Raw genomic sequence first — 530,973 nt, 5'->3', positions numbered from 1 at the left:
GGGAGTACGAATGCCAGCAGCGTGCCAACGGCACTCGGGCCTCTCAGCCAAACCTCAAGAGGCCATGGCGGTTTTGACACAGACCCTTTGGAAATCAGCCTTGGAAGGAGTTCCTCTCCCTACTGGTTTACAGCCAGCTTCCTGGGGCAAGCAGGCCCTCATCAAGCAGTCACATATTCTCTGAAAAAGGCAGGGTTAGCTATGTGAACATCAGAAATACCATGTCTTATAAATTAGTGTTAGCACCTCTTTACAATACCATTATTTCATCTCATGTTAAAATGATATAAATATTGATTCATTCAGAAACCATTTTAGGAGGACAGGCCAGAAAGCAGTCAGGCCAGAAAAGGTAAATTATAAGCAAGTAAGCTCTTAAATATAATGTGAAAACATTCAAAATATAATGTAAAAACATTCAAAACCTGAAGTGATTGGTTTTTTGTTGTTTTTTTTGGTACCGGGAATCAAACTCAGGTCCTTACACTTGCGCAGCAGGCAGCAAAACCACTGAGCTGAATCCCCGGCCCCAGTGACTGGTTTTTAAAGGTGTCTTTCAAAAAGCTTTTCAGGGCGGGGGAATTCAGCTCAGTGGTTCTGCTGCCTGCCTCGAAAGCTCAAGGTCCCGAGTTTGATCCCTGGTGGGGGCCCTCCCCCCACCAAAAGGTTTATTTTTATCCCTAAAAACCAAATTATTAAAAAAAAAGGCATAGAATCTAAAGTTCCTGGGGATGTTTCAACAAAAGTAAAGACTAAAATTTCCATTTTTGCAGCATTCTAATTAGAACTCCTCTCCCGGGTAGCTGTATTTTAAAACTATCGTATACAAATAAATATGCAGTAGAAAAGGTATCTAACTCTGGAGCATAAAAAAATGTGACATTATTTAAGAATTCTTCTATCAGCAGACACTTACGTTGTTCTCAATTTTTAATTTCCTTAAGTGATACTGAAATAAAAATTCTCACAAGCTGTTTTTTCCTTAACTGTCAATAGTAACTGAAAACTAGAGCTAAGAACATAACAACATTTAGAACTCTTAATGATAGTGCAATCTATTTTCCAAAAAGGTCTTGTGGTATAAATCCTACTTTTGGTAACTCTGTCATTTTTATTTTAAAAGAAACTTTATAACCATAAACACAAGTGCTCACTTGTGGACGGCATGTGGACGGCCATTCGCTGCTCTGGTGTGGATGCAGTGTCCTCCCAGGCCCGGTGCAGGGAGCCTGGTTCCAGGATGCACAGCACGGGACAGGCTGCTACGCTGCAGAGCCTGGTGGGAGGTCCTCAGGCCAGGTGGGGGTGCCCCAAGGACAGACTGCAGACCACGCCCCCACCCCCCTTGCAACTGCCTTGAGGCCCTGGGGAGAGACAGCACCAAGCTATGTGGACTTCAGCCTTCAGAACTGTAGATAACTATCAAGTTGTCCTGCTTCAGTGTCTCACAGCAAGAAAACAGGGGCCGATCACACAAGGCCTTGAAAATTCTTACAGGACTTTTAAACTGTGGAATATAATTTACATTCTCGGCTATGACTACAGTGTGGAGAACAGGTATAGGAGTAACTTAAAGACATGCTGTCTAAAAGCTGACTGTGGTTTGGGAAGGTGTCAGCAATCACAGAAGAGATGGCAGAGCACCAACTGTGAGGCAGGGCAGATGGAGACATGCAGACCCAGAGAAGGGAGCACTCTCAAGATGACTCGTGAGCTGTCAGCTTAAACATTTCAGTAATTTGAGACATCTAAACCTTGTGAGATCTTTTACATATACTATTGCAAATACTGACATATAAGCGTAAGGTATAAAGCAGCCAAATGAAGATGGCAAGTTCATAGTCGGACATCTAAACTGAACTCGATAGGCAGGGTTACACCTATACATGCTAGTGCCACGCGAACATCAGAGCAGGTGGAGAACAGAGCCTGGACCCCAGCTCTAGAGCAATCTGAGTACAGCTCCAAGTCAGGAAGACAACAACCAAAGGAGACTGCAAAGGACCAATGAGACCAAAGAAGAAAGAATGTGGACTTGAAACAGGTGTTTTCAGTATTGTTGAGCGAGGTGAAAGAAAGGCAAACTGCAGACACTGCTTCATATGGCTCGGCTTTGTAGCTCTGACAATGGGAAGGGCAGCAAGTGGGGTCGAGGCAGTTGTTACTCAGAAGAGTACTTCGAGGTTAGACTGAGAATATCGCTGCCTAAGTCTACTTATGATCACCAGAAAAGCTGAGCAACTTAATGCCTTCATTCTAACACATTATACACAAAACCGAGCTTACCTTCTGGAGCCCTTTCCACCTCAATTACATATCAGGAAGATCACCAACCCTACTGTGAACTTTTTGGAGCACATAAGCACAATACCATCAACCTACCCTGCCCTCCCTCCCTCCGTGATGGGTAATTACCCCATATGCCACATTTGTATTAACTAGAAACGAGAAGATATAATGGAGGAAAAAAACCCAAAATTTTAACAGCCATTTTAACTGGTGAATTGCCATGTTAGTATTTCTTATTTAGTGGCTAGCTTTAAAGCAACAATACTCTAATAAATTAATGGGAAAAAAATCTAAAATGTAGTACATTTATAGTGGCATTCTTATATTACCTTCACATCTAATTAAGAAATACACTGTTTCATTTATAGCTCCCAGTAAAGATGATCCCATTTAATACAAAATGACCTGACAGAACAAAGGAGATACACATAAACAAATAACAGCCCTGGATTCGTTAACACTGAATTTGGTTGAAGAGTCACTCATGCTGCTTTCCAATCCAGCACTGATGTAAAGTTCTTATTCAGTCTTACAGCAGTATTTCCACTGAGTCTACACATCAACCTGACTCTGAGCAACCGTCAAGGTCAAGTGATTCTCCTCTAAGACCCAAAACAACCTAAGGAGAGGTCACATTTCCTAGTAAACAGATTGCTACTAGATCCACACATAGTGTGAGCACAGGGATGGAGTGGGCAGGTACCATCAGTGGAGACCACGAGAAACACAGGTGGCAACCCGCGGACCAGTTGCCGGGGTGGGGATTCTACGTTAGAAGGTGGGATGAGCCTACGTCGCAGGAGTAAATACTGTTAGAACAGGAAAGCTAGCAAGGTACAGAACAGCACAAGTCTATCCGGTGAGCTGGGACGCAGGCAGTAAGTGGCATTTAGTTTCAGTCTGCCTGGCCCTGTATGATGGAAGGAAGCAATGTCTGCATACCGCGTTATCTTCCAACTCTTGCCCACCGTTTGTTTTTACCACACTGAGATCCATCCTTTCTAGCCTTTGCTTACTGTAGCAGAAGCATTTTCCAATACTCCTGTTTATGTCCTACACTTCAGGAAGTAAATAGTATCTAAATGTATCTAACCAATAAATATTACTGAACATTTGTTTTTCGAGGTTGCTATTAAAAATTTTTGATTAGCACCATTACCAACTATTGCATATAAGCAATGCCTTAGGAAAATACTTAAAAGGGGAGTTGTCTAGTAACACATAAATAATTCGAAAGATATATTTTAGGGTATATTTGTTTTAAAATAAAACAGAAAAATCTTCATGGCACATAAAATGTAAGTTTCCTACATCTTGAACATGGGTACATGCAAGGATGTCAGAAAACAGATAAGGCCACAGAATACTATCTTCATGAATAAGGATTTTAACTCCCTTTAGGAACACTGCACTTGAGGGCTAAAGTATGGTTCCAGACCCCTGGAAATGGGCAGCTTTACATACTTTCTGCAAAAAAATTGAGATTAATCAACATAGAGTGTGATGAGTCAAGGTACCTAATTAATGTTCATTATGGCTTGGTTCTGAGGTGATAAAATGACTATACTCCATAAAGGTTAATGAAGTTGTTAATGAAGTCTGTTTTCATAGACTTCAATTGCTTGAAGTTGATTCAATTCTCAACTATGAAAAACAAAGTCACTATTTGAGTAAAGACAATTACCAGGCAATATGGGTCATCTTAAGGCACAAGATTTCAAACCTGGCTCAGCAACAAGATCATACTGCCTACTAAAAAGATTATTTTTCACCCAGTACACAATTTGAGGGCTTATAATGTGTCTGGCTAGACTGAGATTTCATATCCAAATATGAGCACTTTTATGCAAGGAACCAACCATCAGAAGCTCTTTAAAAGGAAATACAAATTATTACCACATTCCTCAGATTTACACTCAGGTTAATTTTTTAAGTGCACTTCCTTACCAGATACTAATACACACACTGGGAGTATATAAACCTAATGAGTACTTCTTTTGCTACAAAACACTGATGGTAAGTGAATAATTAGCTTTGATTACTGGTGCTTCAAAGAATAACCCAACAGTGTACCTAACCAAAATGACGTTTTTTTGTTTGTTTTTTGAGACAGAGTCTCACTATGTAGTCCAGGCTGGCCTCAAACTCATGGTGATCCTTCTGCCTCAGTCTCCAGAGTGCTGGGATTACAGGCATGTGCCACCACACCTGGCTTAAAATGGTATTTTAAAATACAGGATGAGGGCCGGGGATTTAGCTTAGTGGTTTTGCCGCCTGCTGTGCAAGCGCAAGGACCAGAGTTCGATCCCTGGTACCAAAATGAATAAACAAACAAACAAATAAATAAATAAAATAAAATAAAATATAGGATGACCAAAAGGAAAATTAAATCATTGATAAAGAGCTTTCCAATGTGTTTTTTTCCCTGATTCTTTCTCGTACTTAACCACAGAAGGGGCTATCTTTCCACAAATTTGAAAAAATTGGGTAATGATAAACTTCTCCTAATATTTAAACTTAATTACCATTATGGAATCAAAGCAAGCAAAACCAATTTGTGGCTGCTATTACAAAAAAAATCTCTTCGCAAAACAAAAACAATTTCAAGACAGACATATGAAAGCAAAAAAATTTCCTATAATTTTATAACTATATGTATAATTAACCCTTGGCAATAGGTTTTTCACTTTCTCTGATCATCTGTTATTTACACACAGACAATGCTTTGGAATTGAAATTGGAAAGCATTTAACTGAACTAATTTCTAGGGAATCTTTACAATATGGAAAAAAGTGTTGAAAATCATAATGGTTAGATACAATGAACTATTAAGGTAAACTTTTGATATGGCACGGTAACATCTCAGTGTTAACGATGTAGCCTCAATATAAAAGTGGAATGAAGTCCCTAAACTTTGTTGTTGTTCTAAGGTTTTAGTCTTTCCACCAGACAGGTATGGAAATTTGAGACAAATGAACCAGGTCCTTCATACCTTCAAAAACATTTCAAGGCCTTTTCTGTATTTTAACATTTATGTGTCAGGGTGTAAATCCTTAGGGACACTTGTTTCTTAATAGCTTATTCATTCCCACAGGTGTTAATTTAAACCAATGTACTCAATGAACCGTGACAACGGCAACTGTTCAAAATAATGAGATGTTATTTTCAAGACTTGGGAAGTTTTTACATGAGCAATAAAAACTGAGTCTGTAGTTGTTCAAGAGACTAATTACTAATCAGGTGATTTCTGAGTAACCTTATATATCCTCCCTCCCTTTAAAGCATGCTGGGTGGAATACAATAACTTTTCTCTCAAAAAAATGTTTATATAGTACATATTTATTCCTATAACTGCTAAAGGTGTGGACCTAAATTTCTAGTAAGTATGCAATGCCCAATGCTCACTGATTAAATGTTGGTAAAGACAGGGCAATGGCATTGTGGCTCCACCACCCGGCTCAACGCAATCGCAGTGAGATTCACAGCACAGGCCGGTTCCAGATCAATCCCCAAACGCCAATTTAGTGTGAACCTATCCGGGAAAGACTGGCTTGTTCGGTGGCACACAAAAGCATCTTAGGTATACAGGGCCTAAAACATCACAGATCATGTATTTTTCTTCGTAATAAATTGGTTTTTCTCCCGATAGGATCAAGTTGTTTCTGTGTTTTGCAAATGGGAGGAAAAATCTTGCTTCTCTCACCAAAGTGGTGTAATGTCTGCGTCACTATTTTTCTAATGTTAAGGAACGTAATTTTAATGTTTTACTTTTCTTCTAAATCTTAACTAAATTTCTAAATCCTAACCAGACACATCAAATTTTATCAATATTATACAATTATAAAAAGCTAAAATTTTGTATATACCACAGTTGGATTCTTTGAATGCCATAGTGATACAGTACTAATCAAGGTACAATGGTCCTCAAAGTTATCCGAAACAAATTAAAAACCAGCCTCAAGAAGTGTTAAGTAACGGAAAGACACGAAAATGCCTAAGAAAGAAAAAATGGACATGATGTTTGTAAACTTTCAACATAGCCAAAGAGGCTTTTTTTTTTTTTTTCTTTTTTTGGGGTACCGGGGATCGAACTTAGCGCCTTATGCTTTGCGAGGCAGGCCTGGTGGCACTGAGCTAAATCCCCGGCCCCCGAAGATGCTTTTCTTACTGGAAATTGAGCGGAAAAGCTACAACTGGTGGGCTGCACGACTCGGACGCAGGTGTCAGCCAGTGCCAGTGACACTCCCCTAAGCCTGAGACACAGGGTTTTAGAACGTACAGAGCAGGCGTTCTTTCCCCCGCGTCCCCTCGTCTACCCGGCGTGGTTACGAACGCGGACCCACTCTGAACACGAGCTGTGCTGCCCGCGCCCCAGGCCTCCACCCCCAAGACCCCCGCGCGGAGCCCCGGGAGCCGCCGAGGGGCCGGGACCTGGGACCCGGGACGCGCGCGGCTCGGAACGCGGCGGAGCAGAGGCCCAGGCTCCCGGAGCAGCGCCGGCCCCCACCCGCCCGGGGTCCCGGCGCCACGAGCGCCGCCATCTTCCCCTTCCCGCCCGCTCCGCGCCCTCCGCACCGCCCGGCCCGGGGAGAGGCGCGGCCCGCGCGAGGACCAGGCCGCCGAGCCTGGAGCCTGGAGCCTGGAGCCTGGAGCCGGCCGGGCAGCCGCGCAGCCGGCGGGCGGGAAGGGGCCGGGCAGCGGGCGGGGCGGAGCGGCGCGGCGCGGCGCGGCCGGGAGCTGAGGGCCCCGTCGCACTTACTTCCTGTTTTGGGTCCGGGCACTTGGGAAGAACCAGGATGGAGGCCCCGAAAATACCAGGATGGAGGAAGCGGCCGCGGCGACACCGGCTGCAGCGGGCGAGCGCGAGCGCAACGGGCGCCGGAAGCGAGCTGCGCCGCGCCGCGCGCCGTGGCGTCACTTCCGGGCAGTGGAGCGCGAGAAAAGTCTCAGGCCAAAGGTGTGCGGGAAGGTAGTCGGTCTTTGGAGATGAACCTCAGGTTGAGCTCACCACCGCACTAGGGAGTACGGGAGTGTTGTGCGCAGTCATGCAAAGACATAGCGATGATCGAGAGTGCTGTGCCCAGTCCTCCGGAAGCACAGCTCCGCCTTCTGCGTTTAGAGAAAAGCAGGATGGATGTGGAACCCAGGCCCAAACCGTCTTTACGAATCTTCACGAGATCGGATTTTGTCTGTTGAAGAATCCCAAAGCCTGGGCAGTTTGACCCCTGTGACAGCTCCCGTATGATTCCAGCCTCAGCTTGCTGATTTATGAACCTGGAGGAATTGTACTCTGCCTTCCTTTCTCTACTGGGGTGGTAGAAGCTTTAAGTTGGACTTCAGTATTCTTGCGCCCAAGGACCCCGTGTAGACTTACTGCAGGGTGACAGGGTGTCATCAAGCATCAGTTTTAAGTAGCTATTAAAGTTAAGATTTAGGGATTGGTTTTCCTCTCTTACATCCTCTGTGCAGCTTCAGTTGTTTCATGCAATCCTGTTTTCCTGTGGATGCAAAGCATAGTTGGAAAACTTATGACACTAACTCATTAAAGACATATTGAGGGAAAAAACCAGACCACAGTGAAATGAATTTAAATTGAAAGAGACCACATTGAAATGAGAAAAACAAATACTTGTTTAGGTTTTCAGCCAAATGTATATAGTTTACATCAGTAGTCACATACCATTTATCTCACAAATGTTCCTCACAAATGTTGTAATTCACAAAAATTAAAAAGAATGTAAAATAGATTCTACACACTAGAATGGCTAAAAGCCAAAACACTAACACACCACATTCTGGCTAGGCTGTGGGAAAATGAACTCATTCTCTGCAAGTGGTAGAACCATTTTGGAAGATAGTTTGGCAGGGTTTTTTTTGTTTTTTTTTTAAACATTCTTACAGTATGGTACAGTAATCAGTCGTTATTTATCCAAATACGTTGAAAACTTAAGTCCACACAAAAACTTGTACACTATGCTTGCAGGAGCTTTTTTCATAATTGCAAAAAATTGAAAGCAACCAAGATGAATTTGAGTAGGCGAATGGGTAAATAAACTGGTACATCCACACAATAGCATTGTATTCAGCACTCACTAAGAAAAAATGACCTATTGAATCTTGAATGTGGAGGAACCAAATGTACCATCCTGGTGGGATATATTGACAGTGGAGGAGACTGCGTGTGGATAGGAATGGGATATTTGGAAATTCTCTACCTCCTGCTCTGTTTTGCTGTGAACCTAAAAAAGTATGAAAGGGCTAAATAAGCCCTTGGGGTTTAATAATGTGTACCAACATTCTCTGGAGGCTTGTATGTGAGTTGAATGCTTCATATGTATTGAACTCACTTAATGTTTACAATGCCTGTTGCATCACTACAGTTAACTACAGATGAATCCCATTTTACACAAGAAGCAAGAAGAATAGAAACAAATATGTGGCAGAAGCCTGGGCTCTGACCTATCCTGCTGGAGCTCACAAAATATAGTAAGAGTCTTCTTTTACTGAAAACAAATGATCATAGCCAGTTTCCAGATTCTTCACTTTACTGGAAGGTGGATATTATGGTTTAGATAAAATGCTCCCCAAAAATCTCACACTTAGAGGTGGGGCCTTGTGGTAGGGGATGGGTCCCTAGAGGTGTGAACTGAAGGATGTATTCTTGTCTTCCTACTTTGCTTCCTGGGTGCCATTCAGTGAACCATGCATTCCTGTCTTGGAGCTGGCAAACCATGGACTGAACCCTGGGAAACTGAGCCTAGCTAAGCCTCATCTCTTTTAAATTGTAGGTGCCAGATATTTTGTCCCTGTGATGGGAAAGTGACTAATGCAGTGGAGACTTTATCAAAAACATGTTGTTATTGTATTAGTAGCTTTATTGCCAATTTGTGGTTCTCTCTGCATCCCTTGGAGAAATGGCATCTGTCATTCTGTTTAATGTTACATAAGTGATGTTTATGTAAGCAAGGCTGTGAGGTGGGATAGCGCTTCACTGTTGTGTATGTGTTGGAGTCAGACCTGAATGTGAATGTTGGCTCCAGTGCTTAATGGTGAGTATGTTACCTCACGTCCCCAGAATTCATTTACTTTGAAAACTGGGGGTGATCAGATCTACCCTCTAGAATTATGTTACATGTGGATCTGAAATGTTCCTTGTGTGTTGCAGGTGTGTTCAGAGATGGGATTGTGGGAAGGGATTGTATCTCGAGGGCTCTGGCTGGATTATTATTCCAGTGACTCCACAAATGAGTTCAGAGTTGAGTGGACAGTTGGGAGGTGACAGAGGCCTAGGAGGAGGTAGGTCACAGAGGCTGTCCTGGAAGGGCATGTCTTGTCCCTGCCCCTTCCTTGCTCCCTTGCTGCCTCCTGGCTGCCACAAGGTGGCCGATTTGCTCTGCCACACATGCCCACCATGATGCTCTACTCACCATAGCCCAGAAACAACACAGCCAAGTAGCCATGGACTGAAACCAGGAGTCAAGATAAACCTTTTCTCTTTGAAGTTGCTTTTTCTTAGGTATTTGTAACAGTGACATAAAGCTAACATGCATGTAGACAACATTTTGCACAGAGCCTAATATGCATAGTAAGTATTAAAAATGGAAGCTAAAACCCCAAAACCAGAAAAGCAAAACCACTCAAAGAGCAGCTCTCATGAAATAGTAATTATGTGTAAAGAATGGCTGACACGAGAAAGCGATTTCTAATTATCAACATTTTTTGTAAAAGGGCCATTTTTGTAAAACGCTTTTCACTAAGGCATAAGAATGGTCTCTAAGTTAGTTTGGCTGCCATTTGCTTCTGCAAAATCTTAGATAAGCCTGCACTCTGTTGATAATTTCCAAACAAAAGTCCCATGTGTCCTTATAATTATATTCTCCCTCTTAGGGAATTTCTCTCATAGCTACCTTTCCCCAAGGTCAGTTGGCATTTACTTAGAAAAAACAAGTATATTTTCATACCTTAATGCATAATTGTGTGGGAAAAGCAAGAGGTGAGGGAAGTGCTTCTCACCAGCAAGCAAGTGATGAGTTCTGCAGCAGATGTCAGCTGGGTGTGGTTCAGTTCAGTCTTGACACTACCTGGAGATGGGCCTGGTCCCAAGTGGGCCCCTCCACTTATACTCAGATGCAAGGCACACGTCCCAGGTGGTTTTACCCGGGCTTCCAGCCAACCAGGTGTAATTGGATTCCCACAGCCACCTCCTCAGGGTCGATAAATTTATATGAGTGGCTTGTAGGAATCAGGGCCACATCTCCTTCTGTTTACTGGCTTATTCTAAAGGTTCAGATGAAGAGATGCATAGGAAGGGTGTGGAGGAAGGGCGCGGAACTTCTGTGCCATCCTCCAGGAGCATCCACATGTCCCACCGTCTAGGAGCTTTCTGATGGCTGCCCTGACTTCTTCTGGAAGCTCACGGCACAGGTGTGACTGAAGCGTGGACAGGCACTTTGACCAGTGACTGGATGGAAGGGGGTGGTCTGAAGCTGACGGGCTTAGTGGGAGCCCAGCAAGGCCTGCCTGGTGTCGGTGTCACATGCTTTCCTCGTGGGCACCAGGCAGGTCTCCTTCTGAAACAGGGGTACTTATCATCACTATCAGCAAGCTGATCACAGAACTTCTTTATGACCAGCTCCCAGACAAAAGGATGGTAGGGTGAGAGCTTCAGTGCTCCACCTTGGTGAAAACCATTCTAATTTTCATGGCCCTCCTTGGGAGGGAGTTATGAGGCAGGAACCATGGCTGAAAACTAAAACTACATCTATCAATATCAATGATTTAAAAAGGGAATGTATTATCATAACATTTCTGTACCTTTATCTTGAACAATTAAATGTACAGACTGTCCATAACACAATTTTAGTCACGGAGTATCTCCCTGCAGTTACTCTCGTCTCACTACTTAATCAATGTGGGGGGGGGGAGGGCATGAGAAATAGTTCTGTCTGAAATGGAAAGTGTAAACGTATCTATAGCACAGAAAATCCTTCTATAGATAGTGTCTTAGTCACTTTCGGCACCTGAGATTTGCAACTTAAGGGAGTTGGGGCTTATTTTGGCTTGAGGTTTGTAAAGCTTTTGTTCCCATACTTAGCTGGCTCCAAGGCAGGGCGGCACGGTGCAGCCAGTGGCTCAGGGCACACGGCAAGGAAGGAAGGAGGCGCAGGAGGCAGGGAAAGGAGGAGCGAGGGAGAGAGAAACCCTTCCAGGCCTCGCCCCCAGTGCCAACTCTTCCGACCACGTCCCACCTCCTAACAGTAGCTCGCTACAAACTCATCAGGGGACTAATCCAGTGATGAGCATCACACCTCCAGGATCCAGTCACCTCCCAAAATTCCCACCTATGAGCTCGTGAGGTTTTGGAGGGACATCTAGATAGAAACCCTAATGGGTAGGAAGGTAGAGACATGCCGCACGGCCTGCCTGGCTGAAGGGTTCCCGGAGTGAGAAAGCACAGTGAGAGATTAAAGCAGACAGACAAAGAGATATAATAAGCTATAGGTGGGGCCTGGCGGGGCTCTGACTCCTGATGGGAGGAAAAGACGGCCAAGCAAAGGGCCCAGTTTATCTCTAGCAGTAGAGATAGGGCAGTGCGGGGGCAGGTAAAGGGGCTGGTCTGGAACCGGGGCTAAGGGCCGCAGCACCTTGTGCTTGGGGTTTCTCTGGCGAATGGGCGGGAAGGAAGCCAGTCTTCTCCTCAGCCAGGCCTTGCTCTGCCACTCCACTTGTCACCTGTTCTCCTCCCAAGGGGCCCTGCCCCATCCGTGGAAGGAGGCAGGTTAGGCCTGGCCATAGTGATCTGCAGCATAGCACTCCCAGCAGACGCACAGATCTGCCTTTGCTAGCTATGATTGCCTCTGTTGGACTCCAGATTTTTAACAACACTTCCATGAACCTCATCAGTAATGAAATGATGAAATGTTGATGAAGTTATTTTCTTTCACGAAAAGTTGCTATATTAACATGAAAGTGTTCCAGATACTGAGAAGCGTGTTCTGTTGTTTCATGATGATATCATGTGCTAGACAGTATGATTTAGGGAAAAAAGATTCATTTTTAAAGCAAAAGAAAAATCCAATGAGTAATTTCTTTCTGCACAGCCTGCCAGTCCAGGTGCCCTCCACCTGACGAGCGTTCATGGACAGGCTTTGCAGAGCTTCCACTTGAGAACCGATAAGGGTCCCTGAGCCAGTGGAGGGATCAGTGGGCTGTGCCCCTAGGCTCTGCAGGTGCTCTTCCAGGCGGAGTCCGGTCTCATTCTCTGTAGGCTTTCCTCTGGGCCTCAGCATGCCGAGGTCTCAGAGCCCCTTCTGCATTCCCTTTCCACGACCCTTTTAACCCCTTCACCTGGTCGCTGCCTCTGTTACCTCTCTGGGGAGTGGGGGTCGAAGGCTCCAGATACTCCCATCCAGTACAGGCAAAAGTTTCCATGTTCTAAAAGTGTGTTTTATGTAGAGCATAAAACAGAGCAGGCCTTCCTGAGAAGATAGTTAAGCAGAATCTGGAAAGGAGAGAAGAAAGCACTGCCGTAGGGGTGGGAGTCTGGAAGACATTTGAGTAGCTAGTGTAAGAAGAGCATATTGGTAGGAAGCAAGTGGCCTGCTGGTCTTTGTAAAATGTGGAGAGCATGCACTAGCTAGGTCCACAGCAGACGTCACTCAGCCTTTCAAAGTTTATCTTACTGTGGTAAGGACGCCTACTCTTCCCCCTTACAAAACTTCTAAGTGTACTGTCCATGGCTGTTGACTGTGGGTGCGAATGTCACACAGCAGCTCTCTAGAGTTCTCACCCTGCTTGAAACTTCAGCCTGTTGATGGCAACTCCCCATGGCCTCCACTCTCCTTCTGCTCCTTGAGTTAAGTGGAATCGTGGTGTTTGTCTCTCTGAGGCTGACATCTCATTTCACACCGTGTCCTCTAGGCTCGTCTGTACAGTCGCATATTCCACTCAGTTTCCTTCTCCAAGGCAGTCGGGATCCCTGCGACTCCAAGCTGGCACTCGGAATGAGTCTGGAGAGCAGAGAGGAGTCAGGTGCAGCCTGGTATCGCTGTGCTTGTCAGCCTGCTGTGGGGCACCTTACATTGCTTACTGCTGCCAAAGAGAAGTATATTACCGGAAATGTCTCAAACCAGAAGAGCCGGAAGCCAGCTGTTTCTGTTCTGCAACAGCCGCTGTCCCCAGGAGAGCTCCGTTTTTCTTCAGAGTGTTACTATGCAGACAATTCTGAAATAAAACAAATATTAGGGTTTGTTGTTATTCAAGTGGAAGGAGGTTATGTTACCAATGTTCGTCTTGTTTATTTTGATCCACTGCCTTAAGAAAGACCATGTCATTTTAACCAGCAGATGTCCCTGTTGTTCAGCAATGTTCTTTTCTTCCCAAGTAGTTGGTTCACCATAGATGGAAATCTGGGGGCTTGAATGTATAATGATGTATTACAGCAGAACAAGGGCAGCCCTCAGGGATAAGAAAACTGAAGGAACAGGCATTGTTCTTTGAAATTTAAACATGACAAAGCTCTCTGCAGTTTAAAGACTTGTTGTGGAACAAATGCCTTCTTGCCCAGCCAGTGTACATCTGGTTTCCATGCACAGGGCATGCTGTGGCAGAGACAGGAATGAGGAGCTCCTACGACATTTGCAGCTCTAGGGAATTTGTCCATCTGTGTCTGTCATTCAGTCACTTTGCCCAGCAGCTCCTTGTGTGAAGCAGTGTTCTAGGCACAGCGGATGCGGTGGACATGGAGTCCTGCTCTCCAGGATCGTATGCTCTGGTGGAAGGGCTTGCGTACTCGGTGCAGCTTGTACCAGACTTTCCGGTTAACATATCAATTCACTAAAGTCCTAGAAACTACCCGTAAAATTTGCTCATGATCAACAAGACAGTCAAGACTGAGAAAAACAATGTGAATCAAATCACTTGGTGTCATTAGATTAAAGTAGATCCCAAATATTAGGAAAGATGGCCAATGTCCATTGGTCTCTCTTAGTCAATACACTAATAACCTGCCTGGCAAATATTAAGTTCTCTAAAAGTGGAAGATATTACTTGTATTTACCCCAAACAACAAAGAATAAATAACAAAGAATGAATAACAAGGCAAGAAAAATATTGCATTCAGCGTGTGTGTATGTTTTACTGTTGTGTAGCATTTATTAGGAGAGTAATTAATTCTGTTGCAGTTCAGAAGAGCTTTGGATTATCAAAAATGTATTTAATACATTGACTTTAGCATAACAACAGGTAGTCTAAATCTAGATATCTTTTCAGCTTCTTTTAAACTGCATTTTAAAATGGCAGTCTATTGCCAATGGGTATGAAAGGGCATATAGTAAGTTCTATTTCTAAAAACACATATTATTTCTTCTTGGAAACTGCCTGGCTTTCATGTTTCCAGACAGTGTTTGAGTACTAGAGAAAGAAATATGGCCTTGTACCTAAGGAATCCCCTTCTAACGAGGGGTCACCGGGTACTCTTAATCTAGATGTAGAAGATGCTTACAATTCCATGCAAGCTAACATCTTTCTGGACCCGAAATTGTTAGGGTTAATGTCTAAACCCAAACAACACACTGTTGCCAGGCACGATGGCACACGCCCGTAATCCCAGCGCTCTGGGAGCCTCAGGCAGAAGGGTCATAAGCTTGAGCTCAACCTGGGCAACTCAGTGACTTAGCAAGACCCTGTCTCAAAGTTTAAAAGAATTCCGGAAGGGTTGGGGACGTAACTCGGGCTGAGGTCCTGGATTGAGTCCCCAGCATGGTGCTGCCGAAAGAGCAAGGAACAGCTCCACCGCACGCAGCCCAGCAGGTTACTCCTCTCCAGGCCAGCAATTACTGGAGCTATCGGCCAGGTCTTTTAATCCCGATCCAATTGAAGACTATCTACACGGTGTTAAATACAAATACATCAAATTAAATTCCAAAGCGTGACATGTTAGTCAGGACTGTATGGGAATTAGGCAGACCCAGTGAAGAAATGTGACACGGAATTCTTAATTTAATGAAATGATGACTAATAGAATTAGGAAGGCGGTTTCTATGGACCAGCCATCTAGGCTTGAAAGTATTATTATATGTAATCATATTTTATAATTATAGCCATTGCAGCATATATAACACTATTTTAACAAACCTAGGGTAAGGAAGGTAAATGATTTTAGCAGAGAATCGGTAATGTCTTTTTTCTGTGTGTTTTTATGTTTCTTACCAAAAGTTTATTTTTCTTCCTAACTTTGCTCTGTGTTGATTCAACCTGGTGTAGAAAGACACAAGGCCATCGTAGTCACCGTCTGAAATAAAGCGAAAGCCCCTTTCTTTATTCCATTGTAACTGGATAAGCTCTACTTTGGGTTTCCCAGGATGCACTGTCTTTTCCTTTTTTCTTTGCCAAAGAGCCATCTGCCTCAGAATGAGTCTACTAGGAATACTCTTGGTCTCAGACCACAGGAGTCTCCTCTGGGGAGAAACCCATGCTGCCTTCCACTGTTGACCAGTTGCAGAAGGGACACATGATATAAAAAGTCCTCTACACAGTGTTACAAATGACTGTTTCCTGAAGGGGTCATAGTAAATAGTCTGTCAGAAATCTGTCTCCTGCAATGGGTAAAACTGAACATAATCTGAAGCTTTTCCTGTCAGGGTTTTCCTACCTCTGTCTTCACTAGGACAACATTGAATAAGTCGTAGGACTTTCAAAATTAGATTGCTTTCTTCTTGTTCACTGCTGATGGGAATGTAAATTGGTTCAGCCATTGTGGAAACCCTCGAAAAAGTAAAAATTAGAACCACCCTATCATCCAGAAATCCCACTACTGGCTATAGATCCAAAGGAAGCGCAACAGTCCACCCAAGAGACACCTGGACCCCCGTTCACTGCAGCAGCATTTCCACCAGTCAGGGATGGGTGCACTTTGGTTTCCATCAGCTGATGAATAAAGAAAATGTGGTACATGTACACAGTGGAATAGTATTCAGCCATAAAAATGAAATCCTGTCCTTTGCAATAACATAGATGTAAAGGAAGATTATTATGGTAGGTGAAATAGGCCAGGTGCAGAAAGACAAGCACTGTGTATCTCAGTCATACGTAACATCTAAAAAAGTTGATCTCAGAGAAATTGAGAGTAAGGTGAGATTAGCAGAAGACAGGGAGGGGAGGGGAAGGGGGAGGCTCCCGCTGGGGAGGAGCAGGAAGCTCTGGTGTGTGCACAGTGAGGCGCCCATAGCAGCAGAAATGTGGAGCATACCCAAGAGCTAGAAGAAAGTTCTTATCATGAAAAAAAATGACGCATATTTGAGGAGATTAATGTTTAACCTGATGTAATCATCTTGTAATGTTTATATGCCTTGAAACATTACATGGTACCCAAATATCCACAATTTTTGCTTTTCGTGTATTAGTTAAAGAAGAAAGAAAACTCGATTCCCATAGGTAAGCGGCTTACAACTGACCAGGGTGTTCATGCCATTTCCATATCCGCTTGGGATTAGAGTCTGAAATTCTAAAATCCTTTGTTTTTATGAAATTTCAAATAGAAATCAAAGCAGATAACCCCATTTCTTCTAATTGTTTAAACAAGTAAAAGGAGAAGCTCAGGTCTAACAAAATCTTAAAAGTCATGGATCACACACTGTAGGCGTGCAAGGAAAATACCTGCATTTCTCTGTGTGTAGGAAGTGTGTTACACAGCACTCGTTCGGGTGTTAACACAGCGTCAGGATACTGAGGGCTCCTCCCTCCTGCACCTCAGTGGCTTTTCTTTTTATCTCTCTGGACAAAGGACTTTTCAGAGAAATCCAAGCATAAACTTTCTCAGTAGCCAGCTCCCCACTGTTCCATTTATTTGTGCTCATCCTCAGCTCCTTCCTCCAGGATTAGCCTTTGAAGTTCAGAGCCTCCATGGTAACCTCCTCCCCTTGTGTCTCTTTCTCATTCTATCCTCTTTCCCTAATGATATCTGTTCACTCCAATCCCTTAATTGCTTTCTGTACTTGAAAACTCCTAAGTGTATAACTCTGCTAATCCTCTGTTTAAACACCGTTGGACCCGGAACTTCCCTACAAGGCTTGCAACGCAGTAGATTGTGTTTTCCAAAGGTAGCTACACCAGCATCTCCCATCCAACAAGCTTTTCATAAAATGGGAGTGAGTATGCCCTACTCCCCTGGAAACTGGAGAGTTTTGTGCATATTTTACCCAACAGAGTATCTAGGAAGTGGTGTTGTAAGACTTCTAGAAATAGGTTAAAAAAAAAAAAGGTTATTATCCCCATGTGAACAACTGGCTGTGTCACTGGCAGAATCCCCAAACTAACCACTGGGGGAGAAACAACAAAGCCATATGTTGACGAAGGGAGAGGGATGACTGGAGACCCGTAGTTTCTTCAGCTTTCCCTCCACATTAGTTATCAATGCTGCATAACAAATTGTCCCCAGTCCTAGTGGCTTGAAACAGAAAGCATCACCGCACAGTTTCTGTGGGTCAGGACTTCAGGAGTGGTTATAAACTCTCCCAAGGTTGCAGTCTTTGGGAAGATCCGCTGCCAGGATGGCTCATTCCCATGGCAGTTGACAGAAGACATTATTCCTGGCTATCTGCCGAAGGCTTTGATTTCTCACCAACGTGGGCTTTTCTGTGCTGGCTTGAGTGTCCTCACAACATGGCAGCTGACTCCCCAAGAGCAAATGGTTCTGCACAGAAGCTGCAGAATGTTCGTACTGTCACTTCTGCTGCATTCCATTCATCTGAAGTGAGCTGCTAAGGCCATCGAAGGGAGTAGAGATTGGGGTTCACTTTTTTTAAAAATACCCTTTTTATTCTTAATTGACACGTGGTAATGGCACATGTTTGTGGGGTGCAGTGGGACATATCAGTACACGTGTGTAATGGGCAAAGATCAGATCAGGATAATCGGTGTCTCTCATCCTAGACATTTATTATTTTTTTCTGTTGGGAACATTCAGAATCCTCCTTTCCTTATTAGCTATCTTGAAACATACAATTCGTGGTTGTCAATATTACTCTACTGTGCTGTAGAAGAGTAAATAGAAGTTGTTGCTTCTATCCACCTGCATCTGCACACCCATGTGCAAGCACCCTGTCTCAGGCTCCTCCTGCCACTCGCATCCTAGGCTTGGCACTTGCTGTTCTCTTCTCCCATCCAACTGGATTTTTAGCTTCCACATGTAAATGAGAACATATGTACCGTCCTCCTGCGCCTTGCTTACATCATGTGATGTCATCCACTTCCATCCGCATGGCTGCACGTGACGGAATTTCTTTCTTATTTATTGTCGAGCATTGTGCCTGTGTCTACATGCTTCCTTTTCTTTATCTGCTCATCCACTGGTGAACACCTGGGCTGGTTACATGTCTTGGCCATCATGGGTTGTGCTGTAGTAAACACGAGGGTGCAGATATCTCCTCACACTTCCTCTGGACATATGTCAGTATGGGGCTGCTGGATCTTATGGCAGTTCTATTTCTAGGTTCTTTTTTTAACTTCTACACTTCTCCATAACAGCTATACTAATTCATATTCCCACCAACAGTGTAGGAGACTTACCCTTTTCATGTCTTGTGCCAGCAATCCTTATTTTTTGTGTTTCTGACAGTAGCCACGCTAACTGGGGTGAGATGGTATCTCATTGTGCTTTGATCTGCATTTTCATTTCCGTGAGGGTTAGTGACATCAACTCTTTATGCACTTGTTGCCGGTTAGGTCATACTTTTTGAAGAGATTTGCAGACGCCCTCCATGCACCAAGACAGCTCCGGCCACTGCCCAACTGTGAACGTGTCCAAGAGTCAGGAGCTGGAGTTGCTCACCTCAGCCCTCCCCCGTGTCCCGGGTCCACCGAAAGTACGAGTGATAACAAATGATTATGGCTGTTTTAAGCCCCTAGGTTTTGAAGTACTTTTTTTCAGCACTAGCTAACCAGCACGTGAAGTCTATGGTGAACCCTGGAAAATAGAAATTAGTCTGTCTTCTAGGGTCCCCATAAACATTCTGAGCCTTTATGCCTGTCTGCCCCAGAAATTTTGGTCCAAGAAAGGAGCAGCGCATGGGAGTCGCTTCTCCAGCACTCACTGACACTCTTCGTTTGTCAAAATGTCCTTCCTTTTTGTTGGGAAAGCTACCCTGTGTCTTTGGCATTCTCCCAGGGCTCTGCCTTCACGAAACAGACTCTGATCCAGGTGAGCTGAGCTCTTCTCTTGAGTTTTCAAATGACAACTCTTAGAATTCCAAAACCTTGTTTTTCTCTCTGTAGTTCCAAGTACTGAAAGATCAGAAACTCTGGATTTCAGTGTTATTCTCGCATAAATTTAAAAACCACTCAAGGGCTGTGAATGTAGCTCAGAGGCGGTGTGCTTGCCTAGCACAGGAAAGGTCTTGGATTTGATCCCCCAAACTGCAACAGCAGCAACAATAAATCCTTTCAAAAATTTAACTCACTTCATTGTTCTCGCCTGTATGTGTGTTCTTCCTCTGAGGCAATGTATACGGAAAATCATCAAAGCTGCTTTTATGTTCAGGGAAAAGTAATAAATGCACACATTTTAAAAGGAACAGCAAAATATTATGCTGATGGACTACTTGTCCCAGCACTTGAACTATTTGGTATTTTAATAAAAATTTACACAAAGTATGTGTATGTGTTATAATTCATTATCTTTCTTTTTGTGATAGAATTTAGAGTTTGGAAGACATGGGATGATACTCAGGACTGGAATTTCAATTTACATCATTGCACATTGGAAATGGAAATTGGAAGAAACACGTACCTGGAGATTGTTGACATTTTAGGAAATAAGCAATGGAGCTGAGGGTTTCAAGTTAGAGCGATGGTTCTGGATCCCAAAGAGCTGACAATGTGGTGTCCCCCTGAATCTTTCTTGTGTCAAAGAGAAAAGCCCAGGCCCAGTTATGGGCCACGACTTAGGGATGCTAAGGGGTTAAAAAGACTCAGGATTTAAAAGACTGCAGACATTGTACGTCAGAGGCTGAAAAAATTTCTTTTATATGTTCAAAACATTTTAAAATATAATTGATACAATGATTTGTAAACCATAGTGCAGGAAAGAAATGTCATCAGTGTAATACATGTTTTTATATTTATGATATTGCCAATTATGTAAAATACTCATAGAAATGACCTGAGTTCTGTGTGTCAGTAATGAGAAACAGAGGTTACCTGAATATCTGGGGGAGGAACCAGAAGGGCCCATCAGTAGCTGAAATAGGACAGAGTGATGTTCTGTATTTCCCAGTTCCACTCCCCCACAGCTTACAGGAGTGGACTAACTTGTTCGGAAAGGGACTTCTAAAGAGGGTTGCCTGTGTTGTATGTGGTCAATCTAATGATCATGTTTGCACTACCCAGAAGCTTACATGGAGTCTGTCTTAGTGAATTTTCTCGTTGCTGAGGCAAAATACCCAACACCCACAAGTTAGGGGAGGAAAGGTTTATTTGGCTCATAGTTCACAGAGGGTTCAGTCCATAGCTGGCCACTCCAAAGCAGAGTTGCACATAGCAGAGGGAAGCAGCTCATGGTGGGGAGAGGGTAGCAAAGTAACAAGGGGCCAAAGGACCTGACAAGCCACTTTCTGTCCCTTATATTGTATCCAGGCTACCAGGATTAAGGCAGTGCCAAACTAATCAGTGGACTGATTTAGTAATCACCCAACTTTAACCCTAGCATTGCACACACTCTAGATTCAGCCACCTCTGAAAAAGCCCCACCTAAGATTGCATGAGGCTTTGGGGGACCTCTAGACACAGCCATAACAGAGTCTGGATAACCTTCCTTTGTAAGGTTATCTAGTGGCCGCACGGCTGGTTCAGCAATACATCGATGTGCAATCAGAATCAGCTGTGTTAGAGTACACAGCTGTCCATCTGTTGTGGAATTTCCACCAGCAGTATAAACTGCAGTGCATCTGCACTCATTTGGAGAGTTGGAAAATGATCACTGAGGCCTGGTCCTTACTGATGCCTCAGCAGCAGGGCACAAAATGTGGCTGAGAAGAAGGTTAGACGACGTCCTTGAAACCTGGTGATAGTTGGCTGACGTTTCAGCGAAGAAAATGATTCCTACTTCATGCCTGCTGTCAGCAGCTTAAACGAATGCTATGTTAAGCCTCACCAAAGTCTCCCAAATTGCTAGCTTTGTGGCTCCTATAAGCAGCATATTTGGGAATTTGATACAGATTTTTAAAAATAAATAGTTTTTTCATTATACTAAATCCTACTTTCAACACTTTCCTTGGCTTAAATGTGGATTTTAAAAGAAGCTGGCAATATGTAGAAGACATTGAGGTCCCAATCTCCTGTCTCATTAATCAGCGTCAGATGTTTAGTGCCCAGTTCCAGAGTCCAGTTGCTCTCTCTGCCTCCCACACTACTCTGTAGGCTCTCAGTGCCTCGGACTGCCGTGGCGCAGTGTTATGGCTGGGATCCAAAATGTCCTCCACAAGGCTTATTGTGTGGAAGACTTTGTTGCCAGCTGATGGGCTGTTGGAATTGGGATTGGGTCAGGAGGGCTCTAACTTTGTCAAGTGGGTGAAGTTGATTAGCTGAATGGGCATAGTAGGAAGTGGGGCCTGATTGGATGAGTTGGGCTACATAGTGAGGTCTTGTCTCAAAAAAAGAATAGATAGCAACAGAGAAGCAATATGCTCTTGCACTTGGGACCTCTGCATATCCAATTAAGTGTTCTACCTGGAGAGTAGAGGATAAAGATGGACAGGAAGAAGAGGAAGGACAGTATGGTAAAGTTTAATTTTAGATCTTTAGCAATGAAGAAATTCTAGTTTTTATAATATGGTTGTGTTGTGGGATAAAAGTTGAACAGAGTTTTAGTAGCCAAGATATGGATCTGAAGTACGAAACAAATCAAGGCAGATGTTGAAGTCAAAGGATAATAGTGTCAGGGAGGCGAAGAAGAATCTAAACCTTAGGCTAACAGAACTACTGCAAGTCGGACAGCCTGTGGTTGACCCTGGTTGTCAGCTTGACTGGAGACACCGGGAGAGTCTGGGCTGTGAGGCGCCTTGAGCTCCCAAGTGGAAAAACCCATCACTGTGCTTGAAGCCGAAGGGGCCGTTAGAAGGTGAGCCTGGCTGGAGGAAGGACATGACTCTGGGGACCGTGCTGTCCCCTGGCCCCTTCCTCTCTTTTCTTTTCGATCTGCTCTGGTTTCTGGGTTCCATGGGGAGAGCAGCTCTCCTCAGCCTTGCTCTCCAGCACACTGTTCCTGCCTTGGGGGTGGCCAACTGTGGACCGAACCTTCCGAAACCATGAGCCGAAATCAACTTCTTCTCCCTTAAATTGTGGGTTTCAGGTGTTTTGTCCCAGCCATGGGGAGCTGATCAGTGCAGACAGTTTGGGATTTAGTAGGCTACAAATTCCACCAACTGTCACATGAGACAATTTTTTCCTAGAAACTTTATAGGTAGCACAGGGGAAATAATTTTATGTTCGGCAGCTTTGAGAACAGTGTCTATAACCTGGGGAGAAGGAGGACTAGAACACGGAAGACGTGATGTGGCACTTGTAGCAGACCAGGTGACCGGGAGACATAGACGCATTGACTGACTGGGGAGGACCCCACAAGGGACTGCAACCCAGTAATCATGATGGAGCGGTCTCAGCTGGTGTAATTTGAACACATCCAGGGTTATCATGACATTCTTTTATAATTGTAGGCCTAGATACACCTGAGATCATTTAGATCCAGTACCTAGATCATGGAGCCTAGAAAGCCCAGCTGCACAAGGTGGCACGTGCTGTGTAAGTCAAAAGGGAGAGTTGCCTGAGGACAATGAAAGGTCGAGGGAAGCAAGGAAGCGCTTAGCCCTCTTACTGTAGGAATTGGGGAAGATAAAAATTAGCCCATTACAGTAGGTGTCAAAGCAAAAGACATCATTGGGGAAAGCCAGATTTTGACTATGTTATTGCAACTGAAAGAACACGTTCACAAAGTGTGAGGTGAGAGACTTTTGTCACTGATTAGGAGTGCAGTGGAAAGAGCCAGGGCAGTGCGTGGCACAGCAGAGAGCCAGAAAGAGGGCGGCACAAGGCTGAGACTTTGCACCTGGAACCAAAGCAATATAAGACATTCTCATGGCTCAGTGTGAGCCAGAGTCAGGGGACAGTTAAATGAGTTTGCCACACTTCTTGACAAATAGCAAATAGTAACTAATCATTGTTTGTGCAAATAATTATTTGAGGCAGGAAGGAATGCGGAGCGTATGGTACTTGTAAGAGCTGCCAGCACTCAGAAGGGCCATTGACAAGAACGGGAGGTATTAACTCAGAACGAGGAGCTTGCAGAATGCATTCAGAGAGCACTATGAAACACTGCAGCTGCAAATTACCCTTCCGGGTACGCAAAAAGGCAGAGCATGATATGTGGGCACCCCATGGCCCTCTCCACACCCATCGCTCCTTTGGGGAGAGAGGACAGAGAGTGGAAGGCGGGAAAAGTGAAGGCAAAGACGGAGTTAAGTTGGACAAGAAGCCCGCCTCCCCTTACCTGCATTCTCTTATGCTCCAGCCTCTCCCCACTGTTGCTGGAGAACCGGATTTGGGTGACCTGAACCCAAAGAGATCGAAGACCGCCCTGTGTCTGCTTTGAACCCCACAGTGAGAATGGAGTCAGCAACTAGATTTAAAGTCCACTTTGAAGACAGAAACCCTTGAAAGGGCAGAGATGAAGGGCTGGACAATCTTAAATGACCTAAAATAATGTAATAGGATTGTCTCCCGCTGGGAGAGATCTTTACAAAATCAGCCTGGAAATTTCACCTGTTGTTCAATGTCATAGTCTGTCACTTTTTAGTTATCTACTTTGGGCAGGTTAATTTACACTTGAAAGTTAGCTTCCTTATTCCTAAGGTCCTGAAGACTTAAAATTAATCATGTGTATAGGTTTTCCTCACAGTGCTTTTTTAAAATTCAAGATCAAATCAGTATCAATTGAGAGGAAAGTTAGAAGCATAGTGTCATGAACTCTTTTTCAAATTATTTGAGAACAGGTGATGACGATACACCACAGCCCACGAACCCCCAGATGTCTTTCCGGCAATGATGTTTTCTTACATAGCCGTAATCAATGCGTTATATCATCCAGTTCTCAGATCTCATTCAAATTCCACCAGTTATTCTAATGTATACTTGGTAAGAAAAGAATCCGTTCCAAAATCATGCTTATGTTTAGTTGTTTTGTCTCTTTAGCCTCCTTCTATATGGAAAAATTTCTTGGCCTGTCCTTGACTTTCATGACCTTGACACTTACAAGAATTGCAAACCGGTATTTTGTAAAATGTCCTTCCATTTGAGTATGTCTAATACATGCTCACGACTAAATTTAAACTCTGCACCTTCATCAGAAGCGTTGTAGAAAGAATGCCACCAGTGCAATACTTCCTACTGATTTCTCACCCGTTTCCCAGCCACAAAAGCTTCAGCTGGTAAATGGTTCTGCCTCGTGTGATTTGCCGTCTTCTCCACTCAATTACTGGCCCTACAACTAGGCACATAGAGTCAATCACTGCCCCGACGGATCACGCCACCGCAATGTCTTTCTCGGCTTGGCAGAAGCACTTCCTAACTCACACAAAGCAGCTGAGTTCCCAGGCCCTCTGGGGGCGGGGTGCTCCTGTCTTCTGTCCGACCTCCCAGCTCTTCCTCTTCAGTGCCAGCAGCCGGCCTCCTCCTGCCTTCCACGCTCCGACCTCGAGGTCCGGCCCAGGCTCTGGTAAGTGCTGTGGGTGTGCAGGCGACTCCAGCAAGACCCCTTCACACAGACAGTGACACAGAGGCGCCTGTGACTCTGGTTCCTGCTTGCAGCAGTTTTCCACTGATTGTTACACTCCTGGCTTTATTACTCACGGATCATGAGTTCCGCGTGCTTTTCTGGTTTCTAACATGTCTTGATTGTCTTACCTTTTTCTTTTCTTTTCTTTTGGTAGCAGGGATCGAACTCGGGACCTTGCTCTTTTGAGGCAGGCGTCAGAACCCCTGAGCTGAATCCCCGGCCTTGATTTTCTCATCTTTTCCTTCATCTCGTGTGTGTTTTGAGGTTTGAGGTGTGGAGACTGGCTGTGGCCAAAATAAAAGAGCATCACATACGCCGGTACTGACCCTTCCCAGTGATTTCCCCCTCCCCACACATACTGTGGCTTAGAGCAGTGGCCTGCCTGAAGAATACTTTGAAGATACGTGAAGGAAGAATTTATGACATTCAAGATGACTGTGTGCTGTGAATATCTGGGGATGAAGATGAACTCCCTGTCTTCTCAGAAAGACTTTAGAAGCCTGTGGAGTGTTCAAGTTTTAAAAATATCACATCACAGAAGAGCAAAGCCCTTAAAGGTGAAGAATGGTTGCCCAGCAGCGACGCTGAACCCTGAGCTGCCTGCCTGTATTTGGTAGGTAAAGAATGTATCGGTCAGGGAGTGTGGGGGCTTGGTGGGTAGCTCTGAAATTTCAGAAAGGTGAAGGTGACAGAGACACGGGTTGGTGGATTGTGCCCACAGATGGGGAACACTGGCCCACAGATGGCATAAAAATGGCACCTCTCATGCCAAGGTTACGGTCTCCAAGAAACTTTGGGCAGTAATTTAGCTTCCCACGTGCTGTCCCTACAGGCAGAGAAGGTGTAGGCCTTAGGGACACGTGGCAGTAACGACTTTCTGTGCCAACTAATCTCCTGGCGTTGGAATTTCCCTGTCAGGCTTGCTGAGCTGGCTTAGCCATGTGGCGCGGCACGCGGCACGCGGCCGTTGGCTGAGGGCCCTGTGAGAAGTGGGGCAAGGTGAAGCTGCTTCTAGGAGCAGGCTGGTACAGGCCGCTCTTCCCTGCCTTCCCGCTGCAGACCCACTTCACGGGACCCGTGTCCTTCAGATGTCCTGTCTGTAACTTGATGAATCAAGGACATCAGACCTAACAGCAGGCCAGTATCCATGCCCTTCCACCATCTCCTGCCTGCCTCCATTTTGGGGTAAAAGTAGCAGGAAACAGGGGTACTGTGAACACCCCTGGGAAACTAGATAAAAGAAAGGATTTCCTAACAGGTGTCCCTTACAAGTTTTATTTTTTATTTTAATTGATTAATTTGCTCATTTTTTGAAGAAAATAATTCAATACTAACTTGTCTGAAATGCTCATTTGTCTTCTCTTTTTCTGGAAAAGGGGAGTTGGGTCTGACGATTCTACTCCATCCCTTCTAGTTCCTAGAGCCTCAGCTTTATTGTTTGGCTTGATAGCCAAAGGATTGCTCTGAGCAAGAATCTGCCAGCCACTGTGTAGGTTTGAGGGTGGGGTTTTCTCTCACAAATGTAGGCGAGAAAGTAGGAAGTTAATGTTCTTATTCCCTTAGCTTGGGCAACCTCACCTACCTCTTGCCAAATTCCAGATTCCGTGTTGATAAGAGAAGACTGGGTGGTTTCCTTTCATTTCAGATGTTCTTCGTGGAAACCTTGGATCAAAGTGCAACGCCAGGCGCTATGGCCACCTTGTTGGATGCACACAGCCACCTAACCTCTTCAGGGTCAGAGCCTATCATTTTAAATTGTCAAAATACCTGGCTTCATTGTGTTCTCATGCTATTCAGTGACGTTTTAGGACCACAAATTATTTAGGCTCCAGTTCCTCATAACCTGGGTGCAAACTTGACCATCTAATGGAGTAACTCGTCCTGACTATAGTATTGTTGGGAGTTTTGAAAGATCGCATTCCACGTCACATCAGAGAACACGCTTAGGAGTCTCAGAAAAGAGGTAAATGAAACGAACACAAACATGCGAAAAAGCAGTCCCTGTGGGATGGCTGCAAGCACAGACCTAATTGGACTCACGTCGGAAAAGTTGAGTGTCCCCGTGAGCCACACTTCTCCCGTGGTAACAAATGGCCGCAGTCACTGCTGTCAGGTGGGTCAGCAGAGCTCGCCAGGCCAAGCGGGACTGGGCTGGCCCCTGCCTTTGGTGCTGCCTGGCAGCTGTGGCATCTGTGCCTCGGGATGGTCACGGCCTGCGTGTCTGTGATCCAGGTGCGATCGGCAGCACTGGAGGGGCTGCTGGGGCCGCCAGGAGATGTCGCTGGAGAGTTCACCTTGCGGGTCTGGCCTGCTCTGCAGAGCGCTCTCTGGAGGGTTACTGCTGTACACTCTGCCCTCGCTCCGTCCAAGTAGGCTTCTTGGACAGCTGCTGTTACCAAACGTTGGGTTTTCCAGGAAGTGAATGCAGAGATGGGATCAGAAGTTTTACAAGTCTAGTGAGGCAGAAAATCTGTGAAGGAAAGTAGAGGAAGCAGAATAGCACAGGAAGCACCGTCAGACCACAGTCCAGAGCTGACTGAGACTGCCAGCACAACGGGTAACTTCGGATCAGAGACTCTGTCGCTGCCTGCGTGACATGGCCAGGGGTGGTGCACTTCCTCCTGCACACCCCACCTCTGTCTTTGTCTTGACACCTGCCCTGGCCCCAAGGGACCCAACAGTCGGAAGCTGTCCCCTTGCCACATTCTGCACAGCTGACAATGGGACATGTCTGGAAGGGATGAGGTCTAAGCAGGGATTCCAAGTATCTGCCTCAGTTGAACAGCTGGTAACTGGGAATGGGCTTGGATGACTGGTCCAGGACAGAGAGAAGAGCGGCAGCCACTTGCCTGTAAGGGCCAGTGCAATCCAGGGCATCAGGCCAGGTGCACAGGTGCAATCCCTAGAGAGGACAGGAGGGCATGACAAAGAGCATAGGGTGATGACGCGGGGATTCCCACACTTAATAACCGGGTGGAAGAGAGTCACCCTGCAGAGAACACACAGATGGAGTGTTTGCAAGAAGGAGGGTCACAGGAGAGTGTGAAGTTTAAAAAAAAGACTTGAGGAGAGAGCATAATTAGTCCAACTATGAAAGTTCTTGAGAAATCACATAATGGAATTCAAGAGCTCAAAACTACCAGGTGAGCTCAGTGTCGTGGAGCTTATTGGTGATAATGATGATGAAGCAGAAGCCAGATTCCAGGGTGTGGAAAATGTGCATGGGAAGTAAGGAGTGTAAATACGAAGCACAGACGAGTCTTCTGAGAAACAGATTTTAAAGATATGATTTAAAAAACAAAGTTCAAGTGTATTTGTAATTCTAGATAACCAGTCAAAGATGTAAACAGGAAAGGGTTAGGGTTAGTGAGCAGGTATGGTCCATTCTCTTAAAGAAACTGCCTTTCACATTCTACTGGATATTACTTCAGTCACTTTGAAAATTGTCTATTCCAGAACTTTAAATTTTAACTCAAGTAATTTAACCTGATGTATTTAAATCAGTTACTGTGTTTCCCTGAAAATAAGGCCTAATTGGAGAATAATCAGCCTTGAAAACTAGACATCAAGAACGCCAGCCCAGTCGGTCCGTCTTCACCTCACCTGCCTCGCAGCAGCCACGGGGCAGGAGAACAGTGGCCTTAACCCACACGACACTGGCCTGGTTTTCAAGGCTGATTATTTTCCAGTTAGCTCTTATTTTGGGGAAAACAGTAGAAACAACATGTCAAATAGGCGACAAAAACAATAAAGAAAAAACATTCTGTTTAGCAGTTTTCACGTAACAGTTAACGTAGCTTTTTCAGAGCATCTTTAAAAATTAACATCTATACATAGCCTTGCCTTTCAGAGTAAAAAATAATTAAATGAAGACTTGTTGGACACACACAGAGTAAAATAGTTTTTAGCTATTTGACAATTATATTGATATCATAATGTTTAGTAGTGAATGGTAAGTTACATAGCTAAAAATGAGGCAGAATATAATGAAAAAGAATCATATAATGAAGAGGACACCTTTTGTTAGCCTTATCTTTTAATTTAATTTTTTGACAAAGCAGTAAGAAAAACTCTCAGCCTCCTTTGGAATAATATAAAGAATGATTTATTAGTTCAGTGACTTGATGATGTCCAACCAGTTAAACAGCAGTTTTTCACAAAAATGTCATATTTCTAGGAAAAGACTTATTTAAGAAGAATTTTCAATCACCTAACAATAGCAAGATATTATGTCAGTTGTTCGGTGCTGCGACCCGTGCAGCGAGGCGTCCAAAGCCGGGAGATCTAATGGTGGGAGATGAAGAAAATTGGAAAATACCGGGAAAGAAGGACACGCACCAAGATCATGCCTTATAGCTGGGACGGGTGGGACCACAGCCTGATGAGCCAATGGCCGCCTGGGGTCCAGCGCCCTTTATTTAGGGCGTGGGACAAACAGGGGAGAAGGCGGGTAACTCGCGCTACGAGGCCCAGGCTGCGCGTGACTGTCTCGTGATCGGGGCATGCGCAGAAACGAGCAAGGGCACACGGGGGAACTGTCCTGGGCCGAGCCGTCCAGGGTCTGCAGTCTTAGTCAGACACAGTCCACGGAGGAGAAAGGGAGCGGGGATTAGGCTGAAGGCCATCTTCAGGCTTGGCCGGCGGCCGTTAGGTACAGGAGATCATGAAAGACAGGGTGACTTCCTAACCCATCGCCATTTCCAGGGCAGGTTAGACTTGTTGACAGTGACCCACACTTTGGGACTTCATCTCATCTGGGCCTGGAGGCGCCTGCAGAGGACCAGAGAGGCACTCCTTTGTTCTGATAGTGGTGGAAGCATTCTTACCTGACTCAACCAGGACTGGTAGTGGCTTGGCTGACCAATGTAGTTCAACCTAGAATATTTTCTTAAAATGTTTCCTTTATTTTTCAGACTATCTTTAAAAATTAACATATTGACATGTGAGTCACACCTGAAAAATGAAAAGTTGTATTTATTTTCCAAGATAGGGCATACTTTTATATGGGTCTCATAATTGGAATTCTGTTATCTCTTTCATGTGTACATGATGTAGACACATAATAGGTATGTTTTTCAGTTTTATTTCCTTAAAACATCAAGGAAAGTTTAAAATGCTTGTGAAGGAAACTGAGAGAAAGCACCTATAACAGTGACAGAGACCCTTTTAGAGCTTTCAATGATACAAACTGCCCACTGGGGCATGTGAGCCATAGCTTTGCTACCACTGACCTGTAAGTATGCAATTTTTTATACTGTTTTAGAGTACCTGAACATTTATTTCAATGACTGACTGTAGTCACCAAGGTAAGACACTATGTGATTCTATCACTTCTATTTCCAAGAAATATTTAGCTTAGTCTTTATTAAAATAACCTTTAAGACTTGTATTTCATATTTGTTTGAATTACATGTTTACAATGGTGAACTCAAATGGAGTAAGCAGGTTTGGGCAAACCCACCTGATTTGGTGCAGCACCGGTCAGCTGATGGGAACAGCAGCGTGGGCACAAGGGGGCGTCACGAGGGGTACGTTGGTGTGCAGGGTGATGAGGCCATAGTGAGTCTGCTTTACAGAAAAAATGGGGACTCGGGTTTCCAGCAGGGCAGGTAAGTGAGTGGTGGGTGAGAGACACTTTTGTGAGTGTCTACAGGGTAGGGTGTTACCACCTATGGGGTGTGGTCTTTGACCTCGTTTCGCAGTGTCTGCAGTGGAAAGGCTGTGGGGACTCGGCATGGTTCACTTGGGCTCCCTCTTCCCCATATTTTGGCTGCACCCTCAGGCTGACTTCCCTGGTGATGGTAAAGCAGCTCCACATTCCCGTTCACATCCTTGATACAGAGCCAAGGAGCTGTAGAGGAGACCTCCAGCACATATCTACCGCTTTATCCACCCAGTGGATCATGTAGCCCACTCTGAGTCAACCACCACACCAGGTGACGGGATGCGTTGCTCAGCTTAAGCCAGCCAGGGCATCCCCGGGAAACAAATGGATGGGATGAGTGTACTAGGCTAAATATGTGGAGCTCCAAGAGGAGGCAGAAAGAAGAAATGTTTGTTATAAGATGATAGCAAGCTGACTAAAAGAAATAAACACCGCCCTGGAAATTACAGGCATTATTTTTTAAAACAGTGGAAATTCACCAGAGCTTGTTTTTCTTTCATCACCCTGCAGTGTAGCAGAGTCGCCCATGCGTGCACCGAATGGGGGGTGCCACGCTGTCACCGGTGTTTCAGGGAAGGGGGGTGCAGCACCACGGAAGTGGCCCGGGCTCCAAGGGTTCTGGATCCATGCCAAGCTGCGCCAGGCAACAGCTTCAGGACCTTACACAAATCTCATAACCTCTCTAAATCCTCCACCGCTTCATCTGCAAATGTCGAGCACCTGAAGTTGGAGGATTAATGTAACCATCCCTGCGCAGTGATTACCGCCAGTCCTGGCAGCACCTGATCAGCTGGCTGTGAGCATCGGGTTGGGGCAGCCGGGCCGTGCCTGGGAATCACACCCCACACCCAGAGAGCTTCCTGGACTCATCTCTGGAAGAAGCCTGCAACATCTGGAACGACTTTATTCCCCTAAGTGAAATGATAAATTCACCAGTTATTTTTCTTTCTCCAAATATAAATGCAGATCGAAAGGGACTATGAGTCCATGAAACAGCGCACCATGGAGATAAGAACCTGCAGCGGCCACGCACATGCAGGCAGCTGAGGGGACAGCGGATGTGGCCGGGGGCGAGGGGGGACACTTCCAGGCTTCACTGCAGCCGCCTGAGTGCCACCCCCAGGGCCACGGGCACTCCACTGTGCAGGCCCAGAGTGAAGCCTGGCTCATGCAAGGCGGAGGGGGACAGGGAGAGAAGCTGAGTCTTTGTGACAGAGACTCCTTTGCGGCTGAAGGCAGTGTAAATTGCTTCTCTCGCAGCTGTGACGATTGCTACTGGATGCAGCAATTACAGCATTTTAGGGATGGATGCGATCAGGATCAGATCTTATGGATTTCCCCCGTGTGCTAAGGCCGGCACGGGAAGAGCCACAGGACACCTGGTCAGGGTGGAGCTGCTCCGCTTGCTCCCTGACCGCTCACTCCGTTTGATTCTGAAGGGCTTTGTGAGACTGCTGTGCCCTCACATCCGATCTGCCCTTGGTGAGATCTATTATGTTCTTTCACATAGGCCTAAGTCAAAAATTTGGTCAATAAAGTTTTTGTTGAATAGCAATCACTTAAAGTAAATAGATTTCAGTTTTTCAGTGCAGGAAGAGATGAGTTCATGCACTCCCTTTCCGGTAGCCTTAAGTAGCGATCCTGCTGTCCCCAGACGCCGACCGTTTCACTGGAGACCACTGCCGTGGCTCTGCTGCGTGCGAAGGCCTCACGCCAGCCCGACTCATCCCACCTTCCAGTCCACACTGCACGCCGTTGCCCCTTCCTGTCCAGTATGCTCACGTTTCCCAGAATAGCTGTGAGGTCACGTATTAGCCTCCCGTCAGCCCTGCCGACACAGCCGTCGCATAAGGTACAGGAAACTTGTGCGTGTTTCTAAGAGCATACTCAAGTCTCCTTCCAGACACCGGGGCAGTCTGATCTGTCGCTCCGGTGTGGCGTGCGGAAGGAAAGTCTCCGCACTCTGATCCCAAGAGTGCTCACTCCCGGTGGAGTGGCACCCTGCTGGCTTACAGCTCTGCACTGCCGCACTGTTTGCTTTGCTCGTTGCAGGGGTCTACAGCCTCAGGAAAACGTCTGCAAAGTCACGTATTTCAAGGCAACAGCAGTCAATAGTCGGGTGGGTGGTCTAGGGGGCAGCATGGGTTTCCACCCAAGAAATTTTAAAGTAAGAGTTTCCTTTGTGATTTAACTTACACAGTCAACACACGAGGGCAGGTCAGACGGGGAATATTAAGCAAAGCAACAGAAAGACTCACGCGGAAGAGTCCGACACTGACGAGCTATTGGTGTGTGTGTGAGCGCATGCATCTCCTCTGAGTCGGGCTGTTACTTGCCTGCTCCACACGCACAGGCGGTAGACAGCGTGCCTGTGGCCCTGCAGGACTCGGGGAGGTTCCCAAGGGCCAGATGGCGTCGGGGTTACTCGGGTGGCGTGGACAGGTGCCGGAGCAGGACGGACTTGCAGGCCTGGCCTCTGCCCTGTTGTCAGGGTCTGCGGGGTGCGGTCCTGGGGCTGCCAAGTCCCCTCGGAGACGCCCCAAGGGCTCCTACATGGCCTCGAGGCGCGTGTCCTGGCTCTCGGCCTTACATCGTCAGGCCAGAGTGGGTAACTGTACACCTCGAGGAGACCGCAGCCCCAAGGCAGACTTACCGTTTTAGGGAGACACGATTTCATTTTCATAAAATTTTGCGAAGTGCTTTTCTTGACTGAGAAGATCATATCTATGTTTTCTTACTTATTTTGTTGATAAGTGAATTTTACATTGATTTTCAGATTTTATAGCATCCTTGCACTTCTGGGACAAAACACATTTGGTTAAGTGTGTTGTTCTTGTATACTGCTGGATCTTTTCTGTGAAAAACACAGGAGCTGGTTTACTGGACATAAGCTGCAGAGTCGACCACAGTGCTCCTTCATATTGTCTAAAATAACCACACTGTTGCTGCTTCCCTGCCTCCCCGTGGCTCCCACGATGCCGGCCCGGGCTGTGCCAGCTGCAGCCACACACAGGTCTGGTCCTGCCCGCCGCCCCGCGCTGCCTGTTACAGCTGTGCAGCATTGCCGGAGACACAGGCTCTGGGGCAGGGAGGAAACAGCTTCCCGCAGCATCCACTCGCCCGGTGGACAGGTGTGCACCATGCGGACCCCAGAACTGTCTGCTCATCCGGCACTGGCAGCTTGGAGGTGGCCTCTGGCGGTGGCAGCTTCTCTAAGGGCTGTTTGGATTTTCTTGGTTCTTTCTATGCCGTGTCATTTAGGGTTTTATCCTGAACATTTTTTCACTTTTGCCAGTACTGGAGATTGAGCCCAGGGAGGGCTGAGCTACATCCCCCTTTCTCTTCCCTCCCTCTCCTCTGAGACAGGGACTCACTTAGCTGCCCAGGCCGGCCTGGGACTTGACGACCCCCTGTCTACACCCCGGTTCTGTTCCAAAGCCTCCTGTGCTGCTCTGCGTCTGTCCCGAGCACGCAAGCTTGAGAGCGAGCCTAAAATCTGCAGATCCGGGGACTCTCCTGCTTCAGCCCCCTGTCCCCTGCCTCCCCGGCACAGAAGGGTCTGCTGTTTTCTCCCGGCGCAGGCTGCAGCTGCGGTGTTTCGCCTGCTCCTCCCATAACTGAGCCTTCGCGCTGGAAGCCCTGACAAGAGAGAAAGGAAAGCGATTCCTCCGCAGGCCTGGTGCTGGGCAGGCTCTTTCCTCTGTTGCTGCCCTCTGGCTGGCTCTCGCTCGGTTGGGGCCTGGTGGAGAAGGAAAGCGAGACCAAAACCAGAGCTTCCCGTCGCACGCTCAGGCCCGCTCCGGCCCAGCCCTCCGAGCAGAAAGGACAGAAAGGACGCTTCTTCTGGAGATTGTCCTGCCTCTGCTGCACACAGCCCACGCCCCGGGCTGCCCTAGGCTGTGCTGGGAGGCACAGCTATGAGGCCCGGTCCTGCAGCTTTGGCTCCATGCCGAGCGCCTGCTCAGCGATTCCCAGGCCTTGGAGAGGAGCTGTCTGCCTTCTGTTGCAGGACCTTCACCGAGACCAGCGCAGGTCAGTCGTGTGGGGCACAGGATCTCACACGGGCGCAGAGTCCCCGGTCGGTCACCCCTTAGTTGAGGTGTCTCGGTTCCTGCGGGATCTGATAAACGCGCATGGAACCCTGGCCCACCGGAGTTGCTCATCCACTGAATTAGCTAAATGCAGGATACGGGCTGTGCCCTGTGCTCGGGAAATGTGCGGGGACGCATGTAAAATACGGTCGTGGCTCCCTGAGTTTCTCATTGCAACTCAGTGAGGTCCTGTCTCAAAATACAAAAAGGGGCCGGGCTGTGTCGGTAGGAGACCCTGTGTTTAATCTCCTATACTGCCAAAGAAAGGAAGAAATAGCAAACATCTTACAAGTACTATGTGAACACAAGTTAGATCATCTCTGCCTTTAGCTTTTGTTTATCTTAGTTTTGAAATACTTCTTTCCCAGTTTCTAGATTGGATTAAAGCAGAGTCCCCTTTAAAACATCCTGCAAGAAATCACGGTACATATTTTCATGTTAAAATAACCGACACCCTACAGGAGTCTCTACCGTCTTTGGAAAAGCACAGTACGGAAACTCTGAACAACTCCATGTGTGGTCAAAGCATGCCTTATCCAACTCGTGTGGTTGTTGTCCTAACCTCCAAATTACTTCTGGGGGGAGGAGGACATTTTTTCGAGTGGGAAACATTTTATCACTCAGTGTCACTTTGAGTCTAATTTTTCGGACAGAGAATTCTTTCGAGGACTCTGTGAATTCAAAATCATGCAATTTTTATATGTTAATGCACAACCACGGAGTGCTCATCCCATCACAGGAAGGGCAAGGAAGCCGTGAAAAGGAAATGGTTTCCGTTCCCATCCCAAGGGATTACCCACAGGACCGTCTCTAGCAGACGAGAATCAGCAATTTTAACCTTTCAGGCCTGTACGAATTAGAATAAGAACACTAATCACAATCTTCTACTTATTGAATAGATGCCCACTTCCGACTTTACTGAGCTTAGTGCTGCATGTCTCCTGTCCTTCAGAATGTACTTTTCTTTTTCATATGACTTTTTTTCTCCCAGTTCTTGAAAGTCCACAGTCTAACCTGCCTAAGTTTGAGGGGCTCCCTTTTGTCTGCTCAGGTGGTAATCTAGCTGGTGGTGGTTAACTGAACACAATTGTCCATGTGATCTTCACAGTGAACGGGAGCACTTGACACTTGTTACGTAGGTTCAGGCCATGAACATTTTGCACTGGAAATTTAGGGGTCCAGAGGCAGACTTTCAAGGCCAGGAAATTATACACAGAAAATACAGAAATACGAACGTCAGTCTCACTTAAATCCTGGAGTAAGACGGAGCTTTGTTATCCTCCATTAAGCTCTTGTTCACTGAACAGAACTTGCTGGGGCCCTATGCCCTTGGTGCTGAGCTGAGTTCTCCGCTTTCTTGAGTTCAGAGTGTGGCAGTGGAGTTGGAGTAAATGCCCGAGCCGCCACCCCGCCTACCTCTTCTATTCCCTCTGTCCGCCGGGCTCACCCCACAACGCGTGTCCTTCAGAAAGCTCCCAGATAATTTCTGGTCCCAGAATTCTTTCCTTTCTTTAGAGTGTCGCATGGTGCTGGGTGTGTGGCACACAGCTGCAATCCCAGCTGCCAAGGAGCCCAAGGCAGGAGGAGTGCAAGTTCAGGCCTAGCCTGGGCAATTTAGCCAGAACTTATCTCAGAATAAAAACATGACGCTGGGGATGTAGCTCTGCGGCTGAGCACCTCTGGGTTTGATTTCCAGTCCCTGACCCAAAATAAACCGTTCCGTAGAGGTGGCATTGTGCAGAATCATGGCAGGCTGCAGGCTCCGGGCAGGAGTGCTTGTGGGCCCACGCTCGGGTCTGTAGGCCGCTGTGGGCGGGACCCAGAACCTTTCTAGCCAGTTCCCTGGCAGTGCTGGTGGTGTGACTGGGGCCCCTCAGAACCGCTTCTGAAGCAGGTGGACCAGGACTTACGGCCTCCTTCCTGTACAGGGGAAGGGCCTGAGGCAGTCGCTTCAGCCTCTGGAGCCTCAGTTTACTGCCAGTACAGCCAGAGCAGTAATAATGACAGCCTCACAGATTCACTCATCAAGATTAAGCAAAAGAGGGCCAGGGATTTAGCTCAGTGGTTACACCCTCTGCCTGTAACCACAAGGACCCGAGTTCGATCCCAGGTTCCAAAAAAACAAACAAAACTGAGTATCTTTAGTATTATATTTATGATTGAATGGAGAATACGGAAAAGTGCCCATTATTGATAGAAAATAGAAGGCTGGCGAATAGAGATTTGTGACCTGTACAGGCCAAACTCAGGGAGAACAGCCAGGGACTAAATAGAGAGCAGGTGAGCAGGGCCTTGGTCCAGACAAGGAAATGAGCCTCAGCAAGATCACCTGACACAGGAAGGAAAGGTTATAATAATGAACTGGCACACCAACCCACCTGTAAGAAAATAAAGTGGGATTCCTACATGTCATCCACACAGAAGCAGTAAAAATGGGTGTACACAAAAATGATAGGAGTTTTAGAAAAGACTAGGAGACTACATATACAACCTAAGAGGAAAAGTCTTTTTTTTTTTTTTTTGGTACCGGGGATCGAACTCGGGTCCTTGCGCTTGTGCAGCAGGCGGCGAAACCACTGAACTAAATCCCTAGGCTGAGGAAAAGTCTTAATAATAATAAAAGAGAATCCTAGAAGCTATTTTTAAAAATTGATATATTTGAGAATATAAATACTAAAAAAATTATGTGGCAAAAGAAATCATAAGCAGTGGCTAGAGATAATCCTTAGATTTGGAGTAAGTATTTATAAAACAAACGATGGGACAAATAGGGGTGTCTATGTAACACACTCATAATTTGACAAAAAGCAAAGACAAATCACCAGAAAAATAAACATGACACACATATGCAGCTCACAAAAAAGCAAATACAGAGTTAATAAATGTATTAAAAGACATTTGATGTAACAGAAGTCATAAAAATACAAACGGAATTAACACTGGATTGCTTTGCACCTTCCAGACTGGCAAATATTAAAAACAAAACATTTAAAAAGTTTCTCAGCTATTGCAAGAGAGGACACGGGAACCAAGAGAGTGCTCATACCGTGCTGGTAGCGGTAGATTTTCGTGGTCTGCCTCTTTGGTGCTCAGCGTCACATTTCTCTTCCTCTTTATAGAACCCTGTCACTCTCTTCTCAGGAGTCCCAGATCTCTGTTCCTTCCTTCCCCAAAGGTCTCCTTGTATCTCCGAGGTCAGCTAGACACAAAGTTAAATACAAGCTACTGGTTCCCAGCACAGGCGCACACACTGTGTAAGAAGGGGAACGGAGTAGACCGGGGGCCCCTGGTCCCAGCCGGTGGCCGATGGGAAGGACTGTTTACCAAGACGCTGCAGACCCTGGCTGCTTGCTGGGAAGCCTTGCTGCCTCTGTCCGTTAGGCCTCGTAGCTGTAAGGGCTGGTGCCTGGTGAGCAGCTAGCTCACTTCTGGTCGGTGGGAACGTGCGGACCGCTTTAGGGACTGATCCGCGGACATCAGCTCGGTGTGGGGCTGGGCTTGGGGTAAGGACGTTTCTGGGCAGAAAGGCAAAGAGTCCGCCCGGCTGCCTTCTGGGTCTCGCTTCTCACAAGGTGTAACTCGTGTGTTGTGTTTGCCCCGCCCTGGCAAACGGCACCCAGACGCCGTGCACCCTGAGTGCGGTGCTGGGCAGGGCTGGAGCCTCAGAGGTCGTCAGTCTGGCCGGGACGCGGGAGCTGCAGCGCTTTGCCCGTGCGCAGCGGGCCCGGGGCCGGCATGTCCAAGGATGGTCTTTTCCTCTCGGGAGCTGAATGAGCCAGGGCATCGGGCAGCGCCGCCAGGAGCAGGACGGGCTGCGCACAGGTGCGACCCTCTCCTCGGCCGGGTGGCCCAGGGAGGCTGGAGCAGCCCGGTCCCACCAGCGGAGCCATTCCCGCGCATTGCACGCATAAGCAAACTGTAGGATGGCTGCAGAAGCAGCTGCAACCATATGGCACACGACAGTTTAAACTTGTACCTTGTTTTTTAAAAACTTGTGCAGGACCTTACATTTTATCTCTGTTAATTTTTGTTTTGTTTAAGACTTGCTGAGATTGGTCACAGGAAGGAACCCTGGTAGTCTGTGGTTCGGGTGGTGGGATCAAACCTTTTATCAGCCCTGCACGTGCCAGGACTTGCATGAGGCTGGATGAATGCATTAACTTGGTGGTTCTCAGCCACGGGAGTGTTCAGAATCACCGGAGAACTTTGCAAGAGGCAGGCAGACTTCACTTAGTCTACTTCCCCGAGCCTCTGCAGCCTGTATTAATGTTCCAGGTGATTTCAATATACATTCAAGTTTGCGACCAAGTGCATTGACTCATTACCGCTGCGGTAGATCTTTTTTCTTGCTTTATAGAAACCCAAGCAAGTAGATTGATTGACTCAAGTTGGCTTAGAAGAGAGGAAGAGTCTTTAAAAAGTAATTTCTGCTTAAATTTGTTGTTCAAAGCTTGAACACATTAGCTGATATTAACATGACTTTATTCTTACCCTTTCAGGGCCGGGAGGGGTCCATTCATCTGACGGGAGTTCCCCACAGGGTAAATAAGGGATGTGGAGCTGATCATCAGCAAAAGCAGCAGCGGAGCGGGAGAGCCGGAGTGCTGCCTTTATTCCTTTAACCCTTATGTAGTTATCAGACATAACGAAACGTACTGAGGAACAAAGGCTGTGTGTCTTTGCATGACCACACTACACATGCGTGGTTGATTCATGGTTACATAAGTAAGCCCGTCGTGCACCGGTGGGTCATGTCCTGGAGGAGTCCTTCACCCCCGGCTTTGACACCTCCTGCAACAGCTCCCTACATACCCATAGCCTCCTGAGGACTGATGACAGTACAGCTATGCCCAGAAAAAGGAATTGCGCATGAAACAGCGCAACAATTCACAGGGCTGGTTTGCTACCTGATATTCCTGGCCTTCTTCCTCATTCAACATTTCAAAAATTATATGCATACAACTTAAAAATAAAGTTTCTCTCCCAATATTGATTTTCTAATCCACCCTAGAGTCCAGCATGGGGTTTACATGCGGCTTTAAAAACCTGCGCGTGCAAGCCACCTTTCTCCACCTGCAGACTCACTGCACCTCCCACTGCCTGGAGGCTAAGAAGTAGCCTCCCTCACAAGGTCTGAAAGATGCTTCCCCAAGCCCTGTCCTCCTCTGGGCTGTATTTCACCTCATTGGCCTTGTGCAGTCAGGGCAACTTGCACCCCACAGCCGGGCTTGGGGTCGAAGTTCACCTCATCCTACATGGTTGGTCCAATAGCTCACTGTATCTTATTTTTGACCCTGAGCACTATGCTGGAGTGTCTCATTTGTTTTCTTGTTTACCGTCTTTCTCCTCCACCCACAGTAACTCCTGTGAGAGGAGGTGTCCGGAGCCATGCTACAAAATTTTAGGGAAAAACCATTTGATTAGGCCTAGTTCTCCTGCCTACAGCCCAGCTATGGTATTCTGAGACATAATTCCATTTTGGCCTCCGGTCACAATTGAGACCTCAGTGATCGGGTGATGCTGTGATTCTCTGGGACAAGATTACACCAGCCAAAGACATCCTGGGAGGAACAAAACCTTCATCTACTCAGTTCCTCATTGTTCTTGGATTGTTACACTTTGTTTATGCCGATGAACAGAACTCTCTGCAAGTCATTTGTTACACCTTGTTTATGCCCATGTACTGAACTCTCTGCAAGTCATTTGTTACATCTGTTTCTCCCATGTACTTAATAAAAGGTGCTGCTCAGAGCAGCACTGATCAGGCCCAAAGCTCAGCTTCTTCTGAAAGTCTCATTTTTTCTACCTTTCCTGTGTAATAAGTTAATTCGCCTTGTGCTGCCCTGGCTCGCACAAGACTAGGACTCTCTGCAGAGGTCCTAGTAACGTCCTCTCCCTGTTCCCTACGAGGAGGACTTTGTCTTATTCCCGTCTGTACGCCAATGTCTAGCAGAGTAACACTCCACACTCACCAGGGCGCCATGCAGATCTGGGAAGGGACTGCATGACCTGTGAGCGGACCACGCACAAACGCACGCCGAGAACTGGCACCAATGGCCATGCTGCCCTTAAAATTTACTCGGGGGAAATTGTGCAAAAACTCACACAGATATGTAGTTTTTTAGGACTTTCATCATTGATCTGGGTGTTTTAGGTGTTTGTTTTCCATGAATATCTTTCTCCTAATACCTTGGAATGGTTTTCTCGCTTGCAAAATATTACTATTTCACAAGTATAGGAATTTGAATGGCATTTTATGAGAATCACTCTGTTCTGTGACTGTTACTGCTGGCAGGAGGGATATATTATTAATTAAAGTTAACACTGGAGGGGCCAGGGATTTAGATCAGTGGTTTTGCCGCCTGCTGCACAAGCGTAGGACCCCAGTTCGATCCCCAGTACAAAAAACCAAAGAAACACTTGAGAACTTTCCAGGATTGTAGGGTTATTATTCAGAAGATTTTGCTCCTCTTACTTGAGCCTCAGGCCTATTGCAAATGATATTAAATGTAAGATGTCAACTCTTTAATGAATTTCCTGGAAAAGAAGTATTTTTCTCATTGCTGGGACTTTTGAAATAGAATCAAGAACTGTTGACTTCTAAGTTTGGAATTCAGCTGAGCCCGTGCCTGTTGAGCCATGAACAATGTCAAAAGGCTGGCTGAGGTGTTACTGCTTGCGCTTGTTCTAGTCCATTTTCAGAAGTGGGCAGCCTGTGGGCCCAGGGTGAATCATGTTGTGTGTTCGTCTCTCCACTCCACCAGGCCAGGTACTCTGGTGCCCCAGGTCCGGAACAGTCTAGGAGCACGGTGAGCAGAGGCACCCCTCTCGTGGGCTCTGTGGATGAGGATAAGCAGCACCCCGATGGGCCAGCGGTTCATGTACGTGGCCTGGGCTGATCACCAGCAGAGGCCATGCCTGCTTCACTTCATGAAGTACAGTTCATCTCTCAACACACAGACAGGACATGGCAGGGAGGCTGGCCCGGAACAGTCATCTGATCGACATGAACTAGATCAGCGTGTTTAAAACAGTTGCCTTTTGTTGGACTTGCTCCATTTTATCAGAGCTTTTCACTTTAAAAGCATCCACATAGACCTAAGCAAGGCCTCCCACCTGCAGCCCTCAGCTGGCCCTGCAGCTGTCACCTCCGCAGTGACCCAGATGGAGCCACCCAGATGGAGCTGCCCAGATGGAGCCGCCCACCCAGCACCAGGAAGGAAGGAGGCGGAGAGGGATCTGGGTGTGGTGAGGCATTTCAAGCGCACAGTGAGATCTCATGCTTCTAAGTGTGGACAAGTGAGTATTCGCATCCTCATCAATCTGGTTAATAGTTCCTCTTCCCTTAGGGCAAAGAACAGGGTTGACACAAGGTAGGTTTAGTGGCAGGTTGATTTTCTCCTCTACGTATCTGGATTAAATTTTAAAAGAGATTTTTTATGTATGAGAGGCAGAGCCCAGTTTAAGCAACAGAAGTCTGACAGTAGGGACTGTTTTGAATACAACTTGATCGGTGCTCCTCTTCCTTTTGTCTTTGTGTACTGCTTTTGTGTAATTTTGATATTTCATTACTTTAACATTTTTCTTACCCAGGTCTTTGGAAAGAGCCCTAGATCTAAGTAACATTCCAGTTCTGTGGCATCAGGAGAGTTGTGGTCCACCTGGGGAAGCCCCAGGGCTGGCAGCTGAGGTTCTGAGCCCTGGAACACCTCAGAAAGGAGACATCTCGGCCTGAGCTTCCTTCCAACCCAGCAGCGCCTCAGAGCTGCAACAAAAACCATGCTTTCACACTGCTGCATTCTCCGCTCATCTTCCCATTCCCTGAGCTTACTATGAACCAATGTAATGGTGATGAGAGAGGGCCTGGACTCTGAGGAGAGGATGAAATGTGGGCAGGTTCTTCACTCACCCACGACTTTTTAGGAATGTTTGCCTTTGAGCTGGGCCTGGACATCTTAGGAGTTGTTGCCTTGCTGTCAGCAGACTGAATCATGCAAGTCCAAAGGATCTAGTGGGAAGACTCTGATCAGCTTTATGTTGTATTCCAGAGATTTCCAGAATGACGAAACTTAATACAACTCTGAGTGGAACAGGTAACTGAGAAAGCCTGGGCACCTCTTGGCCCATAGACCATGTTTTCCTGAGGGCTACTGTGTCCGGTCCATGTTGGCATGCAAAGATGGCAATAAACAGCAAGAAAACATTTGTTATTCTTTCTTAATTTGTTGCTGCAAGAGCCCTCCGTAATGAACCGTACCACAGCGAGGTCTGTATTTTCGCAGGCTTTGCATTTTTTCTCTCATTCCTTTTCCCTTTTGTGGAGCCTTAGGGCCTCATCCTTCAGGACTCCAGTTGTTCACCCATGGATCAGCGAGTTGTGCAGCCACAGGTTCTGCTGTCTGCTGCGCATCATTAGGTGGCTTCATTAAAGCACTAAGACGTATCAGGATGAAAATATCTGTGAGTTTTGCCTGTTTGTAGACTGTCCTTGGAAACTCTCTTTCTGAGCAGCCCTCTGTGCAAAGATCTTGATGACAGAAGCGAAAACAAAGCTCTGTGTTACGTAGAGGCTGAAGGAAATGTCACAGTGCCAAAGAAAACAGGAGAGGACTGAACTCGCTTCTGTCCCAAACTCAATCTACCAGAAGAGTCCATCCCTCGATGAACATTGCTTCATTGAGTAGGGAACCTCACAGCCTAACAGCTTCCTACAGCACCCCCTGCCCCGCCCCATTGTGTGGGGATTCATTTTCCAACACATGAACTATGGGGGACACCGTCAAGCCAGAGCAGAGCTGCACAGTCACTGGGCTCGCAATGAGTCCCACATCGCCCCAGTGTTGCCTGAGATTATGACCAGAGCTTTGCCTCCTGGACTCAAAAGAAAACTGTGTCCACTTTGGCCGGGGAACATAGGCCAATTTTCTAGCAGAGCATGCACATCACAGCACTTCTGAGGCAGTCACCAAACTCAGTGGAAGTGCTACACGGAGGGCCCTGGGCTCTTCCTCCAGGTAAGGGGCAGGAAGTGGGAGGTCAGCCTGAGGTGGGGCGTGGGCGTGAGGTGCGGACAGCTCCTCCTTGGTCAGACCAAGCTCTGATGCACTGCACCCTGTGCAGGGTGGAACTGTAGGTCTCACTGGATGTGGGTGAAGCTTGGGTTTACCCCTGGCTGGCGATGTCAACACCAAGCCCCAGTTCCCCCACCTATATTGCTTCCTGGTGTTGTGGTGAAGATTACGTTAAGTCGTGACTGTAAAGGGCCCCTGAGCCTGGTCACTGTTCCTCTGCAGATATGGAGCCAAAGTGAGAATGGAGGCCAGGGACACATCCATCCTTTCCTCAGGACTGGGAGTGAGTGCCTGGAGCAAAGAGGGGGCAGTATGGGGACCCTGGGTGGCAACTCCCGAGCTCACGAGGCTCCTGGCTCTCCTCACTCTTGCTTCCGTCCTCCCCAGAGCCTGAGTTGTTAGAATTAGAAATCCTGGACAGGTAGTGTGTAGATCCCAGCCTGCAAGACAGTTGCTTCTGCTTGGCATAGAATTAAATGTAGTCAAGGGAGGACAGGGGCTGTAGATCAACCTCTCTCCCTACTGAGTCCAGAGAAGAGATTCTGGAACTTAACTGTGTTCAAATTTCTAAAGGAAATAAACGGAAGCACATAGAAAACCTACTAAACGTGATGTCAAGGGTTTGACTGGATCTGGCCCTCCTCCCACTCTCATGGGGATCTGAGCCTCCAGCAACTCAGACGTGACTGTGTGGAAACGGGTGGCTGCAGTTGTGATCAAGTCCCCTGTCCCTTAGCCATGGGCCTGGTTCTGAAAAATGAGTCATTAGCTTCATTGTACAAATGTCAGAGAAGTTACTCATGCAAACCTAGAGGTGTGATAAAAAATACAGTGGATGTTTTAACTTTAAAAATGTATACAGTAAAAGACACACTGCCATTAAACCCCTGAAAACACTCCCCTCAGTTTGTGCACACTCAACCCAGTGTTCTTGCCACTTTCTGAAGCAGCTCTGGAGTCCTCTTTCACGGATGTCTTTAGCTGTGCTGTCATGGCTGCTTTGATGTCTTGAATTGATGCAAAATGTTTACCTTTCACAGTCATTTTGATGTTGGGGAAGAACCTGAAGTTTCATGGTACCAGATCCAGTGAATAAAGTGGATGAGGACCCAGCATACGGTTTTTATGAGCTGCCTTTCTGTTGGATGGCACTTGGCATCAGCGTTCACAGACTCTTGATCATACCTTGTAAAGACATGCAAAAGGGCTCCAGAGCTGCTTCAGAAAGTGGCAAGAATGAAGGGGTGAGTGTGTTCAAAGCAAGGGGAGTATTTTGAGGGGATTTATGGCAATGTGTCTTCTACTGCAATACATTCTTAATAACTTAAACATTTGGCATAGATTTTGTTCACATCTTGGAGACAATATAGCCTACTACACGTCAATGCTACATGATATGGTCTATTGCTTTTGGCTACAAATATGTATAGCATGTTTCTGTATTGGATAGCATAGGCAATCATGATGTTGTGGTAAGTACTTGTGTCTCCAAACATAGGAAAGGTACAGTAAAAATACAAGGTGAAAGGCATTTTTGAGCTCCACTTTAATCTCATATGTTGTCCTTGTTGACCAAAATGTCATTTCATGGCACATGGCTATTATGATGAGATCATACTCCTGCACCATCTGGATGATATTTTAATCCTCTAACCCCATACAGTGCCCCTACTTTTGATGTCCTTATGAAAAGGAGAAAGTTGGACACACACACACACACACACACACACACACAACATCATGTGGACACAATGAAGCCACTTGTAAACCACAGAATGACAAGGTTAGCAAACCCCAGAGCCCGGGAGGGACAGGCTCAGCCATGGTTTCAGGCTGAACATGTTGCAGTGTGGTGCAACAGTAATAAGAAATCAGCAAAGCTGATCCTGTCTTTATTTAAACTTTTGATGTTTGGATGGATTTTTGGTGTTAATTATATTTCCTAAAACATGGTGTGAGTGAATACTGAGTTGATTAGAGCCCTTAAACTTTACACCGGGTGAACCCTGACTTGCCTTCGCCAGCCTTGGCCTACCTCAAAACTATGTGCTGAGGCTGGGACCCCGATTTCCACTCCCTGACTCCACGCGGTTCTCACACTCATCACTTTGCTATTGGTCCCCCAAATGAGGAAAGTGTACTTGGCAGATATTTCTGCTTGGCTTTCATGTCACCTCAGGCACAGGATTAACATGAAGCCTGATTTCTTAATTCTAAAGCAGTCCCTTTGCTGCTGTCCATGTTTGGTATGTTATTCTCCCATTAATCCTGGTTCAAAACTTGAGTTCTGTTTTTAACTCTCCTCTTTCTCATCACAAATATTCAGCTATTAAGTCAGGCTTGGTCTTCCCCTAGCTCCTGAGGAAAAAATGGCTTTGTTGTCTTTTTGTAAAATAAACACACTGCAATGTAAAATGGTGTATATTTTAGCAGGTATAAGGGGAGGCTAAAATGTTATCAGTAATCTCACTCTCAGGTGCCTCTGTCAGTGTTGCTTTGGGTATTCTTCCAGGTACTGGGCATTTCTTCTTCCAAAGGTATTTTCACAAAATGGGCCCCATGCCATACATGCTACTGGTATGCTTCTCTCTTAACCTTGTTAATTATTCATCATCTCGTTAATCATGGATGTCACTTCATGTCACTGAATGTCCCTTGAGGCTGGCCTTGCTGCAGGTGTTTGCTGATCAGGGTGCCCAGGCCTGCAAATGTCCATTAGTACCATCTCCGGGTCAGATTTAGTGCAACTGTGGCTCAGGAGGGTATAATTTATACAAAAGAATGCAAAACTTTGCTAAAATATATGTCGGCAGAAACCTGGAGAATTTATATGGGAATAAATTTTCTGGCTGTTGGACTAAGGTAGATGGAAGAGAATATTGAATTCGGCTAAATTTATTGATATTAATTCACAGAGCCTGGTCTTTAATGAGGTCGCTTGCTCAGGGAGAAATGGCTCTAAGTTTGCTTCGTTGATTGAAACCTGGACTCGGGGGTGGCCTACGTTCGGTGAGGTAGAACTTCTGCACGTAACCCTGAGGAAGAAGTTAGGATGTCTAGGGAGGCAGACCACTGCAGCTGGTTAGTCACACAGTACTGCACGCTCCCCACCCTCCACCGCAGTGCTGAAGAGCCTGATTCTCCTCGGGGAAGGCGCCCAGAAGCGCGAGTGGGAGCGCTCTGACAGACGAACGTGAAGGGGCTGCTCCGGGGAGCGGGGGTGCAGGCTGCGGAGGAGCGGTCGCAGCGGCCAGGGCACGCCTGCCTGTGGACCTCGGGCTAAGCCTCTCCACCTGGCCTGCCGAGGACCTGCCTCCGTGACCCTTAGTAACCGCACTTGAGGAAGTAGCCCGTTCCTCCATGCTCGGAAACCCCCCGACCCAGGCGCAGGCGCAGGCGCAGAAACACCCCAAGGGGTCTGAAAGTAACCCATGGCCTAGACAGACGCATTCTCTACTCATCCACGTGGGCAGCATCACGTGGCACAAGTATAACAGTGCATCATCGGAAGGGACGTGCGCAATTGACACAGAAAACGAGACTCCGCAGGAGTTGTCAACCACGCCCCACATAGTCCCCTGGGAGGGGCTTGGACTGGGCCGGAAGGAGAAGACCTCTTTCCGGTACCTTTGGGGCTGCTGTGAGCCTCTTCGCCGGCCGCTCGCGCTCTGCAGAGCACTTCTCTTCTGCCTTGAATAAACGGACACTTTCCCTGCCCCTTTTGTGTCCGGTCCAATTCTTTGTGCAGGACACCAGGAAACTGGCAGGAGGGCCCGCAAGAGCTCCCATCCGGGGATGATCCACCCGCGGGACAGTGGGCGCCGCGGTGCCCCTGAACGACAACACGGCAGTCGCGCTTCCTTTCCAGACCCACGTAGCGCAGTTGCTGTGATGGGCAGCAGGATTAAGGGAGAACCAGAACGCTCTGCTCACTTTACCAGGAAAATCTGGAATTCCCTCAAATTTAAGTTTCTCGAGACGATAGAACAGGAACGGTGTCTCTTGACTTGTGGTCTGAGATTCCCTTCATTTGGTCTAAACCGTATTTAGGCCGAAATCCATCCGTTTGTCCTGGTCTGAACTCCAGTTCTGAAGGCCATTATGACTTTGGATGTTGGTGTTCACGCATGCTTGCTCCTTTCTTACGCGTGACCCATGGATAGGAAATGCAGAGACAACCCTCTGCTATACAGAGACAACTGTGGTCCCTGGCAGTCTCTGCGGATTGGTGCTGGTTCTGAGCTGCTACTTGTGACAGGTCTGGTGGCTGCAGACCCTAAGTGTTCACCACACACTTGGCCCTCCATGCACAGAGCTGGCCCCTCCTGCTCTAGAAAGTAAACCATGCAGAAAAGCTGGCGTTCCCCGTGATTGCTTGCTGCTTGTCAACAGAAGTTCCATGAAACTACGTTTTCATGCTTGTGACTGTAGATTTTCGTAAACAGTCTGTCATCTCTCGGGGAGAAGGGGCACTTTTCCTGGAAGGTGGATCGGAAGGGCTCTTAGAGAGCGTGGGCTACTGGCCTCTCCTTTTAAAGCCATGTTTTAAATAGTTTAGTTACTGCAGAGAACAGTAACGGTCACTGATATAATCCAGAGTTGTCTCTTAATAATTACAATGTAACTTTTTCAAGTATTAACTCGATTTGAAAACTTCTTTCTTCCCTCACAAATGTTGCATTGTCTAGCAGCTGCTGGATTGGTTTCTCGTGGTCCCTTACAATTTCAAAGCAATTTTTCTTTTCCTGGTCACTAATTGCAGTCTTATCTTCTATATCTGAAATTCTGTCTTCACATTGGCTCATTCTGCTGCATAGACTTTCAGTGGAGCTTTTAATCTCCTGGAAATCTGTTTGCATCTGTTTTATGGATTCCATTTGTTTCCTATGCTGGGATTCCGTCATGTTCCTTAGATCCTCTATTTTTTTATCTGTGTCCTCTCTAGATCATGTCTTGCACTATGACCACAATCTCTGCTGTTATGTGAGAAATTATTGCTGATTTCATTTTTTCCAGATCCTCTTTTGTTGCCAGTTCAGGGAGTCCAGGTGGTTGAGTATCAGATTGTTCCATCTCGTTTCCCTTTGGGGTTGCTGTAAGTGATCTGGAAGTCTGGTTCTGAGGCTTGTTTACATGCTTTCTCATTTCAAGGGGGGCAGGGGAATGCTGCTGGTGCTCCCTTGGCTCACCTCCTCTGTGCTGGGAGTAGTGGTAGGTTGGCCGGGAAGCCTCCTACTCTGGACTGGGAGCTGTAGCACCTTCCCTCGCAAATGTTAAGGTGTTTCAATTTGCCAAATGTACAAGCAATATGCAATCAAAGAGGATGTACACGTATCAATTGGGCACAGGGAAAAATGTCCAATGATGACACTAGGTCACCAAGGAATGGCAAAGCAAAGCTCCAAGGAGTGTGATCACACACCTGATGACGTGGCCGCTAAGAACAAAACAAGACCAGTGTGGGGGAGAAGTGAAGTCAGAACTCTGGCCCACTGTTAGTAAGATTGCAAAACCATGCAGATGCCATGGAAAACTGATTGGTCAAGAAGACCTATGGCAAAAATCAACAAGGCAACCAGCCCTGAGAAGATTTAAAGTGAAAGTTTCATGGCCTCTGGGACCGTACACCTGGGGCATAAATGCAGGAGTTGCCCCAGCCAGAGGTGTTTGGGATTACCCCAGGGCTCTGGGATCTGGAGATGTGGGCAAGGGTGTTGGGCAGAGGGGGATGAAGGGGGTGCCCGATGGGTTGAGCTAAGTTCTGGTTTCCTGTTTCTGTTTCTCTGAGGTGGCATCACCCAGCCAAGGTGGAGTAGAATTCTCCTTTCCTAAGTTAGAGGTTTATTGCTCAGGATGACACAGCCTGTCTGGCTGGAAGGGCTGCTGCATACCGCCTCACCCCCAGCCCCTCATCTAAAGCACAGAAGTGTGAACAGTCTCCTCCTGGGGCTGCTTCCCGCTGACTGGGGCCCCGCGTGGGCGAGGAGGGGAACTCGGCTTGGGTGTGGGCTCACCAGCCTCCGGGGATTGATTTGGATGACCTGGTCGAGGGGCTGGAAGAGACAAGGGCACACAGACTGTCAGGACCTCTTGAGAGGAGCAGCCCCCACTACCAGTGAACAAACCCAGTCTGATCCTGCCCGGTGTCTCCCTAGCTCTCAGGCTTTATTGGTGAGCCCTTTTGCTGTGTTCTGGACGATTCCTGACTTGTTGGCAGAGAAACAGCTTTTCTTCCTTTGGAGCAAGCAGAGGCCTCCCTCGCCGCGGTTTTGGAAGGCCATGCTGATAACGGAGGCGAGTAGGCTGAGGTCCGTGTCCCTGTCTAAACGGTGGGCAGGCGTAGGCCCAAGGAGAGGTGGAGGGAGTGTGGCAAATGTTAGGCGGCAGAGGTTAGAGGTAAATCTTTCATAGGGGCTGGTGTTATGGCGAAAAAGAAGGGGTGCTTGTGAAGATGGGGTAGACTATGGTAGACCCGGGGGTGGATGAACCGTCACCTGGTGGTGCAGTGGGGCCTCTGGTCAGGCCAAGAGGTAATGAGGACCTCAGTGTGAAAGAACTGGGCCTCGTCTAAGATGCCTGGTGACCCTTTGCTGTGAGGAAATTGAGCAACTGAGCAGTGCCAGTTATGTACAGGCTTAGAGAAGGGCTGTACAGTCAAGCGTCGTCAACCTACAGACCTCGGGTTGCAGTTTAGAGGTCGCAGGAGCCTTAGAACTGAGCCCTGTTTGGTTGTCAGCAGCAGCTCCCAGCAGATTGGAAAAGGAAGGTCAGGGCTGGCCTGCGGTTCGGAATGGCTGGTGCCATCTGCAGAGGTCTGGGGAGAATCTGACTGCCCCTTTGGTTCAGGGGAGGAAAGCATGGCTTTTGTATTTGCTTTATCTCTTGCTGTTTTTAGTCCTTCTTTGCCCAGTGTTTTATGACTGACCCAAAGGTGCTGGGCAGAAGTATCAAGGAAGTTTGGGTGCCGAGAATTTTAACCCTTTTGTCGTGATATATTTTTAATGATGAGTCAGCAAGTAAAATAATTGACAAGGAATGAAGTGGTCACATCCGGAGTGGCATGCACTGGGGACATCCTTAGGGGCCTTTTTTGTGTTTGCTGATTGTCATGGGGGATGACTTTGAGTTTAGAGTTGAAACCTAAACTAGGTGAGGAGATCTAAATGGGTTTTTGCAGTAGTCTTAGGCATTGGTCTGAGGCCCATTATTGAGAACTGTAGGATTTGGGAAGAAATAGACTGGAAAAGATAGTTGCACAAACACGAAGCAAAGAGAATTATTTAAGAATAATCAATAGTAGTCTCCTTACCAAGAAGAGCTGGACCCAAATAATATCTTTTGTGAAAGTTATGACTGGGTACTTAAGGGTAAGAGCTCTTCCTTGTAACTGCTCAGCTCCATTTATCTTTTGGTAGGTTAACACAAGTGACTCTCTTTTGATTTTGACAGTTTTTATGTTTGTTTTTCTTAATATCTCCTCTTGTCTTGAGGCATCGTTGGCTGATCATCGTTGTTCACTGCTATCCCTGTTGTCAGGGTGCTGGTCTTAACTGGTCTCATACAGGAGGGGAAGTAAGTGGTGATTTAAAGTTAGCATCATAGCCCCTTTCATCCACTTTTAAACAATGAAGTTTAAAAGGAGCAGGTCTTAGATGTAACAAAACCAACAAGAGTAAAAACAGAATAGCCAAACATATTTCTTTTTATAAGCCTCATCTTTTGTCAAACTTTTGACATCCCTGGACCTCCTAGTTTTGTCACTATCTTTCCTTTTTAAAAAAGTCTTGTTAGGGGCCAGGGGTTTAGCTCAGTGGCACTGCGCCTGCCTCATAAGCACAAGGTCCTGAGTTTGATCCCCAGTACCAAAAAAAAATCTTGTTAGGGCAAAACCCTATAACATAAAATATCAGTTTGTTATATTCTTATACCAAAAATATATCATTACATTTCTAACTTTTAAATTTTTTTATTCTACTTACTGGTTTCTTTCTGTAACAAGCCTAGTAGCTGCCTGGATTTTAAATATTCCTGGTATATTTTTATCTCAGAATTAACTCACAGATGCTATGTATTTGTTAGAGCTGGCTGAATAACTGACTTTTAAGCAACCTTGAACAGTTAATTATCTTAGTACCAGCGGAAAGTAGAAAGAAGAGCAAAGATGTAACTTTTTAGCTAAGCTGACAGCCCGTAAAACTTTAGAAGACCTTGAGTGGCAAACTATCTTAGTACAGCGCACACAGAACCAACAAGAGCGAGCTAACCCTGTACTTGTAGCTTAGGAATCATCTCAAAGCTAAGCTGTTGGTAAGAAAGTTTTTAGGCACATCAATCAGACAAAAATATCAAGTTAAACCATAAAAATTTAAAGTAAATTTACAAATCAGTTAAGATTTTTTAATGGACCCTCAGTGCCTTTTTATGGTCAGAAAGGCTGTTTCGTCTTTGCTGGCTTCCTGAGACAAAAGTCAAGCTTAGCTTTTATTTGCTAGCACCCAGTGTAGGCCGTGTGCAGCCAATGTGTCACTTTTTATCTGATATTTGACCTTGTAGTTTGACTTATTATTTATACCAAAGTGAATCATAATAGACATCTCTGATAATATTTCTTTTATTTTAACAGTATAGAGTTACGCTAATAAGAGTTAGAAGGCAGAAAAGGCATCAGATTATGGAGGGGTTTTAGGTTTTTTAAGGAGGGAGAAAAGGCAGGTCTTTGGGCCCTTGGAGACCCCAAGTGGAATAGAGGAGCGGGTGGGGCCCCAAGCAAACGAAAGAGGACAGGCCCACCAGCAGGAGCCCAGTGGCTCTAGCAGGGCCAGGCCAAGGGGACAGTTGCCCAGGTGAGGGAGGATCAAGACCGCGTGTCAGGATTACAAGGTCCCGGTCTTCTGGAGGACGCCCAGAGACTTACCTGACTCCTAGGAGGTGAGTGCCCGGCTCAGAGGGATGGCCGGTGTGCGGAAGGACAGCAGTGGCAAGGGCAGCCCGTGTCTTGTCTGTCACCCGTGCTGTCTCCCTCCACATTTTTTCTGGAAAGAGGGTGTTGGTGAGGATGACGTGGACCTCTCCCCAGGTGAGGCCCGAGCACTGGGCCAGGTGTGGAATCTTTTGATACACTGCGTGGGATTGTGTGGGATGACCAGGCTTTCTTTTCTGTTTCTGCTGTGAGAATTCAGGGAGCGAGGAGGGAACATGATTGCAGGTAAATTCCTCAAAAAATTAAAAATAGAGCTACTACATGCTCCAGAAACCTCATGTTTGGGTATTTATTTTAAAAACCTGAATTTCAGAAAGATATTAGCACTCCCATGTTAATTGCAGCACAATTCACAATGACCAAGATGCAGAAACACCCTCAGAGCCTCTCGGCAGGTGAGTGGCATGGCAGCTTAGACCTGACTGTGTCCCGGTCTCGTGCATGCAGAGGCAAGGTTTGAAGGGGCTTGGACCCTGGGGCGCTCTGCTCATCGGTGGATTCATCCCTGTGCCCTGGCTGAACGTGCTCCGAGGAGCTGGGGCCTGGCCAAAAGTGCGTCCTTGGGGCTGATCTGGGGGAGTGTGCTCTGCTCCCTGGTTTCTCCCTCTCTCTGCTTCCTGGCTGCCATGAGGTGAGCGCCTTTCCTCCTCCGGGCCCTTCTGCCATGCTGCTTCTGTCTCGGAGCCAGCCAACCATGGACAGGATCCTGAGCCAAAACAACTCTCTTTTCCTTTAAGTTGTGGGTGTTGGGTATTTTGTCCCAGTGAGGGGGAAGTGACTGATATGAACAGATAGAGAAAATGTGGTGTAGGCATGGGAGGGCAAGCCGAGCCTCCCCAGAAGGTACCTGAGAGGGGTCCGTGGAGTTCATAGAGTTCTCCACGAGTGAGGTAATTATTTCCCAGTAAGAATAAGACGGAGAGGGTCAGTCATCAGCATCGGGGCAGCAGCAGAGCAGAGCAGAGCAGAGCAGAGCTGGAGCTGCCGCTCCCAAGCTCAAGAGCGCTGTCTTTATTCCTTCAGCAAAACAGCTACAAAGCCTCCCGTGTTCTTTAGTTCACAGGTGTTATAATGTCTTATCTGCTTACTGAGACATGGAGAGACTAAACAGCTGCTCCCCGACCTTGTCTGTGTCGTGCATGCATGGTTAGGTGTGATAGGTTATTCTTAGAAAACTGTGGCCCATTATGCACATGTCCTTAAGTGTCCTCAGATGCCCCCAGATGCCCGGGCTTTGAGTATAATCAGAAGTAGTACCCACAAGGTATATAATGGAATATTAGTCAGCCTTAAGAAGAAGAAAGTTCTGCGATATGTGAAGACCTGGATGAACCTAGAGGACACATGTGAAGAGAAAGAAGCCGGACCCAGACAGGTACTGTGCAATTCCACTTGGGTGAGCTGTCCGCCGCAGTCCCATCTGCAGGATCAAGGAGGAGGCTGACAGCTGCCTGGGGCTGGGAGGGCGGGAGTTGCTGTTGATCCAGGCAGTTTCACTCAAGCAGGACGACCGAGCTCTGGAGATGTGCTGCTACCCTGGACTCGCAGTCAACAACCCCGTGCTGCACTCTTACACGTCCATCGGGAGGGGTCAGGGTCAGCTCTGATGTCCCCAAGCTCCTGTGTGGAAGCCGTGGTCTCCAGGGCAGCGGGTCCAGAGCCAGAGGTGATTGGGTCACGTGGGCTCTGCCTTCAGCAGTGCACTGATAGTTGGGGGATCCCGAGCCTGACAGGCTGATGGGGTGGCGGGGGACGCTCCAGAAGGGCTCTCATTGGAAGGAGGCGAGGCACCGGGCACAGGCCCACCCCGTCCTAGCCGCAGTGAGCTGGCCGCTCTGCTCCTTCGCATGCTCATCAGCGGCCAGAGCATAGGGCCAGGACCATGGACAGAGCCCGCAGGGGCCACGCGAACCTCCCTCCTTCACCTTGCCTGCTCAGGGACTTGTCTGGGTGAGAGAAAGCCGAAGGCCAGAGGGAAGCCTGGTGCTGGGTGTCCGGTGTTCTGACCACAGTCATAATAAAAAGGAACATACATCCATTATTTGAAACACGGAAAAGGTGTAAAAATGCGGAGAGAAGAAAACGTGTAGCTCTCTAGATCCATCGCCTGTTTTTTTACCAGCATTAATTAAAATGCTAAGATTAGAAAACTTTATGCATTCTTTTTTTTCTGATTGTTTCTAGATTAGCCTCAAATGTACTGTTGGGTCAATACATAATTCGTTGACCTCTGCCCCTTTTTTCCATGTGAAATGTAAGATTGTATATATTCTCTGAAAATCAAGAGCCGTATCTAGGACAGGCCATTATTTCCTGAATTACTGAAGTCATCCTGGAGATAGAGTTGTTTTGAGATGATTGACTTTTTCCATTATTCCACAAGCCTGAATACTTACTACTTTGATCCGTTTTCACTATTCATATTTTAAAATCTCTCTGGGGAACGCAGAACAAGCCTCCTAGACTCAGCCCCCCTTTTAGAGCCTTCTGCTCCCTCTGTCCTCCTCCTGCCCTGGGGCTCCACCGTGGCCTCCTGGCGGACTCGTCAGACCCAGTCCCAGCTCAGAGGTGTCCTGTTGGAATGCTGCCCCGGGGCAGAAGCTCAAACTCTGCCGGCCTCCAGACCTATTCCAAAGTCTCTTCTCAAGTGAGTAAAGCAATGTGGTGATTGAGTAAGGTTTGATTCTCACTTAAGCCCTGCTTCCTTCCCTCAAGGCCAGGCTGCATTGTGACAGAGGCCTCCAGTGGCTGCGGTATCAGTGTCCTGTTGCTGCAGGAGCCAGTGACCACGGATGGACGCAGTGTCTTCAGTCAGCACACAGCCTTTATCTCACAGTGTGGGGCCACAAGCCTGACACGGTTCTCGGGAAGGCCATCAAGGTGATGGAGGGCTGTGTCCTGTTCTGGAGCCCCGGAACGAGCAGCTGCTATCTGGCAGTTTTCCTGCAGCCCCTCTCCCCTTCCAAAGCCCGAAATGTCCAGTTGAGTCTCCCGCATGCCATCATTCTGACTCTGACACTTCCGCCTCCTTCTTCCATGAACCAGAGCTCTGATGGTGACCCTGGGCCAACCCAGGTAAGCCAGGACTGGCCCTGGTCAACTTCCCTAACTTCACTGCACTTCGAAGTTCTTTTTGGCACATAAGGTAACACTGACACGTCGCAAGGATTGGAACAAACACTTATAAAAAAGTGGGACAGAATCATTGAGGGGAAGGTGACATTGCTCAAGCTGTGACAGAGAGATGGTCATGACGGAACAGGAATTGCCCAAGGCATGCTGCCAGGTCAGAGCCAGAACGCGGGAAAATATTCTCAAGGAAGCGTAAGGTTTCTTTCCCAAAGCAGTTTAGGCTTCTTGGTATGAAGTTCATTGTCCTGGAAGTAGATTTGTTTGGGCCATAAGTAAATTAAGACGAGAGTGTTTGTATAAAACGGAGGAAGCTGAGAAAGTATTATACTGAATCCAAGGCATTTTGAATAGAAAGCCCAAATAATTCCACTCTTGCAAGATTGCATGTGCCTGAATTATCAAAATTACCTTTAGGAAGATTCCACTGCTTTATCATATGCTTCATTCTGACACAAGTTTTCAGGCAGCAATGCGAGTCATGTGTTAGTAATTAGCATTGGCTGTGAGAAATTACTTCCAAGTTTCAGCGGCTTAATCCAAGATGGTTTCATCCCTGTGGTCCGAGTGTCCCCCATCCACAGCGGTGCGAGGAGGGACTCGGGGGGGGACGGCTCCTGGGCCGCTGCCCTCTTGAGCACCTTGGTGCAGCTCTCATCGCCGTGGGTTTGTCCTCGTGTGCTTTCCTGCCTGCCCACCTTCCACCACAGGACGGTGCTGACGGTCAGAAGGCCCTTGCCAGGGGCTGCGGCTGTGCCCTCGGACTGCCTAACCTTCAGCACTGGGAGCCATTGTGTTTGTATTCTTTAGGAATTGTCCAGTCTCCGGCAACCTGTTCTAGCAGCAAATATAGACTTAGACAAGGGCACAGACCACAGCAGATGAGTGACTCTCTTAGGGGTTCTCGGGACCCAGAATCCTTCCTGCTTCCTTATCTTTCTGCTTTCCCGTAGGACTTGGGGTTCCTTCACTGGGTGGCTTCCCCGGCTAGCTGACAAACAAGATGTCACAGGCCATGTGGGATGTTCCAGGAATCAAGCCAGCGAGGGGACAGCACCACCCAATTCCCTTGGCCAGGCGGGTTACCCCAAGAGGGCACCTAGTGTTGCCGGTGCATTCTTTGGTGGGAACTCTCAGTCGGCAGTGCTCACCGATGATCGCTTGCACGCCATCACACGAGGCACTAGCAGAGGGCGCCAACGCACGGCCAACAGTCCCCATGCGAGGGTATGGAAAATGGGTTAATTCAAGACTGTTTAAGGCAGTTATTTGGTAAGAAGTTGTCTAATGCTCCGTTTTGAGTCAGTTGTTTAGGAATTAGGGACACATTTAATCCCTAGGAATAATGTATAAATGATGTCTATGTATAGAAACAGATGACAGGGCATGATTATTGTCAAATTAACGGAGGACTGCTACACAAAGCAAGGAGAGAAAATTAATGGGCATAATTATTGAATGTGTAGTGACATTAATAGGGAAAAGGAAACAAGTTAGAATTACCACAGCCTCCTTTTTATTACAGCAGACTTATTTTCAGCAGACTTGGTTACCCCACAAGTATGGAGTGAGAACAGATTAAGCATCTGCTTGCTTTTGGGGGGTCTAATTTTGCTGTCCTTCATACTTTGAGACAACCCATATGACCCAGTAGAACAGCTATGGGGGCAGGGAGCTGGTATTTCTTCAGCTCCTATTGCTGGTACCACACAGGAAATTCTAAAGGAAGGTAGATGCTTGCTATCTGCATTCCTAGGAGGGTGCTCTGAGGCGAAGCCCAGGGAACTCACATGACTAGCTGAGGGACACAGGCTAAATAATCACGGGACCAGGATGCCTCATAGGCCGTGAGACCTGGCCCACTGCTCTGCATGGCGATACTGTGATCCCGTGACCAATGAAGGTATTCTGTGGCTGACATTTTGGACATTTCATAAAGGTATGTAAGGCAGAATAAAAGACTGCTTACTTGAATTCTGAAAAACACTAAAAGAAATGTGAAATGCTGCGAGATTCAAATGTATTGATTTGGGCACCACAGAAAAATCATGTGCCTTTCTCATTGTACTCTTCATGCTTCATTCCCTTCTCCTTCCTTTCTCGTTTATATCTAACACATTTCTGAGAAGGGAGTGATGGATGCTCTTTGGCTGACTCTCAGCAGAGTTACAATGTAGTGAAATTATCTTCAGATTTCTAGCTAAATGGATTGTTTGCTTTGAAACTGTGAAGAATCACCAGTATTGATCAGGGAAAAACAGCCCATGCAGGTAGCACATGCATCTGTGCTCATACGAACATATGTGATGTGCATTTCTGAGGTCTCTCTGTTGTGTAATTCTGTGCTCTTGGGCTTCAGTGTTGCTTTGTGTCATTGTAATTCTTTGATTTTTACTTTAGTATGGGAAATTTCATTGCATATGCTACAGTTTGCTTTTCCTTTGGATTTTTTGACAGACATTTGGGTTATTTTCCAGGTTTTTTCTATTACCAACAATGCTAGCACAAATATTCTTTAAGGAATATTGTGTTGCCCATGTGCAAATATTTCTGTAGGGAGCGTACATTTTTAGGACGGTGGTTCCTGGGTTGTCATGGTGTGAGTGTGTCCATTTATTAGCGTCTTTCCAGTGTACTCTCCCAGCGGTCATGGGACAGTGTGTATTTGCTCTACAACCCCATGCTACACTTGGGAATTGTCACTTTTTAAGTCCTGCCAACCCGATAGCTCAGTGTACTCTAATTTGTGCAGCCCTGAATGCTTCTGATTGTGAGTCATTCGCATTTCCATTTCTATCATTTTCTGGGATTTTTGCCTACTTTCCTCTGTGTTGTCTTTTTATGGTTTAGACAAGATTTAAAAAAAAATTTAAAACATATATTATGGACACTAAATTTGATGGTAATTTGTGATGTAATTCTTTAGTTCATTAGTTCATGAACATTGTTTGCCACTTTAGGTGTTCTTTAATGTATTTCAAGTACAGTTTTATATTTTTGTCAATAATGGTTTTGAATGTTTTTTGTTAAATTTATTTGAGTCATAAATATTTTAGTTTTTCTATGGAAATGTACATAAATGTAATAGATTTTTACATATCACTTTTATTCTCTGCAAAGTTAAATTATTTTCTTAATTCTAGAAAATATGGATTTTGCTGGACTACTTAAATGAGTCATTTTCAAATAATGATAGTTAAATTTCTTCCCTATTTTTGCTGTTCATTTTGCTTCATTACTTTTTGGAACTGACTAAAGGCTTTAGTATACAGTTAAAAAACAACTGGACATCCCGATCATCTTCCTTAACTTAGCAGGAACGTTTTCATCATTGTTTAGTGTTAGTATGTCTAGGGTAGATACTCTTTATCAGGTAAAGGAAGTTTGCTAATTAAAAAAAAATCATTGCCAAATCTTTGCCCTGGGTGAAGGAAAGAGGAAAGAAAATAATAAAGGACAACCTACTTAGTTTTTAAATTTGTTATTATTATATTTTTAATTTCTCAATGTTCCATTGTCCTTCCTTTCTCCCTCCTCCTCTCTTTTTTCCTGGCCTCTATTCTTCCTTTCTTGTAATACCAATTTTGTCTTTTTATATTCTTTTATTATCCCTTTATACATTTTCAGGAACATTTTGATTCTTTAATATATTCATTTTTAGTTTATAATTCCACTGTCTGAAGTCCTGTATATCTAACTTTGCTATCCATTGCTTCTACCACTTGTGCTGAGGTAACATGTTCCCTTGTGCATTTCATTAGATTTCCCTTTAAGTTTGTGTTTTGGGGAATTGTGCCTGTTTAGTATCTTTGAGACTTCAGTGCCAACTTGCACCTGTTGAGTATTTATTAACACTCACTCCTGTCAAATGTGGGGCTATAGCAGTGCTGGGGAATGGGAGGCTCTGCCAGCACAGAAACACTTGGTTTCCCTGAAATCCTGGGGAGCCTGAGATTGGGCTGCAAGGTCGGATGAGGGCCAGCTGGTAGATATGGCTTCCAAGGGACAATTTTATGTTTGCTTCTACCCAGTGCCATGTTCCGTAACAGGCAATCTCCCCTCCCCTGAATTTATTTCTCCTTCATATGTACCTTGTGGGTTTAGGCTTTTGGGGTTCCTGATTTATTGAGGCATTTCCTATTAGATTCCTTGTCTTGGTTATGTTTCTCCCAGGATTTATCTGCTGTTACCTGCAACACAGAAACCTGAGTTCAGCTTTACAGGCCGCTATCCCCAAGGGGAGAGTCAGGCTCAAACTCAGCCTCCTCTCTGGGTTTCTGTTTTCACTTGGCTTTTGGCTAAACTTTATTGTTAATGCACCAATACATTTAAAATTAAGTTTATTGTTTTAACTGTTTTCTGAGGGAGGGGGTCACAGTGCCAAGTGTGTCGTATTACTGGAAATAGTTTTTGAAAATAATTTATTCCTATAATAGATTTAGGATTTGGCATGGAAAAAATGGGGTGGGACGAAATCTATGAAACGAGGTTTTGTGTTTAGACACAAGATTATATATGTACTCGAGAGACATTTATTCACTTGTTCATCTCTTTTTTTTTTTTGGTGCCGGGGATCGAACTCGGGACCTTGTGCTCGAGAGGCAGGCGGCGGCACCACTGAGCTATACCCCCGGCCCTGCCTGTCTCTTAAATGTATGCACGGGGTCCAGGGTGTGCACGGTTGTGCTACAGGTACGAAGAAGCACGATGGATAGAAGTGACATGCAATAAAACGGTGCAAGTGAAGTGCTCACCACTGACTGGAAAATACAGCAGAACACTTTAAAACACAGTTAATGCAGTAACAAAATTTCCTTCACTTAAAAACATTTTTATTATAACACTAAGGGAAAAGAGGGCAAGCAGCCCACAGGGTACAGGTTGGACAGCCGGGCAGGGAGAGGGTGGAAATTCACTCAGCGGGAGGGACAGAGCATGCGCGAAGGGCAGCGGGCGGAGCCGGGTGGGGAGTTCAGCGCCGGGGGTCCGCGGGCGAAGGACTAGGCGGGGGTCGGGGTCGGGGTCGGGGTCGGGGTCCGGGGCGGGGCGGGGGGGCGGTGCTGGGGCCGGGCAGGGGCGCGGTTTGAAGTTAGATTAGCAGCGGACTAATTTATTGCGTAAGGTATGGAACAGTAAGTGCTTATGTGATGTATAAATTAAGCTTGCAGACATTTCATTACGTCTGGCAGCGAAGGTAGCTCGTTGGCGCCGGTTAATGTGCGCTCAGCGGCAGTGGTTGCTCAGAGACGCGAGCTCCGAAGCCGAAACCGAAGCCGAAGCCGAGTCCGCCCTGCCGAGAGGCGCAGCAGTCTGGTCGCACCTGCCAGGCAGCTTCTGACATTGCCTCCGGTTCTCAGGATGGCTTGATGTCGTTTACGTAATTATTTTCTTCTGTTTCTTAGAAAAATGACTTGTCTTCATAGGGTTGAAATCCCATCTTGTTTTTCCTTCTGTGAATACGATTCATGTCTAGTTGTAACTGCAAAGACACAATATTCAGATTTCAGACTCCCAACCTTTTTATCCTCTTTTTTTCTCATTTTAAAGAGAGCAGAGCTGGTTCTTGTTTGGATAGTTTTGGTCATTTTATTTAATTTTATTAGATTATGATATTCTTTCAACGGGATCCCTTTAAATTTCTTACGCCACTTAATTTTGTTGCTAAGAAAAAAAAATGCCAATCAGGATTTGTTGCATCAAAATTCGAGATCTACTTTGTAAATGCTGAGGGTCAGAGAATTGTCAAAGGAACACTAATAAGCATGCTACAAATGGCTAGTGTAATTTTATTTCCGCGCTGAGGTGAAAAATGCGAATGTGTGTGTCTGCACTCCCTGAGGAGGGCCTGGCGGGTCTTTCTCAGGCAAAGGCAGTGACCTTACAGATCAAAGTGGATCTGGAAGTGTCTCAAGGGGCATTTCTCCCCGAGGTACAGTAAGAATTGCATCACCAGGGCAGTTATTAAGCTCTGTTGAATAATTCTGTATTTTAAAAGAGGAAAGTGACCTTTTGTATCTCCCAGAGGGTTGATGACATTACAGATATATTCAAAATAAAAGTGATTGGAACAGGACTGTCGTTGTAACACCAGCTTTACACAAACTCAAGACAAGTTTGGCATACAGTTGAAAATATAAAAGTATTTTAAAGAAAATATTTCATGATACTGAATTTAGGTGTGTGACTTATTTCTTCTTAATCAAAAAGCTTATGGTTTATGGTGAATGGAGAACAGAAGTATACTATTGAAATTCTCAATTTTGTACGCTTTGAAATGTGGACCCATTTATCTTTAACAATAACTGTTGGTTTTCTTCAATTATCGGAGTTATATATTTTTCACATTTTAGCCTATTTGAAATTTGAGTATTTCTCAAAAAGCAATGATAAATGAAACATTTGGCACATTTAAGCACACTCTGTGCTTCTCAGAGGCCCTTGTCTTTGTGGTAGCAGTCAGGTGCTTCAATTTTAACTAGGGTTTGAATCCCAATGTTGATCTAACGATTTAAAAAAGAGATATCACTACAATGCAGAAGTGGAAAGAAGCATTATTTTATATAAGAAAAGGCTATTAAATGCCAAACAAGTCGAAGTTAGTAGAAAATTGCCAAATCTCTTGACTGTATTACGGTGTTTCAAAGCCAGGAAAGATTATGTAAGAGATTTGTGGTCTTAAAGGATTATTATTCAGGTGCTAAGCATCTATCAAAAGCTTCTGGATAACTTTCAAGAGAAGATTATTCACTTACAGGGATGAGGACTTCAGTTGAGCAAAACAGTGAACTTAGTTTATCCGAGTAGGAGATGCAAACAAAACCCTGCAGTGATCCTGTTAATCTTGGAGGTAAGGCCAGGATTGCAGGCTGGAGTATACAAGCGGCCCAGGGTCACACTGCCTGGCTGGGGTCAGGTCAGGAGCCTGAGGCCCATGGGAGCCACCGAGCTACACCTTGCAGCTTCGGATGCAGCCAGTGCCGCGCATAATTACGTAAATAAGTATATGGTATCGTAAGTATGAAAGCAAGGTAATGTACATTTTAATGTTCTGTTTCTCAGAAACATCATACATACTTAGAACAAAAAATAGAGATCTCTAAGCTCCAAGGTGGATTTACCTGTAAATTACTTCCTACTAATGTGATATGTATTTTGGTGGTACTGGGGATCAAACCCAGGGGTGCTGTACAGCTGAGTTACATCCCTAGCCAGTTTTAGTTTTGAATTTCTTTCTTTCCTTTTTTTTTTTTTTTAACTTTGAGACAATGGCTTACTAAATTGCATGAGCTGGCCTTGAACTCACAACCCTCCTGCTTCAGCGTCTCTAGGAGCCTATCTGTACTCCCATTCCTGGACTTATGATATTCTGTTTTATAAGGTTTCTAGATATGAACGGGGCTGGCAAAGCTGCATTTAAGTGTCACAAACTCGTATCTCTGTGGACAAACGAAGAAAGGGGGCTGGGTGCAACAGTGTGCAGGAGACGAATGATTGCTGCTGATGTCTGAGGAGGTTGAATGACTTTTTCCTAGGCCTTCTACATTGTGTAAATTGCTGGTGATTTTGAACACATGGAAGCTTTTCTAATAAGATTTGTGGTTGTAGAAAAGGAGCAGGGATCAAAACCTGATGAATCTAGTAGCTCTAAACATTTTTGCAGGGTGGAATTATACAATGAATCCAGTAAGATTATTTTGTGAGTGAAAAACATCAGAACTTGAACTGAATATATAAAGTCAGTGTATCCAGATTAGCTAGTTGCTAGTGTCTAAGCATCCCTCTAAACTTTCCTAAGCCTCAGTTTCCCTGCATGTAAAATGGGAATAATTTTTTTCTACTGATAAGGTCTCAGAACAGTGCTGGTATACAGTAGGTGCTCAGGCAATGCTACTTACTACTTTTCTAGAAATCTTGGAAGAGTCCAAGCTTTGCCATTATGGGGTATTTGACCTTGGGGAAGGGATTTATCCTTTTAAAGCTTCATTTTCCTCATTTGAAGTGGGGCTAGAAATCGTACCTACCTACTTCATATTTCGTTGTCACAGAGAAAACAAGATGATGTGTGTGTGAGGCCACTTTTGAGCTCCTGGGAAGCTAATGAACTCCTTGTGCACCTTCTCAACTTACAGAAAATCCACCTTGTGATGATCCATGGCTGTGATGATAGAATCAGAACCTCTCCAGAAGGAGGGAAATTATACGTCTACTCTACTGTCTTACAGGCTCAAACAGTGCTGGTAAGTCCATTTGAATGTCATCTTAAGAGAAATGTAGGGAAATGGAGGTCCACACAAAATCAAATCATGAAAAATAAAGAAGGAAGATAAAATGTTTATCTGGAGGAGAAGCCCTCTGCAGGATCATCGCCGAAAGAGGCTTGCCCTGTGTGGACCATAGAAGTAGGGTTATGATAATAGGGACAGATTTGGGGCTCTTTGGGAGAAACATTTTTACAGGGTAGAACGACACAGTGATTCCAGTCTAATTATTTTACCACAAGAGCTGTCTAAATGTAGTATGGCTGCCTCTGAAGACAGTAGCTTCTCAGTCACTGCGATTTTTTAAGACTGAAAGTCTTTTGAGGGAGAACTGCAGAGAGAATTCAGGAATTTGACATGGGATCTGCTCCATGAACTTTGAAGGCCAGTCCTTCCTGAGATTCCACGGTTCTGTAGGTGTGACTTCTTTACAGTGCCGAGCATTTAAACCCTTTAAACAAGTCTTGTGTCTAATCACCTAGTTTTTAAATTTCGGATTGTTTGGCTAAAGTACCCCACAATGAGTGGGAATTGCACATCCCTGACCTTTAAGAGCTACAACTTATTCCTTCATTACTCTCACCTGAGATTTCTGGGGAAAGGGATTTGTAGAATCTGTGCATGCCAGTCATACTTTTGTTTCTTTTAAAAGAAGAAAGTTGATAAGATGGTTGAAGAATTGTTGGGTCATAGGTCATTAATGGCCTGCTTTAATATCCTGTAATGCTGTTTGTTACACCCTCGAGGCCAGCAGTTTCTAGGCCCCCCTATGGGATAGAACTAGCAAAGCAAGTGAAAGGTACAGAAGGGGAACGTCCTGCTGTTAGAATATTTGTAAAACAATAGTTGATTGTTGTTTCTAAAGAGACTTTCTAAGGGGAGGAGGTTTCTAAGCTTCTCCTTCTGAGCTCATCTAAAGGGCAGGCAGGTGGGTCAAGCAGCAATATGGAGTCTGTCTTGCTAACTAGCGTCCTTCATTCCCCACTGGTTCTTGTAACTTAATCAAATCTTTGATTTCTGTATTTACTCTTCAGATTCGTTTTCTAAAACGTCTTCTAAAATCTCATAATTTTGTCTCAATACCATCAGTTTAACTGTATCAACCTTCTGTCTAACATATTTAGTCAGATCATTGATAATACAAGGTCCCACGAGCAAAAGCAGAAGTAAGATAACTAAGGGGCCTGCTGCAGCAGAAACTAGGGTAGTTAACCATGGGGACCAGTTAAATAGATTTTGAAACCAATTTTGATCCTTTTGTTGAGCTTATTTAGTCTTTAAAATTTCCCTGACCGTAGCTAAGGTATCTCTAATGACACCAGACTGATTGGCATAGAAGCAACAGGTTTTATTTATTTATTTTTTTAGGGCTACGCATAACCCTGTTTGTTTCATGAACAGGAGGTCAAGTCCTCTTTGATTTGTAGGACCATCTCAGGGAATCAACCTGGTTTTTTAATCTGGAGATTGAGTCTTTCAGGTGACCCAAATCTCTGGCTACTTGGTGGCTTAGGGCTTTAAAATTTGTGTCCTGAAGTATCAGGGAGGAAGTTCCAATAGCTGCTGACCAGGCTATTCCTAATCCCACCAGAATGGGCACTAAAATGGGGGCAGCCCCTTTACTCCTATAGTGTTCAGTGGTTAATCCCAGATGTTCGTGGCCCCCTTTTTTTATTACAATACAAGACTTGTGGAACAACATACAAGGTGACACAAAATAAAGTGGCAGATTGGGTAGCCAAGACTGATTTGGGAATGTATTTCATCAAGTCCTTGGTGCAAGCAAACCAAGCATATCAGGACCAGGTCTCCTGGCTTGAAACCATGGGGCCGGAACATCGCAAGGGTTTTTCTCGAGCCTGTTGTACTGTAGCCTGGATCTCACTCTGAAGAATCTGTAAGCCTTGAAGAGACTGAAGTAAAGAGACACAAGAACTCTCTGTTATCTGTTCAAGGTTTAACTTAGGGAGGAGTGGCGGTGGCCTCCCATACAGGATTTCAAAAGGGGTAAACTTGTCACATATGGGGTACATCTAACTCTTAACAAGGCTAGAGGAAGCAGATTGGGCCACCCACCGCCAGTTTCTAGAACATATTTAGTCAGGATTTCTTTCAGGGTCCTATCCATTCTTTCCACTTGCCCTGAACTTTGTGGGTGATAGGCACAGTGTAACTTCCAATCGATATGTAGTGCCCTTGCCAACAATTTGGATGTCTGTGTCGTGAAGGCAGGCCCATTGTCGGACCCCAGGTAACGAGGGATGCCAAATCGGGGAACTATCTCCTGGAACAAAACCTTAGTTACTATGTTGGCTGATTCTCCATGAGTGGGGAAAGCTTCTACCCAACCTGAGTAGGTGTCAACCAACACCAGTAAATATTTGAACCTATTGCTGGATTTTATTTTGGTGAAATCAAGTTCCCAATATCCCCCTGGCTCTCTTCCCCATAGTCGATTACCTTTGCTCCTTGGTCTCACCTTGGAGTTTACCTGTGCACACACCTGACACCTGGAACTGATGTCCTGGACCATAGAGGTCAGTCCTGGGATTGAAAACTTAGAGCTCATTAGTCTTTTTAACGTTGATTCTCCCAGGTGAGTTAAGTGATGGAACTGATGAACAAGTTGTTGCCCCAGGGCTCAGGGGAGACAAATTCATTCGTTTGTCCCTTTCCACCAGCCTGAGTCCAGTTTTCTACCCCCTCACTTTTGGTTTTCCTCTTTCTCTTCTGGGCTATATGTGGGTCTTTCTGGCAGGTATCCAAGGGTCGGATGGGCAGAATGTCTATTGGCCCCACTGGTTCTCTGGCCACCCTTCGGGCCTCATCATCGGCCTCTCGGTTACCATGGGCTTCAAAGCTGTCTCTTTTTTGGTGGCTTTTTTAATGAATAATGGCCAACTCCCTAGGTTCCCAAATTGCCTCCAATAAGGCCAAAAAAATTTTATTTTGATAGTTTTCCCTTCTGATGCCAATAGCCCTCTCTGCCTGCAGATGTCGCCATGCACATGGGCAGTGGTGAATGCATACCGGCTGTCAGTGCAGATGTTTACAGCCTTGTCTCGACCTAACAGGGCTGGAGTTAAGGCTATTAGTTCAGCCCTCTGCGTTGAGGCCCCCAGTTTAATGCCTGTGTCCAGTGCACCTGTCCTCCTGGACTGACTATGGCCACCCCCGCATACCTGACTGGGTCTTCCACGAAGCTGTTTCCATTGGTGAAGAAGGTCTCATCAGTCAGGTCTGGGTGGTTGGTGGTGGAAGTTGTCAGAGTGTCCAGACAGTCATGGAGGGGTGTGCATACGAGTCGGAGTCCGGGAGTAAGGTGGCTGGATTGAGAGTCATTTCTTGGGCGAATTTGATGTGTGGAGCATCCAGCAACAGGACCTGGTACTGAGTCAGGTGGCATTGGAGAGCCATTGTTCTGGGGCTCCTCTCAGCAGTGTGTCCACTGCATGGGGTGCGGTGATGACCAGGTCTTGTCCCAGGGTGAGCTTATTTTCCTCTTTGACCAGGAGGGCATTGGCTGCAACTGCTCTCAAACAGCTAGGCCATCCACTTGCCACAGGATCACGTCTTTTAGACAGGTAGGCCACAGGTCTGTTTCAAGGCCCTAATGCCTGAGCTAGCACTGCTTTGGATATGCCCCCTCGTTCAGCCACAGACAACCAAAAGGGCTGGGTGACATCAGGTAGGGCCAGGGCTGGTGCTGACACTAAGGCTTTCTTTAAAGCCAAAAAGGCACTTTCTCCTTTTCTGTCTGGAGGGACTGTTTCTTGTGCCTGGAGTACAGCAATAGTGACTTTCCCAGTTTTTTGGCTAGGACTTTCTGGGGGGCATCATGGTTATCATAAACTTTCTGGGCTATGTTCAGGAGTTCAGTCCTATTCTTTCCCTCAAATCCCTCCAGTTTTTGTAATTTTTTTCTAATATCTGAGGCCGACTGGGAAACAAAGGCCAAATTTAAAGCTGCTACATTTTTGGGAGCCTCTGGGTCAATAGGAGTGAAAACTCTATAGGCTTCCAAGAGTCTCTCTAAAAACGCAGCTGGAGACTCCTTTTTTCCCTGGCGAACCTCACTTACCTTACTCAAATTAGTGGGCTTTCTGGCCGCTGCCTGGAGTCCCCCTAATAAGTGCTGGTGGTAGTCCCCAGCCTCCTCTTACTGTCATCATCATTGGAGTCCCATTCAGGGTGTCGCGATGGAACTACTGTTTCAGCCTTGGCCGAATGCCCTGGAGTTCTGGGAGTGACGCTGGGGTTTGGCCCCAGGGCCTCTGACTGCCTGTTGATAAATGCGGTCCTGTTCCTCAGTGGTGAACAGGATCTGTAAAAGCTGCTGGCAATCATCCCAGGTTGGCTGATGAGTATGAAAAACAGACTCAAGAAGAGATTAATGCCTGAGGTTTTTCAGAGAAGGGGGGATTTTGATGTTTCCAATTGTAAAGATCACGAGTTGTAAAAGGAACATAAATCAATCCTCCCCTGGGCTCTGTCTGTTTTAAAGGAAAAAGGGAGGAGGAAGATGGGGCTGATGGACCGTAGTCCTGTCCCGATCGAGTGCCAAAGGTCGATCAGGATCTGTGGGGCTCCAACTCCCGTGACCACATTCCAAACCTTGCCAGCAATGTGCATAGAATAAGTTCCCACCAGGGGCCAACCAACTCCAAAACTGGGCCATTTTTATTGACACAGGGTTTGTAATTTGCCTTTTGAAAATTTCATGCCATATTCATCTTCCCTGTCTGTGGAATAAATTTTTTTGAAGTTATTCAAAACACAATCAAGTGGAGTTCCTTCTGTGGACTGTGAGGAACCCATAATTTTAGCCTGTGAAAACGCAAAAGGCACACAGAGCAAGCAGATGGACAACAATAAACAGACAAAGACAAACTTTGGCCAAGTAAATCCTCTGGGACCAAATGGATTCGAACCCCACCCAGGGAGTCGCTCTTCTGAGGACTCCGACCCAGTGAGTCTGCTTGCCATCGCAAAGAGACTCTAGGTAGGAGGAACCTGTGCCACGTCTGGCTTCCTCCTACCTACCCACAGTGCACTAAGAATCATTCGATTCTTACCTCTAGAGGGTTTCCCAATAAACTCCTGTGGGTCAGTGTATCTGCAATAGGGCCCGACTGGGACTGGCCTACCTGGAGCCCCAGAATACCGTCAGGGTGGCCTAGCCCCGGAATACCATCAGGGTGGCCTCTCCTTCCGCAGACCAGTGTCCGGAGGGGTCAAACACTGCTGATGTCTGATCCTGGTCTCTCCTAAAAAGAAACAAAGGCTCCAAGATAATAAGCTGCAGAGCAGCTGGCTATCTCACTGGGGCCTCCAAGAATGTTACACCCAGTGAGAGGGAACCAACCAGAGACCGATATTAAATCCACACAGGAGTTTATTACCGGCCAGGACCTGAGCCAAGCATCGGACTTGAGCCTCGACTGGGGGAAGACAAACATGCTTCATACACCTTTGAGGCCAACAGTTTCTAGGCCCCCCTATGGGATAGAACTAGTAAAGCAAGCAAAAGGTACAGAAGGGGAAGGTCCTGCTGTTAGAACATTTGTAAAACAAACATTTGTTGTTTCTAAAGAGAGTTTCTAAGGGGAGGAGGTTTCAAAGCTTCCTCCTTCTGAGTTCATCTAAAAGGCAGGCAGGTGGGTCAAGCAGCAATATGGAGTCTGTCTTGCTAACTAGAGTCCTTCAGTCTTGTCCCTAGTAAGGTCACTATTGGTTAACAGGTATGCAAATACTGGGTATATGGTTCATAAACAAGCTTGGTATTACAAGGCATTCTTTGAACAAAATGTCTCACAGGAGAAATTATACTGACATTTTCTGTCTCTTTCAGCACAACATCCCACTTCCAAGTGATTAAGTTTTTCTGTGCTTTTTAGTTCATGGTTCCTAGCCTTACAATTATGTTATAAAAAACTCAAGGGCAGCTCTCTGCTTCTTTGTATATTAACAAATAAATCATGAGTGATTGGAAAGGATGGAGAAGGGAACTTCCCTGAGGTTCAACTTGATGTACTTTGTCTGGAAGACGGAGATGTGACACTGATCTACATTAATTTATAAGTAGTAGTTTAAGGCTTGGCTGCATTGTGAAGGTGTTGGGAATATTGGGAGTGGAGGTTTGCTGATAAGGAAAACTGGGGAGAATGGTGGATGAACCTCCTGAGACGGTCCTAGTGTGTGAGAATATTAAGGTCCTATGTAAATTTTCACCAAATCTTCAATAACCAAATGAAACGGATCTGCCACGTTGATGCCAGTCAGCTTGTTTCTCTGGTAACCTCATGGTGTCAATGAGGTCAGAAGCAATGAATAGTCCATTAGAGGTTGACAGTTAGGTTGCAAATAACTCAATAAAAGGGTGCCTGGCCTGTCTCTCAGGCTTGTGGACTTCTGCCATGCCTGAATGCTCAATCTACCAGCAGAAGAGGCCAATAATGAACCTTCAGTACTGAATGCAGTAATGAGGAGACAAGCCTTTCTTCTAGTTAGTTATATTTGGTTCACTTGTTTGTGGTTAGCTTCTACATTAAAAGTAGGCTTGTTAGGGAAACACTCATACAAGATTTGAAAGGCGGAAGCAAACAAGGTGAGGGAGGCAGAGTCTGTGAGCACAGATGGGTTCTGGAGACACTGTGATTGGGGCCGTGTCTTTCTGTTCTTAGGTGTGGAGTTTAGGTGGAATTTCCATGACAGTAGTTTTGGGACTCGATAGGGCACCATTCTAGTGTGATTCACCTGGTTGCATAGATCGAAACTTTGTTCACTGCTTCTCCAAGAAATTCTGTAATATACAATGTATTATGTAACGTAATGTAAAAAATATAGAATAGGCCCATTTCTCCTTAAACTAGTTGAAGTGCGTTCTATTATCTGCAATTAATTCTTTGTCTCTCAAATTGAAAATTTGAGGATTTCTCCTAAGCTCATCTTTGGATAAACTTTAGAAGCTTAAATTAATTGGAATGTATCTGAGATATTTCATATTAATAACAAAATCAGTTGCTCTCACTTACAGTGACCACATGATACATTTATTCCTGAGCACATATTTATTGAATGCTTATGTAATAGATCTGGCAATGCAACAATTAAAAGCAAAAAAACCCGTTTTTATGGAGCCTCCATTCTCGTGAGGAGAAATAGACAATAAATAAATCAGTGAAGGAAGGGAGATAGGGACTTTCAGGGATTTTAGAAACAAGTCTTGGGGAATGACGTTGTGGTAAAGACCTGGCGAGGAAGGAGCACTGTGAGCAGAGCAAACAGAGGACAAGGGTGGAGGTGGAGGCCAGAGGGCAGCTGAAGGGCGCGAAGCAGGCCTGGTGGCCCGCCGGAGTGCGGAGGGCAAAGGTACCAAGGATGTGGGCCACAGATCCACGAGTCAGGAACCAGGCGTGCAAAGGTTAATGTGTGATTGTTAGCGAAACGCAAACACAACATATAAAAATGCTCACAACTCCTGGCCGAAGAGGCATTGGAGGCGTTCCCCTTTCTGTGGTTTTGGACCCCAGGGAAGAAATGCTGGGTAAAACACTTGCAAAGAACTCCAAGCACACCGGCTGAGGGTCCCGCGGGGCTCGCCTTGGCTGGGTGCTCGCGCCCGGCCTGCGCGGGCAGGGTCGCCAGTTCCCGGTCCCGGAGGCGAAGCTGCCCGCCGCCAGTCCACGCGCAGGTCCCGCCTCTGACTGCGAGGCTGGAGGCGACGGCCCGGTGGCGACGGCTCAGCGAACCAGGACGCCAGTGCAGCCTTTCCACGTGACCTGTTTCCTACAGTACTTTGGAATCGTCGCTTTCATTCTTTTCATTTTTGTATCCTATGTAGTAGCCTCTTTACCCTCCATCCTATTTGAGACGCAGTCTCCGTTATGGCCCCGCCCCTCCCCGCCCCGCCCCGCCCGGCTGCGCTCCCTGACGGAGCGCCTGCATCCCGCCCCTCGCTCCGCCCACCGCCGCCCCTCCCCTCCCCAGGCCCCGCCCCCGCGTGACGGAGCCGAAGGTCAGGCGCGAGCAGAGCCGAGCAGAGCCGAGCAGCGCCCGCCGCCGCCCGGTCCGGTCCGGTCCGGTCCGGCGCGTCCGCCGCGCACCTGCCGCGGGACGCGATGCCGCCGCCCTGGGGCGCCGCGTGGATCTGCTGCTGGGCGCTCGCCGGCTGCCGGGCGGCCTGGGCCGGGGACCCGCCCGCCGCGCGCCCACCAGCCTGCGGGGAGGTGAGCTGTCCCCAGGCCCCCGCGGCGAGGGTCGCCTGTCTCGGCCTCCTCGCCGGGCGGCGCCTCCTTCTGCGCCTCCGCCTGCGCCTCCGGCCGGCCCCCTCCGGGTCCGCGGACACCTCCGGCCGGCGCAGGGCTTGGTCCCGACGGGTCACGGCCCCCTCGGCGTGACCAGACTGTCCTGCTCCGGGGACCCGGGCGGGCGGGCGAGCGTGGGCGGTGCCCTCTCGGGGCTCCGGAAAGCGCGTCCCCCTCGCGCCTCTGACCTCCTTCGGAGCGGAGGGCCCGGGAGAGGGGTCTGGGGGCGCCCGCGGGTCGCAGGCCGCCCACCGCCCTCCGGGCCTCTCCTCTCCTCTCCGCGGCCGCCAGGGAAGGAGGACTCGCGCTGTAACCGGGGCGGGGGTCCGCACTCAGCCGCGTCCACTTGCGGGCTCCAGTGCGATTGCTTTACCGGGCTCCGCGACTTCACCTCGCGCCTAGGGACACGCGGGCCTCAGGACGGATTTCTGCTGCCTGGACACCTGCAGTTTGCACCGCCGTGAGGGGACCCACTTCATCCTGCAGCCCCAGCCCTCGCCACAGGAGAGGTGTTTCCTCCCCGCAGCGGAAGGTCTTAGCTCCTTGTCTCGTTGAATCTTGGTGATGAAGACTCTGCGGGAAACAGGTGGGGAAGGGTGAGGCTGCCCGCCAGGCTTCCCGGAAGAGCGCGTCTGCACGTGTGTGCGAGTCCAGAAGCCTGAAGGAAGGCCTGGGAGCTGTGTTCAGCTAGCCTTGGCTCTTCTCACCCTGGTGTGGAACACGAGGTCTCGAGTTTGGCCTTTCCCTCTGAAAATGGGCAGAGATGAAAGGTTCAGGGGCTGCTGCGAGCCTGCTTGTGGCTACCCTGTGATCCGTGTGTGTTCCTCCTGACCAGGGACAAACTCTAAGGCCTTGGGTCAGAGGCTCTTGGGGAAGCACGGAGGCCTCGTGGCCTCTTGGGTGGGGCCTGGTCTGAGTGGCTGGGCCTTCGTAGGCTTGATCCTTGCTTCCCTGCGACATTACTGGTAAGAAGAAAGCAAGAGAGGCGAGCGGCTGCCGGCCTTCCGGTGCAGGTCCGCTTGTGCTGGGTGGGGAGGGACCTGGCGGAAACGTCTGTGACTGCAGTCCTGCGGGTCCTTCCTCTCTTCGCAGCGCAGGAGGTGGGCGCTGTGCCTGGGGGTGGGAGACAGAGGCCACACTACAGCCAGCTGTCGGGGGCACGGGACAGTACGGGAGTGTGGACCGAACGTGGGCCGTTCCGAGCCTCATTTTCCCCGAATAGTTGGTGTCCCGCTGTTCGTCAGCGTTTTTATAAGAGTGGTCGTGTTTCACAGGCAGAGTCTGGCATTTTCTCTGCCTGGTATGGAGGAGAGCCAGGGAAGGAGAAGGAAGAGGCGTGCAGGATGTGGACCCAGGAGTCACCTAGCGATGCCCGAGATCCGAAGAAAGGCCCTTCGGAGAAAACTGGGCTGGGGTAAAAGTTTCACTTAGATTTTTGCATTGGATTGGGCTCTGGGGTGAAAGTCATAAAATACAGCTTCCTTTGTCAGTGTCCCTGGATTGTGAAAAGGAAAGGGAGAAAAGTGATTGCTGTGGAATTTCAGCTGCACTCCGAGCAGTGGATGGAAGTAGAAGCGGGAGCAGGAAATGGTGTTTGGGAGAGAGAGGAGTCATGTGCGGGTGGCCAGCGAGAGTGGACGCGGCCTTGTGAACGGTCTGCACAGTGGCAAACAGCGTCCCAGGCGAGAAAGACGGCCAGACCCCAGAAGCACAGCGCTGCGAGGGCTCTGGTGTGGGGAGCTTACAAAGGGTGTTTGCTGGGTTTCCCGGCACCTGTTTTCACTTGTAAAATGATAGTAATGAAAACGGACCTTTCGTGATGAGAAGGAGATGAGATGAATGTAGTAAAGCAAAAACTCTGTAAAGGAGAGCTGTCTACTGCTAGACGGAGCTCGATGGGAATATTTCAGGGGAAGCTGCAGTGCGACCCACAGGTTCCAGGCTAGGCCTGTCCGAGAGCAGGATTTTGACTCATTGCGTAGAGACTTGACAGGGCTCCAAAGGAAAAATACAAAGGCGACAGATGATTCACAGTTGGAGTAAGGTATTAAAAGACAGAGTGCATGAGAGGAGAAAGAGCAGAGCTAAGTGGATTGTGTGTGCATTATTTAAATTTGGCAAATTAAATCACGAGATAGCCGATTCTAAGTTTACTGCTCTGGAATCTTGCATAATGGGACTCTGATGGTCTTTCTACGTCCTGTGACGGGAACAGCAAGTTTTGCCAACAGTGTTTAGTTCACATTCATTCAGCTTATGCTATATGCACGTAAAGTGTCATAGTAAAACTGCAAATTAAGAAGTGTGTTCAAGTGGGTATGGAGGAGACAGATACGTAAGCAAACAGTTGTAACAGGAATCTGGTGCCTCACGGGGAGAAGAGGCCATCGGCGCCCGTGGAGGACGTGAGTGGAACTTGAGGGGCTAGTGGCGATGGGCCATGCCCAGGCCCGGCAGTGAGCGTAGGCTGGTCTGCTCCCGGAAGGGCGTCTCAGGTGTGGGCCCCGGCTTCGGGCCGCAACCCAGGGCGGTGTTGGCGCGGGGATGGAGTCAGCCTGGGGCCGCTCAGCCAGGGCGCCGTCTGGGCGGCAGGAGCCTGGTCCGAGGGCCTAATCCTGCCGAGAAGCGTGTGTGGCAGGCGATGAAGCAGCAAAGGATTCAGAGAACAGTGACAGCGCGCTGTGGTCTGCACCCACACGGTGGGCACGTCGGGGCGGCGACGTAGGCAGAGGTGGGACCCGCTAGGGGCTGTGAAGATGGAGAGGCCGTGACGCTGGAGGTGGGGTGACAGGAAGCGGGTGTGGGCCTTGGCTCTGGAGGCAGCTGCGTGTCACCTGCAGGAGCAGCGGTGGGAGGGCGCGAGAGCAGCTTGCTCCAGGGTGAGAGCAGCTTGCTCCAGGGCGGCTGGCTTTGGGTGGAGTTGTGCTGTCTGGGAGCGTGGTCAGGCTGGCGCTGTGGGCGAGTTAGGGAGGACCATGCAGGGAGAGAGCAGAGCCAGAGGGCCGGGGTCGTGCCAGCATCGAGGGGCGGAAGGCACGGCCTCTCAGGAGACCCCGAAGCCGCGCTGCCTGGGAGCCATGCGCCCCTCGGCGTTTCCGGGAAGGGCAGCGCTTCCTGTGAAGAGGAACGGATGGCAGTGGGCGCTTGCCCAGGGCGCCAGGAGGCGGCCGAGGAGAGTGCATGTGGCAGCTGCGTCTCTGGTGGTCTCCAGTGTTCCGGGGGCCGGTGTTCAGCTGCGAGGTAAGGCGGCAGCGGCGGGGTGCTCTGTGGCCTCCGACTTGCTGAGGCCGAGGTTCTGCCAGCGCCAGGCAGTCAGGGCCTCGGGAGCGCGAGTGGCGTGTTCCGCGTCAGACGGAGGCGGCAGCTGAGAGCCATCGGTGAGGAAGGCTCTGGAGGCCGTGCGCTGTGGGGGCCGTGCCCGGACCGCGAAGGCGCTGTCGCCGTCGCCGGGGGCGCTGCCTCTGCCTCTGCCTCTGTGTTCAAGCGGTCACCACGGTTACTTGGCCTGTCTTGCCTGCAGAGGTGATTTCTCCGTTTCAAGATCTTAGGCTGGGAACCATTTCTCATACTTTAGCCAAATGTGAGCAAGTCTTCACACCGTCAATATTTACAATGTGAAGCTCAGAGATGACAGCTCCGTGAATTGTCATGCTTTAGCACAAGGCATGGAAATAGCAGCACAGAGCCGCAAGTCCCCTGTAGCGCTGCCTTCTTCCCAGCATCTTGGATTCTTACTCTTTATTGTCAGAAAACAGCACATTTTGGTTACCTTTCCCTTCCCCGTGAAGAAACCACAAATAATTCTTTACTGGCATTCTTACTACAACATACATAATACTTTTGCAACTCAGTATTCAACATGTGCTTGTTATGTACTCATGTACCAGGTACTGAGAGTAAAATGATGAAAACACATATGGCCCTGCCCACACAGAGCTCTACGGTCTTGTGGGCAGATTCACAGCAAGCCCACACACGACGTGGCTACATTTGCTGTGAGTGTGGTGGAAAATGCCTGTGCAGTGAGCGTGCACAGCCGGCCTACTTGGGAGTGGGGCGAGGGAGTTCTCCAGGAGAAGTTAGGACTGAGGGCGAGAGGGTTCATTGGATGAAGGTGGTGGGTGGCAACAGTAGAAGTCTCTCAGGAAGCTCCCTGGCCTAGATCGCTTCCCACCCTCCCTCAGTCTTCCCTTGACTGTAGAAGACAATGGGTCTTTTCTCTGAACTCTAGCCACAGCCTCTGATTTTCCCTCTGGCATCCAGAGTTTGTTTTTCAAGTTTTTCACAGACACAGGGCCACCCTGAATGGGTGGGCGAGTTGTATTCTGTGGAGGGCACCCAGCAGGAAGCAAGAACTAGAATCTGTCCAGAGCTCAGGGTGTCCAGACGTCTGCCTGGCGTAGCTCTGCGTTTGTTTGGAGGGTGGGTAGCGTTTCCCAGAGAGGGCGCCATGTGCTTTACCAGAGACTTTGAACACATGTGCCTTGTCTGTCCCCAAGTACATGGTATGTTCACTGAGGAAGGGAATCAGGTCATCCCATTCAGCAGTGATTGAAAATACTTTTGTTTAAGGGCTTTAAAAATAAAAAGATATAGGTCCCCTTTTCAGGAAGCACTAATCATTGACTCAAAGGTATAGTCAGTAGTCGGCTTCCGCTTCTTCACTTATACAAAGGAATTGCTCTTTATGGTACATTTAACTGTAATTGGTATCTTCTGTCAGTTATGCCAGATTTAAGAGTCTGAAATAAAAACTCAGTGATTAGAATATATTGAAGTTTATTTTCAGTTTACAGCTCTGGAGTTGAAGATAGTTGTTATTGCCCTCATCGAAAGCTTTGCTTTACAGGAGCTTTTCTCTAGGTCACTGCTTCTAGAAGTGTAATCTTAGGACCAGCACTGTCAGCATTCCCGGGAGCCTGTTAGAAATGGAGGTGCTCAGCCCCTGCACGCACGTATGGAACCAGAAACTCGGGCTGCGGCCCAGCAGTCTGTGTTGTGGCCCGCCCTACAGAGAATTGGGATGCACTCCCAGGTGTGAGGACATCAGCCAGAGGCTGAAGCAAAGGATGCAGTTTAGTGGCTTGAGACCCAGGGACCCCTTGCACTGAAGAAATTTCTTTGCTGTCACTCTAGCTTTCTACTGAGAGACTCCGCAAGCATCCCATCCAGCAGACCCTGAGACCCTCCTGTCCCATGAAGCACTGTAACCCCACCGGCTTTCCGCAGTTACCCTTCTACACCAGGCTGTGCACAAGATGCGGGGATCAAACGGTGCTGGGGATGCTGCCACTGTGGGCTAGGATGGTGATGGCAAACCTTTCAGAGCTTTCAGCGAGACAAACAGCTGCTGTGGCATGTGTGCCGTAGGTTCTCCACCATGCACTGGGGACCCGCAGCCAGATGGAAGCAGGCACGTGGGGATTTAGTGAGGGCCCTCCCAAGACAGGCATTGGAATGGAGAAACCTGGCAGGAGAAAGGGTACGCAGTTTGCTGCTTACTGGTAAGGGTGGGTCACGCTTCACTCCAGTTGCAGTGTCTTCTCTAGCACAAGGAGTACTGAAGGTAAGCACAGATCTGAGCCCTGCTGCCTGCCGGTTTCTGTGACCTTGAGCACACCGAGCTCGCTGTATCTGTGCTGCCAGATGGTGGTGGTGGTCTGTTCTGCTGTATCTGCATCGACTTGTGAGGCTCAGCTCGGTGCTTGTGAGTGCAGTGCCGTGGGCCACATTAGGTATTCCCGCAGTCGTGAAGGTCAATGTTTCTAAGGAGCCGTGTTCAAGAGAAAGCTGGAACTAGGCAGGCAGGTTTGCTTACACATCAAAGTATTTTATAATTGTATTTTTTCTGGCCCTGGAGGTTGTGCATCCATTGATACTGTCACTGAACATCCTGCTTGGCTCAAGCAAATCACAATGTCCTGAGTCTTCTTACCCCTCTGCTAGTCCTCCTCGTGTCCCGGCCTCCTTGCAGGGGCTGCTCCAGGACTGAACCCAGCCCTCCTGGCTCTCTGTCCCTCAGCCTCTGGATGATGTCACTCATTCTCTTGGATTTAGGCAACACTTGTAGGTGGCCAGCTCCCAGATGCTTCTGCCCTGTGGCCATGTCCTGTGTTCCTGTCGCACAGCTTCTGTGTCTGCACTTGGGACACACTGAGTCTGATGTGTGCCAAACAGCCTTGACGGCAGCTCCTCCCGATTGGTAGCTCCGTGGGCTTTTTCTTCTGTGTCCTACAGCAGCAAATCCTTTTGTCTGTGCTCAAAAGTAGCTGGAGACTGAGCTTCTCACCGCTTTTGCCTTAAGGCCACGCTCCATCACCCCTTGCCTGGCTTCCTGTGACTTCAGGGCGTCTGGTGGGAGAGTCCCGGCAGCTCTGGCCCCAGGAGGCCCAAGATGTCATCTCTTGCACTGGCCCTGTCGGGTAGCGTGCAGTAAACAGAAACTTGAGTGGCTCAAGAGAAGTCCAAGACCAAGCATCCAGGGAGGGCTTCTTGTCATCCTGAGCTGACCTGGGGTGTGGGAGGGAGAGGGTGTTAAGGAGAGGGGCCTCAGCTTGTCTTCTTACGGTGAACTCACTCCTGTGCTAATAAAATACACTGCAGTCATTTATTTGGTCTGTATGACTCCTCTCGCCCCAGGAAGTTGTAAGCTCTGTAAAGAACTCAGTGATGGCGAACCTTTTAGAGCTTTCTATGGTAACAGACAGCCGCTGTGGCATGGGTGCCATAGGTTCGCCACTGCTGGTCTATATGCTGAAGTGTGCTGCTGTAGCCCTTGCACCTTGAAGAGTTCCTGGCATATAGTAAGTGCTCAACAAATGCTTGTTGAATGAATGTGTTAATTTAATTTTGGGCAAGCAGGTTGTTTTTAATTCTTCATGGTATAAAAGTTTCGTAAGACAACAAAAAAGTTACCTGAATTTCTCATTATCTAAGATGGATTACTTATAGCAGAAATCTTTAGGGTGAAGTTGATGAACTGTATCCTGGTCAACACTGAAAACTTTTTTTTTCTTTTACTAATTTGATGTTAGAAAATACTACTTATTAGCATAACGTACATTTCTTTAGTCATTAATGAGGGTTAGTGTGTATCATGTCACTTAGCTTTCTATATTTCATCTTTTATGGAATTTCTGTTTAGATGTTTTTCATTATTCTTATGTATATGAGCTCTTCTAGTAAGGATAATGTATGTTCAGTGAAAGTATCCCCTCGATTTTCCCTGTCTTTATGTTTTAAAATATTTAATACTCTGGGAAAGCAATTATTTTAGTCCATAAAACATATATGGAATTATTTCCTTTAGCATATCAAATAGGAGTAAATTTTAACTTAGAAAAAGTGAATGTTGATACACAGCACCTTGTTAACTTCCCACAATATATGCAGTCTTGTGTGTATCTGGCTGAGAAAAATCCTGCAGTAGCTGCACAGTAACCATGAGTTCTTAGGTTTGGGTGGCCGTTCTTTGTTCTCAGTGTGCTTTTGCAGTTTCAGGACAAGGCTGCTTTATTTTCTGTCCTTTCTCAGCAGTCACTCCAGTGTTCCCTGCGGACCTAGCGTTTAGTAGGGCCATAGCGCGCACGGTGGTCCTTTTAGGAAACCTCAGGGAGGGCCTGTGGCCCTGTGCGGACAGGCCAGGCACCTGGAGTGGCGCGCAGGTGTGGGGCGCAGGGATCGGCAGGTGGACGGGACCAGGAGCCCTGTTCTGGAGGGGTTTCGGAGCGCTCTGCCGGGTGCTCAGACCAGAGCACCTCCGTCCGAGACCGGTCAGCAGAGAGCGGAGGAGTGGACGACTGAGGGCTGAGGGACAGGTGACGCCCGGCTCGGCCGGGGTGGCACGAAATGCCAGGGCCTGAGGGCAGAGGAGACGGAGGGGCTCGTAGGCGGTCCGGGAGGAGGATAGAGACCACCCTGGAGGCAGGAGGGCCGCTCGGAGCCTGCCGCCTCTCCCGCAGGGAGAACAGGTGGAGCCGCGCACAGCTCGCCGTGCGGAGTGGAGAGGACAGGTTAATAGTTCCATGTCACTTGGTTTCTGGGGGTCATCTTTTGTGGATTATCTGTTCAGGTTTTCTCCTTGTTTTTCTTATGTACACGAGCCCTTATTTTTAGTAAGGATAATATATACGGGGAGGGGCTGGATTCCACAGCTGTTCAGGAAATTCGTTTTCAGTGAGTCTGTGGCTGAGCGATAAACTTCAGTCTGCCATGACAGCAGGGTTTTTGTTCTGGGTAAATGCTGCTACCTTTCACTGAGGTTGAGACGGGGAGGGAGAGGGGGAGGAACGGGTGAGCTCAGAGCTGCACCTCCCGAGCTCCGCTGCCCAGGGACACCACACAGCGCTCTCCTGGGGACCCAGGACGTCCTAGTGCAGCCTGAGGCCCCTGGAGCCCCGAGTCAGAGGTGTAACTGAGGCGCCCGGGTGCAGGAGGTCCCGGCTCTCAGCACTCACAAGAGCGAGTGGTTCGAGAGGAGAATGAGTCGTGCCCGCACCGGCTAGGGTGGGCGGGAGGACTGTGTTCAGCCTGGGAGTGGTGTAGACAGGGGCTCCAGCAAGGCTTGGGTGGTTGTCAGGACTTCTGCACAAGTGGAGAAACGTGGTAAATGGTGCTGTCATGGCAGATCCTGGGCTGTTTGAACCCATGTACCTCAAGGTCATTAATGTAAGGAGTTGACGCTAAGCTAAGAGACGTTCTGCAGTGCAGGATCCCTGCCCTGTGCTGCTTACTGTTACCATTTAACCAGTACTTTAATTGTGAGGAGGTGCAACCAAATTTTATAAAGTCAGAAGCTGGGCAGAGTGCCTAATGAGTTGGAAAGCAGAATTAGGGTTTGGAATGATTTTGAAAGGTTAGAATAATGAGCAAACAAACATAATTTGTTTAAATGGAGGCTGTTCTTTGTGGTTCTGAAAATTACATGTTTAAGCATTGGATGGGAAACTGTTACTTAAAAGTACTTCTGAAGCCACAGATGTCAGGTGGCTGCTAAAAGCAACAATGGGAGGTCCTCGGTTCTACTGATAGGAAGAGTGCTTGACTCCAGGAGGTAGGCATTCAATTTAGGGCATTAATTCAACGTAGATGTCATATTTGAATAAGGGTATTGACATAGGTGGCGTTGGCTTGAGGTGTGAATTAGAAGGTGAATTCTTTGGACAGTGTCGCTCGAGCACCACTCAGTGCAGTTGGGGATATTTAGCTTGGAGAAGGCACGAGGGGCCATGACGTTGAGCTTCAGACATATTAAGTGCAGTCCTGTGTGAGAGGTGTTGGTGTAATACTCATTTAGAAGACAAGATTCAGCTTCGTAAGCAGTGGACGGGAGAGTACAGGCTTGAACTCTTCCGGGAAGGTGCTGTCTATCTGAAGGAGCTGCTGCTCTGCTCCCTAAAACTCGCAGCCTCGTGCTTTGGGTGGGCTGCTGGCCTGGGGGTGTCTGCGGAAGGTGAGCTGATGGCTGCATGGCAGATTCCAGGTGCACACACCTCGAGGCCTGGTCACACCTGTGGCCACAGGCAGAGGGAGTCTGCCTGGTGCTGTTTAGCACCAGTCTTAGGACATACTCCTTTCTCTTCTTCCATCTTACCACTTTGAAATTGCTACAGTGTAATGTAAAGCGATGCCTTTGTTGTTTAACAGCCTAAAATTGAGAGCAGAATTGTCCATTTTGAATGTGAGCTGAGAGCAGACCTCTATTTGATCACTCCTGAGCCTGTCAGTTGCATATACTGGGAAGTAACTTGAACCAAATGATGCTTTAACACAGGTGAGCCTGTTTCACTGGGGAAGACCTCCCTCTCCAAAGAGCAGGTGAATATTAACATCATTTGCTCTGTTTTTTTGTTCATTGTTTTACATTTGTCACTTTTTAATAAAAGCAGTACATGAGAATTCTAGAAAAACGAGGCAATAAAAATATTCATAATCCCTTTAAATCAGCATGCCACTGTTAATATCTTAGTGTTTATAACAGGAATAATAAATACTGAAACAACAGCAGGTAAAATGTTTCACCACGAGGTATGTATTAATCACGGGTCCCCAGACTCTCATGAACTTGGTCCTGGTATTTTCCAGTCTGTTACGTCACCGTGAGGCTGGCTGCCGCCCCAGTGGCAGCCTCTGGCCAGCCTGCCTTGGTCACAGGTGTCCAAGGTCGTCCCATGAACTTGCGCAGGACTGCAAGTGGGGATATTCTAGGCATAGGGTTTGGTCTTATGTTTTCCAGGTTTAGCAATGTATGTAAACTTACTGACACATTTTGATTCTTTAAGAATTTTATGTAGGCTTTAATGTATCTCTGACTCTTCTCTTGATAACCAGTTTTTATCAATGGTATTGGGAGCCATCCATAACATGTCCTTCCTCTGTTGACTTTTTATGCCATCCATTCTGTATGTGGGCATGTGTGTATTCTTTGTAATCTGTTGTTTTATATGTACTGTATGGTATACATACACACAGGCATTTATCTGATTTCTTTTGGGTTGTTTTCTATACTCTTGGCCTTTGGTACCAGGATTGCACACAATAGTTTTTCTTTGGTACCAGGGATTGAACTCGGGTCCTTGCGCTTGCGCAGCAGGCAGCGAAACCACTGAGCTAAATCCCCGGCCCCAATAATTTTATAATATTTTTTTTAATGATGCTGTTTGCTTTTCTTTCCATTCAAAGATTTCTCAACTGTTCCTACTCATTTAGTCCTCCAGTTCAGCCTCAGAGTAATTGTGAAAAATATTTCAAGTTCTCTTAGATTCTGCTGAGTCTCTCATTTATCCTCACATTTCTTTCATAGAGACATTCTGTGTTTCTCTCTCTGTACTATTTTATTGGTCGCTTCCTCCTACACAATTTTACCTTTTAATTGACTTTTCCCTCCCTGATGTGTTGAATTGGTTTTGGAAATTAATTGAGCATGTTGTTTCTTATAGAGCTGTCTTGTTAATTCTAACATTTTTCAGTTAATTATCTTTCATTTTTTTTGACAACTGGCCATTTATGGAGTAGGTAAGCATGTGAAACACATGACTTGTATTAACAGTAATCTTCACATTCTGCTTTCGGAGATGTGGAAAGTGTATCGCAGAGGTAATTAACCGTTTCCAACAGCTGACAAAGCTAGTCAGCCACTAGCAGGGTGCGTTGTCTCTGGACACCCCTCCCCTGGCCGGCCACTCCCTCTGTGTGCAGGCGGGGCTGTGCTGATGGAGCCTGAGGAGCCTGCAGCCGAAATCTCATGGGCGCTCCAGGCCGCTGTTTACAGGCTTGCCCTGGGAGCCAGTCATTGTCAGATTTTTCCTCATGCCCGAGGTGCTGCACTCTGTCCTGTGTTTCAGAAGGCTGTCCTGTCCAGGGTAGGTGCCAGTTTTCCGTGTAGCTCTTCACAAGAGCGGTGTGTCTTGCTGTGTGCTGTCCTCACAGGCGTGTGGTCCTGTCTTGAGCACGGTGTGTCTGTGCTGTCCCTGGCTCAGGCTCTTGCTGGCTAGCTCTTCCCGCATGATGCCCAGGTCTCCGCTGCGGTCTCCACAGGGAGAACTTGGGGTTTTCCATGGTGAGCTGTACTCAGCTGGAGTGGTTTCCACCATTGTCCTTATGTACCGAGTGGGGAATAAAGAACGCAGACAAGGCCGTGTGGTGGGGGCGGGGCTGAAGGGCAGTGGCTACCGGTGACCTGAAACCAGAAGCCTGTGGAACTTCGGAAATGGAAAGGCAGACCCTGTTGTTGACAGTGACAGCTGCAGTATCAAGTGGAAAGCTGCACAGCAAAGGAAGCAATGAGCAGAGTGAGGAGACACCCTGCAGAGTGGGAAAACTTTTCTAGCTACTCTTCTGAAAGAGGACTAATATCTAGAATATACAAGAACTAAAAAAAAAGAAAAAATAACATCCCCAAACCAACAACCCAGTCAGAAAACTGCCATGTGTATCAAGTTCCTTTTTATTGTGGATGAGTATGCCATTGTAAGGCTGCTCTGCAGTTTAGTTTAGGCGCCTATTTTTGATGCCATGTAGTTCTAATCATAGTGCTTGATATTCTTAAGCCCCAATGTGATAATGTAATCTGTGAACATTGAGAACTGATCAGAGAGTATCCCAAATAGTTCTTTGAAAAGTTTAGCAGCAGAAGTCTAAGACGTAAATGCAGGTGCTGTGAGAACCTTCACATTCTGAGAAATTCTTAGAGGTGATTTCTGTTTCCTCAGTATTTAGTGCTATTCAGATAAATCTTGATTTTTTTCTTGGTCTTTTTGAGGCAGGAGCTCCCCATGTAGTTAGTCCATGGCTAGCCTTGAACTCTCCTACCTCAGCCTCCTGATTGCTGGGCTTACAGGTGTGCACCGCCATGCCTGACAAATCTTGATTTCCTGAAGAGCCAGTCACTCAGCCAGTTAAATATGCCTATTGTTGGAATTACCTCCAGCCATCTGCCTGTCAGGCTATAAATCATTTTGTCAGTTAATGAACAGTGCCTCAGAGTATGAGTAAGAAGGGTGGACCGTACACCACTCAGAACCTGAAATGAGAGCTTTCTTAGCTTGTGGCTGTGCAGTGGGCATTTGCATATCCTACAAATAGCCAGAGCAGACTTTGTGTTCTTTGGAAGAACAATTACATACCTATATTGTGTTGTGCCCAGATTGCGAGGTCCCCAAAGACCACCAAGGAGCCGATTCCGATGCAAACACACGAGGGTCGTTTATTCAAGCTCGAGACACCACCGCAGTGGGTCAGGAATGAGAGCGCTGACTCTAAAACACCAGGGGTTTTTGTAGAGGTTACAGCAAGGCGCGGAGTTTTCAGAAAGGCGCGGGGTTTCAAATCACACGCAGATCACACAATTGGCTAGCATTTAGCAAGTTCTGAAAGTTTAAACCTGATTGGCTGTGCCTTGTGCGCTGAACTGCAAACAGTTGCTCAAGTCATCAAAAAGAACATCTGGGATACTGGGGTATTGGGGTAACTACTGATTAGCTGTTGCAAGCCATCGAGAAGAGCCTCTGGGACATTGGGGCAGCTACTGATTAGCTGTTGCTAGGTGAGTTGCTAGGGGACTGCTGAACATTATCACAGGCAGGTGGCCAAAGTACATCTTGTGGTTTTTCTTGGAACTAGAGTTTATGTCCAGGCCACCTCACTCTAAGATGGGGCCAAATTTTAAAATGGAGTCACTCAGGCCTCACAATTGTTAATTGGAGCTATATGACTACATTTTTATCAGTGCACATTAATTTGTGTTTTCACAATGCATATAACACATTTTGATCATATTTGTCTCCCTGTTGCCTCCTTTACAGCCCGCCCCTCCTTCTCATCCCCCTGCTCTTGTCTAACTCTAACAGTCTTCCCTTCTACTTTCATGTCTTTCGCTCATGTTTATTGGGAAAAACATGCAGTCTTGTCTTTTTGAGTCTGGCTTATTGTGCTTAACATAATGGCGATCCTCAGTTCCGTGCACTTTCCTGCAAGTGACTTAATTCCATTCTTCTTTGTAGCTGAGTAATACTCCACTGTGCATGTTTACCGTGTTTTCTTCATCCATTTGGCCCCTGACGAGCTTCCAGGCTGGTTTCTGTGACTGTGTGGGGTGTGCTGCAGTAAAGGTGGGATGTGGGGTCTCAGAATCTGCTGACTAGTTCCCCCGGGTGTATGCCCAGGAGTAAATGGTGTGGTAGCGCTAGCGTTAGTGTTTTGAGGAACTTTCACACCGAGTTCCCCAGTGCTTGTGCTAACTTACATCCTTAAACAGTGTTTGGGGATTCCTTTTTTTTTTGGTACTGGGGATCGAACTTGGGACCTTGCACTTGTGAGGCAGGTGACAGATCCACTGAGCTAAATCCTGGCCCTAGGGGATTCCTTTTTCCTGCATCCAGCCCTCATTTGCTGCTTTATGTATTCTCAATGATTGTCATTCTGACTGGGGCAAGATGAAGTCTCAATGTAGTTTGATTTCCATTTTCCTGGCTAAAGATGCAACTCTGGTTTTATTTATGATGCCTTGTTTAAGAATCCCCTAAAACAAATCACTGTAATTCTGAATCTTTTAGTCAAGTTCAGCCACTTTATTTGTAGTGTGTGACTGTTCCCCTCTTCCTGGTTTGGAGAGACCCTTTGTGTTAGTTGGCGAAGCGGGGCTCCCGGGATGCGAAGGCCCAGTCTCCTGTCAGAGCTGGAGGGGCCTCCGTCTAGCCTCTTCCGTCTGCCGCATCTGTCTTCCCTATCCCCTTCAGGTTCCCTCTCACAAGCTGTGAGTCGAGTTGGGTTCAGGCCTCTCCTAGTGGCTCTACAAAAGCCCTATCTCCAAATAGGTCAGGGTCTGAAAGAGCTGGGGATTAGGACTTCAGGGTATGACAAGATATTTAACTTCCGGCACCTTTACTTTGCTGGAGGATTATTTCTGCGGTTTCATTCTAGCTCGTTTGATTTTCTGTTGGGCGACATTTTGGCCCAGTTTATGCAGTCTGGTCTTGGTGAGCTCAGGATTGTCTTAGAAGGTTTGGTAAACGAGGTGGGTTTCCTGTGTAACATGAATACTCCCATGTGTGATGTCAGATTCCTCTCGGGAGGGAGACAGAGTGAGCCGGAGAGGGGGTTCATACTACTTTCTGTGAGCAGGAGGTCAGGGTGTCCTTAGACTGCTCCCTCCAGCCTCCTGTTTAGAGGAGCAGAACTGTCAGGCTCATGCCTGGACGCCTTCTCTCCTTAGGAAGAAGAGCTAAAGTGACCTTTCCTCAGGGAAATCCTGCGTGAAGTACACATGCCATCTTCCTCCTGTTTTCAGCATGGTGGCTCATCTGGTTCCAAACCAAGGCCAGCATCTGGTCTCAGTGTATTCCCCTCATCGTGCAGAGTCTTGTTACATGAACTTTTGTTCCAGGTCGTTGGGATGTATTCTCATAAAGTAGTGACTAATGTATTTTATTGGGAAAACACAGATTGTAACCGGTCGTTGTGTCAGCATGTAAACTCATTAACTCTTAAATTCTTCAGCACAGGAAGGGAGAATATAAATTTAATTGGGGAACAGAAAACATTTTTTCCCCTGTTCCTATTCCTCCCTTATGTTCTTACGGCAGAATACAGTACTGAAAATGATCAAAATGTGCATGCCGTAATCCCAGCACGTGGGAAACTGAGCAGGAAGACTGTGAGTGCAGGCCCAGTCTGGGCCACGTAGTGAGACCTGTCTCCGGAAAGCAAGCATTATCGAGAGTCTTTATTGGATATTTTTCAAATTATTATTTGGTTTTGAATCCTAACCTTTAGCGATGCCCTAAAATATCCACTAAATAAATTTCTGAAGAGAAGCTTGAATTTTTTAAAACTTTGTATACTTGGTTTAAAAATTTTTTTTGTTGTTGTTTTTTTGAGACTAGGTCTTGCTGTGTTTTTTGGGCTGTTGTTGAACTCACTATGTTGCACCGGCTGCCTCCAACTTGTGGCGATCCTCCTGCCTCAGCCTCCCTTTAAAAAAAATCGTGTTGTTTAAGCATTTTAGAAAATGACTCAAGAGATCAAATTCTTCTCTAGAGTGAAATAGCAGCAAACACACTGTCTGTGGCTTCTCTGCGGGTGAGCCTGGGCAGCAGTTCAGATCCTAGCTGTGAAGTAGAGGATTGCTCACGGCAGATGGCCATCCTGGTGCAGGGTCTGCTCCTGGGTGAGCCCCATCCTGTGAACTCCGAGTCTCCTCCCAGGGCACCGCTCCCTCAGCTTCTCCCTTCCTTCCTCCTGCTTGGGCACTCGTGACGGGTGTGAGACACGGAGAGAGAGTGGGTCCTGGCTTGGCGTTGTGGTGGCCTGGTGTTCTGGCCCCAGCCAGAGAACCTGTGGCTTCAGGCTTCTTCTGTGCTGGCCGCAGTTGTTCCTGCTACCTGGCCTTGCCTGCCAGAAATGTAGACGTTCCTTTTTGCACTGTTTCACAGAAATCTTTACATTAAGTTTTTGTTCAGTGAGTTAAACAGTTCTTTAAAAATTATAATATATATTTGATGTGGGGAGGATTTTGGAAATTAGCATTTTTTGACATTAAATGTTTTTAATTTAGTAGAGGTATGAATATTAGTGGCTTAGCAGTCTCTAAGTGGTGTATACGGAATTGGAATGTATTTAAAGCCGCTGGAAAAGCATTGTCTGAAGTGTGTTTTGGAAATGGACGGGACAGCGGCACCGAGGCTGTGTGCCCCAGGGCGTATGGACCTGTCCTTGGGTGTCTCTGAGTAATTTCGTGTTTTTCTCAGCTCCATCTTCTCATTTGGCAAAGAGGTTGGTGCAGGTCATTTCTACAGTCCTTTCAAGCTTAATGTCTTGCAGCTTTATTTTCTGTTTATTCTGGTCTTAATGTTTTTAGAGAAATAGGAATAATGTCTGCTGCTTGTTGGATGCCCTTGACTAAAGGGGATGTTTCCTTTCCACTGTGTTCTGCTGGCAGAAGATGTGGCTGACAGCGTCTAGAAAACGGGCTATCTACGGAGAGTCAGAAGGAGACTTTCGAGTCTGCCCTGTGCAATTTCTCCCTCTTCTTTTCTTTCTCTCTACCATCTCCTGCCCTCTTTTCCCTTTCCCCTGCATTTACCTTTGTCCCCAACAGGTGACTGGTTGTATCATTAGTCGTCTAGGTGAATTGAATTTAGACATTTAGTGTGAGATGGTATTCCTCAAGACAGGGATTTAGGGCCTGCAGGGTCTCAGCCTCCTGTAATCTGCCTTGGTTTGTAGGTGACCTGGAAAAAGGAGGATTCATAATATTGACAGCAAGTTGCACCCTTGACTGAGCCTGTGATGCTTTTCTGGTTCGTGATGTGAGGAAGGCCTGGGTGATATTTGCTTTTCATTTTAATCCCTTCAGTTTTTCACTAACCTATGGACTTCAACTGCAGGGGCCTTCTTTTCTCATTTGAAAGCAATTGTATCTTATAGGAATGCTTGAAAAGAATTATTCCTGAATACAGATATGTCATCCTCTAGAAAGGCTCAGTAGTATTGTGATGGCTGATTTTGATCATCAGCTTGATTGGATTGGGAAACACCTAGAAAATTACTAACACACACTTCTGTACATGTCTGGAGTGTTTTTCCAGAGGCAGTTGATGTCTCATGTGGGACAGCACACTGAGGGGGAGACCTGCCCTAAAGGTGGGTAGTGCCATCCAATGGGCTGGGGTCCAGATGGAGCAAAAGTGGAAGGAGTAGGAGGAAGCCACTTCTTCACTCTCTGCTTCCTGGTTGCCATGAAGTGAGCAGCTTCCCTGTTCCACACCCTTTGACCATGATGGTCTGCCTTGCCAGCTGGGCCTAAAAGCGGTGAAGCCAGCCAGCCATGAACTGAAACCTCTGAATCGATGAGCCTAAATAAGCCTTTCCTCCTTTAAGTTGTTTTTCTCAGGTATTTTGCCATACTGGTAGAAATTCAACATAATTATAAAGGTGTGTATGTGCCACAATTTAAAAATTTATACATTTAAAATAATCTTCCAAATGTAGATACAGTTTTTTTCTTTTGGGGAACGTACCTCTGTTGAGGGGTGAGGTAGAAAATAAAATGAACCATAAAGTAGACTGTGTTCTGAGGACTACTGGGAAAATTCTGAAAAAGAAGTGTAATAAGGGGAGGTACACCCATAATGTACGGATAGGACAACAAACAATAAAAGACTTTCGTAAACACTTGGGTAACAGCTTTAACACACATTCTCACCACGTATTTGGCATCTGTTTCTATAATTGTCTTCAGTTGAATAATGGGGTACATATAATGTTCATTTTAGAGTTATTCATAAACAACCCCAATTTTTTTCCCCATGATTCTTTTTTTGTATACATAAATATTTATTGGTACATTTTAGGTATTCAATACATTTATGTTTATCATTGGGTGCTTGTACCTGAACATGATGAATCTTGGTTCTTATTTTTTCCCCAGTACCTGTGCGCCCTTCACCCCTCCACCCTTCCCTATTTACAAAGACTTTGTTTCCATTTTTTTTTCTTTCTCATAATTTTTCCTTTCCCTCCTTCCCTTTCCCCTTCCCCTCCCACCACCCCTACCCGTTTGGACCTTTTCCTGTTTCAAATTATCAGTTATTCATTTTAATCATTTTCATCCTTATTTACACTTTCAGTTTTTCACACCAGAGCTATTATTTGGTATTTATACACGTGTGTCCTATTTATTTCACTTGAGTATCGCCTTGATATGCATCCATTTAGCTATAAATGTCTCCATTTTATAAAAAACCCCCACATTTTCTTTATCCAGTCCCAGTTGATGGGCACTTGGGCTGCTTCCAAGTTTTAGCTATTACAAACTGTGCCACTATGAACATGGTTGCACATATGTCTCTGTGGTATGATTCTTTTAATTCTTTGGGGAAGATCCTCAGCAGGGGAATAGCTGGGTCAAATGGGACCTCCAACCCCAGTTCTTTGAGGTATCTCCATACTAATTTCCACAGTGGTTGCACCAGTCTGCACTCCCATCAACAACGGAGAAGGGTTCCTTTCTCTCCACACCCCTGCCAGCATTTGTTATTGGTTGATTTCTTGATAGCAGCCATTCTTTGTGGGGTGAGGTGGAATCTCAGTAACAACCCCAATTTTTAATGACTGATTATTTTCTTCTATCAAATGCAATCCCATGAGACTGTTAAGTGTGTTGTTGATATGACAGCCTATTTATGTACATGGAGGAGGTGTACAGTATAGTAGGTGGATTATAATACATTTCATGAAAACATCGGTGTGTATATTTAAATGGGAAAATGTTCAACAAATTGTTAACTGCATGTTACGGTTATATCTAGATGTTCCCTCAAAACCTCATGTGCTCATAGGTGGGGCTTTTGGGAGGTGACTGGATCATGGGTGTGTGATACTTGATCATGCATATGTGATACTGGATTAGTCCACTGATGAGTGTACAGCTGGTTGTGGTGCTGGGAGGTGAAGTTTGGTGGGAGAAGGTGGGTCTCTGTGGGCATGGCCTGGAGATAACTCTATCTCTTTCCTGCCTTGAACACTCATTGCTTCCTGTCTGCCCTGCCATGGACTGTTCCTCCTCTCATCCCACCCTGCCTTGGAGCCAGCCAACTGGGCTTTATAAACTGTGAGCTAAAATAAACCTTTCCTCTCTTAACTTCTGGGTGTTAGGTATTTTGTCCCAGTAATGAGAAAGTAAGGCACTGCATTAACAAGTGGGTCAGTCTTTTCCCCATTTCATAGATTTACTTCTGTTTCTAATTTTTCTACAGTGATCATGGATTCTTCGGAAGAGAGTGGAATGTAGTAGTGCAGTGATTGAGAAGATTGGGCTCAGCCTAGATGGGTGTAAAACCCCATTAAATCCCACTGCTACTCTTGGTACAATTATTTTATGTTTCTGTTTCTCTTTCTTATCTGAAAAGGAGATACTAGTAGTAGAATAATAATTCCTACTTCATAGAATGGTTTTCAGGAGTTAAATGCTTCACGTGAACTCTTTATAACAGTGATTATTATTTTTGTGATGAAAATAGAGACAGAGCACACCTGGTGCATACCGGTGTCAAAAATGGTTTCTTAGAGGACTAAGCGATTGAAGCAATTTGGTAGACTTTAAAGAGGAGTATGGCGATTAGATGTTTACTAAGGGAACAATCCAGTGGCATTTGTTTTATCATGTTGATAATAATGTATAGTCACCACATTTATCTAATTCTAAAGCATTTCCATCATTCCCAAGTGAAACCCTGTATCCACTCGACACGTTCCTCTATCCACTCCCTGCAGCTTGGCAGCCACTAATCTGCATTTTGTCTTTGTGGATTTATCCTGGGCATTTTCATACCCAATATGTGATCTTTCCTGTCTTCCTCTTTAACCTAGTGTAGTGCTTTGGGGCTTCATCCACATTGTAGTAGTATCAGTGCTTTATCCTTTCTTGGGTGTGAACAAGATTTCACTGTGCACATAAACTACATTTTGTTTCTCCATCTGTTGATGGACATTTGGCCTCTCTCTGCCTTTTGACTATTTATGAATAATACTGCTATGAATAGACATCTATTTTCTTAGTTTATTCTGATAATAAAGTGGTAGATTTATCGTAGATAATTTACACACTATAGAAATATAAATAATTCAGATTTACATTTGAATAGGTCAAGGAATAAGTTCCTTCAGTCTTTTTAAGGGTGTGTGTGTGTGTGTGTGTACGCATGAATGAGTGTGTATAAAACAGCTGTGTACAAAAATATACTTTCTTAAAAGAGAAAAGCTGGGGTCATATACATACTGCTCTGTGATTATACTTACCATGTAACAGATTTGAACATTTTTTTGATTCTATAACTCTCTAGTATATCATGATTTTAACAATTTAGTTTGCCAGTATGTTTGGTAGACGTTTAGCTTTTGACTCTTATTTTAAATGAGTCTGTGGTGAATATTCCTTTATGTAGAATTCTACTTAGTTGTTTTCTAGGGATAAAAGTCCTAGGAATAGAACTGTTTTGTCAGTGAGTATATACACTTAAAGATTTTGACACATATCACCAAATTGGCTGCAGAAAAGACATGCTGATTTACATTCACCAGTGATATTTAGTGTTTCTTCTTTTGTGTTTTCATGTTATTATTTGTCTTTTTTTTTTTTTTTTTTGGTATCAGGGATTGAACTCAGGACCTTGTGCTTGTCAGGCAGGTGGCAGCACCACTGAGCTACATGCCCAGCCCTCATTTGTCACTTTTAATAAAATTGGTATTTGGGGGCTGGGGATGTAGCTCAGTGGTTTTGCTGCCTGCTGCGCAAGCGCAAGGACCAGAGTTCAATCCCTGGTACCTTAAAAAAAAAAAATTGGTATCTGTTTTATATTTTTTTGTTTCATACATAATGTTTGCCAGATTTATTGTTTTCTCTGTTTTGTGAAAGTCTGCTTCATGATCTTCAGTGAGTTTTGTCTTCTTATTAAAAATCTTTTTTCCATTTAGTTTATTGGTACATTTTAGGTATACAATACACTCACATTCATCATTGGGATCTTGTACCTTTGCATGATGGATCTTGGTTCTTATTTTTGCCCTTCCCCTGCCCTCCCTTCACCCCCTCCATCCCTCCTTATTTACAAAGACTTTGTTTCCATGTTTTCCTTTTCTCTTGTTTTTTCCTTTCCCTTCTTTCCTTTCCCCTAAACCCCCCACTTCCCCTACCCCTTTAGACCTTTTCTTCCCATTTCACATTTAAGTTTTGTCTTTTTAATGACCAGAATAATTAAAAAGTATATAATGAAGGCAAAAATCTTGACAACCTATTTCAAGTATTTTTCCTAGGTAACTGTTTGTCTTCTAATTTTATCTATGATATTTTGGCCTCAGGGGAGTTAGAAGTCTTAATGTAGTATAATCTATCATTCTTTGCTGTTTTTGGTTTATGCTTTTGTTCAAATGCTTTTCTAAGTCTTCCTTCATCTTTCCTGAACACAGAATGCTGTTTGTTTCAGATTTAGTTGCTATTTAGAGATTTCTCCAATATCTTAGAAAAAGCTGCAATTCACTGAGAGTAACTTGAACCATAGTTGACAATTTTCTGTGTTGGATCTGAGTCTGACATATGTCAATAGAAAATGAAGGTGTGTCTGGATTTATTCAACAAACCCATCTCCATGATGTGTGCTGGAGTCCGAGTGCGTTTGTGTAGTCTTCCCTTTGTGTTTTGTCTGTGTTCAGAGGGTTACAGCTTGCATTGACGTTTGAGGTTCTCAGATCCCCATTCATCAGAGAAAGATGGAATTCCATTTACCATACACCATTTACCCCTACAGGAAATTGCACTAATTCATTTTTGGGTAAAATTGTTTTTACCCTTTGAAAATCATTTGAATAGAACACCTCATTTCTTAGACGTTCCAGTTATTTTTGTCTTTATGATCATAGGTAAAATATTCCTGCATTTCAGGGAAACACTGTATGAATTAATGCTGACCTAGGTAAGTGTCTTGCCCTGTTTTCTTACATTAAATGTTAGAGTTGAGAGTGACTTTTCTGGTGGTGTGAAATGAAACATCTGTTTGCTTTAGGCTAATGATGTTAATGACAAATCACTCAGTCTGTATCTGCTTGCTTTTCTGTTTTACTCCTGAATGATCTCTTTTTTCCTGGCACAAACAATGCATTTTTTAACAATGCATGTTTATTATAAAGGAAATCAGGGAATGCGAGCCAGCCAGACAAAGACAGTGACTGTTAATACTTACGTATATGTCCATGTACTATTTCTTCTGTATGTAATCCTTTGCACATTCATAAAACAATCAGACTGTGCTCATCATAGCATGAGCATCTTGCTATGTCAGAAGTGCATTATACAATTTGAAATAAGTGCATAAAGTGCCACTGTATGGATGTATAAAAATATGTTGCAAGAGTTCTCCATTGTTGATCATTTAGAATGTATTTTACTCTTTTTTTATACCGGGGATTGAACTCAGGTCCTTGTGCTTGCGAGGCAGGCGGCGGCACCACTGAGCTAAATCCCCGGCCCCGTATTTTACTTTTTATTATAGCTCACAATGAATATTGTTATAGGGGAATCTTTGTCATATTAGATATTTTTGGATAAATTCCTTGAAATGCATCTAATTTCTGCATCTTATCATTTTGAGGGAGAACTAAGATTGTCAGGCATGTAGGCTGTGTGTCTTTTCAAGTTTAATACTGGAAATCAAGTGAAAGTTGCTCTCTTCAGTGGAAAGGCATTGTTTTTGTTTCTCTCTTAGTGGCATTTCTTCCACTCTAATTTTTACATGTGGAAATCAAACGTGAGAGGGTGAGTAGGATAGGAATTCTGTATTTGCTTTCTGTCTTTATGCTTGATGGGAAGTTGACTTTTAGGGCTTACTTTTTGAGAGCAAGTTTTTGGAGTGCAGGGCTCCCTTCTGACCATGCCTCAGCTGTCTATCTTGATACTCTGAGAAGCTCTTCCTGTTGGTGCCGCTGTTTGCTCATTACCGTCGATGTTGTCCTTTTCCACGGACAGCCCACTGTGAGGACCTGCTGGGAAGGATGGTGGGGACAGAGAGGAGACCGGCTCATTGTCTCAGGGCAGTTGGACACATGATCTGACATGCCACACACTTCAGTTGAGTCAGTTCTTGTATGGTTGAGAAAGGTAATCACCTTTATTATCACCTGTAAGTTATTCGGGCATTGTTGTCCTTTTCTATGATTTCTAAACATTTTGTGTCCCCTTCTTGGCAAGTCTTAAAACATTCTAACCTACAGCCTTATAATTTTTTTCCAGGAGCGTGTCATCTCATTTTGATGACAAAGATATAATTTGATGCTAAAATATCCCTATATACATAAACACCAATACACAGAACAGTGCCATTTTTACGAAAGCCTTGAGAAACAATGACTCATCTCTCTGCCGCTTGAAGACCAAGAAATAATTTTTCACTTGTTGCCCTTCTTGTGATTGGATCTGTCTGTCTTGGGTTTTGTTTCACAGTGAGTCATTGAGCATGGAGAGGGACACAGTGCTGATTTAGGAAAGACCAGAGGGTCTGAAGAGCTTGCACTGTGGAGAGATGCTGTGATTGTCAGAAGTTAGCGAAGAAGCTCATAGCTCACAGTGAGAAATCTGTTGTTTAAAGAGTACCACTGAAATATGAGATACAGGGACATTCACAATCATCAGAAAAGCCTTCTTAGTTTTGAAGGATTTGTAACTAGGCCTTTCAATGAAGAGCTTTTATAGTTTCTTTTAGTGAGAAATTAAAATTTTGTATTTATTGAAAGAATGAAACTTGACACAGTAGGGAAGGACTGGGATTAAAATGACGCCAAGTGACTTCGAAAGCCAATCATGTGCTTGCTCCTAGTGGAGAGGTGACTTTTATGATGACCTTAGCAATTTTATTTGTGGTTCCATGTTTTGAGAGTGAACACTGATTATTTTGATGAAAGGGGCAAAAAACTTATAAAAATATTAAAAAGATTTTATAATCTGCTAAACGGGTAGTGCCTGTGAATAGAAACCTGTCCGGTGCCCATGTGTAAATACACTGAGCATGGTGATTATTCATAGCAGTTACTTTTTTGTTGGGGTATACTTTTTCCTACCAACTCTATTGATATAAAATCAGTATGAGAAACTGCATGAGTTTAACCACTTAACAGCTTACCCCGAGCATTGCTTAGGCGGTGCATTTGTTTATCTACCGACTGTCCCAAGAGTGGCTGGCAGGTGTCATTTCAACCAGTAGGTTCTTGTTTGCATGAGATACACTTGTATATCTGTTCATCTGTTTTATATCAACTTTTTACATGCATGTTATATTCACCTTTGGTGTTTGTTTCTAGTGAAATCTGCTAAGTTCTGGTTATTTTCTTTTATTAAATTGTGTTTATTTTATTTGTGAAAACATATAATTTTGTGCCATTATCTATAAAAGCTCTTATTGTAAGTACATTAGATATAATTTTTATATTTTTTCAGAACTCCATGATATTCTTTTACAATAGACAGTGGACATGTTTAGGACACTGAGATTGAATAGGAAGGAAATACCAAAAGATTCACAAAGGAAAAAAGTGAAAAAGGGAGAAATGTTAGCATATCAGGGAGAAAGAGTCTGTGTTATGGAATGAAAAGAGAAAAAAGACATCTCCTTATTGTCAACTATTCATAATATAGAAATGATAGAACTCAAGAAATGAAACTAAAAAATTCCAGTAGTGGTCAATGATTATAATAATTCTGGTATTGTCAGAGTTGACTAACATGTAACAAGCTATCCTATAATCAACAATTGAGAAAAATATTATTATAAAATATTTATGCACCTTTTGGACCAAACAATATCTAACTCACTTGTAACTTATTCAAAACAAGGGTGTTCAAAAAGTAATTTATAATTTAGATTGGGTCTAATAGACCCATAAAAAACCATGGGAGAGCAAAATGCCAACGAGGACATCCATCACTGACATCTTTACCATTACATTTAGTGGTTAGACATGTTATTGAAACTGTATCACCCACAGGAAAAAAGGAAAGGCCAGCCCAACAGTGTAAAGTGTGTGGTTCAAAGAAAGACAGTAATACAAAAAGAATTTGGAAAGAGACTAGATACTGCTGTCCAGATTGTAACGTTGCATCGTGTATTGAATGTTTTAAGATATAACAGACACAGAAAAATTACTGAATAAATTTGGTAAGATATTTTTTATATTTCCTGTTGTATTATCTCACAAAAATTGATAAAATACAATTTTTGGTCATCCTGCATTTAAATAACTAGACTTAAGAGAAGCTCAGCTGGTCCCAGCACCCAGAAGGAAGCTCCCCGCCTCCATCCCAGGCTCCTAGGGCAGAGAAGCTCAGCCAGTCCCAGCACCCAGAAGGAAGCTCCCCCACGGCCATCCCAAGCTCCTAGGGCAGAGAAGCTGAGCCGGTACCAGAACCTGGAAGGAAGCTCCTCGCCTCCATCCCAAGCTCCTAGGGCAGAGAGGGTGAGCTGTGTGGGTACCAGAAGCACCCCCCCCCCCGCCCCGTGGAAATGAGAAAACACATAAACAAGCCTCAAAAACAAACTTCCAGATCACCTAGAGCAACCCCAAAGGGAAACAAAATGGAACAATCTGATACTCGACCACGTGGACTCTCTGAACTGACAACAAAAGAGGATCTGGGAAAAATGAAATCAAAAATAATTACTCAGATAATAGCAAAGATTTTGCTCATGGTGCAAGACATGATTAGTAAATCTAGAGAGGAGACATAAAAAAAATAGAGGATCTGAGGAACATGATGGAATCCCAACATAGGAAACAAATGGAATCCATAAAACAGATACAAAAAGATTTCCAAGAGATTAAAAACTCCATTGAAAGTCTGCACAGCAGAATGAACCAATGTGAGAATAGAATTTCACATACAGAAGATAGGATTGCAATTAGTGACCAGGAAAAGAAAAATTGCTTTAAAATTGTAAGGGAACATGAGAAATCAATCCAGCAGCTGCTAGATGATGCAAAGAAGAATAACATAAGACTGATTGGAGTCAATGAAGAAGCAGGAGAGAGTACAGATGACATAAAAAAACTCTTCACAGAAGTGATGGCAGAAAACTTCCCAAGGAGGGGAAAAGAACTTGACATACAGATAAGTGAGGCATATAGGACTCCAGCTAGACTTGATCAAAGAAAAAAAATCTACACATAGGCATCTAATAGTTAGGATTCCAGAAATCCAACAGAAGAACAAAATTCTACAAGCAGTGAGAGAAAAGAAACAAATCACATACAAAGGAAAGTCCATCAGAATCACAGCAGACTTCTCAGTGGAAACCCTCAAGGCAAGAAGAGCTTGGAGTGATGTATTTCAAGCCCTGAAGGAAAACAGCTTCCAACCCAGATTGATGTACCCTGCAAAACTATCTTTCAAAATGGATGGAGAAATAAGATACTTTGATGATAAAGAGCACCTCAGGAACTTCATGAATACCAAACTGGCACTCCAAAAAACTTTAGACAATACCCCAAAAAGACAATGAGGATCACAACCCCAGGAAAGCCAGCAGAATGAATCCATTGGGCATGACAAATTAAACGCAAAGGGGGAGACTCCAACAAAAAGAAAAAGTCATGACAAGGCTTTTAAAACTTTGAACTTCATCTCCCTAATGAGTGTATAATTCAATCTTGTTATTGTACTCATTAGTATTTTTCTGATTCTAGAGTTGCACACCTTTTCTTGTGCTGTACTGGCTATTTATCATCTTCTTATGTCTTTTTAATTGGGTTGTCTATTAATGAGCTGTAAGAGTTCTTTATATATTCTGGTCATAGGTTATATGCATTGGAAATATGGTCTGTTTAAAGACTACTTTTCATTTTAACGATGTCATTGAAAGTTCTAAATATTGATGGAATCTCATCAATTTTTTTCTTTTATACATCATGTTTTTTATATCCTAGGTAGTTCTTGCCTACCCTGAATTCATAAATATTTTCCCTTATAATTTCTTCTTAAAGTTTCATAGTTTTAGGCTTTGTTATTTAGGTTCATAGATCCCTTCAAGTTATTTTCATGTATGGAAAAAAAGGGTTGAGGTTAATTTTTTATATACAGATACCAGGTGTTCTAGTGCCATTTGCTGAAAACACTATCTCTTTCTCGGCTCTTAAATTGAGTTTATATTCTATAAAATGCTAATGTTAAATAATCTTTCAAAACTCAGTGGACCATATATGTGTGGTTCTATTTCTAGATTCTGTGTTTTATTCAAATGATCTATATGTCTTTCCTTACACCAACACTGCCTTGATTACTGTAGCTTTAGAAGAAGTCTTAAAATTAGGTACTAAACGTCTTCCAACACTGTTTTTGTTTTTGTTTTTAACTTTTCTAGGTCCTTTGTACTCCTACATAACTTTTAAATTTCAATATCTAATTCTTCATTTATAGCAAGTATACACAGACCTGAATTTTTATATATACCTTGTGTTTTCTAATCCTGCTAAATTCAAGTACAAGTTCTAGGGGCTCCTAGAGATTTCTTAGTATTTTCTCTGTAGATGATCATTTCATCTACATGTAAAGATTGTGCTTCTGCCGTGCCAATCCTACCCTAGTTGTGTCATTTTATTGCCAGACTATTTTGGTTGGGCCTAGGTTTCAAAGTTTAATGGACAGATAAAGAGTAAGCATATCTGCCCTTGTTCTCCACCTTAAGGAGAAAGCATTGTATCTTCTCCATTCATATAAGGCATTCTTGCTGGAAGTATGGTTGAATAGGTTCTGTTCTACTTCTAGTCTCCTGATAGCTTTTACCACGAACAGCTGTAGAATTTAGTCCAATACTTTTTCTCCAACTAGTGAGAGAATCATGTGGCTTTTTCCTTTCCTCTGTTAAAATGATGACTTTTGAGGGTGGATCTTCCAATGCTGACCCAACACTGCCATCCCTATAACAAAACCACTTTCTACATCCTGCCAGATCTGACTTCCAATAGTTTGTTTTGTTAAACAAATTTCTATCTATGTTCATACTTTTTTCTTCTTTTATCTTTATCCAGTTTTAGGATTAGCACAATGTTGATTTCCTAAAATGAGGGGAGAAGTGTTCCTTCTTTTTTGTGCTTTAATTGTTTGATATAATTTATCAGTTAAAATGTTTATGAGCCTTCTGTTGTCATATAGGTAGGTTTTCAAGCTAGGAATATACTTTCTTTAATAGGTGCTATTCAAATTTTATATTTCCTCCAGAGTTAGTTTCATTAATTTGTCTTCCAAGGTACTTCTTAGAAGTTGTCAAATTTATTTCAGAAAAGATTTTTGAAATATGCTTTCTATATCCTTTTAAATTCTGTAAAATCTGTGGTAATATCTCCTAGATCTTAATATTGTAATTTTAAAAATGTATGACTAATATTGTGTAACAGAAAGAAAAGGTCTAAAAGAGCAGGGGAATTGGGAGGGGCAGGGGAAGGGAAAAAAGGGAAAGGAAAACATGAGAAGAGGAAAAAAATGGAAACAAGATCTTTGCAAATTGGGAAGGATGGAGGGGGTGAAGGGAGGGCAGGGGAAGGGGGAAAAAAATAAGAACCGAGAGACTCATGTAATGGTACAAGATCCTAATGATGAATGTAACTCTATTGTATACCTAAAATGTACCAATAAAGTTAATGGGGAAAATAAAGAAATAAATAACTGGACTTGGAGTAGTACGTGATAAATGTTTATGGTTTGGAGCCTGGACGCAGGTGTGCACCATGAAACACGTGCCCCTCCTCTGGGAGCCTCCTTTCGGGGCAGGTGCTTCTGAAGTGGCTGGAAGGAGGCTAGTTCGTGTGCAGGGCTGGCAGGATTTTGCCATGTGAATACAGGGCTGTGGTGCAGGATTCTTGGGCTCTCTGATTACAGTGAGTAAGGGAAAACTTCAGTAATTTCTTATGATTTGTATGAGTCAAAATTTAAATTTTAAAGAATATATCTCTATTTTTTTACTTCATCTGGAAAAGTGGTTCTTAGTTATTTTACCATCACATGACTTATGGGTCACATTATTGTGCTTGTATTTATCAGCAGACTAGATGTTGTGTTGCCATGGTGTGCTTGAAATTCCAGAAATAAACCCGTGTTTGGCCATGACATTTAGCTTCTCATTAGTGCTGCATCTTAACCAAAGCCATTACTAAATCATCTGGAAATGTCAGTTATTTAACCACTGAAGCTTTCCACTTATTGATTCTTGTTCCTCACTCTCGTGTCTGTCCAGTTGCTGTGAAGACTGAATTAGCCATGCCAGCCATTACTGCAGGGGGAAGTACAGGAGCCTGGTGGTGTGTTGCAAGTAGAGTGAATCAAAGCTTGTTTCATGTGTGTGTCTTAAAATTGCATGAAAGCTATTTAATATCTGCTGTTGTTGGCTCAGTGCCTCCAAGCCCGTAGCCAATACTACCATAGTTGTATATGACAGAAGTCATCCAACACATGTGTCTCTCCATAGATGTGTCACAGCTCTTTGGTCACTGGGCAGCATTTACATGGCAGCATCACCAGAGAAACCAAGAGCAAAAGCAAGATCGTGCCACCGAATACACTGAGAAAGGACACGACCGCAGGAGGACTAGAAGACTGCTGTCATCGCTTCTGCTTTTCTGGAAACATCCATTGGGTCCACAGACTCGAGAAGAACCCAAGTCCTGTCTTGGGGGTGCAGACAAATTTCAGAGAGGAGGACTCAAGGCTGGAGTGGCCATGTAATGAGGATCAGCTGTAGTGGCTTCATGAAAACCTTTCTACGGTGGAGTGGGGTTGGACATGATGTAGCCCATCTTGCTGATGCTCAAAGGCAGCTACGAAGGCACCCGAGGCCTGCTGTGGGTCTGCCGCCACTGGTGCTCCTGTGAACACCCCACAGCAGTGTCCACTGTGGCCTCTCGCTCTTCCTCCCCCTGCGCCTGGGTCTTCTGCAGTGAGGCAGCTTAGAGCACCCAGCGCTCTCCTGCCGTCCTTCATCTGCTACTAGGAAAACCCTGGGGAGTTCAGCAGAACGGCTCACCGGTTTATGATATGATTCATACACGATTACATTTGTATACATTTATGCATACAACATATTTGTACTTAGATATTTATCATGTGATTCAGTTTGTGGAGGTGAGTGGAGCTCCAGGAGGGTCCGCAAAAGGCTGGGTGGGGATTTTCCTCCCTTACCTTCATCCTGATTTCCTCCCCTGGCTCCAAGCCTCTGTTTGCTGGTGCCCTGTGTCCTGTGGTGCACGACGGGGTCCGGCAGTGGTGCCGTGTGCTGAGGTCGGGGGACGATCCCGCGTCCAGGGTCCTGTCCTCAGCGTCCCTGCTCTGCGCTGACACCGAGCTCGGAGTGTGGCGGAGCAGACGAGCAGTCACTGTGGCAGACGTGCCTGCTCTGTCCTGTTGGTGCTGGAGCCTGGAGGCTGACGCGGGGAGCACCCCGAGCGTCCTGTGGTAGCAGGGAGCCGAGAGGACCTTTGCCGGGCGCCCCTGTGCCGTGTTCCAGCTGTTGAGCCACGTGTGCCCACTCCCTCCCTTGAGCCCACTCACACTTCTGGCTGCTTCCAGGAGAAGTTTCCCCTCACCGCATTCCTTGCTTCCGGTCCAGGCCCGGACTCGCTGGTCGCGCAGCAGTGGTGGCTGTGTGGACTTTCTCCTCCGGCAGGTCAGTCCCACAGTCACAGTGAGCCTCTGCCAGGGGCCCGCGACAGGCGTGGCTTGTGCTGCACCGTCTCCTGGCGGGGTGTTCGTGGAGTCCTGTGTCTCAGGGTAGCTTTGCTCGTGTTCGTGCTGCGCTGATACCTGTTCAGAATGATGTGTGTGTTATCGGTGCAGGGATGGTCACCGCTCACACCAGGGAGGTGTCGGGGGTTAACACTGCGGTGTGCGGGTGGCAGACCCGGGATGTCCGATACTCCGTCATTGGCCAAGTGAGGCTGCCAGCTTAAGGGAGCTGTGCATGGTAAAGTGCACCCTGGACCTAGAGGATTTAGTACATAAAACTGTCATTTCTCACTAATGTTTTTTTAAAATTAATTTCATTGGTACATTTTAGGTATACAATATAATGACATTCATCATTGGAAATTTGCACCTTTACGTAATTTCTCCTGGTTTTTATTTTTCCCCTTCCCCTGCCCTCCCTTCAACCCCTCCATCCCTCCCTATTTACAAAGACTTTGTTTCCATTTTTTCATTTTCTCATATTAATTCCATTCCCTTCTTTCCTCTCCCCTACCCCTCCCACTTCCCCTTCCCCTTTGCCCCTTTTCTTCCTATTTCACATTACCTATTATACCTTTTAGTCCTTATTTACACTTTTCAGTTTTTCACACCAGAGAAACTATTCTGTATTTATACATGTGTGTCCTCTATTTATTTCACTTAAGAGTATCACCTCAATGTGCATCCAATTAGCTATAAATGTCTCTAATTTCTCATTTTATATGGCTGAGTAGTACTCCATTTTATTAAAAAAACACATCTTCTTTATCCAGTTTCCAGCCGATGGGCACTTGGGCTGTTTCCAAGCTTTAGCTATTACAAACTGTGCTGCTATGAACATGGGTGCACATATATCACTGTGGTAAGATTCTTTTAATTCTTTGGGGAAGATCCCCAGCAGGGGAATAGCGGGGTCAAATGGGACTTCCAGTCCTAGTTCTTTGAGGTATCTCTGTACTGATTTCCACAGTGGTTGCACCAGTCTACACTCCCACCAGCAGTGGAGCAGGGTTCCTCTTTCCCCACAGCCCCACCAGCATTTGTTATTGGTTGATTTCATGATAGCAGCCATTCTTTCTGGAGTGAGGTGAAATCTCAGGATTGTTTTCATTTGCATCTCTCGAATGACAAATGATGTTGAACTTTTTTTCATATGTTTATTTGCTAGTTCTACTTCTTTGAGAAATGTCTGTTCATTTCGGATGCCCATTTTTGGATTGGGTCTTTGAATTTGGGAGGTCTGATCTTTTTAAGTTCTTTATAGATTTTAGATAGTAGACCTTTGTCTGAGAAACAGCAAGTAAAAATTTTTTCTGACATTGTAGGTTGTCTCTTCACACTGTTGGTGGTTTCTCTTGCTGTGCAGAAGCTTTTTAATAAGAAGAGATCCCACTTGTCAATTCTTTGTGCTAGTTCGTGTGCAACTGAGGTTTTGTTTATAAAATCTTTTCCTACACCAATGTCTTCAAGAGTTCTACCTAACCTCTCTTCCAGCTGGTTCACGTTTCTGTTTTAATATTTAGATCTTTAACCTATTTTGATTTTAGTTTAGTGCATGGTGAGAGATACAGGTCTAGTTTTAATCTTTGGCAAGTTGAAACCCAATTTCTCCAGGACCATTTATTAAAGAGGCTGTCTTTCCTCCAGTGAGGGTGTTTGGCTCCTTTGTTGAAAATGAGGTGGCTGAGTGTGTCTGGAGTTGTTTCTGGATCTTCTAATCTGTTTGCACTGGTGCTCAGGTCTGTTTCTTTGCCAGTACCATGCTGTTTTTATCACAGTGGCTTTGTAGTATAGTTGCAAGTTGGGGATTGTGATACCCGCTGCCATGTCTCTGTTGCCTAGAATTGCTTTTGCTATTCTAGGTCTCTTTTTCCAAATGAATTTTTGGATTGTTTTCTCAAGGTCCGTGAAGTATGCTGCTGGGATTTCAATTGGGATTGCATTGAATCTATATAGCAGTTTTGGAAGTATGACCATTCTCACTATGTTGAGTCTTTCTACCCAGGAGCAAGGGATGTCTTTCCATTTTCTGATATCATCTTCAATCTCTCTTTTCAGAGTGCTACAGTTTTCAGAGAAGAGGTCTTTGATTTCTTTTGTTAGGTGATTCCTAGGTATTTCATTTTCTTGGATGCTGTTGTCAAGGGATTGTTTGCCCTGTTTCTCTCTTCTCACTAATGTTCTTATGTTAGTATGTGTTTAAATAATAGGCAGTTAAAATATATTAATAAAATTAATTCCACCTAGTTTTTTTACCCTTTTAATGTGGTTACTAGAAAAATTAAAATGATGTATAGGTGCATATTTCCAGCTTATGTTCTGTTTCTCCTGGAGAGTCCATACCCTGGTCTCTAGCTAGCGTAGATGTGTGGGTGTCATGTGCTATCTGTGTATAGACCTCGACTTGCATCATCTTGTCTTCCTATGAATAACATGGTGACACAGATCTGTCGGCAAAGAGAGTAAAGAAACATGCCGAGTATCTCCATGCTCATGAATTTTGGCAATGTGAATTTATGTACATACATGTAATTGGCACCAGGCCCACTGTGACAGTGTGCAGGGATATATCCAACACTATCCCACACAGCCTTCGGTGGGCAGGAGCTGAGTAGGTAGCATGGGGATTAGTCCCTAATATTTTCTGGTGAATTTAGGACAGTGTGATAGATGAAAAATGTTTAGTAATTAGAATAGGAGAATACTTCCTCCACTTGCTTTCTGATTATAAAGTGAGGCACAATGCATTTTAGCTTGAAAGTAAGGTAGAGTTTTTGATAATTATAGTGTGCTTTGCAAGTTTATCCCAGAGGGCTAGTTTGACTTTTATCATTTTATTCATTGCTGCCTGCTGAGTCCCTGTCCACCAGAAGGCTAATTTACCCATTTCTCTTCTTTTATAATTACTGTATTCTGTATCCTGTCAAAAAAATCTTTACCTATTCTTGGTCATGAAGATATTCTGTTTTTTCCCCTAAAAGTAAAATTTAAGTCTATGATCCATTTTAAATTAATTTTAAAATACAGGTATGAGGGCAGAGTTTGAAGTTTATTTTTCCATATGGATATAGTGTGATTCCAAAATCATTTGTTGAGAAGACGTTTCTTTCCCCATTACATTATTTTGGTTCCATTTTGGAAGATCAGTTGTTCATGGAAATGTGAGTTCTCAGAATAATTTTAATTACAAACGTAGCTTTAATTTCACTGAGCTATATTTATATTTCCAGTTGTATTCACAAAAACCTTGCACTCAGCTTCTACCTAGGGACAGTGTGTTGTGGTTTGAGCCCCTCCTTCAGATGCCAGGGTGAGTTGGGGTGCATTTTGCTCTGGGTGCAAGGTACCATCAGGCCTAGCGCGAGGGCAGTTGACTTCTCCTCACACTATCCTTTGCCAGCGTGGAGGCACCTTCCTCCTAGATCTCGCAGGAAATACAGACTTAGTAATGCAGTGAATCTGTCTTTCGTGTCTGTCAGTGCATTATGCACCGTGATTTTTATGGCAGAAATTAACAAAGGAAGTTGGCCTGCTTTTCTTTTTTCCTTCATTTTGATCGTCTGTTTGGTGTTTTTGTGTGGAGTCTCTATTACAAACTGCCACTCTGTGGGATGTAGGACGCATGCCTGCTGACTCTTTGGGATCACATTTTGTAGACTGTGCAAGCCTTCAGACATAGACGGAGCGGAGTTTCCCACAGTGCGGACCTGTGTGCAGCCCACGAAGTGTGCACATGTCCGCTCTGTGCTGGGAGCCACCGTGGAGAGCTCCAGACTAGCTGGCCGCTCTGCTTCTGGCTGCTTGTGACATGGAATGGATCTTCCAAGGCTGGCGGCTTGCCTTGTGGTCTCTCCTTGCTCTCTGGAGGGACAGCTGAGTCACCTCGGTTACTGTGCTCTTTTGGCAGAGCTGTTTGGCTCCTCTTCAGTGAAGGTGCCTATGGTTCCCCCACCCAAGAGCCTGTGGTGTAATCAGGTGTGAAGCCAGTCCTGTAGCTCCAGTCCGTGTGACCTTGACACCTGTCTGTGTCAGGGTGTCCACATCTTTCGCCCCCAGCGTAGGCGCAGCACAGGTGAGGGGCAGGTGGTCCCCGCAGGTGCTCAGGGCTTGGTGGCGGATGTGTGTGGCAGCTTCGAGAGCACACTGGGACATGAGGACACGGATGGGATTCATGTCAGCTGCCTCCTGCTGGTGGCCTGGGACCAGGCCTGTCCTCATTGGTGTCTATTTGAATAGAGGCTTTGCCTTCCCTGAAGACAGGCACATTCCCTCTTGTCCCTGCTCATCCCTGAGAGAGGGGCATCTGCTGCCACAGCTGTTGTTAATCTGTGAGAAACGGCAACTTCTGCAGGGCCACAGCAGGGCCAAGTGCCCGTCTCCTCCACGCCCTTCCTCCTGGTCGGCTCTGCACAGGGCACAGATCTGCTTCTCAGGCCGTTCACGCACTCCCTCTGCATTGAGCTTTTGCCAGTGTTGAAGACGCCCGTTCTCCAGCTCGACATGGCCTGTTCTGAGTGGAGGCTTTGTTCTCAGAGCCCCCCACCTTCATTGCAAAGCAGAGGTGCTGGAAGTGTGCTGAGCTCTCAGGCACTCGAGCTCTGAGTGTAGAGTCCTCTGGGAATGTTGAGGTCCCATGGGTTTGCAAGTCGTAAAAGGTGCTACAGGACCCAATGCAAGGGGCCTTGGGCAGCACCACACGCTTTATGGCCACGGAGAAATTATGGGTCCAGGTGGCCCCTGCGATGACAGCTTGTCTTTGCCCTTGTCAAAAAGCAGGACATGGGGAGCCGGTCCCAGCACCTGGAAAGGAAGCTCCCCCACCGCCATCCCAGGCTCCTAGGGAAGAGGAGGTGAGCCGTGCGGGTGCCAGAAGCACCTCCCCCACCCTGGAAATGAGGAGACATGTAAACAAGCCTCAAAAACAGACTTCTGGATCACCTACAGTAACCCCAAAGGGAAACGAGATGGAACACTCTGATACTCAACCACCTGGACTCTCTGAACTGGCAACAAAAGAGGATGTGGGAAAAATGAAATCAGAAATAATTACTCAGATAACAGCAAAGATTTTGCTCATGGTGCAAGACATGATTAGTAAATCTAGAGAGGACACAGATTAAAAAATAGAGGATCTGAGGAACATGATGGAATCCCAACATAGGAAACAAATGGATTCCATAAAACAGATGCAAACAGATTTCCAGGAGATTAAAAACTCCACTGAAAGTCTGTGCAGCAGAATGAACCAACATGAGGATAGAATTTCAGATATAGAAGAAAAGATTGCAATTAGTGACCAGGAAAAGAAAAATTGCTTTAAAATTGTAAAGGAACATGAGAAATCAATCCAGCAGCTGCTAGACGATGCAAAGAAGAATAACATAAGACTGATTGGAGTCAATGAAGAAAGAGGAGAGAGTGCAGATGACATAAAAAAACTCTTCACAGAAGTGATGGCAGAAAGCTTTCCAAGGAGGGGAAAAGAACTTGACATACAGATAAGTGAGGCATATAGGACTCCAGCTAGACTTGATCAAAAAAAAAAAAAATCTACACATAGGCATCTAATAGTTAGGATTCCAGAAATCCAACAGAAGAACAAAATTCTACAAGCAGTGAGAGAAAAGAAACAAATCACATACAAAGGAAAGCCCATCAGAATCACAGCAGACTTCTCAGTGGAAACCCTCAAGGCAAGAAGAGCTTGGAGTGATGTATTTCAAGCCCTGAAGGAAAACAGCTTCCAACCCAGATTGATGTACCCTGCAAAACTATCTTTCAAAATGGATGGAGAAATAAGATACTTTGATGATAAAGAGCACCTCAGGAACTTCATGAATACCAAACTGGCACTCCAAAAAACTTTAGACAATACCCCAAAAAGACAATGAGGATCACAACCCCAGGAAAGCCAGCAGAATGAGTCCATTGGGTGTGACAAATTAAACGCAAATGGGGAGACTCCAACAAAAAGAAAAAGTCATGACAAGGCTTTTAAAACTTTGAACTTCATCTCCCTAATGAGTGTATAATTCAATCTTGTTATTGTACTGATTAGTATTTTTCTGATTCTAGAGTTGCACACCTTTTCTTGTGCTGTACTGGCTATTTATCATCTTCTTATGTCTTTTTTAATTGGGTTGTCTATTAATGAGCTGTAAGAGTTCTTTATATATTCTGGTCATAGGTTATATGCATTGGAAATATGGTCTGTTTAAAGACTACTTTTCATTTTAATGATGTCATTGAAAGTTCTAAATATTGATGGAATCTCATTTATCAATTTTTTTCTTTTATACATCATGTTTTTTGTATCCTAGGTAGTTCTTGCCTACCCTGAATTCATAAATATTTTCCCTTATAATTTCTTCTTAAAGTTTCATAGTTTTAGGCTTTGTTATTTAGGTTCATAGATCCCTTCAAGTTATTTTCATGTATGGAAAAAAAGGATTGAGGTTAATTTTTTATATTCAGATACCAGGTGTTCTAGTGCCATTTGCTGAAAACACTATCTCTTTCTCGGCTCTTAAATTGAGTTTATATTCTATAAAATGCTAATGATAAATAATCTTTCAAAACTCAGTGGACCATATATGTGTGGTTCTATGTCTAGATTCTGTGTTTTATTCAAATGATCTATATGTCTTTCCTTACACCAACACTGCCTTGATTACTGTAGCTTTAGAAGAAGTCTTAAAATTAGGTACTAAACGTCTTCCAACACTGTTTTTGTTTTTTGTTTTTTTTACTTTTTTAGGTCCTTTGTACTCCTACATAACTTTTAAATTTCAATATCTAATTCTTCATTTATAGCAAGTATACACAGACCTGAATTTTTATATATATCTTGTGTTTTCTAATCCTGCTAAATTCAAGTACAAGTTCTAGGCGCTCCTAGAGATTTCTTAGTATTTTCTCTGTAGATGATCATTTCATCTACATATAAAGATTGTGCTTCTGCTGTGCCAATCCTACCCTAGTTGTGTCATTTTATTGCCAGACTATTTTGGTTGGGCCTAGTTTCAAAGTTTAATGGACAGATAAAGAGTAAGCATATCTGCCCTTGTTCTCCACCTTAAGGAGAAAGCATTGTATCTTCTCCATTCATATAAGGCATTCTTGCTGGAAGTATGGAGTACATGTCTTTAATCTGTTGAATAGGTTCTGTTCTACTTCTAGTCTCCTGATAGCTTTTACCACGAACAGCTGTAGAATTTAGTCCAATACTTTTTCTCCAACTAGTGAGAGAATCATGTGGCTTTTTCCTTTCCTCTGTTAAAATGATGACTTTTGGGGGTGGATCTTCCAATGCTGACCCAACACTGCCATCCCTATAATCAAACCACTTTCTACATCCTGCCAGATCTGACTTCTAATAGTTTGTTTTGTTAAACAAATTTCTATCTATGTTCATACTTTTTTCTTCTTTTATCTTTATCCAGTTTTAGGATTAGCACAATGTTGATTTCCTAAAATGAGGGGAGAAGTGTTCCTTCTTTTTTGTGCTTTAATTGTTTGATATAATTTATCAGTTAAAATGTTTATGAGCCTTCTGTTGTCATATAGATAGGTTTTCAAGCTAGGAATATACTTTCTTTAATAGGTGCTATTCAAATTTTATATTTCCTCCAGAGTTAGTTTCATTAATTTGTCTTCCAAGGTACTTCTTAGAAGTTGTCAAACTTATTTCAGAAAAGATTTTTGAAATATGCTTTCTATATCCTTTTAAATTCTGTAAAATCTGTGGGAATGTCCTCTAAATTTTGATATTGTAATTTTAAAAATGTATAATTGATATTGTGTAATAGGAAGAAAAGGTCTAAAGGAGCAGGGGAATTGGGAGCGGTAGGGGAGAGGAAAAAAGGGAAAATAAAAAATATGAGAAAAGGAAGAAATGGAAACAAAATCTTTGCAAATAGGGAGGGGTGGAGGGGTTGAAGGGAGGGCAGGGGAAGGGGAAAAATATAAGAACCAAGATACTCATGTAATGGTACAAGATCCCAATGATGAATGTAACTCTATTGTATACCTATAATGTACCAATAAACTTAGTGGGGGAAAAAAACCCAAAAACCAAAAACCAAAAAACACAGGACATGGCCATCAGGGCCCTGTTTCTTCCTTATCTGCCTTTGAAGATACACAAGGCGGCCTTCTCTGTGGGTACTCACATGTACTTCTGCAGCCTTCGGCTTTCAGACCCTTTATTAATGCCTGTCCTATGTGTTGGCTGTGGAGGTGATATGATCTGTTCGGAAGAGCAGAACCCAGCCTTTGAGCAGCAGCAGGGCTGCCCTGTGGGTGCCGGGGCTGAAGTGAGGGTGGGGTCGTGACTCTGGGTGTGGAGGCTGCATGCTTCCACCTGAGGTCCCTCGAGGCCCCTTCCTGACCTCCCCGGTGCTGCAGACGGCCCACAGATGACAGCGGGAGAAGGGGCGTTCGTGACAGGTCTGGGATTGGAGCAGTGCCTTTTGCGTGTCCATCTGTGATGCTCACCGAGGAGGCTGGTAGCAGCACCCGTGTGACGCTCCCTGTGAGCTTCCATGGGGGAGACGCCTCCGGCAGGGCACGGTTGCGGAGTGGTGCACACTTGTTCTTCTAGGAGGGTCGTCCCTCATCTTTGTTAATGAGAGCCAAGGCCGAGAGCTGGGAGGACGTTTCGTCCACGTCTGTGGGGGCGTTCTGGACGCTTGCAGCTCCTCACAGGGAGTGACTGGCATCTCACGCCAGGCTGGCATGGGGAGCTGGGCTTGGGGCTGAATCGTCACAGACCCCAAGAGACAAGGGGTCGTGTCTGTGGCCTCCTGACGGCTCACTGTCAGGCAGACAGAAGTTGGCGAGTCAGAGGTGGGGGTGGGCTGCCTGCGGCCGGTGCTGGGTGAGGGCGCTCAGGTTACTGGCGGGGGGGGGGGGGCGCGGGCGCGCCTGCAGCACACACAGGCTCCCTCTGTTATCCTGGGCGCCCTCGGGAGACATGATGCCGCTGCCTGCTCTGCCTACCCGACACTTGGTGGGGGAGGCAGCAGTGTTTAGTACTTGTGCAGGGTGCGGCCCTCACCAATGGCCACAGCCATTGTCACTGGCACCCGACAGAAGGGCACCGTGGCTGCGTAGCCCCTCGCTCTCCTGGCTGTGCTCTCCGGAGCTGGTGCCCTGGCAAGACAGGAAGCGGGCAGGCTGTTCCCTGTCCGTCAAGGCATAGCTGCCAACCATGCAGGCGTGGGTCATCTGTGTGAGGAGGACGCCCAGGGTGGGCTGCTCAACAGGAAGCGCTAGAAATACTGGCTGGGACAGAAACTTGTTTAGTTGGCAGGTGGGTCTGACTGCTGCCCGGCTGGTTGGCTTCTGTGACATGGAATTGGAAGCAGTGAATGGAAAAGGCTCATCCTGGATAGCAGACTCTTCAGCCAAACCTGACGTCAGCGCAGATCAGCGGTGACTGAGTCCCTTACGTGCTACCCAGTCAGTTTCAAATGCGTGTGCCGGTGGAGCTCCTTCACTTCTCATAACCGGGGCTCCCTCACAAGCCGAGCCTGCTGAATCAGAGGGGCGGGTGGGACCAGTCTGGGACATCTCGCCAAACTTAGTCTGCTGAATCCCTAGATTTAAGTGGGTCTCTTAAGAGCCCAGGGGAGGCTAAGAAAGTCTCCCAGGTCACAAGGCCAGTCAGACCCAGAGCTCAGTTAAACTCCTCCCACCTTGTGCTGCCCACTTCTCCCAAAGGTGACTCTTCCAATAGGCTCTGTCAGCTCCCTCTGGAGGCTACCCCACCTCTGCCGGAAATTCAGCAATGCAGCTACTTTTCCATGTGGGTTAGTGGACGATATTTCATTCTTGGGGTTGAAAACACCAGAATGACGATGCTTTCCCTACTTTTTAATTAGCAAAGCTGAAGCTAGTTGTGTCCAGTGGCCGGGTTGTCTCCTGCGTTGTATTTAGCGCAGCGTGTGCAGTGGGTCAGTAGCAGAGGCAGAGGCGTGAGCACAGCTGCAGCAGAGTAGTGGCTGGCACGGAGTCCCGGGGCAGGGCAGGAATGTCGCAGGGTTGAGTCAAATGCAGGTCGGCGGGGTGGGGCACCCAGCTGCCTCTCCTGTGACTCGCCTTGCAGAAGCCTCGTTTAAACGGCAGCACCTTGTGTCTGCTGGGCAGACCCAGGGGATTTCTCCTTCCTGGCTTAGAAGACTACCCAGGGCAGATGTGAGCCCTCAGCGGAAGGGCAGAGTTGTGTTAGGCTGCAGTCACCCAGGCGTGTATCTTTCTTTCCAGCGTCACTGCACAGCGCGTGTGTGCATGTGTGGATTCAGTTTCCCAAGAGGAGTCACAGGATGAGGCCGGCAGGAGCCCAGGGGCTGGTGTGGGTCCTGTGGGCGGTCGCTGACTGTCCCCAGGCTCCCGGGTTCCTGCGCGTTTGCCCAGCACAGGACGGTGAAGTGCTCTGCAAGTGACCTGGCTCTGAGGCTGTTCCTCAGTCCCTCAGGGATGTCCCCATGGCACTGTTCTTACTCTTGCATCATCTTTATTCAGCGTTGGCCTTTAGACCTGACCTTGGTCTGCTCTGAAACAGTGAGAGAAGAATGGGAACCTTCTCCCGTGTGTGTGGATCTTTGTCATGGAAATGTGAAGAGCTTAGCCATAATGTGTTGGCCATGGTGTCATCCCAGGCGGGAGGGGACTGATCGGGGAGCAGAATCCAGTGTCTGGGCCCTTCCCGAAGTGCTGGTATCGCAGTGCTGCCACGGGCCAGTTTTTCCCAGGGCGCTCGGGCTGGAGCTGGGGTGTGGGCTGCAGTGGCCGCTGCATAACTGGTAAGCAGAAGCAGAAGGGAGACCCGGAGCGAACAGTTATGGAAACTGATCTAATTCCAGATCCTTTGTATTCTTTACGTCTTATATACTCAATTAACTTTTATAGTTGAATAATCAAGATAGTAATTGGAAAAAGGTTTCATTCCTAAAATTATTTAAGGGTGCTGTAGAAAATGTACTGATGGGGACCATACATTTTTCATTTTAACCGTGTTCCTCCTGGGACTTTGGTTGGGAAATTTTCTTTATGCCTGTAGCAAAGTGGTACACATAATAGAATAATTAAAACAAATGTTAGAGAATGTAGCTACTGAACACCCCGTGTGAGTCAGGGGACATGTACTCTATGCTCTTAAGTGGCCAAAGCGGGGCGGTTAGGGGTTTCTTTTTTCCCTCTTTCTTGGCTGACACTGACTGGGTAGTATTCTAAGTGTCTTTTTATCTCCCTTTCATGAGCATAAAATATGGTTAATTCTGGAAGTAGAAAGGAAGCGAGTAGAGATAAACCAATTAGGTACTTTTAAAATATGTGAATAGTTTTTATATGCACATGTAAGAAAATATGTTTTTGTAAACATTAAAAGCTCCAGGACTCTTCATTAATGAAAACTCTACTAATCGGCTCTTTCTTATGTTTATAGTTTGATGTTCTTGTTGATTATAAGGCATTATGGTTCCCTCAGTTCTTTGAAAATAATGAAATACTATGGGATTTTAAAAATTGGCATATTAGGGCTGGGTATTTAGCTCAGTGGTTCCACCGCCTGTCTTGCAAGTGTAAGGTCCCAAGTTAGAGCCCCATACCAAAGGAAAAATTGGCATATTACGTTGTGACTTTTGCATTGGGTTCATGGGAAATTAATAACCTCAAGCATCAGAATTGCCATGCGTTGCAGATGTGTGGCTGGCACTGACCTGGACAGAACCCAACCATGGGCTGCATGAGTGGCTCCCAGCTGGAAGGTGCACGTTCTTTCTGGGGCAGGAGCGATTTCAGTGGGGGACTGGGATGGGTTCTGGGAGTCACTGTCAGGGCTGCTGCTGGAGTCCTGCACAGTGCCTGCCCAGCAACGGCTGTCCTCAGACAGCATAGGGCCCCGAGAGGCAGTGCCAGCGTCAGGCCTGGGACCAACCGTGGGCTTCTCTCTACATGCACGGGTAACACTCCGTCACTGTAGCCCCGCAGTGGAGAACAGGAGAAACTCGCAGGTGTTGAATGCGTTATGAGCTAAAAGGGCCCATGGGAACTGTGTGACTGTGTAACTGGACACAGTTAGTGTCTTCACCTTACCTTAGTCTAGCCTCAGTGCCTCCTGATGAGGCTGCCGCTTCCCGTGGGAAGCAGGCCCTCCTGAGGTGGCCTGCGGTTTCATTCTGCCAGGTGGTCAGGTGCAGTGTCCTGGCTGTAACGGAGCAGGGTGTTCTGGTTGAATAGGCATACTGTGTTCCTCACCTTTCCTCAGTCACACTTTGGTTTCTTATTGGTCCACCCTGCACACTGTCAGCTCTTCAGCCCCCAGAGCGAGTTTCTGGCAGCTCTCCAGGGTGCTTTCTGAGAGCACATGCTGTTTCCTACCTGAACAAGAACTAAGGACTTTTCCACCGACAGTGAGAAGTTAAGGGAAGTCTCCTTCAACATAAGGAAGAAAAATTGAAAGATGGTTCTTTATTCTTTCTCTGGATATTGTATCAGCTGGAGGTGATATTTGGAATGCCCACAACCATCATATTGCCAATTTAAAGAGAAAACCAACCCTGCTAGATAGACTCAGTCCTTGGGGACATCCCTGAGTCGCTGAAGCCGTCATCTTTGAAAAATATCCTGCCTGGGTGACTGCATGTTACAGGACAAAATTCAGCTCACTTGTTTAAAGCAGTTGGAGTAGGAATTTTCTGTTACTTGTAGCCCAAGGTACCCTAGCAGACATACTGGTACCCACGTGTTGAAGGAAGGAAGGAGGGAGGTGTTTTACTTTGTTCATAGGGAAGTTGAGGTACAGGCTGATTGCTACATGTGCCTGCAAAACAGTTTATTTTTCCTTTCAAATAAAGCACTAAGTCGTGTCTTCTACCACCACCACCCCAGCCAGTTCCTGAGACACTGATCAGTTTATTTATTTGAAATTGCTCTTGCCCACCCTGCCCCAAACTCAGTGACTGGGTAAATTCTTTAGAAATGGTTTTCTTTTTACACTGTGTTACGAAATCCTCAACAAAAGCTGTATCATATTTTAGACAATCGATAAGGTTTGTTTGACCAACTCAGTTTTCAGAAGTGCGTATGTCAGTGGGGCTGTTATTTCAGGAGAGCATGTCTTCATGCTTGGGCTGCATCTTCTAAGCATCTGAGGTGATTGATGAGAACCTCAAACTAGTTAGGCAGCTCTTACCTGGAAATTTCACCCCACCTGCTAAGTGACTCATTTATGCATCATTCTACCTTCTGATTCAAGAGAATGTTTCAGCTTATCTTTGCAACTCTCTGACTCAATTTTTACTCTCAGTGCAGCTCTGTAGTTTTTATAGTTGTGCAGTTTTTAAAGCGGGAGAGGTCAGAATCATGCCTTCTTTAATTAAAAAGATTCCAGGTTCTTTATTCCAGTTGCTAAAGGGCTTCTAAAATGTAAACTTCTGAAGTTATTTTAGATCAGAACATCGATGAAGACTTAGAAAAACTTCCTATTTGAAAAATATACTTTTGTTTTCTCAGCATCAACGTGAGTGATTTCACCTTGTCATTTAATGTGAGAGAGACAGAGAGGTTAAGACTCAGTTGAAATTGCTTTTTCCTAATATTTCCACATAAATGTAGCTTAGGAAATAATATGGGCCTAATTTCTTTAGTATAATACTGTGATAAATACCTATTTCATTAGGATTTGGTCCGAACTTGAGTGTAGAGTTATCTCTAGGTACACACAGTATTAGAAATTTCTTTAATTTTAAATTAGCTTTCTCATTTTCTAGCTTCCTCTTTTAGTGGGACTTCCCTTGCCTTCCTTGACATTATTTTTTATACATTAGGGAAGGGATACGAGGGAGCTCCATTCTACCTGTGATCTTGTTTGTCCTTATTGACAGAAACCTGGACATGGCACCTAGTTAGAAGACTCTTTCTCAGCTTCATAGCTTGTAGCCATTGGCTAAGTTTTGGCAAATGAGATATAAATAGATGTGTCAAGTGAGATTTTCAGGAATATTCTTTAAGAGGGAGAGGGCAGGTATTCTGTCCTTTCCTTCTTCATTTCTTTTTGTCTTCTCCATTGTTATATGACTAGAATGGCTGGAGCTTTAGCAGCCATCTTGGGTCATGAGGTGTTCTAAGCCATGAGGGAGGAAGCAAGAAGACAGGAGCCTCACTCATAACATCATGAGCCTCCAGATCAGCTGTAGGATGCTCTTTCTTGCTTGCTTTTGCATAAGAGAATAAACTGGCATAGCAGAGCTGGGGCAGATGTTCTTAACTGCCAAGAATTCATAACTACTTTTATAATCAGAAAGTCCTCTGTGTGTTCTGAAAGCAGACACATGTATGATGATATCACTAGAAATGAGCGAAGCTGGGGTAAGAATCTGTTTAATGAAAGACGGGTGGTGAGTGTTAGATGGAATACTTGGTAACCGTTTCTCAATATAGAGACCGTTAATGTCATGGACACTGTCAGTGCACAGTTTGATCTATCAATTAAAAATTTAAAGAAACAAAACAGACCAAAAAATCATCCTTGAGAATAAGATGCCTGGATGTTGGCCCTGACGCATCAGCAGCCAGCTGGTGGGGACACGGTTGTTTCCTAACACGGGTAAGAGCACCTTCTGCTGGCGAGTGGATCCCTGTCAGTCTGGGGCTCGTGCCCGGTCTGGGCACCTTGCTGGTCCTGGGCCTCTCCCAGCCGTCCTTCATCTGCATCTTACCTACAGACTCGCCGGCCCCATCCTGTGTGATGGACCTGATGTGGCACGGTCCTGATCCCTAGATCCATGTGATTGCGTCCCGTGGTGGGTTGATAGACACAGCCCGGGACTTGGTTTGCAGTTCGCATGAACTCCACGTCTATGGCAAGCACCTCCTCCAGATCAAGGGAGCAAATGCAGGGCCTCTCAGCCTCATTTCCCAAGTGCCCTGGCCGCGAAGCCCCTCGGGGTGAGGTCTGCGCTCCAGGGAGTGGAGTCCTCAGGGCTAGGGTCGCTCAGCGGGCGGGTCCCTGCTTCTCTGGGAGCGCCAGTCCTCTGCTCCGCTGGGTTTCGAGGTACTCTCCAGACTGTTTATGTTCCTGCGAAGAGTTGTAGGAGGGTCAGTACATTGAATTCTTACTAACTGAGATTTGCAAGATCGTTTCTTCATGTGGTAACTTGTACAGCACTGTGCGTGCGTGCGTGCGTGTGTGTTTGTGTGTGTGTTGGGGGGGGTGCCAGGACTGGACCCGGGCCTTTGCAGAGGGTTAGATCCCAGCCCTTAAAAATTTTTTTTTTTTTTTTTTGGTACCGGGGATTGAACTCGGGTCCTTGCTCTTGCGTAGCAGGCGGTGAAACCACTGAGCTAAATCCCCGGCCAAAAAAATTTTATTTTGAGATAGGTTTTTGCTAAGTCGTCCAGGTTGGGCTCAAACTTGCAGTCGTTGTCCTTGGCCTCGGAATGCAGGGATTACAGCCTCAAAAAGTGCTTTTGACCAGCATTTCTTTAATTTCACCCAGTGCTGAATGGGAATATTTATAATTTCGAATCTTGGGGACTTATGTTTCTGTCTCACACTAATAATGTGCCGTTCTCTTTATAACAACCCGCCTCGGTTTGCAAAAGGGCTCCATCCCGGTGAAACCATCCTCCACCGCGCGTGCGTACTGCAAGTTGCGTTCAGGCCGCGCGGAGCCGAGCCCCCTGCACGACGCGGGTGGGGCCGCGGCCGTGTGCACCGGGCTGCGCAGGAGTGAAGCGCAGTGTGAGGCTCAGGTCTGCGGGATGCACGTTGCGTTTTTAGCACGGCGCCGTCTGGTGGAAGACAGATGTAGGCTGCACTGCCTGCATTTCCTGACTTCCCGCTCCGGCCTCAGTTTAGACCCCGGTCGTGGCTAAGGGCAGACGCGGTGCCCGTGAGGGTGGGCGCTCGGGCGGAGCAGGCTCTCTGGGGCTTCAGCGTCGCCAGCAGGGAGTGGAGCCTACGCGGCTGAAGAGGGAAATAAAGTCAATATCGATTAGAACTGCAGCTTCAGAAAACACCTCCAAGCTGCCGTCTGGCCAGTTACCAAGCTCACAGAAAAAGGTGATTGGCTAACTCGATGTGTTCATTTTATTTTAGTAACATGGGAATATTTCATTATTTATGAGGAGCCGTTGCAATTTTTATTTGTAGTTATTTACTGCTTTGTGTATTTTGAGTTAGGTTGGGTCATTTTCTATTTAAATTGCTTGGGTGTTTGAAAGAAAAGTACACTAGCTTCCTCTTTATTTTCTTGACGTTCTGAGAGAAATTTGTTGTAGATTAGGGGATACATTTTGGCTCTGTTTCGTGCAGCAGAACACTGTGGGAGTCAGTTGCCGAGGCTGCTGCTGGGTCTGTGGGGTCTGTAGACGTCATCATCCGTTCCTGGGTGTGTGACTGAGGCGGGAGGCAGGCACACACGGTGTAATGCGATGACAACCCTCATTTCGTTTTGCTAGACGTGCTTTCCGAAAACTGCTTTTAGAGTTTAAACTCTCTTGCGGGAATGATGTAGGCACCATCCTAAGCATTTCACAGGCATGCGTGTCATCATTTCACTTGCCTGACAACCTGGGAGGAAGCCGCTGCGATCAGACCCGCTCTGCAGCTGAAAAGGAGCGAAGCCCGCTGTTCACGACTCGAGCCTCAGGGTTCTGCATTTCTGTCACTATGCAGTCCTGCCATCCTCCCGCAGTGCCAGAGAGCAGCACTGCGGCGGGCCGAGTGCGCGCCCCCCAAGTCCACGTGCTGACATCCAGCCCTCAGCAGGATGGAGTTGGACACAGGGCCTCTGGGAGATGAGAGGGGTTAATTAGGGCAGGAGAGGTGGAGGCTCTGGTGGCCTCAGCATCTGCCCCTCTGCCTGCGTGAAGCGAGGCCGGGTGGGGCCGCGGGGAGGGGCGACTGCACCCAGGACCTCGGCCCGGCAGGGTGGTCAGCAGCACTTTGTCACCCTCCGCCTGGCCCATACTGCGCCAAGTCGCCTCTGTTTACGCCCCCAGGATGTGCTGTTCTGTGCAGCGCCTTCAGCTGATCCAGACAACCACTCTGAAGAGAGCTGAGCGGGGATGCAGGCCGGATCTCATCCTGCGCACTCCAGGGGCTGCTCAGTGTCCTGTGCAGCCTGAGCCCTTCGGTCACAGCCCGCTTTGCATCTTTCAGTAGCAGCCTGTATTTACATTTATTATTAACTGTCTGACTCACAGATGACACTGTGGAAACCAGAAGGAGCATAACACATTTTTTGTCATAAAGGCACAGAAAGGTGGGTGTGCCAAGCCCACGTTTATTCTTTAGAATATTCAATTGATGAATTATTAATTTATGACTTTTATTATGTTAAACAATGAGTGCTTAACAGAAAAAATCAGAAAAATAGTTACATTTTAATATTTATTGTTTATAAAAAAATCAAAATTTTCAACATCGACTTTTTTAGTAAACAAAGTCTGAAAAAGAACAGAAATAAATTCCCATAGAACTATAGTGAAAATACCAATATCACTCTGTGAAAAATAATCTTTACTTCATTGATCAGCCCTAAGGCAGTCTTCACACATGACAACAGCACGTTCCATACACAGATTGTTTACACGGACAGCACTTGTGTTTTGCTTTCCTGGCCTTTTTGTAGGACATATTTGACCTCTCAGTGACCTTTGCTGTTTTGTCAGAGGTTCTTATTATATTCTACAATGTGTAGTTAATAGGAACATAAGATATCAATAAAGTTATTAAGTTATTAATATGTATTGTACATTTAGAATAAACACCAGCATTTTCATATCAGCTGTGTGCTTGCTTACAAAACCTAAGAGATAACATCAGAAATAAAAACCTATGTGAACCACAATGAAAATACCAATATACCAAAGATACTTTGTTATTTGATGCAGTTAATGTCAACATTTGGGGGAATTTTTAAGATCTTCCAAAAAATGACATTAATAATACTTCTGTATAATATTTAAAAAGAGGAAAATGCAAACCCTTGTATGCCATATTTACAAAAACTGTTCTAAAGACATCAAACTTGTTCTCAGTTGTTTTTCTTTTGCTTTAAAATAAGCTACCAATAATTCCAGCTAGTCTAAAATGTATTGTTCTTGAATCAAACATTAAGTATTCATATTTGCAAAAATATTTTGCAATGAGTCCTTGGCATCTATGAAAAGATTCAAATTACTAAGCAGAGCTAGAGTTTACTTTCAAACTCTGTGGCTGGGTTCCAGTAATCCCTTATCATGTAGTACTGTACTGGCAAATTTCAGATAATAAGGGTCATATTTCTTTAGTGTAAAGATGAAACTGTTACTGACAGCCTCCCCTGGCTGGCATAATCAGTAAGCCACCAAGGAGCATAAGAGAAGTCTGGTATACAGGGGAGGCAGGACTGATAATGTTTTGTTTTGTTTTACAGGAAAAGTCAACACTAATAATTATAAGCCAGAGAAACAGCACCTATTTAGAGATTTGAGGCCAGGGATTTAGCTCAGTAGTTCCACTGCCTGCCTCACAAGCACAAGGTCCTGAGTTCGATCCCCGGTACAAAAAAAAAAAAAAAAAAAAAAAAAGAGATTTGAACATTAGAGCAAACCAAAAGGTCAAGCTTCAAAATGATTAAAGCTGTTAATTTTCAGCCAGAATATTGTGCTGTATTTGGTCATTTTACTGTATTTATGGCATACAACTTCCGAAGACAGCACTCTCTCCGCACCACAGCCAACTCCTCCCAGCCTTCTCTCCCTCTAAATACCTAACTTTATATTATATAAGAATTAGAGTGAAAACTGTACAACAAGGTTACAACGTAACGAGTGTAATTTTGCACATTTTTTCTTTGTGACATAGTTTTCTTAGAGCTGTAAATTATTTAAGTTTAGCAAGCTTTAAAGCTTGTAAATTTTAACTTTTTGAATAAGAAGAAAGCGTGGGACTGTAAGGCTGTTAATCTTACTATCAAAATATCTAAGGAACTCAAACTTTTTATAAATTAGAATTCTTCTAAATGTCACTTGAGGAAGCCTGTAGACACACTAGATGCAAAACTGCACTAAATCCAGAGTGTATCTATGACTTGAGTTTTGCAATGAGCCCCAGATTTAGCTGTGACTTGGTGCCACTGAGGACCCTAAGCTGTAGGGACCTAGCCTCTGGGGGCTTTAGCCCTCTCACTTGAGGCTTCTCAGTTAGGCAGAGGTCTGAATTTTCTTCTTCTGGTAAGTTTGCCAGTGCACATTTACCAGGTGGCCGTTACTTCTGCAGAACTCTCCTGGTTGTTGAGGGCAGAGTTTATGCCTCATCTCTGTCTGGAGGAGGATCCCCCGGCACCTGGCTTCCTGCCCACCTGTGTGCCTCCCGACCTCCGATTCTCCTGTTGCTGCCGAAACAAGGAAGGACCTGCTCAGCATTCGCATCTGGCATCCTGGGAGTTCTGAGGAGGTAAAATCGGCGAGAGTTGTCAGAATCAAGATGGCATTGATTGTGTCACTCGTAACAGAAACACAAAGACCAAAAACGTTGAGGAGGTCCTGAAGAAGGGGGTGTCCTGCGAGAGTTCCCAGTTATGGGAGCTGGGAGCTGTTTGCAGGGGCCCCTCGGACCGCGCCAGCCAAGGCTTGCACAGCCTCACGGGAAAGTGCTCCTGCGGGGAGCTCTGCTCCGAAGCTGGGGCGCCGGCCTCCTGGGCCGCATCCCTCCCGCAGGGTTACAGCTCTGCTGAGCCTCTGCCGGTGAGAGAGCAGGGTGGGGAGGAGGCGTTCACTCTGAGGGTCCAGAGGCCCCCCCCCCCGGGCCTGTGAATGCCGACTGCTTCCTTCCGGGACGTCCCGTTTCTTCCCCTGGGAAGCTGCTGGTGCTGGATCCCCGCGTCGGTCCACACCTCCGTCCCAAGTTCCTTTAGAAATCCTGTTAACTGAACATTGAGCCATCTGCTACTGGCCGGGACTCATACTAGCGCCCCTCATGTCTGGCTCCAGTTCCTGCTGCTGCCTAGCCATGTTTCCTGAAAGACATTCTCACTTTAATCTCATTCGCACCTCAAGTCACGAGGACCTGGCTTCTGCCGCTCCACCAGCCCTTGGAACGATCTCCCTCAGCATTGCAACCTGCGCTGTTTGTGATCTAGCTCCACCTTCTAGCTCTGCCTCCCACCACGTGCCGTGGGACCATGTGCGCATGTCCCTGGCTGGCCTGGGGCTCACGGGTGACATGCCCCACCCGAGAGCCTCTGCTTCCGGCCCCTCGTGAGCGCCTACCTGCTGCACAGCCTCCACTCGGAGAGCAACCCTGGGGCACCACCCCGACCCTCCCACCCTGCCCTAACCAGAAGTAGTTCTTGCGGCCCATCCACAGCTCCTACACTCCTCAGCACCGTGACTCACATTGCACTGCCACTGAACTGTAGCCCTTCTCAGCTCGGAAAGAGGCCAGATCTGGCATGAAATCGTCTGTGGTGACAGGCTCCTGAGAAGGACAATTCCAGGGAGCAAGCGTGAGGCAGGAAAGGAGAATGTGTGAACCGAAAAGCATGTGTCAGCAGCTGGCCACAGACTGCACGGATTTGCAGAACACTTTGAGAGAGGCAGCTGAAGGGGCTGGGTTTCCAGAAGTAGGAAGAAAAGGGTGTGTCCATGACCTCCCTCCCCTCCTTGTTCAGTTTGCCCACATGGGATCATCAGCCTCAATAACAGAGACTCCCCAAAGAAGAGTTTTGTGCGCCTGGGATAGCAGAGCCCCACAGTAGAGATACACATTGGTGCGCGTACTCACAGAGACCAGCTGTCATCTCCGTGGGCAGAACCTTGAGACATCTGTGAATACCGGGTTGGTTCTGTGGAACATTGCGGGTGACATCAGTCTGACTCGTGTCCGCCAGACACGGAGTGTGCCGTTCATGGCTCCCCACAGTACTGCCTAGCAGAGACCACTGGCCTGGAGTTCCTTCGTCTTTGGGGATTGTTACAAAGAATTCTAGTGTGAGATTTTGGTGTTGGCATATGTAGATTGTCTTTTCTTGAGGATGGGCCAGATTTTCCTTTTTTTTCCCCTTGTTTTGTCTATTAGGCAAGTCTGGGTTATATTCTGAGCACTTTAAGTATCATCTTGTGAGGCTGGATCCTTTCAGTCACCTGGTTTGTCTGTCTGTTTCAGCAGGCATCAACCTGGTTAGGTTGGGAGCGTGTGTTCTTCACCCAGGAGTGTGGTGGCTCTAGTGTGGCTGCTCCCTTTCCAGGGAGGAGCGTCATCCCCCCTTGCTCGAGCCTCAGGATGTGGCAGGGTGGCCCAGGCCGTAGCTCGGCTCTCTATGCCTTTGGGTTCTTCTGAGAGCACATCCGTGCAGGCAGTATGGGGCTGAATCCTGTGCTGGCTCCCGCATGGGGTGGGGATTCTCGTCTTCACTGCTCTCTGGGGTCTTTCTCCACTTTCCTCTGAGCAGAAAGGTGGATTATTGTGTAGTTCCAGCCTCCGTCCTCCTGTGTGACTGCATTTGACTGGGATAAAGTGGCAGGAGGGATCAGGAAGGAAAAGGACAATGGGCATTTTCTCCCAAACTTTGCACAGCAGGAGTTTTCTGTTCCTTCATCCGGAGGCAGTGTCCGGTTCCCTCTGCATCTGAGGTGCTGGCCTTGCTTCGATAGCTCAGGCAGCCCTGATTGTGTTCACCTGGGCTGGGCCGGAGGAGGAAGTGTAGAAAAGCAGCACTCGACCTTCCTTTCCGGCACACACACATTCTCCGGCTCAGAGGGACCCCTCAGCTTCTGCGGGGGTTTTGCAGTCCACACTTAACTGTGCAGCTGTCTGATTTGGTGGCCTTCAGCTGAAAGCCAGATAAAAAGGCAAAGAAAATAAGCCAGAAAGCATCCTTAACCATGGTTGATTGTTGGAAAATTTGGGTTTTCTTTCCCAGTCTACCTGCCATTAATTGCCTTGCAGGGCCTTTGTGTTTTGGGCAGAGTGGGAGAGAAACTGCCACAGGCTTCCCGCATGTGGCTGGCACTGCTGCGTAGTTCACTGCAGTAGTCGGGAGTGTGTCCATGTGAGGGCCTGGCCTGGGACTGCAGGTCATTCAGAGCTGCTCAGAGTCTCAGAATAGTTCCCCAAAGGGTAGTGAGGGCGGAGGTGGGCTGTTACCTGAGGGCTCAGGAAGGGATACCAGGCACACAGGGCAGCGTGCAGCTGCCATTTCTCATGAAAAGGAAGCCTTCTGGCGGATGCCGTAAGTTTGCCTTCTAGGAAGTATGGTTATGACGAGAGATACTGATAGGGTTATACCAGTCGCTTAAAAGTGCTGTTGATTGGACCGACTCTTGTGGGATCAGCTGAGTGCAAAGCAACTTAAATAGCTAGTTTATTTTTTTAAAACTAGCTATTTTTACTTAGCTCACAAAATTTGCAGCAGAGCATGATTGTGGATGTTAAATTTTCAGAGCCCCTCACCACCTGCGCTGTTTCTGTGTCAGCGATGAGACCTAGGAGATGATGCCCCTCCCTGGAAAGGGAGCAGCCACACTGGAGCCACCACACTCCTCCTCTGTGACAGTGATGGCTTTGAGTTTAGAGTCTGTTTTGGTAAATCCTTTCCATCTGAATTATGCCAGTGGCCTAGCTGAATTCGACTCCCGGATTGGCTCTTCAGGGGTTGACGTGGGGAATCAGCTCCGTGGTCCGCGGCTCCCATCTTTCTCACTGTTCTCCACTGCCTTGTGGCCACAGCCTGCTCCCAGCTTTGTGTGTGGACAGCGCTCACTCCTAGACTCCTCCTGCAGAGTCTGCCTGGCCGAATGAGCCCTCGGCTCCAGGGCTGCGCCGGGTGCTGGATGCCAAGCCGAGAAGCACATTCGGACGGAGGTGCAAAGGAGGGGCAAGGCAGCGCTGCTTCGTGGCCATTATACTTAAACGTGTGATAAGCACACTTGTCTGTCTGTTTGTCTGCTATAGAGACATAGATGCAGATGGCCCCTGGCAGAGCATTTCAGAATGCTCCCTCTGCAGCCGGATTTATTGACCAGTCTCTTACGGTGTGGAGTTAGGTCTCTGTGTTACTTGGAACAGAGCTGTGGCCACACGTGCTGTTGCCTCTGGATCCAGCCCTGCGGGCCTGGTGTGCCATGGGCGAGCGTAACACACTTCAGAGGCCTTGGAACCTGCTCAGTAGTTACCAGGGGCTGAGATTCTGTGGAAGCAAAGGTCCCTTTTCCATTTTGGCCTGATTAATTTAGGCAGATGTTTAGTTTTATTATTTACAGATAAGCTTGCAGCCACACGTGATTAGACATAACAAGGTTGTGGCTTTTTTCTCTTATGGAAAGCTGTACTCTTGTACATCAAGCTTGATTTGAGTTGGGGAAAACCAAACAAAATGAAACAAAACAAAGCGAAGACACTAACTCAACAAGCCTTGGAGAGAGGCGAAAGCTCCTTCCTTGGGGCTTTTATCTTAGGAAGGGAGACGCCTTTCTTGTCCTTTTTCAGATGGTGTCAGGTAATAGGCCAGCACTGTCTGCAGGCCAGCAGGAGGCCCGGCCGGCCTGTGCCCCTCGCAGTGCCCTCCTGCCCTGCACCTGTGGACGAGACTTGGGAAGGACCACCTAGAAGCCTCTGCGGGCCTCCAGGTCCGGCCCTGACGAAGACTCATCCAGCCGTGGGGGCTGTTGTCGCCTCTCAGGACATGGGGTGGGAGCAGGGCAGGCAGGGCATCTCAGTCTGTACTCTTGTCCTTGGTCCCATAGCTAAGGGTGGGCCCAGGGCACCCGCTGCTCCTGTCTGCTTGTGCAGATTTCCACAGCGATTCCAAGCAACAGGCAGAGAGCTTCCCGCAGAAGAGCAGCATTAGGGCCTGGACACAGGAAGGGCACAGGCACCTGTGGTTCCAGTGTTCCGTGTGTACAAAGGTGGACAGGGGCCTGGAGAAGCGGAGAGGGTGAGACCTGTTACGCTCCTCCCTGATGTCTTCACCCTCGGGCGAATGGGAGGGCCATGCAGGGCTTTGTCAGGAGCCAATGGGCTCTTACTCAGCACCACTGGGGGCACAGTGGGTGGCGCGGGTGGGGGCGGGGTTAGGGGGCCTGCTCTGGGCGTGCTCGTCCAGGAAGCAGGGGATGGTGATGGAAATGGGCCATGGCCATGATCATGGCCTTGCCTGTACAGAGGCCCGTGCTGTGGACGAAGCCCAGTGCTGCAGTCACTCTGGGGAGCTGCAACTGTTGTCAGTGTTATTAGTGACAGTGACGATGATCATATTGTGAAGAGCAGCCACGCTGCAGCAGGTCTCTGTCCTAGGGTAAGCAGTATGCGGATAGGGTTGGCAGTGTGGGGTGTAGCAGCCACGGGCAGCACCTTTGGGAGGTGGCTCTGCTTGGGTGATGGTTCAGGTGGAAATGACAGTGGTGTGGAGTTAGCTGAACTCAGGGATCAGGAAGGGAAAAGTGTCCCGAGTGGACCTCAGGGTCCAGTGTCTCGTTTTTGGGAAGACCCTGTGCTGCACCTGCTGTCCCTCAGTCTGTAACTCCCTAGTGCCACCTTTTTAGAGGAAATAGCTCTTTTTCTCTTACTTTGTAGCAGAGGGAAAATGAGGGGCCTTCGTTCTCAAACAGGTTTTCAGCCAGTCTTTCTGTGATGGATCTCCCATGGGGCTCGGACAGAATTCTGAGGTGTTTGATGCCTCCATGTGTCTTCAGCCCACCCCAGCTTGCTTCTTGTTCTCTTCCTCCATGGCTGTCAGGTGTCCTCGCTTTGATAAATAGTTAGAGCTCACAAAAGCTGTCCATCTTCCAGAAATATCTGTCAACACGTATATCTATTGACATTTCTGTCTTCATTATCATGATTTTTGTGAGCTTACAGTATTTTCATTCTTTTACTCTGCTCCCGTAGAAATTTAAAAATTTTTCTATAGGTTTGTGGATAGCAAAGACAAACATATATTTAATTCAGCAAGTTTAAATGTAATTAGATAATTACTGCATGTGCTTAACGTTTTTTTTATACAGGGATATAAGTTTTCCTCAGTATCTTCACCGAGGGTTTTCTGTGTGGATTATTAGTATTATAAATTCTGTAGCTGTAGTTTTATTGAGAAAGCTGAAGAGACCTGAAATTTCTTCATAGTAGACTTGTTTTAGAATATTCATCGTGTGAAAATTGTCCTGCCAGTATGATTACAGATGTGGTCTCTCTCTGCCCAGAACAGTGAGTGCGTGAGGATGGGCTGAGCTACATGAAGCATAGCTTGTCCTTTGAAAGACTAAGAGGAGGCCGAGGAGCAGGTTAGCTGAGTTACTCACTCTCGTAAGTTTAGTATTTTGAAGGAGAGACTGGGATCTAGGCCTGTTCCCAGTTCATTGCCTGACCCCTTATAAGCTGAGGTTGAGGATACAGAAGGAAAATTGTCTAATTTGGGTAATTTTTAGAAAGCTTATGTGCTTTCATTCACATTAAAATGTAAGAGCCACAGAAACAGAGACTTAAATATTTCCTTTCTAGCTCTATCCCAGTATCTACATAATGACACCTGAGAAATGCTCATTAATTATACATTGAATTAAAAAATGAACACTGTATTGACAAATACAAAGCTGACAAGCTTTCCCATTGGCAGGACACAATACCTGACACCCACAGTTTGAAGGAAGAGAGGCTTAATTTAACTTGTAGTTTCAGGGGATTCAATCCATGGTCCACTGGCTCCAAGGCTGAAACATCATAGTGGAAAGGCGAGGAGGGACAAAGTTGCTTAGTTCCTGGTGACCAGGAAGCAGAGCAGGGGAACAGTGCCAGAGAGGAAGGGGCAAAGGATCCCAGGGACATGCCTCTGTGACCCATCCAGACATACCTAGTTGTGCTTTACTCATTCCCCAGGTGGCTCTGGAGACAAGCAGGGTGACACAGTATCTACCACATCCCATGGCTCATCATCTCAACACTCAAACACATCTCCTTAAACCATACTTAATCTCCAAATAAAATAACAAGTTAATCATTCCCCTTTCTCAAGAGTTTCAACAGTCCAAGCATTTTTCAAAAGTCCAAGTCAAAGCAGACTCTTAGCTGTGAGCCTCTGAAAAACAACAACAATAACAACAACAAAAGCAACAACAAGCTACCAATCCCAAGGTAAAATGACACAGAGTAAACATTCTTCAAAAAGAATAGGATAGAAGATAATCAGACCGAAACAAAGCCGAAACCCGGCATGACAAACATGAAGTCCTGGAGCTCCGAATCTGTCTTCTGGGGCACAGAGCTATATAGCATGGGAGTTCTGGAAGTTGTATGTCACCCCTTCTCTGTGACCTTATTCATGCACTAGCTTCTCTCTTGTACTGACTCTGTTCACAGTCTGCAGCTTTCCTCTATAGACATTCCATGATTTGGCATCTACAACTTCCCCGGATGTCTACTGCACATTTGGCTTCATTTTCACAGCTTCACATGTTGTGTTCTCGGGGGTTCCTTGGCTGGGCCTCCTAGGCCTCCTTTGCAATCTGGGTAGCAGCCTCCCTGACCATACCAGTCTTACATTCTGCATACCAATAAAACCAGCATTGCATTGACGATACAAAGGTTTACAACTAGCAAGGGCAGCACCTGGGCCCCCTTGGACATGGCTGCAGCAGTCTCTGAGATCCTGGATAGCTGAGCACAGTAAAATTAAATTCCAAAGAAGGAATTTCCCAGGTGGTCTTTCTTGAGTAGGGGGCTCAGAAACTTTTCATAAATGAAAGGTATATACTTTTGCACTTTTGAATCTGCAGTGAGTGGAATCTTACTGATTCATGAGATGCCTTCAATGCATCCTTTTGTCCCTACACAAAGGTTTCCTTTTTAATGGTGCTAATCTGCTTGTCAGCCACACCTCCACTGGCCCCAAATTTATACATGGTTCCTTCTGGGTCAATATTTAAGTTTTTCAAAAATATTTTGGTCTATTTTGTCCCCAAATTTTCACTATAAATTTGTATAAAAGCAGCCAGCAGTACCCATCCCACAGCCTGAACATTGGGATGGTTGAAATTTTCCTCCACAAGATCAAGTCCACCACTCTTAATCTTAGTCTTCTGGAAAGTCTCAGGACATGGCCAAAATATAAGCAGTTCTTTCTCATTTTTTTTTTTTTTTGCTAGAGTGTAACATATGTCTCTAGTACAGTTGCAAATAATGTCCTGATTCTGAACTGAAACCTCTTGAACCTGGCCTTTACTGTTTGCATTTGTATCAGCATTCTTATCTTCTGAGCTCCAACCAGAATTATTCTTACACCATTCTGAAGTTTTCTAGCTGACATCTCCTAACTTTTCCGAACTCCTCTGGCAAGCCAGTTCCAAAGGCTTCTAAACCACGTGGTACCAGTTTTCTATATTAGCTTTCCTAGCTCTGTGATGCAATATCCAACACCTGTAGCTCAAAGGAGGAGATTCATGGTGGCTGGGAAGCAGAACAGGGGAATAGTGCCAAAGGGGTGAGGGATGAGATGTGGGACTTAGGTCATGCTTCCATGACTCACGAGACACACCCAGCAGTGTACTTTACTAATCCCCTAGGTGGCTCCCAAGGTGATCAGTTTGACAACTAAGCTTGTCCACCACAAGCACCAACAGGGTCTTGTTTACAAAGATCAACATGGTGGTCAGGTAAAATATGAGCTTTTTCAAAATAATATCTAAAACATAGTACCATATCCATAAGTGAAGAGAAAAAGATGTTTCATACATAGATCAGATATATATTACTTTACTTAGCAGTAGGTTTCTATGGTAACATCATATTCCTTTTATAAAAGAAAAATCCAAATATAAATATTGCTGCACAGTTTTACTGTGCTCATGTACTTGATAGTGCAGGCTAAAGGAGCGGCTATAAATTGTGTGTGTGTAGTAAGCTTTCTCATGGTTTTGGCCTTCCTGTGCAGTACAGTGAGGACTGCCCACTCCTTGGAACTGGAGTTGAAATTCTCCTGTAGTGTCAAGCACTACAGTCTCCCCCTCTCTCCTTTTTCTTGTTTCACACTCTTAAGTCAGTGTGCCAAGTGCTTCGCTGAGCACTTGGATTTGGGAGTCTTTCTCCCAGAGGAGCTGCAGTCTCATCAAATACAAGGTTATGCTATTTTCAACATTTTGCATGAAAAATTCAGAGAGGGAGCTGCGCTGAAGAAAATGAATTACCTTTGCTTCCTTTTGTCTGTTCTTTTGTGTTCTTCTGGTTATCAGCATCTTGTCTCCCTTAAAGGCAGAAGCCTTCTGTTTCCTCTGCTGCTTTTAATTGTGTAGAAGAATTTGTGGTCCTCTGCTGTATCTTTATAATTACCAGTGGTCAATTTTTAATTACTTACAGAGGACAGGTAGGGATTTTTCTCATTGGTGGCTCACTGATAGGAGCAAATCACAGAATACAGAAGACCAAGCAGCTTCATTCATTCATTTGTGCCACTTATTTACCTGTTTATCCTTCCTTAGGCTGATGGATTTCATGGGATGACTATGTACATCACACTCAGGCTTGATCTGACTGCTTACCACACTCTATCAAACTAGCTCTTTATGAAGATACTGGAAGCAGTAGAGTGGTTACAAACCTCACCTGCCACTGAGGGTTCCCCTCAATCCCTTTCCAGCCTGTTCCAGTTCACAGGAATTTCTTCTGACTGAAATCATAATACATGGAATCACATTCTGCATATGCAACCACACATATGCTACCAGATGTGGTTCTAAATGTTTAGAGAACCTTATTTTTCTCAAAAACTTGGTCTGAGGTTTTCTAGCTGACATTTCCTAACTTTTAAAATGTGAGGCATTTAAGTGCTAAGATACAGGCGTGTGTTTGTGTGCTTAAGGAAAAGTTGGCTGTACTGGTTGGTTGGTTTTTTTTTTCTCTTGTAGGAGTTGAGGGATTCATGCTGGTAATTTTGACCTGATAGAGGTTTTGCTTCTGGGCTGACTTGTGGTGGCTCCGTTCCATTTTGGAGACTTTCTTTATGTTTTCTTACAAAATTATGTTGAGAGACAGAGACAGACAGAGACAGAGGGAGAGACAGAGGGAGAGGGAGAGGTTATGTGTATATTTGGTCTACTTTGACAAGATCATGAGCTTATTGAGTATAGGGACCGCATATTATTTTAAATCTCCCCTTTAAGCCACAGTACATACTTAATAATTAAGTTCCAGGTAATAAAGAATAATATATTAATATATAAAGTCACACTGATATATGCATAAATCATTATATATAAGGTGATACATGTTAATGTCTGGTAGAGTTTGGGTCTTTCACATCTCTCAAGGGCCTCAACAGCTTGGTTCTCAGAGTGACACTGTTGGAGCTGGGGAACCTTTAGGAATTGGGTCAGGGGAGGCCCATAGGCCAATGGCACTGTGCTCTTGAAGGGGATGGTGGCACCCTGGCCCTTAGCTCTTTCTCTTTTGCTTCCTGACTAATGAGCCGAGCAGTTTTGCTCACCAGGCAGCTCCCACCATTGTGCCCTGGCTCAACACAGCCTAAAACAATGGGGCCAGTTGATCAAGGACTGGAATCTTCAGAAGTGAGAGCCAAAATGAACCAGTCTCTTTGTAAATTAATTACATCACATATTTCATTATAACAACAAAATTTACACAATGTGTATATAAGAGAAATATATATATAGTCAGTATGTCAACATATACAGGTATATTATTTATATATGCAGGATGTGTTTGAAACATCATCTAGCCTATGTGTAGTCAAACTGTAAATGTTGTTAGAACTGGGAAATGATATGCCAAGATTTACAGTGAGAACTTGATAGAAAAGAGGGTTAATTTGGCTCATGATTTCAGAGAATTTAGTACAGTACCTGGTCGGCATGCTCCAAGGTAGGCAAATCATGGCAGAAAGGGGGGATGAAGCTGCTTAGTTCATAGCAGCCAGGAGGCAGAGCAGGGTAGCAGCATCAGAGAGAAAGGAGTTGGGAACCCGATAAGGATGCCAAGGTCATGCCCTCACGACCCACCCTACACACCTGGATGTGTGTGCCACTAGTCTGGGTGCACCGCAAAGCTAATCATTTTGACATTTTACCTAACGACCACATACCACTCCTTGTCAACTTGACACTCAAACATTCTGTGTGCCAGTAAAACCAGCATCATGTGGGTGATGTAAAGGTTTGCGGTTGGGGAGCACAGTAGCCAGGACCCTTGGACCATGGGTGCAACAGCCTTTAAGTGCCTAGATTATTGAGCCCAGTGAGGTGAATCCTAGGAAACCAATTCCCTATGAGGCCCTTACTGAGTAGGGGCCCAGGCCCAGAAACTGTCTTCTTAAATGAAAGGTTTACACTTTTATACCCTTGAGCCTGCAATAGGTGGAGTCTTGCTGGGTCCTAAGTTGCCCCCAAACACCTTTCTTCTTATCCATGTACAAAGTACTTTGTTTCTTTTTAATGGCACTAATATCTTCAGGAGCCACAACTCTTTTGGCTGGAATTTTATATATGGTTACTTCTGAGCCAAAATTTAAATTTTGTTCAAACTTGTCTTCTCTTTTTTGCCCTCATTCTGACTCTCAATCTGTCTGCAAGCAGCCAGCGGGTACCCATGCCACAGCCTAAATGTGGGGCTGTCTTGGAAACTTCGTGAACCCGATCAGTTAGTCCCCTGCCCTTAATCTTAGTCTTTCTGCAAAGTCTCAAGATGTGGGGAACGTGCAGACATTTTTCCCCATAGTGTGACACACATGACCTGGAGGACAACTGCCAATGGAACCCTGCTTTACAACTGAAACCTTCTGAGCCTGCCTTTACTATCTGCATTTCTATCACCATTCTGGTCTTCTAAGCTCTAACTAAAATCACCCAACGGTCTCTGTTTGTAGTATCCTAGGGTCCTCTAGCCTGCATTTTTAAACCTTTCCACATTAAGCCTACAAACCAGTTCCAAAGATTTTAAACCATATGGTCAGATACAGTCACAGCAGTGAACCCGATGTGGGTACCAATTTTCTGTATTAAGTGAACCTTTCCCTTCCTTGGACACAATACCTAACATTCACTTCTTAAAGGAAGAAAGTTGTATTTTGGCTAACATTCCCAGTGCATTCAGTCAATGGTTGGTTAGCTTCAAGACATAAACATCATGGTGGGAGGACATGGTAGAGCAAAGCTGCTTAGTTCATGGTGGCCAGGAAGCAGAGTGAGGGAGCAGTGCTAGGAAAGAATGAATAAGGGACCAGATATAGACCCCAAGGTCACAGTCATGGCTCCATGATCCACTCAGACACATCCAGATGTGTGCTCTACCAGTCCACTTGGTGGATCTCAAAGCCAATAAAATTGACACTCCACCTTGAGTTGGAGGGAGGCCACACACTTCTTCCAGTTTGTAACTTGAAGAGCTAGGCTTGTGAGCTAATGCTCTCATGTGTAGTGTGCTCTGACTCATATCAGTGTATTTGGTGACCAGCTTTGGGGACCCTGAAGAGTAGGAAAGATTGTCAGGAATTTTCCCCTCGTCAGGAAAAGTTGTGAAACATATTGAAATAGGTAGAACAAATTACTGGGTGTCCTATTTAATGCATCTTTGGAATGATCAGTTTTTGTGGAGGCCTGTGCCTTTCTTTATCTCTGCACAATTTTACAACACTGGGAGTTGTAGGAAATTGATAATAATATGAGTATTTCTTACGCACAGAGTGAAAATGCATTTCGTCCTTTGGAATACAACTGATTATTATTCTCTGGATATCTACTGGTTTTGCATTAGTAAATTTGTTTCCTGATTGCATATTTTTGTGTGTCTCTTGGGTTCTCCTTTGAAATAGAGGTAATATCTTACTGATTTGACTGCTAATCAATGACAGACTCTTTGACAAATATTAATTTTGAATTTGTATGAGAAGTATTTTATCTTTTCAAAATTATCCTTTAACACTAAAAAGGTCACATTAATGAGGGATGGGTTAAGTGTTCAATGCTTTGTGTCTATGATTAGGGGAATTACTTATACATCTGACATTTTATGTGCTGTAATTTTCTTTATTCAGAATAATAAATATCAATGAGAATACTTGGGTTTATATGTTATCTTTTTAGTGATTTTATTATACTGCGTTACTTGTTTCTTAGATATATCTGTGTATTTAAGGTTTGTGTTCAAAATCAGATTTTTGAAATTATTACTTGTTACCACTCTTGATAAAATCACTATTAAATAATTTAAAATAAACCCATTCGGCTTGGGAAATAGTCTAAATCCCTGACCCCCAATGTTGCTCTCTGCATGAAATAGCTTTGCATTTCAGTATTTTAAAATCATAAATTAAGAGACACATTAAAGCTCCTGCTGACATCCTAAGGGTTTGGTAGCAACAGTAGCTATGGCCCTTTGGAGTCATTGGGTAATCTAAAAGAGGTGAATGGGATTAGAAAAATTTAGAAAATTAATTTGCATGTGACATCCAACATTACAGCCACAAAAAACAATCCTTTTTCCAGGTACTTTTATTCTCAAGACTGGCAGCCTGAATAACTCAGAGTCCATGGTGGAAGAGGTTTTCTGGTGCTTACCTATTTTATTCAGAGCCTCGCTTCATTTGAAATTCACGTCAGACTTCACAGCATCATTATTTTGCTATGATGCTAAGACATAATCTAGACTTTACAAAGAGAGACCAAGATCTTTTCAGTAGAATGTGACATTAAGAGAGACGTCTTAATACAAATAATTGTGAATGGGAGAAACAAGAAGGCGTTATTCAGGTATTCAGTATTGAGATTCAGTACTGATAGGGTCGGGGATTTAGCTCAATGGTTCCACTGCCTGCCTCGCAAGCACAAGGACCTGTGTTTGATCCCCAGTACCAAAAAAAAAAAAAAAAAAAGAGATTCAGTACTGAGAAACATTCTTCAAAGAAATGGCTCATCAATCTATTCTACCAAGGGAGATTGTAGTAGGCTGAATAATGCTTCTTCCCCAAAAGAAGAAAAACAGACCTCCAAAACAAAAGATATCCAAATCCTGATCTCTAGAACCTGTAAATGTTGCTTTACATGAGGAATAAGAAAGTTGTAAATTGAAACCTTAAGTGGACTCAGAAGAGGAGGAGAAAGCACTATGACCACCCAAGCAGAGATTGGAGTGGTGCAGCCAAGCCATAAGGAATGTGGCCACTGGAAGCAACGGAGTCTAGGAATGGATTTTTTCCCAGAGCCTCCCAAGAGAGTATATCTGGCAATACTCTGATCAGACCAGTGAAGTGTGTTTGGATTTTAGGCCTGTAGAGCTTTGAGAGAAGCTTCTGTTGTAAACAGCTGTTGTCACAGCTGCTATAAGCAACTATTTGGTATCTCGAAATGAAGTTGATTTAGTCACTTTTCTCATTGTTGGGACAAAATATCTGACACTTACAACTTTAAGGAAGGAGAAGTTTATTTTGGCTCACAGTTTAGTCCAAAGTTGGCTGGCTCCTAGGCAGGACAGCACAACAGAAGGGCACGGAAGAGGAAAAGCTACTCACAAGCAGTGTGTCAAGGGAGGAGCTGGGAAGGGAGGCTAATCCTTCTAGGCCACACACCCCCAGTGATCCACCTCTTCTCTTAACAGCAAGTCAGGTATATGCCTCCACAGTCCAGTCATCAATGAGCCTCATCAATGAGCATTTGAAGCTCTTGGATGTCTAGATACAAACCATAACATTCCACCCTTCATCCCTAAGAGACTCATGCATATCCCAAATGCAAAATGCATTTAGTCTATCTCTAAGGGTTACCAAAGTCCTAACAGTTCCTGCGGCGCTGAAAAGTACAAATCCAAAGGGTCCTCTGAGATGTGAAGCAAATTTTTAGCTATGAGCCTCATAGCTATGAGCTATGAAAAGAAAGTTAAACATTGCCAACATACAATGGCTCGGGAAAAGCATTCCCATTCCAAAAGGGAGCAATAGGTGGGTAGAAAGCAGCGAGATCAAAGGATGACTGAAATCCAGCAGGGCAAACAATGAATCCTGTAGATCCACGTCTAGCACCCAGGGCAAGCTGTGGCCAGATGTGAACGCCAAAAGGCTTGGGCAGCCCCACCCCTATGGCATTGCCTGTGATTGTAGCTCTCATGGCCTTTCTCTTGGGCTGGCTTTGCTCACTCCTTGTGGCTTTCCTAAGATTTTCTATGTTCCTAGTGTTTCCAATTTCCCGGGGCTTCCACTGCACCTTTGGCTTCGCTCTAATAACTTCATGCACTGCTCTCTTAGAAGCACACTCTCTGGCCTCCTAAGCTTTCTTCCGAAGTCTAGGTGGAAGCCTTCCTGATCCCACAACTGTTGCATTCTGCATGCCTGTAAAACCAGCACCACATGGATGACCCCAGGGTCTTCTGCCAGCTCTAGTAGTAGCTGGGCCCCCTTGAATGGTGGCTGCAGAGGTGGAACACTGTGAACGGAATCCTTGGGGAGCTAATTCTGTAGGCGGCCCTTCTTGAGCAGGATGTCCTTAGGCTATGTTCTCAAAATCTTACAGTCTTATTCCCTTGGGCTTCTGGAGAGAGGGGTCATGCTGATTCCTTAAATGCCCTCGTCCTGTTCCAGAGTAATTTGGTTTATTAATGCTAATTTTGCAGTGACCAAGCTCTCCTCGGCTTCATCTTTGCTGGTGCCAACTTTATAGGAGTTTCCTTTCTGGTGAAACTCAAAAATATTAGAATCACCAACCTGTGCCTTTTGCTCTTGATCTCTCTCTCTCTCTCTCTCTCTCTCTCTCTCTCTCGTACCGGTCATCAAACTTTGGACCTTATTCGGTGGAACCACTGAGCTATAAATCCCCAGCCCCTGCTCTTGATTTTCAATGTAGAGCTGGCTAAAAGCTTTCAACACTGCCCATGCCATAGCCTGAATGTTGGTTTCCCTTGAAATTTCCTCCACCAAATTAATTCATTTGCTGCCCTTAATCAGTCTCTCAAAAAGTCTCAGAATACGAGCAGAATGTGAACAAGTTTTCTGCTAGTGCATAACACACAGGACCTTGAGTCTAACTGCTAACGGAGTCCTTATTGTGAGCTGGAACCTCCTGAGCTTGGTCCTTACCCTCTGCCTTTTAGTCAGCATTCTGGTCTTCCGAACTCTGACCAGAGTCCCATAAAGCTCTGCTTTTAGCGTTCTTTGGCTGCTTCTCCAGGTGGCATCTCTGAACCTTTCCAAACTTTTCCTGCAAATCAGTTCCAAAGACTTCTGCAACATAAGATCAGGTAGTGTCACAGCAATGACCCCACTTTTTGATACCAAAATCTTAGTCACTTTTCTTGTTCCTAAGACACAATACCTGACACTCCCAATTTAAAGGAGGAGAAGCTTATTTTGGCTCACATTTCAGTCCATGTTCTGCTGGTCTGGCAGAGGAAAAGCTGCTCATGTCATCATGGCTGGGAAGCGTGGGGAAGGGAGGTAAACCCTCGCAGGCTACACCCCCGATGACTGCCTCTTCTGAACAGACCCAGCCTCCTAATAGCAAGTCAGCTATGAGCCCCACGATCCAGTCGTCTCCCAGAAGCCCTGCCTACGAGCATGTGAGGCTCTCGGGACAACTAGACCTCAGCCATAACAGTGTGCTGCTGCACCAAACGCCTGCATGTGGGCAATTGGCTTTACAATTGGGTAGTGAGTGGAGGCTGGGAGAATTTTGGGGTACCTGGTAGAAAAGCCTAGACTGTGTTGAGCAGACTGTTGGTAAAAGGAGGGATGTAAAAGACTGTTAGCATTCAGGAACAGGGAAGAGCACGGTAGAAAATACCTGTGTGGTCTCAGATGATAGGTAAATTGTCACCAGTAGAATGTTCTTAGAAATAGTAAAAGCAGTCCTAGTGAGGGCTCAGGAGGAAGTGAGGGATTTGTCATCACAAATTGGAGAAAGGTGATTCTTGTTCTATAGTGGCAGGAGGCTTAGCAGAATCATGTACTGTGGTTGTGTGGAAAGCAAATTCATCAGTGATGAATTTGAGAGTTTCGCTGAGGAGATTTTTCTAATGACGTGTTGAAGGTGTGGCCTAATTTCTCCTTACTGCTTATAGTAAAAGTGAGAAGAGAGATACATCCAGGGAAGAGCTGTTAAACAAAAAGAAACAGCTGATGCAAAAAGCAAAAACCGAGAGCTGATGGTTTGGGAAACTCTCAGCTTATGCAGATTGCGGAAGATGATAGGAAATTTGTTGTTAGGGAAGTGTGCTGCGGGGAAAGGGCCCCGAGGAGCAGCCTTTCCCCGTCAAATTCCCCCGGTGATCGAACCTGATCCTTCCACTCTCAGGTGCTGTGAACACAGTAATCGAGGCTGAGCAATGTGGATGGAGCAGCCTAGCAACACATGGGGCATTGAATGACATCAGTGGGGTCTCAGGCTGAGAATATCTCTGGGCAGATACAGAGGTTCCCTCCTTCTTGGAACGCTCCTTCAGCGTTTCATCCGGGTTCCTCTCCGTTCATCATGGGTCAAAGGTAATGTCCTGTGACCGGAGGAGAGGACTGTGAAAACGGCACAGCCCAAAGGCCAGAGATGACTAGCCTGGTCTTCATGGGCGGCTGTAATAAATGGTCTATGTTAATGACCTGTGCCTGGTGGCAGGCAGCTGTGGAGGGTGGGAATTAAGTCTGGGAGGGCTCCTTAGAAAACTTGTGCTGTGTAGTAGTGGAGTAGTTATTACACCTTCTGTTACATTTTACAGTGAGAATGAGGTCTGTGGGAATGATTCTCCTCTTTCTTTGGGACACTTAGGGCAGTAAAGCAGTCAGTTTCCTAGCGTTATTTTGCTCTTCAAATCACATGTGTCAGTTGCTTAGAGCTTTCAAAGTCTGTGACAGACAGGGAAGCATGTTGTGGCCTTTGTGGGTAGACGGCACTGCAGGACCATGGTCACAACTCAGCAGAGTGTTGGCTGTCCTTCCCCTCGGGTCCTTGGTGTCTCCTCTGTGCCTAGCTTGATGGTGTTTTGTTGGTGACTGCTTGGGCAGATGGGCTGGGATCGGGTTGTGGGTCATGAAGTCTGGCTGCAGGCCCTGGGGATGACGAGGACCGCACGGTAGTCCCCCAAGAACTGGCTCTAACAAAGCTTGTCTCTGCTTGTTTGCAGAAAGATTACCACTTTGAGTACACGGAGTGCGACAGCAGCGGCTCCAGGTGGAGGGTCGCCATTCCCAACTCTGCCGTGGACTGCTCCGGCCTGCCCGACCCCGTGAGAGGCAAAGAGTGCAGTATGTCTCAGCTTTCTGACTGTCCATTTCCCTGATTACACTATAACGTCTTTGTACCAGCCCTGTGAACATGAGAACCCTGGCAGGAGTGAGTGTGCGTGTTGGTGTCCAGCAGAATCCGTGCAGCCTTCTCAGTACCTGCTGTTCCTGTGTCTGATGTCTGAGCAATAACACAACCAGAGTGTTAAAAATCTGTTTATTCTCTTGTTTGAAATGGTGGAGGGCAGAGTGAAGAATTTCTCTTTAATAGTTTCTTCTAAATTAAAAGCTTTTATTAACTGTTTGAAACGAACAGTACTTGAGTTTGACATCTTAACCACTTGCAGTGCATGGTTCATTGGTACCAAGGGCATTCGTACTGTTTTGCTGCCTTCCCCGCCAGCCATCCATGGCACTCATCTCACAGCAGTTTCTTTCTTTTTATGTTTCAGTTATTGAAGTACCTTGATGTTATTTTAAAAAAGTGAAGCCTATAGAGAGGTTGTAGAGTTGCTGAATATCACATTCAACAACTTGTCTTTCAGCAATTAAGGAGCTTCAAAGTGCAGCATTGTGAAGGAATGGAGAAATAGGTCATGCAATTTATTTTCATTGATAAACTCTGCCTTTTAGAAAACTCTACTTTGCTGAGTGAGGGGTTTCTGCTGCGAAGTAATGTAGAGGCCTACACTTCAGAGATAGAAGTGACGGAGTGTGTTTTGATTTTCCTGCAGTCTTCCAAAGGGTATTCCCAAGAGCTTGGCTCTTCTGATTCCAAATGAAAAAGTAAGTAAGCAAATTAAATGGAGAACTTTTTCCTTCTCATTCATAGAGCATGTATGCAATTAGTTGGAGATTTAGCATAGGTGAAGGGTTTGCTGATAAAAGGGAGAGGGCAGAAGTTTTATGAGGATGCCTAGGAGAAAACACCGTTATTCCTTGGTGGAATAGAAAGTGGAACGGACAGAGAACTCGAGAGCCCTGCAGCCTGATAACGTCCAGCATGTGTCTTCACACAGCGTGGTCCCTGGAAGAAGGAGACGTGAGGGCCAGGTCTGGGCCGCCGCCTCGTGCAGGAAAGGGGTTCTGGCAGGGTTGTGGGTAAGGGCAGCACGGCCTGACCTTCCCGCCAGTCATCTTCCTGCCCATCCGTGTGTGCTCGCTTGTCCTCTTTGTCTGAAGCCAGGCCTTCCGCGGTAGCCGGCTGGCCCAGAGCTCTTCATGGTCCTCCGGCCTCCGTCCCCTGCTGGGATTCGGGCGTGCCAACTGTGTGCCCGCTGTGCCTGTGCTTTCCACCCAAGGCTGCCCCTGGCTTCCCTGAGAACAGGCAGAGCTGAGCCATTTCGATTCCGGCTTCACACCTGGGTGGTGTGGTGGCCTGGCCTGGCTGCTGAGAGCCAATCCTTAGCTTGAAGTGGCCTGCAGGGAGGATTTCCACAGGGGAAACTGGCAGACAGGAACTTCTTTCCTCCAGAGCCAGAGCTTAAATACTTAGCCATAGACCAGGGCTTCGATGCATTGGCCAAGGGTTTGAAATTCTGTTGCAGGATTAATGCCTGAATAGGAATCATTTCTATCTGAATGTTGCCAGACACCTTTTTTACTCATTATTTACTGAAATGTTTCGTGATGACATTTTGAATTTGGCCTACCAGTATGATGTTTCCTAAAAACTCTTGACTAGAATCAAGCCACTTTTAGTTATTACTGATACTTCTTATTTTTTTCCCTTTATGTTTCTTGATACATTTTGGGTATAAAATACAATTACATTCATCATTGGGATCTTGTACCATTACATGAGTATCTCAGTTCTTATATTTTTCCCCCTTCCCCTGCCCTCCCTTCACCCCCTCCACCCTTCCCGATTTGCAAAGACTTTGTTTCCATTTTTTCCTTTTCTCATATTTTTTCTTTTCCCTTATTTCCTTTCTCCTACCCCTCCCACTTCTCCTGCTCCTTTAGACCTTTTTTTCCTGTTACACAATATCACTTATATATGTTTAAAATTACAATATCAAAATTTAGAGGACATTCCCACAGACTTTATAGAATTTAAAAGGATATAGAAAGCATATTACAAAATCTTTTTTTGAAATAAATTTGACAACTTCTAAGAAGTACCTTGGAAGACAAATTAATGAAACTAACTCTGGAGGAAATGTAAAATTTGAATAGCACCTATTAAAGAAAGTATATTCCTAGCTTGAAAACCTACCTATATGACAACAGCAGCCTCATATACATTTTAACTGATAAATTATATCAAACAATTAAAGCACAAAAAAGAAGGAGCACTTCTCCCCTCATTTTAGGAAATCAACATTGTGCTAATCCTAAAACTGGATAAAGATAATAGAAGAAAAAAGTATGAATATAGATAAAAATTTGTTCAACAAAGCAAACCATTAGAAGTTAGATCTGGCAGTATGTAGAAAGTGGTTTTATTATAGGGATGGCAGTGTTGGTTCAGCATTGGAAGATCCACCCCCAAAAGTCATCATTTTAACAGAGGAAAGGAAAAAGCCATATGATCCTGTTAGTAGTTGGAGAAAAAATATTGGACTAAATTCTGCAGCTGTTCATGGTCAAAGCTGATGGAGACTAGAAGTAGAACAGAACCTTCTCAACAGATTAAAGACATGTACTCCATACTTCCAGTGAGAATGCCTTATATGAATGGAAAAGATACAACGCTTTGTTCTTAAGGTGGGGAACAAGGGCAGATATGCCTACTCTTTATCTGTCCATTAAACCTTGAAACATAGGCCCATACCAAAATAGTCTGGGAATAAAAAGAAACAATTAGCATAGTGGATTGCTGGTTTGGTATTCATGAAGTTCCTAAGGTGTTCTTTGTCATGCAAGTATCTTATTTGTCCGTCAATTTTGAAAGATAGTTTTGCAGGGTGCATCAGTCTGGGTTGGAGGCTGTTTTCTTTTAGAGCTTGGAATATGTCACTCCAAGCTCTTGTTGCCTTGATGGTTTGTGTTGAGAAGTCTGCTGTGATTCTGATGGGTTTTCCTTTGTATGTGATTTGTTTCTTTTCTCTCACTGCTTGTAGAATTTTGTTCTTCTGTTGGATTTCTGGAATCCTAACTATTAGATGCCTATGTGTAGATTTTTTTTGATTAAGGCTAGCTGGAGTCCTATATGCCTCACTTATCTGTATGTCAAGGTCTTTTCCCCTGCTTGGGAAGTTTTCTGCCATCACTTTTGTGAACAGTTTTTTTATGTCATCTGTACTCTCTCCTGCTTCTTCATTGACTCCAATCAGTCTTATGTTATTCTTCTTTGCATCATCTAGCAGCTGCTGGATTGATTTCTCATGGATCCTTATAATTTTAAAGAAATTTTTCTTTTCTTGGTCACTAATTGCAATCTTTCTTCTATATCTGACATTCTGTCCTCACACTGGCTCATTTTGCCGTGTAAGCTTTCAATGAAATTTTTAATCTCCTGGAAATCTGTTTGCATCTGTTTTCTGGATTCCATTTGTTTCCTATGTTGGGATTCCATCACGTTCCTCAGCTCCTCTATTTTTTTATCTGTGTCCTCTCTAGATTTATTAATTATGCCTTGCACTATGGGCACAATCTCTGCTGTTATGTGAGAAATTATTTCTGATTTCATTTCTTCCAGATCCTTTTTTGTTGCCAGTTCAGGGAGTCCAGCTGGTTGAGTATCAGATTGTTCCTTCTCATTTCCCTTTGGGGTTGCTACTGATACTTATTTTAAAAACAGCAATATGTATGTGATGGCTGGAGCACATTATCTTTTCATTTTGTGTGAAATCTGACTGTCCAATATTCTTGCATAATATATTTGCTCTGGCAGGTGTTAGTATAGCCTCAGGTCTGTGACTTTTTCTTTGTCAGGGCAAAGGCAAGTCATTGTAGAGCTCTCAGATAAGCTGTAGATCTGTCATAATGTCACTTGCTGCCTGTACATGGCCAGTCATCCTGAGTGTTCTTTAGGAGCCAGGATTATCTTTGCAAACTGTGGCTCCCAGGGCTGCAGTCCTGTCTCTGCTTGGAGCTTGGTATCCCTATCGCAGGCAGCTACTGCAGGTTGCATTCCCTTCATTTGAAATGTTTAGAACCAGTGGGTTTTGGAGCTTTTCTGATTTTGGACTATTTGCATACGCATAACGAGATATCTCATGGACAAGACTTAAGTTTAAACCCAAAATTCATTTATGTTTTATATATACTTTATGTACCTAACCCAAAGGTAATTTTATACAGTATTTTAAATAACTTGGTACATGAAACAAGGGATGTAGAATTTTTCACTTGGGGTGTCATGTTGACATAAAAATTATCATGTTTTGGAGCATTTTGTATTTTCAGGTTGAGGATGCTCTACCTGGAACTGTTCATTTACTGAGGAGAAGACTCAGACTTCATGGGTGAAGTAACTGCTTTGGCACAGCCTCCAAGTGGCTGGTCTTGGCTTATGCACGGGTGTCCCCAGAGCCTGTCCCTGACCTGAGCTCACCTGCCCCCTGCAGATGCAGTTGGGAGCTGTAGGTCCCCGAGGAGCACAGGAGCCCTGGTGGCTTCATGTACGGGAAGAATATTTAGGGCAGTGGCTGTGGAGGGCATGGTTTCTCAGAGTCCTCATTGCTCCAAAGAAAATCAAACCCAGAACTTGGCCTTTGTCGAAATTGTGTAGATTCTTTACCATGTAACTGAATAGAAAGAGAGGCAGGAGAGGAGGCCTTTCCTAAGGATTATGTAGCAGTTGTAAATTTTTTGAGCAAATTGACAGCTAAACTACGTATTTGTTTTTCTTAGAACAATCCTATAAAATGTAGCTACAGGTTTCCGCTGAGTGAGGTCAATGAGATCAGTTTTGTGGTGCTGGCACGCTGGCATGCATGCAAGCCTAGGTGGACGGTGCTCAGGGAAGGGCGTGGGGGGCTGTTACTGACACATAATGTGTTCCCACCCTGTCTTTGGACAGCCTGGTTCTTTCTCTTGCTGCTCTGGGCAGGCTCTGGGACGACCGCACGTCTGCCCTTCTGCCAGCTCCGGGCTCACGCACTGGGAGCTTGCGTGCTGCTCCTCAGGCCTGATACCAAGCCTGGTCACCTGTGCACTCCTTCTCCACCCAGGGCCCTTCAGGCAGCACTGCTCTTGAGCCATGGCACCTGCTCATCTCAGAACAATGGCCCGGAGTCCTGGCTCGCCCCTCACTTCCTCATTGCGGGTCACTTCCCGCTTTATCCTGGAAGCACAGGCCTTTCTGAGTCTCTCCTTGGCCTTGGCTTTGTTTGATATTCTTCTGTCCTCAGAAAAAGTGGTCTCCAGGTGGCATTCTCTTACGTTTTCTCTTTCTCATTTATTTTGATGCTTTATTTGGGGAAAATAGATGCTTTATTTTTACTCTTTCAAATATTTCTGAGTCCATGGCTTCAAATAATGTAACCTTAATCCGTCATGTATAACTCAGGATAAGCCATTTAAGATATAATGGATATATTCGGATATATTTGGTGTGTAAGCATCAAATCAGACATTGTCTTGGGTGCTTTGTTTAATGATCTGTTCTGTCAGTATTCATAATATGTAAATCAAGAATACATATGAAATAATAAACATAAGCAGATGTACATGTAAACATACATAGACACATGTAGATATACATGGATAATGTGCGTAATTAGCTTTTGTATTATATAAGGTCTAGTGAATTAATGTGGTTTTAACGACAAATGACTTTTACAGTGCTATACATGCATATGTTTGAATTTTAATCTTTAACTGGTTTATACTTTTAATATTCAGTTTTCTTGGGTCCATAAGTGCTACATTCAGATCATTTTTAAAAAAAATCCTTGGGTAGGGCCAGGGATTTAGCTCAGTGGTTTCACCACCTGCTGTGCAAGTGCAAGGACCTGAGTTCGATCCCTGGTACCAAAAAAAAAAAATCCTTGGGTACAGATTCTTTTTCTTAAATGTATCATTATAATCCATATTTAATGGGCTTTAAGATATAAGCAGTTATATCAAAAATAGACTTTAAATCAAAAATTGTTACAAGAAACAAAGAAAGTCATCACATAATGATAAAAGGGTCAATTCAACAGGAATGTAGGGCAATTATAAATGCATCCAACGTCCAAGCACCGAAATATATAAAGCAAACATTGAGAAATCTGAGAGGAGAAACAGACAGCAGCGCATAGTAACAGAATGGACAGATAACCAGATGGCAAATCCAGGAACAGCAGGTCTGAGTAGCCTCAGGACCAGAGGCCCTAACACATCTCCTGGAACCATCCACTGGCAGTAGCAGGACACATACATGTCCATAGCACACATGACCGCCCCCGGATGGCCGCACGCGGTCACGGCCAAGTCTGGCAGAGGGGAGGACTGCACTCATTCCAAGAACCTTTTCTGGCTGCAGCACAGGAGAGCGGGGAATCGTAAGCAAAGGAGGGAGCTGCTCCGGCTGAGATGCTGCGAGGCTCCGCACACCAGTCAGACACCGGGGCAGCAGGCGCCCACGGTCTGGCCATGCGTGTCAGCCCTCTGCTTGGGACAGAGGCGTTGGAGCACGGGGCACGGTGCCACTGCTGCCAACTCTCCATGGAGTCCACTGAGACCAGGCTCAGTCCACGGAGCTCCTGCTCTGTGGCTCGCAGTGAGATGTTGTACAGAAGAGGGCAGGGGCCCGGTGGGAATACACTCAGGGTGCCAGGGTGCTCTGTCATCCATCCATAGCTCAAACAAATCTCAGCTGCTCCTGAAGGATCTGCACATGGGATGGGAAGTCTGGAGCCTGCGCCTTGCATCTGGGCATCAGGGCTCTTCCTGCTCAGTGACCAGCGGGCACCTGGGTGGCTCACACACCTTCAGGCAGGCCAAGGCAAATGCAGATTCCCCAATGAGGCTGACAAGGCCATCACAGTTGCTTCTGCTAGAGATGCACCAAGGTCTCCCCAGGAAGATCTTGGCTGGTTTCTAGGACCTTTCTAATGCCATCACCACAGATGGCTTCTGCTGACCATGACTGTGCTCCGCTGCCCATGTGATGGCCCCATGTGCACTCGTGGCAGCCAGTGTGGGTCACTGCCTCAGCAGCCTCCGTTCTGTCCTGGAGCACTGTACATACCCAGTGTCCCCCAGTGAGCAGTGTCTGGGCAGGGTCTGTGAGGACAGTATCACCGGGACACCCGTGAGCTGCAGGAGAAGCAGGGGACATGCCTGGGTGAGAGCATCACCGGCCAGTGGAAGATGCGTGGCTCCTCACCCAAGGGAGAGCACCCAGTCACTGCCCTGACTACGCAGCCAGCATTCAGGCTCTTCTGGACAAATACAACACCAGGACGCCCCCAGCGTGATTCCTGCCTTTCCACAGCTGTGAGGGAGACGCGTCAGGGACAGTCCCTGATACTGGCTGTGGAAACGGAGCCCGTGTCTCCGCGATGATAACCCAGGCTCTGTAGCACACAATGGAGCAGTGGCCTTTCACACTATTTTGCTGGGGAAGATGAAGGTTAGGGCTCAAGTCTTTTAAAAGAAACATACTTGATATTGTGGTTGGTTGGATTATTCATTAAAATGACTAGAAGGAAAGTTTTTAGCCAGAAATATGATTTTATTTGATAAGAAAAAATCTTGATGAAATTAGATATTTACATACCATCTCATAGTTTATTATATACAAAAAAGTAAAGATGTTCCAGTTAGAAATTTTTATTTTTCTAATAGGAAATGCATCAGCATCTTCAGAAAATAACTTTAGCACAATTACGGCCTAATGTTCATTCCTGTTGTTAAACTGATCAGGTTCATAATTTTAACTTGTAATTACATTCGTCATAATATGGCACTCAGTTTGCCACACTGGCTTGTAATTGCTTACTTACGTTTTTACTGAGAAGATTCACAAATATATAGAAATTAAACTACATGCTCCTGAACAACCAATGGATCAAGGAAGGCATCAAAAGGCAAAATGAGAATGTTTAAAGACAAAAGAGACAGAAATCCCACCTAAAAGGTATGAGCTGTAGCAGAAGCAGGACTAATGGGGAAGTTTATAGTGATAAGTGCCTATGTTAAAAAAGAAAGATATCAAATAAGCTGTCTGATATTGCACATCAAGGGAGTGGAAGAAAAAGGCTAAATTGCCAGAGTTAGCAGGAAGAAGGAAATTATAATAAAGACTAGAGCGACGTATAGCTCTGATCTGTAGATTAGATGATTGACTTTAGCAGTAGCACATTAAAAGATGATATGCCACCAGCGAGCAGGATTTATCCTTAGGCTGCAAGGGTGATTTCACATAGGCAGCTCGGTGAGTGTGATTCAGCATGTTAACGGAACGAGTGATGAAAACCATGACCATCTCAGCTGTTGCAGAGCACTTAAGAGCTCAGCACCACTCATGACACTAAGTCAGTGCCAGGGAGAAGCGCTTCTGTGTCGTGTGACGAACCTGCAGCTAGCTAATGTGTCCTCAGTGACGGAGCTGACGGTGGTTTCCGGATCTGGAACAAGGCCAGGTGCTCCCTCTGGAACCTTCATTCAGCGTCTTCATGGAAGTCCTGGCTGGAGGAGTGAGGCCAGGAAGAGCGTATCTGGCTTGGGAAGGGGGATGCAAACTGTCTCTTCTAGGGCCGGGGATTTAGCTCAGTGGTTTCACCACCTGCTGCGCAAACGCAAGGACCCGAGTTTGATCCCCGGTACCAAAAAACAAAAACAACCTGTCTCTTCTGAAGATGGCATTGTGTCACGTGGAGCAAACACTGGGGGCTCCAAGAAGCACTGTTAGAGCCGGTATGTGAGCGCTGCAGACTTGTAGCAAACGAGCAAGGTGGTGGGCATGGTGGTGACCGCACGCGTCTCCCAGTCTTCTCTGTGGAATGCTGCTGGCAGGCAGTGCTTCCTGTAGACTAAGACACTCGCCAGGACTTCCGGTTGGACTCGGGGCCCTGGGCCTTGGTAGTGCTGCGTCCTCCTGGGAGGTGTGGAGTGTGTCCTCGCAGCAGAGCCTCTGGGACTCAGTGGATAGAGCCGCCCGTCTCACTGCTCTCCCAGCCATGTCTGCTCAGAGGGCTCTGCTGGTTCTGTGGTGCTGCGGCTGGAGCTCAGGGCCCTGCACATGTGAGGCGCGAATCTGCCACTGCACTGCAGCGCCAGCCCGAGTACAGCATTCCTGTCGCATAGGGCTGGCTCTCCAGGCTGACTTCCGCAGAGTTTTAGTGGAAAGCACTCATCTAAACATACATGCCAAAAACCAGATGTATTGACCAGAAGAACTGAGCAGAGTCCAAAGTGAACCATCCACTCGCTGACAATTTTTGACACAGTTGCCAGAAACACACAGTAGGAACAGGACAGTCTCTTCAATAAAGGGTGCTGGAAAAACTGATGTCCACACACAGGAAAACGACATGGGCCTCTGTCTCTCACCATATTAAAAAATCAATTGGAAATAGGTGAAGAGGGGGCCGGGGATTTAGCTCAGTGCCTGCCTCGAAAGCACAAGGCCCCGAGTTTGATCCCCGGTACCAAAAAAAAAAAAAAAAAAAAAAATAGGTGAAGAACATAAGATCAACACCTGAAGTGAAAACTGCTAGAGGAATCTAGGGGACAAGCTGTATGACCTTGTCTAGCAGTGATTTCCTGCCTTTGACCCCAAAGCTGAAGTGTTATGGTTGGGGTCTGGCTGTGCCCCCAAAGCCTCAACCGGTCAGAGGTGGCGGAATCTGGAATGTGTGATGCTGGGATTAGGGGTGTGATTACTAGTCTGAGTGAGTGAGTCGTTGTCACCGCCCTACTCCCGGTGGTCTGGATGGGATGCAAGAGGCAGAAAGACACGGTGAAGCTCCCTTGCTGCCTCGCTGCCTTGTGCGCGCCATGTCGTTTCCCCTCTACGACGCCTGTTTGCCATCCCTGACTTGGAGCCGGCCGACTGTGGACTGAACCTCTACGAACTGTGAGCAAATAACCCTTCCCTCCAACTCTGAGTGTTGGGTATTTTGTCTCAGCAATGATAGAGAAGTAACTAACACATCAGGCAGCAAAACCATTAATAAGTGGATGACATCAGACTGAGAAGCTGCATGGGACGGGACAGCAGAGTGGAGGGCACCCGTGGCACGGGAGGAACACATTCAGGGCTGCCGGGGCTCCCCTCCATGCACGCACGGACCGACCAGCTCGCCCGAAGGGGACCAGACAGTCCAGGTGAAAGACAGCGAGGACCTGAGCCAGCATTTCGCCGAAGATGTAAAGATGTCCAGCATCACTAGTCCCAGGGCGCGTTGATCGCATTGCCCGCCGGTGGCTGTGGTCCAGAGATGAGGGTGACAGGTGCTGGGGGAGAGATGGGAAAGGAAGCCCGGCACCATCGGAGGAGTGTGAGTCAGTACGGCTGCCGTGGAGACCAGTACGGTTAGGCTTCAGAGCCCAAGCCTGTGTTCTGTCTGGGGGATCAGCACCAGCTTACAAAGCCCCCCTTTGGTACTGGGGATTGAAGCCAGGGAGCTACATCTCCGGCTGTTTTTAAAAGTTTTCTTATGAGATGGGGATCTGGCCATGCAGCCCAGACTGGCCTCGAGCTCACTGTCCTCCTGCCTCAGCCTCCTCAGCGAGATTACAGGTGTGTGCCATGCACCTGGCCACATAGCACCTTGCGCTGTTGCTTCACGTGGCCAAGTGATTTATTTCACCTCTCATACTAGAATGAACAGGTATCCCTTTGTGGGTTCTTTGGTACCATGTTTTTGGACCCTTGTTATTTACTCATGTGGTGGTTCTGCTGCTTCCAGCGGCCTTGTGGAAGGTCAGTGCTTAGTCCCAGCCAGCGCCCCACGTGCAGGTGGGCTGTGTGCACCCCCTGGAGGAGGCACCTGTTGGGTCCTGTGAGCCGTGTTCAGACGTGAGGGCAGTGCTGCTGCCCGGGCGTCCATGGTTAGTAAGCCAGCTGCACAGCTGGGAGAGGTCTCCAGGCAGAGATGCACTCAGACAGGTTATGTGCTGATCGCGTCTGGAGGCTCCAGGAGCCTAACCCTGAGCTCCACCAGGAGCAGTGGCTCAGTGTTCCACACTGCAGTGCTCGCAGCAGCTGAACTCTTGTGGACAAGTGTTCCGTGTTCATGGAGTGCCACGTGCAGCACTCTGTCATACAGACTGCGGTCACGGTCGCCTTTGCCTCTCAGCTTCCTTCTGTCGCACAGGCATCCTGTACTTCTGCGGGAGTTAAGGGTATTTTAGCAGGGTAGTGAACACCTTGAAGTAACTCCAATGTGTTTAAAAGACGAGATTCACAGTTTTCTTCTTTCTAGTTTTTATAGTCCCTTATAACAACATATAAAATATTTTTATTGTTATTGTTTATAAATCATTTATTAATATCAATTAAGTTAATTGATAAGTTCAATTTTGGACTCCAGATGAAACTGTCTTCCAAATTAACTCTTATTTTATCAGTCAGTAGTGCTCTCAGCTCTGTGAGGAGCCTTCTCTTTTGCATCCATTCAACTCTGTCATTATGGTATGCAAGGGGCCATAGGCAATATATAAAGGAATAATTGTGGCTCTGTTTCAATAAAACTTTATTTATAAAAGCAGGCTGAGCACCGTATTTGTCCTGCAGCCTGTAGTTTGCTGATCCTTGATTTAATACCATGCTGGCTGTTAATTATGACACTACTAATCATATTAGAGAAATATTATCTAGTTGAGTTTGCTAGATGACTCATAAGCCAGTGAAACAACAAAAATTTTCCCTGTAACTGTCCTCCTCTGTGGTGGTCCTGATAGTTCTGATAAAAGCACACAGAAAACATGTATTAGACGCTATGCACCATGCCAACCACTTTATGTGCATTTTCTCAGTGTAGCCCGCTGAGGCAGCTACCGTGAAAGTTATCTCATTTTTTAGGGACAGAAACCAAGGGTTGGAGAGGCGAAGAACTGACCCAGGGCCACAGAACTGGGAAGTGGTACCACCCGGCCCAGGATGCTGCTTCTCCCCACCCTGGGACAGCTGTGCCCGCGAAGTCAGCGTGCAGGAGTGGCTTGGCCTCTCCTCTGGGGTTTTACTGGTTTGGGGATGGGGATCTGAGTGTGGGAAGTCCATCACCAGCATGGTTAAGTTTTCCCGAAGGAAAGCATTCTGTTAGTTCAGCGGTAAGGAGCTGGGCCAGTGTGGGTTTTAGCAGACTAAGGAGTTTCAGCAGTCGGAGCCGGGAGCCCACTGCCCTGAGCTTGCTGCTTTCCTCCTGCTGGGCGGGCGGGCGGTCTCTCTCCACCTGACACCTGGGGTGTCTCGCTCGCTCAGCCTCCTCTTTTCACTGCCCCAAGCAGAGGCCTAGAAAGCCTCGGTCTGGGGCCGAGCCCCTGTGTGGCTCAGGCAGAGCCCAGCCCCTCGGGGCGTAGGTTAATCGGCCAGCAGCAGTAATGCTGCTGTGCTTCCCGTTGCCCTCTGCAGCCTCCGGGTGGAGCGCGTGGCGTGAGCGGAGACCTTGGCCTGGAATAGCGTGAGGTGAGGCCGTTGTGAGCCTTGAAAGAGCGCCCGGTTTCGGGTGGAGACATGCCCTTGGCTATCACCGCCCCAGCACTGCCTGCCTTCTCCGTTCTCATGCCATCGGCAGATACCTTTTCAAAGCGGAAAGCGACAGCGCTCCTGCTAAGCGGGCCCTCCAAGGCTCGAAGGCTGCTGTGGCACAGCTGCCTGCCTGTGGCAGGGACCGCTGGGTGGGAAAGCACTCCCCGGGAAGCCGTCGCTGGCCCGCACCTCTGGGAAAGAAGGTCGCAGACAGAGGGAAGATGAGGCGATTTGAGACACCGCGTTTTTGCCCTGATGAGAAGAGGGGAAGCAGAGGAAGAGCTGAATAAAACAGGCCGGGGCCAGACTAAAGCAAACGGCGGTGGGAGGCACGGGCCGTTCCCCGTGGGCTGTGAGGAGATGCGAGCCGTTGCCTGACAGGTTGCTCTTCTGCCTTCCAGCCTTCTCCTGTGCCGCCGGAGAGTACCTGGAGATGCGGAACCAGGTGTGCAGCAAGTGCGCCGAGGGCTCCTACTCCCTGGGCAGCGGCATCAAGTTTGAGGAGTGGGACGAGCTGCCGGCAGGGTTCTCCACCGTGGCGACCTTCCTGGACACGGGGCTGGGGCCCCCGGGCAGCAGGCCGGACAGCTGCAGCAAGTGAGTGAGACCCGGGAGCGCTGGCTGGGGCTTGTCCTTGAGAGGGGGTGAGGACGACCCTGGTCCTGCCCGGACCGCGGAGGAGCCAACTCCAAGAGGCGCGCTTGGGGGCCGGCTTCACAGATGATGCGGCTGAGTTTTCCTGGGGCTCAGGTAGCGGCCCCAGGGTATAAGAGATGCTGCATGCAGAATTGCAGTGAGGCTATCAGAGAAACGAATTCATTTCCCCGTAATATATTTATAACTATGCTGGGGTCAGTGGTGTTTCTGCTAAGCTTTCTTCATCTTCCAATGGATAATTTCAGATTCTTTTCCTTGAAAGGAAGGGTGGATCAGCCCCCTGGATCTGATGACTCCTGCGAGAGAGTGGTTGGACCCAGAGGAAAGCCTTTGCTTAGTTCCCGGGGAATTGCTAGCCTTGCCTTGGCAGCATTGCAGGGCTGTTGAACTGTGTGAAAAAGCAAGTGAGTGCTTATCTTTGGGCTGCCGCTTCCTGTTCCCCTGTGTTGGCTGCCTTCTCCTTTCGTGTGGTCGCAGGGAAGAGGGTTAGACCCCAGGCCCTCCGCTGCCTCCTGACAGGAGTGCCCTCTCAGGGACCCGCGTTTCCACTGAGAGCCGAGGGTGCCGGGAACACCCCTCTGGGTGGAAAGCTCTGCCTCCCCTGCTTTCCTGCCTCTCCCTCAGCCAGCCTCCTCCTCTTCTGCCAGGTGTCCCTGCCAGGTGTCTGTGCTGCCCTGCTGATTTCCGGATGTTTTCTTCCTTATGACAGAGCCCGAGACCCAGTAGCCTACACGGGAAAGAGCTTTTAGTATCACAGTTCCGCGGTTCTGAGAGCAGGGTGCTGGCCTCTGCCTTGCTGCCAGTGAGGGCTGCACACAGCGCCAGGCACGGATGGGAGGATGGAGAGAAAGTGCAGCCTGGCCGTGCTAGAGGGAGGGGAAAACTCCATCCCCAAGGCTCAGCTCCCACGGCCTGCAGCTCTCGAGGGCCTCGACCTCTTGGTGCTCTCTCAGAGCTCTCAGGACTCTCTGCTCTCTCAGTGCTCTCAGTGCTCTCAGTGCTCTCAGTGCTCTCTCAGTACTTTCAGTGTTCTAAGTACCCTATCAGTACTCTCAGTGCTCTCAGTGCTCCCTCAGTTCTCAGTACTCTCAGTGTTTTAAGTACTCTGTCAGTACTATCAGTGCTCTCAGAGCTCTCTCAGTGCATACCCACTGTGTGCTCTACATTACTCGTTGAAGTCAGGCACTACTAGGAAATGTGAGACTGTGATCTTTGTTCTGGTGGACAGGAGATGCAGATGTGGCTTCTTTTTTTACCTAGAATAGCTGATTCCCCAAGGAAATTCAGTGACCAGCAAAAGTTAACCTAGTATCATTTTCTCACTGTGAGTTTCAGTCTGATTTTATTTTCTGTATTTCTGTCTTCTTTTTTTCTACCCCCCGACCTCATGTTCTCTTCTCTTAAACTGGTTGGGTCACACAGCAGATATAATCACGGAGCCAAAAGAGCTCCTTCTGTGTTACGGACATGAGTACTTGTGTATGATGTGTGCTTTTCCTCTGCATGCACACGTGTATGTCCATGTGTGTGACTTTCTCCAGATCTGTGGTTTTTGTCTTATGCCCTTCCCTTCTTCTGGCCGCCTCTTTTCTCTCTTTCTCTCCTCCTCTCCTCTCCCCTCCCTCCTTTCCACAGTTCAGGGGATTAAACAGAGGCAGCCTTCTCACTGAATTACATCCCCAGTCCTTTTCTTTTTTTTTTTTCCATTAAGTTTATCGATATATATTTTAGATATAAAACAGTCACATTCATCATTGGGATCTTGTACCATTACATGAGTATCTTGGTTCTTATTTTTTTTCCCTTCCCCTGCCCTCCCTTCACCCCCTCCACCCTTCCCCACTTGCAAATACTTTGTTTCCATTTTTTTCCTTTTCTCATATTTTTTCTTTTCCCTTCTTTCCTTTCCCTTGCCCCTCCCACTTCCCTGGCTCCTTTAGACCTTTTCTTCCTGTTACACAATATCAATTATACATTGTTTTGGTTACAATATCAAAATTTAGAGGACATTCTCACAAATTTTACAGATTTTAAAAGGATATAGAAAGCATATTTCAAAAATCCTTTTTGAAATAAATTTGACAACTTCTAAGAAGTACCTTGGAAGACAAATTAATGAAACTAACTCCGGAGGAAATATAAAATTTAAATAGCACCTATCAAAGAAAGTATATTCCTAGCTTGAAAACCTTACCTGTATGACAACAGCAGGCTCATATACATTTTAACTAATGAATTATATCAAACATTTAAAGCAGAAAAATGAAGGAACACTTCTCCCCTCATTTTAGGAAATCAACATTGTGCTAATACTAAAACTGGATAAAGATAATAGAAGAAAAAAGTATGAACATAGATAGAAATTTGTTTAACAAAGCAAACTATTAGAAGTCAGATCTGGCAGTATGTAGAAAGTGGTTTTATTATAGGGATGGCAGTGTTGGTTCAGCATTGGAAGATCCACCCCCAAATGTAGTCATTTTAACAGAGGAAAGGAAAAAGCCATATGATCCTGTCAGTAGTTGGAGAAAAAGTATTGGACTAAATTCTACAGCTGTTCATGGTGAAAGCTATCAGGACTAGAAGTAGAACAGAACCTTCTCAACAGATTAAAGACATGTACTCCATACTTCCAGTGAGAATGCCTTATATGAATGGAAAAGATACAGTGCTTTCTCCTTAAGGTGGGGAACAAGGGCAGATATGCTTACTCTTTATCTGTCCATTAAACTTTGAAACTAGGCCCAAACCAAAATAGTCTGGGAATAAAAAGACACAATTAGCATAGGATTGGCAAGGCAGAAGCAAAATCTTTATATGTAGATGAAATGATCATCTACAGAGAAAATACTAAGAAATCTCTAGGAGCCCCTAGAACTTGTTTTTGAATTTAGCAGGATTAGAAAACACAAGGTATATATTAAAATTCAGGTCTATGTATACTTGCTATAACTGAAGAATTCGATATTGAAATTTGAAAGTTATGTAGGAGTACAAAGGACCTAGAAAAGTAAAAAGAAAAGAAAAAGAAAAAAAAACAGTGTTGGAAGACATGTAGTACCTAATTTTAAAGACTTCCTCTAAAACTTCAGTAATCAAGGCAGTGTTGGCCTAAGGAAAGACATGTAGATCATTGGAATAAAACAGAATCTATAAATAGAACCACACAAATATAGTCCACTGAGTTTTGAAAGATTGTTTAACATTAATATTTTATAGAACATAAACTCAAGAGCAGAGGAAAAGATAGTGTTTTCAGCAAATAGTACTAGAACGCCTGTTATCCGTATGTAAAAAATTCACCTCAACCTGCTATTTCCATACATAAAAATAACTTGAAAGGATCTGTGAACCTAAATATGAACGACTAAAACTATAAAACTTTAAGAAGAAATTATAAGGGAAAATGTTCATGAATTTAGGGTAGGCAAGAATTTCCTAGGATACAAAAAACATGATGTATAAAAAAAGAAAATTGATAAATGAAATTCCATCAAAATTTAGAACTTTAAATGACATCATTAAGAAAATGAAAAGTAGTCTTTACACAGACCATATTTATAGTACATATAACCTATGGCCAGAATATATGAAGAACTCTTACAGCTCATTAATAGATAACCCATTTAAAAAGTAGACACAAGAAGATGATAAATAGCCAGTCCAGCACAAGAAAAGGTGTGCAACACTAGAATCAGAAAAATACTAATCAGTACAGTAACAAGATTGAATTATACACTCATTAGGGAGATGAGGTTAAAAGTTTTAAAAGAACAGATGTCAGTTTAGGTGTGAACCAGTTAGAACTTTTGAATACTGCTAATGTGAATTTAAAATGATTAAACCACTTTGGAAAGCAATATAGAAATTACTTGTATTACTGTTAAGAACCAACAGTTCTCTTCTTAAGTTTTTACTTAAGAGGAATGAAAACACATGTTCACAATAGATTTGTACATACAAGTTGACTATCCCTTATCTGAAATTCAGATTTTGGTTTGAAATCCACTTGATCTGCAAAGAGGATAGCTACTCTTGCATTTTTTCAGATTCCTGTCACATGGAGTATTGTTTTCCACCCTTTAACTTTCAGTCTATGAGTTTCTTTTTGAATTAAGTGTTTCTCGAATGCAGTATATTGTTGGATCTTGCGTCTTAACCCATTCTACCAGTCTATTTCTTTTGATTGGTGAATTGATACCATTAACATTAATGGTTATAACTAATATGTACTGACTTATCATTGCCATGACTTTTTCTTTTTGTTGGATTCTCCCTCTTTGCATTTAATTTCTTGTTGCGCCCTGCAGATTCATTCTGCTGGGCTTCCTAGGGTTGTGATCCTCATTGTCTTTTCCTAGGATATTTTCTAAAATTTTTTGGAGTGCTGGTTTGGTATTCATGAAGTTCCTGAGGTGCTCTTTATCATCAAAGTATCTTATTTCTCCATCCATTTTGAAAGATAGTTTTGCAGGGTACATCAGTCTGGGTTGGAGGCTGTTTTCCTTTAGGGCTTGAAATACATCACTCCAAGCTCTTCTTGCCTTGAGGGTTTCCACTGAGAAGTCTGCTGTGATTCTGATGGGCTTTCCTTTGTATGTGATTTGTTTCTTTTCTCTCACTGCTTGTAGAATTTTGTTCTTCTGTTGGATTTCTGGAATCCTAACTATTATATGCCTATGTGTAGATTTTTTTTTGATCAAGGCTAGCTGGAGTCCTATATGCCTCACTTATCTGTATGTCAAGTTCTTTTCCCCTCCTTGGGAAGTTTTCTGCCATCACTTCTGTGAAGAGTTTTTTTATGTCATCTGCACTCTCTCCTCTTTCTTCATTGACTCCAATCAGTCTTATGTTATTCTTCTTTGCATCGTCTAGCAGCTGCTGGATTGATTTCTCGTGGATCCTTATAATTTTAAACCAATTTTTCTTTTCCTGGTCACTGATTGCAATCTTATCTTCTATATCTGACATTCTGTCCTCACATTGGCTCATTTTGCTGTGTAAGCTTTCAATGGAGTTTTTAATCTCCTGGAAATCTGTTTGTATCTGTTTTATGGATTCCATTTGTTTCCTATGTTGGGATTCCATCACGTTCCTCAGCTCCTTTATTTTTTTATCTGTGTCCTCTCTAGATTTATTAATCATGTCTTGCACTATGGGCACAATCTCTGCTGTTATGTGAGAAATTATTTCTGATTTCATTTTTCCCAGATCCTCTTTTGTTGCCAGTTCAGGGAGTCCAGGTGGTTGAGTATCAGATTGTTCCATCTCGTTTCCCTTTGGGGTTGCTGTAGGTGATCTGGAAGTCTGGTTTTGAGGCTTTTTTATGTGTCTTCTCATTTTGATGGGGGGAGGGGCAGGTTCACCTCCCCTGTGCTGTGAGCAGTACTATGATGGCCCGGGAGCCTCCTCCCCCACAGTCCTTTTCTGAAATTATTTTAATTTTGAGATAGGATCTCACTAAGCCATCAAGTTGCCCACCTAGGCTCAAACTTATGATCTTCCTGCCTAAGTCTCCCAGAGTGCTGGGAGTATAGGTGTGCAGTACCATCCCTGCTTGCCTGTTTATTTTTTTAAGGATGTTCTTTGATAACCAGAAATTTAAACCTTAAAAAAGTAAAATTCACCAATCATTTTCTGTCATGGTTAACATTTTTTAATGTCTTAGGATATCTCTGCTACCCCTGGGTTGTAAAGTCTAGAAATGGCAATGTGTATTCTAGCTGTAGTGTAGAGACATTGTGCTTTTATGTAATGTTAAATTCTGTACCAGTGTAGGTACATTTACATACACCCTTATCTTTTGATATTGTCATATATTTAGAAACATGTCATAAACACTGAAAGTGATGATACTATTTTTTAAATAATCAGTTGTTTAAAAATAGCCTTAACAGGGCTGGGGATTTAGCTCAGTGGTTTTGCCACTTGCTGCGCAAGTGCAAGGACTGAGCTCGATCCCCGGTACTAAAAAAAAAAATCGTAACAAAATCTAGGAACTTAAAAACTAACTCCATCATTCAGAAGAGTTTCAGTTCTTCCATGCCATCACTTCTGGAACAAGCTCAGAGATAAAGAAACGTAACTTATCTATGTTGATCTCCTCATCATTGGCACTGCCTTGCTTTCCATTTATTTGCAGTGTGTGTGCACATAAAAGTCTGGGTGTTGTTTCAAAGAATACTTCTACTCAAGGCCATGAGCAGCAGTGGTCCTGCTGTTGGTGACCAAAGTTTTGATCAAAATAGCAGTTTCCCAGCAAGCGGGTCCCATAGCCTTCTGAGATCAGTCACGTGCCTTGAAAGATAAGCCTTCTCTCAGTGGGGGAGCTCACCTTTGAGCTGCCGGGGCCGGGGCTCTGCAGCTCTGCGTGGCCTGTAGAGCTGCTCTGAGTCTGTTCCAGTGCCGGACCAGAGGTGGTCTCTGGATGCGTGGATGCTGACACAGAGCCTGCCTGCTGCTGTTTCCACAGCTCTTCCTGGATCCCTCGTGGGAACTACATCGAGTCCAACCGCGACGACTGCACAGTATCGCTGATCTATGCCGTGCATCTGAAGAAGTCCGGTTATGTCTTCTTTGAGTACCAGTATGTCGACAACAACATCTTCTTTGAGTTCTTTGTAAGGCTTCTTACGTTCTTGATGTTCTTTTTAAGGGACATTCATGTAAATTTCCCTTAATCCATCATTCCATTCCACTTGATCCTCAATTACTGTTGTGTTAACTGAACCCTTGGTATTGAAATGAGTTAATTTTCTGTAGTGTTTGTCTTCTAGTTGTCCACACTGTCTCTGGTGTTCCACCTGGTGCTATGCCCATTAGACTATCTTTTGCTTTAGAGCACATATGACTGGTACTTTCCCTAAGATTCATTTGTCCTTAATGTTTTATGGATGTAAATGCTATTTGATTAAAAATACTTTTGTCCATTTTAGTTTTTATTTAAAATGTTTCTTTCTTGGCAATTCAAAGAGAAAACATTTTTTTACTGACTAGAATTTTTTAAGTGTATTCACGGGCAATTATTTTAAGAGAAGTGGCTGCATGCTTCTGTTTCTGTGAAGTTCATAAAGTCTAAAGGAATCAGTGGAGAGGTAGTTGATGTTTCTGGAATGATTAAATAGCATTACAGCATAATACAGGATTCAATAGCAGACCTTCAGAATAACCACTGAATGTATCTAATTAGTCTGTGTAAACTCTTAAGTTGAGCAAATATTTACTGCTGCAGTGGCTGCAGGGCTTCACAATGTTTTCAGATTGATTTCTTACACTAAACACTGTGTTGTGCTGACAGATGGGAAATATCTTGAAAAATGTTTCTGTGGCCCAGATTTTAGGAACAAATGTACTAACTTTTCTAAAGCAAATTTATACTCGGTAATGAGAATGTCTAAATCAAAAGTTTAGTGGCGAAAGGTATTTTCTATAAAATATGAGCCTTGGACTTGAAGTTCAGAGATTCTGGGTCTGGCCCCAACTTGTTGGTTGTGTGCTGTTGAGCAATGAAGCTAAACTTCCTGTTCTGGCATTCCCCTGCTGTAAAGTAGCCAGGAGAAGACGTTTTAAGGAGCCTCTTAGCACTAATGTCCTGCGATGAGTTTGAGATATTGAGCAACATGCAGTCATATTTACTTTTTAAGCTACATTTTATTTGCATAACACTTCTCAGAATGAACAATCCTCTAGTCGTTGGGACATTTCAACAGTATTGTTAAAACTAAAGTAGCAAGCCAGCTATTTGATTGTTAGCATAAGTGTTTATTTAGCTTTTGCCCAATAAGTGCCATGAGAGCTGATGTTTCTTTACTTCCTTTCCGGGTGCCTCTGTGCTTCTGTATGTAGTCTGAAAAGGGCTGGCACATTCTGCTCCTTCTTTTGCTGAAATTTCAGCTTTATAGGTTGTAGTTACTGGCTCAGGGCCAGCACTTTGCAGTTGCTGTCCTGGTGGTTAACAGAAGGGAAATATGTGAAGGCTAAGAAATGTAGTTGTGCTCTGAGAATTAAATGTGAGCATTAATTTAGAGCAATATTTAGTCTCAGAACTGTGTGGACTTCTATTCATCCATACTGTTTTTTAAAAAATGGTGAAACTGAAACTTAGATTAAGTGCTTGGACCAAGATTCTACCTGCTTTGTTTCAGAATGGGGAGCAGACCCAGGTCTCCAGAATGCTGGGGTGGGGGCACTGAGACTCAGGCTGTGGAAATGCCCTCTGCTGTCCGCACACCAGAGATGTGCTCAGGGCCATATCGTCCCTCAGCCGGCTCAGCACTGACACTGAGATGGTCATTGTACTTGGAAAATAAGTAGGACCCAAGTTGAGTTGCAGTAAATTTCCTCAGAAGTGGATATTCTCTGGTGTCTGGATGCCAAAGGACCCATTTCCGGTTAGGACGTGTGTAGGAAGTGCCCTCACAGAGCACAGTTCGTGTTTGTAAAGTGGCCAGTGGTGCGGAAGGCAGCAGAAGGGTGTGGGGAGGAGAGGCTGTTCCCTCCGGCAGTGAACTTTACTCTGTCGCTGACACTTGGCACAACTGGAAAGATAACTGCACTTTTTAGTCTTTCTGTTCTTTGAAAAGTAGAAATCTTAGAAAGGTATCATCTTAACCCCTCTCCACTTTGGGAGAGTTGTTGGGAAATTAGAAGGTGGCTGATGCTCAGGATATCTGTACTCATTTGAAATGGCACACCAAATGATTAACGTTGATCCACAAATAAAAAATCGGCACTTTGATTTTGGCCACAGCCACTTACCTGCACATTTGGGTTAAGCCCTCAGGAATTGGTGCAAAGCCCTCTTTATTAACTAAAAATTTTGCTGCCACAAAAATAAAAATTACCCTTGTTTATTTTTACACTATTGGACTTGTGTGGTGAATGGAAGCCGTTAAAACATCCAGGTAAGTTGGGTAGGTTTCTGTGACGACTTTCAGTGATAGCTGTCCTCTCTCCTTACTGGGCTGCCTTTTGACACAACAAGAAGATGGTTTGCTTGGGATCTCTTACACATGTGCAGCGGCCACTTGGGTTGAGGCCTTGGTGTGCAGCTTGTTGAGAATTACTCATGGCCATTGTTTAGGACGCATCGAAAGGCACCCTTGCATGCTGTAAGGCACAGAGTTTAATGAAAGCTCTTGTTTCAGAAGCTTCGCTGAGAGCTGTGTTTGACCCGCAGATTCAGAACGATCAGTGCCAGGAGATGGATTCCACCACTGACAAGTGGGTGAAGCTCACGGACAGCGGGGAGTGGGGCTCTCATTCCGTGAGTCTCCCTTTCTTATGCTTCTCCTTTCTCTTCCTAACATTTTCCAAGCATACATTTTAAGAGAAGAAAAAGGGCAACATTTTCTATTAATCGAGAGATTCTCCACTGAAGGAGGAAGTTTCCCCTAAGTTTCATGAACTCAGATTCTTACTTTTAGATTTTTTTAAATACCTTTTCCTTCCCCTCAGATTCCTTCTCTTTCCTTTCCCTCCACACCCCAGCCTTCCTCCCTCATGGTACTGTAGGGGCATCGACAAGACAGAGGCTGTTCAGACCTGCCACGCAGGTTCACACAGAGTGTGTGCGTTTACAGATGTGCCTGTCACAGGGATGGGCGGGGCCTCTTGTCACTGGGAAGACTTTTTAGTTCTTTCCATATGACTTTTTCTGCAGTGTCCAAAGAGTGATTTTCAAGCTTGTTTTGTCGAGTCCTGGTCTCCACTGTCGGACGGCTCAGTTCTCACAGAATTCACCCGTTTAGACCCTGACCTGCTCTCCATGTGTTTGCCACCCATTGGTCAAAACCCTGCCTCTCTGGTCACATCAAGCCCAGCAGCCCTGCTTCTTCATAGGGCAGCTCTTCGGGCTCGAAGCCAGGATTGTCAGATAATGGGGTCCCGCGAACCTGTTGTCATCTGTGGCACTGTTCCTTTGGAGGAAGATGCAGATTTAAAACCCAGCTCTGCCACACAGTTGTGATTCTCTAGTGATTTGCTTGGTCTTTCTGCACTGATGTTTGCGTCCGTGGGAATGTGTTTCTCTTGCTGGGTTACGTGGGAAGTGTTTGGGAAGGCCTGGTGTGGTGCCCGCAGCGTGGCCTAGTTCCGACCCGGTGAATGTACTCTCCTCGGCTCTGCTGGAGCAGGCCTCGCACGGAGGGAGAATGCAGTGCACGCTTTCGGAGGTCTTGTTTCGTCTGTGTGCTTGAGGCTGATATCAGCACCATTTGAGGTCCCTCACCCAGGCCCTGGCTAGGTGTCTGCAAGCGTGAGGAGCCGCTGCCCACAAACCATCCCACTTGAGGACTCTGCCAGGGGCAGTGCTGAGGGCACCGCTTCTGTGGGTCTCTGGCAGGGGCAGTTGCCAGGCAGGTTTTAACTTTCGACAGCTTGAGTTTGATCAGGCAGAGCCTGCAGAGCAGGTGGCAGCGGAGTTCTTGAGTTGGTCCCCTTGCCACATCAGCGTACGTTGGTTGGATTGTGAGTAGCAGAGGGCTCCTCCGGCAGAGGGCGCAGTGCTGGGCATGCTGCTGGAGCCTGAGGTTGCATGGCTGTAGGAGCAGCGCTGTGTTCTCTGTGGCTGTCAAGTGACTTTTAGGAAAAGCCCTATTAGCGACAGCACGCGAGTCCGGGCATTTCACACTGGAAGGTTCTGTGTGGCTCGCGGTCTGGAAGTGCAGGGCCTGGTGAGGCTGGTGGAGGGCCGTCGCCTGGGGGAGCATGAGAGTGACCACTGTGACACGAGGCCTGCAGGAGATCACTGTCTCCACAGACCCAGTAGCCTTCCTCAGCGGGCCGGATTCCCGCCAGCCCTGCCTCCGGAGAGCCCGGCCAGCCTATTTAGGGCCACAGGCCAAGCTTCCGGGGCGTGAACTGCAGGGGGGCCCCTCTGGCCCGTCCAGGCCACAGCAGGGACATTGCGGTCTGTGGACACAGGGCAGCGGAGTGCGGCAGCCTTCACACGAGGCCCTTCAGTACAGAGCGGGCTCCTGCAAGTGTTTTGCGTCCTTCTGTCTGTCTGCCCAGCCTCGAAGGCTCCCTCCTCCTTTCTTACGCCCTCGTGTGGATTGCCAGACTATTCTTTATGGAAATGTTGCACTCAGCAGAGCTTAGGTTAGGGTTGACAGGAGACTTAAATGTCGTGGTTCTAAATCCATAATTTTTAATTATAATGTGCAGGAAAACGCATGAGAATAGCTTCTGGGAGTGGCTGGAAACGGCAAGGCCTCCTCAGGGGGTTCTTGTCTGTCTTTCCCCAGGTGATGCTGAAGCCGGGCACAAACATCCTCTACTGGAGGACCACGGGTATCCTCATGGGCACCAAGGCCATCAAGCCCGTGCTGGTGAAGAACATCACGATCGAAGGTCAGCAGTGCAGTCACAGTCCTGTCCAGCTCTATGTGGGGAGGTATTTATGAGCGTGTGGCTTGCCTGGGTTGTGGGTTATGGACCAGAAGCAGTATACGAGGGAGCCTACAGGTCCAGAGACCTGGCTTCATTTCCGGCAGGTTCATTGTTTGTTTCCTTTTCCTTATCCCCGTGAACTGAGTTATTTAATCTGTGTAAAGAAGTGAGCGCAGTGATAGCTTTAGATGTCTAAAGTGAAGGTTTCTGTGTTAGGTGGGGCCTGTTTTACATTCATGAAGTGTGCGTGGTGCCAGGCGTCAGCAGTACGTTAAGTGTTTGCTGGGCCTGTGGTGTTTAATTTGGTGCATATCGTAGCAGGCGCTCTTACTGCTGCATTAACGGGCGAAGGCTTTATCCCGTGAACATCTCTCTCGCCTCTGCCTACAAGTGAGTTGCTTGCTGACATGGGGTTCTCCCTCGCACGCCCTCTTTCCATGTGCACACAGGGGTGGCGTACACCTCCAAGTGCTTCCCCTGCAAGCCTGGCACATTCAGCAACAAGCCAGGCTCCTTCTCCTGCCAGCCGTGTCCCAGGAACACCTACTCGGAGAAGGGCGCCACGGAGTGCGTGAGGTGCGACCAGGACTCCCAGTTTTCAGGTAGGTGGTGCAGTGGCGCCTTGTGCAGGGTTTGAGTGCTCGTGCGCCAGGAGAAGTGTGGGCGCGGGGCGGGGCGGTCACTGAGGTGCTGGGGACTGTGAGCCTGGCTTGTCCCTTCCTGGCGGCCCCCACCATGAACACGCTCCACTTTCGGACACTTTGTTGCCGTGGAGGTGTACTGAGAGTTTTAATTTCTTCCCAATTTCCAGTGTTTGCTGGTCAAGGAAGAAAGGTCATGTTTTCTGGGAAAAACTGATACACTCATGGAAACACTGTTGAGGGAGAATAGAAATGCAGGCCTTTGGTCGGTTATTTTTACTTTGCCGCTTGCCTTCTGATTTGATTTTGGCCCTTTGCTGGAGCCGCAGAGGCAGTGGCCTGTTTCTGAGATGCTGTTCTGCGTTGCAGAGGAAGGAGCCAGCGCGTGTGTGGAGCGCCCTGCCTGCACCACGAAGGACTATTTCCAGATCCACACGCCCTGCAACGAGGAAGGCAAGGTATCCGCGACGCTCGACCCCTCCGTCTATGCACGCCTGCCCAGTCTTCACGGTGTGCGCGGGAGAGCTTGTAAGGGGCAGGGGCTGAAGCTGCACCAGGTCCGACTTCCGGATCTGCTGCTGATTTGCACTGTTGGCAGATTGTTTGACATCTGTAAGCCTTGGCTTTGTCATCTGCGCAGTGGGTTGATAATCAGCTCAGCGAGGCTGCTGTGAGAATGTGCGGGATGCTGGGCGTGCGGTACCCAGCCCTCTGCCGGCAGGAGGGGCGCTCCAATAAGTGACTGCCGTGCTCAGTTATTTTTTCAGAAGCAGTAATCTCAGGAAGAGCACTGCTTTAGGTTTTGTACTGAGCTGAGGATGGAAATCTCTTTCTGCTTTGCTTCATTATTTGGTTACTGAGTTTCTAGCCATGAAAGTTGTGCAGCCTGGGCTAGTTATCACAGAGTACTGCATAACTGCATCAGAACATGTGAAGCGATTACCATGCAAATGACATCCAGCCAGCGGAAGGATGTATGCATGAGCCCCGGGGCTGACTCACCATTCTCTAACTAAAGAGTTTGCCCGCGCTGGCCTGTGTCACCGCAGAAAACCCGAAGTTAAAGTGGCTGTTACACTGCATTCCTTATATATACTTGCATCATTAAATAATGACATTTTTAACTTAGTTTGGAAATTCCAAACAGATATTAGTAAAATTAGGACTTAATTCTGCATCCCTGGGTTCTAATCTTTATTTTGATTTTATACAGTTATCAGTCATATGAAGGAATATTGTTTTGAATGCTTAAGATCAGGTGCATTGTAGTTTAAAGTAGTGAGCAATTTTAGTAAGTACAACTGTTATTTTAATAAGAAAAGTAACTCAAACTAACAGCTGTTAGCTGAAAAGGAGTTGTAAAATAAGGTCTCAGCCCAACAATAATGACCAAGTAAGGGCGCTTCTACTTAGAAAATATATGTGGGGAGGTATCACTAAATTGGGTTAAAAGTAATTTGATATTTTGTAGCTGGATATTTTTCAGCTAAACTCATCTTATTAATAGGTAAGGAAAAACTAAATTTAGTTTATTCTATGTGATAATCATTAATTCAGCATTCCTGAGGCTTAAATGAATGAGATCCAGTATACAAAGGCATCTTATCTGAACAACATGAAAATAGACCAAGGCTGTCTTACATCGTGCCAGGCCCATAGGTGCACACAAGTTTGTGTGCAATCCGGTACTCGAGGTTCCAACACGGACTCACCATGGTTGGAGAAATTGGGCAGCACGTTTCCCTTCCTCCCGGCCTTCCTTTTTTTTCTCTTTCTGTTTTTTGCTTCAGTGTCCCGAGGGCTGGGATTACAGGTCTGTGCCACCATGCCCCACGGGCAAGTGCTTTCCAAAACAGTACGTGACTTGAGACTAGAAGAATGTTTGGTAAAACTTCTCATGATCTCCCCCGAATACGAGGACAGCGACTGGTGGGCTGAAGGGTGGGGTTAAGGGGGTGCGTGGCAAACAAAGTGTAACGTGTGTGATTAAGCACGTGGATGTCCGCTAGGAGTGTGGCACCTGGGATTTGCCGTAGGAGTATAAACATAACAAATTATGCATGTCCAGCACATATAAAGAAGAACATGAACTAAGTGACTTATTTTCAAAGTCCTTGGCTTCATGAAGACATCAGGAAGGTATCAAACTGTGGGCTCCTCGAGCTGGGAAAGAGGATGCAGTGAAGATTCACAGGGCTGTTCCAAGAAGCAGAAATTAGTAAAACCAAGATCAGTTTGTGTGAAAGTCTCAGAGAAGCATTTGGGAAAGAGAAAATATTCACTTGGAAAAAAGATTCCAAAGGGACCCAAGCTTTAGAAGATTCGTCTCACCAAACAGAAAAAAGCAGCAGCTGTTCAAAGGAACGAGGCTGCCCTAGGATGCAGAGGGGCTTAGGGTGCACCTGAGCTGCTCTGGGTGGAAACAGCAAGTCCTAGAGCTGGCCCCGGACCCACTGGCCAGGAGTCAAGGGGATGTGGTTGTTTTTGTCGGGTAGTTGGCGACTCACAGAAAGACTCGAGATTTTTATTTATGTGAATACTAGACCCAGGCAGAGGAGCTGTTGTGGGGTGCACATGTTGTGTACCAGTGCACACATGTGTGTGTTTATTCCAGGTGGGAAGTGGTGGGTGTCCCTCACCTTGTGAGCCACATGTACCCTTTTAATGGTGGCAGAGCACGGTGACAGCTTTGCTTCCACACTTGAGGTAATTATGGAATCCTGTGCTAAGTAAACCTAAGATTAGTTTTCAGAAGTCAGACAAGAACTCTGACTCAACTCAGCGGAGCAGGGCAGAGGGGCCCACAGCTGGGAAGCCCTAGTGAGCAAGCTGTGGTCGGAAGTCTCTCTCATTCCTTCTGTCTGCCGTTCTTTGGTCTCTTTTGCTTCCCAGGCTCCGTTCCTGAGGCATCAGCACCCAAGACCCCATCGTCCTAGGCTTTGGTCCCAAGCTCTGACCAAAGTTTCAGGGTGGCACTTGGGAAAGATGGGCCTGGGTGGAGAGGGGCAAGCCGCAGGGGTGACAGAGGGCCCCGCTCTGAGGAACCAGGCCAGTCCAGGAAGCCTCAGTGTACTGGTGTGGCGACGTGTGCAGGAGGAGCCCAGGCCGCCGTGGACAAATCCAGCCTCAGCTCTCTGACTTTAGTTCTACTCGTTGCGAATTGTATCTGGTATGAAAATCGGCTTCCACTTGTTTCCAGCGTGTCTTCCCCATTAGTGGCGGTTGGACCCAGCACTGGCTCTCGCCAGGCAAGCACTCTGCCCCTGAGCTACATGTGGCCCCGCTGGGTGTGCTTTTTAAATTGAGTTGTTTTCATGCTTAACATAAAAACCCTTTTGTAAATAGCATAAATAGCTCATTGTAATCTTAATGGAAGTGTAGTAAATTTGATTGCTAGAGTTTTGGTTTCATAAAAACATTTCATAACTGAGTCTCAGGTTGGCCAGAGTGAGCTGATTGTTGGCGTTTCACCTGTGCTGCCAGCCATCTGGTGCGAAGTTTCATAAATATTGATTATTGTGTCTCCCAGGCAGCTACAGGAAAGCATCTGTCCCCACGAGAAAGACGCAGAACCAGTCTGCTACTTGAGGCAAGAGGCTTTGTGTAAACACAACTTTCACTGCAGAGTGTTTGAAATTTGACTTCCACATGGTTCAGTGTTTGAAGGTGTTTGCTGCATATTTCCTAGTCCCAGCGTGTTTATTTGTATTGGAAGTCATGTGGTTAGATGGCTTCCCAAAGTGCATTTGTGTATTTTACTGTTTTTATCCTCTCCAAACTGAGTCTCCTCCCCTGGTACTGCCTCATTGCGTAGCAGCTGTGCCTGACTTTTGGGCAAGTGGGGCTCAGCCCTGCCATGGGTGTTTATGAAGGGTGAGGATCGGCACACACAGCTCCGGGCATCGCTGCTCACACTAAGAGCCAGAGAAGGGCAGCATGACCTAAGCCACAGCAGCAGCGTGGGCAAGGGAGTTACAGCAAGAATGCTATTTACAATTCTGTTGAGACTTCTACCAGTGAGGCATTTTCTTAAGCATCCTTCCTCACGTAAGGTAATGTACTCTTCATAGTACTTGAGGTAAAACTGAGTGGGCTTACGATACAGGATTCTCCACTAACTGGAACCACAATGCCGAATGGCCTTCAATTTGACTCTCTGCTTCCGCAGTGGACTCCTGTTGCTGGGGTTGCCTTAAAGGCGAATACTTTCAACGGGTTACATGTCTAATGAAAGGAACATTTAGTCTCTTTTTAAAAAGTTATGTTTTGTTATGAAAGTTTGCTTTTTGGTTTGCACTAGAGTACTTTTTTCTACACAGAACATAGCAGTTTCGTTTTAGAACCCTTTCCATCTTTCCGATTCCAAGTGAGAATGTCTGGTGGCGACACTTTTGGGGCTTGGCTGTGTCTCTGCTGTATGCTTTTGTTGCGTGTGGGGTGCACGTGTTGTGGGAAAGCATGAAGGGCGAGGGTGAAGGCATGGCCTGCAGGCAGCGGCGTCTGCTTTCCTGAGTCCAGAGCAGGGCCTCAGAGCCGCAGAGCCTGACAGTGGGTCTGGAGAAAGCCGCAGAGAGCGTCACAGTGCTGCTGAGCCAGGAGGATGGAAACGTGCAGGTGGATCTCTCCGGGTCGCAAGGCGTGGCCATGTGTGCTGGGTGGAGGGCGGAGTCTCAGCGGAAAACCACGAATCCCTGCGTGGAGGCTGCCGGCAGGAGGCAGGAGGGCGGGCGCTGAGCCTGCCCTCCGGCTGGAGAGGGCTGTCCTGCGGGCGGAGCCTGGCATCCCCGCCGTCAGGGAAGCGCTAGCTACCGTCACTCCCGAGGCTCTTTGTCCTTGCTCTTTTAGGATCTCTGCACCGACTCTTCTTCTGCCACTGCACACACTTTTCCTACGCGGTCAGCTTTACATCCTTGCCATGAGCGTGTTATGTGACTTGCCTGCTTGATTTTTTTTTTCCAGACACAGATAATGTACAAGTGGATAGAGCCCAAAATCTGCAAGGAGGACCTCACAAATGCCATTCGACTGCCCCCTTCTGGAGAGAAGAAGGATTGTCCTCCCTGCAACCCGGGGTTCTATAACAACGGGTCGTCTTCCTGTCACCCCTGCCCCCCGGGGACGTATTCAGATGGCACACAGGGTAGGTAATGTCTCACCTGGCCCATGAGTTAGACCACAGCAGGACAGTCTGCCTGGGCTGCTGTGACTTGTTCTGAACTGTTCTTATGGAGGAATTCTTTAAGAGACAACTTTCTTACCAGGACAGAAGAAGAGTGACAAATAAGAGAATGGAATTTTGAGACCACGTGGCCTATTTACGGTGTGAGGACAGCTGTTTCAAGGTCATTCTGTATAACGCTCTTTTAATGGGTGAAATTTGCCTTTGGATATTGATAAGGCAATTTAAAATTTTACCTGTATGTGTTTAAGGCTAAGCTGTCTTTTGCCAGCATGTTGAGTGTGTGCATATCTATTGCAAAGCAATAAGCAAAAAATGCCACACACACACACACACACATGCACACACACGCTCTGTCCAGAAGTTCCTTCAAGACTGCTTTTGAGAAAGTTCCTGATTTCCAAGGGAATCGGTGCCCCGCCCCCGGCTCCCATGTGGGGCGGAGGAGGGTCCCCATGCGTCCGGTGAGTGTGGTGCCTGTCTCGTGCAGAGTGCAGACCCTGTCCCGCAGGAACGGAGCCAGCCCTGGGGTTTGAGTACAAATGGTGGAACCTCCTTCCCGGCAACATGAAGACCTCCTGCTTCAACGTGGGCAACTCCAAGTGTGACGGCATGAACGGTGAGTGCGCTGCCGGCCTGTCCGGGGTTTGGCCCCAGAGACATTGCTCATTCCTCTTTAAAACGCCGAACATGGGTTGGGAAGCGTCCATCTCGCATGGCTGTGTGTGGCTTTCTGGCCCTTGTGGAAACACAGCACCAAGTGGACCTTCCTGAGGAATGGAACCACCGAGGGCTCCCCCATCTGTGGTTTTGCTTCCTGCAGTTTCAGTTACCCATAGTCAACAGGGGTCTGAAAATAGCAAATCCTAGGAGTAAAAAGTTCATACTGTACATTGTGCGCCATTCTGAGGAGCGGTGAAGCCTCGTGCTGTCCTGCTTGTGTTGCCCGGTGTGTGCTGCCTGTCTGCCCTCAGCCCCCTGGGTATCGGACTCCCTGCCCGGCATCCCGGTTCGGGTGCCGCAGTGACTCCCACCGTGCTTTGTAATGAGCTCAGAGGGCAAGAGCAGTGATGCTGGCAGTTGGGTTTGCCAAAGCATGTGCCTCATTTGAGTGAAAAGGCAGATGTTCTCAGCTTATGAAGGAAGAAAGGAAATTGCATCCGAGTGTGCTGAGATCTACAGTAAGAACGCCTCTTCTAGCTGTGAATCTGTGAAGACGGGAAAACAGACTCATGCTGGTTGCCGCCACACCCAGGCTGTGGAAGCTTCGAGGGAGGCCGGCGTGGGGAAGGTGTCTACACAGCCTCGGGGCTGATGTCATCTGTAGCCTCACTGTCCCCTGGCTGTCTTAGAGCACATTCCGTGGGACAGGGCCGGGTGCTGTACTAGTTTTACAGCTTTTTAGAGTTGGTTTTGGAGCAGATATTGAGGACCACCAGTTATGGTTATAAATACAAAAATAGACCAAGGGAGGTAGCAAAATCTATGTTACGTACCATTGTAAAGAGGAGTCTCATTTTAGCATGGCTCGGTGCAGGGCCTTGTGAGGGGTACACGATCTCAAATTCCCCGTCTGTGAAATCTGTAGTGTCTAAAAAATACGTACGAACCTCACTTACTGAAAGTGTCAACATGTGGCAGAGTTCTGTAGGACACTGATGAATTTTATTCTGCAATGTTTATTGGCTAAATGATTGACAATATCTATGCTTCTATTTTTAAACTCGACATGAGACATAGATATTATAAATGCCAGGGCTTACACTGAAGGGCATCCTTCAATTTTATCAGTTTGTTAGTATTTTTATCAGCTCGCTTTTCTTTGCATTATATTTGATTATTGTGTACACACACACACACACACACACACACACACACACACACCTCTTAATTATGTAAGTTTTAAGTCAGTACCTATTCCAAACAAACAAATTAAGGCTTCAGGAAGTGAGACATTCTCATGAGTGCTGAGACTGATGAATAGTAGATCTTTGAAATGTTGCTTAAACAAATGAGCAAGAAGGGAAAGACGAAGATTTGCTCTATATCCGATGTGAAATATTCCCCTTATTGACGAATAATACCACTTTGGGAGTTCTTGTGCAGGGCACGGAGGGAGCAGTGCAGCAGTGACCACCTGAGCGTTTAGGCTCCTCACGTGTGTCCTGTGATTGGATTCTAAGTGCAGGCAGGCAAGGTCCGTGAGGCAAAGCAATCCTGGGAGGGCCAAAGCCCTGGACCGCTGCTGGGCCTCCTGCAGGACTCTCACTCGGGGTTTGCTGTCTCACAGGCTCGACAGCACTTCTTTCCCATTGCTGAGTCGCTCACTTCCAGGCCCTTCTAAATTCCTGCTAGTGTTCAGAAATGTTTGTTATGACTGAGCTGTAAGAAGCTGTGCACAGGAGTGAGCTGTGGTGGAGCAGCACACAGTGCACGAGCAAAACAGGCGCAAGCCAGGGCCTGGTTTGGAGCTGACAGGACAGCCGCCACCTCGTGAGGAGACACTGTGGGGCCAGGGGTTCTGTTTCGAGAATTTTTAATGTTACTGTTGTCAAACCTGGTAACTCTCCTTGTGGGGATTGTGAACGTTATCCTATTGCTGGAAAATTAGCTTATTTCAATTTTTATTATAGATAATGCCTAACGAACTGACAACTTGTCTCTTTTTCCCTAAACGTAAATCCCACATCTCCCATCTTTGTATACCACTTTAAGGTTTTTGGTTTTGATTAATATTTGTATTTATTATAGAAAAGATTAAAGCTACAGAAAAATTTAAAAGATGAGATGTAAAATTATTTACTTCTCACCACCTAGAAAATCCCAGTGTTACCACTCTGAGGTGTTTCTTTTACTGTCTTCAGCGTCACCACCACTTTGAATCTCTGGCCAGGCACTGCAGTGTCAGGGCCTCCACATGCCGTGCAGGGCCCATGCGTGTGAACATGTCTGCGGTGGTGCTAACTCACACAGCGGACACAGCTCACACACGGGGCTGTCTGCACTCAGCCCAGGGCCGTGAAGCGGGCCACGGAAGGTGCAGAGGAGGGTGCTGGCCAGTGAGGAGAGAGAACTAACCTAGGGCTTCGTCTTTTAAATTCTCCTGTAGCTTTAAAATGCTTTTTACAATACCAACACGATTGAAAATTCAAAGTCTGGAAACATAAAGTGGTATACAAAGATGGGAGATGTGGGATGAACTTATAGGGAAAAAGAAGACTACAAACTGGCACAAACCCTTGGAAAATCATGAATAACCAAAGGCTAGAAGGGAATAGGTCTGTGTATATTACACCTATGACGCATATTTTATCTGCTGTGTAGTAATAGTTGTTAGCATGTTGAAACGTAAACACCTTTGTGCTTTGAAATCAGCATTTCTGCCGACATGCTCGCTGTGGTTGCCCTAGAGATGGGGAAGCTGTGGCCTTTCAGGTGTCTGGGGCTTTAATCTGCCTGCCTCCTGATCTCTGCTGTCCCCTCTCGGTGCCCTGCGACACTGACCACCAGCTATGCGGGCTGTGCGAGGGTGAAATGCACACTGGTCATTCAGAGGCTTGGTGTGAAAGGTGTAAAACATTTACTAATTCTTTATACCGGCTACACGTCAGAATGATGCCACTTTGGGTATATTGGGTTGGGTAAAATACAGAGAAACTAATTTTCACTCTCCCTGCTTTCCTACTGTGGCCACTGGGATGGTGAGCTTGCTTCTGTGGCTGCCCATCTGTCGGGCAGCAAGGGTCGGGGACATGTGCAGGCTTGGCTTCCCTCATGGCCTCTGTGTGCCTGCTCTCCCTGCGCAGAGGGCCGTCCTGTGCATGCCGTCACTCAGTGCGGCCCCTCATTGGCAGTGTGGAGCCCAGGGTCCTTCCTGTGCCCCTTGTCGTCTCCTTGGGCTGGCCACAGGGTGCTGCAGCCTGGAATGAAGCAGCGGAGTTCATTCTCACAGTCTGCTGGGGCCGAGCTCGGAGCCCTGTGGATCCTCGCTCAGCATCCATGTGTCCCTGGGCTCCAGCATTGTTCCTCACCTTTCCCCTCCTTCCAAGACACAGCCACCCGAGCTGTCTTGACTGGATGGCGCCTGCCCAGTTTCCGTCTACAAATCGGGTTCACAGGTGTGGGGTTAGGACTTCGGGGCCCTCGTGGGGGACGTGTTCAACCCATGACAGCAGTGTTTGTTGGAGTGAGTCCTTGCCCATGGCTGCCCAAAGCAGCCACAGGAGAGCTCCCACAGGAGTAACCTGAGCTGCCCTGCATGGGGCCGGCTGGGGGAGTCCAGGGGCTGCCTGCAGAGGGGCCGCACTCTGGCGGCTCAGACAGCACCCCGGGTTGGTGGAGGGTGTGTGGGGTGTGAGGGACTTGGCTTGGGCCAGGGCCTGGGCAGCAACGCAGACACCTTTCGGGAGGGGAAAGGATGCAGCTCGCGAGGTCCTAGCGGTTGGTCGGTCGGAGCATTTTGATTCTCTCCAGACAGAGGAGGGAGGGCCCGGGAGGGTGGCATCTAGAAGTCAGCTCCCTGTGCAGTTTACGACTGCACTGCAAACTGGAGTTAATGTGGAGTGCATCTAACTTTAAACATAAACACTAGTTCTGCATAGTGTTTCCACTTGATTTGAAAGGATTTTTGGAAATCGTGAATGACAGTTTTACTAATAAAACAGTTTTGTCATTTCCAGGTTGGGAGGTGTCTGGAGACCACATCCAGAGTGGAGCTGGGGGTTCTGATAACGACTACCTGATCTTAAACCTGCACATCCCAGGATTTAAGTAAGGAAAACCAGTTCCTATTCTTTTCTGTAAGAGCCGTTCACCTGCTTCCCACGGAAACAGAGGAAGTAGGGCTGGCAGTACAGCATGCATTACTATCACAACCTACTTAGTAACCAGCAGTACAGAGTGGTGTGTTTTAACAGCAGCTGTAGACCCAGTGTCTGGGAACTATCACTGCTAGTTGTTTGTTCCTTAAAGTAAGTGCAGATTTTTAGCATCCAAAGCTATAGTAGCCATAGCTCCTGCTTGTGTAATGAGGAGTCTGTTTTCTCAGTTCTGTCCGTAAAGCGGTATGTCGCACGTTTGTTCATCTTGCATTGCCTCAGTGCTCTGTGTTCAAGTTCCCCAGGAGTTTCCTCCTGCTTTGAGATCCACAGTAGCCTTTGCCTTAGGGAGGGCCATGCAGACTGCATATTGGATCAGGGGGCACAGGCAGGGCTCCATGGGCCAGGCTTGGGCTTGGACTGGAGAGGTGGTAGGGGAGGAGGACAGCATGGCTTCCAGTTTAATAGGAAGTGACGTCGCTGTGTTCCCAGTTGTGTGTAGACCACACCTTAAATCCTGCAATTTATTCTGTCACACAGACCTCCAACGTCTCTGACGGGGGCTACAGGCTCGGAACTGGGGAGGATAACGTTTGTCTTCGAGATGCTCTGCTCTGCCGACTGTGTTCTCTACTTCATGGTGGTGAGTGGGAGCCGCTTCCCGAGGCTGACTCTGGAGTTTGCCTCTCTCTTCCGAGTGTGGATTTAGTTGTGTGTGTTGGGATAAGAATCTCCTCTCTCTTGCTGTGCTTAGGGCTTTCCAAAACATTTTACGGAATGTCTGTAGAAGTCACTAAGAATGGTGCACCGAAGTTGAGAAAGCAAGCGTTGGTTTGTTGTGCGGAGAAGGGAGTGCGGGCACTCGTGGCGGATGGAGGCCAGGCAGTGTCACTGTAAGAGTTCCTCCGTGAGACTGTGCTTCAGCAGCACAGAATGAGATTCTGCTCTAATAACCTCTTCGATTGAAACTGTCGGGGAAATGAGTGACCGAGTGAGAGCAGAAAATAGTGGCAGTGTGGATTGTCGGGAGGACAGGGGGAGGCGAGGTTCGTGCATCTACACACAGGACCTCAGTACGCACGTCAGGGCTTTGCGCAGGTTTCCCTACACTTGATGCAGACGTCCACCCCTTGCTTCAGAAGGATAACAGTTCTCAGCCCCTGAGGCCTCTGGTGGGTCTTAGGAGGATGCTGGCTAAGATTTCAACATTCCAACTAGTAGTGCCTTCATAGACTGGCTTTTTCCCTCCAGTGACCCATTAGTAGCTCATTATAGGCCCATTTATAATCCCTCCACGACATGTAGGATGTGTGAAAATGGAAACATTTTGCTTGTGATTGACAGCAGTGTAAATGAAGGGAGAACATTTTCCCCTGGAAACTGTATTGACTGTGTAGCAGTAGAAAGGGATCCTGGATTATCATTGCTACACCCGTCCACGGTGTCCCATATAACTCTCAGTCCTCCCAATCTGCCCCTGTTTCTTTCATCTCTTGGGTCCAACCCAGTGCCCTTGCTGGAGTTCAGACTCCTATTGCCTCTCCCACTGCTCAGCAGTCCTCTCTTCTCCCCACCTTCACCCATGCTGCCGCCAGAATGATCTCCATGAACGTGGAATCCACCCAGCCTCTCTCGCTGGTGACTTTTTTGTGCCTGCAGCAGCGATTCTCCTGCACAGCAGCACCAGCGTCCTCAGAACCAACTGTGTATTAGACACTCACGTTTCCGGGGCTGTCCTGACTTCCCGGAAGAGGTGGGTGCAGCGGCCTGGCTTTCAGCCTCGTGGGTGACTCTGACGGGTGCTAAGGCCTGGGACCCAGCGGCCCAGGAACAGACGCGATCTCCTTCGCATGCTCTCCTTGCAACTCCCTAAAGGCGGACCCAGCCTCTGAGGGCAAAGCCTGGTCTGCTCTTGGCCCTCTGTCACCCTAGTGCTAGTGCTGACCACTGCACTTCCCAGCCCTGACTCTCTGAGCTGGAACTGCTTTCCATTCTTCCTTCGGGGGACTCCCCCTCATGCTTCATGGGCAGCTCAAACTTCATTTCTTCTGGGAGGCTTTCTCTCAACCCTTTAAACAGAATTGACCGCTTCCTCCCCTGTGCTCACAACCTCTGGGGAAAAAAATCCCATTTTAAGTGTACATGTTTTTTGTCTCACTTGACTGGTCAGTCTCCAGGGTGGGGGCCACGTGTGATTTATCTTGGCAAATCAGTCCCAGAGCATTTTGTCTCATAGGAGAATTTTCTTTGCTGTGTGATTTAGTCTTCTCATTGGAGTTTTGGAGATATCAAATTAAATAACATAAAATGCTTTGGATATCAGGCGTGCTTGACAGATGTAAGGTGGTATTATTTACCAGGGATGTAACAAATTTCATGATAACAAAGAATGATGGTGCAACATATCTATTATGAACTCCCCTTTTGGAAATGACAAGTCTGACAGTTTGGTTATTTGGTAATGAGGGGATTTCTGTAAAGTATGAGAGGTACTTTGTACTATTTTTATCTGGTGTGGACTCAAGATTTACCTCCTCACAGCGCATTTGACCAGAGAACATACGTGACTCCTGTTTGTGCTGTTGGAAGAGAAGGAGTAGGCGTTCCTTGGGCTGCACATCCCCTGCGGACACCACACAGCTGCTGGAAGCCCACTCCAGCTTCTCGGTCACCTGTCAGTGCAGCCGAAGAGACTAATTTAAAATTCAGCCTTAAGCTTGGCTTCAATTGCAATAAATTAGATGTGTATTGCGTTATTGGTTGACTTACTAGATTTGCTTTCTGGCCAATGTTAATGTTACCATTTTGGTTGGAATTCGCAGCTTTGTATGATTATTCACTTACAATTTAGCTAAGGAAATCAGAAATAAGAATTATACAAGTTAAACTGCTTGGAGTCCAAATATAAGCAAGAGAGTATGTCATGAACATAATATTCCATTTCTGTCTAGCCTGCCCTTGGCTAAGCCTGTAGATGCCAAGTATGATTCAGGGGAGCTCAGGGTTTCTGTGTGGGAGCTGCCTGGCAGGCTCTGAAGGAAGAAGATGAAAATGGGGAGCATTTCCACTTGATGAGGCTGCGGGCAGCACTCTTCAACGAGCCAGGCGGCTGGTGTCTTCTGAGCGTACATTCCAAGCTAGAGGCACATGTGGCCACAGCACACAAGCAGACAAAAGGCAGCCCTCAGACGTGCTCTGCTTGGGCCGCTCTTCCAGATATCCTGACTGTGGCTGGCCGGCGGCAGCACTGAGGAGCTGAGGTACTTGTGTAGGGAGCAGGGTGCCCTGTACTGCGGGCTAACGTCGGCACCTCAGCCTGTCCTCCCACACAGACACATACTTGGCATGTGAGCACATGCATGTTAGTGCTGAGTTTGTGCTTCACTCATGTATATCTTCTCACTGTTTCAGGATATTAACAGAAAAAGTACCAATGTGGTGGAGTCATGGGGTGGAACCAAAGAAAAGCAAGCGTACACCCACCTCATCTTCAAGAATGCCACGTTCACATTCACCTGGGCCTTCCAGAGGACCAACCAAGGCCAGGATGTAAGTGCCCAGCACAGTGGTGATGCCCTTGGGACAGGTGTGCAGAGCAGTGAGACTGCAGGAAGAGGCCTTCACCTGGCCGTGTGGGGAATTGTGGTGAACATGGTGTATTTTGTAGTTTTTGAAGTAATATATGAAATGGAATGGTACAGTATATCTTTGAATTATTCTAAACTCTGAGCAAAAATAGTTACTTGAAGCTTAAGAGAAAATCTAATTTAGTAGTTGCTTAAAATTTTGCTTTCAAGCTTTCTGAGACTTTAGGAAATTTGGAAGTTCTCTTCCTCTTTGTCTGAATGATCTGACTTTTTAGGAGCCATTGTGTGGTACCATTTTACTTTTCCACTATGGTAACATCTCCTTTTAGAGACCATGTATGTGGACACCGTGGTCCTCTCCTAAGCTATTTCTGCCAGATGTCGCAGTGGTAGCGGGACTGCTACTCCTGTGGTCTCCATAGAGGTGACCTCCCAAGATGCGAGCAGGGCAGAGCCTGTGTGCAGAAGTGGCTTTAATGCCGCGGGGGCCAATGCAGTGTCTTTTCAGTGCTCTCCAGGCTTGTGGTGGGACCCGTTCCCTGGCGCTTATCTGACTCCAGTTCTTCAGGAGGGTTTGCCTGCCCACAAGGTGGGCCCGGGCACAGGATGGGCGCTCCCCCCTTGCCTGCCTTTTATTTTTGCCCAGATAGAAAGCATTTAGTGGTCTGGGATTAACTGCTTAGACAGAGCTGCCTGCTGCTGCTGGAAACCAGGACTTAACTGGCTCTGTCCCAAGAAGGGGAATGTAGCAAGAGCAGGGTCTTGCTTCCCACCCCACAGCGTTCGGCCGGAGTCAGAAGACGCTGAGCAGGGGGAGGGCTGGAGAGGAGCCAGCTCAAGCCGTGGTGTGATCGTGGCAGTAGCACACGGGTGGTGTGGGAGTGGGCCCAGGCCTAACCCCAGGGTGCCAGGCTGCTGCCTGGGCCTCTCTGCCAACACCCCAAGGCAGCATTAGGGCCAGGCTTGAGCCTGGGTGACCGCGGTGGGACCAAGTGGTTCCCCTGCCAAGGACCAGCGTTCTTCCGGGGTAACTGTGCGCTCATATCCTGTGTCATGCAGCTCATGGCGTCTCCGGCACAACTCCCAAATTCTGTGACTGTGGGAAACTTTACCATGTCAAGATTTAAGCTTTGTTTTGTTCTTTAGAAGAATCAAATAGGACTGATATTAGCCATGGTCATTATAACCTGCCCGGGTGGAAGCCCTGCTTAGTCATTTGGTGGCATCAGCGTGGACCCTTCTGCTCTCTCTGTAGAACAGGCGGTTTGTCAAGGACGTGGTGAAGATCTATTCCATCACGGCCACCAACGCAGCCGACGGGGTGGCGTCCTCCTGCCGTGCCTGTGCCCTGGGCTCTGAGCAGTCAGGCTCATCGTGTGTCCCCTGCCCCCCAGGCCACTACATTCAGAAGGAGACCAGCCAGTGCCAGGAGTGTCCACCCGACACCCACCTGTCCACCCACCAGGTCTACGGCCTGGAGGCCTGCATTCCCTGTGGGCCTGGGAGCAGGAGCACCCAGGTGAGTGGCTGCGTGGTGTACCCCACAAAAGCGGGCTTTAATAGGGAGACTCAAGGGTCCCCACAAGCTACGAAGCTGCTGTGTACTCTGAGCAACAAAGGCCTTTTAGTTCCCTTCATTGGGATCTCACATTTACATCCCTCCCGTTTCCTGAGCACTGAATATGTGCCATGAAAGTGCTAATTACCACAGACATAAAAGTACATGTGCTAAGAAACGCACTCAAATCCAAATGTTTTCCAACAGCAGTAAAACTGATTTCTTGTGCATTGTTATGGTACATCAAGCAAATATGACTTACTGTAGACTGGCCATAGGGGTTATTTGGAAAGCCACGGGTATATCTTACAATGTTTTAAAGACAAAGATCAATATTATAGTAGGGTGAAGGAGAACATAGTTTTATTGTCTTCCTTCAATATCTTTCTGTAAGAAACTAACTTGGGAATAACTCACTAAAGGATCTGAATCCTCTGAGCTTTTCCTAGAGAAATCTATAGAGTTTAGACCTTATACTGACATGGTAACACAGAACTAAAACACAATTACCAAAGTATCTACTTTATATCTAGAACATTTTGGATACCCATTTCAGCAGCAGTTAATACCTTCTTTCCCGCAATATTGTTTCTTCATCTTCAAACAAAGGACCATTCAGTTTGCTACAGTGACTGCTTTTTCTACCATGAAAAAGAAAACCAGAGCTTGCACTATGACTTCAGCAACCTGAGCAGTGTGGGCTCATTAATGAATGGCCCCAGCTTCACCTCCAAAGGAACTAAGTACTTCCACTTCTTCAACATCAGCCTGTGCGGGCACGAGGTGAGTTCTGCTGGCCAGGGAGGGGAACTCACTCCAGCTTGGGCTGAGCTCATGTGGCCTGGTGGAGGGACAACAAGTAACCTGCTGTGGGGACTGCCAGCCGCTGTCAGGCCTGAGCTGTGATTATGCAAGCCCTGATGCCTCCAGTCAGGTTATGTGTTAGTTACTCTTCTCTCATTGCTGAGGCAAAACACCCAAAGTTAGAGGGGAAAGGGTTTATTTAGCTCACGGTTGGTAGAGGTCTCAGTCCATAATTAGCTGGCTCTAAGCAGAGTGGCACATGGCAGAGGGGCAACAGTTCATGGTGGCAGAAAAGAGCAAAAGCAACGTGGGACCTGACCAGTGTCAGCATCAGTGTGGTGCCAGACCAATCACTAAGCCAGTTACTGGCTTAGTAATCACACGCCCTTAATCCCAGCATCGCACTCTAGACTCAGCCACCTAGGCCCCCGTGAGGCTCTGGGGGGCATCCAGACCTAACCGTGACAGGCTGGCAGCTCTCTGCCAGGGAGACCTCACCTGCCCTGAGGAGCCTGAGTGTGGATCTGCAGGCAGTGCATCGAGGGCCTTCAGTTTCTGTCCCCGTGAAAGCAAGTCACCCTTGTCAGTCCCACCGAGTCTTTCAGGGAAGCAGTTACGGTTTGGGAAAGTCTTACTGTTGCTGTCCATATTAGTCAGGGTTCTCCAGGGAGAGGAGCAGTGGACAGGAGAGAGGGTTTATTTTGGACTTGACGGTGACTTTGGAGGCTGAGACGTCCACGACAGGATGTCCCCACGCTGGATGCCCCGGGTGCTGGTGTGCCTCAGTCCTGGTCCAGACGCCTCGGACTGCACTTCCCAGTGGGGCTGATGCCCTGAGAGCCTGGACCCCACAGGTGTGAGTCCTGAGGTGCCCAGGAGGTTGAGAGCCTGGAGCTGCCGGATCCCGGCAGGTGGAGGAGAGCGTCCCCACTCCGGGTTAGCAGAAGCCTTCCCTCTGCCTTGCGTCCCCGGCTGTCCCCGACTGACTGCTGCCTGCTCACACCTCGGGCCTGTCTTCCCTCGTCCACCCTGGGTACCCCATCTCCTGTAGAGATGTCAGGGACATCCAGGGTCACCACCCACCCATGTCCAGGCAGCGCCCCAGCGACTCGGACTGACACAGGAGTTGGCGTCCGCACACATGTCGTCAGCTTTGGTCTAAGGAGAATTGGTACAAAGTGAAAGGGAGGGATGCAGGGCCAAACGCCAGTCGATAGGGAACTCTGCCGTCGGTGATGGGCCTGCACTTCTGTGGGAGGAAGCAGCACTGTACCTGCACGGTTAGCGGGGGTTTGAGGACCATGGGATTCAGTATGTTCATGGATATCTGTGGTTGGGATTGGGATGAGTTTATCTGTATATACCATTAAGAGAGGTGGAAACCGTAAGGCGCTTCCTCCATGTCTCTTCCACACTCACTTCTGTATATGCCTTCCCTAAGGCATCCCATGCCAGACTTCTTTCTTCAAAGGCAAGGAAAAGAGATCTGATGACTGTGGACATTTTCAAATAAAAGTGTGGTGTGGGTTTGCACTCTCCTGACCTTACACGGGCAGTCCCACACTCGCTAGGCCACTTGCCCCAAGTCAGTCACTCGATAAATAAATACATAGCAAGTAATACCTTGCTTCAAGAGCTCTTCTGTTTGCAAACAGAAGTGTTCAGCAGAATTTTGCTTCCATTTGCAAACTCTGTATTGGGTGATAAACCGCCCGTCTTCCCCACACAGGGCACCCCTCCATCCTCCCCAGACTCCAGACTGAGGCGCTGCTGCACCTGCGGTGGGTATCACAGGGCCCGGCAGCGCTGAGGTGGACTCCTTGATCTCTTACACTTCTCAGCCTGATCCCGTTCCCCTCTTCTTTCTTTCTTCTCATTCCTCTCATCTTTAGTCTCTGTGATTTCTCTTTTCTCTCCTCACTATTTCTCTCTGCTTCTTTCCATTATTTCTTCTGGGCTTCAGCAGTGTAATTTTGGGTTAGGAAAATGTACTTCACGGGGAGGTCTGGTGCAGGGAGGGAAATGGGTAGGTTGGATCCAGGTTGCATTATTCTGCTAATCTGTGCATGCTACCTCTGAGATGGATAAAATACTTTTCCAGTTTCATTTCTACATTTTTTTGTAGAAATCATGGCACAAGCTATAGTTCCTTCAGTGGGACCGTATGTTTAGGCATACTCTAGTAAACAGTTGGCTCTGTGTTCTCTCTCTCTCAGCTCTTATTTTTGTTAGCACGAGTCTTCAGTGCAAAGCAATCGCATTGACTGTGGGAGCCGGTCCACGTCCAGAACACGTCTGCTCTCTTCGTCCCTTCCTGCCCCTCCTCCCCTCCTTTTCTCGGTCCGCTTCTCTTTTGCAAAAGATCTATTTCCCTGTTTCCTATCATCAGTTTTTTATTTTGCTCTGTAACTTATTTATATTTGGGGCTTCTCATGTAAACCATGTGATATTTATAAATTGTACCTTCCAGCTAACCTGTAAATGATTAAAAAGTTAGCTCCTTGTATTATCTTCGGTTTCCTGTGCACATAATCAAATCCAAGAGTCGGGGAACAGAGATACTGTAGTGGCTGATTCTTTATGGCCCGGCTAGGCTGGGGCTGGCTACAGTATGTCCTTCAGGCTTCCTCCTTCAGCATCACCCTGCCTTCCTGCCACACTTAGGCCTGTCCAGGAGGAGGGAGAGCAGACTCCATCCTTGCCTGGAAGTCTGGGCCAGCATTTACTGATCTCTTTGTACAGTTGCTGTGGGGATCGAGTGTTTATGGATGACTTTTCTTTCCTTAAGCTGTGTGGCTTCCATCCAACACCCGAGGCACAGGGCAGCTGAGCAGCTGCAGTGGCTCTCGGCCCTGGCTGGACAGTGGAGCTGCCATGAGAGGTTTTTAAAAGTACGAATGCCTGAGCTTCGCCCCAGATCAGTTAGGCCAGTATCTCTGGTGAGGAACCAGCCACTGCACTCCTGGCCACGGACTGACACTCTGTTTAGAGCTGGACTCTCAGGAAGCCTCCCACTGTGACTTTGCTTCTCAGGGGAAGAAAATGGCTCTGTGCACGAACAACATCTCGGACTTCACCGTGAAGGAAACGGTGCTGGGCTCAGATGATTATGCGAATCTGGTCGGAGCATTTGTATGCCAGTCAACAATCATTCCTTCTGAAAGCAAGGGTTTCCGAGCAGCCTTATCATCCCAGTCCATCATTTTAGCAGATACATTTTTAGGTAAGCTTCCTTTGGCTAAGAAGTGCGTGTGTACGTTTATCCTAAAAATATGGTCACAGTCACTCAGCATGGCATCGATGTTAGCCACAGATGACTGAGGCCCACAGGTAACTCTGAATCGTCATTTTGTAAAATGCCTAAAAAGCTCCCACTGAGGGGTCTATTGATTACCTCACAGAGTGCAAGGAGATTCTGAATTTATGTGTGAGCTCATATGTGATGCGGCCTTCTATGAGGCTCTAGGCCTTTTATCAGAGTAAGAGCCAAGCTAATGATGAAGGCGAAAGGACAACAAAAAAGTAAGAACAGAAAGCAAACACAGTCTAACCCTAAACCACAGTTTATGCCATCAGTTTTCATAGTCTTTTCCTAGGCCATAAATAGGCTGGTAGCAAAGCTGAGGTGCTGAGCTTTCTTCCCCTGTGCCCTTCCGGCTCCATGGCCCTGAAGGGAGAGGAAGTTAAGAACGTGGGTCTGTAAGTGCGGATTCTTAGGAGTGGACTTCACTAGGACTTCTGGGGTGGGGCTAGGAGCTTATGGTTTTGACAAGCCCTGTGGGTGATTCCGGTCTGCAGCCGGCCTGGAGAACCAGGGCGTTGGCGCTCGGATGGAGCTTCAGGCTTCAGCACCTTGGCCAGCGGCCGGGCTGGTATTCAGCGCCTCAGCTCCCGAAAGGCTGCTGCTATTTCTGCAGTTGGTTCTGTCATTTCACCTATTAAGAGATAGGAAGAAAGTCTTGGGGTTTTTTGCTTATTAAATGAAGTAGATTTTGAGGTTATTTTAAAAAATTAGGATATATGGGGGTCTCGCTGTTGACAAAGCTGGCTTTGAGCTCTTGGGCTCAAGCATCTTCCTGCTTCAGCCTCCCAAGTAGCTACAACCACTGTGTCTGTGAACTCAGCAAAAAGCGATGTGAGCAAAATAGCCCAGCTCATTTGACGAAACTCACCAGAGGGTAACAGTGGTACAGTTTTGAAATATTAGAACTAGAAGGGACTTGATGTATCACTTTCTATTACTGCGTGCATTTTACAGATTCTAGAACTAAGACCCAGAGAAGTGACGTGACTTCAGCTAATTGCGGCTCGGGAGGAGAATCTTTTTATTCTGAAGGCTATGGAAAGATCATATTTTTACTAGGAATACATTGCTTTAATACAGTATTTCTGGTGAAATGACAGTCATCAAAGTAAAGCTATTTTCTATTCAGATATTTGGAGACTAAATAAACCTAACATGCCCATATTCTTAATAGTTTCTTTCTAAATGTCATCTAGGAGTGACAGTTGAAACCACATTGCAAAACATTAATATAAAAGAAGATATGTTCCCTGTTTCACGAAGCCAAATACCTGACGTGCACTTCTTTTATAAGTAAGTGAAGATGCTGCTTTCTTGACTGTCTCTCGTGTGTGTGTTTTATTACCCCCCAAATCTTACATAATTTCTCCCAAATATAGATATATGTATGAATATACAGATAAAGTAAATATATTTCTTTAAAATAAGCAATAAATAGACTAATTCATTGTGTAGGCAGTAGTGACTTTAATTCATACCAAACTATCAGCCTAAGGCCAGGTGTGGTAGCACACACATGTAATCTCAGCCCTTGGGAGGGAGGCTGAGGCAGGAGGAATTCGAGGCCAGCCTGGGCTGTACAGTGAGACTCTGTCTCAAAAGAAAATATCAGCGCAAGTAGATAGGACTCCTATTCCCTTTAAAGACATTTTGATTAAAATTAGAACAGGCTGATCATAGAAATACCTTTGTGTATGATTTTACCTAAGAAAATGATCACCTTTTCATAGGCACTGAAAGGAAGTGAATTTGCACTAAAATTTTAAATTAGTGGACTTTAATACATTTTTCTATTTCATTTGTTCATAGAATATGCAGGACATTATGCACACATGTTTGTCTTGCTAATCTGCGTCATATCTGGCTTTTAAAACGCTCTTTGCCTTGTGACAGGTCTTCCACAGCAACACCGTCCTGTCCCGACGGCCGATCCGCGGCTGTGAAGATGAGGTGCAGCCCTGCGAGGGCCGGCACGGGCGTGATCTTGCTCCCCAGGTACCGGGCTCTGCGGCTGTCCCACATCTGCACGTGGTTTCAGAAGCAGAACCCCAGGCTCTTCCCGCCGCAAGACCATTCTTTATGGAAGTAAAGCAGAACGAGGACAAAAGAATCTGCAGGTTTTGCTGTGGGCTGTGCTGTGCAGTGCGCTGGTTAGGGCAGGCCGTTGTCCAGTCTCAGGGCTTTCTTGCCTTTTAAATGACGTGTCCGTGAGTGTCTTCTCCCAGGAAAGCGATCTGGGCGGGTCCTAATTATCCTCCATTCCCTGGAGAGCTGGGTTGGGAGCTGTCCTGGTTTAGGGGATTGGACTGACAGTGAACTGCATAGCTGGGCCAAACAGACAGAGCAGCCCAGCTTCTGAGTCTCGTTCCTCCCTCTGGAAGGGCGCGGCAACATGCAGGATCCATGTCTTCCTCTTGGGTGAGGGAGGGTCATGCAGTCCCTTGACTGCCTGACACCCGTCGCTGGCTCGCCACACTTGGACGTGGCAGGGTTGGCTCTCTTTGGGTGGGGACCCCGTGGGGCTACGCTGATCCCTAGGCTCAGGAAACTGCCAGTGTGGTGAAGCCTGCTTCTGCGGGCGGCACGGCGAGGTGCCTCCTGGCTTTTGTTTTGCAGTTACTTCTCACTTGGTGTGCAAACTCTTCATTTTTATCTTGTTAGGATTAAGGGACATTTGATCAGTTTGAGTTGGAGATTTTCCACCATCAAACCATAAAAGCGTGTTTTCTTAAAGAGTAAATGGTTGATTTGATTTGTTCTTGATAATTTCACAATAACCCTGAGGCATTTTAAGTTACCTTGCTATGTCACATCAGGATTGGATGTCATGGGTACCCTGAAAATAACCACAGTGGTAGCGCAGTGTTGGGGTTGATTCGGGGCACACAGGTACACTGACCTTCGCTTCTCATCAGCTCCGTCTCTGCTTGTCGCAGCCTGTGAAGTAGTTATTCCCGCACCTGTTCATGGTGAGAGGAGTAGCAGTAAAGGCAGTAGACAGCAGTCCCGGTCAGGGGCTGCTCCTGCACCCCGGGGCGCCTCTGCAGCCTCTGCCGGAGTCCGGGCAGCCAGGCACACTGGGTGAAGAGGGCTCCCCCTTGTCCACGGCCCCACTGCATGGCCTCTAGTTTGGGTACTTGTGCTGTTCCCTGTGGGCTGCTGACCTTCCTTTGGGACCCCGGCCCCTGGGTCCTGCACTGGAGTCTGCCCGGCAGCCCTGCACCCTCCGGGGCTGGTGAGTTCCCGAGGCCGGGTCTGACATTAGCAGCAGGCGCAGTCACCCTGTCTGACATCTCAGTGTCAGGGTGGAGGCAGCCCCGGGGCTTCGTGGTGGCCTGGAGAGAGCCCCGGTGTCCTGTGAGGAGAGAAGCTTCTCCTCTGACCTCTGGCAGCTGCTCCTTGGGCACCTTAACTGTCTGCAGAGTTTCTCAAGATCCCCTGCAGCAAAAACCTAAGGGCATCTACTTAAAAATTGACTCTAAAGCGAATGGACCATACAAGAATATTTTAAAAACCCAAGACAACTCGGGTGCATAGTGAAATTTGAGAACCACGTGTCTTAGAGGACATTTTGTCGTCGTGGCTTGTTTCCCTGAGGTTTGTCTTCCAGCCTAGTGCAAACTGTTGTGGTCCACAGTGCCATCCTCACCCAATTTCGGGAGGGCGTCAGTGCAGTTGTGATGCACACTGGGCGGGCACACTGCTCGCTGAGAGGCCTGCGCCTTAGTCCAAAGGTGCCCACCTTCGGTCTTCTTCTGGCTCAGTTTCCCATCGGGGCACCAGGGGGCGCTCAGGGAGTGGAACTCAGGAAAGCGTGGCTCTCCCTGAAATAATGTCTTCCTTCCCTTCCTCCCATCTGTGGGATGAATAAAGATTTCTCACTAACAGGAAAGAAATGTTGAGGAAGCCAGGTTTCTCAGGTTACTTTTGAAGTGGATTTATTTTGCACTGTTTTGAAGTGCAAGGGAAGACAGCTGCTAGCCAGGCAGCTGGCTTCGGGAAGTCTCAGGGGAGACTTCAGGGCAGAAGGGTGCCTTGGCACCGAGAATCTTGGTAAGCCAGGCAGGAGCGACGTGAATGTCGTTCTGCTGTTGAGGCTCTGGGTCTTGGTGGCCCGGGAAGTCGTGGAACCCTCCAGCCTCAGGGAGGGAACACGTCCTCACGGCAGCAGCAGAAGGGCAGCTGTATCTCCTGGTATCACTCAGGCCTGGGAGGGGCAGCAAGTCGTCTGGGCGCCAGCTCAGGTGCAACCGGAAACCGCAGCCTGTCTGTGTGGCCTGGCAATGTGCTGGTTTGTAATTCCTCAGGGTCTGGAGGGCATGAGCATTTCATGTGCAAACTCAGCAGCTGAGTGGACTTTTGAGATCAGTGCAGTTTGCTCCTTGGGCCCAGTAGCCTGTGATATCCTGCAATTCACGCCCCAGGCTTGCTCACCTCGGAGCCCACACCTGGGTGCGCAGAGCAAGTGAGTCCTCTCGGCACCAGTGATAGGGACCTGAGCACTGTCCAGAGGCTCTTCCACTTCACACGAGACCCTCCCTCCCCCAGACGCCATCCCTGCACAGTGGGGACCCGCCTGCCCAGCTGCCAGGTGACCCATGGAGGTGGGCCGATTTCCTGACTGCGTTTCCTGTCCTTTCATACTTGGTTCTCGCCATCACCCTCCACTTCCTCATCGCAGAAAAGTGCACTGAGAGCTTAAGAGGCAGACGGCACACTTGTCCTCAAGGGTAACTCAGCAGAACCTACAGCTCCTTGTAAATGAATTGTCTTTCCTCAGAGTTTCCTTTATTACTATTATGAGTTGAAGTAAAAACATCATCTTCATCTCTCTTTCCCTTCCAGTTTTTTTTTTTTTTTTTGGTATCAGGGATCGAACTGAGGACCTTGCGCCTGCAAGGCAGGATGGTGCCACCGAGCTAAATCCCTGGCCCTCTTTCCCTTCCAGTTTTTGACCATGATTGCATAGTTTATAAATCAGTCTGAAGTTGTTTTGCCAAAACCCCTTTCAGAATCCAAATCCATTTTCATTATCAGTGTGGTCCCAGAATATCGTCATCTCATGAGTATCATGAAAGGGATGCTTCACTGTCCTGTCCTGATAGCGTGCAAGGTTGGATGCTCCATGGGCTGTTTTATATTGGTACATTTTAGGTGTACATGACGGTCACATTCATCATTGGGAGTTTGTACCTGCACATGATATATCTTGGTCATGGGCTCTGTTTTAGAGTCTTTCCCTCAGAGTCATCAGATTTATTGGACACTGATGTAGTAGTCGGTGTGGTCATTGGGGAAGGCGTGCTAAAATCAGAAAGCCTGTGCATTTTAAGTTACTGAGAGCCAGGGAAAGATGATCACATGAGCTCCTCATCTTCCCTCTGAGGCTTTGCAGATGCAGAGCTCTGGATTTGTATGAGGTAATTTCAGAAGGTACTAGAACTCATACTATTAAAAGCAGATATGCTCTTAGAACATTAAAGTGTAGGGAGTCATATAAAAGCATCTTGAGCATACATGAAAAGAACTGAAGTTAAGGAATGGAAAAACTAAGGTGGACTTGCTGAAATCGTACAACTCCAGCACTCTAACAAGTAATCACAACACATAACGAACATTACCCTAAAGCGTTCATAAGGTCTTTAGAGCAATTTGGAAATAAGAATGATCAAGTTTTTCTACAAGAAATATGTACACAATTTTTTTTTTTTTTTGTACCGGGGTTCAAACTCGGGTCCTTGTGCTTGCGAGGCAGGTGGTGAAACCACTGAGCTACATCCCTGGCCTGCAGGAAAGATATAGACTCCATTAACAGAAGAAGCCAGAGAGTATAAATTAATTTACTTTGTCCAGATTTTGATTAGATGCTGACTTTTGATAACTAACCTAGGATAGACTCTTCAGGAAAGAAAGATTTTATAGGAGAGTGGTATACTTTTTGAATCCCTTGATAGAAGATCTGTGGGCAAAAAGGAATCTTGTGTCCAGCTCAGTTCTAGCGTCTGAATATTCATGTGCTCCCAAGTTCAAGGCTGAAATAACCTCACTTAATGCCGAGCCAAGCTGAGGGCATTAGGAAGTAGTGCGTTTGAGGCACTTAGGCCACGGCGGCTCTGCCGACTCAGATGAGCTTAGTGGCCCTGGAAAGAGCCCAGAGGGCAAGCTGTTGCCTTCAGCATGCGAGGACGCAGCAAGGCAGCTCGTAGGGAGCAGAACAAGCCTTCCCAGATGCCGGTCTCTGCACCCGTCTCTCGGGCTAGTGTGTTGTGCTAGACACCAAGTTGAACAGCCTGTGGAGACCAGGGTCACCGCAGAACGACTGCAAGAGGTGGTGATGGTGCTGCTGACCCCACGTGAGCAGGTCCTCTGCCTCTACCAGGCGCTCTCGGCAGAGGAAGCCCGAGTTTCCTGAGATGCCGAAGCTGAGCTATCACCACCAGCAGGTGAGAGGCAGCACTGCCCTCACTGCGGGCCACAGACGGACATCCTGCTGCCTTTCTCAGAAGCTGCTGCGGGAGGAGCCGGCCAGCAGAGGCGTCCTCGCTATGGGTGAGAAGATCCCAGTACACGGCACGGTGCCCCGGGCCCTGAGACTGCCTTGGAAGGTCAGTGAGGCACCACACTGCAGAAGGCTGAACTTGCAATCTGAACAGAGTGTGGGTGAAAAAACCTACACTGCCTTGGAAGCTGAATGTGAGGTCATGAGACAGGATTGTTCTCATGAGTCCATCAGGTGAACCTCGCAGATCCTGCTGTAGGAAAGGTGGTTTACTTGAAACATGGCTCTTTAGCGTTGCTCGGTGTGGCCCCAGGAAGTGTACCCCAGTTTGGAGTCTGAGACCCGTCTTCCTGAACAAGGATGCACCCGAATCCTGACATGGCGCCGGCGACATCATATTTATAGAAGGCAGAGTCAGAAGCCAGGCCAGCCAGCTGGGAAGCCTGATCTTGTCCACGATGCAAATGAAGTCAGGGTCCACCTGACTGCCTCATAAAGGGTCCTCCCAGATTCCACAGCACTCCTGGGAACCCAGGACCCAGCTGGAGAGCCGAGCCATGACCGTGGGCGGTCTCTACAGACGCTGGCTCACTGTGCCCTGCGACTAAGCCACAGGGCAGGGAGGAAGCCTGCGGTGGTGGCTTCTCATCCCAGCCTCGGGACGCTGGGCGGAGGCGGGGCAGTGTTAGGGCTACGAAGAACCGAAAGGAACAGTGTTTCAGGTGCCGGGCAGCAAAATGTTTGTCTAGTTTGCTGTTGGCTCTTTAGTCTTCTTACAAAAGAAGGCCTTTAAAACCCTTCTCTTGTACGTTCTTCTTTTAATCTGTGAACAAGCACTGCTGGAATTTATCACTGCTTCACATGTCCTGTCCTTCCCCAAGAAGGCTCCAAGCTATGCCCCTTTGGTCCGTGGCAGAGGGTTGCATGTGGGTGTTCTGCATTTTAAGTGATTTATTGGGGTGGAAGAATTAGGGAATCAATTCTAAACTAAACTCCTTTCAGCCCACAAGTACCTTCAGGAGAGCAGAGTCTGCCCAGGACGGGTATCGAGTCACCACGGTGTTTGGACTCGGTGACAGTGGGGACCTCAGCTCCTACCAGCCTCTTGGTGCTTGGTGATGGTTTCTGAAGTTCCGTCCGTTCTTTAGAGAGTGACGTGCATTGTTAACGGTCTTTTATGTTTTTGCAGAGCTTTAAACTTTCCAGAATTACTCTGTCATCATACTTGTTTTAACTACCCTTTGTAGGCAGTAGAGCAGATATCGAAGTTAGCAAATAACAAAGATGAAGCAGAGGGCAGGAAGAGATGAGTCGTGTGTGCGAAAACACCCTTCTGAGTCAGAATTGCAACTTGAGTGTTCCCTCTGAGATTATTGAAACTTTGATTAATTTTTTCCTTTTTAAAATTTAAGATTTTCTCCCCAGGTAAATAATTTGAGTATGTACATATTTATTGGTTTATTTTTGTTTGGTGCTGGGGCTCAAACCCTGGGCTCTGGGTCTGCGGAGCAAGGGCTCTATCTACTACTGCATGCCAGCCCCAGCCCTGGTTTGTTTTCCCACCTTCACAGCTTCTCCATATTGGGAAGATCTAGTTGAAAATAACTTGCAGAGGAGAGATTTGAGTCAGCGTGGTGGTAATTTTTCCTAAGTGATTAGAAAATATAATCACTTTTAAAATTGTATTTCATAGGGCTGGGGATTTAGCTCAGTGGTTCCACCACCTGCCTCGAAAACTAAGGACCTGAGTTCGATCCCCGGTACCAAAAGAAAACAAAAACAAAATTGTATTTCATTGTTGTGCAAATAACAGTTCTGCTCTTGAAGAATTTTCTAAGTGGCTACCTTCTCTTCTTTGTTTTGGAAGGACATATTATAACATATAATATAACATTATATTGCTTTTGCTGATGTAGATAGTGGAGAACAGGGATAATGTTTTATGTGGCATGGTTTTCATTTCTCCTTGTTAAGCCTCCACTTGTTTCTTAGTCTGGAATATATTCATTACTCTCTTTTTTACAGACAGATAGATTAAGGCAGATAACAGTTAAGCCATTTTCCAGAGTCACCATTTGCTGTTGTTCTTAGCTCTAACCAAAAACCTTGGGTCTCAGCCAGAGCAAGATGTAAAGATTGCTGTTAGTTACACTGACAGCGTCTGCTTCAGCTGCCACACACAGACTCTGCAAAGACAGACAAGCATTGGAAATACTGTCCACTCTTAGCTAGAATTAGGGTGGCTTTCTGTAAATGTCCGTATTCTAAAGAGTCTCAGAATATATTAACTAAGAGTATGAACTTTTACTTTGTTAAAAGACTGAAAAATAGAGCTCTGGACTCTATCATTAAACAGGCATTTGAAGTTAAAACCCAGGAGTATTTTCCTGATTCTCACTACAGACATTCCTTGTTTAATGACCAAGTTACATTCCTGTGACTGGGTTGTTGAATGAATTTGTCCTAAGTGAGGAATTGTATGTAGTGTGCACATTACAATATTCAGAACAAAGAAATGGTCAAAGGAAACTCCAGCTTGATGACTTTGCTTTTATTTGCATAACTCTTGCATGCAGTACTGTAACATATAACAGAACATAAAGCTACAGTACTGTACTGAACAGTACGGTCAGCAGAAGTGACAGTACTGAACTGTAGAAGAAGCCAACATAAGGCTGCCTGCTGGTCACGTTCCCGTGTCCTGAGTCTGAAAGCTTTAAGCAGGTGGGTCGTTAAATGTCTGCATTCTGTGTCTGCCTGTGTCCCTTGGTGGTTAGGAGACCTGCACTCAGCATCCGCCGGGTCTGCACGTGGTGGGCAGGGGAAGCCTCTCTTTACCTGGCTGGATCGAGGGAGCTGCAGCCGTGGTGGATGGATGTGGGGCAGCATTGCCCTAGTGTCAGCAAGTTCACCAGCAAAGCAGCTGTGCTCGTGAGAAGCTTCAGTCGGGATTCCGTGCACAGTAGCGACAGGTTAATTCTGACCCATTCTGTGCCAAGCTGAGCCACTCCAACCATGCTGAGCTAAAAGGAAAGTGCAGGTAGCCCCACCAGAAAGCCGTGTTTCAGAAGGTCCACGGAGGCCCTGCCTGGTGCTCAGCACCTGGTGTGTGCCCCGTGGGCCAACATGGTCATTCGCACTGTGATGGGTTGGTTTGTGGGGACATCGTGTGACACGTTCTCCCTCCCTTCCAAAACTCCATGGTCCCGGGTGTCACCCTACTCCGCAGGACAGCACCCTCAGCAGGGCCTGCATCTCCTCAGCCCCAGGCCTCTGGGTCCTGACTGTCTGCCCTGCTGCCTCGGGAAGGTTTCGTGGCAGTGAGCCCGTGGGTTTTCCTGCTAACTCAGCGCCCGGCTGCCCTGTGGCAGGATGGAGTGCTGTGTTTCCTCCCTCTAGCTGACCCCTCCCGAGTGTCCCAGACTCGGCCTGCACGGCTCTTCCTCCAAGAAGCCTGCCATAGCCTCATCCTCTGTGTCTGTCTCTCTCTCAGACTTAAACCAGCTTTACAGAAACATCATTAACACATCCAACAATTTAGCCATCTAAAGGCTGTAATTCAGTGGTGTTTATACTGTTTGCAGATATGCACAACCATCACCACAGTCAACTGTAGAATCTTTTCATCACCTCAGAAAGGAACTCTGCACCCTTTAGGTCTCCCCTGTCTGCACCAGGTCCTAAGCAGCCACTACCTTTCTCAGATGTGGATCTTCGTGTGAATGGCATCATATGCCATGTGGAATTCTGTGACATTTTTTCATTGAGCACAGTATTTTCAAGATTCAGGACAGTGTGGCATATATCACTATTGCATTTCTTTTTGTGGCCAAGTAGTACACCTTTAAACATCCTATATTCCATTTATTTATCTGTTCATCTGCTGATGAACATTTGGGTTGTTTCCACCTTTTGGCCATTATGAGTAATGTTGTTACGGACATTTGTGTACAGTTTTTTTAATGGACATATGCTTTCATTTCTCTTGGTTGTATATATGAAGTGCGATCAAAACATATGATTAATGTTTAAAATAAAAATTTTATTACAGCGAAAGACACATTGCTCTTCACACCCCAGAAACCCCACCCCTAACTTGGAACACACTTATCCCATTGTTTTTGCCATTCCTGCAGGGGCTCTGGAGTCCTCTCTCCTGAGGGTCTTCAGTTGCACCGTTTCAGCTGTCTCCATGCTCTGAATCAATGCAGGATGTCCCCTTTCCCGGTCTTGTTGGCTTTGGGGAAGAGCCGGGAGTCCCATGCACCACGTCCTGTGGATAAGGTGGATGAGGACACAGCATCATGATTTTATTCAGCAGAAACTTCAGTAGATATCCCTAGGAGTAGACTTGCCACGTTCCTGGGAACACCTGGTTACTTGAGGGACTGCTGGATTCCTTTAGGCATCCCCCTCGCAGGGCGTGAGGTCCTGGGCCCACCCTCACCGCGCTTGCTGTTAGCTGTGTTAGTTAACCCTGCCTTCCATGTGGCCGTGTCCCTCCGTGTTCACCCTGCGCCCCAGCACAGTGGGCACCTCGCTGTTGACAGACGCCGTTGTCTCTTTTCACTCCAGCAGGTGCCCGGCAGGTACCTGTGACGGGTGTGCCTTCTACTTCCTGTGGGAGAGTGCCGAGGCCTGTCCTCTGTGCACAGAGCAGGACTTCCACGGCATCGAGGGCGCCTGCAAGCGAGGGCTGCAGGTGAGGTCTCCGCCCTCCGGAGTGGGCGCGACAGCAGCTTCCCTGCGTTTCATCACGGGGAAGGAGGCCGGGTGTGGAGCCTGAAAACAGCTGGAGCTGAAATCTTGCCCCGGAAGCCGTTCTGACCGGCTGTCTTCCCGCTTCGCCCCGTCTTTGTTCCACGCTTCACGCGTTTTCCTTTGTGGTGACTAAAGTGCTCTTCCCCCTTCTGCGAGTACACGGGGTGCGCGCACGTGTGAAGTGACATTTACACGCTGTGCAGCTGGGCATGACAGTGCTCTTCTCCATTGGGGTCTCCCCGCTGTCCGGGCATCACGTGCACAGCCACACAGCAGGAAGACTGGAGGGTTGAGGCTCTTTTAGCACTAGGAAAGAGTTTTGATTGTCTCAGTAAATTTATCTTAATCCTGTTCAGAAATATCACTACTGCTGGAAGAATAAACATTTCCGCTGAAATTAGGTATTTTTGTTTTCTTCTGTGGTTAGATGAAGGGATAAGGCTTTCTAATTAATAGTTACAGGACGGCTAGGCAATTTTACTGAGCAAGATTTTTTCTTTTATAATATTTGAAGAGCTTATAAAAAGCATTCTGGATTTACAAGCATCTTTTTAATTTTGAAGTCAGCTTGTTCAGCAGACTATCGCTAGACATTAGAGGTTGCTATTTTCATTGGGCATTAAAACTTTGATAAAATCATATCAACACACAATCATTTTTCATAGTAGAATGCACTTCACATGAAGTCACTTTTGCTGACTGACGTTTACATCTTTTGGTCTGTTGTCATGATTTTTACTTAGAGACACAGCAGCTGAATTTTAATACCTCTGCATTTCTTTTCTAATCATTTTTATAAAAACATGACCCATTTAAAAAGCAATTTATTCTAACCTTAATGTACATGTTACAGTTGTAATGTACTTAAAATCTAATCACTGATACCTTTTCTCAAAAAAATACTGAATGTTCTTATGCAAAACTTCATTGAAACTTTTCCTCAAAGTAAGATTCTCCTGCATATTTTCAAAATTTACTGCAAAAATATGTTTATACCTATAAACATTATGGGGTTATTCTACTAGGGAGTTCATAAGGCGGCAGTCATATGCCAGAAAACTTAATGAGGCACCATCAGGAAAAAAAATAATGCCCCGTGTCATTAACTGTCACTGAGTTTAGTTGTCATTCAGATTGCTACTGGTTGCTGTATACTTCGAAATGTATGAAGAACTGTACCCTGAATTCTGATTTTCACTTTTGATCTGCCTTATTGGATTTATTCATTTTCCAAATTTGTGGTTGTGATCTGTTATGTCGACTATATTATTCTTCGGTTAGTTGTATCTTGCTATTGGAAACATTGCCCTAAAGGAGCCGAGTCACCTACTTTGGGAAGGTGCATGGGCCCAGGGTGGGCAGTGTGGTGGACACGTGCCTCCCCTGATTTGACCTGGAGAAAAAAACATGATGAAGAAGTCAGGTATGGGCCAGGGATTTAGCTCAGTGGTTTCGCCGCCTGCTGCGCAAGCGCAAGCGCAAGGACCTGAGTTCGATCCCCGGTACCAAAACAAAACGAAACGAAACAAAAAAAAGAAGTCAGGTATGGATAAATTTGAGGAAAAGAGCCCCCAGAGATGTGTTCAGATGAAGTCATTTTTATTCAACCTGCTCGGCAGGCAGGGAGCACCTCTGAGGCGAAATCCATGTCTTGTCTGGCACTGCACTTTCATTATTCCCTTATCCTTTCTCTTCTGTGTCTCTGTCTTCTCTTGCTGGAGCTTTTCTTAAGGGAATGCCAAATAATCCTCTGGGCTCACTGTGACAAAGGGATTAGCAAGCTCTTTCTTCTGCTACATGAAAAGTTGACCCAAGGACAAATTTGGTTTTCATGATTGACTCTGCATCTCCTTTCTCCTGTCACCTGTGGTTATATTTGCTTGTTTTAAAAGGAAACCTTGTACGTGTGGAATGAACCTAAATGGTGCATTAAAGGGATTTCTTTGCCTGAGAAAAAGCTGTCAACCTGTGAAACCATTGACTTTTGGCTAAAAGTGGGAACTGGAGTAGGAGCTTTCACAGCCGTTTTGCTGGTGGCCCTAACTTGCTACTTCTGGAAGAAGAATCAAAAGTAAGCAGCTTCACTGGAATGATCACCTAAGAACTGGGGGCTTCATTTGTGCCATGAAGTTTTAGTTAACTAGTTCATGTAGACTCTGAAAGGCGCAGGACATTTCTCCTAGGGAAAAATGTCCATTTTTCCTATATGAAAGGTGTCTGAGAAGGCAGCAGAGGGAGTGATTATTATTCTGATCACAGAAAGACCACAGAGCATTAGAGATCACTGAGTTAGACTTGTTTATTATCACAGAGAGAAATGAAAGCTCCAGGCTGCCACATAAATGGCAGCAGGGCTGAGATTGGAAGTCAGGGTTTCTCTGGTTTCTCTTTTTATAACATGATGATGTCTTCCTACTCCACTTTTGCTTTTCAAATTCTTGTGGGCAGATATTTGGAAAGAAATAGACTAAGTATATAGACAAATATCACATTTCTTTACTTCATGTCTCCGAGAATCTGGGACTGAATATCAAGCCTAACCTCTGAAAAAGTATTGATCTGTTACATGTTTGAATCTTTGAAATAATCTACATCTCACTGGGACTGTGGAAGATACATATTCTACTGTCTAGGACCATGGTAATATCCAAGGTGGTGAGTTAAGTATAAAGGTGTAAATGATGTAGACAGACAGTTAGGATGAAATCACTTGCCTGCTTAATATGCTCATCCTTGTGAACTGAACTTTAGAAAATGTGGTAGTGGATTGGCATCCACATACTAATAAGAAAATGCTTTCTGATCTCAAGGTGTTTGTTTTCCAAATGTTCCATGGACAGTTCAGTCAATGTGAAGTAAGTAGTGGAATTCACTGTGTTGAACAGATTCTCTGACATGCTGGGAAATATTGCTATCTAGATGGTTGATAATTGGGAACACAAAGCCATGGTCTTATGTTGGTGGAGCAGCCACATTATGAGAAGACAATTTAGTGAGCTGGCATTGCCATATTCATGTAAGTGCACACTTTATTTATTATTATTTACTTTATTTACCACAACTTAGACTGGAGTACAAGTATTCCAAGCTAGTGATGACGACAAACTCGAAGGAGGGTGAGCTTCCAGCTGCAGACAGTTGTGCCATCATGGAAGGGGAAGACAATGAAGAGGAAGTGGTGTATTCTAACAAACAGTCGCTCCTGGGAAAACTCAAATCTTTGGCAACAAAGGTGAGAACAGGATTTTAACCTGGATTACTAAACCATTTATAAATCAGGACTGTGTTAACCTAAGAGCACGTAGGCAGTCCCTGTCACTCCACCATTTACATCTCAGTGGTGTTCATCCGACAGACATGCGCCTAGAAGCACATAGTTCAAACATCGAACACTCCCTGCAGCAGTGTTTTTACTGGCTAACAAAGCAGAAACAACTTATGCACCACCAATACAAAGTTAAATGAGGAAGTTCTGTATATCAAAGTGATGGGATGGTGTGCGACTGCAGCTGTGAACGTGGAGATATTTGTAGTACTGACATGTCAGTAGGTTCACAGTAAAGTGAAAACAGCAAGCAGACCATCACATCTCCATTAAACATGTATTCTATTAGCATTTGCATGGCAAACTCTTAACAGCAGCTGCTTTTTGGTAACAGGGAACTACAGAGAGTGCATAGTCTTTAATACATTTTTTTGTGGCATTTGAAGTTTCGTGAAGATAATATTTTATAATTTTAAGGAACAAAAATTAGTTAACCAAAGATCTCTTATACATCCATACTTTGTGTTTATTTTACAAGATTATTTTACATAGAAAAAATAAAGTTTACATAAACTATTTTTTTGGGGGGGTACTGGGGATCGAACTTGTGTCCTTGTGCTTGTGCAGCCAGCGGCGAAACCACTGAGCTAAATCCCCGCCCCTACATAAACTATTGAGATATTTGAGGTAGCACATCAGATGCATTCAGTTTTTGGCTTTGGGAATGACTATTGTACCCAAACATAATGTGAAACCTTAAACATTTTCTTGACATTCTCCACCGTTAACTTAAAAGATGTAAATTACCAGCTTATCCATTCAAGATTAAAAATAGAATGATCCAGAAGAAAGAGCATGTATGTTAAGTGATTTCCAGCAGGATGGACATGTGACAAAATATTATATTCATAGACAGTATATAGTCATCATTTCCTCTTACTTCCCTAACTTAGAAATATACATATATTATAGGAGACTATTTAAGAATAAAATGAGTAAACTGTCTTCCCCTTCTGACGGTTATTTAATTTTGTCTTGTAATATGGGAGTTTGGGGAAGCTACTGAGGCAATGGAATAATAAACATAGTGCCTGTTAAGAACTGAAAAGTTTACCCTACTGGCAAGCCAACAGTTCAGACTGCCACAGGTTCACGGATACTTTAGAAGACGTAAGACTCCTGGTCAGAGACAAAGGACAGTTCAATACTCCCAGAGGTCCTTGATAGAGTCACTGTATTGAAACCAGCTTCCAGAGTCCCAGTTCCCACTGGGCAAATGCAGAGAAAATGAAGACACTTGGCTGCACTACTAGGAAAGAACTTTAAGCTTTGGAAAACTGAATTTTCAGAATGGGCAATGAGTAAGCCCATCCTGACTTTAAGGAGGTACTATCTTTGCTGTACTAGACAGGCAGAATGCCTGCCCCCTGCTTCAAATGGGCCGTATTCGAGTGTCCCTTTTGCTCAGGAAGGAGACAATATCTTTATCGTCTAAGGCTGCTTTCTATGCGAAGTTCTTAAAATGGTAGTCTAGAATAGAAGAAAATCAGTATCTCATTCAAAAGCTGTGTAGGAATGTAAGGAAACCATAGAGAATTATCTCCATAATAGCCAAAGTTCATTTCTCTATCATATTGGTTTCTAGTGAATTTTCCCTTGTATAGGAATCTACCCACCACTCCGATTAGTATGGCGGGCTGAGGCTGGGATCAAATCAATTTACTTCATACAGAATTGAAACAAAGCCAGTGTCAGTGAGACATGAGGCAGCAGATGAGGCCAGTCTGGATTATTTACCTCAGCCATCCTCCAGGGTCCCAGACCAACCTAGCTGAACGAATGCCATAAACCAATGAGCTTACCTTGGAAAGGTGGATGACTTTCTCAAGTCTTTGGGCTTTCTACTCAGCCTAAGACACTCAAACTGGCACCAAGATGCCAAGGGCCATCTTCTGGTGCATCTGATGGGTTCTTCAGTAAGATTAAAGGAATGGCAGCCAAACTGTGATGCGGGCACATGGTGGGTGAGGCAGACATAGCAGTCAGTTAGGTTAAAGGTATTTCCACCAGCTTGAGAGAGCCAGGCCAGGGCACTTGCCTTCACAGGAGGGTGACAAGGCGACTCTGAGGGCCCAGTGGTCCCCAGTGTGCCAAGGTACTGCTGCCCACAGCCCCAGTGGGACTCTGCACTGTTTTCCCCTGTGGCTGCTGTCCCATTCTAGTAGCTGGCACATCACCTCCCGCTACTCCTCCCTCACTGGGACCTAGGTCTGTTCTCCCAAACACACAGGTGCAAGGGGAGCAGAAACGTTTAAAACACAGTGGAGACCCTGTGTGTGGCCCACTTTTATCCATGTGAGCCCTTGCTGGGCATGTGGTGAGCATAGTACTCAGCAAGTGGTCCTATGGTTTCTGTGGAGAGTTGCAACCATCCAACCAGGCAGGAATGCAGGTGGGGGTTAAACTGGAAATGTGTTTGAGCCTCCTGGCCTGGCTGTCACTAGAGGTTGTGCTCAGGCAGCCTGGGGGTTGTCGTCAGAGCAAATAAAGACACATCTTGTTAGCATGGTCAGGCAGCATCCTGGACTTTCAGACAAGGTGTTTGTAGAGCATGTGTGTGTGTGTTCGTTTGTCCCTTCATGATGGTTATCCATGAGGAGGCCAACAGGAGATGGAGAACCATGGTTAGTGACCAAACTGCCTTCTTTAAGTTGTGTGAAGCAGGAGGCGGCGAGGGAAATAGTCAGGACCTTTGCCAGTCCCTTTGTGAGAAAGGTACCATAGGCCCCAGAGGACACAGGAAGCCCGGGAAGTCCACTGACTACCTGTGCTCTTGGCCCATTTCTAGGTGGCTTTTGTGAGCAGAACTGCACCTGTCAGGGTCCAGTTCATCCATAGGGCTACAGATGTCGTACAGATTTCTGTGCCAGTCTAGTTTTCCAAGTGGCAAACAAACCAGATGGGCCATTTTAGTAGCTCAAAAGGCAGTAAAAATGTACGAGTTTATCAAAGGATGGGGTGTCCAGGTCTGGTTTCTGCCCACTGCGCACCGAGGCAGGACGTGCATGTCCATGGCAGCCGTGGGCACTCGGTGTCCGTTCACCTGGGGCAGGGTGCACAGGCCTGTGCGTGCCGTGGGACTGTGGTGTCACCCGCTCCACGGACTGGCTTGGTGCAGGAGAGAGAGGGCGACCACGTCCGCAAGGACACACTGTCGTACTCTTGAGCCTGAGAAACCGTGGAGGCCGTGCTGGCTCGGCTCTCAAATGTATGCCATTTCTGTGTGAGAGCACGGCTTGTCAGACCCTCCACACCTTGCTAACCAGCTACGGGCGAGACTCTTCTGGGTCTGCATGGGAATGACTCAGCTCTTCTGGGAGCTCGGTCATGGCTCGCAGCATTCTCAGAAGTGCTGTATCTGGCAGCAGTGTTGGGCCAAGGAGTCTAAAGCTCAAGGGCCCGAGGGTGAGGCTGCCCCTGCTGCCGGAGTCTCCTGTTGGCAGTCACTAGCCATAGAACACTTTCTGTATGGAGTTGTCCTTAGGGCTTTGAGAGCACTGAGGTGGAGTGTGGCCAGCTTCTGGAAGCCTTGGACCAAGCCTGTGAGTGGGGCCCAGTTCGAAGGATAGATGCGACAGGGTGACTGGTGTTGGGGCCCCTGTGTCTGCAGGGCAGCGTCACGCCGCAGCTGTGCTGTTCCCCCTCAGCTGTGGGGCAGATTCAGCCCTGTACACCTGCACAGCCCTCTGGCCAGCTGCTGGACCTGTGTGGGGCTTCCAGGCCCCCCTGCTGGTGTGAGTGTGGGACCCAGGAGGGGCTGTTGGGCAGGAGGCATCCGACTGCACACCAGTGGGACCCATCTGTGGTGCACAGCAGCCATCAGAAGGTAGGAGACCGCGTGTGGAACTCACCTCACTCTTTGTTGGCAGTGGCAGAGGAGGAGGAGTCCCAGGGCCCGCCTGGTCCTTCTCCATCCAGGGACTCCTGCCCCGTGCCTCCTCCGTGGGGAGGAGCAGCATCGCTCACGTCCTGCTGTGATCACATGTGGAAGCAGTAGCTTCATCTTGAAGGGCACACAGGACTCCAGCCCAGGTCACATGGTTTCCTTCCCGGGTCTAACCCGTGCTCGAATCCCAGCATATGCCTGCCTCTCTTCCCACAGCTTCAGGTCATGGTGATCAGGGTGCTTGCAGCTAGCAGAGGTACGTCTGAGAACCCCTCTTGGTCCCTGAGCTGATGCAAATGGCTGTGCCTGGTCCTCGGTCCTCCTGGTGAGGAAAAGCTTGGGTTTCAGTGCGAATCAGCTTCCTCCTGGAAGCAGCTGGCATCGTGGGGGAGGAAGGATTAAGGGCAGAGAGAGAAGGAACCTGTGACAGCAGACAAGACCAACACCATTGTGCCGGCTGTCCTCAGGAAGCACCAGCAGCACCTGGCCTGGCTAAGTCCTGTGTCGAGCAGTGGGGTGATGGCTGCTGATGTCATCCAGCTTTGGGGACCGGGAGTCAGAGGTCACACTGAGATTGCCTGCTATTGAGGCTGTGGGCTTTCTGTCCTTCTGTTGATTTGGACTTCACTGGAGTTTCTTTTTTAAAGACCCCGACTTCATATCATGCATCTCAGTTACTGCCTGGGTTTAATGTAAAGGGGAAGGAGCTTCTGGGCCCAAGCACACCAGGCTTCTCGACTCCTTGGGGCTAGCTTCTTCCTCACCCCATCGGGGCATCCAGAGCCCAGGTGCTGGTCAGCGCCTCACGAGTGTTCCTGTGGGGCTCGGGCGTCTCAGGGAGGGTTTTCCCAGAGAAAAGCACAGCTCTGCACAGTGCTCACAGACCTCCGTGGGCCTTCCTGCGTCTCTTCCTGGATCGGAAGCTGGTGCAATTCTCACCTCTGCACATCTCTGCAGTAAACTGGCCAGACTAAGCTCACAGCTTCCTAGGCTGTCCGAGTCCCTGTGGGCATGCAGGCTGGGTGCATGACTCTTAACTCAGAGCTGCGAAGGTGGGTCCTCTGTTTCCCGTTTCCTACTGGTTGAGTGCGGGTCAGTAAGGAAGTCCTCCTGCCTTAGGACAGGTGCAGCGTGGCACCCTGCAGCGGCTGAGATGCTCCCCCTCAGCCCCTGCCCACTCCCCCCACCTTCCAGTTCCTCTGCACTGTCAGGCAGCACAACAGAGGACAGTAACCCTTACTGCCTCGGGTGGCCAGTTTGTCAGGGTATTTGCTACAATTCCCACGGAACCTGGAGAATTCTCCTTCCCACAGACCGTGTTTGTCAGTACCTGAAGCTCGTCCTTCCTCTTCCAGAGCCAGCTCTGTTGGTGCTGGGCAGCGAGGGCTTTGCAACTGCACTTTGCTTGCTCATCGACAGAGTGGCTGCCCTGGCGTCTCGGGCACTGGAGGGGACACGGGTCTTCTAGAACACGGAGTGTGTGATCACCGCAAGGACAGCAGCCCAGACACCACGCCTGCTCCCGGCTCAGCAGGGTTCGCTTCACAGCAGGAGGCACTGGAAGCCAGTACTTCCTTTGCTGTAGGAGGAGACACTGTCTCTGCCACCAAGGCTTTTCACTGTAACAACGTTTTTGAAAGATTAAGACGCAGGTGGACACTGGAGAGCAGTTGCCCAGCCTCCGCTTGCCCAGCCTTCTCCAGGCTGGTTGAACCAGGTGATTCCCATCTGGGAGGGTGCTATTTTTGGTGGAAGGTGGTGTTGAGGTTCCAGTGACCCCAGGCTGCGTCGCTCAGGGATGGCAGGCGAAGTCACCTGCCCCTGTAGGTGTGTCATGTCCTTGCGGTCCTTTCTCTGCGGGCGTGGGGAGGCGGGGCATCGCTGGCTGGAAAAGCTCTTGGAAACAGTCACAGAATGAGAGGCAAGAAAGAGCTGTCCCCCAGGCAAGTTCATTGTTCCACATTCTGTTTTGATTAGTGACTCTAGTTAGCATGGGTTTTTTCTTCCTGCTTTTAAAAATGAAAAGTTGAACCATTACAGAAAAGTTGAAAGAACTGTACACTGATATAGTCATTTAGCCCACCTTTGAAATTTTATCCTGTTGTCTTTGTTGTGTATCTGTCCATCTGTCTGTCCCGATCCCTTTAGCGGTCTTTTTTTTTCTGGTATGTTTCAAAGTAAGTTACAGACTTCAGTGCGCTTCGGGATACAAATCACTTTAAGGTGAAATCCACATACCACAAGACTGCATATGATTCGCTTCATTATGGAAATGTGTCTGCCTGTGTAGCTCCAGATCCTATCAAAGTACAAACGATGGTCTCTCCCTGATGTGAGCCCGCGTCCTTTGGTGTGAGTCAACCAATTCCTTGTCTCCCAAAGGAAACTATATATCAATCTTGTGAAGCCCAGATCAGTTTTGTCTCTTTTAGAGCATCATGGAATTGTAGTCACACAGTATGTACTAATTCGTGTAATTTTTCTTCCATCCTGAAAGATGCTTTTGAGATTCACTACCTTGTTGTGCTGATCAGTAATAGATTCTTTTTTTTGTTCAGAAGCAGTATTGTCTGGTTATACTGCTAGAATTTGATAACTTATGTGTTAATGGATTATCTGTGGTATTTCTAGTGTTGACCCAGTAGACATGCTGTGAATTTACTGTACAAGTCTTATCGTCTGCCCCATTTTAGAAAGTTTGTTATGCACGATTTCAAAGAGCGAAAGTATGTTAAATTTAACTGCTGGGCCATGTAGAACTACCTTTATCTTTTTTTGTTGACTTTTCCAAGGTATTCAAAATATCTTCAAATGATTATTTGTTTGTTTTGTTTATTCCACAAGATTTCTGAGTCGCCATGAGTTGCACTGTTAGATGAGGAACCTGTAGAGTTGGAATGGGGGGAGACAGGCACACGCGCACAGGCAGTGTGGCGAGAACCGGAGGAAGGAGTCCTGCGGCACAGACCGAGTGCAGCCTGGGAAGTAGCGACAGGGCGCGCGGGAGCTCCGGGCACAGGTGGCGCGACGCGGGGGCGCTGAGAGTTGGTCCCGCGCGGCCATCACCCTGCGTGGAAGCAAACAGACCCGGGGCGGCTCGCGCATTCGTCCAAGGGGCTGCAGGGCTCGGCGTCGCCATCCGCGCGTCCAGCTGAGTGTCCTACCCTGTGACATTTCACAGCACCCCGTAAGCACTGAGTACCACCGTGGGCTGGAGCCCGAGTTATCTGGGATTACGACGCGAAGAGTGGCTCCCACGGCTAGGGAGTCCGCGTCCGTCGGTGGCGCTGCCTCGCTAGCTCATGACGCAGGCACGCGCAGGACACACGCACGCACCGCCGCCGCAGCGCCCGGAGCGGACCTGCCGCGGTCCAACCCGACCACCTGGCGCGGGGCTTCGCGCGCCCGGCAGGTGGATGTGACCTGAGGCTGGCGCTGCTTCCTTCCCTCGGGAGCGCGCTGAATGAGACCTGGAAGTCGGGTTTCCTTTCTCCTGTCTGGCGCCCGAGCGTACGCTGCCCTCGCGGCCTCTTGCTGCCCTCGCAGACCTTATGGGATGCCCTTCCCTTCCCGGCGGCGCCTGCCGCAGCCTCGTCCGGCCGGCCCGCAGCGCGCTGCGATGCTGGCGCCTGCGGTGGGTGGCTGTGGTGGCTGTTCGGACGCTCGCGGCTCCAGGTGCGTGCTGGCGGAGCCTTCGGGGCGGTGCTGAGCGATCCGGCTGGGGCAGCAAGGCCCGGCTGGGGCAGCAAGGCCCTGCCAGATCACCACCGCGGTCGCCTCCTGTGCCTGCGCTTTAGACACGTGTTTCCGCTAGAGCAGGTCGGCTCCTACTGTTTGCTTTAACAGTAATCCTAGTTCCCTTTTGTATTCCTTTAGAAATTTTTTTTCTCACTAATAGTGTTGGGATGCATCCCACCTCCTATGTCATTTTTCCCATTAAAGAAAAAAAATTATTGAAGGGGTTATATTTTAAATGTGTTCTATAACACCAGAAATAGTACCTTTTAATTAAAACTTTGATGCCTGATTTGAGATGACTTGTAATATACCCAGCAGGCATGGACCCAAAGACTTTCCTGACACCTGTCAGCGAACGCTGGTGGCTTCCTCTCGAATTGGTGTTCTCTCCCTTCTTCCCGATGTCCTTCCTCCTATCTTTCAGCCTGTGTTACCTTGCGATTATTGGCTTTTGTCAGTTTTGTTTTGCTCACGATCAGCACGGGAGGTCATTGGTCTCAGCACCAAGGTCGGGTGCGGTGGTTTCTTTCAAGCCTTGCAGCGACACCTTTTCCTATCTGTGGCGATCATGAGTTTGCTTCTGTTCTGGATTTGTCTGTCTTATCTCTGGGATGTCAAAGTGCCCTTCAGGGTAGACATGTTATTTGTTTTGTATCTGCCACCTTACTTTAGTAAATGTAAAATCTTAATGACAAGTAGAAGGTTGCATAGATTACAATGAACTTTCCGGGCCTTTGTGACCCTAAAGTATTATTGGAATTCCAGTGTGTTGATTTTGTGTTTGATTTTTTTCTTTAGGAAAAAGAAGAACACTTTGAATCTGTTCAGCTGAAGTCCTCACGACCCCCCAGTATATGAGGAGGCCGTGCTGTGGGCCTCGGGGGAGGGGAGATCTGCTCGGCAGCCCTGCAGGACCATGGTCATGGTGGGGACCTGTTCTCTGATGGCCGGGCATCCCCGAGGGCCGCGCTGCTGAGAGGGAAGGAGGGAAGGGAGAGGTGGCCGACTGCCTCACCGCACACTCCAGGACCTTGCCAGGCCAAGCAGTGCGCACGAACTGGGTCTCGACTGCAGAGAAGCTTAGCTCAGGAAGAGATGACTGCATGGCGGGACTGGCACACCCGCTGTGCCTGGCGCTGGGGTGTGGCACGGGCACCGGGCGACCGTCCTCTCCGTCTACACAGCAGATGGACTCTGCAGCATGGAGGCGAGCCCGTGCCTGTGATCGCCTTTATGTCTTGTCTTTGTTTATATTTTGGAAAAGACTGGAAAAACTTTCTAAGGTATAATTATTTTTCCCATTATTTATTTTCCCAACAGACCTTAAATCATCTTTTCTATTAAAAATGGTGAGCAGTGAAAGACAATAAACTTTTCATTTTTATAGGGCGTTTTCTCTTGATTTCAGACACTTCAATTATCAGTAATATTTTAGGGGAAATTAGCATGTGCTTGGGTTACTTATAGTTGCCTTTGAAATTCCATCCTTGTTGGAACTGGTAAGAAGAGTTTGACCAAAAGCTTGAAGGAATCTTAAAAAAACAATTTTAAAGCCAGCGAGAGTCCTTGACCTGCATTAACACCCAGAAGGTGGCGGGCTTCACACAGTGTGTATCTGGAGCTGAAGTAGGAGAGCCTGCTCGTCTGGCCGCTTACACAGTCGCAAAGAGCAGTGTGCGCGCCTGTCTGCAAGCTCGGACACTACGGGGTGTTGGGGTGCGGACAGATGTGGGACACTTCCCCACGTGAAGCATGAGAGGTCCTGGTTATTTTTCCGCTGCGAGACTTTGAGGATTGTGATGGTCTGGGGAGCATCTTTTTACCCCATAAGTCAGATAGTTTTGGAAAATACATAATTGTGTTCATGATGAGAATGCAGATGTACCATAAGCACCTGTGAATTAAGTGTCATTTTTATTCAAAAGTGACTCAGAAAATTGTGATATTTCTTATAATGGGTTACTAGTGTTTGTATGACGTATTTGTTGGAAAGAAGTTATATTATTTGTTGAAAGAAGTTTGAAGACGGATTTGACCAATTTTGTGGAAACTGTTTAGACCTGGGGAAAGGGGATTTTCCTGGCATTGCTGACCTAAGGTGCCTCAGTTGTTTCCAATAAACAGTGATCTTTGTGGGTCTTCATCCAGATTTTACAGTGGCTACGTCTGGCTGCAGTGACAGGGCACAGAGGTGGCTCCTCTCAGCTGTGCCGCAGGCGTTCCCAGGAAGTGTGACTTGTAATGTGGGAGTCTTCGGGTGGTGTCTTCCCTGCTGTGAAAACTGGGAGGAAAATGGAGCTCTGTCCCTGGGCTGGTGGCTGAGACATTAGACCATTTTGCTGCTGGGGAGTGGACGATCGCTTGTGTAGCCCTCACTGTTGCATATGGGCATAGGTGAAGTTGCCATCTTTTATTCCTAGTCACGGGACTGCAGGAGGGTGTCACTGAGCAACAAAACTTCTTGAACCATTTATAAAGCAGGAGTTACTTTGGCACTGTTCATTTTTGTCCTGTGACCAGAGTGTCGGCGTATCTTTCCCCACAGTGATAGAAATTTAACCAGAAGAGTGGAATGTGCTCGAAGCATGCCCATTCTGAGGCGCGAAGCTGTACAGGCTGGACAGAGTCAGAGGTTCCTGGTGTCACCTGTCACCTCGCCTCCGTCATCTGCTGTGTGCACATGTGTGTTCCAAGCCATTGAGATAATTGGAATTTGCTCCCGGTTGCTGCTTTCTTGTCTGGTCACTGGACTAAAATCTCTAACATGTCAAACATGCCTTAAATTTTAATGAACTCTCTGAAAATGTAGTTGATATTGAAGGATTTATTTATCTTATTTCTAATTTTAGATATTAAGTAGATGTTATCAGCTCAGTACCATCTCAGGAAGGAGCTGCCTTGTTCTTTTGGATTTCAGTGGGTTGTCATTTTATTCTAAGAGCTGAAGAATGAGAACGGAAAGAATATTATGAGGAAAATTTCCAGAACTGTTCTGGCTGTGGAATTCACTTTAGCTTTGTGTCTGGCTTTTGCAAAGCTCAGCAAAATGTTGAAAGGCATCAACAAATCTAAGTGACATTTGTTCTTCCCCCCTCCCACGGTAGAAAGTGTTATTTGTTATTTTTCTAAAAGGCACATTTTCGAAGCCTTAAACACTTCATTAAATTGACTGTCACCTATAACATCCCTTAGCACTCTGTCAAAACCTATTTAAATCAGTTTTCCACTGGATGAGAGCATATCTTGTATGGATAAATTCTATCATGTCATTAACAGTATTGAGCAATTTGATATGTGTTTGCTTGATTTAAAAGACTGAATTTTATTATTATTGACTTCCCCATTCTTTGGTTACTGATAATCACAGCCTTCCCCAATTAAAATGTTTCCTAGTGTTTTTGTTTAGACTTTTGTCATTATTTTCTTCCCAAAGATAAAGGTGGCTTAAGCTGGTTGTGTGGAAGAGCTGCTTGGCTTGCGTCACCACCTGCAGTCAAGGCAGGTCGTGGTCAACAGTGCTTCCAAGACCCATCTGGCCAGCTGTCCCTTGGTGTCTCTCAGTGGAGCTGTTCGCAGGGGCTCAGGCTCATTCCCAGAGGGAGGAATCGTCTCTTCCCGCCTCCTTGCAAGAGGAAAGTGTCCTGGGAGTTGGGGTGACAGGATGGCTCCACTGCTACCTGAGAGCCTGTGTACCACTGGCATTTATCTTTGCACGTGAATGACAGGCGGGAGAGGTCCCCGGAGGACCTAAGTTCCCCACCTCCATTTTACAGCAATTGCAAATACAAAACCCAGTCCAAATTAAGGCTTCCCCATGAAGAGGTTCTTCTAAGAGAAGAAAACTTCCCCCCCAAAATCCAGTCACCTGCCTCCTTCCTTGGAAACCAAAGTGAAGTTTACCTTCACAGAGACTGGGAGAGGCAGTCTGGCACACTGTTGTGTGAAGGTCAGGTGGTAAAGGGGCATCTCTGTAGTCTCTGCTGTATCTACTCAGCTCTGCCACTGGCACGAGAGCAGCCGGGCACAAGGAGCAAACGGGGGACTTCATCCCAATGGAACTTCACCTATGTTCACTGAAATTGCAGCATCATTTAAGTTCCAGACTTTCAAACATTCTTCTTGTGATGCTTTTCCAGTGTAAACATACAGATGCCTTCTTAGCTCAGCAGCTTTAAACGGGTGTTAGGCTAGGGTTTGCCTGTGGGCCTGGGTTGCTGGCCCTGGTGTGGATGATCACACCATAGCAGAACTGGTCAGAAGAGTCTGCTTGCACGGACGCTCTTCCCTTCCAGCTCACCACCTGGGCCGTGAGATGAACACCTGAGATGTGCAAGGAAACAGTGACCTTCACCTGCCCTTGGCATTGCAGTCACCTACCAGAGACAAGTCAGACACTCTCTTGAGTCCTTGCTCACACTGGGATCCCATTGTGGATATTAATTGGCAGAGGATAAAACTAAAACAAGTAAATTGGTACTCAGTAAATTAGCAAAATAGATTTGAATGCCTTCTCTTATGGAGATAAGATAACTGGCATTAGAGGTAATGTTCTCTCTTGTATGTAGATCCATTTCAAACAACCAGTGGAAATAATGGATAATGCATAAAAGTAGCTCCAGCATAGATTCCGGGACCTGGCCCTGGAGGCCCCTGGTGTATTTTCATTTGATAAGACAGGGTGCACCTTGGTCCTTCCACAATAACCAAGTCCTACTTTAACACTTAGAGAACTGCAAAAGACATTCAGGATTTGTTTACTCATTGGTGATTCAAGAAACAGATCTTCACTGTCCTTGAACTGAATGTCCCATTAAGGCTTTTTATTTGATGGAATTTTCTTCATCTTATTAATAACTCCTAGAAGGAGGGCTCTAAAATAGTTTGTAAATTTTGGTAGATTTGGATTGGAAGGGGACATTATTTCCTTTATCTGAGATAACTAGTTTCATATACCATTGATTACATTTCAGATAAAAGAATTAAACCAGTGAGAACTTTATGCAGACCTGGGTCTGTCACAGAGCAGGATGGATGGTTGCCTTGTCTGTGGGCTGGACTTTGCCTTTGGGTCTCTGGTGATAACCCATCTGGCAGCTCGCTCTTGTTGGCTTTTGTATGCTTACAGCCCTTTCTGAGAACCTCTGTTGCCCAAAACTGTTGTGGTGAACAGATGAATAAAGCAGGGACTCACCAGGAGCAATGTGGACATGAAGACTAAAGCCAAATTATCCTCTCTTAGCTGTCCTTTGACTCTGTCCTCTGTGTATTCCTCAAGCCAACTTTCCTACAGTTTAAAAATAGCAACTGCTTACTTTATCATACAAACTTGGGTGAGCAGGAAAAATATATTAATATTTAAGCCAGTGAGGACAGACAACACCCTAAGATCTGTAAACACTCCAAAATTCAAGGATAATTGAGCACATAGTTAGATTCTGATGTGTGTGTGTGTTTTGATGAATGGGATGTATCATTCATCTTGGGTTCCTTAAATTCAGGAAGTTTTGCAAAGGTGGATCAGCTCAACCACTCATATTCTGGAAGAATGAAATGTTACTGACTTTTTATTTTTTAATTTTTTTTGCTCAAGAATACTATTGTTCAAATACCACACAGGCTGTTTTACAGCAGATACTCATTTGCCAAGCTTCAGATGGCAAAATGCTAAGTTGTGAATTTGGTATTGTCCAGCGAGTTGTTTCTCCCTGCTCTGGAGACTCTGGTGGCATGTGCTGCACTGACTTTTTATTTTAACAAGCAAAAACTTGTTTGTTTTTAATGGCTATGTACAAGAAGATTTTATAGTGGCTATTTTCCATACCTAAGTTTAAATACCATATTGTTTTTCCTGTGTGAGAATCCCAAAGGGTAAATAAAGAGCAACATGGAGGGTAGATATTGGGAAGTCAGAAGAACTTGTTCAAATGGGAGGAGGAATGGGGTGGGGGTGGGGCGGAGGGAAGTGAAAGTTTTAAAAAAAGAAAATGGAAGAAAAAATATGCTGAAGGTTTTTAAAAGTTATTTTTGGGATCGCAAGTTAGATGATGTATTTCCCTATCAGTGTGTCAAGGGAGGGGAACATGACCGGAGCTGCAGGCGATGCCCTGGCAGTGTCCTGGGAGTGAGAGGCCTCAGACCCTGAGGCCTCCCCCCTCTTGTGAGTCCCATCATCTTGTTCTGTGACCACGTTGGCTGTGCGAGCCGTCAGCTCATTCTGAGCACTTACCTGGCTTGCCTGCCAGGTTCCGCACAGCAGAAATAATTTTTGTCCTTTAGTGATTTTGAATCTCTTACCCAGTCCACCCCACTCGCTCCCAAATTCCAGGTTCTGTTCGCAAGGGAGAATTCAGGAACTGGTGAACACTGAGCTTTGAGCACCTGTGGAGCTTTCTGTTGGCTGTTGAGGTTGCTGATTCAACTGCATCCACAGAGATGAGCAGAATTTCTAACAGCTGACACCTTCATTTCCTTCAAGCCCAGTCCTGTGGGCTTTTGTGGACCTGTTCATTGTTTTTTGGATGTTTTAAAAATGTTGTCAGTATTTCTTGCTTGTTTCAAGCTCTGTTTAGTCTGTGCATCCCTCAGATCCCTGATTTTGTTTTTCCCTCTACCTTGGTCACAGTCCCCTCATTAAAATGTTTTCTGACCTTTTCCTTCTTAAATACAAGGATTATATCCAGTCCACCTTTCTGTTCTTTGTGGACTAAATAGTGACTTCAGAGCAATATGTCTACATCCCATCCCTGGGATCTGAGAATATTGCTTTATTCAGGAGAAAGGACTTTGCATAGATTAAGGATGTCCAGGTGAGCGCACCCGGGATTATCTCGGTGGGCACTGAATCCCACTGATGAGTGTCCTTCCGAGAGACACGGGGAACGTGGCTAAGATGGGACAGACTGCAGTGGTGTGGCCTCAGCCAAGGACGCCTCCAGCCCCAGGCCCTGGGAAGGGGCGGAGTGCACTCCTCGGGGCTTATGAGGGAGCATGGCCCTGCACATGCCTCTGTTCAGGTTTCTGGCCTCCATAGCTGAGAGAGAGTACGTTTTTGTTGTTTTAAACCACACAGTCTATGGCAATTTCTTCCATCAGCAACAGGAAACTAACACACTCTGTCCATGGTACTGGTGCAGGATCTGGGAGACAGATGTGTTCTAAGTCAATTTTCCTAATCAATAAATGATTTGCTACTAAAAGGTTGACAGAATTAGGGCAGTCTTGGTAAAAATCAAGTTTTAGCTTGCCCATCCTGTCCCTGTTGATTCTTTTATTTAGATGAGCAAAATGTTTCAGTTTAGCGGCAAGTTTGTGTGCCTGGGTGTTGTCCCTCAGCTCGGACGGGAGCGGTCCCCGTGGGGTGACAAGGAGCGTCTCCAAACCTTTCCTAGCAGACCACAGTGTGGGCTTCACTCTCTTTACCTTAGCGCCACTTCAGCAGCTCTGGGGGATCAAACAGATGTGGCCTCAAACTCCACGCTGTGTGTTGTCACGTGACACCTGTGCTGGCGTCACCAGTTACGTTCCGGTCACTGACTTGTGATGAGGTCCAGATCCACCTGCAGCTCCCCGGCAAGGGAACGGCTTGACTTCCAAGCCGTGTGGATGGGAAGAGGGGCACAGTTGGGCAGTTCCTCCCCAAATCAAAAGTGGAGATGATTTGAAGTCCATGTGTCCAAGTTACCTCGAGAGACTCAAAAAAGACAAACCATTTTCCACCATGCTGGAAAACCTCAAAGGTTTTATTCCCAATGTCTTTACATTAATACAGATGCTTTTTATTTTGTGCTCAGAAAAACAACCTGTTACACATAATGTAACTTTAATATACAACATAGAAACATCCTAAATCAGTTACAACAAGGACTACAAAAACTCGATAGGAAAAAAGTTACCTAATATTGCCAGACCCTGTCAGCAGCGTTCAGCTCTGTAAACAATGGTTATTTCCGTGTTCTGGGGAACAGTTAGTAACAGGGGCGCTACAATCAGCCTAGAAAACCCTAGCACATCACTACATACTGTACAGTCCTCAAGAATAATTTATGTACTGCTTCTGAAAACTGGTCCTAGGGTCCTTTCTTCCTGCCTCCGTCGTCCGGAGCGGCTCGTGAGCACGTGACTAACAGCCCGGACACGAGGGCGGGGCCGGAGTTGCGCTCACAGCGAGGAGGTGGTGGAGTCCAGCACCTCGCGCCCGTTGCACACCGTGGGAACGTACGTGCTCGCGGAAGCTGCAAGACAGAGGGCGGGGCTTGGTTAGGCGGCTGCACAGGCAGGGCCCGGCACAGGGGACAAGTAAGGTGAAACCCACTTTCACTCGGCTTTGAAAAATGACTGTTCGGTGCCAGCTTTCTAAGTATTTTCTGCTCAGCAGCAGGTTGCATGTTAGAAGGCACGTCCGAGTCTCCCTGTCGTCAGGCAGAGGGAACTTACAGCACGATCACTGTTGGAGGAATCTCGGGGGTTGAACTAGCTTTGATGACCCATAAACTGGTCAACATGCAATGTGCGAAACTGAAGGTCCACGACAATTTTTTAAATGATTTGTTCAATGATTTACTAGTTTCAGTGCCTGTGAGTGGAGTCCCGCCAAGTCTGCTCCTTGGGACTGGCTGGAGACAACATCAGTGCCACGCACAACACTGGAGGGCGGGTGGATGGGAGCACAGGTGTGAAGGCTACATGCTCAGGGCTTGGCTTCACCCAAGCCCTCAGAAGGGAGGACGCACCCAGGGCGGAAGTCCTTGTTTGCGATGACAATGAGAGGGGTGTCATGGGTGTTATAATGTGGCCGTGTGTGTTCACTATTTTATGAGACTCAGTTTTACCAGATACAAGTTTTAGCTATCGACCTGTTGGTAAAGTTACATTTTTATGAGGAATCCAGCTGCACATAAGTTTTATTGACTTCGCCTTTAATATTTTTTCTTTTCACTGAATGAAGACAAAAGCTTGGTCCCTCACTCACCGTGGGATGGAGGGAGCAATCAGGAGAATAGCCTGGAGAGGGATGGCTTTCCATCTCGGCACAGCTGTCCCTGGCCTGTCCATCAGGACGTGCTCTGTCCAGCAGAAGCTGGTCCTCAGAGCCACCAGACCACAACCAGTTCACGCCAATCAGACCTGGTGTAGTCCTTTGAGTACTCAAAACTAATTCCATGCCAAAGTGTGCATGTCTGGTAGTGGATGTAGTCTTGCCCCTCAAAATTGCATAGGAATGTTTTAAACACAAAGTAGTAACTAACTGTGAAATCTGATGCTGTGGGATTCAGTGGGGAGCACATACCACCTTCAAGGGAGCCGAAGTCTTTCCGTAGGTCACCACTAGGGAAACTAAAGCCCTTCAATTTCACATCCTCTTTGGATGAGTGTGTGAGAAAATCTCTGCCGTCCAGTCCAGGTGGCTGCCTGCTGAGCCTGGATGAGCATACACTGACTCTCTAGGAGTCTCCCTTTTTATCACTGCAGGACCAGGTTCAGTTTTCTTTACTCCGAGTCTGTTAACAGCTACACTCTCTTTGAGGGGAGGGGAAACATAAACTATGTGTTCTGAAACTTCTACAATGAAGACATTTTAAACACAGTTTATGCCAGACAAGTACTCGATGGAAAGTGGCTATAAAAGTAACCCCACAGGTCAGGATTTTATTTCATTCTTTGCAAAGTCTATGCTTGCTTGAATTCCAGTATCATCACCAAAGCCAGGTAAGGTAAGAGAAAGAACAAGGCAAAGTGAAGTTCAAAACTCAGGTTCCTGGCAGCTGAGGACAGAAGGCTGGGCCATTGGAGGTGCCCTGTCTGCAGTCCCTATGTGCACACCTGCCGGCCTGCACGCAGGAGTTCAGCAGACACTCAGTCTCTGTACAGAGGGGACCTCTTGATTCTGCAACTGCACCCAGTCGGCCTTTCTTTCCTTGGTGAATGCTTTCACCGCCTCGCCTAAACCCAAAGACTACAGCTTATGCTTCATCTTTTTGTCCTTCCCCGATGTCGAATCTATCATGAGGTCCAGTCAACTCTGTCTTTACATCTAGGTACTTTTATCTGTGCATTGCGACCCTGGGCCGAGCCGGTGGTATCTTTGTTCTGAGTACTGCAAGGACTGTTCTACCAGCACTTCCTTTCTACTCTGGCCTCCTGGATGTTTATTTTCTGCATGGCTGTGAGACCACAGTCATTCATGGCTTCAACCAGCCACGAGCTGAAAGCATTCAGAAAAACACATTTGTACAGAACGTGTAGAGGTTTTTCCTTTTTGCTCCCTAAGCAATGCAGTGTAACAACTATTCACTCAGTGTTTGCATTGTGTTACGCATTGTTAACTCATGGAGAGATGATTTAAAGTGCACTGGAGGATGTGCCTAAAGCATGTGCAAAATTACACTACTGTGCTACAGTATATCAGGCACTCCTGCCCCAGGGATGTAGATTCTGGGGCAGGGGCAGCCCTGAGACACCCATGGACACCGAGGGGTGGCTGCATTTTGAACACGGTCACCAGCTGCGACCCCCAGCGGCTTCCTCCTGTGCACTGCTCCCATCTGACCTTGAGTTCCAGTGCCTGTGGCTGAGGCCGAGCTCTCTGCATTCACCTCGGCCTGTGAGCTTTCTCGCCCCTCTGCTGCTGTTCTTCAACACAGCATGCAGTCTCTCGCCGCATCTTTCCAGTGGTTACCTCTGCAGAAATGTCCTCTCCTTCTGGCACACTTGGCCCCTCCTGCATGCACTTCTGAAATTCCTCTTCCCCAGAAAGGTGTCATTGGGTTGGGGCCCAAACCAGCCTCTCATTTACTCTCTCTGGTCTGAAGCCCAGCATGGCCCAAGTGCTGCCACCTGATGTTTTGCTTGTTTTTGTTCACCTGTATACTCCTGACCAGCAAGCGAGTAGGGGCTTTGCTGTCTATTTCCTTACACATCTCTAGTGCTGGCGTGGACCAGACCCTGTTGAAAGATTTCCCAAATGATCATCTAAATATTTGCATTTTGAGGAACCAGGGACACTTTGCATGGTGTAAGAAGGAACCTGCCAGCATATGGAAGGCCTGGGCGAAGCTTGCTTGGGGACAGTGAGCTTCCAGTTTGCGAGCCACAGGAGGTGTTGACTGTCTGCTCCTCACAGAGAGACCGGGCCAGGTTGAGAGCACAGGGCAGGCTACTGCCTTGGAGTCCACCAATTCCTGTGTCTCCGCCAGGAGCAGGTTTCATTAGTACTTCAGGGCAGGGCTTCCATTTCCAGAGACTGAAGAACAATGCTGTCACGAGCTGTGTATGGCTGGACCTGCCCAGCCCCTTCACCGTGCACTCCCTGAGGCTGCAGCAGAGACCTGCAGGGAGCCCCAGTCTCTGAAGCGTGTGCCTCCTAATTTAAAAACTGGGTGTATTTTGACAAGGTGGGAACGACAGGCTGCCAAGGCCAGCTTCATGGCTTTGACTGTCTTTCTAATACGTACCCCACAGACATCACTCTGGAGGTGGTTAGAGGAGCTCTAGGACCTCACCTGCTCCACAGCGACACTAAAGGGAAGCCCAATGCCAGGTCTGAACTCTGGGTGAGGAACTGATGCAAATTCAAGGTTTTCTTGGAAGGAGTAATGACAGCAGAAAGCACACACGAGACCTTGCAGGTTTTTTAGCGTGTTGAAAGGAACTCTGATTTGTGTGTTTCTGCTTCTGTTTTATCCTTTCATCTGTAGCTTTTGCTGGTGCATTTTATTATACAAAAATATTCTCATTTATGCACATGCTGCTGAATATAGTAGAGGAAATTACTGTTTTATGGGCTTGCTATCCCAATCGCTTTGCCTTTCATAAATATTTTATATGTGCCTCCCATATTAGCCCATCTGTTATTCCCCAAGGTAGTAAAGTACACAGAATAGGGGACTGTCATTTCTCTCTCTCTCTCTCTCTCTCTCTCTCTCTCTCTGTGTGTGTGTGTGTGTGTGTGTGTGTGTGATGAGTTTTTGCTATTATTCTGATGAAATTCTCACGAGATCTTTAATGGTGCAAGCACAGCCCATCTTCTTCAGTGTGGTTAAGCAGACGACTTGGAGGTGTGCAGGCTTGCTTTGGCCTTTGCCGTTCAAAGTGAAAAAAGGCAGCTGCAAAAGACACCTCATTTCACTGCTGCTCACAAAGGGGGGTTCGCACCCATACATGGGCACATTTTCCTTCAGTGCAGTCAAGTGGCAGCTTTGTCTGGCTGTGTGAAATCTGCCTCTTTTACTGGTACTACCAGGCGGCCAGGCTGTGTAGAAAATGACCACTTTCCCGGGCTGCTGGGCCCTTGGCCAGTGTGAACTTTATTTCGCAGAGTACTTTGGGTGCCACCTGTGTCGGTCAGTTTAGTGACTGCCCGGTTCTTAGGGACCAGTGTCTTATGATATTTCTATCGCAACCACACTCGAGAGGACTAAAACAAGCACCTAACGGAAGAGAGTTCCAGTGTACGCTCATCCGTTCCATTTCCCCACTCCTGCTGACCTTCAGGAGGTCTGGGGTCGAGGTACTGGAGTGGTGGCCATGAAGTTCCTGTCCACTGGCCTTTCGGCCTTGCCCTCCTGCTTGGGCTCTGGATCTGCTGCTTGCACACCACGTGGACGTGGCTGTCCCATCCTACAAGTCCGTCTGCTGACTCACACGTGTCTTCTGCTGATGGCAACACTGCGGCCCCGACTTGGTCATCTTGCTGGCAGAGCATCCTTTATGAAGAGGTACAGATGCCTTTTGTGTGATCCAAGCAACAGTCTTGAACTATAGACCTTGAGCAGTAGATTAATAGGGGATTTTGTTACTTATGCGGGGGAATAAGAAATTACAGGCCCAAGACTTCATTTCCAAATGTGGAGTGGAGCTGTATGCAAGCAGATGTAGGAAATCACTTCTTTATTCAGTGATGCTTCCCCATGAGGCAAGGGCCACGGAGGAAGACATGGAGTGTTTCACGACCGCAGTGTCAGTTAGTGCATCAGCAGAAATTGCACTGGTCTCCAACTTTGCAGGAGGAGGTGAGGGGCAACATGGCTGAGCAGTGGGGCAAGGCCCACTGTAGAGGGGACTTGCTGACTGCCCTCCCAGAATGGCAGCACCGAGCCCGACACTGGACTGACTGGAGCTGCAGCCGAGAATGGCCAAATCCTCCAGCACAAGGGTAAGTGGAGCCACCGGCGCAGCTGTCCGTGACGACACAAAAGGAAGCAGCGGTTGGCTCTGGGGCCACTGCCACCCTGACCTTGCGGTGCTCTGTTCTTTGTGCAGAATGTGGCTTCTCTTTTTCCCTCAAAGCACCCTTCTCCCTGAGCACTTCTTTTGTACATCTTCCTTTTCTTACTTGGCCCTAAATGAGTGGTAACTTTCACATCCACCGACGGTCTGACAGATTCGTTGACAGAGAAGGGAGAACCCAGGAGCGGTGCTGGCCCCCGCCCCGTCCGCTGACAACCTCCCCCACTGTCCCACTCATGCTGCCTTTGATCACGTTCTTTACTCTCTGCTCGCCCTCAACAGCTACAAAAGCAGCTTCCAATAAATACTGGTAAATCAGAGGTCCTGACGAGCTCACGCACTATCTCACCGATTCTCCATCCTTCTCACCCCTAGTTGCCTGATGTCCTCTTTTCTATCCAGATATGGGTCAGGAGCTTGTAGCTTGCTCACCAGGACAGGTCTGAAGCCGAGAGCTGAACTGCTGGAATGCTGCAGGCCTTGGTCCCCTCTAGCCTTGCCTCCAGCCCGTCTGCATTACCGGCACTCGCATGCTGCTGCCACCCTGGTCCGAGCTACCAGCACCCCGGGGTGCTCATGTGAGGGAAAGTGCAAGTCCTCACCTGGGGGGCGCCCTGTCTCACTGCCCCTGTCGCTCTGCTCTGGCCGCACTGGCCCCTTGGCTTCCTCATCGTGGGCCTTTGCAGTGCGCTCCCCTCTGCCTCCAGACAGCCACACGACTCCCTTCGTGAACCTGAGAGGCCTCTGGCAGCCCTCCACAAACTGGCGATGGTCTCTGAGTCTGATGGCCCCTTCTGCACATGACTTGCTGCACGTCACTCACCAACACTGACCCGGTAGTTGCTTTGCCGGTCGCTGCCCCTCCTCGGTCCAACTGGAACGGCAGCCACACGAGAGCAGAGTTTGTCTGATTGGTTCATTACACAACCCCAGAGCCTAGAGCTGCGAGTTGGCTCAGAAAGCAGTGGGTGAGTGACCTGATTTGCCCCGTCTTCATTTACTTGGTCAGGGACCCTGTCCCAAAGCCTCTGAAGTCAGACCGGGTGAGGGCTTCCTTCCTCCCCATTTCTTCATGTGTAGGGAGCTCTCATGCTGTAGACACAAATCTTTCCTGTTAGGGATGTTCTCCAGAGAATTTCACTCACACCAAGTGAAATGGAAGTAGGGAAGAGAATTGAGTGCAATAAATCAATGTTAAGTCTTTTGCTTGTTTTGTTCTAAGGTGCTGAGCACGAGATTATATACACACCCGTTTAAAGTTAACACATGACAGAGTTCTGAGCACGTACCAAGTTCCCGCAGGCAGGGTAAATGTGGTGCCGCACAGACACGTGTTTGGGTGCAGGCGTCTGCTCTGAGCTCTGGCGGTGGAGCTCCTGAGCTGCACTGTGTTCAGAGGCGCAGGAAAGAGGGAGAGAGCCAAGGTCCTTTAATTCAAGGAAGTGATATGTAATGGGGGAAATCATGTCTAACTTAAATACCTAGCAATAATGTTCCGTATGTGTCTTCGTCAGGTCACCTTCTGAAAAGCGTTGTGGTTGCCTTCTGCATGGCAGCACGACTGTGGGGACCACAGAGGCTGCCTGTGAACACAGCTGATGCCGCCAGACTCCCCGGTGCAGGGCTTTCTGTGGGGAGTGAGTCTCAGCCCACACTGACAGGGCCAGATTCGGTCAGACAGAGCATCGCAGGGAGAGCTTTGAGCTAAGAGCATTAAATTGCAGGTGTTAAGACACTTGCACAATAGCCTGCAGGTTGAATCCTAAAACTGCGCAGAGGCAGAAAATCTGGGGAGGCCAGAGCACTCACAGAACAGATTTTGAGAGTTTTATTTGCGACTTCAATCTCCAAACTCCATGAGGGATCCAGCAGACAGGACCCTGCTTTTCTCATCCTGACTAAGCTTGCCCGTTCCCACCCTCAGGGGTCACTGCCTGTGTAGAAGTGCACTGATTTGCTTGGGGAAAACCTAGAAAAGCAGTAAAGAGAGTAACTTAAGGGTTGAGAAAGAGCAGCTGCCAACAGGGATGTTAAGAAGGAGGTAGGAGAGCGACTAAGAGCAGCACTCTGACACCCAGGACAGCCTGTCCCACGGGGCCTCCTGGGAATGCTTTGGACCTTGTAAAGGGAAAACTGGCCTGGCCTCTGTCTGCACTGGGGGCCCTGGGTGTGTTCCTCCAGGCCGCGCTGTGCTCTGCTTTGAGTTTAGAATCCGCTCTTGCTTACAGCGAGGAAGACTGTTAATTCAGGCTGTGTTACTTGCTAACCTGCAGGGCCAAGCCAGCACACAGTGTCTCCCTGGGTCTCCTTGGATGTGGGTTGAAGCATACCATGCTATTTTTCTGGATCTGCAACATGGAGAAGAAACGGACATCACGAGGAGCTTCTTCATGAGCCACATTCCCACTGAGCAGCGGCTGGGCTGCTCACCTGAGCTCTCAGAGCCTCAGCGAGGCAGGTCCCTGCTCTCTTGCTGTGGCTATGGAAAATGACGCCAGATGCTAGGAATCTGTGCCTGTGATCTGCTTGTACTGCTGCTTTCACTGTGAAGTAGAAGACACTTTGTCATGGAGAACAATTCCGTGAGTCGAGCGGCTCATCGGCTGGCATGAAGGCGCGATCCTGCGAGAGGTCCGGGCCGGGAAACCCATCTGCGCCTGCCCACTGCTCCTCAGGGACCCAGTGCGGGCACCACCTGCTGGCAGGAGCCTCTGTGACGGTGCTGCTCACGATGGGCATACTTCCAAGGGGTCACCCCGGGAAGGAGAGTGGAGATGCAGGACCAGGCCCTGGGAGCAAGTCAGCCCTCGCCCTGTGGATGCCCACGTTCGCGCCTCCTTCCGCCCGGTACAGAGTCCCCCGGGCACCCTGTTCCCACACACGCCTCCTTCCATACTGAGCAGCCCCCTGACCGACCCTTCGTGGCTCTTGACTTCCCCTTTCCAGGAACAGCTCTGCGGAGTAAAGAACGACGTCTTTTTCTCCAAATACAGAGGGTTTCCGCCTCTGCGTGCTTTGGAGAAGCCCTGTGGGAGGAGCGGAGGCGGCGAGGTCTGCGAGTTGCCCGGCCCGGCCGGGGAGGAGGAGTGGGCTTCTCCTAAGCAGCTCCTCGGAGCTGGAGCTGCGCTTCTGTCCCTGAGACGCCCTCGCCGCCTCCACAGAGAGTGAGGGTCCGCGGCCACAGCCTGCGCCAGAGGCCCGGAGACCGCCCCCCGTGCCTCCTGCGGCCTGGCCTCCGTGCCCCGCGCCGGGCCAGTGACAAACAGACGGGGCGTCGGCGGCGTGGTCGCGCGAGTTTTTCTGGTCCACCCCCACTGCGCCAGCGGCCCGTCTGTCGCAAACCAGGTTTCTGATCTTTGCCTCTGGGCCCAGAACTCAGGGCAACTGTGGGCGGGGCTGGAAATCTCCATTTCCGAGGGTTTTTTGTACTCAGGTATTTGGGAGCCACTGGCCTATGCATACAATTAACAGAGAAGGGTTCAAGTTTTATTTTTCTTCTGCCTTCTGCTGTACTAATTAATCACATGCAGCTTGAACTGCTCTCTTTTGCACAGAGCAAAGGGTAAAACATTTCTTTTTTTGTTTTTTTTTTGGGTACCAGGGATCTAATAACTCAGGACCTTGAGCTTGTGAGGCAGGCGCCAGAACCACTGAGCTAAATCCCTGGCCCAAAACATTTCTGAATTAGTGAGTTTTCCAAGATACCTTAACCATGTTCCTTCTTGCATGCCTGCTTTTGAGTTTTGGTCATGTTTTTCCCTCTCTCTGGAGAAAGCTCTCAGTTTAAGAACCCAGTCCCAATACCTTTTCTGCTCTTCACCCCCTCAGCTGCTGTTGAGAAGCTTGCTTAGGTCCGCACTGTGGTGGCTCATCTGCTATTCTCTGGCCACAGAGTAGGTGGGAATTAATCCAGCTGCCCATTCCAGTGTGGGTGACTTCTCGGGGCAGCAGGGACCCAACAGAATCCCGGATGGATTCAGAATCGGAAGGGGTGGTACAATGAAAATGGCCCTGTTCTGAGAAGCAGCCGGAGCCTCCCCGTGAATCTGGGAAGGTTCGCTCCTGACACTGATGAATAAACGTGTCCCAGTCGCATGGTGGGTTCTTGGCCAGCCCAGTTTCCCCTTTCTGTGGAGCCTGCCTTCTGGAAGCCCCATGGAGAGGCTTCCTCCAAAGACCAAGAGCGAGAGGGAAGTCACTGTGGAACCTTGGGCCAGCTTAGCCTCAGCAGGAAAGCACAGCAGGAAGCCAGGAAAGGCCTCGGGAGACAGGTGAATGGCCCAGCCCTGCTGTAGATTCTTGATCCATGAAACCAAGAAAGATCAAGAAAGAGTTGTTTTAAGCCACTGAAGTTACGGAGAAGCGCATTGTGTGGGAACAAACGGGAAATGTGGAGGGAAGAGAGGGCGACTCTGTTGCTGTGCTGGCTGACTCTCATCTATGCTCAGGTTTCTTGCTTTTACCTCTGCAGACAATGAGCCCCACACCAGCAGTGACATCACTTAGTGATCACTGAGTGGACTGAAGGGTTGGCATGAGGCTTCCTGGAAGAGTGGAAGTTACTTTTGTCCCCGTTCCCTGTGGAAGGTTGGTCACAGGACTCCACCCACAGAAACCCCTCTACTAAGTGGTGAAGTGATTGTACAAACTCCACACGTCCCCTGGATGCTTTAAATAATCTCTAGGGGACTTGCAATACCTAGCACAATGCAAATGCTATGTAGACAGCTGTAACACTACCTTGTGTAGGGAGTAACAAGTAAAAAGGAAAATGCAATTTCAGTCAGATGAGTGTTTTCCAAATTTTTTTTTTTTTTTTGGTACGGGGGATTGAACTTGGGTCCTTGCGCTTGCGCAGCAGGCGACAAAACCACTGAGCTAAATCCCCGGCTCCAAATATTTTTGATCTGTACTTTTCTGAATTTGTGGATTTGAAACCTACAGATATGAAGGTATCTGTGTGCAACTCTAGTGGAAAATGTGCTCTGCTTGGTGAGTGCAGAGGAGTTTAAGGACAGTTCTTGACTTCTCCTACAGCATCCTTCACCGTGTTTAGGAAGGAATCAGAAACACTAGACAAACACTAAAGTCATGATGCATGAGTGGCCTACACCCCAGCATGCAAAACGCTGCCCAGATGGGAGGCTCCAGGGCGCAGGGCTCTGTCCTGGTCTTCACTGTGTGCCCAGGGCTTAGAAACCGCTGGTAGATGGGAGCAACTGCAGAGTTGACCACATGAATGAAGTTCATGATGGTGGTTCCAGTTTATTAAAAAGGGAAAGATTTGAATTGCAGGTCAGGAAATCTAAGGCCAACCCCTGTCTCTTGAATCACTGTACATCCTTGAGAACTACTTCAGTTCTCAATTTTCTTACCTATAAAGTAGAGCTTGTGATATCTGGTACTCATGAGGATGAGTAAGTCTACAAATATGAAGCTACTTTGAATAAAAGATGAAAATGGAGCATGTTACTTACACCCTTTTACATGCACAGGGCTATGATATAAATTCCTCACTTCGACTATGTTATTGATTTGGTTTAATTAGGGTAATATTGCTGAAACAATGAAGTCTGAATTTAGACTGTTTTAAGAAAAAACTGTTTAAAATTTCATTGAGTAAGAAAGTAGTCCCAAAGTGCTGGGCTGGGTAGGCATCTACCTGAAGTGTCACTGGCTGAGCAGGTCCCCTCTGGTTGCAGTACATTGTTTTAGTGCAAATGGGTATTCCTGAATTTCTGAAGGGAGACTTGACCAGGTAGTGTCCTTGTTATTCCTTCAAGGGTTTATTAACTGCTTGTGTATGTACTAGCAAATGCTGCCATTTCTGAAGTCCTGGGGGCTGGGCATGTGAGATTTTGAGCAGTGCACACGGAGACTGCAGGACATGAGGTACTCTAATCATTGCTAGCAGCTTTGTGCCCCCGGAGCCCAGGCCGTGCCTGGCAGCACTCTGCCTGCGATGTCACCTTCCTTGCCCCTGTGGAGTCCACCAGCTGCCTTCCTGGGAGAGGCGCACGACGTAGTGCAAGGGCCGCAGGCTCTGAGCAAGGGCTGCGGACTCCGAATTCTGCTTCAGCTACTTTAACATGTTGTGAGCCTGGCTGAGTTTCCTCTGAGTTGTGAACATTGATGAGATACAGTGTGCGCACATGCATGCACAGGCACATGTGTACACGCACACGCACACACGAGTATTCAGCACAATTCCCACCACATAGAAAGCCCATGACAGGCCTTGTGAGCTGCCATTTTGGTTTTATTGCTCATTGCCAGTTCTTCCTGTCTGGACTATTGGGCTGCTGCAAAGAGATCAGCTTAGTGGCAGAGTCAAGTGTGCCTCTCTGCTTCCCAGCCTGTGCTGTGCCCGGGGTGTGAGTGCCTGGGAGCCGGGCTTAGTGGAGGGCAGTGCGTGCTGCCCGAGCGCAGGGCCTTCCCCTTCGCTGCTGCATCCCCTCCAAGGGCTGCAGTCTCTGGGCAAGACGGGACGCTGGTGCCATGGCTCCCTGTGATGCTGGCTGGTGAGGGTCCCTTCTCACGGACTCGAGGCCACGCTGTGAAGGACTGGCTTGTCTCACTCCAGTCGCGCTGTCCCCTCACCCTGACAGTGAATTCCTCCACTGTGTACCATGACTCAGCCAGAAGGGCCCAGAAGCTGCCCTGTCAGCTGTGCGTGTGCTCCAGACAGCTCTGAAGAATGAAGCCACTGATGGACGGAGGACACTGTTTGTGGCTTGGTGGCCAGCAGGAGAGCGCCATGGGCCAGGAGGTGTCTGGGGCTCCTCTGCTCACACTGCCTCCTGGGCAGCCCCCAGCATCGTCCACGGGCTCCCTGTGGTCAGATGCTCTTAAGAAACCAAGCAACAAAACAAGGGTGCAGGTGGCCTTGCAGAGAGACGCGCAGTCCCTGGGCTGTCCCAGTGAAGACGCACGCGCCTCACCCCTGGGGTCAGAGTACCGCGCATCCCGTCTTCCCCAGCTGCCTTCCTGTCCATGTTCCCGGGCGCCCTCCACAGAACACCAGGCTCGCCCAGCCTCTGTCCTTCGGGGAGACTGGTGACCCACTGTGAGCGAGCCCTGCCTGCCTGCAGGACGGGTCGGAGCCCAGTTGTGCTGAGTCCACCCGGGTCCAAACTCCAACAGAGAGCTGTACTGATTCCTTCCCTGCTGCACGGGACCCAGCCTCAGCAGAACCTTACTCTGCAGCCCCAGCACCTCCCACAGCACCCTGGGGGCTCCCAGCTCCTGGTCACTCACTGGGAGCTCTGAACGGGGAGGTCGTCGCCTGCTCCTGCTGAGGAGGCACCGGGCACTGAGCCGAACTCACCCTGAGAGTAAGTGGTCCCCGTCCCACTGACGCTGAACCTGTTGAGGTGCAGTCTGTGCGTGACCACGTTCTTCTGGGGCTGGAACAGCACGATGTGCACCTTGGGAGCAAACAAACAGCCCAGGACCACGAAGCCGCTCAGGCTCACGGAGATGCACATGGTTGTTGTCTGCACCTACAAGAGAAGATGGCCCAGTAAATGTCCCACGAAAAGTCAGTCAGCTAACGGGAGTGCTGGCAGGAGAGCGAAGAGAGAAACCTGGTCAGTTCTGGTTCTGAGCTCAGTGGACCAAGGCAACAGCGGAATGATGTTGGGATGGCTGTTTCAGATTTCTGAGGGCGCTCGCTTGGGTGGGTTGTCCCTGACAGCTTGCCCAGCAGTCACGTGGGTTTTCTTGCATTTGTATAAAGACATTCATGCAGAACCACATCAGAGTCAGAGTGGTAAATGGCAAAACATAAATATTCCGCAGCCAAGTGGCCAGTTGCTGATGGTTTCAGTTAATGAGTTTAGCTTGCTTTCAGCTCACCGTGCATGAACAAACCTGGGCTTTCATCACTTTCCATCTCCTTCCTGCCGGGCGCCCCACCTGTTGGCTACCGGCTTCCCTGTCAGTACTGCCGGCACCAGGAACTGCTTTGGTGTGGCACTGCTCTATGGCACACTTCGCCAGCTCTCTGAAACCCTGCGGTATCAGTCTGACTGTCACTGTGGGTTCTCTGGCTCCTGTGCTGCATTCTCGATGGTCTTCTCCCTCTTCTCTGCCCTCGACAGGAAGTACCCTTCGAGCTGAGGTCTGTACCTCTTGCTTTTTCGGCTCTCACTCCCATCTTCTCTGACTCTACCCTCTGCCTGGCTTCAGCTGCCAGCGATTTACTGGAAAATTCCACAGTAGACCCCATGCTCTGTCACCTTCAGTACTGCAAAATGGATCATGAACCATCCCATCAGTTCTGTTAACGTTTCCCATGGGGACGCCGGGCTTTCTAGAGTAAATGCGAGTCCAATAGCATAGTGCTACTGCGGGTCCCTGGCCATCCTTTCTAATCAAAGAAAGCCAAAGTCTGAACAAACATTAATTGATGAAGCCACATCACTTCCAGAGGCTTCACACTATTTTTGATAAAAATAAATCCACTCAGGGGCCGGGGATTTAGCTCAGTGGTTCCGCCGTCTGCCTTGCAAGCGGAAGGACCCAAGTTTGATCCCCTTACCAATCAATCAATCAATCAATCAATCTGCTCTATACTTTCAGGGTAATTATTCAGATCCTAGTTTTATTTTATTTTATTTTATATATTTTTTGGTACCGGGGATGGGATCAAACTCGGGACCTTGCACTTGCTAGGCAGGTGGTAGAACCACTGAGCTAAATCCCTGGCCCCTCATTTTATTTGAAATGCTGAAAGCAGAACCTCTCGCTGTTGTTCTAAAGTTCTGTTTTCCTTATGTGTTCCACCGCCCTCGAGCTTTGGGTCCCCAACAATGAGGGGCCCCTTCTTCTTTGGCCAATGACTGAGTAAACGGACCACTCACTACCTGGCTCTGGGATATGACTGCTTTGGCCAGTCTGGTGGAATCTGTATTTTACACAGGCATGTGACAGGATGGCAGGACTCTGCTCTTCCTGCCTCAGTTTCCACTGTGGAGCCAAGATGAGTGGCACCACTCAGCAGGGCAAGACAAATCCAGCTGTGCGAATTTTCAAGGAGCCCTTGTCTAAAGCAATTCTGGACGTCGTCAATGCCTCTCGCACTGAGGGCCGGGAGAGCAGCCTCCGTGTGGCCATTCCCAGAGAGTCGGGGAAGCTCCAGGACAGGACGCCTGGGGCAGGCCTGGCTCTGCCCAGAAACCTAGCTGCTGAGGAAAAGCTGGTGCTTTGCTGGCACCACACCACTGCGTGGAGTCCCCCGAGAACTTGTGACAGTGAAGGCCAAGCTCAGCTGCCAGGGCTGGTCCATGGGCAGGTGTGGGCCACAGTGGGGAGCGGGGGGCTCTCGCGGAGGGGCTGCAGGAGGGCTGCAGATGCCTCGGGGCTGAGAAAGGAGCCACACGTGACAACTCAGCCTGGAGAAAACCAGCCCATCACCGTGGGAGCTGCAGGAGGCTGAGAGCAGAGGGGACCCTTGAAGGTCACACTCGAGCCTCTGCACTCATCCGCTCACACAATGGGTCGGAGAGCATCCGGCCGCCCTGCCCTGCTCCATTCCGGTCACTCCTCCAGCAGGGCCGAGGGGGACACCGACAGGTGGTGGGAAGCTGAAGTGATGCTGCATTTTGATCCAGCCTGGGCTCCACAGTTACCGGTGCTCCTGTCAGGAGCTTGGCCCCTGTGCAGACCTGGAAGCAGTCCCCTGCTGCAGTCCTGTTCCTGCAGGGAGCCACTGGCTGAACACTGTGGCCTCTGTGCACCGGCCATCCCCAGCCCTGTGTGCACCTCCCTCCGGCCCCAGCAACACCTGCCGTCCTTCGTCCTCGTGGCTGCCTGCACACGTACTTCCCCGCCTGGCACCGGCGTGCGGTTATCCCCTCCGCCCCACACCTCCGTTCGCCCCATTACCTCAACACCTGCCACCCTGATTCCAGCCGAACACTGAGCACTGCCGGGAGAGCAGCCTCCCCATGGCCATTCCCAGCCTCTGTGCTTCCAGATTCGCCATTCAACGGCCCCTCCACCTCTTCTTCTGGGCCCATGAAAGGTGTTGATACAGAGCAAAGCTCGACCTCTTTCCACAAATGTCCCCCTATTTGAGTAAGTGACATCCGATGACGTCCAGATCCCGGGCATGCTCATGGCTGTGCCGTTGCCCTTCCCCACACGTCCACCAGGCGGCGGGGTCTGCTGGGGCTGATTCCCCGTGGGTCTCGGCAGAGGCTCCGCTGTTCTGTGCTTCCTTTTCCAGGACAAGGACAGCAGAAGGCTTCAGAGGAGACAATGCCTCTCCCCCGCGAAGGCCAGCACGCCCTCCTGTGGGCAGAGGAGCTTGGGCTCGGCTCCTCCGATTGCTGTGAGTCACAAAGTCCTGCCTGTCAGCGTCAGGAAAACTGGGCAGGCTAATTTGTCACCTCCCAAGGGAAGTCTCAGACACGACGGTCGACAGATCTGTGGGATGCCAGCTCAGACACAGCCTTATAAAGGGAGGCCCTGGGCCCCGGGGCCATAATGGGTGAGGAAAATCTTTGGGTTGGCAGCTTGCTGAAGCTTGCTGCTGTCCACGAGGAGAGTCCGGTCCGGGGAGGGTTCGACCCGGGCTGCAGGAACAGCTCCAGGCCACCCCACGGCCTCCTCTGGAGGTGCAGTGTGGGGGTCCCGCCTCAACAGGACTCAGGTCCACCTGAGCCTCCCGAGCAGTACAGAAAGTCCTGCTCTCGGGGTCTGCGGGGTGCAGGAGTCCAGACCGCGTGGGCAGGAAGAAGGCCCCCCCGCCCCCCGGCTTCTCTGCTGCCGTCTGTTCTGCCGACTTCCATCACCCAAGATGGCAGCGGGCCCGAGTTTCCACAGGGAGCCTGACTCCAACAGGGGAGCTCTGGTCCTTCCGGGAGACGGACACTGGCAGTGACCTGGGAAGCGACGTTAGGATGTGGGCTCCTTAGGATGTGGGCTCGGACTCACCTGGCTGGGTTTAGGACGCCCACCGCGGTGCTGACCTCGGTGCTGACCTCGGTGCTGACCGCGGTGCGGTGCTGTCAGAGGGAAACTCTCCAAGAAGCTTTGGTTCTGGTGCAACAGGAGAAGTCCTGCATAATTTCGCAAAGATCCTTTGAATTTTGGGTTCTTACCCAGGTCCTTGCTCTGTCTTGAATGCTTGTCCTGGCTTCAATTAGTCCTAGTTCAACCCTTTCAAATGCATCCTTCATGCTAAGATAGGTAATTCCTAGTAGTATCAAAGGGATGGATTTGAATAAAAGATAAACTTCTATGGTTTCCTAGCAGTGCCGCTTGGGAAATTAGTTATTCCCTAAATCTGCTATTCATCCCCTGGGTGGATAAAAACTTGCTTTCTAGGGTTTTAATGAGGATAAGTGCACTCATGCACGAAGAGCACGCAGCACAGCAAGGTGGTCAGGAAGGGCTTGTCTGTTCCCTCCCCTTTTATCTTTCGCCGTGTTACTTTTTGCCTAAGTAACCAAACAATCAAAAGAAAAAGAATACATACATACATGATGTCCCAAGACCGAGTGAATTCCTCTGCTGGCAATCGGGTCAAGCCACCACTTTCCATTAGTTTCCACTGACCCCACCCCCAGTCCACTTTCCTCTTGGGTGAGGGCAGCCTGACTGCCTTCTGGTGGTCACTGCTCTTCTAGCGCAGGAGCACGCTCTAGATCCTCTAGCGAGCTTACTTGTTCCTTCCCACCAAGGAAGAGACCAAAATCCTGTGTCTTCAAGAAGTATTCCTGGGAAGACCGAGCTCTTACCATTCAACCTCTTCTGTGAAGCCTACGAACAGTGAGCATTTCACCAGTTTAATTACCAATGACTCTGGGTTAATCTCAAATTCTTTCACATTGGATATTCTCCCCCAAGCTGGGATAGAAACCTACAGAAGACTGGAGTAGTGTTGTGTATTTATTTGTAACTCACCACCAGTGGCCCAAGTACTGAGACGTAAGCCTTTCTGACTGATGCTCAAACTCTTTCCAGTGCCCCTTGGAGTGGTGGGTTCTTCCCTAATGCTGCATTTCTCTTCGAACCCTGGTTTCTCTCTGGGAAATGTTCAATCTATCTTGTTCTAGATTTCTAGAGTGAAGGTTTCACATGCTGATGTTTACAGGGTGCTGGGAGGTTCGCTGTGCAGGGAGGTGAGTACAAGAAAGACAGACAGGAGGTGGTGTGGTCGGGGGTGTGCTCCAGCCCTGTTGATTCTCAAATGTAGGACATTGGGCTCACATGTTCTGTTTTATTCTGTTAAGAGAAGCCAGGAGTCTAAATTTTTTTGTAAAATTTTTCAATTTTCTAACTTTGACAAATATTTCAAAATAGTATGAGACAAACTAAACCTATCTGCTGAGTTTGTCAGGGTAGCAATTTCAACCTGGGCTGGAATCAGTCACCTGAGGGCTCTGCCTTCTGCCTCTGGGTGAAGGAGAATGAGGATGTGTCATGTACAGCTCCCCACAGGGATGGGGTCACTGTGTCCTGCAAACATGCACTAGGAAAAATTTCAAAAGTCATTTTAGTGATTTAGAAATAAATGCTAATACATTAATAAAATTAAACTCTTACAATGTCTATTCTTAGTAGTATTTTCTATTTTTTTAAATGAGCTCTTTTGAGAATCAATGGTTTCAAACAGTATGTCCAGGGCAAAATCATTGCCATTATAACTGTTTTCCCGTCCCATTGCTTCCAATCATGCCCACTAAGGGTGGATCCCTGAGAACTTAAAAATATCCGAGCAGCTCTGTGGGAGTGGATGTGTGCGTGAAGGCCAGAGAGGGTCCTTACGACCCACGAGGAGCTGTCTCCTTCAACTTTTCCAGGGCTAGGAGGTCAAACTCCCCGTGGCTCATGTGTTTCACCCTCGATTCTGCTGGCCCGAGCTGATGTTTCCTTAAAGATATGCACACTTTTTATAGGGAATGTTGAGATGTCTGCACATTACCCCGACACTGAACCCAGGTTTGTTTTCATGATTTATCCCTTAGAGAAGCCCATAGGCCTCAGTTCCATGGTTGTGATGAAATAAACTAGACGTACTGAGCATGGATCCCATGCTTCAAATAGATTTTTAAAAATTTTAAAAATACTTGGCCCTAGAAAATAATAATGAATGATAATAAAATAAAAATGATTTTAACCAACAAAAACTGTATATCATATCTAACATGATGTTTTGTAGAATGGCTCGGTGGTGGAGCTAACTGGCACTGTACGGCCTCACACATGGCCCAGTTTTTGTGCTGAGAGCACCTAACAGCTGCTTAGTGGCTAACTGTGGCACCAGCACTCCGCAGCCACCTGGAACTTTTCCCTCCCCATCTAACCGAAACCTTACAGCGGTTGCATCCTCTTGTAGGGAGCAGTTTGCTAGATTTTGGGAACATAGGGCTTGCTGGTAAACAGAAGATCAGGGGCTTACGGCAGTGCATGGGGCAGGCAGTTCATTCTGTGAAATCATGGGGTGGCCAGAGGCTGTGCACCTCCGGAGAATTTTGATCATGGTGACTTCAGAATACAGAGAACGAAAACCAAATGCCTGGGGAGAAAACAGTGTTTTACGCACTCATCGTCAGACACTGAAATCAGAATTGTTAATGTAAAAATAACTGGTGAATGGTTTCAACGATTTGGGAAACTGTGATGGAAGGATTGAATTTCTTTCAGAAGAGATGGCAAGTATATGGAAATCCAGGAATTTAACTGTTACTAAGGGTCTAGGAATAATGATTTAATTAGGTTTCTTGTAAATGTTCCGTAAGGTTTTTAACTAGCCCAAAGGCTTTCTCTCCCTCTCCTCTCCCTTCTACACACACACGCACACACACACACACACACAGCACATTTGCATATATGAGTAAAGTTTTAGAAAAGGCATAGCATTGTACTGTAATCAGTTTCAGAAAAGTAATAGAGCATGAATGAAATTTTTAGATCTTTCAACTGATCCTGGCTTAATGTTGCAAGTGTATTTTAATTTACAGATTGATCTATGGAAGCCAAGCCCTACTGTGTCTAATTTGAAATATTCTCTTTAGGTGCTTAGTGATCATGTCTTATTCTTTTGCCAGTCACTTTTAAATTTAGTTCTATTTATATGCATATATATTACATTTTCTTTCCCACTGGACCATAAATTGCTTGAACAGCTATTACATTTACATTTATCTTTGTTGCTGTGCCTAGCACAGTGGTCTGAACAAAGCAGGTGCTGATTAAATGCTTCTAACATATACTGAGTTAATTTTTACACATTATGTCAAGGCTCGTCATGGTATTCGTAATTACTCAGCTCATTCCTGAGATGAAAGAAAAGGAGTCTAGCTTAAATCCTACACAACACAACACTGACAGGATAAAAGATGCAGAACAGGGAACGATGAAACCAGTCAGGACAGAGGAAACAGGAGCCCAGCCCAGACTTACTCTGTAGTCACTGGACGTCACGTAGAAGATAGGCAGGAAGGCCAACCAGATGATGCAGGTGGTGTACATGGTGAAGCCTATGAACTTGGCTTCGTTGAAGTTCTCAGGGCACTTCCTCGTCTTGAAGGCGTACACTGTGCACAGGATCACCAGGACCACATCGTAGGCCAGCGAGATCAGCATGCTGGAGTCACGAACGTTGCACTTCAGGATGACTGTCTCACGCTTCTCGGGGAGGGTGTACCTCCTGGTGCCTGGGGCCTCGAGCACCAGCCACACGGACACCACCACGACCTGCACCAGAACGAGACCCAGGCAGATGAAGACCTGAGAGCTGGGGCTGATGAATTTTGGCCTCTGTGCGCCATTCTTGACCCCATTGAAGATGCGGGCGATGCAGTTTGTCTTGGTCAGCAGGGCTGAGTAACAGATGGCGAAGGAGGTCCCCAGCCCCAGCCGGCGCAGGGTGCAGATAACAGGCGACGGCTTGGCGATGAAGAAGAATGTCATGCAGTAGGACAGGCCGACCCCAAACAGCAGGATGTAGCAGAGCTCCCGGCCCGAGGCCTTGACCAAGGGCGTGGTGTTGTGCTTGATAAACACGGCTAAGACCACGCAGGTGCACAGGAAGCCCAGGCAGGCGATGGTGACAGGGCCTATGGCCCAGGCATCTTCCCACTTGATGTAGTCCTCAGGAAGGTCAAAGCATCCCGACAGGTCGGCCGAGGGCCAGCGCCCGGGCCCGCAGTCCATGCAGGTGAACTCGTCGGCCAGGTACTCGTAGGCCTCACAGGGGATGCAGATCCAGCAGCACACGTCGCCGGGCTGCATGCTCTTCATTTCATTGGGTGCACAGGGGTCACTGCACTGGGATGTGGGGACTGAGCTCTGGGCCCAGTGGATGGAGTCAACATCCAGGGACAAGGTCTCTGCCCAGTGGCCCACCTTCAGGTAGGAGTATTTTCCACCCATGTCCTGGAAATTGAACACGTTGTATCGCCCCATTCCATCTCCATAAGTGTCAAACTTGACGATGCTGTCTTCATCTTTATTTGGGACGAATGGAGCTGTGATATGTAGGGTGAAAGGGGGGAAAAAGAACACTTGCTTAGGTGTCTTAAGTGCGATCGGTCAGTTACTCTGTGACATACACTTAGCAAGACTGCAGTAATGGAGGGTGAAGTTCCAAGGCCGACGTAATTCATCAGCTACCACTGAAAGTACACACCAGTGCTCCAGAGTACTTACGCACCCACGGGCTCCCTCACTCGATACTACAGAGCGTGTGAGGGATGGTACAGCAGCTTTCCTGGAAGGCTGCAGCCGTGTGTGCACATGGCTTCTCCTGAAAGAGCCCACGTAGAAGTGGCTCAACTTGGGGGTCGTTAAATGTTTATTTATGTACAGCCATCAACATGTTTCCCATTTTATTTTCATGAAAATACAGTTAAGACGTTTGTTCATTATAATGTATCATGTACTTCCTTTAAATAGTTCAGAAGATTCATAAATTTAAAAACTGAAAATCTTTCATAACCCTTGGCCCCTGAGTTTGGATGTTTGCAGTATATTCATTCTGACTGCACATGCCCTGGTGTCTATACCTCACACCCTCCTGTCTATGCCGCCGACCCTACCCTACATAGCATCTGGGTGAGTCTGGACCCAAAGGCCCTGGGAAAGTGGCCTGCCTCGGCCTGTGCCTGTCCTGGGCCCAGGGTCCCCGAGAGCAGCGGGCCTCAGCCAGTGCAGCTCCCAGGTCCCTGGCACCGTCTCCTCCCACCCCCGTCACCTTTTCATGCTGTAAGTTTCTCCAGCACAGTTTACTCTTCTTACACGCAGCTTGCATTTATTAGGAAGACTGCGTTTAACCCAGTGCCCCAGAGAGAGCCGTGAGCTCAGGCAGCTGTGCCCCTCGAGTGCCAGGCCGTCCTCCGGGTCTGGGGCCACTCTCAGGCTCTGAGCCCTTCTTCCGTGCTGTCCTCAGTTCCCAAGTGGCATCCTGCCCAGTGCGTGCTCCGCACACCTGCTCTGTGACGCACACTCACTGCCTCACGTCACCAGCCCGTGGCTGTTCCCCATGGCACAGGCACACACGCCCTCAGGGGGCCTCGCCACTGCAGCTTCCAGCAAGGAGGGCAAGAGACTCACAGGGAGGCCCAGAGCTGCAGTTTGCATGTGATAAGTGAGGAAGGAGACTTAGTACACGATGCCAGACAACGCTTCAGTCAGCAGGAAAACATGAATCATCACTCCTAACTCATGCCCAAACGGATTCTGAAAGGGTCTCAGTCTCATACGTGAAAAATAAAATCATAAAGCTTCTGGAAATAAATTTAAAAGGGCCAATTAACACTGATGTGGGAGAAGTACTTTGTAACCACTACTGAAAATACAGAAACTGGTCTAACACAAACTGTATGAAATTAAAAAGAATTCCAAGGAACAACCTCCTAAGTAGCACAGGAGCACAAACAACCGCCAGTACTGCCAACTACTGCGGAAACTGCGGACAAGGGCACATTTCTAATTCAGACAGGATTCCAGGGGCCCGACTGGAAAATTATCAAAAGATAGGAACAGGCCTTTCTCCAAAAAGGAAAAGTCAAGTGGTTCTTCAACACATGAGAATATGCCTGACGTTGGTCAAAATATAGAGAAACGCAAACTTTCAGAGGCAGAGTAAGTCTTCCGAAGACGTCCGTGCCCTGTCTCCGAGAAGGCAGGCACGCTGTGGTAGCAGGGGGCCGAGGCTGCAGACGGAATCAGCTGCCAGTTGTCTCAGCCCAGCGCAGCTCACAGGGCCACCACCCTGGGAGAGGGCAGCAGAGCGCAGGTCCAAGCGAGGCTGGGGGACGCTCCTCAGTGGCCCTGGCTCTGAGCGCGGTGGGCACGGATGCAGCAGAAGCAAGAACACGCCGTCCCCGTCCCCGGCCAGGAGAGACAAGCAGCGTGAAGCTCCGCAGCCGTCCCAGGCCCCGCCCACGGCACGGTGAGGTCCGCTCAGCCACGCGGGGGCCTCCAACGCTCAGGGCTCCCCCGCACCCCACCGTGCGCCGCCTACCTTCTGGCTTTTCTGCTACCTGGTCCCACACTACAGAGGCACCGGAGATTGTAAAGACCCTTGTCCTGAGCGCCACAAGATAGAGCAGAAGTTAATAACAGAAAGAGGGCTTCTCAGGCTCCTTGATGAAAACTGAAGCTCAGCAGAAAAGTGAAGCGAACCTCTACAATAAAGGCACATCAGACCACTGTATTTGGTCTGCTGCTGGCGTGCTGAGACTCATTGACTCTTATATGCACAGGGATTCTTATGTTGCCTACTGTGACAGCAGAGACATGCCCTGAAGGAGGCCCATAATTTCTAGTGCTACTTGCAAAAAAGAAAAAAAAAAATTTTATTTTTAATTCTTAAGTTTTACTTTTTTTCTACCCTTCAAAGTTTTACTTTTCTTTCTTTTATCTTCTCTCTCTCTCTCTCTCTCTCTCTCTCTCTCTCTCTCTCTCTCTCATTCTTTCGCTGTCCCACATTGCCCCTCATCTCCCCATTTGTTCCTTTCTGCACTGAATTCGGATTTCTCCCTTAGTGTTCTTTTCTTCTCTTTTTCCTTCTCTTGATTATCATTAGGTTTAAAGGAAAGTAAATTTGGTATCTAGCCTCCCTGTTGCTGTTAGGTGATTCTATTCACATCTTTGTTCTTTCATTCTGCCATTTTCTCTTGCCTTTAACAACTTCTTAGAGTTTGTGTGATCTTTCTGTGTCTTCGGGCCTCACCGCTAATCTTACCTGTTCTTTCTACCTGTCCCTCCCTCCCCAACTCCTTTTAGCTCCCCACCCCGAAGGGGAAAGATGCTATATTGAAGAGTTTATTCATTATAAACTTACATTGGGTTGGTCCTTGGTTTTAATTTAACTCACATAGTTAAAAGTGATAGATTAATAACTATCACAAATTGTCATTTTCTAAGCTGTGCTTGATGCTATGGTATTGCTGACTATGTCATTTGGGCTCACATGTCGTGATTGATCTAATTAGTTTTTTTTTTTTTAAATCTTTCAACATTTTTTAATGAAAAAATTTCATACAGTCATGTACAGGGTGTGCCAAAGTTTTCCAATCATGGCCTGCTGAAAGGAAACACTGAGACAACGTGCTGGGACCCGAGCCCACTCTGCTGAGTGGCTGTCCTAACTGGGGGTGCTTCCTCCACCCTCAGGTAGTCTGCAGTGCCCCAAGTCTCACAGCGAGCAGCACCTTACACGCCCTACACCACCCCATGAAAAAATAACCCCATCACCCCCAGTCCCTGACGCGAGGCACTGCCAGCCCCACACGACACCCGTGTAAACAGCAGTACAGTACATCATTTAAATAACACGAGTGACTTTACACAGCTTGCCCTACACACAGAAGATAAATCCATCATCGCTACAGCTAAAAAGCATGGTGAGACTCACAACAAGGATTTGCTTCTCTTATTATGAATAGAACCCCAGGCTACGCGGCTGCCCAGGGGACAGAAAACCTCACAGATCTCTCACACGGCCGAGACAGCCATGCCTGGCTCCTTCTGCATGCCCAGGACACGGAGGGGTGGTGCTAGCGACCCCAGGTGTTTCTGTAGCCCCAGCTCGGAGCCTCCAGGCCCGGGGCTGGATCCTCGGTAGCACCATGGAAAACGCACCACAAAATCAGGAAGGTAGAGTTCCACCTTTCCATGAGGCTCGCTGTGTCCACAGTAGCAGACAGCAACAGTGCACAGCGAGTTTAAAATCGCTGGCTGCTTACACTGACCTGGCAGGAAGACACGCCTACCATCCAACTCAGCTTGTCTCCTGCCCAGAGCACCTGCTTAAAGAAGGTTATCAGACACCAGCAGCGCCTTGTGGCTCAGCCTGAGAGTTCATTTCTCATCATGGTCTGCATCAGGACCTTAAAAGCTGAGGATAAAAGGAGACTCGGTAACGCCCGGCCAGAGCCCCAGTGCCTTCCCTCTCAGGTCCCTGTGGGCTGGTGCCCTTGAGAGCCTCCGCTCAGCAGGCACCACTCTGCCCACTGGAGGATCAGCACTTGGGTTGGGCCATCCCCAGGGCCAAGTTAGCCCGGCCACCGCAATGCCACACCGTCTGCAGGCCACGGTCACAGACATTGCACGGGCAAAAGGAGGCGGTGCGAACACGAGCCGAGCAGGCCTGAGCCACCTGTCCACGCCGGACACCAGAGGTGACCCCCTATGAGGGCCGCATGGCTGAGACGCCCATCTCCGGCATGGAAGGGCAACGGCCTCCACACAGTTAGGAATCAATGATAAAACTTCAGGCTGTTACACTAGGTCTTGTTATGCAGCCCAGGCCAGCCTTGAACTCACGGCAGTCCTCCTGCCTCAGCTTCCTGAGTACTGGGCTTATCGGTGTGCACCACCATTCCCGGCCAGCCTGCTGCATTTTAAAATTAGATGATCTAATTAGTTTTCCTTCCTGGTATAAGAAAAATATAATAGCTTCAGAGTCATTAGAGTCTCAAAACCCAAACACAAGCCATATCTGGAAGACACCTCTGAAAAGCAATCATTCCACAAGGGTTTCAAACACAAGCAACAAAAATACCTACATTAAGCAATTTTGAAATATCAACCCAGGAATTAAACCAAAGACAGTACCAAAAACAAAAATGAGAAGACACTTAAGCAAGGCACAAATGCAGGCTTCCACACCACAAAAAGGAAATTCTGGGGGAAATGAGGTGGAAAACTCTGATAAGCAACCACTTGGACACCCTGAACTGACAGCACAGGAAGTAACAAAGCAGATGCATCAGGCTCTAGAAAATTTCAAATCAGAAATAATCTCCCAGATAAATACAGACATGGTGAGCAGAGTGAAAGACATGATTAGAAGCTCTAGAGCAGAAACAGATAAGAAAATAGATGAGATCAGAAACATGCTGGAAGCCATGAATGCCCAGCATAAGAAAGAAATGGAAAACATGATTACCCAACATAAGACAGAAATGGAATGCATGAGACAGATTCAAACAGATATTCAGGAGATTAAAAACTCCATTGAAAGCATGCAGAGCAGACTAAGAGAATCTGAAAACAGAATATCAGATATAGAAGATAGGATAGAGGTTAAGGACCATGAAAACAGAGATTTCTTAAAGATAGTGAGGGACCATGAGAAATCAATCCAACAGCTGCTAGATGATGCAAAGAAGAATAACATAAGACTCACAGGAGTCCACAAAAAAACAGGAGAAAGTACAACTGACATAAAAAACACTGCTCACAGAAGTAATAGTAGAAAACTTCCCAGACAGAGGTAGAGAATTGGACATACAGATAAGTGAGGCATATAGAACTCCAACCAGCCATGAAAAATCTACACCTAGACATATAATAGTCAAGATCTCAGAAACCAAACAAAAGAAACAAAATTCTACAGGCAGTTAGAGAAAAGAAACAAATCACCTACAAAGGAAAGCCCATCAGAATCATGGCAGATTTCTCAACACAAACCCTCAAATCAAGGAGAGCTGGGGTGAAGTATTTCGAGCCCTAAAAGAAAATAACTTCCAACCTAGACTGTTGTATCCGGCAAAATTATCTTTCAAAATCGATGGGGAAACTAGATACTTCCACAACAAAGAACACCTGAGAAATTTCATGAACACCAAACCAGCACTCCAAACAATTTTAAGCAATATTCTAGAAAAAGACAATGAAGGTCACAACTCCATGAGGCCCAGCAGAGAGAAGGCAGCATGCAAGGTAAGACACTAAAGTGAAAGGGGGAGAAATAAGAAATAAAAGAGCCAACAAGAGTAAAACGTCATGACAAGGATGAGTCAATATCTGTCAATTATAACTATCAATGTTAATGGCCTCAATTCACCAATCAAAAGAAACAGACGGACAGAATGGATTAAGAAGCAAAACCCAGGAATATGCTGTATACAAGAAACACACCTAACTCAAAAGGAAATCCATAGACTGAAAGTAAAAGCATGGAAAACAGTTCTCCATGCGACAGGAACCCAGAAAAAAGCAGGCATAGCAATCTTACTTGCAGACAAAGTAGATTTCAAACCAAAACTAATCAAGAGAGACAAAGATGGTCACTATATCCTTGTGAAAGGAACAATCCAAGAGGAACAGATGACAATCCTAAATATATATGCACCAAATACAAATGCCCCCAACTATACAAAACAAATATTAATGGACATGAAAAACCAAATAAGCACTAATACAACTGTAGTGGGGGACCTCAATACCCCTCTATCACAAATAGACAGATCAACTAGAAAAAAAATTAACAACGAAATTCTAGAACTGAACCAAGCTATTGAACAAATGGACTTAATAGATGTTTACAGAGTGTTCCACCCCACAAAATCAGAATACACATTTTTTTCAGCTACACATGGGTCATTCTCCAAAATAGGTCACATGTTAGCTCATAGGACATATCTAAGTAAATGTAAAAGAACTGAAGTTACCTCCTGTATATTATCAGACCATAGTGCAATACAATTGGAGATCAATAACGTAAGAAACCACAAAACTCTCACAAACACATGGAAATTGAACAACACCCTCCTGAACAACCAATGGGTGACAGAGAAAATTAAAGAAGAAATTAGACAGTTTCTACAAGTAAATGATAATGCCCGTACAACATACAGGAACCTGTGGGACACAATGAAAACAGTTCTACATGGGAAATTCATAGCAGTGAATGCCCATATTAGGACAACAGAGAGAATTCAGTTAAATAACCTAATGCAGAACCTCAAGCTCCTAGAAAAAGAAGAGCATAACAAACCCAAAGCTCGTACAAGAAAGGAAATTATAAAGATCCGAGCAGAAATCAGTGCAATGGAGACTAAGAGAATGATAGAAAAAAATCAATGAATCAAAGAGTTGATTTTTTGAAAGAATAAATAAAATTGATAAACCTTTAGCCAACCTTATCAAAAAAAGGAAAAGGCTCAAATCCATGCAATTAAGAATGGAAAAGGGGAAGCCACAACAAATCCAGCAGAAATCCAGAGAATCATCAATACCTACTTTGAGAATCTGTACTCTAATAAAATGGAAAACACAGAAGAAATGGACAGATTCCTAGATATGTATGAATTGCCAAAATTAAATGAAGAAGATAAAGAAATTCTAAACACCCCAATAACAATGAGTGAAATTGAAAATGTAATAAAAAATTTACCAACAAAGAAAAGCCCAGGTCCTGATGGCTTCACTGCTGAATTCTACAAGACACTTAAAGAAGAACTATAGCCATTACTCTTTAAACCCATCAAGGAAATTGAAAGGGACGCAAGGTTTCCAAATTCATTCCTGGAAGCAAGTGTTACTTTGATTCCAAAACCAGGGAAAGACCCAACCCAAAAAGAGAACTACAGACCAATCTCCCTAATGAACATAGACGCAAAAATCCTCAACAAGATACTGGCAAACAGAATACAGAGTGTCATCAAGAAGATCATACACCCTGACCAAGTTGGATTTATCCCAGGGATGCAAGGATGGTTCAACATACCTAAATCAATAACTGTAATACACTGTATTAACAGAGTCAAGGAAAAAACCACATGATCATCTCAATAGATGCAGAAAAAGCATTTGACAAAATCCAACACCCATTCATGATAAAAACGCTACAGAAAATTGGAATAGAAGGGCTTTATCTCAACCTGATTAAGGCTATCTATGAAAAACCAACTGTCAACATCATACTAAATGGTCAAAACCTGAAAACTTTTATGCTAAAATCAGGAACAAGACAAGGATGCCCACTATCACCACTCCTGTTCAATATTGTTTTGGAAACATTAGCCATGGAAATTAGAAAAGAGAAAGAAATAAAAGGAATAAAGATAGGAAAGGAAGAATTGAAATTGTCATTATTTGCTGATGATATGATACTTTACATAGAAGACCCAAAAAACTCAGTCAAAAGTCTTCTATACCTAATTGACAGATTCAGTAGAGTAGCTGGATACAAGGTCAACACTCAAAAAACAGTAGCCTTCTTATACACAAATAGCAGACCCATTGAGAGAGAAATTCGGGAAATAACTCCTTTTACAATAGCATCTAAAAAAATGAAATATCTAGGAATCAACCTGACAAAGGAAGCAAAAGACTTCTACACTGAAAACTACAGCACTCTGAAGGAGATTGAAGAGGATATAAGAAAATGGAAAGATATCCCTTGTTCCTGGGTAGGAAGAACAAATATAGTGAAAATGCCCATACTTCCAAAACTACTATATAGATTCAATGCAATGCCAATTGAAATTCCGACAATATACTTCACAGAACTAGAGAAAACAATCCAAAAATTCATTTGGAAGCAGAAGAAACCTAGAATAGCAAAAGCAAATCTAAGCAACAGAGACATGGCTGGGGGTATCACAATCCCCAACTTGAAACTATACTACAAAGCTACTGTGATAAAACAGCATGGTACTGGCAAAGAAACAGACCCAAAGATCAGTGGAATAGATTAGAAGACGCAGAAACAACTCCAGACATACTCAGCTACCTCATCTTTGACAAAGGAGCCAACCACCCTCATTGGAGTAAAGATAGCCTATTTAATAAATGGTGTTGGAAAAACTGGATTTCAACCTGTCAGAGATTAAAACTAGACCCATATCTATCACCATGCACTAAACTAATATCGAAGTGGATTAAAGATCTAAATATTAAGTCAGAAACACTAAACTTGCTGGAAGATAAGTTGGGTAGAACTCTTGATGACATTGGCATAGGAAAAGACTTTATGAACAAATCTTCAGTAGCACAGGAGCTAGCAGAAAGAATCAACAACTGGGATCTCATCATATTAAAAAGCTTCTGCACTGCAAGAGAAACTACCAACAGAGCTAAGAGACAACCTACAATGTGGGAAGAAATATTTAGCAGCTGTAGCTCAGACAAAGGTCTACTATCGAGAATCTATAAAGAACTGAAAAAAATCAGAACCCCCCAAATTCAAAGACCCAATTCAGAAATGGGCATCCGTAATGAACAGACATTTCTCAGACAAAGAAGTAAAAACAGCAAATAAATATCTGAAAAAATGTTCAACATCACTGGTCATTCGAGAGATGCAGATGAAAACAACACTGAGATTCCACCTCACCCCATAAAGAATGGCTGCTATCAAGAAATCAACCAATAACAAATGCTGGAGGGGGTGTGGAGAGAAAGGAACCCTTCTCCACTGTTGGTGGGAATGTAGATTTGTGCAACCACTGTGGAAATCAGTATGGAGATACCTCAAAGAACTAGGACTAGAGGTCCCATTTGACCCAGCTATTCCCCTGCTGGGTATCTTCCCCAAAGAATTAAAAGAATCATACCACAGCAATATATGTGCACCTATGTTTATAGCAGCACAGTTTGTAATAGCTAAAGCTTGGAAACAGCCCAAGTGCCCATCGACTGGCGACTGGATAAAGAAGATGTGTTTTTTTTTTTTTTTTTTCATAAAATGGAGTACTACTCAGCCATAAAGAATGAGAAACTGGAGACATTTATAGCTAAATGGATAGATATTGAGGCCATACTCTTAAGTGAAATAAATAAGACATACATTAATAAATACCTAGAGAAGTGTGAGAAATTGAAAGTGTAAATAAGGATGAAAATGACTAAAATGAATAATTGATAATTTGAAATAAGAAAAGGTCCAAGGGTTTAGGGATGGTGGGAGGGGAAGGGGAAAGGGAAGAAGGGAAAAGAAAAACTATGAGAAAAAAAAAAAAGGAATCAAACTCTGTGTAAATAGGGAAGGGTGGAGGGGGTGAACGGTGCACAGGTAATGGGAGAAAAAATAAGAACTCAGATACATCATGTTCTTTTACAAACACCCAATGATAAATGTAAATGTATTTTATACCTAAAATGTACCAATAAATATATATTTAAAAAAAAAAAAAAAAAAGAACACGCCGTCCCTCTGCCGCCTGCAGGAAGGAAGGCTTGCTGCCTTTTTTCCCAGTCAGACACACTGGACCTCACAGCGCCTGAACTGTCAGGCAATAAATACGTTTGTGTTGTGTCAGCCACCGAGTTTGCACCACTGCTACCGCAGCAACAAAAACCGACCCACACAGCTGCACGGCTCTGCTTGCCTCCTGCACGGCGGCTGCCGTGAAGCGAGAGCCCTTGGCCCTGCTTTTGAGTGTGTAAGTTAGTTCAAGGCGAAGCCTGCACGATGGACACGAGAAGTCTCCCAAATTTCCTTTACGTGGGGGAGAAGAGTAGGAAACACACCAGGAAAAGGTCACTGTGGAACTCCAGCCTTCAGCCCGCAGGAGCTCCAGGAGGAGGAGGGGCGAGCGCCGGGAAGAGCCAGGGGCAGCCTGGACCACGTGACAGGAAGCGGGTGGGAGGGGCTCTCGCTCTGGGAAATGTGCTGGGTTCACCTGAAACCTGTGCAGGGATTATTTTGATAAAAGTAAAGGAAATGTGAAGTTAAAATACGAATAACTGAGCAAGGTCAGCTTGTAAGGTTACTAAGTTGTGAAAGTGATACTCTGTAAATGTTATAGCAAGTGCCTGAAAAGTGCATGGTGAATGAACAAATAGTTCTTTTGATGGAATTTCTTCTTTTAATGAAAGTTCTCCTTTTATTAAACTGTTAAGCAGAGAGGCATGTAAATGAAATAGTAAGGTTAATGTCTAAATTTTTTAAATTCATGGAGTGCACTCATATACTTGAGATGAGTAGATTACAAATTCTAAGCGGGAATTCCCTGCGGTGGGGAAAGACCCTGATCCTGGGCTGGAATGAAGGGTTGTGTGTCTGCACCGGGGAGAAAACAAAGGAAAGAACCTAGACAAAAAACTGCATTTGTGAAGCACTCCAAAAGTGAGGATGCCCTTTCTTTGTCAGTACTGGGAACTGAACCCAGAGCCTTTGCACTGAGCGACATCCTCAGCCCTTCTTTTTTTACCATTTGCTTCATGACAGGCTGTCTCTAAGCCATTCAACACAACACAGGTCCAGGCAATGAGGAGACAGTGAGAAGAGCAGGCTCTGTGCTGCTGAGGGCCTTCGAGAGGCAGAGCAGCTGGGGCCAGGGCGTTGATGCTGCTGCCCTCCGGATGCATTCGGAGTCACCCCCACCCTGGCCAGGTGGCTCATGGGAAGCAGCCACGGCCAAGGGAGTGCAGCACCACGGTGAATGGAGATGGAAGAACAAATCACTGCACCTTTGAAAAACCGGTACTGCAGTACCAGGAAAGGACACAAACTAAAAGGAGGAACACAAGAACAACCAGCAAGATAGCAGATCTTTAAAAAGGCTTAGAATCTTCTCCAGAATCTAACTTCAAGCCCCTCATCACTCTAATGCCTCAAAGTCAGGGCCTCTTCTTCAGAAGGAGGTGATCTGGGCATAGGGCAAGAGAATGGTTTCTCAGGTAGCTCATAATCCAGGTGGTGCTGATCCAGTTCCAAATGGACTTATCTGAAACGTTTACTGCCAGGGACACCAGCCCTCTGGCCCGCTTGGTGGAGAGGAGTTGAGTCTACCCCTTCCAATGTCATAGGTCAACAGCAGGAGGAAATTCAACTGGCTCTTTCCTTTTCTTTTTCTTTCCCCTTGGACAGAAGTCCAATTAAGGAAAGACAGGAACACGGCGGGAAAGAGGCCCTGAGGGAAGGGAATGGGCCCGGCAAGCCCAGGCGGCATTCGTAAACTCCCGGGAACCTGCTCTGCTGGCCTCGCCAGGGGTCCCTGTGCTCACCCGACGAGCTGCAGTAAAAACACAGATGAGACGACAGAGGACGGCAGTGCCCTGGAAAGAGCTCAAGAGGCGAAGGAACCAACATTGGGCTATGATGGACAAACCGTTTACAAACATCCTGCAGCCTAAAACGGGAAAGGACAGGAGTGCAGCGCTGTCTGCCACCACCTGCTGGTCAGGACCAGATCTCAGCAGCTTTCCTGCTGTTGCCCCGCACGAGTGGTCAGCAGCTGGACAGCGCATGCTCAGACCTCTTGGGCACCTGTCCTCAGGTGAAGCATGCTCAGCACAGACCCAGCAGGCCCGGGGACGGGGACTGCTTGAGAAACACAATGCAAGGATGGCGTGTTACATTGGGGGCCGTGACCCTTCAGTGTGGCGAAGGCTTTAGCATAGGGATTTACTGCCTCCCTGTCTATATGCAGCCCGCATCCCAGCACTGGGTCTCAGCACTGTTGGGCGCTCAGAAAGGAAAGATCTACTGTTAGTCCAAGCGTGAAGAGCAGGACAGGTGCAGAGAAAGCAGCAGCCAGTGGAAGTAAGTGGGTCCACTGCCTGCCCCAGTTCAGGGCACAGGGCTAGGCAGTCTCACGCTCATGACTTATTTTAAAATTGCTGGAAATCTCACAGTGGCCACTGACTTTCTTGGAGGGACCCTCTTCAATGTGAGCTGATGCTGTGACCACATCTCCTTCTACCCTGTTTCTCCAACTCCTGCCTTGCTGCTATGTAAAGATTTTCTCTCATCTGTGTAATGAGTGTTTAACTTTACAAAAAGTTTTCACTGAAATACAATATACACATAAAAAATTAGTGAGTGATTGCAAAGTGAACACACAACATCACAGCTCTAAGGACATCACCAGCCTCTTCTCCGGTCCCTGGCCTCAGCCATTCCTCCTCCCAAGGCGAGCACCGCCTTAACTTCCACTACAGGGCTTTCGGAACAGCGTCCGGCCAACCGGACAGCCTGAGATGACAGAGATTTAGTCTCGGTCAGGGCTGAAATCAGTGTCTACTCCATGCCTCCCCTGGCTTCTCCGGTGTCCTGGGCTTGCAGATGGGCCACTCCCACTCCCCACTGTCACAGGGTCTTCTCTGTGTCTCTGGATGTCCACGTTTTCCATGTGTATAAAGGCACTGGTCGTACTGGATGAAGGCCATCTTTCTCACTTTCTTCATTGCTGAAATACAATGCCTGTCACCCAGAAATTAAAGAAGGAGAAGTTTATTTTAGTTTATAGTTTGGAGAGGTTTCAGTCCATAATCCTCTGGCTCCAAGGCAGGGCAGCATGGCAGAGGGGCATTGAAGAGGAATAGCTGCTCAGGGCATGGTGCCTGGGATGCAGAGAGGAAAGAGAGGAGCTGGGAGGGAGGTGAACCCTTCCAGGCCACACCCACAGTGATGGCCCCTGTTGACAAGACCTCACGTCGTAACTGGAAGTCAGCTATGAGCCCCATAGTCCGGTCACCTTCTAGAAGCCCTGCTTACGAGATGTGGGGCTCTCGGTCTTGGTGCACATCTAGATACACATCATCCCATTCCACCCCTGGGCCCCAAAGGACTCATGTGCATCCCTCTACCCAAAATGTACTTAGTCCATGTCTAAGGGTTGCCCAAGTCATAACAGTGTCAGCAGTGCTTAAAAGTGGAAGTCCAAAGTCTCCTCTGAGACGTGAGGCAAACTCTTAGCTGTAAGCCCCTGTAAAAATCCAAAGAAAGTTAAACACTGCTCTCATACAATGGCACAGGGTTAACATTCCCCTCCCAAAAGGAAAAAACAGTGGGGTGGAGAGCAATGGGACCAAAACAAGACCAAAATGCAGCAAGGAAAAATCAAATCCCATAGATCTCCATGTCCAGAATCTGAGGCAAGTTGGGGTGAGGTATAAACTCCCGAGAATTGGGCAGCCACACTTCTCTGGCACTGCTGATGGCTGCAGTTCTCACAGTTTTTCTCTTGGGCTGACTTTACTCACTACTTATGGCTTTTCTCAGATGTTCCAAATTCTTGGCTTTGCCAGTTTTCTGGAGTCTCAACTCCACTGCACTTTTGGATTCACTCTTGTAGCTTCATGCACTGCCCTCTCAGGGCACACTGCCTGGCTTCCCAGGGCTTCTTCTGAATTCTAGGTGGAAGCCTGCCGGATGCTACCACTCTTACGTTCTGCATATGCACAAAACCAGCATCAGGTGGATGACACTGAGGTCTGCCACCAGCTCCAGGTGGAGCCTGATCCCTTTGCATCATGGCTGCAGGGGCCTCTGAGCACCTGGATGGCTGAGAACTGTGAACTGAATCTCCAATTTCCTAGATGGCTAATCTTATTCCTAGGGCTCTCTTCTCAAAACAATCCCTCCCTTTTCAGATTGAGCCTGTGAAGGGTGAGGTCTTGAAAAGTTCTGTGATGCCAAGTCCTCTTTTCTATCATCCTATTTTAATGTACTTGGCTTCTTCTTATTGGTCATCTTTTCATCAACAAAGCTTTCCTCCATCCCATCCTTATAGACCCTTCCTTTCTGGAGAAATGGAAAATTTTCTTCTTTTAAAATGGGCCTTTTGCGCCTGATTTTAAGTACAAAACTGGCCAAAAGCATCAAGCAGCATCCATGCTACAGCCTGAACATCAGACTGCTTTGAAATTTCCTCTGCCAGATTAGTCTGCCTTTGATCTCAGTTTCCTACAAAATCTTAGGATGTGAGTAAAATGTAGACAAATTTTCCACCAGAGCATCCCACACATGGTCTGGAGTGCAATTGCCAGTGGAGTCCTCCTCAACTGAAACCTCCTGAGACTGGTCTTTGCCAGCTGCATCACCGTCAGCATTCTGGTCTTCTCAGCTCTCAGCAGAATCTCCCATTGATCTCAGCTTACACCATTCTAGGGCTGCTTCTCCAGCCAGCATCTCCAAACTTTTCCAAATTCTTTCCATGAACCAGTTTCAAGGGCTTTTGAATCACATGATCAGGTAGTATCACAACAATGACACCATTTCTGGTACCAAAGTTTGTCTTAATTCAATTTTTTTGTTGCTGAGACACAATACCCAACACCCACAAATTAAATGAAGAGAGGTTTATTTTGGCTCACAATTTGTAGAGATTTCAGTCGATAGCATTCTGGGTCTAAGGCAGGACAGCACAGCATAGGGAGATGGCAGAGGAATAGCTGTTCATGGAATGGCTACTGGGAGGCACAGATGGAAAGGCAGAGCAGGGGAGGGCCACATCCCCAGTGACCCTCCTCTTCTGTCCAGGCCCCACCTGCTAACATGAAGTCATCTATAAGCCCCCATAATCCAATCACCTTCTGAAAGCCCTGGTTTGAGTGTATGAGGCTCTTGGGATCCACCTGGATGTACCCATCACCAGGACCTACCCTAGGGAACTCTTCCAATTTGGTTACCTCTGTAAAGACTGTCTTCCCTAATACTGTCCTGCTCTGAGGTACCAGGTCAGGACTTGAACATATTTCTATGGGGGAGGACACAATTTCTTCCACAAAAGTCACGTACCACATTTGGCTGATGGAGTTGATATTAATAGAGCCATAAAATATGTATTATTTTGCATCTAACATCTCTTGCTCAAAATTAAGTTTTGTAAAATTTTTTTGTGTAGCAATGAGAAGCTATAGTTGGTTTTTATAGTTGCTTTTACTTTTAGTGATACAGAGTACTTCATCATATGATGTGTCACAATTTATTTTTTCATTCTTCTACCGATAGACATTTAAAAAAATTTCTTTTAAGCTTGTATAAATAATGATCTCTTTTTAGTTGAGTTATCCCAGAAGCAAAGTTCAAAAGTAAATTTGAGCTTGGGGGATTGATTTGGGAGGCACTAGGGGAGAAGGAAACTAAGACATAAAGGAGAAAGTATCCAACGCAGGGCACATTGTGAGGGAGCCAGCATGAGGGCTGTGCATCTCGGAGTCTCTGGGTGCTGTGGGAGGAGTGTAGACGGGAACTGGGTGCAGCACCCCAGCCTGTTCACAAGCCAGGTGGGCAAGGCTTGGCCGTCGTGGCCGATGGCTGCTCCAAGGTGCCAACATCAGGGCTCCCCCAGCTGGTTCCAGTTGTAGGCAAAGTGTTCCTGTGACCAGGCAGCGCTCCCCAGCCAAGAGTCACAGGTGCTCTACTGCGAACCAGTCGGCAAGCCTGGGACTCAGGAGGAAGGAGGAATGACAGCTTCTACTCCACATGCCAGGCTCACTCTGGGTGTGCCTTTTGGGGTGCATATGTAGGGTTTCGTGTGTGTGTGTGTGTGCGAGTGCACATTCATGCATTTGTGTGGTGGTGAAATTGTATGGAATTCTAGTTGTTTAACATGCTTCATGTTGCTGACTTTTTCCATTTAGACATTCTGATGGAAAAATGGGGGGATCCCATTTGGGTTTTGTTAACTACCTCTTTCCTGATACTGAATGATGCTGAGTGCTTTCTCATAGGTCAAGTGAGCATTTGGAAATATTCTTTTAAACAGTGCCTTTTCCAGTCTCTCCTATGCTGGATTTTCTGACTTTTGAAATTTGATTTGAAGAGAAATTTTAAATCCGGGAAATTGGCCCTTTTCAAATGTTTGTGTTGTAAAGATCTTTTCCCAGTTGGTGGCTTGACTTTTCACAGGTTTGTGTTGTCCAATAAACATAGATTCTTCATTTTAATGCTCAATAAATTCTCAATTTTAATGTCTGATTTTTCCATTTGTTTTTATTTCATCAACTTTGTGATTAGTGTTTTTATCACTTTAACAATCCTTTAAGATTACGAATATGTATGTGAAGGTTTCCAGTGCTGAATGAATTTCAGAACACTGTGTCACTCAGTTGCTCACCTGTCCTGTGTGCATTTAATTTTAGGGACATTGAGGCCAGTGTACTGGAAGAGTGTCCATCTCCTCACCAAATCCCAGCCTCTCTACAGCAGGGATAACGACCATGCATATTTGCTTTTTCACTGCCTAGGGCAAGGAGGGCATGTAGGAAGCAGGCCTTCACTAACTGCTTTCTACACTGATCATTACACATATTAGAGTCACCTCAGGAAATCAGAATCATGCCGATGCCTGAGTGCGCCAGACCAGTTAAACAGGAATCTGAGGAAATGACCCTCGGCCCCACATCTGGACACACTCTCCTGTGGTCAAGGTTGCCGCTGATAGTGACTGGCTGGGGCATCTCTTGGAAAGGAGAGAGGACCCTGGGAACAAGCGAGGGTCCAGCTCAAGGTGTCACAGGGCTGAACAGGAGAGACCCTTGCTGGCAATGACTGGCACTGTTTGGCATAGTTTGAAAATCTCAGCCTCTGTTGCAAATGGAATGCACCCATGCCAGAGAAGTTCTTGATGGTCTCAGCACCCCAAGATTAGGACTTCCTGTCTGCTTCTCCCCACAGCCTTTCCCACACAGGAGCCCCCCCATCCTCTCCCTCATCACAGACCCTGTTGCCATAGATCCGCAGGGCTTCCCTCTTCCATCTCCTGAGAAAGCTTCACCAGCCCTGGGTAGGAAAGCAGCACACTGGCATCTACGGCAAGAGCCAGGTTGCATCCTCAGAGCAGCCGAGCAGGGACATTGCTCTGAGGAGCCCAGTGGGATCTCCACAGGGGCCGATGCTAAGAGCACTGTGGGGCTTACAGAGGCACCAGCACGTGTCAGTTTGCGAGCACAGGCTGTGACTTCTGAGGGCAGAGGTAATCTGTCCTCATGTTTCTTAATGTGACCAGGTCACGGAGTAGAGCACAAATGAAGAATAAAGAGAAGAAAAGAGGGAACAAAGGCTTTCCCAAGACAAAGCTGGCTAGAAACAGACATCTGTGACTTTGTAAAGGAGAAAGGAGAGTATCCCACTGTTTTGCCTTATGTGACTTCGCTATGCACTGCTCCACAGACGCCCCAGGTGCCTCACAGCAGTGGACTGTGTGAGACAGGGATGGAAGGCCACACGGGAGATGTCCCTACTCGAGGTGCTCCGGAAGTCAGCAGCACAAGCCATCACAGAGGGCTGGACTTTGGAAGCAGAGCTGATGTACTGAAGAATGTCCTCACCCTGACAAGAACACTGAATAGAGGGAACGTCCTCATTCTTAAGCAAACAAGAGACTTCTCTTGTGAAAAGCAGAACAGCAGAATTTTTACTCATCGTCTGAGGACAAGTGTGCCACAGATAAGGACAGCAGCTTAGCATGCAGCCACTGGAGTTTCTAGCGGGACACAAATTAATTTCTATTCTACTGCCTGGCACCTGCATGGACACGTGTTTGGCTCTCTGTGTAGTGTCATCGAGAGGGAACATGAGGAGAGATAAACTGCTTCTCCTGGCAGCATGCCGGTCCACAGTTCCATTGTCAAGAGTGTCGTGCGCCACTCCAGCACAGCTGTCTTCCGTCCTCTCAGAAAGGGGCTGCGCCATCGAACCCTAAGATTCCAAGTGACCTTGTCAGGTCATCAAACCTGTCTACACCTTGCTAGGAAATGCCAAATCTGCATCACCCAGAAAGGTTTCTGATCCCCTGGAAACAACTACAGTGACAAAAGAAAAATTAAAATGACAAAAGTTCTCTCTCTGTGCCATAACTTTGTCTTGAATTATTCTAAGCACAGTGGTACCAAGGATATCACAAATCTGATTATTTTGTACCTTTTTAGAAAACATTCCTAAAAATGATCAGTCCCAGAAGGCATTTCAGCTCATTTAAGTCTTACTCTCTTCCCTAGTTGTGTTGAGGTAGCTAAGTTAGACTTTGTCACAGTGCCTTACCATAGCTCTTATGTATACCACTTAAACTTCTCTGTCTCTACCTGTCTTGACTAAACTCTCACATGTCCCACCTTATATTTTTACTGAGCAACTAGGGGATAGAGAATTGTCAAAACTCAGATTTTCAGCCACAGGCATCCTTTGAACACCTAGAGAAGGCTGTAGTTAATAGTGCATGTTAAAATTACAGGATTCAGACGCCAGCATCCCACCAGGTGAGTAAAGGTGAAGCAGACACAAATTCCCTTCTGGCTCTTCCACTCCTGTTTGCTCTTCCTCTTCTTTCCATACCTTTGTCTTCCTAATACTCTTGCCAGGTAGCATGGAGTGAAACCAACTCTGACCAGTGTGCTCCATGCTGTGTGTGTTACCCCTTCCAGGGATGCTCAAATTAAGAGGTCCTAGTCAAAGAGCAGTATCAGAAGCCATCACAGGTCAGAGACCGATGGTGGCATTTGATATCTCAGTATAGAAAGACTTTGTGACCGGAGGGTTGTCCAGCTTTCCTAACATGACGTCCTTTGGAGAAGGAAGAACACTTTTGTTCCTAGATCACCCTTTAGCTTCAGTCTTAGGGAAAAGAACTGTTGTCCTCATGAGTCCCATTTTCTTCCCATCCTCCCAGATGGATGGCATGTGACGCTGAGTGGCCCTTCTCCCCTAGTGGGCAGGACACAGCAGGTGAAGCCAGCCACCTGTGAGCAGGTCTACCTCCGGGGCTCTGGAGGGGTGGCCAGCCTCTCCAGAATGGCCATGGCCATCTCTGTGCCACCTTTGCTCCTCATTCAAGAGCTGGCCTTGGCAGCCCCTGAGCGTCCTCTGGGCCTTCTGGTCCAACCCCACCAGGCAGGGACAGAAGACCTGCTGCCCCTCTTCCACATGGGGGCTTGGCTTCATAGGCTTGAGATCTGCTCTAAAGATGCAGCCACTCAGATGGGGGCTGTGGACACCAAAGTGTCTTAGGCTTCTGGCCCGTTTCCAGCTGTAATATCAGATAAGCCATTTTAATGCAGGTTAGTGGGAGAGATGAGGTAGTCACCCACGTATTAACAAAACTAAAGTTTATTTCCTCTTGGCTGTCGACACTCATGTGTTTAGAATCCAGGAGAGAAAAAGGAGAAAGCAGGATTTGGGCACCGCACCCTATCCTACACATTGAGAAATCACTCTGTTGGTCCTAGTTAATTAAATGGATTTAGAAAGGGGAAGATAGCACTGAGGAGAAAGAAAGGACACCCGATTGATCAAAAAGTGATTTAATGGCAGTGCTCAAATTTCAGAAGTTTGTTTTCTTTCAAATAGGAGTTGTGAAGCCTGTGTACAGACACCAGATAAGCAAAGAGCAGGGCAGTAGGAAAGAGGGCGGGAAGCCAGAGGGAGGCTGGCCAGGAGGCCAGGGGTTGGTGATGCCCTCAGCTTGTCCACCTCTGCCTCTCAGCTGGGTGGGCTGCTGCTGTTGCCCCAGCTCGGGTTCTCCTCACAGTACGTATGGTATGGGCAGCACCCACATGACATCTAGCACACAGGGAGTGCTATGTGATGGGGTGGCAGCGTTGCTACCAGGGGCCATCGTGTCATCTTCTAGCTGATTTCTTGGACCCCTCTCTACCCTTCTTCTCTGGCTCATGCTTCTTGTAAAATGTCCTCAAGTCCCCACAACCACCAGCATCCCGCTGCCCTACTGAATGGAGGCCTGGATGGCTTTTCTGTTGCAAGCAGCCATGTGGTCAGATATTTCATTCTTAGGGAAAAAGAAATATTCTAATAAAAGACTTGTGATCAAGCCACCTGGTTAACAAAGATGGACAGTGCTCGCTACTGCACGTGAGAGTTAGTCCTTAGAGCATCTAATGGGCGAGTCTGCCTACAGCATCACCCAGGGATTGGCGCACACACACACTTTCTCTGTGTTTGAGCTATCAGGTTTTGTTTAATTTAGGGACACACAACCTCTGGTGAGTTGGTCCATCGCCAAGCTCTGGTCCCCAGGGTAAACCCTCATGGTCCCTGCACCTCTCCACCCGCCACGATCCACATGGAGCTCTTTGCCCACACACATCCTGACCTCCTATGGGCACCTTGCTCCGTGCTCTCTGTGCTCTGCACCCCTTCCTTCCCCGTGACCCTATGTCCCCAGGCCAGCACACACATTGCTTCTGCTGGCCTTGGTGTTGCTCAGTGGAAAGTCCTAATGCCTCCTCAGGCTCTCAGGTATAGTGTTTCCTTGCTTTGGAATTCAGCATTTTCCCCTTTCCTGTATGTCTGCTTTATCAACACTCTGTTGTGACTTCCTCAGGGCTCCAGCAAACCTTATCTTTCAAATAGGAATTGTAAGCCAGGACCTACAGGTTAAATGTAGCCTGAGAAATGTTTGGTCTGTCCTGCTCTGTATTCGCAACATACCTGAAGTAAATGTCCTGGGCCTTTATCATCACTGCAGCTCCATTTCTGGGGCCCATCAGCATGCCTGATGACTCACTTGGATTCCCCTCCCTTAAACACAGTCATTCTGGTTCCAAAACTGCTTGGGTTAAGACAGATCTGACTGTCTCAAAAATGTCGAGGAAGGAGAAAAAAGCCTATTAGTTAGAAGGAACATTATGGAGGAAGAGATTTTTAAGTTTGATTTTCTTGTGAAGCTAAGGGAGTGTGGAGGTGGAGAACAGAGGAGGATCAGAGGAGGAGGAAGGCCAGCGCCCTGAGGCTCTGCCGGGTGCCCGGGACACGCACCTTCCCTGGGACACCAACCACCTGGCGGAGTTCCTCCCTGGGGTCTGATGCCTGGGCTGGGGTCTCAGCCTCATCGCTTGCTTGTCCCTTCGCTTTTTTAAACTCTCATGTTCCCCCGGTCTTAGTGTGAACATGTAGGTCAATGGCTAACATGTGCAGAGTCTCACGTAACTGGTGACTTCATCATCAGAGCACTTGCCATTGGTCAGACATTCAGTGTCTGGGAGTGAACGAGTGAGTGAGTGACTCTGTGTCCACCAGGGGGTGACCGCTGTGCTGGATCGGCCAGCTGGCTTCCGAGCTTCAGTCACTCAGCTTGGGCCTGCGCCTGACTGTACCCCATGGGTTTCCTCAGGTTGCAGACTTCTCAAGCTACCTGCAACGGGTTGATGACATGACCTAGTTCTTTCTAGTTAAAACGTGTTTGCTCTTTCTTCAGCCTTTTTCCTTGGAGTGTATCATATGGCTAGTGTCCTTTCTCTCGGCTTTTGCAAATCACTTGTGAATGAACTGAGTCCCTCACCCACAAATGTTGCCTGCTTACTTCTGCTACAGTTGGGTGTTAAAACACGGAACACACATACACACACACACACAGACACACATGCCCTACATGTTCGTAATGAAGAGACCGGCGGTATGAAGCCCTGTTGGACTGGCTTGTATGAGATAATCTTGGCTGTGGACATGAGGAAGAACCTGTGACCCGGCCTCTCGGTGCCTCAGAGGCACCTCTGCTAGCAGCCCGGATAGCCCAGAAAGGGAAATTCCTGAGCACACTTCCTGCGCAGCGAATGCTCCAGTCTGCAGAAGCAGGCATGTGTTTCCTAGGTCAGCTCTTCCCTCAGAGAGCCTGTAAGATCTGGGGTAGCAGGGAGGTGCCTTGTGAACTGCTGCAACCCTAATGCAGGCACCTGGCAAACGTGCTGGAGGGTGAAGAAGGGTTAGGAAGGAGGACTGACTAATGTGAGACACAAACATCAGCTGAGAGTCTCAGCTGGTAAAATTCTTAGCAATGCATAAGGCAATGCTACATTGTTATAGGGCCATAACTCAGAAGGAACCTTTGTGTTTGGTGTTAATCCTTTGAATCTTTTATCTGAAAACTGAAAACCATTTGGAAGTGAAGTCTACTGTATAAGGTACCCAATGCACACGGCCTTCTTCGTTTATCTGAAAAATCCAATTTAAGGTATTCATTTCCATGATCCATTTTAAAATAGGACTGAGAGGCATCAGGAGCAACTCCCTCCCCTGCACCCGCGCCAAGCCTGGGATCTGATGGGAGCCAGCAGCTCCCCCTTCCACTCTGCCCGCCTGAGCGGCTGGCCTCCTCCCATGAGGCCGTACAGACACTCCCCCGCCTGGTGCTGCGGCCGAGTGCCCAGGCCCCTTGCACACAGACCACAGCCTCTCCAGGTGTCCATGCCAGACACCTTCTCCACATCGAAAACTGCCCACAGGAAGGGTGCGACTACTGCTTACAGAACCGACAGGAGCCTAGACTTCAATCACTGCAGCTCAAGAATTCACTTTGTAAAAATCTGAATGTATATTGTATAGAACAAAAAGCTTTGCTCTAGCCATGAGCAAAGTATCAGCCCTAGACATCAACGTGGTAATCTGGGAACAGACAATGTTTGGAACAGAAAGTAAGAATATGAGGGCTCCAGGGAGCCTCCCATCTCTGGGCGCATCTAAGGTTGGGCACATAGCCTGACACACCCACTTTCTGTCCCCTTTGTGTTTTGAGCTCAGAGGACCCTCGGTAGGGTAGGAAGATAATTTTTGACTCTTTTGATTTTAGCAAGTACTTTTCACTTTAGAACTAGCCATGGGCAACTTTGGAAAGACAGGGAGATGGCCTGTGATGGTGGCATGCAAAGGTGAGAAAGGTCGCGCACCTTGATGAAGTGCTCGGAGGAATTAATCGCACTGTGGAAACCAGTTTTCTGGTGAGTGAGACGCTGGTCGTCCCCAGCCCGCTGGGCAGCACTTAGCTTGATCTCAGCCTGTCTCTCACTGTCGCTGCTGTTCAGGACTGTTCTTGAAACAGTTTCCAATTTGTCCTCAGAACATTTCCGCTGTCGGCTTTAGGATCTATGACTGTCGTTCTTGAATGCACAATATGGTAATTCATTTGAAGCACAAGCATAGCATTTTTAAGGTAGCAATTGGAATGGATGTAGAGTCTTTTTCTCAAAGCTCTGCTCAATAATGTGTGATTTTAGAAGGAAGAAACTTGCAAAAATTGTTGCACAACAAAGAAGAAAGGTGAAAAATTATTTTTTTCTTAGATTCACTGCTTCCCACACACGTGTAAAGACATACAAACAATGACAGCTATTTCTCTCTCTTTTCATCCTGTGGATTCGGCAAATGGCATCAAGAGCCCCCAGCTGTGCTAACTGTGGTGCAAAGTGAAGCGCTCTTCCAGGCGGAGAAGGCTCCATCAGCTCACAGGATACCCTCTCTAAGCAGTTGCCTCTCCCAGCAGAGTCTGAGCTGTGTCCGGGAGGTCCCTGCATGGAGGCCAGCGAGATGTTGTGGTTTTCCTGCCGTCTTTGGGTCAGAAGTCTGACCAGCAAGTCAGGACGTGGTGTCCAGGAGGGACGCTCCAACCCACAGTGATGGTCTATGTATCCAGGAAGGTGACTGCTCTCTGTGGCACTGTAGGGCCAGAGCTTCCTTTCATCGCTAACTGAATTTGGTTTCTGGGACTTTGGTACAGTGGGAAGTGACTGAGGCTGCAGGCACCTGCTGCGCATTGAGGCCTTCAGCATATGTGTGTCTTTGCTCCTAAGTAACGCCCTTTCTCTAGTCCACTGTGCACCTTCTCCACAGCCCCTTCTCTTAACCCTACAAGGAAGGAGTCCCAAATCACACGTATTGCTGCAGACGCATCTATTTGGCTCCCTGCTACATGTCAGTTGTCCCACTGAGCTTCAACGACTCAATAGATTGGGTCCTGAGTGATAATTTACAGATGAGGGAACTTAGTATAAAAGAGACTGAGTCATGTTAACTAGTAAGTGAAAGTCCCAGGAACAAGTGGAGGGCTGAACGGCTCTGCCGTGTTGTTTGTAGTTTAAGATGTCCTGTTCCACCCCACCCTGATTCTCAGGTCCCCAGTCTAATTTACCTACCTGTTCCTTCTGCCTCCAGGTGCTGATTCACCTCAGCTGTTACCATGGCCCTCTCAGCTGTCCTGAAGGCCGAGCCCGTGTCCTGCTCATCCTTAGCATGCAGCCTGAGAGGCACGAGGTGAGCCCAGCAGGGAGCGCTTGGTGAGTGAGCAATGAGGAGTGACAAGCCAGGCTTCCTTTCCAGCAAAGCCACCATGTCACCTTTGAAGTGTGATCTGTGGGTTTCTGAGGGGGTCCTTCAGGGAGGATCTCACTTTTCTACTGTCACCATGGAGAGCAGTGGTCCGCAGTAGAAGGAATGGCCCGGGCTGCAGTACAAGACAGTGTCTAAAGAGGTGATCCCAGGGCCGGGGATTTAGCTCAGTGGTTCTGCCACTTGCCTGGAAAGCACAAGCCCCGAGTTCGATCCCCGGTACCAAAAAAAAAAAAAAGATACAACAATCAAGAGGTGATCCCAGGGTGTGTGTGTGTGTGTGTGCGCGTGCGCATGCCTGTGGTCTTGTGCGTCCACTTCAGTGGGTCCAAATTCCACTAATATTGGGTCCGATACTATAGATTGCACACTCGATAGTCGCTTCTGCAACCGAAGTGGCTTCTGGATAAACGTTATTGTTTTGAGCATCTCATCCACTGATAACTTTTGAGACTATATTTGTGAGCTTAATTTTGAATAGTTAAAAAGAACTGTCTCTTTTTAGTTAAAGGGGGAGATGTTGAAAAGCCTGGAAGGCCTAAAGTTTTCTCCTTTTCCCTTAATTCACACATATCCTTTCACTCCTAGAAGCATTACTATCACAGTCCTAGAATGGCCCAGAAAACCTAGATTATATCCTTCCAGAGGAAACTGAGTGCGGTGGCCGACTTCCCTCCTTCAGTGGAAGGCCCCGAGCCCCCACTGCTCTCCACCTCCAAGTGCTGTCAGAACCACTCTCCTGAAGCTCTGCATCACCTCTGAGCAAACTTTTCAGCCAGGCTGGGGATGCAGCTCAGGCGGAGAGCACGGGAGTAATGCTGGGGTGTGGTCCCTGCACTGCAAGAGCAAAGACAAGAAACCCTTCAGTGGTATGCACCTTCATGAGCAGCAGTTCTCAACAAATGTGATGTCCTCTGTAATCATTCGACCTCTCCAACAAAGGCTGGCTCCTCCTCCTCCTCCTTCCTGACCCCCGCACTGTCCCACACTCCTGCTCTGTGCTCCAGGAATGCCAGACATTCCCAGCCTGAAATGGTTCTGCTTGGCTCTGCCTGTTCCACTGCACATGCAATTCCTTTGCCTGGGTCTTTGTTCAATTGTCTAACTCTTATTTGTCTTGAGACATGTATTAGTTTTGATTGACCTTCCCAAATTAGAGTATGTGAAGCTTCTTTGAGTCTGCATAATATTGAATTTAACATCAATTCATTCATTCATCTCACGTTCAGTATATGTGAGGGATGTAACAGTGATCAACACACCTTTGACCCTTGCTCCCAAGGAAATCAGCATGGTGGGCTACAGTGTTAAATTTGACAAGTGCTATGACAAAACCTAAAAAGAGAAAACGGTACAGAGTGGTGAGCAGTGGTGCTGTACGTGACCAGGGAAGGCTTCTTTAGGGAAGCAGTGGTCGCACAGAGCTTCAAGGATGTCTGGGGGAGATTATGCCAGAAGGTTCCATCTGGAAGGAACAGCAGACACTGAGTTCTCAAGGCCGGGCAGCTTGGTGTGCACTGGGCCCAGGAGAGCAAGGGGAAGCGGTGCAGACACGAAGCTGGAGTGCCAAGAAGGGGCAAGCTCAGAAGGGCCTGATGCTTTCTAGGAGTGTGCTTAGATGCCATTCTCTTACCAGCAAGAAGTGCTCATGGGACATGATAAATTTGGATTTTTAACAGCACACTGTAGTTTCTACGTGGACAATGAAATTAGCGTAAGGATGGAGACAGGGAAATCATTAAGCTTCAGAGACTGAAGTAAGAGATGAAGATGCACAGCTTGGATGCTGGTGAGACAAACGGTAAGTAGAAGAACAATGTTTTCCCCTTTGGGAGAGGGAAGGTAGAGCGAGAAGAGAGGAAAACTGGAAACAGAAGTCTTTGAGTTTTAAACTGAACATGCTAACCTTGAGATGTTTTTAGATAACTAAGAAGGGACCGCAAAAAGGTCATCACATACGCACTGTGGATGCCAGCAGAAAGGCCAGGGAGGAGAGAGGAGATCTGTGATTATCTTGTGGATGGTGTTGATGTCAGGGAGCAGGGGACACATGCAGAAGGGTAGACAGGACTGAGACTTGTGACAGTCCACCATCTGAGTCTGGACCCAGGATAAGGAGGAGAAAACTGCCACGCAGACTGAGAGAACGGTCAAGTCGGAAGGGAGGACAGACAGCGGAATCGTGGGTGTCTGCAGTGAACATAACAGAAGCCATGATGCCAGAGAGCACAGGAGGAAGTGAATGGCCAGCTGTGTCCACGTGGGCTGGATGATCCCCGCTTTACACATGCACATTCTGGTGTAGATTAACTTCCTCAAAGGCAGACGCCAACACCTCTCTAGTCTCGATCTGTAGGTACAGGGCTTAATATGGCAGGGGCTTCATTAAGTATTTACCTGGTGGACAAATAAATGCAAGACAGCGGCTGAACCCTGGCATCCAAGAGAATTGGAAAAATGTTTCCTGTTTTCTCCACTGACCTCCAGCCAAAGTTGTACTTTCAATTTTCTGTAACAGTTAACCCAAAAAGCGTTCAAGCTCAGGCTCCGGACAGCTCACGAGCCAGCATTCATCAACCAGACACAGTGCATACCCAGGAGGGAGGAGGGGGCTGCACTGTATTTTCAGTCAGTTTTATATTCCTAAGTAAGATTGGAATCGCGGCTCTGCTCTGATTCACCTCATCGAAAGTGAGCAGGAGAACTGAGTATTTCCCCAAAGGAAATCTAAAATGGAATATAGCCTAGATGGTAATGGCATTTTTTGCTTAACTTTCAATAATATACCATTTTATAATTTAACAACAATCCTAGGGAGACACATTAGGAGGCATATATAAAACATTGCAGTTTCCTTAGAGACAGCTATTCATAAGTTTTAAATTATGGTGATAATTATAGGATAATGAGAAAGCATGAAGTTCCATCTGATCTACACCTGGCAAGCTTGCGTTCCTCAGAGGTCAGTCTGTATTCACAGATGAGGAGAATAGGATTTTTTCTTTTTGTTCTACTGTATCAACTGCTCTTCCTCTCAGGGTCTTGACTAAGACAACCATTTTATTTCTAAATATTTGAGTAGCTCAGGATCCTCTCTGTGCCTTTCTTTCTTCACCTACTCCCTGGTGGTTCATGTTGAATATCCCCAGATCTTTGAACCTGGAAACATCCGTAATGGGGTCTCACATTACATTGTGTAGGAGCCTGTGCACCCTTGAGGGAGGCAGGAAGGGCTGTTTTTCACTACTGGAGCGAAAGCCTGAAAGCGCTCACTGCAGCCTTCATGGCAGTGATGGGAACGGCAGCCCCACCCTCTCCTCAAAGCCCACGGAGGATCCCCAGTGCCTCGGCCTCACTGGACGCTCCAGCCTCGCTCTGCAGCGTCTGATTCTGACCCAGCCTTCTGAACGTGATCCGGAGGTGCTCATGAAACTACCTGACATTTGATGACACTTCCCCACGGATGAATGAATACAAACATGAGAGAGTCCAACAGTCTCAGTGCTCTTTCTCTTCCCTACTTCAGCCTGGATCCTTCGCTACATGGCTCATTTCACCTTGGTCTGTCTGTTCTTCTGCAATCTGAGTTGGCAGGAGACACAGGCTGAGAGGTGATTCTGTCTATGGTGTTTCATCTGGGTGTGCTCAGGATGGCCCTAGTTTGTGCATGTTCTGGAGTAATTAGGCACAGTGCACCTTCCTTCTTAGAGGTTGGATGTAAAATGTGTGTGCTCAACTCATGTGGGAGGCGCATCTGCACGGGGGAAGAGAGGTACAGTGCTTATAAACTTCAAAGTGCAAGAGAAGGAGGGAGAGAAGAGAGTGAATATGAATGACAGGAGTAGTGTGAACCTGTGTATAAGGTCAATAATGCCCCAGAGTGCCATTTGCATATGGCGGGTGGTGGAACCTGAGCACTCTTCTTTCTGAGTAATCTGCAGTGTTACATTTCCATATGGAATAGGGATCACAGCTCAAGATCCAGCCTGTCCAGCAAAGGCCATCTGCTGGGAGCTGCCCAGTCACGGGGGGCAGGGGTGTCCTGTGCGTGTGCAGGGGCTGCAATGCACATCTGGGCCCCTGACTGGACCCCAGGGTGTGTCTAAAGCTCCTCCAAGTTGTTACGAGTGTGAGTGTGCACATTCTGTCCAGCAGATGGCGGGTGTGCAGCCATCTTGTCTCCATTTCCACCCCTCCTTGCAAATCAACCACCAGGTTTCTGCCAGAACCTGCCGCCTCCAGGGTGACACATGATGCTGTTAAAATAAAATATAAAGGTTAGAGAAAGATCAGTAATAAGTCCTAAATTGAACACAGATTTCAAGAAACCACATCTTAAGAGAGTCTAGAAATTAATAGTCCATAATATGATGAAAATCCTGCTTGACATCAAAGGAACCTCTTGCCTTCTTTTTAAAGAATTCTGTTAATGCATAATTCACGGAGTCCATGAAACATTTTGGGAACTTCTGGATAGATACCAGCCTTTTAATTCAAAATTATTTGCTCCGAGGAATGGCTGGTGCTGAAGGTGGTGGCAGACTAGGTAATTTACACCAGCAACCAAACTGCAATTACAAAGGAGATTAAAACATGATTTTAAAGAGGCTAATCTACCCTCAGGGCTACTAGCTGTTTGGTAAACATAGCAAGGGAGCTCGTAATTAAAGGAACCTGTAATTAAAATTTTCGACCCTCTCTCCAGCTCTGTTAGGGTGGCACTACAGCATCTCAAGGGACAGAGAAACAAGCCTGGTTCCCAGTTGTCCAGGCAGGTGGCTTTATGCCTTCAGAAAGGTGTGTGCCTTCTGATACTGCCTACCTGCATCTACTAGCTATTTTTGGCAGTTTATATTCCTATTTTTTTAAGGATGACTTGAAGGATTTGCACTTGCCACTGGAGAGTGAACACAGAGGAGGTGAGCACGTTCATTCTGTCCAGGGTGTCAGCTCCGGGCTCAGGGTTGTGCTGACCCATGCTGCCCCTGCCCGTCTCGGATGGTGCTCGGACGGTCTCCCGCTGACCTTCCCTGAGGACTCTACCACAGCTGCTGGCGCTGGCAAACTGGAAGTGGAGAAACACACGGTGGGGGCCAGAGAGTGGCTCAGTGGGCACGCGTCTCCCAGCCTTTCTCTTCTTCCTCCAGAGAGCCAGCTCCCTAGCCCATGTGCACCCCAGGCTCTCCCTCAGCAAGCCACACTTAGGGCGTGAGCTGATAAAATGCCACGTCTCCTGGACAGTCTTGAATTGCCAAGGTATTCTCCTTAATGGGGAAATAAAATTAATTAATGTGATTGTGCTGCTCACAAGTCCTGGCCACTGTGATGTGTCCATGGGTGCCCCGCCTGGCACCTGGAGCTTTGAGAGGACCTGGGGTGGCCCATCAGCCACACATCTGTGCGGGACAAACAATTCCACGTGCATCCTCCCTCCCCACCTGAACTGTGCTTCAGTAAAGTCTGACTTCAACCAAACAATGCTATACGGGCCCTGAAAGGCTGGGTGGTCACCCCTGTTAACGATGCTGTAAAAATGAGGTCGATTAAGAGTTCAACTGGTTTTATCCGAGCTGTGAGGTAAATAACTGATTAAATGATGAAAATATGCAGGCCTCATTGGAAGTCATTCAATTTTGCTCCCGTGTAGGAATTTGATTCAACCCTAAACAGATAAGAGATTAAGATATTTTGCACGATGCCCAAGTTGTTTCATTTCTAAAGACCCATGACACTGAAAAAGTGTTTTCAGAGACTCAGAAACATAATTAATTACTGAGTTAGGCCCTGAGAGACAGGAACTGCTTAAAGCCTGATATGGACCTTTTATCCAGTTAATTAGCTTTATAGGGAGAATTCTGCACACTTAGCAGATGAATATGGATTTTATTACTTGAAACACAATATCATTTATTTTTATGTTGTAGTTTTAAATTAGAGAAAAAAGAATCTTGAACTCTGAAGTAACTCTCCAAGTCCTGATAATGATGAAGAGCAGTATGATGAGACATCATTCTCTCTACTACACTGTCTCTCCAAAGGAAAATAAAAATGTAGGTGCAATTCTCTTTGCATAGAACAATGCGCCAAGACAGGCACTTGGGTGGTCTGACAAGTCAGACCATTCGTTACACAGAGCAAATGCGATGGTTCTCCACGCAGTGACGACCAGACAGCAAAGCCGCTCCCGAGTGTGTGCTCCAAGTGCGAGGAGATTGAGCGGAGTTTGTGTGATCTCATCGTCATCTTCACAAACACATGCAGGGGTAAATGGACATGGGGTCCTCTTCCCAGTCTACCGGGCTGGATTCCCCTTGACGCTCCCTGCAAATGTGGAGGACTTTCCCAGCATCTCCCACCACCTTGATGCTCACTTTGATCTGGCTTAGCTTTCGTGGCTCTTGCACTACTGAGCCAGCTGTGGCCTGTGACAAGTTGTAGCAGTAAAGTGTTTACTGAGCGTGCATGCACTGTGATTTGGGGAACTTGATTCTAAATTCTTAACACATGGGTAACCAGCATCAGAGGAAACCGGCTCTCTAGCCTTTGCCATGTGTCCCCGATTTTCTAGGCTGAGTTTGTCTCTCACACACAGCCACGAGGCACAACTGCAGAAGCTGCACACAGCTGTGGGGCCGTCTCCGCCATGAGAACCCACCACACTGTCCAAGTCTTACGTGTGCAGTGCAAAATCAGTCATTTTCTCAGCACCTGGAGCATTTCTCACATGTTTTTTCTCATTTGTATCTTCCTACTAGTACTTATGACATTCTCATTACTGTTACCTAAAAAATGGAGTATTTATTATAAAATCATTTCAAACTAAACAGCTGCAATGATTGTGAACATAGTAAGTACATATGATGCTTACTCACATGGATGGAGTAGAGTGGTAGAACTTTTGTTCTGGATTGTAGACTTGCTAAGCTGGATAAAAATTAGTAAATTTTAAGTCTATAAATAGCGAAATATCAGTTATATAGCTTACATATAAATATGTAGTACTATATATCAATAGATAATTGTAGTTCTATTATATAAACATTTTACCATCTAAATAGATCTCTGGGTTCCTCATCTAGCAAATGAATTATAGTAGACTGAGAGGGAAAGGACAGAAGAGAGTTAGTTACACAAATGGGTATCTGCCACGTCTGCAGCACCTCCTGAGTTCTAATGAGCCTGCAGGGGTTACAGGCTTCTCTCTAAGGTTCCTTCCAGTTCTGCCAGTAACAAAGGGCAGAGTTTAGGATCTGGAAGATATCTATTACAGATGCCTCAGGCGGCAAAGGACTGTCACCTACGTGCTGTGTCTGTGTTCACCCACCTTGGATACCCGGAGCTGATGGTGCCTGGGAAAGGAGACATGGCAGGAAGGGGAAGTCCTGCACCCAGGATGGAGAAGGGAAAGTGGTTCATGGAGCAACACACTTGCTCTTATTGCTTCTTTTAGGACTGGGCTAAAAATGGCTTAGAGTTCAAAAGTTGATTCTTTATATTCACAATCTGGAAAAAACACTGAAAAGACATAAAGCTACATGTTTTTCCCAGGCCCTTGGCAAACCTTTACTCCTGTCACTTATGAGCTTTTACTCTAATAATGGCTTATGAAGCCACTGGATGGCACCACATGTGTGGTACACAAAGATTTATGGCCCAAGTGAGTTGCCATCGGTTTATGCTCTCCGTTCCCTCCTTGTTCCCTGATGCTCCCTTACAGTGAAATTCAGAGGTAAATACAGGTCTTGGAAACTTCATTGTGAGCTCCAAGTAAACAGGAAAAGTGACAGTGGCCCATGGGGATGAGAGATCTGCCACAGGACAAGACACCATGCTGACCAGGTAGAACTGATGGAATGGGAAAATGACTCCCTGTTTTATGAGATGAAAAGATAAAGTGGACAAATAATTCCATGGAGTCTTTGTGAGAAAATATGGGAACATATTCCAATATGTTTGTCTGTATGTTGTGTGTGTGTGTATATGTGCATGTGTGTGTGTGATGAATGTTTTAATCAAAAAATTTCAGGAAAAAGATAGGGTTTTTTGAAAACTGTTCTTTCCTTTGGTGTACAACTGAGTCCCAGCAAGCTCCAGTGACTTCTTCAAGGCCACAGAGCTAGTGAAAGTCACATCTGGGGGCGGACCTCATGCCCAGTGAATTTTATTTATATCAAAACAGTTGGTTGGGTGGAAGTTACCTTGAATCAGTTACCTTCTATGATAGAGTCATTAGCCAAAGATTGGCTTCAAGAAAAGAGGTATTTTGGAATTTATAAAGAAAAGTGTTTCAGCCCATAGATCATGTGAAGTAGTTCCCAATTTGGAGGGACCAAGGAAGATTACCTTGTCATTTTTGATGAAGTGGAACCCAAGTATGAAACTCCTGATGATATGGAATATATCACTTTAGCTTTTCTTCAGAAAAAAGCAGTAACTAGTCAGGAATTTCTAGCAGAATGTCATCTTTTCACTTCAGGTTATATTGATGTTATTCTTGTAAACAAAGTTGTGTGTGCTAGGTTTTCAATTGTTGAAGATGTGCACAACTATATAAGGGGCTTCGGCACTTTCTTCAGCAATACTGAACAGAGATGCCTAGATTCTTGACTTTATTTATTTACGCTTTTACAAGGGATGATATCGAATGAATCAACACAGGTCAGAATCGGTGGTTTTCTTTATAAATTGAAAAAAATCTACGGTCATCAAAAACTGGAGAGGAGAAGGCCTTGGTACCAGTCTGGGGGCTCTTTAGAGGTCCTACGTGTGATCCCTAAGCAGACACCACTCACCCTCCATGCTCCTCTTTGGAGGGCGTCCTTCTGCCCCTCCTGCGCTTCAACCACTCCCCAGGTGGAATGTGTATCCCCTTCAACTATGTGCAAGGAACACAGTTTAAGAAGGGTATAAAAACCAAACGGGACACCACACATAAAGGTACCTTTCTACGCCTATAGTCCTAAAGGGATGACTTTCTGGCCCTAACTTGTTCCAGTCCCTAATGACCCTGCCTCATGCTGTTTCAAGATGCATGCTTGCCTTTTCCAGGACTTGAGCAGCCGTCTCTTCAGCACCCTCCTTCTTTGTCCCTTTTCCAGCATTGACATAAGAAAGATGATTCAATAATTGTTGCAGAAATAACACATTGATCAGTGAAGTCTATAATACTGTATCATGTTCCTATCATTAGTGATACTATCGGGATGGAAGGAGGCCACCTTCCTATTCCTGTTATGAGCAAGATGGAGTGAAGTCACACAACTGGATCAGAGGTGTTCTGCTACAGGAAGACAGATGCATGCATGACTGGAAGAATATCTCACTTTCCCACCTTCAGGGCCAAGCAAAGATCCCCAGGGGCGTTTTTCCTTAGGCATGATCAACAATTATAAGACAGGTGGTCTGGATGGGAGTGTACAGATTTTGATTGAAATACATCACGATTTTGATAAGTACTTGAATCTAGTCTTAAGGATAAAAGTTACAATTGAAAATGAAAAATAAATGCACTTGATCTTAAGTGGTATATTGCACAGTAGAGAGAACTGATGCTGGGTCTACTCAAGTACCTTGGGGATTTTAATTCAATGGCTTTCACTCCAGAAATTAAAGTGGCTGAGAACCCCAAATATGTATAGAAGAAATGTATTAGGACATCAGCATGGACGGGTCTCTTTAGGTTCTCTAGTAGCTTTGCTCAATCTGTAGCCATAATTTTAGATGTGCCCTATTCTACGTGTTTCACATTGTTCAGGTCACTTCTCAGACTCTCCCAGTGATTTCTAACCTCAGAGGTAAAGTCAAAGTCCTTCCACACCTCTGATGCTCTGGACCTATGACCCCTCTGACGTCACATCTCCATCTCCACCGGCTAACTGTGCCCAGCCACCCCACATCGGCCAGGCTCTCCCCCAACTTGGGTACTTCCCTGCATTACCACTTCCTTATTTTCCACTTTTATTAAAACTGACACAATCAAAGTTTACGGCTTTATTTGACTTGTAAACGTTTTAGGGATGGAGATGCCTTTTTTGTAAGCACCCCCAAAAGCTGATAGAGTGCTACTACGTGGTTACTGGAAACTGAATGGGCTATAACTAAAGCTTTGTGAAAGAAAGTTCCTCAGGAGTTCTAATTCATGAAAGAAGCTGTGGTAATTTTTTTTAGAAGTAAAAGTTGAGCTGTGAGATGTGCTATAAAACAATAACCAACATCCACTAAGGACAATGAACCCATCAAGAAAAACATGCAAACACACCACAGAGCCACAAAACTATTATGGTCCTGGGTGGGAATCTTAGACGTTTCATACTCATTACTTCCCCTTTTACTTTTAACTAAGTATGGAGATTTGTAATTAGAGTGAGAAAATGGGGCGATAGGAAGAAAAATGCCTTAAATAGCACTTAAGAATGGTGATTACTTTTCTTGCAACTTACTCCTGGTAAGAGTATAATATTGCACCAAAATCTGATGCTCTCAAGCAGGGAGCGAGCCACACCCTGGAGGAGTGTGCCGTGAGTCATTCTGTACCGAGGACACGGCTATGACAATTAGTGAAAGACTGACAAGCACCCTGTGAACAACACTGAACTGCTCATGTTCAGCTGGGACCAGCAGCAATGGCACCGAGCCCATTCTGTTCTAGGTGCTTCTTTTCTCCACAGGAAGTAGCAGGGAAAAGTAAAGTGATGAAGGAATAGGTAAGTTGGCTTTGGAGGGCACACAGCTCTACAAATTTGAGAATGCCATTAACTACTCTGAGGCTTGTTTGAATCTATAAAATTGAAGGGAATAATATCTACCTATTTTACAGGATTATCACTATTATTTACAGTACTGAGGCTTGAACCCAGGGCCTTCACACTGAGCAGCATCCCTGGCCCTTTTTAAACATTTTTAAACTTTTAAAAGTTGTCCCAGCTGGGCTAGAACTTGAAGTCTTCCTGCCTCAGTCTCTCAGAATGCTAGGATTACAGGTGTGCGCCACTGTGCCCGGCATGACAGGATACTGTGAGCATTCACGCATAAAATATAGCATTTAAGCTCTCAAAGTACTTTTTCCAGCCTCCAGATACCTTTGTGAGTGGTCTTCCTGTAAATGTACCACAGTATCTAAAGTGTCTGGGAATAATTTTTCTATTAGCAAAGTGGTAGGATCCATCTCTTCATACTTCACTGGGGACAGGATGGCTCTTCAAATAAATCAAGATAAGCTAAGGATTACGAAGCAGTAATAGCAACTATAAAGACAATTGTGGTAATAAGAAGCAACATCAGCAGAAAGCCAAGGCCAAAGTAGAAAATGAAGTTTCTGCAAGGCTTGTTCTCCCGTGTGACCCTAAAATGGGAGCTGTTTCTCAGGCTTTAAGCCACCAAAGCGCAGACACACGATGCATAAACGAGGAAGGGCCCACATTAGCACTGCCCTTTGAGGGTCCACACCTTATTCCTGCGACCCGGGGGAGCTGACTGGAGGAAAGGGGAAGAAGCACAGGCTATTTATCTTCACGTTTCGGAAAGGCTCTGATCAGCAATGCTGGAGCAAGTTTCTGCGCTCTGTGGGAAGTACAAATGTTCCGTGGAGGGAGGCCAGATCCCGAGCAGCCTGCTCTCCCAGGGCCTTCAAAGCCCATTCATCTAAAGATGCGGCCATTTCCATTTTGGCTGCCTCGCTGGCCTCGGAGGGCCTGTGCTTTTCCAGAGGAGGCCTGGCTGGGGCCCGGCCAGCTGCAGTGCATTCCTTGGAGTGCAGTGTCCCGGAAAACCTGCCCTTCCTGGCCCAGGCCCTGCGAGTGCAGTCCTAGGAGCGGGCCCGGGTCCCAGGGATCCTCACGTAGGGCGGGGGCCGGGAAGTGGAAAGCAGCCTGGCCACGGCCCCAGCCTCCCGGCGGGTGTCTCCACTGTGCCTGGAAGTGACGGGGAGGAAAACAGCGGCCAGCGAACAAAGCCAGACACCACGCCAGGCCTCCTGCCCAGCCCCGCTGTGCCCACCAGGCCGGCAGGCAGGGCGACCATCAAGTCGGTCCCCGGGCTGAGCTGTGTGCGTGAGATCTGAATCTTTTCTAGACACAATCACAAGGGACACAATCATTTTCCAGTCCCAAGCAGAGACTGAGACCAAGACAGAACAGCGAGCCCTGAGATGCCCTGGTCCTGCAGTGCCCCACGACCCTGCTTCCATCCTCCAGGTTGTTCTGGGGAGGAGAAGCTGGGGTCCCCTTGAAGCAAGAGGGGTGCTGTCTGTCTTCCTGCTGGGTCTCCGGGCCTGGCCTAACGTCTGACCGAGGGCGGGGAGAACGGCACAGGAACTTGACCGTCTGCCCAGTGTGGGCATTAGGCGAACTTGGACACGTTTCTTCGGGTACCAAGCTCGTCACTTCGCGGTTCTCAGCTACTTCAGCCCTCCCGCTGAGGGTCACACGGCAGGTGAGGATGGAGCGATGGCACCCGGCAGGCTGCTCAGTGGCCGGAGCTCTTGCCTCCTCTTCCTGTCTGGGTGCGTCCTGGTTACCAGGTCCCCCAACAGCTGCTTCGCCTCTGCTTCCACGGGTGCAGGTGACGATGCTGACACCCGGGTCCACCTCCAGAGGAACGGGCCGAGCTGTCTCCCAGGATGGCCTGCTGTAACCAGCCCCTCATTCCGGTCTCCACTCTGGTCATCTCAGAGAGCGCGGAGAGTGAGGGACACAGCCTCACGGCATGCGTTTCTTGATGCTCAATGTGCTGTTTCCGCCCTTCCCACTGTCCTGGGGAGCTTACATTTTCTTGCACACGGAGTGGTTCTCAAAGTAATTCTGAAGAGCCCCACACCACCCAATGTCATTCTCATTCAAATGTCTGCTTTAGGGTTCAGGATGACTGGACTCCACGGAAAGATTTTACTAACTGAAAAAGGCTTTTGAACATTTTTTTTAAAAGTATCTGAAAGTTTGGAATTTCAGGCTCACCTTGTAAAGTCTGGGTGTTTTATGAACCACTTTTGGTGAGAAAGTAGCCCAAGAGCATTAAAAAGGGATCACAAAGAAACCGGTGTTAACCCTCTGGATTGTCTTTAGTTCCTCTGCTGCGCAGGCCGCTCCTGCCTGGTGTGTGCCAGGACTCACCCTTCCTCCAGCCCCTGCACCTTCGAAAGTGGTCCTGGATTTGGTAATGTGCCTTTTGGCCTCGCCCCTGACCCAACCCCATGGGGACCTGAAGAAAATCACTTTTAGTTAGAGTCCCGGTATGATGGTGATGGACCTCTTCAAGCTGCAGTGCATCTGGTTTTACATTTATCTCAAAGGAAACAATACTCTCAACTAAAGCAGTGTTTAGGTAAAAGCAGGCCACTTCAGAATTCATACAGTGTACTTGTTCTTAAAATTAATGTTAATGAATAAAACATATACATTAAATTTTCACACAGGAATCTATTCATCTATGATTATTTTTCTCATTTCTCATTCTTTCAGTAAACATTTATATGATGTCTGAGATTTGAGATCCAAGGGGAAATCTATGTCCTGTGGCTCAAAGAGCTCATGATCTGGTAACAGAGGTGGAAGAAAATATGAGTGTGAGGTGCTATCATAACAAGCCATTGTTCACTGGGTGCCTGCTCTGCTTAGGGTCATCATTCACGGAGGTTACATTCCCCTGTGAGGACCAAACAGACATGACAGAAACAGCACACAGGACACAAGATGAAAGGGTCTGGAGGACACTGGTAGGTGAAGGGAACAGGGCTCCTGCAGTGGGAGTGGGGTGAGGGGAGAGAGCCTCAGAGACAGAGGGCAGTGGAGAAGCCAGAGGTCAAAATCGAGGGGAGCAGGGAGCGCAAGGGCCACACAGCAAGGCCCCAGCACAGGACAGGTCCTGCAGAGCACAGGAGGGTGGGCTGTGTCCTCAGGAGTGTGGGCAGTGGGCGCTGCTCTGCCCTGCAGCCTGGGTGCATCCCGGGGGCCCGGCTGCCTGGAGTGGGCAGGAGTCAGTCAGCCGACAGGATGGGGCAGCAGAAACCTTGGGCGCGGACTAGGTGGGATGAGAAGTGGCCAGCCTCTGGTGTATGTGGTGTCCAGGGCCACTCTGGAGGGCGGGATGGAAGGGCTGCTGGAAGGATGATACAGAACATGGGGACAGGGCTTATCCCAGTCTCAAAGTCCAGGGCAAACTTCCTTGAGCAAATACCACAGAGGTGAGTCCTGCAGAGACGAGGAACGAGGGAAGGCACCAGCGAAGGGTGCTGGGTGGCGTGAGTGATGACAGGTGGGGGACCAGCTTATTCCAGCGAGGTGCACGGGAAGGCAGGGCATGCTGGGGACTGGTGGCATCAGGATGGAAGAGCTGCCAATGGGGAGGTGGGCGAGGCGGTCTAGACGGAGGGCAGCAAAGGCCTGTGCAGCAGAGCCTCACGCAGCAGCTGAACAAGGCACAGCTCTGCAAAGTCTGCCTTGCCAAAGGAGCGCCCCTGCTGGCTTAACGTGGGCAACGCAGAGCCAAGGCACTGGAGAGAGCTCGCCTGTGGGTTAGGATCTCAGGAGGCCTGCGGCTCCCATCCTGCAGGGAGGAGGGTGTCGCTGTCCCTCCTCCTAAAGAAACTCGTTTGGCCCGAGCAGTTGGCTGGACGAGAACTCTGAGCCCCGGAACAGACTGCGGTGTCTGCCGGGAGTGTGCTGCTGGGCCTGCACCGATGCCTCAAGAGCCAAGTCACCAAAATAGTTTCTGAAGAAATGTGGAGCACACTGCTTCAGAATGCCTGACAAAGAAAGCATCCCTGGGTGTTTCCAATCTTAAGGCAGTAATGTGGCACATATGAATATGATTACTATCTACTTAGTACCTATTTAAATATACGCCTGTATTCGGTCATATATTAGTTACGGGTGCTGGACTGGTATTCTATAATCTGGATTCTAACATAAGATATGATATGTGTGTGTATGCAACACAGTGAAATGCTGGGTTCTTATAGTCAATTCTTTGTATTTGTTTTTGTAAATATACTGTTCAGCTAATTTAGCCTCTTGATATCCTCCTGTAGCAATGGATTTTCTTCTCCAGTGAATTTTTCATCCAGTTCTCATCGCTAAGCATATTTATCTCAGGGCAGGTCTAAATTCCTTCTATTTTCCGGAGTTTAAATCTGTTTTTCTCTTTCCTTCTCTCTTCAGAGCTGGGCAATGATAGTAATGTCTGACAAATGGAGAAGATTAAAATAGCATTTTATGGTCAGGTCTGCACAGCCAGACTCAATTCCAGAACCAAAGCCAGTAACTGAACAAGACAGACAAAAAGAAGATACTTTTGTTTTATTTACCCAAATATTGGCCTTATTTCTGCCCCTTTCTTTGCCTTTGAAGGCCAAGCAGTCACATGAAGGAAGATGTCTGGATCACATGAGACAGCAGCAAGGGCTCCCTGGAGTCTGACATCACTTTATTCTGTGTGGACGAGTGGATATAGTTGTTTGTTGTCCTTAGTAAGGAGCAAAGGCTGAACTAGAATAAGAAAGTTAACCTGTGCAGTGAATACAGATAAAGGATTGCACGAGTCTCGGCTGAAGGGGGGCACACACTGCAGCATCTTTTGTCTGTATGATTTAAGTGCACTGTAGATGCTATTTATGAGTAACTGAGTCCACTTATTGTTAAAAATACTCTTTTTATACTAGCTTCAGAGTCCGTTCTTGGAACCGATCTAGGATTCTGAGAGGAATGCTAATCCACCACTGCTTTTCTATTTTTGCTTTTCTATATGAATCATTATACCTGGGAATACAGAACCCCACATTTTCCCACTTTCCGGAGTCATCTCAGTGGAATGAGGCTGTGCTCCTCAGATGAGTAAGGCGAACGCTAACACAAGCGGTTTCTGCTACTTCTGTCCCCCACCTTGGGGGGCAAGTGAAGAAGATACCGAAGAGCACATGATGGTGTGATTTGTGCTTATTTTTAAGACTGTCGGGGGAGTGAGGATTTTGCAATGGGAGGCAACACTCACCAGTCCTGTGACTCTGTGGACCACCTGACTTGTGAGTGCCCCTGTAAGCGCTAGGTGGGAACCCCCATGTACGTCATGGTGCTGCACAAGTGGAAAGGGACTTCAGACAAGGGCGATGCCAGGGCACGACTACTAGTGACATGGCAGGGAGAGCATTCCGCAAAGGCCCTGGCTTTGGCGTCAGTCTTCTGTACTGTGATACAACTACTCACCATTTTAGGACTTGGGAGTACGCTACAGTCCCCAGACAAGTGCATTAGTGAGCTGCTTTCGGGTTCTGAATAGAGAATGCAAACCTAAAGGTGTTATGTTTATCTTAATAATGGATTAAGATGAAGTACTATAATCAGAAATATTCAGAAATAGAGACTCAGCACCGTCCCCCCCCCCCATACCTTGCCGGCCCCTGCTGACCAGAATGCCTGCCGTCAGTCTTCAGTTTGTTCATACTGAAGCTCGTGGAAAAGCTGCTTCATTTCACAGCACAAACTGAAGAATCCACAGCTCTTCCAGCCTTCAGGGCAAGTTTCTGTACAGCAGCACATGACCCATGGTGCCTGGAAGTCACCTGTGCTGTCCCTAAGGCTCTGGGACAGTGATGTTTTCCCTCAGCCACTGTTAAAGTTAAGAGCTTCTTCTGCTGAAATCACCCACAAGGCAGGCTGGGAAGTCCGTGTTCCTTAACGAGGTGTCAATTCTGCTCAAGAAGATTAAAGGCCCACACGGCATGTGTCCGGTCCACAGCTAACAACAGGCAGGAGGGCACTGTGGCCTGGCCACGAGAGGGCCACCCCAGTGGGGCACCAGGCCTTTCATTTCCACAGAGTGTGGTGACCAAGACATTCACTGGAGAACGGATACGAGCATCACAGAGCCGGCACACTGCATCTCCGGACATCTGTACAGCTGCCCCAAACCCTTCTGTGGCCCTGACACGCAGCGCTCTCTGCCTGGGCAGACGTTATTGGTCCCCTGAATGTCAGCCTTGCACGCTGGGACCAACCGCGCCCCTCCCCTGTGAAGCCGATCTGTAGCAGGGAGCCCCTGAGGATCACCCACACCCCGAGAACGAGCACTTTTTGAGGCAGGGCCTGGGCTTTCTGCTGGGGGAGTGTGGGTCCTGCTGGCTCGCACCCCTGTACCCTCAGGGCACGCAGCCACTCACCTGCGACGCTGATCTCCATCAGGCAGTCCCTGCTGGACTTCGCCCCTGCGCCCCAAGGAAGGCCCTTTCTGTGGCCCTGACACAGGGCATCCTGCCTGGGCAGAGGTTTACGGGTCCTGTGGGGCCTTCACCCCCTGCCCAAGGGACGGGCCTCACCCGCTCACCCGTGGAGCTGCCCGCCGGCTGAGGTGCACGCGGGTTTCACCCCCTTGCACCCGCACCCCGGGGACACAGGGCTTTCTGCCTGCGGGCAGAGCGACACGTGCCCCGCTGGGCGCCACCTCCTGTACCCCGTCCGGCCGCGCCTCGCCGCCCCTCACCTGTAAAGTTGATCTTGAGCAGGAAGTCGCGGTACAGCTTCCGGCCGTCCAGCGCCCTCATGGCGTCGCACAGTTTGGTGGTGTTGGGGCACAGCGCGCGCTGCATGCGGTGCAGGGCGTGCGCCATGGCGTACACGGCGTTCACCACGAACATGATCTTCGACTCCTGCTCGTAGTTGCTGCTGTCCAGGGCCAGGTGCTCGGAGCACGCGCGCCGCGGGCCGCCCCGCAGGCTGCACTGGAACTTCTGCTCCCAGAAGTCGCGGAACCAGGGGTTGCGCAGGTTGCCGGCGGGCGTGAGCGCCTGGAAGTAGCGGTCGAACTGCGGCAGGCGGCGCGCGGCCAGCTCCAGTGTGAGCGCCCCCCGCGCCGCGCGCTCGCTGCCGCGCACTACGCTGTCCTGCGCGCCCCAGCCGTCGCTCGCCACCCACGTGAGCGACGCGTTGGCGCGGCGCGCGGCCGCCAGCAGCTCGCGCGAGTCGTCGCCGCGAGTGAACAGCACCACGACGCGCGCGCCCGGCTTGCGCAACAGCTCGCGCACCACGCCGTCGTAGGAGCGGCGCAGCGCGGAGCGCCCCACCTTCTCGGCCGCCGCCACGCAGATGCGCCGGCGACGAGCCTCCTGCTCGAACGCCTCCATGCCGGTCTCGCCGTAGTCGCCCTCCGACGCCACGGTGGACACGTAGGTCCAGTTGAAGAAGCGCAGGATCTCGGCCATCGCCTTGGCCTGGTAGAAGTCGGGCGGCACGGTGCGCGCGAAGTAGTCGTAGCGCGACTTGTCGCTGAGCTTGGCGCTCGTGGAGGCGTAGCTCACCTGGGGGATGCGGAAGAGCCGCAGCAGGTTGGCCACCTGCGGGGAGAGGGGCGGGAGGCGGGCGGGGACTCAGATCGGGCCTTGGCGACCGACCTGAGCCCGAGGCCACCTGGACGCAGAGCTGGCGCACCAGGCGCGCGCTGCACCTCAGCCTTGTGGCGCTGGGTGACAGCCTGAGACGCACGTGGGGTGCTCCTCCCTGGACCCGACCTGGACACTGCCCAGCACCATCCCCGAGATGCCCAAGCTCCACTGCTGGACACCACCGTGGACCTTGCCAGAGATGCATCCCGCTCAGCTTGGATGCGGACTTGGGCAGCCCCTGAGATGGACCCCCTCCCTGGACACCTCCCTGGACGCTGCTCAGGACAGTCCCTGAGACGCCTGGGCACTCCACTGAGACAGCTCCAGAGATGCCAAGCGCTCCTGGGCACCCTGTGGACCTTCCCGGATATGCGCAGGCGCACCCTGGACCCCGACCTGGGCCGTCCTTGAGATGCACCAGGTGCTCCCTAGACACCTCCCTTGGACATCTGGAGCAGGCCCCACGGCAGACATGTGCACCGGACGGCATCCTGCGGACCCCAGCAGGCCCCTGCCTAGGCCTTCCTAGACTCTGCAGGGTCTCCACGGGAAAACGTGCACCTGCACCTGCCCTGGGTGGTGGTCGCAGCCTCTCAGGGTCCCACCCCAGCTCAGACAAGGAGCCACAGTGAATTGGCCAAACTCAGGTTTTAGACAAGTTGACTGCGCTGTATAGAAGGAGGCTGGGTGTTTAATTCTCACTTCCCCCTCTTTTGCTAAAAACGCCAGCCTCTGAAAGAGTTTAATTTGGGAACTGTGTGCCACATGGACAGTCCAAATTAGACATTTATTATCTAGGTTAAGAAAAAAAATCAATTCTATTGAAATTCTATTTGGCCCATTTGAAATTTTAGGCATATACTTTTCAAAACTTCCGAAAAACTTGATCAACTTTTCTTTTGCATTCTTTTGCTTAAAATTTGATTATACTTGGACTCTGAAATTATATAAATATACTACTCTTATGGGATTTTTGATTAGAAAAGAATTAAGGAAGTACTGAGGACATTGGCAAGAATGAATCACCTACTTCAAAATATTTAAATCCTACTCTGAATCAAAATTTTAAAATGTCTTATAAGTCAGCTATCAATAGTATTTCACCGGTTTTATTTATTGTAGAATAAAAAAGGAAAATGACATTTCATTAAGGAGCATTGCAGAGAGTATTTGCAGAAATATATATTTATACATTTCTAACTGGATTGTATGTGTATGCAAAAATAGATTTATTCGTATTTTCCTGGCTTCTGAAATCTCTGTATATCGACTTTAATTATATGGTATTCAAAGTGGACCTTAATAAAAATAACTTGAATATGTATCTCAGTATACGCTATGGGCATTGGAATAAGTATGAACACTTTAAAATTTTCCCCCTGGAAATTGTGGTTTCACCTTCGTATTTGGTAGGAGGCAGCACAGCTTGAAATAGACAGCTATCAGCAACGAGCATGAGCATCACAAAACGACTGACATCCCAGTCCTGATTAATCATTGTTCCTGTGGCGAAGGAACCAGCAACCAAGCCTGTACCCAGCCACAGCGTGTTACTGCAGATCTGGCCTACTGTGCAGTCTTGCTCTGGATATACCCAGAGCTAACAAAATACATCTCATTTCAAATCCCGTTCCTTTCGCTTAACCATGAACAGAACAGCTCAGGAGTATGGAGCATGGCACACAATACAATGGAAGACCAGAGCCCCACATCCTGGTTGCATTTGGTATTCCAAGACATGGGCAAATTTTCAGGAATGGAGTGGTGGTGAATGAGTGGGTAGGTGAAGGCTGGTGCACCATGTACTACTTCTTTCCTCAGGGTCAAAGAGTTGACATGAAAGCCTGCCCTGGCTCAGTCGAGCAAGGCGTGTTGCTTGTTTTCTCAGCCAGACTGAAGCAGCAGGTGCTGTCATCCTGAGGAACTGGTTCCTGTTGGCTCCATGCCCTGATGGAAGCTGTGTCTGCAGAGACAGGATTACCGACTTTCTGGGGAGCACTGATAGGCCGGTTCTTCTCCATGCACCAGTTTTCTCATCTTCAAGTTACATTTATCAGGACCTGATCAACTCTGGGAGATGGAGAATGGAAGACCTAAAAATACCAGGAGACATTATCTTCTGGCAGGTAGAAATCACAGTGAGAGGATCCTACCTGCTGAAACCTTCTTCCCCCGGAGGAGCAGGAGGAATGAAAAGCTGCTGAAGAAGATGAGTTCTTGTCTTCTGGCCGATAGGGTCCTGGGGCTTCATGTCCACCTCCCCAGCATATCCAAGAACAAACTACAGTCAAGGCAGCTACCTGAGAAGATGAGTAGCCATGGAAGGAGGGCAATATGGCAAGATGGATGCACAAGGAAGGGGCATGGCAAGTGGCAGCCTGTTAGGGAAGGTGTGGGCCAGATGGAGCAGGGATTAGTGTCATCCTCTTAAGGATGGTTGTGTATACCCCATGCGTGGGCTGTCACAAGGAGATCACAACTAGCCTTAGAAAAAGCACCATGTCTGGTGTGTTGGAATGTGAAGATGGGTTGCTAATAAGCAAGTATCAGCTCAATTGTATCATCTGTCTTCAGTAGCATGGCACAATAATAGAATTCAAAGTTAGGATTTGCAGAGTTACATTAGAAACATTTAATACAAATGAAGAGTAAAGCAAAATGTTCAGGTACTTTTATCATAGGGAGTTGTTCCTTTTAGAATTGATTTCTTTAGATTTAAAAAGTGGAAATGTTTCATTTAGAAGTAAACACCACAGAAGGTGGTCACTTATTAATCTGCTTTCTTTTCCACCCATGCTCCCACTCAGCCTGATTTCTAGAGAACGGTGCTCATAGATCAGTTTGTGCTTTTAAAACTGTCTTCTGTTCCAAAGCCATGCATCAATGTACTGAGTATGTGTGTGTATCTTATGTTCTTTGATATTCACAAAACAGCCTTTTGTGGTCGGTATTATTCTGTCCATGTTAATATGGAAACACTGAGCCCAGCTTGGTGAAGAAACAAGCATTATGTGGTCAGAATGTGGAGGCAGGTCCAGGTGTAAAAGCAGGTCCTTCAACCTGAAGTACTACAGCCACCCTTCACGGCTTCCTCTCCGCCTGATGTGACCACAGACCGGAGGCTTCAGCACAGGAGAAAGAATGGAGAAGAATGAAGAATAGAGAAGGGAAGAGACGCAGTGCTGTGATTTCCACCATGGGTCGCCCAGTTGCTGTTGGTGGGAGCTTTCCTTTTAATACAAAGTTTGAAACAAGGGTTGGGGATGTCTACAGAGTTGTCATCTGGTGTTCCCACTTCATTTGTCATCAGGTTGGGCATTTGAGAGTTTCCTGCCATATGGTTTCCCTGAGAAACCATGAAGAAGTAACAGAAACTCCTACACTGGACATCATCTTGAATAATAAAGGAAGAATCATTTTAGGATGGGGAAGTAATGTGAAACTTTGGAAGGAAGTTACACAATTATGTTATTATTAGTAGGAGTGGAGGAAGGCAAAACAGAAACTAGTTATGTATGTTTTTCCTAAAAAGTTTAAAGAGTAGAGATATGCTCAGCATAGATACAGATTCTAAAAAGGAATATAGCTTAGGAGAGACAGGAAGAATGGAGAGGGGAAGAGAAATCATACATAAAATGCAGAGCAGACTCAAGACAGAGAAGACAAACTCCAAGAACTCCTCAGGGCTGTTGGGCTGCCCTGGGATTTAGCTGTTCAGAGAGCTAGTGACAAGGAGTAGGCTTTGTAGGTGTATGGATCAGCATGGGCCTGTGAGGGGCAGAGACTGAGGTACAGAATGTGGAAATTGGAAAAATTATTTTTGGGGTTATTGTTTTGAAATTATGTTTCAGGAGAAGACCTGGTAGGAAGAAATGGGACCAATGGGTGGGGAAATTGATTCCATCTGAGTAAAAGAAAGACGCTGCTCAGGCCCTCCTTTTCCTCATTCTCCCCATTAAGGACGTGTCCTAACATAGAAATGGCAATACAGATAATACGAAAAGGTTATTTCACATCAAAGTAAGACAGACAGTCCACTGAAAGATAAGCTCAAAATCACATTGAGTTTGCCTTTAGCATTGAATTCTGAAATAATTTGCAGGCTAAGTTATGGATTCATTGTCAGTAATCTGAGAAATCAATGATGGAAGGACTGTCTGAGGGTGAAAGAGGAGGAAGAAGGGCGAATTCAGAAAATAAAAATCAATAACCACAATGTGGCTTTGGTAATTTTCTAGCACAGTTTTCTAACAGCACACAAACATCCAGAAATGAACCAGGTAATGCTTACATTAATCATGCAGAGTAAGCTCAAATAAATAAACTTATGAGAAACCTTAAGATACTTGGAAAACAATAATCCACTCCCAAACCCAAAGTGAGAAGAGCACAATGAAATTGAGACTGAAAAAAACAATACAAAGGATCAATGAACTGAAGAGCTGATTTTTCAAAAGAATAACCAAACAGATAAACCTTTAGCCAAACTTAGCAAGAGAAATACAAGACTTACATCAATGAAATTAGAAACAAAAAGGATGAAATGACCACACACACTATCAAAATCCAGAGGATAGATATTAACTACTAAGGAAAAATTATATCCTAATAAATTGGAAGATTTTGAAGAAATGGACAAATTCCTAGACTCATACGAATTACAAAAGCTAATTCAAGAAGACACAAAAATACTAAACAATCCAATAACAAGCAGTGAAATTGAGATAGAAATAAAGAATCTACCAACTAAGAAAAGCCCAGAACCTGATGGATTCATGGCTGAATTCTACAAAACCTTTAAGGATGTCATAACACCTATACTAATACTCTTCAAAGAAATTGAAGGGGATGGAGTGCTTCCAGATACATTTATGGGGCCAGCATCACTCTGATTCCAAAACCAGGTAAAGATCCAACTAAAAAAGAAAACTACAGGCCAGTTTCCTTAATGAACACAGATATGAAAATCCTTAACAAGATATTAGCAAATAGAATGCAGCACATCATAAAAAAGATTATACTTCATGGCCAAGTAGGTTTCATCCCAGAGATGCAAAGGTGGTTAAACATACATGAATCAATAAATGTAGTATATCACATAAACAGAAGTAAGGTTAAAAAAAAAACATGATCATATCAGTAGATGTAGAAAAGCCTTTTGACAAAATCCAACTCCCCTTCTCTTTAAACACCCTGAAGAAAACAGATGTAGAAGGATCATACCTGAATTTGATAAGTGGTATTTATAACAAACCAACAGGCAACATTATTTTAAATGGAGGAAAACTAAAAGCATTCCCTCTAAAATTGGGAACAAAACAAAGATGCCCAGTATCACCACTTCTATTCAACATAGTACTTAATACATTATCCAGAACAATCAGGCAAGAGAGAGAAATAAAAGGGATACATATATGAAAGGAAAAGCTCAAATTATCATTACTTGAAGATGACATGATACTCTACATAGAAGACCACCAAAAACTTACCAGCAATGTAGCAGGATAAAAAAATCAACACACAAAAATCAGTATCATTTGTGTACACCAATAATGATCTCGGTGAATAGAAAATTATGCAAATAATACCATTCATGTTAATGTCAATAAATGAAATACCTAGACATTAACCTAGCCAAGGAAGTGAAAGGCATCTACAAAGAAAACTACAGCATCTGAAAAGGTAGATTGAAAGGGGCATCAGAAAATGGAAAGATGCCCCTGCTCCTGGGTAGGCAGAATCGATATTGTTTTAGTGGGGCTCAAACCCCATAATCCCAAACTGTTATACAGATTCAGTGCAGTCCCAAACAAAATACCAACAGCATCCTTCTCAGACCCAGAGAAAACAATCCCTAAATTCATATGGAACCAGAAGAGACCCAGAATAGCAAAAGCAATCCTGGGCAATAAGAGCAAACCGGGAGGCATCACAATACCTGACTTCAAGCTACACTGCAAAGCAACAGTGAAAAAACGGCATTGTACTGGAACCAAAGCAGACGTGGATCAGTGGAACAGAATAGAGGATATAGAAACACCCCCAGGCATGTTTAGCTATTTGATCTTTGGCAAAGGGGCCAGACGAATTGAGGAGGGCATGGGAGACTTTCACCTCTAGCAGGTAACCTTCCCTAAGTACAGCGAGTTTCTGTGGCGAAGGGGGAGCTGGCTACTGGCAGGCATGGAAGGCTACTGTCCAGCACTACAGTGCCCTGTGGGTTCTTCCAAACCATATGTAACTTTTCACCCAAACAATGTTGCAAGTAAGGCGAGGAGTTTGTGCAGACTTCTAGGACCCTTCAGCCAGTATTTTCCTCCCGTCGAAGTCAGTTTCTGTAAGTTAGCTCTGTATAAACTAGCAGTATACAAATTAAGTCAAAATTACATCAACTGGGGCTGGTCCTTATACCCACTGGTTCCCTAACTGCTGGAAATAGCCTTTTGTTCTGAGAAAAGAAGCTACAGGGCTTTCTGTGAAGTTTTAGTCTTCACACTTCACACCCCTGAAGTAGGGTTCAGACTGACAACAGCTAAGGCAGCCTTCACTGCACGAACTGATGCCAGGTGCGCCAGCCAGGCGGGCATCATATGCAAGACACACAAGCAGGGGGCTCCTGGAGCTTGTGCCCCGCCCCCATGTCAGTGTTGCTTTGGGGACATATAAAGTTGTATACTTCCATAATGACAGCCAGCGGCGGAGTGACGCCACTGCAGGCCCGCGCCCCCTTGCTCCCAGATGGGAGTTTGGAGTTCTGCACAAACTTCGCTGAGAGCTTCGCTCCGCGCCTCTTGGCAGTCTGTAGCAGGGAAGAGCCTCCTTTTTAGGTCGGCAGGAGCCGCGCTTTATTCCGGCCATGCCCTGATCATGAGGGCAGGGCTGTGAACTCCAGGGAAAGACCTCAGATAGTGGGCTCTTTGTTTCACCTTGTGAAAAGAGAGCGCCAGTGGGGCATTTCAGAGTCATGTGTGTGCGCCCGTCAGCCGCGTGGTCGCCTCCTACCTGGGCCCCGTGAAATGCCTGTTTCAGACGTGAGCCACACCTTCCTGCTGACACAGTGCCATATATTTTTTTCAATAAGAAACAACAGACTCTGCATTTTGAGTGCAGCACAAGTGAGTTTCCACTAAAGTGATTCTGTGATTTGCTGCTCAAGTCTTTTCAGAAATTTTGTCGCTGCTGGCTTCTGAGCCCATTCCAGTGCACTGAAGAGAACAATAGCAGCTGGCTTTCATGTGGACCTATGCTTAGCTATAAAACTTCCAGATCCCAAAGAGGCATCGAATGCTTACTCCCAAGAAAAATGCTATTTGCAGAGCTGAGCTACATATGCTTGACAAAGGAACCCATGCTGGTGGGCTAGAATGTGGAGATTTGGTTTTCCCTCTGCGGGTTTGCCTTTGCCTTCTGTGTGCTACAGTTCACATCTCTGGGGGTACACCTGCACATGTTTTGTCATGATGGAGTGCTGAATGTTTGGTTTAGTTCTTTTAATTAAATGCTTATATATGAACCTGGAAGAGGGCCCCAGAGGGCCACACTTTGCTCCCCCTTCACCCATGACATTAGGAAACCGTGTGTCCTTCCTACAAGACCAAGTTAATCCAGAAGCTGCATAAAATCTGATTGGATTGTATTTTAAACTAGAATTGGGGGTAGAATACTGTCAAGAAACTGCCTCGGGAATTCAAGCTGTCCCCACCACACGTTACCCACTCATAAAGGATACCAATCATATTGTTATTGCGGGAAGGATAACTCACTTATCTTTTTCTTTCATTGTTTTGGCTATACTGCCTGCAGAACATCTGGAAACATTTTCCATGACAACAGTTAACTGGAGTGCATATTAATCTTGATTTAGGAGGTCATATAATGGAGTACAGTGTGCTCAGTGTAACCTGCAAAAGTCACATGGCAGAGGCCTAGAAGGCCACACAGCTCTGGGATCTGTATCACCATTCCCATCCAGCAGCACGATGAGTTCCCAGGGATGTTCCACAACTGTTGGGAGAACTCCTGCATCTTGGCAGAAACCCTCAAAGCTGGCTCATAATTACCCTAATTTCTATCCCAACTCTCTTCTGAAGTCACTGAACTCAACGGCTGTGCTTTGCAATTCAGATATTCATATCCTTTTGTTTTCTCCATATGAAAGCAAGGACCATCTGCTGAGCAAGCACAAGGACCTGAGTTCGATCCCCGGTACCAAAAAAAAAAAAAAAATAGGGCTGGGGATTTAGCTCAGTGGTTTCGCCACCTGTTCTGCAAGCACAAGGACCAGAGTTCGATCCCTGGTAACCACCCCCCCCCCCAATTAGTGAATAGCAAGGGCATCTACTTTGGTATTCTCATAGCTCGTCATGGAGCTTGAGATAACGTCCAGACCAAAAAGGACTCCTTGAGCCACATTATTTCTGAAGAGAGGCATCATAAGACATGTTAGTTCTCCTCCTTGGCAATGCCATTGCCATTCATCAGGTGTCTGTCTTGCTCCCTTGCTGAAAGGTACTATCTTGGGGATAGCTCTTCCCATTCAGTACTCTGGCATGCAGAAGACACAAAGAGAGGGTATTTTGCCCATGGAATCAGTGTTCAGCTGCCCTTTTCTGCATGAATTAATTTTTAAGAGATATCATGGCATGGAACTGGTTTGCATCCCAGCCACCAACAATGGTGTTGAAAAAGCTCCCCACCCTATTCTGTGCAGAGTAACTGGGTGGGCCAGGAAGCCCTGCAGAAGCCTGGCTCCAGGATGACCTGACAACAGACTTGCCAGACACATCCTTCAATGCCTTGGATAGTGACTTTCGACAATGTCTTTTGAAGATTTAAGAGTCACAAGTTGAACTAATCCATATTTTTCATTGTCCCCCGAAGTCACTTGTATAACAAAATATGTCAAAGTCAGCCTTATCCATAAAGAAGCATTCTGGTCCTTGGTTGTTATGCAAAGGATGAACAATCAAGGGTAGCAAAGGCTGCCTCCAAACTTTCCTTACATGATCACTAAATGAGGTCCTGCAGTCATTTAGGGCACGGGGATGGGCCTGGTGTTGTCTGTAGCAGAGAACGGCGTTAACTGTCTATCACCTTGAGAGCCTCCAGGCACAACAGGAGCAGGGCTGTGAGGCCCCGTGCACAGAGCTGGCACCAGACAGGCTGCCTTGCAAACCCAGGTCACCAGCTGTGTGACCTTAGTCAGCCGAGTTTAACTCCTAAACTTCATTTTCTTCTTCCATGGAGAGGGAATCATAGGAGTCCCTGGTGTAGGAAATGAGGTCAGGTTTAAAATGGTAACACACGTGAAGCCTGCAGCTCACTGGTTGGCACGCGTGTAGTAAATTCTTAGAAAGTGATGTGCATGTCTAGCAGTGTTCATTCAAACTTCAGTCGGTGTCAGTGATAGACGACATTCTTCCAAGTGTAGGTTTTCCAGGAAGAGCAGTTCACCCTTCCTGTCCTGCAGGAGGTTACAGTCTTCTAAGAGAATGAAACACAGCCAAGGATAATGTTTTGAGCATCCGAGTACCTACAAACTCAGGCAGAGTACAGCTGCCCCCACTCGGGGGAGGCACAGTGGGCCACGGCGTCTTGGCTTGATCTCCAGGAAGAAGTGCAAGTTTGCTAAGCAGAGAAGGGGAAAAGGATGTTTTCAGGTAGAAAAGAGAACACACCGAGGGAGGGAAGCGCACATTAACTCCAAGAGTGCCAGGATGATCAGGCTGCCTGGCGCCTCTTGGATGAACAGAAATGGGGATGGACAGGGGTCTGGTGAGACTGCTGTGGGCTCTATACGCAACTGTAAGCATTTTGACCTTTATTCTTCTAGACATAAAAAGCCATTAAAATTTTTAAGTAAGGGAACAACATGACCAAAATTATGTTTTAAAAAAGACTACAGTGGATTGTCTCCCACTTGAAAAGGGAGCGGGGAAGGGATCATGAAATGCACAAAATAGCCATTCTGATTTAGACTGAGTCCCCGAAAGTCAGGAAGTCTGTAATTCCAAAACAACAAAAAACAGTATAGAAGTGTCCAGATTGGAGATTTTGAGAAAAATGTGAGGTTGCTTAAAACTATTTTATTTGGCTGAAAAGAATCATCCAAGCACTTATGTTTTAGTTTGTTTCACTCCAAGTCGCCTTGAATTCTTCTCAGAAGGGAGCAGGGCAGTAGTTAAAATAGTTGTTGGAAACTGTAGGAAGGCTGAAGAACTTTTAACTTCAAGAAAGCACCTCAGGAAAGACAGCACAAAGATTTTTTCGAATGTAGAAATAAGAGCCAGGAGTCAGTTAAATAGCCCTTGGCAGCAGTTGAAGTTTGCCAGGTGACACCAATCTGCATTTATCGTTGCATTTCTATAAATTTTGTACAAATGAACTACCTTAAAACTGCTTTGTGAACATAGGCTATATATGGGAAACATATATATATATTTATTTTGATGGAAAGTTATTTTTACAGGAAAAATCTGAACAATTGCAAACCATGTGTCCAACTCTCTGCATGTCCCTGGGGAGATTACCTGCCTGGTTTGTGGTTGGCAAAGCTCCACTGTGAACCTGGTGGCCTCTGCCCAGGTCGGAGAGCCTGAGCTGGGGCCCCAGACACTCACCTTTTGACAGGGATGGCAGAGCCCTCAGGATGCTTTGCCCTTCTGACCTCTCGGCCAGGAAATCTGGGCTGGACTTGGAGTAGGATCTTTGGCGGTTTTGCTGCTCTTGCATGGCTCCTTCATGGCTTGCTGTGCCCTCTGTGGGAATGTGAAGTCACAGGGCTGGCAAGAAGCAAGACTTTGCCACTTGTAACAGCGGGTTTTCTACAATACCCCAGGTGGTGGTGCCAAAAATAGCAGCACTACAGTTTTAGTGTTTGAACCCTACTGATGCACTGCCTGGAGAATAAACACTGCTTAGAGCTAAACTGCAGGTGTTTGGGAAGACTGTGCCTAAATCCCAAAGTCTACTAATTGGAAAAATACTCTGTGAGTTTTCAGCTGCAGCTTTTCATACAGCAGTAGAAGCATTTCTACTACATTAAATCAATGGACTTTCATTATTATAAACTACTAAGAGTTGGCCCTTTCCATATTGAACTGCTGAACCTTGTGCTTATTGATCCATTTAAAAGGCACATATCAATGGCAATGGAAAGGAACTTTGCGTTCTTAGAGCAGACTCCTATCTCAGATGCCAGAGGTCTTCTATCAGTTAGTTTGCCTACTAATGTGTGATCCTAAGCCTTCGCTGAGATCTTGGGGAGGTCTGCACTCCTTCCTTTCCATGCCGTGACCTTGATCCTGGGTGTGTGATCTGCAGTGCAAGCCTGTCCACAGCCATAGGCGTCCGCTGGCCTCTGCACTGTGGTCCCAGTGGTAGCCTCATGTCTTTCACTGGAGAAGTTTCAAAATAAACACATGACAGAAGGGGAATTAATTAGGAAACAAATTAACCCCAAAGCAAAGGGAAAATAGTGTATCTTAGCTAATTACCTCTGGTGAGAATGTTTGCCACAGGGAGAGGTTAGCAGAGCGTTTTAATTGCTGCTGCTAGTATCTCCCACCCTGGGATGGAGTCCTTGAACAGTGCTCGCAGGAGGCAAAGCTAGAGCAGCAGAGACAGGTTGCAAAGCACCCATCTTTATGAGATTGCTTTAGAATGGGAAGCCTGGGGAGGAAATAAATAACTGATCCCATCTGAGATGGCCTCTGAGGAAGGGTTTCTGCAGCTCAGACCGTAGGAGGGAGGGTCAGGACCTCAGCATGGGAAGCAAGCTTTGTGACTAATGCTGATTCTGCTACTCGTATTTGGAGAGAAATTTGAACTTGGTTCTTAACCTCTATGAGTTCCTCATAAAACTGTTCCTTTTGGACTGAAGATGTTAAAGGAATCAAAACAAAGAAAACATGAACATATAATGATACCTATTAAGATGTTGAGTGTTTATCACGTGGGGCACATTTTTACTGCTTCCCATGTATTTTCTCATGTAATTGCAGTCACCCAGGGAGAGAGCTGCTGTTGGTTTCTCCAGCTTAGACCTGAGGAAAGGAGCAATGAGCAGTAGAGCGAATCCAAGTCAATCTGCACCCAGAGTCAATCACTGTGCTGAAAATTTCAAGAAAGGCACACTGAAAATGTGGAATCGGAAATCATCCCTACTGTAGCCATTATGTTTGCAGCATTGAGCTCACTGAAGGCGGCTACCATTGTTACTTTCCTAGGGGTAGAGACTTTTGGGATAAATTAGCAAGTGGATTCTGGAGCTGTCGCTCAGCTTTCCTCCAGGACAGGGCTCTGTTAGCTCTCAGCACAGCGTCTCACGCCCGGGGGCGCCCCGCCTGGTCCTTCTGTGTGGACATGGCCTGGAGCAGATCCTTGGCATGGGCAGGCCCTGACTTGATCCCAGCCTGGGCACTGAGCCTTCCACTGCCTGCTCTTCAGGAGTGGTCCAAGGCCCAGCGGAGCGGAGCTTGGAGCGGCTCTCAAATCACGCTGTCCTAGGTGCCTATGCAGACAGTGGGTGGGGAGAGCTCATTTTGCTCCGTCTTCAGTCAGTGTTTACTCCCTGCCTGGCAGATGGGTCTAGGAGCAGCACAAGGACAAATAGAAGGGCTCCTAAACCGGTGGACTGTGGTTTGGGGGAAGAGCAGGACGTCAGTGAGCAGCCCTGTTTTGACATGAATAGGGTAGGTGGTTGTGGGGAGAGGGCTCAGCTGAGGCTGGAGGAGAGGGCTGGCAGGAGGACAGAGGTATGAGGAACCCTGACTCCTCCCTCTTGTGACAGTCCATGCAGACACTGCAGTATGGACCAGGAGAGAGCGGCTCACCTGGACGCTTCACGGGCAGGCTGCTGTTCAGAGCTGGAATTCTCTTCCTGGTCACCTCCATTCCTCTGCACCCCACTGGCAGGGTTCGTGGTGCCCAGCTCTGTGGTGCTGGCTGACACTCAGCCCCCTGGCTTGCACCTGCTCTGCTGATGCTGCCCAATGGCTCATAAGTGCCTTGGGGCGCTTGTACAGTGTCTTGCTATTTCTAAATTCTATTGCACATTCTCTCTGCTCCATGTCATTGAGACTACACAGCAGTTTTGTTGTACCTAAAATATGTGCTTAATGAAAGCCAATTTTCTGATGAGAATGATTTTGTGTGTACTCCAGTTGTAATAGTCAGGTAATTGAGATGTCTGTCTCACCAAATTTATAAAATACTGCCACAGTCAAGTTAAGAAGCCACTGGCTGGACTTCTACTTCAAATGATCCTGATGGAATAATAGCTATTATTCATTTTCCATCGTGTTTTAAGCACTTCCATTCCAATCCCTGGGCCCCTGATGAGATATTTCGATTGAGCAACATGTAAGTATAAAATTAGGTAACACCCATAAATGCTGTATGCTTCGACACCCTCAGTCAGAGGCCAGCCTGTGCTTGAGTAACTCCGGTGAGAGGACTCACTTCCCTCTGCCCCACCCCCTCCAGGCAATTGCTTTTCTGAGGACTCTTTCTTGTGTTGAGCCTGACCTCACCTTGTCCTGGACCAGTGATTCTCAGTGAGGGGAGATTGTTCTGTCGCTTGGTGATGTACGGAAACATTTTCAGGGGTCACAGCTTGGGCTGCTGCCATCTTAGCAGCAGAGGCCAGGGCTCCTGCTCCCTGTCCTGTGATTCGCAGGAGGGCACCATATGCAGAGAATCCTAGCCACAATGTCCAGCTGCCAAGGTGGAGAAACTGTCCAGACTCAGTCTGTTTATACACAGAGCAAGTGTGAGGGCTGACACTGTCCATCCCCCAGCTGCCATCAGACAGCTTGCTCTGAAGAGTCTTGTACCCCAAGGCTTTGGATCATTTCTTAATTCTGCTATAAGACTAGAAATTTATGTGTGGACCTGTCCAGGGGCATCAGGACTAAGTGAAGAAGGGATCTATTTAAGTTGGAAGGCAGTGCTTCATACAGATTGACCAGCGGTGGCCCCTTAGCACTGTGGAGTCAGGTGGGAGACATCCGAGGCAGTGGTGTCTTTATGCGAGTTTGTTTCTCTCTTTCCCTGTAGAGCTAAAATCTGTGAGTCAACTGCCAAGGATTTAGTGGTTTTTGTTTGTTTTGTGGGCTTTATTTTAATTTTTTGATACTGGAGATGGAACCCAGGACTTCACCCTGACCTACATCCTCAGCCTGTTTTTACTTTTCATTTTGAGATGGGGTCTCACTAAGTTGCTCAAGTTAGGCATGAACTTTCGATCCTCCTGCCTCAGCCTCCCAGAGTGCTGGGATAACTGATGGGCTTCTCAGGTGTATGATGTGTGCAATGCATGGAACACACAAGTCCATGCCATGGCAGGCTGAGTCGATGACCACCTCTCCGAGCCGGGGGGTTCCTGGGGTATGGATGGTGCTAGGAATTCTGAGGAAAGGTCTCACCATTCCGGGCATGAGAGAGAAGGGGGAAGAGTCCTTCCAGGCAAACTTCTACTCCTCATGAGCTCGATTTTTCGATGCCATCTAACCCATGTCCCCATTTGCTGAGGCTACTTTAATGCCCAGAGACAATGCAATAAATGACTCAATTTATACCTGCCGTGTCCCAGCTAAAATGTGCTTCATTTGGGAAAGAACTGGTTCAAAAACTCCTCTGAATAGTCAGGAACGTTTTGGGGACTTCTTAACTGGATGAGTTAGGCGCTGACCACAGCCTGTCTGGGAAGCGCAAGCATGAACAGGGCTGCTAATCGGGCACGGTGGAGATGATCGTCCAGCTAAAGGCAGTGGGCCGGATCCTGTTCCTGAAGAAGTGCGATTTCCCCTGCACCGAGCGGTCTGAGGGCACAGAGAGGCGGTCTGCATGCTTCGGGAAGATGCCCTCATCGAGGATGGAGAGAGCCCGAGTCGCTGTGCTGATGCGAGGGATTCCCTCTCATTAGTTCTGGGTTAAGAAATCGATATTGTTGGTTCAGAAAGGGGCACCGCAGACGGGTTGCTCCTTACCCAGAGCCGGGGTGCAGCAATGACCCGGTCCTCGAGCCGGCGGGACCCGGCCCCTGCACTCCGAGCCCCTTCCAGGAACTGCGGGGGGGGGGGGCAGGGAAGCACTCCCGTGCTCGTGCCGGGGTTCCTCGTCTACAGTCGGAAGAAGAGGAGGGGACCGAATGCAGCTCAGGCAGTTCGGCCAGGAAGGCGGTAACAGATCCAGCTCAGGCCTAGCCACAGAGGGGAGGCGCGCACACACCGTCCTCCTCCCAGTCCACAGCCGTGCTGCTGCTGGGGCTGCTGCTGAGGGCGCGGCTCCCTGGCCCTGGGGAGACGTGACAGGGGCCTGCAGGGCTTCCAGAGGGTGTGGCGGGTTCGTGACACTTCACCTCTTCGCAGCTATGCAGTTCACGCAAAGCGACTTTGCGGTAACGCGCAGGAGCCGAGAGCAGGTACAGGGACGGCAGCACCATGAGCTACGAGGCATCACACGGTCACGAAGCGCCAGTGTGCGTGGCCAGAACACTCATGGGAGAAGCAGTGGGTGAGTGCGAGAGCCAGCCAGGAGAATCCTCTCTGCCCCTGCTCCCCTCCTGGATGCACAAGAGGGACACTGAAAGAGGGCGTCTTAAATTCACATGGAGAGCCTGTTGCTGTGGACTGCATGGCTGCATTTTAAAAACTCCTTACTAAAGGACAGGGATGTTTTGAAGGGCACCAGACTAACTCCAACTCTGTCCACGCCTCCAGTGACCGCTTTTCGGTTACGACGTTTCAGGCCTCCGAAGGTGCCTGGAGTCACGGTGCAGGTGCAGCTCCAGCTTCCGGCTTCCTCTAGAGAAACTGAGGAGTCCGAAAGCTGGGGGCTGGGGGTGGAAGCCCTCTCTGTCCCCCCGCCCCCCCGGCCCGGACGTCTGCCCTGACTCCGGCAGCCTCCCCACGTCTGGTGTCCCACTTGCACTGTGACCTTCCTGGCCCCTTTCCCTGTGCCCTTCTGTCATTCCCGAAGCCTTTAGCCAAGCGGATGTGCTCAGAAGCAGTCCTTGCTGTTTCCCACAGAGCGCCACCTGCAGCCGGACTTCCGGCTGTGTGCTGTAGGAGCGCAGTGTCCCCTGCAGAGGGCAGAGCACACAGTGATCGCTGCACAGATGGGCCTGCTGGTCAACCATGGGACCCGCAATGGTTCCATTAGACTGTGGGCCACTGGCAGGCCGCCAAGGTGGCTATGCGTGGAGCCCCTGCTGACTTCTCCTGTAATTTTAGGGACGTCATAGGAACCATTTACTAAATCTCCTAATTTTTTACTGAAGGCAGATTTTTCTCAAATTATCATCTTCACAACTTTTTGAGGTAGACTGTTTTCTTCATTTTGTAGCTGACCAGTAAATGGTGGAGTTAGAATTCATTCTCCGCTCTTTCTGATGCCCTTTCTTATGGCGTGACAGTTTGTTTTTGTATTTATGGTGGGGAGGCAAAAGCGTATGAGCACTGATAACTGTATGGTGATGTTGACGGCGGGAATGAAATAATGAGCCAGATCTCTGGGTAACAAGAGGCTTCTTTCGTTGGGAACAGAAACTGGGTTTTAGGGGTCCACAGTTCTTCCTAGGCCAATCTGACCTTTTGGGAGGTGAGTATATTATCAAAGGAATAAAATTAGATGGAAACTCTATTGGCAGGACCATCTTGTTAACTGCTTTGGATAAATCATTATGGACACATCTACTCTGCAGGACCATGTACTGTATGGGGAGAAATGGGCCTCAGAGAAAGCACATGTGGTCATATTTTGTACAATGTAAGTAATTATGAAATGACTGACATTCAGCTGGTGAAATTATTACTGAAGTATGGCAGATAAATATCTTCAATTTTTCCTTCTCAAATAGCAAATTCTCTCTCTCCTGATCTGAATATAGAATTAGTGACAAAATGAACATGATGTGCTTTGAGATGTGCAATATTTTCTATCTGTCTAATGAAGTCAAAGGGTGTTTATGAAAAAGCAATTACCCTAATTACTCATAATATGACTGTGTGCTCTGAAGAAGGAAAGAAATTAGGAAGTGCTCATTTAGAACAGCACAGAATTACACTTGGAATTTTAAATGCCACAAATCTAGGATAGAGAAATGAAGTAATTCCAATGCAAATAGAGCCAGTCCAGTGGGTTTGTGACTCAGAAGACAGCATGAGCCTCACACTGCTTCCTTTAGGGCTTGGGGCTTTGGTGACAGGGATTTGGATGAGGCCAAAGTGCATGACTCCTGCAGTCATGACCACTAGTGCTCGCACCAGAAGAGACACTGAGCCTCCAGTCATGTACAGCAGTCACGCGGGGCAAAGGAGCACAGGGGCACAAAGATCTACTTGGATTCCGGTGCCTGCCCTGCCTGCCGATGGGGGTTTGGATGAATCCGGTCTTTTTGGCAACTGGGAAATGAGAAGGTCGACATGAATGACTTCGTGGCTCTTTTCTCTCTCTAACCTTCCCTGGCCCTGTGAGTGAGAACTGCAAGGACTTGAAGGATGTATTTCTTCTTTCCTTAACAAAATCACTAGAGTCAATTACATAGTTTCATCTAGTTCAACTTGTGTGTTAAAAGTTTCTTTTCTTTCCTTTTTTTAGAAGTAGTAACTATCTGGCTTCTCTGCATACATTTTGAGGTTTATATATCTAGATGCTCTTCACATTTTGTCTCTGAACAAAACGGTGCTTTAGTACAAATCGGCCTGTGCTCAGGGATGCTGGCCCTCCTTGTGGTTCCCATCACCAGCTCATCTCAGGACACTCAGTGGACTGTGGCATGTTCTGTGGGCAGGGCATTCTTTCTTCTCCTCAGCCCCGAGAGTTGCTTCTGCTAACTGGGTGCTGGCAGATGCGACACAGGCAGAGCTGGAGAGAGGCTTGCACAGGTGAGTCTGCACTCGCCCATCCCTCTGCTGTCCTCCAGGAAGGAGGAGCTTGGGCTGGCCTGGCCTGTTATGTAGGCCCCCCTGCACAGCCCCCCACGGCCAAGCCCAGCCTCCACCGAGCACTCTACTGCACCTTCAGACTTACAAACTCATGCCTACTTGTGTGGGCCGCTGAAGATGGGGGTCAGTTTGTATTGCTGCAGTAGCTGCCTGATAAACTTCTGAACAATTTTCATTGGGAGAGAAAGGTTAATATTGTATTGCTAATATCACCCATTTTTCTGCCCTTGTCCCTTGAGTCACATAAGCTCGGAAATGTGCCTTTGAGCCTCAGATGCACCCCTTACCTGTATGGAGACACTGCTGTAAGAGCCGCCGATGACGCCTGCAATGAGCAGAGGGAGGTTTTCCTGGATGGCATAGGATCCATCAGGACACATGTACTCTGCTTCGTCCACCTTGGTCAGTGAGGCCCTGACGAACTCCAGTGACTGCTCCAGGGCATAGGTGTCCCTTGAACATGTATCCAGAATGTGGACACCCAGCTTCACTCCAGGCAGCAAGTAGTTGTCCTTGTTGATCTCATCGATTGCAAACAGCATGGCCTCCAAGCGCTGGATGCCCCGGTCTTCATTGATTCGCCCACAATCCTCAGTCCCAGTGCCTTTCTCATTAATAGGAAACAGGCCCCCCAAAACAAGGTCACCTTCTATTTTAATCTCCTTCCTCTGAAAGTTATGGTCCCCTAAACAAAGGAAAAATCCCTTTGAAAACAAAGCCAAGGTAAGAACTTGCAGTCTTGCCAGCATCTTCAGGAGCCCGGCTCTGCGGCTCTGGTGGACCGCACGGGTGGAGCCCCTGGTGCCGCTAGTCCTCCTTGCTCATTTCCAGGTGGGGCTGTGGCCTCTGCTTCAAATGAGGGAGTATCAGACTAACAGCCCATCAGAGGTCCCTAAAGAGACAAAAGTCACATGAGCACACAAGATGAGGAGAGCACAGTGGTCCCTCAGTGGTCCCCACGTAGATGGTGGTGGGTACTGACTCAGGTCACCATGCTCCATGTGCGAGGACCTGGCTGCACGGCACCCACAGGCACCCACCCAGCCCTGGAGACGTGCTGTGGTGTGGATGTCAGTGGTCCCACCTCCCAGCAGTGGACAGTAGGACAAAGCAGGAGAGTGACCTGACCTGGGTCATAGGGTGTAGACTCAGCTGAGCGGCAACAAGGCCAGCACTGTCTGTCCCCAGCCACTGGCATTGGCTTTGGTAGCATGGCAACACAGATGGGAACCTGCATCTCATTCAGCTGTATTTGTCGACTCACCCTTTTTTTATTTTTATTTTTTTAGTTTTCTCAGCTCTGTGAAGGTAGTTTTTTAAATTTTTTTCCCCATAAACTTTATTGGTACATTTTTGGAATAAAATACAGTTACATTCATCATTGGGATCTTGTACCATTACATGAGTCTCTTGGTTCTTGTTTTTTTCCCCTTCCCTTGCCCTCCCTTCACCCCCTCCACCCTTCCCTATCTGCAAAGAACTTGTTTCCATTTTTTTCCTCTTCTCATATTTTTTCTTTTCCCTTTTTTCCCTTCCCCTACCCCTCCCAATTCCCCTGCTCTTTTAGACCTTTTCTTCCTGTTACACAATATCAGTTATACATTTTTAAAATTACAATATCAAGATCTAGGAGACATTACCACAGATTTTACAGAATTTAAAAGGATATAGAAAGCATATTACAAAGATCTTTTGAAATAAAATTGACAACTTCTAAGAAGTAACTTAGAAGACAAAATAATGGAACTAACTCTGGAGGAAATATAAAATTTGAATAGCACCTATTAAAGAAAGTATATTCCTAGCTTGAAAACCTACCTATATGACAACAGCAGGCTCATAAACATTTTAACTGATAAATTATATCAAACAATTAAAGCAGAAAAAAGAAGGAACACTTCTCCCCTCATTTTAGGAACTCAACATTGTGCTAATCCTAAAACTGGATAAAGATAAAAGAAGAAAAAAGTATGAACATAAATAGAAATTTGTTTAACAAAACAAACTATTAGAAGTCAGATCTGGCAGGATGTAGAAAGTGGTTTTGTTATAGGGATGGCAGCGTTGGTTCAGCATTGGAAGATCCACCCCCAAAAGTCATCATTTTAACAGAGGAAAGGAAAAGACCATATGATCCTGTCACTAGTTGGAGAAAAAGTATTGGACTAAATTCTACAGCTGTTCGTGGTAAAAGCTATCAGGAGACTAGAAGTAGAACAGAACCTTTTCAACAGATTAAAGACATGTACTCCATACTTCCAGCGAGAATGCCTTGTATGAAGGGAGAAGATACAATGCTTTCTCCTTAAGGTGGAGAATAAGGGCAGATATGCTTACTCTTTATCTGTTCATTAAACTTTGAAACCTAGGCCCCACCAAAATAGTCTGGCAATAAAATGACACAACTATAATAGGATTGGCATGGCAGAAGCAAAATCTTTATATGTAGATGAAATGATCATCTACAGAGAAAATACTAAGAAATCTCTAGGAGCCCCTAGAACTTGTACTTGAATTTAGCAGGATTAGAAAACACAAGATATATATAAAAATTCAGGTCTGTGTATACTTGCTATAAATGAAGAACTGAATATTGAAATTTGAAAGTTATGTAGGAGTAAGGACCCAGAAAAGTTATGTAAGGACCCAGAAAAGCCAAAAACAAAAACAAAAACAAAAACAGTGTTGGAAGACATTTAGCACCCAATTTTAAGACTTCTTCTAAAGCTACAGTAATCAAGGCAGTGTTGGTGTAAGGAAAGACATATAGATCATTTGAATAAAACAGAGAATGTAGAAATAAAACCACACATATATGGTCCACTGAGTTTTGAAAGATTATTTAACATTAGCATTTTATAGAATAACTCAATTCAAGAGCTGAGGAGGAGATAGTGTCTTCAGCAAACAGCACTAGAACACCTGGTTATCTGTATATAAAAAATTAACCTCAACCCTTTTTTTCCATACATGAAAATAACTTGAAGGGATCTATGAACCTAAATAACAAAGCCTAAAAGTATGAAACTTTAAGAAGAAATTATAAGGGAAAATATTTATGAATTCAGGGTAGGCAAGAACTACCTAGGATACAACAGACATGAGGTATAAAAGAAAAAAATTGATAAATGAGATTCCATCAAAATTTAGAACTTTAAATGACATCATTAAAATGAAAAGTAGTCCTTAAACAGACCATATTTACAATGCATACAACCTATGAGCAGAATATATAAAGAATTCTTAGAGCTCATTAATAGACAACCCAATTAAAATGTAGACATAAGAAGATGATAAATAGCCAGTATAGCACAAGGAATGGTGTGCAACTCTAGAATCAGAAAAATACTAATCAGTACAATGAGAAGATTGAATTATACACTCATTAGGGAGATGAAGTCAAAAGTTTTAAAAGCCTTGTCATGACTTTTTCTTTTTGTTGGATTCTCCCTCTTTGCGTTTAATTTGTCACACCCAGTGGATTCATTCTGCTGGTCTTCCTGGGGTTGTGATCCTCATTGTCTTTTCCTAGGGTATTGTCTAAAATTTTTTGGAGTGCCGGTTTGGTATTCATGAAGTTCCTCAGGTGCTCTTTATCATGAAAGTATCTTATTTCTCCATCAATTTTGAAAGATAGTTTTGCAGGGTACATCAATCTGGGTTGGAGGCTGTTTTCCTTTAGGGCTTGAAATACATCACTCCAAGCTCTTCTTGCCTTGAGGGTTTGCATTGAGAAGTCTGCTGTGATTCTGATGGGCTTTCCTTTGTATGTGATTTGTTTCTTTTCTCTCACTGCTTATAGAATTTTATTCTTCTGTTGGATTTCTGGAATCCTAACTATTATATGCCTATGTGTAGATTTTTTTTGATCAAGGCTAGCTGGAGTCCTATATGCTTTACTTATCTGTGTGTCAAGTTCTTTTCCCCTGTTTGGGAAGTTTTCTGCCATCACTTCTGTGAAGAGTTTTTTTTTATGTCATTTGCACTCTCTCCTGTTTCTTCATTGACTCCAATCAGTCTTATGTTATTCTTCTTTGCATTGTCTAGCAGCTGCTGGATTGATTTCTCCTGTTCACTTACAATTTTAAAGCAATTTTTCTTTTCCTCCTCACTAATTGCAATCTTATCTTTTATATCTGAAATTCTATCCTCACGTTGGTTCATTCTGCTGCCCAGACTTTCAATGGAGTTTTTAATCTCTTGGAAATCTCTTTGTATCTGTTCTATGGATTTCATTTGTTTCCTATGTTGGGATTCCATCATGTTCCTCAGATCCTCTATTTTTTTATCTGTGTCCTCTCTAGATTTATTAATCATGTCTTGCACCATGAGCAAAATCTTTGCTGTTATCTGAGTAATTATTTCTGATTTCATTTTTCCCACATCCTCTTTTGTTGCCAGTTCAGAGATTCCAGGTGGTTGAGTATCAGATTGTTCCATCTTGTTTCCCTTTGGGGTTGCTGTAGGTGATCCAAAAGTCTGTTTTTGAGGCTTGTTTACATGTCTTCTCATTTCCATGGGGTGGGGGGTTGCTTCTGGGGCCCATGTGGCTCACCTTCTCTGCCCTAGGAGCTTGGGATGGTGGTGGGGGAGCTTCCTTCCAGGTGCTGGGACCAGCTCACCTTCTCTGCCCTAGGAGCCTGGGATGGAGGTGGAGAGCTTCCTTCTGGGTGCTGGCACTGGCTCAGCTTCTCTGCCCTAGGAGCCTGGGATGGAGGCAGGGAGCTTCCTTCTGGGTGCTGGGACCGGCTCACCTTCTCTGCTCTAGGAGCTTGGGATGGCTGTGGGGGAGCTTCCTTCCAGGTGCTGGGACTGGCTCACTCTCTCTCTGACTCACCCTTTTTAAGGACTCTCCCCTTCCCACTTGAGAGCAAAACCAAACACGAGCCACTCCGCATTTTCCCGCCACCTGCCTGCCTCAGTCTCTGACCTGGTGCCACTCCCTTCCAGCCCAGGGCCTCTTGGCCTCTTTGGAAAAGCTGCTCCTGATTTGCTGGGCTCTCCATCTGATCAGCCCACTGTGGTCTGGCCCTCATTCTCCGCGGCCTTCACTGAAACTTGGACGATGCCCTGCTGGCTACAGCTCCCCCAGGCTTCTCACTCATACCTCATCTCCGATACTTCCCCAACTGCCCTTCTGAGCAGCTGCTCCTCCCCTTTTCTCCCAGCCCCTGACTCCTCAGCTATCTCTTCTATTTCATAGTCTTGACCACCACTTAAAGAGCTGCAGACTCCTGGGCTAGCTACTTACTGACAGCTTTGCCCACACAGCCCTCTGATGCTCAAGGCCACCAGTTTTCCGCCCTCCCTGACTTCTGAACAAGTTCTCCATAGCCAGGCGCTCAAGTCAGAAACCTGCACTCTGAAGGCTTCACTGCTCCACCCTTTCTGGCTCTTCCAGCTGAGCCCTGAAGGGGCTAGCTGCTTAACCCCCTCTCTGTCCCCAGGTGCTGGCTTCTCGTCCCCTGCAGCAGGACCATAGCGGGAGGTTCTACAGAGCTGCAAGCAGTCCCGAAGCACCTTTGTGTGGAATAGGCTGAGATGCCCTTCTCAAATGTGCACACTTGAAGTGCATTGTCCACCCTGTAGACCTGCAGATGGCAGAAGTGTAACTGCTGACTGCATCCTGTAGCAGTACTGGGTGGTTCCTGATGTGGCCTCGAATTTCAGCAGTGCAGTGTAGCTTGGGACTGCTTTGTAAGCAAGAGTAATGCACCCACTGGAAATCGGGCAAAGCCCTGTGAAGAGGATCATGTTTGGACAGCAGGCAGGGGTCTTCTGGGATGCTTTCCAAAACCCTGGTGTGCAGCAGCCCAAGAGCACACACGTGAACCCTGTTGCCCGCCTCCCAGTGCCTCCCAGCTCAGCAGCTTGGTAGCTCGAGCTCTGCTCCCTCCTGCAGGTGTGGCTACATGCCTGAGTACTGGCGTCTGCCTGCTGCTGGCCACCTTTTGTGGGTGACTGTGTTGGTGGGGTGATGGAGAAAGGGCTCCCACCTGCTGCCAGATTGGATCTGGATGCCAGAGAGCCATGCCTCTGCATGCTGTCAGAGCTATCAGCAAACGTGAAGAGTCTGAGTGTGTCCCAGGGGGAGACCCTCCAGCACAGCCTCTGCTGCTCTGTCCCTGCCCAGCTCCGAGTCTTGCTGCCGCCATGACCATCTGCTGGGCCATCCAGACCTTCACATGCACTTCTGGGGAGCCCGGACAGTGGCGCCCCCCTGTCAGGGCTGTCGCCTGTGCCGGGAATGCCTTTGACTTGTGTTCTGGCAAACACCTGACCGTCATCTAAGACTCCACCATTACTGGCAGTGAAGTCCGTGTTCTTTCCTCTCCTCCTTCCTGGGGCGAACTGTTTACTTCCTGCTCTATGTTCCAGCTGTAGCTTGTTCAAGAAATACCTGCTATTTCTCTTATGAAGCATACTTGTTTCCTCATGTAATGAAATGGCACAGCACTCGGGATTGTTCAGCCACCAACAAAAAAACCCTCAATGCAAAAATTGAGACAGAAGTCTCCTGTTCATGCCAACGTTTTTGGCATTGCCCCTTCTCCTGTTAGCTGAGCCCTTTCCAACCCGGCTTTCCGCTCTCTGACTGTTTCCTCACGTGGGGCAAAGATGAGTTATTTTCCTGAGACCCTGTCAGCTGAGTTTGGCTTTGTTTATTTATTTAGGTGAGAATCTCAGGCCCTGGGAGATCTGCTACTGTGCAATAAAAAGTCTAATAATAATATTTTTTTGAAAAACTTGACATTGTAGTAGCACTTTTTAAATTTCATGTCAATTTCCGGTATCTCTTTGATCTTTACGTGTAATTCCCTTTGAAGAGAAACCACCACGATCACTATTGCTAATGATAAAGATGTGGAGATGCTCTGTAAAATCATCTTTTCATCTGACTAATGAGAGAGAAGAGCTGATTCGAAGAAGGCCAGACATCTCGTGGATGAGAAGAAAGTGTGAGTACTTGGACTCTCGAGGAGGAAAGATGGCCCTGCAACCTGTGGGAGCTGCTCTGCTGGCAAAGCACACCTGCTGGAGAGGCTTCACGGAGCTGTCATGTTGCAGGAGCAGTGGGAGTCTGTGTTGGTCTAGCCGAGGCACACGGAGAGGCTGCGGTGCCTATCTCCGTGAGTCTAGGACCTGGCATAGTGTCTCGCCCAGAATATATTCCGTGAGTGAGTCTTGAAGAGCTGTAGACTTCCACACCATTTGTGTTTGCAAGTGACTCCTTACTGTCATATTCATGACACAGGAAAGGGGCAGTAAAGAAGGGAGATGGGCTGTTTGTACCTCGTGTTCTTCTCTCATGCTCCTTGATGGTAAGACTGACTGCACGAGTAGAAATTTGGGAAGTGCTTTCTGCATGTTGCATATCTTTAATTAAAAACTCGAAAATGCTCCAAAATCCGAAATGATTTGAACACTTGCGCGATAGCACGAGTTGGAATTGCATACCAGGACTCATGGGTTACAACCAAAATGCAGGGGCACTGGTTGCGTGCATAAGTCAGGTGTGACATGTAAATGAATTTCATGTTTGGACTTGGGCCCCATCCCCAAGATATTTCATTATGTATCTACAGAAATTCCAAAATTAAAAAAACATGAAACCTGAAACAATTCTGATCCCAAGCATTTCTGATCAGGGCTACCCAACCGTATATACCCAAAAGAAAATGCTGCTTTGCATTTGGAAACTGCAGCTGAGGTGGGTTCCTGAGGAGAGACGTGGCCCCTGAATGACCTACATTTACTCCTAAGATTTTGGCCAGGAGAATATTAAATAAGAAACATGCATATTTTAAAGCTTCAGAGATACATTCATGAACCTCCTATGCACATGCTAGGCTGTGAACTGGATACCTGGGATCTATAATTTAATTATAGACAAACACCATCCTTGCTGTCAAAAACATGCTCAATGCTCGAACATTTGTCATGTAGATAGTGTGGAAAGTACTCATCTCTTTTTGCCAACTCACCCCATCATTTGCAGACATCTTGAACGCAGGTATGCCATGGCTTTGCTTAAATGTGACAATTGCTATTAAGTGCATGACTCAAAAAGCAATCCTTTCACACCACATATATTATGTAAATCTAAAAATTAGCAGACCATTAAGCCGAGCTGACTTCTAACACTGTCATGTAAAGTATTTTTTAAGCTCTCTGACGGGGCATCATTAAGTCATAGTTAATGTAGTCTCACAGAATAACAAATCAGAAATCAATTAGAGGCATGTTTAAAGACACTTAGTATTTTCTTATTTACTTTTTCCTTAAGGCAGAATTTATAATGATTAAGACTCTGGGGTCATGCTTAATTTTCAAACACTTAGAATTATTTAAAATGAGGTCCTAAGAAACTAAAAGAAGAAATGAAAATTTAATATTAAAGAACAGAGGCACCAGCTAGATTCAGTCTCTGTTTGCCTTTGTCACAGCTTATGCGACTGTGGGGGACGGACCCCTTCCTCCGGCTCCTTTGGCAGAGCAAGGCCAGCAGAGCGTTCCCAGATGAGCGGCAGCCCTGGAGGGTCCGCAGCGCCTGAGGCCCTCAGCCCAGCCTCCTCACAGGGAGGCAGAGGGACGGGTCCACCGGATGGGCAGCTGCTCTGGAGTGTGCTTCCCTCCTGTCCAGACTTTGCTTAGAAGCTTTGTGTGGAAACACAGCCCCTTGGATGCAATGAATAAGTAGTTTAGCATGGTAAGGAAAGGCCGCTGTTCTCTCCAGCAAGGAGCCCTTCAGTTGTGGAAGGGTTTCTGAGAGTGCTTTGCGCCTGCTGACCACCAGCCTGGAGCAGCATGATGCTGAGTCCTAGTGTCCTGGTTCCACAGGGACTTTATGATTTTTCAGCTGCTGAAATTATAGACAGCAAACAGCATAGCCAGTGCGTGTACACTGCTATTTGTGTGTGTGGTATGTGATCAATTGTTATTTTTATTTGAGTAAAAAAAGGCTTAGTTATACTAGCATTTTTAATAGCAGACTGTATCAGTACATGATTGCAATTCCTTTGCTCTTAGTAGAGGAAGAAAAGTATTTTTTTGCAGAAAACTTTATGAACAGCTGATTAAAGCCTTACCACATTCAGCAGGTGTAAACGTGGCCCCTCTTGGTGGCCTCCATTCATGGCATGCCTGTGTACTATGTGCTAAGTTTGTCATGGGGTCATCTTTTGTTTTATGTTTTATTTGCTTAGTTTTTAATTGAAAATTATTTTTTCCCCATTCGATTATAAGCACCTGTTATCAAGGACAATGAGTTAGAAATTATTGTTTTCCCAGAGCACAAACACACTATCAAATGCTGGTTAAACAATAAATTTCAGGGAGCATCTAACTTTTTGAGAGCTTATTCAGGAGACTAGTAAAATTATTTGAAAATTCCTGGAAAAGAATGAATAAAATCAATGAAAAAAGATCATTTTCAAAATGGTGCTACAGTGGGTAAAGATTCCACTTTGACAGTAGAGAAATTTCCCGAAAGCAATTCCAGTTTGACTTCTCAATGTTAAACTGTTGGTTCTCATGTTAAACTTTCCTTTTCAGAGGGAAAAAGTATACATTAGGTCTGGCAAAGTCGAGACATTTGGAGAAACTAGAAATAGCATGTGTATCGTTGGTCTATGGGATGAAGACCGACCCAGGAGTAACCGAGGACGGGCTCCACTCCTGGGAGGCAGGGAACAGAGGGGCCCGGTCACCAACAGGCAGGGGCAGGGCCGGGAGCTCATCTTTCCCTCACAGGCCTTGAGTTTGGGACTACGTGAATCCCGCAGTGTGTGTGCGATGTCACAGAACCAAGAAACTAGGTTGAGCAGTGGGAGCAATGGAGGTGACGCTTTGCTGGGGGGCTGTTTCACCTGCAGAGAAGAGGGAGAAGCTGGGGGCCTGGTGATCCCACTGAGGTGAGCTTCACCGCCCATGGAGAGGGGCAGCCAGAGGAGACCAGCCCACTGTCCTCCATGGCCTTGGACCAACATGAAAGGAAAAAAAATTGTATCCTCCTTCTCTTTACCTTTCAAATTTAGAAAAGTGTTTTTATGAGGTCAACAAACAGATTTACAGTTGTGTTAAAGCTTTGGTCCTTAGGGTGACTGCTGGTAATTTACCAGCAGTAATTTCAACTTGGTCAGGTCACTCAAGGCAGAATATATGAAAGATTCATTCACCTCCTTTCCAAGTCAGTCTTCGCTTTCCTAAACACCAAAGTGCACAGTATATCCCTCGTGTGTGTATGTGTGTGTGTGTGTGTGTGTGTGTGTGCATGTGGCATGTGTGTGTGTGCATGTGCACGTGTGCTGCCATTTCCCTGATTGTTCATCCCCAACTTTCCTTGCCCCATTACAACGCCTCTGACCTGGACCCCACACACCCATACACAACCCCTGCAGCCTGCCTTTGTTGGCATGCAGCAGAGCTCAGAAACAGGATTTGTCGAAAGCTCTCCCTCTGGCTCTGACAAGACAAGGAAGGGGCCGAAGGGAGGAACACCAGTGCCAGGACTTCTCCTATTGGTGACGCAGCCAATAGCTCTTACTGATTCTGGTGAGAAAGAATTATAATATCTATCGCTAAAGAGAGAGACAGAAGGGGACAAAGAATGCAAGTTATTAAACTATTCAGGTGATAGTGGCAAATGTAGAGTTAAAATTAGGGTTTAGGAAGATTTTATCATTATTGTTCAAACTGCAGAAGAAAACATACATCATACATCTTTCTACAAAAATATCACCTCCGTCCCTCAAAGCTTTCTTAGGACACAAGCGGCAGACTGCAGAGCACTACCTCACCCAGCTCTAAGTGAGGTCGTTAGAAGACCTGTAGCTGCATTCTGCTGTGGCTGTGTCCTTGTAGCTGGTGCTGGACTTGCTTTCCTTGCTGAAAACACTCATAAAAATGAACAAAATGCAGCAAGCAAACTGATTCTCAGGAGAAAGGAGCAGAGCAGGGAGAGCCCGCACTTCCCCCTGGAAGGGCAGCGGCCCGCGCGGGACTCCTGTTGTGCAGAGGGTGACCTCGGGTTGCGCGGATGGTGCCACGCAACGAGGCCCGGCAAGGTCACTGTCCGCACCCGGGTCGAGAGAGAGGCTGGCACAGGAGGTGGCGTAGAGTCGTCCCCCGCTATCTGCAAGAGTCTGGCTCTCAGATTCCCCGCGGATACCGACATTTCAGGTGCCCAAGCCCCTCAGATAACATGGAACAGTGTTTGCCTGTAGCCTGCACACATCCCCCCACGGCCTTGCGGTGAGCTACACGACTTTACGGTACAGCGAGTGCAGTCTGATCAGGTGCTGAGCTGTATCACGTAGGGGACAGCGGCAAGGAAAAGTAGACTGTGTTCAACACAGACGCAGTGGCCTGCGGAGCTCGGGGCTGTGCGGGTCGTGCCTTCGTCCCTGGAGCGCTTGGCTGCAGCTGCAAACTCAGCTTTCACTTCGTGGAACTTTCTAGGCTATTCCCCAGTATCTCCTACCTGGAAGTGGGAACCTGTGGATATGGAGGTCCGACTGGCACTTTGTACGCCACATGAGGACCCTGAAAGCTAACACTTCAGAATGAGGGGCACAGCCAGAAATAATACAAAACAGACCCACTCTCATAGGGAAGAAAACTAAGCTCAACAAAACGAAATGATCCATCAATTATTTACCTATCTGATGAAAGAAAACTCAAAACTCTTTTAAAAGAGCACTCCATGATTAAGGCTTCCAATGAATACATGTTTCACCATGGCTGGAATACAATAAAAATTTACTTGATATACAAGAAAACAGGGAAGTGTTACCCAGAATAAAGAGAGAAAGTTTCATTAGAGACAGGCTCTGAAATGACCCATAGTTTGGAATTCACAGACAAGGACTTTAAATGGACTATTACAAACATGTCAAAGTCTTAAAGAAATGAATGGAAATAGTTGGAGAGTCTCAGCAGAAAAGGGAAACTGTACAAACAATACTACACTGAAATTCTAGAACTCAAATGTACAGTATCTAAAACTAAAGTTTTATGTGGAACAATAAATTAGAGGTGGAAAAATAGTTGGTAAACTTGAAGATAGACTTTTAAAAAAAGCATTCAATATGCTGAGGTAGAAAAAAGATTGAAAAGAAATTGAACAAAGCTTTCCTTTGCAGTTGGAGGACATTATGTGGCCTAAAATATGTGTAATTAGGGTTTCAGAAGGAAAGGAGAGAACATGGAAGGGAAGAATTACTCGAAGTAATAGCTAAAAGTCCCCCAAATTTGGTGATAAACATAAGATTACAAAGCCAAGATCAGCAAACCCTGAACAAGATAAATAAAAAATTATAAGCAAATTTTAGTTAAAATAATAAAATCAAAGAAAAAGAGAAAACTTTGGAAACAGTGTAAAACAGCATCTAAGTGCTGGTAACAGTGCCATGGACAACAGCTGACTCATCAGCAAACAATGGCAGCCACCGCCTAGAACTGTCACCAGGTGAACAGAGTTCATCTCTACTACACAATGAAGTATTCCTATACTTCATGAATGAAGGTGAAATAAAGATCTTTTACAGGCAATTAAACTGAGAGATTTCATCATCAGTGGACTTCCGGTGTGAGAAATAGTAAAGGAATTACTTCAGGGTAACAGAAAATGGTGTGAGATGGAAAATCAAATCTACAAGAAAAACTGAAGATCGCCAAAATGATTAACACATGGGTAAATACTGAAGAATACTGGCACTTCTTGCCATTAAGTTTTGTTGGATAATTTCAAGAAAACTACATTTGTCATGAATAAGAGTAAGAAAGATGAATTCCACTACCATTGTGGGTATTTTACCGTCTGATTTTTTTTTCTTTGTGTATATGTTTGCATTTATCTTAAATACTATTCACTAGACACCTTTTGGGGGTTTCTAGAGTGCTCCTATGAAAGAACAATCCAATAATTCTTCTAAAAGTAGCATCTGATAGCATCGTGTAGTAAATTCAACCAAGGCTAAAACCAACCCAGCTGGCACACACTGGTACAAATTCATTAGTTGCTAAATACTGAAATATTTCCATCCAGTTGGCAAATGGACAACTCACCTAGGCTTTTGAATTTTCTTCCACTTTCCTCGATCATCACAAGCTCCTCCCATCTAACCCTCTGAATTTCCTCATGAGTGTCAACTAACATACTAAATTCTGGCACAGTAGTGTCTTTGGGTTCCAGCTCTGAGGTTGTGGTTCTTGTCTGTTTTGACACCTTGATGCTAGCAGTTAAGGCTTTTGAATATTGCACCTGAACTGACTTGCTGAATAAAATCTTTAAGATTTGGGGACAGTTTTATTTGAAGCAAAATCTTCATTAGCTGAAACACAACTTGTTTTTCCTGGGTGGCTTCACTGGTTTGAATCAGTTTTCAATTTTCCTGGAAATGACGCTTCGGTTTTCTGTTGGGAACCAGCACGTGTGTTTGTGAGGCAAGGTGAATCTGTTCTTGGAGAATAAGCAGCTGAGACACCCGACTCTACTGAGTGCAGTGTCCCGGCTTCCTTGACTGGTTCAGACCCGAGCCCATGACCAGAATGGTGTCAACCAGAATGGTGTCAACCAAGCCAATCTGAGAAAAAAAATGTAAAGAGCCACGAGAAGGAAAGCATTCTCTTAGAGAGTGGCTCAGGGGAATGAACTGAAGCCCAGAGGTCCCAGAGATAAGAGACAAAGATGAAACCTAACAATATCAGGACTATAAAATGTTTGAATCTACCAAAACATCGGTTTAAAAAATAAAGAGAAAAACATTTTCAATAGTGGAATTTTAGATACGTCAAAGTACAGATAAGGGACTAACAAGTCATAGCAGGTGTGAATCCCGTATGCAAACAGAAGCCAACTTGTGCATATCAGACACTGAGGTTTCAGGCCTCCAGGGCTCCCAACTGACAAATGGCCCGTGAGATGCCAGTGTTACATCATCTCTGGTGAGATGGAAGCTTCTGGAGATGTAAGCAACCTGAAACTACACTTTTTCAGTTTTGCTTTGCTGAAATATTTCGGGAGATCACTGGTGGGCTGCAGTTGCTGGCACAGGCTCTCAAGAGCCAGCTGTGGGCCTCTCTTCTGGAAGCTGTGCCAAGGCCATCACGTTGGTAGCTTAAAACTGGCCGTGGTGGGAATGTCTACACCGTAGAAACCAGAAGACACATCCCCAAGATCTGGCAGTCAAATATTTACCAGCACACCATGGTTGTAAACTTAACAATGTGCGCTGAGAATCCATTCCTAGAGAACCCAATAGGAGCATCCTGGGAGAGAGCAGGGGTCAGTGTCGTTCTAATGGAAAATCAAGTTTTTGCGACCTTCTCATGTGTCACAGTCTACATTAGTAAACTGCAATGAACATTGTACAAGGAAATAGGAGGGGTGAGAATGTAGGATATATACAGCAGTAGAATTAAACCATTGATGCACAAAGGATGGATATTATTTTCTGAAATGTTTTTGGGTTTGTATGTATGTGAGTATTCATTCTGACTTACAGTATAAAATAATTTCTTACAGGGTCATGAAAAAAAAAGAACCAAACCAAACCACATATGGCTGCCTGTATGTCTAATTTTGGATATGTGTAAAATGAAGACAACTGTTCCCGCCTCATGGGGTGGCTTTTAGGATCAATGAAATAATGCATAACTCAGTGTATTAGTATTGTTGCTAGTGGAGTCAGGACGGATGTGCTGGGCTATGCACATGATCACCAGGGCTGGCTCTCTTATGCTATGTCCTTTATTTCCTCACCTGATGGACAGAAGCACCTGGTGACATCTCCCAGCACACTCTGCAGGAGCTGACCTTGGGAGGTTGCTGGGCGTCTGCATGGTGTGGGGAAGGCCTGGGGAACCGAGGTGTCCAGAGTTGATGGGTGCTAAGCATCCCAGGAGAGCAGGAGATGGAAGAGACACCCCCCCCCCATGAAAGGTGCTCGCGGCAGGGGGTCTGTGCTGGCTCAGCCCCACTTCTTTGATCTGCTCCTGCCGTATTGAGGCCCCAGGAGCACCGGGCACCTCTGGTTCTGACTCAGTCTGCACCAAGACGTTAAATTGACCACCATGCTAAGAGCAGAAAATTCGCTAAGACTCCACCAGCCAAACGGTGTCTGACCTAATTCTCATCGTCTTAATGCATAGGGGCCTTAGCTACAAAGGGCCTGGGCCTTCTGGAACCATTAGGAGCTTTAAATTCATGGCCGCTCGGGGTCTGTGCCAAGATATCTCGGTCACTTTCTGCCCTCTTAGCGACTCCCTGTGTACGTTTCAGGAATCGATCACCTCTATTCTAGCACAAGCCCCATTGTCAGCAGCTCCCAACATGTAGCTGTGACTTGAAACGCAAAGACATAGCCTGGCAGGACACACATGTCTCTGGCATAGCTTTGAACTTTTAGAGTGATTCTGATTTTCCCTGAGTCCTACAAGGAGGAGTGCAGTGTGAAGTCCTCACTTACAGAGCCTCAGTTTTCCTTCTCTGAGTCTGCATTCCAGTCAGATGATCAGCATGGCGCTGGCACTCCTGTGTTACATGTGGCTCGGTGCACCAGGGGGTAAAGGGAGAGCTGTGATCACAAGAGTGCATATGGCATGAGTCTGTTTGTATAAAACCCAGCCTGAGAAGCGATGCACGGTGCTGGGAGTCAGGATGGATTTCCTCGGCAGTGTCGGGGGCTCATGACTGGAAGAAGCCTGAGTCCCTGAGCCTGGATACATTTCTGTTTCTTGGTCCGAATTCTCATCTCAGGAGGTGCATTTCATTTGTAAAAACCCATCAAATGGCAAGGCTGTGGCCTGTGTTTTCTGTGCATACATTACACTCCAAGGAAACTTCAAAGTGAAAGGTACGCCAGTGCAGCTGGGCATGCTCCAAAGCCGGTTTTATATAAACATTGGCACCAGCATGCAGCATCATTCCCCTAGGAGAGGATCCCTAGCCTGGGTGAGAAGCTCTGGGTGAGAAGGAGGGGTCCTGTGTCCCGCAGTGGCTGCTGCCGCCCTGCGTTGACGCTAAGGACGCAAGGGTGAGCAGGACAGTTCCTCTGCCACGTACGGGGAAAATGTGTTTTCTGGGGTTCTGACAGCCACCGACTGCTCACAGGGAATGTAACACAGATGTGCTTGGGCAGTGCCCTTCCCTGTGGCAAATGGGAACAGGGCGAAAAGATCCGTCCTCTCCCTGCCCTCGTCATGTAACTGCCCTCAGCCTGCAGTGGGGATAGACCATGTCCAGGTGCACGGCTGTCTGTCACGTGGGGCTCCAGGGTGCTATGCTTGGGACAGCTGTCCCTTGGTTGTGGTGGCTGAGGTCTTCTTACCACTGGGCCATGTCCCGGGGGACCTTCGGGTCCCAGTCCCTCCGTCTTGCTCTGCTTTTTGTCTAGGAGAATGGGTCTACCATGAGCTCCCCACCGTGATGCTGTGTTTCCCCACAGGCCCAAAAGCTATGAGGCCAACCCCACCGTGAACTGAAACTTCTAAGACTGCGGGTCAAAGTAAACCTTTCTGCTTTTGAAGTTGAAGAGAGGGTTTTCATTAAGGTACAGAGAGCTGACTGACTCAAAAGGCTTCCGATTACTGACCTCTTTCTGGATGCAGCCAGCCCTGGAGTGTGGCTCTGGCCCACTGTGAGGCCCAAGGTCCTGTCAGACAACTGGGAGATCTAGATGTTCTGGTAGCAGTTCTGAGAGTGGATCCTAGGCGTCTACTTTTGTTTTTGGCTGCGGTGGCCTCTCACATTTAAAAGGTTCATGAATAATTGCATCAGAGTTGGTTTCAATTATCTTTCTTGTCCCAATCTTTTAGCCACACATTCTTTTCTCTGCACTTATGTTTCCCACAAGTCTTATTTGCTGTTTTCACAGCAGACAGACTTGGCTTCCATTTCTCTGTAGCTATTGTTAGATAAAATCACCTTTCATTGACTTTTGTTTCTGACCACTGCGACCTTCTCTCTGGGTTTCACAAAGCATTCTTCTCTACTGCAGTCTGTCCACGGCATGGTTCTCCTCAAAACCTGCACTTACCCATGGTCACTTGAACAGATGCGAACATCTCTTGTCACTCTAAATTTAGTCTTCAGTTTCAACCACTTCATCCATTCACTTCTTTTCTCTTTTATGGCTCATTTCCTTTCTCTTCTAGAAAACACAAAGATAACTCCTTTTCATTTTTAACTCAGCACACTTTTCCGAGTCTGGACAAGTTAACTCAGCTGGTGAGCTTGTGGAACTAGTAGAGCCTACATCGTTTGATTTGTCCAAGCTGCATTATTCTAGAGAAGACTTGTGTTACATGCCTGCCATAATCTGCCTTACGAAAGCACACTATGGGCTCATGTGATAAACCACAGCACAAGTTACTTGGCAAGCTCTGCACAAACTGGCTGCTGCAGCTTGGCTTGTGAGTGCCACCAGGTCTGCTGAGATCGCTGTCAGCCTGCCTTGGGGCAGGTGATGCATTGCCAGGCAACGAGGAGGTATGCAATCCGTATTTTTGACTAAATAAATGCACAAATACTTCATCACACTTTCCAATGAGTGGCAGCTTTCTCCGTCACTGTTTCTTTCATTCCTGAATGTGAAAACTGACATTTTTGAAGTCGTGTGGAAGTTGCTTTCACGTGGTCCTTCAGTCCCCCAGGATTTCTGTCGTGCAGACGTAAGTGAAGCCACCTTGCTGTGCTTCTCGATCAATACCACGCAGGGGAGCAGATCTTTCAGGCCCTCAGCTCTGGCTTTCCGTTCTTAGCTTCTTTCCTTTGGGAATTCTGTCCTCACCCCAGGGGACCCTGGCAGGGGGCCAGGAAGCCAGGGCACGTTAGATGCTTCTGGGCTTCTTTCTCCTCCTGGTGTTTCTCTTTGCTTGATCACATGTGTGTTGGCCCCACTGAAATCCCTACAGTATTGTTGCCTCGAGTGTGTACCTGCTGCGGCCTACCTTCGGGAGGCTTTGTCCTCAGGCCACAGCACTCGGACACCATCCTGCCTGGGGTGGAGGCCTCTGAGCATGACTCTGTCTCCACAGCTTCCCCTGGCCACCTTGGGAGCCAGCCCAGCTGCTGTCCAGATGCTTCTGGAAGCTGCAGTGCAGCACGGCGTCCACACATGGGGAATCTCGAAGCCCTGAGCCGCGAGTCCTGTCAAAGTGCAGGCAGAGTCCTCCCAGTGGGGGATGCCATGTCTTCTCACAGCAGCCAGGCCCACGCCACTGCGGGAGGTACCACTTCACAGGAGCCCGACAGACACAAGATGCCACGGAAGTTGGAGCGGCACTTGACACCAGAGGAAGGCAGATTCGCCTAAAAACATTACTTCCTCATTAGGCAGAAAGACTGTGGTAACAGGAATTAGACAACAGACAATGTCATGTGAGACTTTATTTCCAACTGTTCAAAGGACGAGCACGGGTGTCTCCTTAGCAGTGCGCCTGTTACTCCTCTCACATTAGTATCCCAGTGCTCTGTGAAGAATCTCCGCGCGTGGTCTGAACAAACTCCTACACATCCCCACTCGGCCATGTCTCTGGACTGCACTGCTGCTTACTACGGAGGCCAGACACATGGGGGGATCCAGGGATGCTGTCTTCGGCATGGCTGCATGCAGGAGGAGACACACATTCCTTCTCTGGGTGTCTGAGCTGAAGTCACAGTAGCCAGTGAACAATGGATGAGGGCCTCAGTGTATGAAACTTCACAGTGTGCTCTGAATGTGCTGTTTTCAGTCCGTGTTTCTGAACAGCCATTCCTCCCTAGAGCTCGGCTGAATTTTTTTCTTGTTTTAAGAAGCCAGGCACGTGGCACACACCCATCATTCCAGCACTTGGGGGGCTGAGGCAGGAGGACTGAGAGTTACGGTCAGCTTGGGGTTGTAATGCGACCCAGTATTAAGAATGAATACATAAATATTTATAGATTATGAGATGTTCCAGTAGGGAAGCCTCAAGAACCATCCCACCTGACCTTTAGCCCTCTCAGTTTTTGTATGAAGGATCCACATCCCCAGGGAAGGGAGTTAGCATCCAGCGTTAGGCTGTCGGATGCAGCTTGTGCAAGGGCACTTCCTCGGGGTGAAGTCGAGTCTGGCTACAGTACGAACTTGAGAACATCTGTGGGCAGAAGATCCTGTCTTCTGGCTTTGGGACGGATGCTCTTCTTGGAGCTGGAGACCCGCTGCTTTCCTCCAAATGGTTAGGAATTTGCCTTCCATTAACAACACTGTCCCTTCCCGGTGGGTATAAGAAAGAGTCCGGTGCTGGCGAGAATGAGCAGAGGCAGAGGGAAGTTTTGCACTTGTAGTCACAGGGACCCACGCAGCAGCCTGCAGCAGGGAGGCGAGGGAGCGCTGGCAGTGTGAGGCAGCTGAGCACAGCGGCGGGAGCAGAGGCAGTGGCAGAACAGGCTCGACCCAGGCCATGGCCTGCCCGGTGTGGGCCAGGGTGGCTGGTGGAAGGTGCCCGCTTCGGGCCAGTGTGCTCAGGGCCAGGGCCAGGGGAAGAACTTGGGCCTCAGTGCCCCCGGCACAGGCGTGAGGGCTGGGCTGTGTGCAGAGGCCGTGAGGTCACCGAGAGACAGCGAGCATTTGTAAGTGTGCAGAGTGGCTTTGCTCACATCCTGCTGCCAGCTGCTTCTAGAGCAACCACACCAACAAGCCCTGCTCACTGGACTGTGGTGTGTTCTTGCGGAAACCACTAAAGGCTCTGGTCACATTTGCTGCATCGTTGGTATTTAGGGACCTAAGTGCTTGTGATGCTTGCCAGTGCGGGATGGAGCAGTGGGAGTCAGATCGCAGGAACTGGCAGGCAGAGCTGACAGCCAAGCTCTTCCGAAAGTCTGCAGTTTTTCTCACTTCTGTGCACCTGGGAAGTATTCCACCTGAACTCTTTGGATGTGTCTTAGGCTAAAACCCTTCAATGCCTGATGATGCAGATGAGTGAGTGGCAGCTCAGAGAATAGAGGAAACCAAAAGGAGAAGAGAAATTTTATTCATGTGGGATATTAAAGATATAAATATCACCGTTGTTCACTCAGGAGTCTTTTAATGAAATAAAAAAAGCTCAGAGAAAATAGGACTTAAAAGGTAAAGAATAAATCCCATGTCAACTTTCTCCTACAATAAAGGCTTTGAAATTCTTCCTCACCCCTGCTGTCAATTCTGTTCTAACACCTGTTAGGGAAGGCGGCCAAGCTGTGTGGGAGCGCACGTGGTGGACGGAACACTGTTCCGTTTAGTAACCGAACCCAGTGAAGTTGATGCATCAGCTACCTTTTTGCCACATGGCTCGAGGCTTCCTTGCTCAAATTGTTCTCAAATAATTGGCTCTGCAATGGGGCCTGGACACTTGTGCATGGACGGGAGCTTACAGAATGTCTCTTCCACCTCCACTGAGGCCCCACAGCTGCACATGGCCTTGTCCCCATGCCTACGTCACAGAGTCAGGGATGGGCTGGAACCGCATGATGGTTCCAAAGTCCCCTCTAAACCCCTGCTACCCTGGATCTGCAAGATCAGAGCAGGGGACACTAGGGTCTGAAATCAGTAAGTGGCCCTTGGGCCCTTCCTCTCTTTATCAGGCTGAACTGTTCAACGTTTGCAACCTAATTATTTAAAGAAGCTTACTCCACACATCCTGCCGTGCCCAGGAATCACCAAAGCTGGGTCCCCACCCAGCAGCCCTTTGAGCAGAGTGAAGCAAGCTGTGTGAAATCAGCTCTCCCGGCCGTCACCGGTGAAGGCACCGGGCTAGGAATTCATTCTGGTTGGAAGGTGAGGCTGAGTTGCTGAAGGCCATGGCTGGATTGTCAGGGGCTGTGTGGCCTTGCAAAGTCTCTGAGTTTAACGTTTCACTTTTTAGGATAAACAAGTTGAGCTTAGTGATCTCTGAGGTGTTCTCTAACTTGTACAAGTCCATTTCTCTTTCATTTCGATTTCAGAGTGACAGATACTTCCATTTCATCCTTTCTTTTCTCACATCTAGGGTAGGTATCTATTGAGGTAATTTAATATGCACGTGTATTATACATGGGCATGCGTGTCAGGCACGCTAGTCCTATGTTGGGATTTGTCCCCACCTGTGGGGTGTGCTGGGCTCACCGTGCCATTCTTCCTCACCTACCTAGTGCCCCACACCTTCCTTCCAGGTTGGAGCCCAAATGAAGTGGCCAGAAAGCAGGGATTGCAAGGCCAGATTATAAATGCCCTGGAAAACTGTGCTCAGAATGCAACACTACTGAAAGATACTCAGCACTTAATGATTACCTGCAAGAAGCTGCACATCGTTGGCAGAGAAAGAAGGGGGGCTCGATGGCCATGGATCGCCTACCTGGCTGGTGGGCAGGGCCAGACACACTGCTGTGCTCATGTTCGTTCTGTCTGTCACCTGCTCGTTCGGACAGACAGCGGTTGTCTGCTTACATGCCAGGCCTGCAGGCCCTGCTGCGGGTGAGATACTCTTTGTCTGTCCCGAATGAGCTCATTTCAGCAGCCGGGTATCTTAGCTTCAACTGTGTCCAGAAGAAATTCCTGTTTTTGCTCTTTTAGAAATTCTGGAAATGCAACTGTTCTTTTGAAAATCTCTCCTAGCCAGGAAAGAAGGAAAGATTGGGGATGTGTGCATCTTACCGCAGTGATGATACAGCGTCTTCCACCTGAAAAAGTCCCACTCGGAAGGCCCCGTTTCTCAGCCTCCTATGCTCACTGCAGCTGCAGACTTAGGAGGTCATGTGACATCTCCAGGGTCAGAGAGGGGCAGCTGAGAGTCCCGGGCCAATGTGACTATGGCGTCTATGCTCCTGTTATCATTCCCTGTGACTGTTCAGGCAGGCTTTCTGTGGTGAGTTTTAAGGTTGGGAGTGAGATGCCTGATCCAAGGTGCCTTCTACCAGGTGGGCTGATACTAAGCTAAGAGAGGGTGTTCGCTGTCCTCCGGCCAGAGCCCCGTTCCCCCGGCAAGTGTCTGGGAACAATCAGATAAGGGCACCGCCACGCCCGAGGGCTTCAGGCTCATGTGCCAAGGCCCAAACAAGTGGACTGTGTCTCAGTCGAGCATTACCTGCCCCTCTGCTGTGGCCCAGTGCCCGGACACTGCGCTGGTTTAACAAAGCAACCAGAGAAGAAACAACCCACATTTCCATAGGTGAAAAAATGGAGGCGAAGAAGTCTGGCTACCTTCTGATCATTTATCAGCCACTTGTCACCCTGACCATGAAATGCTGCGGTGGCTGAGGTCCCAAGTCTGGCCTAGCAGGGGAAACTATCACTGACAGCCGGCCAGGAGTCCAAAGGCCTGGGCCTGAGGAAGAAAGCAAAGCAGCTCTGCTTCCTGCACCAGCCTGGTGCTGCAGATATGGAAACAGGAGGGTGAAAATGCCTGATGCCCTGTTGCCTAATCTGCTGGCCATGCAGTGGGACGCTCGTTATGTCCCGGTCACAGGGGAGTCCATCACAGAGCCCTCTGTAGCTTTGCTCAGGGCCCCAGAAAAGCCGGGAGAGATGCCAGCCCTGCGTCACATTGCCCTGCAGTGGACCAGTGTTCCTGGCCCTCCACATCTGCTCCTGCTCCTGCCCAGGGAAGTATCCGCATTGCCTGATGCAGAACCCAGCCAGCTTAGGCCATGTGTGTTTTATTCCCAGGGAGAGATCAGGGTGTGAGGGGTGTAGAGGGGCAGACACAGCCCAGGCTGGGCAGCGGACACACTGTGCGACTTAGGGGGAAGGGGACTGGGGAACTTCCACTGTCCATCTTCTGTTGCATCTCCAGCAACTCTGTCTCAAATTCTCACCAATAACATGGAGGTCCTGGGATCTACCCAGCTGGGAAGATGCCCGGAATGGGCTTTGCAATGATTACAAATGTCACCTCTGTGGATGACCTCACTGCTGCAGCTCCCTTCTTCAGGTGCTACTGTGGAGACCTCGGGGCTGACTTGGGGTTAATTAGCGCAGTGGCTCACACCCAGCAGACCTGGGGCAGGGGCTGAACATCCCTCCCCACCTGCTGGGCCCTGCGCTCCAGCCTCTCCCTAGGCCAAGCTCCTGCTACCCACTGCATCCAGGAGCCTCTCACTGAGATGTCAATCTCACTGCCAAGAGTAACTGCAAATGTATTTTTTTCACAATTAATAGAAGACTTTTCAATGGGAAGAGTTGCTATGCAGCTTCTAGAAACAGATGTTGTCGATCCTAATGCTTTCCTGGTAGCAGAGTTGGGGTGGAGTGAGACTCAGGGTAATGCTCAGAACATGAAAGTAGGTGCAGACTCAAGGGAGGGAAACACAGGATGCCTCCTGGAGATCCACACCCTTGGGCAGATGCAGATTTCCCCACCTTCTGAGGTTTCCTTTGGCTCCTTCAGCTGCGCTTCTCTGAGTTGTAAGGGGTCTGTGGTGGTCGGCAGAGGACCAACCGCAGATAAAGTTTTCGTGGAATGGCTCCCAGCTTTCCAATTTCTCTTCAAGAAATTCCAAACTTGAAGCTTGCTTTCATTTTCCCTTACCTGGTACTGAAACCCATTCCCAGTGGGGATAGTCTGTTATTTTGCATGTTATTTTGCCTAAAACATATAATGTTATTCATCTTTTTTCTTTAAAGTGATGAGGGTGTGTTACGTGAGATTGAACAGGCCCTCCTTTGTAGTCAGGGCCACATGGGTTTTAATCCTAGTCCTACGAGTAAAAGACATTTAACTTCCCGTGTGTGTTTAATATTTCTGAGCTTCACTCTGCACATCTATAAAGTGGGAAAATAATACTGATCTTCAATTGTTCTTGTGATTTTACGTAAAAGAAGACCTTTGAAAAACCTGGCATGCAGTAAATACCTCCGAGTGCCCCACTGTCCTTCAATTCGTCACTCTGGAGTTTCGGGGAGGTCACAGAGAAGAGTTAGCTTGGTTCTCCAGGCTGTGAAGGCTTCCCACACACAAGTGCCTCGCAAAGGTCACCGTCTCTCACGTGGACAGACTTCAGTCAGAATTCCTGCTGACAGAAATATCTGCCGAAACCCTTCAGTGGCCCAGGTTTCTACCTACAATGTGGAAGCTCTTCTGTCTGATTTCCAGTCCTTTAGAACCTTGTGTCCCGAACTGGTGCAGCCTGACTCCTCACCACCCTCCTGCACCTTATCCTTGATTCGCCGGTGGTGGCAGATCGCATTCGCCAAGTATTTCTGGCCTCACGTGACACTCCAGAGCCCCGCCCTTCCGTCCACAGGAGGAGAAGCAGCCAAACAAGACACAAACACAGTTCTACACCTACAAGGCCAAAGCACAAAGGGAGGTGGAGCGAGTTCATCCTCCCTTGACCCTGGGGAGGGTGTTCACGGACTCGTGAGCAGAAGGCAGTGGAAGTACCACTGGTGTGGCCTGCAGACAGCAGGTGAGTCCTGCTGAGTCCGGTCCTGCTCGCAAACACTGGCTGTGCAGGAAAGGGTCAGCAGGACTCGCCCTGCTGGGCCAACCTGCAGGGGCTCTGGCCATAGGCCCAGGTGGGAAGTGGGGAGATGGGTATCCCATTCTGCCCGATCGCAGCTCAGGGAAGAGTGTGAGTACTGAGCGCCATCACTGCAGGCCTGGAGGTCTCAGATGGTTGGATAACCAGAACAACTGGGGATCACTACCCAGCGTTCCATCTGTATTTGTAGCTAACTGCTCCACCCTTTAGTGGAGAACCGATCCATGTTGGGTACAGCTGTGCAGCAGAAATGGGTTTTGGTGTTCATCTAACCCAGCAGTTGCAAAACATTCCAAATCCAGACTGTTGGAAAATGAACCTCCTGGGGCTTCTTCCTCGAGATGCTCATGAAAAGGCGCATTTAGACTTGGAAAGCACCGGTGGAGTTTGCTCTTCCACCCTTACAGGCTCAGAAGTGGGCCTGGAGGCCGAATTGGCTTGTTTTAGGAACAAGGCAAAGGAGTGGAGCTGACCTGGAACTCAGCGCTCCTGTCTGCTCTCACTCATCTTGCAAAGCACCTCCTGTAGGGAGAGTCGTGGGCCGGGAGTTGGGTACTCCCTGGACCTCCCATTCTTCTCGGTAACTACAGCACTCCGCTGCCATGCCCGTAACAGACTGCTCAGGCAGAAGAAGTTTCCGGGCTTTCTCAGGTTTGTGAAACAGGCCCGGAGAACACTGTAGGAGGGAGACGTGGGGGCAGAGTCGACTGCTCTTCGCCTGACCACAGGGCCGTCCACACTTGAGCCCAGATTTCCTTCTTCCTCTAGTACGAAGACTGGAGGAGACGCCACGAAGCACACAGGCTGACCTGTGCATCTCTAACCACCATGCCCCACAGTCTGCCATGGAAAGCAGCGGAGGTGGTAGAAATCAGCTCCGCTGCTCCGCTGCTCCGCTGCTCCGCAGGAAGCGATGGGTCGCAGAGGTGTGTTCCGGAGGAGGAATGCAGTCGGCGGCGGCTCGGCGGGGCTTGCAGCAGGCCTCGTTCTGCTTTTCCGGGTCTTCAGCCAGGTATTAGATAGACTTTTGAAATGATCCAGGGATTTCTAAGAGGGTCTTGATTCACAGCAATCACCCCAGCCTCCCCTGCAGTGACCTGATTTTTAAGTCTTAATGATTCCCTGAAATTCCTTTTGGACCCCTTTTAGAATTTATCTGTTCGGGGTTACAAACATTCCCCTGAAATTTGAGTGTCGATTGGCAGAGACACCTATCTTTTTATTCTGCTTAGGTCTTATTTTACTTTTTTTTGTTTTAACTGGTAAAGCATGCTGTTTAAATTTTTTTTCTTTTGTCAAAAACTCTTGCTTTTTAACTGACTTAGTTGACATTTTTGAACTGAGAGGATTTTCGAGGGATATTTTGTTGTTTCTCCTTTTACTTTCCAGCCCTGATTCTCCAGCTAAGGGTTTGAGTGATCTCCAAGAATGTGTGATTCTAGGGACAGGTTACCCTTACCCTAAGGAATGGTGACCAGGTCTTATTCATGCCTCTCGTGTTAAGACATGGCTGGGAAACTTCCTTTTCTATTCTTTTCCAGTTTGTAAAGTTTCTCATTTGTATTCAGTTTGCTGTTCTTCCTAATTCACAGGACTTCTGAGTTTTCTCATTTCCATTTGCTTTGCTTACATTTGATTATCCCTTTGGGCATTTTGTTGAGGTTTGTATGTTTTAACTTTGGTGTAAACTTCAACTTATAATAGTTAATGTTTTCAAGTGGTTACAATTGTGTCAGGCACATTCTATTAATATAAACAATCTTCGCAATATCCTAGGGAGCTAGATGATATTATTCCCACCCAGAGTTGAGGAAACAACTTAATAAAGAGATAAATTATGCTAAGTGGCATAATGCTGGTGGGAGGGCTTAAGCATTTTACTCTTGTCCCTCGGCCCTGTCTACGTTACCTGCCTTCTAGGTGTACATTTGACTGTGATTTTATTCTAACTCAGTTCCCCAATGGTTCACTCAGTTTTTCTTGCTTGGACAATTCTCGTGATCACCGGCAGGCGTTACACCGTACACTGTTTGACTCCACTTCTAGGTTTTCCAGCACAGGAAACAGAGCTGGGCTGGTCTTCAGAGATCGACATTTGAGACAAGTTGCCAGCGTCTGTGGATGCTGCTCCAGGGAAAACCTTTGTGAACCACCAATTTTGTTCATTTCCTTCACGTAAAGGAAAGACCGTCCTACCTAGCTAATTCCATGCAAATCTGAGAGGTTAATATATGGTATCAATGAGGTGATTTTTTCGTTTTGCTCCTCTAGAAACAACTGTGTACAACTGGGTTGACAGCTTTTCTTTAAGCCTCCTGAGTGAGCCTGGCCCTGAGGCTGCTTCTTCAGGCTGCAGCGATGGGTGTGGCTGAGTGGCCACCTGAGCTCTGAGACCTGGGAGTACCAGGAATACCCATGCTCCACACCTGTGACTGTCCCACAGCCAGCAGCCCACCCGCTCAGGGGAAGGCTCTGACCCTCAAGGGGGAGCCCCTTCCTGTGGCTGCTGCGTGGGCATAGCAATTCTCTAGCCTTTTCAGGACAGCCCTTAGCTCTGGCACAAGCTTATGGCTCACATGGATTTGACGCTGCTCGGAAGGGATGACGAGCCGCCGTTCTAGTCTTTGGCTTTCAGCTTATTGATCAGCCTTGTCTGGCAGCCAGTTTTACCTGAGGCAGCTCTTCTTTACTCACTATCGCACTGGTTCTCTGGGTGGAACAGAGTTGATATTAGTGAAACAAATTATTGTGTGGCTTGCTTAGGAAAGACATGAGTGGACCAAGGAGGTGAGGAGGATCTTGGGAATTTTATTGTATCGTAAATAGGTATGAGGATCAAAAAATGTGGTGATATTTAAATAAAAGTTTTATTACAGCAACACATATTGCCATAGTAACCCCTCAAAACACCTGTCTCCCTTCGCACACACTCATTCCATCGTTCTTGCCCCTTTCTGAAGCAGTTCCAGAGTCCTGTGTCCTGAGTGTCTTTAGTTGTGCTGTCCTGGCTGCCTCAAATTCCCAAATCAATTCAAAACATTGACCTTCCATGGTTGTCTTGACTTTGGGGAAGAGCCAGAAGTTGCACAGTGCCTGATGCTGAGTAAGGTGAGTGAGGACACAGCGTCATCTTTTGCAGTCCCGCCTTTCAGCTGGATGGCACTCAGCAGCAGCATTCACCACACCGTTTTTAATCATGCCTTGTAAAAACACTCAGGAAAGAGGACTTCCAGAACTGCTTCAGAAAGTGGCAAGAACAATGGGATGAGTGTGTTCAAAAGAGGCAGTGTTTTAAGGGGGATTCATGGCAATGTGTCTTTTACTGTAATGATTTTTTAAAAAAACTATTCATCATGTCTTGATCACACTGCATAGAGCCCCAGCTGCACCTCCCTGTGGAACGCTGTTGGCCTTCCCCTGCCCCTCCGCCCTGATGACCGGAGGGCCGGAGTGGTAACTCGGCATTTTGTAAGCCTGAGGAGGTACATGGAGTCCAGGTGCCTCGAGCCAAGCAGTAATACGGCCTCTGAGCTGGCATTAGAGACAATCCACTGAGACTCATGCTACAGGTGAGACGCTCTGTGTAATTTGTATTAAATCACCTGGGATTAAACTCCAATTTCACTTTTATTGTACAAAGAAACCTTCCTTTCATCAAGGCAAGCTCCTAATATATCTCCTGCATTGAAAAGCTCAATTCAGAGTAAAAATGAGCTGAGGATTGATGCTTATGAGGTATGTGAACTTGGGCACACACTTTCATCAGTTTCCCCATTTATCTCTTTCAGACGAAAGTCGTAAGTTTAAATAAATTCCAGCGAGATCATGCAGTAAAGAGCGAAGAATGTGGCTTTACACTTGAGCTCTCACGCTACCCGTTATCTGGCCCTCGGGGTGAGCGCAGCTGCCTCTGTCTCCCATCTCCCGCCCCGCCCAGTTCTCTTCACAGTTCAGTTTCCTCGCAGCCCACCCTGCTCTCAGAGGCGCCACGCGTTTCGCCCCTGAGCCCACGCCCCGCTCTAGCCAGTCCACCCCACACGGTGCCATGCTCTGGTCTTTCTGGGAGCGGAGGCGTCGGCCGAGGGGGACCCGGTTCCTCTGCGGAACTGTCTGGTGCAGCCGGCGGACACAGGAGCATTTCACAGACCTGCGGTCCTGAGCTCCCGGCAAAGCTGAGGTCACTGCTGCAGGCGGAGCGCTCAGCACGGGTGCCTGGACGCCACCTCCCCTCTCCCCAGGAGGCCCCACCCGCCTCCCCACGGCCAGGGCTCCACACGCTCGCTCTTTCCCACGGAGGCCTCTGCACATCGGCACCACTCCCTGCGACAGGCAAACCCGAGCCTGCGCTCAGCCCAGCACCTCGCAGCTGCCTCCTTCAAACAGTGGAGGCCTAGCTAGGAAGGCCTGGCCACTGGCTTTCGCTTTCCTGGTTCATTACCGAGGCGTTCGCAAGCCCGCCCCTCTCCCGCGCTCGGGCCCCACAGCCAGCTGTGGGAGTTCTTGTGCTGCTTCCCTTGCTCAGGTGCTCTCAGGATGGACGCTGCTTCTAAGGCTCGGTGCCCTGCGGGGCATTCTAATCATGTTCGTGTGAAATAATGTGAACTGCAGAGTTCTACAGTAAGATTATAATCGTTCAGGTGCACTTGGGGAGGGCAGTGTGGCGTGGTAAGTTAGTAGACAGCTTCATCTGATCTTTCCTTCCTTGTTGCGCAGTTGTATAAGCTAGTAACTTACTGAACTGAGCTCTCTGATTGGGTTTTATTATTTATTAAAATGCCCACTCTGTGGAGCTGTTGCGAGAACCAGAGTAGTGCTTGGAAGTTGTGCACTGGAGAGCATAGCAGCTGATCTGCTTGGAAGGTTTCCCCCCTGCTAACCAGAGGCGTGGGGGTTAGCAAGTGTCAGGGAAGGGGATAGCAAGCAGACAGTAAGGGAAGTTGGAAGCCAGTCAGGTAATCCCTCCCAGCGTACTTTCCAGTGGGATCTGCCAGCCAGTGGGATTGTCTTTAATCCCACTGGAAGTTTTCTGTCGGGAGGCGCTGAGAGCTTGTGCATCTGTAGGAACAGAGTTCACTGTGCTGCGGAGGCAGCAGGTGCAAAGGCTTTCGAAGGCCTGAGAGAGGCTGGATAGCAGCAGCGATGTGTCATCATGAAACGCGACCTGCAGCTCTTTCCCACTGAGCTATTTTAAGAGTGCTTCTCTTCAAATCCCTGTGGTCTCTGTAGATTAAGCTTAAGTATCACATTAAACTTTTATCCAGTCTCATATGCAAATAAAGAAAGACTATCTTCCCTGCTCCATTTAATCCCTTCCTTGCAACCACTTCAACAAAATGTGCGAGTCTATCACTAATGGTAACAATGAGAAGACTTTGTATATTTTAAATTTGAAGAAATGTTCACATTTTATTCACTATGTGAATACAGCATTCACTTCCTATTCTCCAGTGAGTATGGTGGAAGAAAATAAAATTCAGACTGTGGATTAAGAAGGGAATGTGAGTCCCTCTGGCTGAGCCCAATGTGTGAGGACAGGGAAGTGGAGGAGCAGGAGGAGGAGGAGAGAGGACAGGGGGCGGTGGACGTGGGAGGAAGCCAGAGGGACGGGATGAGTCTGTGTGTGAGGAGAAGCTTCAGCAGGCACCCAGAGCCCGGGGCAGTGGACCCCCATCGGCGTGCGTGTGTGCGTGTGCGTGTGAGAGAGAGAGAGAGAGAGAGATGCAGGGAGGGACGCTGTGATTTGTTCTGGAACGAGACAGCATGCTGAGAGGTTCCCTGTATGATGCTTATGCGAATGGAGACTGCTTTTCTTTACACACAAATGTTTGAGTTCTCTAACCCGGAGATTCTGTGAGAAGACCCAGGGCCAATTCCCTGCTATTGGTGAGGAGAAACAGGAGCGAGAAGTGGAGCCCTGCAGCTACCTTCTAACTCTCTGTAACCCACAGTTTCACAGAACCGCAGATGCTTCCTCCTGACTGGGACACCTCCCAGGACAGACTCAGGCTCAGTAAGGAAATGGCCGAGGGGCCCCTACCTGGATCCAGCAGGGGATGCTGGTGGGATCAGAGGTCAGGAAAGCACAGGCTGCATACATGCTGCCCCATGAACCTCGAGCCACTCCGCTCTCATCCCGGGACTCTCGCTAATGGCAGCAGAGGAAAATACCTCTGCACTGTCTCAGAATTACACGGAGCTCCTCCATCCCACCAGATGCTCCTTGGAGCTCCCAGTCTGGTGCCTGATTTCTTGGGCCACTCTCCTAAATGGACACCACCTTAGTGATGCTGGTAGCTCTTTCTGTGGGGCATCGTGGCTTCATTAGAAACCCTTCCCCCGTGCCCTGGCCGTGTAAGTCCTGGTACTCTTTGAAGCCTCAGCATGCCTCCTGTCTTCTGCCTGGGGTGTCTGATAGTCCAGTGTTTGGATGTTGGCCCCACCCTACTGGAGTTGGGGATGCTTCCCATTGGCAGACTCAGGCTGCCTGGTGCCTTCAGGAAGGGCACACTGGGAGCCTCACGGCACTGTTTCCTGAGCATGTGCTCTGCTCCCCCCGCAGGAGTCCAGCCTTCTAGGCTGTGGGTTTCTAAATCTCAGCCTTACTCACTGTGTGCCTGTCACATCTTTACTCATGGAGTCCTGTTCATAGAAAGCGTTTCTGCCTCAGTCTCACTGCCTTGCCCTTCATTTACTCCTGTGCCTGGTGTCCGCAGAACGGGCAGGTCACGCAGGACCTCTGCTCTCACAGGGCGTGGTGCTGGATGCCACTTCAACGACGCCCCTGCTGTGTGAATTGCAGGTCTCTCTGATGGTCTGCCATTCACCTGACTGGTACTCAGTTCCCAGGCTCTGGCTGTCATGGACTCTACACACAGGCTGCCACCCCTGTGACCCTACAAAGTTACTGAGTCTTCTATGGGCCTTGGTGTGGTATGAATACCCACTTCATGGGACTGTGAAGTAGAATTGGTTGCCTCAGGACTTATTGGTATGCCCACCACATGGTAAATCTTCACCATCAGGAGCCCTTGGACCACTGCTGTCTTTCTCATGTCATTACTGACATCCCCATGGGAGTAGAGGTTCTGACTACAGATTCTGAGTTGCAATCTCCTGAGTCAACTGAAGCTGCCATGCTCTTGGACACTGGAAGCCTCCTCTGAGCTCTGCTCTTCCTCACAGTCCTCCTCCAGTCCACTGCAGCCTCTCCATCTCCTCCAGCTGGAATCTGCCTTAGACCGGAGTGTGTGGAGTTCTCACATTGCAGGACTTTGGTAATTATATTCTGAAGGCGGTTAACAGTATGTGATGCCTTAAAACTTATTTATTCATTTTTCTCCTGGTAACTTGCAGATCTTTTAGAGCCACACGCCATTTCATTTATATTCTGTGTCTCTGATATATCTTTCATAGGAAGGCCTTCAATATATACATTCTGAATAACTGAACAACTGTCCATCTGAAGTCTAACACGTCTTAAAATTTAATCCCTCAACACTTCAAGGAAAGCACACAAGAGGAGGCTTCAGGGCCGCCACACCCCCCCTGCCAGCACACAGGAGGTGAGCCACATGGGTGCCAGAAGCCCCTGCTACCCTGTGGAAATGAGAAGACAGGTAAACAAGTCTCAAAACCAGACTTCCAGACCACCTACAGCAACCCCAAAGGGAAACGAGATGGAACACTCTGATACTCAACCACCTGGACTCCCTGAACTGGTAACAAAAGAGGATCTGGAAAAATGAAATCAGAAATAATTTCTCAGATAACAGCAGAGATTGTGCTCATAGTCCAAGACATGATTAATAAATCTAAAGAGGAGCTCAGGAACACTATGGAATTCCAACATAGGAAACAAATGAAATCCATAAAACAGATGCAAACAGATTTCCTGGAGATTAAAAACTCCCTTGAAAGTCTACACAGCAGAATGAGCCAATGTGAGGACAGAATGTCAGATATAGAAGATAAGATTGCAATTAGTGACCAGGAAAAGAAAAATTGCTTTAAAATTGTAAGAGACCACAAGAAATCAATCCAGCAGCTGCTAGACAATGCAAAGAAGAATAACATAAGACTGATTAGAGTCAATGAAGAAACAGGAGAGAGTGCATATGACATTAAAAAACTGTTCACAGAAGTGATGGCAGAAAACTTCCCAAGCAGGGGAAAAGAACTTGACATACAGATAAGCAAGGCATATAGGACTCCAGCTAGTCTGGATAAAAAAAATTCTACACATAGGCATATAATTGTTAAGATTCTAGAAACCGAACAGAAGAACAAAATTCTACAAGCAGTTAGAGAAAAGAAATAAATCACATACAAGGAAAGCCCATCAGAACCACAGCAGACTTCTCAATGCAAACCCTTAAGGCAAGAAGAGCTTGGAGTGATGTATTTCAAGCCAGAAAGGAAAACAACCTCCAACCCAGATTGATATACCCTGCAAAATTATCTTTCAAAATTGATGGTGAAATAAGGTACTTTCATGACAAAGAGCACCTTAGGAACTTCATGAATACCAAACCAGCACTCCAAAAAATTTTAGACAAAATCCTAGGAAAAGACAATGAGGATCACAACTCCAGGAAGTCCAGCAGAATGAATCCACCAGGCACTACAAGAAATTAAAAGCAAAGAGGGAGAATCCAACAAAAAGAAAAAGTCATGACAATGATAAGTCAATACGTATCAGTTATAACCATCAATGTTAATGGTCTCAATTCACCAATCAAAAGAAATAGACAGAATGGGTCAAGAAGCAAGATCCAACAATGTGCTGCATACAAGAAACAAACTTAATTCAAAAAGAAACTCATAGACTGAAAGCTAAAGGGTGGAAAACAATACTCCATGCCACAGGAACCCTCATAAAAGCAGGAGTAACTATCCTCTTTGCAGACCAAGTGGATTTCAAATGAAAATCTGAAACACTCTGGTCCCAAGAATTTCAGATAAGGGATACTCAACTTGTATGTACAAATCTATTGTGAGCATGTGTTTTCATTCCTCTCAAGTAAAAACTTAAGAACAGGGCTGTTGGTTCTTAACAGTAATACAAGAAATTTCTATATTGTTTTCCAAAATGGTTTTATCATTTCACATTCACATTAGCAGTATTAGAAAGTTCTAAGTGGTTCACACCTAAGCTGACATTTGTTCTTTTAAAACTTTTAACTTCATCTCCCTAATGAGTGTATAATTCAATCTTGTTATTGTACTGATTAATATTTTTCTGATTTTAGTGTTGCACACCTTTCCTTGTGCTGTATTGGCTATTTATCATCTTCTTATGTCTACATTTTAATTGGGTTGTCTATTAATGAGCTGTAAGAGTTCTTTATATATTCTGGTCGTAGGTTACATGCATTATAAATATGGTCTGTTTAAGAACTACTTTTCATTTTCTGAACGATGTCATTTAAAGTTCTAAATTTTGATGGAATCTCATTTATCAATTTTTTTCTCTTATACATCATGTTTTTTGTATTCTAGGAAATTCTTGCCTACCCTAAATTCATAAACATTTTCCCTTATAATTTCTTCTTAAGGTTTTATAGTTTTAGTCTTTCATATTTAGGTTCATAGATCCTTTCAAGTTATTTTCATATATGGAAATAAAGGGTTGAGGTTAATTTTTTATATATGGATACCAGGTGTTCTAGTGCCATTTGCTGAAAACACTATCTTTTCCTCTGCTCTTGAATTGAGTTTATGTTCTGTAAAATGTTAATGTTAAATAATCTTTCAAAACTCAGTGGACCATATATGTGTGGTTCTATTTCTAGATTCTCTTTTATTCCAATGATCTATATGTCTTTCCTTACACCAACACTGCCTTGATTACTGTAGCTTTAGAGGAAGTCTTAAAATTAGGTACTAAATGTCTTCCAACACTGTTTTTTTTTTTTTTTTTACTTTTCTAGGTCCTTTGTACTCCTATATAACTTTTAAATTTCAATATCCAATTCTTCATTTAAAGCAAGTATACATAAACCTGAATTTTTATATATACCTTGTGTTTTCTCTCTTTTTTTTTTCGGTACTGGGGATCAAACTCAGGTCCTTGCACTTGCACAGCAGGCAGCAAAACCACTGAGGTAAATCCCTGGCCCTACCTTGTGTTTTCTAATCCTGCTGAATTCAAATACAAATTCTAGAAGCTCCTAGAGATTTCTTGGTATTTTTGCTGTAGATGATCATTTCATCTACATATAAAGATTTTACTTCTACCTTGCCAGTCCTATCCTAATTGTGTCATTTTATTGCCAGGCTATTTTGGTTTGGGCCTATGTTTCAAAGTTTAATGGACAGATAAAGAGTAAGCATATCTGCCCTTGTTCCCCACCTTAAGGAGAAAGCATTGTGTCTTCTCCATTCATATAAGGCATTCTAGCTGGAAGTATGGTGTACATGTCTTTAATCTGTTGAGAAGGTTCTGTTCTACTTCTAGTCTCCTGATAGCTTTTACCATGAACAACTGTGGAATTTAGTTTAATATTGTTTCTGTAACTGCTGACAGGATCACATAGCTTTTTCCTTTCCTCTGTTAAAATGATGACTTTTGGGGGTGGATCTTCCAATGCTGAACCAACACTGCCATCCCTATAACAAAACCACTTTCTACATCTTGCCAGATCTGACTTCTAAGAGTTTGTTTTGTTAAACAAATTTCTATCTATGTTCATACTTTTTTCTTCTATTATCTTTATCCAGTTTTAGGATTAGCACAATGTTGAGTTCCTAAAATGAGGGGAGAAGTGTTCCTTCTTTTTTGTGCTTTAATTGTTTGATATAATTTATCAGTTAAAATGTATATGAGCCTGCTCTTGTCATATAGGTAGGTTTTCAAGCTAGGAATATAATTTCTTTAACAGGTGCTATTCAAATTTTATATTTCCTCCAGAGTTTTTTCATTAATTTGTCTTCCAAGGTACATTTTTTTTTTTTTTGGTACCAGGGATCGAAACTTCCAAGGTACTTCTTAGAAGTTGTCAGCTTTATTTCAAAAAAGATTTTTGTAATATGCTTTCTATATCCTTTTAAATTCTGTAAAATCTGTGGTAATGTCTCCTAGATCTTGATATTGTAATTTTAAAAATGTATACTTGATATTGTGCAACAGGAAGAAAAGGTCTAAAGGAGCAGGGGAAGTTGGAGGGGTAGGGGAAACGAAAGAAGGGAAAAGAAAAAATATGAGAAAAGGAAAAAAATGGAAACAAAGTCTTTGCAAATAGGGAAGGGTGGAGGGGGTGAAGGGAGGGAAAGTAAAGGGGAACAAAATAAGAACCAAGATATGTCATGTAATGGTACAAGATCCCCATGATGAATGTAACTGTATTTTATACCTAAAACATACCAATAAACTTAATGGGGAAAAAAACACTTCAAGGAAAAGCAGCTGTTAGAAATAAGGGCTTATCTTTCTAATTTTAGGTTCATTGAATGGTGTTATGGCTGGGATCCAAATTGTCCCACAAAGGCTCACTGTGTTGAAGGCTCTGTTATGAGTTGATTGGCTGTGAGGAAGTGACTGGAGGATCAGCGCTCTAACTTTGTGAAGGGGAGTATACTACAGATGAGTTCCTTAGCTGACTGGGCTTTTAGGAGGTGGGGCTTAGTTAGATAAAGCAAGCCCCATGCCTTCCACTATGATGCTTCTGCCTCCCCACTGCCTGAAAACAATGGAGCCAGTTGACAGTGGACTGAACCCTCTGAAACATGACCCTAAACAAACCTTTCCTCCTCTAGCTTGATTTTTCTCAGGTCTTTTATTATAGCAATGGAGAGTTGACTGAAGTGGTTATATATTACCAATCCGAATTACCCAGAAAAATTCAGCTAAACTAACTTCAATAAACATATATTGCTTATGTACTGTAAACTAGCCAGTGTACTAGGCTTCATGTGTGTGCGTGGGTACATGAAATTATTACATTAATCTTTAGCAATCTAAAATTTTTGGAAAAATGTTGGCCTGACCGATACTATTTATTATTTATTTTGAAAGTGTGCTGATATGCATACATATATACACGTATAAATACACACATACATACATATACTACAATGAATATTTAAATTTAATACAGTGTATTACACTAAAAGCCATATTGCTATTACTCACCCCAAATACTCTTTCTCATTCCAACAAACTTATCCCATGGTTCTCACCACTTTCTGCAACAACTCCAGAGTCCTCTTTCCTGACTGTCTTTATGTGCACTGTCATGGCTGCCTCCCTGTCCTGAACTGATTCAAAATACTGATGTTTCATGGTCATTTTGTCTTTGGGGAAAAGCCAAAGTCACATGGTACCAGGTTCTGTGAATAAGGTAGATGAGGACACACTGCCATGTTTTTATGAGCCCACTTTCCATTGGCTGGCACTTAGAAGTAGGATTCATTGATTTTTTTTTATCACACATCATAAGGCATATTCACGAAAGCAGGCTTCCAGAACTGCTTCAGAAAGTGGTAAGAATGATGGGATAAGTGTGTTTGAAGCAAGGGGGAGGATTTTGGAGAGGAGTGATGGCAATGTGTCTTTTACTGTAATTTTAAAAACATCCACTGTATATATATATATTATTCACTGTATATTTTGGGCATGCCTTGTGTATGTACGTGTTTATGTATATATATGCAGGTTCAGGAAAGAGGCAAGGTTTTCTGCCAAATTTACCAGAAATTAGAGTTGGTCATTAAAGGGAAAGTCAGAGAGCACGCTTCCCAAAGGGCAGCTTTTCCTTGTGACGGTGCACACAGTGAGAGGGCCGCAGTGCCAAGCGCAACGCTAGAAGGGAGGGGCCGAGCGCGGGCCCTTCTCCCCGTGCGGCCATTGCAGTTCTCAGAGCTCCGCTGCGGAGGTGGGCTGCGCTGCTCGCAGCTAGGTGCTGAGTTTCTGACAGGAAGCAGTTGACCTCATGCGACTAGAGCAATGCGAGAAATAAAATGAACACCTTCGTGCGATTTTAAAAACTTTACTTGTGACTTTCATTGTCATGTATCCAAGCAGTCTGCACAGATTGTTAGCAAGGTATAGATGTAATTTCATGTATGTATATTTTATAGTTTTCTTTTGAGTTACAACCAAGACAGCAGCCACAAGGGCACTGCTCTGTTATTATAGAAAAAAAGTGGAGTTAACAATTTAGAAATTTAGCTTTGCTTCATGTGGGAAAAGTATGAGTTTGGAATTGGAGGCATTTTTCTGCCAGTAACAGGATAGGATCACTTCTGTGCTGAAGAATATGGAGCACGAGGCTGCTCCCTAGAGGAACAGGTGGGTCTACAGTGAGAAACAGTCTTCGCCCTGCCTCACATGCCAGGCGCGAGCCTGAGGAGTTGGGATTCGCTGACTTAACGCCCCGCATCTTTCCTGCACCCCTCTGCTGCATGAGTGCTGACACTGCCTTACAGATGGCCGGGCAGGAGCAAATCTCTCTGCTCTGGTGAGCAGAGCCGGGGTGGGCAGGCGGCCAGGGCCAGCACAGGCTGCGGCTCTTCTCCATCCCGTGGGCTGGGCCTCCGATCCCCCCGCTGAAGGAACCTGCTCTGCAGTGCTCCACACCCGGAAGCCAGCAGGGGTAAGTCTGGGCAGCTGCATCATCTGGGTTTACTCTATTCAGGTGGAAGCAGAGCAGGTAAAATAACGTGACTTTCTTTGGGGATAAATCGACTGTGGCCACCATATGCTCCGTACTTTGGAAGGTGCTTTTTTATACAGAGAAAACTTAGCTCGTGGACAGAGTCCCCTGGAGAGGGGGATGGTGCGTCCTGGGCTGCGGGCCTCTCTGCTCGCCTGTGATGGTGACTGTGGATCTGCACCACTGCCTCTTGCTGCGGGAAGCTTGTGCTTAATGGCACTGACCTCGCTGGGTTCACTGCCTGCTCATTAGCTAAACGATAAAACCCCAGCCCCAGAGCAGATGTGGACACGGGTGCCCTGCTTCGTGAGGCAAATGAAGGACAGCAGACATGTGGAGCGGCTTACACCTGAGCACCCGGGGGTGGCAGCGAGGGAAGCAGTGGGCCGGAAGGACTCAGCCCGGGTGGGTGGGGCAGGTGCAGGGAGGACCCTCGGAGAGGGTGGGGCTGATGGCGCTGTATCTCACCGATCCCCGACAGTCCACTGCCCGGGGGCGGAGGCAGCAAGCCTCCCGCCGGGTGCCTCTGGTTTCCCCAGTGCTCAGGGCCCTAACTAAGCGTGTCTGCATGTGCAGTAGGTGGAGTGAAAAGTCACAGGCCCAAGTGTGAGGGAGTCAAACCTGCTCACGCTCACTTGTGTCCTGCCCCACACCTGGGGCTTCCTTATGGCCCACACGCTTTCCCCAGTGATCTGGTGCAGGAGGTAGACGGGGTATTAATGCTTCTGCCAGTTACGTCCGTTTGTAATTCTGAGTTCCAAAGCACTGCGCCCCACCCTGGCCCATGCCTTTTACACTGTCTACCATAAGACCCTGACTAAGTGACAGGTGATGGCAAAGTGGCACTAAAAAGTGGGTAGAAAGTATGTGGAAGGATATTTCTAAGAAAAAATGGTCATTTTGGGGCAATATAAGGTATCTGAAACAGTGCACTCTTATTCTAAATATTCTGCACTGTGATGTGTAGATCATGGGTTGGCAAACTTTTTCTATAAAGGATGTGATCATCAATATAACTAGATGTTTCAGGCTCTAGCGTTTCTACTGCAGCTACTCAACTTCTGCCTGGTACTGTAAGAGCTGCTGTTAGAAAACACAAACAGGGCCAGCTGTGTCCATTCAGACTTCACTGACGGAAAGATGCAGGGCCAGCTTTGGACTTCAGGAACCTTCAGACTCTGGGTCAGTCCACAGACGCCTACACTTACACAGTCATCCATCGGTCTAGGCTGAAAAACAGTACATCCTTGTGGAACCTTTTCCCGATTACAGTGTTTCTCACGTGGGTGGATTTCTGGCCTGACTCTCATTCTCATTCACACAGCAACCATCTACGGCAGTCAGCCCTTGTGCCAAGCAAGACAAGGAGGAACAGGGAGCTTCTCTCCTCTGGGAACTTGCTGGCTGGGTTGGGTGAATACACACGACCACAGACACTCTGTAAAAGCTGTGCCATGACAGTTTTCTGCATGAGAGGCCAAGGGGAAGAGAGACCAGTAATAATGTGCCCGGAGGAAGACCGCCGAGGGGTCCTCCAGGGTGGGTGACATGCGGAGTTCGCCAGAGGCAGAGGGGATGGGAACCAAACGGTCCCATTCTCCTGGGGGACAGGATCTTGTTCGATTAAAATGACATTTCTGTCATGAAATCTTTCACACATTTCCCGTGTATTGGTTCCTACCCTTCTTGTGCTCTACTGCATTCTGCCTCGTGTCAGAATAACCCTGCACTCATTTTCATCCTGTCCACTTTGATTTCCCTAGAAAAGCATACTCTGCAGATTCTACTCTGCATTATCTCCTAGTCTGTGAGTCCTGACCCTGGATGGATCTGAGACTTTGTTAATTACTTTTTGTTTCCCCTAAGGACTTGGTTCCCCAGGCTCAGTCCTGACTGCAACTTCTGAGCCCCTGGTTTCCATTTTGTCCCTTACTCTGGGACCGGGACCTCTCTGGCCTCACAGCTATGACCCCTCCATGGTGCAGGTGACCAGTTCTCTCAAGAAGAACTAGAGAGAAATGACGACACCAGTTTGCAGTAGATGCCCAGGGCGTGTGCAGAGAATGCAAATACTCAGAGAAGGAACTGAGGTTGACTTTCAAAGTGCTCCTAGTTCTTTCATGCATTTGGAAAGCAATTTGAGGAAGGAGAGTGGGATTTCTGGGCTGTGTTCTGCATTGTGCTGGGTAATGAGAAAAGGCTGCAAAATGTCCAACAGGGAAATACGAGGGAAAGGGACAGTGATGGTGAACTAGATTTGGAAAAGAATCTGGAGCAGCAGAAAATTACAGGGGATATAGAGGAGGGTGGTGCACTTCTGCTGCAGGACGGAGCCCTAATGCTGAACCTCACACCACAATGCAACTGCAGCCAAAAAACTGGAGCATAATCAGATGTGGCACCCTGGCCATGAGGGGTTCAGTCCCCTCATCAGAGATGGGGGGCTGCTTCAGCCGTGGTAGGAAGGGTGGCCTTTCGCTCTGGAAAATCTGTCATGACTGGAAAGATTCTGCCCCGAACGCCATGATTCTCTTCTACCTCCGGGCCAGGGCAGCACCTCCCTGTGCACGCAAGTCACATTTGTGAGCCAGGAGCTGCTCGATGCCTTCCCAGACCGAGCGCTAGACACAGATGCAATGGGTGGAAGGTTAAACCCTGACCTCTGGAGGCCCTGATGGGCCGAGGTTTCACCAGGCAATGACAGACAACAGAAGTCTCCATAGCACAAGTCCCTGATAGGTGTTATGGTAAGAGTTTGCACAAGCCCCAGTGTGATGGCATGCTGAGGCTGGGTGGTCGGGGTAGCTAGGTCATGACTTAGAATGGGATTAAAATCCTTGTGAGACAGAAACTAGGCTCATGTTCTCTCCACCATGTGGAAACCTAACCAGAAAAGGGGCCTCAACAGGAACCGAGTCAGCCAGCACGTTGATGTTGACCTCGCCTCCCAGCTGGCAGAGTATGAGAAGTCAACTTCAGTCATCCAGGCTACCCGGCATGTGGTCTCTTGGTGCAGCAGCCCAAGCAGAGCAAGACGAGGAGTGCAGAGAGCGCAGTGGTGACATAGCTCTGGCCTGGCGGCCCTCCCCAAGGGAGGCTGTGTGCTCCTTCCAGTCTCACTATTTCTCTAGGACCCAAACTGACCCTTAGAGATGAGTCTTGGTCCCTCTGTTTTCTAGGCAAGACATCAAAGTGGAGAGAAGAGACCCTCCCAAAGGTGAAGCCATCAAGTGCTAGAAGCAGGATTCACGTGAAGGTGTAGCAGTCGCAGGGCCGGAATCACTCCCACGCCAGGACACATCAAAAGCCAGAGATAGGAATCACAGCTCCTCCTCAACTGCACTGCGTCAGTTTGAATCTGGTCAGTACTGTTATAACCCACCACGTGCACTGAGCTAAATGCTGTGAATACTGTTGCAGCCTCTTTGGAAGCCACACCCAGTACGAGTCCACTCTGAGCCATCAACTGAACTGGTTTGCAAATGGCCTAACCCTCAGCAGGCTAGTGTGGTCTGTGACTCAGCTGCAAGACAGCACTTAGGATCTGGCTAGAAACAGACTTAGGTCACATCCTGGGCCCACTGAATCAGATTCTGCCTGTTAAGCTGAACCCTGAGGTGTTCTGAGGGCACATTAGAGTTTGAGGAACACTAATTCAACAGCTTCGATACTCATTTAGGGAAACTTCCCATTTGCCCCTGAATGCTCCATTGTGTAAGTGTGGAGAAACCCAGAGGGGGCCTGGGAAAATGATTCCACAGCATGAAATTGTGCCTTCAAGTCTGTCCAGGGGGAGGTGACGGGTGGAAAACAGGAGCTCTGCAGCCTTGTGCTTCACTGTAGTCCTGCTGTTAGTGCCCTGCCTGGAAATCAGCTCCTCTTTCCCCGACTGTCCAATCCCCCGCAGAGGACAATGGCTCGGGGTATGGGGTTTGTGAGGTTTGTAAGGGAGATCAGCAGCCACCCTGGAAACCTGCTTCCAAACATTTCGGGGGATCTCTTTGATCTACCTGTGGCTCCCTGCCACAGCTGGCTTACACACCTGGCGCTCACAGCAGTGTCGTCTGCGCCTGCGTCGGCCATGGCTGGGATGGGTGCCCGCAGCTCCACCCCAGTGGCAGCTCCGAGTGTGTGAAGGTGCCCGAAGCTCCTCACCTGGGAAGTCTCGGGGTCAGATTTTCCCCTTAGCTTCGCCTCTCATAATGAATGAGCCCGCAGTGCTGCCATCTAATTGTAAACACCTGTCTCGGGAACTCCATGGTCGCCACACATGCTGGCCCAGATCCCGGCCTTGCATTCTGTGTCAGTCCAGCGGGGTCAGTAGCTGCTGTGGTTCGGGTGCTCCTGGCGCCCAGTGCTCGCATGACTGTGTGGCCGAGCTAGGAACCAGCTGAGGAGAGAAGCCCAGAAAGCGCGCAGTGTCCTGCCTCACTGAGTGACATCTGTCGCCACCCTGTCCCCACCCAGTGTCCCCTGCCACATGACTACCTTCTCTCAGAGAGCTGCCTGGCCATACCACCACAGTGAGATACAAGAGGAGCTGGGTTCTCTCTTTCAAAGCCCTTTGTGATGAAACGCCCTCCTTGAGTGGCAGTTCCTTCTCCTCTTTGGTAACAGGCCCTGTGTTCGCCAACTGTCCCTCAGTCTCACCAGCTTCCTCCCTCGGGGCGGTGCTGAGAGAGGTGTGAGAATTCAGGCCACACTCTGCCTCTGCAGTTCCGGGTCTCAGCCTTCGAATTTCCCAAGTGCTGGAAGGTTCGCCGTCCTCGGCTGCTCACCTGGAGGAGCTGATTCCAACTTCAACCTTCCTCTCAGGGCAATTTCCCTTTCTCTTATTCATCACTATGCCCATCATCTGAACCACGGTCCACATGTCATTCTTACGCACATGAAACTCAGCAGAAGATGTTACATTTCACAGGGCTCTGCGCATATGTAGAACAATGCAAACATCACCTCCCTGGGATTCCCTCAACCAGTCCTGTGGTGTCTGAAGTTTTCTGTCATTTAAAGAAATAACTTGTACCAAGTGCAAGATCACATGAACACTGTGAATAATATTAGTAGTTGTATCATTTGAGGGTATTAGGTCTACACTAAGAGTGGTTGACTCCAATAAAATCTTTATTTACTTGTGTTTGAGACAGGGTCTCACTATGTAGTTCCGGTTGGTTTTGAACTCACTACGTAGCCCAGGCTGGGCTCAATCTCACAGCAATCCTCCTGCCTCAGCCTCTCAAGTGCTGGGATTACAGGTGCAGGCCATTATGCCTGGCATTCCAAGTAAAATTTTAAAACTGTAGGACAGCAATGGGCAGAAATATATTGGATGCAGAAGACCCACATCTCTAATGAGTGGGCTCTGGGGCCTCAGGACCAGGGTGTTACCAGTTTACCAGAAAGCAGCGACGAAGGTGCAGTGTTAGCTCCTGCCGGGAGCTCATGCGGGACATCTGTGCAGGTGCCACTGCGCCAGCACTGTCCACAGAGCCCAGCCAGGAAAGCAGGTGCAACAAAGTCATTGCATGGCTCTAAGCACAGCCGCCACTATCCAGTGCTTAGGAGAGCATGTGAGGAGAGAACAGTAAATATACTAAGTAGAAGGTAAAACCTGGCAACTGGAACATGTAAGCTCACGAGAGATTCTGTGATGAATAAGTGGCCTAGTAGATGGAACTCACATATGTAAAATAAAGAGGAGCCTCCTTTAGATTTGTTAGATAAGAGGCTAGGGTGTAGCTCAGCTCATGTGGAAGGACCTGGATCCCATCCCTAGCACAGAAAAAAGTTCTGGATGATACAAATTGTATTTTAAAAGTAGAGCTCTCTGTGATCAACCCAAGATATAATGAATCAAGATTTCCGGTGCCAGGGAAAGGAAGAAACCAGAAATCTTGTTTATCAGAAGTCTGCGGAGTCCTAGGACTAACCCTGAGCAGGGCCCGATCTTGAGCCTCTCCACTTTGTTTCCTTGCTCTGAGATGCTTCCTAACTACCACCCCTGACCTGTGCTCCTGGCGGGTCCTCCTCCCAGGTGCCCAGTGACCTCACTGCCGTGTGCTTTTCAGGTCCCCCTTTGGTGTTCGCCAGCCTGATTTGTGCTTCCTACAGAAGGGCTCCCAAGGCTGGCCCAGTGTTAGGGACTAGACATGAAATGTCTGCAGAGGTCTGTCCAGAGCGGGCCTACGGAAGCTGACTGATCAGGGGTTCTGTACTCTGTGGGGATTAACCCTCCACCAAGTTAACAGTTGAACGTGCTGTTCAGAGGTGGGTGGTTAGAGAAGGGGAACTGGGGTGTGAGCTGTGAGGTACATTCTCATCTGGGGCTCCTCCCTCCTTTCTGCTTCTTGGCTGCCATGGGGTGAGCAGGTTTTTCCAACATGTCCTAGCACCATGCCATTTCTGCCTTGTATCCAGACAACCATGGACTGAATCTTCTGAAAACTGAGCCAAATGAGCTTCTCCTCTAAGACGCAGGCATGTTGTCTCAGCACCTGGAAAGCTGACTAATGCAGAAAACGGACCCCGGAGTGGCATCCTGCTGGGCCTGCACTGACCGAGTGGGTTTAGAAGCCTTTGAACTGGCTGCGGGGGGGAGTTCAGAAAGAGTTGTGGTTTAGGTGTAGAATAATCCCAGAAGTATGTGGAAGGCGACTGGATAACTGGGGGACAATAGCCGACTTGCTCCCAGGATCCAGGGTCTGGCGGAAGGGATGTGTCCCCGACAGTGTGGCCTGAAGGTTACATCCCTTTGCTGGCACCTCCCTGCTCTCTCGGCTTCCTGTCCACCATGACTTGGGCAGCTCACCCGTCAGACCCTTCCATCAGGACTGAAGGAGGTGGGGATGCCAGGGATGTAGATCATCTGAGCAAAGCTGTGGGCAGTGAGCGGGGTCACCCGGAGAGAGGGGCCATGTGGACCCCAACCAGCGGTGCTCTGGGGTCGGGGCTGCCCAGGGCCTTGGGGCTCAGACCGCACCACAACCTGCCCTGGGTGCTGGACACAAGCTACAGGAGGCAATGTTTGCCCTGCCAGGATTGGTCTTGCTTTGATCTGATTCTTTCCATTCCTGTTTCCTCCCTTCTGGAGTGGGAATCTTTGTCCTGTGCCAGTGTACATTAGAAGTATTTAACTTTCTTTTGATTTTTTATAAAGGCTCCATGTTACGAGTTTGCCTTGGCTTTCAGAGGAGACTTTGGACTCGGACTTTTCAGTGATGCTGGACCTGTTGGGGACTCCGGGAGAAGAACTAAGTGCATTTTGCAAAGTGAGATGTAAATGAGAATTCTAGGGTGGCGGGGGGGGGATGCTATGTTCTAGATCTCAACCCCCCAAAGCCTGTGTTTGCAGGTGGGGCTTTGGGAAGGTGATGGGTCATGGAGTGCTGTCCTCTCCCGAGGACTCATCCACTGATGATTTCACTGCTGCAGGAGGGGCGTGGTCAGGAGGGGGCCTGCAGGGGTGTGACCTGGAAGGGCGGGCGTGTTCTTGTCCTGGGCTCCTCTCTCCCTCTGTCTCTCTCTGCTTCCTGGTTGCCTTAGGTTAAGCAGCTTTCTGTTACTATGCCCTTCCCCATGCTGCCTTGGAGCCTGCCAGCCACAGCTGAATTCTCTGAAACCATGAGTCCAGGTGGACTTCTTCTCCTTTAACTTGTGGTGCCAGGTACCCTGCCCCATTGACAGGAAAGCTAATACACCCAGCTTTTCTCTTTTGCCAAAGACTGCATCTGTTCTCACCTTCTCTCTCTGACAAGGTGAGAAGTGGACTGTACCGGAGGTGTTACTGAGGGGCTACTGCTGAGACAAACATCTGGTGGTGCGTATTTATCCCCTCTGGCCCACTGGTGGAGTTTTTGTTTGTTTGTTTTTTTGCGGGGGGAGGGGCCTGTCTCACTATGTAGCCCAAGCCGGCCTTGAACTCTTCACAATCCTCCTGTCTCAGCCTCCTGAATGCTGGGATTTCAGGTGTGCATCACCATAGCTGGATGATGGAGATGTTTTATGATTCTTCTCAAATCTTACTGTACAGCCCAGCATTATGCTTGTACCCAGTTATGGACAATTGTTTCAGGCTTTGGTATAATTCAATATCTAAGTTTAAGAGCTGAACTACCAAACTGGAATTCCAGAACAGTAATACAATGAATGACCTGTTTTGAAACAAGCCGTTCTTCACACAGAGGGTACATCTTGCATGGAAGAATTGAGACTTTATTTGATCATTTTTATTTGTGTTAGGAAAGTGTAGCGATTTCCAGGTTTTTAGAGGTCAAATGAATTCCTCCTAGATTTTCCTCTTTCTTGGTATTTCATCCAAGAAACCATGAGGAAGAAATTAAAAACTCATCAGCAAACCAGCATGAGGGCTGGGATGCTGGAAGCTTGCATCTGTGAACTATGCTCCTGTGCAGCCCTTTTGAACCCCTCTTCTGCTCAGCAGAATAATTTGCTACCGACTTGGTTCTGAGCTGTGGGGATTCTTGAAAGGATGCTGTCCATGCAGCCAGCGAGCAGAGGGTGAGTGTGGAGACTGTGTCATGGGCCAGAGCGCTGAGCTGCTGCAGCATCCGCTTCCCATGGGCAGGGGTAAGTGGACACTTGACAAAACCACAGTCCGCTCCTTCTCTGCCCACCTCGTGGCTGACCCTCCCCAGCACAGAGGGAACTTTGCTTGTTGGATCGGCTCTCTCCACAATGAAAACTCAGAGGCAGAGTTTGCTCCTCCTCTTTATCTCTAGTATTTAAAACAATGCTTTCAACATTGTAAGTGGCAGTAAACATTTGCTAAGTGAACACCTGAAGGAGCGAATGCTTTTGTACACATCCCAGGGCATGGACTGCTACTGGACATGGTGAGCATGTGTGGTGTTCACCGTGATGCAGCACGCTGGTTCATACTCAGAAGACCTCCACTGTAGCCCTGTAGGTAGGAGGCTGTGGTAGGGCTGGTAGCGAGCACAGGAGGAGAGGCTGGGCTGTCAAGGTCACGTCTCATAGCATGGCCAAGGCATGCAGACAGTTGCCTGTGTAACTTCCCCTTGGCTCCTGTAGTCGATGTGTGTGTGTGTATTTTACACTTCAGTGTCAAGTTTGTTTTTATTTGTTTCTGTGACTTCACTTGTCATCTCTATTCTGACTTCCATGCATCTTCTGGCATTGAAGCTGACCCACTGCTCAATAGCAGACACATTTCGGGGTCCGCTGTAACCTCAAATGCAATATGCTCACCATGGAACACTTGATAGTGCCTTTGCCATCTGCATTTCTCCTCCTGTAGCCTCTAGCTCATGTCCTACCAGTTGCTCATTGAAGAAACCCTGGAGTCACCTTAACATCTTCCTTTTCCTCTACTCCACACAGTCAGACACCAAGATCTAATCAACTTCCTAAACACTTACTGAGCTTACCATCTTCTTCTCACCTCCTTTCAACACTTGTAGTCCACCTCACCATCCTCTCTCACTTGGGCCATCATAATCACTGGTCTTTCTCTTTCTTCTATCTTTCTAATTCATCTACCATCTGTAGGATGCTCCTTTGGCTGATGAGACCTTTTCAGATCTGACCCTTGCCTACTGTTTTTGATCTCAACCTTCACCACTTTAATCTTACAATTTACCTTGCGGTCGACTGTTGGGCTCTACAGTCCAAACAAACCAGGAACTTGGACCATGCTAGAGCCCCAACCTTTGGGCTCTTTGACCAGATAAGTCCTACTCACCTTCCTTATCATAGTCCAGAAGCTTTCACAGAATAATTCTGATTCCTCAGCCTAGCTAGATTGTCTTGTGTCTTAGTTACTTTCTCATTGCTGGGAGAAAATACCTAACACCTAAAAGGAGAGGTTTCTTTTGGCTCACAGTTTATGGAGGTTTCAGTCCATAGTTGGGCTGGTTCCAAGGCAGGGTGGCATGGCAGAGGAGAAACAGTCCACAGCACGGAATGCAGGAAGTAGTGGAGCATCAAAAGAGGAGGAAGGATACTATATACTTCCTTCCAGGCCACACCCACAGTGACCCACTTCCTACCAGGCCTTACCTCCCTGCATCACACCCAGCTACAAACCAATCAGTGGGCTCATCCAATTACCACACACCCATGATCCAGTCACCTCCCAAAAGCCCCACCTGTGAGCTCATGAGGGTTTGAGCCATACCATCTTGTTAGATGCACTTACAGTATTTCATATTTCCCCTTTGGTATCATGCATTTACTTATAAAAATTTGCTCAGTACCTGTCTTGCTCATTAAAGTGTAAGATCTACTTTGTGGCAATAGTAAATACTACTATATGCTGTTGGCAGAATGAGTAGATTTCCCTTTTCCTCCCTCCTACAATTGACTTGTTTCCAAGTTTGTAAAATATTACATTTCCAGGTAATTATGAATCCATCTTTTGTGTTCTATTGCACTTTATATAAATGTCTATTACAGCATTTATAAAATTGCATAGTAACTTTTTGGTCACAGGCTTCTCTTCTTGGCTGTCACCTCTTTGAGAGCAGATTCATGTGTCATTTATCTTTATGTACCTGGTACAATGTCAGTCTTATCAGCAATGCTTTATCAAGTCTTGCTAGAAGAAAATGTGAAGAAATTCTCTTCTTGATTTTAAACAAAATAACTGGAGATCTTATCTTCTGTTTCTTAAGCTTTGAGAATCCAGTCTTGTAGAGATTTGGGTTGTCCTAAAGAAAAGTGAATATTCTTCCACTGCATTTTTTTATTAAGAATTGCCTAACAGAGCTGGAACCCTCCTGCTCACAGTGCCTGGCACACAGATTTGTTCTGAGGGGCTCTGACTACCTGTGGGACTCAACCCCAGGAAGCCCAGCAGAATGAATCCATCAGGCACGACAAGAAATTAAATGCAAAGGGGGAGAATCCAACAAAAAGAAAAAGTCATGACAATGATAAGTCAATACGTGTCAGTTATAACCATCAATGTTAATGATCTCAATTCACCAATCAAAAGAAATAGACTGGCAGAATGGGTCAAGAAGCAAGATCCAACAATATGCCGCATACAAGAAACACACTTGATTCAAAAAGAAACTCATAGACTGAATTAATATGAGAAAATAAAAAAGTGGAAACAAAGTCTTTGTAAATACGGAGGGATGGAGGGGTTGAAGGGAGGCAGGGGAATGGGTAAAAAAATGAGAACCAAGAGAGATTATGTAAAGGTGCAAATTTCCAATGATAAATGTTATTATACTATGTAACTAAAATGTACCAATAAAATTAATTAAAAAAAAAGAAACTCATAGACTGAAAGATAAAGGGTAGAAAACAACACTCCATGAGACAAGAACCCCCCAAAAAAGCAGAAGTAGCTATCCTCTTTGCAGATCAAGTGGATTTCAAGCCAACACTGATTAAGAGAGACAAAGAAGGACACTACATCCTTATAAAGGGAACAATCCAAGAGGAAGAGATGACAATCACAAATATATATGCACCAAACGCTAGTCACCCAACTATATAAAACAAATACTAATGGACATGAAAAATCATATAAGCACTAATAGAATGCTAGTGGGGGACCTCAACACCCCATTGTCACAAATAGATAGATCAACTAGACAAAAAATAAGCAACGACATACTAGAACTCAAACAAACTCTTGAATAAATGAACTTAACAGATGTTTATAGACTGTTTCACCCCACAAAATCAGTATACACATTCTTTTCAGCTGCACACAGGTCGTTCTCCAAAATATACCACATATTCGCTCATAGAACATGTTTAAGTAAGTGCAAAGGAATTAAAGTTATCCCCTGTATATTATCAGATCATAGTGTGATGAAATTGGAGATTAACAGCAAAACAAACCTCAAGAATTTCATAAACACATGGAAATTGAAAAACACACTTCTGAATAACCAATGGAAAACAGAGGAATTAAAGAAGAAATCAGACAGTTCCTTCAATTAAATGACAATGACAATACAACATATTGGAATCTATGGGACACAATGAAAGCAGTCTTACGAGGGAAATTCATAGCAATGAATACTCACATGAGGAAAACAGAGCAAGCCCAATTAAACAACCTGATGCTGCACATCAAGCTTCTAGAAAAAGAAGAGCTGGACAAACTGAAAGCTCATGCAAGGGAGGAAATTATAAAAATCAGAGTAGAAATCAATGCAATGGAGACTAAGAGAATGATAAAAAATATATGAACCCAAGAGGTGGTTCTTCGAAAGAATAAACAAAATTGACACACCCTTAGCCAACCTTATCAGAAAAAAGGAAAGAAAAGGCCCAAATCCATGCAATTAGGAATGAAAAGGTTGAAATTACAACAGACCCAGCAGAAATCCAGAGGATCATCAATACCTACTTCCAGAACCTATGTGCCAATAAGATGGACAACACAGAAGAAATGGACAGATTCCTAGATAAGTATGAATTACCAAAGTTGAACGAAGAAGACCTAAAAATTCTAAACAACCCAATATCAATGAATGAAATTGAAAATGTAATTAAAATCTCACCAACTAAGAAAAGCCCAGGTCCTGATAGCTTCACAACTGAATTCTACAAGACATTTAGAGAAGAACTACTGACACTACTGTTTAAACTCTTCAATGAAATTGAAAGGGAAGCAATACTCCCAAATTCATTCCTGGAAGCAAGCATCACCTTGATTCACAAAGCAGAGAAAGACCCAACCAAAAAAGAGAATGATAGGCCAATCTCACTAATGAACATAGATGCAAAAGTCCTTAATAAGATACTGGCAAACAGAATGCAGAAGATCATCAAGAAGATCATACACCCTGACCAAGTGGGATTCATTCCAGGGATGCAGGGATGATTCAACATATGCAAATCAATCAATGTAATACAGTATATCAATAGAGCCAAGGACAAAAACCATATGATCATCTCAATAGATGCAGAAAAAGCATTTGACAAAATCCAACATGCATTTATGATAAAAACCCTACAAAAAAGTGGAATAGATGGTCTCTACCTCAAACTGATAGAAGCCATCTATGAAAAACCAACAGCCAATATCATCCTACACGGTCAAAAACTGAAATCCTTCACACTAAAATCAGGAACAAGACAAGGATGTCCACTATCACCACTTCTGTTAAATATAGTTTTGGTAACATTAGTCATGCCAATTAGACAAGAGAAAGAAATAAAAGGAATAAAGATAAGAAATGAAGTCAAACTGTCATTATTTGCAAATGACATGATACTCTATATAGATGACCCCAAGAACTCCACCAAAAGTCTTCTGGACTTAATAAACATATTCAGTAAAGTAGCTGGATATAAGGTCAGCACACAAAAATCAATAGCTTTCCTCTACACGAACAACAGACTCACTGAGAGAGAAATAGGGCAAACAATTCCTTTCACAGTAGCATCCAAAAAACTGAAATACCTAGGGATCAACCAAACAAAAGAAATCAAAGACCTCTTCTCTGAAAACTATAGCACTCTGAAAAGAGAGATTGAAGAGTATATCAGAAAGTGGAAAGACATCCTTTGCTCCAGGGTAGCAAGAACCAACATAGTGAAAATGGCCATACTTCCAAAACTGCTATATAGATTCAGTGCAATCCCAATTGAAATCCCAGCAGCGTACTTCATGGACCTTGAGAAAACAATCCAAAAATTCATTTGGAACAAGAAGAGTCCCAGAATAGCAAAAGCAATTCTAGGTAACAGAGACATGGCAAGGGTTATCACAACCTCCAACTTGAAACTATACTACAAAGCTACTGTGATAAAACAGCATGGTACTGGCAAAGAAACAGATTAGAAGATGCAGAAACAACTTCAGACACACTCAGCCACCTCATCTTTGACAAAGGAGCCAAACACCCTCACTGGAGGAAAGATAGCCTCTTTAATAAATGGTGCTGGAGAAATTGGGTTTCAACTTGCCAAAGATTAAAACTAGACCTATATCTCTCACCATGTACTAAACTAAAATCGAAATGGATTAAAAATCTAAATATTAAAACAGAAATGCTGAACCGGCTGGAATAGAGGTTAGGTAGAACTCTTGAAGATATTGGTGTAGGAAAAGATTTTATGAACAAAACCTCAGTTGCCTATGAACTAGCACAATCAACAAATGGGATTTTTTCTTATTAAAAAGCTTCTGCACAGTAAGAGAAACCACCAACAGTGTGAAGAGACAACCCACAATGTGGGAAAAAATTTTCACCAGCTGTCCCTCAGACAAAGGTCTACTATCTAGAATGTATAAAGAACTTAAAAAAATCAGACCTCCCAAATTTAAAGACCCAATCCAAAAATGGGCATCTGAAATGAACAGACTTGTCTTAGACAAAGAAGTAGAAATAGCAAATAAACACATGAAAAAAAGTTCAACATCACTGGTCATTCGAGAGATGCAAATGAAAACAATGCTGAGATTCCACCTCACTCCAGAAAGAATGGCTGCTATCAAGAAGTCAACCAATAGCAAATGCTGGTGGGTCTGTGGGGAAAGAGGAACCCTGCTCCACTGCCGGTGGGAGTATAGACTGGTGCAACCACTGTGGAAATCAGTATGGAGATATCTCAAAGAACTAGGACTGGAAGTCCCATTTGACCCCGCTATTCCACTGCTGGAGATTTTCCCCAAAGAATTAAAAGAATCATACCACAGTGATATATGTGCACCCATGTCCATAGCAGCACAATTTGTGATAGCTAAAACTTGGAAACAGCCCAATTGCCCATCAACTAGAGAATGGATAAAGAAAATGTAGTTTTTTAAAATAAAAAGGAGTACTACTCAGCCATAAAAATGAGAAATTATAGAGACATTTATAGCTAAATGGATGCACATTGAAGTGATACTCTTAAGTGCAATAAATAGGACACACGTGTAAATACCAAATTGTTTCTTTAGTGTGAGAAACTGAAAGTGTAAATAAGAACTTAAAGTATAATAGGGCCGGGGATTTAGCTCAGTGGTTCTGCCGCCTACTTTGCAAGCGCAAGGACAGGAGTTTGATCCCTGGTATCAAAAAAAAAAAAAAAAAAAGTATAGTAGATAATGTGAAATAGGAAGAAAAGGGGAAGGGGAAGTGGGAGGGGTAGGGGAAAGGAAAGAAGGGAAAGGAAAAATATGAGAAAATGAAAAAAATGGAAATAAAGTCTTTGTAAATAGGGAAGGGTGGAGGGGTTGAAGGGAGGGCAGGGGAAGGGGAAAAAATAAGAACCAAGAGAGACTATGTAAAGGTGCAAATTTCCAATGATGAATGTCAGTATATTGTATACCTAAAATGTACCAATAAAATTAATTTTAAAAAGAGAATTGGTTGATACAGAAGTCTATTTATATGGATGAATACTTTGTTAGAAAGTTTTCCTTGGTCAAACCAAGGTAGAATAGGCTTTCTTATTAAAAGATTTGGTCAAAAGTCCTGGATGCTAAGGGAGTGCAGAAACGTCCCTCCTTCTGCCGCTGCAGCCAGGCTCCTGAGAGCCGAGAAGCTGAGACTCTTGGGGGCGTCGTGTGTGGAATGTAGGTGGACCTCAGTTTTTCTGCCAAACAAACAAGTCCAGCAAGCCAGGGAAGTGTGGACTTATAAGGCTTCTTCAGTAATGGGTCTTTCCATCTTCATGCCCTTAATATCAGACACTGAGGCCTGGAGCGGTGAAGTGAGTCACCACTGGCCACAAACTAATTAGCAGCGTTAATGCTACTGGCACTCACGTGTGTCCTCGCTTCTAACCCAGTGCACTTTCTTAATCCCATCGCTCCCTCTGTGTAGACTCACAGAGGTGGGAGGTGGCCGTGAACAACGTGGAGACAGCTGCATTCCACACCAGGGCCTTTGGCAACAGGGCCCCGTCCTTTCCTAGAAAACCAGGGATTAGGCTCAAGTGTTTGGCAGCAAGTGGCTCTTTGTGGGAGAGATGACGTCTTAGGGTTACCATGGAAAAGCAGCACTGTTCCTTCACGTCCTGTCCTTGTCACCTCCCCTTTCTCTTCTCCCTCTCTGTTTCTGCCTGTTTTTTGTGCATGCACACACACACACACACACACACACACACACACACACACACACCATTCTTATTCATAGCGTCAGATTATAATAACTGTGCATACAAATAGTTTCCTGTTTGTCTTCCAGTGTTTGTTTAATTGGCTAGGTCTTTACATTTGAGTCTCCATAGGTAGAGGTTAGTTAAAACAAACTGTGATGTGGAACTCATGCCTGGACGTGATTCTTGCTTTACAACACTGAGACCAACACCAGACCGACCCATGTCTTGAGGTCAGGCAGGCTGCAGTACTCAGCGCAGCAGATGTCCATTTCCATTGCGTATAAAACCCTGCTAATAAGACACATGTAAAGCCTAAAATGCCACACTCGGCAATGAACACATTAATTTTGCTTGTACATCACTATTCACACTGGTGGGATTTCTGACAGTTTCAGGATCCCATGAGAATTAGAGGCCTCTAGCGAAGGCATGCACATCAACAAAACACCCTTAGCAAGGCTGTTCCAAGCAAAAATGAAAAGCTGGTCCCATGTTTTCTGCTTCCAGTTGCTGACAGTGAAGATGTGTGCAGAGCTTTACCATGACTTTTTGATGTGTTCTTTCTGTTCTGAATATTCTCTTTGTGCTTTTGAAATCAGTATAGCCACAGACTTTTACCTGTCCTTTCTTATTTCAAAAGCCCTTTCCTCAGTGCCGACTTCCACTCCCAGGGTTTAAGAATCCTTGAGAGCCAGTCCGTTCCAGGTCCCCCGTGGCACTGGCTCACAGACGGCTCCTGCGTGCTGTCTGAAGGTAAGGCATTTAAAACAGCTACCCACGGGCCACAGCCAATCATTTCTGGGGAACGTGATTCTTTTTATTCATGTTACTTTACTTTAACAAAAATCTTCAAAATACCCTTTTGATAGTTTCACAAATTTACATCGCCAATATAGAGTAAAAATAATTCTTTCATTAAAATAAAAGTTTTTAGAATAAAGAGAAGTTGATGAAGCATGGTGGAGACGAGAATAAAACAGGACTGAGCGATAGCCACTCGCTGGTGATTATCCTGCTGCCTGTCAGTGTCTATCAGATGGAAGGCAGTGAATGCTTTATGAGTTTAAATAAAGCCATTGCTCACGCGTCCTTGACGGGGAGCAGGCGGGAGCGAGCGATCTGGCATACTGCACCACAGGGATATGACATTTAAAAGCAATCCGGTCCATTTCCCTGACTAAAACATCTCTTTTTGATCAAAACCAAATAGCGTGTGGTATATCCTGTGGGTCTATGTGGGAAACTGTTAGCATAGTCCAGCTGTAAGAGAAACAGGCTTAAAGCCAAGCAAGTGAGCTGCTTAGGAGGGAGACTAGAGTGGATGTCGCTGTTTACTTACTGGGTATTTGACATACGTTGGCGCATTTAATCTTATTGTCTCCTGCCCCACAGATTACTGTTGCAATATAGAAGCCAGAGTTCAGAGGCAGACAGTACTGAGCAAGAGGCCGAGGTTGTGCAGCTGCTGGTGGGGGAGCCAGAACTCGAGCCCCGTGGTCCAATTTCAGAGTTTCACATTCTGATGGCTACCCGCACTAGAAAATCAATCTTTCCTCTGCGGTCACTGATCACTTCAACAGTGGTGGGGATACTAAGGTGAAACAAAACGTTTCATTTTTCCTGGCCAGAATAGCTTAAACTAGCCCAACAGGGAAATTAGATTGTTTGTATAACATTATGTAAATTATAAACTTACTATTTGGGTTACATTAGCCTATCCGCGTGCTCGCTCTGGGCTGGCATTCAATGTTGCTTATCGTCTTTTAAATGCCTTATAGAGCAGGAGATTGGGAACATTTTGCACCAGAAAAGGCTGGGCTTTAATTTCAAATTTTCATTTACCAAGGTGTTTGTTGGGACAAATTTCTTAGCATTTCTGAGTTTAAATTTTCTGAAAATATTTTGCAAAATCAAAAGATATTTGGAAGATTAAGTAAAATAATATATATATTTAGAAATGTAGATGCTCATAAATGTTCTGTCTTCTCTTTCCTCTTTATCTCTTTCCCTTCTTTTTCTCGTAGTCTACCACAGAGTTGTATTTCCTTTCTGTCATAGGATGACCAAAGTCTGTCAGTTATGAGAGAAGGCTTGGTCTTTACCCTGACTCTGTTATGAATTTACAGTATGACATCAGGAAAACTCCAGAGCTTGGCCTGACTTGCACAGTGTCCGACGGCTGTGTGTTTACATGCAGAGGGGACGTGGCACCACCTGATCCGGAGTCGGCCCGGAGCCTTGGCAATGAGAAATGCAACTGCTCGCTACTGTAACTTGCTACTCAGTACCCCCAGTAAACTCCTCCTTAAAAACGGAATCATCATTGCCCTCGTGCAGTTTCTTGCTAGTCTTCTCATGGTCATACCCTACCATGTCCCGTTTTTCAGGCCCTTCATGTCTAAATGCCGTTGCAAAGTGACAGATCGCATTTCCCTTCATGGTAGAAATGTGTGCATTGACCTTTCAGAGTAAGCCAGCATCATGGGCTTGGGCTCCAGATTGATGAGCATTGCTCTTATGAGTCAGGCTGATGTTGAACTGGCTAGAAGATTACTCATGTGAACTTTCATGTGGAGAGTCCACTGATCGGACCACAAACCATTCGCTCCTCTCAGCGACCATTATTAGACATTTATTTGTGTCATTACTGTGCTCATCTTTGAGAAGATGTGATCTGGAAAAGACTCTGAAGGAGCTCCGGTCTGCAGGCAGGTGGACTCGTCATGGCAGTAAGGGCACCCGAGTCCCCACTTAGAAGGCTGGGCTTCACTGAGTTCTCACAACAAATACCAAGTGAAGGAAACAGAAGTTGAGAGAGGCTAAGTGCTATGCCTCTGGCTTCACCAGGGACTGGCACACACCAGGCCTCTGATGTGACATCCGCCTTCACACTGTCTCCACTGCTGCATGTGCTAAAGTATTTTGATCTGTGCATAAGTGAACCAAGGTAAGCAAGAGACAGTGCCCAGCGTCGGACTTTAGTAGCAGCCGCTTCCTGTTTCCCTTGGTGGGGTTGTTGGCTCCCCACTCCCCAGTGTGGGTGACTGACAAGCACAGTGCCACCCCTGCAGGAGGGTGAGGATGAGGCAGCCTCCGGCCTTGGGAGCTGTTTCCCAGGAAGCTGGCACCGGGCTGGGGCAGGGGGCCCTCACTGGGGGGAAGCGTCTAAATCAGAGAGTTACAGGGTGACTAGAGACGGCAGAGTTTGCTCTGAGAGCTGCTTTTGGACAAGGAAATGGTCAATGGTAGTTAGAAGTTTAGACTTCATTTGAAATAAAATTTGGATTCAATATATTACTCCACTTTTTACAATTTTCATTTCTTCTTTCACTTTTTCACATCTTTCAATGTTTCAAAAGAAACATTGTTTCCTATCAGAATTAACATGCTAGGAACATAGTTGTTGCTCAAACACATCCGTGCAGTAATGAAGGATGGCTGGTGCATTAGAAGTGTCATCCTGAATCATGTTCTCATGGTTATGTGTACATGCTATCATGGTAATGTGTGAGTCCTTGTTCACCCTATTCTCTTTGGAGGCTTCAGACACTATGGGAATAGCTGTGTAGACAGCAGGGTGAATCTTTGTAAGTTTTCTGAATGGATGATGCAAAGATATCAGACTTAACGTCCATGTATTTTTAATTTTTTCAAGTTTGCTGACCTGGCAGCATAGCACAGTGTTTGAAGGTGTGGCCCGGACTTAGGTTTTATGGATGCATGTTCTGGCTCTATTTGTATTAACTAAGTGATTTCAGTCAAATACCTAACTTCTCTAAAGCTCTTTCCTCATCTTGTGAGATGGGGAATGGTCATATTTTCTTCACTTAGTTCAAACAAGAAAGTTTGCACACAGTAAAAGGCTATTTATTGTTAAATTTTGAAGAACTGATCATTGCAAAAGAAAAAAGTTCAGGAAAAAAATTTCAGAAAAAAATGTATAGTCATGTCAGATATGAAAATGGATCAGTCCTGGTCTTGAGAAACAAAGCCAAAATGGGATTAGATGTGAAGAATTTCACTAGGAGAGATGTGTGAGTAAACTGGAGAGCGAGCTGGAAAATCCAGGAGAGCCAGAAGTGGGGGGCCCTGGTGGTGAGATGGAGAAGCAGGGACCTTGGGGGAATGCCCATGGCTCCTGTGTGAGGTTGGGAGACTCCCAAGGCCTTGTCAGAGGAGACTCATGTCTTCCAACACATGCTGTGCTGTGCCTGCCGTGCTCAGGAGCGGACTGGGAGGGGCTCTAGGGCGGAAGACCCCAGCACAAATGCAGGGCAGAGGTCAGGACCCATGGATAGGGGCCCTCGGTCAAGTGTATTCTCCATATTTTAAAGTCTGTAAGGCTAATTCTTATTGTTGTCATAGAAATTAACTCAATAACTCAATAGCTGTACAATTCCTGTGTATAGAGAGCTACTTTGCTAGAAGCTGTGGGAGATACAAAGACAGCAAAGGCGTATTTCTGTTACCCGGGCACACGGAACTCGAGCACATGGCAGACTTTATTTTGCATCAGCTGAAGATGGGAAAAGTGGGCCTACGAGGGGAAGGAACAGGCCCTGGCGGGGCTTTGCACTGAAGGACGGGGATGCTCCCTGAGGAAGGCAGTGGCTGGGCTCTGTGTGGGGCTGAGACCATATGAGCAAATGGTTAAGGCTGGGAATGCCGGCCTCACTTGGCGAGATCGCTGATAAGAGTCTGGGCACGAAAGGAAGGGGGCCACGATACTGGACCTGGGCTGGGAGGTGGGCACCACGGAAGAGCAGTCTCGGGCTGAGTTACGGAGCTCTCGGAATAGGAGGCTAAACGTTGCTTTAAATGTGACCGTTGCAGGTTTTTAAGTGGGGAAGTGAAATAATGACACGAGTTTCAGAAGAGAGCTGCACCTAACAACAGAATACACTACAGAAGTGTCAGATGGCAGAAAGAAGGGCTATCGAGCCACCACGAATGGTTCAGGTGGAAAGCAATTAGAGGCAGTTCTGAGGAAAAGCAGGTGTGGGAGGAGGGGGTAAAGGGCGTTTCAACGGCAAAGTCAACAATCTGAGGGCTACATTTTGGGAGAGAGAGAGGGAGGGAGAGAGGAGGGGACCAACTCTAAAGTGTTCCGCTTGAAGATCTGAATAGCGGAGATGAGTCTGGTCCCGGGAGCAAATGCAAGAGAAGGGAGAAGACGGATGGAACCTCAGGGAGAGGCGCGGTGTGGACAGGGCTGGAAAAGGGAAGCCCAGAAGGCCGAAAGCAGCTGCCCAGTGCTGGGCCGAGGACGTGCCGTGTGGGGTCCCCGTGCGTGGGTGACTGGGCACCCCTGGGGGTCACAGCGGGCTCTGAGAAGAGGCAGCAGGACGGAGCTGTGCAGCGATGGGGAGCTCACAACAGGGCTGTTTTCACGGGGTGGCCGGGGTGGAACAGAACGGGAAGAATTTGAGAGAAACCAAAGAGGAAAACATTTAGAAATCTATATGAAACGGCAGGAAGGCGCTTAGTGTGCTTCACGCGCCACCTCCTGACGTGAGTGCTTCGCTGACACGCTGTGCAGAACTGCTGCAAGAAACGAGGTCCACCGCTGCGGCCTTGCCCTGCAGCAGGGTCTGCTCTGCAGCGTGTGCATGTGCCTACAGGGGCTGTGTCCTAGGCAATTGTTCTCCCGCAACTTTGAATTTAAGGATACAGGTAACGACTGAGCACCTACTACAAAAAGTATATTCTACCATGGTCCCCGGTTTACGGACAAGGGGCCTGGGCTAGGAGTGGGCACTATGAAGATCACACAGCTGCTAACCTGTAGGGCAATGAAAAGTTGAGTTGACATAAAAAATAGCAGACAGGACAAGCAGTGAGGCCGACAACCCGTAGGGGAGACCTGGGTCCCTGACACTTTCTAGCTGACTGATCTTGGTATATTACTGATCCTTTCTGTGCTAGAGCTCCTCATCTGCAAATGTAGACGATAATGTCACCTGCTGCGGGTGCCTGGCCCAGAGTAATGCGTGAAGGGTGCATGATCTGGTTCTCGTGCACACACGTCAGCCACTGGGGTTTGTTGTCTCCCACAGAGTCCAAGAAAATGCGCCTGTGCAAGGGAATTGAGAACGGCAGGGAAGATGTATAAATTCTGTCCATCTGACACTAACTGCAGGATGTGGTTTTGGCCCCTTCTCCCCTGGTCCTGAGAAGAAAGTCCACGTACAGAGCAGCATCTTGCACGGGGACACAGTGGCCTGGGAACCACTTTTACACCATTCATGGGCTGATGATCAAGAGTGTAAGGAAGCTAGAGCTGAGGCCGAGGAATTAGAGCTTTCAAAGTAATCCACTCAACATCAGAGAGTGGGAAGTAAAGTTACGTGGGCCATGTTTATATTTTAAACTGGCTAGATTTGCTTTATGAAAAATGAAAAGATAAGTAGATTAAATATTTTTACAATGAAAGGAAAATGTTACATTTGGAGACTATTTTCTTTATTTCAAGAAATGGTCTCTTGGTTATTGTGGGACTGCGTACAAGCTCTCCTTGAAATGGGGCTTGACACAGAACAAAGGCTTGTCTTTAGCTTCAGGGTCTGGGGAGTACTGGTTTCCATAACTTTGGGTGGGTTCCACAAGCAGATTATTCCCCCTGCCTGTCTTTGTAATGAAAATCCACATGGACAAACATCTCTCAAAGCTATACAATGACAGTCCACACTTCTGTCAGCTCCCCTTCCATTTGTCTCCCTCTGCCAAGTCTTAGGTATCTTTTGCTCTGCATCTTTCAGTTACAGACATTTCTGGCAAAACTCAGACATGTGTCCTAGTTTATCAAATCTTTGCATTCTTAGACCTACAGAAGTTGTAGAACTTTGGATCTTTGAAGGATGCCCAGGGCTTGGCCTGCTGGCGGGGATGTTTGTCACCCGAAGTGAATGGACAGAGTATGGAAATGAAGGGCCACACAGGTGACAGAGTGACCTGCTTAGGTGCCACCATATGTGGTTTCCCTTCAGTCACACCACATGGGAACCTGAGCCTGGGGTGACTCTGGCTATAAATGAAAGAAGAGACCTTGGGTATGTGTTACAGCTTTGGTGCAATCGTCTCTGCAACATTTCTCTAAGAAACAGTCAGATTCCGTCCCCTGGGGCGTGTGCGTACGTGGCAGAGAGGGGAAGAGGAGAGGGGCTGGATCTGAGCTACTGAGCTCGCTGCCAAGGTGCTCCCCCACCTTCTGCCTGCATGGAGAGAACCCTGCCGAGGCCGGTCGGTCCACCTTTGGTGCTGCAGAGGTCTGCTCCGGCTGGGGCTGGCCAGCCTCAGCGAAGTTCTGGTCAGGAGACTCCCTGATGATGCATAATTAGGAGTTCTGCCCTCATTTCCTCGGAACTGATTCGCTTCTGGGAGTTTCTTTAGCCCATTCTTCCACTGCAGACCGCGCGAGCTCTTGCACAGCGCTGAGGGGAAATGTGTTTCTGTCCAGCGCTGGGGTGGATTAGCTGACAGGGGTCCCTCTGATCCCCTGCCAGATGTCCGCTCCCTGCTGGCACAGCTCTGCCCCCTTTCAGGGCGCTGTCAATGCCGCCGAGCTTGCTGCCAGCAGGGTTGGTCCCCTCAATGCAGGGCAGGGCCCCCTCAGCTTGCACCGGTTCTCCTGTGAAGACATTCACGGCTAGAACTTCCCCACTTCTCATCTGCCTTCTCTTTCTGGGGTTCTCGGACAGCTCTGGGACTCGCAGCTTCTGTGTGTGGCCCCTGTGGGGTGTGGGTGGGGTGGGGCGGGCATGGAGCCTGGCGTTTGCAGACCTTGTTCCCATAGATCTTCAGGTGTCAAGAAGGGAGCTCAAGCTGCGTACGTGGCCCGGGTCACCACAGGAAACCAGGCAGGGCCAGCGCTGGGGCACAGGCCACAGGCCCAGAAGCTTGGGTTGGAGTCTATGCCTGCCAGCCACTAGCACTGAGCCACGCTGGGCCAATGACAGAACCTCCACCTAACTCACACTTCTCATCTGCAAGCGGGAATAAAATAGCACCTTCTGCCTAGGGCTCCTGTGGAAATTGAAAACAAACTATGTGGGAGGTCTGGACACAGTGCCCGGCACTTGGTAAATATTGTGCAAGTTTCTACGGAGTGACCTGCATCTGGGTCCCCTGGGCTTAGTGGAATGCAAACAATTATTGATTAATAAAGACGACAAAGTCTTGTGCTTGAACGGAAGGCAGCGCCTCAGGTTACCACTCGCTGGCTCTGCACTATGATCCAGACACTACAGCGTTGTGCCTTTGCGCACAGCTGAAGCCTCTTGGCCAGAATCACTCCATTGTTCCTTACAACAGCCCTGGCAGCAGCAGGGTGTGTCAGTATTATTAGCAGATCCCCATTCTCACAGGACAGGACGACGCTAGGTCACTTGCTCCAGGTCACCAGGCGGGAGCCAAGCACACCTTTACATGCAGGCAGAACGGCCTGGGTCTGTGCTCTGCCCCATCCACAGTGCCCTGCACAGAGCTGTCCTGAGCCTGGCACCGTGGAGGTTCTCCCCGACCTGGGCACCATTACAGGGTGACGCTGAGTTCAGAGAAATTACGCCAGTTACCCAGGACTGCAAGAAAGTGAGGGGTACTTGGCTTCAAACCCATCTGCTGAAAATACAGAATGAACTAAGTCAAATCAAGAAACCCTGGCATCTGAGCGTGGTGAAGTGGAAGGGGCAGAAAGAAGGACCACAGAGCGGAGCACTTGTTACCATGGTGGCTCTGGAAAACTAGAGAACGGGAGAGGTAGATATGCTCAGGGACTTTCCAGAAGTGTGTTTATAAAGAAATCTGTCAAGAAATACTTTCTGTCTTTAGCTGCTCTTGCTGCAGATCTAATTCTGCCTTCCAGGGAAGTGTATTTTCTCAAAGAACATCTGAAAAAGCAGCAGAGACATGCTCAGTGTTATAACATTCAGTGAAAAATCCTTAGTGCAAAATCATATAACAACTTCTAGGTAAAAATATTCAGCCATATGGATAAATCCCTGGAAGGGAATACAAAGTAATGTAGCTATTTTCCTTATGATGGTGAAGTTAGGGATTATCAAACTATTTTCTTTTAATGTTGCCATTTTGTACTAAAGGAAGATAATTTTAAAGATCAGCCTGTTTTGTTATTGATCTATGGTTAATGTCACTGGCTCTAGATCATTGCCTGGTAGCCTGGAGTGACCTCCAAACTCCCCTCCTTTGGGTACCGTGCAAGTGGCTTCCAGCTCCTTGGCCCCTGTGTGCCCCACACTTCTTGGACTGGACATTTTCTTTAGTGTCCCGAACTGCGCTGAGTGTCCTGTCCCACCCTTTGCTCCTCGGCATGCTGCTTGGCTTGCAGCCATCCCCAAAGCCCTCTTTGACCTGCACCAGCTAGAAGTGGTCTTCCGTCTTCTTTCCTACAGCTGCCTCAGACACTTGGGGCCCATTATGCATCCACCCTTGTCCCTTTAGATGTGAGCTTCCTGAGATGAGGGTCTTGGCTGAATTCTCTGCATGTCGCACGACAGCTTCCACACTGCGGAGGAAATTCACAGTATAGCTCTGCAGATGGAGACAGTGCCTTAGGAAAACTGAAGGGCTCTTCATGCTGCATGAAACCCTAAGGAGCACGCCCACCACGGCATGGCATTCTTATCTTAAGGAATGAAAGACTATTCTAAGATTTAGGGATATCAGAGTTGGGGAAAGCCTCATGTTTCAGTGACTCCTGGTAATCACGTGTCCGTAATTTCCGCTTATTCTTGAATTAGAAGCATTATGCACACAGGTTGTGTTCCAATGGCACTGGGTCTATACCCTGAGGGCCTTCCCTTGGGATGGGCTCACCCCTGTGAAATGCTTTTGTGGCTCGGACACTGCTGTGTGTGCTTTGGTCTTTTGAGGAATTGCCTTCACGTTTATATTTTAATAAACTTCATCTGTGTAGTCTTGCCTTCTGACCTTTAAAAGTTGTATAGGGCTTCATGGTTTCAGGACAAAGTTTTCCAAAGCTCCAAGGTTTTCCGAGGTTGCCAAAGATGAGATTGATCAGCAATATTTATGTTCTGTTAGGCTCGTGGTACGAGATGATTAAGGAACCAAAGAGTAAAAAATACTTTTTTTTTGATGAGTGAATAAAGATGTGGGTTTAAAAAAAATAATAAAATGGAGTACTACTCAGCCATAAAGAAAGATAAAGTAGAGTCATTTATAGCTAAATGGATGCACCTTGAGGCCATCCTCTTAAGTGAAATAAATAGGACACACATGTGTAAATACTGAGTTGTTTCTCTGGTGTGAGAAACTGAAAGTGTGAATGAGGACCAAAATGTTTAATAGATATTATGAAATAAGAAAATATTCAAAGGGGAAGGGGAACTAAAGGAGGGGGTGGGGGAAAGGAAAGGAGGGAAAGAAACAAAAAGGGGAAACAAGGAAAAAATGGAAACAAAGCTTTTGTAAGTAGGGAGGGGTGGAGGGATTGAAGGAAGGTAAGGGGAATGAGAAAAAATAAGAACCAAGATACGTCATGTAAAGGTACAAATCCCCTGTTATGAATGTGATTATAATGTAGACCTAAAATGTACCAATAAACTTAATGAAAAAAATACTTTTTATTTCATTTTTTGTCGACTTATTTTCTTTTAAAAATTTATGCAAACAACCGTTTTTCAAAATTAAGTATACAAAAAAGGAAAAACCCTAGTTTTCTTTGCATTGCCATAGTTGGTAGCACAAGTATTCATGCATGTCTTTACACCTCCTGCAGTGCTGTCTGCTCGCTCACGACTGGTACAGCGGTGTCTCAGGCCTGGCTGCTCCTTTCAACGAAATGGCCACTCGATCTTCAGACCCCACCACTGTGAGGGCTTGTCTCAGAGAGAGAAAACAGGCCACTGCCTCTGCCCTCCAGTGAGAGACCCTGCGTATCGGTGCCCATCGGCCAGCACTTACTTCTGAGAAGGAATGAAAGCCATTCTTTGTGTTTCACTTTAATGGAAAAATAAATGGTCCAAAGATTGAAAAATAAATGACACTGAAAGAAAAAGGCAAGGCAATTTCAGAGAAAGATGGAAGAAGAAAGGAATGAAGAAAGGAGTTGTTGGAAATGTCTAATTGGAATAGATTTGTCACATTTATTGCTATTTTAGCATTACCTACCAGATTCTATGTTCATATCAAAATATAGTGTGTTATACATAAGTTCATATTAAATGTCCTTTTTGTTTGCTTTCAGAAAAATGAATCTAAGGAGGGATGAACTCTACAGATTAGAAAGTAGATACCCATCACAGCTGAGCCTAACAAGAATTCAATACTATTCTCACCACTGAAGAAATTAGTGGATAGTTAACTCTGGGCGACATGTCCTTAATTTCTAGATTTCTGCACATGTGAGGCCTCTCTAACCTTGAAGCCTATGAGAATCTAGAGAAAAGGAAACAGTATTAATGGATGTTTGATACAGTCTGAACTGAATGAAGAAAGGTAATCTCTAAAGGAATTTCAAAACAACAAGGATATTAATTTCCATGTAAATGTATTCAGAGGTCTAGGCTTTTCAGTTTTCCAAGGTGTAAGAATTAATTATCAGTTTGCAAGAGCAAAATTTATTCGTGGTAGGAGATTTAGCAATCAGAATCCTCTAGGTGTAAAATTCATGAAATTAATATTGAGCTGATTAAAGTTGAATAAATCACCATTCTTTCTTTTGGTGTACTGCAAACTTCCAAAAGTTTGATGTTGCCTTTTGGCATGCTGGTGAGCATGTGTAAATATAATCAAATATATTTGGATTTACAAAGGAAGAGGCTAACTGTGTTCTGGTTCCTGGTTAAGATGCACTGGAATGGATGATTTCTTTTTGTGGCCCAAGTCAGGGGATAATAGAATAATCTTGGTGTGGCTATCCTTGCTTATGAGTTAATTATAAAAATACTTATCCAGTTAACCCCAAAAAGATCAAATAGAAATTTAAGAATAATTTATTCTACTTTTATCTACATTGTAAAAATAATTTTCAGTTTTAAAAATGTGTTCTAATACCCATGAGAAATGATAAAAATATTTTTGCTGACATGCTGCATATTGTGTTGCTTCTGCGAGGCTACATATGAAATTGTACAGAAACTAAGGGAACACATAATGAAACAAAGTGGCAGACATCCCTGAGATTAGTAGAGACAACTGGAAGGGTGGGAAATGGAATTAAAACCCACTGTAAATACAGGCATTTCAGGTAAATTTAGTGTGTTTAGGGGAGGGGCATTTCAAAAAGTCTCAATGCTTTGTTTTGTTTTAAAAGTGACTGGACACAGTGTCCAGGATCTTCTGAAGTAGATGACAGGCAAAGGCCCTGGGTCTGCTCTCAGGACAGTGGCCTGGTGCATCTCGGGTGCTCTCCCTTCCTGGCGTCCAGCTGGCCATCCTCTCTGGAGGAATCAGGCCACTGGGCCAGCCCTGGCTGAGCCAAAGGCAGATGGGGAGGAATGAATGAAGGCAGATTCCTCAGGAGCAAGGGAACGCTTCCCTCCTTCTTCTTTTGGCAATTGTGACACAGGATAGGAGCATTAGTGACCCCCCAGTCCGCCTTGCAGCAGAAGTGTGAATCAAGCAGAAGGTCTGGCTCTTCCCAAGTAGGCCCACCCTACACCTTCTTCGTATCTGCAGAGGACCAGTAGCTCACAGTCCCAGTGGGGGTTCATGTCAGACTGCTCCGCACATCCTCCTGAGAGGGTACAGGAAGGTTGCAAAGAAGCAAGGTAGAAACAAGCAGAAATTACAAATCCCTCTCTAGTTCAAGTGTTTGTTCCAGGTAACTGTGACGTTTGCCACTGTAGGAATGGATGGAGATGGTAAGTTATGCCTAAAATGTCGATCTTGGTTTGTTTCCAGCCACTAATAGACACAGTTTTAGCTTAAGACTCAATTTCTCCAATCAGTGCCTGCAAGCCTGGTAAGTAGACCCAGATCTTCTGATCACTGGCTTTTTCATGGGTCAAATGGGGCCAGGGTCCCACAGCACTGTCGGGACTGATGAGAGGCTCTCGCCAGAGGACGGCGTTAGGGTCAGCAGGTCGGTTCCCCTGCTTTTCTGCCCTGAGTGCCTCCTCAGACCTGGTGGGAACTGTGCAGCTGTGTGGGACTCTTAGGGCTGGGTCAGCAGCACCCAGGGCACTCTTCCAGTAAGCTTGCAAAGCGATTTCAACATTGTAGGTGAGAAATAACTTTAAAATCAAGTAAGATGTATTACCTCCGCATTGTACAGTTAAAATTTGGAAGAATCAGTTCAATCAATGTAAACATTTTTAAAGTTACCTTCCTTTCATAATTAGCATTGAACTTAAACTTCGAGGATGACTGATGGCGTGGAGAAAAGAAGTCTTATGACAATAAAACTTAAAAATGAAAACCATCAGTCTTACTAACCCTGAGTCTCTCGCCACCCCCACTCCTGCCATCAGGTGAGAAGGCTTCTCCGTCCTCTGACAGCCGGGTCCGAATCCTCACGGCTGACCGGCCTCTCCACACCGGGCCCGCTTCGCTTGGTAAGCTCCGTCCTTCCCTAAGCAAGGCAAACTGCTCCGTCAGGCTGCACTGTCCTCTGGTTCTGCCTACAAAGCCTGCGTATTTTCATTGTTAATTTTTTGGCTTATGCGTAATCCTATAAATAATTGCACTTGCTTCTCTTCCTCTATTCAAGATGCTGTCCATTTCCGTAGCCCTTGTATGCAGGGAAACAAGTTTGTCTGGGTTTACAGTTTCAAAACTTTCCTCCCAATTTCCTGTCTCTCCTTTCCTTCTCTTCCTCTAGTGTGGAACTCCTAAGGAATAGCTTGAATCATTCTGTTTTTTTCCTTACACATTAATTAAAGGTCAAAGTCTTCTTCAAGTGGAAGCTAAGGTAATAAGTACTTTTCTAGACAAATACGTATTCTGTATGAGAAGTTTCACCCAGTATGGGTGGCTTCCCTCTTAGGCATTTCATTGTTGCTTTTCTACAGCTGGAAGAGCCACCTCGGCCCTCTCAGCAGCGGCTGCCTCAGGTTCAGGCCCTGTGTTCTGGGGAGAGGACCGAGTCTTATGGACAGCCGATAGGTGCTAGCCATGGCCTGTGCCTCCGCCTAGCCTGAGTCTCACCGTGGTTCCGTGAGGTCAGTTGTAGCCCTCTAATTGTTCTCTTGGGGAAAGTGAAGCTGAGCAGTCTTAGGTGCCGTGCTTCAAGGGTCACAGCAGGTGGACGGCAGTGCATGATCTGAAGCCAAACAGAGTCTGACACCAAGCCCCTTGCCCTCCTGTAAGGAACGGTCCTGACAGAGTGGATCTGTGCTACCTCTTGGAGATTCAGTAGCTAAATAAAAGCAGGACTAGCGTCTCATCCCACGCCCTATATTGAGACTTCTGAGTCACACTGTGTGTTTATGTACTAAAATTCAGAGTTTTATCATATTTAAAACAGTCCTATTTAGTAGCAATACTTCTTTTTTTTTGCATTTAGTTATACGAATTACCTGTGCAGCCAGTGGGCAGGGTCTGGATTTTTCTTTTGTGTCCTTCCAGTCTCACATGGTATTAACAGAGTAGACACAAGAAATACATTGAGAACTGAACAGAACGGAAAGATCTTAACACCTAGCTTTATGTAGCTTTAATTTTCAGAACTGAAACAAAATCTGCACTTGAAATTATCAATTCAGATATCCTCTTTTTAATGAACACTTTCTCAAACCTTGCATCTATTTATAGGAGAAAAGAAATACATCATTTTGCATGACAGCTTCTCTATTTGTAATGTACCACAAGCTCACTGTCTTTTCTTGCCTACAGTTCAGTGAACTTCAGTTGGGTGAAAAAGGGAGAAGTGAATCAGGTAGGTATTGCAATGCACTTATGCATGCCTTTCCTTCAGGAGATTTGTCCAGGAGCCAGGCGAAGGAGGGCTCTGCAGGACTTGGTAAGCATCACCTAAGCATGGCTGCGAATGCTCTCTGACTGCAGCTATTAACTCTGCAGCCAGGAAAGGAAGCCGGATCTTCCTGCATCCCCACATGGGCTCTGAGAGGAACCCACATGCACATAGCCCGTGGCAGACATGATGTGTCAGGGTGGGGATACCGGCTGCTCCCTCCCACTTTACGGAACACAGCCCCTGTGCCACTCACCCTACTACAAGCACTGTCTTGACATAAGCAGTGTTCCTCACACACATGAGATCCTGAGGAAGAATCTGACTTTCACAGTCCAAAGAGTCACTTCTTAATTGAATACCAGATGTTTTAAAATGAATATAGAGCATGAGCCAGAAGTTAACACCTTTTACATGACTTCTTCACCTCATGCATTGTTAGTTTTCCTTTTCTATGCTGTGAACAGAAGTAGAACTCAGTTTGTTTCTCCTTGTGAATTCTAAGGTGATTTTTGTGCTTTCTCCCTAAGTGAGTTATTGTTATAAATCAATTCCAATACTTGTTCTGATTTTCAAAACGGTATGCATCCAAGTGAAGAAGTAACTCTGGTGCAATCCGAGCTGAATCAACACCTTTACTGCACAAGGCGTATTGGTGAGCGACCTGTATAACCATTCTGTTGCCTTCCTCCCATGAGTCCTAGTGAAGAAGCCTGAAATTTGGAGTGTGGAATGACTTGGGACTTGCTACGGTCACCTGCATGAGACAGTGGAAGGGTGGCTATCTTTCCATATCTTTCCACCGAGTTCTCCCACTTTTGTGCTGCTTCTTGCTCCTGTGGTGGCCTCTGAGTGCCTTCCTCTTCTGCCTCGTTGGGATCTGTCCACCTCCAGGTGCAGAACCTGCACACCTGCCTCCCTCCAGAGGCACAGGGCTGCTTCCTGTGACAGCTCCCAGCTGGGCACTTGGAGAGTAGGAGGGAGAAAGGGTGAGCAGCATGCCAACCACGCCTGCACCTGGCTCTGCCCTCACTGGTCAAGTGCACCATTCACCTCCTGGAGCCTTCATCTCTTTGTTTAAAACAGGCATTGCCAAATGAAAACAATGCTGAGATTCTACCTCACCCCAGAGAGAATGGTTGCTATCAAGAAGTCAACCAGTAACAAATGCTGTTCTGGCTGTGGGGAAAGAGGAACCCTGCTCCACTGCTGGTGGGAGTGTCGACTGGTGCAACCACTGTGGAAATCAGTATGGAGATACCTCAGAGAACTAGGACTGGAAGTCCCATTTGACCCAGCTATTCCCCTGCTGGAGATCTTCCCCAAAGAATTAAAAGAATCATACCACAGTGATATATGTGCACCCACGGTCATAGCGGCACAGTTTGTAATAGCTAAAGCTTGGAAGCAGCCCAGTTGCCCATCAACTGGAGACTGGATAAAGAAAATGTGGTTTTTTAAAAAAAAATAAAATGGAGTACTACTCAGCCATAAAAAATGAGAAATTAGAGACATTTATAGCTAAATGAATGCACATTGAAGCGATACTCTTAAGTGAAATAAATAGGACACACATGTAAATACCGAATAGTTTCTCTAGTGTGAGAAACTGAAAGTGTAAATAAGGACTAAAAGTATAATAGGTAATGTGAAATAGGAAGAAAAGGGGCAAAGGGGAAGGAAGTGGGAGGGCTAGGGGAAAGGAAAGAAGGGAATGGAATTAATATGAGAAAATGAAAACATGGAAACAAAGTCTTTGTAAATAGGGAGGGATGGAGGGGGTGAAGGGAGGGCAGGGGAAGGGGGAAAAATAAGAACCAAGAGAGACTATGTAAAGGTGCAAATTTCCAATGATGAATATCATTATATCGCATACCTAAAATGTACCAATGAAATTAATTTAAAAAATAAAACAGGCCTCGCTTTACTCCTGGGAAGGGTTTTGTTGAGAATTAGGGAGCAAACAGCAGGAAATTATGCGGTACAGAGCCTCACACGGAGCAGCCTTCCTTGAGAGTGGCTGTCCCAAGCTCTCCCGAACCCGTGCCTCTGTCTGCGGGCCGTCACTAATCGTCAGTCTTTCCTTTCTCTCAAAGCCATTTGCCAGCACTCAGTACCAGAATGGCTGCGCTGTTGATTCTTTCTCGCGCCTGCCCCAAGAGCGGCTCCCCAAGAGAACCCGGTGGGTCCATGTGGCCTCCCAGCCGCCTTCCTCTTGGCCCGCGGGGATCTGTCCACCTCCAGGTGCTGAACCCGCGCGCCTGCCGCCCGCCGGCCCTCCGAGAAGAGCCCTTCGTGCCCTGCGCCCACCTCGGACACAGCTTCACAACTGGTTTCTAGAATCAATTCTCCACTTTTTCCTCTCGTGAAATAAGCACATTTTAAGAAAGAAATAATTTTGAGACAATGTTAGGTAGTGCTTGTGGGTTCTTCCTTCATTAATTAAACATCCAGTGCATGCCTGGTCCGTACAAAACACTGGACTGCACCAGGCAAAAGCCCTTCGCGTCCTGCAAAGGTCAGAGGGGAAGCAGAGGTGGGAGGAGGCGAAGCTGCTGGTGCTGGGCTCTGGAGGTCGGTGGGGCCGGGCAGGCATGGAGGGCGTCCCGGCACACGGAAGCCGAGGCCTGGTGTCAGCAGCCTGCGCTTGCTCTGGCCGGAGCAGGAGCAGAGAGGAAAAACGAAATAAATAGGTGTAAAATGCTAAGTTTACCACGCAATTCCAAGAACTAGTAGGGTTCAATTTTTGTTTAAAGGCAAAGCTAAATAACAAGCAACTATTTTCTTGGGGGAGAAAAATAACTTACTCCTTTTCCATTACAAATTCCAATGAGGCTTTTGCGTGTAGGTGGACTAACTGCGGAATAAGTAAGTGGTCCCGGTGCTGTCCCTCCCCTTCCTGGGCCAGCCGACTGCAGGCTGTGGTGCTCTGTGTGGCTTGGCTACAGCAGACCGTGGAGTCACTGGGAACGGGGTGACTTGGAATCGCTCCCCAGGAACCTGGCTCTGCGTGTGTTCGTGTGAAAGCGGGCTGGTCGGACTCTGTCTCGGGAGGTCTGAGGCTTGCGAAGCCCAGCTTCAAGGGTCCCTGACATTTTTTGGCCTTTGGGACCCTCGCCATGGTGCTGCATGCTTTCTGGTGAGCTGGTGGTCTCTGGGAGCCTGCATGTGGAGTGGTGTGGACAGCAAGCCTCAGGCTTGGGCTCGAGTCCTGTGCCTGTGGAGCATGGGGCTGAGGTCGCCGTGGCCTCCTTGCTCTGGGGCTTCCTCAGGGTTTCCTTTGTCACTGCTTTCCAGGGAGGCTTCCTGCGACCTCTCTCAGCACCAGCAGTGTTCATTGCGCTGCTGCAGTTCTGACCAGCTCAAACGCCAACCTTGCCCTTTCTAGCTCGAAGTGTCTCTGGGAGTCTCACTAGCCCTGCTGCTCCAATGTCAGGGTCCCTGCGTACCAGGCAAGGAAAGCCCGGGCTGGTGTTCTGAGCCCCCTGGTCTGGGGCTCCCTTCTGGGGCTGCACCTTAAGTCAGCCTCCTGGCAGCCCTGGGGGATGACAGTGCTCTGAGTCCGCCTGCGGCCTCAGTGTGCACCCCAGGCAGGACACTGGAGTGGCCTAAGGGCAACAAGTTGCTCCTCCCCCTCTGCCTTCCAGGCCCAGCCCCTTGCTTTGCAGCTGGCTTCAGTTGTTTTTCAAGGATTTCAAGTTACTTTTCTGTTTTGTCCAGGAATTTGTTTATAGTGCAAAGGCTGTTCTGCAATAACCCACGCCTATTATGAAAACTGACGGTGATGTTTTAAGCTCTGCATGTTCAGCAGGCGTGGCTCCACCAGACATGGAGCTCAGGGTTTAGCTGTGCTGTTTGATTTAATCCCCACACCGGACCTTGAAGTGGTTATTCTCACTACCGGTGAAGAAACGGAGACTTAGAAAGGACGGTGCACTCGTCCCGATCACATGCTTGCTCATCTAGATCTGACTGACAACAAGGGCTCGGATGTGACTTTCAAAGCTAAGGCCCTTCCTCTTGGGGGGAGGGGTGGGGCTGGGCTGAGCTCCCCCAGGGTCCCCAGGCTCCTTCCCTGCCTCCTCCTCTCCCCAGACTGAAGCGATCTCCAACAGCTCTGCCAGCTATGAGAGCCAGCCATAAGGGGACAAAACACAAAGACCAAGTACAACAACAACAAAACCTTACGATTTTCTCAAATCCTTATTTAAGAACGCTTTTGAGAAAACAATGTACGTCACACCAACTGTCTTTGTTGCCTTAATTGGTACTCGAAAAAAACTCTTCAGATAATTCAATGCATCTTAAACCATTTTCTATTTTGTTTTCTGCAGCTTGTTAATTAAGGATAGAAGACATGCTTTAAGCATAAGCACACTGAGATTATTCAAATAGTGACAAACTGAAACCAGGCACAACTCTGAATATAAAGGCAAACCATGAGTAGCAAAGACAGCAGGAATGTGCGGTGAACAGGGAGCAGGGACATCTATAGCGGCCAACTCCTGCTGGGAACCGTGAGCACCCTGCATCTAACCTTTGCACCATCCCTTTGCTGCAGGTTTCCCCATCACCATCTAACGGGTGGGGAAGCTGGGGCACAGGGAGATTTCATAAATGGCCCAAGCTCAGACAGTTAGAAAGTGGCAAAGGCAGGATTGAAAACTTGGGTATCTGGTACTTTATGTTACAAAAACACCAATGATCAGAGAAATCTTGAATAACCATGAATTCTTGAAGAACAAAATATTATTAATTTATTCTCTAGTTATGTTTAGCAGCACTACCATATATTCTATTTTAATACTAGTTACATTTTTTGCTAAAAGATTCTGGTCCATCTCAAAATAAATTCCTTCATCAAGGGAAAAAGGAACCTATGAAGGCAAATTTTCTAGGAGTGTGAAGTAAAGGTTTGGTTTTTTTTTGAGGAATGGGGATCGAACTCAGGACCTTGCACTTGTGAGGCAGGCAGTGGCACCACTGAGCTACATCCCTGGTCCCTGAAGTAAAGTTTTGAGGAATAAAAGGGAAATTACAATGTAGAAGAATATTACCTATGTATGTAGTGAAGCTTTCAAGAATTAGAGGAGAGTATTAAAACTATTGTCAGGAAGAGACCGGCAGATCATCTATTACCCCCTTGCTTCTGCAAACATCCACGATGTGCGTGCATTAAGGGAAAAGCAGCAGCATCTAAGTCTAGCACTACCAGGGAGGGTGCTGGGTAGTTTCCTACTGTTCACACGGATAAGTACCATGGCCTCTGTGAGTGCACTGCCGTCCCTGCTTCAGCTAGGAAACCGTTTGGGTGGTGGCACTCTGCACCCTGTCGGGAGAGGGATTCAGCTGCAGCCCAGTCCAGGGGGTTCAGAGCAGGCTGTGATGCTCCAGGTGCTGGTCCAGGCCCGTAGTCAGTGTCTGCAGGAGTAAGATAGTTCAGGCCACAAGACACCTTTCCATCTGGTGGGGAGATAAACAAATGAGTGTAACTGTGACAGCGAAGCTTGCGCAGGTGAATCGTACTGAAGAGCAGCACTCGGTTTGCAAGGAGGGTGAGGCTTCTCCCAGCTGTGACAGAGTTCTGGGGGAAGTGGTGAAGACTGAAGGCCCTCCTAGCACATCACCAGCTGCTACTGTGCTCACATTTGCACACGAAAGCCACTGCAGGCTCCGGCCGGCCGGTGCTGTCTGCTCCAGGCACCCGAGTTTATCTGAGCTCGGCAGCAGCTGTCCCTTCCTGCCCCGTCCCCGTGAGCAGCTGTGCTGGGACTCCACCGTCTGAGCAGAGCAGTGTGGCCAGGCCCTGGCACAGTGCTGTCGCACCTGCTGGAGTCCTTCTCTCCAGCCACCCTTGAGGACGTGTTTCTTGGGGCTCTCGGCCCTGGCCTGTGCCTGCTACAGCCTGGTGCCTCAGTCGGCGGTGGGGTTGACTCCTCTCATGGGGTCCCTCTGCACCCCAGGTCTGGAGTGAGGCCGGGCGTCTCCACCGTGGGCCCTGGACTCCCCTCGTCCCTGTGTCTCACACGGAACTCCTTCCTCCTCTTCCTTTCTCCCGGGCCTCCTGCAGGTCTGTCTCAGGGAAGGCGAACCTCAGGGCTCCTCGCTGCTGCTGCTGTGGGCGACCGGCAGGGCGGGGAGCTTCTCCAGCCCTCTGCTCTCCTAGAGCTCTTGGGCCATGGTCCAAGTTCAGACCTCAGACCCGGATTATTTCGGCATCTCCCTGACTCCAGGCTTGCTTTCTTGTTGTCTTACTTTTCTCGTTGCTGAGACAAAATACCCAACACCCACAAGTTAGGGGTGGAAAGTTCTATCTGGCTTACAGTTCACAGAGGGTTCAGTCCATAGCTGGCCGCTCCAAGGCAGGGTGCCAAGGCAGAGGACGCAAATGCAAGGCAAGCGACAGGGCTCTTTCTGTCCCTTATATGTCACCCAGGCCACCCACCCTTAGGGCGGGCAGCACTCACACCCTATCCTAGGGCCCTTGAGCCTAGCACTGCACCATGAGTCAGTCCCAGCATCACACGCTGTAGATCCAGCCACCTCTGGAAAGCCCACCTCTGACTGCAGGAGGCTCGGGGGACATCTAGACACAGCCGTAGTACTGTGATCCAGTTTTCTCTCTTCGAACTGCTGTCCAGCACGACTTTTTCAGTGCAAATCTAAAAATGCTTCCCCTATTAGCATCTTGGATTTTCAGGGCCCATAGAATTAAACCCTTCCGTACGGCAGAGGGGACAGCTTCTTCTTCTCTAGTTGTTGCCTGCTTTGTCAGTATCAGCCCCACGTCCTGGCCATACTGACTGTGCCGCTCTGCGCCTTGTGCCTGTTCCCACCCCACCGGGGTACCGCTTTTCCTCGTTTGCTCACCTCAGCTTTCGGTAGGAGGCTGAAAACTTTCCTCTTCCAGGAAACACATGACATTCCTGCCGGCTCGGTTAGGTGTCCCTGGTACTTTCTGGGACAGAGCCCTGGGCTTATCCCCATCATCATTCCTGTCACAGTGGAACCCACTTATCAAACACCATCTGACCCTCAATGGCCAACTCATTCCCAGTGCGCTGCAAGAGCCTGGTAAAGTGCTGCTGAATGAACGGATACGGAATGCTTGACAAGTAAGTAGAACACCCAAGAGCAGGGGCTCATCTCCCTTCGAGCCAGGCTGGGAGTAGGCTCAGTTGCAGAGCATGCTGCGGATTTCCTGCTTCAGGGCAACATGCCTTTATTTCCACAACCTCAGCTCTGCCCCCAGGTCTCCCAGAACAAAAGATAACCCAAGGGGAAGCCCGGACACAATGTAGCATCAGGATAATTACAGAACTTCCCTTACAGGTGCACTAACCCCAATCTAACGGTCATAGCTTTCCGTGCAATTTGTTTTATTTTATGGAGTATGCAGACTAAGAACACCACCACTGTAGATTAATGAGCTTTGTGATGGTGTTCACATAAAATACAAGTGCTAATATATGCTTATGATTATGACTTGCACTATATTCTACTTCTGTAATGTTTTGCTTTTTGGGTGATACCAGATGCTGTTCTGTTGATATTTTTCCTTTTATTTATGGTCCTTTGTGATAGACAAAATGTGCAAATAATCAACTAAATTGTATCATGAAAAACTCATCTAAAATGTGTCTGTTGCTATTTTACTTCCTGTTTTGCAAATGCACTGTTTACAAGTGAGAATTGTTTGACCCCTCATGGTAGTCACTGAAAAACACGGCTTTGTTTCTGTGCAGGCAGTGGGCTCCCCTCTCCAGGCGAATGTCCTAACTGCAGGGGAGAGCAGATTTGGGGCAGCATCCCCGGTCCACCTCCTGTGCTGCCAGTACCTGTGATTCCTCATTTCTGAGGCAAAGCTGCAAGTCACACAGCACCTGCGTGTCGTGGAGCTCTTTTCTCAGGCAAGCAACCCAAGTATAGGCTTCTAACATGGTTGCTATTTCTGTGAAATTCAGGGATCGTTCTGCACTTAGCTTCTCTGTGCCTGTGATTTTGTGCTGGCTGAAACCATGGGATGAAATACAGGAGCATGAAGAAAAGACAGGGTTTGAAGCAGGAGAGTCCGGAGGTAGAAGTGGTAACCCTGGTGCGGAGCTCTGTACTGGTGGCTTCCCAGCATTGTCTCCCTCCCACCCACGCCTGCCAGCTGCTGTTGTCCTAATTCCCTGCCCTCACCACCTCATCCTTGCCACCAAAACTATGCTTAATTAACGTAGAGCACTGATAAATAATGCATACACATGGAAAATGCACTCATTTCTTATTGATGGCAGGACACACAAATGTCTAATTCTAGTCCATATCGTTCATATGACAAGGTATAGTAAGTATTTAGAGAAAAATGAAAATGTGAAAAAGGTATCCGATCTTTCAATCCTAGAAATTGATGGCTATTAGAATTAACGTAGAGGACTCACTCTCCTGGCCAGTGAAGGGATCCCCTCTGGTATTCTAAACTGTGGGCCCCATAACTGACTTCTGCTTTTCACACTGATGGGGCTGCTTCCTCAGTTTTGCTACAGCTCTAATTATTTAAAACATTGTGAAGAGAAGATCACTCTCCTCACAGGGGTGTGTTCACCCTGCTCCGAGTGCAGCATCATCACCACCTGAGCTGTGGCTGCATACGGAACCCTACTGTGCCTTGAGCCAGAGTCAGAAGAGCAGAGAGGGTCAGTTGGACTTCGGATGGGAGCAGTGCAGAGCACACAGGCAGGCCAGGTTTGGGAACTGTGAGCCATGAAATCGTGTCTGTCCTTGGTGGCTAAAGCAAAGCTTGTCCCTTAGAGCACATGGACTGGGGAGGAGCTGGGGCTCAGAGAACAGGCCAGTTCGTGAGTGGAGCACCTGGTGCCTCATACCGATGTAGATCACGGGCTCCTGTGATCACTTCTACAGTCAGTTACTACTTAATAAAGTGATTGAAAACTTTAATCTGTCTGAATCATGCTATGGGGTACTAAGGAAAAAGGAGCTTGCCCAACTGGTCTACCAAAGTGGGACCCATTGAGGGAGAAGAGGCCCCTCTCAGCATGACAGTGGAGACTTGTGGCTGGAGGCACATGGTGGCGAACTTGGGGTGAAGGCAAAACTCAGGATAAGAGTGCTGCTAGGTGTCTCACTGTGATAAATCTATCCTTTAAGACTAAATAGTAAGAACTTGAATTTTATATTATTAGAGGAGGCCATATTGTCTGAAGCCTGTTCTTTACAACTTTTGTGTAAGTCTTGTGCACTGATACTAATTTAGCCTTCTGGAGATATTGTGAATGAAGCCAATGACAAATATAGACCTTGAGTCTTAAAATACGCTATCCTGATGGCCGTCTTAAATCTTTCAGAATGATCGGCTGTTTCTGGAGTCCTCACACCTAGCATTCCCATGTGCTTCATCCTCATGATTGCTCATTTCTGGCCTGTGCCTCTCCACTGTGGCACTGCCCAGACACCCAGCTGGGCACGGGCACCCTGCAGGCAGTGGCTCCCAGGCTTTCTCTGTTCCCACACTGGTGTCTGTCTAGTGAAGCCCAGTCTGTACTTCCATTTTTCCTCTCAGTTCATACATGAAGAGTTTCCTATCTGTGAGCAGAGAGAAAGAAAACAAAGTTCATGTCGAAGAGATTTTGCTTTAGATATGTGGGCTTGAGTAAACAAACTACAGGTAAATTTGTCTGTATTGGTTAGCCTGATCTAGCCACCAAAATAGTTTGATTGCTGTTTTAGATAAGTTTGTCTTCCTAAGCAAAATACATCATTGAATACTCAGTTCCGACCGTCTCTGGGCAGATGCTAAGAGAACAGAGTTTGAGCCGGGAAGAGGACCAGGCAAAGACTGAGTTTCTCCCGGAGAGGATGAGGGCCAGGTGCGAGGTGGGGTGCCAGCACCTTTCCGTCCCTCTGTGTTCTGCTGGTGCACATAATAAAAGACTGTTCTTCCTTCTTAAAACCGTAATGGCTTCGCGTGTGCGACTTTACTTGCCCACGCGTGTGAAGCAGGAGGAGGCCAAGTGGCTAGTTCCTCTTCTCTCCAGTTCACCGGGATGGCACAGTGTGGTGACCAGAAACAAACGCCTGCACTGAACTTGCGGATAACTGAAATGCACAGGTCTGGCTCATGGCAAACTACCGAGGCAGTTTCTTTACTTTTTTTTTTTTAAGAGTAGGAAAAATTTATTGGAAGAAAGAAAGCTTCCATCTGTTTTTTGTTTTGTTTTGTTTTTTTGGTATGGGGGATCGAACTCAGGTCCTTGCGCTTGTGTCGCAGGTGACAAAACCACTGAGCTAAATCCCTAGCCCAAGAAAGCTTCTGTCTAAGAGAGAGAGAAGGCGGACCGGAAAGTGGTTGCTGTCCACCCCACTTTTCCAAGATGTTTTATACACCAAAGCCATGAGGTGAGGCGGGTGCAAAGTGGGACAAAACTCTAAGACACAATGGAAATTTACAAGGTGGGCATGAGGTGGGGCAAAACCATGACCAACCAATAAGATTTCAAGTACTGTTACCCAGGTGATATTGATTAAATGGGGGTGAAATGGGGAGCAAGTCAATAGCAAGCGTACAAGGATTTTCAGGAAGGGTGGGGGTCGGGGATATTTCCTGGAGAGGCCGGGTTAAGACCTTGGCCCACCCAGGTGATTGACACCTGTTTAGAATATCAATCACTGCTATTCATCCCCAGGGGAAGCACAAGGGTGTGCAGTTTCTTTATATGGTATTTGTCAAACTTTTTAAAAAAAGGTATAGTTGCTTATATTTAATAAAAATATTTGTTTTTCACAAAATAACTTAAGTAAAATCTTTCAGAGTCCAAATTCATTTATTTATTTAACTATATTTCTTTCCACAAATTGATAATATCTGTAGATATGGCATGTCTGTTGCAATGAATTCCTCACCTTGATCATTGATCAAGTGGCCAGACAAGAGATTACAGCCCATGGCAAATCATGTCGGAGTGGAATGAATCGAGGATCACCCGATACGTTCATCACTACGACGCACGCCACTGACCCAACCATTAACATGCACTTCCAGCCTGTTTAGCTCCAGCTAACAGATCCATTTTGCCCGCAGTGATAAAAGCCTTCTTCAGAAGGGTGTGGAAGCAAGGAAACGCTTGCTTATCGCAGAATTTCAGAGCTGGAAGGGGCTTAGGGAACACGCAGCCTGTGCTTCTCACCCGGGAGAGGACGCTATTGATCTAGTGACTCCTAACCTCTATGGGAAAGCAGAATCGCTCTACAGTGAAAATATGCTGATGCCAGCGCTTCATATCACCTTCTCTGGGATCAGATCTCCTGAGAGGTCCCTTCTTGAAACAGGGTTAAGATCAGAACACAGTTTTCATAGGACATTTCTATGTCCTTGCCGTAGAAGTAGATAAATATTTGTCCATGTCTGCATTTTTCTCACCTCTCCTAATTGCTGTGGCTTCTGGGAGACAATGCCTGGGTCCTGAGGAGCCTGGAAACTCCTGCCTGACACTGGGATACAAGTCCTTGGGCTTGGGGACTGAGGTCAATCAGCAAACAGAGCACTCCCTCATGGTGCTTTCTGCTGCCCTGGACCCCCCTGGCCATGTGCCAGCCGCCCATGCAGAAATTCACTGGGGCGGGAAAGAAGCTTGCTCGGCCAGCCTTGTCTTCGTGGAGAACTGGGTTCCAGTCATCCTTTTCTTCTTGTTTTAAACATAATTCTTTACATCCTTTCCCCACCCTTAACATTATTCACAAGCCCGAGTTGCTGCTTCTGTACCCCGACCCTCCTCTTGAGGGTCCCATTCATAGTCCCCCCCCCCTTCTGGATGCGACCTTTATTATTTATATTTAAATATACTTCATTTTTATGGATATGTTTTAAAATCAGAATTATATTCATATTTCTATCCCAGATTATTTAAATTTTTTTCCTCATGTGATGAATTGAAATTATATAATACAGTCATAACTTAGTTTTAGGGTTTCTTATCCTTTGTGGCCAATTTTTTTTTTATCTAAAGAAGGTCTCCTTGCCATTTTGCTGCAATGTTTGAAATCTTCTTTCCCAGATTTGGGCATATTTATCTGGCTAGATGACATATTTACCTTTTCCCAGACTACCCATCAATTCCCTAGTAAGTTCTTCCTTCGCAGCTAGACTGAAAACTATACAGTAGGAAGTCTTAGAAGTGATGCAGATACAGTAACCATCTATTAAGATGCCCTCCTTTTGAGGGAAGGGTGCTATTTTTCTGTAGTTTTCTATGACAACTAACTAGCAGAGTGACAGGTCTTCTGCAGGGTTGGTGACAAGCAAGCTTGACCTCGGTGAAAGGAAAACAGGCCCGAGAGAAATGTGGAGTGGGAAGTGTGTCTGCGGGTGATGAGGGCCCCGACCCCAGCAGGTGCTGAGGAGAGCAGCAGAACCCACACCCGGGACCTGGCGCAAGTGGGCCATTCTCCCCTGGAGACGGAACCCCAGGGGCTCTAGAACGACCCCCCAGAGCTGTCCGGGGCTGAGTGGATTAGCGTCCAAGCTAGGAATCTTATTCAAGTTGGGGCTTCAGTAGTAAACGGAAGCCATCTGAAGGGGCCCATGGGGATGGGACAGCAGACTCGGGTCAGCACGGGGAAGCACGGGGCTCCTTCCACCGGTCACAGCAGCTCCGGCTTCGGGCTGCCACAGAGCCCACTGTGGAGGCTCACTGAGCACAGCTGTGGAGGAGCAGACTGGAGGGCAGGGGAGGGAGACTGATCCTGCACCGCTGGGCCGGCTGCTCTGCTCCGGCCAGGTGGGAAGGCAGTTAAATACTCTCTGCTGTGACTTCCCCTCCTCCTGAGAGAGCCTAGTGGGACAGCCTTATGCACATCCTTCACCTGAACGCTGGCCGCATCATTGCCCACTTCCCCAAGCATTTCTACCTCGTTCCTCCTATTCTTACCAAGTACATTTGCTGCTTTTGTAACCGAATCTCTAGTTATGTCTATGCTTTTTAGTGACTCATTGCATCTTCTTAGGAGATGATAGTCTGCCCATTTTAATTTCTAACATAGTATAATCCTTAGTTTGTATATTTCAGTCATTAGCAACTCCATGCAAATTAGCATATACCTATGAGATCATGTCTGTCTTACAACGAAATGTTACTACGCTTGTTGGATTGATCTCTCTGCCTTGATACACTGAGAGAAGGATGCATTTTTCTCATTCCCTACAGCTTGCTTTTTTTCTGTAAACAATTACGTGGTGTTTCCCTTTCTTGTTACTTTTTCACACACACACACACACACACACACACATATTGTTTTTTTCCCACAGTGTCCAGTCTTATAGTTTTGTTGGATATTTTTCTTCTCTTTTTTTGGATTTTAATTTAAAATCTTTTTGATCAGACCAGCAGCTCTTCTAACAGATTTTTTTTTTAGGACTTTCTGAGATGTACTTCATCTCTTGTCAGGAGCTGCATCAGATACTCTAGTGATCTTTACAGGGTTTCTTGGTGAGGAATCATCTAAAGATACTGATGAAATTCATGTAGCTTCTACTGGGAGCTTTAGCTTGGAGGATAAAAGCCTAATCAATAGTTTTAGTTTTAATTTTTTTCCCTTATGGGACAATACATGGCCAAATGCAGCCATGCCAGTTTTTAGAGATTCCTGACATTATTTGTGGCTTTTGGTTCTGTTTCTTGTCATTTCTCTTTTATACCTTTCTTAATGTTGAAAGAATTAACAAAATAAACATAGTTTTAAAATTAAAGAAAATGTAACTCTCACTTTATTAAAAAAATCCATAACATTAATTATTTGGCATTCTTAAAGTCTTAAACATATTTCAGAGGAAAACTTCTGAGACATTTGGAGCTATGGGAATTTAAAAACATAAACACAGTGCTTCCTTAACCAAAAAGCTCAACTTCCTCATTTTGCTTCAGATTTAAGTCTTTTCCCAGAAAATGCAGAAACCCACCTTGATGAGAAATCAGTGTGGTCATTACTCTGTAGCATAATGCTTCAGCCTGATGGTATCTGAAGATCAACTGCAACAGTTCACCCTCATTCCTGACCCATCTGACCGCCCAGCCAGGACTCTAGCCGTGACCCTCACCATGTCTGTGCCGCCTTGCAGGAACCACTGGTTTGTTTCTAGCTTTCCTGACACCTCCATCTGACTTGCTGGTTCTCAGCCTGAGGCTGCTTGAGTTCTAACTTCTGGCTGTCTTGAGGCCCCCAAATGTGGCAGAGGTAGAACACACTGGCAGCAGGGATACAGCGGGTTTCCTAAGGACTCATAATGGAGCCTGGCTCGCCTTCCTGGCTGCCTAGGTCTGTAAGCCCTACTTGAACAAGGTGATATCTTTCTGAAAAGGTCTAGAGTATCTTGCAACTGTCATACTGCCTTGGTTGTACTTCTGCTTCTGTAGAAAACCCTGGGAATGAAATATGCTACCACGATGTAGACGTAAGTTGAATTTTGGGCACTGTCTGCTTCAGGAGCTATTGTCATCTGGAGAGATACAAAGTAAGTGACAAGCTCCCCCCAGGGAGCCTAGGGTCTGTGTGCATAAACAGAATATGTACATGAATAGAAGAGATGAGTCTTAGATTTGAGGTAGGAGTCATGTTTCCGAGATGCTTCTCCAGAAGGTGATGTATGCATTGAGACTTAAAAATTAATATAATTTAGTCAGTTGCAATGGATGGGAAGTTCTCTGCAACAGGTACAGTCCAACAAAAGTTTGCCATCGAGAAACAGAGCAGTCTAGATGGAATAAGAAGCAAGCTAGGGTTCTTAGCAGGCAGCATATGAGGAAGAAGTGATAGGAATTGAAGTTACAGACCAATTCAGAGATCAGACCCTTGAAAGTCTTCCAAGCTGGATAAAGACATTTTGACTGCAGTCTGTGAATGACAGGGGATGTCTTCTAGGTTTTCCGTAGGTGTGGTGACACACTGATGAATGTGTGTCTCTAATGCATTGTTCTGAAAGCTGAAAGGGAACTAGCTATGGTCATTTTAAAGTGTATCTACACATTCTTTGATAACCCTTCTCTCAGAAGGTAGAGTCTAATTTTCCCCCCCTTGAATGTAGGTTAAACTTAAGGAAGCCCTTCTAACAAAGGGAAGAATGGAAGCGATGGTGCAGAGCTGGGTCACAGAATCACCCAGGCCTCCTCTTTGTTCTCATTCCCTTGAATCACTGGCTCTGGGGAAGACATCTGTCACCTTGCAAGAACACCAGGACACCTGGCCAAGAGGCCTCGTGACAAGGACCTGAGGTCTCTGCCCGTGTCACAGAACCACTGGGGAAGCAGATCCTAGTGCTGGCCAAGTCTTCTGGGTACTTCACACCAGCCAGCAGCTCAACAGAAATCTCTGGATAGGCCCCTAGCCAGGACAACGAAGCTAAGCTGCTCCTGGATTCCTGATCTTCAGATATCATGTGAGATAATTAGTGGTTGCTTTAAAGAGCTACAATTTGATGTGATTTATTATACAATAACAGATAGTTAACGCATTGGTTTTTGAGGGTACAGGACTTCAATGTAAGCAGATAAGTTGGGAGGCTGTTAGTTAACCAGGCTAGAAGTGATAAAGACCTAGTCTAGGGCAAGTGAAGATGGGTAGGAGGTAAAAGATATGAAAATAGTGGGAATAAAAAATCTCTTGGACTTAGGAAATGGTTAAACGTAGAGATAGAGCAGGAGTTGAGGCTGATTACTGCCATGCCTCTTCCTTGGGCTCCCAAAGGATTGGTGGTGTTGATAAGTAGAAAAGGGGTATGTTTTTGGAGAGAGAATAGATTTAATTTTGGACACCGAGTATGAAATCTCTGAGATATCTAGGTAGAAAGTCCAGAATAGATCTATCAAAGGAGACTGACATTAAGGAATCATCAGCACAGAGGAGGTAATTGAAATGATGAACATAAGTAGCATTTAGGGAAACTATATACAGTAAGAAAAACATTTGCATCAGAAAGCAACCTGGAAGCAGTTGATGGAAGTGACCTGTAAGCTGTTGGCATAGACAGAATATTGAGGCAGAACACTTGAGTGAAGGCATGGAGGAAACTGGAAGAGGTTGTGAGGCTTGGAAATGTAGCCGGTTGCCTTCAGACATTAGACCCGACATTTCATTCTCTGTGCCAGTGAGGACATGGCAAGAATGGGTGTTCTGGTAAGTTCTGAGGAGTGGAAGCTTGCTTGATGGCATTATTCTCCAGGCGACAGGGTGATGCTGGCTGGACAGAGAGGAGAGAACCTGGAGTAGCTAAAGAGGGAAGACAAAGAACAAGATGACCAAAGGTAACCACAGGAATGGCGGGACTGTGTTGAGCACTCAGCCATGACCTTGATGTAAGTAGTACTAATAAGAAAAATATGGTACTAAGTAGGATTGGTACTTTTCCCGCTTCAGTTCAGCTGAAGCCTAGCTGGTAGCAGGCTATGCACAACATGCTGAGAGACGGTGAAATTAGTTCTATCACACTCAGCTCACCTTTCTTATTAGAAGTCGGTATGATCTGAATGATACTGAAGAACTCTGAGGGAGTGAGGCTGGCTTCCTGCATGTTCAGGCAGGGGTGCGTTTGTGCATCTCAAGCCAAGGGAGGCAGTGGTCTGTGAAAATGACCTGGAGGCTTGGCAGTGCAGGCCCCAGGGTTTAGGGGAGCGGCCCCAATCACAGGTCTGGGCAGATGGCAGGGCAGCGAGACAAGGGGATGGTTGGGAGCTTGCTGGCTTCATCATCAGAGGAGAAAGTCTGTTTCTCATGTGCCAGACGTGTTCTTATGATGGAGCCAACCTTAAAGAAATTCTGTCCCAAACAACACAGAGGTGAGATGGTGCCGGATTAAAGGCACTGCTACATCTAGGAACAAGTAGCCACTTCCCAGGGTGAGTGCAGGGGAGGAGAGAAAGCACAGTCTTCTGTGGAAACATAATCACGTCTGGAAATAAGCATTCATAGAGGGAACTGACAGCAAGTCAGAACTGTGCCTGCAAATACATGTGTTTTACTTGTTGTTCATGTTTTCCCCCAAACTTCCCTACCTCAGCCCAATTGTGGAAGACCCAAGGCAGAAACTCTGGACTAGGGAGGAGGTTATGTGGGAAATGAAAAGGGAATGCTCCTTGCAATCCTCCTCCACAACAGGCCTCCTGCAAGTCAACAATAGGGAATGTTACGTTTGCCTAATTGATTCCACTGGGGTGGACTAGACTGGGTACTAAGAAATTTGACAACAGTGAGAAAATGAAGGTTATTTTCTATTTGAGTCATTTAAAAAAGAAGAGTGAGTTTTATTGTTGTTGTTTATGTTAATTAGTCAATCAATTTCTAGTAGTTCCATCTTGCCTGGAAGTCTACTTGAGCCATTTTAATGGAGAGGTTAGTCAATGAATGAGGTGATTGGGGAATTAGGGGTTTCAGGAGGAGAATAGTTCAGACAATTAATTATAAAAATCAAATGGAGTGAACAAGGAAATGAAGTGGGGTTGAAGCTGAGAGAATCAATTAAGGGCTGGAATTTCCAGAAAGCTGGTGATTATTGACACAGAAGCCAGAGATAGAATTGGAAGTGTGTGTTGGTTGTAGTCAAACATCTAGATTAAAACAATTCCTAAGGTTGACACATTCTAAATTTTCTGAAATAACTTGAAGAATTCAATTCATTTCAGTAGATATTGTTGAGTAAGCGATGATGAAGATGGGAGTCTACTACTTCCAAAAAGCTTGTGGAAATAGGAAACACTGGGAAAATGTAAATACGAATTTTACAAGAGTATAGAATTTGATAAAAATTCCATTATTGAAAGGCATCTAAGAGTCATTCACTGTGTTAGGCAGTATGGTGACTTCAAGGGATAAAAAGGTAGTTATTTACCCTTGAATATTAAAAATCTGACTAATACATGGGATGTCATAATTGCCACACAGCAAAATAAGGAATTTCTATTGGAAATGGTTCCAGAAACATGTTGAAGGGCACCTGTAGATAACTTACTTTGACATTTGAGTGACATTAGATTTATGAGTAGATTTTGGAATTTTTTGTCAAGAAGTAAAAGAGGAAGAATGATATTGCCTATTTCAGTCCAAGGAATGGATTTCGTGAAGACTACCTGAGACTGACCTTGGAAGGTGAGTAAGCTTTTAGAAGGCAGTGATGGTGGAGCACTCTGACCCAGGCACAATATGAACAAGATCTGGACATCAGGAAGCACTCTCTCTCTGGAGCAGAGAGCTGTGCAGCTTAGGGTTCAGAGAATACTTAAGGGAATTAGAGGATGAGCGATGAGCGTGGAAAGTAGACAAGGCCCCCGGTGGGGGAGCTGGGAAGGCTGGGTAACCCTGCAGGAAGCCGGGTGCCAAGCAGGGAAGCATGATGGGAGGGGCAGCTTGGGAAGACAGACCTGTCAGGTGAGGGGAGCTACTCCACTACAGCAGCCCAGGACAAATAAAGTCCTGAAGGAAGAGTGAAAGTTGGACGGAAAAGAAGAGTGAATTCAGGAAGCCACTTGGCAATCAAACAGCTGGGCTTGTCGGCTCAAAGTGGGGCAGAAACTGACTTGGGCTCCCCAGGCCTTCTTACTGCTGAATGAGAACATGCTCCCATTCCAAGTCAGGGGAGAGACTTTGGGGCTGGTGGGTGGGTTGGTGTGGGACGCGTCTGAGGCGCTGGCTCGAAGAGTGACAGCACTGCTCGGTGGGCACTGGGAAGGGGAGCCTGGAGCTGGGGAGGTGGAGAGAGGGGCAGAGATGGGGCACAGGAGTGGGTGACTCTCCTGCTCCGAGTTCCGTGCTCCGTTGAGTGGCGCCCTCTTTAGACACTGTTACGAAAGCTGTGAATGTCCTTGCCCCAAAGTGGGCAAATACCAAACAAACAATAAAACCACCCCCAAAATTTCAGCCTTTGATGAACATTTTCTCACTATCAAAAGAAAAGACAGCAGATGAAAGAACTGCAAAATGCAAAGTCTTAGGAAAAGATGATGCAGACACAGGAAACACAGCAGACTGATGGAGGTGTTTGAAGATGCACTGAGGCATCCTGAGCTGCAGAGTGAGAGTGCTCCAGGAGTCTGAGGTCTGAGGAAAAGTGGTTGGATTTGGTGATTATTGGAACTGGAGCTCACTGATGATCCAGCACTGAGTGATGAAGGGAGCAGCCAAGCTATGGAAAGACCATGTATATTCTGTTCTTTTATTTAGCTTATTCATAAAAATAAGAAGAGAGCAGTAACTCGAAGGAATGTAGTCTCAGAAAGACTCTTGATATAATTTAAAAAATATTGGGCATGTTTTCTGATAAACAAGGAAATAAGGCAGAGGAGGAGCTAGAAGAAATAATTGCTATGAAATCTTAATTTTTTTCATATTGAGTGTTACTACCGGTTATGTTGGTACTTTTGGAAGAAAAGCTAATGCTCACTCCACACAGATGCCAGAGCTCACAGCTAAGCCTGCGAGAACCCACTCCTGCCGTGAGGGTCCCGGCCTGGCCAGCCCTCCTCCCTGGGGCTTCCCGGAGAGACTCAGCCTGGGCTGCCGGAGGGGTCGGTGGGCGGCTTCACCCACGCGGTGCTGGCCGTCCTGGTCCTGGTGGCTCTGACGTCAGCAGGAGCGATAGGAGGCGCGGTGCTCCCTGCAGCCAGTGTGGGTGAGCCTCACGTCTCCGGCTCGCTTTGGGTTTCGGGCCGGCCGCTGGAGGTTACCTATTCCTTTCAAAACATTGCTAGTGTGTCTGCAATACACAAGAAATCGGTGCAGTCCACATCCTGTCTTGACCCCTACTTCCCTTTCCCTTCCCTCCTTGGGATAACGAAGCAGGAACTTCCCCTTCTGTTTTCACCCAGTTTAACCCTGCTCTCCACCCTCAAGGTATGTGGAAGGCAGCACTAGTGGGGCTCATGCAGTCTGAGGGTGAGGCCCAGCTCCCGGGACAGACCTACTGCCCTTTCCAACACCCATCTGCTGATCACCAGGGTGAAGAGAGCCCCTGGTTTGCCCTGTGGCTCAGGGAAGGCCCTGTCAGGCACACACTCCTCCCTTCCCAGCATTTATTTCCAGGGCGACTCTGTCCTGGGCGGGCACTGCCTCCCCTTGGCTGCCTCTGCTCTCTAAAGAAGGGGTCGTTAGGAAGTGTGAGAATTGCCCGAGGATTACAGCACTCCTGGCAGCCACCGTGAGCACTGCATTAGCATGTGAGAGAGAAGCCCAACACCATCCCTGGGCGCTCAACCAATCTAGGGGGGTGGTGGTGTAAGAATTAATTTAGATCTCTTTAAAGCCAGCAGGGTGAAAGAATACTTCCCCTGGTAGTGACTCAGCCTGCAGGTGAGTGAAAGTGTGTACATTTTCATGGGAATACAAAACTGCTAGTTACCTAAATTTGATTGCAACTGATCAAATGGACCATGTAAGAAAAATTTTTTTAAATGCTGAAATTTCAGCAGTTGTTTATTTTTGAAGCTAGCAGAATCCCAAGGAAGCCTAGCAAGCTAAGGACAGTATCTAAAGCAGCATACCATAATATGCTTCCATCACAGCAGGGTGACAACAGAAAGCATGAAAACACACGAAGCCCAGGAATATAAGGTGAACAAACCTGAGTTACAAACCCACAGGGAATCACTTACTTTTAAGTAAGCACCAGACAGGGTCAGATGTGTAGGACCGAGGAAGGGAGTGAGGATAGATTGGTGTGGGAGGCAGGACAGAAAAAACCAAGCAGAAAAAGGTGGCTTCCCTGGTTAGGTAGCTAGATTTCCCTCGAAGTCTGGCGCCCATGTCTGCCTGACCGTGTGGATTGGGTGAAGGTGACTGGGCTCTGCGGACAATCATGACAGATGATCGGTAGACATCACTCAACAGCAGAGTGTGCGAGGGCTGAGAAGATTCTTCAGTCTCCTGGAGGCTCCAGCTGCCCAGCCGTGGAGACCAATATTGCAGCCTGGGGCTGCTGTCCATGAGTGATGGTGAGCCACCCCCGGGCGTGCTCCGTCCACCGCAGGGTGTCGGCCACGGGAACCTCCACTGTCCCCAGGAGTGGCTGAGATGGCCTGGTGCGCTTGGATGAAGACGTGGTCACACAGAGATAATGTGACCTGCAGCTCTGCTTAGTGTTTGCTGAAATAACCCGGCTCTATTGATGGAGCCAGGAAACGTCCTGCAGGGTAGGAAGAGGCCTGAGGATCAGTGGAGATTCTCACTGTGACATGCACTGGCATTCCCTGTCTGAAGCACAGGTGTTTCCCTCCCTTCTTTTGGGGCTCAGCGGAATCATCCACTACTCTATGACCTTAATTCCAGAACAATCTGGGCCAGGTCTGCCATTGAGGCTGGATGTTCGAGTGCTGCAGGGTCACTCACCAGTGTGTGCAGCGCAGCAGTTCCTCTACCAAACTACTAGCAGTGATTTCGACATCTGCAGCAGGGATCCACAGTCTTTGATCTGATAAGTTGCTTCCTGCTGCCTTCTTCCCCATAGAGGCACTGAGCTTGAAAATGAGATCAAACTTCCAGAAAGAAATATGCTTTATAGAAATGCTCCTACTCGTATTATTTCTCTGACATGTCTCATATGACAACCTCAGCATCAAAGATTTATTCTGGGTGGTTAAGTTATACAGCAAAATATCTGATGTGAATTTTGGCAAGAAATTCTTTAAGTGGACAGCTTGCCAGGCACAGGTACCCATGGGAGTAAGCAGGAGTCAGGAGACAGGTGAGGCTGGGCCTGCGCTGCACCAGGCCCCTCGCTGGTCCTGAGCACGGGACACCAGCAAGCCCACGGTGCCTTCACCTTCAGTAAAATGTGCTTCCCAAACAAGCTGAGGTTTTCATGAAAACAGTGATCGCTGTGTTCAGTACTACAGCTACTTGGATTAAAGGAGGGGGCTTCGAAACTTGAAGGACTATGAGGAGTGTGAATAATTAAAAACAAACAAAAACTAGCTTCAAAAGATCAAGCATTGTTTTAGGGTACTTCCAATGGCGGACATCCACCTTCAAATGTAAACCTCTCATTTAATATCGCTTGCGTTTGTGGAAAGCTCACAATCATATCCATGGTTACACACATCAGTTCTAAAGAGACCATTTTCATTTTCTTAAGGCTAAGTGTGTTAAACCTGAGAGGTGAGGTTCTGTGAATGGAGCCCTATTTTTGGCTGTGAAAGACAGGATGGAATCTCGAAGTATTTTTCCATTTGTTCCTAGGACTGATCCATTTTCTGGAGTTAATACAGAGGAAAGGGAAGCAAATAAAATCATTTTCTATGGCATAAGATGCCAAGATTCTCTCTATAAAATGGGCTATTAATTTCAAAATTTTCTCCTGCATGTGTCTGGTTATTAAGTGAGGCTTAAAACCTCTAAGGGATTATTTGACTTTCAATATCTCATGCTTTGGTTAAAATACATTTCAACTTGCTCCTGTAATTATCATTAACATCAAGTTTTTATTTCTAACTTCAAGGCTCTCAGCCAAGATGACAACATAACTTATATACAAATGATTAAAGGGCAAGAGTATTCACAAAATGTGAACGACACAAAATATGTCTAGCCTCCCACACTGCTGTATGGCCCTCAGATTTGTTCTCCCTAAGATTCTGTAAACGTCTGACACTCTGAGTTAACATTTAAAAGTACGCATTAGTTTCATAATCACTGCAGTGCAGAAGTTATTAAAGCTACAGCAATTCAGCATGAAAGAAGCTAGAATTTTTCTGCATTATTTTGCTTCTTTATACCAAATGATAATTTATATGAAATTCTCATGTTCACAATTTTAGATCTCACATACAATCTCTGTGAACAGAAGAAATGCGACGTGATATACAGTGAAGACTATAACATTCAGGGTGGGGTCTACTGAAGATTCTATTAGGAAGCATTTCAATTACTAGATGTATTTTAATTAATATCCATACTAAGCTGTAAAAAGAGTGGAATTAATGTGATGGACTATGCAGCATTATTACCGTCCGAGTAAGTAATAAGAGACTGTTAATGGCTAGCGCTCTACGTGTAGACTTGACTCAGCCTTCGAAGGATGCGCTAGCAGCAGTCCCTGCCCGGCGCTGTTGTCCTTCTCACTCTTCCTGGCCCGAGCACCTGTGTGAAGTATGGGGAGAGGGTCCCTGCACCTTCAGGACGGGCAGCCCAGTCACAGACCTGGCTCTATGGCGGCTTCTCTCAGTGAGTGTGGTGCTGATCCTCAGGAAGTCTGCTCTCTCAGCCATGCTCAGGTTAGTACAGCGGAAGGGAGCAGAGCCAAGGAAACAGATTTCCTTACTGATCAGGTGAAGTTTGGTCAATAAAATATGTATCTTTTTAGGCAGACTTTCACAGCTACCATGACCAGTAGTGATATCTAGAATAAAGCACTGTGTTCTAAAAATTAAACTTATTTTCACCTGTCCTTCCCAGAAGGGTGAGAGAGACACAAGAAAGCCAGTCTTTGTCAACATGGCTCTCCCTCGCATTTGGGGGCTGTGGCCAGACCTTCCCCAGGCTGTCTCTGCCCCTCTGCTCAGGGCACTGGGTTGAGAGCGAGCCTGGTGGAGTGCATGACCCTGGGCTGGGAGAATGGGAGGATGGAACGGGAGCCCTGAGTTGCGTTGAGGACCAGGCTCCTGGGCTCCTCAGCCAAGGTGGCCTTCATGTGTTTGCAGCAGAACTGTGCAGCCCTTGCTGGGTGGAGACGATTTTGTCATGCATTTTGGACGAGCCCAGTGTAGCTTCTGAATGCACCCCTTGTTCCCAAGTCCCTAGGACACAACGCATACTCATTAACAATGGCCTTTTTATTCTTAGAGTATCAAAACAACTGAGATAAACAATGTCCAGAATCTGATCTCTATTTCTAATGCATAAATAATTTTGAGCTCTCTGTGAAAGGGAGAGAAAAGATGCATCAGAAGATTGGTTGATGGATTCATGGTATATGCCCCAAACAACTGTGTAGAGGTCAAGATGACGTGCGATACCCAGAATCTCAAATCCACTTCCTCTTTAGCTATTAAAAATGTTCCTCCAGTCATGCGCTTGCCATCATTTCAAAGCCTGCCAGCACCATCTGAGCTGCCGTTGTCTGTGTCCCGCGCCACTGCAGAGTGTCCTGACGGGCTCCCCCTGCTCACTCAGGCCTCGGCCTGTTCCACTGTCACACTGTTTTCTTAGCAAATGAAGGATGCCTCCACTCCTGCTGTAAGTGGCTGAGTGGCTTCTGCCCCTGGTCTGAGGGTGAAGGGGCCTCAGAGCTGGGGAGTCGCTCACCCCTGTCCAGCTCCAGCGCAGGGCCTTCCTGTCCTCCGCCCGCTCGCTTCCTGTGATCGCTGCCACCCAGCCTGCTGCCCATGCCCGATCTCCCTGCTTGCTTGCTGAGCTCTTCCTCATCCTCCGGGGTCTTACTGCTCCTCACCAAATCCTGACTACTGTGGTAGTAAACCCTGCCCCACCACTGTGTATCTCTCATTTTAAAAAATCTTTCATAAGAAGTCTCTTTTATCTCTTATTCTTAGTAGTGTCAGAGCTGGAACTCTCTATTTCTTTGAGATGTCTGTCGCCTGTCCCCGCCCCCTGACCCTATGAGCTCCATCCCTCTGACTTCCCATCCCTCTAAGCCTCAAATGCTGCAAACACACTTCTGGACGTGGAGCTTTCCTGAAGTTCTGATCTGGCCCCGATACTCCTTGTCCAATCTCATCTCCTGCGAATTGCTCTCCTCTGACCCACGTTCCCCTCCGGGTCTCCAGCTCCATCTCTGGCAACCTGAACGCAAAACCTTGCACTGGGGCAGTCACTGTTTCCGCTTCCCCCACCCCACCATCTCGCCAGCGCATCCCAATCTCGGGGTCTTCGTCCTGCATCGCCGGTGCTCTTCAGACCCACGCTCACGGGCCCATCGCGTGGGAACCACTTGCATTCCCCACCTGCCCGCGCCCCAGCACCAGCCAGCGACTCCTGCCCTCTTCCGGAAACTTCCTCTCCTCTCCTCTGCCCCCGCCCCCGGCAGTCTGGGACCCATTGTCCACCACACGTGAACGAGCACCTCCTAAGCACCAGGGCCTCGTAGGTATTTTTGTACTGCTGCTTTCCTGCATCTGAGCAGCAGAGTGGGTAGATCCATACGTAGTACCATGAGGCACAGGCGTGACTGACCTCTGCTTATTGTACCTTCTTCGTGTGACTGTAAAGAGCAGCACCCCAGGACGTGTGCACCGGGGCCCTCTACTCTGCCACTCATACTGCAAGTAATCCTGCTGGTGAAATGATCTGCTACAGGAAATAAACTGCTCATAAACATCATCTTTTTTTTTTTTTTGTAGTATGGGAGATTGAACCCAGAGCCTCTGCCCTGAGCTACATCTGCAGCCCTTTTTACAATTTTTTATTTTGAGACACGGTCTCCCTGAGTCGCTAAGTTGGCTTGAATGAACTTTCACTCCTGCCTCACCCGCCCGGTGTTATAAGCATTGGCCATCACACTGGACTCATAAATGAATTTTAAAATTCTAGTTAAAGGTCATAGGACATTTACAAACAAATATTGTTTCATTTTTACCCATTGCGTTAGATATAGTATTTTATACTGGCCCCAGATTTGGTGCAGCTTTTAAATCTAATGCACTACTTTAATCAGGGCAGAAACTACAACAAAAATGAGAAATTACAGCAAAGTACCTGGATAGATAAGTTTACTCTAGAAACAAATGCCAGGCCTCATAGGTATTAGGGATCAGATGTGCTGATACTAAAGTACAGAGGCAAAGATAAAAAAATTACTGTTAGAATATATTTGGAAAAATAATCACTTGAATGTGTTTTGTGTCCTAAGAAGTCTAAGTTAATGACTCAGGACACATAGTCTAACAGAAAATATCGTAAAAAGGATTTGGAGAAATGAGAGGAATGTCTGAGACATCTGCTGACAACAAAGCTCTTAAATACATGGACTTTAAATATACATGAAACCAAATACCAAAATAAATTTATCTTTAATTTTATTAATTTCTCCTTGGTGGTTCAAGGGCAAGCACTAGAGAGAGAGATTAAAACTTTACCTCTGATCTATGGCAGTCACCCTGTCTGTCAATGTAAGCAGCTCATTGTAATTCAACAAACGTTTATCAAGGGGTCATTGTGTCCAGACTCTTTATTCTCCCATTTTATTTATTCATTCAGCAATCGTTCACTGCTTTTAAGGCATGATAATAGACTCTAGCAGCTCAGAAATGACCAAGATGTGGCTTTTGCTGCAGAGAATATAGAGAAAGTAATAAGGCAGCCTTCTTATTTTCAAGCAGGATAATGAGGAACTGAAAGATAAATTCTGATTCTGGTAACAAGGTGTTTAAAGCATGTGATTTTTATTTTGAAAATATATGAAAAAGAAGGGCTTTCCATCTGTAGCAAAGTAAAAGTAATTTCAAGTCTGAAAGTGAATTTGGTGAAATATTTGCAATTATTTAGGAAAATCTAGTTAATAAAAGAATATCCTTGGAACTAATATATTTCCTTAGCTCTGATGCCATTCATTTTAAGAGTCATGATGAATACAAGAACAGCTTTTTGGAAAAATTATTACATAAAATGTGTGAATAAATTGAATTAAACCTCAATCACAGAAACATTAAACTGTGACAGGAAAGTGCCTGTTATACTTTGTGGCAGAATTATAACAGATAGTAAATCAATTTACTAGCTAAGGGTGGTTTCTATCCTTACATGACTTACTGATTGTTTTCATATGTTTTGATGTCATTTAAAAAACACATCATATAATTAATTTCACAAACTACATTGGCAGCAAAAATGCTTTTTGTTTTGTAAAACTTGAATTGCCCCGTCTATGTTTTCCAGTACCATTTGAGTCAGAGTACCATTTTCTTTTAAAAATTTTCCCAGAATATTTTGTTTTCATAATTATACATGCTTTTTTCTAACTGCAGGGAAAGTGCATCAAAAACCTGGTTCTTTGTGTCTATATTCTGATGAGTAGCTTTTGAGTTTTTGAAAGTCTTAAACGTATGATCATTAGTAAGTCAACACTACATGTAGCATAGTTCCTGTAAGTTCTACATAAAACAGACCACGAGCCACCTGAGCTCAAATCTACAGAACCCTGGCACCTCCTTCAGGTCTGACAGGTACAGCAGGTGCTGAGTAAAACTTCTGGAGAAAATGGACTGCTCTAGCAAAAATACTAACTTGGAATAAGCAGGCATCTTTACATATGCCAGGATGGTAAGGGCTCACTGTCAAGGGCATTCTCTTGGTGAATACCATTGTATTTTAGGGTGTATAATGGTTTTCTTTTAAAAACATTAAAGAGAGCTAAGAGAAAAGAGTTTGGGATGACTCCTGGCCTCCATCATGAACCTGGGGAAGCCCAAGGGAGTCCATTTTCCACAGACTCAGTTCCCTCATTTCTGCTTGAAATGTGAGATGAAGGAAGGACCATAATGCCATTCACACTTTTCCTCCCTAATCTTAAAAATGCAGAGTTTAAAACTGTAAATAAAGACCCTGGGGGTGGGGATGTCTTTGCTTGTTCCTGTTCTGCTTGCCAGTGTACACAGTACCAAACTGTAACACCACCGAATGGGTGGGTGAACTCGCAGGACCCTGGAGTTGACAGCACCAGCACTAGCTAGCGAAACGCTCTGCACATGCTTCGGAATGTCTTACTTGAGTAAGTTGCAATTATCTGTTCAAATTTTTACTATCACAATGGCTAGCAGTGTTGCAACTTACTGGCAGATGCTGAAAGCTCCTCCCTTGCTAGAGCCGCACAGCCTTGTTGATCTTCAACGGGAGCCCTAACTTTTAGTGAGAAACTTTTAGTAAGGACTTTCGTGACCACATCAAGCACTGACGCCAGAGAAGCCTCAGCCTCCCTACTGATTAGCAAACTTGTATTTTGCAAGGGGACTTCCACGTCATCAAGGATCTTTCTTTGGAATAATTTAAAACCAAATTATCAAAATAAAGAGAATATTTTCTTTTTTGCTTTTGCTGGTGGGTTATTTGGTGCATTTCCTCTCTGTTTTGGAAATTAAGGCTTTCCCATGAACTCATGTGGTGTTAAGAACTATCTCCGGATACCAAGTTTACATTACAAACAAGCAGAGACTCCCAGCCTGCCAGCATCTCCTCCTAGGACACCGGAAAAAGCAAAGTTCAGCTCAGTTGCACACTTAATTCATGATCACTTCTGAAGAGAGAGAAAAGATTTCTCTAAGCTGTTCTGCTCCCCTCTTAGGGACTTACGGTCAGTTTCCAAGTCAGAATTACTCTTTCGAAGCTGTCTCTCCTGATTTGTATTCGTATAATTATCTCCCGAGGATCACTTCTTTTTTAACTTGTAAACTCATCTTAATAAATCAATTCAAGGATTAGCTACATGTGAAGACGCTGGTCCATCAGACAGGGACAGAAATGAAAGAGTGACAGTTTCCTGACGGGTGGCCCAACCCATGTGTCCATTATTTCTGTTTTGTACAAAGGAATCTGAGACTTTTGTCTTCCAAAAGATAAGGGGAATAAATGCTTTCTTCTTTGGTTGAAGTTCTCTCCATCTCTCTCTTTCTCTCTAGTATACAAATAAAAACCATTGTCTTCAAGCAGTAGACAAATTCCAGAGCTCCAATGAACAAACGGTTTGTAAAGAAATTGGCCTTAGAATATGGTTCTTTTAACTTCAGCTCACTCTCAAACTACTGGACTAGGAGTTGTTGTATGAAAATAAGAACCCAAAGCAGTTGATTATATTCTGCTCAATAATATTATCATATTGAGCCAATATTTCACCGTATACTACTAATTTTTATTTTTAAAGAAAGAACCCAGTATATCAGTAGGTTTAAAGTTATTTTCATTTTCAAATCAAGGAATGGGTAAGATACTCATTCCACCCCCTTCTCCCCCTTTTTTTTGGATATTCTTCATCCTAGTTTTGGGACGGCTTGGCAAAAGAAGTAGCATAGTCAGCCGGTCAAGGTCAGGAGCTCTGGAGCCAATGTGAGCTCCAAACCCTAGCTTAAGAGGATAAGAATCCTGCATAAACGTGGTGCTTCCTGGGGCAATAACGTCCACCTCCTAGGGCACTGGAGGACCAGACGGGTCTATACCGACAAAACAGTGGTTAGCACATCGCAAGCACACAACGAAACTCATGCTGTCATTCACAACATCCTCTTCATTTTCCTGAAACTGCTGTTGGAAATATGTACATGAACCACATTTACTTTGTTTTGAGAAGCATTATGACAGAGCTGGCATCGGCCTCGGGTGGCACACCTTGGGGTGCTATTTACCGGCACTGGAGGGCATTAGTACACAAATCTCAAGGGAGATTTATGGATCCGTTTCTGAGAAATGCCTGAACTGTGCTCTTATTTGGGAGGAGGAGGCTGCCCACAAGTTGGCCTTCCTGAGGGTTCACTGCGCTTCCCATTCATGGCCGTTTCCTCTATTTCCTGGGACTCCCACCTTCTCATCCAAGGTGAAGTGAGCAGGTGAAAGGCTTGCAGACTGGAGGCAGGTTGAGGAATGAGGAAGTATGTTTCTAGCACTGATATTCATGACTTTGCTAGTTAGACAGCAATTAAAATGCAAATTTACTAATAGGACCCAATTGTTTCTTGAGTATAATATGATACTGATTCAGGCATAGGATGCTGAATCATGTCTTTTTTATTGACAAAGTTTACATATGAAAATTATACAGCTAAAAGAAATACTAAAGATCAATATCCCACTTTTAAAGGTGAATAAAAGGGACTCCAGGGTGATTTAATCAACCACTACTCTGTTTATTCAATAAATATTTATTGATCATCCACCTGCCGTCCTGTCAGCTGGGTAACAGAGCTGCAGCTGTGGAGACCTGGCCAACCTCTGGCTCTGTGGGCTGGATTGCCAGGGTGGGGAGAGGACAGGGAGTCAGAGAGGCGAGCAGAGCATGAGGAAGGACTGCCCTAGGACAGGGCAGACGCACGCTGCAGGGACCAGTGTGGGCCCTGGAGAGCCTGGCCAGGAGGCTGCGGGGCTGGGAGGGCCTGTGCTGGGCAGGGGCAGGGGCAGCGGTGAGGGGAGCCAGCCGTGCTCGGTCCCAGGCCATGGAAGCTCTGGCAGTCGCACGCTCAGATCTGCGTGCTTCAAAGGAGGCTCAACAGGGTCGCGGGGCCAGAGAGGGGGTCTTGGGCTGGCCCAGGGAGAGGCAGTGGGGAACGGGCCAGGCCACTGCCTACGGGTGAGGTTGTCAAATTAGAAGATGTTGGTTTCATCTTGGAGTCTTGGTTTTAAAGGGTTAAGATTTTGATTCGTTTTTCTCTTGACACAAGTTCCTGAAAAATAGCCTTTAAAAAAACTCCCCTTTAGCTTTATTAAGCAAGGGGTTTGATAGAGCATGATGCCCTTTTCTTTTGTCGAGGAAGGAAAATGATTCGCTCAATTGTTTTGGCTGGCGTTGTCCCGCCCGCCAGCTAATTCCTACCTCGCAGGCACTATCCATCTTCCCGTCTACCAGGCTCCTCCCGCCCCTGCTCCCAGGGCCCCTGCCCTAGTTTGGGCCATCGCTGCCTCTCACCTGGACCGCGGCCATGCGCGGCCGTGCGCGGCCTCGCGTCTCCGCCCCCACACGGCGACCTCGACTTCCTCACATTTATCTTCCCCGTGTGCTTTCAGAGTCCCCTGCCCAGGCTGCAGAGCTCCCTCTGCCGCAGAAGGGTGCCGAGCCCGAGCCTCGCTGCCGGAGCCTACTCTGCCAGTCCACAAGGAGCCCCACCCCGCAACCTGCCGCCTGGGCACACACCTGGGGGCATCCTCCCCCCGAAGCCCAGCCCCGCTCAGGCTCCAGGACACAGGCACATTTCCATCACAGCTCTACAGTTCCGCCAAACACAAAGACTGCTCCTCTCCTTGTTTACAGGTCCCAGAGCCCAGCTCCTGCTTTTCCTGTGACTGTAGGTACGTCTGCGCTTGTCTCCTCTTCCCTGTAAGGTCGGAAGTTTTAGGTCAGGCACGGTGTCTTTCCCCCTGCTACCTTGCTCGGTGCCTTGAAAGCAGCAGACACTAAGGAGTTATTGCACTGAGCTGTGTCACTTTTTACTGCTAAATTTTAAAATTTTTAAAGGAAGTTATTTTGTTTGAGATCTACAGTGTCTTCAGGAAAATAGTATAATTTATGGATTGGAATTAAAAATGTAAGAATAATTCTCATTTTTAAAATGCAACATAGGAAGGAGAGAAATTACATTAATACTTTAGCATAGAAGTACCCACTGGTTAAAGTTAAAAATTAAAATAAGGTTTCTTTATTCATTAAATAAATGTTACAGGTTCCATGCATTATTATAGATTTTACTAAAAAGGACAAAATATCTTTGTCCTCTGGGAGCTAATTCTAGCCAAGGGAGGTGGATAAACGTTTCAGCAGGTCTGAAGTTGTGTCATAGACACTGATCCACACACATCTGGAGCATCTTTGGCATATAAGCAAGTCACAGTCTACAAGCGTCTGTGGCCACTCTCGGACTGAGGTGCTTGCTAAGTAAGTCCTGATTCACAGCAAGGCAGAGTGGAGCCAGTGAACACAGGGCCTGCTCGGGCAGGCTGCGTGGGGTGGCAACGAGAACTCAGCCTCAGGGCACCGCAGCCTTGGTCTGGGCTGGGCACTGTGGGTGGGCATGGACCTGCTTTGGAGATGCTTGGCTGAGGGTGTGGCTGCACTGCACTGGTCCTCCTGCCCGCTGCTCTTTGTGCAGCAGTCAGTGTGTGTCTCGGCTGTGAGGCAGGAGCCCCGGCCATAGCAAGGCCAGGATGGCAACAGGGCTCCACGTGAGTCTGTAGAGCAGCAGCTGGACAGCAGGGGTGGAGGAGGAGAGGCCAGGTAGGAGGAAAGCACACCCAGGAGGTTCGGGTCCTCAGCAGTGGGCAGAGACATCTCAGCACATGTGTGCACGCGCACACACACACACACACACACACACACACGCACATGCACAGCTTCAGAGAGGCCAGGAGCTTGAGTGTACAGAGGCTGCCAGCTCAGAATGCCTCCGTGACCTCCCCCCTGGGACCTGGAGCCGCCAGGAAGAGGTCACAGCACCCTGCAAGTGCCCACTGTGGGGGGCGGGGCAGTGATGGAGACCACCCGGGTGTGAGCACTGTGGAGAGCAGACTGCTGCTAAGGACACAAATTATTCTGCTTAGCACATTTCAGGGAGAAAGTGAGGCATGCAGATGAATTTGCTTTGTGATTCTATTCTACAAACCATTGCTCTATCAACGAGAGGTGATTGAAAAACCTGGTGAATGTTAGGATAAAAATGTGATTACAGTAGAAGACACACTACCACTAACTCCCTCAGAACACACTCTGCCTCCTTTGAACACACTCATCCCATTGTCCCAGCAGCTGCCCGCAGCAGCTCCGGAGTCCTCTCTCCCGAGGCCTTTAGCTGTGCTGTCCTGGCTGCCTCGATGTCCTGAACTGGTTCAGAACGCTTCCCTTCCATGGTCATTTTGACTTTGGGGAAGAGACAGCAGTCACCCAGTGCAAGGCCCAGAGAATAAGGTGATGAGGACTCACTGTCAAGGTTTTGTGAGTTGCCTTTCTGTTGCTGGCGCTCGGCAGCAGTGGTTACTGAATTTTTATCAGTGTAAAGACACCCAGGAAAGAGGACTCCGGAGGCGCCTCAGCAGGTGGGGGAAGGACGGAGTAGGTGTGTTCAAAGGCAGGCTGAGTGTTCTGAGGGGACTGATGGCACTGTGTCTTTTACTGTAATAATTTTGGAAAGTTAAACATTAACCATACATTTTAATCACATCGTGGTAGTCATCACTTATGCTGCACCACTCCACTGTTCAGGCCTAAGAAGACCACTGCACTGATGTTCTGGACGAAGGCTGCTCGGAAGGACAGATGAACACACCATCAGTGTCAGCGCTGAGGAAGCAGCAGCTTGAAACTGGATTTAACGACAGGTCGGCAGAAAGGAGGAAGAAGAAAAAGCATTCTAAAGGAAGTCCTGCTACAAAGGTGTGCAGGGCCCATCCCCAGGGCACAGAAGGCAGATGTTGGCTCAGGGTATCAGGTTGGAGAGAGGCATCTGGCATGGATGGAAAAGGCTCCATGGCCAAGCTAGGAGCTCACTGCTAAGTGATGAGATTATAGCTCATCTTTTAAAACCTGGGGTGGGATGGAAAGTCAGTTGTTTATCGAGGTTCTTCCACTATTGTTACATCTTTATGCTTCTTCACAGCACCTCAGTGCTACTGTTTAGGGCCTCACTGTCCCTGTTCAGTGTAAGAATTCTCTCTGGAATGATTTGGACACATAGTACGTGCTCATTAAATATTCAGCAAATAAATAACTGAACTAAGAGAGAAAGACTTATGACGCTAAATGGTTAAAGATGGAGAAAAGAGCCATGCAGAGCTTGGGACAGGTTTTGGCAGCAGTAGAAGGGACTAGAAGACACCAGGCCTGAAGCCAACCAATTCCCATTCCCCTCCGGTTCCGTTTGTTTCCTTGTTCTCCCCAACAATTCCCCCTCTGCTCTGTAGAAGGACACTGTCCTGTCACAAGGCTAAAATAAGTCAACCAGATCCATAGGGAAAGAGGACACCATGCCGCTGGGGTTATGGAGGAGGAACCGCAGAGAGGCAGACAGAAGGGCCTCTGGCAGGCAACTGGATCCGGGACGAGCTCCTGCAGGGAGGACTGCGGCCTCCTGGGATCTGCACGGAAGAGGGTGGGGCTGGCCAGGTGTGGCCATGGGCTTCAGCAGCAGCCAGGCAGCGCCTGCTGTGCCCAGAGAGTCCTCTGGGGGGGCCACGTCACAAGGCAGGGCCACAGCCCCACAGAGGTCAGGACGGCCACAGAGCGCTGGCAGCAGCTGAGCATTTTCGTGCCTGAGAGGCCTGCATTCTGAAATTCAAACTTGAGGGTCTGGAAGGACGGCAGGCGGGTGTGCGGCCGGGTGTCTGCCGCTCTCCCTCCCCGAAGTGGTGGTGAAGTGTGGAGCAAGGGAGGGAAGAAGAGCTCAGCCCCTCAGAGCAGCCGGGCAGTGCAGCCTGCCCTCCGGGCCCCTGCCAGGGGTCTGGGCAGCACTGTCCCCGTGGGCTGAGAGCTGTGCTGCGCAGGAAACTAGCTTTGCGAGCAGTGCCAGCCTGGGGAAAGCAGGTCGCTGAGTGAAGCAGAGCCAGGGGAGAGCTCCGCCTCCACCCCCTGCCGCCCACGGTTCCGGAGGGCTGAGGGGAGGACTGGGAAAAACAGTGTTTCCCACACCCAGGCGTCCGGGGACAGGGCCACAGACAGCCTGGGTCCTACTGAGCAGCTGCACAAAGGAGCAGAGTCTGCCCTAGAGAGGGGCAGTGTTCTGAGAAGGGCTCGCCTCAGCGGGCAGCATCACAGAGCACAGGACAGAGACAAAGGACAGGTTTCCCGGTAGGAGCACCCAGGTGTGCAGCACCTGCATGAGCTGTGCGTCTCTTACAGGAAGACAGAGCCCTCTGCAGTGAGACAGGACTGAGGCTTCCAGAACATCAGTCTAGTCACACAAGCCATAGCAGGCGTGCCTTATTCACTGCAGACACGTTAGCCTGAACAATGGGTTAACCTGACTAGGCCTGCTGCGGAAATCACTGTACAAGCTGAGCTCTCTAGGCCGTTAGCCTAGGAGCCTGACGTGGACAGACCATGTCTCTGCAACTCACAGGCACTGCCTCCAAGCCAGGGGGCCTGCATTCTGAACGGAGGCCTTTGGGGACGAGTCTGGTTAGCAGACACCTCAGAGGGGTCCTCAGGAAGGAAGGAGGACAGAGCGCCTGTCCTTTCCTGGGCTCGTGTGCACGCAGCAAAAGCAGCACCCGTTGGAGGGCGAGCACCAGGCGCCCGACCTCGGACTCCTGGCCTCCGAGGCTGTGAGAGGATGTGCCTGTCATCCAGGGAAGTTTGTTACAACAGCCAAGCAGACTCAGCCTGCAGAGCTCCTTGAGCCTGAGTTGCGCTCAGTAACAACCCACCGTGTGTGGAGCAGGGCTCTCGTTTGGGAGGCATCTGCCCAACACTTTCTACACGCACTGCAAAACGATCCGAGCAGCCTCTTCCAGGAAACGATCCTCCAGAGCTGTGGCAGCACAGGCCAGCGGATGACTGTCTGCCCGAGAGGGGCAGTGGGCAGGGACTGGAGAGGACAGTGGCCCTGACGTTAGCCCCAACTTCTCTTCTGGACATTCCTAGGTGAGGAGCACCTGCAGCCGCCAGCTTCCCCTCAGACCACCGCACAGTGAGCACACATGTGGATCTCAGAAGAGTGCGGGCAGGCGGGACAGCCCTGGGACAGCTCAGCTGTGTGCTGTCAGGGCTTCCTCTGAGGGAGGGTCTGTCTCCTGTGAGCGCCTTCCTCATGGTCACAGCCACGGAAGGCCTCATCCGAGACAAAACCTGGAAGCACGAAACTGCACAGGGTGCTGCCTCTCACCAAGCTGGGGCCAGCAAGCTGGAAAGCGAGCATTTGAATACAAGGTGGGCTGCTGGGCTAGAGCAACAGGCGGGCCTGGAAAGCACGTGCGTTCTCTAAACTTTTTGGATAAAATATTTGGTTTAAAAGGTGGAGAATTTCATGAAGCGTGGCAGGTGCTGGGAGATCTCTGAGGAAGCAGGGGAAGCGGGCCTTCAGCGTCCTGTCCACACATTTCCTCTGAGCCGAGCCCTGTGCGAGGCCCACGGGCAGGCTCGGAATGGCAGCCCCACGTGCGGGCAGCGGGTGGCTGGGCACCAGCATCTCTGCACTTGACAGATTGATGCCTCACGAAGTTGAGGGTCTCTGCTTGTTCAGGAAAAATAACATGTTCCAAAATAGCAACAGTTAATTATATTCTCCGGGCCTCATTTTCTCCTTGAGGCAGATACAAACTCCAACTCCTTCTGACCCTCTTCTGCCCTCCGAATTGGCATGTATTCTGACGTATTTTCGAAAGCAGTTTCCATTCTGCTGTGTTCACCAACACATGTATTGAAACTGTTAAGCAAAATACAAAATATTACTAATAATCTATCTGCGATGTATTATTATCGAAAGAAGCTGCTTCCTCCAGATAGACGGGCAGATCTGTGCTGTCCGTTCCCTGTTTTATGTACACACGGTGTTCCGGTACACATCACTCTCAAGCAAAGGCTCGTGTTCAGCCCTTGGGTTTTGTGATAAGAGTCAAATGCACCCGAGACACGGGGTCTCCGGCCTGGGGGAGAGCAGAGCTCAGGGAATCGTCAGAGGCAGCACTGGGGCAGCCCCGACCCAGCCTGCGGACACCAGCGGACTGCCAGAGCGCTCCGAGCCTCAGTCTCAAGCTGAGGCGCCCTATGGGTAAGCGCGCTCCACGCGTGAGGCCGGGAGTTCCTTTCGTGAAGATGAACCATTACTACTGCAGCTGGCTACAGGAATTTCAGACTTTTACTCGTCTACTAGATACTCGTACCAGCTTGCTTTCCTGAGGGGAGTAGTTATGCGCACGAAGAGAGAAACGCGAGCATTTTAGCTTTGCCGAGCAGAAGCGGAAGCGCTGTTGCCACCTCCAGGCTGGCTCTGGGAGGCCATGTCCTGCCGCCGGGTGTGGCTCCAGGTCATGATGCTCTGGCTTCCTGCTCCTCGAGGGCCCACTGCCCCTCTCCACGATGCCGCTCCCTCCTCTCAGGGCTCAGAAGGTTCTTGCTGGAATGAAATCCAGCCCGGCTGAGAAACATAAAGCGGGGGCGGCCAGCTCAGGAGGCAGCAGACTCTCCCTCGCAGTGGGAGGGATGTATGGAGCTCCTGCCTGACCTCCTGCACCTGGGCAGGTCGCAGTGCTGGTTGGGCCTCGCTTCTTCTGTACGACAAACAGGGCCCGGGGAGGCCGCAGCCTGGTACCGCTGCTGTGCGGCTCCAGGCTGGACAAGCCACGTGGGGCCGTGGCGGGACTCTTCCTGCAGGGCGGCTGCCCGGCACTGTGCTCTGCTGTCCACACGCATCGCGGGTCTGTCTCCTCGCAGATCCACTAGCTCGGGCTCTCCATGGAGCACCACAGATCCGCATTCTCCTGCCCCGTGAAGGAACAGGTGTTTTCACTGGTGGACAACTGTGGTCACCCTTTTGCTACTCTAGAGTCTCCGGTCTGACTGTTGGAGCACCCCTGACCTTATGCATGTTTGTGAAACTTTGTGTACATTTCACTTCTCTTTGTGTCTCCACTGCGTGCTCTGAATTTCATTTTGGTCATAATAGGTGCTTAATAAACATCTTCTGACAAGCTGCTTCTTCACTATCTTTTCCTTCTGGTGGTGTATCTTCCTTAGGGGTCTTCTCAAGTCCAGTGCCTACTGTAAAATTAGCCACGAGCCTGGAAATTGTTGTGCTCACAATACTCCTACGCTATTACATTAGCAATTTGTTTGCAAACTATCTAGGATCACAGTTCCCAAAAGTTCTGTCTGGTTGGTGGGTATCTGTATTCTTCTAATTAAATTTACTCAAATGTCGTGTGTGTGCATAGACAGTAACAGTGACTGTAAATTCTGACAAGGAATCAGCTACCTTCTGCTTCCTATGGAGGTATCTTGGCTAGGAAATGGCTTTGTTTTCAAACATGGTATTTTCATCTATGCTTGGCATAAACTATACCGACTACCTGCGCATTTATTTCTCCCCTTAAAGTACAGTATACAATTTCCACACAGGGTAGTTTGTTGCTGAAAAATACCATATTCTGTGTAGACACTGACTTCTTCAAAAGGCTCTCTGTCCCAGAGAGAAATCACAAGTATATTAGTGCCCACTTTTCCTGGCCTAAAACCTGATCCCCCCTTGTTTCTAAAGAAAGTCATTTTGAGAGTGCTCACCAATCTGATGAGTGGCACCATAAGAACCCTTAGGACTGTGGAAGGGAAGCTGCTGGTTAGCAAAGGTTTATTCCATGCAGTCCAATTTCATTTACTTACTTTTTAGTGTATCTGCTGCTGAAATGAGTACAATCTATTTTTTTATTAGTATGTGCTTGCCATATATATCGATCACATTCCCTACAGGGACTTTGCACCTGTGCATAATGTATCTTAATCCTTTTTTTCCTATGGCCTCCCTTCAGTCCTGCTTCTCCTCCCCACTTACAAAAGCTTTGTTTCCATTTTTAAAATCCCATTTCCAATTCTTTCCTTCCCCTCCCCCTCCCTCATTCCACTTCCCATTTAAACAAGTTTTTCCTGCTTCCCAGTATGGATCCTCCATTCTGCTTCTCATTCACCCTTTGGGTTTTATGCCAACTCTGAGTGTATTTGGAAAGGAATAAGCTTGGACTATGAAGCCCAGTTTTAGTCCCTTAGAAATGCACTCCTGTTGGGATGGCTCCTTGCCCCTCCCTCTGCCCCACACGGATGCTCCTGTGTGTCCTCTGATGTCCAGCAAACAGGGAAGAAGGGGCAGTGGGCTGGCGGCTCAGCCGCGGGTTCTGCTCACTCAGAGCCCCGCGTTCCTGGGTTGTCCTGGGCGCCTGGGGATGCAGGCCCTGAGTTCAATCACCTTCTCCCGGGCTGAGGGGCAGAGCTGGCCTGTTCAGACCTGGGGCTTGGAGGAGCCATCAGGTGGGACAGAGGGTCCATCAAGATGCAGGGGTGGGAATCTTACACAGGCCTACAATGGAGGTCTTGGAAGCAGATTTGAAGTGAAAAAGTGAAAACCTGCTTTTCTCTTGTGGTAATTTTAGGCTTTTCTATTTTTCAAGTAACCTTCACATATGGTACCTCCCTGTAAATCTAAGAATAATCCACATTGATGTATGCATGATTTAGGCTTATTTTTCATACAGTGAAGAATTTGGTCTTCTCTCTCCTGGCTTCGTCAGTCCGTTTTGGGGTGAAGTTGTCACTGAACATTCTAACAGAAGGTCTATATTTTGTTCACACACAGACAACCCGTACACACTGTCGTATCTCTAGCACATTCTATTAATTATGGAAATCGCTTTTATTTCAATAGAAGAATTTACATGACAACAGCTTCTTGAGCTCAGTGGGGCATCAGACCAATGTGTGTCTGAGAAATCCCTTGCAGTGTGGGTGTCCACAGGGCACCACGTTTGCAATGAAAATGCCTCACACATGTGCGTCCACACCGAACACTGCTTAGAAGGGGTCATTTTCAATATCCTCAAAGGTCACAGTGTCGGAGAAGGCAATTCCCTTCTCTGGGAGAAGGCAAATTATTAGGAAAATGTAGCCATACACATTCAAATAAATGACCTAAAAGACGTGCCTTAAATACTTAGCAAGGATGTCTAGGTACCTCCTGTAACTGTGTAAAGCCTTTGTATTTTACAAGACCTGTAAAAATAAATGTTGGATGATGACTAAATCAGACAAGAGGATGGACTACTCCAGAGAGGTTAGAGTAAAGAATTAGTAATAAGATAAAACAGAATCAGGAAAAAATTAGGCTGACTATCACAACAAAGTTCTTAATAGGGAGAACCATTAGACTGTGAAATAGTCTTTCAAAGATTCTGGAAGAATCATTTCAGGAGCCATTTGAAACCAGAACGGACCAAAGCGTTCCAAAACGCTGTAATGCTGTAGGGACTGAGCCTGCATTAGAAGTGGAGGGGGAGATGACCTGGTGGTTTCCTCTGTCTCTGTCATTACTATGATTGCACTCATTTTATGTGTTCAGTTTTGGTAGATAATTTTCTATCATTTTATGCTACTTCTTGGGAGCAATTTCAACAAATTCATGTAATGTAGAATTGGATCATTTAGAAGAGTCTGAAAGAGGCGAGAATGCAGGGTGAATTCAGTGCAAAATAGCAAAGTGAGAGCAGTGTGAGCGAACACCTACTTCTTTTGGAGAGTTTCTCTGGGAGAGAGCAAGTCTCCCTCACGCTGGCCCTACTCCAGTGTGCCTAAGTGTATCCTGCTCTGGCAGTTTTTCCATAGAAATTGGCTGTTCATTTTCATTTCTGTTGCTTAATGGCTTCTTGGGATGATTCTGAGTCCAGGAAAAGGAACTGAAACCCAAGCCAACAGGCTGTGTTTCTGCAGGAGAAAGCTGGAGCCCCAGGAAAAGACCAAGCATGTCCTGTGACTGATCACTGTTAGGGGAGTGAACAAGAAAGAAAAGATGGTTTCTTCTGGGGAAAACAGTTTGACATAAACAAGAGCCAAATGGACATGTGAAAGTTGTAAAATACAGTTGTGAATCTTTTAAAACAAGACCATCCTCGATTTTGTGTACAGGAAGTAGGGCAGTGGGGCAGGTGATCTTGTGGGGAACATCTCAGCTGTCTCACACAACACAAACACTAATTTCAACATAAGACAAAGATCATCGGGTTGTATGCTAACTTTGCACTTGGCCAGGTTACCAATTTTAATTGCCATACTATAAAATCAAAGATGAGCCCATTATTTTGATACTTGGTAAAGGCTCATATCACCCGATTTATACTTACTTATTTTCATAGGTACCACAAACTTTTAAAAGTCAACCATATACAAGTGAGTGGGTCACGGTATGTTTTCATCATTCATAACAATATCTGCTCATGTAGCTTTACACATATTCCCTTGACCGACTGATGCCACATTTCTGAAATGTGGAAAGCAGCCTTCCATGTAAAGGGACCGGCACCCTTTTCTTTAATCCCCCAGTCCAGCCCTCTGTGTGCTCTGGTAAAGTTTCTCCAAGGTGCACATTTTATTGTTAAGGCTCTAGTTCATAGAACCAAAAGCTTTATAACAGAGTTCCTCTTCTTTTTGGAGTGCCTTATGAATACTACAAGGTTTTCTTACCATATTCTTGCTTTTAGCCCACTGAAGTTTTTACTCAAATTTTCATTGTCTCACTTGTGAATCTGTAAGTTCCAAGACATCCTCTCCTCATTCTGCATCCTGAGCACCTGTGTTTCTCTAAATACAATCAACACAGGCTAGGGCACATTTCTTCGAAATGTCTGTGTGCTCCTAATATGCGATCAGAACCCAAAGGGTAGACAGCTGAAACCTACAGGTGTGGGAATCTGCAAATACAAGGCACTGCCCTTGTGAAAGGGGAAATCTCACTTTATTAAGTGCTCCCAGCTTCCAAATCTCCTCAGATTCAGTGGCGCTGCTCTTAGGAAAAGGCACACAGCATATGGGGTCACACTTGCTACAAGGGTGTCTCCACAGCCCTGTAGGAAATGCCACCCACAGGAGCTTAGCTAGGGGCCTTTCCGTGCTCTCGGTAATATCCGACTGAAACAGCTTCTGCAGACAACCAACCAAGTCCAGGTGGCAGACTTGAAACGTCTTCAGATAAACCAAGGGAGACGGACTTAGATGCAACGAATAATGATTCGCTCCAAACACTTTCCCCCAAACGCACAATAGCTCTGCCGAACTAGGAGGCAGTAACCCAAAGAAATCCAAGCGAAGCAGCTGGAGTACGCAGCGAGGCTGAGGTCTCAGCTCCCTCCGACCCAGGCAGTCATCTAACTTCCAATAAAACAATTGCCACGGTCCCCATGGGCCCACACACCTCTTCCTAGTCAAAGAGGAGAATATTTGCAAGCAGATTCCTGGAGTACTTGGCTACAGACCTTCACAGTGTACAGTTTTCTTTTCAAAATTACAGCACTCTACGATATTTAAATAAGCAGGGGTCACGCCCTTAAAATCCACATCTGGAAGTAGCACACCTTAGGCATGAAAAAATTCTTAGGCATTGGCTCACCCAAGGAAGAACAGGAAGCAATCCAAATGAAATTCCTGAGAAACCAGCTTATTGGATGTGTTACCTAGTCTATTTTTGGATCGCGAATCTCCCGCCCTCTCCGACTTATCTTTGTCAGACAGGAAAACCGAATGGAATCCACGGAGAGGGCTTCCAGGCTGGCGCCTTGGTTTCTCGCTCCAGGGCAGCGCGCCCGGCTCAGTCCCGGCGCCCGAGGCAGAGCGCACCGGCCGGTCCCGCGGCCGTAGCCCCCACGCCACGCGGTGTCCACGCAGCGCTTGGCCGGGGGCTGGAGCGAGGCCGGGCTCAGGGTCGCGAGCCCCCGAGCCCAGCACCCCTGGCCCAGCCGCGGGCCCGCCGAGCCCGGTCCCGCAGGACCCGGTGCGCAGCGCACGGACTCTCAGGACGCCAGCGCCTGCGTCCAGCCAGCGGGTCTGCGGGGACCGGGCCGCTGCAGAGGGACGGGGCGGGGGGCGCGGGGGACAGGGAAGGGCGGCGCGCGCGGCGACCGTCCCCTGGGCGCTTACCTCGCTCTCGCAGCTCCGCGCCCGCCTCGGGCTCATGCCCGGCCCTCCGGGTCCTCCGGGTCCTCCGGGTCCGGCGCGGGGCCACAGCGCGGCCTTTGTCCTCCGTGGCGGGGAGAACTTGTGGACCCCGCCGGGGCGGAGCAGGCGGGCGCTGCGTGGGGCCGGGGCGGGGCTGCGGACCGGGGTCCGGGCCGGACCCTCCCCGCGGCCAACTTTCCCCGCTCCTGCCTGCCCGGCCCGGCCAGGGGTGTGTCCGCGCCCGAGGCCGGCGATGCCGGGGCGACGAGGGGCGCGGGCGGTGGAGCAACTTTGCGCCCCGCGGAGCTGGGGTCGCGGCGAGCAGGAGCGCGTGGAGGCGCGTGAAGCCCAGAGGCCGAGGTGCGCGGCTGCCCGGCTCTCGGCGGCTCTGCCCGGCCCCGCACGCCGTGCGCCCGCGAGGCTCGGCTCCGCCACCGCCGGGCGCGGGCGGGAGGGAGACGCTCCCGTTGCCTAGCAACCACATCACTCTCCCTCGGATCCCTCGCAAGGGATCCCATTGGGCGGCCCGGGAGAGGCCACGCCCCTCCGGAATGCGGGCTCAGAGGTCCGCGTTGCCCCAAATTCGTTGAGATTCCGGGGCAGGGTGCAGCCCCCTCGCGGGCAGCCTCCCTGGCCTGCGCCCCTGCGCCCCGCGCTAGTCCTGCTCTAGCCCGCCTTGTGGGGAGGAGCCACGCTCGCCCCAGAACCCCTTCTTTCTTCTTGAAATTAAATAAATAAATGAAAACCTTACATCGGTGACGTAGGCACAAAAGAGAAGTGCACGGAGATAGCTTAATAGGCTGCAAGCTGCGGATAAGATCCTAAGGGTAAAATTCCAGCCGCCCATTCTCTGTTCAGAAACACGCTGCTTAATTTCACGATGAACACTTCATTGATTTTTCCACCCTGCTGTGTAACTTTGTATTAACCAAGGACTGAGTTACACGAAGCCAGCCGGACACAATTGAACTTAATGCTTTAAATGCTACATTCATTAACATTAGTGTTAAATTGTTTAACAACCGGCGTCTTTTGTAACCTAGCTAGAACGTTTAGACTACAGAAATAATTCATCACTGATCCCCTTAGACGGGTATTCTTATGCGTTTCATTGTGAAGTCCACTAAACCCGGAAATCTGGATACTTTAAAAATTAAAATGCTGCTACTTACGGATCGCTGGAAGCACTCCGCCCAAGCCCCTCCCTCCTGGAGTGCAACAGCCTCGCCAAATAACAGCAGTGCCAAGGGCGCTTCCTGTACGTTTTGCCTCTGTTCTCTAACGCGTGCTGCTCCCACCGTTAGGCTGTTTTGTGGCAGAACCTTTACAGCGCCCTTCCAAGTGGCCACGGCAAGGGACAGGAACGCGGCTGAGCCACGGGGGCAACAGGGTGCACGACCCGCAGCAGCCCCCGTTCTCTGTCCCGGAGATGCCTGCGTGCATTTGTAACACTGTTTCAGACTCAACCGAGATGAAGACAAGTAGAAGAGATAGGATGTGTTCATCTCATTAAAAAAGAGAAGTAGCTGTATTTACAGGAGGAGAGCGTGGAAGCGCTGGCTGAGCCCCTGGGTGGGTATACCTGGCTGCTCAGACACCGGCTCGGGCAGGGACTTGGAAGCCACTACCAATCTCCTGTGCAACCTGAACTTACAGGAAACCTCTCCGTTCTGCCACACAATCAAAGAAGTGACAAACAAAAAGCCTGCTCCCCGGGTGCAAGCAGATCGCCTGAATTTGAATCCTCAATTTCCGTCACTTCCAGCCACATATCCTTGGCCAAGTTTCTCAGTCCCACTGTATCTCACTCTCACTGTCTGTATAATGGGATAGTAATTTCTCATTCCCCACCAACCACGCTTGTTTCGTCTGCATAAGTGAATCCACATTAGCAGCATTTAGTTATTAATTACTGTTATTAATCTCTGGTTGATAGTTAATTGATGACACTTTGTGAAGCATATAGAATACTTCAAAGCAATCGATCTTGAACATTAATTCTTCATAATTTAAATCCATCATTGACTGTGAAAAGAACTTAGCTTTTAATGTTTGTTGGTATGAGAGTATATTTAAGTTTCTTTTTAAAGGTCCCAAGGGATAGGGATAAATAACAACCACTGGCTGAATGCCAAGTCAGTTACGAATTCCCCTTCTCTCTCTCCCTGGACTCTGGAGCATCCCAGCTGAGCCCCTTTTCTAAACAATTCTCGTTATCTTCTTAAGTACCCCCAGTGCAGCATCTTTATCAGATCTTTTCCAAGTAAAGCACATAGGTGTTTGGCATATAGACCACTCTTTCTAGTTAGTATTTTTATTTGTTCGTTTAAACTGTACTAATGCAGCTATGCTTATTTCAAGATCAGTGATGATATTTTCTCCTAGGACCCTTCATAGAAATCTCCATTTCTGGTGAGATGCCTTTTAAAGCATGATTTTAAAGTATAAAGTCTTGCACCTAGAAGCAATGTTAAGTGTCTCTGTGCTTACGGTCACCGTAACTACCAATGGGCCCCACTGACTTCTCCTGATGGCCCATCTCCACTGACCTCATCCAGAAATCAACTTCATCGCTGGGTTCCACAGCCAGTCAGGGCCACGCAGGTATTCAGCTCTTGCAGGAAAGTCGGGGTTTACGTGTTCTGTCCCGGTGCACTCACGGTCCTCCTTGATTTCCCCAAAACGTCAGGTCTGGACACGAGACCAAGTGACTCCTGGGTTTTGCAGTCATCCACCACGCCTGCAGGCTCAGCCTTCACCAGCTCATGTGCCTGTGATTGTGAAATCCCTTTGTGTAACTCCTCCAGGACAGAAGGGATCCATTCCAGAGGCTGAGTCCAGGCATCTCTGTGAATGTAGAAGGGACATGTGAAACACTGAAATTTCTCTCTGATTTGCTTTGAGCATCCCTCACTTATTTTTTACCCTCTTTTCCCCTTGGATCATCTCTATGTTCTGACTTTGGCACACTGGATATAAAAATAAACATATCTTTGTCTTGGTTTTGACCGAGTCTCCAAGGCAAGGGGTGACTACCATGCGAATTCCACAGGGCCGGCTGTCACTCCCTTGTGCACGACTTGAGTTGGAGATCCTTGAGTCCTGTGGAATACAGAAGAGTTAAAGTGGAACAATGGAGTGAGGTGGGAGATTGGACTGCAGGGATCCCGGGAAGCTGTGAGATGTGGTCCAGGCCAGGGTGGAGGAAGATGAGGGAAAGGCCTTGGGACACACAGCAGGGAGAGGCACAACCTCTCCACCCTGCCCAGGTCTGCAAGTAGAGGGCAGGGCGACTACGAAGGACAGGGCCTGCAGGTTCTCAGCTACTGTGGAGCACAGGACAGACACTTCCTGAGCTCCTACTGAGGGCTCGCTGGTTAACTGGGGACCCGACAGCCTGCAAAGGTGCAGGGTTGTGGGCGAGGAGAAGGGCCGCCAGCCCCAGCCTGGGCACCAATCCCACTTCCTCACAGAAGGGTGGAGAGAGACTCTCTGGGCTGGAGTAGCGCCAGCCCCTCTGGGAATCCCCTTGAACCTCTGGGAATCAGCTCGGACTGCAGGGCAGGCCCCAGGTGTCAAAGGACCCGCGGCATTGGCCTCAGCCAGGACTCAGTGCTGAGCACCTGCTGGCCCAGGGCAGAGCAGTGCTGGGCCAGCCCTGGACAGGTGGGCTTCCTTTGATGCTTCACACTTGTGTCTGACCTGGCACCTAGGAAAGGTCGCAGCTCCAGCTCCTGAGTGAGGAGGAGGAGGAGGAGGAGGGAGAGAGGAAGCTGAGTGGCTGGAGACAGCCTGGGGGTGGCTGTGCTGCCTCTGAGGCCCCAGCCCGGGTGAGCACCAGCCCCCCGAGTGGAAGAGTCCGGGTCATCACTAGCCTGCCCCTCGGGTCTGAGGGACGGGAGGGGGAACTCTGAAGTCAAAGGGCTGCCCTTGAACTCCATCCAGGAGGCTGAAAAGAACAAGCCCCTGAGGGCAGGGCAGCAGGCTCGGAGGAAAGGTGCTTTGTGTGGGTTTTGATGAACTCTTCGGGTTCTCCTTCTCTCCCGGAGTCGCACAGGGTGGGGGCTGGGGAAACACTGGCTGTGTGCTGTGACCTGTGTTTTGTTTCTCATCAAGTTTTTAAAATACCGTCTACCTATACCTACCTGCTTTGGAACCTCCCAATTTTTCATCTTACATGCTACTAGTAAAGATGAAGAAAATATAAATAATTAATAGATGGGTTGATACCGCTAAGCACAGGTAACTGAAAGGCCGATTTCTCTTCCACAGACACCGGGGTCTTTCTTGGGGGCGGGTGCTGTGGCCGCCCGCTCTCCCTCGTGCTATGCGAAGCTTGCGTGCGCGCGTGCGTGTGAGGGTTAGGCCTCGGAAGGCGAGCACAGAGGCATCTGCTGAGTGAGCTGATCTCTACAGATTAAAATATCACCTCAACATGCGTGTGGTGGCTGGGTAAACGGAGCTCTGAGCCTCCCGCAGGATCCGGACCTCTGGTGCAGTTGGGCTGGGGACTCAGCCCAGCCCCAGACTGCGGCTCTGTGCCCCCGGCCGCCGTGCCACCCCTAGGCCCGGCGCCCAGCGGGCTGGAGAAGGGCAGGTGGATGACCCTGGGGCCTGCCTGGCTCTTCCGGGCTCTGCTTTCGAACCATGCCGAGTTTCTGGTTTGAGGCTGGCGGGGCTGAGAGCCGGGTCAGGGCGTCCGGGGGATCCTGAGCCCAGGGAGGCCACGCCTCGACGCCAGGCCTGGGTGCGCCAGAGGACGGAGCGCCCCACGTCACCGGCGGGCAGAGCTCGGCCCGGGCGCTCGCCCACCCCCACCCGCAGGTTCGCCCCAGGGCTCTGGCCGCGGGTCTCGCACATCCGGGCCTAACTCGCGCCACTGTCCCCACTTTGGTCCCAGGCTGCTCCAGCTCCCGGCCCCGAGTGACGGCTGCCTGGCCGGTCGCCCTGCGGGCCTCGGGCCCTGACCAGAGGGAGCTGGCACCGCAGATGCAGAGCCACGTGCCCAGGACGCCGCGAACACGAGGGGGCGCCCTTCTGCTCAGGGCGAGGAACTGCGCCGCTGGTTAGAGCCTAGCGCGAAGGCGTGTGCGCGCCCTTTGGGACAGACACGGGATCAGACACGCGATCCCGTGGCCGTGGCCGCTGCGCTCCCTCTCGATGCGGACTCCGAGCCTCTGACCCGGAGATCGAAGCCCGGAGCCCGCGCTGCTCGGTGCATCGCGCCAAGCCTGGGCCCGAGGAGCGCGCCAGCCCCGGGGTCTCTCTGGCCCACAGAACCCAGCGCCAAGGCTCAGCCCGCGGCGCCGGAGCCTGTCGTTTTCGCTCGAGGAGACGGCCCTGGACGTGAGCTGGGCTGGAGACGCATCTAATCGATCAGCTTTCCCACGTCCTGTCTGCGAGGCGTCCGGACAGGGCGAGTGGGGTCGGTCGTCAGCTGCGGCCGGGAGGGTCTGGCTGAGCAGGGCCCTCACAGTGCCCTCTCGGGCCCGCCTTCTCCACCGCAGCCGAGGCTGGTGCTGCCCGCGCCCCTGGAGCTCTGCCCCTGGAGTGTTGGTCGGCGTGGAGCGCTCAGTGGGACCAGTGGCTGCTCGGATGGCTGTAGAAATGGTTGGCTCGGAGCAGCTGTGGGTGGGCAGCGAGTCCGGTGGGTGGCTGGAGCCCCGCTCTCGGGGGCCCGGCAGCCTCGCGAGCTCTGCCGCCGAATTCCAGGTGCTTTGCTCTGATCCACAGTAGTCTAGGTTTAGAAATCTTGCCCATTTGGAAGTAGTCTTCTCACTGAAAGCAAAAGCAAACAGAAACACTTCTACCCCTCCCGATTGCCCACTTACGCCTTCACACGTTTGAGCAATGCTCGGTAAAGAATGCACTCTCCAACAAGAAGAGCGAAAGAACCCTTCGCCGTGAGGAGACGAAGGCCTTCACAGCAAAGAAGAATTCTCTCCCTTGGTCTCCTAAGAATGGGGAGATCCTGGAGGCGATGCCACAACTATGGCAAGAAGCACCTTGCGTGCAGCCGCCCTTTCCAGGCAGAACTGGACAAATAAATCACGATTTCAGGGCAGTGTTTTTCTGCGCAAGAACAGGTTTGGCTTGAATCCCAGCAGTCTAGGTCTTTGGTTCTCTGCTCTGGTTTGGTGTGGGTGGAGCCCCAGGCACCAGGGCGCGACCCTTCACCTGGACGAGGTGCCAGGCCACACCCCCAAACCCTGACTGTGGTCCATGCTGCTCAGTCAAACCACAGCCAGATAAGGATCTGCACCCAGGTTCTGGGGAAATGTTTATTAAAACTATGCGTTAGTCACAATCTTTCTTCTGATTATTTAATATTTTTCCTAAAATATAATTATCTTCATTATAAAGTTGCTGCTCTTATTAGTCGCAGATTACTGTGCATGAGCCTGGCTCTTTCTCCTGCAGGTCATCCTTTCCTGTGGACTTTTGTTCCTGTTTCTTCCTCCAGCGGTAAAGCCCTTGCCTGTGGTTACCTAAGGAATCTGGCAGTTTCCTAAACTGTTCAAGGAGCGAGCAAAGGTGATCAAAATGCACAGTAAATGTTTAAATGGGAAACATTATCGCATGAGTGTGCGTAGCCGCTAATCCCTGCGAAATCCTCCCCTCTGCTTCACAGACTCCTGTGGGCTCCAGCATCCTTTACCTGAGGATCTTTTCTCCCCAGTTTTAAGTTTTTCTTAGTGCAGGTTTGCAGTACGTAGCACATTCCCCATGCAGACGGATACATGGACGCAGCCTATCCTAGTTCTTTTTTGTCTTCCCCTTCTCCCCTCCCTAGGCCTCTCTCCATGTCTTTATGAAGTGTGACAAGAAATGCAGTGGCTGCTGCTGCTGCGTGCCATCCAGTGGAAAGGCAGGCTCTTACGCACCAGCAAGTCCTCATCTGCCTCATTCACCCACCGCGAGACTCCCCGTTCTTTCCCAAAGTCACAATGACCACGAGAAGTAAACATTTCAAAGCAACTCAGGACATTGAGGCAGCCATGGCAGCACAACTAAAGACGCTCAGGAAAGAGGACTCCAGAGCTGCTGCAGACAGTGGCGAGGACCACGAGATGAGCTGAGTGAGGGAAGGGATTCTGAGAGGGATTCAAGGCAATGTGTCCTTAACTGTACTGAAATTTTCAACTGAGCATGCACCCAGTTTTTGGATCATTCTTCGGATGGATCCAAGAATGGCTGGAGAAGAACAGTGAAGCTGCATAGAGACAGCAGCGAGTCCAGAGCCCCTCAAGCCCTGGTCTGTCCAGAACCTGGACAGAGGCTGCTCCCAGGTAACAGAAGAGGGATGTCTGGCACTCCCCTCAGTCCTGAGCCCTCTGTGCTCCAGCCCCTTCCCTCCTGGAGTGCAGGGAAGAGCAGCCACCTTGTGGGGCCACCTCATATTCTTGCTATTTTAGGCAGAAAGCCAAACAGCATTCGAAGGCCGCATCACTTTCCTGTGTGCTCTGCCGGCTTCACTCTCCCTGTAGCTCTGGCGAGAGCCTACAAAAACCTGAAGCCTGCAGGTCTCCCCAGGGGCCTCCAAGTTTACATCTTCCATGTTCTTCTGACAGGACCTCAGAATTTGCAAAATACTTCACTTCTAGGTATTACCACAATGCTTTGCATTAAAAAAATCCTATTGGCTGTATTTTCCAGAGGAGGAATCTAAGGTCAAAAAGAAATTAAGTGGTTTTTTTAAAGGTCATACAAAAAATGAATAGTAAAACCAGAACTTCCATCAAACCAATTGGTGTGTGTGTGTGTGTGTGTGTGTGTGTGTGTGTGCATGTGTGTGTGGAGAGAGAGAGGCTGAGGATTGAACCCAGGAGCTTCACAGTGAGCTACATCCTCAGCCCCCTTCTGTCTTGAGACAGGGCTCACTAAGTTGCTAAGGTGCCCAGGCTGGGCTTGAACTTGACATCCTCCTGCCTCAGCCTCCCAGAGTGCTGGGGTCACAGGGGTGCTCCCTCATGCCCAGCTATGCTAGTTAATCTTCACCCTGTACGTGTGCCGATGCTCTCCTTCATATAAGTAGTACCTGCATCCACGCCACACTAACCCCTCTGTGCTTATGGGTATGTTCCATGTAGGTTGTTCCTTTTTGCCCAAACTTGGTTCCTCCTCAGCAGTCTGTGTGTCTCTTATGCACAGACTTTAACATTCAGTAGCCTTGCAATGTATAAAAAGGTGCTACCAAATAAACCATATCCTATCAAGGGTTTACTCAAGTAAGAGTAATGTCTCCAAAGGGATTTTAACTTTAGGGATGGTAGTGTTACCATGACTTTCACAGTCTTGGGAGAGCTGTGGACTATGGACCTCCTGGAGCACAGTTATGGGAGTGCGGAGTGGCTGCACGGTCTAAACTTCAACCATCAAGACAGTCTTCTGAGAACCATGGTGAACACCCCTGATCCGCCACCCTCGTAGTGAGCAGGAGGGGGTCCTGCCCTTGGCTTGGAGTCTTTGCCTGAAGCCAGGGACGCGTGGGGAGCATTTTGATGAAGAAGCCACTGATCATAACCACAGAAGGGTCAGGGAGGCTGAACACAGCTAGGCGGCTCTGCAGTGTAACTGTGTTTCAGAAGGAAGAGTAGCCAGAGGTCCTGCGGAGAGAGTCGGCCACACTGCGCCCCTTCCCGGGCTTCAGCAGCCCACACTGAGGGAAGGGGCCCAGAGCTCGGCTGGGCACGGCTCTTCCTCAGGGCCCGGGCAGCGGAGCAGCCCCCTCAGGATCGGCGCCTGTGGCCGAGGGGAAGGGAGCGTTGCAGTCTCACCAGGGCACCTGCAGCAGCTGCCCGGGAGGCTGTGTGATCTGTCCCCGTGAGGGGCCAGTGCTGTCCTCCCCTGTGCCTGAAAGGCAGAGAACCCAGGGAACAGTGCCAGCGCCAGCCACGGCGCCATGGCAGAGCGTGCATTCTCTCACAGCACGACAGTAAAACCGGCATTTCTATTTCTGGCCATCTCGTGTGGGTCAGGCTCTGGCTGGAGGTTTGCATGCACTGCCCTGCTAACCGGTATGACTGCCCTGGGAGGGAGGTGCTTTGTTTACACCAAGACAGACGGAGGGGCTGAGTCAGGGAGGTTAAGTGCTTTCCTCAGATCCTCACACCCTTGGGGGGGGCGAAGGGGAGGGCCCGGGTCTGTCTGGCCCCGAGGCTGCACCTTGCCATGTGAGACTGGGTGTCCCTTGCTTTACAAGGTCATGTTGCTGACCCCGAGGTCCTTTTCCCCAGGGTGCTATGAAAACATGCTTTGCAGAGTCAGTGTAGAGTGGGAAATTAGCAGTCCACTCTTGCTGTACCCACTGAACCTGCAGTACTGGACTCCACTCAGTCAAGACCCGTTAAACTGTGAAGCCAAACATGGAAGGAGCTGTGTTCTATGAGGTTGAGTTCTAAGTCCTATTTCCATATTGGTTCAGTGTCTGAAAATGGCAAGCATAGTTCTAAAATATTTACTACCTTTTATTTATACAGTGCTGGGGTTGAACCTGGGGAGAGCTGAGTGCCAGAGCTGCGGCCATTATGATTTTTAAAATTTTGAGCCAGAGCTTCACTAAGTTGCCCAGGAAGGGCTCTAATTTACCATCTTCCCATGTAGCCTTCCAAGTAACTGGGATTCTAGGCCTGTGTCACCATGCCTTGCCAACTGATTCTTTAAATTAAAGTTTCCACATAGTAGTATATCCAGACATTAAAATTAAGTATTTCCCTATGCTTAGATGTTTTGTCCCCGTGGAACTATGCTCCCATGGAAGACAGGCTTTTTCCATATTAAACGTTTTAGAGATCAGTTCAGGTATCATCTTCTGTACTCTTGTACATTTTTTGAAATACAGTATTAATTTTTGGTTGGGGGAGGAATCTCTTTTCTCTTTGTTTCACATTTCCCAAAACTCAGGACTGAGGCAGGCCAAGCCCCTCTGCCGCCTGTCAGGGAGAGGGAACAAGACCTCATCCAGCTAATGGGCGGGAAGGGGGAGGAGGGGGAGGGGCGGCGAGCTGCCCCACCCCCCTTACTCTGGGATCTGCCTGCTTGCAGGTCTGATTTCATGTTTCTTCCATGGAAAAACAGATTTAAAACATCTCTGAATTGGGGCCGGGGATTTAGCTCAGTGATTCTGCTGCCTGCTTTGGAAGTGCAAGCTCCTGAAGTTCGATCCCCGGTACCAAAAAAAAAAAACTCCTCTGAATTAATATATATCTCATGGTTAATGACAAGTCCAAATTTACACTTGACCTTAGCCAAAAGGCCGAGTGATGACAAGTCCTAATTTAAATGACAAGGAAGGTTCATTTCTTTCTTAGAGCTACACAGAATAGAGGCACACTTATAAAACTGGTGTCTTTTATCCAATGAAATATAGTATTCTGCTTCCCTCTCTAATAAATGGCAGAGCCTGATGATGGGGTGCAATATTAGGAGTGTGTCCTGGTTACAAATCCAAGCTGTGACCCCCAGCAGTTTCTCCAGTAATAAAGCCAGCATCTTCTCCTGGCCCGGCTGATCTCCTCAGGTGGTTCTGAACTTCGACAGGGAGGGAAAAGTGTTACAGCGAAATGCACAACCCACACACCCTGTGCTCTGGGCCAGGCACCTGGACTGTAGGTATGGAGTAGAGTAGAAAGTGGGTTGAAAGAGAAAGCACATGGAAGCATCTGGCTGAAGCGAGACCCTAAGTGATCTCTGGGTCTGGTTTACCAAGCAGGCCTATAAGTGGGAGTAACATTTTTGTTTTATACTTTGGTAGGTGGTACCTTTCTATAGCAAGCCATATGGCTACAGTTCATGATTTTATTATTGCAAAATGGTGGGTGGCATTAGGCCCCAGGCTTTATCAAATTGGCCAGGTGGGATTTGACTTTGCTGGTTCACTGAAGGGTATTAACTGTGTGCCAGCAACGTCTGAAAGGTTTTATTCCAGCAGGGCAGAGAGTACCTGTGCCTTAGAGGAACCTGGCTGTCCTGGTGACCTCAGTCCACCTCCTTGGCAGAAGGAGATGCCTGTAGGGTGTGCAGGGTCTGCAAGACCTGGAGAGCCCATGGGCACAGTGAGGCCTGGCCTCGAAGGCGAAGCTGAGTGGGGATTCATCCTTTTGGGACTTGGAAGGAGTTGCAATATTTATTGCTTTTAAATAGCAAAGCAGTTGAGTTTTGCATGTTCTACCGAACACAGTGGGGTCTGGTTTGCTCGGTCTATGCCAGGCCTGTGTAGGCAGTGGTAGACCAGCTGCCCCACATTCTGTTATTCTGATGTTGTGTCACCTGCTTTCAGAGCTAAGGAAGAGGAGGGGAGAAAGAATAAACCATGTGGTCTTATGTTGGCTTGAGATTTGATAAGCAGTGAAACTTAGCAATGGACCTTAATTTAATCACACAAATTATGCATTTCCCAGAGAAGTATGGTGCGGTTTTACGACCAAATGACCAAAATGAACAGAAGCATTTCTTATGCACAAGAGATGTTACCCTATTGGGATGGGGTAAAGATAGAACAAAGTGAAACTGTTGCAAATTCACAGTCTAAGAAGGAAATTAGAAAGATCTATACTTTTTAGCTCTAGAAATCAAGTTATTTCAGGCAGTTGAAAGGAAACTAGACGGATTAGGAAAAAAAACCTCAGGAAAACTGCTGAGTAAGCTGCAGAGTTCTTATTGGAAAAAATTGATATTTTAAGCCAGAGACTAGACAAATACTTTCTTTTATATCTGATAGAGAATACATAATAATGGGAAGATATAAAAGGGAAAAAGCTGAACTATGTCCACCTGCTGTAAGAGCGTAGGTGGGAAGGACCAATATTAGTTTAGTTGTTACTGAGCTAGAAAGGGTGGCTGGTACCTAAAGAATTCTGACAGACACACAACGCTGGGGTCTGAGAAGCAAGGCTGTCTTTCTGGTGGAAGGAAATGGGATCCAGACAGCTGCAGACTATGCTCAAAGCTGCACATTAAGAGTCCCTTGTAAGAATAATTAAATAAATGGACCTGGAAGAATGGGATGACAGTAACATTCCTTTACAAGAAAGTCGGGACACATTTAATAGAAAAAAGCTATGAAGAACACTGGAAAAATATTAAAACCATTTGTAAGTGAGCTCTACTGCAGGGGGAAGTCAGGGAAGGGCTTTGTCCTGAGAGAACGTGCTTGGGATATTTAGGGAATTCTTATTCTTCGGGGAGGCACAGGGGAATGAGGCAGATATGGAATAACGAGAGTGGATTTTGTGTACCAGTCTAAAGAGACCTCCAGACTGGGATTGTTTAGCAAAGGAAAACGAAAGTGGAAAGATACTGTAGATGGACCCAGACATGATTCCATGTCTCTCACCTGGGCAGCCTCTGAAAGATAAAGTCTGCAGCAAATTAGAAAGGCTATCTTCTCAGATAGAAAAACCACAAAGAAAACTCAAGTCACTGAAACTCAGCAAGCGATACTAGCCCCATATCAAGTAGAGAAAGAAAAAATCAACATAACTCAGAATGGAATTGTGGCGAGCACTCCTGAAAACAGCCGAGGTCACATAAAAACAAAACAAAACAAAACAAAACAAAACCGAAAAATCTGGGAAACACTCAGCCAATAGTAGGCTGAGTAAACTTGGCTGCAGAACATGATACAGGCCCTGCATGGGAACATGGAACGGGCCAGGGGGGTGAGGTAAAATGTAAACACAAAGGCTTTGATAATGTGTAAATATTGATTAATTAATTGTGAAAAATATATCACACTAATGTAAGTTGTTAGTAGTAGGGGGAATTGGATATAGGTGTGTGGGAATTCTGTACTATCTGTCCAACTTTTCCTTAGACTGAAAATTAGTCTGGAATAAAAAGTTTTATCCGAAAATGATTTTGTTGGAAAGTCAGATGAGACTTGGAACAACTGGGAAGGGAAGTGGTAGACTACAGGTCCTTGCTTGGCTCTGAAGGCAGGGGGAGCATCAGCAGTAACTTTAATATAAATCCACAATTCTATTATCGCTTGAAACAGCTGTGGGGAAGGAGAACCCTTTCTCAGTAGGCAGACCGGAAGTATTCCATATCAGAAGAGGCAGTGCAAATGACAACCGACACGCAGGGTGAAACATCCATTCCAAGGCATGGTGGACATGGACAGGGAGCCGGAAACATGGAGCCCAGAGGGGAAAGGAGAGCGAGGATGAATATGCTGAATGAGCCTGCCGCTATGGCTGTGCTCCACAACCACACACGTACGCGCACGCACGCACGCACACGCGCACGCGCACACACGCAGAGCCCGGGAAAGCAACCTGGGGATGAGGAGGGTCGGAAAACCTGGACGGCGTTTCCACCTGGAAATCCTCCTGTTATTCCACCGGCTTGGCGAAAGTGAGTTTGAGCTTAGAGTAGATCCTGGGCCCCTCTCACAGACCGGCCGGCTGGGCAGGCTGATGCAGACTCTTCACTCAGACACACTCCTGTGGGGTTATGGAGTACTGAGCATTATGAAGTGCTGAGCATTATGAAGTGCTGAGCATTATGAAGTACTAGCATTATGAAGGGCTGAGTCTGGAAGCATGATTTCGCTTGTAATGACTTCTGTGAGTGGAGTAAAGGTTTCTTTGCTAAATTTCATGGGTACGTAGTACAAATACTGTGATAATCTGATGTGTCTTGTGAGCCACGTAGTCTCTTTGACAGGGCGCCCTGAGAGACTCACTGATGAGTGCACTCAGGCTCGAGTTTTCCACAGCTCAGGAAAGTCGGACTATTTCAGACCATGCCGCCAGTGTGTGGAGAAGCGTGGATCACAGACTGCATTCTCTGTCCTGAATAAGGGAGCTAGCTTCCAGTCACGTAGAACTGCAGGAGAGTGTGGTTCTCATTTCTGGCTCATGGTTCTAGTTTTCTTTTACATTTTTTTATATATCAGCAAACATATAAATCAAGGGACAGACTTTCTGACTGCCAGTCATTTACCTTCCTTAAGGTGCCTGGCAGTGACATAATTGATTTTGTTCCCACTGATTAAAAGTCACCTTAATTTTAAAGCTGTCAACTGAGCCCAGAGATAGCATTTCCATAATGACTTCTAATAAACATGGAAAAATGATTTCATTGCATTCATAGATTTGATTAATGGATATTTTCCCAGGACAAAAATAAGTGAGCTGCTCATTTGCGTGCTGATTTACTGTGTCACCGGTAGGTTCTCCTGTTACTACATTTTTGGGATGGGAGAGGAGCACTAGATATGGGTCTAGGAAACTGCTCTAAAAATTGGTACTAATAGCAGTTTCATAAATCTCAAACTGATGAACTTTTCACCTACCGGAAGAGAAGAACGTTTTGATTCAGTTACTCTGACTGGTGAAAAACACGAATATGATCCCTGTTCATCTACCAGCAATTGCTCTAGTCAGATACTTCCAAACGAGTCTTTCATATCCCAGCAAATGGCAACTTCAGTTTTCATTCTGAAAATTTCAATGCTTGACTCCATCAGCTGTATCTTCAGTAAACCTAGAATTTAGTTGCATTCCGTTGCCACCGCTGGCCTTGTGCGTCTGCACTCCCTGTGTTCAGATGTGGCAGCCCAGCTGTCCATGGGACAAAACCACCAATGCTGCTCCTGGAATAAGACCCAAAGCCTTGATCACCACAGGAAGACTGTGACCGGCTCCCTGATCTGTCTCTGATGCCAAACACCACCCTGTATTTAATCTATTCCTGCTCCCCTGGGCACCAGGCCTGCTCTGTCCTTGGGTCCTCGCCACTGCCCTTCCCTTTGCCTTGGATATTCCCTCGATTCCTGCATGACCACTTGCCTCACTTTGACATCTTTATAATCAAGGTCCTGGTCACGTGATCTAAAATGTCAACACACTGTCCCTCTCTCCTGCTCCCCCTGTAATCTTGCTAGTAAGCTAGTACACGTGCAGGTAATTTATACACCTTTCTCGCTGATGGGTTTTATCACTCAGCAGACCATGCTAAGGAGTTTGTATCCACTGCAATGTGCGGCTGTCTACACGAGTGCTTGATATATGAAAGACAGTGCAGAACATTTGTTCAGTAAACGGAGAAGTTTATAAAATGCCTTGCTCTTACACACCCTATGTCTCAATCCCAGGATGAGTGCATGTGCTTTGACACCTCAGTCAGGTCCTCTGTGAAGGCTTTGCAGTTCCAAAAGAGCGCTGGGCTGTGAGAGTGGCATGCACAGCCCCAGGCCAGCAGACGGCACATGCTTCCTTCGAGCGGAGCCCTGTGGACTTGCGGGTGGGCTGGAGTGGCTGGATGGAGGGATGTGTGCTGAGCATGCGAGGCCCGCTGAGGCCTGCAGAGTCATCATCTTCTGCCCCTGGGAGGAAATAGATCTGCTGCCTCCTGCAAAGCCAAACACAGGATATCAGGAGTTGTGCGGATTCCGTGGCGGGACAGAAGAAAATTTCCCGTGGAAGAACCACTAGGTGGCCGTGCAGCTCCCAGGATACTAGAGAGAATACATTCAGGAGACCTCTCCGCAGAGGAAAGTGGGAGGGCTGGTAGGTGCTTCCCGTTTTCTCATGATGAAGGGGAGACTGCAGCATGGAAAAAATGAAAGGAAACCAAGCACCTGTGAGGAGATGTGAGGCACTCAGCATGCAGCAGGACAGCGCCGTGCTGACTCGGGCCCTGGAGGGTGCGGCTGCTCCCCAGGAAGAGCCCAGCATGGACACTGCCAGAAGGACAGCAAGTCCTGTGGAGTCCAGTGGAGACCAAGACATTTGACCCTAGAGTTGCTGATGCTGTGGGTCGTAGCGTCCCAAAGGTGTGGTTCCCAAACATAGACCCCAAGAGCATCAGTGAAAATCACAGTCAGCGATGGAACCTGGGGGTCACAGGAAAATGCTTTTCTGCACGCTGCACCCCCAGTCCTGGTGGCAGGGGAAGGGCCCTGTTGCACCTCTCCGGAAGGCCGTGAGTGGGAGGAAGACAGCCCAGGCCCCATGCACCACCAGCAGCTGGCATGAGGTCCAGGGGTGTGCACAGGGCATCCAGGTGCATGGCAGCCTCAGGGTGAGGGTGAGCTGCAGGCCGTGTCAGTCACCAGCCTCGTGCTCTTACAAGTCCAGCACTGTCTCCACACAGCTGCCTGGAAGTGTCTGGTCCTGCCACTCAGTGGGTGCCTGCGGTAAGCTCATGTGCCCAGCTCTGTGCTCCCGTGCACACGTTTCAGCTTTTCTTACCTCTCCCTTCTTCAAATGTCACATACAGGGGTCAGCACGAGGCGTTTTCAGCGGCAGCTGCAGCCTCGGGAGCCTCCGGAGCGAGCACCTCTCTGGACGGTCTGTCTCCTTGGCTCTGCAGCTACCCTTACAGCTGAGTCGGCTTAAAACTGTTCCGTCACATTTGCCTGAGAGCTGTTTCATACCAAGATCTAGACGTCAGTAAGAGCAGTCAGAGCCTCCATCTGTACTCTTCGGACTTCTGCCTCGTGGTGCCTCCTTGAACGTTTGTTTGGTGATTTACAGGGTGCAGCACCACTAACAGCCATTTAAGATCATTTGATTTGTAACAGACTAGAGGACTATCTGTTGCCGTTTCTCGAGAAGTCTAGCAAAGCTCATTCCCATCCTCAATGCCAAAAACGACAGGATTCATTAAGAATTATTGAACAGTTTAGACTTTGACAGGCCAGGGTGGGAAAGACAGAGGCCCCAAATAACTTCTTGTGGATTAAGGTTTGTTTATCCTCCTTAACAAAATCAAAGTCAATAATTTTTCTTTTTCTTTTTTCTTTTTTTTTGGTGCCGGAGATCGAACTCAGGTCCTTGCGCTTGCGAAGCAGGCAGCGGAACCATTGAGCTAAATCCCCAGCCCAATAATTTTAATGGATTAATTCTTAAACTTTATTTTTATACAGGTGGATTAATTCAGTTCAGATGACTTATATTTTCAACAAGATCATAAGGCATTATAATTTCCTTTCAGATAATTATTTGAATACAGTCAAGGTATTAACCATTCTTTAATCTTGATTTTTCCCTATGGATGTTATGTGTGGTTCTGATTTTTCAGTTTTTGTGTTTTTCTTTTATTTAGCACATTTTTTCAATATAAGGGTTTGAGAATCCATATGTATATGTACATATCATACACATCATCACTTACGTGTCCACAGTTGGTTTCTGACCTAATGTGATTCCGAGTAGCACTTCTGAAGAGATTTTCATCATTACAAGATATGGAACTTCTTAGTTCGAGTGTGATCTGTCTTAAAATAATATGGTAAAGATACGGCATGTTTTGCGTCCTGATTTTTTTTTTTAATTCAAATCATTTTTTGAAGGATGACATAGCTGAAGTCCAAAAGTAATTTTAGGAAAACCAGATTATGCACGCTTATTTCATCTCTGAAGCAAGGCTGATTTTGGCTGATGACAGAGCCCGAGGCATGGCTGGCTCAGATTACCTGACAGAGATGTTTTCTGAGGAGAAGCAACATCCATTCAGAGGCTGGAGAGAGGATGCTCTTCCGAGGTCTGACTGCCTGCTAGTGGCTTTGAGGTTTGATGGGATGTGCATTCAACCACGGCACAGTAAACACATTGTGGAAAGTGCTCAGCTCAGAAGGGGAACAGGAAGCTCCACGGATGCCTGGATAGCTAAAGCCCAGGACTTTCTCCTCTTCTGCCTCCCTGGCTTATCACCCAAGGCCCTTGATTCCCCGGAATCCCAAAGGACCGCGGAGTTTGCTTCCCGAGGCCCTGCTCTGGATGCTGCACAAGCCTGCTCTGCTGACTTCCTGTGTGTTACTCCCGGTAGATGTGCTCTAGATATTGCCCCTTTATCAAATAAAATATTTAAAAATATCAAAATATTACATGCAAATAGATAAACAATATAATGGGACAGAAATATCTGTAATAAAAAGCAGTGATTTTCATTGGTTATACTGCTCAGCATAGCAATGCCTTAGAAGTCCTTGTTCCAGGACCCTCTGTTACCTTGAAATAGTATGCACATACTCTTCTTGATTTGTGTGTTCTAGAAGTGATTTCTTTCTTTCTTATTGTGATAGGAAAGGATTTAATACATGACATAAAGAATACCTGTGATGCCTGTATATCTTATTCTTTCAAGTGAGAGCAATGTGATTTGGATCCATACTCATTTTAGTAAGACTATTATTATTCCTTTTTCTTTTGAGCACCTCTATCCTATCGCCCAATTTTGTTTACTTCTGCATTGTCAAAGGTGCCTCACATTCAGATTCTGTTTATTTTTTAAACAGAATGTTTTCTCTATAGGTTTATTCTAGAAGTTGAAAACCAATAAAAAGCATTTGCATATGGGTACGCAGATGTCATCCAGCAAAGAGCAAGTCAGTTCGTTATCACATCCTGTCCTCTCAAGCTCCGTAAGTAAAGGCCCGTGTCCAATATCAAGTTCAGGTGTGTTCTTCCTTTTTTTTTTTTTGGTACCGGGGATCGAACTCAGGACCTTGTGCTTGCAAGACAGGCGTTATTCTTCCTTTTAGAATTCTGACACTGCTGACAACTGCCGCACTTCCGTGTGCACCGTGTTCTGAAAGTCGTCTTCTCATGCAGGTCTCATCCCCTGGAATGCCTGATTGCTCTTTGTGTTTTGGGAGAGCAAACACTTGTCTTTACCACCATTGCCATTTCCTTATCATCTTTCAGCTTTCTAATTATTTTTGTCTGTGTATAGCAGTGCACACTACTTTTCTGGAAGCCCACTGACTTTTTATCCTAGTTTGAAACTGCTGCTGCATATCTGAACCATGGCTTCTATATAGTTTCTTGCTTTTACACTTTCTGACCACTTTGAATTTGCTGTCTATCTTTATATCACCATTTCTCACTCAAACTCCCAATCATAACAATGGTTCTACAAAGTTATTCCTTCCTCTCTAGGCTTTCTTTCTTGAGAACTACCTCTGTAGTATCCTCTGTCCTTCTACTCCACTCTGGACTGTGGTCCATTTCCTCTTTTGTGACTCACAACTTAGTTTTACTATCTTTGTCCACCCTGTATACACACCGCGAATATGGAGCACATACAAGATAAACATTAGATCATTTTGCTTTATAAAATGTTTGTGTCTTAATCTTACACTGCTAGTTAATACATCTGGTGGGAATCCTGCACTGTAAATTATTTTCCTGCACACTTTTCAAAGACTTGCTGTGATTGTTGTCTAACCTTTTGTACTGATGATGAAAATTCTGATGCCAGACTAATTCTATTATTGGAAAGGATCCATTCTTTTTAATTGTTTTTTGTTCCTTTATGAAAACTTAGTTATACTTGGTGTTCTAAAACTTCATAATAACATATTCATTTTGGTGGCTTAAAAAAATCTATTCTGATCCTACCTTGAAATTTTTATCAAGGTTCTCATCTCTATTTATATTACAAAACATTTTTAATCTTGATTTTTTTGTTGAATTTCTCCCCAGTTTTATTTTTTTCTGCTTTCCTGGAAGTACTGCATCAAGGATACTGCATCGATCCAGTAGATCTATGAATAATTTCATGTATTTTCTTTATTTTAAAGTCCCTGTTGAAAATGTTTTGGATTTTATTTTATTGTGGCAAGACACTTAACATGAGGTTTAGTCTCTTAACAAAGTTTTACAGGTACATTATAATTAACTGTAGAACAATTTTATACAGCATATTTCTAGAGATCATTCACCTTGCTTAACTTAAACATAATGCCTATAGATTAGTAACTCCCTTTTTATTGGAGAAAAATAACCTCTTTAATAAATGATGTGGGGAAAATATGTGTGCCCTATTTATTTCCCTTAAGAGTATGGCCTTGTATGCATCCATTTAGCTATAAATGACTCTAGTTTTTCATTCTTTATGGCTGAGTAGCACTCCATTTTATAAAAAACCCACATTTTCTTTATCCAGTTTCCAGTTGATGGGCACTTGGGCTGCTTCCAAGCTTTAGCTATTACAAACTGTGCCACTATGAACATGGGTGCACATATATCACTGTGGTATGATTCTTTTAATTCTTTTGGGAAGATACCCAGCACAGGAATAGCTGGGTCAAATGGGACCTCTAAGCCTAGTTCTTTGAGGTATCTCCATACTAATTTCCACAGTGGTTGCACCAGTCTGCACTCCCACCAACAATGGAGAAGGGTTCCTTTCTCTCCACACCCCCACCAGCATTTGTTATTGGTTGATTTCTTGACAGCAGCCATTCTTTCTAGGGTGAGGTGGAATCTCAGTGTTATTTTCATCTGCATCTCTCGAATGACGAGTGATGTTGAACATTTTTTCATATATTTGTTTGCCGCTTTTACTTCTTTGTCTGAGAAATGTCTGTTCATTTCAGATGCCCATTTTTGAATTGGGTTTTTGAATTTGGGAGGTCTGATTTTTTTCAGTTCTTTATATATTCTAGATAGTAGTCCTTTGTCTGAGGTACAACTGGTAAAAATTTTTTCCCATATTGTAGGTTGTCTGTTAGCTCTGTTGGTGGTTTCTTTTGCAGTGCAGAAGCTTTTTAATAAGATGAGATCCCAGTTGTTGATTCTTTCTGCTAGTTCCCATGCTGCTGAGGTTTTGTTCATGAAGTCTTTTCCTATGCCAATGTCTTCAAGAGTTCTACCTAACTTATCTTCCAGCAAGATTAGTGTTTCTGTCTTAATATTTATATCTTTAATCCACTTCGATCTTAGTTTAGTGCATGGTGATAGGTATGGGTCTAGTTTCAATCTTTGGCAGGTTGAAATCCAGTTTTTCCAACACCATTTATTAAATAGGCTATCTTTCCTCCAATAAGGGTGGTTGGCTCCTTTGTCAAAGATGAGGTGGCTGAGTATGTCTGGAGTTGTTTCTGCATCTTCCAATCTATTCCACTGATCCTCAGGTCTGTTCCTTTGCCAGTATCATGCTGATTTTATCACAGTAGCTTTGTAGTATAGTTTCAAGTTGGGGATTGTGATACCCCCAGCCATGTCTCTGTTGCCTAGAATTTCTTTAGCTATTCTAGATCTCTTATGGTTCCAAATGAATTTTTGGATTGTTTTCTCTAGTTCTGTGAAGTATATTGTGGAATTTCAATTGGCATTGCATTGAATCTATATAGTAGTTTTGGAAGTATGGCCATTTTCACTATATTGGTTCTTCCTACCCAGGAGCAAGTGATGTTTTTCCATTTTCTTGTATCCTCTTCGATCTCTTTTTTCAGGGTGCTGTAGTTTTCAGTGTAGAGGTCTTTTGCTTCCTTTGTTAGGCTGATTCCTAGATATTTCATTTATTTGGATGCTATTGTGAAAGGAATTGTTTCCCTAATTTCTCTCTCAGTGAGTCTGTTATTTGTGTACAAGAAGGCTATTGTTTTTTGAGTGTTAGATATCCACATGCAGAATAATGAAATTAAACCCTTATTTCACCCCATACAACAAAGTCAGTGCAAAATATATCAAGGGCTGGAAACTATGAAACTACTGGAAAAAGGCAGAGAGCCCTGGGACAGCGCAGCATCCGGTACAGGCGCAAGGCCGCCTGGGGAGGGGCAGAGGGGGGACCGCTCCTCCCGGAGGCAGGCAGTGCTGGGCGCAGCGGGACTTGGGGACACGGCAGAGCACACAGCGAATCAGCGGCTGCTCTCCCATCAATGCCGACCCTGAAGCAGGAGCAATGCTGCTCTGTGGGAAAGGACACAGAGCCTGCAGCAGCCCCCTGTGCCAGGAGGATTCGCACCATTGATTCTGTCTCCAAGCAGCCTCAGACCTACTGTGACTTTGTTTCTCTTGGGACTTGTGTTGGTAGACTGTGTCTTTCAGAAACTTTACCCATTCTTCCAGGCCACCTGGCTGATTGGCATAGGACTTTTTGTAGTAGTTTCTTATACTTATTACCTCTGGGACATCAGCTATAATAAGTCTTCATTCAATTTGTATTTTGTTCATTTACGTCTTCTTTTTTCTTGGTAAGCTAAGCTAAGGGTGCATAGATTTTGTTTGTTTTCAAAAAACCATCTTCTGCTTTTGTTCTTTCTACTTTCTCTGCTCTGATTTCATTTATTTCTTCTCTAATCTAGGCTCAGTTTGTTTGTGTTTTCTAATTCTTGAGCAGTTAAATTACGTTGTTTGGTTCCTTTTTCGCTTTGAATGTAAAAGCTTATCACTCCTAGTGTGGCTTTTTTGCATCTTTTGAGCTTTGGTGTGTTTTGCTTTCATTTGCCTCAAGGCATTTTCTAATTTCTCTTTTTCTTTCTTCTTTGACCTAATTTTTCAAAGGTATGCTGTTTAATTCACACATATATGTAAATTTTCCATTTTTCTTTCTACTGTTGAATTTTAGGGTTTTTTTTGTACCGGGGATAGAACTCAGGGCCTTGCACTTGTGAGGCAGGTGGCAGCACCACTGAGCTAAATCCCTGGCCAATTTTTAGCTTTATTCCACTGTCATCAGAAAATATATCTGACATAATTTCACTCTTGTTAACTTTGTTAGGACTTATTTTGTGAACAAACATGTAATCTACCCTAGAGAAAAATGTGCACTTAAAAAATTTGTGTTCTTCTGCTGTTTACTAGAGTGAGCTATATGTCTACACCTATATATCTTGATGTATATTTAGTTTATTTTATATATTATGTATTTTGATATTCTGTTGAAAATTCTACTCATTTTTGAAAATGAGATATTTATATCTACTATTATTTTTGCTGCCTATTTGACCTTTCATTTTCTCAATGTTTGCTTTATGTATTTAGGTACTCTGTTGGTAGGTATGTACATATTGCCATTTGTTTAATCATCCTGGTGGACTGAGCTTTTAATGTTGTATAATATCATTCTTTAGTTCTTGTGACAGTATTGACTTAGTGTGTAATTTGTCTGATTTACACACAGCCACCCTTGTTCTCTTTTGGATAGCCTTCCAGTGTAATACCTTTTCAGTCCCTTTACTTTCAGCTGATGTGTGTTTTTATATCTAAGATGAGTTTCAAATAGACAACAAATAGTTGGGTCTTTAAAAGAACATTCAGCCACTCTATGCTTTTGCTTGGGAGTTTACTCCCTTTTTATTAAAAGTAGTTATCCACAGGGAAAGCTCTGGTTTGCTTTTTTGTTTGTTATTTTATGTTGGTTTTGCAATTCTTTTATCTGTCCTTTTCTCTTCTGTGATCTACCTTTATGACTTTTTAAGGTTTAAAATATTGATGTGCTCTGATTCCAGTCTCTATTTCTTTAGTGTAATTTCTATAGGTACTTTTTTAGTGGTTGCTTTGGAGTTTACATATCTTACAGTTATTAGTCCTTTTTAAGCTGATAACTTAATTTCAATTGCATGCAAAAATTTTACATTTCAATTTCTCTTCCTGTACATATTTTGTGTTTTTGTCACAATATACCAATTCATATTGTGCATCATTTAACATATTATTTATTGTTATTTTAACATTGTTGTGTTTTTAAATTGTTACAGTACAATTAAAATTTTACCCACAACCATTACATTAATACACTATTCAATGCTTATCAGTATGTTTACCTTTACCAATAAATTTCATATTTTCTAATGCTATCATGGTGTTTTTAGTATTTTTTGTTTTGAGCCCAGGAGCTTGTTACAGGCAGAATTCTATTGGGGCTAAACTCTCCCAACTTCTTCACTTTTGAAGCATTGTTTCTATGCCTACAGTATTCTTGATTGGTAGTTCTTTTCCATCAGCACTTTGTGTGTATCAACCTAATCCCTTCTGGCCTTCAAGGCTATAAAATGCTCACTGATAATCTTATGAGGGTTCTCTCATATGTGCCAAGTCACTTTTTCTTTCAAAAATTTCCTTTTTGTCTTCTTTTGACAATTTTCATGAGTCCTGGTGTGGATTTCTTTCATTATTCTAATTTGATGTTTTCTGGGCTTCTTGGATCTGGATGTCTTCTTCACCCAAGGCATGGAATATACGGATTGGATAATTTCCTTCAGTATATTCTGGCCCTTTCTTTCTGCCTCTAAAATCCCCACAACTCATATGTAGAGATCCACTTAATGACATCCCATAAGTCCCTTAAATTTCCTTAATTCTTTTTCTATTTTGCTTTTCTTATTACCAATGACTGGTCTGCATTTGCTTCTTTTCTCTTGTGCTTGATCTGTCCACTCCTCAACTCCTCTAGTGATTTTTAAAGTTGAGTCAGTGTGTTCTTTAGCCCCATGATTTCTTTTTAGTGTTTTAAATATTTTCTATCTTTTTTTGAAATCCTCTTTTTGTTCATGGACATTTTTCTTTGATGAGCATGTTTATGATGGTTTTTAAAATTCTCTGTTAAGCAAATGTATTTCATTTGAGTTGGTTTTGGAGATTTATCTTATTGCAGTTTTTGGTTATATCTTTGCCTGATTCTTCATTTATTCAATAAATGAAATGAACAAGCAGGCATCTCTTTCAGAATGGTATTTTTGTACATGAGAGGACACCATCAATTATCCTGGCCTCAAATTGTACTAACTTTTATCTTTGTCAAGGAGAGGCAGGTATCTGTTTTTTGTCTATTTACTCGGTGCTAAGCCAGGGTAGGAAGTGAAGCAGTCTAGCAGTCCAGTCTGCTGTCTCCAATCCTGTCCAGTCTGGACAGGACCAGCTGGTCTGTGCGGACTCAGCAGATCTTTAGGAACAGCAAAGCAGATGGCAGGAGTTTGGGGCCCCATGAGGACTTGGGGTGTTAAATCAAGTTTTAGTTTTTCCAAGGGAAGCTAAGAGCTGGAATATCTTTTTATCTGCTTAGTCATTGCTGAGCAGGAGGCAGGATCTATGGCATCTAGCAAGCCACTCTGCAATTTCCATTTTCTCCCAGTCAGCGAGACTGTCCCAGACATACTGGAGCTCTCAGACTGGTGAGGCAGAATCCAGACTTCTGAGGAGCTCTCTCGGGAGAGCAGGGCACTAGACAGGAGCACCCTCTTCCTTACTCTGGAGAAGCTTTTGGCTTGCAGATGCCTCCCTGAATGTGTGACATTGTCAGGACAGAGAGCTTGGCCGATGGGTGTTTCAAGTTTCCTGAGTATTACTGGTGAGTACATGGGTAGAGGAGCTTTTTGATGAGTTTCTGAATTTTTTACAAAGGGAATCACTCTGAAAATTGTTGTTGAACTAGTGTGTTTATGGCATGAAGGAATATCCAGTGTTTCTTCTTCATCATTTTATTCACATGAAAAAATTATTTTTAATCATAATTTTCATCATCAAAGATCTTACTTCATTATAAAATATGACTTTAAATTTTCTCGAGTCTCACTGAAGATAGTGATTTTTAAAGGTTGTTTTCCCCTGCATTATATAAGTGTTTTCTCTTGGTCAGTTTCTCTATTTCCTTATCTTGTTATTTGTCTATCTTATTGAAACATTTTCCAGACTTTCCCAAAATATCTAGATTCTTTTCTGCTTATTCCTTTGTGACAGGTAAACTTATGAGCTTTTTATACATGGGGCATGGGGAGATTTGTTATAGGTTTGTTTTATTTTGAGTGAATATACATAAATATATGGGCCTCCTAAGCACACAAGTTAGGAGGGCATCCATTGGGGCTGCCATGCTCCAGAATTTGCTGAATTCCACCCAGAAAGTTTATGCTGTTTATTAAGTAAATGAAGCAATCACATAGGTTCGGATAATTGAAAGAACTCTCAAGATTTCCAGGGTGTACTCAGGGAAGGGCTTGAGAGAGGAAAATGAGATAGCGTAAGAGAAAGGAGAATTAACATGCCACTGTGGAAAAGATCTGAGGGTTCTGGTACAGCCCATTGAGATCTTCCCTTAGTGGGGAAAACACTTACTTTTTGCATTGTGAGAGGCTAACACATATAGACAGCATCGTAGCTTCTGGGATGTGAGGGTAATTAACGAGGGTCTTTTATACTCCATCGATAGGCAGCTGGAGACACTCATGAGGTCACCTTTATCTGGCTACAACTAGCCCTGCCTCCGCAAGGCAGGATCTTCCTGAACTTGACCCCTCTGCAGGGCAGAAGCCTCGCCATGCATTCGAACCCGGGTTTCCTATGCCCTGCATGTGATTCTAGGCCTCTTTCCATTTTCCAAAATTGTGCTGAAATCTCTTGAATATTGGGGAACTAATTTTTTTATTCATTACCATTTTAATAGACCTATGAAGGCAGGTGAAATTAATAAAATTACCGTTTTCCATTTTGCTTTATCAAGGCATTTTATAGTTTTATAGAGTATGCTGATTTCACTTAGTATTAGGGAGAGGCACGTAGAACATACGAAGTCCTGGTTACCACTTTAGCAGAGAATGATGATAGATTTCCAAGTCCTTGGTTGGAACTCTTTTCTTTATTTATTAAAATCAGTATTTTACAAAATGGTGTTTGCATTTCTTTGTAATCTTAGAATATGCTATAAATATTATGTTTGCCACTGAAGTAGGCGTCAGTCACATTAGGCTTTAATAGCTTGCCTGGAACTAAACCTAGCCCTGTTTTTATTAGCCAAGAAAATAGTGTATTCAAATTTCCAACCAATAAGATTTGCAAATAAATTTTCAGAGTGAAGACTATCCGTTAAAGACATTGGTTCCCTTGTCAATCAACCAAGCTGTAGAGCTATCCTAAATGAAAAGTGATTTCTGTAACAGCCTGTCTAGGCAATGATCAAATTTATTTTATTTACTATGTAGTACTTTGGCATTTAGAACTCATTATTAATTTATAAAAATTATGTAATGTCAGTATTTAAACTCTTTGAAATATTGCCTATTTAGATATGAAGAATCTGTGAGTCTTTAAACTGACCTACATATTTAAAATGTTCAGCATAGGATTGTTGTTGGTAAGGATTCACTGAGCCCTATTTTATAGTTATTTCTTTTTTGGTCCAGTATATATTAAATGGAGGTAAAGTTTAAAAACAATGTCCAGGGCCAGGGATTTAGCTCAGTGTTTCCACCACCTGCCTCACAAGCACAAGGACCCAAGTTCAATCCCCAGTACCAAAAACAAACAAACAAACAATCAGAAACCAATGTCCAAGTGGTCTCATTAATGCAAGATGTGAGGATCCCTGGAAAGAAATGCATTGTACCCTGGAAGCATCCGGATTTCTGGGCCTTAAATTTGCCATTTTTGCTGTGTTAGCTTTATTCTGCTTATTTCAGTCTTCACTCACACAGACAGACTATCTGTATACGTACCAGAGTCTATATATTTAACCAAAATTTTAACTTACTACTCATTAAAATGAAAAACCATGTTTCTATAGAGTTTAATTTATCATTATTTTTGTTTTCCTTTACCTGGTATTCAGAAAGTTTCTTTAAAGATCTATCCATTTATATAACTTGCATTAAGTTAAAACAATAAGAATAAACTATAAAAATTTAAGAACAACTTTAATGTTCACCTGTTGCTACAAATCTTGGAATAAAAACATTGTTATACTTGAGCTACAAATCAAAGTGGAAAGGAAAGAGTTAAAGATATTTCTGAGACAGTTCTAATTCTCTTGAGGCCATTTATATAATTTAAAAGTCAAGAAAATAGTTTTCTTGTTGTGAAAACACGCTATGCATACAGCAAAAAAAAAAAAATCCATTGCTATTTCCTAACCTTTTTCGACCTCTTTTTATGGTTCACTATTAGCATAATTTTTATTTCCAGATTTTTAGGCTTATACAAATGCATGTGTGTCCTCGTTTGTATAAGATGAGGTTGCCACCATACACAGTGTTCCACATTTTCCTTACTTGATATATCTTAAATATCTTGTATCAGTAGCTGTCTTCTTTTTGTTTTTGACAGCTACTGTGTATTGACATATAACTGACACAGAATAAGTTGCACAACTCGAAGTACACAATTTGGTCAGTTGTGACACATGAACACTCCTGTGAAATCATCACTGCAGGAACAAACTGAAGACATCTCTCCTGAGACATTCTGTTCTTTCACTTTGCTCTTTCTCCTGTGTGTGTCAGCTCCCAAGCAGCTGCTTTTGATCACTATATATTCATTTGAATTTTAGAGGACTTAATATAAATGGAGTCACACAGTATTCTTTCTTAACCTGGCTTTTTTCACTCAGTATAGTCACTTAACATTTCTTTGTTTTTAATTGACATGATATCTGTACTTATATATGTTAGGATTCTGAACCTTAACCCTATCTGTATGACAACTTAATACATATATACATTATGTAATGAGCAAATCAGGGTAATTAACATCTCTGTATCCTCAAGAATTATCAGCTCTGTGTTAAGAATTTCTAAACTCTTCTCTAATTATTTGAAATATATACTATGTTATTAACATGCATATCAATGGAGCATTTTCTTACTGAAAAAATATTCAAGTTTTTCAATCCATTCATCTGATGAGGCACATTTGGTTCATTTTCTGTTGTTACAGTGGCACCAGTTATGAACACTTGCCTGCAGTCCTTGTGAATATATATACACTTTCACTTCTCATGGATGAACATCTAGAAGTGAAATGTTTGGATCATATGGTGAGTAAAGTTGTAAATATTTTAGAAGCTGCCAAATTTCCCAAGGTGGTTATAAGTGTATGGAAATTCCAGTTCCTTCATACCCTTGGAAGCACTTAATATAGTCAGTCATTTTAATTTTAGGCATTCTAAATAGGATAGAATATCATTTGGGGTTTGGTTGAATTTCCCTAATCAGAAATGATATTAAGCATAATTTCATGTGCTTATTTGCTCCCTATATTTCTATTTGGACAAAATGTATACATTTTAAGCCTTTGCTTTTTACAAAAGTGTGTTGCTGGGATGTTGACTGGGATACTACTGAATCTATAGATCAATTTTGGGAGGATAGATATAAAAATATTTGAACTTCAATTTATGAACATAATATATGTCTTTATTTAGGTCTTTGATTTCTCTCAAATAATAATTTTGTAGGTTTTAGAGTATAAGATTTTTATTTCTTTTTGAGATTTATCCCCAAATATTTCATAGTTTTGATGCTATGTGTTACTGATTTTTTATTTTAATCTCTTCTTTTTAAGGCCAGTATATAGATACACACTTCATTTTTCACACTGAACCTTGTTTAACATGCAAAGTCTCAGGGGGCACAGCCCTAGTTAACTGAAGACCTCTACCAGGCCCCACCTCTGAATGCTTCTATTACTGCATCTTCCTTGGAAATGAATTTGCATTTCTGTGTCTCTGAGCCCGTGGTGGCTGTGGCCTTGACAGTTCCTGAGGTACCCTCAAAGCATCCTTTGTTTGTCTTGGTGCAAAGCACTTGGCTTCTTAACTGTACTTTCTTGGCTGAGACTCTACATGTGCTTCTTTTCTGTCCAAGTCACAAATTTTTAAAATCTTTCTTCTCTGCTCCAATTCTCACTGTAAATTTGGTTAAATTACCTGGTGATATCAATGTTACAGCCTGAATGCCGTGCTACCTTGACAATATCTGCTCCCAATAAACTAGTCCATCACCTTTAGACTCAGCTTCCCAGAAAGTACCGCATGGACAAAATTCCTCCAAGTTCTCTGCCACAAGGTTGGCACTGACTCTAATTCTCAGTAGAATCCTCATTTCCACTGGAATCCTCATAAGCCTGACCTTTACTGTCCATGTTTCTCTCCAGCACTCTGTCCTCTGAGTGCTCACTGCAGTCTTCCACCGAGAGCTCCTACAGCATTCTAGGCGTTCTTTATCCCATTCTTCCAAGCCTTTTCCAAACTCCTCCTGCCAACCAATTCCAGAGGCTTTTCTCCACTGTCAGTCATAGCAATGACTTGACTCTCAGTTTCAGTTTTCTGTGTTAGCTTTGTCTTACTATTAAGAGTACCTACAACAATCAAGGTATAAAAAGAAGAGGTTCATTTCAGCTCACAGTCTGGGAGGTTTTAGCTTGTGATGGGTTGGCCCTGTTACTCTGGGCCTACGGCAAGCAAGCGCAGCATGGTTGGGGTGTGGAGGGCAGCAAAACTGCTCAGCTCATAGCTAGAGAGGAGAAGGGAGGACGAGGAAGAGCCTGGGGCCCCACAGTCCCGTTCAAGGGTACCCCACCACTGCTGTATATCTCACAGGCCTGTTAGTTTCTACAACCTCCCACGGCGCCTGCCTGGGGAGCAGGCATTTATCTCCTGACCTTTGGGGGACACTTAAGATTCAAAACGTAACGTTTTCTTGATGAAGTTTGCATGGATGGCCATGAAGCATATTGGAGCGATGATGCTTTGTTTGGTAGTTACTTTGGATTTAGCATGATAGTAATGCTGGCTCTTAGAGTGGGTTGGAAAGTCTCTCTTCTTCAAATATCAATTTTAGGATTGGTATGATTTTCCTATTTTTTCCCTTGCATTCACCAGTGAAACACTGTGAGCCTTAAAATATCTTTGTGGAAAAATTTTAACCTTGAATTCAAATAGTTTTAATTGGTGTAGAGCTTACGTTAAATTGTGTGTTTATCCTTGCCTAAGCTTTGGAAATTTGAGGCTTTCAGGGAATTTGTCCATTTTACCAATGTCCTTCAATTTACTGGCATAGAGCTGATTTTAACATTTTTTAACATTTTTTCAAAAATGTTAAAATCCATAAGATGTCTAGTGATGTCACTGCTATCATTCTCAACATTGTTAATTTGTGTTTTCTCTTTTTTATTACTCTGTAGGCATATCAATTTTGTTGCTATTTTTAAAGAACAAGTTTTTTATTTAATTGACTTTTCTATTGTTTTCCATTTTGTTGATTGTCACTGTGATCTTTACTTTTGCTTTCTTCTACATAATTTTAGGTTCACTTTTCCTTCACGGCTTTGTAAAGTGCAAGATGAGGCCATTGTAATTTATTTATTTGCAGTTGCTAAATTGGTTTTCTAATTTCTCTTTAGCAGTATACTTTAAATTTTAATAGTTTAAAAAGTTTTATTTGGTTTTAAATGCTTTGTAATATCCTTCTTGATTTATTTGACCAATGGATTATTTAGAAACATAGCACTCTTCAGCCCTTCATTGAAATATTTGAAGTTTTTGAGAATACTTACATAATTTATTTCTCACTTAATTCCTTTGTGGTCAGAGAACATTGTATGACTTGTACTTTAAAAATTATTGATATTTGTCGTATGACTCAGAATTTATTGATGTTATGTCTATTGTGTTTTAGAAAAAGAACGTGTATCCCTTCCTTGGTGGAGTGCTCTATAAATGCTAATTTGGTGAAAGGGCTAATTGTGATATTTCTGATTTCTATACCCTTACTGATTTTCTGTCTACACATCTCATTAAGCTTGAATGATGATGGACATCTGCTAGATGCTTCTTACAGCTTGAAGTTTAGTTACTAAGTACATAAATATCTAGAGTTGCTATGTCTTATTGTTGAGTTGATACTTTTGTCATTATAAAACTGTCTTGTTACATAAAATATATCTATATTTATGTAAATGCATCATTTACCTGTGTAGCTATCATTTCTGGTATTCTTCATTTAGTTGTATTGACCTAGCTTTTAAAATCTGATATCATTGTTTTTTTCTGCCTGAAGAATTTCCTTTAATATATTTTTGTAATAAGATGTGATGAATTCTTTAGGTATTGTATATCTGAAAAAGTCCATATTTTACTTTGTTAGTGGTATTTTCACTGGCTTAAGAATTATCTTTTATCTTTTTGTTTTCTTTTTAGTGTTTAAAAGATATTGTTCCCTTGTCTCCTAGTTTGTACTCTTTTTTTTTCTGATGAGAAACTTGTCATCTTTATCTCTATTTGTGTGAATGCTTTTTCCCTCTGATTCCTTTTAAGATACTATCTTATTAGTGGTTCAGAGAATTTGTCTATGGTATGACTTCACATAGTTTTCTTTGCTTCTCATTCTTTTTATTTGTTGAGATTCTTCCATCTGCTTGTTTTATAATTTTTGTAATATTTAAAAAACTTGGTCTTTATTTCTTCAAATAAGTTTTTGATTCTCCCTAATTCAGAATATGTTTTACTGCTTAAAGTTGCCTCAAAATTTATTTAGTCTTTTCTTTCTTTTTGTGAGTCTGTTTTTCTCCGTGTTTAATCTTTGATAATTTTGTTACTATATCTTTAAATGCACTTGATATTTTCTTCTATAATGTCCAATCTAGAATCAAAACTCTCAAAACACCCACTTTCCAATGTATTATCATTTCAAACATTCTAATTTTCATCTCTAGAACTTCAATTTGCTTTCAAAAAAATCCCTCCTATTTCTTGAGTTTAGGGAAGATATTCAATCTTTGCTGAGCTTCTTCAACATGAGAAATAGAATTATGAGGAATGTCTTCGTGTCTGGCCCACTGCCTCTACCGTCTGTGGTCCTGCATAGTGCAGGCCCGGGGCCTGAGCATTACTGTCGTTATGGGTTGCATTTTGCTTCTTTGCACGTCTTGTGAATTTTCACTGGATGCCTGGTCTTGTGAAAGTTACCTTTTAGGGATACTTTTCAATTTCTAAGAATATTCTTGAGCTTTATACTGGGATGCAGTCATTTGTAAACAGATTTTTCCACTGGGTCTTGCTTTAAATTTTGTTTCATGAAACCATAAAACATTTGCCAGGAGTTGCGTTTTCTATACGTAGCAGCAACACTCCTGTTCACACTATGTACCCCAATAATTGTGAGATTTCCCTCCGGGCACTTCCCCCGCCTGTGTGACCTGAACTCTGCTTCCTTACTTTCAGGCCATCCCCACCCCACCCCATCCATATTCAGTGAACCCTGGCGGCCTCTGCACCCACTCTGTTCTCTGTGTCGCTGTCTCCTTTCCATCTTCCCCGCTGCGATCTGCAAACCCCAAGTTCCATGGCCTCTTCAGACCCAGCTCCAGCTTCCGCACACTGCCAGGTCATCACATGGAAACCTACTCCTTGTTGAAGTCTCAATAACCATCAAGCTCACCTCTGCCTCCACTGTCCAGTATCGAGTGCTTAGAGCCTTCCTTTTGTGGGCCGTGTCTATGCTTGTAGGTGTTTCTGGTGCAGCACTCTGGTCATTGTTCTTCTGTCTTGGCTGGACGTGAAGTCTCTTATGTTTTAATGGCTTCATCTCTTCCACGGTATTGCTATGTCAGTGTTTATTTAAGAGCACTAATTATTAAGCACTAATTTAAGAGCATTAACCTTGTTTTAATGCTATAAAATAATAAGCAACATGGAAATACACATTTTTATGTTTCTATTTTAAAGTTTCATAAAAAGAAAATTTCTTTTTTTAGTTGAGAAAACAAATAGAAATATTTTTCAAACATGTTTAGTCTTAGAGCTGGGGATTTAGCTCAGTGCCTCACAAGCACAAGGTCCTGAGTTCGATCCCCAGCACCAAACAACAATAGTAACAACAACAAAATCATGTTTAGTTTTAAAAGCTCCAAGTTAGGTCCAAATCTTTTAAAATGTCTTATCAAGACAAGTATATTAAGAACAGTGGCTATCTTTTTGCTATAATTCTGAAGCAAAAGAAGGATATAACAAATAGACTAAAGAATGATGAATACTACTGTTTGCTAGTTTTAAAAAAGTCATTCATGGGCCGGGGATGTAGCTCAGTGTCTCTGCATCTGTCTGGCAAGTGCAAGGTCCTGAGTTTGATCCCTGCTACCAAAAAATCCCCAACAACAACAACAAAAAAGTCATTCATTGCTTCATTTAAAAAATTTTATTTAGTTCAAATTATTTACATCAATACATACCCTGTATTTGATGAAAAATATATGTAATATGGACAATCTAGTATAGTTAACTATATTTTACATTAGATTCTGCAGATTTTATGAGTTTTTGTTTAAATTTTTTTCATTTAAACAAATGAAAGGTGACTTCATTGTTATTGTTGTTTTTGTTGGTTTGGTTTTTTTTGGTACCGGGGATCGAACTCAGATCCTTGTGCTTGGGCAGCAGGCAGCGAAACCACTGAGTTAAATCCCTGGCCCTGAAAGGTGACTTTTAAATAAAACAAAACACATTCAATGGCCTAACAGTTTCACTATTGAACTTATTTTATTTATAAGTGTGATATTATAGTATTAACTGGTCCTACACTAGTATTTGACACTGAAAGTTAATGTAAATAATAAACTCAATTCAATGAATTTGGAGAAGTACATTTTTTATTAGTTAAAAATGTTTATACTTATTGGGAAATCTCATAGTAGACATTGTATAAGTGAACATCATGTATGAGTTCCTTATATTTGCCTAAAGATATTTAAGGTAGGAAAAAAGTTTTCTTCAATAATTATAGCACCCTCATTTATTAAAGTGAAAGTAGCCCTTCCAAATGTGATATTATCTTCCATGCAAAATTTCAGTTAAATATTTTTACTTGAGAAATAGTAGAATTAAGTGATAGAGCACTGGGGGCAGGTTGAAGAGATTATCCAATTCAATGGATGTGCATTTCTTTCCCTAGAAGAATACAAGATTTACAAAGGTGAAAATAGAGAAAGGATACTACTGCTGTGAATCACACTTTATAAAAAAGAAAATTTTCACAGTCGTGTGCTTCTTAATTAATGAACATGCTAATAGGATTAGGCCAACAGCACCTTTTTTGGGCAGCCCAGGATGTTCAAAGCAGTACACCTGGTGAGCTTTGGGCCAGGGGCAGACCAGGGTTTTGTGAGGGCTTAGATTTTTCAATATGGTGGAGACGTGGAGGAGGGTGGTCTTAAGGAACAATGTAATACAAAATCTAAAATATTGAATTTATTTATAAAGGGGATATTTGCTTAAAACGAGAAAAACATTTCAGAATGGTATAAATTTTTAAAGTTGACAAATAGTGTTGAGTATGAAGAACACACAATGTGGAATTCATACACATTAAGAAATAATTAGCTGCTGGATATTCCTCAGTTATCTCTGACTCCTATTTTGATGAATATCTTTTTCATTGGCTGCTTTTTCCCACATATAAACACTGAATTGTTCTAGCACCATTACTGGGAGAGATGAAACTCCTTGAGACCTCATCAGGACCGCAGGAGCACATACATGGGCCGCTGGGGAGGTCGGATCTACAGCCCCGGCTGTGCACCCCTGCTTCCAACACTGTCACACAGCGCTGCCTGAGTGCTGCAGCATCATACTCAGCTCTGAGGTCAAAGGCTAACTCTGTCCAGTTTGCTCTTCTTTTTCAAGACAGTTTAACTCTCCATGGTCCACTGTCTTTCCAAAATCACCTTTTAATTTATCTTTTCAATTTCCAGGGCAAATATGCTAGAATTTAGATTGGTATTCCGTGGACTCCATGGATCAATGTTGGGAGAGCATCTGACTAGCATGTGTCTTGTGAGCCACGAAAACCGATTACCTCTCCATTTACTTAGCCATCTAATTGCTCTCAGCAGTATTTTATAGCTTAACACATAAGCTCTGCATTTCTCTTTGTTAAGTTTACCTCTGGGGGGGACTGGGGCTGTAGCTTAATAGTAGGAGGGCTTGCCTAGCGTGCCCAAGGGCCTGGGATCCACCCCTACCCCCATCTCTAAATATTTTTTATGGGATTTTGAAATTTTATTTTTTAAATGTTCCTTGATAGTATATTGAAATGCGATGTGCTTTTTTCTGCTAAACTTTATAGCCTACAACATTAGTTCTAGTAGTATTATTTTTTGCAGATTCATCAGGACTTTCAAAGTGTGAAAACATCTGCTGTGAATGATGACAGTTTGTCTCTTTCCACATCTTTTTGCCTTGAATTCCACTTTTCGCTCTTTCATTGACTAGGAATTCAACAGATGCTCAACAGAAGAGGCGGATCATACAGCATCCCTTTCACTTGGTCTCCAAATGAAACAGCCAACATTTCACTTTCAGGAATATCAGTTGCAACATTTTGTAAAGCTGCAGTTGACATCCAGATGCCTCACAAAGCCACGTGTCCTCCTAGGTGGGGTTCGGGGAGGCCACTGGATCACGGGTGATGCTGAGTGGTGGCTGGGTGTGGTGATGGAGGGCGAGTCCTGGTGGGAGGAGGCACTCACTGAGGGTGGCTTGGACCAGGGCATGCAGATCCCTCTCCTGCCCCATCGCTTTGCTTCCTGAGGCCCCGCCAGGAGCTCTTTCCCCTCTGCCAGCTGCCCTGCCAGGAGCCTGTGGACTGCGGAGTGAAATGTCTATGCACTGTGGGCTAAAATACACCTTTTCTTCTCTAATTTGTGGGTCAGGTATTTTGTCCTGGCTACAAGAAAGTAACTAAGACAGTAAATTCTGCTCCTTATCACGTTGAAGAAGTTTCCTTCTGTTTCTAGTTTTCCGAGGTTTTATTAGAAATTTGTTTTTGTCAAGTGCCAATTTGCATTTATTACAATGATTGCGATACTTTGCAGGGCTCCTTAAACTGGCAATCTGGTGAATACATCAGTAGGGTATCATATACCGATCTTCCTGTTACGCATTCAACTTGATATAACATGGTGTATATCTTTGTATATTGGTCAATTTTATTTATATTTGTGGAGATGTATTTTCTAGATAAATTTTCCCTGTAAATTATTTTCTTGTACTTGTCTTGCATTGATAATGAGAACTACTAGCCTCATAGAATTAGTAAATGAGTTGATAACTGTTTCTTTGTCCTCCATTCTGAAAAATTTTATATAGAATTGGTATAGGTATTGGATTTGCTTCATGGTCTGAAGTGCTTTTTGTTTGATTTTTGAGTTAGGAAGCTTTAAAGTATGAATTTAATTATTTTACTGGCTAGAGAGCTATTTAAAGCTTTTATTTCTTTAGTTAATTTTGGTGATTTGTATGTTTCAATAAATTTTTCCTTTTGATCCACATTGGTGGATTTTTGGCACTGAGTTCCTTATAATATTCCATTATTGTATATTTAATATAAGTATGGTCCCATCTGCTCCTTATTTCTCAATTTTTGGAGGTTTATCATATATAATTCTAGTCTTCCTTTTCTTTTCTTCCTTCAGGATTGGGATCATACCAGGGCCTTTATAGTGAACTACATTTCCAGCCTTTAAAATTTTATTTTATTTTTTGAGACAGGGTCTTGCTAAGTTCCTCAGGCTGAGTTCAAACTTGCAATCCTCCTGTCTCAGCCTCTCAGAGTGCTGGGATTACAGGCATGTGCTACCATCCCTTCATATGCCATTCATTCCTCTGTTTTTTTTTTGGGGGGGGGTGTTTCTTTAGATAATAAAATAAGGATGTGTACTTTATCATAGACTACATTAAAATCTTATCACTTCACATGATTAAAATTGCTAACAATATATTTTCAAATGTTTGATATTTTACTTCTAACTTTTCTATAAAACATTTTATTATTATTTTTAATGTAAATGGCTAATTTTCTTTAGGGAGACAATTGAAAATTTCAGATATTTACTGGCCAATTTATTTTTTCTGGTGTTTATCCTTTATTACAGTGCCAGGTTTTTCTCTGGTATCATTTCTTTGAACAAAATTCTTTCAGTGATTTTTTTTGTAGTGCAAATTAATTCTTTCATATTTTCACTCTTGATTTCATGAGATACACTTTTAACAATAAAACTGACACAAGCCATGATGAATCTATTGTTGTGGGCTGCTTGGAAATGGGCAATGCTCACACTGTTATAAGGAGCAGAAACTGATGGAACTATGAGAAATCCTAGAACTAAATCAATTTAAAATGCTCTTTCTTTTGACTTTATTATTAAAATTTTTAAATGTATAAAAACTTCAAATGTGTGCAAAGATGATTTATGAGGGTACACACTGAAGCTTTATTTTTAACAGGAAAAAACAGAAATAAAAAGTTATTAAATGACAGTACACTCATAGAATGATGAGATAATACTTAGCTGTTAAAATTTACATTGCAGAATACATTTATAGAGTTGAGAAAATGCTAAGGAAGCTGTAATATAATATAAAATAACTTAAAATTTGATTTTACCTACATAGAAAAATAAGACATACATCAAATTTTCACAATGGTGCTTTTTTCGTGTTTTAAAACATTTGCTAACTTTTCTTCCCTGTTTTGCAATTAGACAAGAGTCACGTAATATTAGGTCAAGAATGAATTCTCAAGGTCAGCAGGAAATAGTGAATATACTGTTGAATGGAAACTAATGGGAAAGAGCTCCTCTGACCTCTGGAGTCTCAGTAGTCCTCTAGGTATGGATGTCTGTCTTGCCTAGAGGGCCAGCAATGGATCGGTCCAATTTGTGCTTACTGTCTTTTCTCTTCCCTGCCTAATGAGCGGTGGAAAAGGGAGAAAAGCTAAGCCGTGAAAGACACAGAAGCCGCACGGTACAATACTGAATTTTAAAAAGTCAACTGTAAGTGGAAGTGCCGTTACATTTCACAGCACTAATAAAAAGATTGGTTTATATCTTTGAAGGTTTCCAAGATGTTTTGAAGGTAGTGTTTTATGTTTTCCAAATATATTATGATCCTTTTTCCTAGAAAACTGGGAACTGGAAAGTATTGGTTTGGTGAACAGAAAGGAGTTGTTTTTGCTTGAGGCTAGTTGACCTGTCAGGGAAGTGCTAATGAATAGAAGAATTAGGGTATGTGTCATACACCACAGTAAGTTCTATTTTTATCTATGCTCACATGCATTAGCTCAAGAAGGAATGCTATTGTGCATTTTATGGCCATGTGGCATTACGGCAAATTGGGATTTAGATTCTATGACAACAGGCTAATTGCCCACTCTATTCCTTTGGTGAAATCAAACCTACGAAAGGACTTAGGCATACTTGAAAGAGCTGTCCAGGGTGCTTATTTCACCTTTCTGAATTTGAGATTTTCTAATACTAAAATGTTACTTAGCATTTGTTGGCTACTGGCAGAAGGAGGTATGACCAAATTGCTAATTAATAATGGTGTTACTTCTGTTCTTATTTAGAACAAATTAAAAACATTCATATTAGATCTAGAAGGGAATTTATAGGAGAACAAATATGATGAGTGTGGGAGTATGTGAGGATGTGTATATTCACATACCTAATGTTTATTGTGACTGTTACCTATGGCAATGAATATTGTTAAAATATTATTTTCAAAGGTAGAATGCGTTGTCCTAAAGGAGAATGACTTTTTCCTTCATCAATCAGTGCCATTCTTACGCCCAGAAAAATAAAGCAGCACTGCATCAGTTATTAGAAATAGCTTTATAAAGCTAAGTGTCAGGGATTGGACCACAAGGTTAAAAAAGCAATTTCTTAAACAACATCTTGTTTTCAATTCTGGATTCTCTATGCCGTATAAATGACTATATTCTAACTCTTGCCTGCTGGAGAGTTGAAATGAAGTTTTATATCTTCAGGGGGTGTACATTTAACTACATTTAGTTTCCCTATATTTCACCTCACCGACTCTAAATACAACTTCCTTTGTCATATTTATGTATGCTTATGATATATATTAAATTTGTTGGAGAAATTAGTTTATATGTAACTACACAACAATAACAAAAGCAAACTTACCGTAGGAAATTACCTGGTCTCTCTGCATACCAGTTTCTTCACCTTCAAAATGTGGCTGGTTGCTCCAGTGTTTTGAGGTGGACCCATCATGAGCTTCAGATTAGACCATTTCTGTGAAAGTCTGTTTCAGAGCCAGGGAAGAGGGTAGAGATGAGAATGCGCCTCCCTTTCTTTGGGGTCAGAGCCAGGACACACCCTGGATTTCCACCACCCTTGGTTACTTGCTGTTGAGGAGAAGCAACTTGAAAGCACTCCGAGCACAGGTAACCCATTGAGGGCTCCCCCAACTCTGGTGCTTTACCTTGAGTAACATCGCGTATAAAAATAATGTAAGAATGCTAATGGATAACATTTTTACAGAATTATAAAAGAATTATAAAGATAAAAGAAACTGTTTCAGAGCATCATTAGAACCCTTCATCATGGAGATTTCATGAGCTAGCTTGTCTGTTTTTCAGCGAAGCATTTTGACAAAAGATTCCTGAGTTCTGAAGGTTAACAGGTTTGGTTCTGAGTTAGGTGGTGTCGCTAGTGGTATTCACATGTTTGTAGCTAGGGACTGTGATCAGTGACGTGCAGGTAACGACTCACCCAGGCGCCTGGAGCATCGGGGCTCTGCTTTCCATCTTCAGATTTGTTTGATTTGCTAGAAAAAGAAAGCTGAGCTGAGAGTGGAGGGAGTATTGGCCGAGAGGGCGAGGACAGTGGATGCCAGGGAGGTAGTGCAGACGGAAACCGCGAGGGGCAAACAAATGAGAAGACCCAACCGAACGGCGTTTGCTCTTTATTTTTATTTTATTTTATTTATTTATTTATCTATTTTCTTTGGTACCGGGGATCGAACTCGGGTCCTTGCGTTCTGGAGGCAGGCGGCAAAACCACTCAACTACATCCCCAGCGTTTGCCCTTTAAACTAGAGCGAGGCAGCCTCAGGTCAAACCGGGCCACAGCTGTCTGGTCCTCTCCAGGGCCCTCGCGGGCCAGGCCAGTGGCGAGCGCCACCCTCTCCAGGAGCCCGGGCCTCACCTGGGGCCGCCCGCAGCTACCGGACCGGCCTGGGCCACGGCCGCGGTCGCGCGGGGGTGACGGCAGCAGAGGGACGGGGAGCAGCTGCCTGGCAGGCGCGCGGGGGGGTGGGCACAGCCGTGAAGGGTCTGGCACCGAGCACCCCGTAAGTGATGGGACCCCGACCAGCCGGCGGCACAGCCACAGGGCCGAGGCGCCGCTCCCGGAGCTCGCTGAGCGGGGACAGCAGGGCCGATGCCCTGGACACGAAGTCGCAGGAAGCAGGGAGACAGCCGCGCCCAAGGGAGGCTGGCAAGAGGAATTGGATCCAGCCAGCAGAAATTAATAGACGTGAAGATGAAGAAAAGGTAGGAGCGAAATAGTCAGGTAGTGACTGCCACAGAAGCCTTAGCACGTTTGCAGTGTCCCCCGTGTTCATCTGCGGCCCCCACACATGCAGACGCGCGGAGGTGGGCCCCGAGGTTGCTGTTTACCCCGCTTTCGCTGCGGGACCGGAGACTCAGTGCCCGCCCGCAAAGCCCCAGTGTCTGCGGCCAGTGCAGAACTTCACCACAATTCCTACTTCGTTATTTGGAACTTCGATTTTTAAATACAATACATATTACTCGTTCCTTCATTTACTTACTTATTTTAAAATTTATACTCCTCTTAGGCCTATTAGAAGAAAGATACACTTTTACCGATCACTAGAAGATAGAAGCCAAGAGTCTAATCTCTTCTTTCAAAACAATTTATGGAATTAAAAAGTGATCTGTATCCAAGGATGCTTTTGCATATAATCAACTGTATTCTTTCACAAGCTGGAGTTTATTTTTGAATATTTACTTTGTTTCAGTTGTTACAATGTCATCGATTATGTATACATGTTTTACAGAAAAATTTTTTAAAAGTATACAAATTAAAATTTCTCAAAGAAGATAATATCATTATAGTAAAAGTCATATGGTTATATAATTAGAGGGTATATAGTAAGGCATAATTATATTTACAAGTGATTTCAAAAGTCTGGCTAATTATCTTTTGATGGTTTCCAGGATTTAAAAATATTTGCTGTTTTCTCTCCAACAAGTACAGCGAGGGTGGTACCAGGCAGCATGTCAAGTGTTTTGGATTATCTCTTTAAACTTTAGAACAGCTCTGTAGTTCCCATTTGCAGACTCAGTCTCTCTGCTCATGTCACTCACCTGAGGGCAGAGCTGGGATTAGAACCCAGGCCCTTGGGGTGCTCCTCAACCTCAGTCACTGCTCTTGACCCCTCTAGGCAAAGTGCACCCCACATTCTTCATCTTTCCCTTGAAAATGGTTAGCTTAGACCTTCTTATCCTTCATCTTCAAAGACAAACTTTCATTTCATTGTATCAGGCTATTACTCACGCCATGAGTGGTACATGTGCCCAAAGAGGAAGGTTTGGTTTCTTGGGCCCTTTGCTAATCTGGAGCATCCTTTGTCTTCTGCTGTGTCACCACCCAGAAAAGCCACTTGACAACATCCAGCAGCCCCTGACTGATTCACGACTTGGCAGCACGGATTTCTGCAACAGTAAAAGCCCTTTTTAAGAAATGCCAACAACCTATAATTAGCCTTCTCTTCCTTCCTTTGAGTATTTCCCTTTTATTACTCTGATTTTTATCTGAAGAAATTTTTACTATTTGTAATTTTAGTGTGTACTTTCACATAAGTCCATTTTAAGAAAAATATGCTCTAAGTTTATTTGTTGTCTTTGAATCTTCTTTTAGTTATTTTTTTTTTCCTGAAAGGAGTTTTGATTGTTCTTTTCCTTGACTTTAGCTTTAGTTTGCAATTAAAACTTTAAAAATCTTACTTAGAATGTATTACTTGGCACACTATAATTGCACGTATTTATAGTTTATAGAGTGACAATTGGTCATATGTGTACAATAATCAACCTTTCCATCTCCTTAAACATTTATTATTTCTTTGCGTTCAACACCTACAAACTCTTGTCTTCCAGTTCACTAAAAATGCATCCGTTTTCATAAGCTCTGATCGCCCGGCGGCTGGGGACTGAATTGGGCTCCTCTCAGGCCTCCTCCTCCTGCTTCCTGCCTTCCTGCTCGCTCGGGTTCCAGTAATCTCCGTTCTCCCTGCTGTGAGATCAGCTCTCTCACCTTCCACATCGGAGCAAGAGCATGGGGTTCCACTACTGCCATTGTTATCTGGCTTCTCTTTCCTCAGAATGTCTTTCATTCCTCCTTCCTTACTTTTGTTCTGAGATACTTTCCATTCCTCTTGATACTGTGGCTAGATTATTTGGGTTTAGATCTCCTCTAAACACTTAACTACCTGTTTTCTCTTATCCCCCTCTCTCTTCGAGTCCTCCTCCTCCTTCCGCTCTCCCTTGTTTTTCCTGTGTTCTGCGTTTGTGCCCCTGCTGGCCTTTTCCTCCTTTCCGCTGCAGCAGGGATTCCACATCCTGTCAGATGAGTCAGGAAAAACGTGGGAAAGGAGTAGGATCAGGAAAACTAATCTCAACAGCTATATTTTTCTCTGTTCTTATTTTCGTCTGTGTTCTAATGATCATGCCAATTATTTTTGATAGTAGGCAGTTTTCAGTTGATATGCAAACACACGACAATAAGTCACATGGTAGATTTAATCAAGCTCATACCTGTTTAACTTAGAAAAAAATTATATAAAGAAAGAAAAAAGTGTACTTCATGTGTAATGTCTTTCTCTTTTTCTATTTAATTGTGAGGATGCTATGGGCAAAATAGTATTTTGAAATAAAGTCTTTGCTTTTTGTTTTCTGCATGGTCCAGGATTATTCCTGAGATCACGATCTACTCCAGGAGGATCGTGGCTGTTACAAGCCAGTGACATCCACTGGGGTTTCGCTGTTTCAGTATCATTCAACAATAAACAGGTACAAGTTTTAGATGGGCAGCATTTTAGTGCTGGCATCCTTATTCTGAAAGTATATGGAAGGAGACCGAGGGTCCCCCAGGGTGGAGATTGTCAGGCTGGTTCAGATCCGAGCCTCTACTTTGTGATGTTGTCCTCAGCAGCCTGGTGCATGGACCCCAGGTGCCTCTTTAGTACCGGTGCCTCCAGCTCCTTGTGTGCCTCTGCCCACCACTGTGTTAGGAGCGGAGCTGGCACTGTCAATGCAAACCAGTGCACACAGCCCAGAGAGGAAGCCTGACCCTTGGTGGGAGAGTGACACATGCGGGTGGGGCCGAACTTCCTGTGCTCAGGCAGCCTGAGGCGGGTAAGGTAACACTCGTAATAACAGCAGTTCTGGTAGTGACCAAACTTAACATCCACTCAATGCCTACTTTCTTTTTTTAAGGACCAACATGTGATACTAACAATAACAATTATTAAAAACTAATATGATTTAATATGTACATAAACTAGGATTTGTTCTATGTTCTTTATATCTATTTTCTTGCTTAAACTTTGTAAAAATCATGTGGAATTTTTATGAAAAAAGTGGTTATGCCTAAATAACTTGCTAATTTGACTTAGGCCACACAGTAGGTACATCTATATGAGATAAGTTTTATATCCATGTCTGTCTGACTCCAGAGACTAAATTTCTCAATTCTTCAATATTTGCACTATGCTCCTGCTATTGCACACTATATGCCAAACATTATGCCAACATGTGTTATTTTCCTTTCTAAAACTGGGATTCCGGTGATCCCTATGTTATCATGTATTGCAATAGATGGTCTCTACCTCAATCTGATAAAAGCCATCTATGAAAAACCAACAGCCAATATCCTACTAAATGGTCAAAAACTGGAATCCTTCACACTAAAATCAGGAACAAGACAAGGATATCCACTATCACCACTCTTGTTCAATATAGTTTTGGAAACATTAGCCACAGCAATTAGACAAGAGAAAGAAATAAAAGGATTAAATTAAAGATAGGAAATGAAGAAGTCAAATTGTCGTTATTTACTGATGATATGATACTCTACATAGAAGACCCTAAAAACTCCACCAAAAGTCTTCTAGACTTAATAACCAAATTCAGTCAAGTAGCTGGTTACAAGGTCAACATACAAAAATCAATAGCTTTCCTCTACACCAACAACAGGATTGCTGAGAGAGAAATAGGGCAAACAATTCCTTTCACAATAGCATCCAAAACCCTGAAATACCTAGGAATCAACCTAACGAAAGAAATCAAAGACCTCTTCTCTGAAAACTATAGCACTCTGAAAAGAGAGATTGAAGATGATATCAGAAAATGGAAAGATATCCTCTGCTCCTAGGTGGGAAGGATCAACATAGTGAAAATGGCCATACTTCCAAAACTGCTATATAGATTCAATGCAATCCCAATTGAGATCCCAGCAGCATACTTCATGGACCTTGAGAAAACAATTCAAAAATTCATTTGGGACAAGAAGAGACCCATAATAGCAAAAGCAATTCTAGGTAACAGAGACATGGCAGGGGTATCACAATCCCAACTTGAAACTATAATACAAAGCTATTGTGATAAAAACAGTATGGTACTGACCAAGAAATGGACCTGAGGACCAGTGAAACAGATCAGAAGATGCAGAAACAATTCCAGACACACTCAGCCATCTCATCTTTGAAAAAGGAGCCAAACACCCTCACTGGAGGAAAGATAGCCTCTTTAATAAATGGTGGTGGAAAAGGTGGGTTTCAACTTGCCAAAGATTAAAACTAGACTTATGTCTCTCACCATGCACTAAACTAAAATTGAAATGAATTAAAGAGCTAAATATTAAAATAGGAACGCTGAATCATGTATTTTAATATTTGAGTAAGATAAAATGTATAAATTAGATGAGTGAGAAAGGAGAAAACTATTGTGAGTCAGGAACATATTGTCTAAGTTCCTTCCCAGGGCCCTACCCACAATCTCGGGCAAAACACATGTGCACAAGTCACACAGATGAAACTGTGTTTTCTGTTTGTTTGAAATTCAATGTGTGATATCTGCATTATACTAAGAAACCTCTATCCTGAAAGTTTGAATGCTATCAGTTCTATTACTTGATTACCTTTTAAGACATCACAGAGTTTGTCATCTAAAAAACTAATTACTGTTACAGTTGCTAGTAGGAAAGCACAAGTTAGAAAATTATAGAGGAGCAATATAATGGGTCCATAGCACATGAGGAAATAGACAACTCAGGAAAGGACAATTTTCTGTACCAGGAGGGCAAATGCTATCCTAATAAACAAGAATTTCTTCCTCTTCCTCTGCATGCTAGAAGTACTCTGACTCACTTGGTAAGCTTTTGTTTTTCTATCTAAAGTGTTTTTGCCATTAGAACTTGTTTGAAGTAATAATAGTTTTAAGTTCATTTTCATAAAAGTAATTAAACTTTATCATTTCTTGTTGTGGCAACAAACCAAGCAATAAATAGAGGGGAAAGGCCACAAATACACTTTTAATTCAATGTAGTATAAAATTAGCATCTTCTGTACAAGGACAACACTAGTAAAATGCAAGAAATTAATTATGCTTGAACAGCAAAACAAATCAAAAAACGTAGGGGAAACTTTTCTAGTTTGACTAGGTACAGCCATACAGGAATACTATTTAAAACAGTCACAGTCATGCTATTTGTAATCGTTTTAGTTAGATTGCTAAATATTTGATAAAGATGCACTCTTTCAATACTTTAATCCAGGAGAATTTGCCTCCTAAAATATTTCATAAATTCGTAACTAGATTAGTCCAGAGTGTGTAGAGAGAAAGAGGATGCATTGTGTGTGTGTGTGTGTATGTGTGTATGTGTGTTGAAATGCACTTGTATGAAAGCCCCTCAGCTGGAGGGGTTTCTTCATCTGACAGATGCAGTGGGGAAACATCTGCATTCCTAGGTCTCATCACAGGAAAGACCTGCTCCTAAGTGATGCCACTGAGGCTGCCAGTTAGAAACCAGGCCCCAGCGGATTTAGTGCATCAGTGCCTGTGGTTTATTACTGATAGGATCTTATTTTTGATTGGGGAATTCCCACTTAAAACAAAACATGGAGGAATTGAGTTTAAATTCCTCCAATTGTCAATTCATGCAAATTTTGAACTTTTGTGTACAGAAGACATGTATGTGTTGTACAAACATTAAGCAGAGAGCACTATAAAGTTCCTATCTGATAACACTCCCAATATAAGTCATATATTTTAATTTTTGTACAGTTACCTGAAGCTACTTTTATTTTTTAAAAAAACTAGTGGGCAGAGTTTGTTGAAAAATGGAATGGAAAGATGTCAGGGGCACATAGGCATCTGCCCTACGTATGGAGAAATTCAGTTCATCTTCCACTGGTAGTCGGGATGGTGCGTGAGGTCATGTTGGGAATGATTACTTGAAATACGCCCGTCATGTTTATTTGAGTTTTCATGATTTGTTTAAAGATATTAATTGTTCTTCCAAGCAGCTAACATTCTACCAGTCTGCTTCAGTATTTAGCTTTAGTCATCTTCCCCCTGATAAGTTTGCCTGTCAAAATTCCCCCAGAGCCCACTTCTGGTCCTGGAAAATCCAGGACAGACTTTAGAAAAAGAGTAGACACCTGGCTTTCCAAACACAGGCTTTACTTCCACTGCAGCGCGAGCCTCGGCAGGCAGGCAGGCAGGCAGGGCCGGACAGTGCGGACCTCTCTCACTCAGCCCCGCGCCTGCCCCAGCGTGGTCCCCGAAGACCCAGCCGCCTGCCTCCCTCCCGCGCTCGGCCTGTCCGGGCCTGGCCTCCCGCGCCCTTCAGGGCCCATGGCATCCTTCACAGAGCAGGGTTGAGTCTCACCTTCAGCCAGAGGCGCACTGCCCTTCTGGCCTTTTCCTGGGCGAAGACTGAATTTGCTTTTCATTTCTGGCTGTCTGAGATTGTTGTGGAAAAAGCAGCCGTCCTTGTTCTTTGGGAAGGGGAAAGAAGAGGGAGGGAGGAGACCTTAACAGAGGCCCAGAGAGGACGCCCTGAAGCACCGATGGGATTTCTTAGCCCCGTTATGGGTGGCTTAAAATAGACTTTGTTTTTATATATTTTTTATTTTTATTTATTTATTTTTTACAATAAACGTGATTTTCATCCAGAGAAAAATTATTAAATTGAAAGTATTCTGAGAAAATTTAAAGGTGATTTAAAGCATCTTTTATTTGAAAATTAGGGCCATAAACTGATAGATCATTGCTGTCTAAAGAAATATGTGATCTATATTTGTAATTTTTATTAGTACATGTGTGCGGTACATAGTGATTACATTCATCGTACGGAATCGGGAAATGTACTTAATATATTTTAAGCTTCCCAGTAGCCTTATTAATGAGGTAACAAGAAACAAGCGCAACTGATTTTCAAGAATATAGTTTGGTGCTATCCCACTTGCCTATTTTTGATCTTCTTGCCTGTATTTTTAGAGTCTTATAAAAACACTGGCCAGGGCTGGGGATCTAGCTCAGTGGTTTCACCACCTGCTGTGCAAGCGCAAGGACCCGAGTTCAATCCCCGGTACCAAAACAACCCCAAAACAACAACAACAACAACAAACTCACTGGCCAGATCAATCAGTGTCAAGATGTGGTTTTCTTTACCTTTTGTTTTCGCCTACCAGTCTCCTGGTTTCTGGTCTGTAATGCATTTTAAGTTGAGTGTACCGTGTGCTGAATTCCATTCTTCTGCTGTGGGTGTCCAGTTTTCTGGCCTGGGCTGAAGACACTCCTCTCCATGCTGCGTGACCCAGCACCCTTGTGAAGATAGGCTGACTTTCTTCCAGGCTCTCTTGTCCATTCCCCCGCCTGCCTGCCATCTGCTAGTGCCACACCATGAGGGTTAGTGTAGCTCTACTTTGCTTTGAAACCAGGGGCTGTGGTTTCTCCAAGGTTGTTTTTCATGATTAAGATTGTTTGGCTATGTTGGGTCTTTTGTGGCTCCGGATGAATGTTAGGATAGTTTTTCCTGTTTTTGTAAAGAAAAGCTTTGCAATTTTGGTAGAGATTGCAGTGAATCTGTAGATTAAGGGGCATGCGGCAGAAGAAACAATGAACAGAGTAAAGAGATAGTTTACATAATAAGAGATGTATTTGTAATCAAGTTGTCTGATGAAGGTTTGGCATCTGAAATGTATAAGGAACTCAATAGCAAAAAGACAAATAACTAAAAATGTAATGAAGTGCCTGTATTGACATTTCTCGAGAGAAGACACCCAAGTGGCCAACAGGTGTAGGAATGGGTCCTCAACACCTCTAGTCATCTGGAAAGTACAGATCCAAACCACAATGAGATAGTGCCTCACACCTCTGGATGGCTTCTATTAAAGCAGAGAGTGCTGGAGAGCTGGAGAAAACATTTGCACACTGTTGGCAGGCAGGTAAACCAGCACAGTCCTATAGAAAACAGCGGGAATTCCTCACAACATTACAAACAGAACTACCACATAACCTGGCAATCTCACTCTGGACTTTATACGGAAAAGAAACGAAGTCAGAATCTCAAATATATCCATTTCCTCCCTTCACTGTGAGATTATTCACCATAGTCAAGATCTGGAAACAATGTAGGGGTCTAGGCATAAATGAGTGGATAGCACAGATTTTTATTCAGCCTTGAAAAAGGAGATCCTACAACTTGTGACAGCCTAAAGGAGCCTAGAAGACATTATGCTATGTGAAATAAGCCAACACAGAAAGACACGTAATGCGTGATCTCATCTATCCACGGGATATAGAAAAGTCAGATGCATGGGAGCAAGGTTAGGAGTGGCTTGAGGGGGATGCAGGAGGTTGGGAGATGCTGATTAAGAGCACAAAGTTTCTGTTAGTGGGATGAATATGTTCCGGAGCCTTGCATACAGCATGTTGTGATAATTATACTGTATTGCATACTTGCAATTTGCTGAGTTGTTCATACATGTTCTCATCACAGGTACACACAACATTTCAAGTAGGAGAGGTGATGGAAGCATTAACTAGCTTGATGGTGGCAATGTCACAACACAGATGATATCAAAACATCAAGGTGTACCACTTTATGTATAATTTTTATCAGTTGATTATGCCTAAATTAAACCAAGGAAAACAATAACAATAACTAAACAGGAAAAACAATAATGCAGTAAGTAGAAAAAACTTACTACATTTTTGTTAGTATATGTTTGTAGTGCATCATGTTTACATTCCTTGTGGGGAATCAGTGCATGTACGTAATACATCTTAATACCTTTTTTCATCCTCTTTTCTTCCCTCCCTTTCCCCACTTTCCTATCTGTGTGTCTTGTATCTCCTTCTCTTACCTAACTACACGGTCTAAAACATCTGGTTCTATCCCGAGTAAGAGTGGTGAGAGTAGACACATTTGGCTTGGTCTTAGGGTTAATGCTTTTGATTTTCCCCATGCAGCATGATGTTGGCTGTGGGTTTGCTATAGGTAGCCTGCATCATGCTGAGATATGATCTCACTAAGATAGGAGGCAGGGCTGGGAAGGGAGGCTTACTAGCCCCAGAACACAGGGGCAGAACAATCTCAAGACCCTGTGTGTGGACTTCTGGTGTGAATGAGCAAGTCCCTGATAAGATGACCACCTTGTGATGTAAGCGAGGGAAATGTGAAAAGGAATGAAAAGGTAATAGAGGTCATTAAGATCTCGCTGCCCTGGCTTTCCTCATGACAGCCTGCTCTGTACTCCAAGGTATTCTTACATTTTCCTCCTTTCTCACTCAGCCCACACTCGCTCTGCAGAGCACGTGTCTCCCCGCTTCTTTTTACTTTTCCCATCTCAAATAAATGTGAAACTCTGCCACTCTTTTGCTTATTTCTTTTGATTATTTGTCTGGGACAGAAAAGGACCTAGAAATTACCTCTAAGGGGAGACTCTAGCACCCCAGAATCAGGGAACACTATGTCTAAGTTGTTCAGGGATTTTATCATGAAGGGCTGTTGAATTTTATCAAATGTTTTTCTGTATCTATTGAGATGACCATAGCAATTTTATCTGTGTATTGATAAATGCATTTATTGATTTGCATATGTCGACACCTTTTTGGATCCTTGGGATTGCAGTCATCTTGATCATGGTGTATGATCTTTCTTCATATGCTGAATTTGTTTCGCTAGCATTTTGTTGGGGATTTTTGCATTTACATTCATCAGGGTCATTGGCCTAGAGGTTTTGTTTTTGGTTGGATCTTTTGTTCGAATTTGGTATGATAGCAATGCTGGCTTCATAGAATGAGTTTGCAAGGGCTCACTCTATTTCAATACTTTGTAGTAGTTTCAGAAGCTTTGGTGTTAGTTCTTTAAAAGTTTGGCAAAATTCAGCAGTGAAACCATCCAGTCCTGAGCTTTCCTTGGTTAAAAACTCTTATTACTAACTCATTCTCATTGCTTGTTACTGAACTATCCATGTATTTAATATCTTCTTGGTTCAATATTGGTATGTCACATGTATCCAGAAATTTGTTCACTTGCTCTGGATTTTCCAGTTTGTTATTATATAGATTTTCAAGACATTCTCCAATGATCTGTAATGTCTCCTTTTTCCCGTCCAATTTTATTTATTTGGGTTCCCTCCCTCCCTCCCTCCCTCTCTCCTTCCCTCCCTCAGAGTTGTCTAACTAAAGTTTTGTCAATTCTGTTTGGTTTTTCAAAGAAGCAACTCTTTGTTCATTGATTTTTTGTATCACTTTTTAGATTCTATCCCCCCTCCCCACCCCTGTGTCTTTCTTTCTTGTTGTGGCTGGGCCTGATGCATGCTAGGCAAATGCTTTGTCCCTGAGCTATGTCATTAGCCCTACAATTTTATTTATTTCTTCTCTGATCCTTATTGTTTCTCTCTTTCTAATAATTTTGGTTTGGTTTGTTCTTGCTTTTCTAAGTTCTTGAGATGCATCATTAGGTTGTTTGATATCTTTCTCCTTTTTGATGTATGCACTAAAATCTTCCCTCTTAGTGCGATTTTGCTGTATCCCACAGGTTTTGGTTTGTTTTATTTCTAGACATTTGCTTCAGGAATTTTTAAATTTCCCTTCTGATTTTCCTAGTGACTCACACTGTTCATTTCAAAGCATTCTGTTCAATCTCCATGCATTTACATAATGTATTGACTTCTAGTTTCATTCTGGTGTGATCAGAGAAGATACAGAATATGACTTCAGTGTTTAGAGTGTGCAGTCCACGGCCCGATCGGTGCTCTCTTCTAGGAGAAATCCCGCGTGAATGTGTAAGGGTTGCGTGGACTGTGCTCGTTCTGTGGAATGTTCTGTGCGAGCCTGCGGCCTTTCATGGACAGTGTAGTTTCCCTCTGATGTTTCTTCCTTGAGCGTTTTGTCTGGATGACCTAGACGCTGGCGAGAGGGGTGTTGAAATCTCCTGCCGTTACTGTTCGGAGCCTGTTTTTCCATCAGGTCTGACAGCTTGTTTCATAAAATTTGGGGCTCACCATGAGGTGCCCTGAGGTCACAATCGTTATATCGTCCTGGTGAGTTGGGCCCTTTGTATATCCTGACCTTCTTCGTCTTGTTCTGTGCTCTGCTTGGATCTCTGTCAACTGTGAGTACCCCTGCTCCCCCTTCCTCACGAGTCCACTGGTGCGGACTCTGTGTCCGTTCTGCGTCTGTGCTCCCGACACATCTCCTTCTTATACAAGTGTATTAGAGGCTCTTGCTTTTTCTTTTTAAAATTAATTCAGCCAGCCTATACTTTTTAATTGGAAATTGAGTCCCTTTACATTAAAAGTTGTAGCTGAGAGAGTTGCCCTTATGCCTACCATTTTGTTGATTCTCAGCTTTTTTTGAACATTCTTTGTTCTTTTCTTCCTTTTTTATTCACCTTTGTGGTCTGACTGATAATTGATAATGTTTAGTTCCTTTCTGTCTGTCACTGCTTAAGCATTTTTGGTTTTTTGGTACTGGGGTTGATCCCGGGGCCTTTGCACTGAGCTGCACCCTCAGCCTTTTTATTTACTTGTTTGAGACAGGGTTTCACTAAGTCACAAGGTTGCCCAGGCTGGGTTCAAATTGACGACCTTCTGCCTCAGCCTTGAAGTGTTGGGATTGCAGGTGGCTGCTGCCGCTCTGAGGTCAGTTTAGCGTATTTCCTGAGACTGGTCTGAGGCTCAGAATTCCCCCATTTTTGCCTACTTTGAAGATATTTATTATTGTTCCTTTATTTCTGGAGGACAGTCTGGGTGGGTGTAGGAATTCTGGTTGGACTGGACTTGGGCTGTTGGTTTTCTGCTGAGAAGTCTGCTGTCAGGTGAATGGTTACTGTCACTGCCACTCGGTGCTTTTTCCTCTTGGCAGGTTTTAAAACTCTCTTTGCTCTGGAGTATTACTGCCAGTTTGACACTAACATGTCTCCCTGAAGGTCTTTCCTGGCATGTCCACTTGGGATTTGGTGAGCATCTCATAGGCAGGAGCACATGTCTTTCCTAAGACTTGGGGATTCCATTATTTCTAAGCTGATCATCTTTATTTCCTCACCATTGGATATCTGGGGAATGCAGGTTTCTGATCATTTAATGCTTTCCCAGAGATCTTGCATGCTATCTTCGTTCATCTTTTTCCTTAGCTCTGTTTGAATGTGATGTTTTAGAAGAAATGTCTTTCAGACCTCATGTTCTTTCTCCCACTTGATCTAGGCTGTTTTTGAGGCCTTCCACTGAATTTTTATTTGCCTCTCTGAGCTTTTCATTTCTGAGATTTCTATTTGGTTCTTTCCAAAATTTCTATCTCTTTGTTGAATTTTTCATTTGTGCCCTACATTGTTTTCCTAACTTCATTCGATTGTTTTTTAGGTATTCTCTTAACTTTCATTGAACTTCTTGAAATTATTTTTAGGAAAACTTTCAACAGAGGCTACAACCATTTTGATGTCTTTGGAATCTGTTGCTGTAGAGTTACCATCTTTTAGAAGTGTCATACTGCCATGTTTGTTTTTTCGTATTTCTCGCGTTCCTTCATTGATAGCTTTTCATGTTTGGTGGCCTGGATTTCTCTACTACTTTTATGGGGCAGCATTCTTGCCAGATTTCTCCTGAAGGTTCCCCCAGGTGCTGGTTTGTTACGTGGTGTTTAGAGTGTTCACCAGGCAGCTTTTTTGGCTGTGAGGAGTGAATCTGGGCAGAGTGCATTTCGTGCTGAGCCAGAGGGACCTGTGGTCTTCAGGAGTTAGACAAGAGAGGCGTCACTGTCGTGGTTCAGGCAGGCATGGTGCAGCAGAGGGTGCGGGGCTTCCCTGTGGCCACTCCTGCTGTGGGTCTGCTGGCCCTTGGGTGACTGCCCTTGTCTGCCAGCCAGGGGGTGTCATGGCTGGGTGCTGTGGAGGGAGAGGCAGCACCCACACCCAGACCTGTCCCAGCGAGATCAGGTAAAGGGGGTTCTGGTGGGCGGGGACTGGGGTGTGTGCAGCAGGGGATGTGGCTTCCACTGCTGCTGTGGGGCCTTGTCCTGCCTGCCTTGATGTGCCCCTGGGACAGGGCTGTGGCTGGTTCCCCAGACTCTTGGCTGTGGGCTCTGAGTGAGCAGGACGGGGTCATGGCTGGAATCAGGCCGACCCTTCTCCATGTCTCCCTCGGCCATGCAATGAGTGGACTTTTTTCTCCCAGATTCCTTCAGCTGAGACCCCAGGGCAAGCAAGAACAGAGTGGGATAGGCAGTGGGCAGAGGCCATCCTGGGCCTCCTGAAGCTGCATCTGCCGGTCTTGCTGTCTGTGGTTCCAGTCTCTACACCTTGAGGTCTCCACATCCCCTCGGATCTCCAGATCCTCCCAGGACCCCTGGCCCCATGCATCCCCATGCCTGTCACTCTGGTTTTGTGTGGAGGAGCAGGTGTGGGCTGGGCTGCTGCTCTGCAGTTTTGAACCCTCCTTCGTCTACTGTGAATTTGTATTTCCTGGCAGAAGAAAATATATATGATATATTGCTTAGTGAATGAGACAGATTAAAAATAATATACACAGTGCAATCTAATATATAATATAGATGTATTATGTACAGAAAAACACGAAAGGCTATATAACAAAGTGTCAGTGGTAGTTATTTTTGGATAGTGGGGTTAAATGAGATTTTTCTTACTTCTAATTTTTATACAGTGACCATGTATTGCTTGTCTAATAAAATAGTGCATCGTTAAAGGGAATATTTACAGAAACATTTTTGAAAAATTCTATTTGAATTTCCTTATGTTCTATGGTTTCCATAGAATTAGGTGTTTTCCTAAAAACGGTTTAGGATTAGTTTCAGGGTAGTAATGACTTAATTTGCAGAGAAGAATTTATGACCCTTCACAAATGTTGCATCAGTAATGTGTAGGTCTCTAGATCTGTAAGGGACGTGGCTGCCACTGTGCTTCTCTCCCTCCATTGTGACTTGTGGAACAGTACTCAGTGCGCTCTGATTTATATTCGCAAATAAATTTACCTCTGCAGTGAGTTACTGGATGGCAGATGCAGACTGAGAAAGGTCCCAAGATGTGGAAAACTCAGGAAGCATCCTTGAAATCGATGTGATATACGACAGTTAAAAGGATAATTCTTTATTTTTTGAACTGCTCAGACAGCGGTGCTGAGAAGTTTGGTCTCTGCCCGGCTCCTTGCTCGTGTACAGGGAGCGGGGGCAGCGGGTGCCTGTGCCGAGGTCCAGGTCCGGTCCAGCGTCTCCCACAACTGGGGGACAAAAGCGGAGGGTCAGAAAAGACTCACATTCGGATTCTCCACTAACGTCCTGCTCTGCCCGCGTCCACTGTGCCGCCGGAAGTGGAGGCCAGCGGGGTTTCCAGTGAGAGGAGAGCGAGGCGGGCCTGAGAAGCGGGCTCCCCGGACCTGCGGGCCGAGCGGGACAGGACGCGGCCGCTCCTGATGGGGAGGCCGAGCCCGCCCATCCCGCTGTGAGCACGGATCGGAGTGCTGCCTCAGTGCTCCTGGCACGCTCCTGGCCTACTGAGGTTCGGGGCCTGGAGGCCATGGAATCCTCCACGAGATGATAGCTATGCGCTGCGTCTAGACATTCCAGTATTGTTTTGGAGAAATAAAAATTAGCTTACTGAAACTAAAGCTGTGTATGACTGTTTCTGCTTGAAGCTCGATTGCCCAGTTGTCACAACTGGATCACCGGTATGGTCGGCTAAGAGGGAGCCTCCCTGTGCTGGGCTCCACTGCAGATCCGCGGGAGAGTGAGCGTCACCGCAGACAGCGCCCAGCGGCTTCCAGGTGGAAGGGGGGCGTCTCCCCAGGATAACCCCCCGAGCAAAAGCAGGCCGGGCTTGGCAGGGTGCTCATTCCGAAGAGCCAGGAAGAAGCGGCCGAGGAGTCATGCCGGGAAAGAAACTTTCTAATCTGCAGCCGGCAAAGGGCGGCCTTGCAGTTCCCCTTGGCTTTCTGTGGCCAAAGCCCTGAACTGCCTCTCTCCTTGGTCCTGCTCGGTCAGTGTCCTTCACTAAGCGAACTCACTGCCTACTTTCTCCCTACCTTCTGCTCCTCTCCATTACCCAACGTTCTCTCTTGCTCCAGTCTTGGCTCGGACTAATTTCCTGTATGGATTTCACTGGTCAATTTTGACCAATATGGCCCTGCCCAGCCTTTGGGACACATCTCTGTGAAGGCTTTTATGTGCATTGTTTCCATGGTCAGGTACAGTCAGACCGTGGAACCAACCTGCTTTGAAACTCCTCAAAATTGGTACTCAAGGCATTTTGATTCAAAGATTTTGTCCCAGGACTTGCCATTTTTTTGGTTCTCCTTGTCTGTGTTGACTGTCTCTTGATTTGGACCCTTTCCAGCCCAAACCATTGGTTTGGTGTTCATCGTTTTTGGTACTTGTGCCTCCTGGAACCAATTAATGACGAGCACCACGGTTCCACTGTCTTAGCCTTCATCGGCCCATTGCATTGCAAATCGCTTCTTAGCAGTACTTTGTGGTAGGGCTTGGCCAGTGAGGAGGTGGTGGTGGTCATGGTGTCCCAGGCATATGAAATAAGGCACGTGCACCTGGCTGCAGCTGGGGAGTGCCCAGCACACCGAGGACCATGCTTGGGTCAGCATCTATTATTGCAAGCTAATTGATGAAGAGGTGGGTGGGGTGGACGGGAGGAAACTGGTTAGGGTAGGAAGGGTAGATGATAGGGCTCCCTAAATATCCACTGGAGGAAGGCTGATCCATCAAGGACCTGGTTCAGATGCATTTTGATGATTTCCCTGAAGCCAGGCAGCCAGGTAGCAGCAGAGGCAGGATTCAAACTCAGCCCGTGTCTTGCTTCAGCGCCCATGGTTTCTTCACTACGGTATTGCACATCTTGAACTAATTTCTTCAGAGGCCCATGGAGCAGGCACCAGCTTTGGTTACAGCACAGCTCAAAGAAAAGCAGCTCCAAGTACAGGTGAGGGAGGGATGTGAGGTTAGGGACAGACAGAGCAGTATTTTTATTTCCAATAATGCACCAAGTGGGAGCAAACTCCTTAGAAATGCAGTTTGATGAAACAACAATTGATGTGAATTGTGTACAGTTGCAGTAGGAGAGACTGAGAATATTTTTAAATTGTGCTATGCTTTCAAATATAAGGAAGTGACAATTCCAAGAGAAACTTCAGTAGTTTTGAATGAGGAAATGAATGATCACCAGACCAATCAGGATTAGGACACAAATGTTTCCTTATGAGTAGGACTGGTTCTGACTGCTCACACAGGCAAATGTGGACCTAGCAAAGCCACAGGGACTGTAACCCAGCTCAGACTTCCTCCTAGGGAATCCTGACAAGGTTCATAGGAAAGATGTTTCTTTTTTTTTTTTAATTGTTGTATAAAATTGTACAAATTTATGGGGTACCATTGATGTTTTGATGTGTATATTTATAATGTTCATGTCATGATAAAATATCTCTTCAAATAATTATCATTTCTTTGTAGTGAAAGCATTCAAAAGCCTTTCCTTTAATTTTTTGAAATACATAGTACATTATTATTATTGATAGTTACCCTGACAAGAAGGTTTTTCTACCAAAGGAAAATAAAAAATTAAAATCTGAACTATACATGTATTGTTTTAGAATAAAATTGAATTACCCTTAAGTTAATTGCTTAACATAATGTACTTGATTCCTAAACTTCTATGCTGGCCTTGATTTTGGGTCATTATTCTCCTACTGTATGGAGCTACATTACCTCCGCAGATAATATAAATAATTTATTTTGACCTTGAGGAAACCAGAGTGAGCGTGTTTGGGGCTGTGTGTGACATTCCTGAAAGATATCTCCACCTAATGTTGGTGACTGGCCCCTTTTCCTCTAACTAGCAGTGGTCTGACAGGTGAGAAAGAACAGCAGTACTCTCCAAATTTTGCTATCGTCACAATCATGTGCATGAATGCTTGAGGGAATTTCACAGCTCTCCTCAGCCTACAGGAAGTAGAATCTCATAGCCACGTTGGAAATCTACATTTTAGTGGACACTGCCCCAGCTGTGGTGAGCCAAGCTCCTAGAGACAAGCGTGAGAGGTCGATGCTGAGAATAAGGGTGGGTGAGTAGGACTCACGGCAGGAGAGTTCTGATGGTGCCCTGTGACCTGCATATCATTCAACAGGTTATTTTTATAACTAACTTACACTTATAATCTGATTACTTAATTTAGAGTTAACACAAAGTAAAATTACTGGTTTGGGGGTCCTGGATTTTTGAGTATTGTGAGCTTTGGCCTACTGAAAAATCCTTAATGGTTTTAAAATACAATTCCAGAGCAGAGGAGATCCGGTTGATGAGCTCTGAGGCACAAGTGCTTCACTGTGAGGCCTTTGGAGCAGATCTACTGTATGTGCTAGAAAATTAGCTCTGCAAGCCTAATCCCCAGACAGCATGGCACATCTGCCCTGGCTCAGTGTACATTTGGGGATAATGTAAAGGACAGAGGAAGTGGTCTCTTCGTGGTTAGGGCACAGCTAATCGTATAGATGTAATTTAGGGAGTTCAGGCAACATGACTTTAACTGAAATCTAGCAGCTAAAGTTTAATCCATTAAATTATCTTTGTTTGGATATTTATACTTTTGTGAGAATAAGGAACAACCAGTGTGTTGTACTGGTGTGTGTGTGTGTGTGTGTGCGCGTGCGTGCGTGCATGCTTGTATAGCTATGCACAAAGAAGAATAAGACAGGACAAGGACCAGAGTCTGTGTTCTCCAGTCTCTGTGCTATGCCCTGTTGATGGTGTTCACCTTTGTAGATTAAGCTGTGGGAGGTGGTTCTGGGCCTCTTTCTGCCCTCTCAGAAATTACGGTTTGCAGCTTCCCCTCGGCAGCCAGTGGTCTCTAAGCCTCATGCTGCAGGGCCTGCCTGGAACAGTCAGTTAGTGGGGACTCTTTACTCAGTGTCCTCCAGGGTGCTGAACCAGAGAAAAATTAATAGCTTTAGATGTTTCAGCTTTGATGCTGGTTTTAAAATTCAGGGCCTCTTTATGCAAATTCCCAAGGGACATTTATACCTTTCTAATGTATATTAGCAGAAGAAAAAATTTGACCCGCTGATTAACACATCTTAATGTATAATTCTTATTCAAAATCATATATGTTAAGGTGTGATTTGCCTATTGTAGAATTCACTCTTAAGTGTACAGCTGGATGAATTTGATAAGCACTTATATATCAAGCCAACATGGGTCCAGTGGAGATCTGCCGCAGTTTATCACCTGCGATCACCCAAGCCTCACTGTCAGTAACCTTCTGCCTCCAATCAGCATGTGGCAACTGTTGATCTCAACCAAGTTCTCACTGCTTTTTGAAATCCATGCCAAGGATGGAACCCAGTGCCTCATACATGCTAGGCAACCTCTGTACCACTGATCGACACCTCCAGATCAAGCTCTTATTGTCTCCTCCAATGCAGAATATCACACAAACGAGACATACACTATGCAGCATCTGAAACCACTTCCACTTACTTAAGGCATTTGTGAAGAGCCTGTATTACTGTGTGAATCAGAAGTTCATTTCTTCACATTGCCAAGTAATATTCCATGTGGGTATGTGCTTTGATCATTGATTTGCCATTTGAAAGGCTTTGGGGGCTGTTTCCAATTATTGGTGATTGTGAATAAAGACAGTATAACTGTTCACATTCAACTCTGTCAGTGTGCGTGTGTCTGTGTGTGTGTGAACACAAGTTCTTATTTTTCCTGGTACATATTTAGGAGTAGGTTATATGGTAAATGTATGTTGAAGATTACAAAAAAACTTGACAAATTATTTTCCAAAGAGCTAGCAATATATGAGAGTTCCAGTTTCTCCACGGAATGTGGTATTATCATTATTTTTAAAGTTTATATATATATGTATATAATATCAAGAAGCTTTATTTTTTATTTTTCTAAATAATACTGTTGAACTTATTAGCATGGGCTATCTGTATTTCATCTTTGGTGAACCGAATATTTACATTTTTTGTCCACTTTGGTTAAATTGATTTATTATTCAGTTCCAATTACATACACAGAGTATAAAAGTCTTCTGTCAGGTATGTGTTTGACTAACCTTTTCTTTCAGTCCATATTTTATTTGCGAATTTCCTAATAGTACTTTTCTAAGAGAGGTTTTCATTTTACTATAGTCCAAATTTTAAATTTTATATAGCTCATTTTTTCTCTTACCTAAAAATATGTACCTGGTCCTAAGTTAAAATCTTCTATTCATTATTTTTGCTTATAATTTAGGATTTGGATTAAGTTTTATAATTCAGTTAAAGTTGGTTGTGAAAATATGAGGTATGGGCCAAACATCACTTTTTCTTTGCTTTTCCATATCATTGTGCAGCTGACCACAACCCTTTGTTAAGTGACTACTTTTCAATTGGAATGAAGCATAACTGACCTTTCATATATATGTTGGGCTGTTTCTGTACTACTGATTCTGTTTTTTGGTACTGGAGATCAAACTCGGGCCCTTGTGCCTGCAAGGCAGGCGGCAGAACCAGAGCTAAATCCGGCCCCTGATTCTGTTTTAGTGTATGCCTATTCTAAGGCCAGGGTTATGCTGCAGTAATATAGTCTTGTAATAGGTCTTGAAATAAGATGATCTCAATATTAGTCTCCATACATTCTTTTTAAGTACTTTTTATATGTGTTTAATTTAGTTTTAGAAGTCTTCTTGGAATTTGATTATGATTGCATTGAATTTTCAGATGGATTTGGTGATGAGGCATCTTCATAGTATAGTCTTGTAATCCGTGAACTTAATATATCTCTCTACTCTGTTCTTATTTTCTTTCAGTGGTTTATAGTTTACAAATATTACAAATATTACAAATATTACAAATATTACCTATATTTTATTTTGTTTAATCTACAAGTAATTTATGTTTCTGATGCTATTATAAATAGCAATAATATTTTAGAATTTTAATTTCCACGTGTTTACTGCTAGTAAATAGAAATGCAATTGAATTTGTTATTGGCCTTGTGTCCCAGTAACTTCCTAGACCCATTCATCAGTTGGGATAGCTTATTTAGTTTCATTGGTAGTTTTCTATCTAGACAATCACATTGTCTGTAAATAATGCCATTTTTTAATTTCCTTTCCAATATGTATATCTTTTATTTCATTTTCTTATCTTCTTGAATTGACTAGAAATACAATGAAATGTTGACTAGTGATGGTAAGAGCAATATCCTTGATCTTAGCAGTAGCATTCAATCTGTACCATCAAGTGTAAAGTTATATATATCTTATTTTATCAAGTTAAGGAAGAACCTTTTTAGTACACTGAGAGATTTTGTCATGAAGAAATGTTTAATGTTGTTGAGTATTATTTCTGTTTCTGTTGAGGTAGTCATAATATTTTCATTTTTCATCTTTTGTGTGGATAACTTTGTAGGTTGAGTTTTTTGAGTCAAACCATCTTTGATTCCTACAGTAAACCACATATAATCCAGATATATTTTTAAATGTTGAATTCAATTTGTTATAATCATGTTAAGGAATTTTATCCTAAGTTTAGGTGAAGTATTGATCTTCAGGGTTTATTTTCAGTATTTTTTTTATTTTGTTAGGAAGAAAACCTGGCTACATAAAATGTTTTGGCTGTGTTCTCTCTCTCACTTTCTGGAAGAGTTTGTAAAGGTCTTCAAACTCAGAATCTCTAATAGATAGAGGGCTACTCAGGCTACATATTTTTATTTAAGTGGGTTTTGGGATTTTGTGTTTTTCATGGAGTTTGCCTTTGTAAAGCTATTTTATTAAATTTCAGGGTACAAAATCATAATATTGTCTTTTTTTGTTTTGTTTTAACTTACCTGGATATTGTAGGATTCTGTGGTCTCTTTTTTCATTCCCAATTTATGTCTTATTTTTCTTTGGTAATTGTAGCTTTAGGTTAAGAAATCATATTGGTTTTTTTCCAAAGAATCATATTGAAATTTCATTAATTTTTAATATTTTACTTATTTCTTTTTTATTGATTTATTATCTGTACATCTCTTCATGACTGTTTGAAATGGATGATGATTATTGCTTTTTAGTGTAGACATGTAATGCTATAAATTTACCTGTAATTTTTACTTCAGCTGTATGTCACAAATTTTATATATTGTATTAGATAAATAATTTATTTTTTTCATGTTTTGTGATTTTTATTTGCCTTATAGACTAACTTAGGTATGTTGTTAAATTTTTAGAGACTGATTTTCCATTTACCTTTCTTCTTTCAATCTCAAATATAATTCTATTGTTTTCTTGGATTTATTTATATTGTTTCAATCTTAAAATTTTTCTAAGATTTTTGGTTTCTAAGATTTTTATTATTTTATTAATATGTGGTTTTTATTGGTACACATGCACATAAATGATTAAATCTTCTGCTGTTGTTGGGAGAAACATCCCATAAATTATTTGGTCAAGTTGGTTGTTAGGATTTTTCTAGATTTCAGACACTCATTTTCTGAAATGATATTATATCAAATATTAATAGATGAGTGTTGAAATTGCTAAGTGTAATTGTGAATTTGCCCACTTCTTTGCATCATTTTGGACATCTGGCCAATATCACTAGCTGTGGCTGGTTGTGGACATCTCAGGCCAATAGCCCCTGCCCCCAGCAGAAGGCAGCACCATGGTCCTCAGTCCTGATCCAGGGCTGAGCTGGTCTTAGTAGGCTGTGAGCTCTGACTGTAACCTAGTACTGTGGCACTGGTGGCTGGAGACTACCCACCCAATTCCTCCCCTAACTCTACACAGCACAATATAAGGATGTAATTGTGCACTACAGGGGAAAACAGGGAAGTAGGCACCAAATGCTGCATAAGAACCTTGGGCCAGTGCCCCCTGGTAAGGCCTAGAGCTAAGAAGACTCCTCTGGTGACCTACTTTAGGCTGGAGACTATGGAAGAGGCACCTAGATGTACCATCACAGCCAGCAGAAGCTTGTTGACATGAACTTCCCATTTACACATTCCCACACTTAATTCTGAGCAACACACCCACTGTGGATCTGGGATGAGCTTGGGCTTGGGATACCCTTTAGTGCTGAAACAATTTATCATCAAAAGGTATGTGGGAAACCTGGCTATAGGGTACCATCTAGTGTTAAAGTGCAGATGTGTCTGCAGGCTCACAGAGAATGATCAAACTGTCTAGAATATCCAGAAGGAAAGGCACAGATAACTGCTGAAGACTGGAATAAATATCTAATTTTTGAAGGTGCGCATAAAAGTGTATGTCAAAAAACATTGGGAACTTTCAGGGACTCATATCCTTACCCAATGAAAAAAAATAAGGTGCCAAGAATTGACTACATCATTACCTATATATTACATGTGAAGTCTAGAATGGAGAATTCAAAAAGGCTATTTTTAAGGAAATTCAGGAAAATCCAGAGAAATGATTCAGAACTCTAACAGATAAACTTAAAAGAGAAATTAATTAAAAGAAATCAAACACAAATTCTTGAGCTGGAAAACACACTAAACAAAATAAAAATACAATGAAAGATACCAATAGTAGGTTGGACCAAATGGGGAAATAAAATAATAAACTCAAAGATGGGCTATTTTAAAACACTGTCAAGGGAGAAAAAAAGAATAAAGAGAAATGAAGAAAGTGTGCATAAATCCAGGAGAGCACTAAAGAGTGAATATTTAAATTAGAGGGTTCAGGAGGGACTTGAGAACACCAGATGGGTAGAAACCATATTCACAATAATATCACCAGAAAACTTCTCAAACCTAGAGAAACAAATATCCCAGTATAAGAAGGTCAAAAGTTATCACCAGATATGACTCCACCAAGGCTACCCCAAGACACAGTATAATGAAGCTTGTAAAAGTTAAAAGTTCTCCAAGAACAAGACAAAAGAAACAAATATCATCTAAGGGTATCTAAGTTCACCTGACAGTAGACTTCTCAGCAGAACTTTATAGGCTAGAAGAGTTGTGGCATGAGATTTTCATAATAATGAAGGAGAAAATACTGCCAATCAAGAATTCTGTGCCAGGAGAGCTCTTCTTTAGATGTGGGGGAGACAAAGACATTTACAAGCAAAAGCTGAGTGAATTTATTACCACTGGACCTGTCCTATGGTAAATATTGAAAGGAGTTCTTCAACCAGGAAGAGGTGCTAATGACTACAAAGCTAGTATCAGGAAGCATCTACAAAAAGAAATTCTACTGGGCCTCCTAGTGTGCACCTGTAATCCCAGAACCCTGGGAGACTGAGGCAGGAGGGTGGGGCTGGAGTGTGGAGGTATCTGCGACTCTCTCCCTCCACAGAGGCCAGCCAGGGTCTGGTGCTGTCTGCGTCCTCCCCTCTGTTCCTGAACAGCCCTTTGGAGCTTGCAGGCTGGGCAACCAGGGCTCCCAGAAGGGAGGCTGGGCAGACCTCTCAGTGCATGCAGTGCCTGCAGAGCCCTGGACCATGAACCCCAATCGAAAGCCAGGAAACCAGACAGCAGGGAGCAGGAAGGTGATGCCAAGGACAGCGTGCAGCCAGAGGAAAGCACAGTGACTAGTTTCCAGGGAGATGTCTCAGAGTAGACAGTGTTATTGTGCAGTTTGTGAGCATGGTGTGGGCCGAGAAGGCCAGTGGGCCTGGGTGGGGTAAGGACGAGATAACGTTCAATAATTATGAAAATGGAGAGCAGAATTTTGGATATTAAAAAAATTGAAAGTGCCACTTTGATCTGGAAAATTTATAAGGCTTGTTGTAGAATCAGAGGGCCTGTAAGGGTGACTAGCCCAATGTTAAGGGCTGTGCATATCACATCAAGGGGTTATGCATGATGAAGAAGACTTGAGATCTCCAAGAAAACAAATATTCACAAAGTCAAGACCGTGAGGAAAGATGCAGCACTCCTGTGATGATTTCAGCTGCTAGGGGGTGGGCGAGAAGGAAGAGTGGAGTCGAATCGGGCATCTGCTTGGCCCAAGGTTCTGAAAGTTGGCTCTGTCTTACAGTCATTTGGGGAGCTTTAAGAAAATTCTAGCATCAGCTTTAACCCAAGATGGAATTAGTAGGTTTGGAAGGTAGATGGGCGTGAGCATTTTTAAAGATCCTCAGGTGATAATGTGGGACGCAAACTTTAGAAACAGGTGGCCGAGGAACAACATCTACTATATTCCATTTCCTCAGGTTGCTTTTACATAACAAAACTTTGTCACCAACACTACACAGGGTGGACTTTTCCTTCTTAAAATTGGTCATGAGTGCCGCCGTCCCAGCCAGCACTGGGTTGCCTGATGCGATTTTAGAAGCATACAGTCTTTTCCTTGCTTTTCCCTTCCTTACCTTGGCAGAGTACTTGTCCTGTTTTGTTTATCATTATATTTCTTAGCAGAAGATATGACTCATTGTTCTGTTCTGAAATCAGATGACAACGGATGCAAAATACTTTCACGTGGCAGCTGTCCCAGAACACCTAAGCCGCAAGAAAATATTACTGTGAATTCTCACTTTGTTCTTGGATTAGTTGGAGCAATGACCTTACCATTCTTTTTATGAAAGAGAAAAATGAGAGGAAGGAACTGAAGCTTGAATCTGGGTTATTGATTCTCTTGCCCAAATAGCATCTGTGGCCCTGTGTTGGCTAAGAGGCCGGGTCTCACCTGAACACTCACTCAAAAGACTAAAGTAGGGGTCAGAAATATTGTTTCTGGGAGGGAGATAGTTGTGCTTTGCAACTGATAGTATTTGCCGTAAAGTTACCATATTTGTAAAGAAACAACTGGAGATAAAATTAGATTTGTGAGTAGGTGCACATGCTATACAAATGTAGTAAGAAATCTGAAGTGTGATCATTACATTCAGTGAATGTTTAAATTTTAGAAATTTACCATGGTAAAAGAAACATTATCATTAACCCTTGTTGGGATGCTCCTCCCCTCTTGGAGCACACTCATCATTCTTGCCACTTTCTGAAGCAGTTCTGGAAGTCTGCTTCTGAGGCTTTATAGGGTGCAATTAAATACAGTGAATGCTGCTGTTGAGCACCATCCAATAGAAAAGCAGGCTCCTAAAAATATAACAGTGTGTCCTCACCCTCTTATTCACTGGATCTAGTACTGTGAAACTTGTGGCTCTTGTCCAAGGTGGAAATGGCCATGAAAGGGAAATGTTTTGAATTGATTCAGGATGTTGAGGCAGCCAGGACAGCACAACTAAAGAGACTCATGAAAGAGGACTTCTCTACCTGCTTCAGAAAGTGGCAAGAAAGATGAGACAAGTGTGTTTGAAGTGAGAGAGGTATTTTGACAGGGATTGGTGGCAATTTGATTTTTACTGTAACAATTTAAAAATTTAAACATTCACTGTATTTTATGATGATGTCTCTTAAGTGTATGAGTCCATGTCCACTCTAAGAAATATTTACTGCACACCTTTGTCTTTAGTTGCCAGTGGACACCACGTTCAAAAGACAGAAAACAGGTTCTTTGAGTCCAGAGGTTGCAGTCTCTGGCTATCCATGCCGAATGCACCTGATTTGTCTGTGTCTGCAGATTCCAATGTATTTAACTCAGTTCTGCTGTGAGAAGGTTTCAATGTATCAGTGAGCTAAGACAGTATTACAGCATACCCAGGAGTGGAGAGTATTCTCCTTTTGGGAAAGCTGATAGGAGAAATTTGATCTTATCCCATCACAGCATGGGATAAGTCACTTCTCTTTTATAATTTCCTTCTATTTATGGGAAGATATGTTAAGCTCATACTTGAGAGGAGACCTATCAAGAGTCTGTGGAGGAGGAGATCAATCTGAGAAACCTGAAGAAGTTTGTACTCATCTAAATGAAGGGAGGACTGTAAGGAAGGAGAATTTTGAACAAAGGACCCCTAAAGTACCAGATGCAAAACCCACTGAACTTCTTCCAAATCGCTCCTGGTGTGAGGCACGGTGAATAGGAGCAGAGCTGAGCACGTCTCCCTTCAGTGGACTCCTCAGCAGCCAATCGCAGCTCTTCACAGTCCACGCCTTTGTGGATAGGAATCATGGAGCCCTGAGTATCTGGGAAAGTGTCAAGCATAGAAAAAGGTTCAGTGATTGTAGAACTTACTTCCACTGAGATAAAGGACAAGGAACTATCCCTGAGGCTATTCTCAGTTGCCCATTTTATTGCATGTTCTTGATTTTCTCTTTTAGATTATCAATTCTGGACATCATTGACTTTGGTCTATGTACAAAAAAGTGAAGGTTTAAATTCTTTCACTTCAATATGAAGGTTTCAGTCCTTTAGTTACCGTGTGGGTACTTTTTCATTGTTGATAGATCTAATGTTAAATCATTTTGGTAAATAATGGATTGAAATTCACTGTGGCACACAGAAGTCTGAACGAAAACAAGCCCTTATGTCCCAGTTAGTTTTCTCCACTGTCCATTTGAGATCTTTAAGCATATTTGTTTCATATTTTTAGTTTTGTATATTTCTGTCTTTTAAAAAGCACAACGTCTGTGTCTTAGATGAAAGCCCACGGTGCCCTCAGTTTTGCTGACTTTCCGGGGGTCACTTGATTTCGGCTCCCTGGTGTAGTGGAAGTCACAGCACAGTGGTGCTGGCTCCTTCAGCTGTCCCGGAAGCAAACCCGTAGCTCACTGACCTGACGGTGAAGAGAGCGCCACAGGTTCAGAGAAAGCTCAAAGGTAAAGTGACTTCATTTATGTATTGAAAACTTTGTTTCCATTATCATGAAAGCTTTCTCATGTTTATTTGCAAGAAACTCCTTCTTTACCTATGCCAGGTAGACACAGGTTATTTTCTGAATTTTATGAATGACCAAAGCCACAAGAAAAAAAAGTTTATACATGTTTAAAATTTTTGCCTGTTCTTGCATTCAGTGCAAATAAAATCATACAGTATGTGTGTTTTGAGTCTGACTTCTTCAGCATACTACTTTGAGATTAATTTGGGTCATTGGTTCACCCGTTTTCACAGTTGAGTAAAATGACTTCTGCATCCGACCGTCTGTGGATGGCTATGTGGGCTGCTTTTCTGTCTTGACCACAGTGGGCAGAGCTGCTGTGAACACGTGTGCACAAAGTCTTGTATGGAGTGTTTTCGTGCTCACCGCCTGGGTACCTTGCACTGGAACGGCGGGAGGCAGGAGGAAGGCTGGAGACAGCTCTCTGCTTCCCAGTGAGGTCCTGCTGCTCTGTTCCCTAGAGCAGGCTGCAGACGCTTCCTTTTCTCCCCAAAGCTTGGCATTCATCTATTACAAGTCTGTCATGGAAGTGGATCGCTTTTAATCTATATTTAATACACATTTCTCTTAGCTAATGATATTGAGCATTTTTTGTGTCTTAGTGATTATTTATATAATCTGTGCTTGTGAAATGTACATTGAGGGGCCGGGGATTTAGCTCAGTGGTTTCGCCGCCTGCTGCACAAGCGCAAAGACCAGAGTTCGATCCCCAGCACCAAAAAAGAAAAAAGAAATGTACATTGAAATGCTGCCCAAATATACTGTGTTGCTTCCTTTATCATGAAGTAAAACAATTGTTTATTATATTCTGGATGAACTTCTTTACTAAATCTTTGTACAGAGAATATTGAGAATTTGCTTCCAGTCTAGCGGTTGCTTTACTTTTTATTTTAATGCTTTTTATTTTATTTCAAAGATCACAAAGGTTTAATTTTTATGAAGTGTAATTTCTCAATATTTTCTTTCAGTGGCTCTGCATTTTTTCTGTTCCAAGAAATCTTTAATGTGACTTTTCCCCCTCATCTTTTCGGGGCTGTGATCCAATCAACTTGATTTTTGCACATGGTGGGTAGTAGTGCTGAGGTTCATTTTTCCCCATATGGTTATTAAAGTTTTCCAATATGATTTGTTCAAAAGACTATTTTTATCTACTGACTTAACTTGGAAGATTTGTTAAAAAATCAATGTATTATATATGTATGGTCCAATTTTTGGGTTTTCTATTCAGTTCCATTGATCTATTTGACTATCCTTACACTGATATCATATTGATGATTATATCTAGGTTATTTCCATTTTGATTTATTTATTATGTAAATGTAAGTATATTCCATTTTTCCATTAAGTTCTCTTCCTAGGTTAGTTATATCACATTTTCATAAATTTTAAGGTCAGCCTGTCACATCTGCTGAAAAGCCTCCTCTGAACTGGATTGAGATCCTGTTGCTCTGCACGTCCACGTAGGGACAACTGAGGTCTGAACTGACCACTTTTTCTCATATATTTTAAATTTTCAGATGCTTCCTTCTGTTAGTTTTGTTTTTAACTTTTCCCCAGTGGTCCCTTGGCAGTGTGTTAGATATACTTAACTTCTGGATACGGCACTCATAGCTCACCATCTTATAAAAATCACTCACGGGTTGCAGTAGCTTTTCTTGCCAGACAAATGCTTTTCTATAGTTAACTTGTGATTTCTTTTTTAAAAAATTTTGATTTCAGGATAATGCTGGCATCACGGACTAGGACTTTTTCTGGTTCTATATTTCCCGAGCCATTTCTGTGTTATTTCTGCCTACAACATGTACTAGGATTCGCATGGGAAGCTGCGGTGCTGCCTCTGACCACACTCAGCCAACGTTGTGCTGTCTTTGTTACTATTCAGTTCCAGCATATTTACTAATGTTCCTCTGACATTCCTTCTTAGGTGCAACGGTATTATTTAAAATTTTGTGACTTAATTTTGAGGATTTAAAAAAGCATCTGTTAATGATTTCTACTCTCACAGTGTGGTCACCCTTCATTTGAGATTTCATGAGATTTCCTTATTGCCCCACATGGCCTGGACACGCCGTGTGTCCCCCGGGGTGCCCCAGGGTGCCGGCCTGCTCCTGTGCTCCCGCTCCGCAGACCCTTGCTGACTTTTACTTCTGCTGTGTTATCCGTCCCTGAGAGAGGGTCCCTGAGGCCCACAGCTGTTACCCTTACACTGTCCTCACATTTTATTTAGTTACTCGCTCAGATACCGGGGAATTCTTGTTAGTGTCATATTCCTTTAGAATTATGTCTTGCTGAATTGAACCTTTATGATTATAAAATGTTTTTCTATACCCCTGATGATAACCTTGTTTTGTGGGTACATTGTTCTGATAACATAGCTAGTTAAGCTTTAGTACTATTAGGGGTTGTGTAATATATTTCTTTCCATTATTTTATTTTTAACTTGGATTTCTATTTTTAAGTGAATTTCTTAGAGACAAGATATAGTTGACTTTCTTATGCTATGTGAGAATTTTTGCTGTTTTGTGGGACATTTATATTTAATGTGATTATTGATATGGTTGTATTTAAATCTGTATCTATATCTGGCAAGCTGTTTTCACTTTTTCTATTTGTTCTTTGTCCGGTTTTGTCCACTTTTCCTGCCTTGCTTGGATTTGAATATATTTTTAGGATTACATTTTATCTGCAGAAATAATTTTATCTTTTAAAAAATAGTGGCTACAGGAGGGTTTGCAATATGATATTTTAACTTACCATACTCAACTTTTAAATAGTATTTTACTACTTCCAAAGAATGTGAGAAACTTATAACAGTACAGCCTGACTTTTTCAGTCTTGTCTTTGAGCTATTACTGTCATAGTTTTATTTTCACATAAGCGACCTGTTCTGTACTATAATGGGGCTTGTGTTTGTTTGTTTACTATAGTTAACTATTTTCTAAGAAAGTTGAGGACATTAAAAAATATGTACACACAGACATTCACATATGTTCTGATCATTCTGCTGCTCTTCATTGCTTTGTGAGAACGAAATATCCATTTGACATCAATCTTCCTTTTGTTAATATCTGTTCCTCTTCATTGCTATTTCTTCACTAATTTCCAAATTTTGTTGAACATAAAGCGGTTTGAAGAGTTATTTGGCAGATTAAATTATGTGGGATGTGCTAAAGAGTATCTGTAATCATCGAATAGTAGCTTACTAATATCCTGAATGCATTTATATGAATTTAGTTTTATAATTTGGTAACAAAAAGAAAGAAATTATGTTTTCCTGTGTTAACTATCCGTTTACTGGGTGTGGTCAAACTTGAAGTCTTTCTAGGGAAAACACACTTTTATTGTGCTTGCTTTAGGGTTGGAGGAAATATTTAAAGATTAGACTTTAAAGATCTCTGAAGTAGAAACACGGAAGAGAGATGTCGTTTCTGCTCAGACAGCTGGCAAGGCTGTGGGTAGTTTTCATGATGTAGATCGAGTCTAAGTGGTGAAGCTTGCAGCTCATGAACTAACTCTATTCCTGTGTTTACTTTCTCTTTTTCTGATCGGGGCTGTACGTGTTCTTTTGGTCTCAACTTAGGAAAAACCCTAACAGTTCTCAACAGGAACATATGGGTATGGGATTGTTTCACATCGCACAACTCTCAGGGAATAGAAAGACTCGTTTTCCAGGAATTTGGGACAAGTTTTTATAGGAAGAGAAAATCTAAGGACATAAAAACGGGGAAAACATCTGAAAAACATACTTAAAACTTTCTGAGCTGGGTTCTCTATGGAGTCTAAGTACACATGCTGCCTTTTTTGTTCCCTAAATAACTTCAGCTGTTTTATCTGTTTAGCAATATCTAACAGTGGTGAAAAACTGTAAAAATTAGCTGGACGTTTGAGACTATGTATCTTATTAAATTCTTTGACCACATACATGCAAAATAAACCAGGAAGATAAAATTATTTGCCTAACAAATGCAAGGCCTAGCCTTGGAATTCATTTTGTTCCTTTTCACTTATACCATCCACGGTTCAATAAGAAAGGGATGTAATGTTACCCTTCCATTTTAAAGCTAGTGTAATTTTTCTCTCTTCCCTTCTCCATGTCCTTGAGAGGCGGGTTCATGAAGGAAGTTCGCCTGCCTGAGCCCTAGAGTGCTCCCTTCTCCATCTCACTTAGCCAACAGTGCCTGGCCAGCAGATCCCGCGGCTGGACTCCAGCGGGCCTTCATCAGTGCCTGTTCCTTCCCACATGGGTCTGAGCCACCATTCTGTCTTCCGTGATTCCTGCAGTGCCTCCAGTTAGTAGGTTCTGCTGCTGTGCCCTGTTTCCATGATAGTTGCTTAAAATTCTAAGATGGATCTGGTCGGCCCTTCCTTGTTTCAGAGTGAGGCTTACTGCTGACTTTGCCCTGAGGCCGGGTCCCCCTCTGGCACCCTCTGCCGGGGGTTCTCTCCCTGTCCACCTGCTCCAGGCACAGGGGCTGTGCCCATCTTCCTCCTCCATCCTAGGTGCTCACCATGGCTGTTGCCTCTGCTTGGAGTGTTCTCTCCCCACACAGGTGTAGGAGAGAACACTTGCCTCACCTCCTTAGGGTTATTTAATGTTGCTTTCTCTGAGTCCACTTTTGCCACTGTGCACAGAATTACAACCCATATCCTAACCTTCTCCAGGTCCTGTTTTTTTCCATAGTGCATATTACTTCCTAATGTACGCTACAATTTATTTTCCAATGTTGATTCTTTCTATCCCCATATCACAGAATGCAACTACTGTAGGGAAGAGATTCCTGTTTCAATCTGCAGTCTCTCTGGTATCCAAGAAAGGTTTGGGACACAGCATATAACCAGGTAACATTTCTGGACTGAGTAGTAAGTGCTGTGGTAGAGGAAACAGTGGGAGGCTGGGGTGCAGGAAGGAGACTGGAAGCCGGGGCAGAGGGGGAAACCTGGTTAAACCCTGAAATGTGCAACATAGCTCCAGCATACATCTACAGAGTTTATACCAGAAGGGATGTAACTGCACCTGTGGAAATGCACAGGGCCCCAAAGGCCCATGAAATAACTCGGGCCTGGAAGGACATCCTGCTTTTCGGAGGATCAGGTAAATATTTGGCTTAAAAGAAGCACTGAATTCTTCCTGGCCTTCACTGAACCTGCAGAAGGAAGGGTGAAATCCTGAAAAATCTCCTTCTGTCCAGCTTGGATTACCGCTGACAGCACATCCAATTTCTCAGAGACTTTACTATTTTCTTTTAAAGGAAGGTAAAAGCTTACTTTATGAGAGCCAGGAAGAATTTAGTCATTTTAGTGCTTTTGAGTGATAAGGTTGTAGGAACACAGACACTCCCCTGACAACCCAGTCGATTTTGTGAGGAGAAAAACTCATACAAATAAATGCAATTTATTCTTCCCTATCATAAGATGCATCACAGGATGCCATCTTAGCGAATGGCTTGGGTCACGAGGTCAGGAATATGCTCCTGGAGGCAAATCGCATCATCACTTTATGTTTCCGAGGAACAGCTATTCGAGGAAGCAAAACCATCAGCTAGATAATCAACCATGGGAAGAAAAGCTGGGTTCCCTTCGTCTTCTCATTCAAAAGATGCCTTTTCTTAAAGAAAGAAGTGTTTAGTGAAACCATATTGACTTGAGCTGGCTCCGAAATGGTCATTTTAAAACATGAGTCTTAAATCAGTTGCAAATATTTTTTACTTTTTAGAGGCTGGTGCCTCTAAAATAGAAAAATCTTCTTTAAGATAACTTTGTTTTTAACTAAAATGTTTTATGCAAAAGGGTATAGTATTATTAGGAAATGAGCCAAGAGATTGATTAGCAATTGAAAATATATTCTTTGAAGATCATGATACACAGTTTATTTACCATTCTTATTCACTAATAATTTTGTTATGAAAAATTATTTTTTCATAGAATGGCTTTTATATTTTCTCTACTAATATCTATTTGCATTCCATTAAAATAAAAAATTTAAAAACACCAAAAAAGAAAGAAAAAGTCTTAGAAAAACATAGTACAATATAGCACTGTCAGTTACTTGTATTTCTATACCATTTATTAGTCTGATCAAACAATGATCATATTCACAATGCATAGGAACAACATTTGGATATTTATTACTCAATAATTTGCATACATTACTAGGAATAAACTTTTTAAACTTAGAAATGGAAAATATTTTCCCTTTTATTTTAACCTATAATTTCTCACAACATAAAGCAATTCATAGGTAAGATATTACCAATAATTCTTCATCCTAATTTTAACAAATTTCCAAGATATATGAGATGTGGTCAAAATACATGATGAATGTTTAAATATAAAAATTACAGTAAGACATATTGCTATTAATCCCTCTGAAAAATCCTCCCCCTTGCTTTGTACACACTTATCCCATCCTTCTTGCCACTTTCTGAACAGTTCTGGAGTCCTTGTTCATAAGTATCTTTATAAGGTATGGTCAAAATGTGGTGAATGCTGCTGCTGAGTGCCATCCAATGGAAAGGCAGCTCATAAAAACATGACAGTGTGTCCTCATCCACCTTCATCTCCATATCTGGCACCGTGTGACTTCTGGCTCTCCCCCAAAGTCAAATGACTAAGGAAAACATTTTGAATTGATTCCAGACATCAAGGCAGCCACAACAGTGCCACTAAAGACACTCATGAAAGGGGGCTTCCAGAACTGCTTCAGAAAGTGGCAAGAACAATGGGATAAGTGTGTTTGAGGTGAGGGGTAGTATTCTGAGGGGTTTAATGGGAATGTCTTTTATTCTTTTTGGCGGGGGGTACTGAGGATAGAATTTGGAACCTTTCGCTTGTGAGGCAGGCGGTGGCACCACTGATCTAAAGGAATGTCTTTTATTCTAATAAATATTTTTTAAAGTGTAAGTATTTATGGTATTTTTCACTCACACCTCTTATGTTATAAAATTTTTTCTCTCTCAGCCTGTCTTCACAGACTGACTATAAGCACAGATTTTCAACTTCTTCCACATCTTGATTTTCTATATGTATTTGTTGATTTTCAAAGTTGATTGAAGTTGATTTTAAGATTATCTGACAAGAACCTGGGTTCATAGTACATTTTCTCCCATTTTGCAGTGGATAAATGTACCCCTCATCTGTCCCGAATCCTGGTAACAGACATCACCTCAGGGTTCTGAACGTTTAAGAACACCAAACTAAGAAAATGCTTTCCAAACGTTAGCTTTCTCTGCTGCATAGATTTCTGTTACGTGTGAAGCACAGTTTTAAAAGTAGGGCATTGGGACATTTAGAGTATGTTTGAATTCAAGACTGAAGTAAATTGAGAGGACAGAATAATGGAAATATTCTATAGCGATTTTGCCTTTTCTATCCCTGAGGTAATGTCAAAAAATGTCTAGCTTTGGAATGGTGTGAAAAGAAGAATTTTAAAGGGGTAAATACTAAAAATAGCTCTATTCATATCTTCCAATATAACTAAGACTTGTGAGTTCTTAGTATGTTTTTTTGAGTTTGACAAAATTTATGGGTTATTTTAGTAAAGACATTCATCTCAGCTGTTTCTCTCCTCATCGTGACCTTAGATTAGCGTTTCATTTAGGTCAAGAAGAGTATGTAGGAGAGGGATGTTATTTTAACAAACAGTAAAATGGACAAAAATGAACAGTTTGCCTACATAAAGTAAAGTTAAAGTTAAATTCATGTATCTTGGTATGATTAAATCATGCAAGAACTAATAGTTCTATATAATTTCCATTGTTTTACTTGGGGCTTCATCTAAACTTTAATGTAAAAGAACAACTTATTAAGCATATGCGCAGGTTTCTTCCCCTGGAGTTACTACCTGTTAAGAGATCAGCAAGTAACTACCACCAATAAAATAGTCTGAAGCTGCCTCCATTTTTAACACTGTAGGCATTCTGAAGGAAATCACTGAATCATTTTTCTTTTGTCTGTGACTATGCTTTCAAAGATGTGTTTAACTGTCACTTTAAAAATGTCCATGTACAATACAAAAATACAAAACAAAGCACCCTATAGTACACAAATGTAGCAGTATATGTTATGAACAATTCTATAAAATGTGTTTGAAGATGCATTTTCTTCCATTTTCAGTACCTACAATATGCCAGTCCACTGGGCAGTATGTATACACTTAAAATAAACCATATAATTGTTCTAATAAGAAATCCTATAGTGAGTTCAATTCAAATTGGATTTAACAACTTAGCAATGTAAATGTGTAGACAAAGTTACAGAAAATGCATCTTATTGTCTTTCATCTTCTACAATGTTAAATTTTTTCGTGTGTGTTTATACCTTTCAAAAAATAAAAACCAGCCAAATACTTAATCAGTATGTACATTTAAATTTTTGGTGATGGTTTTTATTTTAAAAGAAACAGCTTCCTTATGATTTGCCTCAAGTTCCAGTGGAAATGCTTACAAGACTTAGCTAATAAGCAAACAAAAAACAAGAGAAGCACATTCAAAATACTGATTTACTTTGGTAGCAAATGACTGTTCTTTGGAGACTAATGAAGGTAGACAAGACCATTAAATGAAATGGGCTATTTCAAATACGATACTTCACATAGACATTTTTTAAAAAAATTATTTTTAGTAGAAGAGCTAAGCATCTGTATCCACTGATAGCAACGCACTACCTAATAATATGATAACAAAACAAATGCCCATAAGGAAAAAAACTATTTTAATTTTATCTAAATTTACTTTCAGTCAATAGTCCAGCAGCATTTTCTTTTCAATACAATACTCCCCCTTCCTCTGTAAGGTTGTTCCTGGGAGCCAGACAGTCAGTTTAGTTAATGAGGGAGTTAATTTAGGAGTAACTGCTGACAGTTTTAAATAGACAGTTATTTTTTGCTTCCCTCTTAATGTGCTACTAGTTGTGTCTAAAAAAATATGCAATTCTTAAAAAGGCACCATTTCTGATTTCTTTATTATCTGTAACCTTTGGGAACTAATCACACAAAACTACAAAATTAGCAAATGTCTTGAAATCTGTATATAAAACATAAATTACCTCTAATTTCAAACTCTTAGTAGTGCACCACTCACTCTTAAAAAAAAAATGAAAAAGAAAAAGCACCTCCCAAGATAGTCTTATACCATTTTAAAAAAGGAAACTGTTCCTTTTAACTTTACACCCACCCCACAGCCCAATTCAAAGCACATCATTTAATTGTCTTGGTCATGGACATTTCCAAGGTGAGATTTTATATTTCGTTCCCATAGCTTCTGTTTGTCAGAAAACCCACGCTTTCCTTTATTGAAAGAAGTTGCTCTGGCCGATGTTGGTGTATCCCTTCCAGTACTCTTCATCCTCATCTTTGCTCCTGGAAGCATCTCCTTTGGGTCACTATCTTCATCTTCATTAAAAGCTGCTGCTATTGAAAGGGCTTTTGGAGCAACAGTTGGAACGATTTCTTCAGGCTTACTTGATCCAAGTTTGATGGACATAGCTGATGGTTTCTTTGCTGTCTGACTACCTATGGCAAATCCAAACTTGGAGATCTTTGTAGGCTTTGTTGGGAGGCCTACAGCTTCTTCTTCAGCTGATGGCTTCTCAGCGCTGCGACTGGAGCTTCCCCTCCATCGCTCCGGTGGCTCCACCTCGCTCCGGCTTCTCAGGCTTCTCCTCTGCCGCCTTTCCGTCCTCCATTTTCCCGGCTGCTGTGAGTTCTCAGTATTGATTTCCAAAAATATTTTGGATGCTGACTCTGTCAGATGTGACTAGCATGATTTGGAATAAAAGTTTTGCCCTCACATTGGATAAAACACATAGAAAAATTTTGTGAAATTTTATTCAGAACTAGTGTGTGTGCTATAATATAGCTAGGACACATTTTATTGATCATATATAAAATACTAATAAAATGTACTCAATAATCTTCCGTTATTTTGGCAGTTATTTAATAGAGTGGCATCTCAGGTCATGAACTTAATTCTTTCCATGATTGTGGAATGAATTCTGTGATCAGAACTGTGGGAAGAATTGAATTCATGAACCGACATACGACTGTATTTTCTAATTCCTAGTAACAGAACTTAAAATTCATGCTAGCTGCCAGATTGTTAGTTTTTAGCTATGCATCTCTTTCTTTTCATTTAATATTCAAGTGCTGTTTGTTCATGATCCTTGAAAATAACGAATGGAGTTAATTTTATCCTGGATCTCCTTTAAGTAATCCCAAAGGCAAACAGAGTTCCAAACTCAATACACATTCACTAAAGCAGAGCTACCTTTCCAGACATAACCCTCGCCTCATGAAGAACTGCATCCATGTATTCACACATGACATTAATTTATTCAAATAACGAGAGGCAGTGTATTGATTTACCTTCTCGTGGTTACATAAACACATGACTCAGTCCTTTGAGATCCTCATAACTGATTCTGACTCCACAGCTTTCCTTATGTGTGCTGTGCTTTAGCAGCTTGTATGATGTCAGGGCTCCGGACCTGCCTGCCTCTCTGGATTTCAGGGTGCCGCTTTGCCCCATGCCCCGCTTCTCTGTACAGGAAAAGTCACAGAGTTTCACGTTGTCCCCTTTTCCATGCTGGCTTGGTGTCAGTTGGCTGATTTCCTTCTGATCATGAGGCTGCTTCTTGCTTCTTTGCCACCTTACGGTTTTCTGTTGGAGGCAAGGCCGTGAGGACTCCTCCGGTTTGCTAGCGGCATTTGTATTCCTGCAAGCATTCTCCAGTGTTCTTCCAGGATCCAGTTCTTACGTGGGTGGGAGTAGCTCGGCCCTGTTTAGATTTGCTTTCAGGAGAAAACAGTTTGCTGTGGTTAGACTTGATTATCAGCACTGTAGAGCCAGGCCCTCCTGTGTGTCCCCGAGATCACGGATCCCGGGGTGTCTGGGGTGGCCAGAAGGAGCCCTGTTGCACCCAGGGGTGGCTCCTCCACCTCGTGGGTGGGGCTGTGTGCCCGGGTCTGTGGGCTCCTCACGCGCTGCCCGTGCCGCTGCTCTGGCCTGGAGGGTCCCGCTGTCTCCACAGGGGCCTCTGCTTCTTTCCTGAGAAATGGCACTGCTAGGGCCACCCTGCTGTCAGGCCCTCCTCCCGACAGGGCATGGCCAGAGGTCTCGCTGCCCACGGCAAGGACGCTCCGGAGGCTGCAGTTGGGTCTGTCAGCGCACACAAGGTCACTGCAGTGCTGGTGGCTGCAACACAATGAAGCCAAAACTCTGTGCGTTTCTAAATGTAGCATGGAAAGAGAAGTGGCAGGAGTATTTGTTAGTTATAATTTATGGGGAAATGCTATTTATAGAACTGACTCCAGAAGAGATGAAAAATGTGTACGTTTGTTATCATAAGAAAAAGGGTTTTTTTCCCCAAAAATTCAATAAAATAATTTTAATTTTTGACAGAAACATTTGAATCCTACAAGATACAAATATTTTATTTAATAACAGACCAACTGTAAGTGCAAAGGAGTAAGGAACCGTACAATGCTTGTGGAGCATGTCAGATTAAATCAGGTGCCCGCATAGGAATATATGAGAGATGCGATTCAGCCATTGGACACTTCGTACTGAATTTCTGAGTCTCAGAAGTCGAGAAGCCAGGAGGTTGTGCTGGAGCAAACAGCCCTCGCTCTGCGTCCCGTGCCTGTGATGCACAGCAGCGCGTTCCCCACGGTCTTTGCTGGGCTGTAGCGGAAGCTCCTCAGTCGACTGTCGTGGTGGGTATCGGGGTGCAGGCTTCTGGCGGGAGGGCACCACCCAGGCCTGGCCCTTGGTCCTCCCAGCGGCCCTGCAGGCTGCGCGGGGAGACCTGGGCTCTCTTGAGGAATCCTGAGCCAGGGCGATGTGCACGGAACCCAGCAGGGCTTGAGCCTAGAGGAGCGAGGCCCCAGCCCCTCATGGAACCACGGGGGAACAACAAAATCTAGGTCCGAGTTTAGCTGGAGAAGATTTATACTCAACTCTAGAGAAAAATGTACAAATTTTCAACCTTTTCTTGGATAAAATATATGCAAATATAAAAGATTTTAAGTCTTCAAATCCTCACTATTAACCATTTTGAGGAGTATGGTGCAATGTAAAAATAACTCAGCAGGAAATTTTAAAAGCAAGTGGAGAGAAAAAGCTGTTTTTTAAGGGATTACTTTTCAGTGTAGCTAGAGCTAGTATTGCAATTGCGACCTTTCCATTTTGTAGCTCTGTCTTCTACCTTTGCATTTATAATATTTTAGAAAATAAAATACTTCCTTTCATGGAAATGAGCTTTCACTCGAGTCCTACTGCCAAACGCCAAGGCGAGGCCGCTGTTCCTGGGTGTGCGACGCCTGGTGACTTCTGAGGGCCACGCTGAAAAGGACACAGGTGCAGAGGTACAGAAGCCCGACTTCATCCTTTCTGTTCCAAAGCTGTAGAAAAGAGGGTGCTTTTGTATTTAGGGCGCACTGTGGTTTGAGTATGACTCAGCACAGTCGAGGGGCTGGAGGGGCTCCCCATCTTCGTGCTGACGCCTCTGGAGGGGCCCTGCGAGCTCACAGGACGCGAGGCGGTCAGGAGGGCTCCCCAAGACGCCAGTGGCCAGCACTGCCCTGTCCCCTGGGTCCCGCTGCCCCCTTCCCAGCGTCGAGGAGGCTGCCCCTGACCAGGGCCGTGCGCAGAGTGGGCGGGGTGCTGGAGATGAGCACTGGCCGCCCGCTTGCGTGCAGAGGGCCCGCTCCTCAGGTCAGGCCTGTGGGGAGACGGCTCTGGCTGCTGGCCACCCTCGCTGACTGCCTTCCCTTCAGGGAGGAGCTGGACGCCGGGGGGCCGCATGTTGAGCCCTCTGTCTGGGGTCGACACCGCCTCTCCAGGGGACCTGGCTGCCCATGTCAAAGGCTTAGCAAGCCTGCCCTGGCCGCGCTGCCTCCTTGGCCTTCCCGTCCAGGACTCTGTATTTCTCACTGTTTCCAGGCTGGGGAAAGAAACAGGACATTAACTACTGACCACAGATCCCTCAGGACAGAGCAGTCCTCACAGATGCATTGAAAAGGCTGTTTTCTACACCCCCCCCCCCCGCCCACACACAAATAACACGACTCACATTCCACAAAGGTGGTACTTGTCATGTTTTAATGTGATTCGGGTTTGGTTTTATGTTTGTGTCCTACTGAGGCAGTCAGAGTTGCAGTGCACTTAGGGATCTTCGGTATAAGCTAGTAAATCAACTCCTGGTGAAAGGAGAAAAGTAGGGAAAATCCCCTCTGCTCATGGGAGACTGCTGCAGCAGTGTGACTCAGGTCAGTCCTGCAGGATGCCCTTGCAGTGCATTTGCAGACCTGACCCTGGCAGAGGAATGAGGGCCTTGCTTTCTCCAGATCTCCGTTAGGCCTTGACTGAGGGAAGTATGACATTTGTATTCATTTTATAGCTAAATAATTGACCCTGTGCCCTTGCATTTTCTTATTTCTATAGCTTATGACTGGGATATCAGCTCACAAGATGACAAATCTCATAAAAGATTATTAAATATTAGTTTTGAAAGTTGCATTACCTAAAATATGTATTTGAGTCCAAGAACTAAACTTTATTTGCAAGGTAAATTAAATCATCACTTTTATAGTCATGCTTTTAACGTTTACCTTTTTCTGGTACAATTCCACTTTCAAGTAACTTAGAGATAGGAAAGCTTATTCAGCACGGCTGCGAGTCGAGTGTTACTCAGCGAGCTGTGCTGCTGTGCATTGCAGAGTGTGTCAGAAGACACGTGCAAGAGGGCTGTGGTAGCAGCAAGGGTGGCTCCGGCCCGAGCACAAGGTTTGGTTCTCTCGGGTCCATATTTAGGGTGAGGACTCACTGAGACCTGAAGAATCCAGGGATCATCAGTTCCAATCTCAATTCAAAAGAAAAATGCTCAGTCCAAGTTTTCGCTGTCATCCATGATGGTCTGGATTACAGTTTTATAAATATCTTCAGAATTGAGATATTTTCAGTTTTGCTATAGCACTGGTACAGCAGGGCTTCTTCATCCTTACCTCACCGGGGCTTGGTGTGGTAAAGAACCGATTGTGAAGGAACAGACTTGAAGCACAAACACTGGATCCTAACACATCTTCCAGAATGGAAGCAGAAAGGTGGTGAATGTATTTGCCAATATTTATTAGCCAATCCTCAATGAAATCATCAACATGAGCCTCAGGAGAAGATACAGTGAACTATGAAAGAAGCATATAACTGCAGAAAGGGAGGGACGCACATGAGTAATATTTTAAAACTCCAGGTTAAGAGTTCAGTGTGCTGTTGGTGAGAAAATGGGAAGAAACTTTGAAAAGTATTTCCTTAATTTGAGACCACCACTAAAACTCAGAATGGAAAATAATCACTTAAGCGTAAATCCGAACCAAAATATTGAAATGGTAAACAGTACTATTAGCAGCAGAAGCTGGGGTAGCTAACTCTCTTTCGGTGTTTGTCCTCTGCCAGCCTGGGCTCCAGGCCTGTTGGTAAAGCATGTTCTGTGGTCAGACATTGGCACATCTGAGGGCACCCGTGTCAGGTTAGATGGCAGCTGGGGGCTCTCAGCCCCTCCAGAGGATGTGGTTAGAGGAAGGGACAGTGGGGAGACTCTGGAGCATGTTGTGCAGAGCAGCGGTGAGCCCTGCCCTGCAGACCCCCGAAGGTAGTCACTGGCAGCAACTCTGAAGAGAGTGTCTGAGACCAGGGTGCCCGCATGCTGCTAACCGTACATAGGAAAGACCAAGAAGTGAATGTTGTGTGAAGGAGAGAGCTAGAAAGCGCTTCAGAGCCAGCACACGCCTGTGCTACAGGCCGGAAGGCTCTGCTCTTGACCTGCACCTGGGAATTCGGGAGCAGGGGCTGAGGTCTCATCCGGGTCATTCCCCACGCAGCCCCTTAGCTCTCTGCTGTCTCCTCCTGGCAACCACATTAACTGCTGTGATAAAGGCAGGAAACAGTACATGCTTTCCTTTACACTGAGTGTTCATTAAGATGTGTCAAATACAATACAGATGCTTATTTTTGTTGACTTACTTTGGCCAGTGGAGTAGAAGGCACCTGACATCTTCTAAGGGGTCCATCTCAGTACTCTAAGTAGTATGTATTTAAGACAACACATCTGAAACTTAACCTCTAATTGGGAATAGTCTGACTAATCTTTTCTAGTAATACTATAACAGACAGATAAATAGATAAGAGCTTCATCTATATATCCATCTGGTATGATACACCACACACTCATATGACTGAATTATGCAGAACTGAACATGCTATGATGAAGTGACTAATTTCCTTCTTCTTTGGAGACTTTGGTTAAACCTGCATAAGAGAAAAGATGAAAGATTCAAGCACTTTTAGAATTATCATTCTGAGACTCACAGGAGTTTTCTTTTGTAATAAACAACTCCAGCGCTGAACTTGGCCCATTTTCTTCTTCCCATTTGCTTCTTAGATTAAGAAAATGATTCTTCCAAACAGTTGGGGAGGAGACGGATGGGATGGTTTAATGCTCAGGCTGGAGAGTGAATCAATCACAGTAAAATCACTCTTACATTAAGCTGCCTCTTTAATGAATGCTCAGGTTGCAGAATCATAATTCTAATGACCTTCTTCATCAGGGGATACCGAAGCCCATAATGAGCATTAACTGTTTCCCAATTACCCTGGAGAAGGAAAGGTATTTATAATTTCTTGGAGGACATTTGGACCTTTGAAACTTGTTTTCTGCTCATGTTCAGTGGTACCCAGGAAGCGTAATTGCCTGCAGTGTTGTGGGTCCACGGTTGGACAGTCAATTTGTTTTACACCACTGAACTTCCCCAGCCACAGGCGACATCTGGGATCCCCAGAGCCTTTCACCCTTGATGATTTCTTTCTTCAAAATTTTCTTCTCCCAAGTCCGATAGGGGCTAGTTTGTCTCACCTTTGGTGTCCAGCAAAAGCACCAAATTCTCCGCACGTCCTCCCTGGACACTTCACTTTGAACAGAGATTCTGCTCACTCACTCTCCTGGTTTCCTGCATTTCACCCATTACTAAGTTTATTCACTGCGTATTTTTTGAGTATCTACAAAGTGTCAGACACTGTCCCGGGGGCCGAGGATAACTCACCTGTGAAGAGACGAAGCTCTGCTCTCCTGGAATCTGCATCTGAGCTGTCAGCTTTCACTCTTCTCCAAGTCCATGAGCCCTGTGGCCACAGGGACCTCACCCTTCCTGCCCTCCACTTTCCAGCCCATTTCCAGGACTGTGTCCACCGGTGGGCACTTCACTCACTGCTGGATGCAGGATTTCCACATGTCTCTACCTTACTGCCTTAGCAGAATCTAGTGCTGTTTATTTGTACTTTAAAAATACTGACAGCAGACTCTGAAACTACCTTGGTACTGTGTTTACCACATGTGTGTGTGACAAGAATGCCAAGTTGTTACACATTGATATGTGGTAGCTGCACATGTTTCTGAGGTACGATGTCATCTTACAATACACATGTGCAGCCTGTGGGGAGGGGTCAGGGTAAGGGCACAGCCACTGCCGCAAACACTTGTTGCTTCTTTCTGGTGGAATATTCAAAATGTTCCTTTGTACCTAATTTGAATATACAGGCAATTATTTCCAACTGGAGTCACCCTACTGTTCTGTAAGATGTCAGAACTCTCCCTTCTCACTACAAAACGACTAAAAGCAAAGGCAGGGAAAACACGCTGGGACATTGCTCTGCACAAAGGGTTTGGATATAACCCAGGAAGTACAGACAGCAAAAGTAAAATTGACCGTCAAGATTCTATCAGACCGAAATGCTTCTGCATAGCAAGGGAAACGTTCAACAGAATGTAGAGAAAGCCTACAGAACTGTCTGAGAAAATACTTGCAAACTTTTCATCTGACAAGGGATTAATACCTAAAATATATGAATAAAGCCAAAAGCTCAATAGCAAAATCCAAACAGTCCAGAAAAATAATGGTCAAATGATTAAAGAGTATCCTATTTTATTGATAAATTTAGTGATATAAAACAATGCATGTGTAGGCAGATGTGATGGTACAAGTCTGCAGTTTCAGCACTCCGGGAGGCTGAGGCAGGAGGATCACAAGCTCTAGTCCAGGCTGGACAACTTGAAGATGTAGGGAGACCTTGTGTCAAAATAAGAAGTACAAAAAGCCTTGAGATGTGGCTCAGTGTAAAGATTGTGGGCTCAATCCCTGCTACCACAAAACAAAACAAATCAACACAAGCCCGCTACAGACAGGCAGATCTGTACACACCCTACTGAGGTCTCAAGTCATGTGGAAGATGCCGAATCAGCCCCACTGCAGACAGGCAGGTCTGCGCATGCCCTACCGAGGTCCCGAGTCATGCAGAACACACCGAATCAGCCCGTGCCCCAGCAACAATCCACTGGACCCCCCGTGCTCCTCTGTACAGCCACCTGCTTCCACACTACAAAGACGCAGAGGACACTGGACCACCAGACCACAGTACTGAGTCCCGCTGCTCCTGGCCCAGAGGTAGGAGCTTCTGAGCAACTGTGCCACTGCTCCAGTTCCAGAGGAAGGGGCTACCCGGCCACCATCCCTCCCGCTGCTCCCAGCCCACAGGAAAGGCCTTTTGGGCCACCATTCCTAGCGCTGCTCACGGCCCCTGGCCCACCTCTCCTGGCTCAGAGGAGGTAATCCGTGCAGGTGCCAACAGCCCCCTCCCCCAGTCAAAATGAGAAAACACATAAATAAGTCTCAAAACCAGACTTCCAGATCACCTACAGCAACCCCAAAGGGAAATGAGATGGAACACTCTGATACTCAACCACCTGGACCCACTGAACTGGCAACAAAAGGGGATCTGGAAAAAATGAAATCAGAAATAATTTCTCAGATAACAGGAGAAATTGTGCCCCTAGTGCAAGACATGATTAATAAGTCTAGAGAGGAGCTCAGGAACATGATGGAATCCCAACATAGGAAACAAATGGAATCCATAAAACAGATGCAAATAGATTTCCAGGACATGAAAAACTCCACTGAAAGTCTACACAGCAGAATGAGCCAACGTGAGGACAGAATTTCAGATATAGAAGATAAGATTGCAATTAGTGACCAGGAAAAGAAAAATTGCTTCAAAATTATAAGGGAACATGAGAAATCAATCCAGCAGCTGCTAGGTGATGCAAAGAAGAATAACATAAGACCGATTGGGCTCAATGAAGAAACAGGAGAGAGTCGAGATGACATAAAAAATCTCTTCACAGAAATAATGGCAGAAAACTTCCCAAGCAGGGGAAAAGAGCTTGACATACAGATAAGTGAGGCATATAGGACTCCAAATAGTCTTGATCAAAAAAAATCTACACATAGGCATATAATTGTTAAGATTCCAGAAACACAACAGAAGAACAAAGTTCTCCAAGCAGTCAGAGAAAAGAAACAAATCACATACAAAGGAAAGCCCATCAGAATCACAGCAGACTTCTCAACACGAACCATCAAGGCAAGAAGAACTTGGAGTCACATATTCCAAGCCCTAAAAGAAAACAGCCTCCAACCCAGATTGATGTACACTGCAAAACTATCTTTCAAAATTGATGGAGAAATAAGATACTTTCATGACAAAGAGCACCTTAGAAACTTTGTGAATACCAAACCAGCACTCCAAAGAATTTTACACAATATCCTAGGAACAGACATTGAGGATCACAACCCCAGGAAGCAAAGCAGAATGCACCCATCTGGCATGACAAGAAATTAAATGTAAAGGGGGAGAACCCAACAAAAAGAAAAAGTCATGGCAATGACAAGTCAATACGTTTCAGTTAAAACCATCAATGTTAATGGTCTCAATTCACCAATCAAAAGAAATAGACTGGCAGAATGGGTCAAGAAGCAAAATCCAACAATACGCGGCATACAAGAAACACACTTAATTCAAAAGGAAACTCATAGACTGAAAGTTAAAGGGTGGAAAACAATACTCCATGCGACAGGAACCCCCCAAAAAAGCAGGAGTACCTATCCTCTTGGCAGATCAAATAGATTTCAAACCAACACTGATTAAGAGAGACGAAGAAGGACACTACATCCTTGTAAGGGGAAGAATTCAAGAGGAAGAGGTGACAATCATAAATATCTATGCACCAAACACTAGTGCACCCAACTATATAAAACAAATAATAATGGACATGAAAAGTCATATATGCACTAATACAATTGTAGTGAGGGACCTCAACACCCCACTGTCACGAATAGATAGATCAACTAGACTAAAAATAAGAAATGAAATACTAGAACTCAATCGAACTCTTGAACAAATGAACTTAACAGATGTTTACAGAGTCTTCCACCCCACAAAATCAGAATACACATTCTTCTCAGCTTCACATGGGTCATTCTGCAAAATAGACCACATACTCACACATAGAACATGTTTAATAAGTGCAAAGGAATTGAAGTTATCCCCTGTATATTATCAGACCATAGTGCTATGAAATTGGAGATCCATAGCAAAAGAAACTCCAAAATTTCATAAACACGTGGAAATTGAACAACACACTTCTGAATAACCAATGGGTCACAGAGGAAATTAAAGAAGAAATCAGACAGTTCCTTCAATTAAATGGCAATGACAATACAACATATCGGAATCTATGGGACACAATGAAAGCAGTCTTACGAGGGAAATTCATAGCAGTGAATACGCATGTCAGGAAAACAGAACAAGCCCAATTAAACAACCTGATGCTGAACCTCAAGCTTCTAGAAAAAGAAGAACAGGACAACCCCAGAGCTCATACAAGGGAGGAAATTATAAAGATCGAGGAGAAATCAATGCAATGGAGACTAAGAGAACGATACAAAAAATCAATGAAGCCAAGAGTTGGTTCTTTGAAAGAATCAACAAAATTGACAAACCCTTAGCCAACCTTGTCAGAAAAAGGAAAGAAAAGGCCCAGATCCATGCAATTAGGAATGAGAAGGGTGAAATTACAACAGACCCAGCAGAAATCCAGAGGATCACCAATACCTACTTCCAGAACCTATACGCCAATGAGATGGACAACACAGAAGAAATGGACAGATTCCTAGATACATATGAATTACCAAAGTTGAACGAAGAAGACCTAAAAATTCTGAACAACCCAATATCAACCAATGAAATTGAAAATGTAATTAAAAACTTATCAACTAAGAAAAGCCCAGGCCCTGATGGTTTCACTGCTGAATTCTACATGATATTTAGAGAGGAACTGCTGCCACTACTGTTTAAACTCTTCACTGAAATTGAAAGGGAAGCAATACTCCCAAATTCATTCCTGGAAGCAAGCATCACCTTGATCCCCAAAGCAGAGAAAGACCCAACCAAAAAGGAGAACTATAGGCCAATCTCACTAATGAACATAGATGCAAAAATCCTTAATAAGATAATGGCAAACAGAATGGAGAAGATCATCAAGAAGATCATACACCCTAATCAAGTGGGATTCATCCCAGGGATGCAGGGATGGTTCAATATACACAAATCAATCAATGTAATGCACTATATCAATAGAGCCAAGGACAAAAACCATATGATTATCTCCAAAGATGCAGAAAAAGCATTTGACAAAATCCAACATGCATTTATGATAAAAACCCTACAAAAATTGGAATAGATGGTCTCTACCTCAAACCGATAGAAGCCATCTATGAAAAACCAACAGCCAATATCATCCTACATGGTCAAAAACTGAAGTCCTTCACACTAAAGTCAGGAACAAGACAAGGATGTCCACTATCAACACTCTTGTTCAGTATAGTTCTGGAAACATTAGCCACAGCAATTAGACAAGAGAAAGTAATAAAAGCAATAAAGATAGGAAATGAAGAAGTCAAATTGTCATTATTTGCAGATAACATGATACTCTATATAGAAGACCCCAAGAACTCCACCAAAAGTCTTCTAGACTTAATAACCAAATTCTGTAAAGTAGCTGGTTACAAGGTCAACACACAAAAATCAAGAGCTTTCCTCTACACCAATGACAGACTCACTGAGAGAGAAATAGGGCAAATAATTCCTTTCACAATAGCATCCAAAACCCTGAAATACCTAGGAATCATCCGAACGAAAGAAATCAAAGACCCCTTCTCTGAAAACTATGGCACTGTGAAAAGAGAGATTGAAGATGATATCAGAAAATGGACAGACATCCCCTGCTCCTGGGTAGGAAAGATTAATATAGGGAAAATGGCCATACTTTCAAAACTGCTATATAGATTTAATGCAATTCCAATTGAGATCCCAGCAGCATACTTCATGGACCTTGAGAAAACAATCCAAAAATTCATTTGGAACAAGAAGAGACCCAGAATAACAAAAGCAATTCTAGGTAACAGAGACATGGCAAGGGGTATCACAATCCCCAACCTGCAACTATGCTACAAAGCTACTGTGATAAAACAGCATGGTACTGGCAAAGAAACAGATTTGAGGACCAGCGGAACAGATTAGAAGATGCAGAAACAACGCCAGACACACTCAGCCATCTCATCTTTGAAAAAGGAGCCAAACACCCTCACTGGAGGAAAGATAGCCTCTTTAATAAATGGTGGTGGAAAAATTGGGCTTCAACTTGCCAAAGATTAAAACTAGACCTGTATCTCTCACCATGCACTAACTGAAATCAAAATGGATTAAAGATCTAAATATTAAAATAGAAACTCTGTACCAGTTGGAACAGAGGTTAGGTAGAACCTTTGAAGACATCGGTGTAGGAAAAGATTTTATGAACAAAACCTCAGTTGCCCCTGAACTAGCACAAACAATCAACACGTGGGATCTCTTCTTATTAAAAGGCTTCTGCACAGCAGGAGAAACCACCAGCAGTGTGAAGAGACAATCCACAATGTGGGAAAAAATCTTCACCTGCCCTTCCTCAGACAAAGTTCTACTATCTCGAATCTATAAAGAACTTAAAAAGATCAGACGTCTCAAATTTAAAGACCCAATCCGAAAATGGGCATCTGAAATGAACAGAGATTTCTCAGACAAAGAAGTAGAAATAGCAAATAAATACATGAAAAAATGTTCAACATCACTGGTCATTGGAGAGATGCAAATGAAAACAACGCTGAGATTCCACTTCACCACAGAAAGAATGGCTGCTATCATGAAATCAACCAATAACAAATGCTGGCGGGGCTGTGGGGAAAGAGGAACGCTGCTCCACTGCTGGTGGGAGTGTAGACTGGTGCAAGCACTGTGGAAATCAGTATGGAGATACCTCAAACAACTAGGACTGGAAATCCCATTTGACCCCCCTATTCCACTGCTGGGGATCTTCCTCAAAGAATTAAAAGAATCATACCACAGTGATATATGTGCGCCCATATTCATAGCAGCACAATTTGTGATAGCTAAAACTTGGAAACAACCCAAATGCCCATCAACTGGAGACTGGATAAAGAAAATGTGTTTTTTAAAAATAAAATGGAGTACTCCTCAGCCATAAAAAATGAGAAATTAGAGACATTTATAGCTAAGTGGATGCACATTGAGGAGATACTCTTAAGTGAAATAAATAGGACACACATGCATAAATACTGAATAGTTTCTCTGGTGTGAGAAACTGAAAGTGTAAATAAGGACTAAATGTATAATAGGTAATGTGAAATAGGAAGAAAAGGGGGAAAGGGGAAGGAAGTGGGAGGGGCAGGAGAAAGGAAAGAAGGGAATGGAATTAATATGAGAAAATGGAAAAATAGGACCAAAATCTTTGTAAATAGGGAGGAATGGAGGGTTGAAGGGAGGGCTGGGCAAGGGTGAAAAATAAGAACCAAGAGAGATTATGTAAAGGTGCAAATTTCCAATGATGAATGTCATTATATTGTATACCTAAAATGTATCAATGATTAGAATGAATAATCCAAAAAGCAAAGTAAGAAGAAAATGTCCAAAGGGTAGTGGTAGTGGGAGGGGCAGGGGAAAGGAAAAATGATGAGAAATGGAAAAAATGGAAATAAAGTTTTTGTATATAGGGAAGGGTGGAGGGGGTGAAAGGAGGGCTAGGAATGGGGAAAAACAAAGAACCAAGATGCATCTTGTAAAGAGGTAAAAGTTCCCAAAGAGAAATGTAAATGTGTTGTATACCTAAAATGTACCAATAAAAGAATTTAAGAAAAAAAAAAAAGAAGAAGAGATCCCACTTGTTGATTGTTTGTGCTAGTTCAGGGGCAACTGAGGTTTTGTTCATAAAATCTTTTCCTACACCGATGTCTTCAAAGGTTCTACCTAACCTCTGTTCCAACTGGTACAGAGTTTCTATTTTAATATTTAGATCTTTAATCCATTTTGATTTCAGTTAGTGCATGGTGAGAGATACAGGTCTAGTTTTAATCTTTGGCAAGTTGAAGCCCAATTTTTCCACCACCATTTATTAAAGAGGCTATCTTTCCTCCAGTGAGGGTGTTTGGCTCCTTTTTCAAAGATGAGATGGCTGAGTGTGTCTGGCGTTGTTTCTGCATCTTCTAATCTGTTCCGCTGGTCCTCAAATCTGTTTCTTTGCCAGTACCATGCTGTTTTATCACAGTAGCTTTGTAGCATAGTTGCAGGTTGGGGATTGTGATACCCCTTGCCATGTCTCTGTTACCTAGAATTGCTTTTGTTATTCTGGGTCTCTTCTTGTTCCAAATGAATTTTTGGATTGTTTTCTCAAGGTCCATGAAGTATGCTGCTGGGATCTCAATTGGAATTGCATTAAATCTATATAGCAGTTTTGAAAGTATGGCCATTTTCCCTATATTAATCTTTCCTACCCAGGAGCAGGGGATGTCTGTCCATTTTCTGATATCATCTTCAATCTCTCTTTTCACAGTGCCATAGTTTTCAGAGAAGGGGTCTTTGATTTCTTTCGTTCGGATGATTCCTAGGTATTTCAGGGTTTTGGATGCTATTGTGAAAGGAATTATTTGCCCTATTTCTCTCTCAGTGAGTCTGTCATTGGTGTAGAGGAAAGCTCTTGATTTTTGTGTGTTGACCTTGTAACCAGCTACTTTACAGAATTTGGTTATTAAGTCTAGAAGACTTTTGGTGGAGTTCTTGGGGTCTTCTATATAGAGTATCATGTTATCTGCAAATAATGACAATTTGACTTCTTCATTTCCTATCTTTATTGCTTTTATTACTTTCTCTTGTCTAATTGCTGTGGCTAATGTTTCCAGAACTATACTGAACAAGAGTGTTGATAGTGGACATCCTTGTCTTGTTCCTGACTTTAGTGTGAAGGACTTCAGTTTTTGACCATGTAGGATGATATTGGCTGTTGGTTTTTCATAGATGGCTTCTATCGGTTTGAGGTAGAGACCATCTATTCCAATTTTTGTAGGGTTTTTATCATAAATGCATGTTGGATTTTGTCAAATGCTTTTTCTGCATCTTTGGAGATAATCATATGGTTTTTGTCCTTGGCTCTATTGATATAGTGCATTACATTGATTGATTTGTGTATATTGAACCATCCCTGCATCCCTGGGATGAATCCCACTTGATTAGGGTGTATGATCTTCTTGATGATCTTCTCCATTCTGTTTGCCATTATCTTATTAAGGATTTTTGCATCTATGTTCATTAGTGAGATTGGCCTATAGTTCTCCTTTTTGGTTGGGTCTTTCTCTGCTTTGGGGATCAAGGTGATGCTTGCTTCCAGGAATGAATTTGGGAGTATTGCTTCCCTTTCAATTTCAGTGAAGAGTTTAAACAGTAGTGGCAGCAGTTCCTCTCTAAATATCATGTAGAATTCAGCAGTGAAACCATCAGGGCCTGGGCTTTTCTTAGTTGATAAGTTTTTAATTACATTTTCAATTTCATTGGTTGATATTGGGTTGTTCAGAATTTTTAGGTCTTCTTCGTTCAACTTTGGTAATTCATATGTATCTAGGAATCTGTCCATTTCTTCTGTGTTGTCCATCTCATTGGCGTATAGGTTCTGGAAGTAGGTATTGGTGATCCTCTGGATTTCTGCTGGGTCTGTTGTAATTTCACCCTTCTCATTCCTAATTGCATGGATCTGGGCCTTTTCTTTCCTTTTTCTGACAAGGTTGGCTAAGGGTTTGTCAATTTTGTTGATTCTTTCAAAGAACCAACTCTTGGCTTCATTGATTTTTTGTATCGTTCTCTTAGTCTCCATTGCATTGATTTCTCCTCGATCTTTATAATTTCCTCCCTTGTATGAGCTCTGGGGTTGTCCTGTTCTTCTTTTTCTAGAAGCTTGAGGTTCAGCATCAGGTTGTTTAATTGGGCTTGTTCTGTTTTCCTGACATGCGTATTCACTGCTATGAATTTCCCTCGTAAGACTGCTTTCATTGTGTCCCATAGATTCCGATATGTTGTATTGTCATTGCCATTTAATTGAAGGAACTGTCTGATTTCTTCTTTAATTTCCTCTGTGACCCATTGGTTATTCAGAAGTGTGTTGTTCAATTTCCACGTGTTTATGAAATTTTGGAGTTTCTTTTGCTATGGATCTCCAATTTCATAGCACTATGGTCTGATAATATACAGGGGATAACTTCAATTCCTTTGCACTTATTAAACATGTTCTATGTGTGAGTATGTGGTCTATTTTGCAGAATGACCCATGTGAAGCTGAGAAGAATGTGTATTCTGATTTTGTGGGGTGGAAGACTCTGTAAACATCTGTTAAGTTCATTTGTTCAAGAGTTCGATTGAGTTCTAGTATTTCATTTCTTATTTTTAGTCTAGTTGATCTATCTATTCGTGACAGTGGGGTGTTGAGGTCCCTCACTACAATTGTATTAGTGCATATATGACTTTTCATGTCCATTATTATTTGTTTTATATAGTTGGGTGCACTAGTGTTTGGTGCATAGATATTTATGATTGTCACCTCTTCCTCTTGAATTCTTCCCCTTACAAGGATGTAGTGTCCTTCTTCGTCTCTCTTAATCAGTGTTGGTTTGAAATCTATTTGATCTGCCAAGAGGATAGGTACTCCTGCTTTTTTGGGGGGTTCCTGTCGCATGGAGTATTGTTTTCCACCCTTTAACTTTCAGTCTATGAGTTTCCTTTTGAATTAAGTGTGTTTCTTGTATGCCGCGTATTGTTGGATTTTGCTTCTTGACCCATTCTGCCAGTCTATTTCTTTTGATTGGTGAATTGAGACCATTAACATTGATGGTTTTAACTGAAACGTATTGACTTGTCATTGCCATGACTTTTTCTTTTTGTTGGGTTCTCCCCCTTTACATTTAATTTCTTGTCATGCCAGATGGGTGCATTCTGCTTTGCTTCCTGGGGTTGTGATCCTCAATGTCTGTTCCTAGGATATTGTGTAAAATTCTTTGGAGTGCTGGTTTGGTATTCACAAAGTTTCTAAGGTGCTCTTTGTCATGAAAGTATCTTATTTCTCCATCAATTTTGAAAGATAGTTTTGCAGTGTACATCAATCTGGGTTGGAGGCTGTTTTCTTTTAGGGCTTGGAATATGTGACTCCAAGTTCTTCTTGCCTTGATGGTTCGTGTTGAGAAGTCTGCTGTGATTCTGATGGGCTTTCCTTTGTATGTGATTTGTTTCTTTTCTCTGACTGCTTGGAGAACTTTGTTCTTCTGTTGTGTTTCTGGAATCTTAACAATTATATGCCTATGTGTAGATTTTTTTTGGTCAAGACTATTTGGAGTCCTATATGCCTCACTTATCTGTATGTCAAGCTCTTTTCCCCTGCTTGGGAAGTTTTCTGCCATTATTTCTGTGAAGAGATTTTTTATGTCATCTCGACTCTCTCCTGTTTCTTCATTGAGCCCAATCGGTCTTATGTTATTCTTCTTTGCATCACCTAGCAGCTGCTGGATTGATTTCTCATGTTCCCTTATAATTTTGAAGCAATTTTTCTTTTCCTGGTCACTAATTGCAATCTTATCTTCTATATCTGAAATTCTGTCCTCACGTTGGCTCATTCTGCTGTGTAGACTTTCAGTGGAGTTTTTCATGTCCTGGAAATCTATTTGCATCTGTTTTATGGATTCCATTTGTTTCCTATGTTGGGATTCCATCATGTTCCTGAGCTCCTCTCTAGACTTATTAATCATGTCTTGCACTAGGGGCACAATTTCTCCTGTTATCTGAGAAATTATTTCTGATTTCATTTTTTCCAGATCCCCTTTTGTTGCCAGTTCAGTGGGTCCAGGTGGTTGAGTATCAGAGTGTTCCATCTCATTTCCCTTTGGGGTTGCTGTAGGTGATCTGGAAGTCTGGTTTTGAGACTTATTTATGTGTTTTCTCATTTTGACTGGGGGAGGGGGCTGTTGGCACCTGCACAGATTACCTCCTCTGAGCCAGGAGAGGTGGGCCAGGGGCCGTGAGCAGTGCTAGGAATGGTGGCCCAAAAGGCCTTTCCTGTGGGCTGGGAGCAGCGGGAGGGATGGTGGCCGGGAAGCCCCTTTCTCTGGACCAGGAGCAGTGGGACGGCAGCTCACATTCCCCTACCTCTGGGCCGGCGGGGTGGGAGGGATGGTGGCACGGAAGCCCTTTCCTCTGGGCCAGGAGCAGTGGAACAGAAGGTGGCCCAAAAGCCCTTTCCTCTGGGCTGGGAGCAGTGGGAGGGATGGTGACTGTTAAACCCCTTCCTCTGGACCGGGAGCAGTGGGACTCAGTACCTTGGTCTGGTGGTCTGGTGTCCTCTCTGTCTTTGTAGTGTGGAACCAGGTGGCTACCTGTCTGCAGTGGGGTGATTCAGCATCTTCCGAGTGACTCAGGACCTTGGTAGGGCGTGCACAGACCTGCCTGTCTGCAGTGGGCTGATTTGGCATGTTCTGTGTGAGGGGACCTCTTCTTATTAAAAAGCTTCTGCACAGCAAGAGAAACCACCAGCAGTGTGAAGAGACAACCCACAATGTGGGAAAAAATCTTCACCTGCTCTTTCTCAGACAAAGTTCTACTATCTCGAATCTATAAAGAACTTAAAAAGATCAGACCTCTCAAATTTAAAGACCCAATCTGAAAGTGAACATCTGACATGAACAGACATTTCTCAGACAAAGAAGTAGAAATAGCAAATAAATACATGAAAAATGTTCAACATCACTGGTCATTGGAGAGATGTAAATGAAAACAACACTGAGATTCCACTTCACTCCGGAAAGAATGGCTGCTATCATGAAATCAACCAATAACAAATGCTGGCGGGGCTGTGGGGAAAGAGGAACCCTGCTCCACTGCTGGTGGGAGTGTAGACTGGTGCAAGCACTGTGGAAATCAGTATGGAGATACCTCAAAGAACTAGGACTGGAAGTCCCATTTGACCCCCCTATTTCACTGCTGGGGATCTTCCCCAAGGAATTAAAAGAATCATTACTACAGTGATATATGTGCGCCCATTTTCATAGCAGCACAGTTTGTAATAGCTAAAACTTGGAAACAGCCCAAATGCCCATCAACTGGAGACTGGATAAAGAAAATGTGTTTTTTAAAAATAAAATGGAGTACTCCTCAGCCATAAAAAATGAGAAATTAGAGACATTTATAGCTAAGTGGATGCACATTGAGGAGATACTCTTAAGTGAAATAAATAGGACACACATTTGTAAATGCCGAATAGTTTCTCTGGTGTGAGAAACTGAAGTGTAAATAAGGACTAAAACATATAATAAGTAATGTGAAATAGGAAGAAAAGGGGCAAAGGGAAAGGAAGTGGGAGGGGCAGGAGAAAGGAAAGAAGGGAATGGAATTAATATGAGAAAATGGAAAAATAGGACCAAAATCTTTGTAAATAGGGAGGAATGGAGGGGTTGAAGGGAGGGCTGGGCAAGGGTGAAAAATAAGAACCAAGAGAGACTATGTAAAGGTGCAAATTTCCAATGATGAATGTCATTATATTGTATACCTAAAATGTACCAATGATTAGAATGAACAATCAATAATGCAAAATAGAAAGAAAAGGTCCAAAGGGGTAGGGGTAGTGGGAGGGGCAGGGGAAATGAAAGAAGGGAAAGGAAAAATGATGAGAAATGGAAAAAATGGAAATAAAGTCTTTGTAAATAGGGAAGGGTGGAGGGGGTGAAAGGAGGGCTAGGAATGGGGAAAAAATAAGAACCAAGATGCATCATGTAAAGGTACAAGTTCCCAAGGAGAAATGTAACTGTGTTGTATACCTACAATGTACCAATAAAAGAATTTAATAAGAAAGAAAAACAAATCAACACACATTTATTATCTTCTAGCTTAGTGGTAAGGGGCAGGCCCAGGGTAGGGTGCAACTCCCCTCAGAGGGCGTCACAAAGTGCAGTTGATGTAGGAGCCAGGGTAGAGTGTCCCCAGAGAGCTCAACTGAGAAAGGTCGGGCTACCGAATTCCTGCAACTGGGGGAGAATTTGCTTTCCTGAGTGTCCCTGAAGTGAAGGCCTCAGTCCGGGCTTGGTGGCACTGCCTGGGGTCCTGGTGGCCCCTGCAGCAGGCACTGCAAGTCAGTAAATCCTGGAAGCCCCTGGGTGGCAGCTCCTGACAGCAAGGAGACTGCCCTTGGTGTCTTTCACACACCAACAGGGTGACAGCCCCTCTCATGGACTCAGCCTGCTGGTGGGATGCCATACATGCGACAGCCCACACCAAGCAAGAAAATCACATGGTGAATAAGCCCGAGGGTGCCGACTTGCTGAAGGCATCTTAGGTGCTGCCATAGCCGTTGCTCCACCTGCCACTGTAATCATTTGGTGGGATTAGTAATGAGGATGGCCAGATGTAAGTGATAAGGATGGCTGCTGACAAGAAAACCTGCATGATTTGTAAAGGCCTGAAAAAATTATTTTGCTAAGTAAAATGTTTTTGAAGTATCTGTCAGCTAGAATACTAAAAAACATGGAAATCTATAATGCCATGTGCACATGTTTTTCATGAGTGCCTGATTTCCTGTTCTACTTGGAAGAAAAACAAATTCAAACCATAAATTCCAGCTGACCCATAATGGACAGCTGCAGAGACAGTGTAGGACTTGCGTTAGCCAAACTCTGAAAGGTCCCATGCTGCACCACAGCGTGAGCAATGCAAATGTTCCCAACAGCTGAGTTTGGCATGGATGTGGTTTTGAAAACTTCCAGAGTGCTACTCTCTTAATCACTTCTTGTCACTGAGACCCAGCACCTGACACCCACAATTTAAAGGAGGAAAGGTTTGTTTTGGCTCATGCTTCCATCCTTGGTTGAAAGGTTCTAAAGAAGAAATGCATGACAGAGGGAAAGCTGCTCACATCATAGCAGTCAGGAAGCAGAGAGACAGAGGCGGAACTAGGGAGGGAAATGCACCTTCTGGGTCATGTCCTCAGTGATCTGGCTCCCCCAACCAGTCCCCACCTCCAAAGGCAGATCAGCTATGAGCCTGCCATGGCCCAGTCAATTTTCAAAAGAGCCACCTACAAGTGCTTGAGGCCACGGGAGACATCTAGATGTAAAGGACAGCACTCCATCCCCATCCCTGACACACTCATGTCCATGTCATTATGCAGACTGCAGTTGGTCCACCTCTAAGAGTACCAGTCTTCATGGTTCCAGCACTGCTGAAAAGTCCAGTCCAAAGTCTCCCCTGAGTCTCAAGGCAAACTCTTGGCTGTGAGACCCTGTAAAAATCAAAAAGAAAGTTAAGTGCTTCCAGCATACAATAGTATGGAATAAACATTTCCATTATAAAGGAGGAAAAGGGAAGTAGAAAGGAATGGGACCAAAGCAATAAGAATACCCAGCAGGGTAAACATTAAGCCCTGTAGCTCTGGGTCCTGCACTTAGGGCAAGTTGTGGTGAGATGAGAACTCCAGATGGCTTGGGTGGCCCTGCTCCCATGTGGCATCTCCTCCCACAGGTCCCACGAGCTCTCTCTTGAGTAGTTTCATTCACTGCTTTTGGCTTTCTTCAGATGTTCCACATTCCTGGCTTCTCCAACTTCCTGGGGTCTCTAGTTCACTTTGGCTTCCCTCTCACAGCCTCATGCTTTGGCTTCTCTGGAGCACACTGCCTGGGCTCCCAGGCCTTCTGAAATCTGACTGGAAGCCTCACTGACCCCACAACCCTTGCCTTCTGCATTTCTGCAAAACCAGCACCACATGGATGACAATAAGATCAGTCACCAGCTGGAGCAGTATATGGGCCCCATTGAATTATGGCTTCAGAGGCTTTTGGATGGTGAGCTAAGCTCCAGAAATTGTGTCCTGAATGAGCAGTTCTGTCCAGGGTTCTCTTCAAAGCAGGCTTTCACTTTTGCAACCTTTAGCCTGAAGAGTGTAGGGCCTTGCTAGTTCCTGGTGTGCCAGAAAGGCATCTTTCCTATTGTCCTGCTCCAAAGTACTTGGGTTCTTTGTAAAGCTGATTTTTTTTCAGCAACCAAGCTATCCTCTTCCTGTACAGATCCTTTCTTTCTGGCAAAAATGAAAACTTTTAAGATGGACTTTTTACTCCTGTTTCTCAGCATAGATCTTGCTAAAAGCAGCAAGCAGTAGCCATGCCACAGCCCAAACATTGAGCTACCTTGAAATTTCTTCTGCCAGATTAATTAGTCTGCCACACTTAATCCCAGTCTCCTGAAAAGTTTCAAGACACGAGCAAACTTCAGACAAATTTTCAACCAGAGCATAACACACATGCTCTTAGGTCTAATTGCCAATGGAGTCCTTGTTCCCAGGTGAAGCCTCTTGAGCCTTTATTGTCTGCCTTTCTGTCAGCATTCTGGTCCTCTGAGCTCTGGCCAGAATCTCCCATAAAGCTTCGCTGACCACATTCTAGGGCTGCTTCTCCAGCTGGCATCTCCAAACCTTTCCAAACTCCTCCTGTGAACCATTTCCAAAAACTTCTGGACCACAAAGTCAGGTATATCCATAGTAAGCAGCCCACTCTTGGTACCAAGTCTGTTTTAGTAACTTTCTCATTGCTGAGAAAATACTCGACACCTACCACTTAAAGGGAGAGTGGTTTATTTTGGGTCATGTTGGAGTCCGTGGCTGGTCAGCTGCAAAAGAAAAACAGCATGGCAGAGGAGCATGGTGCAGGACAAGGTGCTCAAATCTTAGTGACCAGGAAGAAGAGAGAGAAGGGAGGAGTGTGGAAGGGAGGTAGACACTTGTAGGTCTTGCCGCCAGCAACCTTTCTCTGGACCAAAACCTACTTCCTATCCAGCAAGTCAGCAGTAGTCCTCCAAGCAGGAGAAGGTAGTGGGAGACATCTAGATATAACTTACAATTAGATATGAGAACTTCTGTTGATGTCGTTTATAGGCAAACTTGACAGCTGACTCAGCTGAAGCTTTAATGACACTGGAGGAAAAAATGACTCTGTTTTTCACTGATGGTGCTTTGACTGCATGGAATACAAAGAAATAATCATTTGGGAAGAATTAGGGCTCTCAGAAGTGATTCCATGGTAATGGCTAACTAAAATGGTAATGTCGAAGGCTTTTCTTTCTATTGATCACTGAAGAAATGGGAAAACAGGTTTTGGGGGTACTGCTATTTAATTTGCAGTGACTGGTTAGAATCTGAAGTAAAAAAGACTTACAGTAATGTTTGTTATATAATACCAAGCACTAAACTGCAAACACAAACTGAAAATGACATGACTTGTGGTGTTACTAAAACGGGACAGGTGATGCAGCACTCCTAGCTCGTCCCCTCCTTATTTACTCTGCCTTGATCATTACTGTGTAGGAGTTGCAATTGTTCAGCAACCATTGCGAGGTAATTGATCAGGGGTGGACCTGTGACCTACGTTGACCCTAATGAAGTGAGGCTCGAGCTTTAAATCCATGGCTGGGGAAGAGAAGTTGTCTGTCTTCCAGATCGTGTGCTAAGTGGCCGGAGGGACCTGATATTGTCTTAGCCAGCTTATTGCCAGGATCGGCACCAGCCTGAGGATAAGTGTACAAAGATAAGGCAGAGCAGAGAGAACCGAAGGGAGACAGTGCTTACGGAGCTTCACTGTGCGCCTGAAGCCATTCAGACCCTGCGTGCTGGTTACAAGAGCAAGCACACGTGTGAGCGAGTGTAAACTGTGTTCCTTCTGCTTTTTGCAAAAATATCCTTCTGTACTAAGGGAGCTTCCAAGACACCAAGAGAACCAGGTGGGGTTGAAGGCCAACATCCGGAAGTTCTTTTTTCCATGTGGAGTCTTTAATGTTACTGAATTATGTATGTCGGCCTTTGCTTGTCAATAAGTTTATAGCTTGAAGGTAAATATCACCTTGTTTGGAGGTCACTGGGCTTTCTCAAGATAAATTCCTCGAAGATAAATGACTGTGTTGCATGTTTGAAGAAACTTTATGAAGTGGTTAAACTGCCTTCCAGGAAGACCATACCAGGTTATAGTCCCAGTATCACAGGTCCTATCTGTGTCAGAAGCTGGCGGTACAAAAATCTTTTAAAAATGTCAGCATTTGTTATTTGTACTCCCAAATAATTGGTTAACAAACTTTGTTATTTTTTATTAGCTACTTGTATTTCTTCTTCTTTTAGAAGATTTCTTATTTTATCTGTACACGTTTGGAGTCCATGTAATTCACAGTCATCTTGCGGAGGGGCTCATGCACATATTGTAGCATGCTTCTTTGTTTCTGTTTAATCCCCTCCCCCTCCAGCTCCTCTCCCTCCTCCAGCTCCCCCATCCCAGTTTTCATTCTTGCTGATAGTATTTGTCTTAGCTCATGTTACGGCATGTAACATTTCCATCAATTTGGGTTTGGGCACCTGTACCTGGCTTATCTTTATTCCTCTCATTTCTCCTTCCCCTGCTCCTCACACCCTTGTCTGTGTTCCCTTAGACCACTTCTCTATTGTAAGAAGTCCAACCTTTTCCCTTTCCACCCATCCTTGATCATTCTCTTTCTTTGTATTTTGCCTCACTCAAATGAGAGATACTGACCATTTCATACTTAAGCTTATGTGTCTGGTTTATTTCATTCAACATAATATGTTTCAGGGGTAAACATTTTCCCACAGATGTCTCAAATGTGTCATTCTTTATAGCTGTGTAGTATTCCATGATATATGGATACCACGTGGTCTTTATCTAGTCGTCTGTTGATGGCTATACTGGTTGCTTACAGGATTTAGCTATTAGAAATTGCAGCACCCAGAATTTCCCACAGTGACTTTAGAGGTGACAGAGTGGCGGGGGGTTGTTTTGCGAGAGAGGAGCCTGTGTCGCCAGAGGGCACCAGGCTGCGGACAGCCCTGCTTGGTGATAGTGATGGAAGCTGATCTCATGTGCTGCTGCTGCTGAAATCTGGTGGCCTTTTTATATTTTATGGTAAGTTGTTCTGTAGACGTGGAGAGGTTTCACTTCAAAGCAAACTCTTCTTCTACTTGCCAATGCTATTTTCCTCCACACCTTGATCATCTTTTGCTAACGATATTAAATATTTATTGGAGTTACACATAACTGAGAATTATTAGTGACTGACCACAGCTATGAACCATAAAATATTCATTAGCTTGCTTTAAATTATTGATTGATATTACAAACATGCAGGCACCACAACAGAACAAAAATTTAGCATTTTTCTCTGTTGACAAAGATGAAGTAGAAATGCTTCAGTTCCATTCTTTTTGCTCATTATAGGAAACTGCATTTCATTTCTCTTGATAAGGTCTTAGCAGACATATGGGATGCCATATGAGACACTTATAAGTAAAATAATGCTAATAACAATAGATAATAAAAGCAGCAGCTAACACGATGTGATACCATGAGCCAGGCACTACTGTATCACGTTAGTGCCTCTGTTCTCACGCTCCTTTGGACAAGCAGTAGACATTATTACTTATTATTTTCTTTTTCTGATGGGAAAATTGAGGCACAAAGAGGCAAGGCCATTTCCCAGGATCACAAACCTTGAAGGTGATAATGCTGGGATTCAAACCTGGGCAGTCAGTAGCAAGCCCTGGCCTCAGATGCTGGAGCACGGTCCACCCTGGCCATCCTAGCCATCAGGAGACGTGGGAGCAGACACCTGCCTAGGGCGGCCTTTCTCCAAATGGATCCAAGGGAGTCTTCTAGTGAAATGTGGAAGATTCATACTACCCATCGGATACCAGAGGAGGAGGAAGTCTCACATCATCTAAAAATATTCTGACTAGGCAATGGCTGATGATGATAACTGAGGGCTGTATTGTACTGAGGGAATTTCAGAGTTATTAACCCTAAGATGAATTTTTAGAACTATGATTAGCAGGTTTAACAAGAGTGTGGGGAATGACTTTTGTTGTCTAAATGGTTGGTATTTAAACAATTTACAGGCAGCTAGATCTGTATGAGTATTTTTGGGAATTTCTGAGGATATTGAAATGATTTTCTGGCTGGAGGTGTAACAAAACCAAATTGTTACTATCTTTTAACTTTAATCCACAGGAAGTTTGTGAAATGACAGTGACCACAATTTTTTTAAATGTAGCCAAGTCGTTTTCAAAGTTACAGGAGACAAAGAAATTTTGGAGCATTCCGATATGGGTAATGTTTCCAATGAAGTAGTTATGCTCAGAAGGGATGCTCTGAAGAGTAGAAATCTGATACTTAGTTGCCAATAAAGCCAATGAGAAAGCAGATGGGAAGGCATTGAAAATGCCAATTTGACTTTGCAGGGAGCAATCCATCTTCAGATTTTACCAGGTCGGGTGGCTTCAACTGCCGCTTACATAACCTCCATCACTGAGTGATGCTGGCTTGGTTTCCTCTCGGAGCTCTGGCCTGCACGTCGGCTGCCTGCTGCACATCTCCCTGCGGTGGGGGAAATCTACTCACTTAGCAAACCATGTCACACACGTCAATGTTCCCTTCATTTTTAGGGTTTTGACTAACTTTGTAAATTAAAATGATTTTGTGTTTTTCTTTAAATGTGTCTTTATACTATAGGCATTTTTATATTTTTGTACAAATATCTCCTTTCTCTAAATACCTTGCTTTCAGTAACATGCTTTCTAACATTTTTAGTATGATTACCAGTAGATTGGTGGGTTTGGTTTTATTGATTAGTAAAACTTACTGCTTATATGCCAGTTAACTCAGACTTGCAAAGCTAAAAATAATTCCTAGCCATTCTTGGAAAGAAAGAAAATGAATTAAGGCCTGGTACAATGCTTAATGCCTTTGGCTCCTGCATCAAATTGACTCTAATTCTCTCTCTCAATTCTGACCTTTTCTACAGGTTTGTCATCCTAGATTAGAACGGCATTACTTTGCAACAGTGTCTCACTAAATCTCTTCCATCTATTGCTTTTGACACCTTTCAAACTGTAGATTTCTGAGCCAGCAGAGTGGTATTCAGCAGTCATATCTTGAAAGCGCTTTGTGGGCTCTTTTGCTGTCTGGAGTCTGTCCCAAGGATGACACCCAGTCCTTCGAGATCTGCCCCGATCCTGCCCTGTCTTGTCGGCTCACTCTGCAAGATCATCCTCCATCCAGTTCCCCAAACCCAACCTTCCCACAGCCCATCTCCCTCTCTGTTCACTGTGTGCACTTGTGTCTGTGTGTGTGTGTGTTTGTGTATGCGCACACACCCAATAGTGCACTCAGCAGTTTACTGTGATGGTGATATTGACTTCTTGTGCTTTACACGTTAATTTTTGGTTTGGGGTCTGGAAACAGTTCCTGTGAAAGCCCTCCTCCTGAGAAGACAATATGTGAAGTAATCTTAAGTTGGAGTGAGAATTTGAAGGAATAAATCAACACACCAGAGCTTGAGAAAAAGGAAGTGTAAAAATGATTCATTTGGCTGGTTCACAGTAACCCCAACCAGTAGCTGAGGACTTTTTTCACAGATGAAAGCTTTGACTGATTGTATACATCTTCCTTTTGAATAACTTGGGACAACATGAATGTAGAAAAATACCTTTACTTGAGAGATTGGCTCGTAAGGAAATACTCCAGTACAGAGTCTCATTTGAAAAAGAGAAGGTGGACTTACCACTGAGCCCACCTCCTCCGCGGTGAATCTAGTTACCTTTCCATCTTCAAGTGGTGCCAAGTTTTACCATGTCAGGGCTCTAACCAGGTCCGTCGTTCAGGAATCCAATGGCCAATCAGAAACAAGCACGATGTCACCAACAAGTTTGAGAAGCAGTGCTTATAAGTCTTATTGAGTTTCCCACTTTCTATGCCTTGGTTTGTGATCTCACAAAGTGTGTTTTCCCCTGCCTTTCCCATGACTAAGAGCTGTATGAAAATGTGGTTAATTAAGAACATGAAGACAGTACATCCACTACAGTCTAGTGTGCCCTGCTGGCTGTTTTGTTTTAAAGTACTATTGGTTTTTAATCTTTAAATTCAGGACATCTAAATAAATGCCACTTGATTCTTTGGTTGTTTAAATTTTCCTCATTTTAAATTATTTTAGTTTTATCTTACATGTCCAACTTTTGGTACTATTGTGTTTTAATGAGCATCTAGTTTCTTTTTGAAATGAGCACTTTATAAAATAGAAAATAATGCAGAAGCAATTTAAAAATCACTTTTAATTTTTCTACTTAGAGACAACTGTTAAGCATTCATTTAGTATATTTATATTTAGTCTTTCTGCTTTCTTAATCATGTAGGTGTTTTTACATAGTTGATATTTTACTTTATACATTTGTGTTTTCCTATTTTCAGTTAATATTACAGCATGTACATTATTAAATGGCACTAAAAATCTTCCTAAATATGTTTTTAATCCATAATGGCTATGGAAATTGTTTCAAGAGTAAGTATTAAAGTGCTAGGGATAAATGCCTGTTATCCAGAAGAACGAGTAGAAAGTGGATGGTCATTCTGATTAACTTGGAGAGACATAGAAAAAGTATAAAAGGTGATGGAAGTATACAGAGCAGTCGTTAAAATTTGTCTTTCTAACATGATTAAAAATGAAAGAACAAAGAAGAAAAAGATGTGAGAAAAACTAGAAGATAAGTAGTCAAATGCAGTCGGCCTGAAGATGCTTTCCTGCCTTTTGTGGGACAGCTTCAGCTTCCTGTGCTCTGTGTGTGCGGATCCAACCAAAACTCAGCACCAGCTGAATGCTGGAGGCTGCTTCTCCTGAAGGCCAAAGGCAAAGGAATTCCCATTTAACGTAGGGGCTCAACAGTTAGAAGGTAGTGGGTAAAATATACAGATTTATATCTCTAAGAAGAAAGTGATGCATGGCATATTTGTGGAAAACAAATCCAGCACAAGCACTTACTGCAGGATTTTGCACATGAAGCTCTGTCAGACTGGCTGCTCCCTCACAGGTCAGCGAGTCTCCTGCTTCTCCAGGAAGCCGTGCCCACGTCTACCTTGGGTACCCATGAAACTGTGGCTCTGTCACAGAATGACTTCAACTAAAATGCTGTGCTTCATGTGTCCTGAGAACTTTCTTGTAGCTTTCATGACTAAATGGCCTTTATGTTATTTTAACCGTAATATTAATTTGGTATATTAAAACAAAAACACACTGGAAATGACCTGTGTTTTAATTGTCCTTGAAGTTTGTTGTGACTTCAGGCTCTAAGCCTTTCAGACAATAACTGTAGAAATGAACCATTTAATGTAAGTGTTATGGTTATTAAAAAAACTGAAGGCCATTTTCACCTCCTTTTCTTATGAATATTTGGGGACAGGGACAGTTTGGATATAAAAGAGAAATTTAGCCTTAGCAGCATCCATTCTCAGGATGACTGGTAGAAAGAGCAAACCTGCAGAACTTTGTATTTGTAACTGATGGTAAGTACTGAGCAAAACAATCCAGTCCCAGCACACACATGCACACACATGCACACACAGGCGCACACCCTACACCAAGCAGGTCTGAGCCACTTCCATAGCTGAGTTAACTGAATTATTTGAAGCTGTAAAGTGATAAGCAGCACCAGCAAGTGCAAGTCTCTTGCAAGTGCTGGAAGACATCTCTTTCCTCTAACAGGTATCTCAGCCTGGGAGGCGCGAGAACTACCCGGAGGGTCCAGACAGGAAGCAGCCTGAGCCCCCTGAGCGGGTCTGCACTGGGCCCCGCACACTAGCGTAGTGTAGACAGGACCCTGCTTTCTTCTGTGCTCAGGTAGGAATGAGAAACATGGCTTATATTAATAATAAATTACAAAATCAGTTCCTTTGAAGGTAAGATCTAGGTTTTTTCCCCTATCAGTGAGTAAGTAAAAGAATTAAAACCCGAGTTCGATCCCCAGTACCAAAAAGAAAAAAGAATTAAATTGAGGGAAATTAACAGTGAAAATATATTTTTATTTTTCATGTTAACCTGCACAGATATCTATGCAAAATTTAGAACAAACCCAAAACATTCATTTCCAGAAAAGTTTAAATTAACCTGCAATCTTTTTAAAAATACGCATTTGTTAATATCTGTCTTTTATTGATGGAAAAATTCCAAAGTTCAAGCAATTTGCAGTTCATATTGTGAAATAGAACTGTAGTTTTAGAACAAATGATTGACTTCACAAACCCTCATATTTGCCTATGGCAAACAAAATAATCATTTGATGTTATTGTAAAAGCATTTCAAACTAATCATTTTAGAATTCGCATTTTATATTTTACACAAAAAATCTTCATCTATTTCAAGTTTGTGAATAACAGAATGTCTAAAATATTTTTTAATATTTAAAATGATTAAATGTCTTTCTTTGGGTAAAATTTGGTTAAATTGATGAGCTCTTTTAAATTGGGTTGAATTAAATCTAATCCTTCCTTAAGTCAAGATAATAAAAATGTTCCCAGGCGACTCTTCATGCACTCAGAGAAATGCTGGTGAATCTCTCTCTAATCAACTTTCTAAACAAGCTCAGGAGGGACTTCTTTCTGGGTTCCCTGCCGCTGCCCAGGGAAGGCCCCAAAGCTGTCCGCCCGCCCGCTGGCTGTCCGTGTCTGTCCGGGCCCGGTGTTGCATTCGCGCAGGGGTCTGAGAGCTGCAGTCTGGGGTCTCCGAGGGGAGGGGCGGGCAGCGGGCTCCCGGGGGGGGCAGCCGCAGTCAGGCCGGGCGCGGGGCTCAGCCTCCTGGAAGCCGGTGCTGCGGGAGGCCGACCGCCAGCGCGTTTTGGCCCCTTCGCGGGTCGAGGCCCTCAAGCAGGAGCAGAGAAGCCGCTGCGCCCGTGGCCACACGCAGCCCACTCCCGGGTCCCCAGGTTCGTGCCTCTCCCTTCCCGGAGGCACTTTGCCTCCAAGGGGAGCCTCAGGCGGGTGCTGCCTTTCACTTAAACATTAATTTAATTAAAAACTCTTGGCAACAACTGTGAGTTCTCACGTATGGGGCAGAATGTTACTTTTCGATGTGTGTGGTGGACGGAATGACCGAATCACGCTGCGAACTAATCTGCCACCCCACATCCTTATATTTCTGAGGTGGAAACATTTAAAACTCACCCTTTAGCAATTTTGAGACATACCGTCCTATCACGCAATCGTGTGTCCTAATCAGAAATGGGCCAAGGACCAGCACACGTTTCGGGAAGGCGACGTGAAGCTCCCGCAGGGCGCGGTTCATCCCCGGTACTGGGCGCGGGTCAGCACCGCCTCGAACCACCCCGCGTCGGGGTTGGCTGAGGCTGAAGAGAACACGGAGCCCCGAGCAGTGCGGGGGACAAATGAACACCGCGGCCTGGGAACGCCACCCGGGCTCCTGGGAAAACCCAAATCACAGCCACCGTGGCCAGCGGCGCCTGCCCTGGGCCACAGGGATTCCAGCCGAGCGTGCGCCGAGCTCAGTGTTACAGCAGCTGAGGCGCAGGAGCCCGGGCTAGGGCAGCGACGTCCGTCTGCGAAGTTCACGGAGGAGCTGTAAATACAGAGAATCCTTTTCTGGGATAAAGGCTTGCAGCGCAGCGGGAAGAGGACTGCAAGGCTTTGATGGGATACTGAAGAAAACCCAAGCAGGAGGCAGTGCGGCCCTTTTAACAATATTAATTCTTCCTTTCCAAAAGCACAGGATAGCTTTCCATGACCTGTACCCTTTTCAATTTCTTTCACCCTCATTTTATAGCTCTCAAAGTACAAATTTGGTTAAATTTATGCCTAGATGTTTTATTTTGTTTGATGCTGATGCAAATGGGGTTGTTCTCTGATTTCTTTTTCAGCTAGGTCACTCTTTGTGTTTAGAAATTCTCCTGATTTCCATGTTAATTTTATATTCTGTACTATATAAATTAAACTCACTTCCCATAAAACTCCAGTGAAAAATACATATGATTACGCTTATTTCTGATATGTAACATACACATATGCATACACTGGAATGTCATTCAGCCTCACAAAGGAAGGAAAATTTGTCATTTACCGCAAGGTTAGATGGGTCTAAGGACAGTCTGCAGAATGAAATAAGCCAAAGTCAGGGAGGAACCTATTTCATGATCATTCCTATTGGAATTAAAAACAAACAAGCTCAGATATATAAGAAAGAGATAGAATATAAAAATGTAACCACAGGTGGGGACTTGAGGTAAAAGAAACAACGGGGAAATACAGGTCAAAGGATACAGAATAGCCTATGTGGGGGATGAAAGTTTAGTGGGTGATGTGCAACATGTTGATCAAAGTATAACGGCATCGTGTTGGAGAGACTTGTGAAGTAAGATTTCAGCTGGTCTTTTCACACAAAAATATGTGAAACAATAAATATGTAAATCTGTTTCAATATTGTAATTGTTGCACTCTCTACATATATATCCCATAATACCCTGCTATAAACATTTATGTAAAATAAAGTGAAAACTACAAACCATGCAAATTCCATTTTCGGTTGAGCGTTCTGTGCCTATTTATACACAAGTCCCCGGAGGACGGAGTCGCACTTGGTGTTCTTCTGAAGTCATTTTGTGCTTGCGCATGCAGGAGGGGCGCTTGCTCGGTGACTTTAGTCGTAAACCTCCAGGTGGCCTTCAGCTGCTCTTTCCCTCCGCGGCCCTCTGCCCCAGAGGGGGCTGTCTTCATCCCGGTGCCCTTCCTCTCCAAGTGCTCACCAGCCTTGAGTATTTTTCTTCTCAAATCAGTCTTCCACATCAAAAGCCAAATAACCCTCCACGCCTTTAATAGCACGCTTGAGCTGTGTTCCTGGGACACTTATTTCTAGAAAATGGAAAAAAATTGAAGCTGCCAACCAGAGAGCCCGAGAAGTGGCTTCTTCTCTCTGGGATTTCTTGGCGCCTCTGAGCCGTGCGTCCTTAGGGTGGGTGTCCAGTGTTTGCCCAGCAGAGTGGCCCACGTGTCTGTCTCGTGGGCCTTTCTCAGGCCAGGCCACGGGACTGTGCTCTTCGCCGGGGGCGTGGTCCCGCGGGGCCGCTCCGCCTCTGTCTGCGATCTGCTCCCCGCTTTCTCTCGCAGGCTCCTTCGGCTCCAAGGACAGGCTGCGCTCCTGCTCCTCGTCGGTCCTTGCCCTGCAGACGGGCTGCTGTCCCGGGGCCTCCTCCTGACGGGAGCAGCCCCTGCACCTTCATTCTGTGCGTCCTCTTCCTTTGGGAGCATCCTGCCTGCCCGCCCGCTGCATACCGTCTCCTTCCGTCCCTTATCCACACACCCTGGGCTCCTCCGCGTGGGCTTCTGGACAGCTGTGGCTGTTGATCTCGCCCTCCCAGAAATGAACTTCAGTAGATGCCAAGTTAAGGGATAGACAGCTCAACCGGTATTTGCTTACTGGCTGTTAACCCTGAATTAAAGCCGAATTTACCTTGTGAAGCCTCCAAGTCGCACTGTCACCCACCTTAGCGTGTTGAAGCCCGGCAGGTTGGATCCGAGCTATTCCCCTGCTCGCTCAGGCATCTGAGCCTCTCCTCCCTCCCGGGTGTGGTCACCACCGAGTTCCTGCTGGACGGAGACATTTCCCTGTGGAAGGAGAGGGCTGTGCTCAGGGCCAATTCGTCCTTCTCTACAGGGCCCTGCCACGGAGCTCATGAAGATCAGAGCTTTGCCTTCTCTTTTATGATTTAATTTCAGAGCGATCTAAACTTCTCCCTTTTATTTTACAAACACATATGCTATTTGCTGTGTACCAGATTCTAAGCAATTTAGAGACATTTGTTCACTTAATCCTTATGAAGACTCCCGGGCAGGCAGCCCTGCTATCTGTGTCTCACAGAGGATGAAGCACAGTCACTGCAGTGGACAGTGGAGGGAGGGCCGGGCGGCACTGTGAGAGGGCCGGCATTGTCCCGGCCAGCCCTCTCCCAGGCGTCTCCAAGCGCCTCGCAGAGCTTTCACTGTGTGTAAGACCGAGGGCCTTACCAAACGCTCTGAGGAGCTGACTGCAGCGATGAACACCCCGGAAGGAACACACCGGACAAGATGGAAAGTAAAACAGACCTTTATTAGTCTGGCCAGACGGCACTCCCAAAGCAAAGTAGCTTAGAGAGGCCACTGGCTCAGAGTCCGAGGCTGTTCTTATAGGGGGTTGAGGGGGAAGTTGGCAAGCAGAAATACAAAAGCGGAGGAGAGAGATAAAACAAACCACAGGGGAAGCGGGCAAGCAGACAGAACACTATGCCCACAACAGACCTTCCTGGCACAACAACAAACACATCTCTGGAACTTGATGTCTACCTGGTGATCCGTAACAGAAGCAGAAAGTTGGGGCCCTATTACAGAGATGGAGTAACTGTTGTTCAGTCTTACACTGTGCTCCAAGTGTGCAGCGTTTTAACTTTGCGTAGATGAATCCCCAAGCCATTCTTAGGCAAACATCCCGCTGTACAACTGCTCAGCTGCTCTGGAAGGAGGATTTTTCCCTTTCGGAGTAGCTAGATGGTAAGAGAGTACAGGTACACGAGACCCATAGGGGTTATTAACAGAGTGGGTTTATCGTTCCAAAGGTAATCATGCAAACTGAGTATTGAGAAAGGAAGCAGACTGTAAGACAAAGGAGAACCTTTCGGCTCAGTTATATCTTTAAAGGAATATAACTGGGAGAGATTGGATCTTAGACTCGGTGAAATCATAGCCATGACTCCAACGTCAGAACCTCTCGCCTGAGAATGAGGGAGGAGGCTGTTGGGCAGACGGGGCTGTGCCCAGGCTCCTGCTGATGCCAACACAGCCAAGGAGCCTCAGGCCACCTGAGGAGGAAGAACAGCAGAGGGAGGCGTGGAAGGAGGAGGGAGCCGCGTGGGGTGATGTGATGCGCGCTGCTCATCTGCCTCATCAGCCTCCCACCGTCCAGGCATAGCAGGGCGGGGAGGAGGGTTCCTGCTCCTGCTCCTGCTCCTGCTCCTGCTCCTTTGTCTGGAGAAGAGGAGAAACAGAAAATGCAAACGTGGGGAGGGAAAGAGGAGAACCAAGCGGCTGCAGGCCCGGGGTGCTAGGTGTCTGTGAGGCGCGCTTACTTCCTCAGGTGGTTCTGGGGGTGGAACCCAGAGCCCTCACACCGAGCTACATCCCTAGCCACTTCTCTTACTTTTAAATTCAAGACGCGGTGTCACTAAGTTGCCCAGGCAGGACTTGAACTTGTCCTGCTTCAGCGTCCCAAAGCGCTGGGATCGCAGGTGTGCACCGAGTGCCCGGTTCGGATCGGAGCTCTGAGGTGCACTCTTGTGCGGTCACCACGGCAGCCCACAGAGCGCTTGTGCACCTGCCAGCCCGCAGCTCTGCGATCCATAGCGCCGCATCCAGCCAGGGGCTGCCGTGCGGGTCTCGCGAGGGCCGCGTGGGCTGTGGGCCAGGACTCAGGCCCTCTGCTCTTGGCCGGGCCCCTTCTGAGCTCACTTCCGAGGCCATCGCAGGCCCACGGAGACCGTTTCTCCGCCCAGGGCTGCAGGCACCGGCCTGCGTGGGATATCTGAGTGTCCACCGCATGCGCAGCAGCTGGAGACCAGGGCAGTTCGGGTGACAGAACCCACAGCCAACGGCAGTCAGGTCTGCAGCTTGGAGTGGTCCTATCGCTGTGGCAACAGTGACTTGGCATACTTAACTGGTGGGTCCCCCCTGTGACGAAACAGCACGAACCCAGGAAATGGGGTTACTGGGCACTTCCGGGGTGCCCTTTACCATCAGCGAGTGACACACGGTGTCAGTGCTGTCCAGGAGGTCCGAGTCGTGTTTCTGAGGTCGTCAGGATTCTAGCACAGGGGTGTTGGAGTTGAAGGACTCAATGTTCATGAAACCTAACAAATCTCAAACCCGAGTGTCAGGAAAGTGTTCAGTTAGTTTTCTCTGTGTGTCACTTCTAAGCTTTGTCACAATGAAAGAATGCAGGAAATTGTCAAGGTATCTTAAGATTAAAAATAGGATGAGAAGATTACAGAAACCTGGATGTACTATTCTGTGAAGTTGACAGGTTCAGAAAGGCAGAATTACATGTCTTGTAGTTAGTACAAAGGCACCTTGCACCAAATAATTTATGGACTTGTTTTTGCAAAGATTTAGCATAAATTCAAGTCAATCCTGGAAACAGTCAGATTTCTTGTTAGCATGTTGAGAAAATATAATGGAAAGTAATTATTGCTTCATGGTGACAGGTCCGTAATAATACTAATTAATATTCATGTAGGATGACTCATATAGGGGAGTTTGGACAAAGGAGGGTAAGGTTCGCCTCAGGGAGTCGTTGATCAATAATTACTGTTTGAGCCCCGCTGTGTTTTTAAGAAAATGTGGAAATAGAACTGAGATCTCTGACTTCTCATAGGCTGCTTTGTTTTATTTATATGCAGTGTATTCATGCACAGATCTGCCACCCCACAGCACTAGCTGCTGGACACGTGGCTCAGGCGGAAAGGAGGATGAAAATCCCACCTGTCACTCCATGTTCCCAGAGCTCTCGTGGTTCGATTCCACCCCAGTCTTCTGTCTCATGGTTTGGCTGCAGCTCTTTGTTCCCCGTGGAAGCAGAGTGCATCTCCTGGCTGAAATACTGGCTACGCTCCTGCTCCTCTGAATCTACCATGCGCAGCACTCTGAGAACTCACGGCTCTCTCTTGAAGTTGCCTGCTCATTTCTAGTGCTCAGCGTGGAAGCCATGTCCGGGCAGCCGTCCCTGCTCACATCAGGCCAGTTCTGGTCCTCCTTCGTGGTGTCCTAGCCATGCGCACTTGTCCCACGTGCTGTGATTCCTTCTTCTAAAGCTCACGAGTGCTGTGTCCCCTTCTGCTCAAGGCTGCTTACTTGGTGCCTCATGCACATCTCAGCTACTGGACACACAGCTGTGATCAAAACCACTCTGCCTCCTGGGACCCACATTTAGTGGAAAGACAGACATAGATTTAAAAAACCCATGCACTGACCAGTTGCTCTGGGGACAAAGGGGGGTGAGGCCACTTTGAAAGGTGAGCTCTGAGTAAGAACTGAGAAGCGTGGGAAGAGGGCCTGGAGCGGGGCCCAGCCGGGAAGAGGGAGAGGGGCTTGAGGCTGGGGCAGGGATGGTTCTGAGGTCAGGTGGGCTCTGGGAAGGCCCGGCAGCTGGAGCAGAGTGGAGGAGTCTGGTGGCAAGGAGGGCCTGGAGGACGGCAGGAAGCCTTTCAGGGTCAGCTGGGGCCTGCTCCAGGCTGGGACACAGCCAGCACCTGCTGTGTACCGTCAGGGTCCCGCGAGTGTGTGCTGGGCACCACCAGGGCAAAGGCTCGGAAGAGCAGCAGCATCTGCCTTTCCACCACTGGAGTCAGCCCCACAGACGCACTGTAGTCGGTGGGTTGAAATCTGCTGCCCTGAGAACGGCCTCTGGGCTGTGTGTAAAGGCCATGGCAGGCGAGGGACACCAGAGTCCCTGAGTACCATGCTTGTACTTAAAGCACCACAGTGACTTTGGAAAGCACGGGAAACCCTGACCTAGATTAAGTGTCCGAAGTGCTGTTGTCGGCCAGCAGCACCCAGGGGCTGGCAATGCAGTCTTGGCTCCCTCTGAAGCCCACTGAGTCAGGGGCTGTGGACATACAGCTGCTCTGCCTCAGGAAGCGTCTGGACTCCTCGGATGTGTTTGAAAATCGGGGAAGGCGGTCCTGAAGAATGGGCCCCTGCCCTGGCAAACCGTCGGCGCATTGTGTGGTGGCGAAGGCACAGGCCCAGGTTCGCAAGTTGTGGCCCTGGCAAGAACGTGTGAAACCTCACACTGCAGGTCGGTCTCTCCCCTCCGGCATCCCGTGCAGCCTGTCAGCTGCCCGCACGCCGGGACAGAGGAGCTCGCTGGCCGACGCAGCTGCAGAGGCTGGGCACTTGGAGCATGAGAATGCCGAAGGGAGGAAAGAAAGCCTCCCAGGCCAGGACGAGGCGAAGGCAAAGCGGTGCCCCACAGTCGCCTAAAGAAGGTCACCAATGAGGATAAAATGCAGAAGCACTCAGCACGGGTTTGAGACACTCTGAATGTAACACTGTTCCTATACTGTTCAGGGCTAGTTTGGAAAACGCATTTACCTCCATTTTAGTTATTTGTGCCCCTGATTCTATGACGTGCGATTGAAAATTAGGATGTATATTTACAATTAAAAATGTTTTTTATTACAGTAAGAGACACGTTGTCCTAAATCCTCCTCAAAATCCTTCTGGACTCCAACACATTTATCCCATTCTTGCCACTTTCTGCAACAGCTCTGGAAGCCTTCTTTTGTGTCTTTAGTTGTATCCTGGCTGCCTTGATGTCCTGAATCGATTCAAAATGTTTACTTTCACAGTTGTCTTGACTTTGGGAAAGGCCAGACGTCACGCAGTGCCAGATCCCATGAACAAGGTGGACAAGGGCACTGTCATGATTTTGGGAGCCTGTCTTCACATCGGATGAGACTTGGCTGTAGTGTTCACTGTGTTTTTTTCTTTTTATTATTATTATTGCTGTTTTGCTTTGGTTTTGGTTTTTGAGACAGGGTCTCACGATGTTGTTCAGAGTATCCTAGGAGTCACTATGGAGCCCAGGCTGGTCTGGAATTCAGGTGGTCCTCCTGCCTCAGCCTCCCCAGTGCTGGGATCACAGGTGTGTGCCACCACGCCTGGCTCACTGTTTGTGATCACATCTTAGATTGCTTAGATTCTGTCTGGTAGTCTGGAAAAGATTTCCATACAGAAAAGTTCATCATCGTTCTTCCTAGAGAGAGTTACATTTTCTTGCAGAAAACTCCAATATTAATACGTACATTGGGGTTTCTTTTTCCTTTCCTCTTATCTGAATAAAGGAAAGTGAATTGTATATATAACTCTGGGGCACTGCTGAAAGGCTGGCTTGAGCAGTATGCTAGTCTGGTTTTAGTGTTCTTATCAGTCCAGCAGGTTCATTGAGATTTAAGAATGCAGTGTGAAAGTCTTTTGTTGTCCTGCTATAAAAGTTTTCTTTTCTATAGAAAAATGAGCTTTTTCATAAAGGCTTAACCAGAGGCAATGGGCGAGATATTGTCTCTAAAGTGCTAGCAATATATCCCTGAAGCTCCTGAATGATATTAGTATCCTGGCTGAGTACAGGAGAAAAAATAATCCATAAAAGTGAGAATAATGCAATTTTGAGGGGAAACTATCCTAGGACAGAGGATTGCAGCCCGCATGCTGATGAAGGACTGCAGAAATAAGGCATGCTCGAGAAGGGGAGATGAAAATGCACCCGAGCATCTCGGTGTCTGCAGTCTGTCTCCTCTCATGTTGCTGACCTATTTGATCAAACATTTGCTGAGCTCTGCATCCAATCATCAAAAGCCAGCAGTGGGATTTCCAAACTAGCATTTTTCCTCTGAACAATATGCTTCCTTAATTTTTCTTCCCACTCTTTTTGAAGATAAACCCACACCCTTACTGAGGAGGTAAGTGCATCTTTGCAATATTATATTGTTCTCCTGGGACTCTTGGGCATAAAACAATGTTTCCTCAAATGTCAAACTTCCCTCTTCTAGTAGTTTCACATCAGAAGCCAAGTTTGGTGAGTCTTTCTCTTCTTCCCATACTTCCTTTCAACACACCTCACCCAGTGTCAGCTACCGCACCCTGCGCAGTGTGCCTCCTCGCTGAACTTCCCACCTGTGAGGGGGCCGTGCCACACAGTCACGTGTGTTCCCGCTATACACTTCAATGTCTGATGATTCATCATGCTTGTTGCTCTCTGGCACTTGTCAGAAGCCAGTGTGGTCCTGTTCTGTGTACTGTCGGGTCACAGTGGATTGGTACACAAGTGTCCATTTGCTGTGACTCCCCCAGAGCCAATAACAGGTAAATTATACTAAAAGAGTCAGTGCACAACTGACCGGAACTAGGGTTACTGTGAAATCTCCACATGAACTCACGATTTAAAGTTGGGCATCTATGCTCCTCTGAAGGCCCAGACTCCACATGTGTGAGCTGCCGGCCCAGCAGTGCTGATGCTCCTGCACGGACAACTGCTGCCCTCTACTTTGCTCTTTCTTTTACATGTTTTGTGAATAAACTGTATCAGGTCTTGCTGCTTATCATGTATTACTGAGATTTTTACTAAACATTTTTTAGCCTAAGGAGTCGTTGTTGAAGGTGGGGCCCTGCTGAGGCTGCAGACAGTCTGTGCAGGGATGAGGCGGTGCACTCAGGGAGCCTGTTTTCTGCTAGGTAAAGTGGAAAATAATGAAACAGACACAAGGAGACAAAAAGAGGTCCCAGCGAGGTAGACAGAAAACATCAGGATAGTCACACAGGCTGCCTCAGGTTCATCGATGAATGTCAGTCCCCTAAGCAGCAGGACACTCAGACCTCAATGCTGAGTGTAAACCATGAGGAGACTGAGGGGAAGGCCTGGGTCACGTCTGTGCATGTGGAAGGGTGAGTGTATTCCGTGAGGCGCAGAAGGCCAGGGAGGCTTGGGGGCAAGAGCAAGGTGGGAGATGCAGGAGGAGGTGGCAGACACAGGACTGTCGGCCAGGCAGGGCTCTCTCCTGTGGACAGCCACAAAGACGCAACGGGCCTCTGTAAGTTCCTCACAATGGATGATATAAGTCTGGGCAAGTATTTTGTGGAATAGATATTCCAAAGATATATTTTAGAGGTAGAGCGAGACTGACTACACAGAGCTGCCATGTTGGTGTTCCTAAACACAGCCCAAAAGATGTTCTTCTGAAAATCTGACAGTATTACATTGTACCAAAGATGATCCAACCCTCAGAAACTCTTTTTGGCATTATTAGCTGTTTGATGATAGGGTTAAATGGACAAACATACTTTTCGACTAGATATTTCAGCACATGCAAACAAGTTTAGTTTTCTGTATTATGGTAGATTTCAAATATTGCAGCAGGAAAGAAATGATTTTGCCCATACACACAAGTACATTCATGTTTTAGATCTGCAGTCTTCAGGAGTCAAGGCTGTGCTCTCTTGACTGCTGTTTTCACCTCCAAAATCACTGGAATCTGTGCAACATGGAGAATGGTGGCTCAAGGTCACTCAGGGAATCGCTTCAAACTTTAGTGGACAGGATGAAGGGGCACCACCTGCAGGGCTGTGGGAATGGGTGGAGAGTGGAGTCTGGGGCTACAACCTTTACAACACACTGAGCCTCTCCAAAGAGAGTTCAGTCCCTGACTTAGTTACTTCTTGTCATTGCTGAGATAAAATACTGAACACCCAAAGTTACAGGAGAAAAGGTTTATTTATCTCACAGTGTGTAGAGGTGTCAGTCCATAGTTGGCTGGCTCCAAGGCAGGGTGCCCTGGCAGAAGGCATTGCAGAGGAGAAACAGTCCATGGAGGGCAGAAGGCAACAAAGCAGTGAAGCAGCAAGCAGCAAGTAATGACAGCAGCCCTCTTTCTGTCCCTTGTAGTCTAGCCAGGCTATACACCTTTAGGGCAAGTAGCACTCACACCCAGGGTAGGCCTTCCCATTATCCATGCTTGGAGCAATGCCAATGGACTTGTTTAGCAACCACTCACTCTTAATCCCAGCATTACAAAGTCCAGATCAGGTTACTGGTAAAAATCTTGCTTGAGGCTTTGGGTGAACATCCAGACACAACCATTTCCAGGCCCACTTCATATGGAGAGCCACACACAGACTGTGCTCTGTGGAGTTGGATGGAAGCTCTCTGTGCTGACCTCACTTAGAATTGTAAATCCTTCCTCTTTTGATAGCAGATCCTGTTCTCCTGTCCATTCCCCACTATCCACATTCATGATTTTATCACTTTTATTACCCCACAGAATGTATTCGTGTCTATATTCACTATTCAGTGTGTTCCTTCACAAAATGTTTGGTTCACAAGTACATCGCAAGACCTAGGAACAATATCCGATGCACAATAAACTGTTAATTGATATGTCCAATTAACAGAACAGAGCTCAGTTCATAATCAGCATTACAACCTGATGGCCTGGGGCTTCACTCTCCTTCTGAAGAGTCCAGCTCACTGTTCCACAGAAAGGGGATGAGGAGCAAACCCCAAGCCCCCGCTGTCTGTGTTTGGTGCCCATGAGACAAACCTGAGGAGCTTTAATAAAAACTATTTCTCAGGCTGGGGTTTCATCAAGAAAATCAGAATTGGTAGGGGCAGAGCCAGACATCAGTACTCTAAGTTTCCTAGTCAAATGAACATACACTTGAGGACCCTGAACCAGGTCATAAGCTGCCAGAATTGCTCAGGCACTGCTGAGATTGTGCTGGATGATGAGACCACGGTCAACCTGGCCGCAGCGTGGACGGGCAAGCATGTGATAGAATACGCGTGCCACCCCTTGACGACTGTGTGTTATTTTGAAGCAAACTGTTGAGAAGATAAGAAATACCTTCAGGGCCCAGAAGTTGAGAGCATGCAAGCTCAAGCTTAATCCTTTTTAATTAAAATCTTTCAGGTCATCATTTCATACCACATCCTGGACATCTCTCCAGATCTTCCCGCAGGTAAGACAGTTGTTCAGATCATTTCCTCATTCCCTGTGTGGACTTCCTCCCACCGAAATGCAGCAGTGCTTGTTCACCTTTCCTGAGAGCCCAATTCTCCCCGTCCGTTGTTTCCCGAGTGATTCTCACTCCTGCACGGGGACACCCGTGAGTGAGACTCTCCTTGCCCCTCTGTGAGGCTTTCTTCTTTCATCTGCTTTGAATGATGAAAGAATAATTGAATTGCATTGATTCAGAGGGCTCACTATCTTTCTATCGAACACAGTATAGCAATATTGTCTCCATGGAGTACTGCTTGAAAATTTTAATTTAGTGTTTAATTTACCACCAGGACTACCTATTAAGAAGGGAATGTAATTTGTGGAAGTTTGTGTACTCACTGACAGACGAAAGCTGGAAGTTAGAGATTTTAAGAGAAGATAACGGATTTAATTTTAAATCTTATGAACAACATAAAACTTAAATGCTGAAATTTTGTCTGGTTTCTCGCTCCTCATTATTACCATCATTAATTAGCTGTGTTCCCAGAATGGAGTGTTGGAAAGGTTAAGTCACTGTCCGCTGGACCAGATTCCTCTTCTTCCTGAGTCTGGAGATAGCATTTCAACAACACCTGGAATTAAGTGAGGCTTCGAGGCTGAGTTCTCGACAGCACTGGGACCTGAGAAGGAGGGACACACAACACTTCCGGGTTTGTCCACAACACCTCTACTGTACCATTCCCTGTGCCTTTTCGCCTGTTGGGCAAATGCAGGGACCCTAGAAGAGGGAGGAGCCACAGGGAAAACTTTCCAGGTCCTGACTCTGGAAAAGCTGACCTATCATCAAGAAATTTCCTTTGAGGACTTCCTGAAAGCAAGAGATAAGTTGTTATGCACAGCCACAGAGATTTGGAGATTTATTCATTAGAACTTCTTGGAGGAAAAATCATTTATAAACAACATATTTTACCCCAAGTAGTGCTAAGGGATTTTTAGGACTATCCATTGGAGTTTAATGATAAAAGAAGCCCCTCCCAATGTATCTGTCATGTTATTCTCTGACCTTCTGCTGCTACCTCTTGTCTTTCCTCTGCTCCTCCATTCTCAATGAGATGATTGCTAAGGTAACTCTTGGTTGTGTGTATCTTTCTACTTTGGAAACTTTTCATTAGCATTGAAATGTTTCATTAAATTCTTGAGAGGTCATTGTAGTAATTAAGAATTTCTAGTAGTTCTCTGCAAGACTATTGGGTCTAGTCCAGATATTGCTCACTCCAGATTTAGTTACATTACAGACTACCTGTACATACTGTCCTCTTGAAAACCCCTTAATTGAATTACATACCTCCTTGGAACTTGGTTTCTAATCACACAGCTACCTCTTTTCTTTTCTTATGACTCATATTGACTCAATCCATGGATTCATATTGAATTTTCATAGACTTGAAAAATTTAAGTTATATTTAACTCACATCCTCTTTATCAATATCAAAGTTTTCCATCAATATACCATCAGATTATATCATTGTCTGGAATGCAATTCTGATGCACCCCTGACTCCGGAATTGTCTTGGCATCCCTGTAATTAAGCTCCCCGTGCTTCTGTGAATCCCATTTCCTAACCCACTGCTTCTTCTCTCCTCCCACAGGTTTGTTACTGGCTGAGCTCGCCAAGGAATACGTCTCCTCCTCTGCTGAAGAACTGTCACCCTCATTAGCTCTACAGTGATTCTACAGTTTAACAGCTTGAAATATGAAGGTTTTGTAATTCTCATTCAGATTTACAATCTTGAATTTTTAGTTTTAGTTTGCAAGTGTTTTTTTTCCTGGTCATTGACAATATTTCTTTTTTCTCTTTCGTCTTCTATATCTTTAGAAATTATATTTTTTTATCAAAGGTACAAATTACGCAAATTTTTCTAGGTTTCAGCTTATGTTACAAATTTTTGGTTTGTACTTTTCCTCAGCGTCCTTAATATTGATTGTGAATAAATCTTGGAATTTGCTTACCCCAGATAGCTGACTGAGGGCAAAAGCTCAATTCTATATTTCTTTCAGTGAAGTCTATACACACTCACCTAATAGAAGCAAAAATACTGAAGGCCTGGCTGCTTTATGTCTTTGGATCCTGAAATGTCTTCATTAAATTCTCCAGGTTTATGTTCATTTTATCAACATGATCCTGAATTAATGTACTTTGCATCTAGAGTATTTATTAAACTTGAAGTCATTAAGTCCTTGTTTCCTTGGAGTATATACAAATTATATCAGTTACATTTCATTTCCTACTTCCTTGCATTAATTATATCAAAGACTAGAAAAACAAACATTATACATATAGTGCCTAGCTCAGTGCCTGCTTTTAGAAATTCCCCAATATATGCTATTGGATGTATAATTATATATTACTTCTTCATATATTTCCAGATTATAAATATTATTTATATTTACCCTTAATGAAGGATCTATGGGGAACTACAGTTTTATTGCCAACTCTTGGTTATAACTTTGAAGAAGCTTTTTGAGGACAGTTAGAATTATGACACCCAAAAACTTCAATCTGTGGAACTAAAGCTAATGTAAGTTTAGCTCCTTATGAACTCACAACTAAAATAAACAGATTTCCTAATGCTTCTATGAAATTAGTTGGGTTCAAAACACTGGTTTATTTGGAGACACTCAACTGAATCGAAAGCTCTGTCTGGCTAGCGCTTTCTGGGTTAGACTGAACAGAGTCAGCAGGCCTCTGAGTGTCAGTGATTAGAAAAACATATTCACAATCTGCTGCTCTTGACCCGCATAGTCTCCTCTTTGACTTCAAATACTAGGAAAGAAATTGTTCTGTGAGGGAGGTGAAGGGGTGATAGTTTAAGAAGCTTTTTAAAGTCCCACAATTAAAGGCCCATCCTCAGCTGAAAGTCAAAGCCAAAGTTAAGCTGCTCCTTCCAATGCTGTCAATGTATAGGTACTGAGCCAAAGTATAATTATCACAGGAGTATTTTCAGTCAGTTGGTTTCTTCCTATCTTGGTGTCTTCTAGCAGAAGGCACTGCACTAGACACCAAATGCACTCCTTTGTTTTCTTGCGTCTGTGATAAAACTGGACATGCTAAATATTCCCACCAGCCGCTGCCACTGTCTCTTTATTAAGAAAAGCACTTTAATGAATAAAAGTGGACTGTATTCAAATCCATCAGGAAGACCGGAACACAGAAATCCACACCTAGTGTCCAGCGCAGTGCTCGCCCTCGGACGCCTTCGGTATGTGCAGCCGAATCCGCATCAGAGCGGTCAGCTCACACACGACTCGCCCAAGAAGCCTTGTGTACATGAAGCCGTTTCTTAGTGGGTTAAACCACACGTTCTTTGAGCAGTCTTAGAAGCTGTGCAGACACTCACATTGGGTAAATGGGTGTGCTTCAGTTTCGTTGTTTTGCTTTTGAGCTTACCTTCTTGTGTTATTTGCTTTCATATCCTTTCATTAGCGTGGGTGCTGCAGTAACAATGCTGTGTCATTCTGGGCGCGGGACAAATAATTACCTGAGCCCCAGGATCGGA

At 45.9% G+C, this 530,973-nt stretch overlaps 2 protein-coding genes and 1 pseudogene across 13 annotated transcripts; 1 reads left to right on the top strand and 2 right to left on the bottom strand.

Annotated features, from left to right (window-relative positions):
- The first annotated feature begins 72,332 nt into the window (after positions 1–72,332).
- Elapor2 (endosome-lysosome associated apoptosis and autophagy regulator family member 2) lies at positions 72,333–210,662 on the top strand. Of its 11 annotated transcripts, none has more exons than XR_002393029.2 (23): positions 72,335–72,533; positions 140,447–140,567; positions 153,522–153,717; positions 160,250–160,397; positions 162,956–163,042; positions 165,024–165,129; positions 165,618–165,770; positions 166,179–166,267; positions 170,769–170,949; positions 171,479–171,607; positions 175,668–175,758; positions 176,346–176,448; positions 177,401–177,558; positions 179,217–179,354; positions 180,653–180,911; positions 181,560–181,733; positions 184,788–184,977; positions 186,255–186,351; positions 186,952–187,175; positions 196,133–196,259; positions 198,211–198,389; positions 199,385–199,550; positions 208,066–210,662. XR_002393029.2 is itself a non-coding variant. In XM_021254007.2 (23 exons), the coding sequence occupies exons 1-23, from the start codon at positions 72,426–72,428 to the stop codon at positions 208,123–208,125; spliced, it is 3,159 nt and encodes a 1,052-aa protein (XP_021109666.2). In that variant the 5' UTR covers positions 72,338–72,425; the 3' UTR covers positions 208,126–210,662. The 11 variants fall into 11 exon arrangements, 10 of the variants coding, with proteins under 10 accessions (XP_087062890.1, XP_021109668.2, XP_021109666.2 ...); XM_021254007.2 differs by having other exon boundaries at positions 72,338–72,533; positions 186,952–187,053; positions 196,136–196,259; XM_021254006.2 differs by having other exon boundaries at positions 72,338–72,533; positions 186,952–187,053.
- A 4,323-nt stretch (positions 210,663–214,985) lies between these two features.
- On the bottom strand, positions 214,986–408,564 carry Grm3 (glutamate metabotropic receptor 3). 2 transcript variants are annotated; one of them, XM_004839779.3, is made up of 6 exons: positions 408,154–408,564; positions 297,124–297,728; positions 277,991–278,840; positions 234,907–235,973; positions 227,819–227,993; positions 214,986–215,498 (listed from the first exon to the last, which is right to left on the bottom strand). In XM_004839779.3, exons 2-6 carry the CDS (start codon positions 297,583–297,585, stop codon positions 215,425–215,427), a joined length of 2,628 nt encoding a protein of 875 aa, XP_004839836.1. In that variant the 5' UTR covers positions 297,586–297,728; positions 408,154–408,564; the 3' UTR covers positions 214,986–215,424. The 2 variants fall into 2 exon arrangements, with proteins under 2 accessions (XP_004839836.1, XP_087062893.1); XM_087206767.1 differs by lacking the exon at positions 408,154–408,564 and adding an exon at positions 289,508–289,645 and having other exon boundaries at positions 297,124–297,255.
- A 75,577-nt stretch (positions 408,565–484,141) lies between these two features.
- LOC110348094 (PEST proteolytic signal-containing nuclear protein pseudogene) lies at positions 484,142–485,601 on the bottom strand (annotated as a pseudogene).
- Positions 485,602–530,973: the final 45,372 nt, after the last annotated feature.

This window comes from Heterocephalus glaber, unplaced genomic scaffold, assembly GCF_053883595.1.
Source record: "Heterocephalus glaber isolate CG9 unplaced genomic scaffold, H.glaber_assembly_v1.0 deba00000678, whole genome shotgun sequence".
NCBI lineage: Eukaryota > Metazoa > Chordata > Mammalia > Rodentia > Bathyergidae > Heterocephalus > Heterocephalus glaber.
The sequence above is the reverse complement of the archived record's forward strand: the minus strand, read 5'-3'. Positions and strand labels throughout refer to the sequence as shown.

What these genes read in the sequence shown, in the direction of transcription:
- Grm3 (XM_004839779.3), bottom strand. Translation starts at nt 297,585, where the DNA reads ATGCTGGCAAGACTGCAAGTTCTTACCTTGGCTTTGTTTTCAAAGGGA. An exon ending in ACAGCAGTGTCTCCATACAG is followed by an intron (nt 278,841 to 297,123) that starts GTAAGGGGTGCA and finishes CTCTCCCCGCAG; the next exon opens with GTGGCCAACCTGCTGCGGCT. An exon ending in GGGGACCACTTACTCTCAGG is followed by an intron (nt 215,499 to 227,818) that starts GTGAGTTCGGCT and finishes TCTGTCTTGCAG; the next exon opens with CTTCCGCGAGCACGTACGTT.
- Elapor2 (XM_021254006.2), top strand. Translation starts at nt 72,426, where the DNA reads ATGCCGCCGCCCTGGGGCGCCGCGTGGATCTGCTGCTGGGCGCTCGCC. An exon ending in GTATTCAGATGGCACACAGG is followed by an intron (nt 170,950 to 171,478) that starts GTAGGTAATGTC and finishes TGTCTCGTGCAG; the next exon opens with AGTGCAGACCCTGTCCCGCA. An exon ending in TTCTGGAAGAAGAATCAAAA is followed by an intron (nt 198,390 to 199,384) that starts GTAAGCAGCTTC and finishes ACCACAACTTAG; the next exon opens with ACTGGAGTACAAGTATTCCA.